The following is a 495,409-nucleotide window of genomic DNA, read 5'->3' as shown; positions in this document are numbered from 1 at the left end:
GTACAGGTCGCCATCATATGTGGCTGCTTGATGCAGTTGAATGGAGTAAACCCACTGCCCTCGTAACACTGCAGACTATTTAGTTACCCTTTCTCTATATGTAGTAGTGCACTTTAAAATAACAATAAAATGTAGCATAGTAAAAGCATAAGCCAGGAACACAGTTGTGTTGGATTTCTGTAACAAAATACCTGAGATAATTGACTTATAAAGAGAAAAGGTTTGGAGGTTCCAGATGTCAATTGTTTGGCTCTGTTGCCTTTAGGCCAGTGGTGAGGCAGTACATCACGGTGGGAAGGCAAGGCCAAGAAAAACTGCTCATCCCATGGCCAGGGAGCAAAAGGGAGAGGAAGAGACTGGGGTCCTCAAGAGCACACCCTCAATGACCTGAAGTCCCTCCCCTAGGCCCCACCTCTCAAAGTTCCACTGCCTTCCAATGGCACCATGGGCTGGGGACCCTAGAGTCACTTACCCGACCCACAGCAACAGTCATTTATAGACATCGTCCAGCATCTTGTGCTGTGCACACCTTTGTCAGCAGAGGCAGGTATGCTCGCACAGCATCCCGGGTCCAGCAAGGGAGGCCTTGTGCTAGGACACTCCTGTGGCCTCAGTGTCACTGGGGCAGGATGCTTCAGCCTCCTCGTGACCCTGCGGTCCGCTGTGCCTCTGCTTGTTTTAGTGCCCTTACGCCTGCGCGTTCCTCACGCGACTTTCCTTCCACCAATCGCGCCGTCCATTCACAGCTGCAGCTGCGGCTGGGATCCGGGAGGGTGGCGGAGGAAGGGCGCTGCGGAACGGCGGCCTCCCCTGGCTCTGCTGTCCCCTGGGTTGGAACCACCTCTGACTTATTCTGAGACATGCTCGACACGTGGATCAGCCGAAAGCATGTACTGCCCGGGGCCTTTCCCCGTGGCTGGCGGGTGTGGCCGAGTTCTCAGGAGGACTGGAGGGACACGAGCGGACCCGCCTGCGGCGTCAGCTCCCCTCGCGACGGAAACACCCAGGTAGTCACCTACAGAGAGGAAGGGCTTCTCCTGGGTCGCGGTTTGGAGCTTCCGGTGCTTGATGAGTGGACCTCTTCCTTCGAGGCCGGTCGGGGGGTGCTCGAGAGCCACGGCCGGGGCGCAAAGCCAGGAGAACCTGCGCAGCTCCTGGTCAGGGAGCTGAAGGGCGAGGAGCAGCCCGGGAAAGCCCTCCCCAAGGCACACCCCTCCCCGGGCCCAGCCCTCCCTGGGCGCCGCCTCCCAGGGGTGGCACCATCTCCCAAGAGCACCCAGCCAAGGACCTAGCACATCCGGAGGAGAGAAGATGGGTTCCCCACTAGCACTCAGTCATTCCTAGCCGGTCACTGTAACAGGACCAACTTTCCTCCCCACCACCAGGACAGCGGCTGTGCTGGCAGCTGGCAGTCCACGTCTGCCCTTGGACACGTTCTTCAGTGGTAGAAAGTGCCACAACATCGCAGATAAGATCATGGAGACCAGGGGACACTCAACACCGTAGCCAGGGTCAGCCAGCCAGTGGCAGAGCCAGGACCTCCACCCTCTCTGCTGGCCCAAAGCTGGCCCAGACTGGAGCTGCAGGAACGCCTCACCAGGGAGGGCTCTGGCTTTAGACCACAGACCCCAAGCCAAGTGACTCTGCACTGCTTGGGGCCACAGCAGTCTCCCGAGCCTGCTCCAGGATGGCCATTGCACTGAGCTTTCTCCAGTGTTCCTCCAGGCGCCTGTGCACAGTATAGTCCCCTTCCTGTCCCCCAAATCCTTTCATGACCCCAAGTCCCCTGTCTCTGCTGCCTGGACAGCCCTAGCCCTCCTGTCTCCCATGCCTCCTGAGATTCCCTGCAGCCCTCCTCCTACTGCTGGATCTCACTCCTAAAAGCCACTTTCCCACAACGGCCTCTGTGCTTTGCCAGCCATCATCTCTGATCTCATCTCCCTCCCTCATCTCTCTTTTGGCCAATCCAGCACCTGTGGCTCCAAGGTGCCAGACGCCCCGCTACCTCAGGGCCTTTGCACTAGTGGCTCTCTGCCTAGGTGATACTTTTTTCTAGCTACCTGGATGCTTTACTTTCCCTTTTCCTTCGACTCTCCTCTCAAAGATCTCTTCTCAGTGAGTCCTTTCCAGACTGCCATTTATAAGTAGAAACAGAGCCAGGTAGTGCCCTGTGTCTCAGTCCCAGCCATTTGGGAGGCTGAGGCAGGAGGATCGCTCAAGCCCCGGAGTTACAGAGCAACCTCAGCAACAGAGCAAGACCCTGTCTAAGAAAGAAAAGGAAAGGAAGGAAGGGAGAGAGCATAAAAAATATCAGTACCCTTTTTTGACAGCCCCTCTCTCTCCTCTCTGCTGATGTTTCTTCTTGGCCCCTGTCACCGCCTAACACTAAAACTTGCCTGCAGGTCACGTAGACTGACCACTCCACAAGAGGCTTACCCTGAGGGCCGAGATGTTTGCAGGTCTTGTCCATTGCTGTGTTCAGCAGGTGCTCAATAAATGTAGACTGAACGGCAGTGGTGTAGCCCAGGAGCTGATGAGGGTGAAGGAAGGAAGAAGGTCCTGTTGTGTGAACTCTGCAGTGAGGGTTCCTAGTGTCCAGTGCTTGTGCTGAGTCTGAGGGGAGGCCACGGCTAGGTAGTGATACCCACAATTGGGGCAAAGTACCAATAAGCCTGTGGAACCTTCAGACCCGTTTCCTCAGAGCTCCACTGTCAGGGACAAGGGGAAGGAGCTTGGACAGGCCAGTTAGCGCTGTGGGGTGTGCGGTCTGCCCAGCGGGCCAGGGCTCAGGCTCCTGCGTCCGGGCACTGCAGTAAACCGTCAGTCCTTGTCCAAACTTCCTTGGGCAGCAAATCTCTGTAGGGATTTCATGCCAGTCAGTGTACAGAGCAGCGAAAGTCCTTGGAGTGGAGCACGCTCCTCGGGACAAAGGCGCCCTGTGTGAGTGGCTTAGAGACGCTCTGCGGCTCCTCTGGCCCCTGGAGAGATGGTCGTGTTATAATAACCTTTGGTACTAGTGGACTCTGAGAAGCAAGCAAGTTCTGTGACCGGCACATGCGCAGAGCTAGCTGCACCACGTGACCTAGGTAACTTGATACGATCCTGGGGTAGATAATAAGCTGGACTGGCATTCCCACGGGAGCCACTTCTCACTCTTCACCCCGCCGTGTGCTGGCCTCTTTATTGCTCTCTCTTAACCCTCATGCTGGAGCCCAGCTCCCCTCCACAAACCCCTCCATCCCTTCCCTTGGCCCCGATCAAGGTAGGACGGGATTCACAGGGAGAGCTACACTCTGGCTGGCCTGCCGTGGTGCTGCACGTGTCCAGGGAAGCCCCGAGGAAACCCCGAAGATGTGCAGCTGGGCCATCTCCAGCTGGGCCCTGGTCCTCATGCACCACCATGACAACCGCCCCGACCCCAGGAAGCTGCCTGAGAGCTGCTGGGGGCAGAGGCCTGTGGGTACTTTTCAACCTGCCTCCACCGGGACCTCCCCCATCAGGAGGGCGGGGCGGGCAGGTCCAGCCCGCTCCACAACAGTGCTCCCACCAGGTCCCCGAGTGTCGTCCTCCCTGCTTTGGCCAAATTCATTCACTCGGAATTTTCTGAGTGCCCTGGGGAGAACGGTGTGCAGGCGAAGAAACTGGGGAGCTAAACCACTCGGAAGGTTCTGGAGATGGCAGCATTGGTTGGACTGGGGACCTGGAGGTTTCGGTGGTTTGAGGAGGGAGGACTGCAGGGTCCTGCCGACCCTGGGTGGGACGCGCCCCACCACTGGTCAGCCGTGCTCTGGGCATATCCCTTAGCCGTGTCGCCTCTAGTCCATCCCTGGAGAGAGGAAATGACCCGGCCCGGCAAGTGTTGCCGGTGAGAACTGGATGAGGTCAGGAGGAGAGAGCAGCCCCACAGCGGATGGTGGACACTCCACACAGCAGCAGCCGGGGATGGGGAAGGAGGCAGGTTCTGCCTGGTGGGTGGTGGGAGTCAGGGGAAGAGCTAAGCTCGAGAACAGCAGGTGCCATCCTTAACCTGCTTGACAAATGATAAGACGCAGGCCAGAGAAGTGGAGTAACTTGCAGTAGGTGGCACAGCTGATAAAACTCCAACTCCTAAGCAGTGTTGTGATTGCTCTTCCTTCAGCTGAGGAAGAGCCTGGCCATGTGGAAGAGCCAGCTGACATCCAAAGGGAAAGCTGGACTTGGCTTTGCTTTCCGCATAGCAGTTTAGGTGCCGAGGAGAAACTCACTGAAGTGCCCTGCATGCTCCGCCACAGGACTTCTTTAGCAAAAGACAGGCCTTCCAGCTCTTTCCTGGACCAGGCCGAAGTCAGGACTCCCTATGCCAAGAACTTTGCGAAAGGGCAAGTCTCCAGTTCACCCATTCCCTGGGCTTTGTGGCTTGGGAGAGGAAGGGCCTGGTTGTGCCGCCTGGGCCTGGCCCTGTCCTGCAGTGTAGGGGATCCGCAAGTCCAGGAGGAAGAGCTCCCGTGTTGGGGCTCAGAAACGCTCACTGGCCCACATTCAGCCTAGTATGGTGTCAGGAAGGCAGAACACCAGGTCCTACAGGTGGGAAGGCAGGAGCGTGTCCTCCCCAGTCACCGGGACCATGGTGGTCATGGTGGCCTTGGTGGCCCTGTCAGTAAGGTGCACTGCTTACTCCAGCCAGATAGGATTTCATGTAGGAACTGGTCACACCGATGACTGACTGATGGGGAGGACAGCCAGAGATGGACCAGGGTCCCAGCCCCTACCAGGCCTGGCTGCCCCGTGTGGGCCCGGGCCCAGGGCACGAGCGGTCCCTTTACAGGTTCTTCAGAACTGAAGACGGCAAGGCACGTAAGCACGCTGGGCCCTTCGACGTTCCTCCCGGCCTACCTCTGATCCACCGCACCTCGGGTTCGTCTGCCTTATTTTGAACAAGGTCAAGCGTGTGGAAGAGCTGCCAGTGCTGTTTAGTGGTCAGCCGGACGCTGAGGTCCCTTCCCAGGAAACCAGTGGTCAGGGGAGAGTCCGTGTGATGCTGCGGGGTGCTAGCTGCACCCGTGGCTGTTGATCTGGCCCACCTCTAAGGACGTCCCCTCCGGCCATGTGGTGAGAGTGGTAGCCTGGCTTCTCCACTCGTTAGCCGTGGTCACTAACAATTCTCCACTCGTTAGCCATGGTCACTAACAAGTGTTTCACAGAGAGCCTCTTGGAGAGTTCTGGACTTGCGATTGATCCCCTTAAGACACCAGGGACTCGGGTCTCCTATTCGGTGAGATGTGGCCGTTGCTGTGGTTATTTTGATCCCCACACTGCCCACCTTGGGCCAGGACTGCCCTCGCCTGGACTCTGCAGGCTCCGCCTCCTCCAGGCATCGACTTCTTTCCGGCGTGCACGGCTCCTCTACCCTCATGGTGCTTCTGCCCACCCGGAACCACCGCGTCTCCAAGAATCCTGGTTCTTCTTCCTGGTTCTTGTTAGGGGTGTCACCCCTCCTCACCTTGCGATGCCCCCTGATGACCATGGCCCTTACCTGGCCCCTGGCAGGGGTACCCACTGTGCTCAGTCCCTCCCCATTGGGTTTGGACTGAGGCTTGGGGGAGGGAAGAAGAAGGATGCAGGCAGGATTCAGGAAGCGTGAGCTGCGCCGTGTGACACAAAGACTTTGGTCAGACAGCCATGCTTTTACCTATTCGGAATTTCATCTAAGTGAGGCAGAGGACGATGGGAAAGGTGTTCATGACCTCCCCACCTGATAACCCACTCTTCAGAGTCGGGACCAGTGATGAGGATCAGGGAGAGACAGAATACATGCACCACTGTCACAGAGTCATGTGCCACCAGCAGGAAAAGTCCTGCCTCCTGCAACAAGTAGATGACTCTCACAGAAATCACGACGAGCCACAGAAAGCAGACACAAGAGGCTGCCCCTGCGATACACGAAGTCCTCGGGTAAGCACAACTACAGTGGAGAAAAACCTCAGAAGAGGGATGGCCTCTGAGCCGCGGGGGCGGAGATGGACGGGAAGGAGCTCGAGGAACTCGCTGGGGTGACGGCAGTGGTCTACGTTCAGGTGAGCGCAAGCATCAAACTTCAGCAAAGCCACTCTCCAGACTTGTGCCTTCGTGAAAAAGGAAGTGAGTCAGCGAATGCTGGGTGCTGCATGCTGGCGTCTTTGGGGAGGGCGTGCTGGTGTCTGTGATTTACCTTGAAATGCGTCGGACAGATGGGCTGACGGTTGGACCCATGGTGGACCTCCGACAAAGGAAGTACAGTGAATGTTCACAGGAGAATCCAGTGGTGCATATGGGTGTTCATGTAAATCATTCCAACTTTCCGTGAATTTGAAATTTTAGAAAAATAAAACGTGGAGGGGGCGCCGTCCTGAGAGCCCACCCTTACTGTGGTGGATGTCGCTGGCCAGCACCCTCCCAGGCCCCGCTTCCTGTCTCCCCATCTGCAGCATGGACAGGGCGCCCTGCAGGGTGGACCTGGCCGCCTCCCCAGCTGCCCCCTCTCCTTCCTGTACAGTCCTCCCCGAGTGCAGCTCCATCTCCCAACACGCTGCTTCCCCACGCTGCACGGCACTGATTCCCCTCTTGCCATCTCTAAGGGGAAACAAGCTTTTTCCTACTCTCTAGCCACACAATCGATACAGGACACTTGGGGACCAGACGTGTCCCAGTGTTTCCCACACAAGCTGGACACCAGCCGGGGTCCTCTAACTCAGTTCACTTCCGACACTACCTCTTCAGAGGCCAGTTACAAGTGGTCAGTTGTCACCCATGCTTCGATTGGCAGGCTGTAATTGAGGCTTCCTCTAGCTGCTCCCTGGGCTGTTAGTCTCCCGCCCTCCTGGCACTTGGGAGTGCTCAGTAGCCCAGAGATCCACCCGGTCTCATGGCGCGGGAGCGTCACAGAGCTCGCCCTCCAGCTCCCAGCCCTTCCCTGAAGGTGGAAGGGGGACCGAAAGTTTCAACCTTCCACTCTAAGCATTCGGGCTTCCTAGTGACTGGTCAGTGGGCTCCTGAGGTGACCAGGGGCTCCACTCTAAGTCAGCTCGTTAGCATCAGCTCAGGTGCTGCATGAAGGAGTGCATCGTGAACAAGAAAAGACACCACCAATTCCACTGGGCTGTGACAAGAACTGGAGACAAAGACCGAGTGCATTTCACATGGTACCACGCCACCCACTAGGGAGACAGCACTCCCACCCTCTCCAGTGGGTTCAGCATCTGTAGGAGAGGGGTGTGACCTGGGGCACAGACATTTGTTAAGCACCAGTACCAGACGGAGCTTTGTGCTCGGCTCTTCTCAGCGAACTCAGAGGTGGAACTTGCCCTGGCTGGGTGAATGCCCTGCCTTGGGAGCAGACTCATGCAGTGACTCTGTGGTCTGTGGCTGCAGAGCTCACTTCTGCCTGCCAGCCCTGGCTCAGAATGCCAGCAGAGGTGACACATTAAGGTGCCGCAGAGCAAGGCCATCTGCAGAGCCAAAGTGGCCTTGGAGGTCCCTGGTCACTAGTTCTTTGTGATTGTGCTGGGAGGATATCACCTGAGTCACTCAGCAGGAAGCCCAAGTGTTTTAGAAGGGACAGGGGAAGGGGGCAAGGGAGAGAGTGGGCCCTCTCAGAGAGAGGGCAGCACACCCCTCCTGCCCTTCGGCTTTACTGGGGTCCCAGGGAAGCTTCCAGAGTCCTCTGCAGGACACCTCTTGACCTTTGATTGACAGCAGGATGACATCAGACTTTCAAGTCCCCACCATGCGTGGCCTTACCCCAGGAAGGTGAGATTTTACTATTAAAATAACATGTTAAACACCCAGGGCAACTCTGAGTCATCTTGGCTCGCACCGTCGGGTTCTAATTGGAACTTGTTCTTACGGATTTCATGGTTGATGGGCTTTGCTTCTAATTACCCCGTCTCCCTGAGTCCTGGAATCTGGTCTGTGGAAAGGTTACCCCCCCCCCACTACTTCAGGGAAACTTGCGTTCTTCTTTTTGGCAGTGTGGAGCGTCTGGGGCCTGTGTTTTTCCTGCAGAAGAGTAGTTTGCTGAGAAATGTGGCATGCCCTATTGTCTTAAGTCAGGCAGGACCAGAGAGGCCTCGGAAATCACCCTTCAGAAGAAGGCACGCGGAGGTCAGCACAGTAGATCAGCCCACAGAACCATCCCCCGGGCTCATATTGCCACAAACCAGACAGACTGCAGCGGATTCCCTCAGTAGAGAACCGAGCCCTGGTGTGGCCTGAGCTACAAGTCAGCATGCCTGGCAGGAGCCGCGGGATTTGATGACTGAATGAGCCGACATCCTCCTGGGACTCTCAGAGGCTGGATCAATAGCAGCCTGAATATTTAAAGTTGGATATTTCCTTGTAAGGTACACATTTTCAGATGTCTGACAGCAATCTACACAATTCATGTAATTATTTTCTCACACATGAAACTGCTACTGTATTGACATTGTGCCTATATAATTGATGGCACCCAATAATGGAGAAATCATGATATACATTATTTATGTTTTTTCCTGATGTTGATATATGTTATCCTAATACATCCCTCATGTTGAACATGCAGAACTCCATGGGATGCAGCAGAAAGTTTTCATTATTTCCCATCCCTTCAAATTCATTTGGCAAGCTTGCTCTTTTCTTACCCTTGGGTGAACACTTGGTTGGTCCCCAAGCCTTCCTGGTTACTGTTTCCCCTCCTCCTCCTCCTCCTCCTCCTCCTCCTCCTCCTCCTCCTCCTCCTCCTCCACCACCATCATCATCTCTCAGTCCCTACTCACCATACATCAGCCTCACTTCAATAACTGAAATGTTTTCCCCCTGAAACAGCCAAGACTCTGGACTGTTTCCACACAAGCGTGTCTCCGCCCAGCCCAACAGGGGACTCCACATTGACACCTATATTGAGAGGGAGCTGTGACCCTCTTCTGTTTCCCTGGTCATTCCTCTTTCTCCCCTCGCTCCTAGCCGAGGTTTCAGATCCCTCCAAGGCTGGAGCAGGGTGGGAGGGTCAAGAGGGCTTTCTGTTTTGGTTCCTATTTGGAAACAGACTCTGAGGCTGGCATGCAGGGATCACGGGAAGTGCATGTGGCAACCAGTCCTGGTAATGAGTGAGAGAGGAGGGAGGCTGTAAGGAGGACTCCGTGGAGCCTACAGGGTGCCTTCAGAGCTTCCTCAAATGGGCCTGGACATTTGTACCCCATGTATTTACCAGTCCCTGGGTGTGGCTGTCCTTGGAGAGGGACCATGACCTTGGGCCAGGCAATTCTCCAGAGTATGACTCTCATGCTGGTCATTGTCAGCAATGCTCCCAGCAGCTGGATCTATGGGTGTTCAGGCCTGGGGTGGGGGAGTCACCAGCATTCACAGCATCCGCTGTGAGACGGGGACCAGGAGGGGTTGACTTGACTGGGGTCACCCCAAGGTGGTGTTGATGCTCTGGAAATCAACATTGAACGAGCAGCGTGCCTTGAGGGTGTGGAAACTCTGCCAATGGGAAGATCCAAGTTCACATTTCTCCACTGGACACGTGGGTGGCCTGTCCCAGCTCCCGTCCCCAAGTGTCACCTTCCTGGGGAAGATGAAATGGTGCCCTCTCTGCTGCTTTACACACAGAGGAAAAACCTCGCGTCCCGTGGCACCCCAGCCCTCTCCTGAGGCAAACACCTTTCCTCTTTCACAGGAGGGTGGGGCGGGGCTCGATCTGGGGTAACTCTGAGGGGCCACTTCAGCTGCAGAGCACCCAGGGGCTCGGCTGGGGCTCACTGGTGCCCTGCTGTCCACCTCTGCCCTGCCTCGTGCCCCGAGTGCCTCAGAGCTACAGCAGTGTCGCCACAAAATGTCCTTTTCACCTGTTGCCCCCAGTTCCTTCATATCCCGAGATGACTTTGAGCCAAGGGTCCCTAAACCGCCTGGGCCACCTCCTTTGCAGACCTAGTGCTTCTGCCAGGAGCGCCCCCTTCACTCTGCTCTCAGCCCTGAAGGATTTCAGCCCGAGTCGAGGCACAAAGTCCCCCTGGGGCCTTCTGATTGGCCAGCGTGCAGGGAGAGCTCAGGCCCCCGTTTCAGACAGAAAAACCGGGCAAGGAGAAGAGGGCAGCAAACCGCGGTGTGCCAGCGGCTGTGCTTCACGCCCACGCCTGTTTCATTTCTGAAACGGTTCTGTAAGGAGCGCTTGCAGTTGCCGTTTAGTCCAGGAGAAAACAGACTCAGGCTGACCACGTTGCCCCCAGTCAGATGCGTAGGTCCGAGCTGGGGTGAGCGGAGGCTGAGAGCCCGGGTGAGCGGAGGCTCGGCCATGCTTTTTGCACTGTACCCACCCTGCTGCTTCTATGGGAAAACCCAGTATTTGCAAGATACTGAGCAAGATGCTTGGAGACCCGAAACAAATAACTATGAGCTTCGCCAATAAGTAGCTTGCTGTCTGGTGAAGGAACAAGGCAGACGTTTTAATAAGTAAGAAATGAGAGGACACCATGTCTCTGAGAGGAAGTTGGGTGCCAGGGAATGAACCCCTCTATTACCGGGAAGAAATCAAGAAAAGCTCCAGGAGCTCTCAGCCTAGGACGCAGCCCTTGCACACACAGCTGGCCGGGTGTCCCTGGGTTCTACGTCCTCGGATTCAGCCAACCATGGATTGAAAATGCTTTTAAAAATCGCATCTGTACTGAACACGTACAGACTTTTTTCCTGTCATTATTCCCCAGATGATAGAGCACAACAACCACTTACATGACATTTACCTAGAGATGATCTGACATGATTTGAAGAACATGGATGGGTGATCTACGGCAGGCAGACCCGTTTCCAACCTAAGCGGGTCCACGGGAGACCAGAGACACATCAACTGCTAAAGAAGAGTCGCCTGCAGCCATGGCCGCCGGAGTCGTGATAGCCATTTGAAACAATGTTTCTGGGGAAAGGAAACAGCGCTGAAGAGGTTGGCTGTGGAACTCAGACCGGCTCTCAGTTCTGGTGAACCAGATCCTGCTGGAGGTGACCAGATGTGCTGAGTGTCTTCTGCGACCTCTGCAGATCCCTCTGCCCTCCTCCCTGTGCTTTGCCTCCGGGGTGCTGAACTTGGTGGGCTACCTCAACAGGCACCTTGATCTCTGCTTATTTGGACCGTGGAAGCCACACCAAGGGACTGGACTAAGGAAGGGAGTGGAGTGGAGAATGCGTCCCCTGCCTTCCCTGTGGTGGCCTCCCAGGCCAGGTCCCTCATCCTGCTCTCAGCTCCTCCAAGCTCTGGTGGCTGCCTCCCCTGCCCCCCACTTCACCTCTTCAGGTTGAGAGAGCCAAGGCACCGCAATGTCACCAACTCCAGAGCCCGCACCACCCTCCAGGTCCCGGTACACCTGCCCACACCCTGATAAACAGCTTGCCATCGATCCTTCCTCAAATGCCTAACTTGCAGGTTCTGTTACCTTCAGGGACCCTGATGAATAAGCATCTGGTCTGTGGCATCGGGGGTCTCCTGGGTTTTGCTAGTTTTCTACAATAGGCCTCTTTTGGGGTGTGTGGCCAACACATGGCTCCTCATTTTCTCTGAGAATTACCCCCAAATCACAGGGCAGGCCCAGCACCCAGATTTGTGCCCAGTGCCCACAGTCGATTGGGCTGGAGGCCCATGGTGAACTGGGCTGAACAGGCCTCCCCTGGAATCCCTGGGGATAGATGTGGATAGGTGTCTGCAAATGAAGAAAGAGAAAAGGTCGATTGGCAGAAAGATGAAGAGAAAATCTGACCGAGAGTTGGCCTGAAAGATCTGGGCCCTGTGGGCAGGCCAGCTCCAGTCTTCCTAAGCATCGCAGTCACTTCCAAGGACCCAACAGAGCTCTGGAGCCTCCTCACCTCTCCCCACTTTTGGTATAAATCAGCTTAAATTAATTTTTGCTGCTTGGAACCAAATGACTCCTGAATAATATGGCCATGAATACTTTCACAATTAGACAGTAACAACAAAAAAGATTTTTATTTTTTGTAACTTTAAATTTTTAAGTTATTATAGACTCATTGTAAGTACCAACATAGTGCAGAGTCCTGGTGCCCTTCACAGCACCCCAGCAGTGTCCCCCGTAGCATGTCCCAGGTGACAGGGCAGCCTCAATCAACCCCAGGGAACCAACACCGCTGCTCTGTGGGCCCGTTCTCAGTCCTCACCATTGTCACACCCGTGTCTGTGCCCGTGTGTGTGTGTGTGTGTGTGTGTGTGTGTGTGTGTGTTTCTATGGGATTTTACCCAAGAATAGATGCATGAGTCTACTCCACCAAAACACACAACTGCCCCAGCATCAGGAAAGAATTCCTTTAAGCTAACTCTTCACCTTCACAAAACCCACTGCAGTGACCCCCTGGAAACCACCAATCTCTTCTTGTCTATACTTGAGTTGAGGGAAAATCAGGGCTGGGGTTGCTGGGTAGTGAGTGTTTGCCTAGGATGCGTGAGGCACTGGGTTTGATCCCTAGCACCACATAAAAAACTAAATAAACCAAATAAATGGATTAAAATAAATAAATAAATATCCATCAACAACTAAAAATATGTTTAAAGAAAACATGAGAAAGTGGTATAATGGGATCATCCATCGCATAATGACATTTTGGTCAACTGTGGATGTGACAGTGGTCCCATAAGATATAATAGAACCAAAAAATCCCAGTAGCCCCGTGTTCTGATTGTACCTTTTCTTTGTTTATATACACAAACGTCTACCGTTGTGTCACCTCTGCCTACAGTATCCACGGCAGTGACCCCTGTGCGGCAGGTCTGCAGCCTAAATCACGAGGCCATGCCATGGAGCCTAGGTGGGTCGTGGACCACAGCATCTGTTGTGTAAGGAGGGTCCCCAGCATTTGGGTGATGAAATCACCTAGCACTCTTCTCACAATGCTCCCCTGTTGTTGAATGACCCATGACAAGACCACATGCAGTGTGACTATCATGTGTAGTGTGACTATTGACTGTAAGTACTTGAGACTGACTTCCTCTTACCCAACCTAATGTCCATCCAAGTCTTTGTTCCAGTAGTTCAATCCTCCTTGTTCCTGATTAATATTCAATTATGTGGACGTACCAGAGTTTAACCTTTTGCCCATAAAGGGACATTTGGGTTGTCTCTACTATTTTGCTATAATGAATCAAACTCTATGAGCATCCAGTGTGGGGCTTTGCATGAACACACATTTTATTCTCACTGGAACAAATGCCCAGGGTGACTTCTGCATCAAGGTTTTGTAAGAAGCTGCTCAACTCTTGTCCACACTGACAATGTGGCCATTGCTCACACCATTTGCATCCCACCAGCACACGTGACAGGCTGTTTTCCGTTCCTCAGTTTCCCCTTTCTGGCCTCTTGTGGCTGTAATGTTCTCTGAGATGGGAAGTCAGCTGAGTGGAGAAGAAGCAGGCAGAGGCCAGCCACCTACAGAACAGGAATCCCGGGCGATCGAACATGCTGGGGCCCTTGCATGGGGTGCATCTGACACCACAGGACAGACTACCTAGGGAGAGTGAAAGCGGCCACGTGCTCACCTTGAGGAGTGGCAGGGTGGGCCTGGGATGGGGACAGAGGAGCCACCAGGAGGGAGCATGGAGGAGAAGCTACCCAGGGTCTCATCAGATGCACTTGCAACTCCCTCATCCACATTAGGGGACCAGCATCTACACTGTTGAAGTGCAATAACCTAGTTACAGTGTAGCATTATGACTTCCTGTATTGAGAGCTTTCTTCCTGTTCATCCAATGTGCTTTACAACCCTGTGTTTCAGTGATTGTACCGTTTTTCACTGTGTGGTCTCCATCAAGATTTCTGTCTTTCAAAAGTTTCTCGTAGAACCTCATTCAGGACCCAAGCCAAGCATCTTGGTGCATGTTTTGTGGCTATCTGCCATTTGGGAACTCAGGGCTGACGCTTCCACCTTCCTGTGGCTCGCATGTCTGGCATTCCCTGAACCGCCTCCTGCACTCATCGATGGTCTCCATAGGCTCTCCCGCCCTCAGGATACAATTTGTTCAAATGAGACCATCACACAACCTCATCCATAAAAATTGATCTTTCTTGAGTCTGACTCCACGCTAGTCCTTGTCACGTCATGTCACAGCACCGTCGAGCATGGCCTTCAAAGCAATGATGTGCAGGTCTTTGGTGCGGGACACCATCTCAGAGAGGGTGAGTGGTTTGCTTGCATAAGAGCAGCTGGTCTGGGTACAGCTGAGCAGCTGGGTGTGCTCGCTCAGGGTCTCAAGCTCAACCCAGGCTTCCTGTGAACCCTGTTGTTTGGCCCTTCCTGGTTTGAAGACAAAGATCCTTGATAGAATCAAAGCCAAACAAGATTTTGGCTGCTCTGTTTTTTCATCTGGTCGGTTTCACCATCTGTCCCAAGCAGGGAGCCTCTTTCTTGTTCCTGTTTCTCTGAGCAAAACAAAAATCTACTGAGAAGCTGACACAGCATGATTTGCGAGCCTCAGTCAGGTGGCTCCTGGCTTTCTCCAGCGGCTTAGCGGCAGGGTGGTGGCCATCGGGCTGATGGCCCGTCTAGCAGCAGTGAGAAGGTGGCATGAAGTCTGGCCGATACTGAGTTTTCATCTTGAATCTTGACAACATACCACCAGCTGTGGAATGCAAGTGAGCCCAGTCTGTGTGCCTCAGTTTCCCCTGGTGAACACCACCACTCTCACGTCCATGCCCCTCGTACCCCTCCTACTCAATCTGGGCTGGCCTAGGACTCAGTTACCAGCACAAAGCATTGGACAAGCTGCTAAGCCATTCCCAGCCCAAGCCACTCCCAGTTCAGTCTCCACCCTCGTGTTCAGGGGAGCTCTGTGTCACCCCGGAAGAAGTGGGCGGGGCTGTCCTGCTAGCAAGCCCAGGTGGAGACATGGAGAAGCACGGAGAAGAGGGAGGGGCCCAGCCAGCCCCAAATCCCAGCTCAGCCTGGCTCCTAGGCCCCAGGGAACCAGACCAGGTGCTCCAGTGCAGGCCAGCCCGTGACCTCAGGGGACAGCATGCTGGACAGAAGAATGTCTGCCTGAATCTAGTCGATCCACAGAATCAAGGAACTGACTGAATAGCCACTGAGTGCTCTTCAGCCCCTGAGACATGGGATGATTTGTTGGCCACCCTAGATACTCGAAAAGTTAAGAGCGCGTGGTAATGCTGACGGTGTTGGGCATGGTGCCTAGCAGGAGACGGTTTCCCCAGTGGAGGCTTCTGTTATTTGACTTTGCAAAAAGCACACCTGTGTTTCAGACTAAGCCCTTGAGACTCATCCTCTGCACACATTCTCTTGATGGAACGATCTAGGTGATCTGAATCATCGCTCTATCTCCCTCTGGAACTGTGACCAGGTTGAGGACACTAAGTTGACAGTCAGGAAAGGGCAGGGCAGGGCAGGGCAGAGGCTGAACCCGCTGTCTTGATGCCATACAGTCTTTGACATCTCGGCTGCTTCTGCTGAGCCAGTGCTGGGGTTCCCGTGGTGGCTCCGAGCCTGGGAAGATGACCTCTTGTAAAACAGCCATCCTTCCCCGCGGGAGCTGGGGAGTAGCAGCCATCCTACCTGGGCAGAGGGGTTGCACAGTTCAACCTGCCCCTTTGCCTCACAGAGCTTTTCCACTCCATGAGTGAGGTCGACTCTTCCATCTCCCGGGGTCTGGGTCTGCGAGAAGGTGGAGCTGGGAAGCCTGACAGGTAGTAGTGATGGGTACAGAGATACATCCCGGGAAGACACTGGGGTACTGCCCTCCATCCGAGGTGGTGGATAAGACTGGAGGATGAGTCTGCACAACAAGCCGGGAACTGTCCCCTGACAGGCAGGGGTCGGGGTAAACCACTGCAGTCATGGTAAGTCGTGTTAACTATAGAGACAAAACTCCTCTTTTAAAGTGACAATGTGTAATTGAAAGCTATTTTCATAAATAAGGCATTGCTTTCTTAAGATATTGATGCATTGGGACTTCGATGCCCTGTGGAAGGGCAGTGGGCCCTCTGATTTTTCCCAAGCTAATGAAAATGAACGACAGCAGTCCTGGTGCCTGTTAGTAGGCAGCAAGTAAGTCCCAAGGACTTTCATGGTGCCAGGAGCACCCAGGTTTCCCGGCAGTTTGGGTAGGTTGATGAGCGGACAGAGTGAAAGCAACAGTAAGAAAGCGAGTTGGGTCAGACGTTCTTGAAGTTGTGCGAACACACCGTTTCCAGCCTCCACTGCGCCAACGCTGGGCCATGCTGCCTCTCTCTACGGTCACTGAGAACCACGTTAGCATTTACTTCCTGTTCCTGAGCCCAGGAGTTTTAAGTGAGATGCCACTTCTGTGTGGGTTTCGACACTGACCCGCTGCTAACTTCCCAGGAGCAACGGTTTTAAGATTGTAAATACATCCCAATGAAACTGGCATTTCTGACTGCTTGCTGGCAGAATTGGGTTACATGTGATATATGACTGCATCTAACCAAGACTTTACCATCAATAATGACATTTTGTACAACATACTGATACAAAAAGACATTCCATTTTTATTAAAGCCAAAAATACTTTGGCAGATTCAACATTACATCAGATCTAAGACCGTGTGGTTTTCTTTGCTATTTAAGCAAACATTTGGAATTTCATTTCAGCCAATGAATTCTGTTCCCCACACTGAGTTAATGTGGCTTTACAGTGTTTGGAGACTTTGTAAATCTGTCTCCCTAGTAGAGTAAGTGAAAGGATCTCAAAGTTTCATATAATTAAAGAACTTGGCATTTGTGTCCTTACAGTGCGGTTAGAAAGAAAGTCATGTAATTCTACAGCAGGAGTGCTTTGAAGCCAGGACTCAAGGTGACCTGCAGGAGGGTGGGCATGGGGTAGAGGGTAGGAAGGGGCGATTTCACTGCTACCACGTCAGTCGGGCCCCTGAGCAGCCCCAGGGAGCAGAGTGCCAACGAGGACATTGTGCCACTGTGTTCATCAGGTGAAGGGAGGCGTGGGGATGCTGGGGTCAAGGGGGCTGAGGCCAAAGGCTACCCTTGCAGTTCCCATCAGGATGGCTCACACTTCCTGGACTGGGACCGGGGAGCCGGGAGGCAGGTGTCAGACAAGGGGATTCTAAGGAGCAAACTCACCAGTCAACCCACCAGTCTACTTCAGAGATTCAGAGCCCAAACCATTTTATTTCTCCTAAAGAACTAGCATGGGAACAGACAGCGGGACGCTTCTGTTTCAGATCTGTCCTGGCCACAGGAGTGTCACAGGAGAGACACAGACTATCTGCTCCAACCGCCTGATCTCATTCACTCAGCAGAGCTTATGAAGAGCAGGCTCTTGCCTCCATGGGTTACCTGGTGGAGAGGACAGAGGTGCCTTCCCCGAGAGCCACACGAGAAACAGACAGGACGTGACTGCAGAAAGCACGCGGCAGGACAGAGGCCAGAAGACTCTCAGAGTCGAGTCTGAAGCAGACTGGTGGGTTGACCTGATGGGAGGGGTTGATGGTTTTTTTTACCTCTCAAAGGAACTATTTTGTATTGCTTTAATGTTATATTTATATTTTGTAAGTATAAGCTTGAAATTTTGAAAACACAAATAATACAAAGAAAATAAGTCACTTATCATTTTACCATTGCTGATAATATTTTGATGCATTTATTTCCAGACTTTTGTTCTACACATCTGTAAATATGTACTTACATAGTTGCAATTATATACACATGTCCTGAATTTTCACTTAATATTATATTATTTCCAGTTATGTATTTACCTTCTCTTCATTGTGAAATGTGGGTAGTTTTAAAGTTTTGTTATTACAGTAATGGTTGTAGTAAACTCTTTTAAAACAATCTACATTTAAATTTCAATATTTCCTTAGGGTATATTTTTAGAAGAATCAAAATACTAAAACATTTAAGTCTCTTGACATAATAAAATTCATTTCAGAAACATTATACCAGTTGACACACCCACTAGCAGAGTATGTATGTATTTAGGTGACTACCAGTTTTAAACTATTATGCTATTTTTTTCTTAAGCTGTTGCGAATCTTTTTGGAAACCAGATTAATAAAATAAAATATAATATAATATAATATAATATAATATTACAAATAGCAACACACAGAGATCTATATATGTATTTGCACATACAAATATGTGTATGCATACATATACATAGAAATATCTCCAAATAATCTTAATGATCTGACACCAATATAAATAAATGCAAAAGACTTTTATAACCCTTTATGCACAACAGTGATAATGAAACTATCTCCTTTCTCTCTTGCTTAGGGAAGGGGAAAAGAAACTAACTGATAAAGCAAATTATTGAGCTGGTATACCAGGAGGTCTTAGAAGTGAATCAATGAATGACACAGCCTATTAGGGCTTATTTTATTCTTAAAGCATAGGAAATATTATCCCAGTTTTACCAAGGAAGGAAACTGAGGCTTAATGATGTTAATTAGTTTGCCCAAGGCCACATCATTAGTAGGCAGAGGAACTGGAATTCACACCCACTGCTGTCTCAGCTGAAGTTCTGCCTGCCTTTCCTGTTAACTGCGTGGCAGGGCTGGGGCAGGTGGGGCACAGAGCATCCCCAACAGCAGAAATTCTTGGGTCTTTGGAAGGACTTACTCCTGGGTCTTTCTTGGGTCTTTTTGAGACTCACTCCTGGTTTCCCGTTGGCTAGGTCTTGGACAAAAGCCTTCAGCAGGAAGCCCCGGCTCCAAGGTACAGGAACCCCACCCTCCATGGGTGGAGGACCTGAGCCGACCTGAGGAGGAGAGCCAGCTCTCAGGTCACGTTTATTGTGATTGTATAACAAACCCCTCCAGTAGAGAATCAGGCAGGTGAAAGCCTGTTTCTGAGAATTCTGCAGAGCTGTGAGGTCTCCCTGTGATAAAATGTCTGTTGAGGAAGTCTGTGTTCTAGAACCAGAATCTAGGGCCTGGTTTGGGGTCAACATCTAAGCCACCAAGTGTGGGCTGCAGAATCCACCTGCCTCTGTTGTTAAAATGGATGGAGCTTCCCTCTGCCTGTGGCTTTTCTTTGTTTCTTTCTCTCCCCTCCTTCCCTCCTTCCTCTCTTCCTTCCTCCCCTCCCCCCTCCTTCCTTCCTCCCTTCTTTCCCTCCTTCCTTCCTCCCCTCTCTTCTTCCTCCCTTCCTTCCCTCCCTCCTTCCTTCCTTCCTCTCCTTTCTCCTTCCTTCTTTCCTTCTCTCCCCCCTTCCTTCCTTCCATTTCCTCTCTCGCGGCCTCTCTCTCACTCCCCAGCCCCTCTCCCTTCCCCCTTCCCTTCTCTCCCTCCTCTTTCTCCCCTCTTTCCCTCCCTCCCTCCTCCCTGCTTGGGCCTTCCTGACTTGTGATCCTTCTGCGGCTTCTGGCTTCCGGGCACTCAGCATCACAGATTATGCTTGAGGGGCCGCAACTGGGGGAGGAAGAACCAAAGTGATTCATCCTGAGCCAGACGGGTTACTACCCGGCGAGAGACCTCGGCCACTCTGCCTCCCCCTGCAGTGTCCGGGAGAGAGTCACTCACCACAGGGCTCCCGGCAGCCCGTGGGGCCAGCAGGGCCCTCTCCACCCTGCGCACAGGGGCCTGACTCTCTCCAGCCCTTCCTCTCTGCAGAGCACTCCGCTCACCATTGTAACCTGTGGCAAGCTGTTTATAACATAAAACCTGAGTCTGCACCATCTTCCCAAGTGCAGCTCCATGGCATGAAGGGCGCTGCTGTTCAGCGTCCCTGAAACGGTCCCTGTCCCCTCCCTAGTCCCTGGCCACACTCCCCTTCTGTCTCTGTGGACTTGACAACCAAGGGCCCCACGGAGGTGGACGCGTACGGAGGTGGATGCGCACGGTGTCTTCTCCCTGTGACGGCTCGGCCCCCTCGGCGCACGCCCTCCAGGCCTGCCGGATGCACACCCGACCCGCCAGGGCGTCCTGTCCAGCCTGGCACCCAGCACACGCCACTTTTCGCTTTCCATTCGTCCGTGGGCAGACTCTTGGTTACAGCATTAATTTAGCACCTGTTTTTCACGCGTCGGCAGTGTGGCAAGCACAGTGTTTGCCTGTGGTGACACGACGGTCACTTACGCAGAGGAGGAAGCTCCCTCAGACATTAAGTGGCATCACGTAATGGCAAAGGTGAGGCAGTTTCCCCTGCGGAACAGACTACTCTCATGGGTGTGTCCCGTACAGTTGTTCACAATGCAGTTGGCCCCTGAATAAGAAAATGAATAAAATGAATTGCAGAAATTTTAGTGGAAAGGCTTGAAGAGCCCCGTGCTCAGGTGGTCTTTGAGGGGCGCCGTCAGCGGTAGAGCTGAATTGCAGGTCTGACGTGGCTGCTCACACTGGCTCTGGCTCCGGCGCCGGCACAGCTGTGCGGGTGGCTCCCTGTGCTTCCGCAGTGCTCCTGCTCTCGACTTCCTTTCCTCTTGAAGCTGTGTATCATTTACTCTGCAAACAACTGGTCAAACTGTACTTCTTAAAACCCTCTTCAGTTGGCTGCTGCACCCGGGGTGGACTCCAAGATGCTGGAGAGGAGGCAGCCTCCCTCTCCAGAGGCCAGGGCCAGCGGCCACCCACACCTGCCAACCAGAGCGCTCAGAAAGCCTCCGGGTTGTTAGTGTCCTTGCTCTACATGCTGAATTATTCTAGATCTCCCTCTTGTGGGCCATCAATGGAATAAAACAAAATTGTTTTTAATAGATAAGATGAGGAGTGTTCCAGGTGAGAAGGAATCTGCTCCTGTGGATTCAGTCACAAACAGGAGTGCAAGAGCATGATATAAAGTATCTGGGCACCACGAGCCAGTCCTGCCGGTCTTAACACTTCCCCCATACTCAGACCTTTCTAAACAAACAGAATAAATGCAGTCTAGGGTCCCCTGACCCCTCTGGGGACACCCCTGAGGTGGCCTTGATTCCAGGGCCCATTCAATACTCCCAGGGGGACTTTCATACTCCTCCACATGGACCTGCGTCAGTGCGGCCCAAAAGGTCACTTCCATGGCTTTAACCCTCACCAGAGGATACTGTGCCGCACACATTCTTTTGTAATCTGCCTTTCTTCTTCCAAATTATGGTTTTGAAGTCCATTCTTGTGGTTCTGTGGTTCATGAGCGCTGCACATTTTCTAATAAGACGTCCTCTCCTTGCTTTGACGTTAAGGGAGGCATTTAGCCACCGACTATCAGCAGAGCGGGTCTCATCATCTCACCTATTTGAATGGCAGGGGGAAGGCGCCAGGCTGCAGGTCGGCCTTGACTTGGAAAGGAAACGGCTTCCAAGACGGAGCCGCTGCAGCAAACAAGAAGTGGAAGTCCACAGCGCCACAGGAGTCGGGGCAGCGAGAAGCGCCAGTGTGGAAGCACATCAAGAGCACCGCCTCCGGAGCGGGAGCTTCCCTCCGTGAATTAAAGGGCCTGGGTCATCTTCTGTGCTTCCCTGTGGTGAACATAGAATTTTCATGCAATTAAAATATAATTGCGCACCATGAACGTAGAGTTGATACGTTGATGAACTGTGACAGGGAAAGGAGCAGGTGGCCTCCCAGTACCTCCCTTCAGCTCCGTGCAAAGTGGGTCCCGCCCTTGACCTTGCCGACCCAGCTCATTTCCCCACGTGGGCACCTGTCTTTTCCCACCTTGAATGCCCTTCGCTGATCGCTCTTCCCATCAGAATTTTAGCCTTCCTACCAGGGATCCTAAAAAAAGACTTTTTAAATTTGCTCTTTTTAATTATATATGACAGTAGACTCCATTGATAGGATTATGCAAGCGTGAAATATATCGTATTCTGATTGGGACCCCATTCTTGTGGACGTATGTGACTGTGGGATTCACTATTCATATGAAGAATGACCCACGGATAGCTAAGTCACACTTGCCGAACAAGGAATTAAGATAACATGAAATCGAGCACGGATAAATGAATGAGGGGGACAGAATAGGAGCTCAGAGACAGACCTGTTGTACATGGGAGTCATCATATAATAAAGACAGCCCAGAAAATGCTGGAGAAGAGATGAATTGTTTGTAGATATTTGGAAGATGTTTCTGTGTATGGAGGAGGAAGAATCCAACATCATAGTCAAAGGATTTGTCAATGAGATTCAATATAGAATATGAGTAGTAAAAAGATCAAGTTAATAGAATTAAATGTAAGCTCAATTCTTTTGATCCAAGGGTGGGAAAGGACCTCTTAAATAAAAGCTCAAAAGCATAAACCATACAGCAAAGAAGAAAATTTTAATGATGGTCTTCATTACATTAAAATTGGATTTCTAGGGGTGGGGGGAAGGAAAAATAACAGAATGAGACAAACATCATTGTGTATGATTACACAAATGGTATGACTGTACTTCATGTACAACCAGAGAAACAAGTTGTTACAATGAATCAAAATAAATATATTATTTTTTAAAAATTGGATTTCTGGTCAATCAAGGGTCCCCTGACGGGGTGGGCAGGTAGAGAACAGAATGAGCAAATGCACCCACAATGTCTAAAACTGAAAGGGGACTAGTACCTCGACTATTCTAGAACTCAGGCAAATAAGTGAGAAAAAGGTAGCAAGTCAGGCTGGGGCATTAGCTCACTGAAGAGCACCTGCCTAGCTGGCTTAAAGCTCTGGGTTCCATCCTCAGCACCATGCGGGAGGTCAGAGAAAGCAGAGGTAGGATGCGAATAGGCAATTCATGGAAGAAGCCCCAAGGATCACCAACCATGAAGAGACTCTGTTCCATTAGAAATCAGAGAAACACAAATTAAACTCATATCCCTTTGCTTGTGTTGGTTGCTGGGTCCCTGCCATAGAAGCCCGGAGTCAGATAGCCAATGGAAACACTGCCAGCAACATGGGAGACATCTCATCTGCCTCAAAGATTCCTTTCTTGGGAATCTCTTGTTGGCAAATTGAAAATTAATTTAGCCAGTTAAAAGGCAGAAAAGAGCATGAGGTGGAGGTAGATTGAGAGATCTAGAGGAGCACTGGGGACGTGAGCAGGCAAAAGCTCCCAAAGGCACTGGGGTGAGTGAAGAGGAGTCTGACGCTGATAGAAGGGCCACACAGCCCAGGGCGGGAGAGCTGACTGCCCAGGTGCCAGTCCTGGGCTGCTGGAGTGCGTCTCAGTCCTGCTCTTGGATTTTATATAAATCTGCCCAACATCCTTCCAGGAGCCCTCGGGTCTCCCCATCTCCACAAAGACACTCCGTGCCTCCCTATTTGGAGGTGAAGTCAGGGTGGGCCTTCTCCGTGTACTCCCATTGAGTCTATAACTGAAGGAAAGGCAAAGAATCCCAGGATGTGGGGCTGGGCCTGAGCAGAGCAGGAGCATGACAGGCTCATGAGGCCTTCAAATGCTAAACAAAAAACGATCCAAAGACTCTTCATACCTAGGTAGTTGAAGATGCTTTCAGACCTGTGATACCAAAAATGATTTTGCCTTCCAGCCCCGTCTCAGAAAGGCATTAGTCTCTCAGGGGGTTGGCTGGGCCTGAGAAGTTAGTGAGGCTTCGTGTGACTGAGGAGTGCTCTTCTTACTGGGAACAAGCTTAGATATTAGAAAATTCAGAGAATGAAGAATGCCCTTGGGAATGCTTCTTTACTTGGGAATGCTTCTTGCACCTGATCGCACTTTCCCCATGTGCAAAATGACCACCAAAGATCAAGCCAATTCCCCGAGTTCTCCAGCTTGCACATTGTATTATTTTAACTGAAAACTAGAGAAGATTCAAGAATGAAGGGCATGTGATCATTTTAGTAAAATGTCAGTGGAGGGTGGAGATTTATCAGCTTTCACTGAGATTTCATCCAATCAGGTAAAAGCAGTACAATGATCCAAGATAGAGAAGGCTCCTGGGGTCGTTAGGATGATAGCTGGCCACATCCCACTAGAGCAGCTCCCACAGGCTGAGAGTCTATGTTTGCTTTTTTTTTTTTTTTTTTTTTTTTTGGGGTGCTGGGGATCGAACCCATGGCCTTGTGCTTACAAGGCAAGCACTCTACCAACTGAGCTATCTCCCCAGCCCCCTATGTTTGCTTTTAACACACTTCATTTGGGGACAATTCCCAAGAACTTATGTATCACTTCCATCCATTTCCCTTCATCTGTCTGATTTAAAAGATTATGATTTGGCATGTGAACTAAGTTACCAACATCAAAAGTCTTCAAACAGACTGTTTTGCATTAAATCAGGACTGTTCTGAGGAACTGAGGCCCAGGGCTCATTGATTTATATCTTTAGAGCATCTTCATTCAGCCGCTGCTCTTGTCTTCCCAGAACAGAAGTTTGCTGGATTTTCATTAATTGAAGACAAAACTGATTGTTCACTCAAGAGGCACCTGATTAACATCTACCCCCCCCCCCAAATTAATGTGAGACAACTGCCTCATTTGACCAAATTCATTCTTGGGAATTGAATCAAAGCATTTGCCTTGAAAGATGTGAGCAGCTCTAGCGTGGGACTTGGACTCTTTCTTTGTGTCTCCGGCGTAGCCTTGCACACAGTTCAGTGCCCAGTGCCGTTAGCTGCTTCAACCAGATGTCACAAAGGTGGCACTTGGACAACCAAAGCACCTGCCTCCTTGGCTTACAAACTCCTTTTTATTGTCCTGAGTGTTCTAACCTTGTGGCAAATAATTTAGAATACAAGGAATCAACACTTGGTATGCCAAATAAGGTAGTCCTCCTTGGATATTGTTGATCAATCCAAACTCAGAAACTGTAAAAATAAAAATGACTTTATTTGGGGGTCTCAGGAATTGCAATTCAGAGACAGGTTTGCAGAGCTCTGAATCAGCTTTCCAAGGAGGGCAGCAAACCAGGAGCCTCTTTAGGCTGTCGATGTTGAGAAGGAGCAGGGACCGTGTGACCCATGGAAGATAAAGGAAAGAATGGGTCAACAGAACAGAAACGTCCATAAGACAAGAGTTCCATGACCTTTTGAAATGCATTGGATCATCCAGACAAAATGTAACTGTCCAGTTGCTCTGGTTGGACAAAGGGTGCATCTTTCATTGGATTCATCCTAAGAATCTTATTCTTTTTTATGTCATTGTGGATGAAATTATTTTCTTAATTTCCTTTCTGGAACCACTGTTAGTATTCAGAAACAGTCCATTTTTGTGTATTGATTTTGCATACTGTAACTTCATTTTTATCTCTATATAATTTTAAAGAGACTTAAGGGATGGCTGTGCTGAATTAGCCCTGAGGTGCCAGAACAGCAGGGAGAGGCAACACAGAGTCTCAACCTGGTCCCTGTGACAATGTCAGAAGGAAACTGGGTCCTGGAATTCGGGTGGTTGGATCTGAGAAGTTTTCATGTCAAATCCTCGTGTTCCTTCCACAGTGGGAGAAGCAGTCCCTCCCCTACCAGAGGTGAGCCACCTCTCCCCTTGCCTGGGGCAGATGCTGGGGCAATGTCGTTTGTTCTCCAGGCTCTGCCCCACGTTGGCTTCAGGCTGATTACTACTCAGGCACCAGAACAACCCAAAGGAGGAAGCGCAATCCTTGCTCCCTGGGATGAAATGGCCTAAGGGCTGAAAGACTGGACCTAGCCAATATTTTCTGGCAAGAATAGAATGTGAGTGAGAACAGATCCCGGGGGTTTGGCCCAGGGGCTTCCAGAATGTAAGGCTGCTTAGGAGAAAGTGAGCTAATGTGGGTACAGTCTTCTGGGATTCAGGGGTCACCGTCCTGGCACGTCACTGGAGAAGTCCTCCCGCTTCAGGGATGATGCCTTGAAGCTCAGAGAGGACCAAGGTCTGCAGGAAATGAAGTGGTGTCATAGCCGCTGGAGAAGATTGAGGAAGGACCAGAAGGTCACAGGAGAAAACTTACTAGAGGAGATTTATTATGTGAGACAAGAGGACCCACCACCTAACCATGCTCCCTGGGTGGTCTGGATGATGCTCCTTCATTAATGCAGTGACAATAAGGAATGTCTGGAAGGCAACCATGGGCATTTGAAAAAATATTCACAATAGCTGTCCTCCATGGACCAGAGCCAACAGTAGGAGAACATCCCTGGAACCGTGCTCCTTCATTTCGGGGGGGATGATGGAATTGAGGCCCAGTGACGGCACTAACTTGGCAAGCACAAGGCCACCTGTCAAGCAGGGATCTGTGGTGATGGCTAATAGGTCATTGCATTCTACATGGCAAGCTGGACTAGGGTCTTACCTTTAATAGTTAAAAACAAAACATGAAAGTTGGCAAGCCGAAGGTGGATGTCTGTCGCTACAAAGGTAAGTCACAGTCCCTAGCCAGCTTTTCATATCTTGGGGTCAGGTTTCAATGAGTTTGTTCACCTCTGCTGCAGGTGAGGCCAGGTCTCCCTGACGAAGACCCTGCTGGGAGAATACCCGGTGTGGTCGCCTCGCCCTTCCCAGGACAATGTTAGCCATCCCTCTGATGACTGCGCCCGGTGTTTTGGTCAGCTCTCTCCCTGCTGTGACTAAAAGACCCGACAAGAACAATTTTGAGGAGGAAAGGTTATTCGGAGGCTCACGGTTTTGGAGGTCTCAGTTCATAGACAGTCAGCTCTGTTCTTCAGGGCTCGAGGTGAGGCAGAGCATCCTGGCAGGAGAGCGTGGCGGAGGAGAGCTGCCGGGAGCACGGTGCCAGAGGCAGAGAGACTGAGTTGAGCTCAGCTCACCAAATCTACACCCCAGGCACACGCCAGGGACACTCCAGCCACACCCTTCCAGCTGCAGTTCCCAGCCAGTTAATCCCTTCAGGGGATTAATTCACTGATTGGGTTAAAACTGTCATAACCCAGTCATTTCACCTCCAATCTTTCTTGCATTGTCTCACACAAGAGTTTTTAGGGGACACCTAATATCCAAACCATAATATCTGGGAAAGAGTGACTATCCCAGGTTTTCAATAACAGTCAGATAGCTTTATCAAGTTCTCTTAGAGATCCTGATTCCAGGGGGTCTGAAACATCATCACACCTATTAGGATGGAGGCTTGCAGCAGCCAGGTGACAAATGGACTTTTACCTAAGTCTGGAGAGAGTGGGCTTGAGGGGGTCACAGATCTCTGTGATTATCTCTCTGGACCCTAAGTGTATAACTGATATAGACAGCCACTATGTGTAAGGCCACTATGGAAGGATCAGCCAAGTAGAAGCCCCAGAAACTTCCCATACCCCAGACCCTTCCAAGATAGCAACTTAGAGACAATACCACATTCCAGAAGAACTGCACAGATTAATAATAACATCATGAAAGACTTGAAGATACAGGGGAACTGATTCTATCAGATCCCAATTCAATGCACCTGTCTGGTTCCTGTAACAACACAGTGGATTGTAGCAGATGACAGTGACTGCCTTAAACTCAGTCAGACGGGAGCCCCAATCACAGACGTGCTCTATTCAATGGGGAAGTCAACAGGGCTGACCCTTGGTAGAGAGCTGTTTATCCTGGAAAATGTATTCTTCTCAATTCCCATTAATAAAACAGGAAGAGCACGCATTCACGGGTTGCCGCGGGCCGTTAACCAGCTGCTCTGTCACAGTGGGATCTGTAGGCACACTGCTCCTCCAGACCTCCACAGCACATCAGCCTGGTCTGCCTTCAGGACATCGCGTTCCTTAGACTCAGCTGCTCTCGGGAAACATGTGCACCAGAGGGTGGGGGATAAACCCCGTGAAGATTCAGGAGCTTCAACTGTGGTGAATGTTTTCAGAGTCCACTGATCTGATCATGGGACACCAAGGGTGTGAGTGACCAGTTGCCCCTCAGAAGCCAGAGATTTCCGAAGACACAGAGTGAGATGGCCAGATTGGCACGGCACCAGTCCATCACACAATGAAATGCCAGAGGCCTGGTCCTGCACTTTGGTGGAGGAGGACCTGGCCTGAGGAACAAGTTTCCTGGACTTTTGGCTGGTGGGGAGCTGCTGGGCTGTTCTCTCTGGGACCCAGAAAGAGCAGAACTGGCAGTCCAGAGACAAAGACGTCTAAAGTCAAAGCAATGGAAAACCCATGCTGGAAGCAGAGTGAGAGGAGGGCCGTGCCCGTGTGGAAGCTCATCAGAGCATGTGCCCCAGGCACCAGCCAGCCGGTCCCCAGCCCCATGCGTGTAGCCTGTCAGACTCATGGACCCAGCAGTATGGTGCCCTCTCACCAAGGCCCTTACAGTTCCAAAGCCGTCCTGTCCATGGCTACACAGGGAGACTGGGAACGCCAAGTGGAGTGTGCTCCTGCATACCAACTTGGTGAAAGGTCTGTTGGCTTCTTTTAAAACTAAACACTCCTAGGTATTTACCCAGAGAAACCAGAGCATGTGTCCACAAAAACATGTGCGTAAGAGCATTCAGAATGCCCTTACTCACGGCAGCTGCAATCTAGAAACAGTCCTGCACTAGGACCAGAATTTGGTCTCCCAAAATTCACATATTGAATAACCAAGCCCCCAGTACCAGCATGTGGCTGTACTTGGAGACACGGTCTTCAAAGAGGAAACCAATTTAAAAGAAGCAGAGGAAAAAACCACATGAAGATACGGTGAAGGCTGGGGAGATAGCTCAGCTGGTAGAGTGCTTGCCTCGCAAGCACAAGGCCCTGAGTTCAATCCCCAGTACCGCAAAAAAAAAAAAAAAAAAAAAAAAAGATACAGTGAGAAGATGGCCATCTACAAGCTGCAGAGACCTCAGAGGAATTCAACCCTGCCAGCGGCTTGATCTTGGACCTCCAGCCTCGAGAACTCTGAGTTAAACCAGGGTATTTTAAAATAGTAAACTTAAATGGACAAGTATTTATCAACAAAACCTGACAAGCAACCAACTGATAAATCTCCTGCATGGTTGCTTTTCTTCCACATTTTTCACTAGTGCATTGTAGTCGTACATAACGGTGGGTTTGTGGTTGCATATTCATGCATGCACACAATGTAACAATATAATTTGGCCAAGGTCCCTCCCCAGTACTTCCCGCCTGGGTCCCTCTCCTCTACTGATCTCCCTTTGATTTACATGATATTTCTGTCCCCCACCCCCACCTTTCTTTTCCTTTCCTCTCTAGCTTCTGCATGAGAGCAAACCTATGACCCTGAACCTTCTGAGTTTGACTTATTTCACTTAACATAATGGTCTGTAGCTTCCTCTATTTTCCTGCAAATGACAATTTCATTTTTCTCTATGACTGAGTAAAATTCCTTTGTGTATATATACCGTCTTTTCTTTATTCATTGATGGACACCTAGGCTGGTTCTATTGAGAATTGTGCCCCTATAAACATGGGTATTTATGTATCACTGGAGGAAGATGACTTTAATTCTTTAGGGTAAATATCAGAGAGTGATAAGCTGGGTCATACAGCATTTCCATACCTAATCTTTTTGGGGCAACTCCATGCTGATTTCCATAGTGGTTTGTACTAATTTACAATCCCACTAAACTGTGAAAGTGTTCTTTTTTCTCCACATCCTTTTCAGCATTTATGACTATTTGTATTCTTGGTAACTGCCACTCGGACTGGTGTGAGATGAAACATCAGTGGAGTTGTGATTTGCATTTCCCCGATTGCTAATGATGTTGAACATTTTTTCATCTATCTGCTGGTCATTTGTATTTCTTCTTTTGTGAAGGTTTTGTTTAATTCATTTGCCCATTTGTTAATCAGGTTGATTTTTTTGGTGTAATTTTTAAAATTCTGTATATATTCTAGATAGTAATCCTCCATCAGAAGAGCAGCTAGCAGAGTTTTTCTCCCATTCTGTGGGTTCTCTCTTCATTCCTGTTTCCTTTGTTGTGCAGGAGTTTTGAATTCAACAACATCCCATTTATTAACCCTTGGCATTATTTCCTGAGTCTTCGAGGCCCCACTGAGAAAGTCATTGCCTGTGCCTATGTGCTGGATGGAATGTTGGCTTCTAGGAGCTGTACGACTTCTGGTCTAATTCCTAGGTCTTCAGTTCATTTTGAGTTGATTTTGCACAGGGTGGGAGATAAGGGTCTAGTCTCATTCTTCTATACAGAGATAGCCAGCTGTCCCAGCATCATTTGTTTAAAATATTGTCTTTTCTCCTGTATGTTTTTGACATCTTTGTCAAGAATCAGATAACTGTAGATGTGAGGGTTTGCCTTGTGTCTTGTATTCCCCCCCCCCCATTGGTCTATATGTCTTTTTTTTTTTTTAATACTGGTACCTTGCAGGTTTTATCACTATAGCTCTGTAGTATAATTCAGAATTAGGTATTATGATGCCTTCAACATTGCTTTTTTGACTTAGAATTGTTTTGGTTATTCTGGGTCTTTTATTCTTCCAAAGGAATTTTAGGACTTTTCTCTAGTTCTGTGAGGGATGTAATTGGTATTTTGATGGTGACTGCATTGACTTTGTATGTTGATTTTGGTAGTAAGGTCAGTTTTACAATATTAATTCTGCCTATCCATGAATATAGGAGGTTTTTCCATCTTCTTGTGTCTTCTTCAATTTCTTTCTTCAGTGTTCTGTAGTTTTCATTGTAGAAGTTTTTCATCTCCTTGGTTAGATTTATTCCTAGGATTTTTTTTCTTTTTTCCTGATTTCTTTTTCAGCAGATTCATTGTTGGTACATAGGGAAGCTATTGATTTTTGTATGTTGATTTTGTAACCTACTACTTTGCCAAATTTGTTTATTAGCTCTTGAAGTCTTTTGGTGGAGGTTTCTTTTCTTTCTTTTTGGGGGGTGTGGGGATCTTCTAGGTACAGGATCACAATCTGCAAACAGTGATAATTTGACTTCTTCATTTTCTATTTTCATCCCTTTTATTTCCTTCTCTTGCCCAAAGGCTCTGGCTAGACTTTCTAGCACTATACTAAATAGGAGTGGTGAGAGTGGACATCCCTGTCTAGTCTCAGATTTTAGAGTAAATGCTTTCAGTTTTTCCCCATTTACTATGATGTTGGCTTTGGGTTTTTCATCCATAGCCTTTATGATGTTGAGGTAGCTTCCTTCTGTCCCTAGTTTCTTCAGTATTTTTATCATGAATGGAGGCTGAATTTTGTTGAAGGCCTCCTCTGCATCTACTGAGATGACCAAGTGATTTTGTCCTTAATTTTGTTAATGTGATGAATTATTGATTTGTTTATATTAAACTGTCCGTGCATCTCTGGAATAAAACCAACTTGTTTGTGGTGCCCAATCTTCTTAATATGTTGTTGAGCACAATTTGCTAAGGTTTTATTGAGTATTTTTGCATCTAAATCCATCAGGGATGTTGGTCTGTAGGTTCCTTTCCTTGATGTATCTTTTTCTGGTTTTGGTAGTAGTGTGAAATGGCTTCATAGGATGAATTTGGAAGTGTTCCAGCCCTTTCTATTTCATGCAATAATTTGAGGAGTATTGGCATTAGTTCTTCTTTAAAAGTTTGACAGAATTCAGCTGAGAATCCATTAGGTTCTCGGTTTTTCTTTGTTGGAAGGCTTTTTATTACTGCTTCTACTCTACTAGTTATTGGTCTGCTTAGGTTTTCTATGTCCTCTTGATCCAATTTTTGCAGATTATAATTATCTAGAAATGCATCCATTTCTTCTAGGTTTTCCAATTTGTTGAAGTATAAATTTTGAAAATGGTCCCTAATGACCCTTTGATATCAGAGGTGATTTCTCCTTTTTCACCTCTAATTTTATTAATTTGGGTTTTCTCTCTTTCTCTTTTAGTTAGTTTGGCTAAGGGTTTATCAATTTTGTTTATCTTTTTCAAAGAACCAGCTCTTCGTTTCCTTAATCCTTTGTATTGTTCTTTTATTCTCAATTTAATTTATTCTTTTTTCTTAATTTCATTGATTTCAGCTCTTTTTTTTTTTTTTTTTTTTTTTGTTTGTTTGTTTGTTTTTTGTTTTGCAGTACTGGGGATCGAACCCAGGGCCTTGTGCTTGCAAGGCAAGCACTCTACTGACTGAGCTATCTCCCCAGCTCAGCTCTGAGCTTTATTCTTTTCTTCTTCCTACTGTTTTGGAATTAGTCTGTTCTTTCTCAAGGGCCTTAAGATGCATCATTAGGGCGTTTACGTGGGATCTTTCTGATTTTCCTATGTAGGCATTCACAGCTATTAACTTTTGTCTTAGAACTAGCTTCCTAGTGTCCCACAAGCTCTGGCATATTGTATCACTACTCTCATTTGAGTCTAAGAAGAGTTTAATTTCTCCCCTGATTTCTTCTATCACCCATTCATCATTCTAAAGTGCATTACTGAGGCTGGGGTTGTGGCTCAGAGGTAGAGCACTTGCCTCGTATGTGTGAAGCACTGGGTTCAATCCTCAGCACATTCGGAAATAAATAAATTAAATAAAGGTATTGTATCCATCTACAACAAAAAAGTATATTTTAAAAAGTGCAATGTTCAATCTCCATGTATTTATATAGTACCTGTAGGGTTTTTTCATGTTGATTTCTAATTTCATTCCACTATGATCTGATAAGATGAAAGGAATTTTATCAGTTTTTTTTCATGTTGATTTCTAATTTCATTCCACCATGATCTGATAAGATGGAAGGAATTTTATCAATTTTTTTGTAGTTGCTAAGAGTTGCTTTATGGCCTATCCTGCATGGTTTTTAACAACTACCCAATAATTAAAACTAAAAAACTATTCAACAATTAAAAAGTAAAACTAGTGATATGAAACGAGAATGAATCTCAAAAATATTATGCTGAATGAAAGATGTTTTACACAAAGTACTACATATTACATACTTCCAATTGTATGAGATTCTACAACAGGAAACACTACAGTGACGAAAATCACAATAGCACTTGCTTCTGGGTGGAGAGTGATGAGGATTGACAAGGGGCATGTGGAGACTTTCTGGGTTTATATTTGTAAAGAGGTGTTTACACAGGTGTATGCGATGGTCCACCTGAGAAACGGAACCACTAAGAGGCATATGTTTAAAATGAATTGTCAGGAGTTGTTCTGACAATGGTAGAGGCCAGCTAGGCAATCCAGACTCCACAGGCAAGCCCAAGGAAGGGCAGTTAATCCACTGTTTCCCTCTCTCTTGGGAAAAATCTTGGAAAAATCCTGTGATACAGCTACTTTGGAAAAGAGTCTGGCAATTATTCAAAAACTTAAGCAAAGCAAAGCGTTACTGTACACAGTTCTACTCCTAGGAGGTACTCAGGAGATTTGAAAGCATGTCCACACAAAAACCTCTACACGAACATTCAGAGCAGCACTATTCATAATAACCAAAAGGTAGAAATGACCTAAAATGTTTACCAATAGACGAATAGATAAATAAAATGTAGCATTTCCATGCAGCGAATTATTACTCAGCCACCAAAAGGAATGGAGCACTGATTCATGGAACGACATGGATGAACCTTGAAAACATGATGCAAAGTTCTGAAAGAAACCAGATGCAAAATATCACACACTCTGCGAATCCATTGATATGAATAATTCAGCACAGAAAATCCACATAGGCAGAAAGCAGATCAGTGGCTGAGAGGGAGTGACTGCTAGTGTGTGTGGGGTTTCATTTTGAGCTGATGAAATGTTCTGGAATTAGTGGTGATGGTTCTGCAACTTTGTGGATATTCTAAAACCCTCTGTGTTGTAAGCTTCAGAGGGGTAAATTTTATGGTGCATGAATCATTTCTCAATAAAGATGAAAAGAACAAAATCTAAATTGTTTTCCTTAAACAAGGACTATGTGTACCTTTCTCAGAAAGATGTTACTTTCTTTCAACCAAACCATACAAAGCTTGCAAAACTCCTGTGAGGAATCTTTTTCCAAAAGTCGTGCTGACTTTTTTTTCCCTCCTTAACTTTGTCGGGGTATGACAGGCACCACTGAAGCAGGCAAACCTTCAGTGAAAAGCTCCCCGAAGCCTATGCTGGATCAGACAAACATAGAACATTCTGGAACTTAAGAGGCTCAGCCCTAGCCCCTCTCTGTACCTAGTGCCACCCCATACCCCAAAAGTCTGGTGTCCCTCCAGACAGATTTTGCCTTTTCTTGACATCACAGAAATAGAATCATGCATGCCTGTGTCTTGCTTCTGACACCCCACCTTCCGTCTGAGATGTGTCCACGCTCCTGTAGTTCAGGATTTTTCACTGCTGTTCCGTTATATTAATATGCCACAATTCATCCATTCTGCTATCGATGGACATTTCAATTGTCTCCTGTTTGAGACTATTGTGGATAAAAACTTACACTTTCCTTCTTTCTTTTTTCAGTTTTTACTTTTTTATTTTTTATTTCTTCAGTGCTGGAGATCCATCCCAGGACTGGGTCTGTGCTCTACCCCTTTGCTACGTCCCCAACCCTAGAGTAACACTGACATCACTATTACAGAACACAGAGGTACCTTTCCATGCAGCCCAGCTGAAGGAGGCTCAAGAGTGGGGCCTGGAAGTCTGTGTCCATCATGACTGCCCCAGGGAAGGAACAGAAGGACCCCAGCCACCTCCTTCCTCTCACAGACCTTAAGCAATTATCTGAATCTAAGCAGACCACTGGATCAGCCTCCTCAGGAGGCAAAAATCAACTTGGACTCATGAGAGACAAAGTTTCACAAGCATTTGACTGAACTCAGGTACTAAAATCTAAATGTAGAGTAATATATTGGAAAGTAAAATATTAAATGGCAGTCAGATAACCCTTTAGCTTGTCTTGAAGTTTCATGACGTATTCTAAAAGCTCATAGTCTTCCTAAGTTTATTTCAGAAGAGCTAAACAGTAGGCCTAGCCTAGAGAAGGGAATTTGACCTTGACTCTCACAAGGCTTTCCCTATTTCTCCAGTGGAGGTGCAAGGTTGCAGATCTTTTCTTTTTGAGACCTCTCAAACTTCTGGATTCCACCTGCTAGTTGGAGCTCATGGGGAGGGGCTTCTGGGAGGTGGTAATGTCCTGTGATGTCACCAGGCTTTGTGAGGAAACCTGATGCTGCATTTTAAGCACAAATGTATAGCCCGGACAACCCAGAATAATCCAGCACCATAAAATCTGCCATCCAGAAAAAGTTACATCTTTCAGCCCATTCCCAGAGACTCCTGCCTAATTTTGCCTATGACTCCACTTGGCAAATCCATCACTGTCAAAGCAGAAGATACAGGGAGAGTTACCTCAATGGTAGGTGGATGGAGTTTGGTGAGCTAGAGAAGGGAAGTTCCCCCTTCCAGTGAATCCTTACATTATCCCAATGCTGAGGAATTAAGATAAGAAAATGTCTTCAATTTTCCAAAAGGGAGCATGGATCCCAGGCTAGTTATGACACCCTAGAGGAGAAGGAATGGGTGTAGTGAGGGCTTTAGTTCTTGAAGAACAGCCCAGCCTTCACTACATACTCCTTTGGGTTCTTAACGTGTATAATGAGTGAATGTGTTATTATTTAAAGCATTCTAAAAGCCTTTAGAAGTATCAGAGAGTTGCAGACCCTACATGGAGATCAGTGTTAAGATTGTCCCAGGAAGGCCAGGGTTTTAAAAATACTAATTATCTACAGAAAAATTAGTCATGACATTATCTAAAGCAAGGTCATATTTTCCCAAGTCTAAAATTTCACGTTTTAAAACAAACTCTATGGCTATAAATCCAGATTTCCCAATGTGTGTATCTGTGTGTGTGTGCGTGTGTGTGTGCATGTTGGTGGCTTATTAATTGCCTTCTTTTCTTTTTTACAGGATTCTTTTAGTTAGTTTCTGGTTCTCTTTAAAGTACTTAAAATTTTATTTGCTGTACATACAAATTATCATTAAAATATGTTTTAAAAATCAATTCTATGTCCTTCTAGCATGTAAATTCAGCATATTTTAGTGAAGAAAATCACTGAACATGATTTTCTTCTGAAGATACAGAGTTGAAAAAGTCAACAACAGACCTCTTAGACCTATCCCTCGGTATGAGAGGTTTTCTGCATTTCGTGGTGGTGGAGGGTGGCTTGGGAGGAGAAGGGAACACTCCAAGAACCAGGGTGAGCTCTGCTTTAAGAAAATGGTCTATGAGAATTGATCTTAGTGAAATAAGAAAACTAGAGAGGGACTGTTCTCATAAGTGTTTGCATCTTAGGAGAAATTCCTCTAAGTTTTCTTAATAAATTAGAATCCTAGAGAACCTGGATGTGTTCTTCTGTAATAATCCTAACCTGTCAATACATGGGTCACTTTGTATATGCCATCTGGTTGCGTCTTCTCACCTATTTTGCCCTTTGGGTTTTGGAGAACATTAACACAGAAGTCTCTCAAAATTTAGACATTTAATAGGAAGATGTAGTAATAATACAAAGTAAGACACCACCATTTCCTTTCCAGTTTTTGTTTGATTTATTGGTAGTGCTGGGGCCAGAGCCTAAGTAGGGGCTCTTCCCATGAGCGCCACCCCAGGCCCTCTGTGCATAAGCCACCATTTCCCCAGGTTAGAAGTTATCTTCTCTGCTATACCTTTGATATTCTTTCTTTGCATAATTAGATATTTCATTTTTAAGTATTATTCATTCAGCCAATGAAGGTTTATTGTGCATCCAGAATCTTTGTCAAGTGTTAGACCCTGTGTCCTGGGAGAACACTCCTGCAGTGAGAAGCACCCTCTATTCCAAACTTAAACACTCCCTGTCTTGAAGCAGCCTCCTCAGGACTCAGCCCCACAAGGGGCCCCTGCTCCTGCTGGTTGGCCATAACTGATTTGCAGTCCCTGAAGGTGAGCTCTCCTCCCTCCCTTAGTAGCCCAGCATTTTCCCAGCTGGGGTATGCTATGACCCCAGCTATTGACCTGGTGGCCAGAAGGGCACTCGAGGGAGGACCCTGCGGTAGGGAATGTACGCCCAGCACAGCAACGTGGTAGGTAGAAGACACTTCATCTGGGACTGTGCTGGGCTCTTTTGGCCAAGGCTCTCTTCATTCTCTCCATGGGGGTTAGCAACACTAAACTCGTATATGTCGTTTGCATGCATTTTTTACACACGAGTGCATCCCTAAAGAGTTGCACTACTTCTTGTGTTTTCCAAATGCATGTCATGTTCTGCTTGCACACTCTGCTTTTAGGTTTCACAGTGTTAGTGCATGTAGCTCCAGTTGATTTATTCCATCTTTGAATGAATAGCCTCACTTTGTCACTTCTGTTGAGAAAAACCTAAATTGTATCTCGATTTAACCAGTAACAACATCACTTCAATACATGCATTGAAGCATTCTTGTACAGGTCTCCTGAGGGACCCCTTCTTTACCTTACATATATATCTTCAACTTAACTAGATGTTGCCAAAACAGGTGTGCCAATGAATAGTCCCTTCAGGAGCAGACCACAGTCCTCCTTACCCATGTGCTCCCTAGCATGTGACATTGCAAGTCTTTACATTTTTAACCTTTTGACTGGTATCAAATCAGATTTTTTAGATTCTATCTTCCCATTATGGCTGGGCATGGATAAGAGATGAGCCAGGCATTACTCACATTATTTCACTCAGGAGTAGGGGCTGAGGACTTCAAATGTATGCTATGTCTGGATGCTAATAATCTTATGAACGTCAGTTTTAAGAGCTTATGCTGATTAGAAAAACAATATGCTTTATGTATATGATAAGAACTGATATCCAAATGGTTATTTTTTTAAAACCTTGAAAAGTGAATTTAACTGAAATAGACGGTCTACAAATCATTGAAATATCTAACACTGCTTCTCTTAAATTTTCTGATTTAGGAAATTGAAGAACAGACATTCAAAAATGCTAGGTATACGATGAGAAATATCCTAATTCGGTGTTTATTCTGTGGGTTCTTGATATTTGGGATCTGGACACCTGTGTTACTCATATACTTCCACCATTACCATGAGAGCTACAAGCAGAATAATACGCAGGAGTCTGAATCACATTTGTCCCTTGAAAAATATGTGCATCAACAAATCCTCCACAACTCAGCACGAGTATCAAAACATGAAGGATTACCTATCTATCTTGACGAAGAGGAATCTAAAATACCCAAACTACTTTGGCTGTTCAGTAAGTATTTTAATTTTCTCTGTTAGCCATTTAAGGGGAAAATACACATCTCTGCAAACCTAACATGTGGGTGCAGAGAAAAGACAGCAGATTAGATGAAGGGCACACTTTCTAGGTGTTCCTCTGCTCAGGACTGAAGTAGCAGCACTGCTTTTGGCAAGGTGGGTGAAATTCAACACTGGACAGCAAAATAATCAGAGACACAAACATTCAGAAGCTTTTGAACTCACAACAAGAAATAACGTGATACTGGCTGATGTCAGTAGCATGGTGCTACCCGTTCACTGCAGAGTGCAGGGAGCACGTGCTGGAGAGGGAAGCCTACTGAATCAGTTTGACTTGGGAGAACCTGTGGAATAGAGAGGGAGGCTGATCCTAACTGACCCAGAGCTGGTGAGGCAGGTCGAAGATTGAAAAGTGGTCAGAATCTCAGCCTGCCAAGCCCGGTCAGGGTGGGAACCATCTGTAGGTGGCCTCAGGGCAGCATGCAGAGGTGAGAGACCAGGGGCTCATACCAGGTGTTGCCAGCCAATCCATACCTGTTTAGTGTGCCTGGACCCGCGTGGCTGAAGCAGGTGCAGAGGGAATTGTGCCTACAGTGATCGAGGCTGGGGAAACTGAGGGGAGAGAGGCTCGAGTTCCCTTTGTTGCTGGTGGTCCACGCCAGCAGCTTGGACAAGGTCAGAAACTGGTCAGACAGGCACTTCTGCACTCCAGGTCTGATCCTGGGAAATGCACATCCATGGTGGTGGAATATGTGAGACCTGCAGAGAATCAGATTTCCCACTCTGAGTGGAATTTTGGGAAGTCCCTGAGACCCAGACTTCCAGCAGAGATCAGCATCCACTCAGCCACAGGGGGTATGTATTTAAACTCAAATTCTTCCAGCAAAGCTTAGCTGGAACTAAACCCCAACTGCTGGAACTTCCCATTTAGATCTCCACCTCACTCTGGGAATACATCAACCTAGACTGTCCAGACAACACTCCTATTTTCAGTGCTCCTCAGTCTATCTTATCTTATACTGTGAGCCAGGAAGCTGACAGCTATTCCAACCAGCTTTGGTTCCAACCCACAATGACTGGCAGCTTGATGAGAACCACAAAGAAGTCAGATTTAACAAGTCCCAGTCCTTGAGCCAAGGAGTACCTAGCACTGTGCAAAGAATGGCACAACTGTATAGGAAATGAATATCCATTCCTGCCAACACTTTTGAACACCAAGATCCCTTTGTTTTTTATTAAAACTTTTTCCTTTTTAAAAACAATTATTTTAAAATTTTTTCCATTCTGTGTGTTCATGTGTGTGTAGGTTCTGGCTGTGCTGATAGATTCAAGAATACATATAGGGCTGGGGAGATAGCTCAGTTGGTAGAGTGCTTGCCTTGCAAGCACAAGGCCCTGGGTTCGATCCCCAGCACCACAAAAAAAAAAAAAAAGAAAGAAAAAAAAAAAGAATACATATATATTTATATAATTTTTCTTTAATTTTAATGCTTTTTTTCTTCACCCACCCATTTGTTATTTAGTCTGTTTCAACTTTGAAGGGGTAGATTTTACATGGGGTTCTTTTGGTTTGGTTGTTTTGTTTGTATCTTTGTTTTTGTTCCTCTTATTACTCCTGCTTCTTTACAGAGAAAACACAGCACAAATCTAACATGTGGGTAGATTTTTGCTCCACTAATGGTCAAGTTTCCTCTTTCTGTCTCTTTTTAAATTTGATTATTTTTATTTATTTTTTTACTCCTCCTTTTTTATGACTATTATCTGCTACGTCTCTCCTACTTCCCCATTCTTCATTCTTTAAATATATAAAACTTTCTCTTGTCCTCCTACTTCATTTCATTTATGGAATTGTAGTTATGCTACCTTTTAGAACAATTTATTTGATATAATTCCTATCCCCCACCATCAATGTTGTTGTAGTTATTAATACAGTGGATTATGTTGTTGACAATTGCTGTTTAATAGTTCACAACTGTTTATTGTTGGTGCTCATATTAAATCTGACTCCACCATTCCTCTCTTTACGGCAATTAGTCTTACAGATGTCATAGTAGACAGTGGACATTTATTTTAATCCATCTCAACAGATATGCTAGTCCAAGATTTCTGATAACATGAAGAAACAGGCAAACAAGTTCTTCCCCCAGATTTATAATCCCCCAACAAAATAACCCACAGATATAGAAGTGGATGAAATTCCAGAGAATTACTATAAAAATTCAATTATTAAAATGTTCAATGAGCCAAAAGTAGATCTAAGGAATGAATTAAGAGAGCAAATACAGGAGGTGAAAGACAATTTCAATAAAGAAAACCAATCAGAATTCCTGGAAATGAAAGACAAAATGAATGAAATTTAAATTCACTTAAAAATATCAACAAAGATTATATTATATAGAAAATAGAACTTCAGACCTTGAAGACAATGTACATGAACTTGATATCACTCAGTATGTGATAAAGAAAAAAATAAAAGATCACAATCAGAATGTACAAGAACTCCGGGACAACATCAAGAGACCAAATATGAGAATCATTGGAATAGAAGGGAACATGGAGATAAAGGCTAAAGGCATTAAGAAACTTTTCAGTGAAACCATAGCAGAAAATTTTCCTAACCTTAGAAATGAGATGGACATCCACACCCAGGATGTATAAGAACCTCAAATAGACAAGGTTAAAAAAAAAAGTCTCTCCAAGATGCATCATAATCAAAAGGCCTAACAGAAAATAAGAGAAGAATATTAAAAGTTGCAAGAGAAAACTATCAGGTCATACTTCTCTAAGTGAGTCAATAAGTCTTACTTCTGACTTCTCAAATTGGACCCTAAAATGAGATATTCCAAGCCATGAAAGGCCACAATTGTCAGACAAGTTTGCTATACCCAGCAAAGATTCAAATCTTTCAGATTTGAATAAGAAATAAAACCTTTCCATGATAAGGATAAACTAAAAGAATTCATGATCACTAACCCAGCACTACAGAAAAATACTTGAAGATATGCTACATTCAGAACTCAAAAACAAATCCCAAAACTCCCAAATTGATGAAGCTTTCCAAAAGAGCAATTAGTTAAATGAAAATTAAGACCAAATTAAATAAAGCAAACAAACCAAAATGGCAGGAAAAAACAAGCCTCTATCCATAATAATACTGAATGTAAATGATCTCAACTCCCCAATTAAAAAACATCGATTGGCAGAATGAATTAAAAAACAAGATCTAACTACATGCAAAAACATCCACCAACTGAAAGTAAAAGGATGGAAACATATATTCTATAAGAATGGAGTTCAAAAACAAGCAGGAGTAGCTATTCTTGTAACTGCCAAAACAGATGTAAAGCAAAAAATAATCAGAAACAAGAAGACTGCTATATACTGGTTAAGTATATAGCAACAAGAATTTAATAATCCAACAAGAATTTAAAATGATAGTAAATATTTATGCCCCAAATGTTGCTGTAAATAATTACACACACACACACACACACACACACATACACACAAATACTTTCTGACATTCAATCCCAGATAGACCTGAATACAATAATATTGGGTGATTTTAAAACACACCACTTTCACCAATAGATCATTCAATAAATGTACTTCCAACCAAAATAATACCATAAATCAAATGGATATCTATAGAATATTTTGCTCAACAGACTTCTACAGAGTATTTCACCCCAAATTGAATTCACTTTCTTCTCAGCAGCTCATGAAACCTTTTCCAAAATAGACCATATTCTAGGTCACAATGTTTTAGCAAATACAAAAATGTGATATAATCCCATGCATCTTATCAGACCATAATGGAATGAAATTAGAAATCAACAGGAGGGAAAACTATAGAAACCATGTAAACACATGGAGATTGAACAAAGAATACTTTTTTGATATACTGGGGATTAAACCCAGGGGCACTCTACCATTGAACTACATCCCCAGTCCTTTTATATTTGAGATAGTGTCTTGCTAAGTTGCTTAGGGCTTCACTAAGTTGCTGAGGCTGGCTTCAAACTTGCAATCCTCCTGCCTCAGCCTCTCAAGTCACTGGAATTACAGGCACCCCATAAATAATACTCTTTTAAATGAGGAATGTATCATAGAAGAAATGAGAAGAGGAATCAAGAAATTCTAAGAAACAAATGAGAACAGATACACCATATCAAAATCTCAGAGACAGTACAAAGACAGTAATAAGAAGAAAGTTTATAGCATTGAATGTGTACATTAAAAAAACAAAAAGATCCCAAATAAACAATCTCATGGTACACCTCAAGCCTTTAGAAAAGGAAGAACAGTGATTTCAAAATCAGTAGAAGACATGAAATAATTAAGAATAGACCCAAAATTGATGAAATTGAGAGTAAAAATACAAAGAATCCATGTAACAAAGAGTTGATTCTTTGAAAAGATAATCAAGATTGATAAATCCTTAGCCAAACTAATCAAAAGAAAGACCCAAATCAACAAAATTAGAGATGAAAAAGGAGATATCACCACAGACACTTCTAAAATCCAGAGGATCATTAGAAATTATTTTGAAAATTTATACTTCAAAAATTTGAAAAATCTAGAAGATATCAACAAATTTCTAGGCACATAGGACCTGACCAAATTGAACCAGGAAGATATAGAAAATCTAAACAGACCAATAGCTAGCAATGATATTGAAGCAGTATTTAAAAAGTCTTCCAAAACAAAAAGACCAAGAATCAGAGAGATTCTCAGCCAAGTTCTACCAGACCTTTAAAGAAGAACCAGCACAAAACTTCCTCAAATTATTCCATGAAATAGAAAGGGAGAAAACACTGCCAAATTCATTCTATGAAGCCAGTACCACCCTGATACCAAAACCAGACAAAAGCTGGGTGCAATGGCGCACACATGTAAGCTCGAGAGGCTGAGGCAAGAGGATCACAAGTTCAAAGCAGCCTCAGCCATCGCAAGGCACTAAGCAACTCAGTGAGACCCTGTCTCTGCAAGGAAAGCTACAGACCAATATTCCTAATGAATATAGATACAAAAATACTCGATAAAATATTAGCAAACCACATTAAAAAACACATCAGGAAGACAGAACACCATGATCAAGTGAGTGTCATCCTAAGGTTGTGAGTTTGGTTCAAAATACACAAACCAGTAAATGTAATTCACATAAAAAGGAATTAAGAACAAGAATCATATATATGATCATATCAATAGATGCAGAAAAGGGCTTTGACAAAATCTACTACCAATTCAGGTTTAAAATGCTGGAGAATCTAGGAACAGAAGGAACTTACTTCAATATTATAAAGGATATATATGTCAAACCCAAAGCCAGCATCATACTGAATGGAGAAAAACTAAAAGCATTTCCTCTAAAATGAAGAACAAGACAAGATTTCCTCTCTCACCACTCTTTCTTAATATAATTCTTAAAACTCTAGCCAGAGCAATCTGACAAGAGAAGGAAATTAAAGGGATAAAAAAAAAGGATAAAAAGAAGTCAAACTGTTTGCTGATGACATGATCTTATATTTAGAAGACCCCAAAATTCCACCAGAATACTTTTAGAGCTGATAAACAAATTCAACAGAGTAGCAGGATACAAGACTCAACATTCATAAGTCAACAACTTTCCTATACTCCAACAATAAACCTACTGAGAGAAAAATCAGGAAAGGTATCCTGTCCACAATACCCTCAAATAAAATAAAATACTTGGAAATAAATCTAACCAAGGAGGTGAAGAACCTCTACCATGAAAACTACAGAACGCCAAAGGGGGGAAAAAATTGAAGAAGGTCTCAGAAGATAGAAAGACCTCCCATGTTCTTGGATAGGCAGAATTAATTTTGTCAGAATGGGTATATCACCAAAAGCATTATCAGATTCAATGCAATCCCCATCAAAATACCAATGATGTTCTTCACAGGCCTAGAAAAAAAAAAAAAAAAAAGTCCTAAAATTCATTTGAAAGAATAAAAGACCCAGAATAGCCAAAGCAATCCTGAGCAAGAAGAGCAATGCAGGACACACCACAGTACCTGATCTCAAATTATAGTGCAGAGCTGCAGTAACAAAAACAGTATGGTATCGGCATCAAAATAGACATGAAGACGAATGGAATAGAATAGAAGGCACAGAAACAAACCCACATACTTAAAGTCATCTGATACTTGACAAAGGTGCCAAAAATAAATGTTATAGAAAAGGTAGCCTTTTAAACAAATGGTACTGGAAAACTGAATATCCATATGCGGAAAAATGAAATTAGATCCCTATCTCTAAACCTGCACAAAAGTCAGATCAAAGTGGATCAAATTAGACCAGAGGATCAGCTGCTAGAAGAAAATACAGGGTCAACACCATCATATTGGTGCTGGCACTGACCTTCTTAATAAAGAAGACCCTTAAAACTCAAGAAGTAAAAGCAAGAATCAATAGTGGGACAGGATCAAATTCAAAAGCTTCTTCACAGCAAAGGAGACAACAATGTGAAGAGCAAGACTACAGAATGGGAGAAAATCTTTGCCATTTACTCCTTTGATCAGGGATTAATATCCAGAACATATAAAGAACTCAAAAAACTTAGCACATATAAATAATGCAATCATTAAATGGGCAAAAAAATGTAAACAGACACTTCTCCAAAGAAGAAATACAAATTACCAACAAATACATGAAAAAATATTTAACATTCCTTGCAATCAGAGAAATACAAATCAAGACTACATTGAGATTTCATCTTGCTCCAGTTAGAACCGCAGCCATCGAGACTATACGTGCTGGAGAGGATGTGAGGAAAGAGGTGACTCTTACATTGTCGGTGGAACTGCAAATTAGGCAACCACTTTAGAAAGCAGTACAGAGGTTCCTCAAAAGACTAAGAATGGAACCCCATATGACCCAGCTATCCTATGCCTTGGTATTTATCCAAAAGTACTAAAATCAGCATGGTATAGTAATGAGACACATCAGTGTTTGTAGCAGCACAATTCACAATAGCCAAGTTATGAAACCCAGGTGCCTATCAACAGATGAGTAAATTAAGAAAATGTATATATACACAAAGGAGTTTTACTCAGTCATAAAGAAGAATGAAATCATGACATTTGCTGGTAAAGAAAGGAAATGGAGAACATCATGCTGAGTGAAATTAGCCAGACTCAGAAAGTCAAGGGTTGAATTTTTCTCTCATATTCAGAAGCTAGAGCAAAATAAGGGGGAGAAAGGAGGGGTGAATCCCATGGAAATAGGTGGGGAAGTAGAGGAAGGGGCTTGAGGAGGAGGGAGGATGGACGAGAAAAGGGAGGAACTTCAAAGTGGATTTGACCAAATCATGCCATGTCCACGTATGGATATTCCAAAGTGAATCCCACCTTTACGTTTATCAATAAAGCACCAACTTTAAAAAACAATAAACAGGAGGAAGACCAGTAGAGTAGAGGAAGGGAAATGGGGAGTGAGGGGGAAGGGAAATGAGGAAGCACTGGGTACCGGGGGAGAATAAATCATGTTCCATGCATGTGTGCTTGTCCTTAATGGGAACCCCACTAGTATGCACAACTATAATGAATAATAATTTTTTTAAATTCAATATTTGAAAGAGTAAGATAACATCCTTTTAAAGGCAAGTTTATTTTTGAATTACAAAATACTTAATATGCATATATATTTATACACAGAAAATAGCAAGGTAAGCACACACACATTTACTTCCTAAATTTAACCTCTTTTATAGTTTGAAATATTCACTTCAGATAGCTTTCTGTTCTTCAAAGAAGTAAATTTCAACAGTACGATCAAAACTTGCCCCCATGCCTTGCCCCGCTCCAGCCTCAGAAGGAGCGCCACTAAATTGAGGACAGATGCCTCTGCATGATTTTCCCTTTGCTATTTCTTAAAGGTGGGTTGCTAATGATGACTTCTTTCTTTTTCTTCATCTGAGAATATCTGTATTCTTCCATAATTACTGAAGGATATTTTTGTTGGACACTTTCAACGCTTAACAATGTTTTGCCATTTCTCTCTGTTTCCCGTGGTTCTCAGAACTCCATGGTCCTTCAGATTGGTGTTTGTCAGCTGGGTGGGGAGGTACACACAGGTAATCTGCAGCACTCCTGAGGGTGAGGTCAGAGGAAGGCATAAGCCCACAAGTTCAAGACCAGCCTGGGCCTCATAACAAGACCCTGTCTCAAAGAACTAACAAAAACAAATTTGTGTCTCCCTTTCAGTACTACATTCTCTCTCCTTGGTTGCTTCCAGGGTTTTCATCATCTTCAGTTTTCACACATTTAATTGTGACGTATATTGATATGGATTTCTTTGGTTTGTCCCATTTGAGGGGATGCTCAGCTTCTCCAATCTGTACATTTCCATATTTCACCCAATTTGGGGACTTTTCAGCCATTATTCCTTTGAGCATTTTTCAATTCTACTTTGTCGCCTTTCCTTCTATAACTCCCATAATACTAAGTTATCTATTATCTGGCAGATCCCTGAGACTCACTTTAATTTTTTTCCAGTTAATTTTCTCTGTTGTTCAGATCAGGCAAATCCTACTGATCTGCCCTCAAGTCCATTAATTCTGCCTTTGTCATTGGCTCTCTATTTAACCTATTCAGAGTTTACTTAGATTATCCTTTTAGTCCTCTCATTTCCATTTGGTTCTTCTATTGTAACTCACATTCCTTTGCTGAGATTTCATTTTCTCCGTTTGTTTCTAGCAGTGCTATGATGACTGCTTTATCATCAGATAATTCAGCCTCTGATTCATCTCAGTGTTGGTATCTCTGGATTGTCTTCTTTTCATTAAATTTGAGATCTCCCTTATTCTTGGCATGACAAGTGATTTTTTTTACTGGATCCTAGAATTACAGATATTGTGAGACTTCATAGATATTGTGAGCTTCTTTTTTAGGCAGCAGTACCCCTGTTGAAATGGAGCACAAGGCCAAATAAGTGTGTGTGTGACTTCTTGCTGGGCTCAGGGACACCACCCAGGCTATTTGGCACATGTACATTGTCTTATTGCAGATGGGTGGGGTGGAACTTCAGCTCTCTCCTGGAGCCCACTGACACTTTTACCAGTGACATGGGGCACTGACCTGGTGGGTAGGCAGTGTGCCTGTTATCCCTTCCTGTCTCCCCTTATTCTTCTGCCCATCTGATATCAGGTGGGAGAGAGACTCGACTTCCCACTGGGCCTTGCTGGCACCAGGGAAGAAGCGGAGTGTCAGTTATTCTGACTCACACCATCTGTTTCTCTCTCATTGCTCCCAGGGTGAGTGGAGGTTCAGCGGGGAACAGGGAATGCTGATGAGCCCCTCCTCTTAACAGCTTCTGGTGAGCCAGCCAGGAAGGCTATGGAAAGAGCATTCTTTTGCACGTTAACACTAAGGCTCATCTCCTAGGTGGAGCTGTTCAATATTTTAGACTTTGTCTCCTTCAGAAATAAGTTTCTGATTTCTTATATGCAAGTTCCTTGATGAGATCGGCACACTGATCCAGCAATGGACTTCCAGTCAGATGACACAGAGCCCCAGTTACCTCAAGATTGAGGGAGAAAGTAAATGGGGAATTTGAAACAGACCCCCTTTGATATTAACACTCCAAATTGTTTTAACTTCTGAACTACCTCCCACTGAGAAAACTTCCTCATGCTGAAGACAAACACCAAGAAAATTCGGACTGACATACTTTCTGATTAGCACAGTCTAGCTAAATCAGTATTATATTTGTATCACTTGGCTTTTGTGTCTATAAATAATAAGTGCTTCTGTGGGACCAGGGGAGAAGGAATCTAGCTGCTTTTCCCGAGTTTGATCAAATTGCATAAGATTCCTTTTTCCTTTTTCTATCATTTGCTCATTTCTTATGTGTATGGACAGATTAATCCAGTCAGTCCAGGATCCAAGAAGGGTCCCTGGGCAAGTTTCAGTAAGTGTCACCTGACGATTCTTGTTGCTGCCAGCTGAGTGAAGGCTTAACATGCCCCTGACACTACCTCGTAGACACTTAGGTCAGCCCCTGTCTCACCAGGCAAGGTTGTAGAAGACCAGCTCTCCAGTCAGCCTGTGGACATCTCCCAGGAGGGGAGTCAGTCCCCTGCCTGCTTCTCAGTGGGCCACTAGGTTCTGCTCAGCCACACTGACACTGCTGGGTGCAGAAGCAGCATGTGGCTGCTTGCTTCTGTGGGGCAGGAGGTAGAAGGTTCCCTGTGCTGAAGGAGACATTGCTGCAGGCTTCCCCAGCTCCTGACTTAGCTCCTGACTGGGAATAATGGGCTTATTCTGAAGCTGTGTTTATCTGTCTTTTGGTGGTTCCATGGAGGCTTCCACAGCGACAGTCTGAGATGCAAAGGGAGGCAACAAAGACATTCACAGAGCTCCCAAGTCCTTCATCAAGCCCTGAGGCAACCCTGCTTCGTCTTTCCAGAGTCCTCCTGTGCTTATCTGTTCTGCTGAGTACAGGATTTTTTTTAGTTGTAAGCAAGAGGATCTGGGAGGAATGGGGCAGCTCCATCTTGACCAGAACCCCCTCTGTATGTAGCCTTTATACCAATTTTGGGAAATACTCCCTGGGCATTGTCGGTGGGGCGGTTACACTATTGAAGACAAAGCACAATGTATTTCCACGAAGGAAACAATTACATTTTTCAAGTTTTTTTTTCCTGATTCCAAGCGTTCTTAAAATATCCTGCTACCATTTATTTGTGACAGTGCATGTTGATATTTCTATTTTTTAAGTGTTCTGCTGCAGCATTATTTGATGTTATTAATACAAGCTCATTACTTGAATCTCTATTGTAATTTAGAGCTTAGTATCAAATGACTTTCTCTATGCTCCTTCCAGTGAACTGTATAATTTTTAAAATGAGATTTGACCCCTATGTTATTTGATCGTGTTTTTTGCTTTTAACCATTTTTGCTCATTTTGTTTATCTTTTATGTCTGCATTTTGTTTTTTATTCCCGAGTTTTCATCTTTTAATAGGAAAATTGGCCCAACTCCATTTAGTGTTATGATTGGCATGTTGGTATTGTCCTCTGTCACCATGTTTTGTTCTCTCTAATGGAATTTTGGGCAAGGGATTCTGGAGTTCATTCTCCCACCTTCCCCCACTCCCTCCATTGCTTTAATCTTACTCTGCAGTTGAGAATCATCATGGCACCTGGGGCTGAGCACTTCCTTCCACAGAAGACTAAATGACTATACTTTGTAAAACGTTCACTTTGATTTGTGTAAATCTCTGTGTGCCCCACTGTAGCCTTGACATCTGGTAAATCAGGTTCCAAGAAAATGACTCTGCTTGTTATAAAAGGAGTTTGGGATAGAGTTGCTTTCACCCAGCTTCACCATGACAGTTGTGAGTCTTTCCCTAAGTGACTCTAATTATCTTTTCTTGCAGGTAAAAACTTTAACTTTACAGACCCAGAATTTTATGATGGATTTTTAAAATATGGACTTAATTCTATCCTCAGTAAAAAGTTGGGCAACCAGAGAGTTGTGCCGGATAGCAGGAATGCCATGTATGTTCCTTCTCCATTTTTTAAAAAATATAGTAACTAACCAGATTTTAATTCCAGCATATTAGAAGTCTAGTAGTGTGGATTCCTCTTTTTAGGACCTGAAGCTAGACAATGTCAAGATCCTATGTCAAGAGTCCAAAGTTTATAATGTAGAGGATGGTCCCCATTGGCACAGAGTGCATTCTAGAGGTTTCTGAGAATTAAGAAGCCCATGGTTCTTCTTATTCAGTCACCAGTAAGGGCTTCTGGTCAAAGTGGGGTGTTCATTCTCAATATAAAATTCACATTAACATTCATATAAAATTTAACTTTTAGCCATTTTTAAATGTACAAGTCAGTAGCATTAACAACTTTTCCATCATTCCAAACTGAAACTCCATATTGTAGCATGTGCACATTAACACCTTTTTCATATCATTTAAGTTAAAGGTTTCCAGGCATAGGGGTCTGATATTCTCCTTTAACTACAAGAAAGAGGACCTGAGTTAAGGAATATGGGATCTACTAGAAACACAGAGATAAGCTCCAAGTCCCAGGAAGCAGGGAAAAGTGAGGCCATACTGTCTTCTTGTGACCTATGTGCAGCACAACTGTTTGAAGCCAGAAATGCCCCTGGTGATATGACATACCCAAGAGATGTAGTGTTTGCATGGATGACACAACCTATCTGGGTCATCATAAAGGAAAAAGAATAAATGTACTTAAACCATAGTATGTAGTCTGAATTTAAAGGACAATATTTTAATCAGCTGAATATTTAACTATCACAAAGGATGGTTATTTTTGAATGCCATTGGGTTATGATTTTCTCTCCATCATTTCTTTCCGCTAAGTCTCATCTAAAATACTGCAACTGCCTTGGCTACCTTCCTATCACTTATTATTTATTAAGAAAAAGCTGAACATTTAGAAAGATTTGTCTAAAAGATGAGTGGACTTGGCAGTTTTAGTATTCAAAATATTAACTTATTTAACCCACTATGTTGGAAAAGAAACACTTAACTGCTAGGAGTAACTACCCTATCCAACTCCAAGCAGTTTTCTAACCATTATTGTAGTAACTGTATTATTATTCCATTAAACAGAACTTTGATTTCAGTTTTGCCTTTATTTTTAAAATTCTAAATTTTTTAAATTGAAAATGAAAATTGTATACATCTATGATGTTTTAGTACACACACACACACATTGTGGAAAGGTTAAAGCATACATATTTGACACATGTAAGATCTCATACACATTTTTATTTTTTTTTGCATGTGGTTAGAGGACACTTCAATTCTACTCTTAGCAGTTTTCAAGTCCACAATATATTGTTATTAACTGTGGTCACCACACTGTACCACAGCTCTCTTGAGCTTCTTCCTAACTGCAGTTGGTGACCTTGATCCAACCGCCCCACTTCACACGCCCGCCAGCCTCCCTTTGACTCTCTGCCTCTCTGAGTTCCACTGTCTGAGGGGCTGAGGTGTCGCAGAAGTGAGATCACGCAGCACTTGTCTTTCTGTTCCTGGCTTATTTCCCCTTAGCCTGAGGTCCTCCAGGCCTCCACTCGTTGCAAATGACCAAGTGCCTTCTTCTCTGGGGCTGAATAGGATCCCGCTGCAGTCATGTGCCACGTTTTCTCATTCATTCATCCATTGACACTTTGGTCGATTCCACTTCATGACGGTTGTACGACGCTTCAGTGAACTTGGAGTGCAGATATCTTCCCAATGTACCAACTTCCTACCCATAGGATATATATCCCAGTGGCACAGCCAGGCCAGGCCATTCTCCGCAATGACCGTGCCCTCTGCCAACACTGTGCACGAGGCCCCTCTCTCCAAATCTGGTCAGCACTTCTTATCTTTCACCTTTCTGTTAACAACCATTTTAACAGATGTGAGGTGATTTCTCATTGTACTTTTCATTTGAATTTCCCTGACAATGAGTGAGGTTGAGCATTTTTTCATTTACCTATCGACACATTTGTTTGCCTTCTTTTGAAAAATGTCTATTCAGATTTTTTTTTGACGGTTATTTAATCAGGTCTTTTGTTTTCTTATCATTGAGTTGTTTGAACTCCTTGCATCATTTTGAATTTTAATTCCTTATCAGATATGTGATTTGAAAATATCTTCTCCTAACCTGTAGGCTGTCTCTCCACCCTGTTGATTATTTTCTTTGCTATGCAGATTTTTAGTCTGACACTATTCCATCGGTTTGCTTTTGCTTTCGCTGCTGTGCTTGCCGTTTTGTATCTAAAGAAAAGCACTGCCCATATCTATGTTCTCTTCCAGTCATTTAGTAGTTTCAGGTCTGATGTTTAAGTGTTTGATCCATTCTGAGTTGATTTTTGTGTATGGTGTGAGATGAGGGTCTAATTCCACCCTTGTGTGTGTGTGTATCAGTTTTCCCAGCATCAGTTATTAGAGAGACTGTTCTTCCTTTGGTGCATTCTTGGCATCTTTCTTGAAAATTCATTGGCCATAAATGCACTGATTGACTTCGGTGATCTCTCTTCTGTTCCATTGGCTTGTGTATCTGTTTTTCATGCTAGTATGGTGCTGTTTGATTATTTTAGCTTTGTAGCAGATTTGGAAATCAGGCAATGTGTTGTCTTGGCTTCATTCTTTAAACTTATGATTGCTTTGGCTATTCAAGATCTTTTGGGGTTGCATATGACATTTGCAATTGTTATTTCTATTCCTGTGAAAAATGTCATTGAAATTCTTATAGAAATTGATCGAGTCTACAGTCACTTTAGTAGTATGGATATGAATTCTTCTAAGCCATTAACATGGGGGTATCCTTGTGTCTTCAATTTCTTTCATCAGTGTCTTTTAGTTTTCAATGCACATATTTTCACCTCCTTGGTTAAATTTTTTCCTAGGTGGTTGTTTTTGTTTTGTTTCCATTGTTATAAATAGAACTGTTTTCTTCATTTCTTTTTTGAACAGTTCATTGTCAGTGTGTAGAGATGCTACTTGAATTCCATATGTTGGTTTTATGTCCTCCAACTTCACTGAATTTATTAGTTCTAACTGTTTTTTGGTGGAGTATTTAGAATTTTCTACATATAAGATCATACTATCTACATATGTCTTCCTTTCTGCTTCTGATACCTTTTGTTAATCTATCTTGCCTGAATGCTCTAAGACTTCCAGTATTATGTTCAATATAAGTGACAGGAATGGCATCCTTATCTTTCTCCTGATCTTAGAGAAAGAGCTTTCGTCAAGTAGGATGTGAGCTCTGGGCTTGCGGTTGATGGCATTTGCTGTGTGGATGTGCGTGCTTTCTACATACCTAACCTGTGAGCCCCTCTTAAGTCAGGAAGGGACGTAGGATTCTGTCCAGTGCTGCTTCTGCACCTCTCGGACGATCACATCGCCTTTGTCCCTCGCTCTGTTGATATGGCCTTTCACATTTGTGGATTTGCATATGTTTGACCATCTTTACATTCTAGAAATAAATTCCACTCAGTGTGGTGAATGGGTCTTTTAATGTGCCATTGAATTTGTTTTACTAGTATTTTATTGATGATTTTTGCAAATTTTTGCAACTGTGTTCATATGGAATATTGGACTATAATTTTCTTTTATTATAGCATCCTTGTCTGGCTTTGATATCAGGGTAGTGCTGACCTTTTAAAATTAGTATGGAAGTGTTCTCTCCTCAATTTTTTTTTTTTTTTTTTTTTTTTTTTAGTGAGAAAGGTCATGTTCTTTAAATGTTTGGTAGAATACAAAACATTTGAGTAATTAAGCCATCTGATCCCGAGACATTTTCTTCAATTAGAGAATTTTATTACTGATTCAATGTCCTCATTATTGGTCTATTCAGATTTTCACTTTCTGTTTGACCTTGGTATGATCTTGGTAGCTTGTTTGTGTCTAGAAATTTACCCATTTCTTTTAGGTTATCTGATTTGTTGACTGTAGTTTTCACAATAGTTTCTTGATTCTTTGTGTTTCTGTGTTGTCAACTTGAAGGTCTCCTTTTTTGTTTCTGGTTTTACTTATTTGAGTCTTCTGTCTCTTTGTATTAGTCTAGCTAAAAGTTTGACAGTTTTGTTCATCCTTTCAAAAAACCAGCTCTTGGGCTGAGAATGTGGCTCTGTGGTGGAGCACCTGCCTAGCACACATGAGGCCCCGGGTTCCATCCCCAGCACCACAAAAACAAAAACACCTTCTGGTTTTGTTCCTCTCTTGTACCACTTTCCTGGTCTCTGTTTGATGTATGCATGCTCTGGTCCTTGTCATTTCCTTCCTTGGACTAACTTTGAACTTCGCTTGCTCTTCTTCGTTCCTTGGGACGTAACATTACACTGTTCATTCAGAATCTTTCTTCCTTTTCATTAGTATGTAATAAATTCCCTGGCACATGTGTGTGTGTGTGTGCTCCTGTTTAACATTCATGGAGGAGAGATGCCTGGAGTGACCTTGCTCATCCCGGGGTCATTCTTCTTCACTGAGTGGTACTCAGTGTGGGCACACTACGATTTGCTTACCTTTTGATAAACCATTGGATTGTTGCCGATTTTTGTCTATTAGAAATAATGCTGGCATGAACATGCTTAGACAAGTTTGACATGGCAGATGATTTTTTCCCTCTTGGATAAATACTTGGGAATGAAAAGGCTAGACCTTACGGTGTGTACGTGACCTTTTAAGAAGCGGCCGCTCTCCCAGAGCAGGCGCACCCCGAGCCTTCTCCTCAGAGTTCTTGGGGTTCCAGCCCCTCCGTCCTTGCCAGCACTTGGTGTCACCAGTTTTCACTTCTAGGACTCCTGGTAGGGGTGTCATGGTGTTTCACTGTGGCTTCATTTGTGTTTTCCTCCGGAGTCGTTGCGTTGAGTATCTTTTCATCTGTCTCTTTACCATCTATATGTCTCCGTTGTTGAAGCTCAAGTATTTTGGCCCATTTTAAAATTGTGTAGTTTGCTTTCTTATTCTTGGGTTTGGGGGTTCTCTGTGTATTCCGGATGGAGGGCCTCTCTCCTCGGCTTGCAGATAGATGGTCATCTTCTGCCTCTGCTCCTCAAGTCATCGCCCCCCTGCCCACAAGTCACTGTGTCCAAATCTCCACTCTGTATAAGGACCCTGGCCACCTTGCACTGGGGTCCACTCAACACCCCCATTGTAATAATTACCTCTGGGATAACCCTGTCTCCAAGGTGGGCCACGTTCTGAAGACTGGGGACTGGGCCTTCATTGTGGCTGGGGGCAGGGACTCACTACAAACATATGGTCCTGCTTTGGCTACACTGTGTGGATCTCAGTGATAGGCTCAGAGCAGATTGGCTCACCGGGATGACCAAACCCAGGCTTTGTCCGAATTACTTTACCCTTAATTGATTCAGATCAAAAAAGTTTCCCGTAAAGAAATATCACAGCTAAGTTTGTTAAGTAATTTTAAAGACACACCAGGCTCTCCAGGCTCCTTCACCATATCCCGTGGAGGGACACAGCTTATCTCTTCTTAGACTGACAAGCCCCAACTGAATGTAATCCTGCAGAGGTGACGTCAGCAGCACGCTTCACCCTGAACTCACTCTGGTTCTTGGTAGGACTCTCCCATGAATTCAGTCGCACCCTCTCTCCCGCCCCCTCCCTCCCCACTTCTTCTCCTAACTCGGCGATCTTATTGGAATTCAGGCCTTTTAATTCTCCTGCCTGCTTCTGCAAAGCCAGATCCCCTGAGGTTTCAGCTGAGCGTGGCGATGGCTTCCTGCTCTTCCCACCGCCGTCTCATCCTGCCAGCACAGCGCTAGCTTCCCTTCAGCAAGCACAACCTGCACATCTTCCTCTGGCCCTGACAAGGTCATCCCCTCCCGCGTTGCCTTCGGTGCTCGAGTGTCCTGGAGGTACCGTCCAGGCTCCTGCAGGGTTGCCTCCCCACCACCTCCTTCCCTGTGGTTTTCCAGGAAATGTTTCCCTTTTCCCAAGGTTGCAGGGGGCAGAGATTTTCTATCTTGACCCCACCGACTGGCCCTAGCTGATTAGCCCAGGGCTGGAGCTGAGCCAGTTGGAGCCAGGGACTCTTTCCCCTTGGGGTTTTGGTCTTGCCAAAGAAAAGACCCTTATTAATGTATAGGTGCTGAACTACATGCTGGCGCCATCCAAAGTTCCTGCTCTGTGGAGCTGAATGAGGGGAACAACCACGCTGCAGAGGGGGGACCGTCCCCACTCAGAAGCCTCCCACAGAGCAGGCAGCTCTGAGAATTCACACCTGTCCCTTCACTGACCCTCCCTTTGAGGTTCCTCCTCCTCCTCATGAGTCTCAGATGTAAAGATAAGAACAGAGAGGGGAGGCCCATCCACACGGCCTCCAAGGCCTCTAGCTGCCTTCCTACGCAGGTCCTTGAGACACAGGCCACCTTACAACGTACCTCCTTCGCTAACTGAAGCTCCACTGGGTTTCTGTAATTTACAAAATATTTTAAAATATAACCAAATAGTAATATAACTGTCCAAACAAAAATAGTTAGTAATGCACATTACTGGAGTTCTGTTTTACCTCAATCGGCACAAAATAAAAAAACTTTTTTTTTGAATACTTAGAAGTTCAGTTACACCATATGCATTTTTTGCTACAGTAGACAACACAAATGTAAAAATAAAGCACAGTTGGGGCTGGGGCTCCGTGTTAGAGCACTTGCCTAGCATGTGTGAGGCCCTGGGTTGGATTCTCAGCACCACATATAAATAAAAAACAAAGGTTCATTGACAACTAAAAAATATTTTTAAATAATGCAGAATGAGTTTTCTTTGAAGATGGTACAATAAACTTAATGTAACCCTTTCAACATGTATATGAGTTCAGTAATTCATTTTTACCATAGATGCTAAAAGGTGAATATAATTTGTGCTTATATCTAGAATAGAACTAGGATTATCAAAACAGCGTCAGCATACAGCAATCATGAAGGGAGAAATGATTTCCAAAATAGTAGAACAATATAAGAAGTCAAGTAAAGTTTTGTATCTTAATTTTTGCACTTTGAGATCACTGTCAGTCATGATCATCAAAAAGGGAATCAAGGGGGGGATGGAAATGATGAAGGGTGTCTGAAGGAGACCCCAAAGCATAAAAGGCTTTTGGATGAATTGTTTTCTTCCTATTATTTTTTCCTGCAGATGTCTTAGGAGATTTTACCCAATGCGCCTGCCCAGTGCCAGTGTCATCATTTGCTTCTATAATGAGGAATTTTATGCCTTGATCCGGACTGTGACCAGCGTCATGTATCTCACGCCATCCCACTTCCTGGAGGAGATTATTCTGGTCGATGACAAGAGCGAGTACGGTAAGATGGACCTGGGTTGTCTGACCTGCCATGAAGGTGGTGCCCTCCCTCAGGCACTTGAGTGATTTACACAAAAGTGCTCTTGGGGGTGGCAGGTGGGCTCTGCCCTGGGTGCCATCAGTGCACATGGTGGATCTGGAGGACGTGGCCCTGTCCTGATGGGCTTCCACAGGATCTGCCTGGGAACACCAGCCTCGTCCTCGGAGATCACTTCAGGATGAAGTGACCTCGGAGCAGATGTCACTCTAAAATATGGGGAGCTCTTGAGTTTCAGTGCCAGGAAAGGACCTGATCCAGGTACTTCCTTTAGGAGAACGCCAATCAGACCAACTGCAGCTAAGTGCTTTTTCTCTTCGTATACTGGTTTTTAAGGACTTGTGATAGGAATGCAAAATCAGCTTAAGGACCCTTAGCATCTGAAATTAGATGTCTCTTTTACAACTGAGTACAAGCCTTGGGCGAGCCAGGCATGCCAAAGCCACAATACCAATATGGAACAGACTTCAGGCTGGGAAGTCCACCCAACCCACTGAGTCTGACCTCCTATGAGCTGGAAAGGAAAAAGCTGAGGAGAAACTGTAGGAAGAATGGGCAGAGCAAGAAGACAACATCCCAGGAAGTCCAGCCTGTGGGGAACGACCGTAGGTGGCTCTAGAATGAGGCTCAAGCTGTTAGCACTACATTTGGAATTTCAGGTTTGGCCAGGCACCTACCACGCATAACATCGTTTCCATGGAGCCGCCAGTATCTGTGGTGCAGGCCTGTTTCTCCAGCCTCACGCGTGTGAGGGGTGTGGACGCTGTCCCGGCCCCCGCTGCAGCTCAGGTCACCCAGGCGCCTGCTCAGTGGCACGGAGGAACATGTTGGGAAGTTGCTGAGCAGGAGTTGCAGTAAGGTCAGGAGCAGGGGGCAGGAGCAGAGCAGCTCTGCCCTCTCCCCAGAAGTACCTGCGTGCCCTGGGGCTGCAGCTCCAGGAGCGACCACAGCGCAGAGCCGCCAGCCTCTCAGAGCAGCGCCCTGTGCTTGGAGGGATCTGTGCCTTCTTGGGACAGCTGTTACCATGCCACAGACCTGGTGGCTTAGGCAACAAACACGGATTCCTCACACTCTGGAGGTTGGGAGTCTGAGGGCAGGTTGTTGGCAAGGGCGCTCTCTCCGTCCACACATGGACCTTTCTCTGTGTCCTCACCTGGCAGGAAGTGATCAAGTGAGTTCTCTGACCTCTTTTCATAAGGGCACTGATCCCACTCAGGAGGGCTCCACCCTCAAGACCGGACGCCTCTCAAAGGCCCCACTTCCAGATACCGTCACACAGGGTTGGCTTTTGACTTATGCATTCGGGGCAGACTTCCCATCTGTAACTAGCAGCCTGCTCACACATTCATTGTGCCCTCTGGTCCCCTCCACAAGAGACCAGAGGGGTCACTGCTGAGGGCTGAGACCTGGCAGTGCTGCCAGAACAGACACCTCCATTCCTCCTTGGTCTTGGCTTTAGACCCAAGCAGAACCTCAAAAACAGGACACAGGGATTGGGTTGTGCTGGAGCTCAGGACTGACACACCCTGCCTTTACTTCACGATGGCCTCATCATGGATGGTTGGGCAGTTTGCTGAGCTAAAGCCTCTTTCCTGTCTGATTCCCACAGACACTGTCAATGGACACCCTCAATCTTTTCCTACCATCCCATCCCTGTCAGTTGCCAACCAACAACTTGACCATCTTCTGAAAACCCCAAGCCCCCCTCTTCAGGTCAGCAATTATGCTGCCAGTATTGTTTTTCTGCTCCAAGTCTGGGCTCACAGAGCCCACTGTGTCCTGGATGCTAGAGAGGTTTGCAGAGAGCTGAGCTGAGATGCCTCTGAGCAGGGCCCAGATAGTCTTTAGAGACAAGGAAGGGACACTCCACCTTCTGCTGTGATCACTGAGCCTGCTCCCACCGATCCCACTCCACATCCACACTCCAGGGCTTAGGGATCTAAACTCTACAGCACCTGTGTCCATCCTACCTGGCTGGGGCTTCCTCCTTCATCACAGTGTTAACCTTAAATATTGAGTGACTTTTAGGTACCTGGTTCTGTGTGGGATGATAGCTCTCTTCCTCTCACTAGAGGAACATGGTGGGCATCCCTTCTTACAGATGAGGAAACTGGGACTGAGTGGGTCGGCAGCTTGCCTAAGAGTCACCCCAGAGTTAGAAGCACAGCTGATCACAGTATGATCTGGTCAGTAGTATCAAAGTGCCATGACTCATACTTTTTCTGTTAAAATTTTAATAGTGATTTTGAAAGTAGAGGTGTTTTTACCAGGTGATTTTGATGATGAATCACTTTTCTTACAGAAGACAAAATTTTAAAGTCAAAACTTTTGTGAAATAGTATTGTTTTTAGGAATCAATCATAATGACACTAACTTGTTTTAATTTATAGCTGCTGTTTGTAACTTGTTAAGTGTTGGATATTTTTCTAGATGATTTGAAAGAAAAACTAGAGCATCACCTGGATATTTTTCGGGGAAAGATCAAATTGATTAGAAACAAGGAGAGAGAGGGGCTGATTCGATCCAGGATGATTGGAGCAGGCCATGCTTCAGGTATGAACTTCTCTCAGGACATGAGCCACAGCCGTGCCACGGAGCGCTGCCTTCCCACGCCCATACGGTCCTCGAGACCATCCCTGTGTCGGCAGGCTTGAGCCTTTAACCTTCTGTTGCCTCTGAAAGTGGTCTGCCTCAAAATGTTATGTCATTTCAAATGGAAGATATTCTTTTGCAAAAGTCATAATGTCAGCCCCTGTTACCAACTGAGTTCCCTTGGGTACAAAGTATGAGTTATTTTAGTGCGGGAGATGCAACGGGAACCACACGGTACAGGATTAAGGAAAGACAGGGGTTGAAAGGTGTGGGTCCCACCCACAGGGGACTTGACAGCAGGGTGGGGTCAGTTCAAGGTCTCTGGAAGGCAGAGGTCTCCATGAAATGAGAGAGAGTTGATTTGGGGAACTGCCTGGGGAGGAGAAACGCACAGGGGAGAAGTACTGGCTGAAGTTCCTGGCCTGGCCCACGTGGAGGGAGGAGTGGGGGAGGGAGGGTTGGACTGAAGAGCTCAGGATTGCAGCATGGCTCCCGGAAAGGCTAGAGGTTGGTGGGGAGCCCCATGCAAAGACTGCCTGGAAGGATCGAAGGATCCGGAATGGCCGGGATGGTCCATCTCTGGCACCCCTTCCTACACACACACACACACACACACACACACACACACACACACACTGTGCTTAGTCATTGGCTGAGAGGGCCCTGGGAAATGTGACCTTGACTAAACTGTAGTAGATCCCAAAGCTTGGACAGTGGGGAGGTGTCCAATCCACATGTCCCAACAGGGTCTCCCGAAGGGTGATCACAGTCCCAGGGCTGATGAGGGAGGTTCCAGATCCAGGTAAGGGAACCAGTCATCAGATATGAACCCCTCATACTGCGACAGGCTATCACAGCACACATGGTCACCATGGTGGCCAAGGGCATCAGACACCAACACAGCTGGGCAGCTGAGCCTTGTAGGATCTGAGCAGCTCATGAAGGTGCCTCTTCCTCTCAAGTTTCCCACCAAAACTGAATGATCACAGGGTGTGTGCAGAACACTAAACTAGAAAAAGATAGGTCATTTTTAAGGACATTTTATCAGTCCACATTGCAATTGAATGTCCCCAGTCCCTAACAGGTAATACCTTTTCATTGAATGGAAGACCAAATAAAAGGAAATTTTGATTTTCTTTTTCTATTCTCTTTTTCTAAGTTGGACTGCTCAGTGGAGATGTTCTCTTAACTACAAAGATAATACATAATCATTATTCAAAACTCAGTACAAACCACCAACACAATGTGGTCTCTGTTGGAATGTCAACACAAACTTTACACAGAGGTCCCCCTTTATCCACGGGGATATGTTCAAGACCTCCAGTGACCTGAAACCACATGTAGTACTGAACCCTATGCATACATACAGTACTGTTTTTTCCTATATGTCTTTCAGTGTTGACAAATAGTACCAGTGTTTCTCTTTCACTCTCTTTGTGCTCCGAGGCTATCATTAAGTAAAATAAGGGTCACTCGAACACAAGTTCTGGGACACCACAACAATCAGTCTGAAACCCAAGAAAGCTACTAGGTGACTAACGTGAAGGTGCCATATACAGCATGGAAACACTGCACAAGGGGATGATTCCTGTGCTGGGTGGGGCAGAACAGGAGAAGCTGAGATTTCATCACACTACTTGGAAGAGCTGCAATTTAAAACTTGCAAATAGTATATTTCTGCAATTTCCAATTAGTATTTTCAGACTGTAGTTGACAACAGTCAAATGAAAACTGAACACACAAAAACAAAACAGGCATCTATTTCTCTCTATCATCCTCACTCCAGTTTCTTTTCCTTTTTCTTTTTTTAATAACTTTTATTTATTTATTCATTTATTTATGTTCTGCTGAGGGAACCCAGTGCCTCACACGTGCTAGGCAAGTGCTCTACCACTGAGCCACAACCCCAGCCCCCAGTTTCTTTTTCTTCATAATATTTGTTGCTATCTGTTCATCTGTCCATTTGTCTGGGTCAGTTTGCTGTCCCACAGACTCCAGGAGCTGAGAACCGTTCTGAAGAACTATGATCTGAAATGCAGGTAGCTAACTCCACCGAGGAGGATGAGGGGGTTTGCAGGGGTTTTGCAAAGTGAAGAAGTGAGAAAAGGAATGTTGCCATCAGATGGATTGTGATACACCTAGAGGAAAGGCTTATGGTTTTGTTTCCCCACCCCGCCCTGCATGACCACCCTTGGGAGCAGAAACTTTGTGGTTTGGAAGAAGCCGTGGGTAACAAGGAAATGCTAGTGACCAAATGCCACGGGTCCGCACTGTGGTGAGTGCAAGTCAGAAAGCATCACTTCCCCAAGCAAATGAGGCGAGGGAATTGTATCCATACTGCAGTGACTAGTGTGCAGCGCAAGCAGGACAACTGCCACACACATGCAGTTCAAGAACGTGCTGCTTCACACATGGCTTGTTTAAAATCGGCAGATGGGAATACCTCTGGGTGGTGAATTTAGCATTTTATTGAGATTATAATGAGCAAGGTCCATTCTAGGTCACCTAGAACAACAGCCAGGCAATTTGGCTGGTTTAAATAGGTTCCTTGTGATTTTCTCTAGAGGCCCTTATCTGAGGGACAACTGGAAGGAATGTTAACAGTAAGCACCTTCTTCCCAAAAGCACAGTGTTTGACCGTAGTGGCTGACTTTGCCTCCGAATGTTGACTTGATGCATATAGGAGAGGGAGGAACTTTATGTCTTCAACAGGTCTGAGGAAGCAGTGGCTTCCACAAAGACGGGCTTTACCCAAAACAAGATTGTAAGAGAATTTGGTGAAAAATTAATGTGGAAAATTTTACATCGATTGAGGGGTCTGTGGAAAGAAAGACGTTCTCAGTTCCTGCAATCTATGGGCAACTGGACAGCAAACTGACACAGACAAATGGACAGATGGACAGATAGCAATAAATATTATGAAGAAAAAGAAACTGGGGGCTGAGGTTGTGGCTCAGTGGAAGAAAAACCTGGGGAAATAAATAGCTGAAATTTGAAGTCCCTCCTGATTGGAACCCATAAAATGTACATTCTTGGCTTTGGCCTGGCTCCTCCCATGTCTTCTAAGCAGAACTTTAAAGCTTAACTTCAGGCTGGGGATGTGGCTCAGCAGCGAAGCTCTGGCCTAGGATATATCAGGCTCTGGGTTCCATCCCTGGCACCACAATAAATAACACTGGATGTGAGGCTCTAAGTTAAAACAACAAAACTTGACCTCAGAGTGAAAGTATTATGCATCTTTGCATCCCAAACCCCAAACTGGAGGCTGAGAAAGTATCCTCTCAGAAAGAATTTGCTAAATGAAATTGGTCAGTGAAGGCCAAGCTAACATGACTTTGAATAATTGAAGCCCAGTTGGTTCCACCTGCTTCCTCAGGATTTTCCCCAGCATGGTCTCTAACCCAGTTTGCCACTTCTTCTGAATATCGATGGCACATGGTGTCCTGCCTGTTTGGACACGATGAAGCATGTGTTTTCTGTGACCAGGACAAACACGTGGGAAGGTTCGGCAGGGCCTCTCTGCATCCTGCCTGGGTTTGGGTTGTCTCGACTCGTGCCCTGTGGACTAGTGCTGGTCTCTTCTTGCCTCCCCAGGGGACGTGCTGGTGTTCTTGGACAGCCACTGCGAGGTGAACAGAGGCTGGCTGAAGCCCCTGCTGCAGGCCATCTCCAAGGACCCCAAGATGGTGGTGTGTCCTTTGATTGATGTCATCGATGAGATGACCTTTGAATATGAGGCCTCTCCTCTTGTAAGGGGCATTTTTGACTGGAACCTGGTATTTAAATGGGGTAAAATTTTCTCTTATGAGATGGAAGGACCAGAAGGACCAAGTAAACCAATCCGGTGAGATTTCTTCTGGTTATGGGGAAATGGTATATGTATATTGAGATCTGAAAAAGAATCTTTCCAACATTTGCTGAATTTCGGAGCCTTGTGAAGTTATAGGTTTTGCTTCATTGCTTGTTTCTTAAATGCTTTAGTGCCAGAATTTGATAGATGTTAAGTTTCTATAATTGAAAATGCGAATCCCTGTTTGAAAAACCACTGTGGTTAGAAAGTATGCCTCTGATTCCTGAGTCCCATCTTTAGAACCTGGACTTAGTCCTCAGGAGCAACTTGTATGCTGATCCAGGAAGAAAAGGCCAAGTTAGCCCAGAGGAAAATACATGTATAAAATATTTATCTAAGTGTTTCCATATTGATTTCATTGGCTGAAACGAGCATGATTTTCCTACCTTGTTTGCCTTGGAAAGTGTTTTTAAAATGTAAGAGCAGCTGAATTTGCTATTAACTCTCATTTCATTGTTTTGAATGCTGGGACTTACGGCTGCATTTACAAGGCCACTCCTGAAGAGCTTCCTCACTGACGTCTTGGTGCTAGACTCATCCCTCTTCACAAATCACATGAAGCTTCCAACACTGTAACCTGGCAGGTTCTTGACCTGCACCTCTCTTCTGACTCAGCTATAGCAAGTCACAAGCCTCTTTTCACCTGATTCCTTCCCTGTAACACCTGGAGACTAGCCCTTCATGGGTTTGTTAGGAGACGTACACATATAGACAAAGTTGGCTATGCGACACTCATTGGCTATGGTCTCTGCCTTGGTGTCTCTCAGGCCTCTCGTCTCTGACTGCTGGACACAGTATCCTCTCCTGGACCACGCAGAGTCTTCCTGGCAGGCTGTCTGCTCTGCTTCTTGGGCACCATTCAGACCGCAGGTCTTTTCCTTTCTCCTTTCACCGCTCAGAACTTTCTTCTTTCTCGTGTGTCCTGGATTTTCTGATCTATGCACTCACTTCTCTTGCCTGCACCTCAGTGACTGAGCCCACTTTACTTCTGCCACAAGCCCTGCACATCTCATGCAGAACCAACCCCACCCTCTCTCCTCTTTGTTCTTCTGTGTGAGCTGATGTATTCTGCCACAAACGTAAGAGATGTGCGCCAACCCTAACCACACACTGACACCCACCCCTCATGCTGCTCTGCAGTGCCTAGTCACTCATTTCCCCCAATGGCTAGGAAACAATCTTGATTTCTTCCCTTAGTCCACCTAGCTGCCCCAACCTGAACACCCTACCTTTGATAAGCAACCTTACCTCTGACTTCAAGGTGAAATCAAGACAAAAGAATTGAAAGGAGCCAAGTGCAGTGGTGCACAGCTGTAACCACAGTGACTTGGGAGGCTGAGGCAGGAGGATGGCAAGTTTGAGGCCAGCCTCACCAATCTAGTCAGGCCCTGTCTCAAGAGTGCTAGTGAGGGTGTGGAGAAAAGAAAAGCTTTATACACACTTGATGGGAATATAGGTCATGTAAAACAGTATGGCAATTCCTCAAAAATAGAGCTACTCATGACCCAGCGATTCCTCTAATGGCTATATACCCAAAGGAAATCAAATGGGTACATTGAAGAGATATCTGCACTCCCAGGTTTATTGCGGCACTACTCACAACAGCCAACAATCAAGCTCTAGGTGGTCATTGACGGATGGATGGATGAAGATGATGTGGTATAGAAACACAATGGAATATTATTCAGTCATAAAAAGGTGAACTACTGTCATTTGCAACCATGTGGATGGACCTAGAGGACAATGTACCAAGGGAAATGAGTTAGATGCAGAAAGACAAGTGCCACAGGACCTCACTCATGGGTGGGATCTAAAACAGCAGATCTCAAGGAAGTAGAGTCCAACAGTGGTCCCCAGAAGCTGGTGAGGGAGGGGGGAAGGTGGGAGGAGGAAGGGTCAGCCAACCAGGTGAAGCTGCAGTCAGGAGGAATAAGTTTGGGAGTTCCATTGCAGGGCAAGGTGGGGACTGCAGTCAAGAATCAAGTAAAGTATGTTCCACAAGAGCCAGAAGAAGGAATCTCAAATGTCTTGTCATGAAGTACGGATGCCCACTGTGGTCATGGACATGCTCACTGCCCTGAACGAACACTGCACAACTCATGTGTGTATCAAAACACTCCGTTGTGCCCAATAAATGTGGATGGTTGCTATAGCTCAACTAAAAACACACATGGGAAGAATATCTTGCTCATGTGATTTGGAGAGAGCTCCGTAAACGTCATTTCCTACTTTTAAGTAGCTGTAGTTTTAGCTTAGTGCTTTTACACACTTAGCTCTATGTTAATTTTAGTATTGCTATGGTTGTTTTCTAGTTTCTAACTGTAAGTAACACTAACATTCAATATAATTTTTAGGAAAACTCATGATTACTGTCCGTGGATTTGGGTTCAGCTTTATTTCTCCTTCCCAGGTCACCTGCCATGGCTGGAGGGATTTTCGCTATAAATAGGCATTTTTTTTACGAAATTGGACAATACGACAAGGGCATGGATTTTATGGGAGGAGAAAATGTGGAGATTTCACTAAGGGTAATCAGACTTTTTTTTTAAAAAAAACAGTTACCTTTTTACATAGAAAGTAAAATTTGACTTTTAGTCATGTAAAATGATGTGGTAATTATGCCCAATTTTCCTCCCTGAGCATCCAGGAGAACCCCAGTGTCACATACAGAGGACGACGTATGGGGCTCCTTACAAAAACGGAAAACATTCGATATTAAATTCTCTCACCATTTTGTTATTTTGAATGTATAGTTTAGCAAGAGAATATACTTTTAATCTGCAGGTTCTCTTTCTATTGTCTTGGTAGCTGTGTTCTTTTTCCAATTTTTTTTCTGTTTTGGTTTATATCTCATCCCCCTTTTCCTTCCTTCTTTTGGCTGGTTATTTCATTTATTTTTTCCCTTCTTTTAAGCACAGACTTCTTTCCTGATGCCTCAGGTTGCTCACTGTGCACCTAGGAATCTGCACGGTGATTCCTTCTGCTCGCTGTTTCCATTGCTTCTCCCCCACCTCCTCCCCTGGCTGGTCCAGGCAGGATTTTATAACACCCAAACCTTTGGCACCTTTTATTCTGTTTGGGTAAATATTATCATAGTACTACATTGCTCTCTGGGAATACTGTAGAAGGAATTTCCCCTTTCAGCAGCTAATAATGTAGAAGCTCATCCCAGGTCTCAGAATAGAATCATTTTTGTGAATGACACACGCATACTTGAAATGTAAGAGTATTCCACTCCCCACAGATAGCAAAGGGCAGCTAAGATGCTGCTCAGAGGTGTTCATTGTCCCTGCCTGCAACCGCTCCGTTCCTATTGCCCCTTCATATCTTTAAGCATGCATGAGGGGTCTCTTGTCATAAACACGTAAATTAGCAAACAGTTACAGCACTCAACGATGCCAGCTGCCCCGCCCCTGTCTGTCCTCAGGATCACCTGTGCACCAGCACGTGCATCTTCACCCCTCAATTGCTCTTCATCCTAGTCAGATGACATCCTGTGATGTTCCAGGAACTGTCACTGGTCCCTGATGGATCGCTTTGGTCTTCCATCTACTGGAGGTCACAGTAGCATGGACCCCAGAGACCAGTCTTCTTCGCCTTACTGGATTTCAGAGTCACAGTCCAGATCCCTCCTCTGTTCAGTTATTCTCAGTTTCCTTCACAGGAACTTCTGCTGCTGCTTGTAAGCAGGTGTCCTGAGGTTTCTGTCCTGGCCAGACTTCTCCCCCAGGTATCCCTTGAGACTTGGCTGGCATTCAGCCACTCTGCACCTGGTGGTCAACACAGTGCACTCTCTCTTCATCTGCTGTGAAAGAACCTCTACTTTGAGCCAACTGAGCACCTCCCGTCCATAGCCCAACCTTGAGGCCAGGTGCTCTGGCCCCTGCCACAGTCCAATAACGAAAGGCCAGCATGTGGCTGGCTGTGCTGGGCTCTGGTTTCTGGGTCTGAGAGGTCTGATCATTGTTCTGGTAATCGCAGGGGTTCATGTATGTTCTTGTTCTACTGAATGGCTGGACTTCAGAAATCAAGCCAAACCACACAGCAGAGCCACCTGGGCCTTCATTTCCCCAGCTGAGGCATGTCAAAAGACAAGCCCAGCATCAGTGTGTCTGGAAGATGGCCTGTCCAGAGGTGAGGGAGGGGAGTGAGCCAGTGTTTACTGAAAGAAATTTCCAAGTTTCTAGAATGAACAGTTAAGTGGACAGAGAAATAAACAAATAAATAAAGCTGGTGCTAGCAGAAAAATGGCTGTATTGTGTATCAGTTGTTTTGTTGTATAACAACTATTGCAAAGCACAGTGGCTTAAAACAGCAACCGATTGTTTTTTCCCTCCTAGCTCATCTGCTAACATGGTTCTGGTGTTAGCCAGATGGTTGGTTTCTGTTGGTGTTGCTTCTACCTTTGTGGTTACCTGGAGGCTCAGCCAGTGCTGGGTCAGCTGCGGTGGCTGCAGTTCTTTGCTGGGATTTGGCTCAGTTGATCTGGTGTGTCCAGTGATTTGCATTTCTACCAAGTTCCCAGCGATGCTGATACTGGTGACCTGAGGACCATGGAGTCACTAAACTCCAGTCAGCAGAATTGCCACGGCAAATATACTGTAGATGTGCAAACAGTGGCACAAAAATTATATCATAAACATGTTGTGGTCTTTTATAACAATAAAAATTGGAAACCACCAAAATGTTCAAAAAATAAAAGCCTTTTCAAATAATTTTGTATAACATCAAATGAAAAAAGCCAGTTATCTTCATGATGGGTGTGTTTGTGTCAGTACATGTCCTGGGTTATGGTTTTGTTTTTGTTTCTGTTTTTGTTGTTGACCGGGTGTGAACCCAGGGATGCTTAACTACTAAGCCACTGCCATCCCCACTCCCGCATTTTTTTCTGTTTTAGTTTTGAGACAGGGCCTCCATAACTTGCTGAGGCTAACTTTGGATCTGTGATCCTCCTGCCTCAGCCTCCCAAGCTCCTGGGATTAAAGGCGTGTACCACCACACCTGGCTCAGTCATGGTGACTAGCTCAGAACGCTAGGATGAGAAGTGAATTTTGTTTTCTTATGTGTACTTTCTATATTCATCAATTTTCAAAGACTTTATCTTACTTTCAAGTAGTGAAGTTATTAAAAATGAGTGTCCTAGGTTTTAAATACAAAAGGGATGGATCATTAACTTCTCATCAGAACTGGCATTTCTCTCGTCTCTTGCTTGCATCTGGCAATATTCAGTATGAGAAAGGAGAGCTGCTTGGTGTTCAGAGTGTTAGCTCTCAGGTCAGACTTCATAAATTTGAACACAGTGCTAGGCCACTTAACTGTTCCACATTGTTGTGCAAACTTCTTAACAATCCATATGTGAGTTTCGTCACCTATAAAGTGGGTATAACTGGAGTATCTTCACTGTAAGACTGTTGAAAGAATTCAGTGACATAAGAAACAATAAACATTGTAACTTATGTTTGTAAAAAAAAAAAGTCCAGCAGTATGGTCTATTCCTAGCAAAAAATACCTTAATATTGTTCTTGTTTTTCTTTTCTCTAGATCTGGATGTGTGGAGGCCAACTGTATATAATTCCCTGCTCTCGAGTTGGACACGTCACTAGGAACCACAATGTAAACAGAAATCCTACAGTAGAGACAGCTATGATTCGTAATTCCCTCCGAGTGGTGCACGTCTGGCTGGATGAACACAAGGTCAGGAGCACCTGCTGAGCAGAGGGCACACCAGGGCCCCAGCAGGGCTTCTTGGGAAGATGCCTTCTGCAGCTCCCAGATCCAAGCGTTCTTTTCTCTATTTTCCATAGCTTAGCAGTGCCCCTTCAACCACTCATCCACCCATCTCCAGTCCTGTTCTCAGTTAATTCTAAGCTGCTAGATTTGCAACTCATGTTTAAAATTTTTAGTTTCCAGGGATACTAGAGTTTCTCAGAAGTAAATCAACCAACATATATATGAAATCTTTTGTTTTTCTCCTAGATCTATTTTTCCACGCAAGGAATTGTCCCCGACTCCAAAGAGAATAGCCTCTCCCTTGCTCCATCCTCAGGTGCAAGTTTTTAGATCTCCTTCCCCCACTACCGATTCCTCAAGTGCTCCATTTTCACTGGTCTGGGGACCTTGTGAGAACCTCTTTTCTTGCCAACAAAGATTTCTGTATCCAAGGGATGCTCCTCCATTTGTGCATTTCCTGAAGGGGTAGGCCCCTTGCCGGGACCTTGACACCATACCAAACAAGTAAGGACAGGAGTTCCAACGAGACCTCATTTCCGTTAGATAAACAGAAATGTGTAAGAGTCTCTCCATGGCAGTGCACGGCCTAGGTCTGCATCTTATGTCTCTGTGATTCCAAGTTTTTAAGTTATGAAAATAAAAACACTAGATTTCTTTTGTAATCAGAGAACTATCAATCAAAATCAATGAGATATTTTAACACTTAGATTGGAAAAACATAAAGCCTGACAGGACCAAGTGTTGTTCATGGAGGATTTCCCAGGGCTGCAGGTGGGAGTGTTAATGCATGACTTAATGCATTTTAAATCCTAATGGATGTGCCCAAACTGTCCTCAATGTCTATGCTGTCTTCTACATTGTTATCAAATGTATATGAAAGTAACTGTCTCTCAATTGGTCATAATTAGGCTGTATAGTATGATAGGTTAAAAATGATGTCCCATTGTGTAAAATTGCATTCACTTAGTTATGAAACATCCGGAGGTTATTTTCACATTTGTTGATTGTTTTTCCCCTTGTGAACTTGGGTCATAGACATGGGCAGCTGGATTGACTTGACTTGGCTTACCAGTTGAATTGACAGCAATTACTAAAATGTCATAAAAGATATACTGCCAAAAGCGAATTTAAAAGCACACACTGTTCGGTATAAAATTAGCAGATTGTATGACACAGCATGTTAGGAAACTTAATGAGTGACAGGTTCCAAGAGAGGGCCCTGATGGGGAGATGCTGCCTAAGGTCATCCAGGCCTTCCCTCCCTCCAAAATGATGACACCTCCCCTACTCTCAGGTCCGTCCCCTGCACCAGTTCACCCTGGGGAACTAGGTTGCAGAATGTGATGGCCAAGGACTTGATCACCATTGGATCACCAGGGGCAGGCACCTTGCACACTGACATGGATGAATGGAACCCTCTCAATACTAGTACCGGGTGTCAGTGTCACATAACGCAGGGGTTCTGCTTTTGAGGCTTGGGTCTACTTAGAATGCCTCTCTCAACGTGGAACTGATGGTTTCCATTAAGCATTCACCCTAAAATACGAAACTCTGACCAAGTGTGGTAATGAGGACCAAACAGACATGACATGTGTTATTATGTGCCAGCCTTCCTCTCCCAGGGGTTCTGCACGTACAGAGCTCTGGGTCCTTGCAACAACCTTATGGAGGTACGAGAAACTCGCCCAAGATCACAGGTAATTAATGGCAGAGTAGGACTGAAACCCAGGCTGTCTCCCCACAGAGTTCATTCCCCCTTAAGTACCACACCATCTCCATTCTGAAAAGATAGAGGTATGCTTTGGGACCAGGAAGTGAGGGGTTTTGTCCTTGAAGGAGAAAGGGACACTGCAGTAGGCAGCTGGGATCTTTGGCTCCTGAGAAGCAGGCTGTCTTCCTGGATCCTGTGCCAGGGCACATCCCAAGCCTCTGAGCTGGTGAGTGAATCTAAGGTCCCATGCTGTATCTCAAGAAGGTTGGTTGGTTGGTTTACTGGTTTATTTCAGATGTTGAAAATATGCTGCTGGATTTGATATGCTGATTACCAAAGATTTGTTTGGCTTAATAAAATGACTCTTTTTGTTTACTTAGGAGCGGTATTTTCACCGGAGACCTGCTTTGAAATTCAGGGCCTATGGAAACGTTAGTGAACGTGTGAAATTGAGAAAACAATTGAAGTGCAAGTCATTCCAGTGGTATTTGGATAACATCTTCCCAGACTTGGAGGTATCTGTGAACTTTTGGTGAAAGAAAAACCAATCATTTTCCTTAACTAAGGGTTAAAAAGACCCCTAGTCTTTCCACATAGTGGCATCGGAGGACACGCCTGGAACCTCGTGGAATCGTGTAACACGGAATAAGACACATAGCCGGAGTTGCCTCCATCAAGTGCTATTACCTGCCCCCGACTTTTTTTGTACCAGGGATTGAACCCAGGGGTGCTTAAAAACTGAGCCACATCCCCAGCCCTTTTTGTGTTTGATTTAGAGACAGGGTCTTGCTAAGTTGCTTAAGGCCTTGCTAGGTTGCTGAGGCTGACTTTGACTTGTGATCCTCTTGCCTCAGCCTCCCACGCCGTTGGGATCACAGGTGTGCACCACCGTGCCTGGTGGTTTTCCCCTTTCAATGACAATTCCTAAGCCTTCCTTGCTCATCTGGAGCTGAGTTTTTTAGGCTGCCAAATCTTGAGCATTAGCAGTGTAAGCTGTCAAAGAGTTAGGACTCCATCCTACCTTGCTGAGGTAAAGCGCACTGTTGGCAACTGTTCGGCACTCACTTGGTCCTGGTGCCTCCGAGGAACTTCTCTGCTTTTGGAGCCTTTGACAACCCAATTTCTACTCCAAACAGATGAGCTGACCTGCCTACCTCAGGAAGATATTGACACAGAGCTGTGCCTGTCCATAGTGACTTTGGCTTAGTTGGGCCAAGCTCCTTCCTTTGCCTCCAGTGTAGGTTCTGGGGCTGACAGCTTGGTTGGGTTCCTGTGCTTCTGATGTCCAGTTCACTTGCCTGGGCATCTCAGTTTAGTTCTCCAAGCTGGCTTCCCTGCTTGTTCCTGTTGGCACTTCTGTCCTTTGAGATACTCCTCTTTGCTTGAGTTTGCTTTTTCATGTCTGTGCCCATCTGTGGCTCTGCCCACAGGTCTCCTGACACTTCTCACACTGGGTGTCCTTTGGTGACCCTTTGTACCACCTGACTTGACCCTGAGCTGGGGTTGGAGAGAAGAAAGAAGCTGGTGGCCTCTCTGTGTGAACCCCCTGCCCCTAATGCCTAAAGTTCCTTGGGGTCCCAGGAATTGCTATGAGGTTCACCATGGTGATAGTGACAGGAAGGGGAAAGAGATTTGACTGACAAAGACAATAAAGAGAGAAAATGAGACTAGGAACACATGGAAAGAGGGAAACAAGGAGTGGGGTAGATTTCTGATAGTACTCCAAACATAGCATATGCCGGGGAAGCTGTAGGAACCACCACAAAGGAAACAACTTGACTCATGTATCATAGCCATGTGGTCAGTGGACCAGGAAGGCTTCTAGGTGTCCGGACACCACAGGGAGCATGGCAGACAAACACCCCTGCCTCCTGGAACTTCTGTTCTTGAGACAATGTGTACATTACATAGCAAAGAACCAGTTTACAATCTCTCTATTACCTACCTATTTAGCAAAATAATATATATAAAAACCTTTTGCTAGAAAAACATGGAGAAAACTAAGGCTTATACATGACAGATGGCTAGGGAACTTGACTGAGCCTTTAAAGGGTTGACCTGGCAGCGCCAAAGTGCCACATTATGATTATATACTTTACCCACAGATTGCCCAATCTGCTTCTAGAAAATCATTAAAAATTGATTGCAATAAATCTATGGGTCTATTGAAATTAGGATAAAATACAAACTATTCTGTACCTGAAGGAAAAAAGAGAATTATATAGTATAAACATGGAGTACTGTCTTTAAGTAACAACTCGTCCCCCTATTTTTTATTTAATATTTGGTACCAGGATTAACCCAGGCGCGCTTCACCACTAAGCCACATCCCTAGCCCTTTTTTGTTTGTTTATATATATTTTTTAGTTGTAGGCAGACACAATACCTTTATTTTATTTTTATGTGGAGCTGAAGATTGAACCCAGTGCCTCACATGTGCCAGGCAAGCACTCCATCGAGTTACAACCCCAGATCCCCCAGCCCTTTTTTATATTTTATTTTGAGACAGGGTCTCACAAGTTGCTTAGGACCTCGCTAAGTTGCTGAGGCTGGCTTTGAACTTGCAATTCTCCTGCCTCAGCCTCCCAAGCCACTGGGATTACATGCGTGTGCCACCCGAACCTGTCCTAGTTTCAAAATTAGAGAAAAATGTTTTGGTAGTAATATCACCTTTGCCAAAAGAAAAAGACAACAATGTACACTTTCTCTTTTTAAAATCATGGACCTAATATTAACTTTTAGTTTTATAATATGATTTAGTTCAGGTACTAGATAACCCAAATAAGTCCTAGAAATAGTTCAGTAAGACTCTTAGATAATCTCTTCTTGAACATTGTTTTCAGTTGGCCCTGGAACAGTAAACAAATCAAAATCAACATCCAAGCATTTGCTGTTACTGAAAGGAAATTCTTACTTGTTTGTAGGTGATAATTTTGGATTTGTATGTATGGGACTTTTTTTTTTGTGTGTGGGGATTCTGGTGGTTGAACCCAGGGGTGCTCTGCCACTGAACTACATTCCCCAGTCCTTTTATTTATTTATTTTTTAAGTCTGGGCCTCACCAAGTTGCTAAGGCTTAGTTGTATGGAAATTTTAAAAATCTGACTTGTATTTTAGAGCTAATTGAGGAATATCTGCTAACCTACTCAAAGGTTTTCACAAAACAGTTTTTGGTATGACCAAATGCTCAAACAAGCCTTAAATTAATAAGCTCAAGAGTTTAGTAACTAAAGCATTCTTTGGGAATTGGTTCTAAAACACACTCATTTGAGGTCATAATTAATAAGAGCTAACCACAGCTTCTCCTGTGTTTCAGATCCTGTGGTAAGTACTCTGCATGGACTGTCTTTTTTTTTTTTTTTTTTTTTTGTGGTGCTGGGGATTGAACCCAGGGCCTTGGGCTTGTGAGGCAAGCACTCTACCAACTGAGCTATCTCTGCAGCCCAAGTTGGTTGGACTGTCTTATTTTACCTATACAACTTTACTACTTTATAAGTCCTATTATTCCTATTTCATAGATGAGAAAACTAAGATTAGATTTTTGCCCAGGGTGAAGATTGCCAGATTTAGCCAGTAAAAATACAAGATGCTTGGTTAAATTTGAATTCCAGATAAATAAAGAACAATATTTTAGCATAAGTATAGCTATAATTTGAATGTGCTTCCTCCAAAACTCATGTTGAAACTTCCTTGCTAGTGTAACAGTATTAAGAGGCGGGGCTTTGGGAAGGTGTAGGTCAGGGCAGAGCCCTGAGTGAGTGGAGTAAGTGCTCTTGCAGAAGGACTTGACCAAGGGTGTTCACCTGCTTGGCTCTTCGGACTCCTCCACCAGTCCCAGTGTTCCTCCCTCTGGAGGAAGCAGCATCCGAGGTACCGAGTGAGCCTGTTGGCCCTTTATTCTTGCACTTTCCAGCCTCTAGAACTGTGAGAAAACTAGTTTCTGTTAACTTTACCAAGCTGCAGGCTTTTTATTTTAGCAGTACAAATTCTAAAGATCTTCCCTGTCCCTGTACCTGCCATGACATTTGCAAGTCCTTGACAGAACATCTAAAGAAGGCAGACTTCTGGGTTCGGGTTTGGGTGTGGCTGGTTCACAGGAACTTAGACCTTCACCTATCTCTGGACAAACACTGCCTCCTTTCAGGATCTGGTCAGTCCTTGGGGGAATGCAGTAAGTGTCCTTGAGGGGAATGCCAGGTCACCCAAGTTGTTAGAATTGTGCTTTCTTTGTTCTAACTTATATTTAAGGATGCTAGCTGGTGATAAGACTTTGGAATCCCACTGGTAGAGAGGACACTCAGTCCCAGACTTCCCAGTTGCGACCCAGAAGAGCTGCCCAGGGACTCCCAGCTACATGACTTCAGGTGTTGGTGTTCCCCCTGATCTGGGTGATGTATTTTCTTCTCTTCCTCATGTGCCTTTCACTTGACTTTTGCTTCCTTATTATTACTACAATAAACACTATCTCATATAAACTGTCTTTTTTGTCTACTCCATCTGACCTGCCAAATTCAGCAGCTGCACACATATGTAACCCTTTAACAACAAAGACAGGTATATCCTAAATACTGCCTAGGACAAAGTATTCTTTACCTGAAATAGAAATTTCAGGTCATCCTATATTTCATTTGGCAACTGTATCCAGGGACAAAACAAAAACAAATAAAAACCACAGCAAATACTTTTCTAATCCTGGCCTCAAAGACTAGCTTAACCACAGTGATAGAAAGCATAGGACTTTATAATGGTGAAAAACCAGAGCTAACCCAAATCTTCAATTACTAGAAAATAATGGTTAATTATTAATTTGGTAGAATAGTATTTAAAGTAGCAGCTACAAGGAAAAATCCATTTCACACTCATCAGATTGGCAAGTATTTAAGTTTCTGAGAGAATCAAGGGTTGTGAGTAGGTGAAGCAACGGTCTTGCCGGATTCAAAATTTAATTTGCATATACACCACCTGAGGATCTGGGTAAACCAGTAGGTTTAGGGTGAAGCCTAAACCTCATCACTTTTAACAAGTGTTCAGGTCAGTTAATGTTGCTTATCATGGGGACTGAGCCCTGGGCTGGTTTGATATACTGTACTTTACGTGGACTGCACCCACTGGGGGAGACTGGGGACAGTGACCCCGTACACTCTGCAAGAGAATCCCTTTTCTGAAATAGCTGTTGCCTCCAGTCAAGGTGAACTGCTGTCCGAAGTCAAAGGTGTTCCACCTGGCATGGAGCAGGAGAAAAACGGCCACAAAAGGACTTGGGAGAGGGTCATCACCTGCTTACACAGCCGGTAATGGGAAAAGGAGTCCTCAGTACTACGGGGAGACCTGGATGGCACAAGTGGTACCCCACTTGCTGACGACCCTAGTGGGTATTTGGCACAGCCTGTTAATCCAGAGGAGTGGTTGGGTGGGGTTAGTGTCATTCTCAAGAAGCTCAGTGCTTTGGTTCAGATGCTGCTCTTTAATTTTTAATTTATAAGGGATGCAGATTTTCCTCCCTTTCCTACATGGTGTTCATGTGGAAGCAATGCGTTTTTAAAAATAATTTTAAGTTCTTGACCAAGTAGCATTTGTTTCAGAGGTGCAAAGTTAAGTATCAGTGTAATCTGGCATGACTGGCCAGAGGCACGATCCGCAACCCTCTGTGGAGGCGGCGGAGTTCCGACAGAGCTGCGCACTTTCGCACTGTCCCCGCCAGCAGGAGTCGTTCTCACAGCCGCTCTCCCTACATTTTGGCCTATGTCTCATCAGAACACCGAACAAAGTGTCCACCCGCCCCCTTGTACGGCGGTACTCTGGACGGAACCCAGGGCCTGCAGGCTGGGCAAGCGCTTTCCACCCTCTGGTTGCGCAGCCGGCCGGGCACCGGGGTCCTCCCGCCCAGCCTCCCCAGGGCCGCCCCGCGGAACACCTGCAACGTCTACCGGCACCTCCTCCGCCCCGTGTCGGCGCCTACGAACTGCGGGACGGGGCTCGCCGGCCACAGGCCCTCTGGGCTCCGCGCCGCCCCGCTGCCGCCTCTCTCCCGGCCCTCCTACGTTCGCGACGTCCTCGTCCTTCTCCCCGCTGGCTTTCACGCGCGAGAGAACACACGCGGTGCCGCCACGGAGACGGGCACCTACGCTCGGTGCGGACAAAAAGCCGCGGGTCGCGGCCCCGTGCGGTGACGTCAGGGCGGCGGGCGGTGACGTCAGGCGCCGCGCGGGGCGGGGCCACCGTAACGTGGCGCCGGCGGTCGCTCGGCCGAGGCTGCGGCGCGGGGACCGCACGATCCCGCGTCCGCCTCCGCGCGCCGCGGCCCTGGGCTGTGGCGGGAGGGAAGATGCCGCAGCCCGAGCGTCGGAAGGCCGCGGCCCTGGGCCGCGCGCGTCGCGGTGAGTAGCTGCGAGCGACGGCGCCCGGGCGGGCTCGGGGCGGCTCGGGCGGGCGCCGCTCCCCGCTCCCGGCGCGCGGCTCCGGGGCGAACGCTCCCCGGCTCGGCCTCGGCGGTGCGGCCCGCGCCCGCCCTCGGGTCGGGAGCAGCGCCGCTCGGGCGGCGGCCTGCTCTCACCACCGGAGAGAGCGCGCCTGGCCGTCCGCTCTCCGCAGCCGCGGCCCCAGAGCCGGCGCGCCGCGTGGCCCGCACCCGGCTCCGGCCGCAGGCTCCGCCCAGCCCCGGGCGGGCCGCCGAGCGCGCGCGGCGCCTGGCGGCTCGTGACCGTCCTCCCTGCCTTGGGCTCGGCCTGCGGCCGCCGGCCTTCCCGCCTCACGTGCTCGCGGAAAGTTCCGCTTGGGCCTGTCGTTGCTGTGGTCGGTGCGCACAGCACCGAGTCTGTGGTTTGGGCCGTTTAAGGGCCTCCTTCCGTGGCCATGTTGTGTCGCCGTCACCGCTTGCAAGACCTTTTCATCCTACAGACGAGCTGGGACCAGCAGCAGCGCCGCCCACTCCCCTTGGCCCTTTCTCCGAATTTGCCTCTCAGCACTCACACTCGGAGTTGTACTTCCCTCCTGCTTATTTCACGTCCTCCGGTTCATCGTGCGGTGACCGGTACCCTCCTGCAGTCCTTTTGTCTTGTACGTGTGAATCACGTTTGTCTGTCTGCTGGTCCCTCCGTGGACACTGGATTGCCCACCTTCTCGGCTCTTGCCTCTCGTGCCCCTGTGGACACGGGTGTGCCTGTGTCCGTCTGTCTGGAGTAGATGTCCAGGGCGGAATTCCTGGTCATGGGTCATTCTGGGCTTGACTTCCTGAGTAACTGACGAACGTCTCACGTTTTAGAGCTGCTGTCTTGAAGACCTTTCGAAGGGATCGCCAGGACTGATGGCCCCGCCGCAGCACTTGCTGGCTGGACCTCCGGATCTTGGCGCCACCTCCTGTTGTTTATTGTGCGCCCTCGGGATGTCCTCACGTGGTCCTCACGGGCTCTGGCCCCTTATGTAGTCCTTCAGTGTGCACGCCAGAGGTTCCAGGCTCGCTCCCTGCGCCCCTTTTGCGATCTTCATTACTTAGACCGCCCTCTCCTATTGTTTCCATGTAACTTAGGCCATAATTTTGACGTTTCTTTTCAACTTCTCTCTCAGGCCTGACTTTGAAGCTGAAGTTTACCGCAGTCTCCCTGGAATGTAACATGTCTAAAACAAAAGCTGTCTTCTGTTATCCTCCATCCCTGTTCTCTCTGTGCTGCCTATGAAGACTTGAAAGCCGGGTGTTTTGTTTCCCCTTAGGGCCTGTTTCCTGTTAGACTGAGCATCACACAGTTCTGCCTGTGATCATCCTTTCCCACTGGCTTACAGAACCTGACAATAATAGCCTTTTATTGGAATTTTTCTCACTGGACTTGCTGATTCCAAATGTTCCTCAACACTGTTCCTAGTGTTTCTTCCTAACATAGATTTGCTTAAAGACACCAGGTCGCTCTTTTATATGCAGAACAAGTTTATTTTGTGTCAGAGCCCCGCCTGTCTTCCCCTGGCCAATCACTCTTCCCAACCTGCTCCTGCCCCTGTGTTTTCATCTGTGTTCTTGTTGTAAGCTATCATTCTACTTGCTATTCTGTTTGGGGAACAGAAGAGAGATACATATTGAAGTTTCCCAAGATTTGAACTTTATGCTTAAAAGTAGTTTTGTATTTGGCCATTGAAATCTTAACCTTTAAAGCCGAATTGAAATCACAACTCCTAAAGAAATCTTCAAGTGTTTGAAACAAAATTAATTTCTCCTTCATTGTGTATACCTCACTTACATTTTTATTGTACATTTTAGAGTTTGCTTTAGGACGTGCCCAGATTTTCCCACCTGATTTATTATTTTTTAAGATTTTCTTTTTCCTTTGAGGAAAGAGACTACTGACCAAAAGGTATAATGGTTTCTAAGGCTCCTCTGGCAGTGTAAGTGTGCTTTTTAAAAGAACCCTGCAATTTATGATCTAATCATTTGTGGATATACCATTTAAGTACCTATACCTCCGTGAGTATGAGTGTAGTCATGATCTGATGAGATTGTTTCCTAGTGACATGATAGTCATCTTGGTTTAAGAATACTATGATGTTTCAAGTCAAAGCATTCAGACTATGTCCCTGTCATTAAGTGACACATGACTATGTTTAGAAAACTTTAGGCTGGGGTTGCAGTTCAGAGGTGGAGCATTTGCCTATTATGCACAAAACATTGGGTTCTGTCTCCAGCACCGCAAAACAAAACGAAAACAAACAGAAAAAAACTTAACATTTCTTGTAGTATAGATCTGTTGGCAGTGAATTCCTCAGTTTTTTGTTTGAGAAACTCTATATTTCTTTTTCATGTTTTCAGGATAATATCAGTGCATATAACATTCTAGGTTGTCTTACAGATAACAGAACAAGCTTTTTACTCGTAAGAATCACCAGATTATCTGACCTCATTCATTGTATTCAGAGAAATAAATGTTGAATTTAAGCATTTCAGCAAGGAATTGGACATTATATACAAGGACACAGAAGATTTGAAAATGAAACAATTAAATGCTAGATCTAAAAATGCGTGGCCAAAATTTAGAATTTGGTAGATTTAACAGCACATTAGTCCCTACAATAAAGAAAAAATCTGATAAACTGAATGATCAGAAGAAACCTCTTTGAATGAAGTGTCACAGGGGAAAGGATGGAAAACTGAAGAGCGTGAGAAATAGAGGATGTAGGGAGAAGGTCTGCCATTGCTTGGAAACCTAGGATAGAGGGAAGAGCGGAACAAATACTTGAAGAGATAAGGGCTAAGAATTTTAAATCTGATGAAAAGTAACAATTACAGAATAATAAATACTAAGAAGGATAAAATGAGTTACTTTTCCACTTCTGAATACAGTTATCCCTTACATAATCACCTTTTGACCAACAAGGGAGCACATGTGCAATAGTGCTCTCCTGAGATTACATTGGACCTGAAAACCCCTATTGCCTAGTGATTGGTGGCTGTCATGATGTCACAGTGTAGCACTGGCTTGTGTTGGTGGTGATGCTGGTGCGACATGCCTGCCTTGCTGCCTGTGGCTTGCATGCATAGCCACACAATTATGTGCAGCATGTAATGTTCCATAGTCAACGACTGTCTCACCAATGTATTTACTGTGCTGTGCTTGCATTACTTTAGAGTGTCTCTTATTGAAAAACAAGTTTACTTTAAAACTGTGCATCTTTAGGCAGGCAGGCAGCAGCCTCATGCCTTGGGTGTGCTGCATCCCTTGATTGAGTCATTTTCTTCTGTGCTTGGTTGACTCCCAGTCAGTCTGTTCATCTGACCCTGGGAGTGGTAGGTGCTCTACACACATGCATGCCGTTTGGCTTGTGTGTGCAGCAGGCATACTCTGATGTTCACATTATGATTATACTGCTCAAGGACATGTTTCTCAGCACCTCCCCATCAGTAAGTGAAGTGTAACTGACTCATTTTCTTTAACTTGAGTGAGTGTAAGTTTTCTCCTCCCTTCTTTTTCTTCCTTTCTAATTTTAGTAGTGAATTTCAGTATTCCAGTGAGAATGAGTGTTTTTCTAACAAACAAAGAATTACATGTTATTTCATTGCATTTATGTAGTTTATATGCAGGGGTTTCAAAGAATTTGAATGGAAAGAAAAGATACAACTGCTGAGTTAAGGACCTCTTAAAGACAAGATGTAGCTCAGGGGTAGGGTGCGTACCTAACTTGTGCAGTGCCCTGCCTTCAATCTCTAGCACTGTGCACAAAAAACAAAAACAAAAACCAGAAAAGAACAAGCCTTCCAGACCTAAAGGAATATTCAGTAGTGCAGGAGTTTCAGGCAGAATGGGCTCTTGGAGAGCAGAGCCCCTTGCTGGTGTCCCTGGGTGTACTGTCCTGTCTTTCCTAGAGGACAGTGAGCCTCTCACAGGTGGTGGTGCACTTGCAGAGGAAAGGTTGCATGTCTAGGGCTGCAGATGAGGAGCCTTTGTAGAGTGCAAGTGGTGAACCCTGAGTAATTTTGTATAATAATTTGCAGACTTGAACATTGATCATTATAGCTAACTCGAGAGGAGAGTTATCTTTAGTTTCATGGGAGACATAAACTTACTTTATTAGAAAAAAAAAGTCCCTGTGTGGCATACTTTTTAGAGAATGACAAATTGTTTGTTCCCTGGCAGGTGGCACAACAAAGTGATCAAGGGCTGATGTCAGATGACCAGGATTCAGTTCCCTGTTTATCTGCTTCCTAATTTGTGTTTAGGGCAGGTCACTCAATTTCTTTAAGAGCAAGAGGAGATAATCCTGTTTTTTCTGTTTTACACTGCAGGTGGTAGTGCTTTCTTGGGGTTGTCCAGGGAAGACGAAAAATGAGAAGGGATGATGTGTGTTTTATGTTGTCATCACCTGGCAATTTCACAGGGGTCAGTGGGAACAGTGCTGATGTAAATTAATATTGGCACCCACATGACTGTGGCTGAGTTAGATGTGCCTGTGTCTGTGGGAAGGCTGACAGATGTTTACTGTTTGATAATCTGGAATACAGACGCACTTAGGAAGAAAGTAGCTGGAAACCACTGAAAGGTAAACACTCAGCATTTAAAAACAGACATTTTAAGCCTCATCGGTCATTGTGAAAAGATTTCGTATTGGTAGAAAATGAACATTGTCCTGGGAAACAGATTTGTCTGGTCAGCCTTGTGGTACAAGATGTATTTTAAAGGGTGTGAGAATTCCCGCTGGATAGTGGTTCCTACAGGAAAAATTATTCTTTGAATCTTGCTTTTATAACATTTGTTCCTTGTTTAGATATCTGACAAATTAATGGAATTAAAATGTACTTTCTTTTTAGGGTGCTTAAAACCAATTCTGTTTCGTTTGTGCATTTTGGTGTGGAAATCCCCTGTGCTTCTGAGATTAAAAGGCTTTTGTACTTCCTTAGAAGCCTTAAGCTATTTAACCCTCTCCATAGTTCTTATTTTTAAGTTACAAAGTTTTTTCCCAAGATTTTTTAAGCCTCATTTTTTAAATAATTACATATTCTTTGCAGATAATGTTTTAAATCAAAGTATAAATAATTAGCTATAATGCCACCAAACCTGAATCTAATAAATTTATTTTTTGGTGATTGCTAAAAGCAGTAACATTTTGTAGATGGTGTAAGAATAAAAAGTATTAGATTATGTAGTGAAACATTAATATTGGTGAAATTTCAGGTGGTCTTAAAGTATTTTCCTTTTTGCTAATCTGTATATGTTGAGTTTTTAGTGCAATAGTGAGAGCTTCAAACGTGAGTCAGAGGTATCCTGAGTGGTAACTGGTATACAGGGCTCCTGCCGTGTTGCCTGCTTTTTCTTTAGGATTTCATGTGATTTTCCAAAGAAAGAGTATTATTCAGTACGTTGACTAGGTGGTGAGACTATACCTAGAAGGTCCGCGGTGTCACTGACACCTCACACCGCCAGCCCCAGTTCAGTAACTGGGGTGTGTCCTTGCCAATAGGATGTCTGTGAGAATCCTTGGAAGTCCTCTTCAGCTCAAGCACAGTGCAGTGCAGATGGTCTCTGACTTTAGTTTGACTTGGGATTCCTTGACTTTGTTGTGGTTCAGAAGCCATGTACTTTGGGTAGAAGCTGCTTCACAGTTTAAATTTTGTTCCTCTGTGTGCCCCCATAATGGAGGTGGCCTTGGTTTCATTACAGATAGTCCTGTAGTGAATAGCTTTCTGTGTGCATTTTCTCCTACTTCTACATGTGGGGTGGATTACTAGGAGTCATGTTGCTGAGTCAGAGGGTGACTGCATCTGACTTCCCTGGATGTTGCCAGATTGCCCTGCACAGACACTGTGCAGTACACATGAGAGCCTGCAGGCCCACCACCAGAAAGTGCGGTCATGCCTCTCGGTTTTGTAAGTTGGGAAATGCTATCTCAGTGTAATTGTAATTTTCATTTCTCTTATGTGAGCAGGGTGGCGTGTTTTTTCACATGGTTAAGAACCATTTGTCTCTTTCTGTAAATAGTCTGTGGGCTTGTTGGTCTTTACCTTTAGGATTTCTTTCTTTCTTTTTTTTTTTTTGGTACCAGGGATTGAACCCAGGGGTACTTAACCACTGAGCCACATCCCCAGCCCTTTTTTATGTTGTATTTTTTTTTTTTTAGAGATAGGGTATTACTGAGTTGCTCAGGGCCTTGCTAAGTTACTGACACTGGCCTTGAACTTATAATCCTCCTGCCTCAGCGTCCCAAGTTGCTCATGTTACAGGAATGCACCATCACACCCAACTAAGGGTTTCTTTATTTGAGAGTGACTGAGTGACCTGGGGTGACCCCAGTGATTTCCAGCCACCTGGTGCCTTTAGTACCTTCCTGGGAGTGGGAGCAGGAACAAAGACTTGCTCATAGTCAGTAGACTAGTAAAGGAAATGCAACATCAGCCCTTGATAGGGTTGTGACTGCTTCACATTGTGTGGTGTCTTAAGCAGACTGCAGTAGGCTGTACCTTATTTTCAGCTTGGATGAGCTTAGGGGCCATGTTGGCAGAGCTGATGTGACAAGGAACTGCAGGCTCCTCAGGGGCTTGAGTGTGGCCTTTTGCATACACCACTAAAAAGCCACAGGGAACTGAGTTCAGAGCAGTTTCTTCTCCAGCCAGGCCTCAGTGAGGCACAGCTTGACTGACAACTCAATGGCAGCTTTGGGGGCCCTATAAGAGGACCCAGTCAAGCTGTGCTCACTCTTGGCCCATGGATATTGTGAGCTAATAAATACATGTTGTTTGAAGTCACTGAGTTTGTGGTATGTGTTAAACAGCAGTGAAAAACTAGTACTGAGATCTTACCCTTTTGCTGTGATACTAGTTGCTAGTATTTTTTCTACTCTATCATTTGTCCTTGGTATCCAAAGGTTTTCTTTATGTGTTTTAATATAATCTACTTTATTTTTCCTCTATTGTTTTTAAAATTTTTAGTCATAACTAGTTAAAATTTTGCCCATTCCCTGATAGTGGGGTTTTCTTGTGTTTCCTTGTAGTACTCAGGGCTTCACCGTTCACATTTACATGCCAGGTGTAGACTGTGCATGATGTGAGGAAGGAACCCTTGCGTGTCCTTTTCCATATGATTAAACAGTTATCTCGACAGCCTTAGTAAAGAGTCACGCACATGCTGGGGTTTGCGGTGCTGCCTCTCTTCACACTAAGCTGCGCTGAGTTTCTCTGTGCTTACGCTTGCTTTCCAAAGGCACCTGAGCAATTGGTCTGCTTTCATTCCCTTTCCCGCTGGTTCATCACCCCGTGGTGGATCATGCCACGCAGCTCAGAAACGCAAGCTCTGTCGTTTCTTATCCAGGAGGGCTCGACTCACTCCTGGTTCTTTTTCCAGGGTTTCCCAGGAGTCCTGTGCTTGTTCACCCTTTTCCAAATGAATTTAATAATCAACTTGTCTAGCTCCAGAAAAAAATCTGATAGCGTTAAGCGTGTACTTAATATTTCATTGTATCTTAAGATTTTTGCGTTCATATTCATAAATGAGATGTTTAGGAGAGAGGTTGAGTCTTTGCTAGATTTTAATAGCAATATTATACTTATTTCAATAAAACAAATTTGGAAGATTTCCTTTTTAAAAATGTTATTTAGCTTAAGTGTTTAGCTTAGGGCTTTAAAGGATTGGAAGAGTCCCCTATTACACTCTGCCTGGTTGTTTTTATGGTTGCTTTTTTTATTCCCCTGTCTTTCTGGTGTTTGGGTTTTTTTAAGGAACTCTTTTGTGACTTCATTTCTTCTCTAGTGATTGGGGTTTAGGGTTTTTTTGAGACTGCTATCAATTTGTGTAAGCTGTATTTTCATTAAAAGTTATTTTTTAGAGTTGCTGGGTATAGCCCAATGTTAGAGAGAACGCTTGCCTTGCAGGCAGGGTCAGAGATGGGGGGTGGTGGACAAATGTTATCTTTCTAAGTTTTCAAATTGGTGTGGGTAGAATTGTATAAAGTCATCTCTTGATCTTTAAAAGTTGTTCCTGTAGTGTTTTCAGGATTAGCTGTAGGAAGCCTTGGATCTAGAGAAGGAGGACTTGAGACTTGCTGGCATGCTGGGTGTTTTCTTAATGGAAACGCCAGAGAGGCAGTGCAGACTAGTGAGCCAGCTGCCTTCCTTGCTTTCCCTCCTCATAGTGAATTGTGTTCCCCTGGTTACACTCAGTCTCAGGAAAGACTTCAGGTTGCTCAGATGCTAAACGGTGTCCTAAAACCGTTTCTGGAAGAGAGAAATGCTTTTAAAGATTATGCAGGCAGAGCCTATTAGCCCTGGGCACTGCGCTAGGTAGTTGCAGATCATCCCTGCCTGTCTTCAAGGGCTTGCTTACAGGTAGAGAATGCTCACACTGTAAGCATACTGGTGTTTTTGTTTTTGTTTTTGTTTTGATACTGGGGATTGAACCCAGGGGTGCTACACCTCAGAATTGCATCCCTAGCCTTTTTAATTTTTAGACAGGGTCTCGTTAAGCTGCCCAGGCTGACCTTGAACTTGCCATCCTACTGCCTTTGCTCCCCAAGTTGCTGGGATTACAGGTGTGTACCTCACTGCCTGGCTTTGCACACTGTTCATTGAGACCTCTACAGTTCACATATCTGGAAAGCATGTTCTCCTGTCATTAGCTATGCCCATCTGCAGTCTCATGGTTGGGCATCTTGTTTTCTGACCACTTCGCAGATCACTATCTGGCAACAGCTGTTACTCAGCCACACCATCACCTCTTATCCATTGGCCTGTCCACATTTTCATCCTGATGAATTCTTCCACACCCTCCTGCCTCCCCTTGCCTAGCTTAAATCTGAACCATCATTATAATCATCGCAGTGTGTACTCTGCCTCATTCCTGTTCTTCAGTACCTCCCTGGAAAGTCCTCTCACCTAAAAAAGCACCTGTCCCTGAGTAACTACCAGACCATGACTAGAGAAAACCAAACTGACTTGTCTCAGTTTAAATTCCACCTGGTTAGCCTTTCATTCATTTAATTTTGAAAATATATTCCATTTATTTCTAACTGCTCCATTTTTGACTATATTAACTATTAGGTTTATGTTTGAAAGCATTTGCTCACTAGTGGTTTTGTATTAACTATGTGCTTTGACCCTCCTTTCAAAAGCTTTTAACTGTGGGTATTGAAACCAGGGGTAGTTGCCTGTAGAAGACGAAAGAAGTAGTATGAAGCAGAGACAGTATTGTGTGGATGCCAGATTTGTTGTTTATCAGTCTAGATTGGATTAAAATTTCAGCTTTTGATTTTTGTTTGGCTCTTTTAATGTCTTTAAGCAGGTAGGGCTTATTAAGTTACAGGCCTCTGATTGCTTTGCACTTTCTTTAAGGGTTGACTTGCTCTGTCTAAAAACTGTTACTTCTGAACACTATTATGGCTAATTACATAAATGATTTTATGCATGTCTCTCATTTTACATGTCCTTAATTTAGTGTAATGATTTGCTACATGAGAAATGTTCTTTAAAGAATTATAACATGGTGTGGGGAAAATAATAGCTTCTTAATAGAGTCCTTGAGAGTTAATACATTTTACTATTATGGAAACTGAGGAATCTTGATTTGTTCCATTTTGGATTTGAGGAGCAAGGGGGTTATTGGGTGAAGAATCAAGAGTTGGACAATTCCTGTGGGAGAAGTCTTTGAACAAAAACCATTTTCATTTTACCCTTAGATTCTCACAGGCCACCAAGAGGGAAAAACCAATGATCAGGCAGTAGATAAAATGGAAAATCATTTCCCATTTCTATCACAGAGACTTTAATTTTGAAATTGGACAATGAGTTCCTTGAGTTGTTTCTCATACCTTTTCTGAATAATCAGTATGGCGGTCTTTCTGACCTGATTCTCATACTGTTGTTGACTAAGGTAGTCATGGTCTCTGTGCATGGCATTAAGGTACTGTGTGGCCACCACAGAAGAATAATACATCTGTTTAGAAGTTCCCAGCATTCTGCAGGCGTGTCGATGACCGCATTGCAGTAGTTTTCCATTCAGCTGTTACAAGCTCAGGGGACTCTGCATGGAATAGGACAGACAAAAGCTCTTGTTCTAGTGGCACTTCCTTTCTAGCACAGAAGAGGTTAGACAGTAACTGCCCAGTCCAACGAGCAAGTAGCCGTGTGTAGGAAAGAGGAGAGTAAGATCCATGGAATAAGGAAGGGAAGATTTGATAGGAAAGGTTTGAGTTGCAGTTTAAATAAGGTAGTCGTCCAGGTGTGGTGCCTTCTCATACCTCATTGAGACAGTGCTACATGAGCACTCTGAAGTTCCCGCCAGGAGGAGGACTCTAGGCAGAGGCAGAGCCGACGCGTAGACCCTAATGGAATATGATCAGTGTGTTTGCTCACCCACAGGCAGCCCTGTGCCTAGGGCACAGTGAATGAGGAGGGATGTAGTAGGAGGTATAGTCAAAGTGGTAAAATGTCAGGTTATGTAGGAACTTGTAGGTCGTTTTAACAGATGGGTACCATTCATATTATATTATAAATGTTAACTTTAGATCTAATGAGGAAAAATCAATAAGAAAAAATTAACACTTGTTGAATTTCTCCTACATTCACCCTGTAACTATTTTTCCAGCATCTTTTGTGGGATAGTCATTGTGCCAAGTAAAGGTAATAGATTGAAGAAGCAGATAACAAAAGCCAGCCCCAGTCCTTATGGAGATGTCCTCTGTCCAGCGAGCGGCAGGGTATAGCTTTCGTGGCAGTACTTTCCTTGGGGCCTGACTCCTTTGCACTATGGTCTAGCTCCCTTGCTGGTGTTACCGCTAGTGGGAATTTATGTTTGGTTGGTTTTTGAATTTGTTTTAAATTGACTTGTAGTTGTTACAGTGCTGGGTCTTCTCTGGAAGCTAAGGCAGCGCAAAGGCCCCCCTTCGAATCCCAGTTCTTAGGATCAAGTCAGAAAGATTTCAGACATGTTACATGTTCAGACATGAGTTTATTGAAGGGATAGGGAAAGGGAAAGGGGACACACTTAAGGGAGAAAGTGGTTCCTCGGAGAAAGGAGAGGCTGGTATCTCTCTCCTGCCTTCTAGTTTTATTGGGGTTCCAGGGAAGTTTCCAGAGTCCTGCCCAAGTCCACCTCTTGACTTTTGACTGACAGTAGGATGACATCAGACTTTCAAGTCCTCACTGACATGCAACACTAGGTCACTTTGGCCATGCTGACTGGTTCTAACTGGATTCTTAACAATAAATTCCTATAGATTTTATCGTTAGGAGGAACTCCCCTTTCTCCCTGAGTTCTGGGGTCTGGTCTGTGAGAAGTATAAAAGTCTCCCCCTTCAGGGTTACTTGGGTTTTTCCTAGCGACATTATTTCAGGCCTGCATTTCTCCTGCAGATAGCAGGTAGCTTGCTGAGGAAAGTGATATACCCTGTCCACATTTGCCAGGCAAGTATCTGCAGATTTTTTCTGTGTATGTTTCTTACATAGGATTTCTCTGCCCTGTGTTTTGTTCCGTGGGCCCTCAGGAAGTCATGTGAGCCTCCATGAAGAGCAGGTGTTTCAGAAGGTGTAGAAAAACTTGCTGTATGATGCTATATTTTGTTCTTCTTGCCCTGTTTTATGGGACATCATAAGGACAGGGAAAACAGAATTACCTCAACTTTTCATTTGAAAATAACTGTTAGGGACTGAGATTGTGGCTCAGTGGTAAATTGCTTGCCTAGCATGTGTGAGGCACTGGGTTCAATTCTCAGCACCACATATAAATAAATAAATAAAGGTCCACTGAAAACTTACAAAAAAAAATTTTTTTTTTTTTTTTTTTTTTTTTTTTAAAGAAAATAACTTAGATCTAGAGTACGCTCAGGGGCAGGTGTAACATTTAATTAGCTATGAGAACCATTTTTTTTAAGTTGCTATATTTAATAACAGATTTTAAGATCCTTGCTTTAGAAAGGAGTCTATGGACTGGGGGATGTCACTTAGTGGTAGAACACTTGCCTGCCGTGCTTGTGGCCCTGGGTTCTACTCCAGCACCGTAAAATATACAGAAAGCATCTTGTACCTCTACAGTTGGGAAACTGTAAATGTCCTGTTGTGGCACACGTATACTTGCATTTTTCTCATAAAATGTCGGAACCTGGAGAACATTGCCAGACTGAAGGCCGGGAGCAAAGGTGAGGAAGTGCCGTTGGCAGGGAGGCGTGAGTTGGCGTGGGCACATAGCACCTTGGCCTGCTCTTCTAATCCTTGGACCCTTTTTAAAAAAGTTCCATGCTGTCAGATGTCTTCCTGGGACTGAATCAGTACGAGCAGGGGTCTTGGTTGATGGTTTGGAAAATGGTGAGTGTATTTGGTGGGCCACTTAAAGTGTAATACAGCGTCTAATACACTATCCTTTTTTTTTCAGGAAACTGAAAATGGCCCTTCAGCTATGCTAGGTCTATAATGGGAAGTGTCACACTTCGATATTTCTGTTATGGGTGCCTCTTTACATCTGCGACCTGGACAGTTTTGCTCTTTGTTTACTTTAACTTCAGTGAAGTGACTCAGCCACTTAAGAATGTGCCCATCAAGGGGTCTGGGCCCCACGGACCATTTCCCAAAAAATTCTACCCCCGTTTCACGCGAGGTCCAAGTCGGGTGTTAGAGCCACAGTTCAAAGCAAACAGAATTGGTGATGTGCTTGGTAATGGCATTGAAGATCCAGAAAAAGGCCACCCAAAATTCTCTTCTGAATTGGGTAAGTATACCAGCAGCCATATCAAAGTATCTAGTAGGTGGGAGTTATTATTTAAATTGCATTGCTCAGAGGACTACAAGTGTGCCATTTTTTCCCCACACTGATTTATTTTGTGTTTGGAAACTAGCTGAGGTTCTGTGATTTTTTTTCTTTTTTCTTTCTTTCTTTTTTTTTGCAGATCAGTGGGGGAATTATATTCTGAATTTTCCAGCTCTAACTTAAGTATTTTATGAGGATTTGGGAGAAACTAATAAGGTCCAAAAGGAAATAAAGAAATAAAAAGGGTTAGAAAGAAAACAGAACCTGCAGGAGAAGATTTTAATTGCTATGATTATTTAGTAAGGGGAAGAAATAGTTGAAAGGTGACTGTTTAACTTATTTTGAAAGGCAGTTTTAACTAAAACAGAACGTAAGTATGCATTATGTTTAGAAAAGCTGGGGTTACTCATATCTAATAAGATTTCCACTTATGAGAATTAAGACCATGGGATATATATATGTTAAACATAGTTTATGAAATCTTAGTATATTATATTCTGTTTAATCTGGAAACAGGAATCTACTGGAATGCATTGCAAATTTTGTTTTAGGTGAGCCATTTTGCTTATCTTTAAAACTTAGAGTTAACTTTGATCTTGTTGTAGAATAAAACAATATAGTGATTTTGAGAGATTGAGAGAGTGGTAGAATATAAAGGAAATATCAAAACAGACATTTCAAAGAAATAAAATCAGTTTTGAGGACTTGATTCTTTAGTAAAGTTGATTAAAACTGAGTGTAAACAAAAACTAATATATAGTTCAGTTTTTGCATACACTCCTGATCATTTTCAAAAACCTTCCTTTACATTTTAAAAGCAAACGTGAAAAATTTTCTGGTTCTTTATGTTTATTTTGGTGAAAGTTTTGTAAAGAAGAAACATTTGGTTTACCATTGTGAATGAACTTTGTATTTGCCTTTGAAAGAAGTAGGGAGAGAATTGTAGATATTCAAAGTCACAAACCCAGATTACCTAAGTGAAAAACTAAATTCCTTGTAGAAAATTCTTAACAATGTACAAATATACTATTACAGCAATAAATGAATTCATAGTTGCAGAGGACTAGATGTGTAAAAATCAATTGGGTTTCTATACATCAGCAATGAGTGGTCCAAAAAATGAAGTTACAAGAACAATTCCATTTATCATGGTATCATGCAGAATAAAATACTTAGACATAAATCTAGCCAGTGAGGTGTAAGGTCTGTGTGCCGAAAACTGCAGAACAATACTAAAGTCAGAGCAGACCTCGATAAGTGGAAAGACAGAACGTGTTTGTGAAATGAGTTACTGAGTATTGTGAAGATGTCAGTATTACCCAAACAACCTGTAAACTCAGTGCAGTTTCTATCAGAATCCCAGTGGTCTTAATCAAAATGATGGGAAAGCTTTTCCTAAAATTAATATAGAATTGCAGGGGACCCTGAATAGCCAGAACACTTGTGGAAAAGAACAAAGTTGGAGGACTCAAGTTTTAAAACTTCCAGCTACAGTCATCAAAACCACTTTTTCTGACATAAGGATAGATCAATGGATAGAACTGAGAGTCCAAAAGTAAACCCAGCAATATGCACGATTAATTGATTCTTCAAAAGGGGTTCTAAGACCTGTACCTCAGATAGAGCATTAATCTCCAGGATATATAAAGAACTCAAAAAACAACACCAAAAAAGCAAATAACCTAGTCAATAAATGGGCGAAGGAACTGAACAGGCACTTCACAGAAAAAAAAACATGATTGGTCAATAAATATATGAAAAAATGTTCAATATCTCTATCAATTAGAGAAATGCAAATTGAAACTAAACTGAGATTCCATCTCATTCCAGTTAGAATTGCACTTGTCAAGAATACAAGTAATAAATGTTGGCAAGGATGTGGGGGAAAAGGTGTACTCATAATGCTGCTGGTGGGAATGCAACTTGGTGCAACCATTATGGAAAGTGGTACGGAGATTCCTCAGAAAACTAGGAATGGAACCACCATTTGACCCAGTTATCCCACTTCTCAGTCTATTACCCAAAGGACTTAAAATCAGCGTACTTCAGTGATGTAGCCACATAAGTGTTTATAGCTGCTTAATTCACAATAGCTAAGCTATGGAACCAACCTAGTGTCCTTCAACATGAATGGATAAAGAAAATGTGGCATATGTACACAATAGACTATTACTCAACCATAAAGAAGAATGAAATTATGGCATTTGCTGGTAAATGGATGGATTTAGAGAATATCATGCTAAGTGAAATAAACCAATCCCAAAAAACCAAAGGCCAAATGTTCTCTCTGATAAGTGGATGCTAACACAGAACAAGGGGATTGGGAAGAATAGAAGTTCAGTGGATTAGACAAAGGGGAATGAAGGGGAGACGGGAATAGGAAAAACAGTAGAATGAATCAGACAAAACGTTCCTATGTTCATATATGAATAAGCCACAGTGAAACTGTACATCATGTACACCCATAAGAATGGGATCCTAATTAGAATAGGTCATACTCCATATATGTATATTATGTCAAAATACACTCTACTGCCTTGTATATCTAAGAACAAATCTAAAAGAATTAAAATTTTTTTAGAAAAAGGCGGGGGCTAAGACCACTAAATGAGGAAAAAATAGCCTTTTCATCACATGGTGTTGGGGCAAGGGGGTGTCCTCATGCAAAGGATGGTTTTGGGTCATTCCTTCAGACTACTTGGAAAAATTAGCTCAAAATGGACCATAGATCTAAATATAAGAGTGAAAACTTTAAAACACCTACAAGGATAAGTCTTCATGATCTTGGACTTGGCAGTGATTTCTAAAATGTAACACTAAAAATACAAGCAGTGAAGAAAAAAATAGGTAAATTGAAGTACATCAAAATAAAAACTTTTTTTTTTTCAAACTTTGAACACAACTTTATTTTTTAAAATTTTATTTATTTTTTTAAATTTATTTTTATTGTAAACAAATGGGATACATGTTGTTTCTGTTTGTACATGGAGTAACAGCATATCATTTGCATAATCATACATTTACATAGGGTAATGATGTTTGATTCATTCCGTTATTTTTTTTCTTCCCCCCACCCCTCCCACCTCTCTTTTCCCTCTACACAGTCCCTCCTTCCTCCATTCTTGCCCCCCTCCCACCCCCCATTATGTGTCATCATCCGCTTATCAGTGAGATCATTCGTCTTTTGGATTTTTGAGATTGGTTTATCTCACTTAACATGATATTCTCCAATTTCATCCATTTACCTGCAAATGCCATAATTTTATTATTCTTTATAGCTGAGTAATATTCCATTGTATATATATATCAGTTTCTTTATCCATTCATCAATTGAAGGGCATCTAGGTTGGTTCCACAGTCTGGCTATTGTGAATTGAGCAGCTATGAACATTGATGTGGCTGTATCTCTGTAGTATGCTGATTTTAAGTCCTTTGGGTATAGGCCGAGGAGTGGGATAGCTGGGTCAAATGGTAGGTCCATTCCAAGTTTTCTAAGGAATCTCCACACTGCTTTCCAGAGTGGCTGCACTAATTTGCAGCCCCACCAGCAATGTATAATTGTACCTTTTTCCCCACATCCTCTCCAACACCTATTGTTGCTTGTATTCTTGATAATCGCCATTCTAATTGGGGTGAGAATGGAATCTTAGTGTAGTTTTGATTTGCATTTCTCTTATTACTAAAGATGGTGAACATTTTTTCGTGTTTGTTGATTGCTTGTAGATTTTCTTCTGTGAGGTGTCTGTTCATATCCTTAGCCCATTTGTTGATTGGGTTATTTGTATTCTTGGTGTAGAGTTTTTTGAGTTCTTTATATATTCTGGAAATTAGTGCTCTATCTGAAGTATGAGTGGCAGAGATTTTCTCCCACTCTGTAGGCTCTCTCTTCGCATTGCTGATAGTTTCCTTTGCTGAGAGAAAGCTATTTAGTTTGAATCTATCCCAGTTATTGATTCTTGCTTTTATTTCTTGTGCTATGGGAGTCCTGTTAAGGAAGTCTGATCCTAAGCCAACAAGGTGAAGATTTGGACCTACTTTTTCTTCTATAAGATGCAGGGTGTCTGGTCTGATTTCAAGGTCCTTGATCCATTGTGAGTTGATTTTTGTGCAGGGTGAGAGATAAGGGTTTAGTTTCATTCTGTTGCATGTGGATTTCCAGTTTTCCCAGCACCATTTGTTGAAGAGGCTCTCTTTTCTCCATTGCATATTTTTGGCACCTTTGTCTAGTATGAGAAAATTGTATTCATTTGGGTTTGTGTCCGAGTCCTCTATTCTGTACCATTGATCTACCTGTTTATTTTGGTGCCAATACCATGCTGTTTTTGTTACTATTGCTTTGTAGTATAGTTGAAATTCTGGTATTGCGAAACCCCCTGTTTCATTCTTCCTGCTAAGGATTGCTTTAGCTATTCTGGGTTTCTTATTCTTCCAGATGAATTTCATGATTGCTTGCTCTATTTCTGTAAGGTACATCATTGGGATTTTAATTGGAATTGCATTGAATCTGTATAGCACTTTTGGTAGTATGGCCATTTTGACAATATTAATTCTTCCTATCCAAGAACATGGGAGATCTTTCCATCTTCTAAGGTCTTCCTTAATTTCTTTCTTCAATGTTTTGTAGTTTTCATTGTAGAGATCTTTTACCTCTTTGGTTAGATTGATTCCCAAGTATTTTATTTTTTTTGAGGCTATTGCAAATGGGGTTGTTTTCCTCATTTCCCTTTCAGTTGTTATGTCGCTTGCATATAAAAATGCTTTAGATTTATGCGTGTTGATTTTATAGCCTGCTATTTTCCTGAATTCATTGATGAGGTCTAGAAGTTTTCTGGAGGAGTTTTTTGGATCCTCTAAATATAGAATCAGGTCATCAGCAAATAGTGACAGCTTAAGTTCCTCTTTTCCTATTTGTATCCCTTTAATTTCTTTAGTCTGCCTAATTTCTCTGGCTAGAGTTTCGAGGACAATGTTGAATAGAAGTGGTGAAAGAGAACATCCCTGTCTTGTTCCCGTTTTTAAAGGGAATGGTTTCAGTTTTTCTCCATTAAGAATGATGTTGGCCATGGGCTTAGCGTAAATAGCCTTTACAATGTTCAAGTATGTTCCTACTATCCCGATTTTTTCTAGTGTTTTGAGCATGAAGAGTGTTATATTTTGTCAAACGCTTTTTCTATGTCAATGGAAATAACCATATGATTCTTATCCTTAAGTCTGTTGGCATGATGGATTACGTTTATTGATTTATGAATGTTGAACCATCCTTGCATTCCAGGGATGAACTCCACTTGATCGTGGTGCACGATTTTCTTAATATGTTTTTGGATTCGGTTTGCCAATATTTTGTTAAGGATCTTTGCATCTGTATTCATCAAGGATATTGGTCTAAAATTTTCTTTCCTTGATGTGTCTTTGTCTGGTTTGGGCAAGAGGGTGATATTAGCTTCATAAAATGAGTTCGGTAGGGTACCCTCCTTTTCTATTTCCTGGAATACTTTGAGAAGTATTGGAATGAATTCTTCTTTGAAGGTCTTGTAGAACTCAGCTGACAATTCGTATGGTCCTGGGCTTTTCTTGGATGGTAGGTTTTTAATGGCTTCTTTTATTTCATTGCTTGAGATTGATCTGTTTAAATTGTGTATGTCCTCCTGGTTCAGTTTGGGAGGAGCATATGTCTCTAGAAATCTGTCAATATCTTTGGTAGTTTCTATTTTGTTGGAATACAGATTTTCAAAGTAGTTTCTCATTATGTTCTGTATCTCAGTGGTATCTGTCATGATATTTCCTTTTGCATCATGTATTTTAGTAATTTGAGTCTTCTCTCTCCTTCTCTTTGTTAGTGTGGCTAAGGGTTTGTCTATTTTGTATACTTTCTCAAAGAACCAACTTTTTGTTTTGTCAATTTTTTGAATAGTTTCTTTTGTTTCAATTTCATTGATTTCAGCTCTGATTTTAATTATTTCCTGTCTTCTACTACTTTGCTGTTATTCTGTTCTTCTTTTTCTAGGGCTTTGAGCTGTAATGTTAGGTCATTTAGTTGTTGACTTTTCATTCTTTTCTGGAATGCGCTCCATGCAATGAATTTTCCTCTTAGTACCACTTTCATAGTGTCCCAGAGATTTTGATATGTTGTATCGTCATTCTCATTGACCTCTAAGAATTTTTTAATCTCCTCCCTGATGTTTTCTGTTATCCATATTTCATTCAATAGCATATTATTTAGTCTCCAGGTGTTGGAGTAATTTCTCTTTTTTATTTTGTCATTGATTTCTACTCTCAGTCCATTATGATCTGATAGAACACAAGGCAGTATCTCTATTTTTTTACATTTCCTAAGGGCTGCTTTGTGGCATAACATATGGTCTATTTTCGAGAAGGTTCCATGTGCTGCTGAGAAGAAAGTGAATCTGCTCGTTGATGGATGGAATATTCTATACATGTCTATTAAGTCTAAGTTATTGATTGTGTTATTGAGTTCTATGGTTTCTTTGGTTGGATTTTGTTTGGAAGATCTATCTAGTGGTGACAGCGGTGCATTAAAGTCACCCAGAATTATTGTGTTGTGGTCTATGTGATTCCTGAAATTGAGAAGGAATTGTTTGATGTACAGGGATGCACCATTGTTTGGGGCATAAATATTTACTATCGTTATTTCTTCCTGATTTATGGTTCCCTTAAGCGGTATGAAATGTCCTTCTTTGTCCCTTCTGACTAACTTTGGCTTGAAGTCCACTTTATCTGATATAAGGATGGAAACCCCCGCTTTTTTACTGAGTCCATGTGCATGGTAGGTTTTTTCCCATCCTTTCACCTTTAGTCTGTGGATGTCTTTTTCTATGAGATGAGTCTCTTGCAGGCAGCATATTGTTGGGTCTTTCTTTTTAATCCATTCTGCCAGTCTGTGTCTTTTGATTGATGAGTTTAGGCTATTAATGTTCAGGGTTATTATTGAGATATGATTTGTGTTCCCAGTCATTTGGCTTATTTTTGGTTTTTAAGTTGGCTTGGTTTCTCCTTTGAGTGGTTTTTCTGTAAGGTAGTTCCTTCCTTTGCTGACCTATATTGTTGTTTTTCATTTCCTCCTCATGGAATATTTTGTTGAGAACATTCTGTAGTGCAGGCTTTCTATTTGTAAATTCTTTTAACTTTTGTTTATCATGGAAGGGTTTTATTTCATCTTCAAATCTGAAGGTTAGTTTTGCTGGGTATAGGATTCTTGGTTGGCAACCATGTTCTTTCAGAGCTTGAAATACATTGTTCCAGGCCCTTCTAGCTTTTAGAGAATGGGTTGGGAAGTCGGCTGCTATCTGTATTGGTCTCCCCCTATATGTAATCTGATGCTTTTCTCTCGCGGCCTTCAAAATCCTATCTATATTTTGAATGTTAGGCATTTTCATTATAATGTGCCTTGCTGTGGATCTGTTGTGATTCTGTGCATTTGGTGTTCTGTAAGCCTCTTGTATTTGATTTTCCATTTCATTCTTCAGGTTTGGGAAATTTTCTGATATTATTTCATTGAATAGGTTGTTCATTCCTTTGGTTTGTATCTCTGTGCCTTCCTCAATCCCAATAATTCTTAAATTTGGTCTTTTCATGATGTCCCATAGTTCTTGGAGATTCTGTTCATGATTTCTTACCATCCTCTCTGTTTGGGCAACTTTATTTTCAAGATTAAATATTTTGTCTTCATTGTCTGAGGTTCTGTCTTCCAAGTGGTCTAGTCTTTTGGTGATGCTTTCCATTGAGTTTTTTATTTGGTTTATTGTCTCCTTCATTTCAAGGATTTCCATTTGGTTTTTTTTTTTTTTTTTTGAGAATCTCTATCTCTTTGTTGAAATGATCTTTTGCTTCCTGCAGTTATACTTTCAGCTTATTGGTATTATCATTCATTGCCTGCATGCTCTCTTATCTCATCCTTTGCTTCGCGAATCATCTGAATCATGTATAATCTGAAGTCCTTTTCCGACATTTCTTCTAACATACTGTCATTGGATTCTATTAATATAGAATCCAGATTTGTTTGGATCATTTTCTTCCCTTGTTTTTTCTTGTTGTTCATGTAGCTTCCCCTCTAGCAGTGCAGATCTGGGGTATTGCAAATTTCCCCCTATAGGCTTATAGTGACCCTATAGGTTTCCAAAACCCTTTCTTTAAGGGGAGATCAATATTAGCAGTGCCCAAATCAGACACTATGCAATCCTAAACCAAATAGCCCCTATGCGGACAATAACAAAATTGTCATAGTAAACAAAATGAGTTCAAATATTATCTTCGGTAAAACAAACAGGTTTGCAATAAGGTCTGCAGTTTCTAATGGAGGACAAAGAGGATGCAGAGGGATGTAGAATGTGGATGTTAATGGGATAAGAAAAGAATATACAGAAGTTCTAGAAAATAGGGTGAGAGTGTAATCAAAAGAAATCGGATGTTAGCATGCAAAAAAGGGAGAAAGAGACTCTGAGGGAACAGGTAAACAAAAGGAAAAGAGAGCAAGAAAAGTAAAGAAATAAAAACTTAAATTTTTCAAAAGGAGATAAAAGAAAATCTACAGTATAACAGTCATATAGTAATGAAACCTCCCAGAGTTCAGTAGCCTGATGCATGAGAGGTACCTGACAATGAGCTTCATGTCTCCAGCAGGCATCTCAGGATGGGATTTGCCCCACCTAAATAATTCTTGCTTCCAGGATTATGCAAGATGGCTGCTCTGGCTTCGAAATGTGTTGGCAAATGGGGAGCTGCAGCTCAGGGGTGGACGTGGTCAGCAGGAGGTCCTGGAGAGGGGATGCCGTTGGTGCGGCAGGGGTCCTGGAGGTCGGGTGTGGTTGTGGGATCCTGGAGGCCGGGTGCAGTTGGTCTGGGGTCCCAGTGATAGGGAGCAGTCAGTTGGACTGGGGGTCCTGGCGGCAGGGAGCAGTCAGTCGATGTGAGGGCCCCAGAGGCAGGGAGTGATGGGTCTGGCTGAGGGATCCTGGAGACAGTGCTCAGTCAGTCCGGCCAGAGGTCCTACGGGGCCTGGCTATTGTCTCAAAATGGTGGCGTCCACGTGTAATCAAACCTGCAGGTACTGTAACAGTGTACTTCCAGGCGACAGCAGGCAGCTGGTGCTGCACTGGTGGTTGGTGATCACTTTGCTGACTGTTGTTGGACGATTGGGAGGTGAACCTCGTGGGTTGCGTGATGGATAGGGGTAAGGCAGGTGATGGACAGGCGAGAGGCAGGCAAATGGCAGATGATAGACGCCTGACAGTGAGCAATCTGCACTCATAAAAGGCGTCGATTTGCTGGCAGACTGCAGGTCATCACAGCAGACAAATGGGGTAAACACCAGGGGATCGATAACAGCAAAAACTGCCTCACCGAGAAACAGATATCCTGGGCTTGAAACCGGAGTTACGGAGCAGCAAGGAACGCAGCCTCCCTCTAGTCTGCCATCTTGGATCCCCCCTGAACACCAAAATAAAAACTTTTGTGCATTGAGAACACTTAAGTTAAAAAAGATAGTGCACAGGATGGGAGAAAATATTTGCAAATTATATCTCTAAGAAGAACCCAGTATCCTGAATATGTAAAGAATTCTTCCAACTCAACAATAAAAAGGCAAACAGTTCAATTTAAAAATGGTGAAAGATTTGTTAGCTATCTCTCCAAAGCTATTCCAATGATCAACAGACCCAAGAAGATCTTAACAGAATTTTTATTATGGAAATACAGATTAAAACCAGAGGGAGAGAACCGTTCACACTTCCCCATGGTGCTAATGAAGATGAAAGCACCAGTGAAGGTTGGTGGGGGGCATTGGGTGGTGCACCACTGGACAGGTTGGTGGTTCCCCAGTAAGTGGAGCAGGATTGCCAGTAGTTTTTACCCCGGAGTTATACCTGGAAGAATTGCTAACACCGGCCCCAGCAGTAGAGAGCTTGCCAAGTACTCTGAGGCCCTGGGGTCCATCCCAGGCACTGCGTACCCACACATGCAAAAGAACTGCAATGGGGTGTAAAAACTTGTACACAGAGGTTCATGGCAGCACTGTTCTCAAAGCTACACAGGTAGAAATAGCTCAGGCTAGCCAGCTGATGAAGGGAATGTGTGGGTCCACCCACACTTGAGCGTACTCTTCGTCATGAACAGGAGTGAAGTTATCATGCATGATGCAGCGTGGATGAACCTTGCAAAACATGCCAAGTGAATGAGGCTAGACACGGGGCACCTGCTGTGGGATCCGTTTGTGTGAAACATACAGAAGAGGCAACTGCATGGACAGAAAGTAGACTAGTGGTGGCCAGGGGCTGGGCAGGGCAGGGCAGGACATTGAGGACTGCTTCAGTGGGTCCAGGGTCCCATTGTGGAGTGGGGAAATGCTTTGCAGCTAGGTAATAGTTAGAGTGTACAGCATTGTGAATGTGCTACATGTCAGTTATGGTACTTTTTAGGATAATCCATTACTACAATTAAAAATGGAAGAGCCTGTCTAAATTCTAAAACGGAAACAATTTAGAAGGAATTAGTTGTCCCGACCCGCGGGACATCAACGCAGGACGGCGAACCTAAGAGAGAAGGAATGAAAGGGACAAGAGACACAGGGAGTGACAGCAAGACAGGAATTCTGATCAAGCTGCAAATTTTTATTGTTCTCACGGGTATTTATGCTGAGGGAATGAGGGGTGTGACGAGACGCAGGCTGGTTGGCTGTGTTTTTCTTTTGGACTCCTGATAAGGTGCAAGTTCACGCTGGCGGGAAGGTGAAATTCCAGAAGAGAAGCGGGGGCGGGCCATAGGCAGAACTATCAGCCGGGAGTGGGGAGGGGCGCGCTCCGGGAATCCGTCAGCCATCAGCTGCAGGGTGCCTGAGTCAGCTGCAGGGTGCCTGAGTCAGCTGCAGGGTGTTTGCACAGAGGAGGCAACCGCAAAATGTTCCCTGGGCTGCTGCTTATCGTAAAGGTCAGAACGTTCTCAGAATGAGAACTTCTTCTTGGTCCCTGACAATTAGTATAAATCAGTATAGTAATATCTAAGATTGCTGATTTATGAAGTTATCAGTAAACAATTATAGAAAAGAAATTGAAAAATTATATTTTAGAAAGATTATCAATAATAAATTTAAAATTACAAACATTTCTTCATTTAATCTGCAGTTAATTATAAAGTAATTGAAATAACTCCTAATTAACGAGGTTTGGCTGTAGTTGTATTTGGACAGGGAAGGAAGAAAAATGTGTAGAAGTGATCTTTTAATTTGAAATAATTTTTCCTCAAGAGATCTTTGTTAGGAAAAGGTTCTTTCTAATCTGGACAAGAGGTCTGTGTGGTGACATCTGAATGGAGGAGCACTGAGAATCTGCCAGGTGCCAACCTGGTGCTGGGTATCCAGCGATGCCGATTTCATTTCTTCCACATTTATGCCAAAGCCTCTTCTCTGGTGGACTTTCCGTCCTAGGTGAGGTGCAGATAGCAGTGTGTTGTCGTGTGCTGGGAAGGCTGTCCTGCTTTGCTCTGGCCACAGGCACATTCAGAGCTCATGCTGCCCCAGACACCAGGCACGCTGTACCCAAGAGCACTGGGAAGCACCCCAGGCCCTGTCACCCATGCCTGAATGACAGGAGCCGGTGCTAAAGAACAGAGTTGCCCCTTCGCTTTCAGAACCCTGCATCTCCCAGTTCCTCTGGTAGTGAAAGTGTTCATTCTTTTCAGCATCTGTTGGTGTCCGTGGGCTTAGCTTTCCGTGGGTAGAACTGGGAAGTGCTTTTCACAGGGAGTTGTTCTGCAAGGAGAGGCTGAGGGTTCCACGTGGGAAAGGGGCACAAAAGGGGCGGCTTTCATTCTAAGCAGGTGAGAGTTCTGGCGGAACACAGAGGAAGCAGGGGAAGCACAGCGGCTGGGGAGGCCTGCGCAGGAGCTCCTGGGCAGTGAAGCCCTGCTCACACGAAGCCTGTCACTAGTCTTTTCGGGCAGGTTCATATAAAAATTGACCAAGATTGGTGGCTGTTGAAGTCATTGGGATTTAATGATTCACTGCTTTGTGGAAAATTATAAGAAGAAAATTTGTCTTGATCACAGGTATGTCTCTTGAATATAAAATGCTTTTAAGATTCTGACCTGTGAGCAGGTGGTGTTTATGGTTAAGGCATACGTCACTTTTCCCCACATGATAAGAATTCGACCTTAATCTCAGTTTACCTATTTGAAACTGGAGTCTTGATTTGAGAAATATGAGTCTTCTCCGGTAAATAATAGGGTCGAGTCGAGACTTTGGGAAGCTGAGACATCACGGCAGGAACTGGAAAGCCCCTCCAGACCGCGCGCTGATGGTAACCTCATTCTTTTTCAGGTATGATTTTCAGTGAGCGTGATCAGGAGCTGAGAGACCTGGGCTATCAGAAGCACGCCTTTAACATGCTCATTTCCAACCGCCTGGGCTACCACAGAGATGTGCCTGACACCAGGGACGCTGCGTATGTCGACTTCCTTTCTGCTCATGCAGTGTGGTGACGGTGCTTAGTGCCTGTCTGAGTCAGGAGGATGGTGTTCACCCGGTGCAGAAAGCTTGAGCTTTCCCTTGGTACCGTCCTCAAGTCCTGTGGTCTAAGGTTCACCAACAAGGCCCTGGAACTTGCTGCGTCTCTTGAAATTTCTCATCACATGGGAAGGAGGAGGGGCCGCAGATTAAATAACCTGAACCTAAATTCATTTTAAATTTTGTATTTTTGGAGTTGTGACCAAAAGAAATTAGTCAGTGGAGAATTATTTCACTCATAACCTTTACAGGTCCATTTTCTTTTTGAAAGACTTTCTCATTCCACCAACATTTATTGAGTGCTTTCTGTTTGCTAAGTACTGGGTTAGGCCCTGGCAATAAGTAGGATAAGACGTAGCCCTAGACTCCCAGGGCTGGGTGTCCAGCGGGGAGGCAGGTAGGTGAGCTGGACACTGCAGTGGCACCTGGGGAAGGCTGAGGCGGGAAGCAGGCACTCTGGGCTCGGTCCAGTCAGGCCTCGTGGAGGTGGGGGCCTTTCCATGTGCGGGAACAGCAGTTGGGGAGCATGCACGTGCAAGACTATACTGCGTGCTGCCAGGACTGACCTGAGGTCTCGCGCTGCGGGAGAAGAGCAGAAGGCTGGCGCCTGCGGCCAATGCTGGAGGGCGGTGGTGCTGTGGAGGGAATCAGGTTGCTGAGAGCCTCCTCACCTCTTAGAAGTAGTGCTCACTGGGAAGCTCCTCTGTTGAGACACTATGGTGTTATCATCAACCCTCTCTGTATTATTGAGCAAAAAATAAAATTTTCAAATGTGGAGTTTTCCTATGATGTTTTTATTTCCTTTTGAAAACTCACCGAAGAGAAGCTATGATTTCAGCAAAAATAACTCAAATTGTTATGTAATTTCTCTACCACAAAAGAAAAACAACCTTGAAGTTTTACAACTGTTGACCTAACAGTAATTAAGATAGTAGGTACCAGAGGGAGAATTATTAACAAAATATAAAACATTTGAAGAAAAAAAACCAGTATTTCCATTTGTGCTTTTAAAAAAAATTGTAATTAAGAAAAAAAAGCAGAACAAGGGACTAGCAAGTGTTCTAATTAAATGTCGGGTTTTTCTCATCTTTATGTTTACAGATGTAAAGAAAAGTCTTACCCTGTTGACCTGCCAGTCGCTAGTGTTGTCATTTGTTTCTACAATGAAGCTTTTTCTGCCTTGCTCCGGACAGTGCACAGTGTGGTGGACCGCACGCCAGCGCACCTTCTGCATGAAATCATCCTTGTGGACGATGACAGCAACTTTGGTAGGTGCCACTGGGCCTGGCCCTGTGCACTGAGGCTGTCGCTCACACAGGGCACTGGACACGTGGGGGTACAGCGCCTACGCTGCAGTCACAGCTGAGCCAAGATGCCTGTCCGTTGCTGTGGGATTATTTTGAAGATATGCCTTATTTTTGTAATCTGTTTATAAAGTGTGCTACCTGAATTTGGCCCTTGAAATTTTCCCTTTGCTAACTTTAAAAAACAAAAACTTTTTAAAAATAGTTGTAGATTTAAGTTTTGCTTATCTCTCATCAAGTTTCTTTGTTGATTACATTTTATATAATCATAGTAAAATGAGGAAAGCAAGGACTCCACCCTGATAAAATGAGTGTGTTTTAGCCACGTGCAGACTGCTAGGACCACTGTTGCCGTGCAGGTTCATGCTGTTCCTCCGCCAGCAGCCTCCCTGGTACTGCCTCCAAGTCACACCTCCTCCTCTCCCCACCCCCCTGATACCTGGCAATCACTCATCTCTGACTTTTGTCATTTTGAAAATGTTATGTAAATGGAATCCTTCAGTATGTGCCCTTTTGAGATTGACATTTTTTCACTGGGCATAGTGCTGATAGCTCTGAGATGTTCTCTGCATGCCAGTACTTTATAATGTGCTGCACATTTTACACACCTGTCTTTAATTCACCATGCACAAGCAGGGTGGAAGACTGTTTACACTACTTACTCAGCTCTCAGCTACTCAGCTAGCCACCACTGAATGGGCATACCATGTTATTTAAATATCTGAACACTGATACCCAGGGACCAGCATTCTGAAACGTTGGAAGAAAATTTGGAAATCAAAACTAGTGGCATCCGCCTATAATCCCAGCAACTCAGGAAGCTAAGGCAGGAGGATTACAAGTTCAAAGCCAACCTTAGCAACCTAAGTAAGGCCCTGATCAACTTAGTGAGATCCTTTCTCAGAATGAAACACAAAAAGGGCTGGGGATGTGGCTCAGTGGTTTAGCACCTGTGGTTTCAATCCCCAATACAAGGAAGGAAGGAAGGAAGGAAGGAAGGAAGGAAGGGAGGAAGGAAGGGAGGAAGGGAGGAAGGGAGGGGGGGAGGGAGGGGAGAAGGGAGGGAGGGAAAATTTACTTTCAAAAATGATTGATTAAAAAAAGTAAATCTAAGTCTGGATCAACTAGATTTGCTAAAGACTAAATACTAGAATTTATTGTTGATGTGTTCTTTTTGGTTTGGTTTATTTGGTTTTGAGTTGGGGTTTTGCTGTGTTACCCAGGCTGACCTGGAACTCCTGGGTCAAGCATTCCTCTTCTTCAGCCTCCCAGGTAGCAGGGCTGGCAGGCATGCACCACCATGCCAACTGCTGCTTTTTATTTATTTTTTTGATAAGCCAACCTGTATTTTTGAATTTTGTTTTGTGGCTGTTTTATCTAAAAGGAAAAGTTTGTGATGATTTACAGTGATTTGTGTGCTAACCAGCTATGGGTAGAATTACTGCTCATTATCTTTTCTGATTTTTGACATCATGAAATTTAGACGTATATACCTTGGAATTCATTAGTGCCGTTGGAAGGAAGACACTAAATTGTATAGCCAAAGGTCATATTTGTATCTGCTGTTACGTGTTGTCGGAGGGGTAACAGAAGTGACTTTTTAATCTTCCTAAGGGGTGAGATCCAGTTGCCCAGAGCACAACCCTTTGTGGCAACCTTAGTGTGACTGTGCGGCCAGCTGGATCCAGTCCTGCTCTGCCTTGGATACACAGGGCCTCCTCTTGGCTGGTAGTCTCACTCCTGCCCTTCATTTTCTTTTTTTCCTACAGGATAAGCTAGACATTCTTTCAAAATAGAGGGTCCCATAGTTTCCCTTGATAATTTGTTATTGTGGATTTTGGCACATACCAGATACAACTTTATAATAGGTATGAAATGCCTTTGTGTGTATTTTGTACAGATCGAATAATTTTGGAACTCTTTGTTTTCTAGATGATTTAAAAGGAGAATTAGATGACTATGTTCAGAAATACCTCCCTGGAAAAATTAAAGTCATAAGAAATACAAAGCGTGAGGGATTGATTCGAGGACGGATGATCGGTGCAGCACAGGCCACAGGTACAGCTGCCCCGGGGCCTTCTCCTTGGTGTCCAGTGCTGATGCTGAGGCGGTTCGCGCAGCCTCCCCGCAGGGCCTCTGCTGCGTGGTGTTTGACACAGCGCTCGTCTGGAGGCAAAGCCTTGCAGGGTTTGGAGAGGCCTTCTCATTGCCCTGGCCCTGCTTTCTCAGAGCACAGAGGGCATGGAGGGGGCTCTGCAGTGCCATCTCCCCTGCCTCCGCCTGTCATGGTATCTGCTGTGCTGGGGTTGAGCCCGGGCTCCCCTGTGCCAGGCAGTGCTTTTCTTCCTACAGTTGTCCAGAGTGTGTGGGGCTGGTGTCCTGATGTTCTTTTGTGGTCCTGATTAAAGAATGAGGGATGTGGTGTTGCAGGGAGTTTGCGGGCGTGGCAGAAGGAATCTAGGAAATGGTGTGAGCTCACCCAGCCGCTGGCACTTGCTCTGCCCGCTCTAGCCACTGCCCTTCCCACTCTTCAGCCCACAGTGAATTGAGGCAGTTAACGAACTGTGACTCCTGCTCCTGTCTCCTGGATTTCTAGTCGAGGACCACTGCAGGGGCTGCCTTGTTCCTGAAGGCAACAAGATAGAGCAGAGCAGTGCGGGCATCCTCAGGAGCCTGCCATCTGGGCTCTTCAGTTACACACATGCATGGTGGTGGTTTTTTTTTTTTTCCAGATAAAAAGTTATTTGGTAGGGTTTTTTTTTTTTTTTTTTCTCTTTCTTTGGTACTGGGATTGAACCCAGGGACACTTAACCACTGAGCCATATCCCCAGCAATTTTTCGTATTTTAATAGAGACAGGGTCTTGCTGAGTTGCTTAAGGCCTCACTGTGTTGTTGAGTCTGGCTTTGAACTTGAGATCCTCCTGCCTCAGCCTCCCAAGTCACTGGGATTATAGGCATGAGCGCCTGGTGGTTCTGTTTCTTTTTTTCCCATTATGATCTGGTCAGGTCCTTGTTCAGGTACAGTGTAGGATCTATTGGAAGCCAGTTTGGAGGAAGTATTATGGCATGTTCAGTGTGATCCGGGGTAATTTTACTTCCTTCAGTTAAATGGTGTTAATTAGAAGAAGTAACACTTCCAGAATTAAGAAAAACTATGAGTATGCTTCACCTCAAAGAAACCTTGATTGAACTGGGCTCATTGCACGTATAATGCGCACGCTGAGCATCTGCGTTTCAGCACTCAGTGGCAGCCGAGAGCCACATACCATCCTGAATCCTCATTAAGGTTGTTTGCAAACATTGAACTACATGACTGATTTACTGTCATCCTTGAAAACTTTGAGGCATTTCTTTTATCATTGGAGTTGGATTCAGCTGGTGCTTTTAAGTAACTCATGTAAAATCTGTATCATAAGTTTCATACATGCACACTTAGAATGATAATGCTCCCTGAGGATGAGAGTTCATTTTCCAGCTTCTTAGAATAACTGTGATGATACCAAAGAAATTTGGAATTATCAAAAACAAAAATCCTCATTCTTGCTCACATTTATCAAAGAGGAATTAAAAATGCAGAATAAAATTTTTATGAATAATATTTTGTGAACTAGAAAGAAGATATACTATGTTGGCTGATGACAACCACTAAAGCCTAGAGGGCTGGGAAAGCTAGAAAGGTGGGAAACGAAGAGAGAAATGTGGCAGGGCTGCTGTGGCATCTGGCCAGGGCCAGCGCTCTTCTCCCTGCAGAGAGGATTGCCGTGTCGAAGCAGTAATTCTTAGCGAGTGATGCTTCTGAGTCCCCCAGCAGGGATGCCAGTTAGTTCCTTGTACTGTTCACAGAGGCAGGAAATCTATTTGTGTGTGTATTAAATTTAAGAAATATTTTGATTTAAGTAGTTGTAATGAAAACACCCACACACAGCATGCCCCTGTGCTTGTACCAAAGCATCTTGACTCCACTTGATCTGACCCTGTAAGGACTGACTTGTCCCTGAGACTTTGTCCTTTTCCCAAGCAGGCTGCTCTGTCTGTGAGCTTCTCGGGGTCGTGCAGATGGCTGCGTGTTCCTCCCCTCTTCCCAGCTTTCCAAGTAGAGAGTGCCAGGTTCTTGTTCGTCCCCTGCTCTAGTGGGTGGTAGCAGCACAGCTGGGTGGGAAGCAGCTCTCCTGAGCCTCTGCCCTTTGCCCCTTCAGGAGAAGTGCTTGTGTTCCTGGACAGCCACTGTGAAGTCAATGTGATGTGGCTGCAGCCCTTGCTGGCTGTCATCCGCGGGGACCCACACACTGTGGTTTGCCCGGTGATTGACATCATCAGCGCAGACACACTCGCTTACAGCTCGTCCCCGGTGGTGCGTGGAGGGTTCAACTGGGGCCTGCATTTCAAGTGGGATCTGGTCCCCCTTGCTGAGCTGGGCGGGGCAGATGGAGCCACTGCGCCAATAAGGTAAGATTTTGCTTTCCTATTGTAAAAAGTCCCACTTCCTTTCCCTAGGGGGAAAGTGTTGACTTTATTTGTCCATTAAACATTCTTGAGTGCTTATTGCATTTTTTGTCCTCTGTTTAAGAATAAACAGCTTCACAGTTAGAGCTTTAAGGTTTTATGAGAGACGGACAGGCATGGTGATATCCTGGGTCCTTGTTGCATGAGGCCTCTTTGTGGCTCTTTGAGGCCTCTGTTTGCTAGGTCAATGCATGTGATTGTGCTGATCATTAACTTGTCTTCGGTTTTTTTGCTGTAGGTTGAGTATCCCATATCTGAAATGCTTGGGACCAGAAACATTTTGGATCTTGCCTTTTTGTTGGATTTGGGATTTGGGAATATTTGCATATACATGATGAGTTATCTTTGGGATGGGACCCAAGTGTAAATAAATATGAAATTTATGTTTCATATACACTTTGTATTGTAGCCTGAAGCGTTTTTAGTGCACCTGCTCTTTGACCGCAACCTGTCGCACGAGGCCAGTTGTGGAATTTTCCACTTGTGGCATCATGTTGGTGCTCAGAATGTTCGATTTTGGAGCATTTCTATTTTTGGATTAGGGATGCTCAACTTGTAATAAGAATAAGAATAATGCTGTGTTAAAGAATATTAGTGTACCAGTCTTTTAAAGATGGATTCTTAACTGGTACAAATATCAGTGTCATCCATATTCTGTATTATAAATTTGCTCTCATGTTATTTTTCCTGTCCTATTTTTATTTAAAAATTTTATGTGGCTTTTAGAGAACTTTAAAATCCTTGGTCTTCCTCTTTTTTAAAAACTTACATACATAAAAAGCATATAGATAAAAACTACAAGCTGCAGTATACACACCTTAACAGTGGTTATGTCATAACACCTGTGTCACTTCTGAGCAGGATCCCGAGGCCCCTCCATGCTGCCCTCGTCCAAGCCTGACACACAGGTGTCCCTGGCTGTGACATTGCCTGCTCTCTTGCATAGATGCACCCACTACAGACAAGCTCTAAACAAAACAGTTTTGCCTACCCTTTTCCTTCATATAAATAGTCACTCAGTTCATTCATTTGTTTTGCTTTACTTTGCTCAACATTGTTTTGAAATTTTTCCATGTTACGGTACACAGCTGCAGGTGATTCATTTTCACCACTGGGTTGTGGTCTGTTTTGTGAATCCAGCATAAGCTCTATGTACTTCACTGTTTGTTCACACTTGGTTGTTTTCTGTTCGTGGGTTCTTCTTGGCTTTATAAGCAGAGCTGTTGACGTTCTTCTTTATGACTTCTAGTGTAGGTGAGTCTGCACACCTCTCCTCAACTTTGGTGGATGATCTGATGAAGACGCGACAGATCCCTTCTCAGCAGATCAGGCGGCTAGATGGCCTTGCAGTACTTGTCAGCCTGCTTCCATCTGAACGCGCTGGGGGGATGTCAGTAGATCCTTGGCTTGTTCCAGGGCTCTGATGTGATCTGCCAGCAGAGTGGGTCCTCTCTCTGGTGGGCTTCCTGGGGAGGACCTGCGGCAGCTCTTTGTAGAGCGAGTGGTGTCCATGAGCAGAGCACACAGGGCACTCTGTCCTCCAGTCCCCATGTGCTTGTCATCCTGCTCACCCACCTCGGGGACTCAGGGTGGCTCCCAGGTGGTGGGTGCCTTTGTGTTTCTCCTCCCCTCTGGGCCCCCTGTTCCTTTTCAGAAACTGAAGTATGTGTACCTGAGTTAAGGTTTTTTTTTTTTTAACTTTCTCATTGCCAAGCAGTACCCCAGACTTTGTTGCATGTATTCTCATTCTTAGTTTTAGTAGCTAGTTTAAATATTTCTGTTTCATCATCTTCACGGATATTTGTTTTTTATTGCCTAGATTTTAATATTTTTAATCAAAATCATGCATTCGTCACAGATCAGGAAGTGAAGAACTTAGGGAGAGTCAGGCTGTCTTCTGCCCTGTTCTTCTCCAGGGGCAGGTCCTGTGCCTTTCTGCTCTTGGCCTTGTTTCTTTCTTCTTGGACGCCAGATGATGAGCACCATACTCTCAGGTTAGCCAACTTTAGACGAGGTGGACATGCATCATGAAGACAGCTCAGGATGTCAGTCCCCTGACCTCTGCCCCTAGGACTGCAGGGCAGTCAAGTCCAGTTACTCTGCTGGTCACTTCTCTGATGTTAGTGCCACTGTGGTCTCATATCCAGATAGGTCCCACACAAGTGGCATACACTTGATTTTGTTTGCTTTGTTTTTAGACAAAATGAAAAGCTTTGTCTTAAGATTACATTTGTACTGTTTGCTTTGTCTGTTTTGTATTGCTTTTCTTGCCTTGTTTGGATTGAGTTCAGCTTTTTTTTATTCTGTTCCCAGCTGCCACCCATTATTAGAGATTATGCATTCTTATATACTGCCTTTTTTTAGTGATTACCCTAGACAGTACAGTGTACATTTTGAGGTTGGTTGCCACTGAACTGCATCTCCTGTCCTCTTAATTTTTTTTAGACAGGGTCTCATTAATTGCTGAGGCTGGCCTGAAACTTTCTGCCTCAACCTCCCAAATAGCTGGGGTTATGAGTGTGCACCACCATACCTGGCAAGTGGACATCTTTGATTTGTCAAAGTTTAATATAAATCAGCACTTCCCTCAGCATTACAAGGGTCTTCGAATGTTTATGCTCTAGCTCCTCCCTCCCAGGTTATATACCGTTAATGAGAAATGTGTCTTTCAAGCTCAGTGGGACATTTTTATATGACCAACATTCATGCCGTTTTGCCCACATATTTCCCCCTTTATGTTACTCTGCTCCTTCAGCATACGTCCATTTGGGGTCACTCTGCTGTGCTTGGAGAACAGTCTTCAGTTATTTCCTTATTGTTTCTCTGTCTTTACTTTTCTGAAAGTATCTCACCATTATTTTATTTTTTTTATTTTTCGGGTTTTGGGGATAACCCAAGGACACTTTTTTCCCCAACCCGTTTTTTATTTCTTATTTCTTATTTTGAGATAGAGTCTTACAAAGTTGCTAAGGCTGACCATGAACTTGACGATCCTCCTGCCTCAGCCTCCCTGGCCACCCAGATTACAGATGTGTACCTTTAAAAAATATTTCTACTCAGTATCCAGATATAGTTTGGCTGATATTTTTTCAGGATGCCAAGAGCCATCATTGAAGGGCCTGGCTTTATTTCAGATGAGAAGTTGGTGTCAGTCTTATTTTGCTTCCTTTGAAATAATCTCTCATTTTCATTGGCTGATTAAATTTGTCTTAATTTTCACAAGTGATTTTCAGATAAGGATAAATATGATTTCCTCTTTCATTTTATCTAATTCTCTGCCAAACTTTCTTTCTTTTATCCTTGAACCTATAGAGCAGTTACTTTCAAGTCTTTGCGTGATAACTTTGTATTTGAAAACCCTGCATGTCTGTTTCTACTGTGGCTTGTTCTCTTGTTTTCTGTCACGTGGTTTTGTCCTCCTCATTGCCCCCTTCTTTGCTCTTTTTATTTTTGCTTAGGGCCACACACTGGATAGTCCTTGCTCATTTTTTTGCTTTTATTTTGCAGGCAGCATGGGCCACTAGAACCCATGATCCCTGGGTGCACTTTGAGGAAGTGAGATGCCTGGGAGCGGGGCCTGAGCCTGGTGAAGGCTGCCTGCCTCTGCTACCCTCCTTCCAGCCCAGGGCTCTGGCCTCTCGCCCTCCGCAGTGCGAACATGCTGGGCCCATGGTTCTTTGCTGCAGGGGCTCTTGCGTACGTGAGGATATTAGCGGAATGCCGGCAGCAACCCCACACACTACCTGTGCCACGTCATGACAGCTAAAAATGCTGCACTTGTTGTGAAATGCCCACTGCGAGGATAGTGTTGTCCCACTTGAGAGCCGCTGGTCACACGTTTGGTCCTCTGCTGGGCCTTGGAGTCCTTTTTATCCCTGTGGCTGTGTGTGGCAAAGGCAGTCACGGTTCATTTCAGGTGGAACTCTGTCAGATGTGGGTATCATGAGAAAAGCACTCCTGACACTTAAAAAGTCACCTTCATGTGCAACACTGAGCATGTCATCATAGGCTGCAAAGTTTTGTCTTGTGGCCCAGCTCATCCCTGATGGTAGATGATGTCCCATAATGGTCACCTGTTGTTTGCTCCAGAGCTGCACTGAATTTTTAAAAACAAAAATGGCAGGTGAGATAATGGTAGGTCTGTGTGTAACTTCTAGAGTTGGTACAGGAATTCTTTTCCTCCTAGGTCGCCTACAATGGCAGGAGGATTGTTTGCCATGAACAGACAGTACTTCAATGAGCTTGGACAGTATGACAGTGGCATGGATATCTGGGGAGGAGAAAATCTGGAAATATCATTTCGGGTAATTTTAATTTTATGTTGTGTTCAATTACTGTGTGTAGCAAGACATTATTGTTGTACGACTATTTTTTGTCAATGCTCCTTGGCTTTCTTCATGGGCAAACTGTCCTGAGTGAGTACTGCTTTACCAGAGCCTGTGATGTGGGCACTGTCTGTTCAGAGAGCGAGAGGCAGCTGAGAAGACCTGTCCTGAGGAGTTTGCCGGTGTGGCTGTAGAAGGGTCGGGGGAACGTGAGGAGGTCTTCACGTGACGGGGGTTTTGTTCTTCCTCAGCTTGTTCATTTTACTGATGCGCTGAGGGTGTCAGGAGGTTCATAGTTCCCATTTCACTGCGTCAGTAACCGGACTGTGCTGTTACCTCTAGTTGGAGTCCTCCAACCTAAGGGGAAATTCCAAGTCCTCCTCTTCTGAAAGGGCACAGTGTGGCCCAAGGGACCTGTGGTAAGACTGTTGTGGGACAGGACGGGGAACGAGGGTAGAACTGAGGCCTCCCATCTCCTAGGCCAGTCAGCAGAGCCCTGGAGGATAAACCACCCTCAGATGAGTGCCTCATTTTATAGTTTTGCAAATATATCAACTGCAGTGTAAGAGTTTTTTTTTTCCCTCATAATCTTTAAAATTTCAAAATTAAAGGCAGAGGCATAACAGGTTATCAGTTGCAGTTTATTGTTTTTAGATATGCTATTTATTTAGCAACTAAATAATTCACATAATCAAGGGCCATTTTAGATCAGAACTAAGGTCTTTTAATCTATAGCATTTTATAAAAACTGTTTTCTTTTTTAAAATGTATGTTTGTAAGAAAGTACCTGAGAAGTTGGAGGATTAGTTAATCAGCATTCCTGGTCCCTAAGTCCCTGAGAAACCTCTTTGACCTGGTTAAGCAGCACAGTATGGTGAGCACATTTCACACATAGCAGAAAATTAATATTTCATTGTTTTAGCATTTTATTCCATTTTTTAGTGCATTTCAGAAAGGTGCAATTTTTAAAATGTCCCTCTGATTTTTTCTTTGAATATTTCTATTAAGATGAAGCATCTTGCAAAGTTATAAACCCTATTTAATGAAGCTTTGTTTTATGAACATTTAAACAATGACTGCAGCACTGAGGCAACAGTTAACGCGCGCTTTGCTTCTGGCCAGATCTGGATGTGTGGCGGCAAGCTCTTCATCATCCCTTGCTCCAGAGTGGGACACATTTTCCGAAAAAGGCGACCCTACGGGTCTCCTGAAGGCCAGGACACCATGACGCACAACTCTCTGCGGCTGGCACACGTCTGGCTGGATGAGTACAAGGTGAGGCCCTAGGGCCGGCGGGAGCCCAGGGCAGGGGCGCTGTGAAGCGGGGGGCTTCTCCCACCCTTCCATCTGCGTCTCCTTCGCCCTAGAACCACCGCTTTCTTGCCTCTTCTCTTCACTGTCTTCCTCAGGTTGGGTTCTGATCTGACTTAATTAACAAGTGCCTGTGTGCAGAGCCTGTGTGTTCGCTTTCTTGATCCCTCTGGTCCCCTCGACTGCTGGCACTGGCCTTGGGTCTCACAGCCTCCCTTGTTAGCTCTGCACACCTAGAGTTCCTTTCCAGATTCTCTTCTGCCTACACTGCTTTTGGTATTTTTGTTGTAACATTTTTCAATTTGTTCATTTTTTATCACCTCATAAACTAGCACCCTGCCCTTCCTCTGTCACTTCCTATGTCACCAAGCGTGACTGGTTGTTTTGGACATTCCACACAGATGAAACGATCCATGATGTGTTATTTTCCATCTGCCTTTCACTGGGGGTTACGTTTTCAGGGTCATCCACGTTGTACCATGCATTAGTATTTCGTCCTTTTCATTGAATAGTATTCTGCTGTGTGAATGTGCCACGTATTACTTTTCCATTCATTAGCTGAAAGACATTTGGCTGTTTCTATTTTTGTCTATTACAAAAAATGCTGCTGTGAATATCTACATTTCTTAAAACATTTATTGAGCACCTACTGTGTGCCCGACTCTCTTAGGCACTTGGATAAGAGGTGAACAGGGAGTGTGAGTGGTGTCCAGCGCAGAGGAGAGGCCAGTTGAGCAGCGGCAGTACTGCGGATAGGAGCGGGGCCCTGAGCGGTCCTCAGCAGTGCTTGCTCCTCGCTTCCCCTAAGCCAGACTGTGGGCTCCTTGAAATTCAGTTTTGAGCTCCTTTGGAGCTAGCTGTACCTGACAGATCCCCCAAGGGGGTCTGCAGACCCTGTGGGTCCCAGCTGCCCTCACAGAAGGTCTGCCAAGCTGTTTGCCTGATCAGATTAGGATTGCCTCTGCCATGCTTGCCATGTTGGCATGGCTCTGATGGCGAGGAACACTGGAGTAAAATGGCAGGGCCTGAGCATCAGTCAGACGTTGGCACCAAATCGCACTCAGAATTGAAAACAAAAACCCAGGGATATGGAAGAAGAGGTGGTGGGACTGCAGATCAGTGCAACCACTTTGGAAAGTAGCACGGTGGGTCCTCAGCAGACTAGGATGAATGCAGTGGTGTTCCACTCCCAAAGAGCTGCAGTTGGCACACAGTAGTGCATCTGCACACCAGTGTCTGCAGCACAGTTGACAGCCAGCAGCCTAGGCACCCGTCCACCATGAGTAGGCTTCAGTCACGTGGTGTGTACACACAGCTTTACTCAGCCGTAGAGAGGGATGAATGATGGCACGTGCCAGTGAAAGGACTGAACTGGGGACTGTTGTGCTAAGTGACATAAGCCAGACACAGAGAGCCAAAGGTCAGACTTGTTCTTTCATACTTGAAAGATAAAGTAAGGGGGAATGGAAGGGATGGATCCCAAGAAATCCAAAGGTAAGTGGAGTGGGGGAGGGAAGAGGGACAGGAAAAGGGAGGGAATGCAGAAGTACTTTGACACAAGTACGCTGTGAACCTATGTGAGTATGCCACAGTGAAGTCTACTTTTTTTTTTTTAATTGGTTCTAGGAACTGAACCCAGGGGCAATCAACCACTGAGTCACATCCCCAGCCCTTTTTAAAAAACGTATTTTATTTAGAGCCGAGCCTTGCTAGGTTGCCGAGCTGGCTTTGAACTCAAGATCCTGCTGCCTCAGCCTCCTGGGCAGCTGGAATTACAGGCATGTGCCACCGTGCTTGGCTCTCCTATAAAACACCATTAAAACAAAACAAAAGCGAAGGAAGACCAGTTGAAGAAAAGGGACAGGGAGAAAGGAAAGCGGAAGCTCTGGGGCCTGAAATGGTGCAAATCATATTCCATGCTTGTGTAGCTGACAGAATGAAGCCCACCGTTCTGTGTAGCTATGAAGCACTGAGCAGAAAAGCCAGTGTCATTTAAGAATGTCATTGATGAAACGGTAAAGAGAGTCTTACTGAGTCTCAGCACGTGCGAGTAAATGCTTGCACCCGTCCTGCTGCGTGCTGGGGCCCAGTGCGGGAGGAAGTGTGTGTGGCCCTGAGCTGCGCCAGTGCCTGCTCTCCAGGACACTGGGAGGCTGATGAGGCCATGGTTGTTCATACCTGGGTTTTTGATAGACACCTTCCCAAAAATAAGTCGGTGGCTGAAAAGGAAAACAACTGATACTGCTTGTTGAACATGGTGAAACTCAAGCACCACCATGAGCTTGATAGCGTCCCAGGATTTCACTGCTCTGATGAGATCAGTGATATTCATGAATTTAAATATGGTACAGTAAAATTTCCCAAGAACTACAAAAGTCAGTGGAACCAGTATTTCCCATTTGACTAATATATCATGTTATAAAATCTTGTATGAGTAAAAGAGCCAGAGAGCAAGATGGATTTTAATGCAAAAGTATGAACTTTATTTTATTCCACATTATAATTAAGCTTTTTTTGTGCTAGGAATTGAACTCAGGAGAGGGCATTTTATTACTGAACTATTTATTTCTCTAGCCTATTATTATTATTATTATTATTATTATTGTTATTATTATTATTATTTTGGTACTAGGATTTGAACCCAGGGCACTTAACCACTGAGCCACATCCCCAGCCATTTTTATATTTATATACGGAGAGCCTTGCCAAAGGCTGCCTTTGAACTTATGATCCTCCCAACTCAGCCTCCTGAGTTGCTGGAATTAAAGGCATGTGCTACTGCACTGCACTTGTCTTAAAAAATAAGCCGGACGCAGTGGCACAGGCCTGTGATCTTGCAAAGTTGCATACCTGCTGACCTCGAACTTGAGATCCTCCTTCCTCAGTCACCCGAGTAGCTGGGAGTGCTTGGTACCACATCCAGCCTTAATTACACTTTAAAAGTTACTGAGTTTTGGCGTAGTATTAAAAAAGGATGACCATAATTATCTGTAACAGCTACTATATGTCCATTTTTTCCTTGTTTTCATGAGATTCTATTTTTAAAAATATATTCAACCAGGCTGGGGAGATAGCTCAGTTGGTAGAGTGCTTGCCTTGCAAGCACAAGGCCCTGGGTTCAATCCCCAGCACTGCCAAAAAAAAAAAAAAAAAAAAAAAATATATATATATATATATATATATATATATATATATATATATATATATGTATACATATATTTTTTTCAACCAAAACATAAACATTTGAACCAGACAGTAAAAAGATTTGCAAAAATACACAGCAAATGCCACTGTTCTCACTAAATCTTGTTTTGAAAATAGGTTATTTTAATGAATAAATATTTTCATATTTGCTTTAATTTCTAATATAGTAAATTTCTAATATATAGTATATTTCTAATATACTAAGTTTTTAATATAGTAAATATCAATAGCCCATACAAACAGCTTCCTTGAGGGTCCTCAGTAGTTTTTAGAAATACCGAGTTCTGAGACCACAGGACTTGAGAATGCTCGCCTCGTGCTTAGCTCTTCCTTGAGGCAGAGATGTACCGTCTTACACATTTTGCCGTTTCTGAAATCGGGACAGCATGTCTTACAGTTTAAGGTCTGTCTTGCTTTCAAATGGTGTGAAAATTTCCATTGGTAACATTTGGCAACATCAAGAAAATACTAGAATGAAAAATACCATTGTTTTAGTCATTCTTTAAACCTCAAATATAGTTGCATAATACTTCCTAACAAACAAATTCTGTTCTCTTTATCCCTTTCTAATGCAGGAGCAGTACTTCTCATTAAGACCTGATCTGAAGACCAGAAGCTATGGAAATATCAGCGAGCGCGTGGAGCTGAGGAAGAAGTTGGGCTGTCAGTCGTTTAGATGGTACTTGGACAATGTCTACCCAGAGATGCAGATGCCTGGGCCCAATGCCAAGGCCCAGCAACCCATTTTCATCAACAGAGGGCCCAAACGCCCCCGAGTCCTTCAGCGAGGCAGGGTGAGGCGCAGCCTTGTGCAGGTGTCCCACTACCAGGGTGACGACCTTCTCCACTTAGCCTAGGCTTAGGGTTCTGTCTCCAGAAATTGCAAGGCCTTGAAGGGAACCTGGTGCTACAGGGCAGGCTGTGGGCAGCTCCCTGGAGTGCTGACAGGGGCGTTGCTCCTGTGAAGGAAGGCAGTGTGGGTACGTAAAATGCTCAAAGGAAAGGGGCAGAGCGGCTCTGGAAGCACCCTGGACAGAGTAGCACCAGTGGTGGCAGGAAGCGGGCTTTCCCATCACATTCCACACCCCCCTTTCTTCTTTTTGGTACCAGGGATTGAACCCAGGGGCACTTAACTCCCTGAGCTACATCCCCAGCCCTTTTTATTTTGAGACAAGGACTCACTAAATTGCTGAGGCTGACTTTGAACTTGGAGTCTCTTGCTTTAGCCTTGGTTGCCAGCTTGGCCCCATTTCTTAATCACAATTAAATTTTAGGGTCTGCCCCTGAAGTTGCACGGTTTTCCTGAATCATTTCTTAGAATTGGCTCTCTGGCCAGCATGGTGGCACACGTGTATAATCCCAGCTTCCTGGGAGACAGAGACAAAAGTGCAATTTAGGGCCAGATTGGGCAGCACAGCAAGGCCCTGTCTCAAAATAAAAGTTGGGGCTGTACCTCAGTGGCCCTGGGTTCAGTCCCCAGTCCTGCAAAACAGAACAAGAGAAAACAAACCTGCTTTTTGGAAGTGATAGGCAGACACTGCCGTTGCCCCTCTGCCGTTCACTGACGACTGGCCAGGCCTGCACCGTGCCCTCGCCTCTGCTTTATCTAGTAACAGGGCCGCCCAGCGCTGGCAGGTGCACTCCTCTCCCAAGTGGGAGGACGGTGTCGCCCTCTGGCCGCAGGCCCTGCCAGGACCTCCGCTTGCCGCTGCCTGGCCCGCCTCTGGGACTTACCCCGCCGGGCACGCGTGGTCCATTTGGTGGTGTCTTTCTGTGCCTCGGTGCTTCCTTCCGTGGTTTCATTGCAGGCCTTGGGGTGCAGACGGATGTGAGCTTGTCTTTGAGCGGGAGTCGCCCTGCTGCTGCCTGCCCGTGCTCGGGTCGCTGATGACCTGCAGTGCACTGGGCGCTCCAGACTTGGGGGTAGAAAGCCCAGGCTCACTAGGAACACTGACCCAGTCCCCAGCCTCTTGACACTGTCCTACCTGCTGAGCCGTCACAGCTCTCCCCTCTCTTGCAGCTCTACCACTTCCAGACCAATAAATGTCTGGTGGCCCAGGGCCGCCCAAGCCAGAAGGGTGGCCTGGTAGTGCTTAAGGCCTGCGACTACCGGGACCCGACTCAGGTGAGTGCTGCCTCTGGGTGACGGCAGTCCTGGGAGCGGCTCAGGCCCCACAGCGAGTGCCTGGCCTTCTGACCCAAGTCGTGGCGACACTGGGAGTGGCCACGGAGACCATCGTAGACTTCACTTCAGTCTCCTTCGTGTGTCCTTCTGCCTCTGCCCACTGTGATGGCATCGCACTTGTCCACACCAGTGTGTGTCCTTCCTGGTGCCACATGGAGTGTGCAAGCCACTGGGGCATTTCAGTTTGGCACTCTGATTTCAGAGGGATTTGTGTGGGAAAAGCACAACCAGTGCTCCGACCTCATAGCTCTCAGGACAAGGCCTAAGGAATTCCCATTTCCATGTTCAGTGGTGCGTTGGTGTCAGACAGGCTGAAAAGTAAACCGCTTGGCCTTTTGGTAAGTAGTGTGCAGGAATCCTCCTAGAAATAAGACACTGTGACTTCAGAAAGCCTGCAGTCTTACCTGCGGTGGTCAGCATTCTTGAACCGTTTCTGGGTAGGAGAGGTGGCAGTGTGTGGACACTGGGTATTAGAAATGTAGCATATCTCAGAGGACAGGTCACAGTGCACTGAGGTAGCTGAAATATATTCTAGATGGTGGAAGAAGTTATACTATCCAAATGTACAAGTGTGACTTTAAATAAAATCAATAGTCCAGTTCCTCAGTCACATTTCAGGAGGCCAGGGGACAAACAGACTGAAACCTTAGCATTCTAGAATGTTCTGTCACTCCACAGGGAGCCGCCCCTTTATATTGAGACTGCACACACAACCCTTTTACAGGTAAATAAGTTGTTGCACACACAACCCTTTTATGGGTAAACAAGTTGTGTGGAGGAGATGTACTCCTTTTGAATTTAGCGGGGTGCCTGCTGGGGGGAGTCTTTCACTGCGCCTCCCATTTCAGCCACTTCAGGCCAGCAGATGAAGACTGTATGAAAACAAGTGTTGGTGTTCCTGCCCACACGAGATGCCAGCAGCTCCGAGGCTCCTCTTAAGCCCTCATAGTCCATGAATTAAGAGAAGTATATAATTGTGAAACCCTGAAAAAGATTCAGTCATGTGATCGAGTTAAAATCAGTCAACAAAATTCAAGCACCACTTAGGTTTCCTCCCAGAATAGCACTGTCAGCTGTGTGTTGCCATAACACAGTGCTCGAGCCCAGTACCAAAAAGCAGGAATGGTCTAGTTTGCTCAGTGTTGGAGGTTTCTACCCATGAGTCTGATCCCACAGCAAGGTGGCACATCACAGCAGGAGCATATAGCAGCAGAAGAGACCTGCATCCTCTAGCCCCCTCGAGGGCACATCCCCAGTGACCTGAGACCTCACATGGGTGCCACCTGGTAGAGTTTCCACCATGTTACATCAGCACCAAGCTAAGGAGCACACGTTCAACACTGGGCCGTTGGGACATGCAGCCGGCTCAGCAGGGCAGGTGCCTCCTTTTCTGCTTCTGCATGGGTCTAGCACACTGGTCTGTTCCTGCTCTGACACCATAGAGAATAAATCCACTTGTTATCTTCTACAAATGTTTTCCAGCTCTGATTTTTAGTGTTTAAAGCAAAACTTGATTTTTTAATGTTTGCTTTTCTAGATCTGGATTTATAATGAAGAGCACGAATTGGTTTTAAATAACCTCCTTTGTCTAGACATGTCAGAAACTCGCTCATCAGACCCACCACGACTCATGAAGTGCCACGGGTCAGGCGGATCCCAGCAGTGGACCTTTGGGGTGAGAGCGTGAGAGTGTGACAGATGGACAGTCCGCCTTCTCCCTTCATTCCTGTTCAGTAATCTTGCACATTCCACAGCTCTTGTGGACTCCTGTGTCTTTACTGTGTTCCGCCAGGAAAACAAGGTAATCCCCCTCCCGCGTTGCCTCTTTCAGAAAAACAGCTGGCTGTACCAGGTGTCGGTTGGACAGTGCCTGAGCGTGGTGGATCCCCTGGGTCAGAAAGGCTCTGTTGCCATGGCGATCTGTGACGGCTCCTCCTCACAGCAGTGGCACCTGGAAGGGTGAGGTGGCACCATGTCAGTCTCTGCCAGGCCAGCCCTGTAGTCCTGCTGGTGGAAGGCGGCCATCTGCAGGTGACCAGGAGTTCCCACTGAGACATCGAGGCCCCTCTGAGCTGCTTTCAAGGCATCTGTTGCACTTGGAGGGCCCACAGGGCAGATCCCGGTGGGTGGACATTCTGTTTCTGTGATCGTGCTTCAACCCCTTGGTGATGGAACTTGTCATGATTTCCCTTCTCACAGGACCTCATTCTGTTATCATTTAATACATTCTAAATCGTTTGATGAAGCTGGTTGAGTCCACAATTGCTTTTAGCTTCAGAAGGCATTTATAATATTTAAGAGGCAGTCAACTATTATAAATTATTTTGATGACTTATGACACTGTCCCCATTTAAAATAAAGGATCTTTTTGATTATTTAACTCAGATTTTTAAAATTTTTTCTTGGTCTTCTTGTGGGGCCTCTGATCTGAGTTGTGCCATGTATGTGATATGAAACCCCCTTGGTTGCTAGGTTAGCGACCCCAACTTCAGGGGAAGCTTCATGGGATTTTGGCTTGAGCTATGTGAGTTGGATACTTTTTATCAGTGAACTCCCAGGTGATTTGGTAAACAGGCAGCTGGGTGTAGAAGTCAGATCTTAGAAGTGTCTTCTCCATTAGGAATTTGGTTAACATCTGCATCTACTGTAAGTGCCAAAATACGAGGTGAAGTTTTCCCCCAAGTTATATCCCAGAGGAGACACAGCCTCCTATTGCAAGAATTCAGTGATGTGTTAGACCACAAAGCAGCCATTTGCCACCCAAGACGAGATGGTACATGTGGAAAGGAAGAGGCAGCAAGATGAGGAGTTGTCACCCAGTAGCTGAGGTCGGTACTCCAGTCAACAGGCGGGGCCGACTGAGGCTGCCTGGGAGAACTCCCTGCAGGGACCACGACACGCGTTACAAGGAGAGGATGGAAAGCACACATCCCAGACAGTGCGCGACATCTACCTGGACGCTCCATTAACGTCAGAGCAGGTCTGGGGGGTGCGGTCAGTGCATAAGAAGAGAGGATCCAAATGTGGCTGCCCTTACTGACAGCTTCAGAATACATGCAAGGACAAAACTTAAGAAGAGACCCGTCTAAAATCACAGCAAGAGATGTCGACACCGATAGAAAGACGGTGGGCTAGAGAAGTCTCCTGCCAGTCACCGCGCAACACCCCGCCCAAGAGCAGAGCACGCCGTCTTCAAGTCCACGTGGGGCGTTGACCAGGGCACTGCATTCCCAGATGTTAAGCAAGATGCAGTTATACACCCAAGCCGTGCAGAACATCCTGGAAATCAGTAACCATGGTAAAAATCAACCAAAACACTTGGAAACCCTCCAAGTACATGGCAGCCAGCACACTTCTGAGCACCTGTGGGTCCAAGAGCCAAAGGCACTTTGAAGTAGCTGAGCATGAAGTCTGAGCGTGTGAGCGTGTACCCTGGAAATTCTCAGGCCCTGACATGTGCGTTAGGGTAACAGGTTCAACACACCCCACCTTGAACAGGAAAAAGAGCAAGTGAGAGGCCCAGAGAAGGAGAACAAAGAAGAAAACATCAGGTACCAGAACAGAAGTGAGTGAACTAGAGTAAGAATGAACACAGCCACGGCCGCTTTGAGAACACTAGAATCGTAGACCCCTAGCCAAGGGAGAAGCTCCTGACCTGGGCAGAGCGGCACCCGGGGGATTCTCCAGCCGGCAGCTCCTCACGAGTTGTCACACGATACTCCTTGGCGTCCACAGAAACCTGCACACAGGCCTGCAGCGTGCTACTGCGGGAGGAGACACTGGACAGAGCCCGACGCCCGCTTATGATTATGAAAAAGAAAACTTGGCAGAAACTGGAGAGTTATCTGCAAAGAAGGAAGAGGCTATTTCAAACTCACAATGGGAAGAAAAGGGCACCGGCAAAGACTGGTCACCAAGTCGTCACCACAGCACCCCGCTCCCGCCCCCCCCCCCCGCCCCAATCGGAACCGCAGGAGGGATCACATTAGCAAATCAGGAGCTCAGGACCCCTCTGGAGGTTTTCTAGAACCTGGGACTCGGATCTCAGGCCTCACATGGGAGGCAGTGAGCAAGGCCTGCAGACCCTCCAGGGTGCACTGGTGCATTCTGGGTTTTGCTGAGCTCGGTGGTTACAGGCAAGGCTGTGCCACTCTCGTGCTGTGCAGCAGTGGGTGGCACTGAGCTGACGGTGTGAATGTATTTCAGCATGTCACCACGGGGGCGGGGGGACAAATAGAAGGGAAATTCCTTAACTGGATAACTGACCTCTGGAAGGTCCAGGCAGCCATGTTTCATGTGAAAAGTGATCAGGGGCTAGGCTCAGTGGGCCCTGCCTATAATCCCAGTGGCTCAGGAGGCAAAGGTAGGAGGATCATGAGTTCAAACCCAGCCTCGACAACTTAGTGAGGCCATCTCTCTAAATAAAGTACAAAAAAGGGCTGGGCTGTGGCTCAGTGGTTAAGGCCCTGGGTTCAGTCTCCCATACCCAAAAAAGGAAAAAAGATCGGGGCAAGTGGAGGCTGCCTGCTCTCACCCGGGCCCCGCCACTCGGCTCCGAAGGCCAGCGCGGCACAGAGGGAGCAAGGAGTAAGCCCGAGCATCCTCTCCGCAAGGCGTGGTTGTCACTGAAAACCAGGTGTGTTCAGAAACACCACGACGGGCAGTGCCCAACCGCAGTGCAAAAGGACAGCCAGCCAGCTGTTGCTTTGCACTCAGCACAGTCGTCGGCAGTGACTGGACACATTCAGTACGCTTCCATGACACACTGGTAGGAGATGGTGCCGAGCTGCAGGCTGACTAAGGGTTGTGGCACACTTAACACAAGCTGGGCTAGGCTGCAGCATGGGCGCGGCAGGTGCAGTAAACGCATTTTCAACTTGGGACTCACTGGGACGTAACTACTGTGTCCTGGGCTAGAGGAGGCCACCGTGTGAGGATGGGCTGTACCCTGTAGGGCATGGCTGTGCACGTGACTTTTAGAGGAAAATGTGTACCACTGATGTGAGGCCAAGCCATTTGGAAAGAATGGTCTTGGAGGGCCTGCACCAACTCAAGACCACGTGCTCCTGACTTAAGGACAAGGAACTAATGAGAAGACCCATGGGCACAGAGCCAGCCAGCCGCCAGCACAGTCAGAGGGAAAAGGAAAACCAGGGCCGTATGTGCTGGAGGGATCCTGCAGCCCTCTGGACAAAAATGAAGCTTACCCTTCACCTTATGCTGTCGCAGAGACGATTTCAAGGTGAATCATAGATCTAAACACAAGCTGAAATCCAGCCGCTTCAGAGGAAAATGTAGGAGAGTATCTTCATTGCTTTGGTCAGCAAAAATTTCCTAAGAACTCGTTAGAAGAACTAGCCATCAAATATTAACAGAATTGAACTTAAGCTGCTGTTTATCAAGACACCATTGAGGAAATGAAAAAGCCAGCCATAAACTTGTATCTGGTACATAAACAATGCTTACAATTCAACAGAACCCCCCTAAATTTAAAAATGGATGAACTAGCTGAATAGAGGTTTCCTTCACCAAAAAGGACAAATGCCAGGTGCAGTGGTTCACTTCTGTAGCCTCAGCAACGCTGGAGGCCGAGGCAAGACAAGCTCAAGTTCAAGGCCACCTTGGGCAAATTAGAAAGAACCTGTCTCAAAATAAACCAAAAGGGGCTGGGGAGGTAGCTCGGGGTACGGTGCTCCATGAAGCCGGTCCGTCCTGTCCCCACCTCCACACAAAACACCAGGAGGTGAGGAGGAGCTGGGCGCGGGGGGCAGCACGCGGAGCCTTCAGGGAAAACCTGGCCAAGAGGGAATGTTTGTAAACAGCATTCTGCTTCTACGAAGAGGAGCAGGAGGACCCGGGCGGCCTCCCATGAGAGGAGAGCAGCCGGAAGGAGCACTGCGTGTGGTATGCACTCGTCACCGGGCCCCAGACAGCCGGGAGGAGGGGCTGTGCGGGTGGCTGGCACCAGTGGACGCACCGGGCAGAACAGAGCCCTCTACCTCGTGGCTGGGAAGTGAAACGATGGGCCCCTCAAGGGACCCCAAGACCTGCCACAGGCCCCACCTCTGCAAGTTTCCACCCTCCCGGCTGCAGACCCGGCACCTGATGTATGGGCCTCTGGGCGGCAGCAGGCACCGCATCACAGTGACCACAGGACAGTGAGACAAGGTGAGTCTAGAGTCATCCTGATTCCCACCTGGGATGGGAGGTGCTGGTGGAGACGAGGAGGCCCAGTGCAGCTGTGGCAGGGCGGCCAGGAGGCTGTGGCTAGCGTCAGAGCTGGGGGGGTCGGGAAGTCACTGCGTCGGGTGCACTTGGGTCTGGTTGAGGTCAGCTTGGCGAGGGCAGAGAATTAGAAGGGCCGAGGAACAGAGTGTGGGACGCTGGGAAACAGAAGAGGTGGGGGAGGCGTGGGCAGGCGGCCTCCTGGGTGGGAGGTGGGGCGAGCCCTTTGTGAGGAGGCTGGGTGCAGGTCCCCAGAGCAGGGCACATCCTGCACCGCGCTGCCTGCTTCCTTGGACCTGGAAGAAGCACACGGCGTGTAGGGATTGCCATCAAGGAAGGAGCAAGACGCCTGCCCTACTTCCATGGCTGGAATAGAGACTGGGTACAAGAACCCCTGGGGCCCCAGAAAGCTGTCCTCAGATGAGGACCCTAATTTTAATTTCCAACTAGAGAGAACTCTGTCGGGGTCTTAAGCCCCCTCGCTCTTCTCCACCAGCAACAAGGGAAGGGGACACTCCCCAACGAGGTCAGACTGGGATAGGTAGGGCCCACTGACCGCCTGCACCCAGCCCTCCAGGCGGAGGACAATCAGAGCGTCAGGGAGACCAGTCACAGCAGGAACTCGTTTATTGAGGAAGTCACACGCTTTTTTGTAGGGTGGAGGCTAGGCAGGAACCAATCAGCTTAAAGGTCAGCAAGGCAGGGGGTTCACATAGGACTATATGGCAAGCACGAGCTGATCACATTCTCAGAACTGTTGTTAACCAATCCCTGACGGTGTTCTGATTCACCGTCATTAACCTTTGAAACCGCCTTTGAGGCCTTGATCTTGCTCACCCGCCAGGGAGTAAGGAGTCAGCCTGAGTTAGTTAACGTGTCATTAGTCCCAACTCCAAAGACCCAGCAGGAGCCCACGCCAGGGCTGAAGGGCCCTGCCCCAGGGGAGGTGGCTCTGGCACCCTCTGCAACCTCAGCGTGTCCATTTCCCAGTGGTGCCGGGTGCTACGTGCTTGTGCCTTTGGGCATTTACCTCATGTGCTCTGCTCTGGCTCAGTGCAGGTGGCCACATAGTAAAGTCTGCCTGGGGAGGCGAGGTCTCACTACTGCTCCCACACATATGCCCGGGACTCACTGCAAGGGACTCGGGCTGGCTGGATCCAGGCCATGTGCAGGCTGCTGGTCCTCTTGCCCCCACGTGGTTTATAACCTCCTGTGTTCTTGTCCCCTCTCCCACCTCCATGAGACTGTACTTAGGGGACCGAAGCTGATGGTGAGAACCCTCTTTCTTGCCTTTCCTGTTCTCCAGAGGGAGAAGACAGGGAACTGGCATTCACTCAAACAACTCAAGGCCCTGAGAGACCCAAGCACCCCTTCTGTGTGTGATCAGCGGTCAAGTCTTGACGGCAGAGGGGCAAGACCGCACCAAGCAAAAGCTCCGAAACACCAGCCAGGGCCAGGGTGCAGCTCGGGGCGGAGCGCTTGCTTAGCACGCCCGAGGCCCTGGTTCCAGACAAGACCCAAACCGCTGGCACTCCCCAGCTCTGAGCTCTGAGCTCGCTGACGCCCTCCCATCGGAAACAATTCAGGTGCTTTGAGAAAGTTCGCAGAACAAGGCAACACAAGAATTTACCATTTCAGTATGGCAGAAAACTGGTTTTAGAAATTGAAGCAGATCGTGGGTGGTTTTGATTCTTAGCAGACCCTTTTAATCAAATGCACTAAATACACTCGGGCTGATAGAAACGAAGGCACCGTCACACAGGCCAAGTCTGGAAAGCAGTTAGGAAAAAAATTCCACCAGGTGCGGCAGTGGCACTGTGGTCCCTGCTTCTTGGGAGGCTGAGGCAGGAGGAGCCCGGGAGTCTGACACCAGTCTGGGCAGCACGGATGCTTTGAAAACAGTAATCAGAAGACTAAATCTACCAGCTAAACAAAACCAGGCTTTGAACAAGGAGATGAGGCACCAAGAATTAATCATTTTATTTTTTTAAGCCAGAGATCGAACCCAGGGGCTCTGAAACACTGAGCCACATCCCCAGTACTTTGTATTTTTTGAGACAGGGTCTAAGTTGCCAAGACTGGCTTTGAATTTGTGAATCTCCTGCCTCAGCCTCCTAAGCCGCTGGGATTAGAGGCGTGCGTCATCATGCCTGGCCACCAAGAATGTTTTAATCTGGCCTTGAAACACCTGAGAGGCACCAGCACCATCCACCTCCACTGGATGAGGAGCACACGGCTACTGGCAGCAGGTCTGAGGTCACTTCCAGTCACTGGTGAAGAAAGAGATCCAAGGTGATCTCACTGAGACTAGAGGCTGACAGATGGGTCAGAGGTCCGCGAATTCAAGCAGCCGTCAACAGAAGAGCCCCGGCCTAGAGCGCGAAGGACGAGCAGAGAACACAGGCCGCTGTTATAGATGTAAAATATTTTATTTGTAAATGGTGATCTTCTAAATCTGTGTCCACAAATTCCAAAACCCATAACACTCTGTATACTTCAAAAATTCAATTTTTGCCAACGTCAGATACTATTATACATAACAGAAAACAACAAAAACCCGGTAGGACAAATACTGGTAGGATGTCAGAATATTGTACAAGAGAAGAAAAATATTCAAGAAACAAATTTCATACAGCTATTTATCAAGAGAAAAATATATACAGTTGATTTATTCTGTAAGATAAAAATACATCATGCCATATACAGGACAGGTGAGGCCTGCGGCCCGGCGCACACAGCTCAGCCGTGCTGCAGACGTCACCCTAACGCTGTGAAGTGTCAGTACCAGAACCCCAGGCACACGGTCGGAAGCCACCCGGGTCAGAATGCTGATTAAGGTTCTACAAGCAAACACAAAACAGTGTGTGTTTTTATTAAAGAAATGTAAACAAACAGTTCATACAAACACATTTTAAAATTACATCTTCGAAAAACCCTATTGCCAGAGTCCTGCAGATGCGAGCATGATCCTCTCTCTTTTTTTTCCTTTTTCAATTCTTGTGTTGAATAGAAGGCTAAAGTTAGGTTAAGTTCTGCTACATGATCCTATTCTGTTTACATGATTCTCTGTGATCTGAAACGAACTTCTAATCAAAACTACTTTTGCTGAAGAAAAAGTTCAGCCTCCATTTGGGTGTATTTGTAAGCAGTTATTCACAGTTATCACAAATCGTAAGCACAAAAAACCTGACTGAAGAAGTAGGGATGCAACAATATAATATGAAAAAAATCAGTTAAAATTACCCAAACAGCTATAAAAGTTGTAGTCATGGCAGACACTCTGTTCCGTCAGAAGTTAGGTGTATAAAACAAGTACTAATAGTCTAGTTTCCAAAAAACCCCAAACACTCCAGGTTGAAATTTTGGTTGTTATATAATTATAATGGCATATTTAATAACACAAAATTATATTGTGACATCCCTATGACGTTTTATAAGCACCGAGCTGCTGCAGAGCCTGGTAGCATTTGGTCAATAACTATTTTTATACTGTATTTTTTTTCTCAAAATATTTACAAGTTTGTACAAAGTGACAGGGTCCGTTAGTCTGCAGGGAACAGCAGCAGCTTGGCTTTCTTCTAACTTTTATTTAAAAATAGCTTCATTCACTTATTCAATAATAAATACAAAAAGTTTCTCTTATTTTACAGAAATCAAAAACTACAATAAACTGACTCATGGAATCAAGTATTAAATGTATTTAGTGCAAGTCGTTATCCCTTAGCTCTACCCCTAAGGAAGTCATCTCAGTACATTCCTGTTCAGTGGTGTCCACTTCACTCGCCCAGAGGCCTGCCGCAGGGGGCGTGGCCAGCACTCTGGACGCCCTGGCTGGTGATTGCAGTCTTACATTCATAGGAGGCCCCTGCCCTGGGGCAGGGTGGCCATCGGCTCTTTGCCCCAGTAAAAGTTTCTCCTTAGTGAGATTAAGGAAACAGAACAAAACAAAACAAAACAAAACCCACCCACAGGGAAACAAAGAAAGGAAAAGAAAGAAAAAAGAAAAACAAGCGAAAGTGCTGGACCATCCTGTGCCTCTGTTGAACCTCCGCTTCCTCCTGCGCCTCCTTAGCCTCAAGGGCTGAGGAAACCAGAACTCCCAGAAGCTATTTTTCAAAAAGTCGTAAAACAGAAAACAAAAACATCTTTCTGTCTGCAAAACTCCAATGGTGTGTAGAGTCGCCTCTTGCTGGGGACAAGCCGCCCGCTGAGATGGCAAGGAATGCATTCAGTTCATCCACTTCCGGCAGTTCACGGCTCCACAGTGACACGGGATCTTGTGCTGGTCGTCCTCGAAGTCGAACTTGTAGTCGTAGCAGAGCTGCCCACGGCAAAGGCACAGCGTCAGGCAGGCCGCAGGGCCAGGCAGCAGGCTTCCCGCTTCCCTCCCGCAACTGCCACCCAGAGCGGACAGGCACCACGGGAGGACCTGGCCAGCTCTGCTCCCCAAGCCCTCGGGGTGCGCAGCCGGCAGGCGGCACGCCGCCCTCAGCTCCAGCTGACCCTGGACCCCCACCCGAGCGCGCCCACAGCAAGCCCCAGCGGCCCACCCTTCCCGGGCTCCTTCCACTGGGAAGTCAGGCCGCTGCGCAGGGAGGAAGGGATCCGCGCTCGGAGTAGCTGCCCTGGCCGGCACACTGCCCCTCACTAGCCTTTACCGGAGCCTCGCAAGGAGATTGTGTCCACCACCTTGCAGAATGCAGGGCTCCAGAGGCGTCTGCCCGAGCTCCGGGCACCTGTGGCCGCCAGCACCAAGCCTCCTCGCTCGGTCTCACTCTAGTCTCACCCTCACTCTCGATTAGAAATGTGGATTCCAAAAGCCCGAGCGCAGCCCCGGGGCCACCTGTGGAAGGAGTGAGGTCTCCGCACCGCCGTAACAGGTGGAGTGCTGGACCAAGTGGCCGCGGGAGATCCAGGGACATGTCAAGTTTAGCACGCAGCATTTTGAAGACACAAAATACCTCCACTGTTTGGAAATCTGCTGCCTGAGCCATCTGCACGCGCACGCCGACTGCGCCCAGCGTGCCCTGGAGCCCCGGCCTCAACACACACAGTCACCGCAGGTCTGTGCCTAGCCCGCCCGCTCAGTGACAGGCGCTGCCCACGCCCACGGGCACAGAGGACAGGAAGGACCCTGAGACAGACACGGGATGCTGCCGTGGGGGCGCACAGGGGCGGCCAATGGCGGAACGCGTCCCCAAGAACCACGTGCCAGGCGCTGCAAAGGAGCGCGCGGCTGCGCCCAGATGGCCGCGCGGAACCGGCCTCACCTCTTCTCCTTTCTGGATTCTCCGATTGGAGCTGATGATGATTTTGTGTCCTCTCTCAAAAGTCACCACTTCAGCCACACAGTTGGGCGCACACGAATGGTTGATGTATCTGCAAGCACCACGGAAACGGCTGGAGGAGCCTTTCGGAACCCCCAGTCCCAGGGCGAACTTTCTTATTGTTTCGTTACCCGATAACGAGACACACAAAGGCAAATTTCTAAATAAAAACGCTTCTCCGAACTCGCCTGCCCCACGCCTCTAATCTGTGCTGGCCGCACGTGAACTCTCCCCACCTTGGCTGCCTCCCCCTGCACCGAGCCCTGCAGACCCTGCTCCCCCGGCCCTTCCCCTGCAGACCCCTGTTGCTCAGGTCCTCTTGGGTGCCTTCTGCCTCACCTTGCAGGCCCTCCCGTGAGTGTTGCATCGATCACGTGGTCGCTGTCCATCCGGAACATGTACACGCCACGGTTCTACAGAGAAAGCAGGCGGCCTCGGTCACGACCCAAACTGCTCCACCCAGACCCACAGCGGCAGGCCCAGCCGCCCCGCACCCGTGCTCCCTGCCACACTGCAGTGGCCATTGGGCCCACTGCAACAGGTGCGTCTCCTGGGACCAAGGGCAAGCATGGAGCCATGGGCTGTGCCACGCAGCCAGGCCTGTAAATGTACAGCCCACCTTCACACCACCCCCCCCCCAAAATAAGACCAAAGGAGTGAGACCAGAGAACAATACAGGATGCCCAGATACGGTGGTGGCCTAGCCTTTCAGGTGTCTGAAATGCACAGGGAAGAGTTGGGCTGTGGTCAGTTTATACAGCGCAGGGGCCCGACCCTACCTGGGACTCATAGAGTTTCTCTTTCCGGTTGGCTACTTCATTCCGGATGATGGTCCCGATGTACTCGATGACCATGGTGTGCTTCTCTAGGTCTCGGGCAGCGTAGAGGCCCAGGCCCTGGGGAGGGACGCACACACGCTGCACTTGGCTGGCCAAACACACAGTGTTACTGCTGACCTTGTGGAAAGCCATACTTGAGGTTCCACTTAACACAAACGACCTGTTCACTGAACATCTTAGTCCCGGAGCTTCAAAAGCGGACAGTCTGCCACCTAGAGCTGTGCCGCTCTGCCTTGTTCCTCCTCTGCATGCTGAATCCTTAGAGCTGTGCTGGTGTGAACGTGTGCCCCAGAGTCCACATGTCGGAAACGTGCTGCCTGGGCGACAGGGCTGAGAGGTGGGTGCTTCAGGGGTGCATGGAGGAGTCAGCCCGATGAGGATGGAAGGGGCCTCCCTCCCTATTTGCCCTCTGCCTTCTACCCAGGAAGAAAAAGCAAGAAGGCCCACTCCAAGTGCGTCTGGCCCCTTCACCTTGGCCTTCCCACACTCCAAAACGGTGAGCCAAGTGAAGTTCTGTGACTTGTGAGCTGCTCTGTGGTGTCTTATCATGGCAGCACAAAACAGACCAACACCATCTATAAAGGAACACGCTGGCTGTGCGCACACCCCACAGGCTCCCCGTCTTCCACAGAGCACCAACTACGTGACGCAGAGCCTTCAGGCTCCTGCTTTGTATGTTATCCCACAACCATTTCAAGAAGGACTTGACCTAACAATCAATCTAATAAAACAAACAGGACTAACTATGAGGAACTATTACTATGAACTGGTTTTAGGTTTGGCTCTGAGGTTCTGAGAAGCCGAGGCAAAGAGGGAAAGCACAGACATTAGTCAGCTGTAATCATCAGGAAAGTAGAAAACAAACGGACTCTTCAGGAAGGACACCTCTGCCCTCATAAAAAGTCCTGAGGCCAGGCGCAAGGATACTGCAACTGCAGCAGGCTGGAGCACAGCAGCCACCTCGCTGCGGCAGCACACACAGGCGAGGGAGCCCTGGAGTCAGGTCCCAGTGTAGTGCCGGGAAGTTCCTGTCACACCGGGTGGAGCCATCCAGGCTGTGATCCCAGTGGCTCAGGGACTGAGGCAGGAGGATCTCGAGTTCAAAGCCAGCCTCAGCAACTGAGCAAGGCACTAAGCAACTCAGCAAGACCCTGTCTCTAAATAAAATATAAAAAGGGCTGGGGGTGTGGCTCAGTGGTTAAGAACCTCTGGATTCGATCCCCAGTACCTAAATAAATAAATAAATAAAATAAAGTTTGTATCACTACAAATTGTAGAAAAACAACATACTGAAAAAATACAGGTAAGTCTCATCAATAGCTGCATTTTCTAGTCCTAAATTGGGTTTCCGCCTGCAATTCTGACCAGAAGGCAGCAGTAGAGAAGATCACATGCTGGCTGGGGCAATCCTGCAGATGGATTCCCCATCCTGCACCACCACAGAGGCCAACGTCGGGGACTTCAGTCACTTCAGTATGTGAAGTGACTTATCTTTTTTTTTTTGGGGGGGGGGGTCTATACAGTTTATTTGATCAACACCAGATAATGTCTGAGAAGTGAACATACCAGAACACAAAAAACAAAGTGTACAGAAAGCAAAAAATATATACATATATATATATATATATATATATATATATATATATATATATATATATAGTGTGTGTGTGTGTGTGTGTGTGTGTGTGGTGCTGGGGATTGAACCCAGGGCCTTGTGCATGCGAAGCAAGCACTCTACCAACTGAGCTGTATCCCCAGCCCAGCAATATAGTTTTGCTTTAAGAACAGACAGGAAGATTAGGGGGAAACAATCCAAACGGGTCTCTGCACAGGACAACTTAATGTGTGCAGTGATAACAGGAGTATTCAGCCGAACGTGAATGGGTGCACACCGAACAGTGCTTCAACAACTGCTTGTCCAAGGGGAAGTGAATAAAGTCGTCTTCCGTTTTGCAAGGAAAAACTACCCAAGAATACATATACAGGATATAGACTTGACCAACCCCAGGAGCTACAGAAAATCATTTGTCTGCCTACGTAACAATTTAAACTTTCATAAGGAGAAAAGACACCATGTTTCCTCCCAGGCAGAGGGCGCTTCACAAAGCGTCATGAACACCTGATTCCCAAGGTGAACCCAAGTGGCAGACAAGAAAGGCGCCCTTTGTCAGAGGGTGGGCACCTCAGTTAAGGTCACAAAGGTCACAATGCCAGTCTGTGCTGACCACAGCTGCCAAAGCACAAGGAAGCGGTAGTGCCAAGGGCGAACGGAGGAGAGCAGAGCCATCTCCTTTGCTCAGGGAAACGCACGGCTCCCCGCCCAGAGCCAGCACCGTCCACTGGAAAGGCAGATACGTCTATGCACAAGCCTGGCCTCGGGACCGCCCTCCGTGGGGCCAGGGCGTTTGTACAGGACCTGGACGCACACAAAACAAAGCAAGTGCTGCCCCAGAGGCGCGCTGCGTGCAGCTGACCACGGCATGGGCAAACCCCGGCCTGGCTGGGTGAGCAGAAGCAGCCCAGGAGTCTGTTCCCAGGCGTGCGCGCGCCTGTGCGGGCGATCCTACGACAGGAGCATGGGACACAGGAGCCTGCTGTCAGTGCCGCCACTACGGGGAGGTGGGAGGAAGAGGTGACAGACGGAAGGAGACAGAAACCACGACAGCTCAGAACGCTCAAGGAGGCTCCCGGCTGACGGCGACCAGTGGAGTGCACAGCGAGGATGCCACTAAAACACCCTCGAGAAGGGGACGGTCCCGAAGCGTCTGCACGTAAAGGTGCTGCAGCAGGACAAGCCACGCTGCAGGGGCTGGGACAGGGTGCTGGCTCTGGCAGAGGCTCAATGGTAGGGAAGGTCCGTCCACAACCTAGAAGTGAGGTGATGGAGACATCAGGGTGCCTCGGGCTCCTGGCTGAAGGAAAGCACCCAAGGAGGAAGGCTCGGTGGAGGGCAGAGTCCAGGAGAGCAGCGGGGAGGAGACAGATCCTTCTGGGGCCTGCAGCACGGGACTCGGCAGGGCTGGGGTCCCCTCCTCTAAGTCCCAGTGCGTTCCCCACAAGCCTGGGGCCACACTCTGCCAGCTGGGATCTCAGGAGTGCGGCACCGCCTACAGGGAGGGAGCTGCCCAAGAGCGGAGGGCACCCAGTGCGGAAAGCAGCCCATTAAAAAGGCCCCAGCCTGGGCACGCCTCTGTGGGAAGTCCAGACATCAAGAATAAAGAGAGGATCGGGAACTTCCAGTGAGGACAAAGCCTGCCCCGAAGGAAAGGAACCTGAGTGTCCACGTGGATCAGGGGCCAGTGTGTGTTCTAAATGAAGCCCATGGGCTTCCCGCCTGGGGACAGCTGCAGCCCAGCCAGAGGCTTGGTGGAGACGCCATGGGGGCTGGGAAGTGAACAGAGGCAGTGGTGCCCCCCCCCACCCCCCCAGCGGCACGAGGGCCTGTAGCATCCTTGGGACCACCAAGTCCTGGGAGCAAGAGGAGCTCTGTAAGCGCACCTGGGACACGGAGGAGGGACACTGCACGCACGCTCCAGCGGGGGTCTCTATGAGGAGCTGGACGAGGACTCTGAACGCTCTGCCTGCCAACAGCCTCACCCGAAGACATCTCACTGCCTAAGCACATGAGACGACTTCACAGAAAGATGGCGTACGAAAAACAGGTGGCTTCCTAAATCGGAGCACCTTTTAAAAACAATTTCATTTTTTACAAATGCTTAAAACAGCCCAACTGAGCTGGGCACAGTGGCACACGCCTGTGGTTCCAATGGCTCAGGAGGCTGAGGCAGAGGATCAAGAGTTCAGCAACTTAGTGAGACCCTGTCTCAAAATAAAAAATATATAAAACCCCTGGTACAAAAGAGAAAAAGAAGAAAAATGAAAAAGACACACCCACTGAGCTCTCCACACACCCAGCGCGTGCAAACTCGCACTGACGGCTTCCCAGGGCTCCCAAGGTCCACACTGAGATCAAAGGTGTGGACCCCCAAGGCTGGCACTCTCTCTTTGAATTCTAGTGTGACAAACCGACATGACTGAGCAGGACTCTGAAATGTGATCCTAGGGACGGAGAGGTGGCTCAGTGGCAGAGCACTTAGTGGCGTGCCTGAGGCCCTCCGTTCAATCCCCAGCACAGCAAAAACAAAAAGCAGACCAGATTCCATCATCCCTGCCACCAGGTGAAACAGCTGCCCACGTACCACAGGTGTCTCCAGATCTCCAGCCGCCACCTGGGAGTCCCAAGCACAAGGACTCACCTGGATCCGAGACCGTGCCAGATAGACATTGGATTTCCACTCGGTCTTCATCCTCCGGTACTGCGACGACTTGGAGTGGACGAACTGCTTACTGTAAGGCGCATTCAGCTCCCCGGTGACCGTGCTCTGAAAGGACTTGGAGGTGCTGGTGCTGTTCAAGGTGTGCGGCCTGCGGACGGCGGCGTGCCAACAGAAACAAAAAGAACGCTGAAGACGGCTCCGATCGCAGCCCGGAGCAGGCCGAGTCAAGCCTCACTGACAGACACACGGAAAGCTGCCTAGCAGGGACACACGGCGTCCCGGAGGGGGGCACACGCACAGCCAGGCAGCAGGGTTTGTAAGCAGCAGACAAATGAAGCACAAACACCGCCGACAGGCCTAGAAACCCTGGGCTGTACTATGTGAAGTCAAAACAGAATACCTTAACACAAACCTCTTGACGTGGGTACTCATTTTAGGTTCGGAACGGGCACAACCTGTGGGGTTAACGGCAAGGGGCAGTTCCATGAGCGGATTCCGGCCGTATCGGAAGGTGTAGTTTTCACATGCCTCAACCCCAGGTAGCTGAAAAGAAGCAAAATATACAAAACGACGACTTGGTGACAAAGACCACAGCCAGCACTGAGCTGGCCTGATAAGAACACAACACACTTTCCGGGTAACAAAAGGGTCTGTTAACTTATTCGACATACTCGCCCACACCAAGAGCCACCTGAGCATGAGCCCGTCAGCTCAGTTTCAAAGCAGAACTCAGCAAAACTGCCAAGTGCTCCCTGAAGAGAGTCTGACCCCAGAACACACACGGACAGGCATACCCGTGCCTGGCTACGGGTTCCGAGCCCCAACACCCCACACGGAATGCAGGACTAACATCTGGACGCTCTTTAACATTAAGGTCAGCTAAGTTCTTTTCCATGGCTTGCTTTCTTGATCATACATTTCTTCTTTCAAATGTGACTATATGACATGGTGTCATCCTCCAAGTCCTAGAAGCAGAGTGGCGACTAACTAAAGGTGTACTTGTAAAGCGTCTTTTCTAGAACATATTTCTTGTGAGATATTTTTCTCTGTAGTCATAAAAGACATTACAGGCAGGGCCATTCCAAAGGAAGCAATCAGACCTACCACCAGAAAACACACCTGTGATTTTTCATTCTTGAAAAATGATGCCTTAGCTGGGCGTGGTGGTACACACCTGTAACCCCAGCAGCCCAGGAGGCTGTAAGTTCAAATCCAGCCTTGGCAACTTGGCAAGGCCCTGTCTTCAACTAAAAAATAAAAAAGGCTGGGATGTGGCTCAGTGGTTAAGCACCCTACCCTGGTGTTGAATCCCTGGTACCAAAAAAAGTAAACAATGCCTTATACAATCATGTGATTTTTCAATATTATATAGCCATGGTTCACTTAGGGTCACTGCCAAACTCTCTTGTTATCGCTTGAGTGAAGAGTCAGAAAAGCCTTCTAAGAAGTGCTTCCATGGCCTGCTGCCCTCTGGAGCTTAACCCCAGGAAGAGGCCAGGAGAGTGGCCGCCAACATGCAGGGCCAGGAAAAGGGCACCCCAACATTCTCAAGTGCAGGAGAACTTCAGGAGGCCAGGGAAGAGGGTCTCTCCATCCATGTGGACAGAGAGGATGTGATGGCTGCCGCCTCCACCCTGGCTAGCCTTCAGGCTTAAAGGGACCCAAGGACTAAACACAGCTTCTCTAAGGGAAGGGGACCTGTGCAGAGGGTGTCCCTCTGTCATCAGTGCCTGCTTTCCTCAAGAGACACAGGTTGGCCCACAGGCAAACCCTGCTCCAAAAAGCACGAACATGACCAGGGTGTGACCGAGTGTCTGGGCCTCGAGTTGGATACTCACTGATTCCGCTATCCGTGCCACTGCGGAGACGGTCAGGCCAAACAGGTCTTCTCCCTTCAAATAGGCAGGGAAAAGCTGGAGCATTTCAGATGTCTTCCTCACGCAGGCCACAGGCTCCAAGATCTTATCCCAGACACCTGCATGCAGAAAGGAAAATGAGTTCTATGATGAACTTGCTCTCATCTAAGCAAGGAGAAAACCAGGACAAGTAAAAGTCATGGGAAAGGAAGTACAGCTCCTCATGTGGGCGGTTTCCAAAGACCCACCACCAGGCAGCAGCCTAACAGACCCGTTTATTAAATGACAGTGATTTATTTTAAGAACTTTATGAAATTTGGGAGAAAAAAATGTTACTTTATGGATAAATAGTAAAAGTAAAAAGGTTAGGAAGATAACTGGAACGCATGCTACTAGTTAGTGTATTTTCTTTCTGGCCAAACAACACACCAGTTTCAACATGATTAATCCAACGAGTAATATTTGTAGATAGGTTCCTTTCCCCTCAGATCTAAATTAAAATGTGAAAATGACAATTTTCTTAGAAAATCTTTACAGCATTTCATACATTTAAAAAAAAAAAAACAAAACAAAACTGGTAAACTTTTAAAAAAAGCAGCTGTCCAGTGCTTTCTGCATCCATAAAAATGACAAATCGGATTTACCCGAGTCAGAATGAAACGTCTAATTCCCAGCTCTGAGCCTGTATGATACCTGGGAGCTGATGGCTCCACAGTGCTGAGAAAACATACAGAGTGCACTTCAGATATGGCCCCTGCCTTCCAGAAACTGGCACCAAGGAGGAGGGTCCCAGTGGGGCTCAGTGGCGCACACTTGCGATCCCAGCAACTTGAGAGGCCAAGGCAGGACAGGAGGATTCCAAGTTTGAGGCCAGTCTTAGCAACTTAGACCCCGTCTCAAAATAAAAAATAAAGAGGGCTGGGGACCTGGTTCAGTGCACACCCCAGAGTTAAAGCCCCAGGACTTAAAAAAAGAAAGAAAAAAGCGGATCCCCCAAGGTAAATAGCAGGCGACCTTTACCTGCAAATCATTCTCAGATTTATTTCACCAACTTTTATGTTCAAACGTATATCGACTAAAAAGTGATCAGAGAATCGTAAAGCAAACAGGCGTAACACAGCGAGGCCCAGGTCTGTGCGTGAATGAAGACTCATCTGCCGTGACGCGGCATGCACACGAGGACAGACACAACGCTAACACAAACACATTCTCAGCCTAACAGCGGAGCCCTGGCTCTGCAGAGCCTGGAGGTGACAGGTCTGACCTTTAGGTGATGTGTCACTCAGGACGAGGTCCTCGTGGCCTTGCTCCACGATCCTGATGACAAACTCTGGGCGCCCGTCCTTCTCCTCGATGGAGCAGAGGTAGCGGCAGCGCCTGTTGGCATAGCGCGTGCTCCAGTACAGGCGGCTGGCTTCGTAGCCCACGGGGAAGAGAGCCTTGGCTGAGTGGAACGCCTGCATCTGCTGCGGGAGCAGCTGGCCGATGGTGTGGAAGATGAGGCTCCCCACACGGAAGGTGTGGTCCCGCTCTCCCCGCTGCACAATGCTGGCGATCTGCCGCACCTCGTCGCGCTGCACGTAGACCCTCCTGAAGACCGCAAAGTAGCTCAGCTCCTGTTCATGGATTCCCTTTGGTTTGTGCATGGGGCAAAGCATAGTTTTGTCCTTAAAAAACATGCATTGTGCTTTGATGGCGCATGTGAAGTGATAAATGTTGGTGCATCGAAATCTGTGACATCCACTGGTGGCACCTGTCTTATGACAGAAGACACATTTCATCTGCAGGCCTCTCCTCAGAGCTAACTCTACGTTTATTAAGGCACCAGCCTGAGTCTCATAGACCTCTGTGGACCACAGAGCACAATTCAAGTGGACCCACAGGTCCAAGTCAAGGTTGAGCAGCCTCGCAGGCCCATCTGTCAACCCGTCCCCCTCTTCATGGCAGAAGCAACACTTCCGACAGTCTCTGGGCACAGGATCAGGTTTAAGAGAAGTGCCTAACTTCTTCAGAAACTCATCTATCTCATCCTCACACGGTGGCTTGAAGGTCCCCTTGGGGATGACAATATGGATGCTCCATTTCTTCCATTTCATTCCTCTCCACTTTTTGTTCAGCGGTCTACAGTCTTCAAACCCACCATGGACGGTCCTGAGCCGAGGTTTCAGCTTCACTGTCACCTTGAGCTCATCGGGTTTGGCTTCTACTCTGGCTGCTTCGAAGGCCGGAGGAAAGCTGATGGGAGGTGAAGGAGGCGGGGAGGCTTTTTCCTGGAGCCGGGGGAGGCAGTGCACATCCAACGTGGAGGTGTTGTTGCTGTACTGGTGGAACACTTTGGACGGTGTCTCTCTCGTGGGTGACTGTGGCAATGAAGGAGTGGACTCCTGGCCATAAGCAGCAGCCATGGGGGAAAAGAAAAGAGTAACTAACATGCCCTAAAAGTAATTTCTGTTTCAGCAAGAAGCCCAGCAATATGGCTTACAGGCTGGACTTGCTGGGAAGGTAGGGTAGGTGAGGTCAGGCTGAGTGGATGCTGGCTAAGTCCTAGCGGAGAAACTGAAAGGAGCAGGGCAGCCAGGGTGGTCCTTTCTGTGCCTTTTCTACGGTTGTGACTTAGAAAATGCTCTCCCTTTAAACCCTCTTGGACAATCTTCTTGCCAACTATGATGAAGCTGGAAAAATCAGTGCTATCAGAAGATCCAGCTAATTAAATCTGTACAAAGAACAGTGTCATGTGGTAATGCCATCTACCATGAGTCTGCCTCCATCCACACCTGTCCGTTGCCCTCAGCTGGAGTCCACTGGGTGTGTGTGAGAGAAGGCAAGGCTCTCTCTGCCAATGAGCAGATCCTGCCAAGGTGTCTGGGCCCTTCACTCTGCCCAGCTGCTCAGAGTTGGGCAAAGGGAAAAGCCCAGCTGCCACAAACTAATGAACACCCCCCACACCCTCCTGCTCATGTGCCACATCCTAAACAGTATCTGAAAAGAGACATGCCTCGTCCAGGATCCCAAAGTGGGCAGCTACTGCATACCAGCCTAAGAAACTACCTGGTGAAAATCTCCTCATCTAGGCTGATGTATTTACATTTAAAGTCCAAATTTATCTGTCGGATGGCTTGGATTTTATCATGGTGAGGATGCAGCCTGTTGGAGGAAGACTGCAGCACGTTTTCCTGAGAAAGACATGACTAGCAGTTTGTTGTACAGGATAAAATTTCTTTCAAAACATATGATACACAATATCATTTGCATCAACCACATACTTGGACCACTTACATCAGGTAAAACAGCTTGGTGTGAGCCACATGCTTTCTCTCATAATGCATGGAGAGACTTACGTTTTATTTTTGAAAGAATCTTCCTATTGAGGTAAGATTAATAAAAGCAATTTTTAAATGTTAATTAAGATCTAAAAACTGGTAATTTGTAGAGATCTGTTTAAAGAGCAAAGACCAAGACTTCAGCACTACGGTTCTATCTGATTCTGAGCTACATCTGCCCACTCTCGTCAAACAGCTGGCTGGCTTTGGAAGAGCAGCGAAGGCAAGGCTGCACCCTTCCGTCAGGTCAAGGGACATCCCTCAGGACCTGGCAGAGCTCATGGGGCAGGGACACAGCTGTTCTGGGCACTACTATGTACTTAAGCACACAAAATCATTCATTATATAATGTTTAGCTGAGATTGCACTAATATTACCTTGTTTTCTGAGTTTTTTGCTTGTGCGGTTGATGAATAAAGAATAAAGCAGTTATTACTACAAAAGACGATGTCCTTCTCCATTCTCTTGGTGCTGTCTCGGGAATCCTGAAAAGTAGAGAGAAATGTGTGTGTATGTGTGTATGTGTGTATGTGTGTGTGTGTGTGTGTGTGTGTGTGTGTGTGTTTCAAGTCTCAACAAGTCAAAACTTGATAACATCCTCTTAATAAAAAGAGGATCTACATGTTGACTGATGATTTTTACATTATGTTAAAAAAATGTTTCTTGACCTTAAAAATAAGGTGACCATGTCCCAATCTTTAGCATAACCATTTTCCTACAAAGAAAAATAAACGTGCAGGTTATACTGTTCTAATTTCACTATTCAGAACTGTGGTCCTCCTGAGTAACTCAGCAATCTGCTAGAGCTGTCTGTCTGGAGCCCTGAGTAAGACACATTCATGCCACCCCAGTAACGGGTCCCATCACACAGTGGGAAGGGACTGCTCCCATGTGGAGGGGCGCACGGTACCTTGCACACGAAGGCCATGTCTTTGAGAGATTTCCGCACACCACTTCCCAGGATGACCACCTTGCAGTGGCAGCACCACTGTGGTCTGAGGGCGGCACTTTCTGCGGCACCGTGACTGGAGTCCTTATATCCAGATAGACCTACAGGTAGCCAGCTCTTGTTAGCGACTGAAACTGACAGCAACATAAGGCATCAGATTGCACTGCAATAATAAGAATTGCACAACTTGGCTCAACTGACTTTATATTCTTTAATAAAAAGTATGTGATGGGATATAAATAAAGAAGCATGTTCATTCTCAAACAACTGGGGAAACAATGCTAGCATGAAACAATTCAACAAAACCAAGTCACCAAAACACATTACTATTCAATCAAAGCGCTTTCTGTTGCTTGAGGGTAAGATACTACTAAAGCATTTTATGAATGATAAAGAGAAATGTGTAGAGGAGATTTACATAAGTATGACTTAAGAGCATCAGAATGAAAGCAAAGACCAAGACCAAGATAAAATGTAAGTTCAGGACTCAGGGTCTACTCAGAGAGCACCAGCAGGACTGGAGGGGCAGGGGAGAGGACAATAGAAGAGCGGACACACACAGGTGGCAAAAGCAGCTCGGAGCTGGAGTCCACACCCCAGCACAGACACTCTCAAAATGACTTCCAAGATGACAACTGAGGAGCTGCTAGAGTTCAGAAGGGGAAGGACAGGAAAAAGATCCCAAGGGAACTGGTGATCAGGGAGGTGTGAGCAAGTGGGCAGGCCCAGGCACAGCCAAGGCAGGAGGGTGGTTCTCCATGATGGGCACAGGCGCTCCTCTGGAAGAGGGTGGCCCTGCGAGGGCAGTGCAGAGGCCAGGGGAGCAAGAGGAGGGAAGAGGAGAAGGAAAGCAACACACACCAGACTGGCAGCCCTGCCGGCACCACCTGGAGACGGCAGACAACGGCAGGGGTGTCAGGGACACGAAGACAAGCTGCTTGAGGGTGAGCAAGTGAGAGGCTTCCTTCATCAGCCTGCAGACGGCTGCACTCAAGTTTTCACTGGGGGACAGCAAGACACCACACAGCACAGCACGACAGGCTGCCTCACGCCACAGGAACAGACCACCCTGTGAGGCGGACTTACCAAGGACCCACACCAGCACCACACCTGCTACTTGTTAAACATTAAACTGAGACTTAAAAAAAGAGTAAGCTTAATTTTGGGTCAAGAATGGATTTGGGATTAACAAAAAGCTTGCTAGCTCACCATTGCTTGTTGGAGGAAATGGTGCATGAGGCTGCTTCAGCCGGTAAGAGCTGGCTAATCTGGGAGGGTGTGCAGATCCTGGTGGAGGCCCACGGAGAAGGAGATGCTGCCGATACTCCAAACCCGGGTTTACTCTGTGGCCACTGACCAAACCCACGGATGGAACATCTGGAGCATCACTAACCTCATAGCTGCTAGGAATGCGGACGTGAAGGAGGTCGGAAAACGCAGCCACAACACTGCTAATGTTCTAGAACAAAATGCAAGCCCTGTGTTAGCCACCCCAAAGGCAACAGTATACCACTCCAAAGAGAAACTTAAGGTGAATGCTGTCTGCCTGCTGTGAACAGGGCAAGAAACTCCAACGATTTTTATTTAGACTTGAGAGTCTCAGGGGAAAAAAAACATATTTTAATGGACTAATATACAAGTGAAGCCTTTGTCAACAGAGACCCTCAGGAGGAGATTCCAATTAACATTCGCAACTTGGGAGCACATTAAGCCATTGAGCCCTCTTAATACCTGACAGGTGTAAAGCACATGAGCTTAAGGGATGGGCTGACCCTTTTCAAAAGTTTTCATAGCAAGCTCACATCACAGGGCTGCTAGTCAGTTCTGGCCAAAAGTCTGAAGCGGTCCACAAGAATGCTATTCTGTTAATGACCAAAATATTATGTCATAGCACTATGAGCTTGGTCTCCAATAAAATGTCTCTGCAGAATTCAGTTTAAAAAGTTTAAAAATCCACAGCAACTCACTAGTATTTGACATAAACAGCTGCTACCTGAAGAACTCCTTCTACTACTCTGTAAAACTTTTATTGTTGATAATACTCTTTCTCGGTGGTGAATTTTCTGCAGCCTTAACAAGTTTTGAAAAGGCTTCTCTCCAAATGTACATATCTTTTTAATAGGAACATGTGAATTCCACCATCCCTTTCTGCCTTGACTTTGTTTGAGCTCAATCTCCTGCTAAATGACAATGCTCAAAAGCAGCCAAGTCTGAAGTGCCCATTCATCCTTCCCTCAACTTTATCTTCTGTTCTCAGTGACTGTGCAATCTATATTTCACTGTAAGCCACCAACATCATCAACAATGGGACATACTCCATGGCAGTAAGAAGTCATTTCATCTTTACCTCAGCAGCTGTAGGATGCAGGGTAATTGCTACAGATATGAGACCCGATCTGGGACCATTTGGGGATGAACCAAAAGGTGATGTAAAAAATAAAGTGCCTGGCTCAGTTTTGATGTCATTCCTTCTTGATTCTGAACCTTAAAAGGGGTAGAGGCAGGGGAGAGAAAATAATGTTAATAACTCTTCAAGGTCAAAATATTTACATGAGTAAAGAAGTGGAGGATGAGATAATGAGGCTAAGCATTCTTACTTTTCACAGTTGTGCTGGGAAGAATGGGAATGATGGGGGATGGCACTGGCTCTGGAGGCTCCTCCTTGACCATTGACAGATCTGGATACCTGCTCACTTCCACCCCAACCACACTCTCGGGAGAGGATGAGGGAACAAAGCTGTCAGGAGTATCCCGATCACCACAGTGATCCTGTATCCTGGAAGAAGAGCACACACACATCATAGCGTGCAAATGCACCCAGGGACTTCTGAACCAACACCATGTGTCCCACAGCAAGGATGCTCTGAGTGATCAATGGCAATAACATATGCAGCAAGTCAATCAGCTCAAGGTCAAACAAGGACTCTCTTGGGAAAAAATGTAAAGCTATGAAATAGTGTAAATGGCTGTGTTTCCTTCTGACCAAAGTTTCAATATCAAAATTTAAAGTTGCCAAAGAGGAAGATGAATACTAACACCTCTGCAAAACCCCAGGTCACTGTGACTAAGGAAGCCTCCTGCTACTTGAACAGGAAGGAGCAGTCAGGAACACATCGGGCATCAGCTGCAAGCCAACAGCCATTCTCCTGTTCCTGTTGCTGCTGACTATGGCTAGATTGGAGAAAACCTCAGTACTGTAGCTTGACAGGTACTTCTTTTTCTTAACTGATAAAATAAGGTGTAAACAGAAGAGAGTGGTCTCTCCTGTCTAGTCTACCCAGCGGTGGAGAAGTCCGGCTAACAGCTGCAGAGCATTCCTGGGACTGCTGGCTCCCACATCTCCCACTCATGGTGAGGGAGACCTGAGAAAGGTTTCAGGACAGCATCCTGTGAAGTCCAGGGTCAGAGCAGACACTGAACTGGGTCACCAAACACCACGCCCAACAAGCTGCCGTTCACAGCCCCGGAAAGAGCAATGATGCCAAATGACTCGCTCTGGACTCTTGGCAAGGAGGTACAAAAGGAAGGACACCTGGACTCTGAACTTATCTGGATAAGTTGCTCTTTGCTTTGGCCCAGTTTCCTCATTAATAAAATAAGAGATTAAGATTCAATGGATGTCTCATCAAATAGAAAGAAGCTGCCAGATTTTCCAAGGAAAAGATAAAAACCTGAAGTATGTCTCAACCCCTTGGAACTAACTAGTTGGGTAGTGATTATCTGCTAAGGGAACCTGATTCTCCCCAGTCACAATCTTGGAGCCAAAGAACAAACACAAACTAGTTACAAGCTCTCTGCACAGCGGCACTCCGGTATCGGCACTGCTTGTCTCTCCTTCAGACGTCCACAGGCATCAGTGCGCCCAGCACAGCACACTAATGGCCTGCAGAGGCTGGCAATCTTGAAATCCTTAGATCTTCCACTGCTTTAATGTCTGCTCAATTATCATCATTTGTCAAACTCTCTAAATTGTGTAAGATTTTAAAAATACACAATCTAATTATATCTGGTAGTAACAATGTCTTATAAAATTAATAGTCTCAAGAATATTACTCACCAAATTTTACCCCTCCAATGTTTTTATATACCATTTCTATATAAAATGTGCTAAATACATAAGAAAAAGAAATAAATATCAACTATTTAAGAAGGAAATTCACTTGTACCTCAATTCTTCCTGATTATTGTGGGGTGGTGTTGGGAGTGATGCTGGAACATCGACTGTCTTTGGGCCTTGAGCAAGAGCTCTGGCCAGCAAGTCATCCTGTGGCCTGAAGGGCAGTGGAAATGGCTTCGGTCCTAGAGCTTTGGTAACTGCAAAAGCCAACACAGAGAAGCATTTAAGTACCTCTAGTCCAAGCTGATAAGCAGGCAGCACTGGGTGGTACTACTGTCACTGCACCAGACAGAGCTGGTAAAGGCACACTCCTCACAGTGTAGAGCATGGAGGCTATAGTCGTACCTTCATGGCTCACCAACACTCCAGCTTTTCCAGCAAGTTCTTCAGTTGTTGCAAAACCATTTGCCATCTTCTGACAAGCCATAGGAGGTGGTGTAGGAGGAAGAGAGGCAGGGGGTGTTGGAGGATTACTTAAATTATTCTGCTGCAGGAGACCAAAAAATTTTAAATTATATGCTACTGAGCAAATATGTAATGAGCTTGCTAAAACCTAGTTCTGTGAATTTTCAGCACATAGAAGCAAGGCTACAGAAATGTAATCAAGTTGCATCTTCATTTCCAAATGTACACCAGGAAGAAAAATATACATAAAGGCTAGGAGGGGTTTTGTAAAACTACTACATATGATTTTGAGGATATGTTATGATCCATTTGCTTATTGGACCTGGAGCTTGAGTACTTAGCTTTGCAATGAAGAAGCAAATTTCCATTAGGCCTGAGACGATTATGTGCTACTCTTTTCAGATTTCATAGTTACAACAGTTAGTGAAAGAGAGCTTTAAAATTCAATCGATAAATTGTAGTCCAAGTTCTCAAAAATTATTATATTCAATTCTCATAAAGCTATGCCCCAGTTCTATGAAAAACTAAAGAATTTGTAGTCCTAAATCTTTAATTGCAACTCAAGATCTGAACTGTCCAAGATCTCTAAAACAAAAAGGTAAAAGGAGCAGCAAAGGGCCATGAGGACCAAACGCGTTAACAATTACAGTTGCTTTTCAAACAGCTCTCCCAGTTTTACATTTGCCACCAGTTTGCCACTTATTGTTTAGTATCTCAAGGAATGTTGGAATCTACCAGAATGCCACATAAACCAAATGTAAAGTAGAATTATAGATCTTGCAAAGATAGGGGATTTCCTGAAGTTCATGAAGTAATGTTGAAAAACATCTTGCACGGGGAGGAGATGTAACTGAAGAGCAGCGCACGTGGACAGAAGAGGGAGCGTGGACAGAATTTTTCAAATACTACAGTCAGAAGAGAAGCCCTCAGGATGGTATTCATAAACACTTTGCAAAATGATCTGTTTAAATAAGTCAGATATGAATTGAAGGGGTCTGTGATCTCATTATAAAACTTTATTTTAGAAAAGTAATACCAAAAGATAAACTGATTTGGTTTTACAGTATAGCCTAGCAATCAGTGTGTAAATTAGCAGATAAAATGTATTTAGAACTTTCTAATTTCATTTTACAAGGTGAAAGGCTTCTTTTTTTTTGGTACTGGGGACTGAAACCACTGAGCTATATCCCCAACCCTTTTCATTTTTGAGACAGGGTCTCACTAAATTGCTTAGAGTCTCACTAAGCTGCTGAGACTGGCCTTGAATTTGTGATTATCCTGCCTTAGCCTCCTGAGTCGCTGGCATTTCAGGTGTGCACTACTGAGCCTGGCCTTAACCATTTTTAAAATTCCAATATTTACTAAGAATTTGGATTTATTTTATAAGATAATAAAGGTTATAAGGAACCTGTATTTCCCCTACCATGGAAACTTTCCACAATTTGTATTCTTACCTACTGAAAATATCTTTTTTTTTTTTTTTTATGGGAAGGAATCTGGCTTATTCAAAGCTGGCCCCAAAGAAGACAGAGGAGTTAGCTCCACAAGCTCTAACTTCAGGGGACTCAGAGGACTTTTATGGGGAGGAAAAGCAGGCCATGAGCCCTGTAAAAACTTTCAAGGACTCATGTGAGAAACACTTTACCAGGTAAATTTCTAACCTGTTGGCTGATCTTAAGTTTCTGTGATACCTGGAAGCTTAGATGTAAATTAGGTGCAAAACCAAGACACACTCCACCAACTGTATAAGGCATCCAAAGATGAAGCAAGGCAGCACCCTGGTGAAGAAACGTACCTTGTAGATCAACTGGGAATAGTAGTCGGAAACCCCTTCAAGGGTAGCACTGCCAAAAGTTCCTAGAAGTCGATTCCCACTATTAAATTGGCCACTGCCATAAGGAAGAAAGTGCGCAAAGTTCACTCCAATGATCGGTTCCATTAGAGGGAGCAGAGAGAGCTGCTATTAAAAAACACATTTAAGAGTAATGTACATGGTAAACAAAACGGAGCGTTCCTCAACTTCCTAAGACCCGAAGCAATTTAGGCAAATAAGTTGAGAAAAATGAGACTTAAAAATTTGAAGTATAAAAATGTAGGAGAGAGAAATGCTCAAATCTCTGAGATAACAATTCAAAATAAGCTTTGTTCCCATCTGTCCCTAAAGGGATGCTGCCAAAGTATCTCAAGAAATACAGGTTCCTCCTCTTTGCTCACAAAGAAATCAGGCATGAGCCGAGGCCAGGCACCACCAGCGGCAGTCAGGAGCCATCTCCCTGCTCTGTAACCACCACAGATGCAGAAGAGTAGAGCTTAGATAAGGAGAGTCCTGTGGCTGCAGTCACAAGAAGTGGGGACAGTTTCTCTTGGTGCCAAGGCTGCTCCTGACCTCTGCTAATTGATCTGTCTACTGAACTGTGAATTGCAGGGGCCAAGACGAGAAGGTGCAATTTTGCTTGGAAAGAAGAAATCTACTGCGTTTCCAGTCCAGGTGTCCTTTATCCCTGTAGCTCTCTAATTTGGAAATCATCACAATAAAGAGAAAGCTGGATTCACAGACTGAAAGGCACTTGCTCTCTCACTTTGAGCTCTAAAGAGGCCACTCTGAAAGACTCACCTGTTTCAGATGGGTGAAGCAGTCGGAATTGGAGAACATGGCCTGCTTCTCCTCTTCCTCTTTTTTCCTTTTCTTTGAGCGAGGTGCTGCCTTCTCCCCAGTCCTCTGAGTCCGTTTGCTTCGCTGTTTCTTGGATTCTCCTCCATCTGTTTTTGGCAACTGGTTGTTGCCACATCCAAAACCACCTTGCATTTGAGCCCCCAAAGTTTGCTAATGTAATTGGAAAGTTAAAAATAAGTGAACTATCAACATGTTTGAGTTTTAGTTCATGCCTGACCTGTTCAGATCTATGCTCATATTCCTAACACAGTACCAAGAGCTAAGGAGGGAAGACAGGTAGTGGTATGAAATGTCATGACTATTTTCTGAAAATATTCCCTCCTTTTCAGGCACTATGCTTAAGTGTGGAAACAATCAGTTGCAAAGCTTGAGGAAAGAGAGAACTCCTGAGATAAGAATGAGGCCTGACCCCTTGTACTGACCACACCAGGGCTGGGGGTCCCCTTACTCCACAGAGGCACAGAGGAGGAGGGGTGCCCTATCAGACAACCAGGAAGCCTCGGTACAGTGGTCTTGGTGAGTTACTTTTGTTGCCCCATGGGAACTTGGAACTGGTGAAATGCAAAGTCTGTAAGATAATTCATAAGCCCCAAGCACACTTCAGAGCCCAAGCATCTGAGGTAAGAGAACAGCTAAGCCCAGGGAGCAGTAAGAAGTCATATGGTCTCTCAAGTTAGCTCAAAATTCTGCATTTGACTTCAAAATAATGGTTATGTATTTAAAGTCAATGGGAGAGGACCTAGATAACAGCAATTAAGTCTTGTCTTTACTCTGGCTTCATGGTCAAGAACAAGAGTAAGTCAGGTTCTGAAAAGGTTTTTGAGGGTAGTGTTATTATACCTAAAAATATAAGACTATTTTTCAGGCTCCATTATTTCTAAATTAATCATTACTTCTTAATATCAATACTTTTTTTATCAACAATTACACTGAACTTACTACAGTCAATTCTGCACTGAATCTTTAAGGTTTTGAAAATCATACTTTCCAGTTATATTCTAATTACAGAGCATAAATAGCTAAATCACATGTAAAGGGCAAGAGGGTGAAGACTTTTTAGCCTTGTGGGCCGCACAGACCAACTGCTCAGCTCTGACTGCACTGCATGAGTAGCTGGAAGGTAAGCAGGTGGGCGAGCTGGGTGCATTCCAACAAGACTTTTTAAATTCATGGACAAATTTGAATTTCAAATAATCTCCACCTGTTACAAAATATTATACTCTTTCTTAGTTTTTTTTTTTTTAACCATTAAAAAATGTAAAAACCATTCTTAGGTTATACAAAAAAGAGCAGAGGTGGCAGGAGGCTCAGACTTCCCATCCCTGGCCTAGATCCCTGCCTTCTCCAAGACAGTGCCCAGGGCGTGGGGCTGTTGCAGCCCTGTTATTAGTCAGAAATGTAAATTCTCTGGTTCTGCCTTAGATCCACCTACAAGAGACTCTGGGAGCTGGGGCCCAGAGATCTGCATTATAACATGCCTACCAGGTGATTCCACACGCAAGTCCCCAGCAGCACTTTCCCAACTTGATATGCTTAAGAATCAGCTGGGGATCTTGTTGAACTACACATTGATTTGGCAGGTGAACAGCAGGGCAGGGCATAAGACTGCAATTCTTAAAACCCTTCGAGGTGGTAAGAGATCCCCAGGGACTTACTTTCTGAGTAGCAAGGGCCTAAGACTTCCTTAATTGGCTTTTGAGAGACTAATGAAGCAATGCATATTAAGTATACACAGGTCAGGCATTTTAACTGCTTTACAGATTTTAGCTCTAATCCTCATAATTATCCTAAAAAGCAAATATGACCACATTTCAAAGAATACTTAATTATGGAAGAGCACAAAAGATTAAAAATCTGCCTGAGATAAAAAGTTAACATTTTAATGTACCTCTTTCCAAAATTTTTCCCCCTGTGCTATGGATTGAACCCAGGGACATTCTACCACTGACCTCATCCCTAGACCTTTTTATTTTTTAAGAGTCTTGTTGAGTTGCCCAAGAATTTGCAATCTTCCTGCCTCAGCCTCCCATCTCTGGGATTACAGGTAAGGACTAAACTCAGGTCATTAAAAAAAAAAAAAAAAAATCTATCCCCCCCACCCCCAAAATACACAAAACCACACATTTTTACGAGGTCAACGCTCAAGTTCTATTGAAAGGGCCACGACCAATCAATGAAAAAAAGTACGTCAACACTGCAAAAAGATGAGCTTCATTCATCATCTTAAAACTGCAAATTTGGACAACTCAACATACCACTCCATGCCTATTCAATTAAAATATGAAAATGATCAAATGAAAAAATCCAGTCTGAGAAGCACTGTCAGGAAAGCTTTATGAATATACCAGTAATACACTAGCAATTGTACCTTTAAAAGGTGAAGCAGGGGCTGGGGAGATAGCTCCTGGTAGAGTGCTTGCCTTGCAAGCATAAGGCCCTGGCTATAATCCCCAGTACCGCAAAAATAAAAATAAAAAGGATGAGGCAGAAGTTATGGCAGCCTAATTCCCGGGACCCAAAAACCTCAGTGTTTGAAACATCTTCATCAAGTTAATTGTAAGGGGCAGGAGAGGAAGATTCTTATAAAGTCATATTTGCAATTAAGTACTTCATTCAAACAAAAAACAAGCAAATCCAATGTTGTTAACTTCAAACAAGTAGAATATACTGAGAAAACTACAATGCAACACTGTCTACACGTAAGATTACATTTGTACAACATTTATAAATGATGACAAAATGGTTCCCAGAGTGGATGATCCCTGAGCACTTGAGGACATTAACAGAGGTGTAGAAGTCATCTTCTACATTTTAAAGAGATTAATGGAAATTACACACTTATTTACAATACAGGCACATTTACCTCCTTTCTTTAGTTAGATCAGCTCAGTGTGGAAACCAGCTAAAAGGCATGTTATACACAAAATTGCAAACCACATGTCTTTTTAAAAAAAAATAGTGAAAATATTACTTATTATAGTTTATGGGTGTAAGTAAAAACATGGATTCCATGGAGACAGAAACAACAAAATAAAGAGTGGTTCTTTAGAGTAAAAAGGTTGCACACTGTATTGAAAATGATAAGCTGTTGGTAATCCAGGACAGGTATAATTTAAAACAAGAGAAAAAAAGTAAGTTGTAGTTTTCATGATTCACACTTACCAATCCTTCCACTGGGTTCTGCTTCTCCACCAGTTTGTTATCTTTTGCACTGTTGTCTTCTGAAGAGAAACTGCCCTCTGATCTTTGACTTAACAGGGAAGAGGATTTCTTATTTTTCAACAAGTGTTTCAAAAGTTCATTTCCTGACTCTCCTTTGGCAACAGGGGTCCCAGCTGACTGGGGAGGACTCTGCACCAAGGAGACGGGACCAGCCGCAGTGTCTGCTTCCTTACTACCAGTCTGCTCCTCCAATTTAGTCTCCTCTTGACCAGGGCATGGCTCTGATTCAGCTTTTTCCAGTTTTACTTCTTCGGTTTTGGCAGGGGTTTCTATGGAGAGTTCATCCACCTCTGAGTGTGGGTGAGTCTGTGGGTTTGGAGCTCCTTGTGAGAAATCACTACTGGGAAGTCTGTTTTCCAACTCTGCACATGGCTGCCCTGCCGCCACACTGGCAGGTGATGGGCCACCCGGCTGCCCTGCCGCCACAGTGGCAGGTGATGGGCCACCTGGCTGCCCTGCCTCCTCTCCCTGCTGAGGACGCTCACCAGGTGTGCTTGCCGAGGGCGTGGAGGCAGTTTCTGAGAGGCCTGGAGTTGGGGGGGCAGTTGTGTCTGAGTGGGGAGTCGACGGTGCTTTGGTGGACTCTGCATCGTCGTCCTTCTTCTTCTTCCTTGTTCTGCGCTTCTTCCCTTTTTCTTCAGGGATTATATCAGAGTACAACTGAATGAGAGATTGAGCTGATCCCGGATAACTCTGTCCATGGGTCATGGCAGGATCTGGGCCACAGGGGAGACTGCTGTTTGCTACTGGAGGTGTTACTGATAAAGCAGGGGTGAACGGAGGCCTCAAGGGGGACTGCTGGAAGGTGGTTCCAGAAAGACTTCCATGTCCCTGCTTAACAGAATGGAAGTTTGGGCTTCCACCAGGAATAGACGGTGAATCAGGAACAAATGAGGGAGGTCCTACCACCTGTCTTCGTTCATTGGTTTGCATGAAATTTTGGGTGGGGGGTGAATTAACAGATCTGTGTTGTACATTCTGCTGCTGTAAAACCTGCCCCATCTGCTGTTGGTGTTGTGGAGACTGCTGAAGGGGTCTTGGATGCTGCATAAACTCACAAGGTCGGTCAGCACTGTAGAATGGAATCTGGGTCACAGATGTCCTGCAGGCCAGCTCAGAGCCCAGGAGGCCATGCTGTTCCATTTCCATCCTCTGCTGCAAAGCTCTCTGTCTGTCTACTTCTTGCATCAGCTGGATTCTTTGCCTTTCTTGCTGTTCTCGTAAACGTTCCTTCCGCTCCCGTTCTTGAAAACTTTCACTGAAGGGGTTGTTATCATCAAATTCTACCCGGGGTGGTGGTCCACTTTGTGGGTTTGCACTGGAAACTGATCCTGGGGCTGATGTGCAAGGTTTCATTGGTATTTGGGCAATTGGGGGTTGAATCCGAGGAGGATTGAGGGGCAGGTGAGCTGAAGCATTGGAAGGTTGCCAGCCAGGTAGACTGGGCATTCGAGCAGGGCTAGTGTGGCCAGGAATGACTGCTGTATGCTGCTGGTGCTGCAGCTGCTGCGGCACCATAGGGAAATTAGGTTGGCTCATGGTGGGTGGGGTGGCACCTGGAACTAGGGGTGGCTGGGGCTGGACACCTGGCATTAGGATGGGGGGGCCCAGGGCACACTGCTGCTGCTGTTGTTGTTTGATGCGATAATCTTCAATCAACTCAGCATGTTCTTTCTGTTGTTTACGAATCTGAAATAAGTATTAAGTAAGTCACACACCATTTAAACTACCCGTTGAAAAGATAAACAATACACACAAGCTACACAGGAAGCAGCTAATTTACAGGACCTTAGAAGTTACACTAATATACAAGGTCAGAATAACTGAGATTTAACCATTTAAACATATTAAAAGTTTCATTTCTTAAATACGCAAAATTGAACATTTTAAACGAAATGAACTACTAGCCACGTATGCCATGCACCTCCCTGAGGTGTAGGAATAGCACAGACATGACCTAGGTCTCTCCTTTCACCTACTGCACGCCTGAATGCAAAATGGGTCATCAGTAGGTCTACTGGAGCCACCTATGAAAATTCAGAGTTCCTGCTCTTGCTATGTCTGCTCACTAGGAAATGCAGCCTCATCCTCTGCGCCAATGTTCCTGTCTACATGCGAAGTGTACAGGCTTCATCAGGTTGGACTAAGTGACCTTCCTTGAGTGAACTGCCCGAGGCAGCCACTCAGTGAAAGAGACCACACTAGCTCTTTGTACATAAAACAAAATTCTAAAAAAACCTCCAAACAATACCCTACCCCAAAAAACCTGATTTATAACACTCTTTGTATTCATGAATATCATATCCAAATTATAATTTTTGAAACCTATACAAACTCTGAAGTAATATTGTGAACAGTTTCTAATCAGGGTCTAAGGAATGACTAATGTCAATTAAATAATTCCAAAAATGTTTGTGCCCCAATGTGCCAGGTACTAGGATAAAATATCAGTCAAATAATAGTCCATCTTTTTGTGGACACTGTCATGAGGAAGCTGAGGAAAGAAGGAATGCAAAATGTTGTACGTGGGCTGGGGAGATAGCTCAGTTGGTAGAGTGCTTGCCTTGCATGCACAAGTCCCTGGGTTCAATCCCCAGCACCACAAAAAAAAAAAAAAAAAAAAAAAAAATGTTGTACGTATCTTTCAAAATCACTTGGTTTTCAATAAATATTATACTGATATGCTGAACCCAGTACTTCTAATAGTTTTTCAACTTACAATTTCTTGCGAATCCCAGCCAGACTAACATCTTCTGTAAGTAAGGGTATCTGGTCTTATCCAGTAGCTGTGCAACTCCCTTCTGTCCCTGTCTTTTCTAACCAGTTTACCAGTGAGAACTGAGAACTGCACCAAACTGATAGTAGTGAGGTGCACACAAGGCACCTGGAACAGTATCTGTGTGTACTGCGATGATTTTTATGTACATAAACACATGCCATCCATCTTTCCCCTGACACTACTGACTATTTTTAAAAATATTACCACCAACAACCTTTGTTACTGAGATCAGGCTGGATCATAGGCAACTAAGTGGTAACAATGTGTCTCATTTTTCAAGTTAAACATAGTATTAGCTTCTACAGAGGATCTGATCAATGGACATGCAGAAACCAGGCCCTGGACAAAAGATCTTACACAAATACACCAAAGTCAATAAAATTACTAAATATACTTAATTATAAAAGTATTTACTTTTAAAAGAAGTTACCCACAATAAATATTTAAATATAAAAAGAATGTAAAAAGAAAAGAAGTTTCTCATTTTATAGTGGTCCTAGTTTTAAACTATAGCAATATTATCATCACCTGCTGCTGGTGTTATTATCTTGGTAGCTATGGCTTGCAGGTAAGACGCCAGAGTCCAAAGCCTAATCAAACAGTTAGCTAAGTGCAACCACATCACCTGAAGCTGGTGTATTATCTTGGTAGCTATGGCTTGCAGGTAAGATGCCAGAGTCCAAAGCCTAATCAAACAGCTAGCTAAGTGCAACCACGTCACCTGAAGCTGGAATGCCACAGTTCTTATCAGTGCAATGTGACAGGACCAGTTCCTCCCGGAGGCAGAGAACAGGCTGAGCACCACGAGCTGCCAGGGTGCTTCCCAGGGTGCTCTCAACACAGCCACACCCCAACGCAGATGACGTCAATTCCGCGGCACCCCCCCCCCCCACCTTCAAGTACTAATGCCTGGCTTTCTTTTAAATGTTAATTTAAACATTACACTTGTCAATTAGAGGCAGGTTTAATTTTTGGTGTATAACCTAAAAACCTGAACACACATGGAATCAGCATCCATCATCACAATCAAGACGGGGAGACATCCCGTCACTCCTGAAAATGCCATCACGCCACCTCTTCCTCATCCCTCTCACCCTTGGCCACCATCCACCTATCACTCTGTAACGTCAAGGAAGTAATGTAAACAGAACTAGTATGTAAACGTTTGGGACTGGCTTCTTTTCCTCAGCATAGCACTCTTGAGATTCAAGTTGTCTGCATCTATCTGCAGTTCATCTTTGTCATCACTGTGGAGTATTCCATAGTATGGGGTACCACACTCGAACCATTCATCCTTGGAGTGGGGGTCTTGTTTTTGAGATGGGGTCTTTCTATGTTGCCCATGCTGGTCTTGAACTCATGGGTTCAAGCGATGCTCCTACCTCATTCAACCTCCTGAGTGGTAGGAGCTGAACAGGTGCCAACGTGCCCAGGCAATCATTCCAGTTTTTGATGACTATAGTATGAATATTCATGTACAGGTTTTTGCACAAACCTGTTTCTTTTTTGACTTGGATAAATACCTAGGTGTGGTTGCTCTAAACTCACTGTGAATACTTTTGTTTTAAACAGAATTTAAAATGTTACTTCTTTTCCAGTATAATTATTTAGTTTGAACATTGTAAGAAATTTCTGGTACATGGTGCAAAATAATGACATTTCTCAAGACTGAGTTCTTTACATAAGATATACCAATGTATTTTTAAAAACCAAAATACTAAGAAAAAATAATTTAAAAAGCATGAGAAAGAACCACCAGAATTACTCAAATACTATATCTGAAATCCCACTGGAAACCAGGGAACTAAAGGTAGTTAAAAAAAAAAAAAAAAAGGTCAATGCCTAGTGAAAGCATACTTCTCAGGCCTGACTCCACTTCCACCTAGAATCTCCCTGTGAGAGTCAGACTCTCCAGCCAGGTAAAGGGCATAGCTTGTGATCCCAGCAACTGAGAGGTCAAGGTAGAAGGATCCCAAGTTCAAGGCCAGCCTCAGAAACCTAGCATGAACCTGTCTCAAAGTAAAAAGAAAGAAGGGCTGCCAGTATAGCTCAGTGGTAGAGCACACTTGAGTTGAATATCCAATAACACTCCCTGCACCTGCAAACACACACACGCAGACCAAAGACTCTTAGATGACATAGGAGCACATTGTGATTTCTTAGTGCAGAGGAAATAATGGAATTTCTCCGAAGATACTAGAGTTGCTAAAAAATATGAAAATAGTTCTTCTAAATCAGAATTATGAAAATTGATCTCTCCATGCAATCAGAACCTATATGCTCTGATGGCCACTCTCAGGAGAGGACTGGGGCTATTACAGCTGTGGTTGATAGGTGTGCCCAGGCAGTGGTGCTGACACACAACACTTGGAGCCACACCCACACAGCCCTCTGGTGCTGAGAGCATGTACCTGACACCTGTCGTTACCTGCTCCAGCTGCTTCTGAACCATGCTTTGCTGCTCAGTGACGTGCTTCAGCTGCTCTGCATCCTCTTCCGGGAATTCCCGCCCTGCCTTCTTGGCAGTGCGCTGTTTAGCTGAAAGGGCCTTCTTAGATTTTCTGTGTGCACCAATTTGCTCTTCAAGATACTTCTGCTGCATCTGAAGAAGTTGCTGGGTCTCCTGAAGCCATTCTTCATACTGTTTGCGTTGTGAGTCGTCTGAAGGAAAGATAAAAAAATTCATCTGTGTGAACTTTCTAAAGGGTCCAAGATTATCATCAAGAGTTACACACGTCTATTTTCTATAAGGAAATACAGCTTCATATTTGAAAACAGAATTCTAAATATTAGACTATTATGTAACTATAAAGTAGAAGATTTTAGAAAATATTTAATGAAGAAAATCAGCATACTTAGGACACTGGTAAACGTAATACTTAATAAATACTACAAACACAGTCTTAGAAGAGTAGAAGACTTTTATCTAATGGAACACTTTCACCTACAGAACCATCAAATGATCTAACCCGAAAGTCAAACAGTAAGTTAAATGTACATTTTATGAATTTGCCTTTACCAATTTTGAAGAGACAAAGTCAGTCTATCTATTAAGGTCCAGAACATGAACCAAGTAATTGTTTCTCATCTAATTTCCCTGAGTTTATCAGGCTTTCCCTCTTCCTTATTAGTGAAAAAATATACAAAACAGAGCAGGGGAACCCCAAATGCTAAAGGGCCAATTTGAAGTCTACTTTTTATAAAGGAAATCCATAAATTGAAAACACTTGTAATTTTTATTGATTTTGTAACTTATATTTCATAAATCAGGGGAGGGAATAGTTAACCAAGTAAAATCTTGTCTACTTCCATGACTGTGGCTACATCTCCCTAAACAGTCACATCTCTTCCTCTTGCACCAATACTCCCCTCCTCACTTTCTAAGGGCACTTCACTCCATTGATGCCAAATTTGAAAGGGAAAAAAAAAAAAAAAAAAAAAAAAAAAAAAGGTCATCTCATGTAGTGAAAAATTGTGAGTATACCTTTTTGACTCACGACAAGACAAAGAAAGAAATACAAGCCTAGAAGGACATTATCTGAAAATAACATCAATGATAACAATATTGTTATACATTAAGAATCCAACCAAAGCCAATGGGCACAATAAAGCCAGAAAAAGCCAGTTGGTTACAGTAGTTGTTTTTAATGCAAATACATATTCAAATTATAATCATAATTAATGCAGGGGAATTCCAAAAGGTCAGACTTTGGGTTTGTTCCTAAACCCAGAAGTTCCAGCACATGTATGAACTTGAAATCTAGTCTATAAAATTTGAAGGGCATTTTTCAAGAACAGGCTTTTTCACAAGGTTTCAGAAGTTCTGCTTCTGGTAGAATGAGACCTACCGCAAGGAAAGCCTTTCTGGTTTCTGGAACCAGGAGAGCAGAGGTGAGCAAAATGAAAGATAATGGTGAAAAAAGTTAGCTAAACAGTCTGAAGATTTCAGAAAGGTTCAGTCTGGGCAGAACTTTAAATACTATCCTGAACCACCTGGGGACCCCTGAGGTTAACCAGAAAGGACTCAGGGGCATCCTGCTTACTTGACCTTCACACCATGCTGCAACCCAGCTTCTCTCTGAGCATACGCCCTTTGTTTTTCCCAGTTAGTATCCCTGTCATTTAGGTAGACTGCCATGAGAGTAAATGGTGGTCTAATTCTACAGATTGTAAAGTGCCCAATCTACAAACAAAAATAGCAACAACAGCATTGAAGAGAATGGGGAAGATGACTTTTCTTATTAAAATATGTATCTCTAATTCTTCATGCACAGTGAGAGGAGAAAAAAAAAAAAAAAAAAAAAAAAAAAAAGCAACAAAAATACATGCCTTGCAGAAGAGAACCTAACAGGGAGGGAGGGATGCCTGGTACAAGAGGAGGGCCCTGCGGTGAAGGCAGCACTCCAAAACTAACCCAACTGCTCAGAACAGCACAGACACAGTCAGACAAGCAGCCCCAGAAAACACGTGACTTAGGAGATTCATACTTACTGACAAAGCCTGGACCAAAATTTGGAGGATTAGGCCTAGAAATCTGATGTGTTATACTGCCATCCTAAAATAAGTAAAATTTACAAATATGTTTAATTCCACACTTCAGTTAAAGGGAAAAGAAAAAAACTTTAAAAAGAAGGGGAAAAAAGGAAAGAAAGAAAAAAGAAAACTAGGAAAAAAAATAAACCCTTTAATTTTCTAAGATATCTTTAAAGTTTTGATTTTTATAAAAATTAAGATAAATTAGTGGGGTAATGATCTAATTACTGAAAATTTATTTTGTCTCTGAACTATTGTAGTTGCAGATTTCAGATGAAAATAACTATGCTTGAGATAAACAATTATACCTCAAATATAATATCAGCACAAATCCAATATTGCTAGTGCGAGGCTACACACTTCTTAATTAAGTGTACTTAATTTCTTGTCATTGGATTGATAAACACAAGTTCCACATTTTTAAACACCAGTCCATAGCACAATTATTTATAATAAGAACTAATGTTCTTACATACAAATAGTAATAGAAAAATATGGTAATTAAAATGTCTTATTTTATAAATAAATGTCGTGTTTCTTTGAAGGTGACTATTAATCTAATAATTCCTGGGCAATCACCTGATAAAATTGATTTTGAAAAACTGTTTACACAATTCTCACAAGGTCTGTTAGACACAAGCTATATAAATAGTCACAATTATAAATGATACCAAGCAGCCACAAGGCATGAGGTGCAATCTTTGTAACACTGCAATGCAGCTGGCATGACATTTGACAGAGAAGAGAGATCAAAAAACTTGCCCCAAGTTGCACAGTAAATTCAGAATTGGGTTTTAAAAAATTTAGCCTATGCTATATTTCCAAAGTACCAAACAGTGTCTCCTTTTAATAAGGAAAAAGATATAATTAACAGCATAATAAGTCTAAAGTGTAAATGGCAGGGTAAAAAGAAAATTCCAAAAGGACACATAGTAGGTAGCTCTTATTTTCTAGGCAGATACATTTTTTAAAAACCACTGTAGAAAATACATGAAAGGAGGAATTCCACTTCTCCAGAAACTACCTGACAGCAAGAATACAGTATATTTACGCTTAAACCTGATTTTAGATGGTGAATATTCTAAAAACCAAGTAATACTAAGGAATAAATAAAACATGACTACCCAATCTAAACAGAATGATTTTAATCATTCATTGCTACTGTTTCTAACAGTGTTCTACATTTTAAATGTAATGGGTTTATTCCAAAGTACAGGACATAAAATGTCTTCCTGAGGTAATAAATAAACATATGCATGTATGTAAAAACCAGATGCCCTAGGCATTTGGTCTCCCTCCAAGTGACTTTCTACCCTTAAGCATAGGTCCTTTTCAGAAATCACATTGGATGTTTTTAACCTCAATTTGTCTTCTGTTTTAAAAGCAGCGTAGCACCTCCATTTCTGCTGCTCTGATGGTCCATACAGGCAGGGCCCTAGGATGCCCTCCTGCACAGAAGGGCCTTACTGGGAGATGGGTTTGGTGGGAAACAGGACAGTGTGCCCTCCAGAGTGACACATGAGCAGGGTTACCTGCGCAACAGCCTGAGGAACCAGGTTCTGTCCTTCACTGCCCTGTGTTCCAGCCGCTGGTGGGCCCATGAAGGGGAACCTGCAAGAACATAATACCATGTGTCAGATGGTGAGCTTCTCAAACTCAACTTGTTTCAGGTGCCCAACAATTTTCTCCTCCAGGTAAAAGAGAGTCGTAGCAATGTCTCCTGTCCAGAGGCCTCATTAGCCCCATCTTCTGTGTATCCAGCAGACCTTCTCCACACCACCATCTGTGAACTGAGACTCTCACAGCATCTGGGGTAACAGTAAGGTTCAGGGAGGCTGTGGGGAGAAGCCAGCTAAACTAATTCCAGAGGTTGGATTCTGTTACATGACTCTAATACGAAATGAATTCAAGCCCTTAGGGACAAAAATAGAGTAAAGATTCAGCTTTATTACCTAAGCTAAGGGCATTTTTTCCTTTCCTAATTTTTATAAAAAATTAATTAGTAGTTTATTTATATCCTAAAATAAAAAACTTATCTCAATTAGGAAGGTTCATATATTTTCAAACATTTCTGTAATGAGTGAAAAAGTCAGTCAACAATTGTTGAGTGACCAATCTATATAGTGAAATGTCCCTTACTCAGAGTATAGTGATAAGCCTTCCACAGAAAACATTTCCCCCAGAGTACTGAGTGCTCTAACATACCAAGATAAACATTTAACACAATTTCAAAATATATTCCAAACGCTACAGCTTTTAGGTAAGTACTTCAGTTTAGAATGTGCATTTTTGATTTCTGACTCAGGCTGTGAATGACTCACCACCCCTCCTGCCACTACAGCTCTGGTCTGGAATGATATCAATCCAGACTTCGAGGTCTGTGTCCTCATATGACTACCATACTACTCTCAAAGGTCCATCATATGGTATCTGCATACCATATGATGATACCATTTCTGTGAAGCATGCAGGAGAACAGTAATTAAACATTTAGCACACAAACACATGCCTAACTGGCAGAAAGATGATGCTGAACGGGCATCAGATGCTGAAAGTTCTGACTCTGAGGCTCACGTTTTAACTAAGGATTAAAAAGAACTGATCATTTCCTTCTATGCTGATTCTAAGTATCAAGCTACCATACTGGTAGCAGCACCATGACTGTCACCACTAAGAGACAGGTTATCTTCCTATCGAATGCTGCAGATACCTAAGAGGTTAATGCCATATATTACTCTGAAAATACAGTGGTGATCAGACTTACTGCTAAAGTGTTCATGCTTTAAGCACATGTTCACAAATTTAATTATATTTTAATGACTATGTTTCAAATATGATTCATTTCCTTTGTAGTCTGAGAGCTTTGGTTTTAAGCATTTAAAATGTTCTGAGAAGAAATCCAAAGGCTTCACTAGAATGCCAAGAAGTCTCAAGACATAAAAAGGTTAAGAACCCTCGTGATGGAAGAACAGAGCTAATAAATGCTGCTCAGCATTGAAAGTCACTAGGAACCACTACCTCTGCTTTGATCTCAAGAATGTGAACCATGTCCAGTTACCCACAAGTGAGAACTATATTCTTAAGTATTCAATTTTCTCTGAATCTATACAATTTTATATTCAATTTCATAATTATTCACATTCCCTTTCATAAAAATGTTTTCAACAAGATTATTAGGCTAAACTGAGATTCTCCGTTTGCTGTACTGACAGGTTCTCAAACAACAGTCTACATAATAACTGGAAATATAAACATGCAGCCCATGGCTAGACGTTCTGATTCGGTGGGTCTGCAGTTGAACGAAGGAACCTGCATTTAAAAAAAAAAAAAAAAAAAAAAAAAATTGCCACATGATTCTGATGGTGTTCCAAGATCAGAATTTAAGAAATATTGCCTTGTGGTCATCTTATTCTACTTTCATGATTATGCTAATAACACTTACAGTCTTCTTTAATGCACAAATTCCCATTTTTTCTGTTGTGCATGAAAACTTACAAACACTCTAAGTCCTAGCATCTTTATCTGTTCTTGACTTTCTTTACTGGTTCAAAACCAGTTTGATGATATTTTAGAGCTGAATTCACAGTTGCCTTAATTACCACTTTCATGTTTCATGTTAACTGAAAAACTTTAGTTAAGTATTATCAATTCTAAAAATGAAACAAGAAAACGGCCCCCGTCCCCGCAACACTTTGTGTTTACCCTACCTAAAGCGAATGCAAATTATTTATGTGTGTACAGCTCTTTATCGCCCACCACGTCCTGAGGCACCACCACACTGATCACCTCTGGAAGGCAGTTTGGTCTCTGCATGCTCTTTCCAGGAGCTGGCGTGGACTCTGTGCAGTTCAGACACCCACGGAACGCACCCCTGCACCCACCTGCTCATCACCATTGGCGGCATGCCCAGGCTGCTCTGTGCCATCACTTTGTTTATGCCTTTGAGAGCCACCATTTTGGCTTTCATTATAGGATCTGTGATTGCATCAAAATCTAAAGAAAAAAATATATTTTAAAAGTTACTCCAGGCTGGGGTTGTAGCTCAGTGGTAAAGTGCTTGCCTAGCATGCGTGAGGCACTGGGTTCAATCCTCAGCACCACACACAAATAAAGTGAAGGTCCACTGACAACCAAAAAAATAAAAAAGTTACTTATCTCATAAGTACTTGGTTCAAGGTATATTATATGGCATGTAAGTATAACAAACATGAAGCAATTTATAGATTTTCATGCCACCTAATTATTTATCAGTGCAGCTTTTTATACTAGATAAGGGAATTATGAGCTGGTTAACGACCTTTATCCTGAATTTGATCTCCCTTCAGTAACCCAGAATTGAAGCACACTTTGACACTCAGTTCTGCAGCAATTAAATCAGGAAGTCTGCTGAGTCTAAGCGAGAGCACAACAACAACGTACAGCAATGCAAGTCCCTCTCACCCAGACTTCGGCAATGCTGGTCAGGATGGTTTGCCACTGAGGCATCAGGAACAAGAATCTGCAGTTATTTCAATACTAAGAAATAAATCATTAACTATCTTTAAAAAAAAAACCTATCAATTCCTTGAGGGTCAGCCCTCAAGGGTACTGGGAGGCTACTAAGAAATATCTTTCTGCATTTATATGAATGGAGAAAAGGAGCATCATGACAAAACTGGTAGCACACACAGGGGCGCACGTCTTCACTGAAAAGCACCCCTTAGGCAAGCGCCTTCTGAGTATTCGCCATACTCTGGGCACCCAGGCATGTGACTGCATGGCTCTTTTCTGTTGTTAATATTAGTAAACCAATAGGGATAAGTTAAAGAGGCCTATGGGAAAAAAAAACTGCCAAGAATTTACTGTATGCAAAAGGACAGCAAAAAGCTTTATTTCTATAATTTCCTTAAATTTATTTTTCCATAATTAAAAATATATAGCAACAATGGATGACAGGTAGAACAAGGATTGCAACTCCAAGTTTTAAATCTCTTGATTTACCTGGAAGGAACTGAAAGTTTTTAACTGTTTTCTACTTAAAGCTCCAAGAGGAACAGAGAAATTCTCAGTGCTCTATTCCAAATGTAATTCCAACAATGAAATCTTGCAAGCACACTGCACATCATCCTAATGCCCACAGTAATATATTTCAAGACACAAGGGAATGCCTACCAATATTAGGGAAGAATGGTTCTGACCGCTGCCGAATCATGGCTTGCATCTGTCTTTGCTGCTGCTGTTCTTGGCGCTCCTGATCCAGAAGATCCTGCAGAAGCAGGGGCTGCTCCTCAAGGAGGAGGGGCCTCTCTCTACTCTGCTGGGTTAATGTTTGAGGAATCATGAGCTGCTGGGGTCCCGACATGCCACTGGGACCAGACTGACTTGTGAGAGGCATGGTCTGATTTGCAGGTTTTCCTGTCCCCAAACTGTGGTTAACTGATGACTGACCAGGAATAAATCCTGGATTTACCTGCACTCCCTGAGGAAAAGCATGGTTCACTCTGGAGACCACAGTCACATTAGAATTCACAGCATCATCCAGACCAGGGCCAGGTGGTGCCACTAAAGTAGGAGGCAAACTTGACACACGACTGGGGGGTGAGGCTGGCAGCGGTGGCGGGGAAGACCCCAAAGACCTCACGTCTGAAGGATCAGATTTCTCATTGGCAAGCAGACTTGAGAGAACTGGAGTTGCCCCAGTTATGTCACAAGAGTTCACTACATCTTGAGCGGGCCGTGAGGCGGATCCCTGAATGACACTTTCACTGGAGCCAGCAGTTTCTTGATTATTTCTTTTCTCAAGCAGGTCTGAATTCGAAGGAGACAAAGGAGTCTTTTCCCCATCATTCAGGTCTGTGTGAGCAGAAGCCTGGGGGCTGGAAGGGATCAAAGCATCTTTAGTCTCATCACTTTTCTCAATTTCACATTTGGCTTCTTCTTTGGAATTTGGAGATAGGACTTCTGTTTTTATCTCACTGGTAACAGTGGATTTTTTCAGTGGCAAATGGCTATCAGAAAGAACCACAGCTTTGTCTTCTTGTTCCTTTTTTTTGGGTTCAGATACACACTGATTATCTAATTTATCATCAATTGGAACATTAAGGTCTAGTTCCTCATTAAACATGCTTTTCTTATCTCCCAGGTCAAGTTCCGGATCGGTGTATGCAATGATATCAAACTCTCCTGACCTTAAGAGGTCATCCAGGTTGGGATCATTAGTTTCCAAATTACCTAAAGTATCCAATTCATCTCCCTTGCCATCCTCTGTGTCTAAATTTAAATTTTCAAGATCTTCATCATCCAAGTCTTTGACTTCAACTCCCTCAAGGTCTTTAACATCCAGTTCTTTCACAGAAGTGTCATCAGAATCAAGTTTTTCCTCCAGACCATCAGAAGACTGGCCAGCCATCTGTACATTACCAGATGCTCTTTCAGCTGATGCAGATGTTGACAAAGGAGCCTCAGAAAACCCACCACCCAAGGAATGACCCAGAGGTCTCATGACTACAGAGGATGGATGGGCAGGGTGGCCCTGCTCCTGCTGAGGTGGTGCCACTGGTTCCACATCTGGATGCACGGGGAGCTGATGAGGTAGACCCTGGGGAAGTCGTCTCATGGAGTCTGTGTGTCTTGGGCCTGGGAAGTCTGGGCGAGGAATGAAATTTCCAGGTCTGGGATGAGACGGTGGCTCTATAACGTTGGCAGAAGCAGGGAAGGGCAGACGTGGCCTTCCGTCTGGGACCCTGTGCCTCAATTCAATAAACGCCTGGCCCAGTATGTTATGCTGCTGAACTGGCAAGTTTTGGGGTGGAAAATGCTGAGGAAGTCCAACCGGATTATTCATCTGTGAGTTATTTAAAGGCCCAGGCATTTCTACAGACATGGATCTTCTCAGGTGCGGAGGAACTCCAGGTCCTGGTATTTGTGAAGGAGGCACAAGGAATCGATCCTGACTGGATACCGTACTATGACTACCTCCTGGAAACCCAAATCTAAAAATAAAAAAAGGAAATGTTTCAGTATTCTGTTGAATTTAGGGTGAGAAAAAGAGTTTTAGATTGAACTATAGGGAAAAAAAGGCCATTGCCAAATGCAATGACTTAGCAAAACGCCACTGCCACCCTTAAAAAGTACTTGTAAGTCCCCATATGCAGTAAGTTCTGCTAAGCGCTCTACAGTGAACACCTCTCTCTATTAGATCATGAAAGCCCAGGAGCAGCCAGCCACCAAGCATATGGAAATTCATCGTTGAGAAATAAGAATGAAAAAGTAAGAGTCCATTCCTGTTTCCAACATCCAGAAAGATTTCAGGGAAGAGTCTGATCTGGGGGTGCTGGATGGCAGTGGACGACACAGAGCCTGGGTATCAGTGTACAAGAGCAACAGAACACAAACATGGCAACTGGTAGGCTGCCTTAACCTACTCGACTGCAAAAAGGAGGCAGGACGGCTGGAGGACGAAGAAGGGAGGGAGGGCACCGCCTGTGAAGGTCAAGTTCACGATACATAATATGGTTCTTTTATTATTTATATTGTACTCTAGAGCTGAAGAAATAGCTCGTTTTGGAGAGTGCCCGCCTAGCATGCACAAGGGCCGTGGTTCGTATCCCCGGCGCCTCAGAGGAAAAGGGGGAAAAAAAAAAAAAGAAATATATATATATATATATATATTGTACTCCAGGAAGAATTGCAGGCAACTTACAAACAAGTCTAAAACACAGCAACAGGCAAAAATGGGAAAGTAAGGGTGAGAATGTTACACAGAGACATAGTACAAGGTTAAATCACATTCCTCCTAAAAAGTACATCTTAAAGAACCCTTTCCTCATTTTAACTGGGGCATTAGTCTGGCTCGACCTACCAGCCACTTCAAAAACGAAACATGGTTTACCTCTGCTAACTTGACAACCCAATCTCATCACAAAAAGTTTCTAAAGAGAAATATCCTTTCAATTTGAAATTTTCCACAAACATTTGTACCTTAAACGAAAAGAGTAGAAATGTGCAGAGGACAAGTCTCCTCACTGGTCACATCAAAAATGCCTTTGCCTGCATGTGGCAGCTATACTTTGGAGGATGCTGATTGGTGGGCTACATCAACATGGCTGCAAGTACTAGAGATAATACTTAGTAACAAAGGAACTGTGCTTGAACAATTTAGAGTACTAAAAGGGGGTAAGTCCCTGACCTCTCATTTGTGGAAAATAACATTCATTTATGTCAGAGAGGAGAAAGAAGTAGAAAGCAGTAACAACTTATTGGTTAATACTAACTTCATTTGTCTAGTTACTTATAACAGCAATTTAAGTCAGAAAATTAAAAGTACTACCTAAATCCATGTGGCCTCATCCCCATACCAGGAACATCAGGAGGATAGGGTGCACGCTGATCTTTGGGGAAAACAGCGTATCTAGGTCCTACAGGAGGGACAATAGGTGATCGAATATTCCCAGGATAAGGGGGTGGAGGCCGAGCGAAAGCCTGGTTGATACTCTCTGGCTGCCAGTGCGGAAGGGGCACCGGGTGAGGCACGCCGGGTGTGTCCTGAGGCCCCTTCTCCTGTCGACTGGCAATCTTCTTTTGTTGCTGCTGCTGGAGAATGATTTCGCGTAGTTTCTGCCGCTAAATGAGAAGAAACAAAAATCACCAAGATTTCCAGTAACTAGTGGCTTTGAATATCAAAATGCTTTCATTATGGGCAATATTTTAAATGTCTAAATGTTTCAAAGTTTATAAAACACATTACATTTAATAACATGACAAACTATAAAAAACAAATTAGTTATTTGGCTCCTTTTCTTTGCCATCACAAAACTTTCAGCTTTCATATCAAAGGATTCTTTAACAAATTCATGAAGACTGAAATTCAATTGGTGTTGATTTTACCAATTTTATTTTTCTTCTTTGTATTTTACAAAGTCTACAGAATAAAATAAAATTGATGCTTGTGTAGAAACTACTATCTGGTTAAATGAATGGCTTCTACAAATGACACATTTAAGACATCTGAAAACGTGCAGTGATTACCTGTCTCAGTTTCTCTGCATCTGCTTGAGACATATTTACAGTGTTCTGTGTGTCAGTTCCCCCAGAAGTTGGTGCAGGTCCAGCAACCTGGGAGACACCAGAGAACTGCTGGCCTTGGGAACTCATGGGAGAGTCTGCAGGTGTGCTGAAGCTCCCCTCTGACCCAGGCCCTGACTGGTCAGAAACATCACGAGCAACTTGACCAGTCCCAAACGAGTCAGACTGAGGCCTTGGAGTCATTGGAGGTTGATCATAGGGATCACGGGCAGTAGATGGGGAAACACGGCTGAACGAGTCTGCAAGGCCAGGTCCAGGTGGCCTTGGTGTTTGGGAACATGTATCAGGTGGCCTTACCAAAGGGCCAGGTAAAGCTGGCACTCGGTGTTGTGGTGCTTGCAGGAAAGGATCCTGATTTGATATGAGGGCTGGTCTTGCACCTGAGGACCTAGTATAACCCTCTGAAGTCCTTGGTCTTGGTGTTGCTGGTGGTTGAGAGTAGGGAACAGAAATTCCAGGCCTTGGTGTTCCAGGAGGATGAGCATATGGATCAGAGTGCCTCTGATTAGCTGCAGGTGTAACAAACACTTCTGTCTGTGCAGATGGCCTGGGGGTTGGTGGTTGCTGACTATATGGGTCCATGGTGGTAGGCCGGGGAGTTCCAGGAGGTTGAGAATAAGGGTCTGTGCTGGACCGAGCTGTTCCTGAGGGTTGGGAATAAGAATCTACAGGTCGTGGAGTTCCTGGGGACTGGGAATACAGGTCCTGAGATGCTGACCTTGATATAGTTCCAGGCTGAGAAAAAGCCCTTGAAGAATGGGGAAAAGATTCATTCACTGCTGGATGTGGAGTTAGGGGAGGCTGGCTATATGGGTCATTTGACTGACTCTGAGAAAAATTATCTACAGGTCTTGGTGTCAAGGTAGGCCTTTCGTAAGTGTCAACAGACAGTCGCCTTGATGACTGGGACACTGACCCATAAGAATCCTGAGAGGATGGAGGAGGGTGCAGTGGAGCCTTAAAAGGTCCAGGACCACTATCAAGTGGCGCAGGTGTGAGCAAAGGTCGTGCATATGGGTCAGGTACCCGTTGTCTTTGAAATGTATCTGCCCTAGGAGAGGGTTTAGAAAAGTGATCACTGGTTCCACCTGCTGGAGGACCTCTTACAGTTTGTTCTGAAACTACAGGAGACCGGGATGGGCCCAAAGGTTTGGGATACTGATCTGTCATTAAAGGCCTAGGTGTGTCAGGAGGTTTTGCATAGGGGTCACTAATTGTTGTTGAGGAAGAACACAGGTCTCTGGCCGGGGGTGGCCTAGTGGCTGTGGTCTCACTCATCTGAATGGGCCTTGGTATGGATGATAAAGGCACACAGTTTTCCACTGGTGTGACAGAATTTCTTCTGGGAAAGCTATGGCCCCCAGGAGGGGGTCTAGGGGTACCAACCATTTTTGCATAAGGATCCGATGGAGATGGTGGCCGGGAACTAGAAGACCCAGGAGAAAACATTTGTGGAGAAGGTGGTTGAGAAGTCTGAGACTGAGAAAGACTCTCCTGAATGGGCACCCGGTTCGGGGCTGGAGGAGGGGGTGGAGCTTGTGGCTTGACAAACACATCATCTGAAGGCGTGGGGGCAGGGACACCAGGCAGCTGTTTTGAGAACAGGTCTTTATGGAATGCCTGTGCAGGAGACATGTTTCCACTGCCAGGCTGAGGTGTCAAGGGACTCTGGACCCCACTGCTTGGAGTATCTGACCCAGATGGCACCAGAAGATGCTGGGAACTAAGCTGTTGCTGCTGCTGCTGCTGCTGCTGCTGCTGCTGCTGTTGGTGGTGGTGGTGGTGGTGCTGTTGCTGCTGCTGCTGCTGCTCATTTTTCACTTGTTCCAGTTTCTGTGTGGCTTCAATCTTAGCTTGCTGCTTACTTTTCTGACGCATTTGCTACAAAAACAAGACAGAAAAAGCAATCACATGGGTAAGAAAGAAAGTAACTATCATGGGGGGGAAAGGTAAGAGGAAATTAATTTGTTTGATGTCAACAGCTACCAGATTGCATCCATATTAGATTGCACAGTCCTGAAGAAGAGATCATTATTCATTAGAGTATGCCCCATTTATGCCTAGGGCAGTATATTGTTTGTAACATTTCAATAAACTTCACTAACCAATTTAAATATATTTTACCAAAAAAAGGAAACAAGTCTATTTTAAATCACATTTTCATGTTCTATTAAGAAGTAAATACTTCCCTTCTCAAAGAGCAAAAATGCAATTTTAAAAGGCAATAATCTCCAAACCCCATACCTGTCTAAATTTCCACTCCTGTTCATGTTCTGATTCTCTTTGCTTTAATGGATCTTTAAAAAGATCTGAATCGATGCGAGAGCTGGGATCGACGCTGTCCTGCTGCTGCTGCCTTTTCATAGAATCGTTAGACATCTGGACTTTATTAATACGTAAAGCAGCTCTGTTATCTCTGGCTTTTTGCTGTGATAAAAAGAGAAAAATATTATTTTCCAGTATATGTCAATGTGTTACTCAGGAATAAAAGTAAAACTACAGTGAACTTTATCATACAAAAACAAGAAAAAGTTGGGTTGAGTAGTTGAAAATAGTTGAATATCATCCTATAGAACTTAGCTTCTCCTAAGAAAGATTCTGGACACTAACCCACCTTCTGTCTTTATAGCACATGTCCTCATTATCAATTGAAGATGTTTCTATCTATGTATCTGAAACGGCCTAGGAGATCCCAGGTGTAATCTAGTATATTTTATTCTAATGCTCTTAATATATCCTTAGAAAATGAAAGAATTAACATGTCCATCAATTTAGAGAAAAGGAAAATATCAAATCAGTCTTCACAATAGAAAATTTGTATATCTGAAATTCACCATTAGACAAAATCAGTAAGAAACATTAAAAATATTTTGTCATTACCTTAATAAATGCAAGGTAAAAATCTAATCTAATATCACAAACATAGACACTTTTATGTGTGTTTGAACATATAAACACATGTGCATACATGTGTATATATGTTCTCTAAATACTCTATCCAAAGTAATTATAATAACTGAAAATATGTTCATTGGTGATCCAAAGGAAAATAATCATGTATTTTTCCAAACAATAATATAGAATATAGATTTCGATTGATTTAAAATGAAAGCAAAGATTTGATTCTAGTTAACTATCTTATTTGGCTCTGTGGGAGAAAATTCACCATCTGAACTGCAAATCTTAAAAAATTCCCCAATTCCTGACTAAAACCATGTTTTATAAGCTCCTTAAAGATGTCTAGATATGTTTCTTTCAAGATGCATAAAGACTGCCTAGTAAACCTAACAAACAACAAAAGAACTTATTGAGGAAGAAACTGAGGCACACTAATCCAATTTCCAGATTTAGTACTCTTTGCTGAAGAGATGGAACAATTTTAAAGTGACATGAACTAAATATGCCCCTAAAATAGTTGATTTCCTCATCCTGCTCTGTTAATAACTATAAAACTGTCATGCTCTGCATTAATATAGATATAATGAATCAGGACATCACTACAAAAATAAATTTGCCTGTTAATTGTGCAAGTACCAATAAGCATTTTATTCATGGAAGATCTTTTCATTAAGCAAAGGCAAATTAAAAAAAAGAGTAAATACTGTGTTTTAAAGACTTAACTCATGAACTGGGGATACAGCTCTGTGGTAGAGCACTTGCCCAGCATGTGTGAGGCCCTAAGTTCAATTCCAGTACTGCCTCCCCACCAAAAGAAGACAACATTTGGATCTTATAAATACCACATATGGAGCTCTTTCCTGAGAGCTTGCTTTTCTCCACAATTTAGCAATTTGCTTCACTCGAGTAGTCCAGTCTGCAAGAACAGAATACACATGTTTTCAGAGGCATACTTAAAATGTATTATAACAAAAAATATTGATGAACTGCTGTCAGGTAATCTTATTCAGACCACATTTTCCAGACACAGTACAGGATGAACATCCCCAGCTAAAAATCAGAAATCTAAAGTGGTCCAAAATTCCAAACTGGGCACTAACATGACACCACAAATGGGTCTGCACCTGACTTCCTGTGATGCAGGTCACAGGCAGAACTCGGGGGTACTTAAGTATATAAATTCCTTTAGGCCATGTATATAAGGTGTAGATGAAACAAATGAATTTTATTTTAGACTTAGGTCCCACCTCAAAGATAGTCCCAAGAAAATTCATTATGTGTACACAAACACGACAAAACCTGGGACACTTCTGGTCCCAGTGTCTGGAGTAAGGGTCTCTGTAGAACTATATTAAAGTTCTTTAAAAAGTAGCAAGTTCCTGGCATACAGTAGGTCAAACAAACATTATCTAAAAGAAGGGGTTGCCATATCAGCAATCTGCCTTATAAAGTTGGCAAGTTTTTTCATTCAAGGGGCCAACTAGTCAAATTTAAACCAAGTATAATAACTTCCCTGAACTATATATATATATATAAGATATGGTCAGAATCCAAAGTAAAAGTTTCCTAAATAATCTGCACTAAACAGAAATCTATCATTTTGCCCTAAATGAAATAATCATAATAAATAACCATCTCACCAGCACATAGAAAAATAATTATTTTAAATCATTTAAATAAAATTTAGTGTCTCAATGATATACAAAATCTAGTACTGGTGAAATCAATATAGAAAAGTTTGACTCCACATTAAGGGGCTAGATATAGCTATGTAGCTCAGTAGCGGAGTGTGAGCCTAGCAAGCACAATGCCCTGGGTTCCATTTCAGCACTGTCAAAAAACCCAGAAAAACCAACAACAATAAAAAAAATCTCCATATTAATAGTTTCCAAAAAGCCAATGAAACTGAAAGTCAATTGACAAACCAACAGCCTTAACACTGTATTTCACAAGTCTCTTCAATCACAAAGTAAAAATTTTCAAGAAAATCACTAAAAAGAAGAACAAATCTTAGCTCTGCTAAAAGGGCAATTTATGCTGACACAAACTGATTTAATAGAACCATAGTTGCTCATCTACGAGCAACAAGTGTAAGCGTGGTTATAAAACGTAGCTAAAGAATGAAGATATTGCATGAAACCACTGATTTATACTGTTAGATAGGGTAGTATATATTTGATTTATTTCTGTATTTCGAATAAAGTACTGAAGGGGACCAACTGAAACACACAGGGCTCCATGTGAGAAACTATATCTAAATGCACTCCAGTAACTTAAAAGAGCTCAAGTGTTGAAAGATGGCCAGGAAATTATTTTAAGATACAATTTTAATAAATTTTAAATCCTGGTTTATCCGGGGACATGAACTCAAAATAATAAAACAGTACTACCTGCAAATATTCAATAACTGATAATTCATTAACTTAAAATTTTTAATTAATCAAAATTTCAAAAACAGCATTATTATGTTTTCTGATTTTTCAAATGGATCCAGGATACCTACAAGTCAAAAAGGTGTGAAGGGAAACAAAGGGAAGAGGATACCGAGTGAGTTTCGATATAAACCACTCAGAAGAGACTGAGGAAGGCTAACTTAATACAGGTAATTAAATGATACTTGCTGTTTCAGGAAAATTTTTGGTTTAGAATTGCACTACATGAACTTGTGCATGCACTGGTAGGCACTAGAAAACTGACCATTTCAGTAACTGAAACAAAATTTTGGGAAATGTGCAAGTGAATGTAGTGCATAGAACTAAAAGGAAAATGTTTCTCAGCACCTAGAGACGGCCACACTGGGCAGTCGGACAGAGGAGTGGCAGTGAAGGTGCAGGGCTTCCCTGCAGTTCTCAAGGTCATGCCCTTGAGAGCCAGAGAATGAACGGACAGCAACACTCCATGACTTACCGGGGAATTCTTCCTTTAAATTAGGGAAATTAATGTTGGTGTAGAGAACTGGAGCTACCGTGGCCATCTCCCCCAGAGCTTCCTCCTTCTCCCACTTGAGTGTACTCCGCTGGGCATTCGACATTGTGTCATTTTCCCCCTCCACGGGGGCAGCTGATGGTGTCCAGGAGCTGTTAGGATCACTTGCTATTGGATTAAATGCTGGATTTTTATCCCTGGTGAAAAAATAAACACCTTCACTTCATAAACAAAATTAACTTTCTAATATATGATTACATGAATGGTGTGAATCTACATCATGTACAACCACAGAAATGCAAAGTTGTACCCCATTTGTGTACGATGAATCAAAATGCAGTCTGTAAAAATAAAAATATATAAATAAATAACATGATGAAAAAAAAAAAAAAACTTCCTGATTTCAAGCTCCAGGACCACTTCTAATTAAGATCTATCACAAAACAGCTAAAAGTAATGTGTTTGATGATTTCTGGAGAAATCCACGCACACCAATATCATACATGATCATTTAAAAGACTAATTGAGGTAGAATAAAAATTAGTATGATTAAGTCTCCATATAGCATGTAAGGCTTTTAAATACCTGGCATCAGTGTAAGGGGATTGTGCTATAGCAGAGAAAGACCCCAATCCACTTCCAGGAGGCAAAGAGCTATGTGGGAGATGAGGGCTGGGTCCAATAAGGCCATTCATGAGTGGCATCCGTGAAAAAACATCTTAAAGAAGGAGAAAAAAAAGTTGGTTTCATATTATTTATAAATAACAAGAAGCTGAAATACTTCAAAAAAAATTTTAATGCTACTTAAAAGTAGGGTTTTTTCTTTTTCAACATTATACTGTATAAAACTCTTTAAAGGGTAACTTGGCTATAACATTTTGAAATATGGTCTCCACAATTGTGTTTACCTCATTAAAGAATACTAAGAATAGTTTTAGAGAACAGTAGTCCTGGGTTTGAAGCTTAATTCTTCTCATGAGCAACCCTCAGCATGGTGTCTGCAAGGCAGTAACTATTCAATGTATGCTAACTTTACAAGAGAAACAAATTGCAGTTTTGCCTTAATTTTTATTACTTGCAGTTCATCCCTGAAAACCATTTTTAAATATTCCAGTTTATTTGTGAGTTTTAAATATCTTATTGTCTGGGGATAAAAACTAACCAACCAAAAACTAACCACCTTACAGACTTGTACAGGGATGGGGGTGTGGGACGCAAGTTAGTATTTTTCTGCCACAACAAAAGTGAGTTTTCTATCACTTTGTACTTGTGGTCACTAAGAAACAGGACAAAATTTGTTTATGTATGCATATACACATATACACACGTGTCCGGGACACAGAACATCCTTGTGCAGACTGTAACATACCCTGATTGTGCACTGGCAACAGCTGTGGTGCAGCAGGAGGCTGTGGCAATGGAGCTGGTTGAGCGGTCACAGGGCTAAGTACTGCAGTGAACAAGTCCTCGACATCCTTTCCTCCCAGCTCTAAGAGAAAATAACAACGGTAATAAGATGAAAAGACCAGTAGATGGAGAATGCAAGTCTTATAAACTGAAAATTCAGAGCACAGATACCTGGAATTTTATATAACTTTCCAAGAATTGCTCCTAGAATAAATAAAAGAAATATTAACAACTTCTAATTCATTACATTGATACAAAATAGCATTTAATTGATACAGAAATTATGAAAACAGAGGTCAAATCATAAGCATGCAGAAATCTTTGAAAGTCATATTTACTGATGTCTTTTAGAAAGCCTAGATGTAGGGCAAATATTTTACCATCTGTGACCATTTTGTCTAGCTCAGGACTGAGGATTCCATCTAGCTGCTCTTCGCTTAATGGTCGTGAACTCTGACCAACACTTGGCTGAGGCAAAGAGGAGGGATCATCAGCAATGGGACCAATATCTAAAAGAGCAAGGTAAATAAATTAAAAGGTAAATTCAGGATCATCACACAAAAGGTACGGTGCTGTCTTTGTACATTCCTATACAACAGTACAACTAAAACAGATAAATGAAGTCTATAGTTCTGAATTAATTGGGATTCGTGTATCAATTTGGATAGTCCATTAGTAAAAATCAGGTACAATGTATCTGTGAACTTAGATACCACCTGATCTTTTATTGTTTTCCTCTAGTACTAGGGATGGAACCCAAGCCTTGTGAATGCGAGGCAAACACTCTATCACTGAGCAACAGCCCCAGTCCTAAAGTTGTCTTTTAATCAAAGTAAGTACAAGTCCTAAGGAACAAAAGAACATAACTGCTTTTAACTTGATAATTTCTGCTAAAACTAAACCCGATATTAAGTCAGGAATCTAGGAGAAGTCATTATACAAATAATTGTCTTAACTTGAAAACATCAAATGTAACATCCAATTATCACATGTAGTTTCATATGTGAAACAGAAGGGAGAAGTTTTACTATAAATTAATGAAAAGCTCTAAATTGCCTATTAACATTTAATAAACATTATCCTTTATAGTTTTAATTATAAATTATTTTAGAATATTCTGTAGTCATATTCTGAAAATATAAATTATGTTTATAACACTGTAACATCCTTTGTCTCACACATGTCAGTATTTTCAGCAACAGTCACAGGTAAATGTGGTCTATCATGTATTTTTTTCATGCTTTCTCAGTATTATTACTCTTAAAAAGTAAAAATTTAGTCTGCTGTCATTTGATCCTGCATTAGGAACTAACTTAAACATATGGGTAATATTACAAATTACATATTAATAAGAATGAAACCATTCATTTAAAAATATTTACTAAGAAAGTAATCCAAAGCACAGTATAGTTACACAATGCTTTAGCTGTACACAAAAAGGAAAAGCCAAGTGTGGATTAGTGATGAATTAGCACGACTAAAGTATGCATGCACCTACAGGCTGTTTCAGCTGAAACCACTACAAAGAGAAGACTACTTCTAGTCAGCGGTCATCCATTGCTCAGGTTCTTACCAAATGGAAAAGGTGAGTTCTCAACCTGGAAAGTGCATAAATCAAGACCTACAAGACCCAAACCAAATAAAATGGATGGTTACCAGAGGAGCGAGAAGTGAGGGAAAACGCAAACACATGAAGAGGCCCAACACAGCAAGGCTGTGGGGCACCGAGCCTTGCACCTGGTGCAACAGAAAGGCAACAGATGGACCTGCTACACTCCTACATCAAGAAAGCCAGGGCAGACCAAGTAAAATGCCAAGTCCCTGGGCAGAGCCCAAACACGAAACAACCAAAATCCACTTAGTTACTGGGAAGCAGGCGTAAGACTGCACTGGCTCCACACACACCTCATGTCAAGACAGCAATCAGGCAAACAGTGTTGGCACATACCTGAATGATCAACCGACTTTGCTAGGTCATCTGAGATCATTCCAAGAATGTCATCATCTGTGTTTAAGACTTCAGAAATATCAGCCAGAGGGTCATCAGCAGAACCTAAACCCAGGAAACAAGTTTTCAAATCTCAGTGTTTTCCTAGACATTAAACTCTAAAATGCCCTCACTTGTCCAGTGTATGCATTTACTAATATCTGGAGTACAGCAGATGCTGAGGCAAGTGCTAGAATGATAAAAAAGTGACCATTATTAGTTCTAAAGTAAGTGATTTTTCATAACAAAGGACATCAAGTTTTGAATAACAAAAACATTAAAAATTTAGTATATTTTTGTTTTGTGATTGATAGGTATTGACAAAATGAAATTTAAAGTAAAGACCTACAGGCAATAAAAGTGAGATAGAATGCTGTAAGAACTAAAGCCAAAAAAATTCACTATGAGAGTGTTGTCTATAAAAATGACATCTAGGAAGAAAACAGGTTAATAAAATGTGAAAAGCAAATCCATTATTTTGAAATTCCTAGCAAAACATAAGCCAGGTACCATCTTACTTCTGGCTTTGCTTTCTGATTGCTCATTCTTCACTCATTGATTCAAACACCATTTAAGTACTGACAGACACAATCTATGGGTTATGTATCTGGTACTGTCCCAAACACTGGAAAAAGCCGGCAGGGATTAAGGCAAAGGACCTGCAGTCGAAGGGCTCACTTTCTCATGGGGGACTAGACAATAAGCAAAGGATGCCATGTAATGAGAAAAAGGATCCAAATAAGCTACAGGGATGCTGCAGTGGATCCCACAGTAAGGGAAGAGCTGTCCAGTGAGAGGACTGAACAGACCCAAAGGAAATGAAGGAGTCCTGGGCGCAAAGATGGAGAAGATGTGCCAAGCACATGGAAAGCAGCTGTACCAGCCCTGGCCAGAGAGGGGCTACTGACCCAGGAGGACACCTGTCCTCAAGTTAATAAAGGCAAAGAGTGGGAGGAAACAAGCAGCAGCTAGTGCAAGATTATGCAGAGTTTTGTGGATCATGTGAAGACTGGGCTTTATCTAAAGTGCAGGGAAGCTGCGGGAGGGCGGGAAGACTGAAGGCCAGGACTGCCATGAGCACAGCACCCTGGAGTGGGGCGAGTGTCTGCAACAGGAGAAGCCTGGGACCTGCTGCAGTTTCAGAGAGTGTCGAGTTGCACTGCAGAGATGGGCGAAGTGAAGGAAGAAATGTTGGCTTTGGGATATATTTTGAAGACAAGCAAACCTGTGGACAGAAAGGATGTGGAATCAAGAAAATAAAAAATCAAGGAGGATTCTAAGGGGTTTTGGCTTAATTAAGGCTTTTTGGCTCATTTAGGCCAACTTTAGAAATCATACTACCTAATCAGTTAAAGAACATCTGAAATTTTTAATCCATCTCAAGTGTGTTTTTACTTAACAATAAAAAGCAGGGAGGCATATATGTAATCCTCCAGATCAGATACCACTATGAAACACACACAGTTCTGTTACCATTAAACATACACTTCTCAAACAGAATTCATACACAAGAACATCATAGTTTTTCAAATTGAAAGCTAAAATAAGTTTTGTATACCCAAATATTCAGAAAGATTTTGAAGAAATAAAATTATTACAATAATGTATCTAGGTAACAGTGCATTTGCAAGAAAGTCTGGACAATCCTTTGAGGGGTCATTTAGTGGTTGCCTGTTGTCTTAAAGTAATGCAATTCTACATGTAACTACAAGATTTTAAAAGGATGCTTAAAAAGTATGTTGTACCTACTCACAGTAAAAGATTTTTATATCTTATCAACACATTAAAATTAATCTAATGGGCTATACTGAACAAGATGTCAGTAAAAAAAAGAAAACTTTCATTTGTTAATTTTTCATTAAAAAGGCATAGATTGGGTCAAATGGAAAGAATATTATACTTAGGTTTTGAAATGGGTGCTGTTCTAGGTATCCAAGTTTTAGTCTTACTAGATAATCATTATTCTTTGACAGTTTTGTGGAATAAACAATCAAAAGGAAAAAAGAATAAAGTAACATATCAATGTCTTTCCTATCACAATATACCCTGTGTCATGGCTTGGATCTGAGGTGTCCACCCAAAGCTCCTGTGTTAACGTAGAAAGTCAAATGAAATGACTGAATTGTGAGAGCTGTGACCTCATTAGTCCATCCTATCTGAATGAGCTGACTGGGTGGTAACTGTAGGCAGGTGGGATATGACTAAAGGAGGTGGGTCACTGGGAGTGAGCTCCGGAAAGGTTGTTCTTCCCTGAAGTCCTCTCTGGCTTCTGTCTGCTTCCTAACCTAGTCATGAGCTAAGCAGTTCCTCCCACCCCATCACTGGGCCCTTCCCACATAATGGACTGCCTTATCTTGAACCCAGAGCAAAGGAGCTGGCCATCCATGGACTGAGTTAACTGAAATAGTGAGCCCTAAATAAACTTTTCCTTCTCTAAGTTGTTCTTGCCAGGTATTTTGGTCAGAGCAACACGAAGCAAACAAAAACATTCTATATCCAATTTTACCTTTTCCTTATAAAACACAGGTGCAAACAACTTCTATGTAAGTCTTTAAATGGCATGTCATGATATGTATAAAACATCCTTTGAAGACCCACAAGTCTTTCTTTTTTTTTTTTTTTTTTTTGTACAGGGTCTCTCTAAGTTGCTGAGACTGGCCTCGAACTTGTGTCCTCCTCAGCCTCTCAGGCTGCTGGGATTACATGTGTACCCTCACATTCGATTCATTATACATCATTTAAACAGCATAGTGATAAAGATAAAACAACAGTATATAAACTTTTAAAGCAAAAGTTTTCTGGTTTTGTTTTTTTAAATACCTATTAAGGGTAAAGAAAGAACATGGACATTAGTCAAGTGTATTCACCACTCACTGCCCAAGATGAGGTAAACGAGATGTGGATATGCACACAAGAAGAGGTAAGATTGCTTATAATTCTTTCAATAAGTCAAACAAAAAATAAAAGTCTGTACAGGTGATCCCTCAGTATTTGCAGGGGACATGGTCTAGGTACCCCTGCAAATACCTAAATCCACAGATGCTCCTTTAAATTGGTCCTTAATATACGCAGGCATGAAAACTGCAGCTACAGAGAACCTGCTGTATTTCCATACAGATCAATGCTAAGTCAACAAAACTATAACTACTTAATAACAAGACCAATTTTTAGTGGAAGGTTGCCTTAAAATTGTTTTCCAGAAAGAATTTATAAAATTAAGAGAAAAACAAATGTAAATCAACAGCAAAAGAAAGTTTGTCAGAAAAAGCATTAATTTATAACTGATAATACTTAAGTGGGGGAGAAAAACACTGTGATCCCAACTCTTACATATCCAAATGAACTCCAAGAGCACGCTGATATTAACCTTACTTCAGAAACATACCAAGTTCTCCCTCTTTCCCTGATTCTTCATAGTTGCCATATTCTCATGAACAGAGGTAGCTTTGACTATGTGAGGCAGTATCTGGAGACATTTTTGACTGTCATGACCTCATGAGACCAGAGATGCTATTAAATATCCTACAAGACATGGGAGAATCTCATTCCCACAACAGATACCTGACCCACACTGTCAGAAGAGGGTAACCCATGACTGTGGGCAATATATTTTCCTGGATTAACACAGTCTACCAGCAAGTTTCTTTCTGTGGCAGTCTTTCTTTCTGGTTTGCCTCTGTTTTGAATCTCTTTGGGCTATGTAATTAAAACAAGTATACCTTACCAAATTGAAGAATGTACTTATAGCTCACCAACTGCAGCCAAATTATACCCCTTTACATTGTCCTCAGCAAAGTGTAAACCAAATATTCTCCTTCACAACTCTAGATTTTGAATGCAGATATACAGGTAAATTAACCTGCCAAATCTTATAGAACTTTCTGATTAAAACAGTTGCATTTACTGAATATAAATTATACATTAATAAAGTTGATCTTCAAAATGCATAGGAAGCCAAACAAAAGCATATCTGAGGTTTAATCACAAAGAATGTAAATGTCACAGGACGTAAATACTTGTTAATTATTCTACATACCCTGTGTTCCAGGTTTTGCTGGAGCTGAGGATGAACTAAGCAGTGGATCTAAGGATGGATCCAGGAAACCTGTATTCATATTTGTTTTATAGGAAAGTTGAGCTGCATCTTCTGCTAGATAATCTAAACTCAGCTTGTTTTGTCTGCTTGTATCTAGAAGATCTTTTCCAAAGAAAGCTTCCTAGATAAAGATAAGCACATGAGAAAATGATTAGTTATAAAATTCTAAAAAGATAACATTATTCTGTGATCATTTTTGACAAGGAAATAGAAATAACAGAAAAACTTTGTATTTAACAATATATAAATAGAGAAATACAGAAAGAACAAAGAAGAATTCTGTGAATTCTTTTAGGTAGATTCCCCTTATATTAAAAATAAGATTTTTTGATAGCTTTACTAGAGACAAATAAAATTATACAACTCTAAACACAAAATTATATCAAATGTGTTTCTAGCAATGGCAGGATAATAATTCAATTCCGGGAGATTAAGGTACAATTAAATTTAAAAGTTGACAGATTTACAATACCATCGGCACCTTAATTCATATTATAAGTAACACTAAAACTTCATGAATATTATTAATATTTACAGATTACTTGCAAAGTATAGCACAAGACTTTGCTCTATAGCTTTAATATGTACACACACAGGTAGATTTAGCAACCTCGTGTTGATTCATGTAGCCACACTGAGGATTTACACTATAAATCTGAAAGAGGGTTCTGGAAGCCATTTTAACCATACCATGTGTGCAACACCTGCAGCTATTCTGGCTTCCTGTTCATCCAGATGAACTCTTCTGCATCTCTACACACTTCCCCTGTTCTAGCGGGTGGTGCTTCCAGCTGGGTTCCTGGTAATTCCAGATTTCCCCAAAACTTCTCAAAGATCAATACAGACGACAAAAAGGAAGCACTCAGAACCTCTTTTCACATGCTTTAACACAATGCTCTGCTTTAGTCTATTTTCTATTATATGGCCTGCCTGGGAAAAGGACCTTTTGTAGAAAATGATTTTGCAGTAGCTATAAACACTTAACACACTACTGCCAAATATACATTAACTTTTAAAAGGGTTCACTGCAGAATTTTCCATAATATCAAAAGGGAAAGCAGACTTGATATTCCAACAGAGGCACATGACTAAGTAAATCAGAGGTACTCATAGTATAAAAATACATGTTTCAAAAGTATACAGAGCCAATGCTATCAAGAAAAGCCCTAGAATACATTATTAAAAGAGAACAGTTGAATGGTACATCCAAAGTATGCAGAGACCATTATAAAAGTAAAAATAAATCATAGAAAAGTTCTGAAAGAAAAAAAAAAGTTCTGAAAGGACATACAGCAGAATGTCAACAATGCTAACTTTTAAAAGGGATTTGAAGGGTTGAAGTCTGCTGGAGTGATGGTACATTTGATTTGAAATTTTCATACTTTTTAAATAAACAAAGTGTTTCACTATGAAAAAGCACTGTGAAGATCCACAACGCTAGAACACTGGATGGAAAATGGCTTGCTTCATTTGCAGCAATGCTTTTATCTACAGAAAAAATGCTAAAGAGCAAAAAGAAAGAAGTGAGGGAGCCCAGTGGGAACAGAGTTTAAAGTAAAGATGAGCCAAATGAGAGCTGGGTCTACTTCCTGACCAATAAAATTCCTGTATTTGAAAAAAGATGCGAAGATAGGATGAAAGGGTACTGGAAAGGGGGAACTAAAACAGTGGTTAAGGATATGTAAAAGTAAGGCAAGAGTCAGGTGCCCAACATACATATTCTTATTGAATCTCCAACCACTTCCACGAGGTTGCTATTGCCATGATTTTACAGGTAAGAAAACTAGGGCAAAAACATGGTAAACGGAACAATTAATTAGTAGCAGAGTGGTATTTAAACTCAGGACTCTGATTTGAATGACTGGACTCTTTAAGGTGAACATGGATGGTCATTAGGATGTTAGTACTCTAGTTACTAAGAAAGAAAACTGAGCAAGTCCTACCATAACTGAAAGAGTATATTTTAAACCAAGTTTTAATAGCTAACTGAAAAATCAAGTTTAAAAAAATGAATACAACTCATACAAGTATCTACATAGGCCATTGTTCTGCAGAGGGAACATATAAGATACAGTCTTATACAATGAACTACATGGACACTCAGTGACAGTCTATTCCAATTTAACTTTTATGCATGAAGAAATAGAAGTTCAGAAGGATGAATAACATGCTCAGGAAATCTAGAATTAGCTGGTGATAGAGCAATATGGTTCATCTCAGTCCTATGTTTAGTAGAGGCTCTTTCTAATACACAACTTTCAATTCTTCTGCGACTTAATGTTTACAAGATGAACTAGAAAGATTACTTTTATTACAGTCTATTTATAAATTATAATTTCTTCTTAACTGAGAGATAGCTTTCTAGTACACATTTTGGAACTCCCTGGCTTAAGTCTTTGCTTACTAGGCCTCTAAGAAAAGCAGCAGACAATTATTAAAGCTGTAACTTCTGCTGATAAAAACTTATCTTTGTTCCATAAACATAATTACCACAGGGTGCATTTGCAAAGGAAAATGTCAATAGGACTTGGGTTTGGCACATTATACAAGTGTGAATGGTTTAAAAGACAGCTTTTCCCATTACAAAGAGAGCTTGTTATGGTTTAGAGAATGCTCAGAAATGAACAGGTAAGATGAAAATAATTTTGAAAAGTATCAAAGCACAAAAAAAAAGTGTGTGGGGCAAATGTTAATTCTTATGGGGCCTGGAAAGGCATCTCTGATGATTAAATTAAAACAAGTAGAACATTAGCAAAAACAATGAGCCTGTTTTTACAAACTCAATACAATACAAAACATTTCCTCAACTAATGCTACATAACATAACGTAAAACAAAATGTTACTTGTAAGTAGGCAGGGAACGTTTCTTCAAGCTTATTTTTCCTTTTTCGGTATCTCTTCTTTATTTTTTCAGTACTTTCAGCAACAGAAACTGATTCGTCAACTAGAGCATCTGGTAACTGCTCACTCCAGCCTGAAATGAGAGTCACACTCATGTGCATTCAAATTTCAGACAACTCCTCCCGAAGAATTTATAGCTGTTCAAGATGCATAGTTCCACATGAACAAATGAGTTTTTGTGGCACAAAAAGATCTCAAAGCAAGTTTATTTATTTGCATCAAAAAATTCCATTTCATGTCTATTTTATACTACTACTACTATGTTTCCTATTCTTGCTTAATTATCACAATTTCCTTGCAAAGCAAACACTTGGTTTTTTAATATAACATTTTGGGTACAGATTAAAAACAACAACAAAAATGGAATGCTCACAAGTATGAGAAAAAAGCTCCTCATATACTCCCCTAAAGGACACTGAGTAGGTATAACCTTTTTTGTAAAGTATAATGAGAAAGGGAACAAAAATCTCTTTAAAAATGTGTACCTTTAATTCACCAATTCTAAGTTGAGAAATTTACTGCAAATGAGATATTTCTAGTATATACTCACTATGAAAATACAACTATAAATATGTTCATAGATAGGAATAAGTTCATAAATATGCAATGAACACTCATTTTTAAAATCTGAAAATGGCAACAGAACAAAACACTGGACTGTGAAATCAGCAGGAAAACAAGCGAAACACATAGGGCAGATGGGTGAGCACCCAAAGGCCAGCATGGCGAAGGGCAGGGCACTCAGGGTATCTCTGCTGAGAGCCAACACAGGCGATTCTGCTGCTGGACTACGTGGGTAGACTGACTCTTCTGAAAATAACAAAACATTTCTTAGACTAAAAGTTAAGGTAAATAATGAGCCACAGAAGCAAGCAGAGACGAAACACTCTGAAACTTGCTGAAATCTAGTGACCTAGAACTCCAGTTTTCAGAGCAGAATGCAGACCAGAAGACAAAGGTTAAGGCTGCTCTCCAAGGTAAAAAAAGTAAATAGAGGTATCTTGAGAGAAGTGGGGTCAGGAGAGATTCCATTCTGGGACCTGTCTGGATCTTGTGTATCTCTCAAATGCCTGTGTACAAAGCCTGGTTGCCAGCCCTGGAACTCTCAGGAGGTGGTGGAAGCTTCGAGAAGTAAGGCCTCTGGATCTTCCCTCTGCCTTGCCTTTGCCATGTGTCCCTGCCACAATGTGCCTCCTCATCCTGAGTCCAAAGCAACAGGATCAGCTAACCATGGGCTGAAATCTCCAAAACTATGAGCCAAAATAAATCCTTCTTCCTTCTGATTTAATTGTTTCAGGCATTTTGTCATAGTAATGGAAAGGTGACTAATGTCAAATAAGAAATACAGTCTGCCCACCCAAACCACCACCCACCTCCCCACTACCAATAACCAAGAAAACTGCTCATCATCATGTCACAGAATTTGGTGCTCAGCCCAAAGGCAAAAAATGGAACTCTTCCCTGAGAGTTCAAAAACTCAGTACAGCCCCCAATGTGTAAATACCTCAATTTATAAAACATGGGTGAACAGAAATACTTCAAACTAAGAATGTAGCTAAAAGTGGGCCATGGGTAATAATGGTACCGCATGCTCCTGGAAGTAACAAAGCCAAATGTCTGGAAGAACCCACCTTCAATACAGTTCTTAATAAAATGCAGAGAATGTCCCCCAAAACATGAGTTTACAGTAACTAATAAATATATGTGTCTCTCATACAATGAAATGAAGCACTAATAGACGGAGACAACAGATATAAAGAGTAGAATCAGACATGTAAATGCTTCAGAAATTTTATATCTTAAATCAGATAATTACACAAAGGAGTAAAAGAAAACAAAGTAGAAGCTTTAAAAAAGAAACTCGAGTATTAAAACATCAAAGAAGAAATTCAGAAAAGGAAAAATTGCCTATGAAATTAAAAACTCAATGGTAAGTTTTGATTAGACACAGATGAAAATACATAATTAAATATGTGGCTCTAAATAAATTATCTGGAGGATAGAAGAGATGAAAAACAACAAGTTTCACTGAACATAGCTTCCGTGATTAGGGCTTATTAAAGCCATGTAAGGTCATATTAGAAACTTACTAAAAACCATCAGAGCTTCCTGGAAATGGGTAGTAATTTCTGATCTTTATGAATTCACCTGAGGTCAAAACCCTAGAGGACTTGCTGAAATATTCTCCAGTCTCTTTGCATCATTTATTAAACATTTCAAAACATGTAGTCACACAGACCATAGCATGCAGATAATGACATCTGCATCAAAACCACTTCATAAAGTGAGGAAACAGAAGTGCATTCTTAACTGACAAAGATAAGCTTAAGCTTAAGCAATGAGACTGTCTTTGACAGAATGTTCACTGGAAGATGTGTTTACGAAATACTACAATTTTGTTAAGAAATGTTGGGGTATCCCATCACTTTCAAGTTCCAAGTTATATGCAAAGTAGCTAAGGTAGGCAAAGGAAGGCCTTGGCTGAGATGACCAGAATGCAGTTTATGTAACCAACTGATTCTCAGTTCCTACAGTTCATATTTAATACAGGAAATATACTTAATATGAGGGGGTGCTTAAAAAATATCTATAAGGGAATGGGAACTATAGCTCTGGGTAAAATGTATACATAGCGGGCACAAAGCCCTGGGTTTATTCCCCAGCACCAAAAGTAAAAGAGGGTTTAAAAAATAAACAAATAAATAAAGCACCTCAAAGGAATATAGTTTATTGAATTTAAACCATTTCCTTATCAAACTTGACTGCTATATACTAAATCTGAAATCTACACGCACTCAAACCTTTTGCCTCGGTAAGAGGCAATAAGGTAGTGACAGTAGCATTATTTAAAATAGTACTTTTCAATATGTGATGGGCTGACGGATCTGGCTCCATGAGAATGTTATAGGCCAGACTATAAGGGAAATGACTAAACAAACTCCATTTTTCTCTGAGACTCCATGTTATGTAGGAAATAAGCTTCTCTCATGGGAACACCCCACCTCTGTACCCATCATCAGTTACTTGGTGTTACATGTTTAATAATATACAATGGCAACTCCTATGTAGTGAAAAATTGTTCTCTTTTGATTCCTGTTGCTCCTAAACAATGTACCATGTAAACAGTGATTGTGTGGATGTTAATAACCATTCTTTACTTTGTACCTAGGTAAGGGTCAGTTTGACCCACTTCCCCCTCTGTCGATGATCTCATGATGTTAGTTTGCAATTTTGAATCATAGCAACAGACACTTATGATTGATGTGATTTTTGGTATAAGAACCCCTACAACCCTGTGGTCAGGGCTGTTCTCCCAATAGCCATTTTTTGGGGCATTGTGTGAGACAGTCAGCTGGCTGGCTTAATAAAGACTCTCAAATTTGGACTTCTCAGTGGTGATCGGTCTGTTCTTAAGTTGCGCCCCATAACAAATAGAGGTACCAAGATCAGGGATTATATCAAACAAAATCAGTACCATACCATCATCTCTGCTAGGTAACTGCTCAGAAATAGAGCCAGAGGAATCTTTTCTGATCACAGATCTCTTGGTTTTTCCTTGCCCTGTTCGACTTCTTTGCCGTACCATGAATCCACCAATGCCTATCCAAAAAAGAAATTGGGTAAGCACATAAATAATTAACTTCTCTCTATAGTTCTAGAATAAGTAGGACAAAATTTCTTTGTCTTTAACAGTGAGGCATTTTCCAAAATTTAACCTGGTCTAATTTAAATCAACAACCTCGTTTTTACATAAAATAGAAAAGGATGGACATAAGTAAAAACTAAATGTTAAAGCCACTGTTATCAATAATCAAACAAGAATTCAACTCTGCTAAAGATGAGAAAGACTTGTATGCAGGTCCTCCTATAAACAAGGCCAAGCAGGGTTGGAATCACAGATTGTACTCATGTGTCTATGCAACAGCTCACACCCCACAGTATCTGTATATGGAGGATAATCATGATTCTCACAATAGCTAGAGAACAGAAGATACAAATGTGACCAGATAACACAAGAATGCTTCAGGGGACCTTGTCTAGCTCCTATGAGGCCCTTCAGACAGGATGCACAAAGTGCTCTGGTTAAAAGCTCCGAATCTGGAGCCAGGCTACGTACTGAACAGCCAGGCTGTTCAATAATTAAATTCGGGCAGTTTAACATTTCAGTGCCCCAGTTCCCTCACTGGTAAAATGGGGATAACGTACAGTATATCCTCATATCCATGTCCTAAGTACAAACAAACTAGTACATGTGAAGCACTAAGTCAGAACAAAGTGCTGTCACAGTCAACATGATTAGCTTTGGCCAAACGACGGTCATCAGGCAATACACTGTGTGAACTCATGGCCCCTCAATTAAAGGGACGACTTCCCATGAGGCACAGAAAGAAAACAAAATGAAACATCCAAATTCCTGAGGCAATCTGCAGTGTCTGCCTGAGTAAGAACACTTGGAGACCTGGTGACTAGGGAGAACCAGGCAGAGCACACCACTATGAAGACCTGAAGGAAACTAACCCCTAGGCCTTACGGTGGGTGTGGTTCACCACCAAGGAAGACATGTTTGAGTCCTTGCAGAACACAAAGTACCCTTTCCTGACGTTTCACAGGGATTCAGATCACTCTCAATAAAATATAAGCCATCAGAGGAATAAAGATTGTACTGATTCAATTTAATACCTCATTTACTGGTAAACAGATATTAATAAATGATCTTTGAAAAGCCTACTACTTTTGTATTGTGATGGTTCCACAATTTTTTCCAGTGAAGTAAATAAAATCTGACAAGCAAGGCAATTTTCCTCTCTGCCTCTAAGAAAGACAGGAAATAAGGAAGTTCTCAATCTGTTGGGTATGAAGGGGGCTATAAATACCAGGAAGAATAAAAACTTTGCTCATTCACCTTCATTCTGTACTTACTGGCATTCCTGCATAAACGCTGAAAAATTTTTTCAAAGTAAAAATATTAGAAAGTGAATGTTGAAAAATAAGACAAATATACATATCAGTAGTAAATAAAAACTAATCCAGTAAAGCATTTTTAAAAAGAATTAATATTTGGAGTAAGGCAATAATAATGACTTATTATTATATAAACAGTCGACCTGAAGAATATGTCATCTAAACAGCGCACTCAAGTAGTTCAATTCTGTAATCTACAAACAAGAGTTTTAGGTATGGTTAATACGCCTCATCCTGATATTCAGCTGTAACTGAAGTTCTCGGTATCTTCTTTCTCTTAAAGTAACAGTTCTGATTACATTAGAATTTCACCTGGTCTGTATGGCTTCCTTTTTCTCTTTTTGACACCATCTGTTCCTTCTACTCCCTTAGCTTCGTCATCCACAGCTTCCCGTTCAGGACTAGATTCTGATTTTCCATCGCAATCCATAAGTTCTCCTTCTGGAAAAAAGTAAATCTATGGATGAAACTGGAAAAATCTACCAAACACATAATCCTTAGCTAATGGGAAATACGCAGCAAAGGGGCCACCATGCTGTTCTCATCAAGTACCCCAGAAGACAGGGAAAGTGGAGAAAGGTTCACAAGGTCCCAGGCAGTGGGGGTTAGACTGCAATGATATCCCAGGTCTCTGGGTTGGAAGAATATTGTTAAAATGTGCGTACTACCCAAAGACATATGCGGATTCCCAATCTCCATCAAAATTCCAATGGCATTATTCACAAAAATGGGGAAAAAATGATTCTAAAATTTGTATGGAATCACGAGAATTCCAGTAGACAAAACAAGTAGAAAGCGTCACACTACCGAATTTCAAATTACATTTCAATGTTTTGGTGTAGTATTGATATAAAAAACACAGACTACGGAAACAGAAATAGAAACCCCAGAAATAAACCCAAGAATATAATCAACTAATTTCTAACAAACTCACCAAAAGACAAAATAAGGAAAAAGATAGTCTCTTCAATAAACTGTCCTAGTAAAACTAAATATTCCTAAGCAAAGAATAAAATGTAATGTGTATTTATACTACACCCCAAAATCAACTAAAAATGGACTAAAGACCTAATTGTACAACCTGGAACCATAAAGTTCCTAGAAGGAAATGGGGACAGTTCCTTGGCAGTGACTTTCTGGATATCCACAGAAATTAGATGCAACAAAAGCAAAAATAAACTAGTAGAACCTTGTTAAACCAAAAAGTTCCTGTATGGCTAAAGGAATAATTAGCATAATGGAAGGTAGTACATGGGTTTGGGGAAAATACATGCAAACCATAAATCTTATCTGATAAAGGGCTAATATCTAAATTTTTTTTTTCAAAATAGGATTTATTTAGCTAGCAACAGAAAACACAAGTGTTCTTCAAATAACATGCATTAATCTCATTCCTAAGGAAAACACCTCTCCTTTCACAAAGGTTTTGAGATCCTGAGATACAAATGAGCATAAAGAACAGTCAGGAAAATACTGTATGATCAATCCCTTCAACCCTAACATTGTCTTTATTAACATCTTCTACATCCAACATATTAAAAAACAATCACGTTCTTTCATATTCAGTAAAACTAAAGAGATTCGGTAAATAGAATTAAACATGGATTATCTTACCATATGAATAGGAAAAAGGCAAGGGTCATTTTTCAATAATTTTCTGTTACCCTGACAAGTCGTTAACAGAATATAAGAATGGAATATACCACCATTTCTCACAGTGTTGTTCTACAGAATGGAAGCCACATGGAAATGTTCTAAGGTTTTTTTGTTCCTTTGTTTTTAAAAGGTTCTATAATCTCATAATTTGGGAAATAATACACATTATCAAGAAACCTTTCATATTACATAAAATGCAGCATTTCCCAAACTTAAGTGACTATGGATATAACCCTTTTTCAGACAGATTTTAATGTCCTTGGAAACTAAAATTCTTCAGTATCCTCGGGGCTGGTGCTGATTTGAATCACATCCTCCCAGACACATGGACTACTTCTTCACAACCCCTTAGCTGCGAAACTTTAAAATCAAATTCTCTGCTTCACAGTACTTGAAAACCACTTATACAGAAGCACCAAAAACCTTTTCTTGCAGGAGACTCAAAAAACACAACCAATGTAATATTAGGATCAGATGGTAAATACTCAGGAACTTAAAAGATAATTCCTTTTCAGTGATGATCACCTCTCACCTGGACCACAGGTACAGCCTCCTATATGATCTACTTCCTGCATCTCTTAAACCTGTCTATTCAAATCACAGCAGACCAATTTTCTTCAAGTGAGATCGTGCCCTTTTACTTCAAAAACTCAACACCCCAGTTCCACTCTGGTGGATGTCGACTCCTTCACCCTGCTGTCCTGCATGATCTCCAGAGGCATTCTTCTCACCGACACCTCTGCTCTCACTGCATCCAGTGCCCACTTAGCTCACACTGCACACATGGTGGTCTTCACAGCATTCCTCAAAAATGTTGGGCCCAATTAAGCACTGTTCAGCATATATTAAATATTTCTTAAACAAAACAACAAAAAAATACTGGGCCCACCTCCTCCCAGGGCCTCTGGCCTGGCTTTATTGTTGTCTGGAATGCTCTGCCCTCAGGTATCAATAGGTTCACACACACACACCTCCTTAAAGTCTGTGCTTAAATGTCGCTTTCAGTTCATCTGACCCCATGACACCATTGTCTACACTTTCAATTTATTTAACCACTTACTTTTTCCTTATTACTTACCAAATGCATTACCATTAACTGATTTAATGTTATGAAGGGTTTTTATTTCATTAGTACTTTCCCCTAACCCTAAAATAAAAGTGTATAAGCAGCGGATTTTATCTACTTTGTTCAATGACATAACTTTCAATATCTGGTATGGCAGTAAGCATTCAATAAATACTACTGAATGATAAAATGTAATGGAACAAAAATAATTATTGCTTTATTTCTGAATCAGCTGAAAAGAAACAATTACCTTTATTATGGTTTAGTTATCAGGTATCTCCCACAAAATATGATATGTGAGACAAGGCAAAAACATTCAGAAGTGAAATGATTAGGTTATGAGAGCCTTTGGGTTAGCGCCATCAGTGATTTAATGCCCTTGGGGATTAACTGAGTGATAACTGAACACAGGTGGGGTGTGGCTGGAGGAGGTGGGCACTGGGGGAATGCCTTTGAGGGCATATATTTTGTATCTGGCAAATGGGTCTCTCTCAGCTTCCTGATCATCATGTGGGCTATGGCCCTCTGCCACCTTCTTCCATGATGTTCTGCCTCACCTGGAGCCCTGATGAATGGAGCCTGCCGTCTATGGAATGAGACCTCTGAAACCATGAGACACAAATAAACATTTCCTCCTCTAAAATTGATCTTGTTGTGTCTTTCGTCATAGCAGTAAAAAAAAAAAAAAACTAAAACAACTCTAAAAATAAACAATCTTACAGTGATCTCTGGAGATGAGCAAAAATATAACTCATACTTAATTTAATATTACTGGTAAAATTTTTGGTTATCTTAAAGAGTTTAGCTAGAGAAAATCTTAAGACATCTACTCTGATAAAGAAAAATGAATCACTGGTTTATGATGAGCACCTATGAATACAAATAGACAACTGAAGAATTATTAGTAACAGTTTTTCCATTTCTAGAATGTACCGATGAAGTTCTACTTTAACCTAAACACAGCTCCCAGTCTCATAGGCTGCTACCTAGTAGACTGAGGTTAAGTGCTCTGACTCTATGACCTGTGCAGACTCAGTGTTCCTAGAAATTTCTATAAATAAGTGTGCTCTACATAGATTTATGAAAGCAAGAGAACCAGAAGAGGCAAGGTCTTAGAAGATGGAACTTAGAAAGGCCAGTGTGATTTACCCTCATAAATCATACATGTTTCCAAAGTAATTTCATGCACGAACTTTGTACATGTATTCCAAGGAAAGTAACTCAATATTACCTCGACCATCATCCATTTCACCATCCCTTGAATGCTCTGACTGGATGTCTGGAGGGGTCTGAAGAACAGCCACACTGTTCTGATTTATAATCTTCAATTTCAATTTTGGTTTGGACCGTTTTCTTCTTGGAACTGTAACTGTGAGGCTCTGTAACTGAGTCATCCCTGATTCAGTCAAACACACACCATCCTGGGTGTAGGTCTTAGGTGGATCTGAAATCACAGAATCCCAAGAACACAAATATAAACTTTCATTTTAAACATGACTGATAAATTATTCCAAAATATGTGGTAAAGGAATGCAATGATAGTTTCATACAGCAAGTATCTCTGAAATGCATAAATAATTAACTTAAGAATGCCCAATTAAAACTGGGAACACTGGCCAAACCTTCCTGTTGACAGGTACACAGACTGCCTCTAAGTGTGTTTTTAACCTGGTATCTCTGTGTGAACGCACCGCGGAGGACTTAGAAGGAAGGCACTGAGGCTGCAGGAGTGCACCAGTGGCTGGACCATGAGCCTCTTCTTAGAAAAGGGCAGGAGGCAGTTTATGTTGGGGATAAAGAACACTCTAGAAGCCCACTGGGAAACCAAAACATTGCTATGCACGCTTTCAGGGTGAGGGAGTCAATGTGTACAAATCCTGCAGGTACACTTTTAAGTGTACAGAACCACTGCTCATTAGAATGACTCCTATACCACCTCAATATCTTTGTATCAAAGTATATAAAATACAAGAATAACTTTAATAACAATACATGAATCACCATTCTAGGCTATTGCGGAAAAACAACAGTACGACATTGAATTGATTCTAATGGAGTCTATTTGCTAACTAGACCTTTTCTGCTAAAAGATAACTAAGCACTGTAATATATCAATGAAGCCAAAGCAAGCAAGGCATGAATAGTTATTCTAAGAGTTGTTATTTTCATTGCCAATTTGCTGAAATTTATTGGAATACTATTCCAGTAAAACTAGATAAGATGAACATTTTATATGTCAATTACAGAAATTATTAACGCCATCAGGAAGTTTACACTGAACACTAGTATGATAAAGGCAGGTTTGATATAGTATGTGGCAAGCCAGTTATATAAAAATAAAGCATATATGTGCTCTTTCTAAAGAACAAATATAAAGCATTTCAAATTTTACCTAGCTCTTTTACTTTTGTGACAATTTGTGCTACCAATGAAGATTCGCAGCAGTCTGAGGAAGGCACTGAAATGAAAAAGAATTCAGGTAATTTTTTCAGAAAAAAAAATGTATTTGAAGACATGTGATTAAAAATTCAGCTTCTGTACTCATTTTATTGAAATAAATGCTTGAATACCACAGAGTACTAAAAGCAGTTTAAAATATCAGGAACTGAACACAGTAAGGAGAAACGGTGAAGGAGACAGTGCATGTCTGGGAAAACAGGCGGAGAAGTAGCAGCGCACTGGACTGCTCCGTGCTGCTGGCTGTGCCAAAAGACTATGCTCCCTGAAGGCAAAGCTGCACCCTAGAGGCAAGGTAATGCTTACTCCTCCCTTCATGTACACTGTTTCAGTAAATCAACTTGGGATAATAAGAATTAATGTATAACACAAAATAACATAGTTTTCATAAAATACTTGACCAAATAATAGGTTTGCAATTTATTATGGACAGCAAGGTGTAAGTGAACTGCAAGACAGCACAGACTCTCACTTTAAATTGTTCTCTTACCATTTGACGCAGGCATATAGGGTCTGCACATGCTACAATCAAAACCAATGTCTGCTACATTTTCCACTTCCTCCTCAGTATTTAAGTTTTGACAAACTGCGTGCATCCATCTAAAAAAACCATATTAGTACATTTAAAAGGAATTGAACATTAAGAGGTGTTTCCTTTTAAAAACTACAACAGAGGTTGATAGGGGTCTTCAAACTTAAAAGCCCTAAGCCTCACATGTTCCTACTATCTATCCCATTTAATATTGACCCATAAGAAATTTCATGGTGCAGAGAAGGTAAGAGATCATGTACTAGGGAGGAAGCAGATGTGCATTACCTAACAAGGGTATGATAATATTTTATGATCATATATGAATTATCAATGACAGCAACGAGGCTAGTCAGGTCAAGTACAAAGGGATTCAAAAGAATACAATGATATGGTACATGTGTGCTCTACATGATACATCTGAATTGAAGCAGATATAACTCACATAAAGTCATGTGCAACAGTAATTGGGAAATAAGGCAAAGGAGTTGTCTTGACTTCTGACACAGTTTGCAGGCAGAGTTCTACTAATAAAATAACACGGTTAATGATATTATGTGTGCAATGCTTAACTGCAAACAAGGCACAATAATGGACCAAAGAAAACATTCTTGATTTTGAAGCTACACACACATACTACTTATGAAAGGAAAAAACATGTATCTAACATCTAGTTATCTATTATCTAGAGCATTAAGTAAAAATAGTTTTAAAAAGCAGAACTGTGAAACCATTTTCAGAATCTACTAAGAGATTCAGAAACCCTCCATAAGAAAATGCATATGTGCAGGTAATAATTCTGCATCTAATTCTACAGGACTCATAAACCTTCAAAAGGTCCCAGTTAAAAATCTTCACAATTGAAAATTTAAACCAGGAAATCACTTCTGTAAGTTTCTACCTGATTAAAATTTTGGAAAGCAAAAAGTTTTGTCCCTTAAATAAACTATCTCAGAAAGTTATTTTCTCCATTCCTTTGACTACACTGGAGAAGAGCACAGTACCTATCACACTGTCTGCACTGCAGAATAAGGTCTTCTTCTCTGTAGTTCCGATAGCAGACCGGGCAGGAAGACAAGCTGGCACAAGGGGCGCACTGTGTGTAATTGTTCTGCCATTCACACCTCAGACCCGCAGATGTAGCTCCACAGTGTCTGCACCAGACACACCTGAAATCCAAATCCCCCAAAAGTTTCCATTTTATTTACATATTTAGTCACTGTCACTCAGGAAGCTACACGTGAATACAATAAGGAGAAATCATCTAATGCACATTTGAACATTTTTCTGATAGTACTGAGGATAGCAAATGTGTGCTACATGAACATACACGGATGACTTTACAACTAAAGTAATGCAAGAAATGTGCCTGAAAGACGGAAAAGGGAACACAAATGCGGGAATACCATTTGCACTTCCAGCCTCCTTTGGGGACTGTCTGCAAAGGTGGGTCCAGGCAGTAGGTATGGTAACTTATGTCGCAGTCATCACACAGGAGGAGTCTTCCTGGGTCAGTCGCCTTCCCACAGGCCTCACACACAGTGCACTCCAGACACCTCCAGCCTTTGCTGAGAACCACTCTAGTGATCTGTAAAAGGAATCACCAGCTATGATTCATACATTAACTCAGACCTCATTTTCATGATCAAGTACACTATGTTAACTAACGTGGCGCCTACGGACCTAGAAGCAGATGAGAGGCAAGCAGCCAGATAATGTTGGGGGCCCAGTACTGGGCAGGGCACACTCATGTGTTTCTAGGAGCCCATCTGTCTAGCAGAATAGTTGAAAGCAGCACACAGTCTGATGACATTGTAAGTCCACACAACTATCTTGTGCTAGATTTAATTCCACTATTTTTATAGACATTGTGACTAGATTTTAAAGAAATCAATAAGCTGCCCTATCACTGTTGACTCAGGATTTGAAACTATATCCACAAAGTCTCCCTCCATGTTATTTTCATTCATCCCAGGCTTCTGCAACTTGTGTACACAGCATGGGGACATATCTACTAAAATCAATAGAAAAGCCATGAAAAAATAAAAAATAAGATAAGGTAAAATACAAGTTTTCAGGGACACTGTAGGGACTTGGAAGAATTTTAAGCCATGAAGCTAGGATTTGTGTGGTTCACATTCACCCCACCTTTATTTTTCTGCCTCAAGGGTCTGAGTTAGCAGACATTTTGAAAATCTCTATATTCCTGATAAACTCCTTAAAGAAGCCATATCATGTATTATTATCAATTTGGTACCAACTCTTAAAGCTCTCAGAAGACTAAAGTGCCTGCATCACAATATAATAGCAAGCAACGAAGGGTAAAAATTTCAGACTGTGAGGAGTAAGAAAACCTGAAGCTCCCAGAAAGGAAAAAAGAGTTATATTCGAAGTAACAACTATTGCAATGGCATTAAGCTTTCCAACACCCCAGATACAAAAGGAGAGCAGTGGTTCCCAAATTCTACAGGAAAACGTTTCAGAACACAATTCTTCACCTACCTAAACAACTTGGTAAGAAGGTGGGATGCCACTTAGACACAAGCGAACTCAAACTTCAGCTCCTGCACACTCCTAAGGAAGTTCCTTGGAGATACGTGGAACCAAATGGGGACATATACCAAGAAAAGGAAGAGTATTCAAAAAGCAAGGAACCCACGAAACACAAGCCCAGTGAAGTTCAAGGATGAGACTGCAGCCACACCCCGGAGCTGCTGGCACAGAGGAGAGCAGAGCAATAGGTCCTGCAAGAGGAAGCACTCTTCCAGGAACAAAGGCAATGACCAAATAATCTGATGTGATGGTGTTTCTAGATCAGGTAAAAGAAATGACAAAATAAGAATAGTGACTAATAACTTCCTCCTTCTTGCAATCAAAAATTCCATGAAAAACAAAAGTTACAGGACACTACTTAGTTCTTCAGCAAACATTTCCTGAGTCATAACCAACTTTATTAATTTAACTATGTAGTTACACCTTTATCAGGAGAATGCTAGGGGGAGGCAGGGAGCGTAGGCTAAGAATTAAATCAGAACTCATTTATTCAGAACAGGAAGTCAACAATCTCTAACACTAATAAGGCAGTGGCACTTGCTTATTATTAAGAGTTAGAGAATTATTTATAGGAACAGAGACTTGAAAGGAAGTGTGGGGTGAAAGTGAGACAGGTGTTGGATGGTCAGCATTAGGCTTTTATTTATTTTATTTATTTTTGGTACTTGGGATTGAATGCAGGGGTGCTTTATCACTAACTGACACGACTGGTCTCCTTTTTTTATTTTTCCCATATTTTTACTGGTGCATTATAGTTGTACATAATGATGGGATCTAATATTAGACAGTCATACATGCACCCAATATAACAATATAATTTGACCAATATCATTCCCCAGTATTTCCTCTTCCCGTCCCCTTCTCTCAGTCTCTTTCCTCTACTCCATTGATCTCCTTTCAATTTTCACAATATTTCCCCCACTTTTCTTTTTTCCTTTTTTAGCTTTCACATATGAGAGAAAACATACAACACCTGACCTCTTTTTATTTTTTGAGACTGGGTCTTGCTGAGTTGCTAAAGCTGGTCTTGAACTTGTGGTCCTCCTGCCTTAGCCTCCCTAATCCTTTGGGATTACAGGTCTGAACTACAGCGTGGGCAAGAATTTTAATTTTTTATTTTTAAACCTGTATGTGTATTACTTTGATTAGTCTATTAATTTTTTTAAATTAGCCTTAGATTACCAAATTATAATCTATCATTTACCCAAATTGAAGAAACAGAGAAGCAGGGTAGGAAAAGCAGGGTAGTAATCACCAGGTATTTTCTGTAAATGGGCAGAGTATGACCACTTCAGGTATTCTGGGCCATGTGTACGCTGCAACTACATGAATCTGCCAGGCTGGGCAAAGCCACAGCAGATGTGTGAACAGAAGGGCGCCACTAAGCCACAATGGAAGTCTATGTGCCCAAGCGGGCAGTGGGCCAGATGCAGCCTGTGGGTCACCATGCACCAACCCCTGCTTAAAACATGAACCAGGAGGCAGATCTAAAATCGTACACAAATTTTCAAACCTGTATCTTCATTCTTACTCAGTTTTCTTATTTCAGGGAAGCCTACTTCGTGGTCCTTTACAGCCAAATTCTCAAATTCCTCAGTTTATGTTCTCTCTCTCTTTCTTTGTGGGCAGTGGGGACAGGAATGGAACCCAGGATTCACTGCATCTAGGCAGGTGCTCCACCCGAGCTGCACCTGGTCCTGTATTCACTCTTCCTGTGCTGCACTCTGGTGTCCAGGCCCTGTCCACTGAAACTGCTGTGGACAGACAAGACCTCCTAGCTTCCCATGCTAACCAACACAGGAGTGGAACCATGCCTCTGTGCCTAACATAGGAGTGGGACCGTGCCACCATGTCCAATACAGGAGGGGGGCTGTGCCACCATGCTAACACAGGAGCGGGACCGTGCCACCATGCTAACACAGGAGTGGGACCATGCCACCATGTCCAATACAGAAGGGGGGCTGTGCCACCATGCTAACACAGGAGGGGGGCTGTGCCACCATGTCCAATACAGGAGGGGGGCTGTGCCACCATGTCCAATACAGGAGGGGGACCGTGCCACCATGCTAACACAGGAGGGGGGCCGTGCCACCATGTCCAATACAGGAGGGGGGCCGTGCCACCATGTCCAATACAGGAGGGGGGCCGTGCCACCATGTCCAATACAGGAGGGGGGCTGTGCCACCATGCTAACACAGGAGGGGGGCTGTGCCACCATGCTAACACAGGAGGGGGGCTGTGCCACCATGTCCAATACAGGAGGGGGGCCGTGCCACCATGTCCAATACAGGAGGGGGGCTGTGCCACCATGCTAACACAGGAGCGGGACCGTGCCACCATGCTAACACAGGAGTGGGACCATGCCACCATGTCCAATACAGGAGGGGGGCTGTGCCACCATGCTAACACAGGAGGGGGGCTGTGCCACCATGTCCAATACAGGAGGGGGGCCGTGCCACCATGTCCAATACAGGAGGGGGGCTGTGCCACCATGCTAACACAGGAGCGGGGCCGTGCCACCATGTCCAATACAGAAGGGGGGCTGTGCCACCATGTCCAATACAGGAGGGGGGCTGTGGCACCATGCCCAACACAGGAGGGGGATTGTGCCACCATGCCTAACACAAGAGCATGACTATGCCAGACTGCCTCTGACCCTAGGTGACAGAGGTCTGTCACTGATTCATTTTTGTTCTACTGAAATGGTGTAATCTTCATTTTTGAAAGCTCCTTGGGTTCCATCTATGGCACCATGTCTGAAGTTCTGACAGGTGTTTCAGAATCTGCAATACATTATCTGCTTCAACTATGATGAACTGGTACCAGTCCTCTCTCCCATTGTAAGAAACGAGATATCTGGTCAAAATGCATGCAACAACAGCTTTCAGATACTGGACACCATGGGGCACAGGACTGTGGTGTGTGAGAGGAAGGAAACGTGAGGTGAATCCTATGGTACTACGTCTACAGACTTCCTCCACAACACTGCCCAGGGAGGGCCACCCTGGTACTAAAGCCTCAGTGAGTTCAGAAGACATGGTAAGTTCAGAAAGGCTGCGGCAGTCAGAAGGCACAGGACAGAGCACTAGAAAAGAAGAAACAATAGAGTGGGAGCTCCAGAATTCTACACAGGACTCTCTTAAAGGTCCTGACTGACCACTGAGCTGCACAGGTACAAGGCAGAGCAAGGACCCACAGTCAGGGGAAGAACAACCACTGCAGGGCTCACAGAGCTCTGGGAGACACACGAAACCCAATCGGCCACAGTGTGAAGGCCCTGGGGAGGAGTGGTGGGACCAGGCAACACCTAGACAAGGCCACGTCCAAGAAGAACAAACTACTGCTAGAATGGCAGTCCCCAAAGCTGTCTGCAGGACAGAAGTTTTCATGACACTAATGAGAGGTGATCTGTCGATCGAAGCTTCACACATGCACTCTACAGCGGTATTCTCAGAGGCTACATGATGAGTAGCAACATCATTAATGTCATGCAATTTATATTCTTATAGTCTTGTGCTATAAAATGTTCCCAGTTTCAATTCCTAAAATGGCAAGTATTCAAGTAACAATCCTCATAAACAAAAACTTACTCAAGTAACATTGAAGACTGTTAAGGGTTCTAAACCAAAAAGTTTTGAGAATATCCACCTCACAATGGAGGCTCTCTAGACCAACCCCAGAAAGATTACAAGTTTATCCACAAATAACTGTCTCCAATAACAAAAACTAAGCTGAAACAATTCACATGTTCTCTACTATGGTTCCAGATATTCCTGCATTTCTCAGTCATAGAGGTTGCAGTATTCTGTACTACTCAGAATGGTGTCAGGGGTACAAAAGGAGTCACGTGCCCTTAGGAAAACAGACTTAAATCTTAGTTATGCCAGTACCTAGTGTTTGACAGTGTACTGGCTGTCAGGTCTTCTTTTACGTAAGCTTTACTTCACCTATAAAAGGGGAATTAATTGTTGGAAGGGTTAAAGAAATTCACAAAAGGTCTAAATATCTTCTTCTAAAACTATCAATCTTAGGCAAGGAAAGTTGTAAGGTACCAGGCCCATGGAACTTACACTTCTACTTTGAAAGGTAACTTACTCAATGACCTTATATCAGAAATATAAGAATTATAAAATCAATATAGAAAATTAGACTATAAAAGATACAAAGAAGAAAATAAAACTTGTTTTCTTCTAGGCACATATAATTCTATTTAAAACTGGCTTTATATAATGTGTATTGTGTTTCTTTTTTGGTTGATATTCTGTTAGTAATTTTTTAAAAGAGTATATAATTTTGACCTCTAAATTCTCAAAAACCTATATTATCCTAGAAAAGAAACACTAGCATATGTATCAGCAAAGAATTTCCAGGAAGCACATGTTGACGCGTTCCTAATACTGACAACTTGAACGAACAATGACATAATGCAGAGGTGTGTGAAAGGCAGAAGAGAAGGGATAAAGACCACCTGTAGGGGCTGGAGTTCTAGCTCAGTATAGAGAGCTTGCCCAGCACATGTGAGTGAGGTACCGGGTTCAATCTTTTACCACCACACTGAAAAAAATAAATGATCAAAATAAAATAAAGGAATCATGTCCATCTGCAACTTAAAAAAAAAAAGCAACCTTTAAATTCAAGATGATTCCACTGAGGTGCCTGCTGAAGTCAGGTAGACATGGCCATGGAGTACACAGCAGGATGCCTGCCCTACAGCTGTACCTCCCTACTTAATTTTGGTGAACATTTCTTACTTTATTCCAATGTATAACTTTTATTATCCCTGAGTTCTCAAAAAAAAAAAAAAAAAAAAAAAAAAAGAATCTCAGTTCAACATTTGAAGTACTGAGGCTTCCATATCTAAATATAATTTTAAAACCAACCATATGATTACTACAAAAAAGGTTCCACAGTAAGTCTATAGTCTGAAATAACTAAAACTGAGTACTACAGGCTTATGGAAGTACATTAAATATGGTATTTATTTTGTTTCTTTCAGTTTTAATAATAAAACATATGTAGTTGAGGGCTGAGGAAACTGAATGTGGGAAAGACCAGAAAGGACAAATGAATTCTGACTAAATATTTTAGTTGTTCTCAACTTTTACAATCAATAGGCAAATCAACTAAACTCAATGCCTTGGCAAGTAAAATTTTTTAAATGAAAAGGATATATTTTTATGTTTTATTTCTTCAAGATAATGGCAGGACAATTCATACAATCTAAGACCACAGATTAATAAAGGAGTTAATAAGTTCATGAAGTAACCACACTTAAAACCAATATTTAATGAACTTAAATACTGTCACACATATATAGCAAATACTTGATTAATTTTAAGGACTGGTAAACATGACTACTCAGATCAATTAAGATTCAACATGCTTCTGCTAGCTCATTTAAATGAGCATACTTACCTTAATACTGACACAGTACGGATGGTAGCACTGACCACATTGAGAACAAGCAAGTAGTCGTCCTTCTGCTCCTTGGCCAAAACTGCCACAGACCACACACATATCCTGAAATCAAGAACACATGTATCTACTTGAGAGCTGTGATTAAGAACATGCAAATTTTATTTGTATTTTAAAAATATTTTAATATCTTATTTTGTGTATGGGCTAACGTAGAAATGGACAAGGAAAAGTTCAAAAGTAGAAGATGAAGTTCAAACCTGATGCAAAGTGAACTTGTCACTACTAGAAAACAACACAACTGTATTGTGCATAGAGTTTTCTTCTTCATCCTTACTTGATGAAATATCTGCAGTAGACACCTACAAGAGCAAAATACAACAAACATGAAGTTATATTTCAAATGGTATTACACTTAACCAGGAAGCTTCAAAAATTTCATAGCCAAGACACAATTTTGCCAAGGTCTATACTAACAATTCCAAATTAAATTACTGATGCCAAGATATTACCACAAAAGTATGACTCAAGTCATGTTTTTATTGCTCTTATGTTCTCTTTAGATGAGGAAGAAAACATAAACCTATCCTTTGTAATAACTTAATTACTCAGAAATTCTAATCAAGAACTATAAAATTGCATTATATGTGTATACATATGTATCAATTTTAGTGACACTTAAGACCTGCAATGTAGTTAGTCCAAATTAAGATGTGCTGTAAGCATAACATATCTGACAGTTTTCCAAGACTTAGTTCCAAAATATAGGGAACATACAAATGTCTCATTATTCAACATACATGTTGAAATAATAATATGGTAATAATCAGTTTTTATGTACCAAAATTAATTCTACTGATCATAACTATTTTAATGTGGCTACTGGGAAGTTTTTAATTGCATGAGGGTCCCATTATATTTCTATTGGATAGAACTGCTTTAATATATTATTTTGAATAACTCATCAAAATTTTAGTGTTAGCCAAAGGATTATCAACCATGAATGTTCATTTCTGGACTTGATAATATTTCATCAAATTGTTAATAACTCGTTAATAACTTTCAGAGGGCTTAACATGAAGAAGCTCTGAATTAGATGCTGTAATAAAAAACAAATAGGCCAAGATCAAAATCATAAAGCATGTGATCCTCATCCCTTATAAAGGTTACAATCTAGCCTAGAAAGAGCAGAAATCCAACAGGTTACAGTCAAGGTCAAAACATAAATAGAATTATTTTCTTGAGGACTGAAAGATTATTAAATAAAAGGAATATATTACTGTAACATTTAAAACATAAACACCCTTAAAAGGAATTTTAATGGACAGTACTAATGTTTTATACCAGAGTCAAAAGTAAGGCAATAAACACTCTAATGACTACAAGGGAAAACCCTGAGCAACCTAAGTATTCACCATTGGAGAATGAGTAAAAGCATGGCAAATCCAACCTGTAACAAATAATCAACATTATAAAACAGGCAGGTAGAAATCTGTACGGTTTTCCACGGAATAAAAAAAATCAGCATGATACACTGCTAAGTGGCAAAACAAGCTATAGAATAGTATATGAGGTCCACTACCATGATATTTAAAACACGAAAGCCATTATACATAGCCTACTGTCCTGTGTAATAGGCTGAATCATGAGAAACAGCTATTTTCCAAGTGCAAAAGGGTCAACTATTGGCTATTTCACAAGAACTAACCCTAGATGTACATGTAGCAAAAAACTAATGGGGAAAAAACTAAGGTTGTGGGAGAATACTTCAATCTACCTATAATGTGTCAATATTTTAATGAAGAAAATAACATCCATATACCTCATATATGACCTCAAGCTCCCCTTTTAAAAACAATAGGAATCATCCAAGATAATTCGCAAAGGTAGAATCATCATTTCATCAGGAGTATCCATTAAGCGCCTCTTAAGACTAAAGTACCAATAACTAACCACAAGACTAATGATACATTAAAATTATTGGAATAATTAAGGAAATGGCTAAAATAATGTAATTGAAATCAAAGTATCCATTACTACCTCCCAACCCCAAACACAAAAAACACAAAAAACTTAGCAGGTTTTACATGCTGAGCAGAACAAAGAAATTATAAAAATGTTATTAAATTTTTAAGGGAAAATTAACCAGTGAATATTTTTGTTGAAAATAATAAATAAGGATGGACTATGCTATTCTCAGTATAAGTCAGAAATGAAGTCTCCAAACACTTCAAGATGGAGGGAAACATATTTAAATAAGTGATGGGTAGGGGGAGGAAATGTGCTAACACAATGCTTAATGATGAAAGACTAAATGCTTTTTTTTTTTTTTCCCAAAGCCCAAAAACAAGACAAGGATAATCACATTACTCCTATTCAACACTGTATTGGAGGTTGCAGGAAATGTAATAAAGAATGAATAAAAAATAAAAAAGCTTCCAGATTATAAAGAAAGATATAAAACTTTATCTGCAGCAAATATGATTGTATGTGTAGGAATTCTAATGAATTCACAAAAAAGCAACTATAGAAAATTTAAATAAAGTTACAGGATATAAGATCAATATAAAAAAATGAGCAGTATTCCTACATTCTAGCAGTTGTCAATCAGAATCTGAAATGAAAGCTACATGACCATTTACAAGAGTGTAAAAATGGAAGATTTTTAGGACAGATCTGACAAACATGAGAGCTATGAATGCTAAAAAACATAATTAAGAGAAATTAAAGAAGACTGAAGAATGGAGAGAAACATACATCATATTCATATTCATGCTTCAAACAGCCAATGTGATCAAAATTTCAAATTTTCCCCAAACTGATCTACAGTTTGAATGTAATTCAATTGAGATGCTAGAAGTCTTTATAGAAAATGGAAAACTAATTCTGAAATTCATATAGAAATAGAAAGGGCCTAGTATTAAAAAAAAATGGAAAAACAATAAATCAGAGGACAACAGTATCTGATTTCAAGAGCTATCCAGAAGTAATCAAAATAGTACAATACTGGCCTATACACAGAAAAATCTATCAATCATACAGCAAGAAGATTCCAAACTAGGGTCACACATTCACAGTAAACTGATTTTCAAGAATAATACAGAGATAATTCAGAGAAATTACATTAAAACAACTGGATATTCAATATGCAAAAGAATGAACTTTGATCTACATTCATACCATATATAAAAAAATAAGTCAAACTGGGTCATAGTTCTAATTCTGACCCCTAAAGCACAGATCTATAGCAAAATAAAATAAACTTCACCAAAATTAAAATATCCATTTTTGGAAAAGCATGGCTAATAAAATGAAAAGACATTAGAGAATGTTGAGAAAATATTTACACATCATGCACATGATGAAGGACTTGTATCCAGAATACTCAAAGAACTCTCAAAACTCAGAAAGTATGGAAAAACTGCTACCCAAATTTTAAATATGGGCTGAAGACATAAAGAGTTAAGTTATCAAATAATGGATAAAGAAACATCTTAAAAACTAATGTTATGGTTCTCAAGGAAATGAGAAAGTGCAAGCTGGGATGGCAGTGTACAGGAGGAGTCTGAAAGGGGTTGGGGACATTGAGCTCCCCATATTCTGTTGAGTTCATTTTACCAGAAGTTGTTGAGTCCCTGCCGTTAGCCACCTTCTGTGGCACTGGCTTCTCCACCTCCTGTGGAGGGTACTAATCCTGCTTTGCCTATGGAAACAGTGAAGACCTTTCATGAATCAGTTGCTCAGCCTAAAAATGTTGATGCTTCTCAGGACCCATCCTCACCACCCATTGTCTCGAGGCCTATAACCAAATCCAAGTCTAAGCAGGCTCCTAGAGGTAAGGTACAGTCCGTGACCCCCAAGGAAGTATTCTATACTCCCAACAAACTTCTTGAGTTTTCAAATTCACACAAGCAAAGGTCTGGAAAAAATGTTGTGGGACCGGATTTTAAGGGTGTGGGAAAATGGGGAAAGGAACAAAAATTACATCAGGCTGAATTTATTGATATGAGCCCATTAAGCACTCTAGATTTAACATAAAGGCTCCCAGTGTTAAAAAGGGTACAAAGCGTTTGGATGGTTGGCTGAAGTACGAATCTAAAGACAGACTACCGTGAATGAGCTGGAAGAGCCCGGTATCCCTTGGTTTACTTATGAAGGATTTCAGAGGCTCAGATTGGAATCCTGGGATGGATAGGTCCTGTATGACCTTCTCCTTCACACTGGGAGGGTCTAGAAGATATGTCCTTTACTACAACTACAAGAAACAAACTTGTGAGGGGAGCACCAGCATCCTGGAAAAGCTCTGCCATTGCTCTCCTTTGAATGCCGGACCTTACTGTAGGAGCTGAGGTCCATCGATTGGGAGACATAAATGTGACAGAAATAACTGGATCCTGGGGAGGAAGGGGTCAAGTGGCAGCCCTCAATCTCCAAAGACAGGGTGGTCATAGTTACCATAATGGACAGCAAAGGGGAAGAAATGAACACAATGTTCTGACTCATGTAGATCTCTGGCACTGGCTAATTAATCATGGTGTTTCTAGAAGCCAAATAGATGGGAAACCCACCAAATTCCTACTTGACTTATATAAGCACAAAAATTCCAGGGCAAATGTACAAAAGTCTGCCCTAGGTCATAACAGCAGAGAATCATGGCCCCTCAACCACTTGAGTCAATTTACAGACCCGGAACCTGTTCAATGAAGGAGAGGCCAGGTTCCCTTGAGAAAGGACCCTGGTGTAGTACCAAAAATCTTTACTGGTAATCTTTCTCCCATCCTTCCCCAAAGGGACCTAAGGCCTTTTACCAGGGTAACTGTGCATTGAGGAATAAGGAATGATCAGACTTTTCAGGAACTAGTAGGCACAGGCTCTGAATTGACATTGATTTCAGGAGATCCAAAATGTCATTGTGGATCTCCAGTAAAAGTAGAGGAATGAATAATCTTTTCAATGATAAAATATCAGAAAATTTCCCAGACCTAAAGAATGAAATGTAAATCAATTACAAGAGGCTTATAGGACCCAAAAATGTACAAAATTACGGCAGACCCACACCAAGGCAATTATAATGAGAATGACTAGCGTACACAGTAAGGATAGAATCTTAAAGGCCATGAGAGAAAAATATTAAATTCAGATCTAAGCTATTTTCTCAACCCAGACCCTCAAAGCTAGGAAGTCCTGGAATAATATATTTAAAGTTCTAAAGGAAAATGGATGCCAACCAAGAATTTTATATACAGCAAAATTAAGTTTCAGATTTGTAGATGAAATTAAAACCTTCCATGATAAACAAAAGTTAAAAGAATACACAACTAGAAGCTTGCACTACAGAACATTCTAACCAAAATATTCCATGAAAATGGAAAGGAAAAAAAAAAAGTGAAAACCAGCAAAAGGAGGAACTACACTAAAGGAATAGTCAATCAAAGGAGAAACTAAGTCAAATTAAAAACTAGAAATAAGCCAAAATGACTGGGAATACAAGTCATATCTCAATAACAACCTTGAACATTAATGGCCTAAAATCATCAATCAAAAGACACAGACTGACAAGTTGGATTTAAAAGCAAGACCAAACAATACACCGTCTCCAAGAGACTCACCACCTCATAGGAAAAAACATCTAGGGACTGAAGGTGAAAAGATGAGGAAAAAATATCACTCACATGGACTACGTAAACAAGTAGGGGTTTCCGTCCTCATATTCGATAAAGTTGACTTCAAGCCACAGTTAGAGAGGACAAAGAAAGACGCGTCATACTGCTTAAGGGAATTATACATCACGGAGACATAACCATTGTAACTACTTATGCCCCAAACAATGGAGCATCCATGTACATCAAACGAATCATTTTCAATTTCAAGAATCAACGGACCAGAACACAATAATACTGGGTGACTTTAACACACTTCTCTCACTACTGGACAGATCCTCCAAAAGAAACTAAATAAAGAAAATACAAAACTAAATAATACAATTGATAATTTAGATTTAACGGACATATTTAGAATATTCCATCCATCAACAACCAAATACACTTTCACCTCAGCAACACATGGATACCATATCTTATGCCACAAAGCAACCCAGCAAATAAAAGAAAAAAAGAGATAATAACTTTGTCTTCTGGGTCTTCTCTCTGGGCGGGGCCCAGCTGCCCCAGAGGCCACTGTCGAGGATGCCCAAAGATCTTTTCTCCGGGGACAGCTGCCATCTACGCTGCTGCTCCCGAGATGTCACCTGGAGGTCTCCTCTCTGGGTGTGGCCACAGTCAACGCCATCACCATGGCTGCCACTGACCCCCCACCTTCTGTGAACAACTGCAGCTGCTGCTGACCCCCTACTTGCGGCCACTGACCCCCACCCACTAGCACTTCCAACACCTCCCAGAGGTCTGCTGCCAGGGACACTCCAGGTTTTGTTGCAGTGGTCACATCCATTTTGAGATACCAGCCAGAGCCTGGGGTTTGGGGTGCCAGCAGGTTTGCTGCCAACGTCATCTTGGGGTACAGGTGCTTCTGTCTGGCACCACTAGCCAGGACCTAGAGGTTCAGTGTCAGGGTGCTTGCAGATTTGGCTGTGCCTAGGGTCTACCTCCTGGGAATGCTGATTGCCATCATCTGGTTACTGTCTCTCAGGGTTGCGCATCCCTGGTGGTCTTTCTCCAAATTCCAGTGGGACTGAGATCTTGGGAATGAAATGTGACCGAACCCAGGACATCAGGGGTTCAGACTGGTGGGATAATGACTGGGTCTGCCAGGGTCAGTCTTGAGCTGGGCAGTCTTGCAGGAAGTCAGAGACAGGGGTGAGAAGCTTTTGGATGCCAGCAGAGACAGTTCTTCAATTTTCCACCAACATTTATTTTATTTTTATTTTTTTCTTCTCTGGCATCTCTCCACCACATTTGCAGTAGGGTATTTTTCGTGCATCGGTTTGTTGAGGACAGTGATAGATGCATGGTATTTTGCAGTTCTACTGTATATTCTTATATTTTTAATTCTTTTCTCTTTATATGTATTCTTCCTCTCATTTGTCTGTTTTCCTGGATTCCCTTTCTATCTTTTCTCCACCTAACAGACAACTTCTTTTGGTTCTTCTTCCACTCTTCCTGCGGATTTTTGCTTCTGGCTTCTCTCTTTCTCCCTCATGAACATCATGTCCTGCACTATTTCTGTTCTTGTTCACTATTTCAGATTGTAAATTCTTTTGGCATATTTTCTGTTTATATTATGGATATGCTAAATCCAAGGCCAACATAATTCTAAACAGAGAAAAACTGAAAACATTCCCCCTAAAAACTGGAACAAGACAAGGATGCCCTCTTTCACCACTTTTTTTTTCTTGTACACCAGACTGCAATTTTTATTTAGAATTAGCTATCAAAGACATTGCACCTTTCAAGTCTGTGAATGAGCTTAACAATGTTTAACAGTAGCTTTATGAAGTCAATGCTTGCTTAGGTACTCAACATTAAATTCAATTTCCTTCACATTCATGTTTGCAAGTACATTATTAACAACTCTTCGATATTTCAAATCAACCAACTTAGAAGTACAGGAGGCTTCCCCTCAACTCTTTTGGAGTGACATGAAAAACGGAAGTAGCCTAGGACTTGAGTTCGAGTCTCTAACCAACACTCACTATATCATGACTGGTGAACATATACATGGGAACTTCCAGGTTGAGAGGCGCAGGTCCCTTCCTGACCCTGCCTGATGCATCACAGAGTGACCCACATCAAGGGTGGTAATACCCACCAAGATCTCCTGCATCTGCAATGGGTACACAACCAAGATGAGCACAAACCCTGTCAGGAAACCCATTCAGGTTTCTTACTCCATCCAAATTATGCTGTGGGTCCCTCAACTGGGACACTTCAACTGCAGGTTCCTGGTCAATATCCTTCTTGGTTCTGTGGCACACAAACAGGTTTACCTCTCCACTTGAAAGCCATGTTCTTACCTTCTGGAATGACGGGTAACTTCGTTTCAATTTTCGACATGGCCAATACATCAGCAGAAGCACTCATGCTGGACTCAAACGTGGCAGCATATGCAACACCCACAGTAGCTGTTGCAGTTACCAAATAGGAGAAACCTCTTCTAGCCTTGCTGCATTCTTTTGAAGACTTTGTGCTACCTAACACTCAGATGCAACGATGGTCGGAGATAATAGGCACTTTGACATCTGTGTGGTAATACGAACAGCAGCAGGACACTGAGGCCACCAAAGACAGGCCCGCAGCCTGGCCACTCAGCAATCCCCGGCACAGGAAGGGTCGCTTCATATCCAGCACAGGCAGCTCTGGAGTGGTGGGCACTGCAGCCCACCAGTCACTCCACGGGACGTGGCCAACAAGACCAGTGCAAAGGGGCCTGAGCAGGTGGCAACCACAACATGCCCACAACTGACAGAACCTCAGAGCCAGTCACAGGGCCCACCTTCTGCCAGCCTCTTTCACCACTTTTATCCAAACTGCCCGTAAAACTCTAGCCAGAGCAATTAGAAGAAAAAAATTAAAGGTAAGAATTCGAATTATCACTATTTGCCCATGATATCATTCTATATTTGGAAGATCAAAAAAATCCCACCTCGGGTTTCAAGATGCGGACTAGAGGGCGGCTGCATTTCATGTTGCTCCAGGACACAGGATTCAAAGGAGGAGATAGCGAGAGACTTGGGACCAAATCAAAGCGGCCAGGTGAGTCTCTCCCGTTGGGGAGACGTCCCGGATGGGGCGGTAGCCCCAGAACGCAGGGAACTTTGTGAAGTAGAGTTGCCCGGCAAGACACCCCTCCTCCCCGCTGGAGCGGTAAACACGGACAACTGGGACAACTGGGATCATCGTAGAGGTGGCGGCTCAGCACAGCGCTTGGACTCGGAGCAACCACTGGGGCTCCAGGCAGCTGCCTGAGGAGGAGCTGCGTGGCACGAGCTGTTTGAACTCAGAGCGATTGCTTCTGAACACCAGGGGGCTGCCCAGAGGAAAAGGAGGAGGAGCGCGGCGGGTCGCTTGGTCTAGGAGTGACTGCATCAGAGCCACAGGCGGTTGCCAGAGGAGGAGGCAAGTGGTGAGTTGTTTGGACTCAAAGCCACCGCTCCTGAACACCAGTGGCCTGCCTGGAGGAGGAACGCGGTGGGTCGCTTGGTCTCCGAGGGACCGCTCCTGAACACCCGGAGGGCTACCCCGAGGAGGAGGAGGAACAGGGCGGGTCACTTGGACTCGGAGTGACTGCCTAGGGTTACGGGCGGGTGGCGGGAGGAGGAGACGCGAAGTGAGTTGCTTGGACTCCTATTGACTGCATCGGAGCACCGGGCAGCTGTCCAGAGGAAGAGGTGTGTGGCGGGTCTCTGGGTCTTGGAGCTATTGTACGGGGCTCCAGGTGGCGGCTCAGAGGAGAGGTCACATAGGCAGGCAATTAGGTGCAGAGCAGGGTCCCAGGACCTAGGCGGCTTCTTGGTGGAAGAGCCGCACAGAGACACCCCTAGGGGTGGAACGAAGGTTCCAGGACTGCGGGCAGATTCTCTGAGGAGAGGCAGCCTAAGGAGACTTGGCTGAGAAGGGTGAGGCTCCCAGGCCCAGGAGGTAGGTCCAGGCCCCTGGGAATGTTGCACAGGAAGGCAGCCCAGCCCAGGCGGTAGTTGTAGATTGAGGGGAACCTCTAGGGGGGGAACTGACCAGCGAGACCTCCCAACCGGGTGAGTCTTCCCTGCCGGGTGAGGTTTTCCCACAAGAACGGTAAAACCAGAGACATAGGCACAAACAGGCCTTGCCTCAGCCCGCAGGCTAGTTCCCCTTTGGATGACCATTGGTCAACAAGTGGAGGCACCTCTGCCCATTATCAGGGAATGTACCCCACCTGAAGGCCACCACCCCTAGAGAGGCAGCTTCCTTGTAGAGCACCGCATTATCAACTTCCTCCAAGACTGAAGGCTACTGAAGGATAAGAGGGGATATACTAGCAATCTGCAGGGACATTATAAGTCGATAGAGGAAATCTGCAATATCTTAAGGACCCACTGATTCCTGAAAAATATGAGAAAACAAGGGAAGAAAATGCCCCAAACAAATCTAGATATTACATCAATAAAATCCAACGACAGCATGGCAGAAGAAATGACAAAAAGGGAGTTCAGAATGTACATAATTAAAATGATCAGGGAAGCAAAAGATGAGATGAAAGAGCAAATGCAGGCATTGAATGATGAGATGAAAGAGCAAATGCAGGCATTGAATGATAGCACCAATCAACAGTTAAAAGAGCAAATACAGGAAGCAAAAGATCATTTCAATAAAGAGTTAGAGATATTGAAAAAAAAACAAGCAGAAATCCTTGAAATGAAGGAAACAATAAACCAAATTAAGAACTCCACAGAAAGCATAACCAATAGGATAGAACACCTGGAAGACAGAACCTCAGATATTGAAGACAAAATATTTAACCTTGAAAACAAAGTTGAACAGAGAAGATGGTAAGAAATCATGAACAGAATTTCCAAGAACTATGGGATATCATGAAAAGGCCAAATTTGAGAATTATTGGGATTGAGGAAGGCTTAGAGAAACAAACCAAAGGAATGAACAATCTATTCAATGAAATAATATCAGAAAATTTCCCAAATCTGAAGAATGAAATGGAAAATCAAGTTCAAGAGGCTTATAGGACTCCAAATGCACAAAATTACAACAGACCCACACCAAGGCACATTATAATGAAAATACCTAACATACAAAATAAAGACAGAATTTTAAAGGCTGTGAGAGAAAAGAACCAAATTACATTCAGGGGAAAACCAATACGGATATCAGCAGATTTTTCAATCCAGACCCTAAAAGCTAGAAGGGCCTGGAACAACATTTTTCAAGCTCTGAAAGAAAATGGATGCCAACCAAGAATTTTATACCCAGCAAAACTTACCTTCAAATTTGACGATGAAATAAAATCATTCCATGATAAACAAAAGCTAAAAGAATTTACAAAAAGAAAGCCAGCATTACAGAACATTCTCAGCAAAATATTCCACGAGGAAGAGATAAAAAACAAAGAAGCAAATCAGCAAAGGGAGGAATTATCCTAAAGGAACTGTCAAATAAAGGAGGAATCAATTTTGTCAAATAAATAAATAAATAAATAAAATTTTAAAAATGAACCAAATGACTGGGAATACAAATCATATCTCAATAATAACCCTGAATGTTAATGGCCTGAATTCATCAATCAAAAGACATAGACTGGCAGACTGGATTAAAAAGAAAGACCCAACAATATGTTGCCTACAAGAGACTCACCTCATAGAAAGAGATACCCATAGACTAAAGGTGAAAGGATGGGGAAAAACATACCATGCACATGGACTCAGCAAAAAAGCTGGAGTATCCATCCTCATTTCAGATAATGTGGACTTCAAGCCAAAGTTAGTCAGAAGGGATAAAGAAGGACATTTCATACTGCTTAAGGGAAGCATAAATCAGCAAGATACAACAATCATAAACATCTACGCCCCAAACAGTGGCTCATCCATGTATGTCAAACAAATCCTTCTCAATTTTAGAAACCAAATAGACCATAACACAATACTAGGTGATTTTAACACGCCTCTCTCACCACTGGACAGATCTTCCAAACAAAAATTGAACAAAGAAACCATAGATCTCAATAACACAATCAATAATTTAGACTTAACAAATATTTATAGAATATACCATCCAACCAAGAGCGAATACACTTTCTTCTCAGCAGCACATGGATCCTTTTCTAAGACAGACCATATATTATGCCACAAAGCTAATGTTAGCAAATACGAGAAGATAGAGACACTACCTTGTATTCTATCAGATCATAATGGATTGAAGTTAGAAATAAATGAAAGAGTAAAAAACAGAAACTACTCCAACACCTGGAGATTAAACAATATGCTATTATATGATGAATGGATAACAGAAGATATTACGAAGGAAATTAAAAAATTCTTAGAGGTAAATGAGAACAAAGAAACATCATATCAAAAACTCTGGGACACTATGAAAGCAGTAATTAGAGGAAAATTTATTTCATGGAGCGCATTTAATAAAAGAAGTAAAACTCAAAGCCCTAGAAAAAGAAGAACAGACCAACACCAAAAGTAACAGAAGAAAGGAAATAGTTAAACTCAGAGCTGAAATCAACGAAATTGAAACAAAAGAAACAATACAAAAAATTGACAAAATAAATAGTTGGTTCTTCGAAAAAATAAACAAAATTGATAAACCTTTAGCCACACTAACAAAGAGAAGACGAGAGAAAACCCAAATCACTAAAATTCGGAATGAACAAGGAAATATCACAACAGACACGACTGAAATACAAAACATAATTAGAAGCTATTTTGAAAATCTATACTCCAACAAAATAGAAAATTTCGAAGACATCAACAGGTTTCTAGAGACATATGAATTGCCTAAACTGAACGAGGAAGATATACACAATTTAAATAAACCAATTTCAAGTAATGAAATAGAAGAAGTCATCAAAAGCCTACCAACAAAGAAAAGTCCAGGACCAGATGGGTTCTCAGGCGAGTTCTATAAAACCTTTAAAGAAGAGCTCATTCCAATACTTCTCAAAGTATTCCATAAAATAGAAGAGGAGGGAACCCTCCCAAATTCATTCTATGAAGCCAATATTACCCTGATACCTAAACCAGACAGAGACACATCGAGGAAAGAAAATTTCAGACCAATATCCTTAATGAACATCGACGCAAAAATTCTCAACAAAATTTTAGCAAATCGCATACAAAAACATATTAAAAAGATAGTGCACCATGATCAAGTAGGTTTCATCCCAGGGATGCAAGGTTGGTTCAACATCAGGAAATCAATAAATGTAATTCACCATATCAGTAGACTTAGAGTCAAGAATCACGTGATTATTTCAATAGATGCAGAAAAAGCATTTGATGAAATACAGCACCCCTTCATGCTCAAAACACTAGAGAAAATAGGGATAGTGGGAACATTCCTTAACATTGTAAAGGCCATCTATGCTAAGTCCATGGCTAATATCATTCTAAATGGTGAAAAACTGAAAGCATTCCCCCTAAAAACTGGAACAAGGCAGGGATGCCCTCTTTCACCACTTCTTTTCAATATCGTCCTTGAAACTCTAGTCAGAGCAATTAGACAGACCAAAGAAATTAAAGGGATACGAATAGGAAAAGAAGAACTCAAACTATCCCTATTTGCTGATGATATGATTATATACTTAGAGGAACCAGGAAATTCCACCAGAAAACTTTTAGATCTCATAAGTGAATTCAGTAAAGTAGCGGGGTATAAGATCGATGCACATAAATCTAAGGCATTTTTATACATAAATGATGAATCTTCAGAAAGAGAAATTAGGAAAACTACCCCATTCACAATAGCATCGAAAAAAATAAAATACTTGGGAATCAACCTCACAAAAGAGGTGAAAGACCTCTACAATGAGAACTACAGAACACTAAAGAAAGAAATTCAAGAAAACCTCAGAAGATGGAAAGATCTCCCATGTTCTTGGATAGGAAGAATTAATATTGTCAAAATGGCCATACTACCAAAAGTGCTATACAGATTCAATGCAATTCCAATTAAAATCCCAATGATGTACCTTACAGAAATAGAGCAAGCAATTATGAAATTCATCTGGAAGAATAAAAAACCCAGAATAGCTAAAGCAATCCTTGGCAGAAAGAGTGAAGCAGGGGGTATTGCAATACCAGATCTTCAACTCTACTACAAAGCAATAGTAACAAAAACGGCATGGTATTGGTACCAAAATAGAAAGGTGGATCAATGGTACAGAATAGAGGACACGGACACAAACCCAAATAAATACAATTTTCTCATACTAGACAAAGGGGCCAAAAATATGCAATGGAGAAAAGATAGCCTCTTCAACAAATGGTGCTGGGAGAATTGGAAATCCATATGCAACAGAATGAAATTAAACCCATATCTCTCACCGTGCATGAAACTAAACTCAAAATGGATTAAGGACCTCGGAATCAGACCAGAGACCTTGCATCTTATAGAAGAAAAAGTAGGTCCAGAGCTTGAACATGTCGGCTTAGGACCAGAGTTCCTCAACAGGACTCCCATAGCACAAGAAATAAAAGCAAGAATCAATAACTGGGATAGATTCAAACTAAAAAGCTTTCTCTCAGCAAAGGAAACTATCAGCAATGTGAAGAAAGAGCCTACGGAGTGGGAGAATATCTTTGCCAATCATACTTCAGATAGAGCACTAATCTCCAGAATCTATAAAGAACTCAAAAAACTCTACACCAAGAATGCAAATAATCCAATCGACAAATGGGCTAAGGAAATGAATAGACACTTCACAGAAGAAGATCTACAAGCAATCAACAAACATATGGAAAAATGTTCAACATCTCTAGTAATAAGAGAAATGCAAATCAAAACCACCCTAAGATTCCATCTCACCCCAATTAGAATGGTGATTATCAAGAATACAAGCAACAACAGGTGTTGGCGAGGATGTGGGGAGAAAGGTACACTCATACATTGCTGGTGGGGCTGCAAATTAGTGCAGCCACTCTGGAGAGCAGTGTGGAGACTCCTTAGAAATCTTGGAATGGAACCACCATTTGACCCAGCTATCCCACTCCTTGGCCAATACCCAAAGGACTTAAAATCAGCATATTACAGAGATACAGCCATATCAATGTTCATAGCTGCTCAGTTCACAATAGCCAGATTGTGGAACCAACCTAGATGTCCTCCAATTGATGAATGGATAAAGAAACTGTGGTATATATATACAATGGAATATTATTCAGCCATAAAGAATGATAAAATTATGGCATTTGCAGGCAAATGGATGAAATTGGAGAATATCATGCTAAGTGAGATAAGCCAATCTCAAAAAACCAAAGGACGAATGATATCGCTAATAAGTGGATGATGACACATAATGGGGGGTGGGAGGGGTTAGTGTTAGGGTTAGGGAGGGGGGCAAGAATGGAGGAAGAAAGGACTGTATAGAGGGAAAAGAGGGGTGGGAGGGGTGGGGGGAAGGGAAAAAATAACAGAATGAATCAAACAACATTACCCTATGTAAATTTATGATTACACAAATGGTATGCCTTTACGCCATGTACAGAGAAACAACATGTATCCCATTTGTTTACAATAAAAAAAAAAAATCCCACCTAAAAACTTCTAGAACTAGTAAATGAATTCAGCAAAGCAACAGGATATAAAATCAACACGCATAAGTTGAAACCATTCCTATACATCAGTTAAAAAAAGTCCACTGAAAGAGAAATAAAGAAAAACTAGCCCATTCACAGTAGCCTCAAAAAAATATAATACTTAGGAATCAATCTAGAAAAAGAGATAAAAAAATCTCTACAATGAAAAATACAGAACACTAAAGAAAGAAAATGAAGAAGACCTTAGAAGATGCAAAGACCTCCCATGCTCCTAGATAGGCAGAATTAACATTGTCAAAATGGCCATACTACCAAAGTTTTAAACAGATTTAATGCAATTCCTATTACAATACCAATGACATTCTTCACAGAACTAGAAAAAGCAATCATGAAATTAGTTTGGAAAAATAAAAGACCCACACTAGCCAAAGCAATCCTCAGCAAGAAGAGTAAAGCAGAAGGTAGGACAGTACCAGACCTTAAACGATACTACAGAGCAGGAGTAACAAAAATGGCATGGCATTAGCACCAAAGCAGAAATGCAGAACAATGGTACCAAATAGAATACACAGAAACAAACCCAAAAAAACACAGTTGTCTCATACTAGACAAAGGCACCAAAACCAAACACTGGAGAAAAGATAGCCTTTTTAACAAATGGTGCTGGGAAAACTGGAAATCCATATGTAGCAAATGAAATTAAATCCCTACCTCTCACCCAGCACAAAAATCAACTCAAAGTGAATCAAAGACTTAAGCACTAAAACAGAGACCTTAGGCCTTACAGAAGAAAAAGTAGGCCCAATCTTCATCATGTCAGTTAGGATCTAACTTCCTTAACAAGAAGACTTCTAAAGTACAAGTAGTAAAATCAAGAATCAAAAAATGGGATGGATTCAAACTAAACAGCTTCTTCTTAACAAAGGAAACTATCAATAACATTCCTACAGAAAGGGAGAAAATCTTTACCACATGTACCTCAGACCAAGCATTTATCTCCAGGATATGTAAAGAACTCAAAAAACACCAAAAAACCAAATAACCCAATCAAGAAATGGGCTAAGGAACTGAACACACTTCACAGAAAAAGACATACAATCAGTGAACAAATATATGGAAAAAATATTCAAAATCTCTAGCAATTAGAGAAGTGCAAATCAAAACTACTCTTAAGATTTCATCTTATTCCAGTCAGAATGACAATTATCAAGAACACCCAACAACAAATGTTTGCAAGGATGTAGGGGAAAAGGTACTCTCATACACTGATGGTGGGAATGAAAAATGTTGCAACCACTTGGAATGGAACTACGATTTGACTCAGCTATCCCACTCTTCAGTTTATACTCAAAGGATTTAAAATCAACATACTACAGTGACACAACCACATCAATGTTTATAGCAGCACTACTCACAATAGCTAAACTATACAACCAATCTAGGTGTCCTTCAACAGATGAATAGATAAAGAAAATATGGGGTATATATACACAATGGACTATTATTCAGCCTTAAAGAAGAATGAAATGATGGCATTTGCTAGTAAATGGACAGAGCTGGAGATGATCATGCTAAGTGAAATAAGTCAATCCCCAAAACCAAAGACTGAATGTTTTCTCTGATATGTAGATGCTAATTCACAATAAGATAGGGGGGGCCTAAGGATAACAGAGTTCCTTTGGATTAGGCAGAGTGGAATGAAAGGGAGGGGGTATGGGGGTAGGAAGGACAGTAGAATGAATCAGACATTATTACCCTATGTGCATATATGACTACATGACCAATACCATTCTACATCATGTATGACCAGAAGGATGAGATGTTATGCTCCACTTATGTATGATGTGTCAAACTGCATTCTACTGGCATGTATAGCTAATTAGAACAAATAAAAAAAAAAGTAAGAATAACCAACCATACTCAGTACTGCTGAGCATGTGGAAGAACTAGATAGAATCTTACATACTCTTGTTGTGAATATAAAATGGCAAAGTCTACATACTAAACAGTTTTCCTAAAAAGCTAAACATGCTCCCACCACATCCTGCCATTCCACTCCTAGATATTTACCCAAGAAAACAAAAAGCATACACCACATAAAAGCTTGCAGACAGAAGTTCATAGCAACTTTCTTCCTAACAGTCAAAGATCAGAAGCAACCATATGTCCAATAACAGTTGTGCAGATACACAAACCACAAACCTATTTAAAAACAGGAACTTCTCACAAATGCAACCTCATGAATGAATCTCAAAATAGTTACGTTAAATAAAATAAACCAGATCAGAAGGAATACATTCTATATGATTTCACTTATCTACAAATCTAGAAAATAAAAACATTCATAAAGAGGGAAATTAGATGAACCACTGTTTGGAGACAAGGTCTGGTGGAAAGCGTAGGGGAGGCAGAGAGATTACAGAGGGTTCTAAAGAAATTTTGGAGAATAAACACATTCACTATTTTGATTGTGGTGTGGTTTTACAGGGCATATACACAGCAAAAATTGCAAAATTACGTATCATATTTGTAGCCTTATATCAACTATGACTCAATAAGTCTTTTTTATTAAATTTGCATCTTTTAAAGGAAGACCAAAATCCAAGTTTTCTTTCTTCTACTACGACTGCAACATTGAATAATTCCACCTCTCTTGAACTTAAAATGACAATTAGAATTTAAAAAACAGTATTTCAGTGGAATAGTCAATTTACTACATTAAATGTTAGCCAGTATTTATCAAATACATTTTTCAATACACATTTATAGAAAGCCGCAAGGAGTGCCAATGAGCAAATATTTATCAGTCCTAAAATATGTCAGACAACCATAAAACTGTTTAGAATCCACACTGATCTGCAAAAATTCTAGTTTCTTCTATAAGCCTTGTTACAACATGAGAGCAACACCAACCAAAAACTTAAAATGCCAACCTAATAAAACTTTTCAGAGATCTAAGAATATAATGAGAGTTATTTGATTTTTTTTTTAAATAAAAGAGCAAAAATATTCTATACTGGCTCTTAGGGGAAAATTAGCATAGAAACAGTCAACAAGAAAAGAAAGAATGAGAAAATAGAAAACAAAAGTTGACAAGAGATTAGAAACAAAACAAAACAAACAAACAAACAAAAACCGAAGTAGACATATAGTAAAATTTAAATAAATCAGCCTTTTTATGTGACTCTTAGGAGAGAAATAACTTGGTACAAATGAGATTATCATTAAATTGGCATTTAAAGACCATAGCAAATATAAATAAAGCAAGTCTCACCCCAGGTAGTACAACAGCTCCAATTCCACCTTTCAATTTGGACCTGCCTCTGCCACCTCGTCCTGACAGTCCTGCACCGCGAGGCCTCCGCTTGCCTGGGAATCCAGAGCCCCGGCCCTATGTAACAGATGAGGTAAGTCAACCTTCTGGAAGGAGCCCGAAGAATGTGCAGATACAAATGTAAGTGAGATACGACATTTTATTAAATGTTACACAGATATTTGCTTCTCTTTTATTCTGATTAGATGACACATAGTAACAGATCAGTCTTCTGTATCTTTATGTATTCCACAACTTAAAACTTACATATAAAATGTTTATAATCTTAGAATCAAAGGTCATGCCTTTTCTGTGCACCATGTTCCCCCTCAGCAGGCCTTGGCATTATTTTTCCATTTCCTGATCCTCCATTCTGCACAGCTAGCACATCCACACCCAATCCAGGTATTCTGATGTACAACATTCATATTCAATGAAAAGTAGGTAGAAAGAAGAACTATGGATAACTGTTCTCTCAGGGATGGTAGTAACAGCTGGTCTTTACCGAGTAGTTACTATATCCTGATCCAAGCACTTTTTACTCTCAAGGAATGCACAAAGAAGGTACTTGCTTTAATATCTCCACTTTAATGATAAATGTAATGAGATCTAAAACCTTAAAGTTAAGTTGTCCAAGGTTAATGAGCTAGCAAATCTGATTCTAGTCCCTGGTTTTTAACCATTATTCTCACTGCTACTTTGCATGAAAGTTCATTATTCCTAGTGTAAAACTGTCTTCTTCCTGTCAAAATTGTCCCTTTCCTATATTATTCAATACCTATCCTATAAACTACACATGTTGACCTCATTCTACCATAGTATTTAGAGGAAAAATTATTTAAAAATTATAGGGAAACTGAAAAAAAAGACAAAAGCTTTGCTTTAAATAACCTGAACAATAAGTACCTAAAATGAGAATAATTTATCAGACAGTTTACTCAACACATAAAAAAGTTCCTATGGGAAAACATGTAAAATTCCCTAGCATTTTAAAATGTAAGTACCAGAGTTTGGTTTGTCGTTTTTTTCCCTTGCCCTTGTTTATCCTCAGACTTAGGTATTATTCTGGGGGGGGCGGGGGGGGGCAACTACACAAATACATATATTATATCATATACACTTAAAACTGTTAAAATAATCTTTCTGATCTTTGTTTCCCCTAACAAATTAAAAAATACATCTTCAAATGATGTCAATTCTCAGAGTTTCATGTGCTGAACTCACTTCTCATTTAGCAAAATAGCTTCCAGGTCAAAAACTATGGTGATGTTCCAAGAATCAAACACACACAGATACACACACTGACACACACATGCACACATGCCCAAAGGCAAAGGGGGTTGTTTTCCCCTCCAATTTTAATAAACAGAGCAGCCTTCCAGTTTTCAAATCGTCTCTCCTTGTCTTCTCTTACTGTCTCCCCTAGGTCCTTTGAGACAAAGGTCCATCAGTTTCTTTGAAGAAGGGATGGACATGAAAGAGTTCATCTGCACAGTTTTTTATAAAAATATGTATGGAAGATTTCATTGAAGTTAAAAAGCAGCAATTAAAAATCAAGGCATCAGTCATCTCTCAATTTATTTTCCCTAAAGTCAAATAATGCAGATAAGAGAGTATATAAAAACTGGCAGCATTTGCAATAAAACTGTCGAAATAATCATTCTTTACACACTCAAAACAAATATTTATACTTAAATACAATATATGGGTAAATTTAAAAAAAAACAGTCATTCTGATCATAATAGAAAATAAAGTATAATCTACAATCTCTGAAATCTTTCATGAGTCTAAAAACTATAAATTTACTCCAGAATTATATAAGATGTAGAACATGAAGAAAAACTGTACTCTCTATCCAATTATATTTAAACTTTTGAGATGATTAATACTGTTTCAAATTAATATTTTTTCCCTTCAACATGTATCACTAATTAACTTACTTCAAGGACTAGGAGAATCATCCACCAACGGCATGGAAAAAAGCTCTATGATCCTGAGGTTAAGACAATGAAATCTGGTGCAGTTCTGGTACTTCTCCTCCCTTAATACATAACAGATTAATGGAGTTTTTCCCTTTGTTCTTTTCTGAACAACAGAAATTTTATGAAGTCATGAAGAAACAAGTCCTTGATCATTTAGTGGCCTGTGTGACAAGGACTTACCCCTTACAGAAACACTGCATAATAACTAAAGGAATCAACCATAACAGAGGCACTGAAAATCACACTTGCAGAACTGCAATTACCCCTCTATTCTAGATCTTACAATGCCAGCATGTTATTTCTTTACATTAAAAATTTTTAAGATTTCAAAAGTGGTTCTGGAAGCTGAATCTAGAAAAGACAGGTTTGATTCTTAACATCCAATAGGACAAAACAAACTAGAAAGAAATGATACATGAATGTAAATGCAATTTTATTTACCACTTTGATGCTCCAAATGGCACTGCCAGGAAGCTGCCTGGGTTTAAAAATTTCCCGACCTTCTGAAATGTCTGGGGACCAGGAAGGTGGGCTCACTGTATTATGGGTACTCCAAGCCCCCTAGGATATGGCAGGTGAGAAAATAGATGTATAAAACTCAGCAACATAAAAGATCAAAGCCAGCAACTAAGGAATCTTAGAACAGCAAAAACAAATGCAAACGTATGGAAATTTAGGACATATTCCTTCAAGATAGGGAAAATAAACTTATCACAGAGACTTCATACTTGAAATGTTTGCAGCTACAGTTTACATTAAATGTTTTTTTCTGGTTATCACTACAATCAGACATTAAAAATTGAGGTTAATATGACACCAACAGTGACTCATAAACTGCAATAGCACCAAAAAAAAAAAAAAAAAAAAAAAGTCAATCACACAAAGAATTAATAGAAGAAATGGGGATAGGTTCTTCTAGCAAATATAACTATGCTGAAAAGGTGAAATAGGTAATATCAAATAAAGTGATATTCTATTATAACCAAACCAGCAGGCCAAAAAATGTAATCAGAAAGACAAGTGATCGATAAATGCGTAACTTCAAACTATGAAACTTTAAAATGTAAATGACATAATCTTAGTGTTGAATAACACTTCTTTCAAAGGTCATTAGTTGTAGACTGGATTTTTATTTTTATTTTTTACTTAGGGGAATGAATATCTTACAAATATCCTAGGAACTAATTTGAAAAGTAAAGAAATATTAGAACAAATTGTCCTAAATTTGCAAATTAAAATGCCAAAAGTACCTAATAAACTATATGGGAAATAGGGTGTCATTAAAATATTTAAAACAAAACTAAAGCATTTTACTTCCAAGTAAACACCATTCAGCAATAATCTGGACTTAATCTGATGAAGATGATAAAGAGCATAAACAAAAATGTTTAAATTTACTCCAGAAGGTAACATTCAGAGATTAAAAAAAAAAAAAAAAAAAAGTCAAACAACTAAGAACCTATTTTGAATTTGGCATTTCAATGATATATGTTACTAATTTTAGTAAGTAAATAACCGAAACTAAAGATATTGTTCACAGTACTTACCAGGTTTCTAGATTATCAAACTAGTAAATAAGAATACCATTAATTACATAAAAATAGCACATGAATTAAAACAAGAAGTACAAGTTTGACTACTCTGATTAGGAAGAAATATGGTTAATGAAAGAACAGTGTTTTGAAGGGAAAAAACCCAGAAGGGAAAGAATGGTTTCATTTTGAATTCATAAACAATAGCCACAAACATTTTAAGCCCAACAATTCAACACATTATCGCTAGCACAAACTACTCAGTCTTCAATAATATCCTGGGTTTTCTCCCTAACCACTCAATCTCTAACACAGCTTTTTCCACACTCACCAAAGCAGCAACCACAGCATGAGAACCACCGCAGACAAGTCTGCGCCTGTGTCGCTGTTGCCTTCCCTACTGTGCTGGTCAAGGGACTTTGGTAATCACTATGCAGCAAGTCCTTTCTACTCTTATTTTACTAAAGTCCCTAACACCTGTACACAACTCTGCTGCATTTGGAGGTAGCAGCACATACACAGGTACTGCCCACCCTACTGATCTTTCTCCATCTCACATGCATATTCTTCCTCGACCTGACTCCTGACGTTCTGGAGCTTCCTAGGGCTGAGGCACAAATTCTAAACAAATTCTATCTATAAGGTCTTTAAACTTGATCTTGGAAGTTGTCATCTCCCACATTCATACTTCTAGTTTTAACCTATTCTGATATCTCCAAGTCAGTGTGACTTTCAGCTTCCTTCACTGTATCTACATCTTGTCACACACATCTCTTAAATTTATCATATCTAAAACTGCTCGCTTAATTTTCCCCATCTAGTCTTCTGGTTAGAAAACCAGGAGTTCCCTTCTCTTCTTATTCCACTCCTCTGCCTTTGATCCTCTTCTACCACTCCTTCAATCCTAATCATCACCAAGACCAGAGCTTCTAAGCTTCGTCTCACGTCTGTCTATTCCCCTGTATTTCCACTGCCAGCAGCCTCTTACCTCAACCAATGCAACCACCCACTGGGCTTCATGTTTCCTGCCCACACAAGTCTCCCCAGTCCTTCTCCCCCCAGCAGCCAGGGGAAGTTTCCAGAAATGTAAGTCTCATCCAGCATGTCACTATCATATCTTGAGCCCTCTGACTGTTCCTCAGTGCACCTGAATACAAACCACCCTTACGGCACTATCTCCCTGCTGGTAGCTACACTGGCTTCCTTGCTGTCCTTCGAACATGCCTAACTCTTTCAATCACGGTCCAACAGACTCAGAACCCTTTGCTACTCCAGGTTCTTCAACCCTTGAGAAGTGGTTGGCAGCTTCTTCTCCTGCTCCTGCATGTCAGGCTCTAAGCACTGCCAGGCCAGGAGGACTTCCTTAGCACTGCAAATAAGCCAGCACCTACCTCCCTCACCACACCTGCGGCACCACCAACTGGAGGGTCTCACTGCTCCTAACTTTACTTAGTTATACAGAAAGCAGGGGCAAGAGGAAATGAACTTCTCGCAATATTTCTACTGGCTTTCCTCAGAGGATACCAGTGCTCATCTCAAATTTCTTTTGGTATATCTTTTAGTGTGATGTCTGCAGACTGTTCTCAAGATTTATAATAAAAAATCATACTCTAAGATAAAAATAATATTGAATTTTTTCATAGTAAGAATTTTCTGGTGATTATGTATTATTCATCACAATTTAAAAGTTAGCTTTGATGCCAAAACTATATTTCATTTCCAAAAGCATTTACATTTCACATAACATGGATAAACCAAATGAAGGGCTTTATAGATCAAGAATGTTTGGATGCCATTTCAGGGATAATTAGGAAACTACTCAACTGCTATGAAGAATTTATATAATAAAAGTTTGGGTAATTACACTATGAATTTTAATAAGTACATTATCATAAGACACTGGAAGACAGATTATGTGCAATTTTATAGGAACTAAAGAAAATTATAATTAAATATAGATATTTTGACAAAGAAGAAATTACCTAATATATTCTTTAAATCTTAAACTAAAATACAGTTGTAATTATCAAACTTTAGTTATAAATTATACTTCATATCTCAGCTTTGATCAAAAAGAACTTACATAGTCATTCAGAAAATGTCAGCCTTCTGCACAGTGTGCTTTGCACCTGCGGTACCTGTCCTGGCCTGCTCCACAGCACTCACCACCAACTGCACCTGCGGTCCCTGTCCTGGCCTGCTCCACAGCACTCACCACCAACTGCACCTGCGGTCCCTGTCCTGGCCTGCTCCACAGCACTCACCACCAACTGCACCTGCGGTCCCTGGCCTGGCCTGCTCCACAGCACTCACCACCAAATGCACCTGCTGTCCCTGTCCTGCTCCACAGCACTCACCACCAACTGCACCTGCTGTCCCTGTCCTGGCCTGCTCCACAGCACTCACTACCAACTGCACCTGCTGTCTCTGTCCTGTTGTGCTCCACAGCACTCACCACCAACCACAGGCTCCAAAAGGGGCCATGTTCCTTTTGTTCTCTGCTGAGTTCTCTGTTCAGCAGCTATTCAACACTACTTTTTTCTTCCGAGCATCTATAGTTCTTTTTTTGCATCAACATATCCATGAATGAATTCATCCGTAAACAATGTACTATGCTATAAAATACACTAATCCTACCAATTGTATCCTAGAATTTCCTCACCTATTAAAAAAGGGGTGGTGGGGCAATGTATGCAAGGCACTATACACTAGTAAACTACCAACAAACATAATTAACCAATTATGTCCCAAGTTCAATTCTGCAAATATGTCAATGCAATTGACACAGGTACATTAAAATAGGTCAGAAATCATTAGGCAGGGCTTATACATATTATTGTAATTGTTATAATAAAATGATTATAGCATACATTATAGACTATGAGTTTTCATAGGTGTTCCACATCTGGGAAGATGGGACAAAATGTGCTAAAAGCAAAAGACTTCAAAATGTAACCATCGGCAAACTATATATTATAGAGCGCTAAACAGAACCAATTTATCAAATCCTAGAAATTTTAAAAAATACTATCTTGCAGAGTCTGAATTAGATCTGAAGAATAATTATTTAATCTCAAAAATTATTTAAAGTTAACATTAATCTTCTTTCTCCTTGAAGCCAATAGCTCAGGTAAATATACCAACCAGGGAAGTATACAGGAATCACAAGTCTATGGGGTGGGGAACCAGGAATGGCAGGTATGAGTAACTCTCTATTAAAAGTCAAATTCTACTGCTGGTTATTAAATGTAACCAATGTCACTACTAGAGTCCAAGATCATCAGTTTTAAGAACAGACAGAGGACATTTGGTACCTCATGGGCAACTTCACTCCTCCAAGTCCTAAGTCAAGCCTGCAACCCCTGCCCCATCCCAACATTTGTTGCAAAGCCAACACTATTACTAAAAGCCAGCACTATTACTTACCCAGCACAGCTGAGGGAGAGTAAAACCACTTAAGACGTACACCAAAAAGGGAGATAACTAGTAAGGGAATCATAAGACTGTGTCGTTCACCTTTTTGGTAAATACATTCACTCAGTCCACACTGGAGCTATGAGACTTACAGTGTCATTTATCTTTCTGGTAAAGGCATTCACTCACATCCAGACATTCTTATGTCTTACAGTTTTTTTTTACATAAAGAAGTCTCAAATACTAAACTGAGTTCAGTATTGAACAGAATGAGAACTCACACCTGATCTTAATTTGATAAGACACTAATAAAAGTATGGAAACGGCCGTCATTAGCCTTGGTCTTCAATTATTTCAGAATATAAGTGTGGTCAGTACTCAAAATTGTTTCAGCAATGGCTTTAGATATAACTCTCAGAGCTCAAGGAAAGTCTCCTGTTTCTGTTTGTGTCTTTGGTTTTGCACTTCAAAAGGTTGGACATTTTTTAATGTTTAAAACTGGCTTCCTGATGTTTTGGACAAGTGCTTGTTGGACTTTAGTCAGCATGGGATCTTTTTAGAATTTAAGTGTTTTGACTTGAGGTAGAGCCAGAGAGTATACTTAACAAACCCCAGGTCACCAGGCCTCCGTGGAAAGGCTCAATCTTCACATCCTCCAGAAGCCAGGTCTAAGACTACAAACCTGCAGCGTTTCCCCTAGCTCCCTCGGTTTTCTGAGTTATCCTGTGGTACCCTGTGTTATCCTGAGTTATCCTGTGTGGCATGTTATCACACATCCTGCATGAGATGGGCTATTCAGTAACTATAAACCTGCACCACCACTGTGGGCCATTTGGGAACCCTACATGTCATATTTACTGTTATGAGTGTGTGACGTGGTCAAGGGCGGCACCTGTTTTCACTGGTGCATTTCAGCACAGTCGTTCGTCAATCTGTCTGACTGAAGGACTATCACTCCAGAGCTACATATAATACACAATCACACCCTTCTCAAGTCTCCATTCTCACAATTATTATCTGCATTATTCTGTAATTCAAGAATAAGGGGCATTTAAAACAGGCCAGGTGCTTTATATGTATTATCATTAAATTCCAACAAAAAAACCATATGCTGTCCTTCTACAGATGAAGACATTAAGGCACAGTTTCACAAAGTAACTTGCTCCGTATCACACTGACAACACTGTGAGGATAAGGGTCTGAATCTAATAACTGAGCTATGAAAATTTTCATGCTGAGTTTATTTATCTTTCCAAGTACCAATTGTTAGTAAGATTTTTGGAAAATTGTGGTATAAACAAAAATATTTCTAAACAGTTTCTTTTTAAAAAATACAGCATTGTATTTCAACCAGAAGGCATGGGGCAATCAACACTGTCAGCCACGATGCAGCTGACCTGCCCCCCAGGGAGGTATCTGTTCACTAGGAAATCCTTCATGGGTCCTACAACAATGCATCAAACATGTGGGTTTTACCTCTTAAGTATCCAAGAATGGACAATTAAAACAATCCAGGAAAATTTTGCTTTACAGAAATACTTAATGTCATGTTATAAAAGCCGTGTTTCAAAATTCAATGTTTTAATTAAAAGCTAGATTGAAATACACTTATTTCAATTAAAATCTGAAAATGAAACAACTTACCGAGAACTGAGTCTCTCCTCACTCAGACAGTATGATTTACAATCTAGTTTTAATTTTAAAAACAAAAATAAACCTCAAAAACTTCAGTGCTAGTGGGGCACAGTGGTACATGCCTATAATCTCAGCAACTCAGGAGGTTGAGGCAGGAGGATCTCAAGTCCCAGGCCAGCCTCGGAAACTTAGCAAGATCCTGTCTCAAAATAAAAAATAAAAAGGGTTGGGAAGGTAGCTCAGTAGTAGAGCACCCCTGGGTTCAATCCCCAGTTCTTCAAAACAAAAATACAAAACAAAACAAAAACCCACTACATGATTCTTTGCTAAGGGGCCTGTATTTACAAACCAGAAACAATGTCTACAATTATTAAATAAATTGCTCACTTGTAATTCTTAACAAAACTATAATCCCCTATAGCTCATCCTTCTGGGGCATGCTTTCTTCTCACAGAAATAGATGATGAAACTGATACATTAATTTGAAACAGTTCACTTAAAATGCTACTGCAGTACCCAGATATGTTATTAACACTGTAAGGTACATAATAAAATTATATAAATTCATGAAAATTTTTTTAAAACTCAGTTCACAAATGGGAAAGTAGTTATGATCTACTGAAGTACTACCTTTACAAACTTATTATAGTGAAGAAATTTCACCTTCTTGAGAACACCCTAGAGATTATGATATCAGAATTTATGCAAATTCCTAAGCTCTCCATATACAATAGACATGAACAAGAAAAAATGGCAGAAAGCAAAATTCAAAAATGAAGAATTCTTAGAATTTGACTAAGCTATAAAAATATATTATCTTTGTGTTTTTTAATAAAATTTTTTTGAAATGTTTACTGAAAATCATTTAAAAAAATCCATAAAATGTTTACAATAGATTTTTCAGGAATACCATGAAAGCAGTCAGTACATGAAAGTATCTGACATAGATCACAGCCATGTGGCTTACTATTGTCTCAGAATTTCCAAATTAGAATGGATAAATACAATTGTGAAATGAGACAAGTGGAATAGAAGCTGAAATATAAACCAAGATGATTTGATATTATCATTTTTAAAAATGTCCTTCCTGGTCTGTACAGCAGAGGAAGGAGAACTGGGGTGGGGAAGGCGAGGGGCACTGAAAGAGAATTCCCCAAGTTTTTTATAGTATTATGTTTCATACACTGGAGCAGGGGAGGAGTCCAGTAAGGTAACAAAAAGCATCACACTTCTCTAATTCAGGATTCCACTTTCATCCAGGGCTATGGTCAAAGACATGCTCAGAGTCTGTGTTTGAACTGGTCTAGGGTGAGGCCTTTACAATGATGATTTGATGAGGGGGGTGTTTGGTGATACTGGAGATTGAACCCAGGGGTACTCTACCTCTGAGCTACATCTCCAGCCCTTCTGCTTTGTTTGTTTGTTTGTTTGTTTGTTTGTTTTTGAGACAGGGTCTCACTAAATTTCTGAGACAGGCCTTGAACTTGCAATCCTCCTGCCTTGGCCACCCAAATTGCTGGGACTACAGGCAAGTGACACTGCTCCCAGCAATAAAATGATGCTGTAAAAGCTTGACCTACCCAAAGTCCACTTGTGTAGGAACCACCATGGCTGCCCCTGAGAAATGAGGCTGGTTTCCCTGCAACTTCCCAACATACTATGAATAAATAAACCATCAAGAGCATTCCATGGGGCTGGGGAGATAGCTCAGTTGGTAGAGTGCTCGCCTCACAAGCACTAAGGCCCTGAGTTCAATCCCCAGCACTGCAAAAAAAGAAAAAGAGTGTTCCATGGAGCTTTGCCACCAGACCCTGGTATCTTCAGCTCCAGCAATGTGCCCAATATCTTTGATGTTATGCTGAGGTAAAGCAGGTGCATTCCAGTTGTGACAAAGTCTCTGTTCTGCCTCTCTGTAAGCCTCCTGTTTCTAATTCAAATGACTAGATCTACCTGGTCTTACAGTCACCCAAGACCATGTTTTTCTACGAACCTAATAAACTATACTCTGTAGTTCTGGACCTGTCATCCTCCTTCTTCAGCCTCACAGTATCTTGAGACTATATTCATACACTGGAATGGGACTGTTCCAGAACAACCCCTCCGCTCAGGGTATTACTGCATGTAGCAGGGCCAATAACCACTTTTCTAAAGTCCTAACGTATATTTACCTATAAAACTACTGAAAAATGATATACTAAAATTTTCAAAAATGTGTAACTTAAAGGACAAATTTGCATGTTATTGCTCCCACTACTTTCCTTGCCCTACTTCCTGTTAATTTTTCCTCCTTCTCTTTGTGAAATCCTGTGTCTAAAATTGGGGCAGGGGTGGGAGGTAGGTCAGAAAATAAAATAATCTTATTCTATGAACAGACATAAGCCTAATTTGTTATTATTCCTGTAGTCAGTCAGATTCTAAAGTATATATTTGAGATACATCTGACATATCTCAGAAGAAAATAAGCATCAGGTTTCTTACTAAATAGCAATGGAAATTTTACATATAAAAGGGAGGACATAAAACTCTCAACTTCAATACTAAACTACTTATAAAGGAAAAAACAATCCTCTGTGGTTTGCCCTTTGATAACAAACTCCCAATGCTTGAGACAAAGGTTCTATTTCCTGTGTGCTGACCTCTCAGATTCAGAAAAGCCCCTATGTGGCTTGTGTGTATGGGCTATGAATCAAAAACTCAGACACTGAAAATACTCAGTGACTTGTGCAACAAAAGGTCCAGAAGTGGCATGGTTTAAAATGTTTCCCATTAGCCAGTGGACAAAGTAGACACAGTGAGATTTTAACATTCTTAGCTTATCTTGAATTTTTCCAGTATTCTAATTCACCAAGAATTTGGCAACTGATGTTTTCATATATCTCAACATGCTTTTCCTAAGTAGCCACTAGTCATGTACGGCTACTAAGCACTACTAACAGGGCAAGTCAGAACTGAGAAGTATTTTAAGTGTGAATAAAACACAAGGCAGATTTCAAAGATTTATCATAAAAAATATATGAATTATCTTACTCATTTTTATATTAATTAAATGCTGAATATTTTGAATAAGCTATTAAAAATACATTAAAATTTAGTTGTCAGAATATTTAAAATTATACATATGTGACTTGCATTATATTTACATTGAACAGCACTGGTTTATCCTTATACTGACTAATTTATAGCCCCAGATAACATTCAATAATGTGATCGCTAGCTATCATATTAAACTTTAAATCTTTCAGATTTTGTTTCTAATTAAAGTATGTATGCACTCAACTTTTTCTCAAGGAAAATTCATGTACTATACTATGAAATCATTAACATAAACAAAGATACAACCATTATGAAACAGGATTTAATACACTAGATATACCATTCTTTGGGTGATGTTTGTCATGTGGTGAAGACTAAAGAACTGAAGACGTTCAACAAAACATGGAAATGCAGTGATGTTGACAATCAAAAATCGCAGGAAACCAAAGCTTGTATCACAATCATTGTGGTCAAAATCCATCTTATATTTTTAGCCAATCCCCACTGCCAAGAATTTGTAAGGTAAACAATAAATTAAAGCAGAAATGTCAAAAAAAATTGTGTAACAAAATAATGGACTTCAGTATTTCCAATATACAAACATCACTCCTGTTATGTACAGAATATTATGACCCAGGCTGGGGGTGTAGCTCAGTGGTAGAGCACTCGTCCAGAACACTATGGCCCCCGTGCCTCAGCAATGGAAGTGCCATTGGTCCTATTCAATTCATACTACCGTGGTAACAGCAGTACATTAGCAAGTCATGAAGCACCAAGTAAACATTATTTTGCTATATAACTAAAACCAAGATTAGAAAACTAGAAAGCCCATGGGAGAGAGAACATAGCTCCAAAATGCTTATGAGGGTAGCAGCAAATGAGGGCAGTAGTAATGAAACAGTGTCAGTTGAAGAAGGATAGCATCAGATTGGGAACTGAAAGAACAATAGAACTAGCATGCAATAACCCGGACATGGCTTACAAAAGGTGGGATGACCTGGGAAGGAAATATGCACACACAAATACAATTATCTTGCAACAAAAGTCAACAGAAAGAATAGTCCTAATGTATTGAATCTGGTTTCCCAGATGGAACAAAAAGTCTCACTAAGCAAAGATTTAGTAAAATTTAACAACAAAGTTTATGATCTTTAAAGAATGTAAATATCTGAACCAACGTAAAATTGAGATTCAAATTTCTATTGCTAAAGTGTTTTCAAAGTCAGAACTACATGATTATTTTCAACAACTTTTTGAAAATAAATATTTGAAAAAGGAATTCATTTGAGAAGAAAAATCTCTTGGTAGAATAGAAATAAATATCAAGGAAAATACTTAGAAAAAAAGCACATATATAAAAGAGTTTTAGTTACTGCATATGTCTTCACCACACAGAGAAAGTTAAATTCCATGTGACACTTTGCCTCTTGTGTAATTTATCTTTAGAAAATAAAATGTATCTGGGATTCATTTAGAAGAGACTAATTCTCACATTAAAATGAGATCATAGTTTTAAAAATTAGTTCTGTAACTCAAAAATTAGCTGATCAAGATTAATGTATTATCAACATAAAAGTCAAACTGTAATCATTGAAAGCAATTTTAAAAATTAGACTTAAACCTACAAATTACTAGTATGACAGAACATATCTGTTTGATACCTTGTCATTTTGAAAAATACTTTAGAAAGTAACAACTGTGTAAATCAATAAATAATTCTTAGCTACAATATCTACATTTTGCCATGTCTCACTTAAATCCCACTTAAAAAGAACTGCAACTCATCCCTAAAAAGTATCCTTACTACTTAAAACAAGGATGAGAAGGGTTCCCTTCACTTCTTGAAGAGCAACAATACAATTCAAAGATTTCTTCGTGGAACTAATGAAGTAAGTCCTAACTTGAAGAAAGGGGGGGAAAAATCCCACAAGAGCATTAGCAATAAAAACATCAAAATGAGGGCTGGGGAGATAGCTCAGTCGGTAAAGTGCTTGTGTTGCAAGCACAAGTCCCCGAGTTCGATCCCAAGCACTGCAAAAACAAAAAACAAAAAAAAACAAAAAACAAACAAACAAAAAAAACATCAAAATGAGCAACTTCCTGGCATAAAAAAAATTCCTTCATCAATCCCATGCTGGTGGAGTTCAAAATGCACACACTAAATAATATCAATAAACAAATATATTGGGATGGGATGATAAGTGTTAGTTACTATATACTCAATTTTCACTGTTATTTAAAGCTCTATCATTACTGTGGGTACAGAACTAAAAAAAGTTTTAAAGTGCTTTGTATGAGAAACTATAATCAAAGAAATCACATTTTTATATCCCAACTAAATTGAAATTACAAATGAGATTAATTACATTTTTCATTAACATCATTTTCTAAATAATGGTGCAAACATGTAAAGCAACATTAACCTGAGTTCTACTTGGGGATAGAAAAGTAGCCCTCCAGATCAAAGCTATACAGGGACTCTGTTATTTTATCTAATTGTTCCAACATCTTTTCTGTCAACATCATTAAAATCGTCCTACCTGTTTGGATCTGGGTCTACCAGGAGAAAATTTTCTTTTGGTAATAGCTGGTTTACCCATGCCAATTTTTGGAGTGACTGAGATGTAAGTTGTTGGCATGATATTTCCAGCAGAGGAACCAAGAGTCGAAGGGTAACCGTGCAGCATGGCATGTGAAGGCAAGTCTGAAGCAAGTGTTGGAGAGGAAGACGATCTTGCCTTGCTTGCGTCTGCTGCTGATGAAAATGCTGCCACAGCCTCAGGTGGCAACTTCACAGATTTGTCTCCGTGACATGAACCCTCTTTGATACAACTCTCCACTGCAGGAGTCATTTCAAAGTCCATGAACTCAGTGGAGAATTCAGAATTTTCTTTCTGTTCCATTTTTTCTTGCAACCTTTCTGTAACCAACTGTTCCTTAGAACACAATGAAGTACTTTCCTCACTTGAGGGCACTAAGGCTTCTCGTGGAATGGTGACAGATTCAATGACTGAGTTTGGAAGCCTTGGTTCTTCTTTGAATTCCACCATCTTGGATTCCTCTAACAACTGCAGCTCCTCTTGCTGCAGGATGGTCTGCTGTGGGAGAACGTCAGTGCTCTCTGTCACTTCCATTTTTTCTTCATTTTGATCTTCATCTTGAATAAGCATCACTTTGGATGGCATTTCCATTTTTTCACCACCAATTTCATGAGAAATTTCATTTTCCAATTCAGGATTCATTTTATTGTGAGATGATTCTACAAAATCAGAACATGTTATATTAATACACAAATTTACAAATATCTAGGAATATATAAATGTCAATAAATAGATATGAATACTTGGTTAAATCACAACTTATATCAGAAGGCATTCATCAAGAAAGGCAATTATTAAGTTAATAAAAGTAAAAATATTCAAGGGCTTGTGGATTAGAATCAATCACAGATCGTGTGAAAACACGGTTGAAATATGACCCCAAGAGCTTAATGTAATTTCTGGTAAGAACACCAAAAGAGATTAATAATATAATTTTATCATACACGCCCAACGTTTTGCAATGTAAGCACTTACAAAAGGACCAAAATTATGTAGGTAAAGTTATCATACACATTTTGCAGCTAGAAAAAAGAAGACCAGTGATACTGTGTAAGGTGTCCAAGGTAAAGATGAAGACTGATCTACAATATCTAGTAAAGATATTTTGCAGACACCCTGTTGTAGTGGACTCAAATAAGAAATGAACACAGATAGGAAAGACTAAACCACAAAGACTTATTCTGCTTAGCAGCTGTACCCGTCAACCTACCCAATACATTTTGGATATAATTCTTGTTCTTCCTCATAATCATGCCCTAAGACACTAATCTTAGCAAGCCTATAAACACATTAAATATTAGAAATACACACAATCACTGACTGATAGATTTGACCCAGTCTTTCTTAAGAGTAGAGGTCTCAACTGGCATGAAAATAAAAGGCATTTATTCCAAATGCCCTCAAGGTAATTTTTAAATTACATTAATAAAGTGAATTAAAAATTAAAAATTCACTGGACAATTCTTTGAATCTGCACTATAAAGGGATTATCTTGTAATTTGATCAAATGAAATAGTTTGAATATATGGCTTACCAGAAATGAGAAGATCGTCTGTATCAAGACTTTCTGAAGGATTATTTTTCTGCTGCTCTTCAGTATGGACTTGAACTGCTACAAATGATATATTATGGAATTTCTAGCAAGGAGTCAAAATTTCTCTAACATTGCTCTCTCAACTAATTTGAGTAAGATTTATCTTAGTTTCCAATATAAGCACAAAACATACATTACCAACTAGCACAGGAAAATAAAATTAGATATCTGTGTATATATGTGAGCTTTACTATAACTATTTCATATTATTCTTCACTTTACACATTTATGAAGTATAATTTTTCATGAGAGTTGTTAAAATGTACTAAACAGATTTCAAACAAAAATCTAAGGTGTTTTATGTATATACAACCTACATAATTTAACATGACATAACAAATATCAGAGAATTTCTTATGTCCATGATTTAATTTAATAAGTAATTTTCTAACAGCAGTCTCTCATTAACCACAGATCCTCACTTACAGTAACAGCTATTATCTATACTGCAAAAACATGCAATACCATTGAAATACCCCACAGTAGGATTGCTGAGATATTTTAATGTTTTTCATTATCTCAGCATGAAATACCTTACAATCAGCCACAGCTCAAGTTAGAAATTACAACAAATCAAAAAAAAAAAATGCTTTTGAATACAAATCACTTGATTCCTAGAAAAGTATGTACTTATTAAATCTAGATTAATCTCAACGAGTAATATTACACGCCCCTTCTCCTATTGATTTATAGCAAAGATTATTTTTTCCAAAAAGTTCCTCTCTAAACAATTTCCTAACTGTCCATATCTTGGCTAAGTTTTATGCAGGGTGCTCAGATTTATTAGACATTCACAATTTAATATATCTCCTTCAAAAACAGAATATATTCCATCATCACAAACATGCTTACCATCTGGAACAATTCCAGGTGTGGACTGCTGATCAGTGACATCTTTATCAACTGCTTGCTCCAGAAATATCATTTGGTGATCTTCGGATCCTTCAACTTCCATTTCGTTGTTATAATCTTAACAGAAAATTATTAATTCTTTAGTTTAGAATGCGTTTTTCTGTTTTTGCTTAGGGAGTTAACAATTAATGTCTTATTCTGACAAAAGTAAACCATCACAAGAAATGCCACCAGTTTTTCTTCTTGAATTACTTTTTTGAACCAAATACGTATTTATAGTTTTTAAAGCATCAAAATTATAATGTATTAAAAGTAACCAGTTATATAACAATTAAAAGTATATTTTATGGGCTTGTGATTGATATAGTTAGTTCACTGAATCTGATCCCCAGCACTACCAAAGAAAAATCTGTATGTATGTAGTACACATTGAGATAGATACACACACACACACACACACACACACACACACACACACACGTGTGCGTGCGCGATTACTGGCATTTTCTTATTTTTAAAGGATAGCCCACTACTGCATACTGATGGCATGCTAGAAATAAAAGGTTAGTAATTAAGATGGCTGCATTAAAGCACCTTCAGGATGATAAAATAGAACTTTTATAAAGGTTGCCAATCAGATTGGTGAAAATGAAAAACAACCTAGTAAGGAGGTATACTTCTTTACCTTCTGCTGAAAAATCTTATTATGCTTACAACAATAGGATACTATTAAAAACATGCTCTATCTTAACAGAATTTTGGGCCCAGGAGATAATTAACACTTATGAAGGGTTATAAAACACTTATTTTTATAATCTAAGACAACTCAGATTATGAAGGAAAAAACTAAGCTTCATGCCCACAGCTAAGGAAACGGCTTAAAGAACAAAACTGAAGGAAAGCATATAGACCTGGGATCCAACCATGAAGCTATGAAGGAAGCCAGATTTTTCTTCAGTCATTCAATTCAGAGATGGCCCAGATAACAAGCACACTAAAGGTTAAGATACTGATAACAACATGGGATCTGAAGCACAGGATCCCGTCAATATGATTAGAGTAGCACATTGGTGACCAGCTGGCACAACACTGTAAAGAAAACCCAGAACTCCTGTGTTCACCTGTAGTGAGTTCCTCCATCTCTACTCCATCGCCTGGCTGTAAGGGATCCATCTCAGCTCCTAAGTGTTTACAATACATGCAGATATACTCTTCTTTGAGCTGAGAGTCCAGTTCAAGATCTGTTGGCTTGTCACATTCTAAGTGAACCCATCTGCAGTGATAAGTATATTTCAATTAAAATGTCTAATTCAAACTCAAGTTAGTATCTAGGGAAAGGGGAGGCAAAGTTTGAACAAAACAAATGGAACAGTTGCACCTTCTTACCTCTTGCATATATTACAATGGAGCATGTCTTTCTGCAGTTCTGGGTGGTAGCACTTTCCACAGAAAGGACATAAATTATCCTGCTGTTGGTAACAAGCGTCACATATCAGGCAATTGTGATGCCACTGAGAACTAGACCGTGTGCCACACTCTACACACATTCTGCAATTCTAAACACCAGGAAAAATAAAAACAAAAAAAGTTTGTTATACATTTGTAATTCCAGTTCTAATGTAAACCTTTATGAAATCAATGAAAATGCTGTGGATTACACATTAAGCTTTAATTTTCATGTCATAATATTCAGGGTTGAATGCTTTGGAAAAAGGTTTTGTTTTGAATGACACCTGGCTTCACAAAATTTACACTAAAACCTCTAGGTAAATTTAAGTAGAGGATGTGGGTATCCAGGAAAATATAAACGTGGAAGAAGGAAACTGAAAACACAGTAACAACAAACTTTAAAAATGAAACATTATATAATCAGGAAGTAACTTCTGTCAAATAAACCTACTCAATTCAATATTGGCCACAAAACCATGCTACTTAAGTATTCCATTTGCTTCCCAGTAGCTTATAAACTAAAAACAAAAACTCTAGCAAAATAGCTACTCCATGTGACGCACTGCTTAAAATTGTGAAAATAGTCACTGCACATCAAAATTTAATGACAGTTCCAAATATTTTCAGAATAAAGAGTAGCCCTATTCTAACCAAAGCAGAACTTCCTGTGAAGTACAAAGCCAGCCAAAGGTAAGCCAGAACCTTTACTGTGCCTAGGAGCTAGCCAGGGCTCTACAAATTCTGGGCACAAGGCTGGTAAACTATAGGAACCTCACCCACCCTGACTTTCCAATCTAAAACACCAATAAAAAGGAACTTCATCTTTTCAAGCTGCTAATACAATCACTCAGAGACAGATTGCTAGCACAGTGGCACAAGCCCAGTCACTTGAGGAGGTAAGACAGGGGGGTCATGAGGACAGTCAGCCTAAGCAACTGGAGGGACCCTGTCTCAAAACATAAAAAGGGTTGGAGACGTGGCTCAGTGGCTTTGTTCTCCTGGGTTCAATCCCGGGTACAAAACGAAACATCACAGATCTATTAGCCTTACAAATTTAAAATAGACAAACTTACTGATGCAAAAATCCTAGATAAACTATCAAGCAGATTCTAATACCACATTAAGAAAACAATAAACTACAAGTGGGATATATAAAAGAAACACAAGGATGTTTAACTATTAGAAATATGTACTAATAAAGTTTAGCACAATAGTTCTGGAAAAGAAAAAAATTACTGATAGATATTAAATAAAATTCTTTGAGGAAAAAAAATCAAAACCACTTCCCAATATAATTTCTTAAGAAAGTAAAAAATGAATTGGGGGTGAGGTGCTAAAGATGGAGCTCAGTGGCAGAGTTCTTATCTAGCATGGCCTAGGACCTGGTTAGATCCTCAGCATTTGGCGCAGAGGGATGAGTGCAAGGAAAAACACACTTCAGTTCTAAAGGCAACATATTATTCAATGGGGAACACAGGAAGAACTCCCACTAAGGCCAGGAGCAATGTACAGATGCCTACCATTTCTACTACTCCTTAATATGGTGCTGGGGCCAAGGCAAACTTTGAAACAAGTGACAACAGAGGCATAAGACAAGGAAAAGAAACGTTTTTAATTCTACTTGTAAATGACAAATAATATACTTGAAAAATCCTAGAGAATTTATAAATTCAATACAATAATTTAACAAAGCAGCAAGACATAAAATTAGTATGCAAGTTAACAATTTGCATATACGAACAATAACCAGCTAAGAGATGAGAAAATCCTACTTATAACTGCAACAAAATAGATATTTAAGAATAAACTTAAGATGTTAAATATCTACATGAAAAAAAATTACGACACTCCTAAAAGACACAAAACTAGACCTGAGAAAATGCAAAGACACCCATGGTTCTTTTTTTGTTTTTTATTATTTTTTTTTGGGGGGGGGGCATTTATTTACTTAGATGTTCATAGACCTTTATTCATTTATTTATATGTGGTGCTGAGAATCGAACCCAGTGCCTCACACATGCTAAGCAAGCACTCAACCAATGAGTCACAACCCCAGTCCCCATTGTTCTTGATTAGGAAATCTTACCTAGATGCCATTACTTTCTAAATCAATTAACAAACCTAACCTACAATCCAGAACTTTGACTTGGAAAGGAGGACAATACATGGAACATTAGATCAAGAGACAATATTAAAATATGGAAGTTACATTAGATGAAAATACAGTACTGGTGAAAATTTTAAGTTGAAGAGACTTCTGTATTTATGTAAGAATATCCCTATTATTAGGAAATACTAATATTTAAAGATAAAGGGGACACACGTATGTAACTTATTTTTAAATGTTGGACAAGAATCAACTGATATGACACACAGGATAGTGGTCATGCACAATGATAACTGTAAGAAATGCTATCAAGAGATGAATCTAAATAAATGGCATATGGATATTATTTTTATTTTTTCACTTTTTTTTTTTAACCAGGGATTGAACTCAGGGACACTCAACCACTGAACCATATCCCCAGTCCTATTTTGTATTTTATTTAGAGACAGGGTCTGAGTTGCTTAGTGCCTCACTTTTGCTGAGGCTGGCTTTGAATTCTCGTACCTCCTGCCTCAGCCTCCTAAGCCTCTGGGAATACAGGCATACGCCACCATACCTGGCTATTTTTTCACCTTTGAAAGTTTAAAATAACTTTCAACTAAAAAAACCAAAGTTTTAAAACATACTAAAGGCAAGCATTCTTGAGAGAGAAAAAGGGAAAAGAAACTGACCTTGCAATGAAGATACGTAACAAGGACCCAGAGAAACACCTTTGTTCTAGCCCAGCAGAAAGCAGTCCCTTCTTGACTGGCACCCCTAAGGGCACACCTACTTGCCCCAGCATCTCCAGCTTCCACCACAGTGAAGCCAAGGCGACACGCCCTCAAATGTTAAGCACTGAAGACTATAGACAACCATGAAAGCATTTTAATATCAGAGGAAGAGGATCAATCTTCAACAGCTCAGAGGATAAACCTTTCAAGAAAAGCCTCCAAGACAGTTATTTGGGTGCAAACTTGGTGTCTAGGATCATGCTGGGCACTTTGCAAGCCTCACCTCATTAAATCCAACATCCCTGAGAGGTCAGTACTCCTAGCACTCCACACACTGACTTAGGAAAGTCAACCAACTTGCCCAAGACCATATACTGAGTAACGGAAAAACTCGTAAAATGATTCTACAGAGTGCCTCCATAGAACAGAATTTAAAAATTAAGTATCCAATAGTATTCTCAACAATATAGTATATAATTCTGTCCCTCTCACAGAGAACAGCAAACTGTGACAGAGTGCAAATTAGCAAGAGTACACCAAAGCAAAGTCAGAAGACAGCTGAGAAACTGTCAGCTCTCCACAGAAATTTTCCAAGATAATGAAAAACATAATGAAGATGACAGTGAATAAAGAGTAGGAAACAAAGCTGCCCAATTTTACTAGATATTATTAATAAGGCTGTAAAAAAAATATTTTTTAAGTAAAAAACGCTCCTCTTTTAAATAGGCCTGGCCAAACACCAACAGTGACCAACAAGTTCCAGGTGAAACTAGTTAGTGTAGAACAATCAACAGACAGCTCCTGGAGGCAGACCCAAAGAATAACAAACAAAATCCCAAAGTTTTCAGGTGCCTCCCCCACAACAGCAACAAAAAGAGAAGAGAAGAAAGAAAACCCCACAGTCTTTTTTTTTTTTCTTCTGTGATACAAAAAACTGGAAAAACTCTGGGAAAAAAGATGTTTCTAGAATATAAAGTAGTCTGAAGGGAATAAATCTCTTTGAGCTGTGAGGGATTTCAGAAAATTGGCAATTCTTTGCTTTTTACATATTTTTTATTGGTGCATTATAATTATACATAGTGAGCCATTCTCTGGAACATAACCAAAACTCAAAAAAAAAAAAGAAAAAAAGGTGAGGTCTGGGTAATCAGGAAAAACCTTGTTTGCAAAATAAATACATGATTTATGACATGTTAGTCAAGTCAGAAAGAGGAGCAAGAAGGAAAAATGAGATCACCATCACTAATGCCCCCTGCCAAAAAAAATCCCCTTATTCAGTCCTTAAGTGGACCTGCTCAGAGACTGACAGTGATGACAACATGTTCCAGGCAAAATTAGTATTATCTAGTGTGGATAGCTGCTGAAAGCAAATCTGAAGAATTAGAACAAAGACCCCAAAGCTTTCAGGTCAAAAAAAGGATTACAATGAAGTGAATTTTTTTAAAGAGTAATGTTTTTTATTTGCAATGGAGGTGAAAGAAAATTTATACTTAAACTTATATAATCATTAACATTCATAAAATATGACCCTAAATTGATAATCAATGTAGGAAGTGAATAGAACAGAAAACAAATAGGAAACTGAAAGAACAATTTTGCCTTAAAATTGTCAATCATTTTGATTACAACTATCGATCTAAATAATTAGCTCTATTAATCCTTTCAAAACACACATTTAAAAAGACACAAAGGATCCTAAGTAAAAAGATGTTAAAAGATAACATTCAACTGGTACCTATGCACCCATACAAAACAAGTCTATGCATCCATATAAAGCAAAGTAAAAGCAAAAAAGTAAAGCACCCACAAGAAAAAGGAAAAACAAGTGTTATACAGATAAAAACGTAATTTTATACTAATAAAAAGCACAGAGCATTGGTCTGGCCTGTTTGCTAAGTAACAGCCACAAAATAAATGTCTTATTCAAATAGGGAAGGATACAAAAAGATTGATAGGAACAATTATAGTGGTTAATTTTACCATTTTTTTAATCAACCATTGAAAACACGAAGTGAAAAGATTTCATCTAACAATGAAATAATTAACGTAAATGTTTCACTTTTAAAAAGTCACTATTGGAAGTATTAAACATTTGTTTCAAAAAAAAAAAAAAAACCTACATCAGATAAATTGATTAAACACCATTAAAGAAGAAATTAACACACTTCAGCACAACCATAAAAAAAAAAAACATAAAGCTATTATGTGAGGTATACATACATATAAGGTTACAAATACAATTTGGGTGCAACCAAAGTTATAATCAAAGGTGAATTTACAGTCTGACATATTCTTTCTCATTAGGAAAGAAAATGAATTACAAAATTGACTTCATATTTCAAAATGGCAAAAGGCAACAGAGGCACTGCATTAAGATAAAAATATAAATGTACCAATCCATTAAACAGTAGGATTTTTTTCCTTAGCCTGATTATCAAGAGGACACATCACACCTCTCATTCAACCAGGGGAGGAAATGGAACTACCCGAGAAAGCAGGCCATCTTCAGTGAGCAGGCTCCACCTCCCTAGTGGCCACAACTGAGCGCAGGTGCCCAGTGGCTCTTTGAATCCCAGGTGAAATGGCCTCTCCACTCAGACTCCCAGCATTCTGACCGCTGCCTAAGAGAACTGGCTCAGGACCACCCTAGAAGCCCAAAACCCTGCTTCCAAGTTCCAGGTGCCAACTGTCTGTCCCCGGAGGGAGTGAAGCAGAGGTGCAGGCTCCCTCTGTGTCTCCTCCCACCCTGCCCCTGAACCTGCAGCTGGAGCACCCTCCTTACCAGGTCTCTAGCCTATCTTCCTTGAAGGCATTTGAAAAAGGCATTCTAAAAAGGCCCAAGAGGACCAGCCCAGATGGGCATAGCACCTCCATTCCTGCAGGCCACCACTCTCTCCAGCCCTGAAGGGGAGGAACACAGTGGACCCTCCAAGCCAGTGGCAGAGCCTGAGAACCCCAGCAGCCAGAGAAGCCTAACCTGGGAAGTGTCCCCAGGCTTCCAATCCCAGGTGCCATCTCCAGCACCCCACTCCACCCCCAACCCCTTGAATACTGCACCCTGGAGGATAGAAGAACATGACGGGTGGGCCTTTGAATAGAAGGGGAAAGGGAGGCCTAGGGAAAATACACCAAGAGCACACTTCTGTGTCAATGGGACAAGAATGGGAGGCTGCAGGGACATCACTGACTTTGGAGAGCTACATGATTTCAGAGACTTTGAAGTATAAAAATACTAATTAAAAATTAATATAAAATTTAACTGACCTTCAAGATGACTGCGATCCAAGTTGTAATGCCTGCATTTAGCATTTGTATTTATGACAAGTGCACATTTCTCCTTGAAAGCAGAAATAAGCACGTTTTCTACACACTACTATCAAGGGAAAAAGCATGGGTGTCAGGATGGAACAGGGACAAGTACCCCAATACTGAGTATCGTAACTCTCAGAGAAAGCAGAGGATTCTTGTCTTGCCTGTATCTACTTACAATAAGCTGCAAACAGCATACCAGTAAATTATAATGAGGAACTTCTGTATCTGAGAAATAACTAGATTGATAAATTTATTACAGATTTCAGTTGTACAACCATGGTGAGCCTGTGAACAAAAGCTTTACAGAGTTTAGTGACATTTCATTAAATTGAATGTTCAAGGACTGCTTTCCAAAGTCTTATTAGCCTGAACTAGCAAAAAAGGGCACATCATCAATACTATTTTTTTTAAAAAAACACATAAATAGAAATGCGTTCTGGGCTGGGGATGTGTGGCTCAGTGCCACAGCACTTGCCTAGCAGGCATGAGGCCCTTGGTCCAATCCTCAGCACCATGAAAAAAGAAATAAGAAAAATTATCTGTGTCAACATTAAAGTCAAAGAAAAAGCTTAAGCAATGAACTGGAACTGAGGAAACATCTATCACACCCAATCCTGGCAATTTAGTTTCAGAGCAAAGTTATCCGTTAGATAAGATTAGTATTTCTTACTTCCTTGTGTTTTCCTTATAAATTCTATTTGACTTTTTAAAGTTAAGATTATAAATAACTGAGGTCAACATGGGTGGGGGCAGATAGCATATGGATCTGGAATCCTTAGTTTCTTTGGACCTACATTCTAATACAAATAAAAAATAATCTTCATTAGTGTAGGGAGCAAAGCCCTTATTACACAACTAGGCATATGTAACATGGTGACACAGGGAGACAACGGGCTGTTAGAATATGACATCTATAGTTTAAGAAAGGAATCTGAATTTTAGTCGCTATTCTATATCTACAAATAAGTAAACCTGGACAACTTACTTAACCATTAAGTTTTCATCAGCCCTCAATTTGGAATTTACTCATTGGCCTAAACAGATTTTAAAGGAAACACCTGGGCTACTTTTTATGATTGATTTGAACTTCTAGAGAACATTCAAAGAAAGACCACAGTAAATACTGTTTGTAAATATCATCCCAGAATTTTTCTTAAAATTAGTTTTACTAAATAAGCTGAGAGATCTGAAGGTAAACTTGAATTATTCTTATCTTCTATTTTCACTTTAAGAATCTAAATACTTTATGTTTCTGGGTAAACACCTAAAATTTTTTGTTGCTTACCTGGTCCTACACAAACTCTACCCAAGTAGGCAGAATTGTCAGTCAACCCACAGGAACTACAGACAATAATGAGAACTAATTCCTGGGGAAGCTTAAAGTGACCAACATGGTATATCTCAGGGTCAAACAAATGCAGATACAAAACAGATGAAAGAAGAAAAAGTAATTTACTGACCAAAAGAATAAGGAAAAATTAAAAGTAACTGCAAACAGATCTTAAAAAGTACCCACAAAATAGAAGTTCTGGTATCTTAAGCAATAAAAATGTAGAAAAATATCTGAAGATCTTGTCCACATATCAAAACCAAGAGAAACTTTAGACAGTAGCTAAAAAAATAAATATCTGAGTCACTAATCATTTATTTAAAACTACCACGGAAGAGACAGAACCTAAAAGTCGCACAGTATGATTCCAAATTCTTAATACAAGTGTGTGTGTGTATATATATATATATATATATATATATATATATGCATACTAACATAGGTACATGTACACACAAATTAATTATAAGGGGGTCTAAGAGTTAATCAATCAGAATGCAATATCCTTTACCTGGGGATTATGAATTATAAAATACATCTGGTTTTTCAGGTTCCTCATGGAAATACCACCTATTTCATAGGTGTCTGGGAAGACTGATTAATAATGCAAAACAAGTTTCTTTCATTAAGAACCACACGAATATTGATAAATCAGTTCAGAATATTTTTGGTAGCAGCCCCAAACTGTAAATAGCCCAAAGGTTCACCAACAGAGATTTAAGAAACAACTTGGGTATCTCTACCACTCAATAATACAAAGGACTCACAAGTGATATGTGCAACAATATGAAAAAAACTCAAAATAAACCTCTGAGCCAAAAAAGCCAGATAAAATTAGAGTATATACTATATGATGGCATTTGTACAAAATTCTAGACCATGAACACTAATCTACAGTGAGCAAAAGCACACTGGCTGGGAAAACCCGAGGAGTGTGTGGACATAAAAGAAGGCAGGTACCCAAGGGCACCAGGCAACTTTTGGGAATGATGACGAGGTTCATTATGTTGAAGACGATGACAGTCTCATGGTGTATACATGTGTCAAATTATATACTTTAAATATGTGCAGTTTGTTGTATATCCGTTATATGTCAATGAAGTTTAAAGGATTTTTTAAAGTTTATGATGTATAGATTTGAATAGATATCTGATTTGTCTGCTCTCTATATAAAACATACAGAGGATATTTTTCTTAAAAAAATAAACAACTTACTTTGCATTTCCAGCCATTGGTTGGTACTGATTTCATAACTGGTTGAAGACAAAAAGTATGATACCCTTTGTCACACGTATCACACACTAGCATCTTGCTATCTTCTCCCGATTGTCTAAAAAATAAGATAGCATTAATGATGCCTTATCTTTAAACTTATGTTTTATAACATAAGTAATCATGAAAAGGATCAGTCCTAGAAACTGCACAGTTCATAAACACCTCAGTATCTGTTTCTCTCTCTGCATAGATAATGATGAGGTAACCCCCAACCATGGGTCCCTAAAAGGTTATCCTTACTGGAAGTTCACCTACAGTAACTTGCTTTTGTCACTTTAGGACTCCTGCAGAAGACGAGGGGAAAGCAAGATGAACCTCTCATGTTTTTTGATGAAATAGCTCATGCCCATCCATTTGTGGGGAAGGAACGGTAGCTGCTAGGTGATACTGTGTGGAAAGGACCAAATTTTGGTAGCGTGAAAGGCAAAGGTATTGTCATATAATGACAGAGGGTCAAATCTGACATCAGATATGTATTTGTTTTCAAACTGTTGTTCCCCAGCTGTGCAAACTGAGACTTCCTTGAATTTCAGATATAAAATGGGAATAATAATCAAAGATTTCTGTGTGAATTAAAATGTGAGCTTAAAATGTCCACTAAGCAATAAGTATTAAATAATATGTACTAAGAAAAATAATCTTGTCATAATTATTAAGAATTTACTGAAAATCTAAAAGCTTTCTTTAAATACTCTTTTGCCCTAAATATTGGGACCCAGCCCTACCACATAAATCTGTCTCAATTCTTAGCATTTAATCACTCTCGGATACTAAATTTAATTCAAGAGGAGGGGTAAAGCAAAAACAGGGAATGCAAGAAGAGTTGAAAGAGGATCTCTGAATCAAACATGGGCATAAGCAGAAGCAAACAGGAAAATGGGCAAAAGCTGGCCTCCAGTTACTATTCAGTTCAACAAATTCTACATATAATGTTGTTGCATACTTTATCTCTTCTGCTACATGGAAGAAATCTTGGAGGCTAAACACTCTCTCCAGGTTCTCTCATTCCTTCCCAAGAAACTGAATACAGATACAAGGTACTGAAAAATGTTTACTTTTTATTTTACCTAATTTTTATGAAAATATGAAGGCAAATGGTCTAATTTATTCCATATAAGTCTAAGATATTGATGCTATCATCAAACTGAATAAAAAAATAAGCTGAACATGGTGATGCTGGATATTAATTCCTTCTAGTCAGGGTTGTAAACAGCAATCTTTAAATTGCTGATGTTGCTGGTAACATGCCCGATTATCTTGCTGATAGGGGGCAGTGAGGGGCAGAGAAAAGACTATAGAAATGACCAAGGACAGAATACAACAAATAAAAGAAGGTAACTCCATAACAAATGCTTAAATGCCACACACAATACTTCATTTTAGAATTATGGTGACCAGAATCTACTGAAGGTAAGTCTTTCAGATAAATATAAAGGTTTTATTAAAATAGCAGTCTTAGAAAAAAGTGTCCTTTCTGGAAAAGAAATTCAAATGCATCACTGATTATCCTGGCTCAACTCTAGGAACCAATTTCTGAAGTTAGAGCTTCTCTTTCCTATTAAATCAACTCCCCAGATCCTCTCAAGAAAAACTGATTTATTTTTCTAATGCTTAAATTATTAAGATCATTCATTTACAAATTGTTGGCATATTTAAATTAGATTTTTAGGCAACCAGGAGAATTTAAATTAAAATTTGTTCTGCTTAGGGTTCAAACTAATAGAAACATTAATATCTAGTCACGTAAGGCATAATGAAGTCTGTTTGAATGAATATAGCTGCAATATGAACAACTTTTATCATATTACATAAAACTTTAGCACCTAATGATAGGGTCTCTCTTAAACTCAATACACACCTTTGAGTTGAAATTAAAACTTACTTGCAGTTCTGGCACACTTTGCACTCAGGACATTGCCAACCTGCACGTTTTAATGGAGTAACCGCTATATCCAGGCACATTCCATGATAGTGCTGACCACAAGTGGTACAAAAGAACTGATCTAAGAGGTCTCCCGGGCTGTCGCACACTGCACAGTTTGCATCTTCCTTTGCTATAATTAACAGTAAAACAATGAAATTGTTGTATAAGAATTTAATACTTTTCTGACTTGACAGTTTAAAATCACTAGAAGGGAATTTGCATGGTAAACTTTCAGACACTTGAAGTCATTCACATTGTACTGGCATCCAGTCAGAATGAGGTCTCAATAAAAACACTGTAGTGTATTTAATCTAAATTTAACCACATTAAATTCAATCATGTAGTTTTGCGATGATTTGTGCCTATATCTTCTTGAGACCATAAGCATTTCTGGATTTTATGTCTATGATACCAATGATAATTCTGGGCCTTTAGTTAATGCTCAGTATATACCTGCTGCATTGAACTGGGCAGGAGAATGAACTGAGAGACGCTTGCAGTGTAAGAATAAAGATTTTATTTGAATTAAATATATTTGAAATTTACAAAAGCAGATAAAAGACAAAATTAGGTAATGATAATATGAATTTGATTAAATGCTTCTTAAGCATAAACAAACCTATTTAAATCAAATAAGGTTTTTTTAAATATTGGAAAATGTCTTGTGGGAGAACAGTAAAAATGGAAGCTACATATTCATACATGAATGTATTTTTTCATTCAATTCTCATCTACAATGATTTCCACTTGTAAAAGCATTTAAGTCCATATACTTATAGATGTCATCTAGCCCTAAGTGTAAACCAAAAGGTGCACTTTCTAACAGTTCTTTTACCACCTAAAACAAACAAACAAACAAAAAAGTCAAGAATAAACTGCACTGCCCAATACACAGTTTACAATATAAGAAGAAAACACTGTATTCTAAAATAACTCTATTTTAGGTCATATGAATATGCCTACTTCCAACAACTGTCACAGAGCATGAGAGTCATTTTTGTTGTTGTTTTCCCTTTTGTTGAGTTTGATCATTCCTATCTATTCCTCTATTGCTAAAAGCACTGTGACCTTTCTTTCCTAGTTAAGCACCTTGAAACAAAGTGGAAATCCACCCTCTTACATATTCCAGGAGTCAGCAGACTTTTCCTGCAAAGTACTATTTGAGAAATATTTAGCTTTTAAGCCAGAGCAGACTCTGAACACAGACATTTTGTTTTTATTTACAATCCTTTAAAAATGTATATACCATTCCTAGCTTGAGGTCCTGGGATTTGTACTATAGGCTGAACCCTGACTTACAGATCTACCATTCACCCGAAGCTGCTTTAATGCACCTACCAATGACCACATGAAATTTCGTGGTCACTTTTTTAAGCCAGGACGTTTCTACACTTAGCAGCATTTGTATTATTAACCACTCTCACATTCAAACCTCCCTTTCCTTGACAACTCCTTCCCGACCTCTCCTTAAGCTTTCAGTACTATCATCTCATCCTCCTTTTTTGGCTTCTGTACCCCTATAATCCCCCTAAATGCTGGCGAGGGCTTAGATTCCATCTGTTTCTTCCTTTCCAACTCCCCATGGTTTTCCTTTGTGGTCACATAAACTCCCATGTCTTTTTATTTTTTTTAATTCCCAAATATGTTATTACCAGCCTCAGGCTTCTGTCATAAGTCCCAAACCTTTATTTTCAAGTCTTAGTGGAGTTCAACAGCCAAACATTCTACAAATACTGAAATTAAACTTATACAACAGGGTAAAAGCAGAAACCTTAGTACTGTTGACTATTAGCTCCCCTGACCCAACACACCTGACAGACACACCAATGCTTATTTATTAAACTTTGTGTACCCTACTTTCTGTTATGATTCAGTTCATCTTTTGTCTCAATAGTAACAGTTCTTCAAAATGGAGTCATCCCTATTTGTGATTCTGACCTCTCTTAAAAATCACCTATACATCTAGACTACATTTTCAAAACGTAAAATCTAATTGTCAGGCTCTGCTTATACTAAAAATCACCATTACCTTCTTTTACATCTACAAGAAAAAAATTACGATTTTATAGGATGAAGCAAAAAAAAGCCCTCCCTTTCCAGCCAAATCTTGGACACACTTTCCTGGTGGTAGTGAGTACTCTGTGTGTGCCTAACACAACATGCTATTGAATGTCTATGTCCTTTTACAAACTCTGTTCCGTCTACTCAAATCTCTGTGCCATGCCAGGTACAGTGGCACAAGCCTGTAACCCCAGCAATTCAGAAGGCTAAGGCAAAAGAGTTCCAAGTGCAAAATCAGGCTCAGTGAGGTGCCACAGCAACTTAGCAAGACTCTGTCTCAAAATTTTAAAAAAATAAAGAATTAGAAAGGCCTAGGGGTGTTGTTGCTCAGTGGTTATACACTCCTGGGTTCAATCAAATATCAAAAAGCTTTGTGCTGTCATGGTGTCCTCAGCCCATTCCAGAGAGCCCTGCACAACTGCGCTGCAAATACCTGTTACCACACCCAAAGGGTTGTGAGGGAAATGATTAGTGTTCCCCCATATGCCTATAAGAAAGTTCTGCTGTATAAGCAATTAATGACAACACAAGGCTAGGAACTCTCGAAGAAAAGGGATTTTTCTTTTTCTACTCTGTATCTCCAACTGCCTAGCATAAATTAAGTCTTATTCAATGTATTTTATTTAAATAAAGGACTCCCTTCTACAATCACTTTTAAGTAGCTCTTTAACTGGCAGGCATTTAAAATAAATCATGAGTCCAAAAAGGGAAGTATCACACATGATAGAATGGACATAAGAGGGTAGATGATTTTTCTTAATACTATGATAGAGTTATGGCCATTTAAAAATTGATCCTTGATTTTTGCCTACCCTAAACTTTTAGTAATTGTGGAAAACACTTTACTAATTATCAGATAGTTGGTTTCCATTGCTGTTAGCTGTGCAGGAACACTATCCAAAATATTTCCATAAAACTTCCTAGAGTCTGCTACTCCATCACTTCAACTTGCTGTGACATCAACTAGCCATATAGCTCCTGAGCAACTAAGATGTGACTAGCCCACACTGAGATGTGTAGTAAATGGAGAATGCATACTGGATTGCAGGCTTAGTTGGGGGGGGAGGGGGTCATCTCAAAATTTTTATACTGTTACATGTTAAAATACTAATTCTTGACATATTTGGTTAGATAAAACACACTACAAAATTTCAAATATTTTTTCACTTAATTTAACATTACTAGGAAAATTATAATAAGCTTGCTTGCAATATATTTCTATTTCACAGTGCCATTCTACACAACAAAACCCCCTCTGTACAAGACAGTGTTCCCATTTTTTTATTATATGATGGTTCCCAGCAATTCCTTAATGAAAATCCTGTCGTGTTGTTTGATTTCCACAGATTACTGGTAATAAATCAAAGAAAAACATCAATGTGATGCATCTAATACAAAAACATTTACTGTTTGTTATGTACATAACAGGAAAAAGTACTAAGCAAAAGTATGGAGGTTGGTTCCAACCTTCTCCCCAACAAGGGAACAGGTATGTGCAGAAATACAAAATCAGCTTTTTGGAGGTCATGTATAAGATGATGTAACTGCATAGCTGTCAAGTCATGTCAGAAGTATGTGTACATGTACATGCATATACATCTGCAAGCCACAGAGACATTAAAATTGAAGCAGTCATCAAACAACTAAATGATATTTTTCTATAAGTGCTTGCAAAAGCAGAAGAGATTGGTTCAAAGACTAAAAGACCATTTAAGAGAGGGCAACAATAAAACTCAGGTCTTCTTGGCTTCAATGATCATAATCTTTACTACTTACTAATCAATACTGACTACTAAATTGAACTACTCTACTGATCAGTGAAGGTGAAGAATATCTGAACAGACACCAAAGTAGAAAGGAAAGTGCCAACAGAGGCACAGAATGAAGAAGTTGAAGGAAGGCAGGGCACAAGGTTCTTGTGACAACAAACAGAAGGATAACCTGTGAAGAAGGTCATTCCCTAAGAGATAGCCATGAAAGAGATAAAAGGAAAAAGACAAAAACACTAATCTTAATTGAGAAGGAAGCTTATCACAGACTCTTAAACCTGCTCAGACTGGAAGGTGCTTGAGAAAGTCGAACAGCATGTAAGAATAAAACACTGGTGAAGGGCAAGAGTCCAGCAGCCATGGTGAAGAATCACTGTCAGGACAAGACAGGCACAGCCTATCAGCTGCCAGTTGTGTTCACTGGCCAGACACTGCACTGTGTGGTATGCCTATGAATGGTATTCTCTAGATAGAAAGGTAGATCATGGATGTCATCCAAAGAGGGGGGCCCATGCAGGTGGCAGGCAGCTAGGGAAAAGAGCTGAAAGAACTTAGCAGGACTTGTTGTCAAGAAACACTGGCAAGCAGAGAAAGAGACTGGAAACCCAGTGGTGAAGCAACTTCACTGGGGAGGAGAGAGTGCATTAGGACAAAAAGCATTTCCACCTTTAAACCCTAAAAAGATTTCTCACTGCAGACAGGAACATGCAAATTCCTCTAGCATGTGCTCACCCTGAGATCATCTCTTCTAACCAGTTTGCCGGCTACTATAATAACCATTAAGTGTCTGTCCACAAATCATGTCAAGCTCATTCCTCAAAGCCTATATAGCAGTTGTTGCCCCTGCCTGGAATTTTCTTTCCCTGATCTTTCATGGCTGGCTCTTTGCCATCCAGTTTGCCTCTGGAAGTGTATCTGGCTTAAATCTCCTAGATGGATATTCAGCATAAAATTTCTAGACATAGCATATCCTTTGCATCATGATGAAAATAATGTTGCAGCCATGACCAGCCATTTTTCCAGGAGAGAGTTCCCTAAAAGGAAAACGTAGGCTTGTTCACAGATATTCTATTGGGTGGGATTTCTTTCAAATGAGAAACCTCATAAACTTTCCACCATCTGCATGAAAATGTTTTTGTTAGATTTTTCTATTTTCATAAAAAGATATGTCAATCTTATTCCAAACTCGGCCAACTATCACAGGACATTGTTCTCCACTTAACCAGCAACATGAAATGTGTGCACTCAACATAAATTATTCTTCTTGCATCTTGAGTCTTAAGTAAGAATTCAAATAATTACCTTTTAGTAAAGCAATTAATATATATACAAGGTACAATGCTATGTGATTTCCAATAATTACTGTCATTTACCACTCATAACACTGTGATTCAAGACATCTTCATTTTAAAAACATAAAAGTTAACTATCTTATGCCATGACCCACAAATAAAGTAGCTAGCAATATTTATGAAGAATTTTATGAAGGCAGCAGTATACTCTATTGGCAATATTATCTAAATTATATTCTTGGATTAAGACAGGTGATCAGAAAGCTGTGTGTTTAGACTGCGTTCTTTAAGATCCCTAAGGAGGGCTGGGGTTGTGGCTCAGTGGCAGAGTGCCTGCCTAGCACGTGTGAGGCACTGGGTTCCATCCTCAGCACCACATAGTAATAAATAAACAAAATAAAGGTATTGTGTCCATCTACAACAACAAAAAAAATCTTTTTTCTTAAAAAAAAAAAAATCTCTAAGGAATAGAACTGACTCAATTGGGCATTGGTTTTACACCACTGGCTCAGTTTGAGGGCTGTTGTAAGAAATAGCACTCCAGGACTTGTTCATGCTGCTGGACAGCTACTTCAAGAAAATTTTTCACTGTAGTATGTAGTATCAACTTACCCTCCAGTGTCATTATCATGTGAATTCTTATAATAGACACTGAGAGTCAGTTAAGTGCTCATGTTTCCTCTTTTGTTGACTTCTAGAAAGGTCTGAGGCCAAATTTGTGTTTTACATTCAGAAAGAATACATTTCTTTTGGTTATCAGGCTCAGCTTTACCATCATATTTATCTAATCTGTTTTTCCTATGGCCAAATATGCTTACTTCACATTAGTTTTACTTTATTGTATCATACATGTATTTTTTATCTCCATGAGTCTATTTTGGAACTAGGCATAATAACACTAATTTCAGTATATCTTTTAGCTATAAATTGCCAGCATAAACCTTTCACCATCTGCATGATAAATGACGGCAAATCAGATCACCTCAGTTATTACAGTTCATTATTTAACAAACTGACTTATGATCACTAACATGTAACTGAGGGCATACACTACAGAACACAGTTGTCAGCAAAGTAGCACTGTCATTAATTAATGACATTTCTAACATTAGTCCATATTCATATACAGGTTTGCGCACTGTTTAACAAGGTCTAAAGCATAACAATCTAAAATGCTGAATAAAATTCAGATTATTACACACATAAAAGCAGTTTTATCTGGTTGACAAAGTGTATTATAACACCCAAACTATCTTAATGTATGCCCTTACTGAAATAATTCAATACATAAATACCCGTAACAGTTGTTGTGCATGAATGTTTTTTTTATTTCTCAGATGTAGCAGTGAGAAACCCAAAATATTTCTTAGACTTTAAGTCCTTTATTTATCAGCTTAAATATGATTTGGAATTTCAGTATGCTTTATCCATAACATTCACCTGTACAGTTGGTAAAAGCACATGATTACACATGTGCACACAAAAGTTGAACTGAAGATGAAACTATGGTTCAAAATGAAGATAAAAAGTAAATATCATGTAGTCTAACTGCACTTGAAGTTACTTTGTCGTTAGCCTGAAATAGCTATATTTATGTTTCATAAACCTGTAAAAGATAGGAAGAAAAGTTTTTATCAACACTGCTAAGAAATGAATAAAAGATAACAGGTAAGTAAGAGGTGACGTAATAAGAGTGAATAAAACATGGAGATTTTGCAGTGAGAATGGAGTTTCAGTGTACTCAGGGAAAAGCTCCCACATGCTGACTGGAAATCCACATAGTGAAAAAAACAAAAGCTAAAGTAAAGATTATAAGTTTCTGTACAACATAAAAGTCAAACATTAAACATTTTCACTGAATTCTAAAACACTGTTGGAAAAAGAAATAAAAAAAGACCACTGCAGATTACAGGTACCCAAGACTGACAAATCATGAAGAAGCACAACGAGCTTCCTACCCAACTCCCAAGGCTACACAGCTCCCACGAGTTACTAAGCGCTTGACGCTCCCACGCCAGACATCGTCAGGTAACACCGGAGAGAAGAGGCTTCCAACTGCCCCCACTGCACAGTGTGTGTTGGGTAAAGACACTGATTGCCATTTAACCTTTTAATGAATTGTTTTACAATACATATTAGAAATAATATACTCAATATGTCTTTGTATAGTGGCTTAATTTAAAAAAAAACTAAGACTATAAAATAGGCAAAACTCTCTTTGAATTTTTGAAGAAATAGTTTTTTGGAATTAATTTCTATGAAACTGTTAACAACAAGCTTCCCCCAAGGACCTTTGCAAAGATCCCTCAGACTACCAGGATTATGTACTATTACCTTTTAATACAAACCAAATAACATGCAGAGAATCTACAATGTTCTTAAGTAAACACACTAATACAAGTTTTACAATACGTTTGTTATAAACTTACATCTTTCAGGAGCTTGGTCAATGTGTTCTGGACAAAGAAGGAAGAAGTGGCTGAAGTCCTGAAAGGTGCCAGCTCCTGCAGCACAGGGATAATGGTACATCTGGGTACATTTCTCTTCACAGCATTTGATACTGGCTCCAAGGTGCTTACAAAATGCACATCGCTGGAGGGGAGAAATGAGAGAAGTCTCTTTATGAAAACTTGAAAAGCAACATTCAAATGTAGGGGTAAGGAAGGTATAAAAAAAAGTTATTTGTATCATACTAGTAAGATAGTTTGCACCTGTGAAAAAAGGATCAGTTAAAAATAATAAAAGCTGGGCTGGGGAGATAGCTCAGTTGGTAAAGTGCTTGCCTTGCAAGCACAGGGCCCCGTGTTGGATCCCCAGCACCGCAAAAAATAAAAATTAAAATAATAATAATAACAATAACAACAAAAGCTAAGGTGCTCAGTTGAGTGCTTCTCATATCACCAAGTCATCCTTTCATTCAAATTAGAAAGCTGGCCTTTCATTTTTTCCTATTTTGTCAAAAATGTACAACTAAAGATTTAAAAGACAATAGACTAATAGTATAATTTAACAGGCAGAGGGGTACAGTGGTGCATCCCTGTAATCCCAGCAGCTCAGGAGGCTGAGGCACAAAGAATGCGAGTTCAAAGCCAGTCTTAGCAAAAGCGAGGTGCTAAGTAACTCAGTGAGACCCTGTCTCTAAATAAAATACAAAATAGAATTGGTGATGCGGGGCAGTGGTGGAATGTCCCCGAGACCAATCCCCAGTACCCCCCCAACCAAAAAAAAGGGCAGGTTTCTATTTGAGGGTTATTTTAACAATTCATAAACCCCACCAAAACAGATAATAGAAAATTATCATTTTTAAGATCCATTATTATTTTCATTCTAAAATTCAATGTGAAATAAACCAATCAATAAATAAATCAGTGGGACACAATTATATGATTAAAGGTACATATAAAAGGCTGGGGACGCAGCTCAACGCAAGAGTGCTTGCCTAGTATGCTCACAGCTCTGGATTCCACCAACAAACACCCCAAGGACAATAAAAGCGAGCATAAAAAACCCAGATACTTCACTGTAGTAGTTAGTTTTCAATCTCTTGACAAAAGCTGGGAGTGTGATGGGAAATTAAGTCATCTGGGTCTACCTTTCCCCCTTTTCACTTCAGCCTGCCTCCACTTTTTTGCAAGTGGTGGAAAGCAACGAAACAAGTCTCCAAATACATCAGGGGGCAACGAGAGCCAAAGAGCTTACACCAAGTCAGGAGGAATTACCCACAATGCTGCATTTCCTTATTCAGTTTTCTCTCTGAATGATTAATGAACTCTTCCTTATCCTCCTAAGCCTACTTGGGAATCTTTTATCAATTGTCTTTTATTTTATGGCATGTTGCTGAGTGGCTCTGTACCATGCACTCTAAAACCTCTTTCTACAGGAGACGTCTAAACGTCTGTCTTGTGCATGCTACTTTTTCAGATTCACACCACCACGTGGTAATTCTATCTTTCTTCACCCTAGTCCAAGATCCTTTGAGTAATGCACTATATAACGATCTGTGCATCCCCTATACCACGGATGCTCCTTGACACAGGAAGGCCGAGGAACAGGTGTTCACATCCACACATACTGAATAGATACCACCACTGCAATCCTGTTCCTGCATGTGACTCACCAATAGCCTCCTTCAAACAAATGAAGCCTCACTTAACAAAAATACGTGGACTCTATAGACATTATGATGAGCATCCCCCACATGCTAATGTACTGATTCTACAATGTTAATCAGGAAATATGTCAGCTTTTTAGTTGTAATTATTTTCAACATTCTGTGTAAATTTACATAAAATATCACGTACTATCGAAGTCTTCCTCATTATTACCAATTCACTATACTAAACTATAAAGAAAGTTTAGGGACTCTTGGTTTGTCTTTTTGATTTCAACTCAATAGACCAATGAAACCTGTAAACAACTCAAACATTAGTTATATTCATTAGATTTTAATTTTACATAATGTTCACATGTCCAGACTAGTACATATTTCAGTTCTATTTTTGTACTTATGAACATTACTGTATTAAAAAGAAAAAATAAAGCTTTATTTCTCTGATTAAAGCAAAACAACCAGTTTTTTCAAAATGGACTATTTTTATAACACAAGCATCCAAGGAATCTAAATATGTCTGGAATATTAATGGGACCTAGAGTTAACAAGAAGACTAACACCAAGGTTGTCTAGAGTTCCTGACTGAAGAGGTCAAGAAAATGCTGAAAGAACAAAGTGCAGTCAAATCTGCTGAGAAAATTTTCTGTTAACTCATTAACATAAAAATAAATTCACCTAAATAGTGAAAATCTAGGAGTTCTTATGTTGATACCATATGACAAGATGTACAGAAGTCTTTTCCGCTAAAAATAATTTTGGCAAATAAGATATAATGAGTTTTACTTAAGTACATCTAAGGAAAAAAAATTTTAAATTGATCGTTAGCCCAACTTCCATGTTATTTTAGAAACATCCAATATGTTCTCTTAGTCAGACCTGCAAAGAAAAATACTACATGACATTAGTTATGAAAAGTGTTGGAATTTATCCAACATACTCATTTACAACATCACAGAAAGATATCAGAAAATAAAGCATTAAAGGCATGTAAGTGAACCCTTAAAGTCCATCTGTTACAACTGCACAGCTGAGGGACATTGGCATTCAAAGAGAATGGTCACTACACACATGGGTTGGGGAGGACCTTCCTATACCACAAAAATTATCTGTAATAATTACAGAAAATACCAAAGAATGAATTTCCATAGGAATCTTCTGTAATGTTGGTACTCATACAACATGACATAAATCAAATAATTCATAAACAGTAACAGTTATAAAACTAATTAACATTTGGAGATCAGAATAAAGCAAATTTAGTCCTTAAATAATGTATCAGCTAAATGATGAATTTAAATCAATGTTTTAAAGTCTAGATAGTATTCTATTATTTTCTGACTTTGTCCAATCATTAAAAAAAAATAAAGGGAAGGGAAGAAGTAAAACTAGTGTTATGTTTTTCATTAATTCAAGAACACACTTAAAAATCTCAGTGAGAGGTCCTATTACCAATTGTAAGAATGAGTCTGAGGATCTTCTAAAACTTTTATGTAGAATGAAATGAAGATTTCCTCCAAACAAACCTTTAATATAATACAAACCAATAAAATTTCAGAGATTAAATGTGCATCATGAAACTACAACAAAAAGTTTAGGGACATTCAATAAGTGTTGAATAAATTATCAAGTCATACTCCATATCAACAAGAGCAATGATTGTAGCTAGGTGTACTAAGAAATGTAAAGTTCCTAAGCTTTCCACGTTCCAAAACTGTTTTTAAAGTTCACCAACCATTTCTTATTATTAGTCACTGGGATTCTCCCAAAGTTGTAACAAAGAACCAAACGGTAAGTGAGAGCAGAAGGTATGATGCATGGAATACTGATCCAGAAAGTCAAAATCTATTTACCAGGAGTGCCAGAAAAGGGGGAGGGCATAATCACAGAAATTATTCTAGAAGCAAATTGATGAAGTATCTAATAGTAAGAACATTTATTAAGCATAATCCCTATTTAACAGATGAGAGACCTAAAATACAAAATGTCTTCACAAAATCAGTTCCCCCAATCTCTACACTCCTACCAAAGTCTCCAGGCTTAGTCTCTATCGCAATTCCTCCAAAACTCCCTAAAAACCAGCTTCAGATTACAAATATCTCGTATCAAGAAACATGGGCAAATTTTAACATAAGGATAAAGGGAAAATTTGGGAAGCCTCACTAAAGGAAAATATATCATTTCCAAAGCAAGGGGAATTAGGCATTAGTAATATTAAATGAAAAGGGGAAGGGACTTAGTATCCTTGAAGGCATACCAAAAAAATTATTTGAAACTAAAATTTTATGCCTGTAAGCTAACATTCAAGTTCACAAAACAATAAATGTACACAGGTTAAACTCTATTAAAAGAACTTTCAAAACATGCAAAATATACTTAATATTTATACTTAAGTACATACACATTTTTATGTGTGTATGTATATAGATACACACGAGGCACATGACACACTGTTCAAACAACTGGGGGTAAAGACAGACAAATGCTACCAAAAATGCGGGTATAACACTATTCAGTGCAAAGGAAACAGAATTCTCAAACTAAAAATCAGCAAACAGGTCAAATATAATGCTTGCTTCATATTGACATAAATATTACAGTGTCAATTCAGAAGAAAAAATTCAATTTACAAACCTCATAAATATTCATGGCATATAAAAAGTAAAGGTAAGAGAAATACATGCATAAATTAGACTGTAACATAACCCTCAAATCACGATATTAAGTAGGTATAAAAAGAGAATTTAATAGCAATGATCAAGTTTGATTTAACCTCACACAAAGATACATACGACTCTCTGTTCCAAAATGAGAGTAGCTCAGTGGTACAGCACTTGCCTAGAATGCATGAGGGCCTGCGTTTGATCCTCAGGAGACACACTGTAGGTGTGTGTGTGTGTGTGTGTGTGTCTCTCTCTCTCTTTCATTCTATTCAAATATACATAAAATTTTCAAAAAATGCACATAGGATCTATAAAACCATAAATAAAATGTCCACATACACAAAAGGTAGGTGTTTCCTATGCTTTATGCAATAAAAGCAAATGTATCATTCAATCAATAATAATAATAAATCCACAATAAAGGATAAACTCTCAAATTACCAAATCTATTTGAAAAATTTTAAACTCCTGTCTACATACAGACTTTTTTTTTGATCAAAACAAAGAGCATGTGTTGTTTTTAAATGATTAAGAAATGACAAAATCTTTGAGATGTGGCAAATATGGCATTCAGAGAAATAATATAACTCCAAAAAAGGTAAGCTCTAATCAGGAAAAGATACAGGTATTAAATAGATACAGATATTACATATAGAAATAGGTATTAACGACAAATTCCATTAATTAGCTATAACTATATGAGTAGCTATAACTATAGGTAGCTCAGTGCACATCTTGTACCATTGAGCTACATTCTCAACCCTTTTTATTTTTTGAGACAGGGTCTCACCAAGTTGCCCAGGCAGGCCTGGAATTTACAATCCAATCCGCCTGCCTCAGTCTCCTCAGCAGCTAAAATCAGAGCTGTTACCAGTTTGTACACTACTAAACAGGCATTTCTAATTGAAACATTTGCTTTAAAAAGTAACATTAAATAATATGAAATAGCCAGGCAAGGTAGTGCATGCCTGTGATTCCAGTGGAGTAGGGCTGGGGGCTGAGGCAGAAGGATAGAAAAGTTCAAAGCCAGTTTCAGCAACTAAGCAAGACCTTGTCTCTAAATAAAATAAAAACAAAAAAAAAAAGGGGGGGGCGTATAGCTCAAGTGGTTGAGTGCCCCTGGATTCAATCCCTGGAACCAAAATAAATAAATAGGTAGATAGGTAGGAAGGAAGGAAGGAAGGAAGGAAGGAAATAAAAATGGGGGAAAACTAAGAATGAGCCGTTTCTCTTGCCAGTATCTTTCCTTTCTCACTATCCTCCTGACTGCTATCACAGTAGTCTTTCTAAAGAAATCCCTCATACATTTTGGATTGGATCCAAATTCCTCAATTTGTAATTTCTGGTAAGCAGTATTCTAAAACACCTGCACACCACCAAACCCCACCCCTGCGAAAATTTCTCACCCTAATCCAGACACTATGATAACATTATACCACATGATAAAGGGATCTGGCAGTTGTGATTAAAGTTACTAATCAACTAACTGAATTAATTGAAAGAGTACTTGTCTTTCACACAATTAAAAGCAGCATTTGCTCCAACTGGTTGCAGAAGGAGAAGTCAAGGAAATTTAGAATGAGTGAACAATTCAATACATTGAGGCTATCTTTGAAGATGGAAGGAACGAAGAATGACCCAGCAAAGGACGGAGGCTTTGGTCCCACAACTGCACAGAGCTGAATCTCTCCACATGAGAATGGTTCTAGAAGAGGGTGTGGCCAGAGCCCCCACCTGGCCAAATCTTGATTTGAACCTTGGAAGCCCAGACTGAGAACGCAGGCCTGTGCAGACATATGACCTGAGACAACAGGTGCTAGAGAAAGCCTTTATGTTTGGGGTATTCTGTTATGCAACAGGAGTTAACAAATAGCACATCAAGGTCCTCCACAGCCAGATCACTGTTACAGACTCAAAGACCCACATTACACAATGTCTTACTCAACACCATGAAGTTAAAAGGGTATTTTAAACTTCTGCTTGGAAATGAAGCAGAATCTCAGATTTCCACAAGATAACATAGAAGAGATAAGCATTCCAAGCCCACGAATGTGCCCTCTACCTACTGAGTCCAAGAAATAGTAATTTCTCTACTTGCAGCAATATATTTAAGTAAACCCAAATAAATAGGCCCCAACAGCAATAATCTAAATAAAAATATGAGGGCTGGGGTTGTGGCTCAGTGGAACAGTGCTTGCCTAGCAAGTGTGAAGCTCTGGGTTCAAATCTCAGCACCACATAAAAATAAAAATAAAATAAAAATATGTCCACCAACAACTAAAAAAAATTTAGAAAATAAAAATATGAATAAATCTGACTATACAAAAATTTTAAATTTTCTTATGATAAAGCCATGCACATCTCAGAGAAAATGAAATGTCAAAATATAAAAATAACAACTTTCCATTTTTTTCAATTACAAATATCTACTATCATGGATATAGAACAACAAAGTCTTAAGTCATAAAAGTAAGCACAATTTACAAATAGACAATGACACCTTCTAGAAGTTCATAATTTAAGGGAGGCATAAAGTCTGTCAATGAAACATGCTTAACATAAGGATTTAGTTAGCACTGTTACTGCAAGCTACTTGGCCAATCACTTTATAAGAACTACCTTATTCAAGTCTAACAACCATCATGTTGTGTAGATAATATTATCTCTCATTTTACAAATGGGGCACAAAGAGGTTAATCTCTTGTCCAAACTCAGAGACTCAGGAGGGAACAAAAATAGATATAAATATAGATATTAAAGGTAAATTCCATTAATTAAACGACTATAATATACTTAATATTTTGTCATGTTTACATGATCACATGATCACTTTCATCTAGGTGTTAAGATACCTAGTTTAAGATTAAAAATCCATATAGTATTAATTTCCAATGCCTAGGAGAAGACATGTACTAGGAAGTTTATAAAACATGACTCACAATAGGCCCCCCAAAAATAATACAAAAAAAGTCAGTTTATAAAATGGTTATAGTACTTTCAAACAGACTATAAATCAACAAGAATAAGAGAACAACTGTAAGCATCATTTGAATTTCATAAATATACTTTTATATGAAAGACGATGGAAAGAAACAGTACTTGCTGTGGTCCGATCACACAAAGCACAGAAACCAGCAGACCAAGCAAAGCGCTGCAGTGAGGGCGCCCGTCCCTAGGCATCAAGACAAACGGCCCAAGGGCAAAAGGAATGGAATTTCCGGAGTGCTCCTGCGGTTTCCTGGTGGAGTTCAGCTTGTGGGCAATAACTTCAGGATGTTCTTAGAAATGTACAATTATTTATTAGTGCACTTTGCTCCTTATGTAGTGTTCTTCAGTACGAGGTTTTCCAGAAAACTAAGAATTTTAGAGGAAGATTCACCTTATAATAGAAAATATTGGCCATTTTATTTCTCACATTAAATTCTGTATTAATACCAGTAACTCACTCTACCTGATGTTTCCCTACTAATGAGTTAGGATTTCTTATTCTTCTCAAGTAACTTGTGACATATTAAGAGGGTTTTACCTGGAAAAACCATTCAGATGAAATCAATAGAAATCAAATTCCAAGATTTCTGTCCTTAGCCAAAAAAAAATAAGTAATTACCATAAGAACCAACATTTATTATTCCTAAAAGTACCAAATCAAGAATATTATTGTGAAAATTATCATTTGCAAGTTGGCTTTTTTTAAGTTAACTCATTAATTTAAGCCAGGCGTAGTGGTGTACAACTGTAATCCCAGGTACTCATAGGCTGAAGGAAGAGGAACACAAGATTGAAACCAGTCTGAGTTATTTAGTGAGACTCTGTCTTTTAAAAAAAAAAAAAGAAAGAAAAAGAAAAAAGGAAGCAGGATGATGCTCAGAGGTAGGAGGCTTGACTAGCTTGTGCAAGGAACTGATTCAATTCCCAGACTCCAAAATATCTGTTTTTTAAAGGTAAGTTTAATATGATTTTAAAGTTAGCAAGAAAATTACCACATATTATAAAAAGCTAGGAACTTCAAAAAGGGGAACAGAACTTAAAAAGCTCTCATAGAAGGACAAAAAATAAAGCTATCATAAGATTAACGTTAATTGTATACATTAAAAACGTCCTACAAAAACAGATATAGTTGCATTATTTTAAGTTCAAAACAATGGTAATTTAGTCCAAATGTAAAACAGAAGTGTGCTCATCTTCTTAAAGATTTCAATAATAGTACAAGAACTTCTGTTGTTACACTGGTAGAATGTGCTTACCCAAACATATGTCACATGTGAAAATTTAGTTTGTAGACTGCCACGTGGAACTGATTCTGGTCAAACTAAACCCTTGTAAACAACTTCAGAGACCAAATCATTCATGTCTTCCACCTACATCATCAGAAGAAACAGAGCAGACCCCACAATACTATGCACCAAATGAGAGCTAGGGAAGACCATCATCGTGAGGTGACACCAGGGAAAACGTCAATGCTGCAGCTCCACATGACTGCAATAGCCACATGATCTGCCGAGAGCTCACAAAAACCACAGCAGCAACAAGTGACTCACGTCGCCAGACTCATGGTGAACACAAAAAGCAACAATCTCAAATGTTCTTACAGCTTTAACTAAATATTTAATATCAGAATAATTATTTTGGTTTACTTTTAAATGATGCAAAAATATTTTTTCTTTTAATGACTTTTTCAGTTATAGTAAAGATTAATCAAATTAACCAAAACTCAAAGAAAAGACATTATAGCTGGGTGTGGGAATAAAACTTTTTAAAGAAATGTGATAAAGGGCTACTGAATTCAAATGAAAAACATCAAATATGAACTCATGATTTTGAAAATTATATTTTTGTTATATTTGGTTTTGATATAAGGACAGACAAATATGCATAGAAAAGAACAGACGATATAAAAACAGACTCACTGTTCTATCTTCAAATAATTTCTGACAAAGAAACCGAGATAAATCAAAAGAACAATATATAATCTTTTAGGATAATGCTGGAAAAAGATAATATCCACATGGAAAACAAAAAAGTCCTTTCACCTTAGAGCTCATATTCAAATACCCATGTAATTTAACTGTAAAAGGAATAAAGACATAAAGGTAACCTGGAGCTTGGTAAAGATTTTTTTTTAATAAGGAATGAAGAGCATGTTGCCAAACAGAAAAAAAGTACCAAAAAATTCACAAGCAGCAACCTGCATCAGCATTAATGCACTTCCATAAACACAGCTGAGAAAATAAGAAGTCAGACTAAGAAAAAGTATTTGCAAAATATATCTCTAATAAATGATTTCTATGAGAAAAATATAAAGAACTCTCACAATTCAATAATAAAATAACTAAAATCAATTGCAGGGAAGGGTATCAGAGAAAAAAATATTTGAGCAGACACCTCACGAAAAATATACAAATGGAAAATAAATACTTAATAAGACGCTCAATTTCATAGTCATCAGGCACTGTAAAATCAAATCCACAATGAGTGTCTCTAAACACCAAGCAGATGGCTAAAATTTAGAAACACTGACAATATCCAGTGCTGGCAATAATATACAGCAATTGGAAGTCTCAGATCTTGCTGATGGAGAGGGAAAAGTATACAGACACTCTTAAGAAACTGTGAAACTATTTTCCAAAGTCAAGCACATATTTCCAACAAATCAGCAATTCCAGTCCTAGGTATTTACCCAAGAAACATGAAAAGATATATCTAGATGAAGAATGTTTCATAAGTGTTCATAACAGTTTTATAAATTCTAGTCAAAAGCTGGAAAAAACTTAACTGTCGACTGGTGAATGGACAAATCTCAAAATCATTATGCTAAGTAAATAAGCCAGATAGAAAAAAAATTACATACTGGAAAATTCCATTCATATATCAAGTCTAGAAAAGGCAACTCTGTACAGAGTGCCACCGGTGGGTGATTTCCAAGAACTGGAATGGTGAGACTGACATCCCAGGGTCATGAGAGAATTTATGGAGTGCTATGGTTTGGACAAGTTGAGTGTGTCCACAGGTGTTGGGAGCTTGGTACCTAGTACCCAATATGGAGGTGCTGGGAGAAAGTAAAATCTTTAAGAGGTGGGGCTTGGCAAGAAATCCCAAGACTGATCCTTCCCCTTGCTCTGGCTTCCTGTCTGTCCACATAATGTCTCCCTCTTGCATGTGTGCCTGTCAATATGAGATGATGCAGCCAAAGGGGTCCCTCATAAGAGCCAGTGTTATGCTCTTTGGACTTTCAACCTTCAAACTGCCAGCAAAATAAACCTCTTTTGTTTAGAACTCTGCGGTCTCGGGTATTTTGTCATATTAACAACCACCAAAAAAAAAAAAAAAAAAAGACAAATAATACATAATACATGGGGTGATGAAAACCCTCTACATCTTCACTGTGAGGACAGCTGCATGACTATATATTTGTCAGAACACATTTAACAATGTTAAATACTTCAAAAAAAGAATGAATGTACAGAAATACATTTATTTATTAACTAGGTAATGACAGAGGAGACAATAACAGAGAATCTTTCCTGAAGATAAATTTATCAAATAGAAAAACAAAACAAAACAAAATCTAACTACTTAAGTCACTTGGGAATAATCAAGAGAGCAGTCTGCAGTGGGAGGATGGATATCTGACCCATGGCTAAAATTATACTTAGACAGATGTGCAGCTGCAGACATTCCCTAAATGTGCACTGGAGGAATGAGTGGTACTACTGGTATGAGAAGACAGATAAGGTTAAGCATGACAGAAAGGATGGAAGGTGAGGGAATCCTTACAAACAGGGAGCCAGGAGGACTGAAGAAATTCTCAAATCACTGCTACAGCCCTAAAATGTATTTTCACACAGGGGCTCTAGTAGCTCTAGAAAGCAACAACTGAACTGATGACAGAATGAGTGGAGATGTCACATGCTGCCAGTTATGTGACCATATATGTGGAATGTGAATCCAGCCTTGGTAACCCTCTCAGACAAAGCCTGACACTATGAGAGCAAAGAGCAGAATCCAGTATCTCCACCCTACCATCAACACCACTCAAGACAGGGCTTAAAGTTTCCAGACACGTGAGGAGGACAGGACCCACTACTGAGGGAAAAAGCACTCAACAGAAAATGGTAAGATGAGCAACAACTTCAAAGCAGCAACTGGAAACATGGACAACATACAGGAGGACCCAGTCACAACCAGGAGCAGAGCAGCAGAAGAGGTGCAAAATAAAACCTAAGGGGAATTCTACAACTAACTAGTATGGCAATTGAAATGAAAATTTCTGTGGATAGGCTTTATAATTAAGGATATGGCAAAAGAAAGAGATGGTCACTCACCTTAAAATTAAATCAATAGCATATCTATCCTGAGAACTACAAGTAACAATACCATAAAGGAAATCTATGAGACAATATCAAATGCACCAACATGCATGAAATTAGGGAAGAGAAGAGAAGAGAAAAGGAAGGAAGGAAGGAAGGCTAGTCAGTCGACATTTTTCAACTTACCGCTTCAAGAAGTTCAGCAAGCCCCACACAGAATGACTACAAAGAAGATCACACTAGGCACATCACAGACTGCTGAAAGCCCTGAAAGCAGTCATAACACATAACAACATGTACATGGGAACAACACTGTTGACAGGACAGGAAACAATGCAACAGCTCCCAAGTGTAGAGATAAAGAGCACACGTCGACCATCAACTCTATATTCAGGAGTGAAGGAGTGAAAAATGAATGCAGACTTCTACTCTCCCCAACAACAAAAAAAGCCTTTTCCCTGTTCCTCCCATTAATGATATACAGCTTAAAAAAAAAAAAAAAAAAATCTTGGAGATGACACATAAGACAAACACAGGAAGACAACTACAGGGAGTGAGAAGGGAGGGCTCAGGGACCCAGGGGAAAAACAGCATGCAATTCCTAGTTTCCCCTCTGACTCACAAACACAGAAGAGGTGCTGGAGAAGCTAACAACTCAAACACCAAAAGGCATGCACAAATACAATAGACCAAAAAAGGTCTGCTGTTTCCAATCAAAGCAGCAAGACAGTAGCAGACCAGAAAGACAAAAACCTGGTAAACAACAATAAACCAATGCAATGCAAGCCAAACACCACAGAAAAAGCCCAAGCCCTGATTCACAGCTATTGTAGAGAACCTAGACATCTGTTCAAGAACCCCTGCCCCAGACTGAGGACATGCACACCCACTGGATGGTGGTGAGGCAGGTACGGAGAGCCTGGAGTCAACACGTGACACAGAGGTGCCCCTGCTCCCCACAAGGAGGAAAGGGCAGCAGGGGAAGTCTCCAGAAAACCAGGACTTAAGCCCCTGCCCATGTGAAATGTGCCCAAGCCTCCACCTTGGTACTAGTAAAGGTCAAGTGAAAAGGAAGGCTGTAGATGCAGGGGCACAGAGGAGAACCTAGATTGTCACTTCTACCTAGGGTTCCCTAGGTTTCCTTCCCACCACAAGCCAATAGAGCCCTATTCTGGAAAAAGAAGCACTACTATTCATTCCTGGGAGTAACAAACCAGGACTTCTTACCCCATCATGATTTCAGATAAACCTTGCTCTTAGGGGAAACGTAAACAATATACAGAGTTTTGTAACACAATACTCAAAATACAAAGGATTCAATTTAAAAAAGAAAGTTTGTCATACCATACCAAGAACCAGAAAACTCTCAAAAAAATGAGAAAAGACAATCAACATAGATATCCCTAAGAATTCAAAAATGTCAGAATTACTTGCTAACGATTTCGAACCAAACATTATAAAACAGCTTCAGCTAGAAATTATAAACATGCTTTTGAAATAAGTGAAAAATGCAACATCTCAGCAAAGAAATAAGTAAAAAAGGAACAAATGTAAAGTTTACAACTGAAAAATACACTTACAAATATAAAATGTTCACTGAATATTTTGAACAACAGAATAGAGAAATTACAAAATAGGAAAGTGAAAAGATTAAAACAGATAAAAAGATGAAAGGAACTATGGAACCATAACAAATATGATGTGACATCCCGGTTACTGTAGTATCAAAAAAAAAAAAAAAAGTGAGGCTGAGTGTTTTAAGAAACAGTGGGTGAAAATTTCACAAATTTAGAAGGAAAAAAAAAAAAAACTTCACCCACAGACTCAAGAAGTTAAATACATCTGAAGATACATGCAAACATATCCATGCTGAAATACATCATACTCTTCTTTTAAAAACCAAGACGAAACAAAAAACACCTTGAGAGAAGAGAAATGAAACCAAATCCACAGGTGAAAAGCAACACAGCAGGTTTCTGATCCTAAGACCAAGAGGCCAAAACAAAGCAGCATAGCAGTTTTCAAGTCCTGAAAAGAATAAACAACATTTAATTCTATACCCAGTAAAAATGTCCTTTAGGAATAAAAGGGAAACTTCAAAAATGTCCAATGAGAGAAACCAAAAAACAGTCATGAAGCCAAATTAACTAAAACAAGGGTTAGAAAGCTAGTGAGCCGGGGCTGGGGAGATAGCTCAGTTGGTAGATTGCTTGCCTTGTAAGCATAAGGTCCTGAGTTCAATCCCCAGCACCCAACAACAACAACAAAAAAAAAGCTAGTGAGCCATAAAGGAAAATCACAGAGACAGAGTCTTGGCATATCAGGAAAAAAGAAAAAACATGGAAAAGTAGAAACATGAGTAATAAAAAGGGCCTTTGCTTTTTCCTCTTGAATTTTCTAAATTATATTTAACAATTGAACAAAAATAATTATACTGTCTGATTGAGTGTCAATGTAAATATAGGAAAAAGTAAGACAACTATGAATGGATTAAGCCACAAAGGAACACATCAAACTAAGGATTCTATACTGTACAAGAATAGGTAGAATGTACATACTAACAGATTACCCTAAGTTGCATGTATATAAGGAAATAGCTAACACAATTTTTAATTTTAATTTTGTATTTCATAAAAAAAAATTACACATAACAAATACTATATAAATGGTAGGACTTTCCCAGTGACATGGCAAAGGGCTTAGCAAACTCTTCAGCAAAACAATTTCAACAGTTTAAAAAAAAAATAGGTTTCAGATCTCTTATCTGAAATATCTGGGACCTGAATGTTTTAGATTAATAATTTATTTCAGATTTTTTTAATATCTGCTTATGCATATTCAGATATTTTAAATGATGAAACACAAGTCTAAACACAAACTTCATTTGTTTCATATATACCTAATACAAATGTCCTAAAGATAAATGATATGGTGTTTTTACTGCACCTTTGTTTAGACTGCAATCCATAACATAAGGCCAGATGTGAGATTTTCCACTTGTGGCACCACACTGATACTGAAAAGGTCAACATGGAGGATTTCAGATTTTAGATTTTTGGATTAGGGGTGCCCAAAGTGTGCATGTGTTTATCATTCAAAGCCTCATGAAATTATTCTAAGAGCATGTTGAAAATGTTCAGGAAAACACACTATCATAAGAACAGGAAGAGTTTGTGCCAGTTTAGCCATGACCAATTCCATTAACTCCCTGCCAGCAGTGCACTATCAAAGTTCAAAACACTTGACAAAACAAAGCTAGAAAGTCCCCTGAATTTAGTTATTCTGAGTTCCTTGTATTTTGATATGAGGGGATGAGGTTAGGTTTCTTTCTTTTAAGATAAATGTGAGTTTCTACCAAAAAAGTCAGAAAGAATTTGTATAGCAATTGTCCGAATCTGTACATCAATTTGGGGACTACTGTCATCCTAACATTACTAAGTATTCTGATCCATGAGTGGGAATTCATTCCATCTATTTAGATCTTTTATCCTAGATTTATCACAGGAATGCATGTCTGATTTATATCCAAAACTCAATCAATGTGACAGTCTACATTAACATGATCCAAGGAAAAGTTCATCATCTCAATCAATACAGATTAAAACTTGGAACAAAATAAAACAAACTGTTACGATAAAAATGTTCAACAAAGTAGAATGAGAAGTAAACTTCCTCACCCTGAGAAAAGGCATTTACAAAAATTCCATAACAAATATTATACTTAGTGGTTAAAAACTGAAAGTTTTCTCACAGGGTTTCAGGTAAAAGACAGTATCTGTTCTATCAACCTCTATTAAACATTGTACTAGAGGTTCTAGGCAGAGAAATTTGGAAAGAAAAAGGCATAACAGAAAAATACTGGAAAAGATAAAACAAGCTACATTTGTAGATAACATGAGCTCATATACAGAAATCAACTAAAATGCTAAGTGTAAGGATACAAAGTCTATACAGAAAAACTAATTCTATACCATCAATGAATGCTTAAAATGAGATTCAGAAGAGAATGTAAAATAGAATCAAAAATAAAAAGGAAGTTGTAATGTACACAGCTGCTCTCCCTGCCCTTTCCTTTGCAGCCATTTTCCCTGCCTCCCAACTACTGTCAATCTGTGAACATCCTAGCCAGCTATTGGTTCATCAGTCAGTTTCCAAGTATCTTTCTCCGTTATTGGTCCCCTGTTAGCCGGCGGAATTCAACTGCTTTAGGGTAGCTACCGTGCCATCTTTTCTCTCTTGCTTTCTCTCCCCTTGACTCACTTTCTTTCTCCTCCTCACTTTCACTATTTCTTGGGCACGCCCTTTCTCTTTCCTTTCTCTTTTCCTCTCATTTTCTCTCTTACCCTGCAGGTAGACACTCTGTTTGCTTAATAAACTCCCTTATGTGATTTCCCGTGTCCGGCGTGGTTGTCGTGGGATTCCTTACAGAAGGAAGATCCAAGATGGCTGAAAGGAAGTAAGATCCAAGACAGTATCCACCTCTACTATAAGGAAAACCCGGGCAACAAAGGAGAGGCTACATTCTAAGGAGAGAAGACTGTGGAAGGACTCTGGATATGAGCAGGAAAGTGACAAGAACCCCTCAACCACCTAAGAAGCTTCACAGGTAGAAGAGAAAGGAAGGAACCACTAAGAGCCTCTACCACAGCTCCCTGGCTGGGAGGAAAAGCAGAAAACACCAGCAACCCCATCACAGCAGCACAAGGGCAGGCCCAACTGCCAGACAATGTCCCACTGGAATCAGAGCCAGTCACACTTGACCCTACTCCAAACCCCATCACTCAGGCTGCAGGAGTAGCCACCGCTGACTGCAATCCTGCCTTAGGGGCAGCTCCCTGAGGTCACCAGATACCTTGGACCAATGTGTACCTCACAGGCAGAAAACAGATTGCTCAGAGTCAGCAGCTACCAGGGCCACAAGATAACAGTGCCATCTGCTTCCCTCATCACCCAAGACCGTCCCTTGAAACCTGGGGAAAGACCTGTCTGGATCCCACAGCTCCAGGAAGGTGGCGGCCAATGCCATGAGGTCTGCTGTTACCCACACTTGCCTGTGGACCTACAGAAGAGCTCGTGTGTGACACTGCAGCTCCAGCACCACACATAGCAGTGCCCCACGCTTTCCCACAGAACCTGGGAACAGCCCTGCCAACAAGCTGCGGCTCTACAAGTGTGGGGTCTACACTCGTAGGGACATGGGAAAAGTCTCCGCCACATCCCAAGGCCTGAGGACCACATGAAGGGTGGTGACCAAAGCCCTGGCATCTTGCAGTTCCAGAACCATGGCTGCGGCACACACAAGCCCAAGCATCTCCCGCATGCAACCCAAGGGACCTGGCGAAGGTACCCTTCATGGGCCATGGCCCTGGAACCACAGTTGTGGTGCCATAACCAATGACACCACCATGCTTGCCCTACAGGCTCTGGGTGTGTTCTCCTCTACAGCCCAGCACCAGGACCACAGCAGCTGCCACAGTGCCAGTGGTGATCAACTCAGCAAGGCCTAACAACACAGACCTTTGAGAGCCCACATCCACTACAAGATCTACCTTCATGAACTCCTGTGGTCCAGACGACGGAGGCCCTCACAGACGAGCACATCAAAGGACTACATTTCTGAGACCATCCATCACCCCAGTCAAAGCACTTACCCAGCTGACACACTATACCCCACCTAAATGAAAAGGTCTTCTTCCAAAGAAGCCAATTGGAAGGGGACTATTGCTCTAGATGTGCAGATATCAACATGGGCTCATGAGAAACGTGAAAAATCAAGGTAGCATGATATGCACAATGAAAATAACTTTACAGAAACGGATGCCAATTTGAACAAAATCTATGTAATGCCTGAAAAAGAACAGTGTTGAGTGAAGAGAACTAAAAGGTATTTGTAGAAAATACCATCCGATAACAGGAGAATGCATATTGTCATCTGCACATGGAACATCCCCCAAGAAAGGTCATATATTAGGCCAAATACTGAGTCTCAATGAATTCTGAAAAACTGAAATCATGATTCTTTCTCTGACCACAATGAAATAAAACCAGAACACAGGAAAGCACAACAAGACCAGGAAATTGAATAACATGCTCCTAAAAGGCCAGTAATTAAAAAATTTAAAAGCAAACTAATATTTTTTTCAATAAGTGACAATGAAAATACAGCATATCAAAATCTATAAAACACATAAAAAGTTATACTAATAGTGGTTTATAGCAATAAATGCATATCAAAAAGTATATTTTAAATAAACAATGTAACAATGCACCTCAAAGACATGAAAAAAGACAATTTGTTAGAAGGAAAGAATATGATTAAAATGTAAATCAAATAACATTATAATGTAAAAAATGCAAAAGATCAGCTGGGTGCAATGGCACACATCTGTAATTCCAGCAACTCAGGAGGCGAAGGCTGGAGGATCCCAAGTTTGAAGTCAGACTCTGTAATTTAATAAGATCCTATTGCAAAATAAAAAAGGGTTGGGCATGTGACTCAGCAGTAAATCACCCTGAGTTCAACCCACAGCACAAAAACCGACCAAGACACACACAAACAATGAAACAAAGACTTGGTTTTAAATAGACAAACCTTTACACAGACTGAGATAAGACCCAAATAAGAAGTATCAGAAGTAAAAAAAGAGATCTTACAACTGATACCACAGAAATACAAAAGATCATGAGAAATTACTATAAATAACTATCTGATTAAAAAACTGGAAAACCTAGAAAACATGGATGTATCTGAACACATATAATCTGCCAACACTGAATATTAAAAATAAAATACATTCTATAAATGTAAAATGTAGAAACATAAAATTTAAACAGAATGAGAATTAAACAGTAGTTAAAAGTCTCCCATCAACAACCACCAAAGCCCAGAACCTTATAGCACTACCAATGAATTTCACAAAACCTTTAAATAACTAACTCCACTTCTACTTAAACTATTTCCAAATTTGAAATGGAAGGAACTCTGACAAACTATTTTTTATGAGACCAGCATTATCCTGATAACAAACCATGCAAAGACCACAAAAATAAATAAGTAAATAAGGAAAAAACTACTGACCAATTTCCCTGATGAACACAGATACAAAACTTCTCAACAAAATACCAGCAAATCATATCCAACAGTACATCAGAATGCTCATACTCCAAGTAAAATTCATCCCAGCAACACAAGGATGGTTTAACAATCACAAAGTAGTAACCGTAATACAACAAATCAAGAGAATAAAGAAACTTCTGCATGATCACCTCAATGGATGCAGAAAAAGCATAAGATCCAAATCCTTCACGACAAAAACTTTCAAGAAATTAGGTATGAGATGAACATACCTCAGAATACTAAGGAGTATATATGGAAAACCTAGAGCCAATGCCATACTTAACAGAGAAAAAGTATCTTCTCTAAGGTCTGGAACAAGACAAGGTTGTCTACTTTCACCACTATTTAATAAATTACTGGAAGTAACTGCAGTAAAAGAAAGAAATAGAGGGCATCTAAATTGGAAAGAGGTCAAATTATCCATATTTACAAATGATGTGTTTTTACAAATAGAAAAAAAATAAATACTCCATTAAAAAGCTTCCAGAACTCATAAATGAATTCAGAAAAGTTTCATGATATGAAATCAACATACAAAAAAAATACCACTTTATTATACTGGACAGAAAAAAAAAAGTCAAGAAAACAAATGTATTTGCAATAGTTATAAAAAATATATTTAGCAATAAATTTAAAAAGAATTAAAAGATCTCTACAATGGAAGATTTGAAAACAATAATAAAAGAAATTACAAAGCAGAGAAAAAAAATTTTAAAGGAAAGATATCCCATATGTTCATGGATCAGAAAAATAGTTCAAATGACTATCACGCATAAGATGCTCTATTAATCCACAGCTATCTCCATCAAAACACCAAAAACATTCTTCTTCACAGAAGTAGAAAAAAACATAACTAAATTTTAAATGGAACCACAAAAGACCCAGAAAAACCTAAACAATCTTGAACAAAGAAAACAGAGTAGAAGGCATTCCAGTACCTGATTTCACAACATTAAAAAGCTATGCAAACCAGGCATGGTGGAACACAGAAGGCTAAGGTAGGAGAACTGAGAGTTCAAAGCAGCCTCAGCTACTTATGGACCCTAAGCAACTCAGTGAAACCCTGTCTCTAAATAAAATACAAAACAGGGCTGGGGATGTGGCTCAGTGGTAAAGTGACCCTGTATTCAATTCCCAGTATTTATTTAAAAAAAAAAAACAACAAAAAAAACCTATACTAGCCAAAGATCAACAACACAGAAAAAGAACTCCAAAATTAACCCACATATGCAGAGCAAGCTGATTTGGAGGTGGGGGAGACAGGAATTAAACCCAGGACCTCATGCAAACTACACAAGTGCTCTATCACTGAGCTGTATCTCCAGCCCTTTTTCTTTTTGTAGTAGTTTTTATTTTTTATTATTTGGTACCAGGGATTAAACCCAGGGGCTCTTATTTATTTTATTTTTTACTTTGAGACAGGGTCTCTCTAAGTTGCTGAGGCTGGTTTTCAACTTACAATTCTCCTGCTTCAGCCTCTAGTGTTGCTGGATCACAGGCATGTGTCACCATGACCAGCTGTTTTTATTTATTTGTTTGTTTGAGACAGTGTCTCACTAAGATGTCCAGGCTGACCTCAAACATGCCATCCTCCTGCCTGAGTAGATGGGATTACAGGGGTGTCCACAGTGCCTGGCTAAGGTAGCTGAATTTTTTGCAAAGGCTTTAAGAACATATGTTGACTAAACTAACAGTTTCTCATCAGTAAAATTATACTGGCAAAACTGAACACACAAAAACAAGAATGAAACTAGATCCCTTCCTGTAAGTATATATAAAAATCAACTCAAATGGAATGAACACTTAAATTAGTATCGAAACCTATAATGTGATTAAAAGAAAACAAAGGGGAAATACTTCAAGACACTGTTATAGACAAAGATTTGGGGGTGGGTACATAGGACCCCAAAAGTACAAGCAACAAATATAGAATTGGTCAAATGGGATTATATCAAACTAAAAAGTTTCTGCAAAGTGAAGGAAACCATCAGTTACAGAATAAGAAAAACTATGTGAAAATATTCATTCAATAAGGGATTAATATTCATAACATAAGAGGAACTTAAACTCAACAATGAAAGAGCAAAAGATTCAATTAAAAAAACAGGCAAATGACCTGAATAGAAATTTCCAAAAGAGAATATACAAGTAGTTGACAAGTATATGAAAAAATGCCCAATATCCCCAATCACCAGGAAGATGCAAATCAAAACTACAATGAGGTTATCATCCCCCCCCCCAGTTAGAATGGTTATTACCAAAAAATCAAAAACTGTCAAATTCTGGTAAGGAAAAAGATAAAGAGGAACTTTTACACACCGTAGGCAATGTAAACTATGAAGAGAGTATGGAGATTCTTTTAGAAGCCAACAATTAGTTCAATATAGAAAACTTGCCTAGCACATGCAAGGTCCTGGGTTTGAACCCCAGTGATACATTAAAGAAAAAAATTAATCCACCTTTCTATTTTGTTACCAATACCATGCCGTTTTTGTTACTATTGCTTTGTAGTAGAGTTGAAGATCTGGTATTGCGATACCCCCTGCTTCACTCTTTCTGTCAAGGATTGCTTTAGCTATTCTGGGTTTTTTATTCTTCCAGATGAATTTCATAATTGCTTGCTCTATATCTGTAAGGTACATCATTGGGATTTTAACTGGAATTGCACTGAATTGAATCTGTATAGCACTTTTGGTAGTATGGCCATTTTGACAATATTAATTCTTCCTATCCAAGAACATGGGAGATCTTTCCATCTTCTAAGGTATTCTTTAATTTCTTTCAAGTGTTCTGTAGTTCTCATTGTAGAGGTCTTTCACCTCTTTTGTGAGGTTGATTCCCAAGTATTTTATTTTTTTCGATGCTATTGTGAATGGGGTAGTTTTCCTAATTTCTCTTTCTGAAGATTCATCACTTATGTATAAAAATGCCTTAGATTTATGTGCATCAATCTTATATCTCGCTACTTTACTGAATTCACTTATGAGATCTAAAAGTTTTCTGGTGGAATTTCCTGGTTCCTCTAAGTATATAATCATATCATCAGCAAATAGGGATAGTTTGAGTTCTTCTTTTCCTATTCGTATCCCTTTAATTTCTTTGGTCTGTCTAATTGCTCTGGCTAGAGTTTCAAGGACGATATTGAAAAGAAGTGGTGAAAGAGGGCATCCCTGCCTTGTTCCAGTTTTTAGGGGGAATGCTTTCAGTTTTTCACCATTTAGAATGATATTAGCCATGGGCTTAGCATTCCTTTACAATGTTAAGGAATGTTCCCACTATCCCTATTTTCTCTAGTGTTTTGAGCATGAAAGGGTGCTGTATTTTATCAAATGCTTTTTCTGCATCTATTGAAATAATCATGTGATTCTTGACTCTAAGTCTACTGATATGGTGAATTACATTTATTGATTTCCTGATGTTGAACCAACCTTGCATCCCTGGGATGAAACCCACTTGATCATGGTGCACTATCTTTTTAATATGTTTTTGTATGCGATTTGCTAAAATTTTGTTGAGAATTTTTGCGTCGATGTTCATTAAGGATATTGGTCTGAAATTTTCTTTCCTCGATGTGTCTCTGTCTGGTTTAGGTATCAGGGTAATATTGGCTTCATAGAATGAGTTTGGGAGGGTTCCCTCCTCTTCTATTTTATGGAATACTTTGAGAAGTATTGGAATGAGCTCTTCTTTAAAGGTTTTGTAGAGCTCGGCTGAGAACCCATCTGGTCCTGGACTTTTCTTTGTTGGTAGGCTTTTGATGACTTCTTCTATTTCATTACTTGAAATTGGTCTATTTAAATTGTGTATGTCCTCCTCATTCAGTTTAGGCAATTCATATGTCTCTAGAAACCTGTTGATGTCTTCGAAATTTTCTATTTTGTTGAACCAACCTAGATGTCCTTCAATTGATGAATGAATAAAGAAACTGTGGTATATATATATACAATGGAATATTACTCAGTCATAAAGAATGATAAAATTATGGCATTTGCAGGCAAATGGATGAAATTGGAGAATATCATGCTAAGTGAGATAAGCCAATCTCAAAAAACCAAAGGACGAATGATATCGCTAATAAGTGGATGATGACACATAATGGGGGGTGGGAGGGGTTAGTTTTAGGGTTAGAGTTAGGGTTAGGGAGGGGGGCAAGAATGGAGGAAGGAAGGACTGTACAGAGGGAAAAGAGGGATAGGAGGGGTGGGGGGGAAGGGAAAAAATAACAGAATGAATCAAACAACATTACCCTATGTAAATTTATGATTACACAAATGGTATGCCTTTAAGTCATGTACAAACAGAGAAACAACATGTATCCCATTTGTTTACAATAAAAAAAAAATTAAAATAGAATCATTATATATCCAGCAATCCATTACTAGATATATATCCAAACATGACAAAGATCATTAGATCAAAGAGATACCTGCACTCTCATATTTATTACAGCATGAGTCACCACAGCAAAGGTACAGATGTCCATCAGTACACAAATGCATAAAGAAAATGTGGACTATATGGACTATACATAATGGAATACTACTCAGTCATAAAAAAAGAATGAGACACTGTTGTTTGCAGCAATGTGAACACATAGTCATTATGCTAAGTGAAATAAGCCAACTGCAGCAGGTTACTGCTCACTTGTGAAAAGTAAAAAGTTGAGCTCACAGAAGAATGAGATAGAGCTGACTCCCAACCGACTTTATGTGACCCATCATTGCCAAAAGGCAAACACTTTAAAAATGCCATATAAAATTACCTTCAGGCCATGGGCATAAGATGAATATGTAACACAAGCAAATTCTGTGTTCACATTTGGATCTGATCCCCAAGGTATCTCATATGTATATGCAATATTTCCAAAATCTGAAATCCAAAGCACTTCTAGTTCCAAGCTTTTCTAGTAAGGAATACTCAACCTGTACTTAGGAATGAATTTTACAGAAGAAGTACAGAAGAGCCGCACAAATAAAACTATACAACACTGTTGAAAGTGAAATATACCTAAATAAATGGAATGAAATCGCATGTTCATGGTTCAGAACCCAATAATCCTCAAATTGATACTCAGATTCAAAATAATGCCAATCAAAACTCTACACAGCTTTTTTCTAAAAAATGATACTGACCTTAAAACTCAGATTAAAATTCAAGGGACTCAAAACAGTCAAAATATTTTTGAGAAAGGAAAATAAAGTTGTCTAGCATGGTGGCACACACCTGTAATACCATCAGCGTAGGTGGCTGAGGCAGGAGAATCTCAAGCTCAAAAGCCAGCCTCAGCAACTTAGGCTGTAAGCAACCTTGTCTCAAGTGAAAAATAACAAGGGTTGGAGATGTGGCTCAATGGTTAAACACTCCTGGGTTCTATGTCTGCTAACAAAAACTACACAAACAAAAAAGAAAGCAAAGTTGAAAAATGAACATATCCTATTTTATAAGGCTAACTACATAAGCACAGTAATCAGTGTGGTAAGATATATGTAATATATACACACACACACACACACATACATATATCTATCTATCGTATTGATATATATGTATATAGTTGATGCAACAGAATTGAAAATCCAGAAATACTCCCTTACACTTGTGGTCAATAATTTTTGAAAGAGTCTAAATAAAACTAAATGGGTAAAGAACAGCTTTTCCAACAAATGTTGCTTAGAAAACTGGATAACCACATGCAAAAGAATAGAGCTGGAGCATCGCATCATTTTAAAAAATGAACTCAGGGGCTGAGGGTTGTGACTCAGTGATGGAGTGCTTACCTGGCATGTGTGAGGCACTGGGTTTGATTCTCGGCATCACATATAAATAAATGAATAAAATAAAGGTCTATCAACATCTAAAAAATTTTTTTTTAAAAAATGAACTCACAATAGATCACACAATCAGGAGTGAACTGAGAGACTGGGGCGGGCAGGCTGCAAAAGGGAGGTCAGTGGCAGAAATTTAGCAAGACCCTGTCTCAAAATAAAAGGACAAGTATGTATTTGAGTGGTAAAGGCTTCAATGCCCAGTGTCCACCCCCTAACCCAGAAAAGGTCACGGATAGAAAGGTAAGAGCTGAGACTACTGAACTCTCCGGAGGAAGGAGAGATCTTCACATCCTTGGGCCAGTAGTTTCTCAGATACAACACCAAAAGAACAATTCCTAGAGAGAAAGAGAGAAACTGATATCTATCAAGATTTTTAATGTAGTGCTTTGGGCAGTATCATCAAGGAAAAGATAATCCACATGGGGTGGGGGTGGGGGGTAAACACCATTTTACACTGCAATCCAGCAATCAAGGGCCCCTTATTTACAAATTGAGTTTGAAGATGCCCAGAGAAAATCCTGCACAGAAATGTACATATCAGGTTTTCCTTTTCATAATTGCCAAAACTTAGAAGCAACTAAGATTGTCCTTCAATAGGCAAATGGGTGAAAAAACTGTGACTCAGCTGTACAAAGGAATACTACTCAGTGATTACTTATCAAATCATGAAAACATGTGGCTGAAAGGTCACAGAGTTCTGGGCAGCATTTAGAATGGCTTCTCCATAAAAAGACTAATGTGGAAAATCATCCTTATGGCATCTTCCAACACTGCTGATTTGTTGAGTCACACTGTAACACTGGGTTCTCTCCCCAGATGGCCAGCCAACTCCTCCAACCACACAATCTTGTACGTGAGAGCTGACACACATCCACAAAACACCTTTCTAGAGAGTTGTTTTCAAACAATGGACCACACAGGTGCTCAGTGGTGGAGCACCTGCTTAGAATGTGCAAGGCCATGGGTTCAATCCCCAGCACCACCAAAACTTAAAAATTAAAAAAATGAAAACAAATGTGGATCCCAAAATTTCCTTATAAGTTTCTGAGAGACCCCTAGAAGGAGGCGATCCCCAAGGTAAGCCTCATCAGAGTCTGTGAGGCCAAAGCTATTTTCAAAATATGATATTTACCACTTTTTCATGTTCATATTTGCACATGGCTCAAAAGCTATCATAGGTTTAACAGTTGCTGTCATTCTACAAATCAGAGAAAGTGGTACCAAGCTGTACTTAAGTTATTACATTCCCAAATGCTCCTACAACCCACAGTAAAATTAATGTGAGTCTCATTAAGATCATCATTGCTGGAACAACCATTTGACCCAGTTATCCCACTCTTCGGCATATACCCAGAGGAATAGTACTCAGCCACAAAGAAGAATGAAATGGCATTTGCTGGTAAACTGATGGAACTAGAGGCTATCATGCTAAGTGAAATAAGCCAATCCCAAAAAGGAAAGGCCAAATGTTCTCTCTGATATGCGGATGCTGAGTCACAATAGGCTGGGGGTGGGGGGGGGCAGTTGGTTTTGACCAAATTGGACAGTGGGAAATAGGGGGGAGGGGAGAGGGAATGGGAATGGGAAAGACAGTAGAATGAGTTGGACATCACTTTCCTGGGTTTATATATGAATACATGACCAGTGTAACTTCACATCATGTACAAACCACAAGAATGGGAAGTTATACTACATCTATGTATATGTCAAAATGCACTCTACTGTCATGCATAACTAAAAAGAGTGTTTTTTTTAAAAAAGGATCTTCAATGCTACAGCAATAAAAATTTGTCTTGAACCATGAACACATGTATTTTTATTATTTGTGTGACAAAAAGGGAAAGCATAAAGCAATTCTGTTGCACCAAAGCACAATGGTTTTCTAAGTACTTTTGTGATCAAATTACAAACTGAGATAACAGCTTGCTTCATAAATACCATTTGAACATGAAAAAACAAACGATCATACTTAGTCAGACTTGATTATTTGACAGATACTTCTTCAAAACTGACTAATCAACCTCTCACTTCAAGCAAATCAATTAAGAGTATGAGTGACCAATAACAAAATGTGAAAAAGGTATCTCCCAACATAAGCTTGACTGCTTCTCAAAACTTAAAGACTTTTCTGTGGAAACTGAAGGATTAAACGATTATATAAAAAAATACAAAATTTCTACTTATTAAAATGTGTCAGAAGTTGGACTATCTGGATTATTACTCAATGAACCAATATTTTCCAAACATACCCTTTTTTATTTTTTTGTGATGGAGATTGGAACCCAGGGCCTTATGCACGCTAGGCAATCCCTGAGCCACATCCCCAGCCCTCAAAAGATATCTTAATCATCTATAAAAATCATAGGAGGATAAAAGATCTATTTAAATTGCAAGAAATTATTATGGATTATAATGATGAAAAGGAAAAGTTTAGTGATTGGGCTGCAGGTTCCACCTCGGATCAGATCTTCTAAAAACTCACACTTTTTTGAGTTTTGGTGTAGAATCAAACAAAAACATTCATAATCCCAACAAGGCTAAAACTAAGATACTTTTCCTTTTTCCTAGTATGTATCTTTGTGAAGTTGGATTTTGTTCACATACTCCAACCAAAAGACCATATTTCAAATCACTAAATGTAGAAGAAGATATGAGAATTTAGCTTTTTTGAATTAAGCCAGACAGTAGTGTTTCAAAGTAAGAATATTATATAAAGGAATCCTGGGACCACAATTTTTTTAAAAAACTGGGTTACTAAGGTATATAAACAGGAATGGAATTGCTGGGTCTTTAAAATAGGTGTTTCATCAATTTCACTAGATAAGTACAATCTATTTTAATATGTGACTATTCTAATTTTCCATCTTTCATACAAGTTGCATAAAAGCTCCCACTGAACCAGACCCAGGCCAACATTACTACATTCACACTTTATTTTCTCTGATCTGACAGCTACAAATAAAATCCCAATACCGTTTCAAAACTGTATTTCATAAATACCAATGAGATGTGCAACTTTTCATGTTTAATAGGCATTTGAACTGTCTCATTAGTAAATCAACTGTTTAGATCTCATGCCCTTTTCAATATTGGGCTGTCTTTGTTTTACTTATTGATCTGCAAGTTGTTTTACATATTCTAGAATCTAAACTTTCTGGCCCAGTTTATTGCCATTATCTTCTTCCTCTCCATGGCTCAAGTTTTCACTTTTATGTTGTGTTTGTTTGTTGTGGTGCTGATAATCAAATCCAGGGCCTCCATCACACATGCCAGGCAAGCACTCTCCCCTGAGTTACACTCCCAGGCATATGATATCTTTTAAAAAGTTATTCTACTAATGTACTTGAATTCTTCAATATTCTCCTTTAAAGTCGCTGTTTTCTGTGCTTTCAGAATTCCATTGCAGTCTCCCACATTATCTTTTTGAAAATGTATACTTTTATGTGAAAATATAAAATGTCAAAAGAAACCTGAAGACATTTTCTTACTGTTTGCTGTCTTCATTGTCAGTACTTTGATCATATCTTTCAGTACGCACAGTAACTTTGATTTATTTATTTATTTATTTATTTATTGTTAAAATTGTAGAGAAATTTTGAGGTACTAGATGATATTATTTATATTTTAATTTTTTCTTCAGATAGCCACGTACGCTATAGAAGATCATTTTAATTCAATGTATACAAGAGCTGATCTGAAGCTGGGTTTCAAGTCTTTATAAAAAGATTTTTTTTCCCCCTAGTACTCCCTTATTTCAAGGGTGTAGCCCAAAGATCAGCAAACTTTTTCTGAAATAGGCCAGATAATAACTATTTTAGGTTTTGGAGGACAAGAGGTAAAATAAAAGTACTTATCTAAGATGAAAGAAAAACAAATTTTCACAAATTTGATTATTATTCAAACTGTGATAACTGCATAAAATATTCTACTACGTAACAAAAGGAGTGGAATCTGGAGAGGAGATAACATTTCACATAACTGAAGTTTAAAGTCATTTTTTTCCTATCATCAAAATTGATTGTATGTCTATCTATTCATTCTTAACTATAATGAGATTTCAGGCATCCATCTTTAAACAAAAATGCTGCCAAATACTAACATCAATTGACAGTATATGACCATTTTCTTTTCTTTTCTTTTTTTTTTTTTTTTTTTTTTTTTGTGGGAGGTGGTACTGGGGATTGAACTCAGGGGCACTTTACAACTAAGCCACATCCCCAGTCCCATTTTGTACTTTATTTAGAGACAGGGTCTCAATGAGTTGCTTAGTACCTCACCATTGCTGAGGCTAGCTTTGAACTCGAAATCCTCCTGTCTCAGACTCCTGAGCCGCTGGGATTACAGATGTGTGTTACCTCACCCAGCTGCGTATTCATCTTTGAAAGGTATTTATAAAATTTTATTACAGTCTTCTCTTGACCTTTTACCATGCCACTATATTGTAAAATAATTACTTTCAATTAAAGGATAGGTTGAAACTCCTCAATTACACAGTTAAATGCATTTTGAAATAGAGAAATTTCCTTTGTATTTGCCTTAAGGTCTTAAACTGCAACAGGATCTGTCATTTGAGAATAGAAAAGATTTCTCCAGCCAATTTATTTAGGCATGAACATCTTGAATTTTATTTTAAACTGTGACAGTGTTTAAAGTGGATTGCTATTTTTTTGTGATTCAAATAACACTAGATATTGTACGAATGACATTACCATGATGTAAGTTTCACATATAAGCACTTCTTTACCTTTGTAATATTAGGTTAAATTTGTTACTAAATACTATAAAGCCTGCGATAAGGGATTAACTTGCAAAGTCATGTATTTGATTTAATGTTTAAGGGCAATTTTCTCATTCAGAAAAAATTCCACCTTGGTCCTCTGCTAAAAAAAAAAAAAAGCTGCACTAAAACTTTATTAATTCATCACAGTGTGTAGAAGACTAATTCACTCATATCTAAAAAAATTAATGTAATTTAACAGTAGGTCCACAAGAGTAAATCAAATTCATTGTTGACACTATTAATTCATTAATACATGACAGATTTAAATATTTTCTGCAAAGGATCTGGTAACAAATACAACGTATAATCACAGGCTTTAAACACCTGGTATTTTAACAGCTTTATAAATGTATTGTACTGATGGATCAAGAAACTGTGACAGATATATACAATGGAGTTCTACTCAGCCATTAAAAATGAAATTGTCACATTCAGTGGGAAATGGATAGAGATGGAGACTATCATGCTAAATGAAATAAGCTAATGGACTAAAATAGAGAAGCTAGAGTAAAATAAAGGAAAGGGGGGAGAAGGATAAGATGACATAAGCAATCAACTGAATACAAATTAATAGATAAGTGCAAGGATGTTTAACAGGATAGAGGAAGGAGAAAGGGTAGGGGAGAAGACAGAAGGGAAAAGTGGGAATCATGAACTGGAATCAATTTCCAGGCATATATGAGTTTGTCAAGATGAAACCAACTATTACTATTTATGACCATTAAGCTCTAATTTTAAAAAAGAAACACAAATAAGTAAATTAATAAATTTGTCCTGCTGAGGTCTTTTCCTGCTTCAGACTCATTATTACCAGTATCAGTTACAACACATCTTAGCAGGTTCCACTTCAGGTTGAACAGAACTAGCATTTTCTTAATATCTCTGAAAATATTTTCCCTTATAGTTATTTCTCATAGACAATTCATAAAAATTATCTTCAATTGCTTCAAACTCATTATTGACTGCTGGAATAAATAACAACTGAGCAGAACTGATAGTATCTATTGACTCGTCAAAAGTCTACAACATTACTGCATATCATTTGCTTTTGTTTTTAAAATAACTCATTTTGCTCCCAATGACCTTAACTTATAAAGTAACTACTCTGACATAAAAGAGTGTTCAGCAAGCTTATTTTCTGTGGACACATATCTTTAGTTGCCAAAATCAAACACAATTTCATGACCTCACCATTGTTAAAATGTTTTTCCTGCTTGGCTAACAAATGAGCCACTTAGAAACTTACTTTAATTGCAGTCTAATTTTCATTTTTTGTTTTTGTGAAGAAATCCTGCTCATATTTGGCTTTAATTTACTATTCCTTCTCACCACTACATTCCTGTGAGCTGAAGACATTGTAAGGAGTACTCAGTATAGTACTGTTAACATGACATATGTAGTATTCTTTTAACACACCTATGGTGTCCTAGTATAATAAAATCCACTTTGCTATCCTCAAAAACTATACAACATGAAGTTCACTTTTCTCCTTTTAACATGGAAGGCACACACTGCTAATCAAAGAAGTAACATGCAAGGGCAATATATGTGGCATTCAAAATTTGAAATATTAAAAAATTAAAACTCCATCACTGTGATTTGCAGTACGTCAATCTTTGACTAGGTCACATATTCAAAATATATGTGATCTATGCACCAACGACTCAACTCTATAAATGTAGTGGCAACATGAGATCCAGACAATATGCTAATTAGCTGTGGCTTCATTAAAATAAAACTTTATTTTTGGACATTAGCACTTGAATTTCATAAGATTTTCATATATCATGAAATATTATTTGAAAAATGTAAAAAACACTATCAGCTCGTGAACCACATAAACACTCCCACCTAGAGGACTATATTTGACCAATAGGCCATAATTTGCTGACCTTTGGTACAGTCTTCAGGGGTCCCAAATGTAAGTAATAGACCAAAACTTTTTGTCCTCCCAGCTCTGCAGACTGCCAAAAACTCCTTTCAGCTTTCTAACATCTCAGTTGTTTTTCATGAACTGAAAAAATGCCTCCAGGGGAAAAACACTAACGTCAGGCTGACCCACGTACAATCCTCTGAGATCTCATTCTTTCAAATCCTTACTACTCTGCTAGCTTGCTGTTGTTTAAAATATTTCTTTGGAAAACTATTTTATACAACTATTTTAATTATTCTCAGTGGAAGGTCTGTTGTAACTTCTCTGCTGTAGATGGAGGTACAAGTAACATTTTCATTACACAAAACAAAAAACAATTTTAAGTAGTAAAACATGTATATATTAGTGCATAAACTATATAAATAAAATTTTTAAATACATTATCAGAACACATTAGGAGTTGCTGAAACTTAATTTGGAAATAAATGTTACTGTTACCAAAGGTCCATCTCTGGGGGCCCCAACAAAGTAGGTCTGGTCACTTACCCAAAAGGCAAAAGGTAATGGCAAAAAAAAAAAAAGAAGTTTTAATGAGTATGGCCACACCAGAAAACATGGGGAATACATTTCCAGCTCCACACATGGGGATACCGACATGAACTCCCGGGCTGCAAGTACAAGGGGGAAGCAGAAGTATGCAAAGTCAAGCAGGCTGGGTCAGACTGGGTTGATTATTATCTCAAGATTGGTCAGGTAGGACCTTGTCAGCAGAAATAAGAAAACTGCTGGAGACTGAGGGGGTAGTTTGGAATCATCTAAAGATGTCATCAATCAGAACTATTGGTCCTGAAATCAAAACTGACTGACTCACAACAAATGGAACAGATGCAAAATGGAGGCAGAGATGCCAGATAAACAAATATCTGCAGGCCCAAGTGAAGAATCAGTATTTTTAGCAAATTCATCTCTAAGTCCTTGTTAACTTACTATGGTCCAAACGTCAAAAGTTAATAAAGGGTATGCAATGAAAAAATCACCTCAAACAGAGTCACAGACATAGAAAATATTCCTTAGAAGCAAAAAAATTTGCCTATTTCCTATGCAATCTTCAAAAGATATTTTACAGATATGCCATTTTGTATTACTCTCCGCCCCTTCCCCACAGTTTACATCCAAGAGCTTCCACTGGTGTCAAAGAACATTCTCTTCATTACAAACTTAAGTTCTTTTTTTTTAAGCCAAACTTATTTAAAACTAAAGAGTAAAAATAAGTTATGACTTTTTTGGAGAAAAGTCTTAAGGTCAATGTCACTGTCAATGAACAAGACCACCTAATTTAGTAAGGTTTTTAATAAAGTATATAAAACTTGCAATTTTCTAAAATAGAAATATCCAATTTTCTCTTTGTTTCCACCCAACTGTGTTTCCTACATAAAAATTTCAGGGTTAAAGTTGGCACAGTAACAGGAAACAAACATATTTAACTTTTAGGCATATATACACATACATGCGTATAATATATGTGTATATATACCTAATAGTGTTCTGAAGTCAAACAACTACCTTGAATTATCTTGCAAAAACCAGACCTTGCACTCAGCACTGTGATGAAATAATCCATGAAAGATTTGATAGTATCTTCTTCACAGCCCTGTATTTTAGAATAAAAAGAAAATAATTTCTAACTGCACAGATGAAGAATCCTGAGTATCAACAGATAATATGATTGGGGAAGATGTCACTTGACATTAGCTAAGAGTATCAGAGACAGACCAAGAAACTGAAATTTCTAATTTCCCTCCATTGCAAATAATGATTATGAGCCAGGCGCAGAGGCACAGGCCTATAATTCCAGCAACTCAGGAAGCTGAAGGAAGAGGATTTCAAGTTCGAGGCCAGCTTTAGCATCTTAGGAATGCACCCGTGCCTCAAATTAAAAAAAGGATTGAGAATGTAGATCAGTAGTAGAGCATCACTGGGTCTAAGCCCCAGTTAAATAAATAAATACACACACACACACACACACACACACACACTTTATATTAAACATATTAGTTTTTTAAAAGCAGTTAACACTGTCAGTTAAACAAGGATTTCTCAACCTAAGCACTACTGACATTTTGAGCTAGATAATTCATTGTTGTGGAAGGCTGTTCTATTCATTACACACACACACACACACACACACACACACACACACACACACAAATATATACACACTAATTTGTTTTAGAAAATATCTTATAGAAAACCTCATACAAAAAAATTGAAAGCACTGGGAATACCTCCTTAAATCAATTAACTCAAGCTCAGTAATTCCTACTATACTGTGTACAACTTTAATTCTGTATCACATCCATTTCTTCACTGGCCTTCTTTCTCTGCATTGACAGAGGAAGTTTTCTATCATCTTTTCTTAGTTAACGTTCTTCATTGACAGCTTTGATTTGCCATCATTGCTAGGGAGGAAAACTGTCTATCATTTCAACCTTGAATACTTCAATCTTCAATCTTGAAGATATTACACAGGATTGCCTAACCCAAAAGAAAACTGATTTTTCCCTCATTCTCAGGCTGAAAATGACAGAAACATTTTCAATTCCTCCATCTAGTTCCCAAAGAATCACTCGTTCAATTCATCTTTACATTTTACACATAATAATTAAATCCTGAAGTTTACATTCATCTGCCTTTAAATATAACAGTAATGCTAATCATGGCTGTGTTCATGTGAACCTCTATCAATTCAAATACAAAAGGCCTGGAGAATTCAGATTTGTTAATGTTGCTCTTTATAGGAAATTTCATTACTGAAATTTCCCTGCTCGGCATGCAAAACTAAACAACATTTCCATTCCTTTTTCCGAGTACTCCCCATCCTAATTCTCCTGTCATTTCCATACATGTGTCCTTTCAGAATCCATATGCCCTCATATTATCAAACACTGCTCAAGTTGACCCTCTGACTAGAGTCTGTAGTATTAACCTACTGAAACTTAACCAACCTCCAACCACCATCTTAAATCTTTACTACTTACAAACATTTTCAGGTTCCCTCAGTTAAAATGTTCCCAATAACCAACACTGTCAGTTATCTACAAAACACCCATTCACCCTTCATTTTTAAAGAGCTCATTTTTCAGATATCCATCCTCCTCTAAGCAGTAAGAGGCCTCAGAAGCTGTGGGTGCCACCCTCAACCTCACAGGAGAGTTACCATCTAAGCCAAAATCATTGCTCCAATTCCTTTACCAGTAACTGTGTTAAGGTATGAACAATGGAGGTAATCCTCGCTAATGAGACATTAGAAGGAATCTGCTAGGACAGGACAACACACCTGGAAAGAACTTCCCTTAATCAAAGTAACACTTTTTTAAAGGTTTGTTTTCCTGGCTCTGAATACTATAAGAATGTGAAACTTTAAAGTTCCTTCCTGTCCACACTTCTTTGACCATGAGCGATTTTTGTTTGCTTTTACAATCTACAAAAAGAACCATAATGGTAAGAAGAAAAAATGGACAGCTCCTCCCACTAATCCATGCTGGTTTTACAAAGACACCTGACACAAATTGAGTGACATGGTGGAATTTCAAATATGCTTTTAGCAGGGATTAGGGCAGAGAATACACAAGAGATTATCAATTCTAAGTGTAAAGTAATTTTTAACAACTTATTTTTAGAATAAGACACTGAACATTTGATTCGGAACTGGTTAAGAGAATAGAAATAAGTGTTGGGGATTTGTGGATTCTTTCATCTGTAGAGCAATAAGGGGAGTATAGAAAAAAGAGGCTTTGGATAAATAAAATGATTAAACAGCCACAGCTCAAAGAATTAAATTAATCCCTTAGTAATGCTGAAATTATCCAAATTTCCAAGCTCTTGTTGCACCCCCAAGGCTCCACAGGGGAAATTTAAAATGCAGCAACATTCCCTTTCCCGCAACATGGACTGACAATTTGGCTTATTAGTCTACCTAAAAACAAATAAAGTTCCCCCTGGAAATAGTTAAAATAATCTGAGGGAAATTTCAGGGAAAAAAATGTCAATTAATAGTTGAAGAAATTATATTAAGCATTTTAATTTTTAAAATCAATAATATTGTCAGTTGAACAAAGGTTTCTCAACCTCAGCACTACTGACATTTTAAGCTAGATAATCTTTGTTTTGGGGGTTGTCCTGTTCATCACAGAATGCTCAACAGTGGCCCCGGCCTCTGTCCACTAGACACCAGAACAACACACCTCCCCATTTGAGCTCCCGCACTTGAACTGCCTCCAGTGGAAAATTCCTCTCATACATGTGCTTATCTATTACAAGACAGAAGTGACCATCTCATGTTTCAAGTCTTCATTAGGTATCAGACAAAAAACAAAAAACAAACCAGAACAGATGTTGTCCAAGCCCTCGTGGTGCTCATACCTTCAACAGGGAGATCAACAGCACACAACTCACATGAACACGTTCCACTGAAAGTGCATAAGAATGCATGCATACTCAAACATTTCTTGAGAAAAGATGTGTACAATCCATACGTTTAGGGAGTAATACAACTCCTCTTTCTGAGCTTTCTATCTTGTTCTCTCACCTGAGATTGAAAAGCCATATTCTACCTTCAGATCAATTTCATCTCTCATCTGAATAAATGTCATAGATTTTTAAAAATTATCCCTAAAATAGGGAGATCTAAATAGAAGTAGTATGTGAGTTTCACAACCAGTTCTCAAACCCAAACAAAATTATTGAAATTGAAGATAGTAAAATTTCACTCTCCCTAATTTAAAAGTATCAGTTTTTTTTAAATGGGTTTAAAACACAGCAAAATTCTTTAGACTGTTCTAAACAAATAAGGAAATTCCATGTCCAATTTTTTATGACAAGCTTTTGAATTTCAGTTTTATCAAAAATTTGCCCTGCTTCTGGCAATAAAGTATCAATATAAATGGTCCCAAACAGCTATTTCCAAAAGGCTCAACCCCCAATACAAGTTTCTTTGAAAATATATTATATTCTCATTGTTGAAATGTCACCTTTATCTCAAAGAGGAAAAATAAATGTTTATTTAATTCATTTAAAACTGGAGTTAGGTATCAGAATCCACTCAGCCACGTGTCATTATGCTAATGGATGACAAATTCAGAACATCTGTCTGTCTGCTGGTAAAAAGATGGGTGCAAGGTCCAACAGTAGTTTTACATATACTTTGCCTCTCAAGAACTTTTTGACATATGAAAGATTTCTAATGCCCCTTACTCCAATCAATCATTTATGTAGAATGTGTAAATATTGGCTCTATTTTTAGAGTGTTTTCTGACAATTTTATGTCTATATAAACTTGCATAAAATTAATATCTAGAAACACTTTTAGGCAATTCAGTTCTTTTGCGCCTGCTCCATGGTCTTCAGCACTATTCATCGAGTCTCTAAGTATTTACTGAGGAATGACTACACAGAAAAAGATATTCTTCTACTCATTCTAGTAGGAAGACAAATGATAAACAAGGTTATGCAAATATACACCATGTAAGATGTCAGAAAAGACAGAACATAGCAGGGCCATTATGGAAGGAGGAGGTACTTGGGATCTTTACTAGTGACCTTGAACTGCAAAGGACTGAGCTGGCTGATGTCTGAGTCCCTGAGAAGCCCATGGGGAGGTCAGTGTGCTGGAGGAAGTGAAGGCAGGGAAGCTATATGGTAAGTATACCAATGATGTCCTCGCCTCGTGGGACGTGGTATCGCCTCATGGTCAGTAAGAGCTCTGACAATTTTCTCTGAATGAGCAGATCACTGAGAGAGATGCAGATGTAGATGTAGATACAGATGTCTCAGTACAGACTCATGTGTGCTTCCTTTATTTTATGAATAAGAACCTAATATGACAATTATTTCTATTGTTGTTCAAATTGATCTAGTTCTTAGGAGCTCCTTCAGGTTGGCTCCTGTACTTTCCAACAGTTCCCATCTTTCTGAGTACTTCCTTACTTTTCAGCTCAAGAAAATCATGGCCCATCTTCTATTTCCCTGCACCAGTCCTATACTGAATCCTTGTTCCTTCTAAGAACAGTGGTTAGAAACCAAGATTTGAGCACCAGGTACTCTCACTGATTCTGGGGTGTCACTGCTTCTCGACCTTCTCAGAGCACAGGAAAGAAATACATACCAGCAAACTGCACAAATCTTGGTTTCTATATCTGTATAAATATTAAAAACCATTTTATATTTATACTTCCAATTCAATTTCAATATCACAAATTCTGTTGTAGTTTCTTCAACACTGAGAAACCTAATTCTCACTGTCTACACATAATTTACTTGTCCACTTCCAGTCTATACATGAGGTCGTTTTCTGAACTAACCCATACTGCTGCAAGAAATGGATTCACTAACTAGATCAAGCACATTTGGGCAGTTCTTTTGTCTTTACCTTCATGTTATCTAACCAAAGTATTATTTTCCACTGTTACTTAGGTTAGTTACCTCTTTTCATCCCTATTCCTTTCAGTTTGAATTCTACTATTTCTTTTTTGGATTCCCCAATATCCTGATTGGTGGTAATTCTTATTGTTCTAAGAATCAGAGTGCAATAAATTAAAAAAATAAAAAACCTCTGAAAAGTATCACTCACTTTCATCCCTGCTACATGAATTTGATTCCCTTCTTTCTACCTCTTTCTCACTTCTCATTAATAACCAGTATGTTTAGTTTCAAGTTTATCCTTCTGTTCCATGATTAAGTATATATTCTTAGATCTCATTTTTCTTACATAAATGGTAGATACCATAAATGTTCTTTTTCTTCATTTATTAATACATAATGGAAACCTCTCTACACCAGGTAAGAGACATTCCTCAGTATTTTTTTTGTTAAGCGCTACCTAGTATTCAACTGTATGGCTCTACCAGAGTTTATCCAACCATTTAAGTAACCTAAATATGTGGGCATTTAGGTTGTTTCTAATACACTGCAATTTAAACAGTGCTAATGGTCCACATTTTTGTATTGTTGGAGGCATGTTCAGGATTGACTTCTAGAAGGATCAAAGAACAAATGCATATGCAGTTTATTATGATCACCAAATTTGCCTCCAGAATACTACTGTTACCAATTGCATTCCAACCAGCAAAGCATGAGGGTACCAGTTTCCCCACAGCCTTTTCAACAAATGTATTTTTGTATGTTTGGAATTCTGTCCGTGAGAAAAAGTTTTCTTATTTGGTACAAAGTTTTAGCTAAATGGTTCATCTGGTGCCTATTTGATAATGGAGAAAACAACAAAACATAAAAAAGCAACAGAAATGGCAATAAAACATAACACTACTATAAATTTTAAGTGACTAAATCTAGTGATGAGATAAAGGTTTGACCATGCTGCCACCAATAGGGCCCTTATAATCTACAAACCGCCTACGTGCTACAAGTATTCTCTCAGCATTTAACTTGCTTGGGTCCACACAGTACTAATAACTAGACAGGTCAGAAGAAATGCAGACCTCCCAAAGACTCTAGCTGTCCTTTGTCAAGGACAGGGCAAAGCCTTAATCCCTAAATACTATTTAAATATTTATTAGTAAACATTTAAAAAGCAAAATACTACCTTCTTCCAGAAAGGATAGGTGAGGTAAGCTTCCTTTTAACTATCATCTCAGCACAGTAAAGACAAAGACCTACTTATACATACACACACATCTACTTTTCTGTATTTGTCATGAATATCACCATGTGTACTGGTTTCCTCTGATGGTAGTGTAACACCATAAAGTTCACATTGGCCTTAGTTCATGGCATTCCCTATAACAATTTCACTGCAACTCAGGAAAAATCAACCAAACCAACCTACTTTTAAAGTAATTCACAAAAGAGATGGTTCTCACTAGTCCATCAAGTCAATCTGGTTAAGTATGTTCAGACTAGGCAATGTACTATTAAGCATTATACTGTTCAAAACCTGATAACATACATTCAAATATAATGCCAAATTTTCCAAACAAGCATTCTGGCTTGACTATTCTCAAGGTAATAGTTACCTATCCCTGTGAGTAGAATAAAGTTACTGTTATAAAAATTAAGTAATTACTTGAATCAAGGTCTTCGATTCAACTATACTTTTGAGAGCTTTGCCTTTTTTTACCTAGTAAGCCCATAGAGTGTAGTCTAAAATTTCTAGTTTTAATGTTCCTTTAGGAATGTCTCACTTCTTCCAAATACACATGTAAAAAACCAAAGCAATAACATTTCACAGTTTCCTGTTCTTACAGATGGGTGGTAACTGTTGCATTTATTTTTGTGTTTGCTTCAAAAAAAAAAATCATATGGAAATGACAGCAGTGAAAGCTCTGAAAAATGGAAGACTACATGCACATTATGTAAGGATCACATCAAAAAGATTAAGTGAACCACCAAACTGGACAAAAAAGATTTTTAGTCAATGTTTAAAATATCAGAATTATGCTACCCTGCAGAATAAAACACATGTCAAGTATCTTGTGACTCTTATTTTGAAGCTTCCTCAGTTTTATCTTAAAGAATAAACATATGGATGTTAAAGTAGATAGTAGCAATTCCCATTTTCAAAAACATTAGTTTTTTCTTTGGATGTAAAACACTAAAGATTTAAGTTTACCAAATAACTGAACATACTATATTCTAGTGGTCTATACAAATTACTCCATATGAATTACTAATGGACTATTTTGAGGTTTTTTTATACTACGGTAATGATTTAACAAATAGTTCTTACAAATGAACCTTTATGTTGGCTAAATTAAATTTCATAAAACCATGGTTTAAATTTTGGCTTCTTTTACTTACTTCTGTGCTCCCTGAGACAACAGCTTTATCCACGTTCACTAACAATGGTTCTTCCACCTGGCACACTCCCAGAGACCACTCCACACAACGACGATGAGCCCAACAAGTGCCTCCAATGTGAAAAGTGAGAAGCAGAAAATGAATAACATCAAAACTATTAATGCAAACAAAGACCTAAAATGTCTAAGTCATCTTTAATGTGTAAACACAATGGCATCTCATATCTCCCCTCAACAGCTCTTCTCAGACCGTGGCCCAGTCTCAGCCAGCAGCACCAGCGCCAACCTGGGAACTTGTTAGAAATGCAAAATCTCAGGCTACCTACATTGAGAACAACTGAATCAAAAATTCTTGCAGGGCAGCCCAGTGATTTAAGCTGAAACAAAGTTAGTTTTTATTCACTTTATTTAAATATTACCATGTTCTATTTGGTATCAATAGAAAAACAAAAGGGACGTTATTTAATACCTTGTTGATGACAAAGGGGATGTTTGAAAAATTAATAACACATGCACTCTATTCTACTCCATCCCAAGCAAGAGCACCCATCACTCATCAATCACAGCTTAGTCTTTAAATTCTCTATCATACAGCACTTGAACCACTATCAATAAGTCTGTGGTTCAAACAGCACCATGTCATGAATGTGAGCTCATTATACTGTTTATAATAAAAAGAATCCATATGGCTAAAATCTACTGTCCTCCAACCCCACAGGAGGTAGACCTAGAGTGCTGTGTTCCCCCAAGTCTTCACACACTCCTTTAAAATTTTCTCTTTCCTCAATTTTCAGTACCCATGGGGTTGCTATCCACATAGTAAATATAAATATTTATAAAAGCATTCAGTCCAGTGTTAACTGTGCAGATTTTAAATAACTTACATAACCATAATTAGACAATTTCTTTTACCTAATCAACATATTTAATGACGTTTTTATAATATGACCCTAATTATTTCTAGATGAAAAGTATTTACTATTGGGTAAGTGCTTCCAGAATCAAGAAGCAGCTGTTACCAAAGAGAAGCCCCTACCTGTAGGATCAAATAAGGCTTGGACATCAATGGCATCCGGAAGGCCAACCAGACTGAGTTCATCCCACAGTTTACCAGCCTGATCATCGGAAGCTGTCTGCGTGCTTACACTTACACAAGACACTGAACTCTGTGGAGAAGATCGCTCTCTGAAAATAAAGTGAAATAAGATAAATAGCTGTGAAAGTGATAAGAAGTAGAAAACTGCTTCATTTTATAACAATTTGAGTACAATGTACTGCCAAATAAATTTTATTAGACATAAACTGTCATAAAAACTTTTAGATTTCTCCTATTATTCAGAGAATAATATTAAAATGGGTGCCATATTATTTCATGTAATCAACTAAGAGAGAGTCTCCAAATCCGTAAGAATTAAAATTAGTTATAAATTCATTTTTCCATTCTCTTTAAAAAAAAAAAAAAAAAGAAAAACAGACTCTAGTCAGGAACCATGTTTTAACACATACAATGACTATTCCCTTTGTCCTTACTTAAATGCTTACAAAACGTAACTTGAGAAATTCTTAATGCGCTTTATCTTAGAGAACTGCTACAGCAGAGGTGGCAGTTCACTTTATGTAAAGAAAGGTTATTTCCCAGGGAAAACACAGTGTGAAAGGGAAGGCGGGGAGTGGAGGTGGGGTGGAACACGTCAGCTGTAGCTTCTTACGGTCCCCTCAACAAATCTCAACTGCTGGCCTGTGGCGTGAGGTTGCAAGTAGTCTCAATCAAGACTGCACTCACAGATCAGAAGTCAGAACAAAAGCAAAATAGCTACTAACAGCATAAGAAAGACAGTCTAGCAGCTAACACTACGGTATTTAAAAAAAAAAAATGAATGTCAAATGCTGAATAAATGATAACAAAAGAGATTTCAGGTTTTCAAGCCCTAACAATTTATTATTTAAGAGCATTCAGTAAACAAAGATGGCTACTGTGTTCAACATTAAATACAGGAAGTCAGAGGACTGCCACTAAAACTTAAATCTTCTCCTAATATCATAGTATTTTAACCTGATGATAATTCTGGATTAAATCACTATTGAATATAGATCATAACTCACTGCACTTCTGTATGCTGGATATTTATCATGATTCCTATTAAGAGAAAATCAGCACAATGACCAGGGTACTAAACTTTTTTATACCTGGAATCATTGAAAGAAAAAAAGTATTAACATATTTCAATAAGTACATTTAAGTATCAAACCATATAAAATAACCAGTAACTTTATGTTTAGCATTAGAAATGCATAAAAAGGTTCAGCATGCTATACTAACTTTAAATTCTCATTTTTATAAATGCCCACAGAAAAATGAGAACAAATACTTTTGTACACATACAATCTCCATTCCTACAAATATATTCATTACTAATCATTGTTATTTTATTGGGAGAAATAAAGACTAACAGGTCATCTATAAATAGTATTATTTCAGCATTTTTTGCACTAATATTTGATGGGAAACGGGGTGTAAAAACCAATGGAACGACTAACCAATCTATGACTGATCAGTTCCTAACCAGAAGCTTAGTCAAATTCAACCATCAGGCTTTGAGACTAATTTATATGTATATACCATATCAGATGCCAATGTCAATCCTACAGATGGCAGCAGCTCAGCTTAGGAAAGAGTATAAAGAGAAGTCAGCTGAAATACATACCCATAAAATTTCAAGTTATAAAGCAGAAAAAAAAAAAGGAAGAACATTTGGTTATATATTCTTATATTCAGTGCAAACACAAGGAAAAAATTCCATCATAAAAAGTTCCTATTTTTTTTTAATTAACTAGGTGTTCATGCTTCATTAGTAACACATTTTGCAAATATTTAAAATCATTACTAAATTAAATTCACTGTCTCTACCCCTACCTGTCTGCTGAATTTTCTAAGTGACTTCATTATAGGCTTTTAATCATTAATCAACAAACTGGGTAAGCACTAAATGTATATAACATGTTTCAGTAAGCCAAGCCAAGGCTATTTTGTAAATACAAACTATCTGAGCTCATGGAATTTTTCAATTAAAATTAGGTTCATTTGTAAAATAAGTAAATAAAGGAAATACAATTCTATTTCCCAGGAGAGGATTTTGTTAATTGACACCAATAGATGGAACATGAGGATATAAGATATACCCTGGTCTAATTCATCAAATTTGTTAATTACAGATGGACACTGTAAGTTTGCTGGACTTTTGATAGATTTTATTAACATGTAAGCACTCAACTGATGACAAAAGATAAGGTTCCTTTACATGATTTAACTACAGCCTTAGAAACATGAGGACTCTCCAAATACAGTACTTCTAGAGCTCCCTTAAACTGTTCTACCTTAAATTATTTTAAAAAATTCTGTTATTGTTTCAATTCCTGCTTCAAGTCTTCAAGGCATTGGCAGTAGTTCAAAAACAATGAGCCAATCAAGTAAGAACAGCACAACAGTGTTTCAGTACTTAAATCTGGAGACTAGCCAGACAGCACTTCAGTGATTACATCATTGACCTCAAGGAATAGGGCTGGTTAGTCTTCCAAGCTAAGTGAACTTTTATTAATTGACTACAGAAACTTCTCTCCTAACCAGCAGAGCCAAGACCCTATATTAAGATGGCCTTTAAAAACCACTACACAAAATATTTAAAAAGCATATTAGACAAAGAGTTTTAGGTAACTGCAAGGTACCCATGAACAGACATATCTATGTAATTATACAAATACTTATTTTATTTTTTTAAATTATCTTCTGTATCTGTAGAAAAGAGCATTTTAAACATAATTACAGAAAGAAAAAAAGGGGAAGAGGAAAAAAAGGGAGAGAATTATATCATGCTAAGAATTTATAGGACAGACAGCTCAACATTCTCTGACAAACACATATAAATTAGATAAATTAAATGAGAGAATGAATAAATGAATGACACAGAAGACATTAAGAGTGACAATTCTAACTTTGCTGTCATGTTAAACGCTTACCAAAAAAGGCTTATTTAGAGAAGGAAAGCAGGACCACATTGATGTTTTGTCTTCTTGCCATTTACAAATTCCATGAACTCCCCTCCGCCTATGTTATATTCTCTAAATGTTTCTTCCAAAATTAACTTTTGTCATCACACTGACATTGTTGACATACAATCAAGAAAACAGACTTTTTTAAAATAAGAAAGAAATTTCAAGGAAAGGGCTGTTTGCTGGGTTAATGGTGAGTCATAAGTTTCTTCAAGAATGTGGGAAACAGGAGGAACTCTTTAACAGTACAACTCCATCTGTAAACTTAGAAACATTACAATGAAAACAGTTTTATTCCATCCAAACAATTTAAATTCAAAACTGCTCACTTTCTCTGTCCTCTCTGTCGACGTGGAGCTGAGTTTTGCATTTTCTCGTAGGTCCCGCTGCTGTTGTCATCAATGTCCTTGTTGGAAGGCTGGTTTTTCCACGGCAAGATAAATCCAGGTGTTACTCTGAATTGCTTTAAGTCTCCTTGTCCTAAGGAACTTTTTTCCCCACAATAACAAAAAGCACAGAGTTGTTCACTGGTAAAATTGAAGAAGACAGAAAGGAGAAGAGCAGCTTTAGTCAACAACTCCTAAGTAGCACACAACCAGATACTGGTGCTTTAAAATTATATCTTCAGTGCAAACTAGGCTTCTTCAATATGTTTTCTACAGTCTATTCTATGATTATACTATGAGGACAATTAAGTTCAATAACAATCATACATAAGCAATTCTACCTTTCTGTAGCATGAATGTCTCCCCCTTTACTTTGGTGCTAGGGATACAGTCCAGGGCTACACCCCTAAACCACCATGATTTTTCTAAAATCAGTAAGCATACCACAATCAAAAAATTCTAGTTTGTACTTAGGAAAATGATCTTTTTAAAAAAATCTGACTAAAGAAAGTCAAAATATTAATAAGAATAAAGAATGTAAATCTAAGGATGGGGAAGAGGGCAAAGTTTAACAGCCTCCAGGTTGCATGCCAGCTCTGCACAACATGTAGTAACAAAGTTATATTTAATCACTGGATAGAACTTTCTTTATGCACAATACACACACACATCACTTAAGTGCATACACAAAGAAAAATATAAAAATAAAATTTTAAATGGTTACTGGATTAAATAGAGTGGATGTGGGGGAGGGGTCCAGAGAGGGTGAACAGGAAAAGGGAAAGGCCTGATTTAGGCAGAGCACAGGGGATTGATTTTTAGGGTTGTATATGATACCATTATGGCAGACAGATGATGAGCATTTGTCAAAATCCACAAAACTGTATGAAGTCAAGCGTGAACACTACTGTAACTAACGGATTCAGGTTAAAAATACTGCATCAATATTAGTTTGTCGATTTTAACAAATGCACCACACTAATACACAATGTTAGCCAAACTGTTGGAGTTGAAGGTGTGGTGATGGGAATACTGTACAATCTGTTCAATTTTTCTGTAAATTTAAAACTGTTCTAAAAATTAAAGTCTACTAATTTTCAAAAGAAGTCATTAAAAAGTTAAAAGATGAGCAAGGGATGTATCTCATGTGATAGTGTGATTGCCTAGCATGAACAAGGTTCAGGCTTTTATATCCCAGCATCAAAAACAAAAAAAAAGACCAAAAAACAATACACACCATGGAATATAGACATAATAAGAGACCTTAGAAAAAACAAAACTGAAGGATTGCTCCTCTCAGACATATTTTCTCTTTATACCATATTTACTGCTTCTACAACCAAATCTTTCTTCTCAGGCATTAAAAGTCTCCAACCATCACCCCTGCAGTAGTTACCCCACTAACTTTCATAACATTTTTCCTTAACAGGAAACAAAAATAATCTAATCTTTTGAAATATTATATTCAGGGGCTGGAGTTGTGACTCAGTGGTAGAGTGCTTGCCTAGCATGTGTGAGACACTGGGTTCAATCCTCAGCACCATGAATAAAATAAAGGTTCATCAAAATCTAAAAAAATATTTTTAAAAAATAAAATATTATATTCAGTTCTGTTTGCAACCAAAAGTCTTTTTTCAAACATATTAAAACAATCCAAAAGTAGACTACATATTAGCCATAAAGATGTGATACATTCAAGATGACCAATTTCACATAGAAAATATTCTCTGACAATAATGCAATAAAACTAGAAATGTACAAAAATTAACTTAAAATTTTGCAAATACTGATAAACTAGAAACTATATGGCTAAGAACCCTTCAGTTACTGAATGTGAAAATTTGTGAAATGCAGATAAAGTTGAAACTAAAGGGAAACTTATAACTTTATATAAATCATGAGTAAATTCAAGTTTAGATGTTAATGAGCTTAAGCTTTTAACTACTGACTGGTAAAAAAATAAATGAGGACACTGATAGAACATTAATCGAAAGAAGACAAGAAACAAAAAGGAAACTAACAGAATTAGTTTAACAGACAACTAAAAACAAAAGAGAAGATTAACAAAACCAAAAGCTAATTCTTCGAAAATATCTCTGGGGGAAAAAAAAGCAGGCAAAATGCAAACAAAATACAGAAGGAAGAGGAGAAATAATTACATATGCAACAAACAATAAAATAATAAAAGTTCACTCTCACCATTTTTTTAACCACCTCTTTTCAACATAGTTCTAGAAGTCCTAGCTAGAGTAATGAGGCAAGAGAAAAAAATAAAACTCTGTCTATTAGCTGACATGATCTTATGCATGTATAGAAAATCCTGAAGATGCCACCAAAAACTACTAGAACAGAAAAATTAATTCAGTAAAGTTTCAGGATATGAAATCAACATTTAAAAAATAGCATTTCTACATACTAAAAATGACCTATCCAAAAATCTAGAGAATAATCTCATTTACACTAGCAATAAAATTTTTTAATACGTCAATATAAATTTAGCCAAAATAATAATTGATCTGTGTACCAGAAATTATAAACAGTAATATAAGAAACTGAAAAAACACAAATTAAATGGAAAGTTGTCCATGTTCAAGAACTATAAGAATACTGTGAAAACGTCTGTAATACCCAAAATTATCCACAAATTCAATGAAGCTCCTATCAAAACTCCAATGTCAAAAAAAAAAAAAAAGTCTAATGTCATTTTTCATAGAAGTAGAAAAAACAATACTTAAGTTTGTATGGAACCAAAAAAGACCTTAAGTAGTCAAAAAGATCTAGAGTAACAAGAAAAAGCCATAAGCATCACACTGACTTCAAAACACATTATAAAATGATTTTACATCAAACCAGCATAGTACTGGTATAAAAACAGACACACAAACTGATGGAACAGGAAAGACATTGCAGAAATAAACCCACACATTTACTGTCAACTGACTTCTGTCAAAAAAGCTGAGAACACACAATGGGGAAATAATCGCCTCTTCAATAAATGGTGTTAGGAAAACTGGATACCACATGCAGAAGAATGAAATTGGACCCTTACCTCACACCAAACACAAAAATCAACTCCAAATGGGTTAATGACTGAACTATAAGACCTGAAAGTGTTTATGTATACAACATTCAAATGTTCCAAAAAGCACTGCGAGAGGAGGAACTACAGCATAACTAACACTTTTACACCCTTTACCTGGAACCACATAATAATATAATAAGCAGGGGGTAGGGCGGTCTCTCTGGCAGGCAAATCATGTGATAGAGAGCAGAGCAAGCTCAAAGGCCCTCCTACAGAATCCTGATCGGTATGTTCAGAGGCAGCAGGGAGATAAACATGGTGAAAGCACAGTAAGTGACAAAGGAAATATGAGAGATGGCCAAAGCCAGATCATGTCTTGAACAAATATCAAGGGTATGAAATGTTAAATATAACATATTTAATTTCAATACAACAGTATAAGACAGTAAGGGGAGAAATGACTTCATTTTAGAATATTTTTTGCAACTTTGCTAAGAAAAAAATTGGAGTATAGAAAGGCAAAGAGAATCAAAGATTATTCAATCCTTTAAAAGAAGAAAGGGAAGCAGGGGTGGTTTAAAAGGCTACAGCTTCCCAAGGGCATCAATGGTTTCAACCAAGATGGCAGACAAGTTAAGACAGTAGGAATTTGTGTGGGTTATCTTCCGAAGCTGAGCCACAAGATACAATGATGCGGATTATCAGGTATGAGAAAAAATAGAAACTGAAGATTAACTCAAAAGATTTTGGCCTAAGTTAACTGAGTAAACACTGGTATTGTTTACCGAAATGGGGAAAGATGATGATTTGAGGCAGAGGCAGAGACAGAATGAATAGTTTGGGACATGTAAAGGGTGAGATATCTAGCACACCCCCGGAAGGAGATGTTAAGCAGACAGGTAGATATAGAAGTCAGGAGTGGCATTGGAAACAAAGAAGCGGGGAAGGGCCCTCTCAAGGACACACAAGATTCATGGCTATCAAACTAGAGGTGCTTTCCAGGAGCTGAAGAAAACCAGAAAGCAGGGAAGGTGTTGCTTACTTCAAAGCTGAACTACATATCAATAGGTGATAAGTCCAATATTTCTTTTTTTAAAGGATGGGGAGAGGGTAAGGACAAAGAATATACTTAAGTTTACAGATAAGTATCAAAAATCAGTTCTAATGCTGAATATTACAGCTATTTCTTCAGCCAGGAATAGCATACTGCTAACGTTCTGTGTTCACCTGGGGTGACCAGACACCACTCTAAAGTACTGCCTGCTCTGCAACTCCCAAACTCCATAGCCATCCTCCACCCAACTACAAGTTTAAAGCTACAAAATGATAAAACTCCATCAAGATTAACATCTCAAATCCTTCCTCCCTGAATTTTTCCAATTCAGTTCTTTTCATTCTCTAACCTGATTTTGGCTTCTACACCAACAGAGACCTGGGAGTTTGCAGATTCCTCAGACACAGATCGCTGAAGAGCTGAGACTGGCTGCTTGCTGCTATCCACTTCTGTTTCGGCATCCTCTTCTGCAGACTGCTCTTTGATTTCTGCTTCACAGTAAACAAGAGGATATAAAGAGTCATTCTTATGTTTATATCAATCACTGGTGAATTTATCTACAACACATAATGTGTTAACGGAAAAAAAAAAAATCAAACAACAAATGACAATACTTCACTGATAGGAAAAGTTCACGTACATAAGTAATGATATTGTTTATATGTGTTACCTTCAGCAAAAGGATAATCAAAAAATTTATATTTTAACAGTCTTAAATTTCACAAAATATGTTTCATCCTTGGACTTACAGACTTCTTTAAAACAAGGTATACTTTTCCTTGTGCCCAAAGCAAAACAGACTCAGAAGTTTCATCTTGGTAATACTATTATTATATTCAGAATTTATTATATTCAGGAGTATAGCAGTCGATCTTTAGAATATAAATGTTTCAATATGACCCATTTTAAATTTCTTCATGTTTTACAAATTGAAATTATCATTAATTTAAAACAATCATGCATTCTAATTATTAGCCATTCTAAAAGCTAAATATTTTAAAAGAACACACCTTGATTACACTGTTTTTCAATTCTCAGGACTTCAATCCCAAATACCTTTTACCTCTCCTTTCTCCGGAGGCAGCCTAACTGCTGAGGACTTTAAAACACCCCCACCCCCAACATCATTCCTCTTTAAATAAAAATCATACATCCACTCTGGCTTTCCTGTGTGTTACCAGAATAAAGAGACACTGCATCTTCACCGATGCTCCCAAGGCACTTCCACAGTCTTGGTTACAGCCTTCTCTTCTAACACAAAATCTGTTCACACCTTTGCACACCAACTCCACACCCTTGCAGTCAGGTAGGCCCTCAAGCCCTTTGGGCTGCTCCTGTGGTGCCAAACCTCATGAAATGCACTGCAGAGTGTCTGAGCTCCTCACCTTCCCCTGGGCTGCCCTCTTCTAAGCTGAACCCGTCCTCCTCCTCAGCAGCTATTCTCACCAACACCACCAGGGGTCGCGCGCACTCCTTCAAACTCCTAAGAACGCATTTCACAGGAGGACTGGGTCTGCATCTGTGGCACTCCCACGCTCCGGCATCCCAACCACACGGGAACTGCACAACAGACACACTGAGCAGTTTGGATGCTAACTTTCACATCGAACTTTACCTTTCACCTCTCATTTCAGAATTTCAATCTGACATCCCTATATTGAGACTATCTTCTAAATTCAAAATGTATTTCAGCAAACTATTTTGGGGAAAAAAACAAACAATTTTGATAACTGTTAATTGTATAGTTAAAAAAAACTACAAATAATTGTAAATTCTGAGGAGTAAAATTAATGATTACATGAGGCATCAAACAGATGGCTTTGGTTTCACCACTAAAATAACATTTTTCTCTTTTTTTATTTTATTTTTTATTTATTTATTTTTTTTTTTTTTGCAGTGCTGGGGATTGAACTCAGGACCTTGTACTTGCAAATCAAGCACTCTACCAACTGAGCTATCTCCCCAGCCCCACATTTTTCTCTTTTTTAAATTAAAACTGGAAAGTTGACTACACAATGTTTGTAAGGCATATCAACCAAGATGTCCTATCTACCCCTAGAAACAAAATTGATATGGAGTACCCAGAATCAAATCTACAGATACATGTTTGTACTTAAGGGGGGGAATCAAACATTAATTTTGCAAATTTTACTAAATTAAAATTTAAAATTTATATATAACAAAAGATGCCATGAGCAAAATGAATACATTACAGATGAAAGGAAATACATGTAATTTGTATCCCCAAAAAGGTATTGGAATTCAGAATATGTCAAGAACTTTACAGGTAAACAAGATAAAGCACATAAACCTGACAAAGGACAAAGTTCATAGTCTCCTTCCTCTGCAGTGCTCAATTTTAGGAGAGCACTCATCTAGCTCAGTCAACATTCTTTGCAGCAAAACTTGGCAAGTTACACCAACAGAATATGACCAGAAGTGACTGCTGCTGCTTCTCCATCACCTAAAACTAAGTGACCTGCTCTGAGCAAAATTATGTTCCCCTTTCCTATGGAATAGACAGTCACCCAGCTGCAGTGATGCCAAAAAGTCAGTGCTCCATTGGATGCCAAAAGAAAAGAAGAAACAAAAAAACTCAGGTCTATCCCCAGCCACATGAAACAAAGATGCCACAAGAGCCCCGACTCCTGCTACAGAATACGACATGAGAGCAAAAATCAGCTTTATAAGTCACTGTTGTTTTCTAAAGTCTCTGGCATACTTGTTTAATTTATGTCCAAGTTAACACAGAAAGTGCTATCAGGATAGGGAAGCTGTCATAACCAAAACAAATACTAGGTGGCGTGATCGCCAGGCCATGAAATAGGATACTGCAGTCTGAAAATTCACAGGCCCTTTCCATGAGGCATCAACGTCTGACTTAACTGCGACCCACAAGAATTTGGAAAGCAGACTGTGCTTATAAGGCCTGTCACTCTAGGGAAATCATTCAGAAAGACCCACAGGTCATTCTGCATTGCCTGTTCTCTAGGGCTTTTACAGCCAGACAGTAGGGAATCCAATTCTGCTACAGACTCACTCTGCCTATTACATTTGAAGGACTACAAAATGGGATGTGTTAAAACACCTTTGGAAGCATATCATTTGTACTCACAGAGGTCCAACACACATGTGGGTATACCTTTTTTTGCACTGTTCTTAATACTAACAAGAAAGGTACGAGAAAGAAACAAGAAATGTAGAGTACAGTGGTGCTTTAGAGGCTCACAAACAGTGAGCCAGGTGGAGCAGAGACCCATGGCATTACATTTCCTATGAACATTTTTTTTCTCTAATGACAGTTCCATTAATCCCCTACCCCAAATTGTTCCTTCCAACTGGGTCTGGCCTGTCTGCTACTTGTTAATATGCTGCTATTTACCCCTTATAATATCTAACAGAAAATTTTCTTTCCTGAAAAACTGTATAACAGGTCTTTTATCTTATGTTTAACCCCTCATCCAAAAGTAAACACACAGCATACAGCACTGCTAATGCACAGCACTTCCAGAGAGGTTCCACTGCTTACAACAGGGAAAACAAGCAGAACGGTGTTTCTGTTACCCTTTCCCTTTCTCTAGAAACAGAAGGAAATGGCAAGGCTAAACACAAACGCTAATGGTAGATTGATAGGTTTTCAGGTAAATACCTTTTGAAAATAGGTTTCCTCTGTTCAGAAGGGGAAAAAAACAATTCAGACTCTAGGGAAATTATTTGTTTGATTGTTTATGTTTAAGAAATGAGATCAGGACCAGTTTTGAACCACAAAGACTGGCTTTGACAGTTCAACCTATTCTCTTCTTTATTATTGCTATCAGTTCTGCTAATGAGCATAACCTGGATATGCTAAAGAACAGTCAGGATTGATGAGTTGGTTTTATTTTTGATTTGAATTTTGCTGTTTTGCCTTTTTTGTTCTTTAATAAATAAAAAGGAATCTTGTAACTGCTTCCTTGGGAGTAGCAATTCCAAAACAGAAACAATAAAAAGTCTCCCTAAATACATGAAACTACAGGTTAATAACAAACTGTTTTTTAACTGTCACTCTGCATTTAGCAGAATATATTACATCCTACTGTCTGTCAAAGTCAAGGCAGAATAATTAGAGCTTATGACTCTCCCTTTTCCCACCTCTAGTCATCAAAAGATTGTCAGAGTCTGGCAGAACAATGTGCAACAGACTAGATCTAGCTAAAAATGACATCAGATGGAGATCCTAACCAGGGATGTCATCCAGACATGCTCAGGATGAATGTGACCCAGTAAAAACCAATGTTGTATTCCTAATGCCAGCACTTGGCTATCTCTAGTTTATCACTTGAAATACACACTCAAAGCTGATGCTTTGTCTAAAGGATGAAGTTAGCCATTCGATCAATAAAATAGTCTAGGCTGGGCTCCTCGGTCACTTTTACAGAGTTTTTGCCTTTCCTGGAGTTGTGTTTGTTCAAATGCCTGCAGCCCAAACTTGCAGAAATTGGAAAAGAGACTTTTCACATTACAACTTTTTCAGCATATTTTTCTTTGGCATAAAATCCCCAGTGAATCTCTCCCCTTATACTTTTAACCTGACCTAAATACAAACAAATACTCTCTGGTCAACGAAATGCTCTTAAATCAGAAAGCAACCCTGAGGGCGTGGAGGTGAAGGGGATGTCTATCCCCAGCAGCTACCAGTGGTTAATCTCTAACCTGCGCATGTGCAGGGGTGACTACACTGCTGAAGAACCTAACCATGTGTAGGCAAGTTGACGTTCTTAAGAGAACTTGACAGTTATCTATGCACTTCATTAAATGACATCACCTATGTGCCAACCATCTTTGGGGATACTAAGGTAAGTGAGTTCTAATCTCTGCCCTTACATAATTCCATTACATATCCTCTTTAGACCCTTTAATTTTCCATTTCCATGACTCTTACTCTATCCTAGTTAGTTCTATGACAGGAGAAAGTTTAAATTAATAACAAAAGTTGTACGATGTGGTAAAATCAGAGCATCTTAGCTCAGCCATGGACTAGTCATGTGACCTTTGTATGTTACTTAACCTCATGTCAACTTTACTTTGCTCCCCATTTAAAAGACAGATAATAGTATCTAATATAAAACTAGCTTTGGGATTAAAAAAAAAAAAAAGACAATGCATGAAGAGCATTAAGTCCAAGGCCTTTAATAAGTGCAGGTTCATGGGTGTTTTTCTGCATATATATCCACCTCCTCATCTGCAAGATTTTTTTCAAGGGGAACACAGATATTAGAGATTGACCCAGGGCGTTAACCACACTGAGCACTCCATCATTGAGCTACACACCCAGCCTAAGATCTAACTGGTTTTTTTTTGTTTTTGTTTTTTTGTTTTTTGGCAGTACTGGGGATCGAACTCAGGACTTTGTGCTTGCGAGGCAAGCACTCTACCAGCTGAGCTATCTCCCCAGCCCCTAAGATCTAACTGTTGATGTCAGACCACAAATGATTAAATTGTATTTTGAGAAGTAATAAGAATGAAGAGAACATATATTGGTGGCTATGAGCTAGAAGGTAGGAGAGCATTACTTTAGAATGATTATCAAACAAAATTTTGGGTAACTACTACACTGCCTTCAAATGCAGTCAGTACAAAAATACAGTCAGGAAACCTGTCCTTAATGGATTTCTGTGGAAGAAAGAAAACAGTACAGTACCTGACATGACACAGGACAACACAGGTCTGAGGGGCTGAGGGAAGAGGTGGCAGTGCAGCTCCTAAAGGGTTTGAAGAGATGTCAGGAGCCCAGTTAAAACAAGGAGGAGAGGCTGACTCAGCTTCTTCCTTACAAGGAACCTCTGGGGCTCCAGAGCTCAGTAGCTCACTTGCCTAACACACACAATGGCCTGGGTTCAATTCACAGCACCCAACAACAGCAGCAATCTGACCTATTATTCTCATTTGAAAGATAAGGAAATGAAGTCTCAAAGTTAGCAAAGGGAAAGTCACAAAGCTGAGGGCAAAGCCAAAACGCACAATCAGGTTTGTACAGGCACTCTGGTGCAGTGTCTGACAAAGCACAGAAGTTTTAAGAAGAGATCCATGAGAAAGAGAAATACTAACAGTTTTACAAGGACATTTTACTGAGGAATCACTTGCTGAATATCAAGACTATGAAATGAAAACTGAAATTAAAGTTTTCCACTTCATTTTTTTAAGCACAACTAAGATTATAAAGTGGCAAGAACACTTACCTCACAGACAAGTTCACAGAAATAAAAAATACTGATTTGGAGCAATTATGAAATTATTTCCCTCAAAAGTTATATAATTCTTCCAAAGGACTATATGTATCCTACAACAAACTCACAAGTATAACTGCATAATAGACTATAAGATGTTAAAAATATTCCAGTGTTCAAGTACAGCCTTTGTTACCAACACAGTACATTCTTTCAAAGCACCCTGGCTTTCAATGATGTTTATATTTTACTTATTAAGGGATTCTAAGTTTTTTTTTTTTTTTTTGGATTCTAAGATCTTGAGGGAAGAAATTACATCTTTACTTTTACTTACCCCTATTTTTATTAATATGCAAAATTTAGAAATTAAAAGAAATTATCGAGAATATGAGCAACAAGCATTGTTACTGGCAACACCCATTTCTCTGTCATTAACAGAACTGCAGATATTTTCTTACTGTATTCTATTTTTTCAGCTATCCCAAAATATCATTTACCTTTTCACCATGTCAAAATTATAGTAGTTATTAAATTCACTGCTGCATTTTACAGTTTAAGGGTAGATCTTTACAATTATTTTTATTCACTTAAACATTATTTACTGAGGGTACATGGACTTCACCAGACTGCCAGAGGGACAAAGGGCACAGAGGAGATGAAGAGTCCCCTCGGTTCACTCTGTGGAAATAGACACTGTTTTATAAACCAGAGACTGTCATAAAATCTGATTCATGGTCAATAATTGTTTAATTAGTTAATTAATTAATTATATACAAAATATAGATCTCATATATATAAACAAAGAATTATAAAATTTTTAAAAACTAATATTTGCTAATTACATTAGTCAACATTACCATTCACTGTCTGCTAGTTATCCAAGAAATACGCATGCATGCCTTCCCATATGTTCTGGTATACTACTAAATACAATAAAAATTATTTTCCTCTCTCCTGACTTCCTCACCTTACCTCTACAACGTAGTAATAACACTGTTCATGCACACTTCATAACTGCAGAGGAAAATGCTAACTGATAAACTATTTAATCATGTTCTCTCCTTTTTAACAGAAATGTCCAAAAGAAGAGTGTCTTAAAAGAGTTTTGATGACCAGATGTGTTTGTGTCTTATCCAGTGTACCCTCTACATCTACAAGGTGCCATAAAGCTAAAGCATTAGCGCTGGTTAGAAACAGCAAACTTTTTATTCATCCTATCTTTATTAAAATGCTGACACTGATTAATATGAACATGGTCACTGCTTTAACAGAACAAGGTATAATCATCTAAAAGTAAAGACACAAAAAATATGAGAATGATTTTCTTTGACAGTTAACACTATAGGTGACTTACTCTCCTTAATTGCTCCATAAACTGTTATAAATATGTATTACTGATATAATTGCTGATATGATTTCCTTAAGGCAAACACAAAAGGCTTAAAAATAAGTGCCCAAAATGTATCAAAACCCAAAACTACACTAATATTAATTAAAACTGTGATTTTAGATAAACTGTTCTCTAGATGGTTTATTTAGTTGCTACCAGTATTTCATTTAGTTTCCCTGTAAGGTTTTCAAAAAAAAAATGTTTTCAGTTGATTTTTTTATAATAAACAAAAATAAAAAAATATATTTCACCATACATCTTTACCTTATAACAATGGCTATTTATATCAATATTGATCTTCTTTTGACACTTTAGGTCTAAAAATATATATGTACATCAACCAATAAAACTGTCCTGAATACTCTAGAAAAGCCCAGGTATCAAGTGACTAACAACAAGTGACCCTAGATGATGTTAGAGAACAGCTCAGTTGCACAGGAATGCCCACCTGAATTCCTGACCCACAAAATCATAGGACATTTCTGTTGTTTTGAACCATTATATTTTGGGGTGATGTGCTATGCAGCAATAACTAACTGAAAATTTCTTTGTAAACTCGTCTGCAAATGACATACTATAACTAATCAACAAGTACGTGTGACTGGGGAGATAGCTCAGTTGGTAAAGTGCTTGCCTTGCAAGCACAAGGCCATGGGTTTGATTCCCAGCACAAAAAAAAAAAAAAAAGAAGAAGAAGAAGAAGAAGTACTTGTGTGTTTCTGCTCCATTATCTCCTAGTCTAAGGACCAAATTAAAAAAAAAAAAAAAAAAAAGCAAATAAGTAGCCACTAACACAAACGCTGATGCTAACTATGAAAGAAAAACAGGCTTCTGAAGGTTTTGCTGAGTCCATAAGTGACCTACATGATTCCCAATCACAACTCACTGGACACCAGTAATCATATAGCCCCACAAGAGGACCAGAAAATGTAACTCCAACATGTATACAGAAGGTAGAGAGCGAACTATGCAAAAGAGAGTACCACAACTTATCTACCATGATCATGTATTTAAAAAAAAAAAAACACACTGGACACGCCGCAGCTAAAAATGAACACAAAACTGGGCCTGAAGACAATTCAAGATTTTTAGATGTAATTCAAGGCAGATGATGCCACAGTTTGCCTCTTGAATGTCTCCCTGCAGGCCTAGGTATTGAAGGCTTGGTCTCTAGTCCATGCACTTTTGGGAGGTGGCAGAACCTTTAGGAAGTAAGGCCTTAGTGGAAAGAAGGTAAGTCATCAGGGACAGGCCACTGAAGGAGAGAGCACTGGGATGTTGGTCCCTTAGTCCTTCTTGCTCCTATCCATCCTGAGGTGAATGGAGCTCCTCTGTCATGCTGTTATGGTTTAAATATGAGGCGTCTCCCAAAAGCTCCTGTGGGGACAATGCGAGAAAGCTGAGGTGAAGTAACTGGGTTATGGTAGCTTTGACTTAAGCAGTGCACTGATCCACTGGAATGGATTAACTGCCTGGGGCTGTAGGCGGGTAGGGTGTGCCTGAAGGAGGAGGATCGCTGGGGGCGTGCCCTTGGGGTTTTTATTTTGTCCCTGATGAGTCATCTCAGTCAGGCTCTGCTTCCTGGTAGCCATGTCCAGAGTTGCTTTCCTCCACACTCTTCCACCATGATGCTCTCTGCCTCACCTCAGACACTGGGTAATGGAGCCCACCTTCTGTGGACTTCTGAAATCTTGAGCCCATATAAACTTCTCCTCTAAAATTCTTCTTGTGAGGTTTTGTGGAGAGTTTTTTGTTTGTTTGTTGTTTGGTCAAAGTGACCAAATTAAAACACACCCATTCCCAATACAGGCTCAAAAGCAATGGAACTGAGCAACCACTGATTGAAACCAAGCACTAAAATAAACTTTTCTTCCTTTTAAGTCAATTATCTCAGGTATTTGTCACAGTGATAGTGACTAACACTAAGCAGATGTCATTAGTAGAAATCCCTCTAAAGTTCACGAATGGTAGTCTTGATATTGCTTCTATTCAATCCTAACAAGTAAAAAGTGAACTGAAATATTGATTCTTCCTAGGCCTGTAAGAGATCATAGGGCAAACTGCTGCTCTCAGAACTGGAAAGACAGGCCCATAAGAATAACAACTGAGCAAAAACCTTCACCATCAGGAAGACTTGCACTGTAACTGACAAAATGCTATAGGCCCAGTGTAGACAAGTATAAGATTAAAAACTTGGGGGAGAGGGGACAACACTGGGGAATTTTACCTCCAGGACCAGGTTCTCAGTGAATATACAGAAAAATCCTTTTGTGCCTGGGGCAGGTTAAGGGTGGGGGAAGAACCATTTTTAAATATGCCAAAGCATTCTGTTTTTAACTAGGCCCGTCCACCTCAGGGGAAAAAAAAAAAAAGTGAACTACTGAACATGGTGACAAAGAATATCAACATAGAATTCTGTATCCTGCAATGTTATCCTTCAAAGCTAAATGGGAAATTAAGTTCTTCTCAGAAAAGCAAATATTGAGGAATTTGTCCAGTTGATCTACCTTGCAAGAAATGTTAAAAGTTGTTTAAGGAGAACAAAAACAATATAGGTCAGAAACCCAGATCTATATCAAGAAAGGAAGAGCATCTCAAAAGGAATAAGTAAAGGTAAAATTTTTAATTTTATTCTTAATTGATCTGAAAGATATCTATTAGTTCAAACTAATATTTGCAACACTATGCAACTAAGTAGGCTTATATATACTCATGTTTATGAATAAGTGGTGAACAGCTGGCAACCATGCACGGGCTGGGAACGCAAGACTATTTATTCTGTTACTACAAGGTATTCACACTACCAGTTAGGTAGTACGGTGTTAATTGAAAGTAGACTTGAATTAGCTGTGATTATATATTGCAAACTCTAGAATAACCACTAAAAAAGGGGTAAACTGATATATACTAAGAAAGGAGAGAAAACAGAATCACAGAAAGTGCTCAATTAAAATCACAAAGGTGGAAAATAGCAGAAGACAAAAATAGGAACAAACAATAATGATGAGACAATAATAGATACGGGAGCTATTAATTTTACTTGATCAAGATTTGTTGTAATCCCACCTACTCAGAAAACTGAGGCAGGAGAATCAAAAGTTTGAGAACAGGGCTGGGGTTGTGGCTCAGTGGTAGAGTGCTTGCCTCAAATGTGTAAGGCACTGGATTCAATCCTTGGCACCACATAAAAATAAATAAATACAATAAAGGTACTGTGTCCATTTACAACTAAAAATATATATATAAAAAAAGAAAGTTCAAGGAAAACCCGGACAGCTTAAGAACATCAGGTCTCAAAATAAAAAGGACACCAGATGTAGCTCAGTGGTAGAGCACTTGCTTAGTATGCATGAGGCCCTGGGTTCACTCTCCAGTACTAAAGGAAGGAATGCCAACAGTATAAATATATCAATTAAAAGACAGAGACTGTCTGAGTGATCCAAAAACAAGACCCACCTATTGTCCACAAGAAACCTACTTTAAAGATGCAGTTAGATTAACAGTAAATAGATGGAGAAAGATATTTCTATCCTAACATTGTACAGCTGAGAATGCAAACAGATATAGCCACTTTGACAGTTCCTCACAAAATTATTCTTCGCCTGGGATGCAGCTCTAGCTCAATGGAAGAGCACTTGCCTAGCATGCTGAAGGTTCAGGCTTGAAGAGTGGGGTGGGGTTGCTATAAACATACCCTTAGCAATCTAGCAATCATGTTGCTTGGTATTTACTCAAATGGGCTGGAAGCATGTCCATACAAACATATGCACACAGTAATCATAGCAGCTTTATTCACAATTGCCAGACCCTGAAAACAATCAAGGTGTCCTCCAATAGGTGAATGAATGATAACTAAACTATGGTACAACCAAACTCTGGGAAAACTCAGTTCAAAAGAAACAACCTATCGAGATATGAGGACATGGAAGAAACATGAACGTCTATCACTAACTTTAAAAAGGTGATCTGAAAAGGCTACAAGTATTCAACATTCTGGAAAAGGCAAAACTATGCAAACAATAAAAAGAATGGATGATGCCAGAGGGTATGGAGAGGTAAGGATGATGAGGTGACGCACAGACGACTTTCAGGGTCAAACTACTCTCTATGATACACAAGGACACATGTCAATATGTGTGTCCAAAACCCACACTATGTACAACACAAAAGATGGGCCTTTAGGTAAACTATGAACTTCAGAGGACAATAATACCATCCTCGTATAGGAGGTTGACAAGGGAAAAGATCATACCTGTGTGGGGTCACAAGGTATATGGGAAATATCTATACCTTCTCCCACAACTCTGGTATGAATTTAAAACTACTGTTACAGAATTCCCAGCAGAAATCTCACAGGCCAGGAGAGAATGGAAAGAAATACTCAATATCCTACAAGAAAAAAAACTGCCAGTTAAAAGTACCAAACCCGAAGCCTTATTTCAGAAATGAAAGAAAAATAGACTTTGCATGACAAGCAAAACTTAAAGTAATTCATTACCCTCAGACCAGTCCTACATAAACGCTCAGGTAAAGGAGTCCTACATGAGACGTGGATGATAACTGCTGTCACAAAAACTCACAATTGTACAAAACTCAAGAGTACAGCATATACACAAGAGAACTAGAAAAGCTACCCCTATTAATCCAGAAAACCACCAAACCACAAAGGTGAGCAGAAGGGAAGAAAGAAACAAAGCACATACAGAACCACTAAAGAAAAAAATTAACAGATGACAAGCATACTTTCACATCAATAATAACATTGAACTAAAACATAATTTTCCCCAATTTTATAAAAGATAAAGACTAGCCAAATGGGTTTAAAATGCAATACCCAGTAAGGTACTGTCTAAAAGAAATTCCACCACCCCTCCCCCCAGAGATGCATACAGACTCAAAGTAAAGGGATGGAAAAAGATCTACTTTGCAAATGGAAACCAAGAGTAAGCAGGAGTGACTATACTTGTATCAAATAAAAGACTGATTCAAAAACCATTAAAAAAAAAAAAAGACAAAGGAGGTCACTAAAATAATGATACAGGGATCAAATCAATAAGAATAAATAATAATTGATAATATATCAATTATCAACGCTGAAGTACCCAATTATATAAAGCAAACACTGTTAGATTTTAAAGGAGAGCAGACTGTAAACAATAATAGTTGGATATTTATAGCAGCTCAATTCACAACAACTAGATTGTGGAACCAACCTAGATGCCCTTCAGTGGGTGAATGGATAAAGAAACTGTGGTATATATACACAATGGAATATTATTCAGCCGTAAAGAATAATAATATTATGGCATTTGCAAATAAATGGACAGAATTGGAGAATATCATGCTAAGTGAAATAAGTTAATCCCCAAAAAACCAAAGTTCAAATGTTTTCCCTGATAAGTAGATGATGATATATAATGGGAATGGAGGGGTGGAGGGTAAGAGAAGAAAGGAGGAACTTGATTATGTAGAGGGAAATGAGAGGGGGAAGGAGGCAGGGGTAAAACTTGAAATCAACAACAAAAGGAACCTCAAAATTGTATGAATACACAGAAATTAAACAACATGCTCTTGAAAGACCAATGGGTCAATGAATAAATCAGGAGGGAAATTTTAAAATTTCTTCAAACAAATGGAAATGAAAACGCAACATCCTAAAACCTGTGGCACACAGTAAAAGGAATACTAAGCTATAATACACTTACAGCAGCAGTAAGTGCTCAGATCAAAAAAAGGAAAGATTTCAAAAAAAACTAGATGCAACAATCCAAAATTAGGAGAAGGAAGGTTATTTCTATAACAAAGATGAGAGCAACAGCAACGGCCACTACTTATGAATTAATCTACCCACCAACCACAACAAGACACTCATTTTACTTAATACTCTTATATTACACAATTATTACACTGCAAATTATTAAGTGAGTGTGTCAAGGCATGGAATTTACGTTGGCAAGAGAACCTTCTGATAAGCTCTTGAAGCCTCCTGAGACATGCAGGGAGAAGTCAGGACCTTGCACAAGACTCACATTTATGTTTAAATTAACTAGAAATTTAGAGAACTCTATTCTTTGCTTGGGTTCACTTATAGACTGTTGGTTTAATGACTGTTCCCCCCACTCTCCTTCCTTATTCTTCTTGACCTATATGTTCACTAAAGAACTGGATGAAGGTCTTTCTACTGAAAGACACAAAACAAGGACTAATACACAGGTCCTTGCTTCAGCGTAAAAGGCCAGGATAAAAAAGTATCCTCCTGTTCCTGTTAAGACATTTCTCTATACTTTAGTCTTGATCTCCCATGGAGACAGAATAAGAAAACAATCCATTTGTGTGGCCTGCTAGCCTACTTTTTGGAAAAAAATTACATGTCAGAAATTTGCTTTTGTGACAAAGAACAGTAAGAAGCTTAGAAAACGCAAACTGGTAGCCTAAGATGACAACATTGCTCCAGTTAGTGAAAGGGAGGTCTACTCATGTGTTACAGCACTTACAGTCTAGTGAGGAAGGCACAGAACAAATAAAAATATATCTTAGTTCTTAAATACCAGGAACAGAAGTACAGCAGAAGAGATCACAGAGCAATAAGTACTGGGGTTTTCTGTTTGTTTGTTTGTTTTAATGGGGGGAGTGCTGGAGATGGAACCCAGGGGTGCTCTACCACTGAGTCCTTTATTATTTTTTAAAAGAAAAGCCTCACTAAGTTGCAGAGACTGGCCTCAAGCTTGAGATCCCAAGTCAATGGAATTACAGGTCTGCACCACTGCACCCCGTCTAGTGCTGCCTTTAGACAAGCTGGAAGGAACGACCTTCCTGGGAAGACAGCACTAGAGAAGAGACTTGACTTAAGTGAAGGAGCAAGATGGTGGGGGGGGGTGTATTCCAAGGAAAGAAAACAAAACGTACAACTGCCTTGGAAAGAAGCGTGGCTGAACTCCAGGAAGGGAAAGGAGGTCACAAGGCTGGACCACAGGGAAAGGGAAGATGGTGTGGGACAGGGAGTCCCAGTAAGGGCAGAAGAGTTTGAAGGTCATGGTGCAGACTTTTGACTACATTCTAAATATGCCTAGAGGCTTTGGATGGTTGGCAGATGGAAGTAAAATGTTCTTAACAGCTGGTTTGGAAGGATCACAGCAGGTATTACATGAAAACAAGACTAGAATGGAGTGAAAAGAAAAGCAGCAAGGCCAATGAAGAGGCTATGTAGAGGCGCAGTCCAGAGGAGGAAGGGTGGTGGTAACCAGCTGTGCAATAGGCAGTGGAGGAGAACGAAGTGACTGAGCTCAGGAGACACCAACAAGGTGAAGCCCAAAGGAGTCCCAGGAAGATAAATCAAGAAAGACTTCAGCTGAAGTCTTGGTGACATCCTTTCTCAAATTAATTCATTAAAAAATAAAAATAGCGTGGAACACACCTGTAAACCCTATGACTTGGGAGACTGAGGTAGGAGGATCACAAGTTCAAAACCAGCCTCAGCAAATTAGTGGAGCCCTAGCTAACTTGGCGAGGCTCTGTACCAAAATTTTTAAAAAGAGTTGGGGATGTGGCCCAGTGGTTAAGTGCCTCTTGTACCCTGTATCGAAAAAGAGACACCAGGTCTGGGGTTGTAGGTCAGTGATAAAGTGCTCACCTAGCACTTAAGAGGCACTGGGTTCGATCTTCAGCACCACATAAAAATAAAGGTACTGTGTCCATCCACGACTAAAAAATATATATTTTATTTAAAATTTTTTTAAAAGGCTCCATGTTTCACCTAAACCACATGTGGTAGCATGGCTGAAGTGGGAACACGGGAAGAGGTTTCAGAATAACAATAAGAAGTTCCACAAAGAGCACATTCATTTTAGATCCTCTCCAAATACCTAAGAGGTGTTAATAAACAAGCTGAAGATAACAGTTCATGTTAAGGCAAGGAAAAAAAACCGCTACTCGTCTCCACTAATATGTACAACCTTTATGTTTTTATATATCAGTTAAAAAAATTTTTTAAAAAGTCATTATTGTGAGCTGAGAATGTAGCTCTTGTAGTGCTTGCCTCTACCAACAACCCAGTACAGCAAAAAAGAAGTCACTATCGTGATTTTTAGAGTCATCAGCACACGGGTAATATTGAAAGCCACTAAACTGAATAAGACCACTTGATATACAAGATGAGTAGAAAAGAATGAGGAGAAATCAGTGAGTAGAAAACACAACAGATTTGCAGTCCTATAAGTCAAGAAAAATAAAAAGTTCCACTCCTGAGAGTGGTTAGCTATGTGAAAAGATAATGGGTGGTTAAGAAGGACGAAGACTAAAAGTTGGTTTTAGTAATATGAGATTACTGATGATCTGACAAGAATATTTTTGTAGAAAGAAAAGAAGAAAGCCAGATTAGAGTGGGTTCGTGAGAAAACAGTCAAAAGTAGCAACCAGCTGGTTGCAGTGGTACAAACCTATAATTATAGCAACTCAGGAGGCTGAGGCAGGAGGATCACACATTCAAAGCCAGCCTAGGCAACTTACTGAGACCCTGTCTCAGAACAAAAATAAAAAGGGCTGGGGATGTAGCTCAGTGGTAAAGTGTCGATCCATTTTCCCACTATCAATCCCAATATCAACAAAAAAAAGTAGAAACCATAAGACAACTCTTTCAAGGGTTTCAAAAAGACTACTGTCCAGGACTTCTGCTATAAAGGTGAGCAAAGAACCTCACATTCAGAGCTAAGAGGAGATGAGTGATCAGCAGACTGTATGAGAGGGATGATTCTGCAGCTAATGAATGATTTAACGAGCTGGAAAAACTCCTGACATAGGAAAGCAAAAAAGCATGCACCCTCAAAATCCACAAAAGGTGAAAGTAGATAGAATCCAGGACAGAAGTAAAGGACTTAGCCTCAGAGATCCACAGAGACTTTTCATTCCATTTTACCAGGTGGACAAAAAATCCAAGTAGGAAAGCAGAATCAGTGGCTGAGTGTAAAAAAATTTTTTCACTGAAATAAATAAGATCATCAGCTAAATGAAAACTGGGAAGAAGTATTAGAAGTCTGAAAAAAAGAAGGTAGTGAAATAATCATTTTCAACAAATGGGAGAGGAAATTTTTTAAGTATGTAGAATGAAAGGAAGGCAGTAATCATTACCAATATGATTTGAGGTCACAAGTTTAAAATGAAACTAGTCAGCAAGATTTTGCATTTCTCTACAGCTATGTTCAGCTACTAGAATGCACAATCTGGGCTGCTGGAAGAGAATAATGATCACAATGATGAGTCGTAGAATCCAGCTTGAAAGGACAGCAACAAGCCCACTGGTAAGAGCAATGAGCTAGAGCTCCTGATAAGGTGAAAGTGTTACTGTGGTGTAGACATTAGGAGAAAGTGAGCTGGAAAAAGAAGTAGCCAGAGGGTAGGACAGCTAAGTTGAGATTTTGGAAACGAAACAATTGTCTCTGTGACTGGTACAATAAGAAAGCTAACACAGGACTATAAGAATGAGCAACTGAGGGGGACTGAAGAACAGATTTCTGAGGAAATCAGGAAGCTGAAAGGTTGGGGTATTGAATGAGTTATCAAAAATGACAACTGGAGAAGCACAGCAGAGTAAGACAGAAAGGCAGGAGCTAACCTACTGCTGCTGAGTGAGAATACCAAGAAGAATGTGGATACGTGTAACAAACTCTGGTACCACTACTGTAATTCATCAGGAATCATCCTGATGATAATATTATTTGAAACTTCAAAAAGACTCTTCATTAATAAGAGTGAACTACAGAAAAAAATGATATGAAAAAGAACTAATGCAATTTATGTAGATTCAAGTTTGGAGTAGTGTGATAATGTGCACAAAAGGGTGAATTTAAAATTCAGAACTTTCAAGCTTTATTTTGTCATTCTATCTACCTAGGCCCTAGTCAAGAGAGAGGTGGAAATTGTGCAGACTATTTGAAGGCTTTCCAAAAATTATAACTATATAATAACACATTTGACAACCATAAGGCACTTTCTGGAAAATTATAGTTTAAAAGATAAAGCAATTTTACACTCTTCTATAAAAACCTTATGACATTCTGTAAGCATCAGGATGATTTCAACTTCAGAGAGAAAGTCTAACACCCCATCCAACAATTGTAGAAAATAATGCCAATGAAGGACTACTTCCTGCAGATATCCCCTATATACAATATGAAACCCAGTCCCTTTGACCACTTATTAAATCACCAATCTCCTGTAAATTCTGGAAACCACTCTGGGCAACCTGCTCTACCATACATTTTGCAGGTGCACAATACACAGCTAACTGAGGGCACCCAAAGGTTCTGTAGACCAGAAACCTTTTTTAACCCAATATTTCATACTATCATTCACTAATGAAACACTTTCTCTCTACATACATATTAACGAAGAAAGCTTTGAACAAACACTTGATGGTTCACAAGCCAGAAATACCCTGTGATACTCATGGCCTGAGTCATTCAGTTTTGATTTTACTTTGATAAAACAGATATCCATAAATATAATTTCTACTAACTCGGGACTCAAGGAAAGGGGTGGGCGATGGGGACGAGGAAGGAGGAGCTGGGTTTTTCACAATGTGACTAGCTAGCCAACTAACTGGGACAGATGGAATTGCTGGACTGCAGTGTGTCGACCCTGGCTCTCAGCACATCTCCACACACATGCCAGGCACAAACGTGCATACCATCAAGGGCATTTGTAAACATTCTTGTTAAACTGTGATACCTGTTTCCACGATATTTTCTGCTTCTATTGTCTCCAGCCCATCCATGCTATCTTCATCATCCACCGTAGTTTTTCCTCTATTTCGAGGCCTACGAAGAAATAAACACACATATTTTAAAATAATGAATCTTAAGGCTTATATGTTATACTCCATATAAAGCACAATTTAAAGGCCTACAAAACAATTGGGCATTTCTCCAGCATTTTCACCATGTTAAACAGTAAATATCAGACTTTTTCTCCCCTACACTCAGTCCTTCCTTACACCCTGGAAGTGAGGACAGACCCAGGTAAGTGAGCTGCGTCTTTGAGCTGGCTAAGGGATCCCTATTCTGGCCTCCCCTCTTTTGAGTTGACCTTCCCAAGACTCCCTCGACCTACAGCAGTAGCTTCAACCACCTGGCAGGTTCTGGACTGAGTGCATACACCAGGCTGCAGTTGCACATTTAGTGAAGTGAATGAGGGCTGCCCAGACATATGTACTTGATTAAGACTGACATAAAGGACCAAATGCAAATGAGTGAAAAAAATAAAATTCCAAAAATTGAGGTATGATCTAATTGGGTTGCCTTATAAGTGTAATGAAATTTAATTTATAACAACTTTAGGAAAGTAAAATAAAGATAACACTAGTAGTAATGTGGATTCTTTAACCCAATGTAATGTAAAAAATCTTTAAAACAACTAATATCTTTTAATTATTTTGAAGTATACTAAGGAATAGAAATTAGAAAAAAAATTTTTAAATAAGATACAAATAAAAAACTGAGAATATAATATTCAAATAATTTTAAAGCTTCTAAATTGTTTTAATACTTAAAGAGGGAAAAAAAATACAAATGAACTCAGAACTTGAAAATAATGGAAAATAAGGGATAAAAGATAAGTGATATAAAAAATAAAGCAAAACCTATGTTTTAAATAGGAAATCCACTTATATCTTATTTTAAAAAGAATGTAACTGATCTAATCGTAAAGTAGATATAATATCTTAGACGTTAACATGATCGAAGTCCAAATAGTTTTAGGTGAATTATTGCAAGCTGCCAAAACATCATATTCAAAACAAAAACAACAACAAAAAAGGGGGAAAAAATATTTATCTGAACCAAATTCCTAACAAAAACTGTCCAAAACTATAGATTTTTAAAAGCCTTCAGGAAATAATGCCAGGAGTTAATAAATGGGATTGTATCAAATTAAAAAGCTTCTGCATAGCAAAGGAAACAAAAGTTTGAAGAGAGCCAAGTACAGTGGCACACACCTGTAATCCCAGCAACTCTAGAGGCTGAGACAGAAGGATTTGAAGTTCAAAGCCAGTCTCAGCAACTTAACCAGACCCTAAGCAATTTGGCAAGACCCTGTCTCAAAATAAACATACAAAAGGGCTGGGGATGTGGCACAGTGGTAAAGCACCCTTGGGTTAAATTGAGAGAGAGAGAGAGAGAGAGAGAGAGATTAATCTTTTGACAGAAGATTAATATTCACAGTATATAAAGAAATTTAAAACAAACTGAACACACACAAACACAAAATAAACAAAAAAACAAAAAAAATAAACACCTAACCCAAGGTGGGCATGGTGGTGCACGTCTATAATCCCAGCAACTCAGGAGTCTGAAGCAGGATGATTCCAAGTTAGAGACCAGACTCAGCAACTTAGTGAGGCCCTACGGGCTTATGAGACATAAAAACTGGGCGCAGTGTGCACACATGTAATCCCAGCAGTTCCAGAGGCTGAGGGAGAAGGATCTCAAGGCCAACCTCAGCAACTTGGCAATTTAGAAAGAACCTGCCTCTAAATAAAATGTTTACTTTGAACCCCTAGGTTCAATCACTAGTACCAAAAATAAATGAACGAATGAATGAATAATACATCTTAAAAAGGGCTAGGTATGTGGCTCAGGAGTCGAGTGCCTCAGGTTCAATTCCTGGTATTGCTAATAACAACAACCACCCAATAAATAAATAGACAAATGAACCAGGTACTTTTCAAAAGCAGCAAAAAAAAATACTTGAAAGACTATCCGACCTCCTTAGCAACTAGAGAAATGCAAATCAAGACAATACTGAGATTTCATCTCACTCAAGTCCGAATGGCAGTCATTAAGAATACAAACAAGGGGCTGGGGCTCAGTGGTAGAGCGCTTGCCTGGCATGTGTGAGGCACAGGGTTCGAGTCTCAGCACCATATCTAAATAAAAAAAGGTCCACTGATGACTAAAAATGTATTTTTTAAAAGAATACAAACAATAATAAATGCTGGAGAGGATATAGAGACAAAGGAGCACTGTTACACTGCTGAGGGGGACTGTAAGCACAACCACTAGAGAAATCAGTACGGAGGTTCCCCAGAAGACCCGGTGTGGAACCAAATATGACCCGGCTACATCACTCTTTGGTATTTATCCCAAAGAATTAAAGGCATGTTACTACAGTGATATATGAACACCCATCTGCAGGAATGTGGACAGAACTTGAAACCATTATATTAAGTGAAATAAACCCAAATCAGAAGGTCAAAGGTTCTATGTTTCGTCTCCTATGCAGAAGCTAGAGAGGAAAAAGGACAAGAAAGGTGGGGGGTGATTATACAAAAAGCAAAGGGAGATCAGTAAGGTAGAGGAAGAAAGCTAAGGGAGGAAAAGTAGAAATACTGGGGAATGATACTGACCAAATTATACTGTTATGTCATGTGCATGTAGGAATATGTAACAATGAATTTTGTCATTATGTACAACTATAATGCACCAGGAAAAATATGGAAAAAAACTGATTACAATACTAGTAAACACAATTAAAATACATGGCTGATTTAACATTAAGGAATTTGTTGGGCTGGGGCTGGGGCTGGGGCTCAGTGGTAGAGCACTTGCCTAGCATGTGTGAGGCACTGGGTTCGATTCTCAGCACCACATATAAACAAATTAATTAATTAAATAAAGATACATGACAACTAAAACTAAAGAAAAGAAATTTCTTAATATAACCTAACAAGTCAAACCACCAAAATAGTATCATTTCAAACCTCCTGTGGGATGAGGGGGAAGGAGGCAGAACTAAATTAACAGACTACAAAACTTGGAAGACAGAAAAGTATGATCAGGACCAATGCATTTTAAGAATGATTTTATTATTCACTGCAACAAGGAGAAAATAATCATCTTTAGAATTTATTGAGTAGTTCTGTTTAGATTTTAAACAAAAAGTTTAAAATGAAAAGGAGAAATGAACAACAAAAATTTTTAATCAATTCCTATTGCAGGCAGAAAAGAAGTATAAATATACATAGTCAATAGAAAAGATAAATACAAATAAGAATTCTCACAGTAAACATCAATGGTTTATAAGCTCTCCAGCCATTATTCAATGATAAAAACATGAATTCACCCAGATAACATAACCCAAAGAACTTCACATTATCATATAAAGCAAATATTTACACAAGAGATACTGACAACTGAAAAATCAGGGAAATCTAACATTCCACAAACTGAGAGATAAAATCACCAACACATGGACAACACATGGGGCAGGCCTGGAGCCCCGGCACCCCTGCGGGCTTGCGCCAGCCCTGAAGGGTCTGGCGTGCAGAGGTCGATGGGGTACCACTGCCCACCAGGCCCTCTGGTGACAAGAAGCCGAGAAGTGAGCCGGCGACCGGGCACTGTTCTGAACAAGGCGGAAGGCCTTGGGACACCTGCGTGGAGCTCACGGCCACGAGGGCAGCACGGGCAGGGCTGAAGGCGTCAGTCAGCCTGGAGGCTGGCGGGCGGAGGAACCAGGCTGTCAGTGGCCAAGGACCGCAGACCCTCCAACACGCGGCACAGTGGACACGCAAGCAGCCGCAAACCCTGCAACACGCGGCTCAGTGGACACGCAAGCAGCCACAGACCCTGCAACACGCGGCACAGTGGACACGCAAGCAGCCACGGCAACTCCGCAGACCCTCCCACACGCAGCACAGTGGACACGCAAGCTGCCGCAGCAACTCCGCAGACCCTCCTACACGCAGCACAGTGGACACGCAAGCAGCCGTAGACCCTGCAACACCCAGCACAGTGGACATGCAAGCAGCCGCGGCAGCTCCGCAGACCCTCCAACACGCAGCACAGTGGACACGCAAGCTGCCGCGGCAACTCCACAGACCCTCCAACACGCAGCACAGTGGACACGCAAGCAGCCGCAGTCCCTGCAACACCCGGCACAGTGGACACACAAGCAGCCGCGGCAGCTCCACAGACCCTCCAACACGCGGCACAGTGGACACGCAAGCAGCCGCGGCAGCTCCGCAGACCCTCCAACACGCGGCTCAGTGGACACGCAAGCAGCCGCGGCAGCTCCGCAGACCCTCCAACACGCGCGGCTCAGTGGACACGCAAGCAGCCGCGGCAACTCCGCGGGGGCAACTTGGCTTCTCACAATGACGTGCCCACGTCCAAGGAGCTGAGGCAAGCGGAGCGGGCTCTCCCAGGGCCTCGTGGCACCCCATTATCCCATCGCCAGCCACGAGGTTATTTTCTGACACATGGTGTACTTTAGACGTGTTTCGTCTCGTTTAAAACCCCAGCCGCACAACAGGAGTCTGCACTCTGCCGTTTTCTCCTTAGGAAGCATTTTGGTGCGTGCGCGCTCTGTTCCTCCAGCGCTTCCTCCTGCGTCTGCTGCTGTCATCAACGGACATGTTCCTTATATTCATCAGCCCATCCGAATTCTTTTCGTTCTGGCCAATGGACCGACTTATCAACATGTCCTCTGCAGATCTCTCCTATTGCGCCCCTGGCTTCTGATATGTGACTATTCTGACTGATCCAACACTGACTTCTGGATTCAAAAGATAATGGTCACACTTGTCAAGTTCATACCAACTGCTAATTTCCAGGTTTAAATAGAAACATACATACATATATTTTTTACTTCTACATTGATTCGGATATTTCCCGTTTTCACTTTTTAAAAAATAGTCTTGTTGTAGGTGGACACAATACCTTTAATTTTACTTATTTATTTCCATGTGGTGCTGAGGATTGAACCCAGTGCCTCACACATGCTAGGCAAGGGCTCTACCACTGAGCTACAATCCCATTCTAGTTTTCATTTTTAATGGAAGTTTGAAGTCCAATTATAAATCACAAATTGTTTATTTTTATCCTTTGGACTATCTCTTAATCCTTTCATTTAGTTTTCTTTGCTTACTTTATTACAAGAAAATCTGAACTAATAGAATAGCACCAATTCTAGTTGAAAAATTTTTCTACCAAAATGTAACATTCATAGTAATCTCAGAAGTTGACACTCTACAACTAATTTGAGTTCCTAAAATAACACCCAACATGGGAGTTCAAAGAGGGTTTAAAATCACCCTCACAAAGAACTAGAAAACCAGACAAAACATGAGAAATGACTGTTACAGACACTGACCAACAGGAGATAGATCTGAATCCCCAAACATGGGAAACACACAGGGGAACCCTATCTTTGCACGCACCTTCTGCACTTACAACTAGGGTGCAAGTAGAACCCAGAGACCAGAAATCATATTGAGATGAGAATACAGAAATCACCAGTAGTGATGCTTATGGAGGCCAGAATTAGTGGGACACAGTACTCAAGAGGACAGAGAGAAATGTACATGAGGGCACCCATGAGTTTTTTAATCTGAATAGCAATCTGTACAAGTATGGTATGAAATCTCCTAAAGCTAATTAAGAACAATTTTCAGGGGGAAAATAACTCCAAGACAGCTATAGCTACAAGAGAGTCCCAGCTCACAGAGAGCTGCGAGTCAATCATGTCCCTCCAGCCAGTGGCAAGACCTCACTGACTACATGCAACACCTTCAGTAGAGTGCAGCCAGACTCCTTAGGACTGGGGCAAGGAGACTCAGAACAAACGCTAGTCTAGATCATCCTGAAAAGAGGAGACAACTCTCAACAGATCGAAATAGTTCACAACTAACTAAACTGCTAGTAGAAAAAATCAACTTGTAAAAAGACTACAACAAAAATAAATCACAATGTGTGGCATCCAATTAAAATGTACAAAACATAGGAAAGGAACCAGAAATGTAAGCCATGATCAGGAGAAATGAGGGAACAGAAACAAACAGGAATAAATAAGAGATGACAGAAAAGACAAGCACTGATATTAAACTATTATTATGGATTTCATATGCTCATCAATGTAAAGGAAAACATGAACATGAGAGGAATGGAAGTTATTAAAAATAGAGCTCATTAAAGTAACATCGAAAATAATATCAGGGCTGGGGAAATAGCTCAGCTGGTAGAGTGCTTGCCTCACATGCACAAGGCCCTGAGTTCGATCCCCAGTACCGCAAAAAAATAATAATGATAATATCAATCTCTAACAATCAGAAATGCACATTAAAACTACACCAAGATTCCATCTCCAGTCAGAATGGCAACAATCAAGAAAAAGTGTTGGTGAGGATATGGGGAAAAAGGTACACTCATACATTGCTGGTGAGACTGCAAATTGGTGTGACCACTCTGAAAAGCAGTATGGGGATTCCTCAGAAAACTAGGAATGGTATCATCATTTGATCCAGTTATATCACTCCCTGGTATATATCCAAAAGAATTAAAATCAGCATACTAATAGTGATGTGGCCACATCAATGTTTATAGCAGCTCAATTCACAATAGCTAAACTATGGTCCCAACCCAGGTGTCCTTAACAGATGAATGGACACAATGGAATATTGCTCAGTCATAAAGAAGAGTGACTTTATGACAAGAGCCAGTAAAGGGATGAATCTGGAGACTATTGTGCTAAGTGAAATAAGCCAATCCCAAAAACACAAAGGTCAAATGTTCTGATATACGGATGCCAACACACAAGAGGTGGGGGGGGGGTTGCAGACAGAAGTTCAGTGGAGCAAAGGGGGATGAAGGGAAGAGTGGGGGATAGAAAAAGGAAGGACAGTGGAGTGAATCTGACTTAATTTCCCACATGTGCATATGAATATACCACAGTGTAACTCAACATCATGTACGCCCACAAGACTGATATCCTGTTTAGAATAAGATATATATATCCCATGTTTGTATAAATAGATCAAAACAGAATCTACTGTCATGTACAGCTAAAAAAAATTTTTTAAAGATGTCAAATTAAAATTTCACACTGAAAGATAACATCTAATTAGAAAAGAAAAAGGGAAAAAAAAAGATCACTAACCTTAAAGACACTGGGGGAAAAAAAACTATCCAAATAAAGGACAGAGTGAAAAATGACAACGTCCTGTGGAAAAACAGAAACATGTCTAACAGGTATGAGGTTGGAGTAAGGAAAGGGAGAAAATAAAGCATTTAGCAAAATAATCACTATAAATTTTGCGCACTGTATCTCACATAGACAATGATAAAATGGTTTATGATCAAATTGCTGAAAAAGAATAATAAGCAAAAAAATCTTAAAAGTCACAAAGAAAAGAGACATTATCCACAGAGTGACAAAAATAAGACAGACAACAGGCTTCTCTTCTGAAACTGTGAGTCAGACCATGGAAAACATACTTATTAGTGCTCAAGGGAAAAGTAAAGCAGCCGGGTGCAGTGGCACACACCTGTAATCCCAGCAGCTTGGGAGGTAAAGGCAGGAAGATCAAAAGTTCAAAGACAGCCTCAGCAACTTAACAAGAACCTGAGCAACTTAATGAGAGACCCTGTCTCAAAATTTAAAAAAATAAAATAATTTTTAAAGGCTGGGATATGCCAATTAATTAAAGGAAATCCCTGTAAACAATCAAGAAAATGTATAGCAAACTGAACCTATCAAGTCTGTGATCTAAGACTCTTGGGAGGCTGAGACTGGGGCATCACAAGTTCAAGGCCAGCTTGGCAACTCAACATGATGCTGTCTCAAACCTCTTTAAAGAGCTGGGAATGTGCTTCAGTAGGGGAGAACATGCCTAGCAAGCCAGAGGCCCTCGATTCAATACCCATTAACACACACACACAAAAAGGCATACATCAATGGCTGAGGCTGGGTTGTGTGGTGGAGACCTTGCCTAACCCGCAGAAGGACACAGAGTCAACCCCCAGCACTAAAAACAAAATACATAAAAGTATCCTTCAAAAAAAAAAGTAACCTTCAATAATAGTGAACTAAAACTACTTCAAACAAATACTGAATGAATTCTTTACCAAGAAACCTTCACTGCAAGTGCAAGATATGCTAAGAAAATTATCCAACAGGAAAGTAGTAACCAATAAAAACCTGAATGTATGCAACAGAATAAAGTGATTTGGGTTGTAAATCTGAAAGACTCTTTCTCATTTTTACATTTCCTTAAAAGTTAACTATTTAAAGCAAAATCTTATTATTGTGGGGTCTGTAATATATATAAAATTAACATGCACAGCCCGGCATAGTGGCCTATAATCCCAGTGGCTTAGAAAGCTGAGGCAGGAAACACAATATTTCAAAACTTGTACATGAATAGAGGGAGATGTGCAGTTTAAACAGTTATATCAGAAACCAAGGAAGAACCCAATTCAATAATTTAAGTTGCCACTTAAGAAATTCAAACATGGAGTCAAGCATGACGGCACAAACCTATAATCGCAGTGATTCAGTATGAGGCAGGAGGACTGCAAGTTCAAGGTCAGCCCGGGTAATTAAGGAAGACCCTGTCTCCAAATAAAAAACAAAAAGGGCTGGTGAGGTGGCTCAGTGACAGTGCTTAACTAGCATATTCAAGTCCTGGGTTTAATCCCCAGTATCACCCAAAAGGAGGGAGGAGGGACTGTCAGAAAATGGGCAAAGCAAACCCATAATAAGTAGGAGGGAAGAAATGAAGGCAGAAAGCAGTGATATTAAAACATAATAGGGGGACTGGGTTTGTAATTGAATGGTACAGCACTTGACTAGCATGTTAGGCACTGGGTATGATCCTCAGCACCACAGAAAAATAAATGAATAAAATAAAAGCATTGTGTCCATCTACGATTAAAAATTTTAAAATAAAATAAAAAATAAGAATTTTTTTTTAAATCAGTTAAACCAAAAGATGGTTCTTTTAAAAAAAAAAAATCAATAAAATTGATGGATCCCAAGCTAAAAATGGTTGAGAGGGAAAAAATACAACTTAACAATATCAGAACGGAAAGGGGACATCACCAGAGGAGCAATAAACACTAACCCATTAAGTCCCATAATTTCAATTCTGTGTAATAAATACTTACAGATTATTTCAAAGTTACCATAAGTGGTATATTTGTTGCTTAACTGAAGCCTATATAAGTGTTCCACATCTGGAACAATGAAACAAAATGGACTAAGAGGACAATGGGAAAACATTGTAAATAATTTTATATCAATAAATAAACAATTTAAATGAAATAGCAAAATTCCTTGGATGGCGCCAATTACCAAAACTGACAAAAGACTGGAAATAGATACTGGGATATTCAAAATTCAGTTAGAAAATTTTAATTGGTAGTTATAAATCTTTCCACAAAGAAAACTCCAAGCCCAGATGGCTTTATTGATGAATTCTATCAAGCATTAAATAATACTAGCCCTAAACTACCCTTCAGGAAATAATGGGAAAAGAAACACTTCCCAACTCATTCTATAAAGTCAGCTTTGCTCAGAAACCAAAACCAAGACAGACATTGACTAATACCAATATCCATCACAAAATAAAGATAGACCTGTTGTTCCAAAGAATTAAAAGGAACAGAACATGAGTACCTATGTTTTGTAGATATGATTCTAACGCCAAAACAATACAAAAATAATGAAAGATGGGCTGGGGATATGGTTCAGTTGGTAGAGTGCTTACCTTGCAAGCACAAGGCCCTGGGTTCAATCCCCAGTACAAAAAAAAAAAAAAAAAAAAAAAAAGAAAGAAAGAAAGAAAGAAAATTATAGCCTGCTTTTCATTTTCAAATACACATAAAATTCTAAATGAAAAATTAACAGGGGCTCCAGTTCTAGATAAGATGAAGGAACACAAGCCAACCATTCTTTCCCACTGAATGCAAATATAAAACCCAGGAAGATTGTTCGACTGGTGCTAACTTAAATAGGAGAAATGAATTTTGATGTTCTATTTTATAGCAGAGTTACTAAAGATACTGATAATACTCTGTGTATTCAAAAACTAGAAAAAGGGATCTGGAATGTAATCCACACGGAGAAATGATACATGTTTGAGGAGACAAGTTTATCTTGATTTAAACATTACATAATTTTATGTGTACTGAAACAATACATGTACTCCATATATAGAGATGATTTTTATGTGTTAATTTTTTAAAACTAAAAAATTTTGAAGAAAACCTGGAAAAAATTATAATCATATGTATATATACATATACACACACACACATATATATGATTGGTAGTTTTATATATATATTTATATTTATTTATTTATTTATATATAAATATATATATATATATATTTATGTACACACACACCTGATCAGGAATAGACATCAAATTCAAAGTATGGTCAAAATAGCAATGGGTTCACTATGTCATTCCTACCTTATCCCCTGGCCTGAATTCAATGCAGTCCCAAGTCCAGGAGTGAGTACTGATATGCAGAAAGAGCACACGACTATGTTCTTGGCTCACCTACCACCTGCCCATGGGTGAACCTGATCCTAGTTAGAATAATTAGTTAAACAAAGACCTTCACAACTGAGCTGACAAAATTCTGGCCAGGTGCCAAACTTCTCCTTATGCACATACCCTACATACAGAAACAGTACTGCAAAGGTTTTGAAAACTAAGTTGACGTGACTATGGCCCACTGAAGGCTGGTTGGAAAATGTAGCCAGTACCTACTCAGACCAAGTGCCTGCGTAGCCAAAAATATCGATGCTTTCCATAAAATGTTTATAAAACCTGAAGTTTCATCGTATTCTCAAAGTTCTATACCCAAAGCACTACAAACACATATCACCTGAAAAATACATTCAACTAAGGCCAATGACAAAGTGACACAGAGTTTGGAACTGTCTGATGAACACTTTAAAATAACTAATATAAAGGTTTGAATGAACAATTACAAACACTCTTAAAATTTAATTTAACACAGAACACATCAAACAGAAAATGTACCAAGTAGAAATTTTAGAAATGAAAATTACAAAACAGAAATTTAAAACTCACTGAAAGTAAAAAACAAAAAGATGGACTTAAATGCAAACATTGAACTGGGACTGTAACTCAAGGGCAGAGCGCTTGCCTGGCATGTGTGAGTCACTGGGTTCGATCCTCAACACAACATAAAAATAAACAAATGAAAGAATTCTGTTCATCTATAATTACAAAAAAAAAATTTTAAATACAAACATATCAATAGTTATATTAAACATAAATGGTCTAAACACACCAATGAAAATATAGAGATTTTCAGAATCTGTTTTAAAAAGATCTAATTGTATGGTGTCTACATGAAAGTCAATTCAAAAATGATCTGTTTAAAGAAAACAAACATTATCCAAAATTAAGCTCGAAGGTATGTCAATACCATATCAAATTTCAAAACAAAAAAGGTTAACAGATTTAAGAGGGTTATTATACATTGATCCAAGAGTAAATTCACCAACAGGTAATTCTAAATGTGCATCCACTTAACAACTAAACTCCAATACATAAAGCAAAAATATCATACAACTGAAAAGATAAAAACTCCACAATTGTACTGAGAAACATCACCACACCTTTCTCAGTAACAGAACTTTTGGAGAGAAAAATCAGTAAGAATTTAGAAGAACTGAACAATATCATCAAAGAAATTAATGTGATTAACAAAATACAAAAACACTCAACAACAGCCAGAATGCACATTTCTTGTCAGGTACACACAGACTATTAACAAGTACAGGTCATATTCACTGGTCATAAACCAAACCTTATTAAACATGTTTTCAAATCATTAAAAAGTATGTTCTCAGATGATAATGGAACTGAAGCAGATCTTCAAATAATTAGAACGACATACTTCTAAATACTCCACAAATCAACAGAAAGTCTCATAGGAAAAAAAATACTTTACATAAACAAAAATGAAAGCACAACATCAAAACTTGTTGGATGCACCTAAAATAGTTACTGGAAAAATATTATAGCATCAATGCTTATGTCAGAAAAGAAGGCAAAAATAAACCCACATCAGGTTGAAGGAAGGAAATAAGAGCACAAATCAAAGAAATGGAAAACAAAACCAAAAAAAATTAAAAAATTAAAAAAAGGCAAAAATCCAACTAAACCATCATATGTTTCTACATTCAGAATATATAAAGAATTTCTAGAACTCGGCAACAATAAAACTCAATTCAAAAAGGAACAAAAGACTTGCACAGACATTTCTTCAAAGAAGATACACAAATAACCAAAAGAATATGAAAAGATGCTCAACATAACTGATCACTAGGCCGAACTAGGAGATACCACCATAGCCATGTTCAAAAAAAAGACAATGACAAATGTTGGTAAGAATGTCCAGAAGTTGGAACTTGTGTGCACTGTTGACAGAAACTTAAAAAGTTATGGTCATTGTGGAAAACAGTGTAACATTTCCTCCCACACTTAACAATAGAACTACCACATGATCCAGAAATTCTACTTCTGGGTATGCCCAAAATATTCAAAAGTAGGGTCTCAAAGAGATATTGATACACCCATGTTCACATCAGTATGGTTTTCACAATAGCTAAAACATGGAAGCAACCAGTGTGCCCATCAAAGGACAAATAAGCAAAATGTGGTATACACTATAAAGGAAGGAATTTCTAGGATAGATGATACTGCAACATGGATGAATCTTGAGGATATTCTGCCATTTGAAATATCTCAATTATGAAAAAGAAATTCTGAATGATTTCATTACAGAACATGCTTAGAGTAATCAAAATCAAACACAGAAGGGAGGAGGAAAAGATCTGACCAATAAAGAGAAGATACAAAGATACAAATTACCCAGACCCCAAAGACATGAAAAGGACAATGAAAGAATTTCACGTGTAAGTTTCAGAATTTCAGATGAAATTAAACAAATGATTGAAAATGACAGAACCAAAACTCACCCAAGATGAAACAGGTAACCCAAACAGCACACATAACTATTTTAAGCAGTGGGATTTGTAATATAAAGTCTTCTGAAATAGCAATCTCCAGGCCCAAATGCTTTCACTGGCTAACTCTACTCAGCATTTGAAGAAAAGATAACACCTATTCTGTAGAATGTCCTCTAGAAAATATAAAAGGGAGCACTTGTCTACTCAAACAGGCCAGCATTATCGTGACACCCAAAGCAGACAGACAAAACAGTGGCCCCTCAACAGTCAAAGGGAACTAGCCACAGGATGTTCAAGCTCCTCACACAGAATGGCATGCTATTTGCATATTGCCTATGCACATCCTCCCACATACTTTAAAACATCTCTAGACTGCTTATGACACCTAAAAGAATGTGAATTTTACAAATACATGTCATATTGCATTGTCTAGAGAATAATGGCAAGGAAAAATATGTGTTCCGTGAAATATTTTTCAAATATTTTTGATCTGCAGTTGTATGAATACACAGATATGGAACTCACAGGTATAGAAGGCAGACTGTATGAAGAAGCAAAACCACAGACCAATATTCCAAGCATCAAAAACACACAAATCCTCAAGAAGATACCAGCAAGTCACAGAGGAACTCCAATAATGGTACAAACCTCTTTCTTATCTGCTGACCCCATTTTTGGTTTATAGATGAACTCCTGAGGTGAAACCTATCTGCAAGTTTTAAAACTTCCCTGTAAAATAAGTCAAAAATATTATCATCCATATTAGGAAATTAACCCCATCTCTCCTATTAACCACTGCACAAAACTACTATTATTACTATTATTCTGTGGGATAATCTCCTTACTTCTGCCCATAAATCTGTAAATTCATAATCCACGGTATTCACAAAAGAAAGAGAGTAATGTAATATCAAAAGGTCTGCAAATTAAAACAACTGCTTTTTCAAATGCAAAATGTCCTGGATAACCATGAAGTATGTGTTAGGAAATATCTGAATACATAGTATTAGTTTAGTCATGTTCAAAATTAGTATGAAAACTCAATATGAGAAATAAACTACTAAAATTAGCACTCTGAACCACACAGAAAAAGAAAAAATGAGAAAAGTCAGGCCAATTATAGTAGTAAATCAAATTTAAGAATATAAAAAAATTATAGGGACTGGGGAGATAGCTCAGTCGGTAGAGTGCTTGCCTTGCAAGCACAAGGCCCTGGGTTCGATCCGTAGCACCACCAAAAAAATTTTTTTAAATTAAAAAAAATATATATATAAAAAATATATAGATATATATATTATACATATATATATAAATCATAAGAGAAACATGAACAACACGTGAAGTTTATCCAAGGAAAACACTTGTTTCACATATTCAAACAATAAAAGTAATTAACCATGTTAACAGCCTAGATTATAGGTCAGCAAACCATGGCTCAGAGGCCAAATCCATACCTGATTTGTAATAATTTTACTGAACCAACCTGAGTACACTTATTTACATATTTTGCATCTGTTTTCATACTGCAATAGGAGATGTGAGTAGTTACAACATAGACCATGTAGCATACAAAAACTGAAATATTTACTATCTGACCACTTTACCAAAAAAAAAAAAAAAAAAAAACACCAAAGTGGGAGTTACATGCAATGCTAAAGAGCTCATCAAAGTCAAAGGAATGGTGCCAATTAATCATGAAAGGATACATGAAAGGATTAAAAACTCACTGTAATGATACTTTAACTGTCAAATTCAGAATACTCTAATACTGTAATAAGATGCTGAAATCACATCAAATTCTACTATGAAAGTTAAAAGACAAAAGTATCAAAAACAATTAAGCTATAACAATTTGGAAATGGATACATGATACATAAAACATGCAAACACAGGTTATTATTTAAAATAGAGTTCTAGTATATGTTTTTAATTATGAGCTTAAAATAGACTTATAATGTCAAATGTTTTATTTAACTTTCATGGTAATCCCCCAAAAAAGCTTGTACTAGATAGACAAGAGAGAAATAAAAAGGAATCAAAGCATATCACTACATAAAAATGAAATCATCACATCACAAAAGGAAAGCAGCAAGATTGGGAAGGACAACACAAACTGTAAGAGTTATAAAACAACAAAATGGCAACACTGACTCAGTATCAGTAACAGTGATTATTTTCAATGTAACTGGCTTAGATTATTCAATGAGAAAACACAAAGTGGCTGAATGGATTAAAAATAATAATAAGATTCAACTATATGCACTCTATATGATACTCTAGCTTTAACGATTCTTCTATATCTGAAAGTAGAGATATGGAGAAGGATATTCCATTCAAATGTTAAACGAGCAGAGATAGCTACACGACTTAAAGACAAAACAGATTTAAGTCAAAAAGAGTCATTAGAGATAACCGTCATTATGTAGTCATTATGTATCTGTCAATATAATTGAAAAATACATTTGTACATCATAGCACCTAAACATATAACGTAAGTACTGACAGAATAGAAAAAAGATAGTGACACAGTAGTAGGGGACTTCACTTTAACAATGGCTAGATCATTCACACAAATCACTAAGGAAAAAGATAACACACCATAAACCAAATGGATGCAACAAACAGAAAATTCTATCCAACAGCAGCAGAATACACATTCTTCCCAAGCATGCACAGAACATTTTCCAAGATAGATCATGTTAGCACATAAGTCTTGACAAATTCAAGAGGAATGAAATCATATCGAGTATCTTTTCTAGCAAACCTATGAAACTAGAAATTACCAATAGAAGGAAACAGGAAACTCACACTTAACACACTCCTGAACAACCAATGGGTCACAGAGAGAAAATGTTAAGAAACCATGAACAGAACTTCCAAGAACTATGGGATAACAAGAAAAAACAAAATTTAAAATTTATTGGGATAGATGAAGGTGCAGAGATACAAACCAAAGGAATGCACAATCTTTTCAATGACATAATATCAGAAAATATCCCACACCTAAAGAATGGAAAATCAAACAAGAGGCTTACAGAACCCCAAATGTACAAAACTACAACAGCTACACACCAAGGAACATTATAATGAAAATGCCTAACACAGAATAAGGGTAGAATTTTAAAGGTTGCAAGAGAAAAACATCAGACCACGTATAGGGGAAACCAGTATAGATCTCAGCTGATTTCTCAACCCAGACCCTCAACACCAGGAGGTCCTGGAATAACATACACCAAGCACTGAAAGAAAATGGATGTCAACAAAGAATCCTATATCTAGCAAAATTAAGCTTTTGACTTGAAGATGAAATAAAAATCTTCCATGATAATCAAAAGTTAAAAGAATTTGCAACTAGAAAGCCTGCATTACAGAACATTCTCAACAAAATATTCCATGAAGATGAGTGGAAAAAGAAAAAGTGAAAAACAACCAAGGGAGGAACTATAGTAAAGGAATAGTCAATCAAAGGAGAAACTAATTCAAATTAAAAAGTAGAAATAAATCAAAATGACCAGGAATACAAATCATATCTCAATAACAACCTTGAACATCAATGGCCTAAACTCATCAATCAAAAATAAATAAATAAACAAACAGACCTGCAGACTGGATTAAAAAACAAAACCCAACAATTTGATGTCTCCAAGAGACTCACCTCATAAGCAAAGACATCCACAGACTGAAGGTGAAAGGATGGGCGAAAACAGCATTCACATGAATCATGTAAACAATCTGATCCTTGTATCAGATAAAGTAGACTTTAAGTCAAAATTAATCAGAAGGGGCAAGGAATGACATTTCATACTGATTAAGGGAATTATACATCAACAAGACGTAACAATGGTAAATATTTATGCCCCAAACAATGGCGCATCTATGTACACCAAATGAACCCTTCTCAACTTCAAGAATCAAGTAGACCACAACACAATGACACTGGATGACTTTAACACACCTCTCTCACCACTGGATAGATCCTCCAAACAAAAACTAAATAAAGAAGTTATAGAAGTAAAAAGTACTAAACTGATAACTGATAACATCTAAACTGATAATTCAGACTTAACAGACGTATATAGAATATTTCATCCATCAATGACTGAATACACTTTCTTCTCAGCAACACATGGATACTTCTCTAATACAGACCATGATATGTAAGCTATCACATTTGTTGGCATACAACTGTAATATTACCTTAATGAATTTTTACCATCTGTAGGATTATTTTGATAGCTTCCTTTCCATTGATATTAATTTTTGTGTTCTTGCTTTTTTCTTAAACTTGTTTGCTTTCTATCAAATTTTAGCTGTATTATTTCTTCTCTCATATATTTCTGTTCCAACTCTTATTTTTTCCTTCCTACTACATACATAAGCTTCTTTCTGATGTAAGTACTTCAGTTATAAATGTTCATCTGACTACTGTTTCATCTCAAACATCCTGATATTTTAAGCTTTTATTATCACTTAGTTCAAAGTCCTTTTTATTTACTGTTCTTGTGCTTTCTTCCTTGACCTCTGAGATACTTATAAGTGTGCCATTTAATTTTGAAATAGCTGACATGTGCGGTGGGATTCTATATATCTTAAAGTGACTGATTTTTAATGTAATAAATCATGCAGGAAACAGAGTCTGCATGATTTTAAAATTTTTAAAAAATACAAATAGAGAAACAACATGTATCCCATTTGTTTACAATAAAAAAAAAATTAAAAAGAAAAAAAATTTTTTTAAATAAAATAAAAAGTCAGATAAGGTTACTACAATGAAAGAAAACTACAGGTCAATATCCCTGATAAACACACTTGCAAAATATTCAGCAAAATACTAACACCTGAACTCAGCACCACATCACCACGGGATTCAACCAGGGAAGCGGTATGATTCAAGGAACACAAGGCAACAAATATGATGTACCACAAAGCTGCCCACAATGGCCACAGCTAAGACCATACCCAATAGTGGAAAACACATCTCTTCCTCTAAGATCGGTAACAAGAAAATAACACTCTCCCCACATCTATTCACTACGGTACTGGAATTCCTAGCCAGAAAACCTAGGCAAGCAAAGAAAAGGTACCCAAATTGAAGAACTAAAACTTTCTGTCTCCAGATGACATGAGATTGTACATAGAACATTCTAGCTGAGCAGAGTGGTGCACACTTGTAATCCCAGCAACTTGGGATGCTGAGGCAGGAGCATTCCAAGTGTGAGGCCAGCTTGGAGATTTAGTGAGACCCTACCTCAAAGCAAAAAATAAAAAGGGCTGGGAATATAGTTCATTGGCAATGGGCCTGAATTCAATCCCCAGTACAAAAAAGAATGTGCATGTGTGTTTGTGTGTGTGTGTGTGTGTACACGTGAAAGGAACTGAAAACATGAATGGAAAGATGTCCTCTGTTCATGAATCGGAAGCATGAACACTGTGAAAATGCCCACACTACTCAGCGTGATCTACAGACTGAATGCAATCCTTATCAAGATTCACAGAAAAATAATCCTAAAATTGATATAAAACCATATAGGACCCTGAGTGGTTAGGCAAAGCTTAGCAAGAATAAAACTAGAAGAATCACACTATCTGATTTCAAAATACACTATAAAGCTACAGTAATCAAAGGAGTTTAAAACTAACATAAAAAGAGGACAATGAAATAAAATAAGGAGTCCAGAAACACATCCACACATTAACGACCAACCAACTGATCTTTGACAAGGTGCCAAGAACACAGAATGAAAAAACAGCAGTTTCTTCTTCAATAAATGGAGCTTTTGGTAAAACATGATGTCCACATGCAGAAGAATGAAACTGGACCCACTGCTGGATATACTACCGTTTATGACAAGATGGATGAACCTGGAAGACACTATGCTCAGTGACAAAAGTCAGATACAGAAAGACAAATACAAATACTGCATGATTCTCTCCCCCAAACCCCAGATACAGAGATTTACTTAGGAAAGCAGATTCAAGAGGGTATGTGGGCTATCTCAAGAACAGGAGACAGGGCTGGGGTTGTAGCTCAGCAGTAGAGCACCTACCTAGCACATGTGAGGCACTGGGTTCGACAGTCAGCACCACAAATAAATAAGTAAAATAAAGGTCCACTGACAACTGAAAAAAAAAAATAGTTTTAATTTTTTTTTAAATGGGAGACAGCCTGCATGATTTTTTTTTTTTTTTAAATTTGGTACTAGGAATTGAACTCATGGGCACTTTATCACTGAGCCACATCCCAGTCCTTTTTATTTATTTATTTTGAGACAGGTACTCAAAAATGGCTTAAGGATCTGCTAAATTTCTAAGGCTGGATTTGAACTTGGGATCCGCCTGCCTCAGTCTCCCAGTAGCTGGGATTATAGGCATACCACAGCACCTGGCTACACGGCTCTTTCCTACATGAAGAATTTATTAAAGTATAATTTACAAAAGTAGAATAGAACAGTGGTTATCAAAGGGTAGGGAAAGTTGTCAACCAGAGAGTCGGTTTTTGAGATCTACTGCAGAGCAGGGAGACCACAGTCAATAATAATGTACATTTCAAAGTTGCTCAGATTATTGTTTTCATTACAAAAAAACTACAAATATGTGAGACAGTGAATATGTTTACTAACTTGATATAATCATTCAACAATGTGTACACGTACTAAAACATCACCTCGTACCCCATAAATACAATTATGACAATGAACATCAAAAGTTTTTTTAAAAAAGTAAGTAGCAAAGCAGGGAGAAACTTGACAAAGAAGGATAGGCAGAATTTCATACTAAAATGGAAGAGGGATGAAGCAGGAAAAGGGAGAAGAGGAAGGAGGCAGTGAGAATGGCTTGGACAAGTGGCAAAAAAGAAGGTAAAATTCAACCACACCAAAAAGAGAGCAAAAGTGTTGAAAAGTGGGCTGGGGGTGTAACTCAGCGGCAAAGTGCTTGCCTTGCACATGTGAGGCACTGGGTTCAATCCTCAACACCACATATTTTAAAAATATTTTTTTAAAAAGTGTTAATAGCCATTCTAGTTGGAGTAAGATGAAACCTTAGGGTGGTTTTAATCTGCATTTCTCTATTTACTAGAGTTGTTGAGCACTTTTTCATATATTTGTTAATTGCCTGTATGTCTTCTTCTGTAAAGTGTCTGTCCAGTTCATTGGCCCATTTACTGACTGAGTTCTTTGTATTTCTGGTATAAAGTTTTGTAAGTTCTTTATAAATTTTGGAGATTAGTGCTCTGTCTGAAGTGTGTGTGGAAAACATTTTCTCCCACTCTGTAGGCTCTTTTTTCACATTATTGATTGTATCCTCTGCTGAGAAAAAGCTTTTTTGTTTGAATCCATACCATTTATTGATCCTTGCTTTGATTTCTTGTGCTTTAGGAGTCATGTTAAGGAAGTCTGAATCTAAGCCAACATAAGGAGGTTAGGGCCTACTCTGTCTTCCATTTGGTGCAGTGTCTCTGGTCTAATTCCTAAGTCCTTGATCCATTTTGAGTTGAGTTTTGCACAGGGTGAGAGATAAAGGTTTAATTCCAGTTCTCCCAGCACCATTTGTTGAACAAGCTACCTTTTCTCCATTGTTTGATTTTGGCTCCTTTGTCTAGTATGAGGTAACTGTATTTTAGTGGGTTTGTCTCTGTGTCTTCTATTCTGTACCATTGGTCTGACTGTCTATTTTGGTGCCAATACCATGACATTTTTGTTAAACAATAATAGATGTTGATGTGGATGTGGAGAAAAGGCACACTTGCACCTTGCTGATGGAGTTGCAAGTTGGTGCAACCACTATGGAAAGCAGTATGAAGATTCCTCAGAAAACTTGGAATGGACCCACCTTTTGACCCAGTTATCACACTCCTCAGTTTATACCCAAAGGGCTTAAAATTAGCATACTACAGTAACGCAGCCACATCAATGTTTATAGCAGCTCAATTCACAACAACTACATTGTGGAACCAACCTAGATGCCCTTCAATAGATGAATGGAGGGATGGGGAGATAGCTCAGTCGATAGGGTGCTTGCCTTACAAGCACAAGGCCCTGTGTTTGATCCCCAGCACTGCAAAAAAAAAAAAAAAAAAAAAAAAAAAAAGATGAATGGATAAAGAAACTGTGATATATATACACAATGAAATATTATTCAGCCATAAAGAAAAATAAAATCATGGCATTTGCAGGTAAATGGATGGAACAGGAGAATATGCTAAGTGAAATAAACCGATCCCAAAAATATAAAGGTCAAATGTTTTCTCTGATAAGTGGATGAGGATACATAATGGGAGTGAAGAGGTAGAGGGTAAGAGAAGAATGGAGGAACTTTGGATTATGTAGAGGGAAATAAAAGGGGGGGAGGAGGCAGGGGTATGAAAGATGGTGGAATGAGACGACATTCCCTATATACATGTATGATTACATGAATGGTATGAATCTACGTCGTGTACACCATAGAAATGAAAAGTTGTAACCCATTTGTGTACAGTGAATCAAAACACAGTCAGTAAAAATAAAAAAAAATAATAATAATAAAGTGTTGATGCACCCAAAATATGCAAAAGACCTGAATTCCACCCTAAGAAATTTTAACACAGTTCAGAGAGAGGTTCTGAAAGTCTTACAGTGCTGGCGATATAGCCCATCACGTAGGGTGCTTGTCTCTCAAGTTCCAGACCCAGGTTCGAGTCCCCAGCACTGTTGGATTGCAGAAATTCCAAAAAACGAAAAGAAACCAATTCAGAATCCTGAAAGTCTTACAGCAGCAACAACAACAACAACAAAAAATAGGATCAGTTACACATTAGAAAAATTTGCCTCCTCAGTATAACAATCCAGATTAGAAAATGAAATCTAAAAGAGTTGTTCAATGGGACATCTCACTTTATTGTAAAGCAACTTAAACAATCACCAAAGTTTTGCTGTTTCAAATTCACAGCCAAAAGACGAATGATCTCACTGATAAGCGGATGATGACACATAATGGGGGGTGGGAGGGGGGCAAGAATGGAGGAAGGAGGAACTGTATAGAGGGAAAAGAGGGGTGGGAGGGGTGGGGGGGAAGGAAAAAACTAACAGAATGAATCAGACATCATTACTCTACGTAAATGTATGATTACGCAAATGGTATGCTGTTACTCCATGTACAAACAGAAACAACATGTATCCTATTTGTTTACAATAAAAATAAATTAAAAAAAAATTCACAGTCAAAATCTGACAACAATGTTCATTTATTCAACAAATATCTGAGTGTCATGTTAAGCACTGTTCTAGGCATACAATAACTGCTCTTTAGTGGTCCTGATGCTGTACTCTAGAACAGTGGTTCTCAATGGGCAGGGGTTGTCCCCAAGAGACCTTGGCAATGTCTAAAGACAACCATTCTTGGTTGTCACAACAAAGGGGTGAAGGGTGTTACTATATAAGTAGTAGGCAGAGTCCAGGGGTGCTGCTAGGGGTCCTGTAATGCAGAGGACACCAGTCCCAAAAGGAGTCAGCTAACCCAAAATGTTCACACTGTCAAAGTTGAGAAATGCTGCTCTATAGCATCACATTCCTATACTCTCTTCCACAGTAAGTGTTAATAAATGTTGGTTCCATTTTTTTCCTAGAACCAAGGCCTTAGGATATCTTAAGAAATGCATAACACCATTTAAATAATTTAGCAAGTGGGACTGAAAATACCATCAATCTTGAGATTTGGTTAAAAACAATACTTTAAGATAGATTTCCTAACAAGTTTTAGAATCTAAACTACCTTCCCCTCCTGACATCTATTGTTCTCATGACTTTTTGGTCTAAAGCTTCAAGTAATGTGTGACATTCCTTTTGTGGTCTTCCTGGCAGATGATTCTTGCAGTTCTCTCCCTTCAAGTGGTCCCTCCCTCATGATTCTTTCTGTTCCCAGTGCCATCGCCCAAAACATGTGGCTAACTGATCTCTGTCTCTGACTGATCCCTGAAGCTACCTTATCAACAGAGAATTTTCCACATGATCAAAGATCCATGGGTTAAAAAGAAAAAATCCATAAGGTTGCCTACAGAACACCAAATAAGAACCCAATGCTGGAAGGCTGACATCCCAGGTCTTTTTTTTTAACAAATGACCACATTCTACCCTTCCAAATTTTTTTCCCATTCCTCCCGTAAGACTGATCCTTTCGCTCAAAATACCTTATTCTGAAACATAATCTTTCCAGATGAGAGAAATCAAAAACCATTCCAATTTTATTCAGCAAACATGACATGTTGTCAATTCATAATAGCAATATGGGGTCAACTCAGAAACCTGGCCCACCCACATTTCTTCACACACAAGACTGCCCTGTCCTCACTTATTAACACCTGCCTTTCCACCTCTGCTCATCTTACCCTTCAAATCTACCATATTTTCAAACACTTTCCACGACACTGTGGAGTCATCTCTAACACCACCACCTGCCCTGTCCCCCATCTCAACCCAATATCTGTGATGACTCCCAGGCTATTTACTTTATTTGGAAATGAACTTGTCATTTCAATTTTGCTAGTGCTTTTACACACAGCTAAAATTATAATCAATTTATTTTGTAAGCAGAATTGGGGGAAGAGAACAGAGACTGTCTGCATTTACAGGCCAACTTTCGATCCTTTTTTAAGTATTTCATTAAAATTACAATTCCCAGCCTCAGCAAAGAAGAGGTAAACAGATAGAGTCATATATTATTGGTAAAAGTAAACTTGTCCAATTATTCTATAGGGATAGTTGTCAATATTAAAAGTCATTAAAATCTGTACACCTTTGACCCAGGAATTTAATCTCAGCATTTATTATGAGTAAATAATAAAGTACACAAAGGTTAAGTTATAAAGATATTCATCTGTGCATTGTTTTTAACTCTCTGAGCCTGGGGAACAAGGGGGCACTTCCATGTCCAACAAAAGACTATTCATGAGCTGAGGTTGTAGCTCAGTGGTATAGAGTGCCTACCTAGTATATGTGAGGCACTGGGTTCTACCCTCAGCACCACATAAAAATAAACTCATCAAACAAAGGCACTGTGTCCACCTATAACTAAAAAGAAAATTTTTAAAGACTATTCAAATGAATAATTTCTTTCAGCAATGATACTCTGCAGGTACTAAAATTATAAGAGTACTATAGTTTACACAAATGGTATGCCTTTACTCCATGTACAGAGAATCAAAATGTATCCCATTTGTTTACAATAAAAAAATTTTTTTTTTAAAAAAATGAGTACTATAGTAACTGAAAAGCACATGTTTTCAGGACTATCCTCCCTAAGGGGGGGGGCATGATTTCATGTTTCACATATTCCTTTTTTTCTGTGTTTTATGTGTATGTATGTATGTGTATATATATATATATATGTGTGTGTGTGTGTGTGTGTGTGTATGTGTGTATATATATATTTATTTATTTATGTGTGTATTTATATATACACACATACACACACACACACACATATATGTAATTTGTGTGTATGTAAATAAAACATACTGCTAAGTATTTGTAGCCTTAATATATAGGACAAAATATTTTCTTTTGTTGATGAATATTTAAAATTTAGCTAAACTTTTTGTGATATAAGAAACATTTTTAAGGGCTATTTACAGTTGAATGGCAGCCTTCTAAAACCTAAGCAACCTTGGTTTGATGCATCTAGGGAAAACATTTTCAGTAGGCATGCAAGAATACTACCTCACTGTCCAGCAATCAAGTAGTACCAGCTAACTAAGGAGTTTCATCTTGACACTGGCTAGGACCAGAAACCCTAGGAATGACTGATGATGAAAGGCTATGGAGAAGAACAGGAGTCCTAGAAACCCTAGCAGCGCATGTATCACCACATGACACAGGCTATGTGGCTGGTTTGTGGTGGACACAGCAGAGACAGATGTGAAGGGCATCAGAAACCAGAAAGGCGGGGAGTGGAGTTCTACTGCAGACGTTGACTGCTCAGGTTCATGTCTCCTCTGCTTCATTCTAGAGTCATGGTGACAGAAAATCAGAATAAGAAAAGGCACTAATCGCAGTTGGAAAATGCTAGTGAACCAACTGATTATACTAAAAAATAAGTGAGAGCCAGGTGTGGTGGTACACACCTGTAAGCCCAGCAACAGCATGAGGATCAGAAATTTGAGGCCAGTGTCATCAACTTACCACGGCCCTAAAGCAACCTAGTGAGATCCTGTCCTGTATCAAAAAATAAAATAAAATAAAATAAAAAGGGCTGGGGATGTGACTTGGTGGTTAAGGCTCCCTGGGTTCAATTCCCCAATACCAAAAAATGTTTTTAGAAAGTAAAGGAGCAAGGATCAAACACACCAGAAAGTTGATTGGACAATGAAATAAGAGATGATGTTGATTTTTCTCTTTGTAAAATAGTATCCTAATGAATAAAATGCAGGAATAACAATGTTAGGGCATCATCACTTTAGAATCCTATGAACCAATGCACATAGGCCTCTGGTTCTAAATTACTCATTTGGAAACATGGACAACAGAGAAAGACAACACCAGGGATAGGTCTGATGTTAAACCTCAAGTACAGAGTCAGAAAGATCCAGACTATGGGAAACTCCATGGGACAAATGAACCTTTCTTTAACAAGTTATAAGAATAAAAAGGAAGGTAGTAACTAACCTACTTAAGAAAGTATTAATCAAAATATGTAGGCCTTATTCAAATCCTAATTGAAACAAAATATTAAAGAAATTAAGACAATTATTTATATGAACACTGATATTTTATATTATGGATTTAATTTTTTTTTTTTTTCCAGTGCTGGGGATTAAACCCAGGGCCTTATGCTGTGAGACAAGCACTCTATCAACTGAGTTATATCCCCAGTCCCACTATCAATTATTTTTAAACATGATGTTGGTGTTAAAGAGTCTTTAAATTCTCAAGTATTTTAAATGAAAACACAATATTATGCCTGGAATTTGTTTCAAACTAACACAGGAGGGTAAAATCACAAATGGAACAAGGCAGGGCATGCTCTCACTACTGTACTCAGGGGTCCATTATTTGCATATGGCAACTCTTCTTAAAAAATACAAAGTTTTCTAAAATGGGAGGAGAAAGGGAAAAAGAGGAACCACAATCTTCTGAACACCAAGGTATATGGAAGGAAAAAGAACACAGATGGAAATCAAAGCAATGTGAAAGAATTTACTTTGTTATTTTAGCACAAAGAAGACCTCTGCTGAATAAAGGGCCCCAGAAGAGGAAAAATTCTGGATGAGCGCACAAACAGAGCTAAGTGAAGGCAGGCTTGCACAGCACCTTCAGCAGCATCCAAGTGTCGCATGCATGAAGACGAAGACTGCTGCTCCACACTCAGGCTCCAGGACTCATGAACCTTAGTTTCCTCACATTGTGAGAAAAAAACAATTGTAGCCTTTATAGGAAATTTTCTAAGAATTAAAATCAGTTATGATGGTTATAATATACAGTTCTCCTACAACAGCATCATGTAAATTCCCATGATCCCGACTTTAAGACAGAAACACAGCCCCTGAGAGGTGAACTGACTCGCTTAAGGATTTCAGAACCATCTGCCAGGCTCTGTGCCAAGCACTTGTGGCAGACTGGTTGGCTCTTCCTTTCCTTCTGGGCATGCAGCTAGACTGCATTTCCCAACTTCCCTTCCATGTGACTGAGTACTAGACAATGAAATGTGCAAAAAACAGAAACCTCTTTACCTCTCCCAGGCCTTGTCCCCCAAAGCACTGGACTGAGCTGCTAACATGGTAGGCAGGAGACCTCAGCCAGCAGAGCTTCGACTAACAGCAGCACCATTCGTCACTTTCAGCACACAACTATCATTCCCATTTCACAGAAGAGAAAACTGAAGCACAGGGAGGTCAAAGAAAATGTTTCGGAGGTGGATTCAGGATCTGAACCAGCACTGGGTTACTATAGAACCCAAGTTCCCAAGTATCTTCCCAGATAAAAACAGCAAGTGGACCCAGGATTTCTAACTTATGGTGGACACTCTGAATGCAGAACTTTGTTAAGTATCCTGAAAAATGTCATGCTAGTATGCCACAAGAATAACCACAGAACACTGTTAAAGTAGAACAAGATAAATAGCCCCCAAAAGTTCAAGTGAGGCTCTACCACAGATAAGAGATGCGTCAGAATAAGATATTTTTTAAAGACCATAAGACATTTTTAAAGAGGCCACATTTCCTCACCCTTACAAACAGTCAGGTAATGATACAAGGGTTTGGTTTGGTTTTGCTGTTTGCGGTACTACGGACTGAACCCAGGAATGCTCTACTACTGAGCTGTATCCCCAGTCCTCCGCGACTGGCTGGTTGGTTGGTTGGTTTTGAGGCAGGGTCTCACTAAATTGCTAAGGCTAGGCTCAAACTTAACCACCTCAGTCAGCTGTGTAGCTGGGATTACTGGCATGCGCCATGAACCCACAAGTTTTAATTAATTTAATCCAACTTCTGTTTGATTTTATTTGAGCCATTCCTACTTATTGACAAACAGATAACAAAATTTTATAGTATGAGTAATTTTCAAACAGGATACAATAAATGAAAAAATTACTTTATTTCACTCATTGAACTGCACCTACGTTATTAAGATGTACCTATTAAAAGAGGTATAGCATACTATTAAAACACAGAATTTACAATACTGCAATTCCACTTGTTTTCAAAAAACATATAAACACATCTATGTCTACATATTTTTTTCCATGCATATAAACACATCCTAGCAACAAACCAACAACTGAAAAGAAATATAAGCAAGTTCTCAGTGATCACCGCTGGGAGCAGAACTGAGCTTCAGACTTCTATCTTCTGCTGCAGTGGCATTTATGATGGATGTGTATTCTTTCAGAATACAAAATACTTTAAAATAAAGACACATCTGTGATTTAAAGTCATGTAACGTGATTAAATCCTAAATTCTCATGTTATAAAGTGAACTATCCAGGTTGGGGTTAAAAATTGTAAAGCTTTAAAATGAATATATGACTTGACTGATTCTATCTGTAGATGTAGCAAATAAATATATTTAAATACATGCATAATCGTGAAAAAGCTAAGTATGTCCTAATCAGGGAATTTTGGTAACTTGTAAAACCAAGCACATCCTTTTTTGTGAAACTGAATTCTAACCTAACGAATAACTGATTTTATTAGAAAAACCAATGTATTCGAATTTTAAAGTAGTTCTCATTTTGAGTTCAAATTTTATCATGTTTATGGGACTATTGTTAGTCTCCACTCTCAAATGTTTCAAGGCCCTCAGGAGAAAAGGGCAGTTCAAAACCAAAGGACATTTGTCAAAGGTCTTACCATGTCCTAATCACTAATCTAGATTCATTAATTTATTATAGCACTTTCATCAAAATGGCATCTATTGAGAGCCCAGAGTTAGTTATTGTAATTAAATTTATGAAGATAAATGTTCCTTAAACTAGAATTTCACACAACTGCATGGTAGTGAAACAAAGAACACTATTTTATTGCCCATGTTAACAGAACTGGGGCAAAGTTATGGTAAAGATAATCCAAAATTCCTAGAATTCAAAATGAAGTACAATTAGCCTTGTGTATCCTCAGGTCAAACACCATGGATTCAACCAGCCAGACTGAAATCATTAAGGTAGGGACACCAAAACCTGTATCTGTAGTGAACAAGTAGACATTTTTTATCATTATTCCCTAAAACAATACATTATGTCAACTATTTTCATAGTATTTACATTGCATTATGTGTTGTAAGTACTGCAGAGATGATTTAAAGGGCACAGATGCTCAGGATGTGTGGTACACACCTGTAATCCCAGTTATTCAGAAGGCCAAGGGAGGAGGATGGCTTGAGTCCAGGAGTTTGAGACCACCCTGGGTAACACAGTAAGACCCTTTCTCAAAAAACAAAGCATATAGGTGTAAGTTATATGCAAATAGAAGATCATTTTTATAAGGAATTTGAACATCTGGGGGGGTTACTAGTATCCACAAGGTGGAAGGCTCCTGGACTGCTGGGGATTGAACTCAAAGAGCATGCTAAGTACATACTGGCAAGCCACTGAGTTATATTCCCAGGCCTAAAATGTTTTTTAAACCCATTTGTTTGTGTATGATAAACTTTCTGATGGATTGAAAATTCAAGTTATAATGTCATAAAACAATGACGTACTATGAAAAATACATGACTCAGGAAAAATTATTAACTATAAAATGTAGTCCTTAACCTCCTCCAGGAATGGAACCCTAAACTAATGTACAACCTTCAACTGTACCTCCCTACAGGAGATCAGTTTACTCAGTTTACTTACTGCTTCCCCACCAGTTTCTTGAATTAAGGCTTCCTGTGTGAGCTGAAAAACTTCAATAGCCAACATTTGACTGTTTTTACCCTTAAAAGGGGGCAATTTCATATGGTTCAATCTAATCTCAGCCCCCTTATTATTTGAAACAAAGAAAGTACATTTTACACATTCCTTTCCACATCCATCCACTCCCCTCCCTATAAAAAACATGATTAATCCAAGAATGGTTACAAAGCAGCAGAAGAAAAGCTACCTGCCTGATTGTTAGAATTTAGTACTATCACTCAAAACCAAGTTTCATTGGAAAAAAGCAAACTCTGATGAGTTTCTTTTAATGAAAGAAAGATAAACTCACAGGAAATGACAAGGATGAGGGAAGCAAGACTAAGCCAAGATTTAAGAAAGTAAACGAGCCCCCGCCCGCTTCGACTGCGCCAGGCGTGGGCAGAGGCGGCCGCGAGGCTCCACGGCAGGGAAGGTGGCAGCTGCCTTTCGCTGCCTTTCGCCGCCAGCCAGCCGGAGACCAGGCCCCACGGCGCTCCAGCCCCGCTGCCCGCGATCGCTGAGTGCCCGCGGCCTGCGGGCCAGCTGCCACCGGCTCCTGGATAAGGTGGAGCGGATGCTGCCGGAGAAGCTGCGGCCGCTGTACAATCAGCTGGCAGGCCCCAGAACAGTTTTTTTCTGGGCTCCAATTATGAAATGGGGGTTGGTATGTGCTGGGTTGGCTGATATGGCCAGACCTGCAGAAAAACTCAGCACAGCTCAATCTGCTGTTTTGATGGCCACAGGGTTTATTTGGTCAAGATACTCACTTGTAATTATACCAAAAAATTGGAGTCTGTTAGCTGTTCATTTCTTCGTGGGGGCAGCAGGAGCCTCTCAGCTCTTGCGCATTTGGAGAACTAAAAACTAAAGCAATCAAATAAGAGTTCCTGATCACCTAAATCTAGATGTGGACATAACCACTGGGCCTAGCTTATTATTTGATTATTTTAAGGCATTGCTAGCTGTGCTAACATTTGGAAGGCACACACACAAAAAGAAAATCTTGCTGAAACTGGTAGCTAGTGCTTGATTCCAGAGAAAATAAAGTGAATTTTAATAAAAAAAAGGTAAACTAATACCAATTATTTAATTAAGTATAATAAGAGGTTCACATCTTAAAATGAGTAATGTCCACTTTTATTTACTAGATTTTAATTGGAAATTAATGATCTTCCATATTTGATAACTGAATTAATACATACCTTACACTAAAACAGAATAAAAACTATTTAATAATAAAGAAAAATGCAGACAGAGAAAACCATCCAGGTTACAGTACTAAGCAGTCATTAAAAGGGATGAAGGAGTTCTACAGGGAGATGTTCAGAATACATCAAAATGAAAAATGCAAGCTGTAGATTAAAGTACAGAGTGTGGTCACGTTTTTTTTTAACACTATTTCTTATAAATAGGAAAAAATAGTAGGATATACACCAAACTAATAACAGTGACTATTCAGGGGGAAGCAAGATTGAAGAGAGAGAAAAGGGAAGAAGTACAGAACAGCCACTAGCTACACATGGCTATTTAAATTTCAGTTAAGTTCAACAGCCATAGAAACTCAATCCCATAGCACTTCTAGCCATATACTTCTGTTGGTCCACTGGAGAGCACAAACATAGACTATCTCCAAAACAGTAGAAAGTTTTAGACAGCGTTGGTCTATACTACAGCAGAAAAACCTGAATGAGGCCTGGCATACATACATTTAAAAAGAAAGACATGACAAAAATCTACCCCTCCACCTCTGAAAACACATTCAATACACACCCCCCACACACACACCACAGAAACTCTAACAATGGTATCCATATGCAGAGAAATAATAAAATTGAGAACATTAATTCATAACTCAGATTTATTAATCTAGACAGGACTTCATCTGAGACTGATTTCAACTTCATCTAAATGCCAATTTTACCTGAATTTAAAATTCACAATTTTAAAAATTACTAAGTGTTTTAGTCAGGTTTTTCACTGCTGTGACTAAAAGGATCTGAGCAGCACAACTGTAGAAGAGAAGATGTTTATTTGAGGGCTCACGGTTTCAGAGGTCTTAGTCCACAGAAGGCTGGTTCCATTCCTCAGGGCTTGAGGTGAGGATGAACATCATGACAGGAGAGAGTGGCAGAGGGAAGCAGCTCACACCACAGTGATCAGGAAAACTGTAGAGACTCCACTCTCCAGATACGAAATATACACCCAAAGCCATGCCCCATGCCCAACTCCTACCTACCACTTCAGTCACCATTCATCTAATCCCTATTGGGGGGGGGGGGGTAATTCACTGATAGCATTAAGACTCTCACAACCCAATCATTTCTCCTCTGAACCTTCTTGCGCTCGTGAGCTTTAGGGGAACACCTCACATCCAAACCATAACACTAAGAAATTTTAATCACAGAGACGTAAGCCCTGAATAGGTTTTTTAAAAAAAAATGCTAAAGAGTCTACTTTAACAAGTCCATGAGTAAAACTTTCTACACAACTTTAGATGATGCATGATATTTATTCACATTCTAAAACTACTGTTTAACAGTGTACCTGCAAAATTCATGTCCATCCAGAATCTAAGAAATGTGACCTTTTTGGAAACAGGGTCACTGATGATTTATAAAGTTAAGATGTGGTCATCATGGAATAGGATGACCCCTAAATCCATCATAAGAGGGAAATCTGAATACAAGCACACAGGGAAGATGGACATCTGACAAAGGTGGCAGAGACTGGATCATGCACCTGGAAGCAAAGGTACACCAAGGAAGGCTGGCAACTACCAGAAGCAACAGGACAGGCACTGAACAGAGCCTCAGAATTTTCAGATGGAACCAATCTTGCCAACAATTTCACTCTAGACACTTTTTAACCTCCAGACTGTAAAAGAATAAACTTGTATTGTCTTAAGTCATGCAGTTTGTGGCACTTTGTTACAGTAGCCCTACTTCTGTGTAACAGGAAGGCTCAGAATGCCTCTTCCTCTCCACATTTCACACTGACCTTATTCAACCACCTGTCACCCCTTTGAAACTCTTTTCCCTTACATGTGCTGCTCCCTTTGTCATCATGGCGGAGGGTGTGGCAAAGCAAACCTGTTCATTTGTGGCAGCAGAGAAGCAGAGAGAGAGGGAGAGAGCAGAGCCAGGGACAAGATATGCCCCTGCCTGCCCCTCTGCCTCCACCTTGGCCCTCTTCCTACACTCCCACCACCTCCCGCCATCCCTTCAACTATGAACCCTCAACAATGCTTCAAATGAAGAGATCAGAGCCCTCATGATCCCACCACATGCCCGAAGCCCACCTGAGCACTGCCTCTGGGGACGTTCGCGATCTGAGCCATAACACAGAGGCTGTGATACACTGGTGTTTATGTACACACACACACACACACGCCATGTGTGCATCCACACAGGCTGATTTCCTCAACTTGGTACAATTCTATAGTAAATTTCTTGCTGCTATCCGTACTATTTACAGTGAATCCAAATAAACTAATTTAATCATCCCTAATCATACAAATTCACAGTCCACTGCTCTACTGACAGGAATTTTTCTGGAAACAAATAAATAAAACTGTATGTGGTTGTGAGAATAAGGCATTGTATCCCAAGAGTCACCCAACCCTTCAGCATGTGACTTTACTTGGAGGTGGTCTATATGGAGGAAACTAAGCATTGTTGGGGCACACCCGAATCCAGTGTGGCTGGTGTTTATAAAAGAGGAGATTTGAACTCAGCAACTCAGAGGGAAGGCCTATGAGCACACAGTGAGGGTACTGCCACCTGAAAGTCAAGCAAAGAGGGCCAGAAAGAAGCCAATCATGCTGGCACCTCAGTCTTGGGTTTCTAGCCACCAAGATAAGAAAGTAAGTTTCTGCTATTTAAGTCACCCAGTCTGTGGTATTTTGTTATAGCGGCCCTAGCAAGTGAACAAAAGATGCTTTCTCCTGTGTGGTATTTAAATTTCCTGGTCAAACGTGTGGACCTTTTTGACACTAGCAGGCATTATGTAACAGTGGGATTGTGGGCCTTTTCATTTATCTTTATGCTGATCTATATTTTAAAACCTAAAAGTTATAAAAATACATAATATCCTACCTATCACTATGCCTGACTCTGACCACTAAAGAAAAACAAAAAAAGCATTATTTTATTATTATCATTTGAAATAAAATACTATGTTAAAATAGCTATTTTAAAATTTCACCCATTCTACAAGGAAACTAGAGAACAGTACTTTATTAAACATGCCCCTGGGGCTGGGATTGTAGCTCTGTGGTAGAGCGCTTGCCTAGCATATGTGAGGCACTGGATTTGATCCTCAGCACCACATAAAAATGAATAAAGTAAAGGTATGTGTCCATCTACAAAAAAAAAAAAAAAAAAAAAGCCCCTGGAGATCCAGAAGTAAGTCACAAAGCACACACGAGGATGTGAGGGGCGAGCCTTGGGCTGCAGTAAGGAGGGTCATTACAGCAACTACAAACCACCAGCCACATGGTGTGCTTCAGGTGTTTTTAATACATCACCACTGCATCTTGACAATTTGATGGGACAGGAATTAATATTATTCCCATTTTCAGATAAAGAAACTGAAACATGGAGAGATGAAGTAAGTGGTCAAGTTTACGTGCTTGGAAGTCAAAAGAGTGGAAGCTCAAACCCAAGTCCATTTGTCTTAAAATACGACACTGATACTGAAGGCCCCCAAGTAACAAGCATTTATTAAAAACATGCTGTACAACATGCTGCCTGGATCCCCCAGACAGTCATGACTCAAGAACTATAGTCACTACTCCCAAGCAACCTAGAACCTCCTCCTTAACACACTGTCTTGTGTATATTTTTCTAGCCCCCATAACTAGATGTTAAGGCTTCTCAAAAAGAGAGGGACATAAAAGGAAAAACAAAGACCGTGAGACAGAGACCTGGAAAGCCCTGGTTTTATCACTTATGCAAGTTAATGTGCTAGCCTCCTTTATCATGAAGGCTTGGATTAAGTGGTGGACATGAAAGTGACTGAAGAGAACAGGCACACCTGAGCCTAGTGAGACACTCCACAACCCAGCAGACCAGAAGCTGTGCTGCTCACTGAATGCCACTTCATTGACCTCTGAGGACTCGAAGATTACTTACTCATTCTATTCCATTCTTCTACACTTCACATAACCTAATAGTCAGAAAAGGAAAAGGAACAGTTACAAGCTCCTTTATAACAACAGAGCTTGCTCCTTTCAGAGCAACAGTCTAAAGACACTTAAATTTCCACACAACAAATATATGATAAAGTGCTCATCATCTCTAGGAATGAGAGAAATACAAATTAAAATCACCCTAAGATTTCATCTAACTCCAATTAGAATGGCTATTATCAAGAACACAAGCAATAATAAGTGTTGGCATAGATGTGGGGAAAAGGCACACTCATACATTGCTGGTGGAGTTGCAAATTGGGACAGCCACTCTGGAAAGCAGTATGGAGATTCCTCAGAAAATCTGGAATGGACCTCCCATTTGACCCAGCTATCCCACTCCTCAGTTTATATCCAAAGGACGTAAAAATCAGCATACTACAGTAATGCAGCCACATCAATGTTCATGGCTGCTCAATTCACAATAGCCAGATTGTGGAACCAATCGAGATGCCCTTCAATTGATGAGTGGATAAAGAAACTGTGGTATATATACACAATGAAATATTACTCAGCCAAAAAGAATAAAATTATGGCATTTGCTGGTAAATGTATAAAGTTGGAAAATATCACGCTAAGTGAAACAGGCCAAGCCCAAAAAAACCGAAGGCTGAATGTTTTCTCTGAAAAGTGGATGACGATACATAAGGAGGGCGAGAGTTGAGGGGGATGAAGGAACTTTGGATGGTGTAAAGGAAAATGGGGCAGGGTGGGGGAAGGAAAGATAGTAGACTGAGACAGACAGTATTACCCTATGTATATGTAGGATTACAAGAATGGCGTGAATCTTCATTGTGTACAACCACAGAAATGAAAAAGTTGCACCCCATTTGTGTACGATGAATCAAAATGCAGACTGTAAAAATAAAAAACAAATTTAAAAAAGCATAAAAGTAAATTTTCCTAATATAATATAGGGACTGAGTGTGATAAACAGATGCAACTTATTGTTTTGTTTGGTTTCGTTTTGTATCAGGGATTGAACCCAGGGATGCTTAACCGATGAGCCACATCTCCAGCCCTTTTTTATATTTTATTTAGAGACAGGTTCTTACTAAGTTGCATAGGACCTCACCAAGTTGCTGAGGCTGGCTTTGAACTTTTGATTCTCCTGCCTCAGCCTCCCAAGCTGCTGGGATTTGAGGCATATGCCACCAGGCCCTGCAAACAGATACAATTTATTTTCAAAGAAAAATGAAAAGGATATATATGTTAGGATATGGTTTCAGATTCTTACTGATGTGTCACATGACTCAAAGTTTAGGGACAACTACTTGAGAACCACAATTATCTCTAGGCAAGGTAACATTCCATGTGAGAATTATGGCATACAGCAGATTGCATTTTTGTTAACACTGAACACTTTACAAATAAGTCCAGCAATGCCCCACTTCCAGAACACCTTTCTCACCCCATTTCTTCTGTCACTTAATTCCTAGTTTTATCAGCAAACACTCATTTACATTATTATGTAGTTTTTTATCTTTTTTGTTTGTTTTATGGTATTAGGGGATTTTAACCCAGGGGTGCTTTACCACTGAGCCACATCCTCAGTCCTTTTTATTTTGAGACAGGGTCTCACTAAGACGCTTAAGGCCTTGCTAAGTTGCTGAGACTGGCTTTGAACTTGAAATCCTCCTGTCTCAGCCTCCCTAGTCACTGGGATTATAGGGGTGCACCACTGCACCCAGTGTCCACTATGTGGTCTTTTCAAATCTGCAATGTGAGGTATGATAACTACCCTATAAATCTAACTGAGTCATAAAGGCAAATCGTATTGCAGGGCTAATATAAGGAAATATTTAAGCATCTTAATTTTGGTCTGTGACAAACTTCAATAAGAATAAAAACAATGTTCCTGGGTTCAAGTACCAGGACCCCCGCCCCAAATTAAAATTTACTCTATTCATCATTGTACAACACCACTTCTCCTGGAAAAACATTCCTCTAGGCAAATTTGATCAAAAAGAATACGCTGTATATAATGCATACTAAAGTGATTTTCCTTGTGAATCTACATTCAACTCTTCCCAAAAAAGGATTCCACACAGAAAGGACATAAGGACACATGGATTCATTCTGAGCCTTGTAACAACAGATTCTCAACAAATACTGCCTGACAATGTGGTAGCCCTACTCAGATTTGTGGTACAAACCTCAACTGAGTACTTTCCACACAGAACTTGGAACTCAGAATTACTAGTCTACCAAGTACATTAAAATCAGCACTCTAAAAAAAGAGAACTATATTTATTTTTACTTGCTTCCAATTAATTTTCCCTTTTGGCTACACTTAATGAATTAAAACAGAAAGTGTGTGTCTCACCTACCTGTACTCTACCTGTCTGGGCCCACAGCCCTGTGCATCTACAGCAGGAAAGAACCGGAAAGGCCTCAGAGCACCCACACAACTGTCGGCATGGCCCCAGGTCTTACACTCAAAATTTCTTAACAATGAAATGTCTAGTCTGAGGAGGAAAAAAATAACCTTTACAGTAATTTACAGCTACTTCCCAAAACTCATCAGCTAGTGAGGAACCAACCCTTGGCCACAGGTGGGAACTATGCATCATCTTCCCTAAGTGTCAAAGCACTGTGCTTAGCAGCCTACTGCATCAACTCAGAAAAGGCTGGGGGTAAGGAAATCTGCCGGCTGTGGTATCAGAACTGCCAATCTGCTCACCTCCAAGAAGCAACATCTCCTGATATTTACGTGAATACCCTCCCCAATAGGACAGGAATGGGATCATGCACTTAAGTGTGTGAGGTCCCAACAGCTGGACAGCAGTGGAGTTGAGGCACAAAGGCACTGCAGGAGTCTCATGAGAAAGCCCACCCAAAGCCTGAAAAACACACTTCTGGGGCGGGGCGGGGTGGGGCTCAGCTAGGGCACTTGCCTAGCACATGTGAGGCATTGGGTTCCGTCCTGAGCACCACATAAAAAGTAAATTAAATAAAGGTACTATATCCATCTACAACTAAAAAAGAAAAGAACACACTGCCTCCCTCCCACCACCAAAGGATGTAGGACAGATAAAATACAGATGCAATGAAACAAAAGTCCTTTGCTATACCCAGTTATCAGTCTTTTTGGAGAAGGAAAAGGGGGGGAAGAAGAAAAGTCAATGGTGAATAACTACTGAAGAGATAAGCCAGAAGAAACTAAAAAGAAACCCTCCCTTTAGAATTTGCCTCAGGTGAAACTGTACATCCCTACTGCTGGAAGATAGTAACAACAGAGAGGTTGAAGGTGCAGAGGCAGAAAACACTGCTGCCCCTACCAGACGCACAGTGGTGGTTTTACAGAGTGACTTTCGGGGCTGGGGTTGTAGCTCAGTCACAAAGGGCTTGTCTAGCATGTATGAGGCACTGGATTTGATCCTCAGCACCACATCAAATAATAAATAAATACAAACACACACACATGTATTTTTTAAAACATGACTAGTTACTACCATCTAAAATATTACCTAAGACGTGCAAGCTCTCACATAATTAAGATGAAAATGGAAATTGAGGAGAAGGAAAGATAATGGAATGAGACAAACATCATCACCCTATGTATATGTATGATTACACAAATGGTGCGACTCTACTTCATGTACAACCAGAGAAATGAAAGTTGTATCCTATTTGTGTATAATGAATAAAAAAATTTAAATTTAAAAAATAAAAATAAAAAATAAAAAGGCATGCTGAACTGAGATCATGTACACCTTTCTATTTGAAGACAAGTTATTTTCATGCTTTAAAAATTAACACAAATAAATAGTTCATTATATAGACATGTTAGTTTGGTTTTTGACTTTTAAAATTTGACTTTCTGAAGGCTTTCTTTTCATATGTTCTAGGAACTGACAGACAGAATTTCAATACTGGTAGTCTTCATTTTACCTAGTAAAACATTACTACTGTTCTTATAGCTGATCCTTAACAGTCCCAACTTGTTTGATACTTGGTAAGCAGAGTAAAAAAATCTTTCTTGGTTATGTCAAATGAAAATATTTGTGAGTACAGTGAATTTTAAAGAATATACTTTAGAACAAACTAATAGTTTAATACATCCATAAAATCTTGTTCTTTGTAATACTTTATTAAACGATATTTTTTAATTGGGAAAAAAAGAATGACTAGTCATTACTCAGGTTAAAATGACACTTGCACACAGAGTAGGAAAAACTAATTATAAACTATGCAAGGGATTCTGCAGTTGCCTGGCCCTACAAATAAACTTTGAAAGACTTGTTTATTTCAGAATTTACAAACTGGTCTCAGAGGGAAAAATTTATGGCTTAGAAATATTTGAATCCATTACAACAACTACTACTTATTTTCTAGAAGGATGACAACCAACCCAACAGAAAAAGGGACAGAAGTCACTATTAGTCACCTAACCAATAGTCCTCCTCCCGCAATGACTTGTTCCTGTGGTCGGAGTCCCTTCCCAGTGTGAAGCTGAAAGGACAGACCCTTGCTTTCCCAGGGTCACTTACACCAGGACATGGCTGTATGACCAATAACTACAGTGAGGAAAACTGCTGAGGGCTTCCAGGAGAGCTCTTTATTCCAAACGAAATCTGGCGTGAACCATGAACCCCTTTTTATCATGCCCCCATCCAATCCTTCAGTGGATCCTTTTGGCTCTACCCGAGAACACGCAGAATCACTGGCACTTCTCTGGTTCCTCTCTTCTTCTAAATCATCCCTCACCTGGCTGCTCCGTCTGCCATTATCTCCTCTAGTCTCAACGGAACCGTCAGTAAAAGCCTTTCCGAGCCTTTAGTATGGTCACTCTTCTGCTCAAAGTCCTACACCAGAGTGAGACTGAAGACCTCCTGACAGTCCGCCAGGCCCTGCGCCATCGACTCCTGTTATGTCCCTGACTCACCCTTCAAGTCTCCTACAACAAGGGCTCTCCGTTCAGTTCCGTGAATAAGCCAAGCAGAAGGGCCTTTGCACGCACTGCTGTGTGTCTCAAATGCCTTCGGCCTTGCCTCTGCACTCTTTCCTGAAGACTCTACTCCACTGTCACCTCCTTGGGGTCCCTCCATTGCCCCATTTTAATGACCCAACATACCCTTCCCACCCCCTCGCTGCTCCCTTTTTCTCCACGATACTTAACAATTCCTGACATACTATAAATTTTATCTACTTGTCGAGCGGTCTTGCCCTCGTCCCGCCAAGCACTGTTTTGCTTGCTGCTGCACTTCCATGCCATAGAACGCTGCCTGGCAAACTGTAGGTGCTGAGTAATTAAACCATTTATCCAGCAACCATCAACAACAAGCTGGGGATGAAAAAAGCAGAAAAGGGAAAAGCATCTAGATCCCTGACAATTTAACTGGGTCACAGAATTATACCTGGTCTTCTGAACACATGAGGTAAAATATTACTTAATATTTAGGCCATTATAATTAAAGATCCATCACTGGAAGCCAAGATACCCAACACAGGACAATGCAGGCAGTCTGCAGGGAAAAATAAACAAATAAAACCAGTGGAAATATACTATAAACCAGAGCCAATATACTCAATTTGACTCAATTATAATGCATGTAAATTAAAATAACCATGAAATAACATCACTCAGCAAAACCTTAAAAGTTGGTACATGAACATCCCATTTAACATGACTCACTAAACACAAGAGGCACTGTTTTTCTTTAATACACAAACACAGACAATTCAGTAAAAGTGCGACAGTCTGTGTTCCCCATTATTCCTCACGTGCTCCGAGTGCTGGACAGGACCGCTCCCTGACCAGCAGCACTGTCACTGCTCCTGACGAGGTGGTACCTGGTTGGGCCCTCTGGTGGTCACTTTCACATGCACTACTCACTGCCCACAACAGCCTCACAGAATAGGCGCTAGTGCCAGCCCCTTTTAAAGTTGAGAAACTGTCACAAAGCCCAATGACCAGCCCCAAATCCAGTGGTTACTAAGGGGCAGGCTAGAGTTTGAAGTTGAGCACTTCTAATGAGCAACCCCCACATGCTACAAACATACCAGCCAAAACCAAGCGCATCCTGCCTCACCAAGCACGTTCTGCAACATGTTCTTTATCCCATTTATGCCTATTTCTGCCACTTATTTAGTGTTTGGGTCAAGACCCACAAAGACAGACAAAAGGTATTCAAACAACAGTGCTTACAAGAAAGAAATGCTCTGAGACAAAAAGAAAAAAAATAGATAAAAATGAAAAGACAATCAAAAAATTGGCAGAAGCTTGGCTGGAGGTGTAGCTCAGTGACAGAGCACTTGCCTAGCAAGTGCAAGGCCTTGGAGTCAATCCCCAGCACCACTGAGAAAGAAAGAAAAAAAAGTTTAAGTCTTTGTCTCGGTTTTCTCACATGAAAAATGAAGATAATAATTGTAGCTATTTTCTAGATTGTTGTTTGTAGAATGAATACAGTACGTATGAAACAGAGTAGTTTCCGGCATATACTAAATAATCTATCATTCTTATTTTCAACGTAATTATCATAATTATTACGAAGGGCTTCATTATTATGACGAAAGCCTACAAGAAGTGACCAACAGCTATGTGACTGGTAACTGGAAGAAACTACAGCTACAGACATGCATGACTTTGGGGATACTAAAAGATAACTGCTTAATTTTGTTCTGGGAACAGGATACTAAATGACTTAGTAAACAAAAAATTCTATTAGAACTCTGACTGACTGCACCCCATTCCCTTCCTCTCCCATCAGTACATGCTGTTGGTGAGGACATCAGGAAAAAGACATGCCCTGCTGTGAGAGTTCGAACAAACACCTCACTTCTGGAGGGCAACTGTCAGCACCTTCAAATCCTGAAACCCACTTTTTGTTTTTTTGTTTTTGTTTGTTTTCTGGTGCTGGGGGATAGAACCCAGGGCCTCATGCACACTTGGCAAGAGTCTACCACTGAGCTACATAATCAGCCCATATATACATAATCTCTGGGGAGAGAATTTTATACATAGGAATTTATCTTCTAGACTATTTCCACAAGTACAAATATTCAAAGATGTTCACTACAAAGCAATAAAATTGAAAGCAACTAAATGAGCATAAATAGGGAAATGATTAATTACGGAGCCTCCAATCTAGGTTAAAACCTGTTTCTCTACTAGACTCTCAAACTGTAAATTAAATGACACTATTATCCACCCAGCTGCTGAAGCCAAAAATCTAGAAGGCAACTTTATTTCTCCTTCCCTTCAGATTCCTCTCATCAAATCCTGAGCAGATCTGGCCAGTGTAGTTTTCCAAACACTCACGGTCACCTTTCTCCTCTGCCACTATCCTGCTCTAAGTCTTATCAGCCAAGATTACGTGGACAATCTCATTGGTCCCCAGGTTGACAACCCTCCAGAATCTTCACTGCACTGATAAAATCCAAGCTCCTTACCACAGCACGCAGGGCACTATACGATCAGGCCCCTGAGCACCTCCCAACATGATCTAAGCTCTCCTCATTGCCAAAAACACCAGCCTTTTATTTCAGAGGATGGGAAGGTCTCTTGAGGTATACTCAAGGGCACCACATGCTCATTCTTTCACATCCTTCACAATGAACTGTGTACTTCCTAAAATTTCTCAAAACTGCCTCTTCATTCAAGTCTATTTTAATGTGACTGAATCATACAGATCTTTACGACAACCCTAGCCAAATATACATTACCCCATCTCTCAGAAAATTAACACATACTATCAATATATTACCACATTTTATTTTATTGAGAGCATTTCTCACTATCTGCAATTAGCTACTTGTAATAATATTCATTTTGTCACTCTCAAGAATGAAATGCTATTCCATGATAGCAGGGGCTAGTCTCTTATAAACCACTGAATCTCCACCATCTAAAACGGTCCTTGGAGGGCTGGGCATGTAGCTCGGTGCTGCACAAGGTCATGAGTTCAATCCTCAGTACTGAGGAGGGAGGAATAAAGGCTATAAAACAGTCCTTGGTATTAAGTAGGTACTTGATTCATATCACTGGATGAAGTTTGGGGGGAAAATGAGATAGCTATATAAATGCTAAAAGGGAAAGATGCCCAAAATAACTGTGAAGTGACAAAAGTTATATATACTAAATTATTTTATCACTGTAAAAATTACTAGTACCATATATGTACCTACAAATAGAAAGTCAAGAAGGGTACAAAATAGCTACCTATAATTACCTCTGAGATGTAGACTGAGGAAAGCACCCTACAACTGAGCTACACCCCAGCCCTTGATTTCCTAAAAAGCCAGTTACTGGGGCTGGAGTTGTGGCTCAGTGTATAGCACTTGTCTAGAACATGTGGGGCCCTGGGTTTAACTGTCAGCACCATATAAAAAAGTAAATAAATAAATAATATAAAGGTGGTGCGTCCATCTACAACAACAACAAAAAATACATTAAAAAAAAGAAAAAAGTCCAGTTACCTCATTCACAACCTAAAACTCCTTCTACACTTCCACTCAACACATTCCAAAACACTGGTTAAACAAACATCTAGATATTCATAGTTTTTTAAAATGTAATAAAGTTTAAAAGCTGAAAGGACCACATTTGAACTGCTCCAACAGCAAATCAAACACACATTTATCTTCCTTTAATAATAGACCCTTTAAACTTTTTTAAAAATAAGAAAAAAATATTATTTAAAAAACAAAATAGTAGGGCACAGTGGCACATGCCTGTAATCCCAGCAGCTGAGGAGGCTGAGGCAGGAGGATCAAGAGTTCAAAGTCAGTCTCAGCAAAAGCAAGGTCCTAAGCAACTCAATGAGACCCTGTCTCTAAATAAAATACAGGGCTGGGGAGATAGCTTAGGTGGTAGAGTGCTTGCCTTGCATGCACAAGGCCCTGGGTTCAATCCCCAGCACCGCAAAAAATAAATAAATAAATAAATAAATAAAATACAAAATAGGGCTGGGGATGTGGCTCAGTGGTCAAGTGCCCTGAGTTCAATCCCCGGAACCAAAAAATAAAATAAGATAAAATGAAACAATCTCTTCTGAAGAAATATCCAGGGAATCTGGTGTGGAAGCTGGTCCTCTGGGATAAAACAACTGATGGCTAAACGTCAGAACACAGAATAATTAACAGCTTCCACCTAAGTAAAGCCAGATAGTCATTAATTCCCACCAAGAGCTTCTTGTGAACCCTTCTACTAATTCTCATTCTGAGAGATAACCAAGGATCAGTAGATATCTGATTAAAAGACTATAATATCATTGAGACCAAGATAAACAACAAAAATTGGGTTCAGGGTTTGCCAGAACAACAGAGGGAGATGCCTGTCTTTAAAAAATAAAAAAATTTTTAAAAAAGGAGGAAGAGGGGAAAAAAATTATTTCTAAGAACTGAAGAGAATGAGGCTTCAGTTCACTGTAATAGAAAGAACCACATCTAGCTATCTTGTGAAACTCCATTTCAAGAGCTTCCATGATGAACAGACATCACCCACAAAGGAACAAGAATCATGCTGTGTCAGATCTTTCCTCATCCACAACAATGGATACCAAAAGATACTGGAGCAAAGCTTCTAAGCTCCGAGGGAAAATGACTTTCAACTTAGCTGAGTTTGGATAAAATAATACAAACCAACTATAAAAGCCAATGAGGACTTTTCCAATAAGCAAGGATTCAAAAGTCTATCCATATTGCTCCTAGATATTTACATTAAGAATATACTTCATTAGAACACGGAAGTAACTCAAGAAGGTAGAAAGATCTAGGAACAGAAGCAGCATTGTGCAAATACCACAAAAGAAGTCCAGCACAAGAGCAGGCAACAGCTCCAGATGACATCTAGTCAATCTGAAGAAAGGGCTAAAAGAAGCCTTTAAAGGGTGGGAAGATACTTGAGATGCACAAAATCATAGTAGTAAAGACTACTGGCATGGAAAAGTTGATAAAATTACAAGAAAGAATAGTGAAAAATGAGAAGAAGAAGGCAATTAGGGACTCAAACCAAAAAGCAATACAAAGAAATGGGATACGCTGCTTGCTTATGTACCATAAAATCACAATAACTTAAAAACTACTCATTGGTTTTTGATTATTAAAATCAAGTCATAACATATAAAGGAATACAGTTCTGAGTAGGAATACTAAAATCTTTGACAATGTCAAAGTAGAAATCACAGAAGGGGCCAAACAAGGTGACACACACCTGTAATCCCAGTACCTTGGGAAGCTGAATGAAGCAGGAGGATCCCAAGTTCAAAGCCAGACTCAGCAACTTAATGAGGCTCTGAGCAACTTAGTGAGGCTCTGAGTAACTTAGTGAGACCCTGTCTCAAAATAAAAAACAAAAAGGGCTGGGGATGTGGCTCAAAGATAAAGAGTCTATGGATTCAATCTCTAGTATCAAAAAAAAAAAAGGAAGGAAGACAATGACAGAAGGACATAGAGAAGGAAGGAGGCCTGGGGCTGGGGCTCAGTGTGGAGCACTTTGCCTGGCACGTGTGAGGCACTGGGTTTGGTTCTTATCACCACATATAAATAAAATAAAGGTCCATGACAACTAAAAAAATTTTTTAAAAAGAAAGGAAAGCAGAAAAATTACTACTTGGGAAATCAAGAGAGGCAATCTATACAAACATGAAAGAAAGATCTAATGTATAAATTGCAGAGAAACTAAAAATGATCTATCTATGGGGAAAGTAGATGTAAGGAAGCCAAATCCCCACTTATCAGAGCAGAAATCCATCATAAAGTGAATTATAAAACAAGCACATTACTTAGTCACAGTAATGCCAAAGTTTCCTTTGGAGTGATGCTAAGGAATGAGGAAGAGTTACTGATTTTTATTTTAAACATTCTGGGCTCTATATCACCTTTTTCAATCATGTATACTAATGGTTAGTAAGAACTTTTAATGACTTAAAATCTCAAAGAATACTGATTTTCCCATGAAAAACGCAAGCATGAAATAAAATTCTCCCCATAAAGTAACTTAAGTTTAATCTTATCGTCTCCCAAGGTACCAGGATAATCAATCATCTTGGGCTTTATGACCATTTAAGGGGTACTTGTAGACAACTAAATAAGTCAAGTTACAGAACTGGATCATCACTCCATGTCAAAGTAAATTGCAACCATATACTAATCCAGAGCACTTCCACCAGCCAAAATTTCCATATTGATATGGGGTTTCTTGATTTTAATAGTTGATCATAAATATGAAAATAAATCAGACCTTTTTTCTACATTGTTTTAGGTCTTAATAATGTTAATGGTATAAACATTTTGAATCCTACATTTTGATTTACTTGTCTTTTTCTTTGTACTTTTTATAATATAAAATTAATATAGTTTGTTTTTAATCTGCCAGAACTTGAAAGAAGAAAGAACTTAAAGTTTACTTATAATACAAGAAACAAAAAGGAACAAATTATCACTTACTATATGAAACAAGGTAGTGAAAACAAAAAATGTTTACGCAAAACTACAGAGCACTAGTATTGTAGCAGAACAAAAATATGTAGATAAAAATGAACTCTAGTCAGATACCAGCAAGTGGAGGTTAAAGCAAGAGGATTGCAAGTTCAAAGTCAGCCTCAGCAATTTTGTGAGACCCTATCTTAAAATAAAAAATAAAAAGGGCTAGTGATACAGCCCCTGGATTACATCCCCAGTACCAAAACAAAAAATAAAATAAAACTAGAAGAAACATGCCTGATTTTAACCTATGCTGGAAGATCCTAGTGAGACATCAAATATAATAATAGGAAAATCTTAAAGCCATTTTTATACTTATTTTATTTATTTATTTTTATGTGGTGCTGAGGATGGAACCCAGTGTCTCACACATGCCAGGCAAGTGCTCCACCACTGAGCCACAGCCCCATCCCTATTTTTTTTTTTTTTTTTTTTTCTGTACTGGAGATTGAACTTGGACACTCAACCACTGAGGCATGTCCCCAGCCCCATTTTGTATTTTATTTGGAGACAGGGTCTCACTGGGTTGCTTAGCACTTACTGAGGCTGGTTTTGAACTCAGGATCCCCCTTCCTCAGCCTCTCAAGCCACTGGGATTACAGGTGTGTGCCCCATGCCCAGCAAAGCCATTCTTTCAATCAGACAAAAAGGGTTTTTTGTTTAGGCTGTTGGAGGTTGTGGAGATGGTTTCTCCTTTTCTGCAGACAGGTGACTGCAGTGCCATGGCCTGTGGCATATACTATTCTGGGTAATAACATCCCACTCCAGAAACAGAAGCTGACAGGTTTTGCTGTTTTGGTTTGGTTTGTGAGGCAAGAACTCTACCAGTGAACCACATCCCCAGCTCCCAGTTTTTTTTTTGTTTTTTTTTTTTTTTTAATAAAACATCTAAGAACAGACTGATTTACTTCCCAAAAATATCAATTATGTCATGAGGAAGTTTCTATATAGCAACATTTTTATAATTATGGCATGTCATCAACAGTAGTTCCACAAATTAGTGTGACTGTTCACAGATAGAATATTCAGATCTACTCCACAAAGAGAACCAAGTGCTGTGCTAGCCACACAGACAAAAGCATCACACGCCAGGCTTCTGTTCAGTCACAGACCCACCTTTCCATCATCCATGAAATGCAACAATAACAAAACATTAAAAAATAAGGTACAAAACTCCCCTCAAACCAAAAGATAGGTAACCAATAACTTGACACCTGAATTACACACTGTGATTAAAATGAGTAAAGAAAAAATGGTTTATTAACAGGCATTTGGGAGGTTTAGAAAGAATGCATCCACATCATGTCCTTCACTATTTTACATTCTGTATAGGTTAAGTGTTAAATATGTGGAAAAAGCAACCATACAACTATAACAAAGATTTCATAACAAGTATGACATATTATATTAGAGACAGTAACTATTTATTCAGAAAAATACACTATTGATTATTCCATTTCCAATCTGCTTTGTTGGAATACACTGTTTCCAAATCAACAGCCCTAAGGAACATATAACATGCACTGTTTGCTCCCCAGTACTGGGTATTGAAGCTGGGACACTGTACCACTGAGCTATGTCCCCAACCCATCTTGTTTCTAATTTTGAGACAGGTTCCCTCTAAATTACCCAAGCTGGCCTGGAACTTGCAATCCTCCTGCCTCAGCTTCTCCAGCAGCTGGGGTTACAGTGTGTACAACTTTGGCCAACTCAATTATTACTTAACAAAATCAAACTGCTACTTATAAACTAAGGCATCACTTCTTTCTTTAATCTATAATGAAAGTTAATCTAGAAGAAATGGTTTATCATAATTAAAATATACTGCAATACTTTGTAAGAGAAAAACATATAACTATTGCCACCTGAGGTAAATGAGTTAACTGTGTGTTAATGACGTTAACCCTCCGCTATCTAATATAGTTTAACTTAAAAAGAGAACAAGTATTTAACTCAACATAATGATTTTCTTTCAGCTTAAAACAAGTTCTCTAAAAACACTATAGAACTGTAATAAACTTTGGGTCTTTAAATTTTTTTTCTCTCCTGATCTAATTAAATTCTGGCAATCAGGTTACCAGAAGAGATATGGTAAAATGTTACTTAAAGAATAAGAGATTTTATTTCTTGGGTTGCTTTGTTGTTGTCTTAAATTAAAATAGAACTAAACATGAAGAAGTGTGCTAAAAATCCTCAAATCTGTAAGGTATACCTCAAAGTGTTTGAGTTTTCAAACCACACAAATATCTCAGACTCCTAAGATCTATCACCACCAGGGCTGGGTGCGGCTCAGTGGCAGAGCACTCGCCCAGGGCGCAGGCTCTGGGTTCTAAGATCTATCACCACCAGGGCTGGGTGCAGCTCGGTGGCAGAGCACTCGCCCAGCGAGCAGGCTCTGGGTTCTAAGATCTATCACCACCAAGGCTGGGTGCAGCTCGGTGGCAGAGCACTCGCCCAGCGAGCAGGCTCTGGGTTCTAAGATCTATCACCACCAGGGCTGGGTGCGGCTCGGTGACACAGCACTCGCCCAGAGCACCCAGGCTCTGGGTTCTAAGATCTATCACCACCAGGGCTGGGTGCGGCTCGGTGGCAGAGCACTCGCCCAGCGCACCCAGGCTCTGGGTTCTAAGATCTATCACCACCAGGACTGGGTGCGGCTCGGTGGCAGAGCACTCGCCCAGCGAGCAGGCTCTGCGTTCTAAGATCTATCACCACCAGGGCTGGGTGCAGCTCGGTGGCAGAGCACTCGCCCAGTGAGCAGGCTCTGGGTTCTAAGATCTATCACCACCAGGGCTGGGTGCGGCTCGGTGGCAGAGCACTCGCCCAGCGAGCAGGCTCTGGGTTCTAAGATCTATCACCACCAAGGCTGGGTGCAGCTCGGTGGCAGAGCACTCGCCCAGCGAGCAGGCTCTGGGTTCTAAGATCTATCACCACCAAGGCTGGGTGCAGCTCGGTGGCAGAGCACTCGCCCAGCGAGCAGGCTCTGGGTTCTAAGATCTATCACCACCAGGGCTGGGTGCGGCTCGGTGACACAGCACTCGCCCAGAGCACCCAGGCTCTGGGTTCTAAGATCTATCACCACCAGGGCTGGGTGCGGCTCGGTGGCAGAGCACTCGCCCAGCGAGCAGGCTCTGCGTTCTAAGATCTATCACCACCAGGGCTGGGTGCAGCTCGGTGGCAGAGCACTCGCCCAGCGAGCAGGCTCTGGGTTCTAAGATCTATCACCACCAGGGCTGGGTGCGGCTCGGTGGCAGAGCACTCGCCCAGCGCACCCAGGCTCTGGGTTCTAAGATCTATCACCACCAGGGCTGGGTGCGGCTCGGTGGCAGAGCACTCGCCCAGCGAGCAGGCTCTGCGTTCTAAGATCTATCACCACCAGGGCTGGGTGCAGCTTGGTGGCAGAGCACTCGCCCAGCGAGCAGGCTCTGGGTTCTAAGAGCTATCACCACCAGGGCTGGGTGCGGCTCGGTGGCAGAGCACTCGCCCAGCGAGCAGGCTCTGGGTTCCATTCCCAGCACTGCAAAAACAAAAAAGGAAAAGATGCTATTACCATTTAAATACTCTACAGAAGTACAGCTCATATATACACATGATTCATACAGAATCGGACTCAAAATGCTTTTATTCTACCATAGCAAATAAAACTCCTTATGACACTAAGTGAAAAACCCTGAGAAGCAAAGGACTGAGGGAGATGCTATTTTATTCCCATTCCTTTTATCAATCAACTTCCAAATACAGAATACAAAACTATTGATTATTTGTTCCTTCCTCATTTACCAACCTAAATCTGATTCCACAATAAAAAACATACATCTGTATAAGTGGTGCGATCAGATTAAATGATCTAATACCATTAAAGACACACTAGGGCTGGGGAGATAGCTCAGTCGGTAGAGTGCTTGCCTTGCAAGCACAAAGCCCTGGGTTCGAACCCCAGCACAGCAAAAAAAAAAAAAAAAAAAAAAAAAAAAGACATTCTAAAGGCAACAGTTCTTTTCGTTTTGACTTTATTTTCAACAATACACTCCAAGACAAGTATACTTCAGAACCAGATGCAAAAATATGATCCTCCAAAAAGAAACCAAAACTTCTCATCCTTCGGGCATTAGAGTTCAGGCACTTTTCATCATCAGTTTACATCTCACACGGAAGTCATTTTATGAAACCTGCTCCCACCACTAGGATGAGCAAGGCGACTCGGCAGGACCACTGGGTAACTCAGGCAGCATCGGCCGCTCCCACCCACATCCTGTCAACCTGGTGCCCATGAAAGAAGAATCCAAGGAGCATTAAGACTCTGCAGGTTCCAGGGTTACAACTCTCCAACCACACACATCTTTCTCCTTCCCCACCACCATCACAAGCCTCCAGAGCCTACAAAAAAAAAAGGAGGGGAAGGAGGAGGAGATAGAAGCACCACTAGAGAAAGTAGATCCGACATACAGCAGGCATCTTAAAAAAGTGGGATGGATTTCTCAAAAGCCCAGACCCGGAATCCTGCCACAGGCTGGGAGTCCGCCTTCAAGGTTAACTCTTTGCTAACCGTTTAAAGGATCTTTTCCCTTTGGTGCTTCATTTTGAAGAACCCAACAAGTGCATTTTTATAATTTTATATTACTTAAACCAATTTGGTATGAAGCAACAGAATACACAACAAAGGGGGAAAAACACACCAATCTGCATCACAACATTAAATTTTTAGGTTAATTATACCAGTAAATTCTTTCCAATCTCCAATCTCTGGAGTAAGGAAGTAAAAACAAATTATTAAACACCTGAAATGGTCTTCAACATGGACCAAAAATGTCCTACCTGGGTCTCAGTCTGCCAACCAGAGACTCTTTTCTTCCATTTAACAAAGGAAAGTTTTCGTTTAAATAAGTGTAATTAAGATGATGCAACTGATTTTTCTTCCTTTTCTTTTTATAAGAGGGGCATTTTTTAATTTTTTTTTTTTCTGGGGATTGAACCCAGGCGTGCTAAACCACTAAGCTACATTCCCGGCCAACACCCCCCACCTTTTTTTTTTTTTTTTTTTTTTTGAGACAGGGTCTCACTAATAAATTGCTGGGGCTGGTCTTGAATTTGCAATCCTCCTGCCTCAGCCTCCTGAGTCACTCGGATTACAGGCATGCACTTCCATGCCCAGCTGTCAGTTTTTTTTTTTAAACCACCTTCTCCAAGCCTCAAAACAGCATCTACAATTATGGACAGTCATCCTCCTGTTCATTACACAGCTCTCCTTCTCCAACTTTCTAACCTCCATGAACCTGGCCAAGTGTCTCCCATTCCTGGCACTAAACAAACAAAAACATTAGGTAACTGAAGCCTATTTCTGTCCTTCTAATGAACTAATAAGTGAGTTTAAATGATTTAACAGTGGTCTTGGGTTACCAAAGAATACCCATTTTTTAAAATACTTTTTTAGTTGTGGATAGACACAATACTTTTATTTTTATGTGGTGCTGAGGGTTGAACCCAGTGCCTCACATGTGCTACACAGACGCTCTAACACTGAGCCACAACCCAGTACCCAAAGAACACCTATGAGACAGACTTTGCTTCCTTAGAAGCTAAATCAATAAATTACTTTTTCTATTCTGGTATTCTATAAAATCTTACCAATTCAGGACCTGATTACAGAGTATCACTTTCCACAAAACATCCTCCAAATCTAAAGTGTAATGGTAATTCCATTAAAATCCAGAATCATAAAATTAAAAGTTAAGGTTTAAGATAAAATCAAGACAGCAGCCCTCTACTAAAATACTGACTGCAGCCAGGTGTGGTGGTGCACACCTGTAATTCCAGGGGCTTAGGAGAATCATGAATTCAAAGCTAGCCTCAGCAACCGTTGAGTTGTACTAAGCAATTCAGTGAGACCCTGTCTCTAAAAAGAGTACAAAATAGGGCTGGGGATGTGGTTCAGTGGTCAAGTATCCCTGAGTTCAATTCCCAGTACAAAAAAAAAAAAAAAAAAAAAAAAAAATTTGCATCACTCATACTTGTAGGCAGAAGGACAAGTCCATTAGAAACTCAGGCTTTGGATTACAAGGAAAACAGAAGTCTACTGTTCTATTATAACCAAATTAAATAGTGTCCCCTCGAAGAACCATCTATAATGAACTGCGAAATTATGTTAAACAAATGTGTTCAGAAGACACAAAGCAAAAGTTTGTCGTTTTTTTTAATTTCAATTTTTATTTTTACAGACTGCATTTTGATTCACTGTACACAAATGGGGAAGTTTGTCTTTTATTTTCACTTTATCATAATTATTTCCAAATATAAATAAAATTCTATACAAATTTCAATCCCAGAATTTTTGTTCTAATTGAATTAAAGTAATTTAGAAATGCCTATATGGAGCGCAAAGTCAATGGTGAGAATAACTCAAATCAGGTTTAACAAAAATACTGTATGTGGAGCCAGGCGCCATGGCACCTGCCTGTAATCCCAGAGACTGGGGAGGCTGAGGCAGGAGGATATGAGTTCAACGCCAGCCTCAACAAGGGAGTTAAGCAACTCAGTGAGACCCTGTCTCTAAATAAAATACAAAATAGGGCTGTCAATGTGGCTCAGTGGTCAAGTGCCCCTGGGTTCAATCCCTGGTACCAAAAAAAAAAAAAAAAAAAAAAATTATTATATGTGGAAAAATCATTCCTATCATCAATAGACTCCCTACATGCTCTCACATTTTTGGTTTTGTGCCCTTCCACCCAACACAAAGTAAGATTCTGCACGATGACACACCCTGGGCATCAGAATCTTGTCAGTAGTAAAATTAATCAAATACTGCTGCTTGTATTAACTCACCACTCCCCTTACCCACTCCATGGTCCCCTCACTCCCACATGACATCCCCAAAAGTTCTAAGCGTCACCTGAAGACAGAGGGGGCAAATGAAGTCCAGTACCTGTGGAAGCATGGGGTTGCTCCTTGAGCAGCTGCCAATACAATTAAATATTCAAAGAGAAAAGGCAATGAGCTAAAGAAAATTAGGATATGAGTGATAGTAAATGAAGAAATCGATCTACTTAAATAGCATGTTCATCTGAGCCTCAAATGCTTAATCTTTTCATTAAACTTATGAAATAATTTGACTTCTCAATATTTTTTGATGAAATAGATATTACTAACCCTAAATTAACACCAAAATAAAGAAACAATGGCACGATTAAAACTATGTCTCCTCCCAGTACTATGCTCTAGTAATGAGAAAGAGAATGAAAATGAACATGTATCAAATGCTTTGACTTTTGAAAACATGAGAAATTGTTTTGTTAAAAAAAAAAAAAAGCTAAGGGAACTTTACTACACAAAAGATAATTTTCTACATAACCAAATGAGGCAAAATACTTTGAGCAAAAGTCTTCATGTTATATAAAGAGTTTAAATTAATAACATGAAAAAACATTAAAAACACTATTCCCTCAATAAACTATAAATAAAACATGATTGGGCAATTCACAAGAGATACAAGTAGTAGTCAGGCACAGTGGCACCCACCCATAATCACACTGATTTAGGAGGCTGAGGCAGGATGATCATAGATTTGAGGCCAGCCTAGGCAACTTAGCAAGACCCTATCTCAAAATAAAAAGTAAATATATATATATATATAAAGGAGGGGCTGGGCTCAGTGGTAGAGTGCTTACCTAGCACATATGAGGCACTGGGTTCCATCCTCAGCACCACACAAAAATAAATAAATGAATAAATAAAGGTATAAAAAATTGTTACTTTAAAATATAATGAAAAATAATAAAATAATAAAAAGGACTGGGGATGTGGCAATGTAGCTCAGTGGTAAAGTGCTCCTGGGTTCAATACCCAATACCAACAACAACAACAAAGAATAAATACAAACAGGTTAAAAAAAAAATTTTTTTTTTTTTTTTTAATTTGGAACCAGGGATTAAACCCAGAAGCACTTAATCACTGAGCCACATCCCCAACCCCTTTAATTTTTTTGTTTTGAGACAGGGTCTCGCTAAGTTGCTTAGGGCTTCACAAAGTTGCTGAAGCTGGCTCTGAATTTACAGTCCTCCTGCCTCAGCCTCCCAAGCCCCTGGGATTACAGGCTTGTGCCACCACACACCCAGCTCGAACAGCAAAATTTTTAAATGTTCAAAAGTACTACTAAATCAAGTGAAAGATTAAACCTGAAGAACTGTTTTTTTTTCAATTATTAAGCAAAGGAGAACAATAAAGATTTTAATACAACACAACATACGTGACAAAGGTTCAAAGAAACTGGCCCTTTGACATTGTGAACTGATATAGTCCTTTCTGAAGGACAGACATTTCAATTTTTTTTTTTTTTTTTTTTTTTAACAGTACTCTACCAGATCCCCAGCTCTACTTATTTTTGCAATTGGGGAATGAATCCAGTGGAACTCCACCCCTGAGCTACAACCCCATTCCGTAATTTTGAGACAGGTCCTCACTAACTTGCCCAGGCTGGCCTTGAACTTGCAATCACCCTGGCTCAGTCTCCTGGGTGGTTAGGGATTATGGGTATGCACCACTACACATGGTCTCAAAGTTTTAATGAAAGCAAGAGTTTATAGTTAATAGAACCAGTATTTATTAATAGATGATATTCTAAGGCTTTCTTAACTTGGATACACTCCTTAATTCTCTCAATAACAACAGCATGTAAGGATTCTGTTATCGTCTCTATTTTATAGGTGAGGTGAGTAAACAGACACAGAGAGATTAAATAGTTGATATAAGTCCAACAACCAGAAAGTTATAGACCCAGAATCTGACACCAAACAAATGGACAATAGAGCCCATACTCTGGTCAAGACATACGGACAATCCTAAAATATTTCTTTTAATCTAATGATCAGCCTGTGGAAATCTGCCCTATAAAATTAACTCAAAATATAAAAAAGGGTTTTATACAAAACTGCTAGCCAGAGTACTGTATACAGCAGAAGGTAGGGGGTGAGTGCTAGGGTAACAAGAGAAAAAGGATGGTGACACAAAAGATGGTGTGGCTAGTTTACTCAGTGGAAAATTAGGCACCCTTCAAAAATGTTGTGAAGGTTAATAACACAATCATTTTCAATCCCCAACACCAAAAAAGAGAAAAATTTCTTTTACATGTTAACAAAGTAGGCAACAAAATCTTATATCTACCATGACTACTTCCATAAAAGCAAAACATGTACATGAAAAAAGCTGGAAACAGATTAGAATAACAGTGTGTACATTAGAGTGGCAAAAAAGAGTGTTTTTTTAACGTATGTTCCAAATATTTTGTAATATATCATTTTTTTAAGTAAAATCAAAGTGAACAAAGTAACAGATTTCCACAATTAAATATACGTGGGGGGGCTGGGGAGATAGCTCAGTCGGTAGAGTGCTTGCTTTGTAAGCACAAGGCCCTGGGTTCGATCCCCAGCACCCAAAAAAATAAAAAATAAAAAATAAAATAAATAAATAAATAAATATCCGTGGGTTACATGATGATAGTAGAAGAAATTCAGACTCAACCTGAAAAGGAGAGAAATTTTTGATTCCAAAAGTTTTAGGAAACTATTAAAATAATAACATAATCCTAAATCATGCTCATCTTAAATTAAAATTCTTATTTTAACCGAAGTTCAAATAAGTTCCAACCTATTCCCAGAACTATTCCAAAGACCTTGAAAGAAGTATCCTACGTAACTTGGGTAGGAAAAGTTACCATGAACTTGAACAGGATTAGTAAATCTACAACTGAGAAATATAAAGAGATCTTGTAAATAAACATTTGATACGTAACTCTGGCATATAAACCCAAAACTAATTTTCTTAAACTCAAAATGGCAAGTTCTTACCCAGCATTGTTCTCTAATAGCAGCACTGAGCTAGTAAGGAGGATCCCAGGACACCTGTCACCACAGGCCACCCCTGCAGTACTTCCAGGTCCAGCTCTTCTAGCAATAGTTCACCAGCCAGGGAGAAGGAAGAGGAAGACAAAGGGCTCAACAGAAAGAAGTGTTGTCTGAAGGAACACAGGGTCACCAGGGAGGCTGACAAGGAGCTATATTTTAAACACAAAGGAAAAATGAGAGGAGGGATGAGATCAGAAAAAGGGAGGATAATTCATGACACAAATTTGCTTATTGTGAAGAAGGAAAAAAAGTCTACACTTGGGTTCACTCCTGTTCTCATCATCCTTTAAAAAAATAAATAAACCAGAGAATATCAGCAGCTTTGTGCTCTAGTCACTGGGGCCCAATGTTGAAAACCTGTGGTCAAGCTGGTATACGCCTGCAGCACCTCCCAGCTGAGCAGAGTGCCAGCTCTCACTCTGCAGCCTTGGGCTTTTCACTCCTATTTTCCTATTAACTGTACTTGGAATACTGAATCCCGGCAGCCCAAGGCTGGCTGTGCAACACCTCACTGCTGCTCGCTTATGCTTCAACATGCATTCCTGGGTACAACCCTAACAGACACTTCTGACACACACCATCCACAGTCTGCTAAAACACGACAAGTCCACAAGAGAGGTCCTTCCCTTGAACTTCAACTGTGAAGAGGTTTCACACAAGAAGAAAAAGCAATGATACTGTCTACTTCCTAAACTGCTCCCTTCAAGGACCCAGCAAGGAGAAAGAAACTTCATCCTCCCTGCGCCCCAGACGGTTTCCAGCTTACAGAAATGCTCTTGTTCCAGGGGCTACGAAGGATGAATCCCTCAAAGCTTTTGGATACACATCAGGTGGTCCCTGAATCCTCTCAAGTTACACAAAACTTACACATCCACATTCACATCACGTTCCCCTGTGGAAAGAGGGAATACACCGAACGGATCTACTCCTTCAAAGAGATTAAGGACCACACTCATCAGAACTCACGCTACGACGACCTGACTCAGGTTGGTCATGCAGCTTTCCTCTAACTGCTCCTGCTCTAGCCCTGCCTATGTAATACCAATACAGGACCCCATTCCACCTGCTTTCCAGTCACTTGTCGACTCCAACAACCCTGAGAAACTGGTGCTGTTATTATTCTACTTAGCAGATGGAACAACTGAAGCACAAAGAAATCAAGTCATTTGCCCAAGATCACACAGCTGTTTGAAAACTATAAAACTTCACCAAGTGAAAGGTGGCTGGCTATTCACTTGTACACAGATTTTCTATTTCTATTGGCTAACATGTCATTCTGTTTAATCATTCTGTTTAACACTCACCTAAGTTAGGGAGAAAATTAAGTGATTTTTACATCAAAGATTCATCTTTGCCGGACTGCCAACTGCTAATACACAGACCGGGCAATTCAAGAAAGAATCACAAGAACTGAAGGAGGAACTTGAAAGATGTTTGTCCTGGGATAAAACCTCATTTGGAATTTTTAAGCTAAGAATCTGAGAAATTTAAAGGTATCTGTTGATGACATGATCCTGTCTGTAGAAAATCCTGAAGAATCTATAAAAACTACTAACACCAATAAGTGAGTTTAGCAAGATAACAGAATACATAACCAATAATCAGTTATATTTCTATATACTAGCAACTATTTATAAGTGAAATTAAGAAAATTCCACTTAGCACAGCATCAAAAAGAACTACCTAAGGAATAAATGTAGTGATTTTAATGCACAAGACTTTTACACTAAAATTAAAATTGTTCATTACACTGAATACTACTGCTGACAAATTAAAATCAGAAGTCACTTATTTGATACTTAATAATCACATGTGACAGAACATCAGTTCCAGTTCTATGACTGCTGCCAAGGTTGCTTTTCCAATTCACACATATTTTTCCTCTCTTTAACACCCTCAGTGGCTCCCCTCCCTATTGTCTGCAGTAAAAATTCAAAAAGCCCAATTTATACTTTCCCCTTCTGATTTCCTACACAGAACTAGTTTCTTTCTTTCTTTTTTTTTCTTTCTTTCTTTCTTTCTTTGTACTGGGGATTGAACCCAGGGGTGTTTAACCACTGAACCACATCCCCAGCCCTTTTTATTTTGGGGCAGGTTCTCACTAAATTGCTAGGCTAGCCTTCAACTTGCAATCCTCCTGCCTCAGTCCCCTGAGTCACTGGGATTACAGATGTGTATCACCATACCTGGCAAGACTTTTTCTTAAAAAGCCAAGACTAGAGTCAGACAGACTCAAATTCTGACTCGATCTCTCACTGTGACTTTCCTGAAACAGCCCCTTTACCTAAAAACTGGAACTAACAATTCTACCACGTGATAATTTTTCAAATATGGTTAACTCCTGGTAAGTACTAGAAGTATCTAAAACATACCAGCCAAGTTCTAGTTTCTTACCTGCCCAGTTCTCTTCAGAGAGTTTTTCTTCATCCAAAGGTTTGCCTTCTCTAAGCTTCCTCAACACTTTGTGCAATCTTCTACTATAACATGTCATTCTGCATTATTTGCACTGACATGTGAGGAACTGAAGTTAAGGATCTTATCTTATTTTGGTCTCTCCAGTGTACAGTACACAGTAGATGCTCAATAAGTTGATTCTGCCTAACATGTTCCTGGGACAATGAATAGAAAACAAAGTGAACCTGACTGAGGATAAAACACATGCTTACAGAACATATCCTAAAAAAGAAGAAAAAAAAATTTCTTCACTACATCATACAGCAATATTAATATCTGATTCCTTCCCTCCTCCCTTGTACATGAATGGGAGAAAGAACAAAAGCATGGAGCACAGTAGAGAAAGAAGCAAGAGTCAAAACCCCTAGGCTTCCTCTATTATTTCCAGCTCTGGAAATGTCTTTTATATTTAATTGCATATTAAAAACAACCTTAATTAAAATGCTATAATAAAATAGTCTCTACCAGTCACATCTAATCATAGGTAACAAAAAATACTCCAAAGCGAAATAAGAATTTTGGAGCTAAAATGATGTTACCCTCTATAGCAATCATTAGCATTCTTCAGTGCTCTTCACAAGTATTTCCAGTTGTCTCTCCAGACTCATGATTGGGTTTCACTTCCTTGTGCCCCTGAAATTGGGTACTGCAACGTGACTTTTTCTAGTCAATGAAACGAATAGAACTGATGTGCTACTTCTGGATAGTATTTTTAACAGAGCACTATCTACCATGTTCCTTTTCCAATCCTGGCAATGGTGGAAGGACAGAAACGGTGCCCCCTTCAGAGTCTAAGAGCAGGGCTGCTAATCCAGCCCATGACAGACACACAGCACAAGCAGGAAATAAACCCTTGGTGACCAAGTCATTAAGAACTGCAATTCTTTCTTAGCAAAGGATAACCTAGATATTCGGACATACACATAAAAGGAATTTAGTATTTCTCCACATCACCCCCAACTTCAGTGTGAAGAATATTCTGCACAAAACTGCAAATTTTTAAAATAAGAAATGTAGGTACAATGTTTTTAAAGAAAAAAAATAGTCAAAGGCTAGCAGAAATAGTTTTTCATGTAAAGACTACAAACTTTAACTGCACATAAAAAAGGTACAGAGGAGCTGAGCATGATGGTGCATGCCAGTAATGCTAGTGACTGGGAGGCTGAAGCAGGAGGATCACAATTTCAAGACTAGCCTCAACAACTCAGCAAGGCCTTTAGACACTTGGCGAGACCCTGTCTCAAAATAAATTAGGGCTGGGGTTGTAGCTCCCCGGTAAAGAAAGTGCCCTTGAGTTCAATCCTCAGAACCACCCCCTCCCCCAAAAAAAGAAAAATGCACAAAGGAGTACCTAAGTGGGAACATGCCACTACTCCACTCTCCCCAAAATAAAAACCTCTACTACGTCGTCACCATGCTGAGTTCACAAAACTGTGGTTGGAGGTACAGATCATGTGCCCAGCATGTGTAAGGCCCTGGGTTCAATCCTCAACTTAGAAAAAAAAAAAAAATAGACTAGGGACTCAGGATTCAACAGAGCACGGCAAACACTACACATCAACTGGAGCTGGCCTTCAGTATACAATCATTTGCCATCCAAAGTGGTTCAACATGGTTATTTACACATTGTAAACTGCTCGACCTGGGGAAGATTGCTGGCTGCTTCTTCATTAACCACTCACAAGGTTACTAACCAGACCCTGAATATTAGGCACCAACATGCTCAGCAAAGGGACAGCACTCCCAGCCTCCTCTGCAGCTACCTGGGTTACTATGCCTAGGTTCCAACCACTACACAAAAAATTAAAACATGCCACTTCAGAGAAGTGTTTTCCAAAGGGAGAGATTGTACCCATGGTCTCCTCTTCCTTCAGTCTGCTTCATGAGACCCAAGACAGAATAACTGAGGCTCTAGGAGCCATTATATAATCTTAGGACAAAGGCTATACTCCAGACACTTCTAAGAGGTGACATGAAAGGAGTCAAGTCCCTGGAGACATCACACCAGCCTACTGCCTACACTCCAAAATGTGAAGTGAAAGAGAAATAACAACCAATTCAAGTCACCTTATTCTGGGTTATCTATCACATAAGGACATACCAAATGCTTACACCTGGCTGTTGGCAACAGGCTCAGAAATAGAACCCAGTTCTTCCAACAGAGTCCATGATGCAGAAAAATAAATACATGAGATCTTTGTTGGAAAGTCAAAAAGGTAAAATAATACCCTTTAGTGTTGATGTTCTTAATTCTGGTATCTTTCTATTATTATCTAATTATAGTCCAACCTATAATGATAACTGCATTTTTAAGTATCACTTAAACTTAATAACAGTATCCTATCTCTAAATACAATAGGGAAATAGGGGCCAAAGGCAGAGGACATCCTTATTTAACTATCTCAGTAAAAGTAGTCTGAAAAGAGTACACTTGTTACCATTTGTATCACACATGCTAAGTTCTTAGAGGCTATAACTCATAAAGTCATCTGCTTCTATTACATAACTACTATTCAACAAACCACTACAAAATAGATTAAAACAACCATTTTATTTATTCATGACTTTGCAAGCTGGGCTAAGCTCAGCTGCATGGTCCCTCTGCTACTCTTACTGGTGGTAGCTTTTGTGACTGGGTTCACCAGGCAAGTCACCTGGGCCTGAACTCTGCAAGGACACTGGGACGCTCAGGTCTCCTCTCTCCACATAGTTTGGGAACCCCTCCCTCTCTATATGATCTCTTCAGCAAGGTAAAACCTAGCTTCTTGCATGGCAGTAACTCAGGGCTCCCAAGATTGAAAAAGTAAAGGCTGCGAAGCCTTCTTAAGGCTTGCCCCCAAACCTCACTGCATGTCATTACTGCTGCTTTCAACTAGTTACAGGGAGTCACGGGAATAGCCATGCTATGTGATAGCATGCCCATCAGTATACATGGTTCACTAGGGTCACCAACATGATAGATTACCTGACCTTACAGGTAATTCTTGATGCAGGATGTCTGGCAAGATCTAAGTTCTTTGGGGCACAGCTATCTGTAAGAAAAATGAGGGGCCAAACTAAAAATTCTTGGAATTCTCATCTATATTTAATTTCTTATGACTCTATAAGTACACAAAGCTGAAAACAGAAAAACTTGGACACACTAACCAAATGCTTTAACTCTAGTAGAACCACTCAAAGATGAGAGCTTAAGGTAAAGAATTTGGTTAGGTCCATTTTGTCATTTTGTATGCAACTGGGTGCTTACTTCAAACATGTGATGCATGTCATCAGAATCCCAAAGATCAGAAAATGGAGGAAATTAGGTTGCTTTTTGGTTTTGTTTGGTGTTTTTGTTTGTTTGTTTATTTGTTTTGCTAGACACCAATAAAAATGAAATTAAGAACAGATTTACTGTGACCAGCAACTATGCTGCTTCTAATGTAAATGGGTTACAATGTGGTATAAAGATTAACAGTGACCAAGTATAAGAGATGTAAGAAATCATCCAGGTGCAAGGGAACATGACTATAATCCCAACTACTTGTGAGTCTGAGACAGGAGGACTCCAAGTTTGAGATTAGCCTCGGCCACTTATCAAGACTACCTCAAAATAAAAATAAAAAGGGTATGTAGCCCTGGGTTCAACCTCAGTGCTGGGAGGGAGTAAGAAATCATTTTAAAATCAACTCTTAATAAGTCCCATTTAGAAAGACGTATTAATAACACCCTGGTCAGCAAGTCATAACATTAAAAACTCACTATAACAATACTCACAGGTTTTGGTAATAAAAAAATTTCTAAATAATTTTGTAATAACAATACCCATAGATTTTCAAGGGAATTACTGTATTTTTCATAACAAACAACATTCAATGGAGATTATGTGCTAACCCAGCTTCATCTTTCTTCTTTATGCCTTCTCTAGGGGCAACTACAAAGAAAGGAAGTCTTTGTCCCCTGCCCCACTAACTATTCATTATTTTATGTCAAGGCATTTTTAGAGCAAGTTATCTGTCCTCTCATCACTTATCACCAAACAGTTGTATAACAAAAAGCAACTACTTGATGTACGATTAATAACTCACAGTGATGTCGATAACAGTAAACCCTTACGACGGCTCCTCTTAATAGCACTTAGTTTGTGCCAGATACTGATGACATCCTACAGACCCAAAAACTCACAACGATCTTACATAGGTATACTATTATGCCCTCTCTAAAGATGAGACAATCGAAGTAATAAGTTACTTGCCCAAAAGTCAAACGGCTAATAAAGAGTGGACTCTGGATTTGAATCCAGAGTCTTGGCTCCAAAATCCATGATGTCCTCAGAACTTGGTTTTCTCATTCACAGAACAGTAGTTTGAATTATTAGTTTTAAATGTAGAAACACATTAGAAAGTATATACTGCCTATAAGTACATTTACGATGTACCCTTCCAAATCTTTTTCCATGCACAAAACAGTTTGGATTTGAATGCCTTTATACAGATTAAGGTTAGTACTAAACTTACCGCTTTATAACTCCTGAATATTTTTTCCTCAGGTCAACAATATATTAGACATTCTCCCACCTTATACACACAGATCTGCCTATCTTGATCAGAACTGCTGAGTACAGGGTTGGGGTACAGGTCAGTTGTAGAGCACTTGCCTAGCACGTGTAAGGCCTTAGGTTCGATCCTCAGCATGGGAAGGGGAAACACAACATGGCAGTGTAGTCCCTTCTGTTGTCAATTTTACCAATTACCAAAGTAATACTGTTCCATGAACATTTCTGGATGTGTATACTTGCCCATTTTTACCTAAGAGCATTCTCTGATTTCCTTTCTTGTTTTTCTGGGCATTCTTGGTCCCCCATCTCCTAAGGGTAACTAAGCACCCTACTTCCTTACTGTTTTCCACACTCCATATTCTCAGTGATTTCAGGTTAGCTTCATCTTCGATCAACTCACCTAATCTACTCTAAAACCCCATTTCTACGTCCCCCAACAGTTCTCTAAACATGTCTTTGTTCTAGACATCTACGCTAGCAATTTCAAAATTCCTCTGTTCAACCACTGGGATCACTCTTCCTTTCCCTCCACATGACCGACAATCTACCCTTGTCCTTGATTACCTCACACAACTATTTCAACAGTGTATTATCTCTTCCTCCAGGTAACTCCTCTCTTCGTGTACATTACCACAGTAGTTTTTATTTAGCATTATCAAATCACCAACTATTTGAGTACCTACATTCAACTGAATAAAATACTATGCAGGACACAAAGTAATTCAATAAAGTTACTATCCTTGGAAGACTATAAATATCTGTTTTAAAACTGTTAATTATAAAAATAAAATAATCTGGGCATATTAACTGCAAACAGTTAAAAATCAAGAGACTTCACATAAAAATCCAAATATCTAGCCTCTACTGAAAAATCAGAGTACCCAGAAACAACTTCTCACAGAGACTATTAGCCAGCAATATGTATCAACTACACCCTAACAACCCTCCAAAGCTGTTTTTACTCACATTTTCTCCCCAATTCACAGACTTATGTATCAGCTATCATTCAGGATCTTATAAGCAGCCTGAAACTAATTTAAATTTGCTTACCTGGTCCCTATAAACAGCTGATAACCCCTGACTAGAGAATAAAGCCCATACTCTAATTAGTCTGTCTTCAGGAACCATCATGGCCCCATCCCCTGTAGTAGGTGTCTTTTCTAGTTACACTCCACCAGGAAAACACCTTGTAACGTCCCTCCTCAATAATTTCATACCCACTGTATATTCTCTCTTTTCACTCTACTTTCAGCAATCTCTCAAGGCTTAATTCAAGTACTACTTGCCCTGTATCTTTGCGGACTCACTCGGCCACAGTAAATCTTCTTGAAGAACTGACAGTCCATCCCTGCACATAGCACCTACACTCTCTGCAACATGGGAAAAAGCTAAGAACAAGTGAACAGAAAGCATAAGACTTTTCAAATCATTTCACAACTGTACACGGTACATAATTCCTGCTGTCATAAAACATCAGAAGCCCCAGGTGTGGTGATGCACACCTGTAATCCAAGGACTTGAGAGGCGGAGGCAGGAGGATTACAAGCTTGAGGCCAGCCTGGGCAACTTAGTGAGGCCCTAAGCAACTCAACAAGACCTCGTCTCAAAATAAAAAATGAAAAGGGATGGGGATATGGCTCAGTGGTAATGTGCCCCTGGGTCAATCCACAATAGCAAAAAAAAAAAAAAAAAAAAAAAAGAAAGAAAGAAAAAGAAAAAGAAGGAGGGGGGACACACACAGAACAATTCTATCTTTTTTATAGGCCTTTTCTAAAATATTAAAGTACAAAAAGAGCTGTGTCATTCCTGCTTATCTTAACTTACTCTTAAGTCCCTCAAATTCTCCAAGTAAAGAGGCTAACAATTCTAAATTCAAAACTGGTCTTTCTACTACATTTTTCACAATAACCACCAGCATACATCTATACACCAGGGTCATCATAAAAAAATGATCCCCATGTTACTCCATAAGTTTTGCAACTTATCTTGTCAAGTTGTTCTGAAAATAGCCACTGTTAACAGAAACATGGTAAATAAAATTTTGAGGGCTGGGGTTGTGGTTCTGGGGTAGAGCGCTCACCTAGCATGTGTGAGGCCCTGGGTTCAATCTTCAGCACCAGATAAAAATAAAATAAAGGTATTGTGTCCGCCTACCACTAAAACAAAAAAAATTTTTTTTAACAAATAAATAAAATTTTGAGAAAGGAGGAAGGGATTAATCAACTTTCTGAAACTAAAAAGATAAAGAGAGACCAAAACTATATAGAGAAAAAGAAAGGGAAACACATACCCACACACTGACCAGACAGTTTATTCCAGGGTTTGGAAAGTATCTCAGTACTAAAGCACTTGTCTGGTATGCATGAGGCCCTGGGTTCTATCCCTAGCACTGACAAAAAGAAAGGAAGAAAAAGAAATTTATTCCATAGCAGCTAAAAATGAATTCAGCCCAAGGTGTCCCAGATTAAAGACTAAATCACATCATATCAAGGATAACTTACACTTCCCCACCAGGTAAGTGTGCAAAGAGAGTTTCTAATGTTCCTTACATTAAAAAGCTAAGCGTTTTTATTTTGGAAGGTCAATGAGGTTCCATAAAAGCCCCTCAGTCATAAACTAACTGAATTGAAAGGTATAGGGTAGGACAGCTACTACCTACCCATGGAAAACTGTGCAGCCAGGAAAATTAACATGTAGTTTTGTAAAACTGATTAAGTGGGTAAAGCGGCATGGCTTGTCACCCTGCAAAATGACTAAAAATTTGGCATCATAATAGGAAAATATAGCAAATTGCAATTTTCAGAATGGTGAAATAAACTGTGGTAATACTTCTAAATTTACAGGGAAATCCATCTTTATCAAGTTTATACATTAATAACCAACATAAAAATGTGAGAGGAATGATCTCAGAGGTAGAGCACTTGCCTAGCATGCACAAGGCCCTGGGTTCCATCTCTAATACTGCAAATAAAATAAAATACTAAAATCACATTCTCAATTAGAAGTTTTATTTAATAAAACAACAGGACAAGAGCTGGGGATATAGCTCAGTCGGTAGAGTGCTTGCCTTGCAAGCACAAGGCCCTGGGTTCAATCCCCAGCACTGCAAAATAAATAAAACAACAGGACAACAAGACATCATAGTTTGCTTAGGTTAAGAACAACCTTAACAGAAAAGAAAGGCTCACATGTCCTGGGCCAGTTTTTCAACTAAATTAGAACATTTCAGTGAAGCTTATTAAGTGCTAGAGACCAATAATTATCAAAAATTCCCATTTATCTAATCTATTGAAAAATAATAAAATTTCAGAATTGCTATCATAAAAATTCCAAATTTGTATTATTTCAAAAAGCACAAATAATGGCAGTATCTTGGCTATAAACTGCTGTTATATTAAATTGCATATATTGTAATGCAGAACAGTTTTCCATAACTTAGGTCGTTTGCAGTTGGAAACAAGAAATTTTGTTAGAGGAAAGGCCTCACAAATATGTGATGCCAACAGTCACTGGCTGCATAGCCATCTTTTGCTGATCCCTTGTAGGACATCATCAGTTGTGCCTAACTTTTCTACAATAATGCTCAAGGTAGCTGGGCATGGTGGCACACTCCTGTAATCCAGCAACCCAGGAGGCTGAGTTCAAAGCCAGCCTTAGCATCATCAGCAAGGTGCTAAATGAGATCCTGTCTCTAAATAAAAATATAAAATAGGGCTGGGAATGTGGTTCAGTGGTTGAGTGCCCCAAGTTCAATCCCTAGTGCCAAAAAAAATAAAAAAGCTAAGCAAAAGGATCACAAGTTCCAGGACAGCCTTAGCAACTTAGTAGTGAGACCCTGTCTCAAAAAAGGGCTGGGAATGTAGCTCTGTGGTAGAAATGGGTGAGGTGGGAGGGGAATGACCCATGTAATTATGCTCAAGGTAGCTCTCTAATACAGTAACTGTCCTCTAAAAAGAAAGTGGTTCGGGGTATAAAGAGTTGACTCAAAAAGGGCCAAGGACAGTGCCTGAGAAATCCTATCCCCACCACCTGCTGCTTCAGCACCACCTCCACTCCACCCCTTACATCAACTTTGATGACTTGGTAAGAAATATGGTAGACTGTTTCTTTGGCTTCCCAACTTAGTAATGTGAACTTATGATCTAAGGAAGGAGAAAATAAAATCAAAGCTTCAGGAAAAGTTCCCTAACAGAAAAATCATTAGACTTCTAACATGTGCTCACCTGGGCAAGAGTCACTTTTTCAGTGGTAAGACCTGATAAAAGATTATGAGCTACTCCAGACAACCAAATAATTAGATAGTCCTTACAGTTGAGAAGACCTTTAAGACAAATGTAAATTTCAGTGTTCTACTTGACATTTGTGCAACAGGAAATCACTATTTATAATATTATAAAATAACTTCATTTCAAAATTCTTAATTTTGGGTACTAAACAGAATTCTAAAGTAGTTATAGTTAATGTAAAGCCAGTAACTACACAGACTATGCTTTTTAAATGTGATAAACACACATACACAAAAAGCTAGCAATACAACACGATATTTAACTAATTACTAAAAATTCACCCTCTAGGAAAGCATAACTGGCAGTGCATTTGTTTTTTTTAATCCAAAGACAAATACACAAATACACTTTTTGGAAAATGTCCTAAGTTATCTTCTGTAACTTATCCCACTAAGTAGTGACCACCTAAGTATCACTGCCCATTTTAAAACCTTTGCCTTTTACATTCCATAAAGAATACCTGCATTTCTTCAGCGAATTGCTTGCATTTTCACATTATTTTAAGCGAAATTATAAGCCTAAATTACATATGTGATACACAACAGTTTCACTTTCAGGGTATCCACTAACCAAGTAGAGGGTCCTTTCTGCATGGATTCTAATATGGTGTGGAGACAGTGAAAAACCTCTTTGCCTTCTATTTCACATGTTAGTTTTCATTCATATGTTGCTAAAACAACTGGAGACTCCAATCCCTTGCAAACTCACCTAATTTTAAAGAATTCACTAAAAGTTTGGAGTCAAAGTTACCACTAGCCTTTAAGACTACTGTATAGCTTTCAAATCTAAGATTCTTCCAAGACAGAATTATTCAAGACATTTCCCAAAGTTTTGATATTTTATATTGCTAGATTACATTATCATTCTCTAGAAGTTTTTTAACTCCTTGAAAGGCCACCTTTTTCTTCATTCATGAGAAAAAAAAATAAAATAAGAAAGTCGTTAATACCCTAAATCAACATTTCTTTCAGTGCATGGTGGACCTGCACTAATACAACTGAGCTCATTTCAATAGTCAGAGCCTGTGCATGTGTGTACACACACGCTTGCTTGCCTGGGAGGCTAGGAGTAGTGACAGCAAAGACAGGTCAACCCTTTCTTTCTAAAGGAGAAATTGAAATGCAAATCTAACACGTAATCTTAAATTCATGTTCAATAAGAGACCAAGAAACACTTTTCACACAGTAAAATCAGGAAACAATCGAAGTAAAATGTTTCTTTAAAGAATACAGAAAAGGGTGGAAGAAGTCTAAAGTTACTTATAACTCCACCCTCCTTCTCAAATTTTAGTTAACGCAGGCATAGCGATAGTATTTCATATTACAAGTGTACTTTATATTACAAGTGGTATAATAAACTAACTTTGTATCACAAAGAAGCCAATACAAAGATGTATACATCCTGTTTCCCTCAAAGTCTGTCACAGCTAGGTAAGAGCTGGCAATAAAGTGCGGAGACAACTGAAGGCCCCGAATCCTTTTCGTACTTTAAAAAAATAAAGTAATTCGGTTAGGAACTTAAGGGATTCCCACAACCCCAGTCCTGCTATGGCTCAACTAACACTACTATTTTTACTCCAAATCACCAAACATAACAAGACCACTACTAAAGGACTGCATCTGAACCAGAGTCAAGCCATAAACCGGTTGGCTTGCTCAGGTCCCAGCGCACCCTTCGACGACCAGCAGTTCAATGAGAGTATCATACAATGGAATGAGTAAGCAGCACACGCCATTCTACAACTTCGAAAGACAAGCAGGGCTCTTCCACAGCACCCCGAAGAGCCACAATAGCTGAGCGACTGACTGGCAATAAAACGGGTTCCTTAATTTACAGGCCAAGGTGCCGCAAATTGCCATTTTGCAGGAACACACTCCTAGGCAGCTCGGCGGCGGGGGTGCACGGTCCTCAGGTACACTCAACCGCGATCGAAACCTCCTCCCCGCCCCGCGGGCGCTGCGGCTGCAAGTCGCCAACATCCACCTCGGCGTCCTCCGAGTCGAGGCGCTCCTCGCCGCGGGCCCCGGGAAGACACCGGGCCTGGCTTCCGCAGCCCGTGCTGCTCGCACCTGGGGCCGTGCGCTCCCGGGTGGCTCCGGGCGCCGGGGGAGGCGGGTCGGAGCCCCTCGGCTCCCTCACGCACCGCCAAGGCAGAGGAGGCAGGTTCGGCCAGGAAAAGTTGCAAGAGCCGCCAGCTGACAAAGGAGGCCCGCCCGGCTCCGCCGGTCGCACGGGACCACCTGGCCGCTGCGTTTGACAGCTCGGGCCGCTGGCGCCGAGCGCTCCGAGGCTGCGGCCGCCGCCGGGGCGCCTGCGGGGTGCGCGTCGCCGTGTCCGCGACGCCCGGCCAGGCCACGGGGTCTACGAGAACCGTCCCCACGCAGCGGGGCACCGAGCGGCAGCGCGCGAGGCCGAACTAAAAGTAAAGTGCGCGGCGCGGGCGGCGGGACCCGGCGTCCGCCAGCGCCGGGCCGCCCCCGCCGGGCCGGGGGCGCGGGCCGCGCCGGGGGCGGGCGCCTGACAGCCCGCGCCCCGCGCCGCCGCGGCCGGCCGGGCCCCGCGCGCTCAACTTACTTCTTTCTGGCTCTCTGGAAAGGGGAAGCGCCATCTTTGCGAGGCCGGCCCCGAGGTCTTTTGTCTGCGGCTGCGGGGCTCGGGGCCGGGGCTCCGGGCTCCTCGGGGGGTGGTGGCGGCGGCTGCGGCTGCTCCGCGCTCCGGTCCTCCTCCGACGACATCCTAGTCACCAGGAAAGACACATGGGTCCCGGTCCTCCTCCTGGGGGGCTCCTCCCGCCGCCGCGGCCGCCGCCGCCGCCGCTGCTGCTCGGGTTCCTCCTCCCCGGCTCAGCCTCTCGCATTTCCCGCAGCCCCGGGAGCAGCAGCAGGTACCGGGAGAGGCGGCCGCGGGGAGCGAGCAGGACACGCACTCACACACATCGGCGCGGGAGCGCGCTCGCGGCGCGCGGGGGCCGGCGGGGGCGGCGGTGCGGGGCGGGGCGGGCGGGGCGGCGGTGCGGGGCGGGGGCCGCGGCGGGCGGGGCGGGGTGGGGCGCGGGCGGCGGCGGGCGGGGCGCCGCGCGGGGCGGCGGGGTCTCGCCGCGCCCCTCCCCCAGCCCCCGCGGCGCGCGGAGAAAGGGCGGCGGCGGGCGGCCGCCGGGGCGGGCGGGGCGGGGGTCGCGCCGGGCGGCGCCCCTCCCCCGCCGGCGGCCGTGCGCCCGTCAGCCGCGGCGGCGAAGTTTTGACAGCTGCTCCAGTTGTTGTGGTGGGTTCCGGGCTGCGCGAGCGCCGGCCCCCCGCTCGCTCGCGCCCGCGCGCACACGCTCGCTCGCGCCCGCGCGCCCTCGGGGCAGGGGAGGAGGAAGTTTTGCGGGTGTGCGTGCACCACACACACACACCCCACCGTGGCCGTCGCGCGAGGCCCGCGCCCGGCTCCCCCGGGGCGACCCGCACCACAGACCTCTCAAACTCGCCGCCGTCTCGCCCACACACGGCCGCTCGCGCCCCCGCCCCCGCTCCCGGCCCCCGCCCGCCCCCCGCGCCCGCTGCCACTCACGGGGCTGGCTCCGCGCATGCGCCGCGCCGCCGCCCGCGGACGCGCCGCCGTGACCTCACGCCCCTCCCCCGCGCCCCGCCCGCTCTGACGCGGCGCCGGCCCGCGCGGCTGCGGCCCGGCTGCGCCCCGGCTCGGGCGGCGCCAAACTGCGGACGTGAATCCGGGATCCGGAGCCCAGCGGGGTCGGCTCTTCGCACCGGCACGCGGCGCCCGCGCCCCCGCAGGCGCCCGGGACCTCCGTGTCACGCGGAGTCCCCGGTCCTAGTGGTGGCTGTGCAGAATAATTGCGGTGCAACTTGGTTGCAGTTCAGCTGCACTGATAGTTGCGAGATTATAACGTCATTTTTTCCTGTCCAGAGAGGGGTTATAAAGCTGTCAGACAAAAAGGACGAGAAGGTTGTGCGGAATAAAACGCCGAAGGACATGACGAGCCCGCAGAAACCCATGAGCTGGTTCCCGCCGCGCTGCAGAGGCTCGCCCAGGGTTTCCCAGCCTCTCGGAGGCGAGCGGTGGCCGAGCGCCTGGAACGCGCACTTGCTCGCGGAGCACAGCCGCGCACGGGGCACTCCGACTGCCCGCGCCGACTGGCCGTGCGGACCCAGCTCTCTCCTGCTTTCCCTTCCCTGCTGACCGCCACAGGGGAGCGAAAGCTGCGCCCTGGGGCTGGGGGAGTATTAAGACCAGTCAGCCATTTGTGGAAGGACTGGGGTAAACTGGCACCCGGTAAGCACCTGCTCTGGGCCCCGCGCGCTTTCTGTTCATGATTTCCTTCCCCCTTCCCAACACTATAAGGTAAAAATACGCTCGTTTCCAGCAGTATTGTTCGCCGCCTTTGCTCTCCCAGTAGGCAGTATATTAACTTTGAACCGTGTTTCCTATTTGGGAAAAAATACACACTTTGATTACCAGAGCCTGTTCTAATGGGTTTGGGGTGTTTTTCCCCTAATGGTCAAAATGAGGAATATAGTAAGATAGACATTTTAATCCTGCAGGGTTTAACTCTTGCAGCTTTTTCAGGTTTATTAAATTTACAGTCAGATGAACTTTGGAACTGGGGAGAAGGCTGGTATGGTAAATGCAAATTATAAATTTAAAGTATCTGACTGTCACTTATAGAAATACAACATAGGGCTGGGGATATAGCTCAGTTGGTAGAGTGCTTGCTTTGCATGCACAAGGCCCTGGGTTCAATCCCCAGCACCGCAAAAAAAAAAAAAAAAAAAAAAAAAAGAAATACAACATATATATAATTAGTGACTAACTTATGTAGTATAATTAGTGACTAACTTTAGAGAAAATTATTAAGTACAAATATGAAAACGCACCCTATTTCATTCTTTCTGTACATTGCACGAGTACACCTTCAAAATTGGATTCTTGATCCAAATGTTCATCTGTCCTCAGTACTGAAATTAGAATAGTCATTTCTACTGTGAGTTTCAGATGCACAAAATTACCCATCAAAATAATTGACTTTGATACATTTTCAATACTTGGGAGAATTTAAATGTAGATACATACGTGCAAATTTCAAGTCATTCCTACTGGAGAGTTAAAAGGAAATAGAGACTGAGAGAGAAATGGGGTAGAGTGCTTGGAAGTGTAGAAATAGAGGTTTGCGCATAGTGACACTTCAGGGAAGATAAAGGTTGATGCCATGAACAAGCCTGGCTTGTTCTCCACTCCTCTGGCCTCTGAGCATACAAGGGAGCCAGGATCTGTTTTCAGAAGGTCGACAGCAGACTCCTTGACATGAAGTTACCGTGGGCAGAGCAAATAAAATGTAAGCCATGATGCTGATGGAGGATTCTAGAAATACTTGTTCAACACAAATGAAGGTTTTCCAGAGGTTTTTCCATCTCAGTATCCAAACTACGCAGCTATGAGACCTCCATGGCAAAAATCCAGGAGTCATGTAGCTGAGGTTCCTCAAATTATACAGTCAGAAAGACATGAGCATCTGGAAGAGGGACCAAATGCAATTTTTAAAAAAGTCAGAATGTCTACATTCTAATAAGTACACCCTAAATGTGAATTTTTTAAATATGGTAGATATTCACTAAACTGCTCATAACAATTACCTCTGAAGAACTAACTGTATTACAAGGGACTTTTAATTTCTATATAACAGTTTTCTAAAATAGTTGAAATAATTATAATACAAATATATTTTTGTATAATACAAAAGTTTTTTTTTAAGTAAAATAATTGGACTCTTTCAGACGTATGCATATATTTTAAACGTGGGGGGCTGTGTGAGACTTTTATTTGCAATGGAGAAGAATGAGGAAGCTTTTCTGAGAGTCTAGCATACAAGAGACAGTGACTAAAAATTCATAGGAATATCCATTCTCACCAATTGAAGATGTAAAATGTCATCGAGTGACTTTTCTGTAGAGGGCAATTTTTATTGTTTTGCTTTCAGTGAATGTGAAAGTATTCCTGCGGCTCTTCTGTAGGTTTCTACTGATGTCCATCTCTTCTTGGTCTCCCACGAAGTCTAAGTCTTCAGTTTATCAAGATTTATTGCTATGCTGGTGGTAGCTTTTTTTTTTTTCTTTTTTTGTTTTGTTTTGTTTTGTTTTGTTTCACAGCCATGGAAGGATGAAAACTTAAATTCTAGATATTCTCATTTTTGCACTCATATTTTTACCATTAAAATTGCACTTTGCTGGGGATGTAATTCAGTGTTAAAGGCTTACCTAGCTTTCATAAGGCCCTGGCTTTAATCCCCAGCATCACAAAAAAAAAAAAAAAATTTACTGATTTCAGTAATGTACGTACTATACCCACGTGATGAAAAACTTAAGGAAGAAACTGAGAAGAAAACAAAGCAATCATCTTCAAAACTCATCTGAGTATGGGAGTATGAAGCATAAGTGTAACTGTGCACTGCATCTTTTATAGACATGAGTCTTGACCTCTGGGGGTCTCTACTTTAAACCTGGCAGGAGTACAACAGGATAAACAAAAAGAACAATCAGGCAACGAGAAAATATCATGGGAAAACACACAAATAGAAAGATTAAATATTTACATCCATTGTGTACAAGACCATAATTTAGAAGGCATGCATCTGTGGGATTTGGGGGAAGGGCAGGGGTGGGGGAAACCACAGCTGACGTCTGTGTCTATTCACAATAGGGTGGCACAGAAAACATTCTACTGGCAAGTGTCATAGACCAGATGAGGGATGATCATTAGGGAAAAGTCCCCCGCTCTCCTCTCCCACACCTTTCCTGAGGCTCATCTGGATAGGCACTCAAGCCACTGTATTAAATTCCTAAGGGTTGCCACCCCCAAGTGCCTCAAACTGGGGTGGCTAAAGACAATAGAAATGTATTCTCTTACACTTCTGGAGGCCAGAAATCCAGATTAGGTATCTACAGAGCTGGTGCCCTCCAGCAGGCTCTGTGGAAGACTCCCTTCCATGCCTTCCTCTTAGCTGCTGGTGTGTGCCACAACCTTTGGTGATCCTTAGCTGCACAGCACTCCAGTCTCTGCCTCCTTCATCTCAAGGTCTTCCTCCTTGTGCGCCCCATTTCTTCATGTGGCATTCTCTGCATCTGCCTCTTCTCATTAAGGACACCAGTTGTACTGGATGAAGGGTCCTCCACAGCTAGTATGACCTCATCTTAATTACATCTACAAAAACTCTATTCCTAAATAAGTTCACATTCAGAGGTTCCAGGAAGGACATGAATTTTGGAGGAAAATCATTCAGCCCAGTAAACTACTGAGCAGCCTATAATGATGCTTTCACATCTTAGCAGATAAAAATATATATTGTTAGGAGGGCTAGGGATGTAGCTTACTGATAGAGCACTTGCCTAGCATGCAGGAGGCCCTGGGTTCCATCCCCAGAAGTACCCCAGTGCCTAGACTATGAAAGATGATTGATAGATAGAAAAATGTATATAATGGCCTAACCATATGCAAACTCTTCTTGGCATGAAAAATTATTTACATTTGTTTACATCTAATCTATATACCTAAAGGATGAATAAAACCTTCCAAAGTGAATTTAATAATGACAATCTCCACAAAGTAAAAAGTAAAATTGAGATTTGGTAGTTCTGTGGTTGGTGTGATCTATGTAGAGAGAGATCAAAAAATTCAGTCCAACAAACACAGTTTGGGGTCTACTTATGAGATCAACTATCTTTAGGAGTCACTGACAATGCTAAGATGGTCCCTCTCTCTTCTGTACCATGTGGTCCCACAGAAAAGGATCACACATAAAGTTGTACACTCCTCCATTAGAAACAGCATAGAGCCTCAACCACTGCCCTGCAGGTGGAATCTCATTCCTTGGCCTGGCTCACTGGGGTGGAGAGCCCCTCCACCCTCCAAAAGTGCTTGCCTCCCCCACCCCACCTCCTCCTTACCTAGCTGTGGTCTTCAGGACTACATTTGATGGACTACAAACCACCATGCCGTCCTGGACACTCCTCTTTTCATCTGACCAATTCCTCCTTCTTTTTCCCATCTTCTTCAGTTCTCATTTAAGACTTCACTTCCATCCATGACCTCTGCTGGTAATGAAAATGACCAGTTAACTGCCTGTACCCACCCTCTAAGCTCAGTGGAGACAGTGACAGTGATCTGCCTTAGCTACCCGATTAGTCAGCAGCAGCTCAATAAATGGTTGTACAATAAGTGAAACAGATATGAAAATGTTAGAAAGCTAAATGATCCTTTATAGAAGTGTCTGTCACAAAGAAAGAAACTATCTTTATAGACAATGTATACATGCATACTTTGCTACATTTTGTGTTGGTTGTTCCATTTTACTTTTTTTTTATGTGTGTGTGTGTATAGGTGTGGGGGGTACCAGAGACTGAACTCAGGGGCACTCAACCATGGAGCCACATCCCCAGCCATATTTTGTATTTTATTTAGAGACCAGGTCTCACTGAGTTGCTTAGTGCTTCACCATTGCTGAGGCTGGTTTTGAACTTGAGATCCTCCTGCCTCAGCCTCCTGAGTCGCTGGAATTAGTCGTGTGCCACCACATCTGGCTACATTTTACATTTCTCTAACACATGAGCAAGTCATCTTTGCCCCATTACCAACCTTTGTTCTGTGGTGCTATCACGGGCTTTCAGAAGCCTGGATGTAGAGGATCCAAAATCAAAAGAAGTCAATCCAGGTATGAGGCAGCCACACCTATAATTCCAGTCACTCAGGAGGTTGAGGCAGAGCCACAAGCTCTGGGTCAGGCTGGGCAACATAGTGAGACCTTGTCTCAAAATAAAATAAAAAGGACTGGGGATGGAGCTCAATAGAAAGTGCCCCTAGGTTCAATCCCAAGTACTGGAGAAGAAAGGGGATGGGGGAGATCTAAGTAGTTGTCCACAGTCTTCAGACAAAATATTTTTATAGAAACATTCTCTGAGCCAGGATAATGTTGCAAGGAAAAGGATTATAGAATAGCATGTATGTGTTCTATGCATGCTTATAATAGGTATAAAGTGAAAACATTCATGAAAAAAAACAAAAAATTGTTATCTCTAGGTTGGGATCCTAAGTGACCTTTACTTTCTATGTACTTCTTTAAAAACTTTTATAATTAATGGTATCTTTACAAAAGCAATCAAATTGTTTTTCAAAGAAAAATGTTTTGCCCTCCAAAATGGTGTCCTTTTGAACCTTAACTGTATTTAACTTTGACTATGACATTTTTCCTTTTCTTTCTTGCTGTCATCTCCTCTGTGGAAATGTTAAAACAGTGCCCATCGGGTCTCCTGGAGAGTGTCATCAGTTTCAGAGTTCTGTTTTTCTTAGGGACATCTGCCACTGAACAGAGTAAACAGGATTTTCTCCAAATGAAAACTGGATGGCATTGCTCAGACTTCCCCTGAATCTCTATGGACAGTGTCCATCAGTCCCACGCGCTTCTCTTCTGAACCCCCTTAAGAGGCTGGGTCCATTCGGTTCAAGCCCGTCTCACAGCTAATTTCTAATTTCCTATCTTTGTGTTCCTCATTGCACTGAACACAGTGGGTGCTCCAGAAATATTTGATAAATTACAGAGAAGCACCATTATTCTGTTGAGGAAAGGAAGGAGGAGGAAAGAGAGGGAATGAAAAGAAGGGACCTAAATTGTTCTGCCCGTTTTTGTTGTTTGGTTCTCTGTGTGTGTGTGTGTGTGTGTGTGTGTGTGGTTGTTTGGTTTTTGGTTTTGTTTTTGCAGTGGTAGGATGAAACCCAGGGACTCCTTGCCATTTGTTTGTTTGTTTGTTTGAGGCACTGGGGATGGAACCCAGGGCCTGGTACATGCTAGGCGAGCACTCCACCACCGAGCTACAGCCCCAGCCCAGAAGGGACTTAAGTTCCAAGGACCTAGGGTAAGAAGGGCAGTTAGCATTTCCATCTCAGGGCCACCACTCTGTTCATGTTGGTTTTCCACCACCCTGACCTTCTGGGGCCATTTCTATTTGCACAACTTGTCAGCATCTTCCCCTCCTTTGTGACCTGCCTTTTGCCAGCTCAGAGACATCACTGGCATTGGGAGCTGCTGCACAGGTACACACGCTGAGCAGCCTCCCACATGCAACCTGAAAGGCCAACAGACCCACAGACACCTGAAGGAACCTGATAAACAGACACACGCTGATAAGATAGCCAAAGAGGCAAAGCAGGCAGACAGCAAAACACGACTAGTATTACACAGCGCTCCAAGAGAAAGTAAAACAACAAAACAGACATCACCTCTCAATTCCCCTTCAAAAACAAATAAAAGACAGCCTCCAGAGCCTCACTGGGAATCCAAAGTGGGTAGGTATTTTTGTCTCATTTCCTCTTCATCGTTACCCAGCTTAAAAGAAACTCTGAGTCTGGGACAGAGGTATGTGGAGCTCCACAGCTGGACGACAAGGCATGGCCTTTGCCTGCCAGTGGGCCTCCCAGTTCCAACCGTCCTTCTGTGACCTCACTCCCTACCACTAGTTCCATTTGCCACTTTGTGATTTCATCAGTTAAAGATCCCATTTCAGCTACTGCGCGTCAGAGGCCCCAAGAGCCCAGCTCCTTTACAGAAGCAGCTTTGGGTGGTTTTAGGACTGAGCTTTCTGCAGATCATGCTTGGGCCGGAGCCAGAGCGCCTCTCCAGGTTGACTTCCTCAGATATCAGGTGAGGGGCACTTGGCTCCTGCTTCCACTGACCCCCTGAGAGGCTCTGAAGACCACTGCTACCTCCAGAGCATCTGCATACCCCAGGGGCCCCTCTCCCAGGCCATGGGCAGCAGAGTCCTTCCGGCTCTGGAACTGCCTCAGCGGCTGAGGCCCAGCCTGGAGGACAGCCGCAGAGCTCCAGGGCGGGGACGAGAGAACCTGCTGAGCAGCGTGGCTGCAGTCCGGACCCTGGCCAGTGTGGTGCGGCCCTGCTACGGCCCCCTTGGCCGGCAGAAGTTCCTGGTGACTGACAGCGGGGCAACGGTGTGCACAGGCCACGCTGCCGCCATCCTCAGGGCCCTGCGGCTGGAGCACCCGGCAGCCAGGCTGGTCCGGGACGCAGCCCAAACACAGGCAGAGGTCAGTGGGGACGGCACGGCCTTCGTGGTCCTCCTGATCGAAGCCCTGCTGGAGCAGGCCGAGCGCCTCCTGCGGGCCGGGCTGCCTCGCACCCAGCTGCGGGAGGCCTATGCAGCTGCCAGGAATGAAGTCCTGGCCACACTGCCCTCCCTGGCTGTCCGGTCTCTGGGGCCTTTGGAGGATCCCTCCTGGGCCCTCCACTCTGTGATGAATACTCACTCCCTGTCCCACACGAACTACCTGAGCAAGCTGGTGGCGCAGGCCTGCTGGGCTAGCAAGGAGCCAGATGGCAGTTTCAAGCCTGAGCGTGTAGGAGTGTGCACACTGCGTGGAGGGACCCTGAGGGATTCCCACCTCCTCCCAGGGCTAGCAATATCTGGAGAACCCCGGGGTCAAACAACTGTAGTGCTGACGGGGGCCAGGGTGGCTCTGTTTGTTTGCCCCTTTGGTCCTGCCAACCTAAATGCACCAGCCACTGCCCATCTCTCTAACCCCAATGACCTAACTAAATTTATGACAGAAAGTGATCAATTACTAGAAAAGCAAGTAGCCCAGCTGGCAGTTGGGGATATTAATGTGGCAGTGGTATGGGGGGACATCGATAAGAAAGCCCTCACCCTGGCTGACAAGCATGGCATCATGGTGATTCAAGCCAAGTCCCGGAAGGAGGTGGCTTATCTGAGTGAGGTGTTGGGCACCCCCCTGCTAACACATCTGCTTCCTCCCCTGGAGCCCGGGAGATGCCGTCGTGTCTACAGGCAGGAGCTGGGAGACACTGCAGCTGTGCTCTTTGAGTGGGAATCCGTGGGCACCCCCGCCCTCACTCTGGTCCTCAGGGGTGCCACAGCTGAGGGGCTGCGGGGTGCGGAGCAGGCTGTCCACCATGGCATCGATGCCTATTTCCAGCTGTGTCAAGACCCCAGACTGCTTCCAGGAGCTGGTGCCGTGGAGATGGCCCTGGCGAGAATGCTCTCTGATAAAGGAAGCAAACTGGAAGGGCCAAATGGCCCAGCCTTCCTAGCGTTTGCCCAAGCCCTGAGGTCACTTCCGAACACCTTGGCAGAAAATGCAGGCTTAGGTGTTTCGCAGGTGATGGCAGAAATGAGTGCACTTCACCAGGCTGGGAACTTCCTCATTGGAGTGGGAACTGAAGGGATAATAAATGTGGCCCAGGAAGGGGTATGGGACACCCTAATGGCCAAAACCCAAGGACTTCAAGCAGCAGCTGAGGCAGTGCTGCAGTTTGTGACTGTAGATGAGATTGTGGTGGCCAAGAGAAGCCCCCTGCATCAGCAGGTCTCCCATCCTGACTCTAAGAAGGCCAAGGACTACCTGTCTCACCCAAAGAAAAAAATCCTTCAAATGTACAAGTAGCAACATCTTCAATAAAATGGGAATTGCCAAGGAAGGCCCGATCACCCCTCAAAAATCAGTGCTTGCCTTATTTCCTCCATGCTTGGTATGTTTGGAGTCAGTTTCTTTAGATAAAAATATGAAAGAACATAAAAGTTTTCCACTGACTTCCTATCCAAGTCTTGACTTTTTCATTTCCTGTTTCTCTCCATCAGATTCTGTTCCTTTCTATAATAAGAGCAGGATTCAATTCTAATAAGATTCTGAAATTGAGTACCTGAGCTTTGGGGATGCAAAAAAAAGGCGGGGGGTTAGTAATCCCTTCTCAACCATGTGGGTAGTCTCTGAATGATATTCTAATATATGTGAATTTGTCTAGATGTCACTTTGGTACTCTGAAGATATCCAGCTTACAGGAGTGGTCAGTCATTCCTATTGTGGTTATTGGAAAAAAGAAGGGAATGACATTTTTAGACTATATGCATATTTAATATACATATGATATTATAAATATATATTTATGTATTATATTTACATGTAATATATATTTTATACATATTTTCAAGCAAGGCAGGAAATTGATGGCAGGCAGAAATTTAAGTTGTTTTTAAAAATAACTGAGGCTAGGGTGTAGCTCAGTGGTAGAGCATCTGTCTAGCATGTGCAAGGCCATGGGTTCCATTCATAGCACCACATAAAAATAGATAAAATAAAGGTCTAATGACAACTAAAGAAAAATTTTTTAAACGTTCCTCCTAGCATAGATAACAGAAGATATTAAAAACAACAAAGCATACACATGCCCAGTGTTGTCTCAGGTTGTGCAAGGACAGTGACCTCCAGGCTTGGGTTGGATGCTCCTGGGCACTAACAGGGTCCAGGGGAGCTGTGTGGGGTCAGCACTGTTACCCAAAGCCTTTTCCACTTCAGCCCTCCAAGTCATCTACCTCTCAGTAAAAAAAAAAAAAAAAAAAAATAGAATCCAGGAGCAGAATCTAGGAGAGGAGAAACAGCAGTCTCTTGAAATCAAACAACAAAGCTTTGGACACTTGGAGGGAGTCAGACTCAGGAAACAAATGTCTTATAGCATGCAGATTAGCTGACACAAAGCCAGACAAAATTCGAAGCATTCTTTTGAAACATGGAAGAAGTAAAAATCCTGAAAAGTTTTTAGTGTGCAAAAGATGATAAATGGAGATGTTAGAACTGTACTCATTATCACTAATTTGAGAAATACAAGACATCGTTGATATATTTTTACTGGTTTTTGTCTTCATCATTATATTTTAGTGACTATAAGTGCTTTCAAATTTATTTCCTGCCCTCAAATTCTCTATTATCCTCAGAAAGTCTCAAGTTCCATAAGAATAGTAATAACACAGTTAACTTTTCAAAACAATTCGAAAGCACTTTATGTAAATTTTATTTAATCATCAAATTTATGAGAAAGAAACTTGACTATTGCTGTTGCCAAAGACACGATTGAGCTTTAGAAAAATTAATTAACCAACATTTAAGTAAGTAAAAGAAGGAAATCCAGTCTCTTACTTATCATTTGATTGCCCGAATCCTAAATTTCTCTATTGTGGATATATTCAGAGACATATCCCTATGATTATGGAGAAAGTCTATCTAAATACAGTCCTTTGAAATTCTGCAATTAGTGTTTTTTAAATCAAATAAAAGCCAAGCTTATTTTGTGAAGATATAAAGATCGCTCTTTCTTGCAGAGAACATTTTAGTTGTAAATCCAAAACACATGTAGGCTAAAACATATAATGTAGTGTATTTTAAATGTCCTAAGTGTGATATAACAGAAACTTTTTAATAATCTATTTTGGGGGAGTTACATTTTGACATTTCACTACCACCTCTTTTCCTCCTAGGCACAGACAGACACTCTCACACACAGAAATACACAGTTATATATGTGTAAAAGCCAATTAAAATTAACATCAAGAGCCAACCCCACTGGTGCACACCTGTAATACCAGCAATTCACGACGTTGAAGCAGGAGGACTGCAAGTTGGAGGCCAGACTGGGCAACTTAGGGAGACCCTGACTCAAAAAATAAAAAGGGGTGAGGATATAGCTTAGTGGTAAAGCACCCGGGTTCAATCCCCAGACCCCCTCTCCCAAAAAAATTAACATCAAGGGATACCTTACAAAGGGTAAAGAAGGCTATGGTAGACACAAATTCAATCGGCTTATGTTAGCGCTTGAAGATAAAACACCTGACCCAAACTCGAAACTTGTAGAGACAGAGAATTCTGGTGTCTTGTGGAACATCCTAGGGAGGGCCCAAAGCTTGTGCTACTGAGGCCTCCTGATTTGTCCTGCCTCCCATGCATCCCTAGACTGGCTGGTCAGCTCTTAAATGCCACGAACTCCCAAGAGTTGGTTTACCCTTCTTGTATTATAAGAACATGAATTGTTCCCGAAGGGAAGGAAATGCCACATGACAGCAGAGGTGTTTCTGTGGGCAGCTAGCAGAAAGGACTCAGGGAATGGACCCAGGTGCAGCGTTAGAAGCTGAACATGTTTTCTTTTCTTTTTTTTTGAACCCAGGGCTTTGTACATGCAAGGCAAGCACTCTACCAACTGAGCTATATCCCTAGCCCCACGTTTGCACTTTTTGATGGGTCCTTTCCTTCTCTTCTTTCCCTTCCCTCTGTGCTGGGGATCGAACCCCTGGGCTTGTGCCTGCTAGGCAAGAGTTGAGCTAAGGTCCCAATTCATTTCAGGTTTCTTTTAGCACCAGTTGAAGGCCATCTCCCATCTCACATGCAGCCTGCCTTCTAAGATCTTGCTACTTAATGTGTAATCAGTGACTCAACAACTCAGCATTACTTAGGAGCAAGTTAGAAATGCAGACATGTGCTGGGCGTGGTGATATAGGCCTGTAATCCCAGCTACTCAGGAGGCTGAGGCAGGAGGGTCATAAATTGGAGACCAGCCTCAGCAATTTATTGAGGCCCTAAGCAACTTAGCAAGACCCTGTCTCAGAATAAAAAATAATAAGGGCTGGGGATGTGGTTCAGTGGTTAAGTACCCCTGAGTTCAAATCCTAATACCAAAAAAAAAAAAAAAAAAAAAAAAAAATGTGGACACTCAGGTGTCCTACTGGGGTTGGTGTGCATCTTAAATCTTGGAAAGCAACAAAGCCTATCAACTATATCTTTACTACGCCTAGAATTTAATGTCATCTTTAGTGTCCAAACATGACTCAGATATCAAGTTGCTTTTTTCTTCTGCTGACTGTGGAGAAGCTGACCAGAACTTGACCTCAATTTGACTGGATCCAGATCTGCTTCTGAGGTTATAGGATCAAGGTCTCCTAGCATGCGAGATTTCAATTCTCCAAAGACCTTGGCTTTGAGTTTGGCTGCATATTCCTTTTCCAAGACGTGTTGCAGCAGCTGAGTTTCTGAAATGGTGGTTTCTAGAGCACATTTCCTACAGAACTTGCTGCTGCTGGGGACCTGCTCTTCTCCCAGATCGCTCTTAGCCTCACAAGGCGCCGGGAGTGATCTGCTGAGCAGAGAGGAAAGGATGAGACTGGGGGAGGGTAAGCAGGGAGCAAAAATGAACCCTTCAAAGTCTGGTGAAAAGGAGAAGCTGGGAGCCTGTGGTGGTGGTGGAGTCTGGTGAGCCGCGAGAAGCGGGCCCACTGAGCTGGTAGGAAGCCCGGTTGCAACTTCAGCCACACACACGCTGGAGTCCAGGAGAAAAGGAAAAGCATCCAATCCAAACCCTGGAGAGAAGTACGATTCAAAACCAAACAAAACACGAGGGAGAGTTGCTGCGGCAGCCATCCTGTCTCTATGTAGGTCTGCACCCACCTAAATGAGCCCTTCCAGAGTCCTTATGAGGGTGCTGCACTTTTCAGACTTGCCGTCCAAGGACCTCCTGGTGCACAAGAGGAGGAAACCCCGAGTGCTCCAAAGCTGAGGCATCTGAGTGGCAGGAAAGGCGAGCCCCAAGGTGTGAGAACGCCACCATGTCCTGCCTGTGTCGTCAGCCTGGGCTGGACTGACACTATGGGCACCTTAGTGTCCCCAGACCACTCCTTTTCTGCTTCAGTCTTTATGGACACCACAGTGTGAGGGAAGGGACACTATGAAGTAATACTTGATGAGCTCTTTCCCACTGGGACTTATTGAAAATCCCCCCTTATTCTTGGTTACCTAGTTAAGAGCCTGCCACTACCTAAGGGAAAGTTGTCCTCGTTAAAGTGCCAAAATCAGCAGTTGACAGGTTCAGCACAGAAATTCCAGAAGTAGCTGAGCCATCTCTTCCCCAAAACATCAAATGCTGCCCCCCAACCCCATCACCACAAGCACACAGGCTAAACCCCTCTTTTCTGACTGGGAAGTGGGAGGAAGAAGGTCAGGCAGGGAATGAGAGTTGGTAGGAGATCTGAGAGGGAGCTTGCTCACCTTCCAGTGGTTCGAAGGAACGACATAGGGAAGAGCCACAGGCTCTCCAGGAAGGCCAGCGGGTCTGAGAACAGAGGCAAGTCTGCTTCCAATCCAGAGCCCTGGGGAGCTCCCGGTGCCAACAGGATGGCAGAATAGTAGAGAAGATCTATGAAGACTGGGGAATGGAGAAAAAGGTAGCTGGCGGAATGTTCTGTGGCACCTTAGCAGCCTCAGAGAACACCCGTATTTCCTTGGCCCCAAGAAATATGTGCCAGGTACTTGAGGGTATAGCCCCTGAACATTGAGGGCATTTCAAGGTCATGGGAGGAGACAGGATTATAAACCGAAGCAGAGGCAAAAGAAAGACAAAATAGGCCCAGACCATAGGACACCAATGTTCAGCCCATGGATAAACAAGATGGGTGAACAAGAAGAGAAAGTGAAGACTGAGCATTGATGTAGTTTGGGGCTGGGGTTGGGGCTCAGTGGCAGAGAGTTTGCCTAGCACATGTGAGGCACTGGGTTATATCCTCAGCACCACATATAAATTTTTTTAAAGTATAAAAATGTTTTTTTTTTAAAAAGAATTGATGTAGTTTGATCCCCAGCACCATAAAAAATTAATTTGATTAAGGTTAGTATTGATCAAGAAAAACTATGAAACCGTGCAAGGATTAGGTTTGCCTGGAATTTAGTAGACTAAGAATTCTGCCATCAGGTGAACAGGACTGGAAAGAGAAATACTGAGATTAGTTATAAAAAAATAGCGCAGACACTTATACACATTTGAGCTTGTGCCTTGAAAAATAAATTATTAATATATTAAATGTGAATACTAAACAAAGAAGTCAGAAACTGTCCTCCATGGAGGACCAACAGAGCTCGACACCAATTACAAGAGTGCTCCACAGAGACTAGATGCTGGTTAGCAGAACAATGGTGATCTTTTTGTTACACAGCACATATTTGAGATGCGATTTTAAACATAACACAAGTGTCAAAGATGGCACTTGGGATGGAGATGTAGCTCAGTGGTAGAGCATTTGTCTAGCATGTGAGAAGCTCTGGGTTCAATTTCCAGCACTGAAATCAATCAATCAATCAAGGTTCCAAAGAAGTTTCTTCCAACTCACCAAATGTATCAGAAAGGAAGGTGCATCCCAAAGAGTTCAGGGAAGATTTGCCTCTCTAGAATTAAAATACAACAACAACAACAACAAATAAACAAATAAACAAAAGAACCCCTTTACATATCCAGATTAACATCCATTTTTAAAAACATCTTGACAGTTACGTATACGGTCTCCTGTGCCCACTGACTCCAGAGCCCTGCAATGCAGAGGTCCCTACTGTGACTACTTTCTCTGAGTTTGCCCTCTTGGCAGGCACCCCGAGTTCTGAAAGCATTTTCCTTCCAGAAAAGGACGAGTTCTATCAGCCAACCTCAGACTCACCTGTTAAAGATGCAAAAAACAATTCACACATCATCCCTACATGCATTTTAATTGAAAACCCTTTCCTATTTCAATTTTAGTAATTTTTAAAGAAAAGGTATAACAATCCATGAACCCAGACTGCAATGCTGTTTCACGTGAAAGGAGTTCCCCAAACTGCTTTTGATGCTTTTTACATTAGATTTTCATGTCAGAAAAGTGTATTCTTGCCTTAATTCCAAAACTTAGAAGACATTTCAAAATATACCCAGATGCCACTGAAATTTGAAGTCTTTATTTTTATTTTTTGGTGCCAGGAATTGAACCCAATTAACCCAATTAACAATTAACCACTCTGCCACATCCCAGCCCTTTTTTTGGTGGGGGGGGTGCTGGGGATCAAACCCAGGGCCTTGTGCTTGCAAGGCAAGCGCTCTACCGACTGAGCTATCTCCCCAGCCCCTTCCCAGCCCTTTTTATATTTTCTTTGGAGACAGGGTCTCACTAGGTTGCTTGCAGCTTCACCAAGTTACTGAGGCTGGTTTCTAACTTGTGATCCTCCAGCCTCAGCCTCCCAAGCCACTGGGGTTACAGGCATGTGCCACCAGGTCTGGCTGAAATTTAAAGTCTTTATTCAGCTGTTCAACATCACACCATGAACATACCATGAAGATAAAATCCACAAAGTCTGAAGTGATAAAACCACAGTCAGAAGCTTTTCTATTTTTGTGTGGATTTTTATTTGTTAGGATGTCATTAATGTTTTAAAACACAGAAATAGGGGCTGGAGCTGGGGCTCAGTGATAGAGTGCTTACCTGGCATGTGTGAGGCACTGGGTTTGATGCTCGGCACCACATCTAAATAAAATAAATGTCCATCAACAACTAAAAAATATATTTAAAAAAACATAGAATATTAATGCAATAAATATTTCCCCAGAGGCAATGTTCCTATTGACCTTTTGTTGCATTTCACCTCATTTTCTACCACCTTACGCGTCTCTTTTGTCACGGTTGCTTTTCTCCCTCCCCCGACGTTTATTTTTTGTGCACTCTTCTTCACACTGGTCTGTTCAAACCCGAATTGCACATTCCTCACCCTTTCCTTGTTTCTTTTTCCATGGTCTCTACCTTTCTATCGATTTCTATGGTTCTCATTATCATGAGTAATTAATTTGTTTATCTTTTATTGGCTTCTCTCTGGTTTCTGAAATGATTGATCAGCCTTATTCTTCATCTTGCATAAGTTTAGTTTCCCTGGCAGTTCTGGGAAGATGTTTCTGATTTTCTTCCCAAGAGCTGAATTTCCTTTTCATAAGTTAAATTTTCTCCCTCTTTTTACTTTTAAAAAGTTTTTCCTGCCCAGGCATGGTGGCCCACGCCTATAATCCCAGTGGTTTGGGAAGCTGAGGCAGGAGGATTGAGAGTTCAAAGCCAGCCTCAGTAAAAGTGAGGCGTTAAGCAACTCCGTGAGCCCCTGTCTCTAAATAAAATACAAAATAGGGTTGGAAATGTGGCTCAGTGGTTGAGTGTCCCTGAGTTCAATTCCGAGTAGCACCCCCCCCAAAAAAAAAAGTTTTTCCTCTTCTATTATCTATTGAACACTCATGAACTTTCTTATTTGGGACTTAACCAACCTAATGGGTGTGTAGTAGCACTGATAGTTTAAAATCTCATTCTGCAAAGAAATAATGGAAGGGTGGAAAATAAATTGTAGTTATTTATGTTTTGAATCACAGTAGGGTAAAATTGGGTTTATTATTGCAATTTTAACACTAAAGTTTAACCCAGTGTTAAGAAACACCCAGAAGCTGGGTGCAGAGGTGCGCATCTGTAATCGCAGCAGCCTCAGCAACTTAGTAAGACCCTAAGTGATTTAGCGAGAACCTGTCTCTAAATAAATAAATAAATAAATAAATAAATAAATAAATAAATGGCTAGGGACATGGCTCAGTGGTTAATACCCCTGGGTTCAATTGTTGGTACAAAAAAGAGAGAAAGAAAAGAAAAGGAAAGGAAAGGAAAGAAAAGTAATGAAAGGAAAGAAAAAGAAAAGACCCAGAAACCAGAATTCAACTTGGTCAGCAGGCAAGGAAACTTGCCACTGAAAAATGATAAATTAAAAAAAAAAAAAAAGAGAGAGAGAAATTAGGGGCTGGGTGTGCGGCTTTGCCCAGCATGCACGAGGCCCTGGGTTAGATGCCCAACACAGGAAACTAAAATCCACTAAAACAGAAATATGAAAATTTGGAAGATGACTGGGAAAGACAGGGCCCTGTTGAAGCCAGGATTAAAGACAGGCAGTTAGTGTGGAATAGACAATTGGGTCGAATCAAGAAAATGGAGGCCCATTTGAGTCTGGGAAGTTGGAACCTCCCCTGGGGGAATGGAAAGTTCAGGGTCCAGAGTCCCTTGATACCACCCCTCCCAAAAAGCAGCTTGTGAGCAGACAGAGCTACTAATCAATGCCCCCTGGGCTGCCGCTCCCTTTCTGCCTAGCTCTCCACCTGGGCCCTTCCAGCCCTCCTGCTCACCCCCAGCCCCGCCATTCCACAGACACCTCCCAGTCACTATGCTGGATGGCGGAAATAAACAAGATAAGAGAGAAGAATGCAGGAGAACAAAGGAAACTTGAGTCTATAAAAGGGGCAGGGCGCTCTCACTTCTTGGGATACCAGCAGACGAGCCATGGCCCTCTTCTCCCTCCCTGAAGAAGTCTGTGTTATTACCTTTAAATAAAACCTGCGTTATATGCTTGCCTTGATGTGCTTCAACATTTGAGGAAGTAGAACTCATCACCAACAACCATCGGTATCCCTGTGCTTCTTTTTGCCACAGCAACTGACAAACAGCACAGAGCCTGATGAATGAATGAGTGAAGCCATTTTGAAACTCATGAGGTGGTTTGGCAACAGTGAAAACACCCCTCCTGGTTCTGCAGCAGGAAGCGTAACTGATGAGAGTTTTGGTTTTTGTCCTCGTCTTCCACCACTAACACATTCCTTCCACAGGACTGTTCCCAGCTGGGGGCCAGAGTCAACTTCTCTGCCTCTTCCAGCTCTCTCGAGTTCCCCCTCATGATGTTTCCCCCCATAAATCTGCATGACCATCTTCTTGGCACTTCTTTTTCAGAGACCCGAACTAACAGGGTGGCAAAAGGTAATTGTAAGAAACTCTGCAACCGGCTGCCTCTTCCTGGCGCTGACCTGTTCTCCCAAGTCAGTGACTCAAGGACAACCTCGTTGCGCAGCCACCTACCACAGCAGCCTCTCGTCCTCAGGGCCTTCCCTGGGCACGCCCTCCTGGGAGGCCAGAACCACACCTCAGTCACAGACATTCCTCTTCTCCACCTCAGCTGAGCAAGTGCCAGGCCTGGGGACACACAGGCACTTTGCAAGCCCACCCTTGGAATGCAGTCTCCCTTTCTTCTCTTAATGAGGCATCACTACTACATCGATAATACAAAAAAGTGCTTTGCATAACAATAGTTTTTTTTGCTACTTTCCTAAGTCCTTCAGATAAACATTACCTCATTTGATCCTCATAACCCTGAAAGTAGTCACGACCAGTATAAGCCTCACTTCACAAGGGAAGAAGTTCTGAGGGGATCCGTTTAGAAGTCTGTCCAACAGAAGGAACCTCTAAGAACTCCTCTGCTTCTAAAATCGTTTAAATTCCATGATTTGAAACCACAGGATCAGTAGTTAGTGGCAGACTATGGATCTAAGATGAATGACTAACTAACTCCCCATACCGTGTCACCTTTGCCGATACAGTCACACCTCACATTTATTGGCTGTTCCTAGCGCCTGCACTGTGCTGCATGCTTTCAGGGGCGCTCCTGAACGCCTCCTCAGCATCCACTGCTCCCCTCCGCTTTGCCTAAAAGCACTGAGACTTCAGTTCCATCGCCACCCGTCCACCCCACTCCCACTCCCACTCCCACCCCTCTGCCTCAGGATGTGCTCTGGTTGCTTCAACCTGCCCAACACTTTCCCTTCTCCAGAACTGGCCAGAATAGCCCGATCTGCAGGAATAGAAGGGCACTCTCTCCTATTGGACTGGCTTCTACTCCTGCTGGCTACTTCTCTGTAGCCCTGAAAAGAAGCCAAGGTGTTCTTTTGGGGAATGATAGTTTTAGCAATTAAAACTTACGAGCTGTTTATCTTTAAAACTAAGGACAAATAACATAGGCAAAGACAGATGAGGTTACTGGGACCCCTGGAGGTTACTACATCAAGCTCACACTGTTTGGGGCAGGTAGAACTAAATTTCAACCCTCTAGCAACTGACCCAGGGTTCTCCCGGCCTTAGTACGTGACAGTTTCTGAGCACACTGAGAAAGATCAGACAGATTTAGCTACTGAACAGAACTGCAGTAGTGTGCTGGAGAAGGAGGGGGAGGAGTAGGAGGGAGAAGGAGGGAAGAGCCCTTTCCTTCGGTTCTGCCTTCCTGCCCTGCAGGGATGACACTTAACCACCTCCAGGGCTGCAGCTGAGCTCCAGAAGTGGCCACACTGAACCAAGACTCCTTCCCTTCCCCCACTCTAACCCTTGCCAAGCAAAGAGCCTCGGAGACTGCCCTGGAGGAAGGAGCTGCCTGCCAAGTCTCTGCCCACCTGGGGCCAAGGCCGGGGCAAGGCCAGCGACTCCATTCTGTGAACAGCTGGAGAAGAAGTGGGCAAAAGGGCAGCCTCGGGGCAACAGGACTTGTTTCTCACTCTCCTCCTAGTCGAGGAATCGCAGGAAATAAAGTAAGAAAATCAAAGAAACACAGAATATTAACAAAGAGAATAGTTATTTTCCAAATGCTTTTCCTTATAGATGTGACTATACAATCCTGGCAGAATCCGAAAGGAAGGACAATTTGGTAGTCCATCTGATAACAGCAAATGTGGCTATTCGCTTATTCATTAAGGACTGTTAAGCGCCTGCCTTGTGTCCTAGAGATACAGTTCTGAAAACACACACACAAACACACACACACAGAAAGGGTCCCTGCGTTCAGGAGTTGACATCTTAATGGTGGGAGGGAGAACGGGAATGGCCATCACAGTGAATAAACAAGATGATTTCAGACTGTGCTAAGTGCTCTGAAGGAAATAACAGGGTAATACAACAGAAAGCACCTGGCTGGGGGCAGGGATGATACCTACTTTAGAGACAGTATGAGAAATGCCTCCAGAGTCTGGCTGTACAGTGCAAGTCTATAGCCCTAGAGCCTCAGGAGGCTGAAGTAGGGGATGGTAAGTTTGAGGCCAGTCCAGGTAACTAAATGAGCCCCTGCCTCAAAATAAATTAAAAGAGGGCCAGGGATGTAATTCAGTGGTAGAGTGCCCTTGGGCTCAATACCCAGTACCTAAGAGAAAAAGAAAAAAGAAATGCCTCCCTGAGTTGACACATGAGCTGAGTCACACGGGTGGTCTGGACAAAGTTGCCCCAGAAGGGCAAGGAAATAACAAGTACAAAGACCCTGTGGCAAAAAGGGTTGGGCAGAGAGGTCCTCAGTGGGCTTGGAATGTAAGGGTAAAGCTGGAGAGGCCGCTAGGGTCCCATAAGGCTGGGCCTTGTAGGCCAGTGGGAACCCCTGTAGTCGATGGAAGGGTAGGTGGACATGTCCTTTGGGCTCTTCTTATGGATTTTTAATGAGCTGTGTTCTGGAGTCTTATATGAGCACTATAGGGATCTTGAGAAAGTTACTTGTTTCGTTTTCGTCGTATTACACACACACACACACACACACACACACACACACACAATTTTTTTGCAGTACCGAGAATTGATCTCAGGGTCTTGCCTTTGCCAAGCAAGCACTCTACCACTGAGCTATACCCTCAGCCAAGTTTCCTCATTTTAAGTAAAGGTTTCTACTGTTTATTCCAAATGATTTGTATGGAGTCCATACAAGGAGGAGCCCCAAACCTCAGCCTTGTGAGTCGACTTCATTTTCAATATTGCAAACAATGAAAATAAGAGTAACCCCCTCCCCCCCAGGAAAAAGCTGCTTATTTTGCTGGCATAATTAACTTTGTCACTGCAGTTTCACTTGGCATTTTAAGAACTCAATCTTGGTCCTAGGTCTGAGTTGGTTTGGGCATTCCAGTTCACTTTCCGTTTCAGGAACCAAGAGCAATAACAAGGTTGATACTGACATTTGTCATTTTTATCTTCGCCCTCTCACTGTTCCACTGAGCTGAGTTCAGGGAGATGGTGGGAGGGCGGGGACCGAGGGTGGAACCGAGGAGTGGGGTGGCGAAAGGGGGAAACAGTAAAGACTGTGCAGACTGAAAACAAGGAGAACGGAGAAGGGACTGGCTGTCTCCTGTTTCAGGGAAGGAAGAAATGAGAAGTGAAGAAAGGAACAGGTCGGATGATGGAGGGAGTTGGAGGCAGGTGGAGCGCGATTCCGCAGGGACCCGGGGGCCTCGCTCCGCGGCACGGCGCAGCCAGGCGACGGGGCTCGGCTCCCGGAACAGACAGAAAGCAGGAGAGGGAGAGGCGTGAAGAAACGAACGGGGAGAGGAGAGACGTGGAGAAGAGGGAGAGGAGCAAGACCCGAGGCGAGAAGGAGGGAGGCCACCGCTAGGAAAGCCCGCGGGAACCGAGAGCCGAGAGACCAGCCAGGCTCAGCTTGGAGGGGGCCCCGGAGGGGGCGGGGCGCCAAGCGGAGCGAGGCCAATGGGAGGGTGCTCTGGCGGGGAGGCGGGGCACCGGGGGGGAGCGAGGCCAATAGGAAGGCGAGCCGGGCGATAGGTGGCACGAGGCCAGCGAAAGAACGAGTCGGGGCGGGGCGGGGCGCCAGGAGACCAATGGGAGAGCGAGGAGGGAGGGCGGGGCGCCAGGCGGCGCGAGGCCAATGGGAGGGCGAGCCGGGAACCGCGGGCGCGCCGGGGAGACGGACCCGGAAGGCGGTGGGGGCGGGGAGCCGAACTGACAACCTGTCAAATCCACTTTAGGACGAACTAGGTCACGCGCCTCCCCGAGCCAGGGCGCCCCCGCCCCGCGCGGCCCGGCGGGTGGCCCGCGGGCCAGGCCGCGGCTCCTTCCTCTTCCTGCCGGCGGCGGTGGGGGCGGGGCGCGACACCTGCCCCCGCCGCCGGCCCCGCGGCTCGGGCTCGCGCGCGGGAGGCTGCTGCCCGTGGGACCGCCCGGCAGCCGCGGGCCTCGCGGCGACGGCCTGGCGCGGCGCTGAGCCCTCCGCCGCGGCCGCCTCGCCGCCCGCCCCCGCGCGGCCGCGCACTACTTGGCGCGGAGGGATCCGCGCGGCGCTGGGAGGGCCGCGAACGAGGCGGCGCGCGGCTGGGCCGACGAGCGCTGCCAGTCTCTGTGCCTCCGGGGCGGCCGGCCGCGGGGCTCCGCGGGCGCGGGTCGGGGCCCGCGTCGGGGCCCGCGCCTTGTGCCGGCTGGCGCCGCGGGCAGGGCGGCGGCCTCTCCCGGCCCGGCCAGCGCCGCGCTGCTCGCCCGTGGTCTCGCGGCGGCCAGCCCCGGGCCGCGGCCCGCACGTCCCCCGGAGGCGCGCCCCCGCCGCCCTGGGGGGATGCCGCGCGCCGCGGATGGGCGTGGACGCAGGCGCCCCGCGGACGCTGCCCCGCGAGGACGCGTGTGGCCCCGCACGGCCGCTGCGTGCGGGTCGGCGCGGGGTGGGCAGCGGTGCACGGCAAGCGGCGCTTTGTCCGGCTTTCGCCGCTTGGCGGTAGGGAGCGTGTTAGTGGCCCGGAGCTGGCGCGGCGGCGGCCCGTGTTGGGCTGCGGCCGCCGAGCTGGGCCCGACCGGCCGCGCTCTGCAGAAGGGCTGGGATGCGCCGCAGGTGGACGTTGGACGCCGTCATTATTCGGGGTTTCCTTGCCTTAGGATGGCGAAATGGAACAAATAAAAACATTTTCGTTCAAACACATTTCTTTAGCCAGCAGATATTTCTAGAACCTCTACGTGTGGTGTGCTTTGAAATATTTTTTACCAAACTCAAACATTACCAGATCAGTAAAAGAACTTTATTTCCTTTTAAATTCCATCCTTTGTTTAAATTAAACATTTTATCCAAAACTTGGGGAAGAAAGAAAATACATATTATTTGTGTACATAATGTGTAGATGTAAATTTTGTACATTTACGCTTAAAACATTAAATTCATGAAACAATTAGCATTATTGTACTGGAAAAGCTGCCATATTATTTTGTAGCCTGGTATAATCGATAAAGGGTAGTCCAACCTTTTTAATAAAAATTAAAATTTAACGAAACAAAACAGGCCTCTCCTATATGATTATTATCTTTTCATTGTAAGCGAATTCCTTAAAGTCAGTCAATTTTCCAAAGGGAATAGTTGTCCTCTCTTTTGACCAATTTGCAACCCAAAGATATTATAGAAACTCTCAGCTTTCATTGGGTATATTTAAAAAATGTATATTTTCTTGTTTCCAAGATTTTGTTATCTATTCCCACTGAAGTTTGTTTTCTTCCTCCTCTTTGTCACTCTTAATTTTTTTAATGTGTTTTTAGCTTTTTTTTTTAAGCTCTAGGTGGACACAATACCTTCTTTTTTTTGAATGTGGTGCTGAGGGTGGAACGCAGTGCCTTATGTGTGCTAGGCAAGCTCTCTACCACTGAGCCACAAAGCCAGCCCTTCTTTTAATGTTAATTGTACTAAGGAGACAATAAAACCACAAGTGTTTTTCTTCAACAAATAAACCATGATACTGTCAACAACAAAGTCAATATTGTCAAAACATGAGAATGAATTGTATATTATTGTATCATTGGGATTTTGCCACTAGATATGTTACAATAATAAGTAAAATTGAAGAGTTATAAAACTTTAAATGCAATAATAAAACAATCATTTGGGTATATTTCAATCCTTTAACAGAAGATAGAAAACATTTCTTAAGGTAAGTGTATTGAGGGACTGGGGTTGTGGCTCAGTGGTAGAACACTTGCTTTACATGTGGGGCACTGGGTTCCATCCTTGGCATCACGTAAAAAAATTAAAGATATGTCCATCTACAACTAAAAAAAAAATTTTAAAAAGAAAAAGTTTTTTGCAAGGCAAACTCTACCGACTGAGCTATCTCCCCAGCCCCAAGAAAAAGTTTTGATATGATGTGTCACATTTTTTAAATTTCCAATTTCATAAAAAACTTAACATTTCTTTCTACAAATACGAAAATTAGAAGCATTCTGCCTTAATTCTTTCTTCTGTTGTATCCCTTGTTAGCAAATTCTTTTGAAACAGATTTGGGGAATTAATTGCCTTTATAAATGGAGTTACTGTTTTGCCTAAACATTTCATGTATAATTCCCTTCTGTAAGGAGGATTTTTATAATTGCCTACTAAAATGTCCTGGCACAGTTTTATTTCTCAATTGGTAGTGAATTTCCTGGACTATAAGGAAACCTCCTTCCTTCTTATGGGGAGAAGGGTGGGTGTGCCAGTCCGGTAAAGACGTCCTCTTGGCAGCTTTGGTGGTTGAATTCAGCTTGTACCCAAAGGGCTAAGATATTCTGTGAAGGGGAAACAAATACACATTGAGTTTTACAAGCCAGTGGTCTGCAGATGTGTTTTGTTTGTCTCAGAATGTTTAGAAATTTTGAAATTAATTTCTAAGATGAAAAAAAAATGGGAGACTCCAGATAAAAAACAGAGAATTGTCTTTGGGCATGGTGGCACACACCTGTAAATCCCTGCGACTTGGAAGGCTGAGGCAGGAGGGTGGCAAGTTCCAGGCTAGCCTGGGCAGTGTAGTGATACTGTGTCTCAAAATGAAAAATAAAAAGGGTAGGAAATGCAGGTCCCCTGGGTTCAATCCCCAGTACTGCAAAACAAAACAGAACCCCGGAATTGGGCTTCTTTTTATGATCCGGATCCTGATTGGTCCCCAGAGGGCCCTGTGTTGAAGCCTTTATCTCCAGCCTGCTGTGCTGTGGGAGGTGGTGGAGAGAAGTTGGGTCCTTGAAGGGGCTGTTGGGCTCCAGACCCCTTCTTGTCTCTATCTCTTTGCTTCTTGGTTCCTTGTGGCAAGCAGCTGTGTCCCACCACACAGTCCCTGCCAAAATGATAGAGTCAACTGACCACAGATGGAAACCTCTGAGACTTTGAGCCAAAACAAATCTTTCTTCCTCATGAGTTGATATTGTCAGGTGTCTCGTAGTGACAGAAAGCTAGGACAGATCTGGCTCCCCCTGCCCTGCACTGACCTGCTTGCTTCTTGCCTGTTTATATGCTGCTACAACTGACAACCTGCTGTATTCTCTATCTTGGGCTCAGTGCAGCCCTTTTTTAACGTCCTGGAATATGTATTTGTAATATCACTTTAAATTATACAAACTTGGGAAAGACTTTGCCACAGAAGAGGTAGACGTAAGAAGAGGTGATGTTAGGTTTTTGATCTAGGCAAATATGCGTTGGGAAGTAGAAAATTATTGGTATTATATATAACTAGATATATCCCATCCTTTTCTTTCCTAGGCATAGGAAAAGGTCAGGTTGTGTTAAATTTTTAATTAAAAAAATGGAACTAATGTTTTTGTGTTTTACTTTCCACTTACAATGTCCTTGCCTTGAGTCAGGTCGCCGTAGTACACATCTGTGATGTCAGTAACCAGGAGGCTGAGTTAGGTAAATCAAAAGTTTGAGGCCAGCCTCAACAACTCTGTCTCAAACAATAAAAAGGGCTGGAGATGCAGCTCAGTGGTAAAGCATCCCTGGGTTCAATTCCAGTACCACCTCCCCCAAAAATTCTTTTGTTGATTCAAATAAACACCACTGGGAGTCTTGATTAATAGAACCTAAGAATAGCAATCAATTGTGAAAGATGATACAAGAAAAAAGTATTCCTGGCTGGGCGTGGTTGCACATGCATGTAATCCCAGCAGCTCAGGAGGCCGAGGCAGGAGGATCGAAAGTTCAAAGTCAGCCTTAGCAATTTAGCAAGGTCGTAAGCCACTTAGCAAGACCCTGTCTCAAAAATAAAAAGTAAAAAAAGACTGGGGATGTGGCTCAGTGGAAGTACCCGAGTCCGATCCCTTGTTATAAACACACATACACACACACACACACACACACAAACAAAACCCAATTCCCCAAAGGCTACAAAAGTAGCAGTAATGATGGTGAGAACCATGTCCTGACAGTACTGAGCCCTGTGCTGAACACTGGTGCAAGTACCTTACATGTACTTTCATTGTCATGTCTTCATGATTTAGTTTTATTTTACTTTGGTGATACTGGTGATGCAGCCAGGGCCTTGTGCGTACCAGACAAGCACTCTGCCTCTGAGCTACATCTCCAGCTTGCCTTTTGACTTTCCATTTGCGACCTCATCTTCCTTTTCTTCAGCTGCCTTGAGTCCTGAAGCTCAGGAATGAGGTGAGTGTTCTGATTTGCTCTATGTCAGGGATGGCACTAACCGCTGGTTCTTACTAGTCCTACAAAGGACCTACGGGTCCTTTCTGTCTTGCTTTCCCCTGTCTTTTCCCTAAGCTTGTCCTCTCTTGGGCCTCTCTGGTCATGGTCAGGGTTTTTCCCTCTTGCTATCCCATTTCCTACCACAGCAAGAAATACAGCATTCCCTTTCTAGGGCAGAGGAACAGCTCTTCATCAGCCAAGATGAAGCAACACAGGTGTGGTGAGAGGAAAATGACAGATGAAACAAGGGGGCGATGGCACTAAGGGCAGATAAGTGGGGAGAGACAGACGGCCATCCCCCTCCAGATCAGCAGAAAACAACACAAGCCTGTGAAACAGCAGCACACTTGAAAGGATTCCAAGTCTGTCCAGGTGGATTGTCCATTTGGATGATTGTGAGGAATGTGAAGTAAAGTAACTCTGCAAAGTTCCATTCAGGCTTCAGAGACAGCAATAGAAAATATTTAGATACAATATGTACTTTAATATAATAGAATGTGAAAATGTTTTAATAAAAAGGCCACATGCCATATGTCAGATGAAGAAAAAAGGAAGAAAATTATATATAAAAATATATTTAGGAATTAAATGGTTGTTTTAATTTTTAATTGAAATATATTTAAAAAGTTAGAAGGAAATGTGATGAAATCATAATGGTTACAGATTTCCAAAAATTTGGTAGTGACCATGTGGTACATGTACAATCAGAAGCTGACATCAAGGCCAGTGGAGCTCAGAGGCAGAGTGCATGAGGCTCTGGGCTCCATCCCAGCATACAAACAAGAAATTAACGATTAAATCAAGAATGTGCTTATTGAGTTAGCTCCATGAAAGAAACTAAGAAAGTATACTGTAGCTACAGATGTTACTGTCTCCTGATTTCAAGAATGTTTTCCAAATGTCTCAAGGGAGCTGGGCATGAGAGGACAGATGGCTGAGCATAACCTACTCCCGATGCTAGAAGTGAACCAAAGTACATGGCGCATGGATGCTGCATCTGTAACCACGCTTTTTGTAGATAAGGATGACACATAATGTTTCCCCACTGCGGCTCCTGAAGAACATCCTTAGCGGAAGGACGTGTATAAGCATCAAAGAAGGGATCGGTGAGCTGGGGCTCTTGTAATACAGTGCACAGACTGGGCAGCTTAAGCAACAGAAATTTATTTTCTCTTGATTTTGGAGGCCGGAGTCAAAGGTCAAGGTGTTACAGGGTTGGTTCCTCTCAGTCCCTTCTCCTTGGCAAATGTTACATTCTCACTGTATTTTCACATGGTCTTTCTTCTGTACGTGTCTATGTCCTGATCTCTTCCTAGCAGGACACCAGTTCTACTGGATGGGGCCTAACCCTAGTGACCTCATTTACTTCTTTTTTTTTGGGGGGGGGGTACCACCCAAGGGCACTTAACCACTGAGCCACATCCCCAGCCCTTTTTACATATTTTATCTAGAAATAGGATCTCACTGAGTTGCTCAGTACCTCATACAGTTGCTAAGGCTGTCTTTGAACCAGTGATCCTCCTGCCTCAGTCTCCTGAGCTGCTGTGATTACAGGCATGTGCCACCTTGCCTGACTGCATTTACCTCTTTAAATACTCCACCTTCAAGGGACAACAAGAAGGGGCTGATTGGAGGAGGTAGCTCCTTATTGAGAGCTACCCAGTCTATGGATTTTGGCAACCGGAGCAGAGGGCTGGAATTTAGGTTGCTGCAATGCCAGAAAGAGGCAGCAGGGAGATCTGGTTAGAGGAGAACTGCTTTAAGTAGCTGGTCAACTGGACCTTTTATTCATTTATTTATATGCAATGCTGAGATCCGACCCAGTTCCTCACACATGCGAGTCAAGTGCTCTACCAAGCCTTTTAAGACCCACTTCTAGGTAGAACTTTCCAACAGCATCATGACAATTTACCTAGAAGATTATTACAAATAATAAGGTAAAATAATAAGGAAGGTAAAATAATGCAGATCTGTTGAATATTCTACATGAGCATTTTGATATTTTATTTAAGATTTGTGAATTTGACAGAAAGATAGTAGAATGAAACAGACGGTATTATCCTATGTATATTTATGATTACATGAATGGTATGAATCTACCTTGTGTACAACCATAGAAATGAAAAGTTGTGCCCCATTTGTGTACAATGAATCAAAATAGTAAAAATAAAAAAGATTTTAATAAAAAAAAAAAGAAAAAGAAAAAGAGAAAAAAAAGATTTGTGAATTTTCATGCCTATCTGGGGATCTATTAGAAGGAAAATGTACTGGACACGGTGGCACATGTCTGTGATCCCAGTAGCTCAGGAGGCTATTTTGATTCATTGTACACAAATGGGCTTACTGAAAAAGCCAGTGCTCTTTAAATCTTGAGCTCCCTCCTATTTGCTTGACTGCAAAGAAAAACTATGTGTTTTAGGAAGTTTCCTGCATTACCTATGTTGAAAGATGAAATACAGTCTTGGGAAAGAAAAATAAAAAATGAGGACAAGTATAGCAACAACAAACAACAACAAACATTCTAACTGGCACTGGCTTTTTCAGTAAGAGAATTTTGAATCTGAATCAAAGAATTCTCCATTTCATTTGCAGTAGCTCAGTCCCTCTTGGAAAAGGGGAGGGTACATATAATGAATAAATAATATCACCATATTTCTCCTTAGTATGAAAAAAACCTGCCTGTGCAAGCCACAATCATTTCCTTGTTTCAATATCACATTGCTTACTTGGATTAAAGCAAAGCTTTAAAACTAAAAAACTGCTTGGCACCTGTACCAGTTAGCATAAACTCAAAGGAAACCTATCAACTCAGCAAATGACACTGAGTGAACTTTGACCATCTCTTCTCTGGGACTTCTGTTTAGGCTCATGGGAATTTTATTTGGGAAAGTCTTCAGGCACAGAAGGCTTAAAAGATGCTGCGGGCTGAATTTTATTCCTCCATTCATATGTTGGTGCTCTAACCACAAGGTCAGGGCACCTGGAGACAGGGTACTTAGGTTAGGTGAGGTCACAGAGCCCTGATCCTGGCTTTCTCTTTCTGCCATGTGAGGACACTGACAGAAGGCAGTGATTACAAGCCAGGAAGACAGCCCTCACCGGAAAATGACATCTTGATCTCAAAGTTCCAGCTCCAGAACTGTGACAGATTTCTGTTGCTTAAGTCACCCCGTCTGTGTATTTTGTTATGGCAGCTCGAGCAGACTAATACAAATGACCCGTCTGAACAGGAACCTCGCTCGTCTCATCCAGGTCTTCTTCATGCCTTCCTTGTCTGCAGAAGTCACACCTGGTCCACCCTGGCTGACGTAGCCCCGTTCTCGTTCCGCGTAGGAGCACTCTTTACAATACACCTACCCTGGTCCGAATTTGTTTGTTTCCTTGTTGATTTTATTTGCACTGGCACGGAGGGCTGATGAAAGTGACCCTCCTTCCCGCTGTCTGTGCCAGAAAGCCCGGACCACAGCAGGACAGGTGAGGCTTCTGTTTTACCACGGCTGTGCCCTTTTGGTGAATGAAAGGACTGGGGACTTTTTGGTTTTCTCACCACTTTGAAGGGCATTGAGTGGAGCCAGTAGAAAATATTTCTAACCTAGGCTCGGAAATTGACTCAAAGTGGAGTCAATAGGTTAATTAATTTGATACTATCTTGGGTTGATTCTCTATTTCACTCAAAATAGGCTCAGACTGGACAGAAAAGAGACTGACCGAAGTGTGGTCACAGGCTCCACTGGCAATAGATGCTGAGGGCGAACAGCAGTGTGTATGAGAATCTTCTCAGTTTGCACTGTGAACAGAACGCAGAGCTTGGAGCCAGGAAGCTTGCGCTCCCGTCCGTGTTGCCCTGTAGCTAGTTGTACAGCCCTGGGCTGGTCACTTTCTGCTTTCTGTACTTTGGTTTCCTCTGTAGTGGGAGAAGACTTCAGGGGCCAGGGCCTTGGATTCCATCCCCAGGACCAAAATAAATAAATAAAAATAAGTAAGATAAGACTTCAGCAGTTCCTGTCCTGAAAATTTCTTGGGCCTGGGTGGGGGGTTGGATGCAAAAACAAGATTAACAGAATTTTCAGTTTCTTTTTTCTCATATTAGGGATCGAACCCAGGGCTTAGGTGCACGCTAGGCCAATGCTCTGCCACAGAGCTACAATCCCAGCTCAGGATTTTCAAATCTTACATCAAACTTAATCTAGATGGATTAAAACTCTCGTTGTGAGCCACCTCTGAGTCCAGCCTTTACTGACGAGGTCCCTGTGGATGACAGGCCTGGCCCAGCTCTGACGTCCTTCATGGAGCCTTCCTGGCTGCACCAGGTTCAGCCTTTGGCAGAACTGCTTATTTGTCTTTTTTCTGCCAAGACTGGCTCAGTCCCACAAGGCACAGTTGCTCCAACTATCCCGATTGCCAAAAATGGCAGTCCGTGGCCCCTCAGGAAAAGGAGGCGGTGGTAAGGAGACCTCCTTCTCCCTTCAGAAACGCCCCTCCAGAGAATGAACAAGCATTTGCCCAGGAAGAGATCACACTGCAACAGGAAGTGAAATTGGGCTGTGTGGCGGGAGGGATCTCAGTTGACTTTGGAGAACTGACTGTACCTACCAGACAGATTAGTAACCAGTGTTTTCTCAAGTAGAAGTGAATTCTCATCTCCACGATCAAGCACAGGAACTCGTTGGATTTCTTTTTGCTGTGCTTCTGGAGGTTAATTAGCTCAGCAGAGGCCGAGCCTTTCCTGGCGAGCTTGCAGTCAATCCCATACCTACAAATAGAATTTTTTCTCAGGGATGGTGCAATGTTTGGGGATGCCAACCCAGGATAGAGGCCAAAGTGGTCTGAGTTGGGAATTTAATTATATAAGTGGATAACTCATCTCTTTTTTTTTTCTTTTTACTTTTCCAATGTATAAACATAAATCCTCCAAATGAGAGAGAAGTAAATTAAGGAAAGAAGGAAGGAGTGGAATTCAGATGTTAAGCATCAAACATCAATGGTTTGCTCTCCTGAGCCTCCACCTGCGGATAGTCCTCGCCTTCTAGCAGGCCCTCCTGGCTTCCAGGTGACACAATCATGCAGCCAGTGGCTGGGAACTCGCTGCCCAGGCCTTGGACCATCTCCAACCCTGCCCTGTAACAAGCAGCTCCAAGTGCAGTCTATACGTTTCACCCTTAAAATACCTCAGGAATCTGTCTCCTCTTATCCCAGGACTGTCCCTTTGGTTTAAACATCACTAAGCCACTGTTGATCTTTTTATTTTTCTGTACCAGGGATTGGACTCAGGGGTACCTGATCACTGAGTCACAACCCCAGCCCTATTTTGTATTTTTTTTTTTAGAGTGAGGGTCTCACTGAGTTGCTCAGGGCCTCGTTTTTGCTGAGGCTGGCTTTGAACCCAAGATCCTCCTGCCTCGGCCTCCCGAGCTGCTAGGATTATGGGCATTCGCTACCAAACCAGTCACTGTAGGTCTCTTGTTTCCTCCACTTCTATGCATGCTGGACCAAACCTTTCAAAACAAGGTTCTGATCACATCGGCCCTTATTTAAAAGCCTTTCAGGTCGTAGCCTGTGGTGGAGCACTTACCTACCCTGCATGAGGCCCTGAGTGGAATTCCAGCACAGCCTTTCAGCTGCTGTGTGCCTTGGGCCCTTGCTGGTTGTGACCAGGTCCAAGACACTCTGTCACCCTTGCTTGACACACACATTCTCCCTCCCTTTTTTTTTTTTTTTCAGTTCTGGGGATTGGACTCAGGGATTCCTTACCACTGAACTGTGTCTCCAGATCTTCTCATTTTTGTTTCGAGGCGTGGTCTCGCTAAGTTGCCCAGACTGCTTTAGACTTGCCACCCTCCTGCCCTGGCCTCCAGAGCATGAGGGCACCGCCGCGCCCCGCCCCCTCTGCCCTCTAGTGGGTTCTTTACGACAGCCAGAGTAAGTGCTTGCTCCGTCCCATACCTGTCCCCATGCTCCCTGCCCCTGTGCCTCCGCCCACGCAGCTTCTGCCCCTGAACACCCTTCTCCACCTGTCTGTGCTCACCAAGGGCCACCTCAGATGCCGTCATCTCCCAAGGCAGCCTTTCCTGATGCTTCCAGCCAGAGTAAATTCTTTCTCTGCATCCTCTCAGAATTGTTTTCTTCTTCTGTTGAAGTAAAACTTCAATAGTCAAAGCTAATTATTTGCTTTACTAGGACGTTGGTTCTTGTAATGAGTATTCATGAAGATCACCAGGAGAACTTATTTAATTTAAAATTTACTTATTTATTTTTTTAATTTTTTTGCTGGTGATGGAACCCGGGACCTTGTGTACGCTAAACTTAAGTTCTACCACTGAGCTACACCCCCTCACCCCTAGAGAACGTGCTTAAAATGCACAGTGCTGTGCCTATTTCCAGAGACCCCCAAAGTCTGGGGAGTGATGCTCTAGCAGGAACATGCCCCAGCTGGAGCTGTTTTCTCAGTGGTGTCCTGTGCAGAAACAGCGCGCTGGGAAAGTCCTTAGTCTCAGGTCAATCGGATTTGTGATATGCTGCCTGGCGGAATTTCACAATTTAAATCCAACATATCGATAGCAGTCCTGAAAACAGCATGACACTTGTATAAAACAACAGGGACTGAACACCCAAATGACGGGAAGTGTTGGGGGCCACCACGAGCAGTAGGGACCAGGATGAGCTGAGGAGGGCTCTGCTGTTCTCCTCTGAGCAAATATTTCCAGCAGGTGTTGCCTCTAGAAATCCAGACTTACACGTGACATTGCCAGATTGTTAAATGGTGACAGCATTTTAAAAACACTGAGGTTTCACACAGCCCCGGGTGCACCTCTAACTCACACCAACAATTAAGTTTTCATAATCGAAGTGTCAATAGAAATAAATATTTGTACTTTGTGCTACAGAAATGACATGCAACTTTATCTCATTTATCAATTTACAAATGGAATTGAGAAAAGTGGAACGACAAACTCATTTTAGGATTTTATAGAATTATTAAAATTTTAGAGCTGGATTTACCCCCTCTCAATTTAAAGATGTGAAAACTGAGTTCCAGAAAAATCAAGGGAGCTACACAATTTTCAAGATATCAAACCAGTATACAGGGGCTGGGGACACAGCTCAGTAGGTGGAGTGTTTGCCCTGCATGCACAGGCCCTGGGTTCGACCCTCAGCACCGCAAACCAAACAAAACCCAGTGCTGGCGCCGGCTGGGGCTCAGTGGGAGGTACCGCTACCGCTTGCCCCCTACCCCACCAAAAAATAATTGTGTCATTTGGTCTTTAAAGTTATTTTTGTTCTACTGTTTTACTACTTCTATGATTCAGTTACTATATCTGAAAAGTAAATGGTTAAATGTGAATTACAGCTTTTTTTTTTTTTTAATTCTGAATATGTCTCAACACTTTACAGAGTAAAAAACATACATTTATTTGTTTTTTGGGGGTCTACTCATACTTCTAATACTCAGAGATGGATGATTAGATAGTTTCTGTAGTGAATAGCAGCCCCTGTATTGTTGCTGTTATCATTATTTCTGTTGTTATTTGCTGGGCTGGGGATTGGAACCAGGGCCCCTGTGTCCTAGGCACGTGCTCTACTACTGAGTGACACCCTCAGCCCTCAAAACCAGATTTTGAATTATAAATGTAGTCCTTTGTTTCACTTCAGTATTTAGGAGATGTAAATTCTTTGTAGTTCTGGAAATGGGGAAGAACAGGCAAGTACAGAATCCGCACTCCCAACTGCAGCGTTCGAGACTGAATGGAGAAGAGTGCTGTCGCAGTGACACGGAGTGCTCAGGCCGGCTGCTGGTCTCAGCACACGGTCCAAGGATGCCTGGGGTCTGTGACGCTGGCAGGGGGTCTGAGAGGTCCTCCCTTCCCCAGACTCAATGTCTGTGTGAGGCCAATTCTCTTGTATCATTCACCAGAGCATCGTACTTAGGAGACTGAATGCAGACAGGAAAATCCAGCCGTCCTCGGTTAAGTCAGACAGCAAGAGCTTTACAACACTGTAAACCAACACCATTCTTCTCAATATTTTTTTTCTTTACAAAATATATTTCTTGGGCTGGGGTTGTGGCTCAGTGGTAGCGCACTCGCCTAGCATGAGTGAGCCCTGCGTTCGATCCTCAGCACCACATAAAAATAAAATAAAGATATTGTGTCTACCTACAACTAAAAAATACATATAAAATATATATTTCTTATAAAAATGTGTTTAATTAATATGATGTTATTATTGCTCTTTTAAAATTAGTAAATAAATGTTTTTTAGAAATTTTCTCAATTATAGTTTCTAATATGGTGAATAAATATCAATAAATATCATCCATATGAGCAAATCTCCTTGGGAGCTCTTTGTCATTCTTAAGGAAGTGTCCTCAAACCAAAAATCAGAAGATGTTATGCTAAGAACTTTCTGCTGCTGCAGAAACACGTACCACATGGCAAATATTTTCCACATTGCACGGAGACGTCAACATGCAGCAGATGAAGAACTCTCCTCTGCGCAAGCCTTGTCCTGGGTGGTGTGGCGTACAGCTGATCTGGGCCGGCATCACCGCCATCTGGAGGGCGGGTCCCACCACAGATTGCCAGCCCCCTTCTCACTCAACGCATTTGGGTGGGATGTGGGAATCTGCAGTTCTCACAAGTCCCCAGATGATCCTGATGTGCTGGTTCAGCACTTGCTTGCTGAGGACTATCAATCACTGCTTCTAGGATTTTTTCAAACCCATTTTTGTCAACTCCATTAAATAAATTAATTTTTGTCTGAAACACTAGTTGGAAATAAAAATTTGCCATATGTTAAATGTTTATAGCAGCTTAATTCACAATATCTAATCTATGGAACCAACCTAGGTACCCTTCAATAGATGAATGGATAAAGAAAATGTGGTACATATACACCATGGAATATTACTCAGTCATAAAGAAAAATGAAATCATGGCATTTGCCAGCAAATGGATGGAACTGGAGACTATCATGCTAAGTGAAATAAACCAGTCCCAAAAAAGTAAAGACCGAATGTTCTCTCTGATATGCAGATGTTAACAAACAAAAAGGGCGGGGTGGGGTGTGGGGAGGGAAGAACAGAAGTTCATTGGAGTAGACAAGGGAATAAAGGGAAGGAAGCAGGGATGGTAATGGGAAAGACAGTAGAATGGATCCGCCATCACTTCTCATGTGCATATACGAACACACGACCAGTGAAACTCCACACCATGTACAACCACAAGAATGGGAAGTTATGCTCCATGTAGGTATATGTCAAAATACATGCCACTGCCATATATCTAAGAAGAATAAATTTAAAAATCTGGCAGATGTTGTAGTAAGAGACCAGACCATTCACAGATCTCCACAGTGGGGATCACTCATAATGGTAGAAGGGGCTCTTCTGTCCTCTCAAATGGGTCAAGGGTGTCCACGTACTCAGTGGAACAACAGCTGAGAGAACCAACCCCACCCCGCATCCAACAAGAATCTCCTTTTGGAAGATTTGTGTTCCATTAACATTCTTTTAGTTTCAATTTTAAAGCAAGATTGATTAGTTCTTTAATATATTGAAGCAGCCAGGTGTGGTGGTGTAATCCCACTGTAATCCCAGTGACTCTGGAGGCTGAGGCAGGAGGATGACAAGTTCAAAGCCAGCTTCAGCAACTTAGCAAAGCCGCAAGCAAGTTAGCAAGCCCTGTCTCTAAGTAAAACACACAGAAAAGAAAAGGGCTGGGGATGTGGCTCAGTTCAACACCTCTGGGTTCAATCCCCCATACCAAAAGTTAACTAATTAATTAAAAATAAAAATATAAAAGCACATTATAATGGGTTGAATGCTGTTCCCCCAAATTCATGTCCTTCCTAGAGGCTCAGGATGTGACTTTATTTGTAAACAAGGTAATTGCAAATGTAATTAGCCAATTAAGATGAGATCATTCTGGAAAAAGGCCCCTAATGCTGAACGACCGGTGTCCTTATAGGAAAAGAAAGAGGAGAGATGCAACACACGTGGAGAGAAGGTCATGTGAAGAGACACAGGAAGATGGCCCCGTTACGACAGGGGCAGAGACTGGAATGGTGCAGATGCCAGCGGGGGACGGCAAGGGTAGCTGGAGCCACAGGAAGCCAGAACAGATTCTCCAAGCTCCCCACGGGCACTGACCCTACCCACACCGTGGTCTTCAGCCTCCTGAGTTAATCCCAGCTGTCTAAGTCACCCAGCTGTGATTTGTCACGGTCGGCCTTGCCGATGAACACGGCAAGAGGACAATTCAAGAAGACACCTGGACTTCCGGTCGCCTTTGGTTCGCTGTGGACGGTGTCAGCATCCTCTGCAGCAGAGTCCCCTCACTCCAGCTATTTGTTCTTGAAGGAAAGCTCACCTCCTCATATGCCTCAAGCATGTAAAATGGGGTGGACAGGGACATTCAGGGACCACACTTGCAGAGGATGATCTGTGATAGAGCTCAGTGTCTCAAGACCTGTACAGGGTGCTGCCCCTGCAGGAAATCATTAAGCCTGGAGCTCAAACTGCAACCACATACTGAATTCATGACGGCGGGAGCTCAGGAGAGCCGCGACGGTGTCTGAGGTCCACCCTGATAATGATGCCGGTGCCAACGACTTTGACATTGAAGAGGAAGTTGTTCAAGTAGAAAATAGGGAAGAAAACCCACTTAGAATTTCTCGTAGAGTAACAGAATACAAAGTGAACATGCTGACTCCTCCCAGGGAAGGAAAAAGCTTTTGGTGCTGGGTGTGGAGCATGCGTTGTTTGACCACAGGTCTTGCGCAGAGGCTGGTGCAGAATCAATGAGGCCACATCCTCAGGAATTTCTAACGTCTGCATGTGAAGGTTATGACATTGTTATTTGGTCTGCAACAACTATGAAGTGAATTGGAGCGAAAATGAAAGAGCCGAGTGTGAGCACAAACACAGACGACAAGGTCGCCTTCCTGTTGGGCAGGGCGGCCATGACAACAGCGCGCGCCAAGGACAGGGTTGGTAGATGTACAGCCTCTTGTGTTATAAGGGGACAGTTTCCCCAGTTTTACAGCAAAACGAACACCATTATGTTGGATGATGTAGGAAGAAATTTTCTAATGAACCCACAAGGTGGACGAAAGACAAGGCATTTTATGAAAGCACACCGAAATCAAGATAAGGACAAAGAACTTTTAAAATTAACTCAGCACCTCGAGGAAATAGCAAATTTAGATGACTTGTTGGAGCTAAATCACAAATATTGGGAAAGGCATCTCTCAAAGAAGCGAGGGCAGTAGTTATAAGCTCTGCTGGCAGTTGTTGAAGACACCCGAGATCCGTGCACTTTTGCTTTTATGCTAGAAATCATTCTGACAGTGCTGGACACTGAAGCAGGTATCAGACCGTGTATCCTTTGGTCTTCCAGGTTTTTTCCAGGTTTTGTAAACTTAATTTTATATTTTTTGAAGATCATAGCAATAGGCTAAAAAAAATTCTTTTTCCCCTCATGTGAATATACTGTTACTCTTGAAAAATATCTTCACCAGCCTTGATTACTGAGATTTTTCCACTAAAAAAAGGAAAAAAGAAAGAAAACGACAAGTGGAGAAAAACTTACTTAATAGTGTCATTTTGTGACTTTGAAAACAGGTTATGTATGGTGTTTTTGTCTCATTGTGTTATTGATTACCTAAATCTAAGGCCAGACCCACCTTGAAATTAGGGCTTTTCCCTTAATGACCAAAAAATAAAAAAGAACCTAGTTCGTCATGATTAAAATAACCGGGAATTTTTTATTCCTTTGTCACAGACAAAATTTTCCTTCTATACTCTACTAGTTACAGCTCTAAATTCCAACTATCTCAGTCTGGTCTACGTGTGTCAGGGTTCTTCAAGTAAAACTGGAGAACTCCAGTCGTGATACAGATATGTCCTCGTATGAGCACCAGGAAACAGACTGAATACAGAATTAAGGAACAGGAGTGCATCTTCTTGTGGCTAAGTAGGAGCACTTCTGTCTGAAACCGTTGTCATAAAAGCAGTTTAAGGCAATACACTTCAAAATGAATATATTACCAGTTAGCTCTGAAAAGCATGAACCAACTGCTTTTGTTCCCTCCCGGCTCTATCTTGTCTAAGTGCTGCTGCTGTTTCAGCGAAGGCGTCTGACCTCGATTGAAGGACACACCACGTGTTTCAGGAAGGCTCTGGCCGTGATTGAAGGATGCACCATGTGTTTCAGCGAAAGTTCTGGCCGTGATTGAAGGACGCACCACGTGTTTCAGGAAGGCATCTGGCCTTGATTGAAGGATGTACCACGTGTTTCAGGAAGGCTCTGGCCGTGATTGAAGGACACACCACGTGTTTCAGGAAGGCTCTGGTCGCGATTGAAGGAAGCACCACGTGTTTCAGTGAAGGCTCTGGCTGCTATTGAAGGATGCACCATGTGTGGCCTGCGACAATGTAACCTGACACTGTCCTGTTGACAGTATTGCTCTACAGGGTTCTTGTATTTGGAAGGAACTGATTCTTTTAAATAAAGAAGGTGTATACTGTTCTTACGGGACTATTTCAGTGGCATAAATAATAAATGTCTTTTCTTAAAAAAAGGAAGAGCCGTTTCTGACCTACCACCTCGCGCTCCTGACACACCTGCTCTGGTTCCAGGGCGGCTACTGCCGCGGGCCACTGGGCCTCACGCCGGGCTTACGCCGGGCTCATGCCCTCCGCGACGGCCCATCCCAGGGGCTCCTGTGCGTGCTGCCAGGGACCCCACCTAGCGCCTGTGCCCACTCAGCCTCAAGGGCGCGGCGGCCAGAGCCAGCCAGAGAGCCCTCCCCCGGTCTTCCACGGAAAGGCTCTCCTGGCATGGCCGATGGAGGCGCGTGCCTCCGGGTGGCCGTGGTGGCAGTACTGCGCTTTCCTCCTTCCCTGCCCCCTTGCCCACTTTCTTGTATTTCACTCCCTACTAATGTCTTCACTTCAGGCTCCACTTTTGGGGAGCTCAGGGTAAGACAGGTCTTAAATATATTGCCCTGTTACATTAAAAAAAAATAAACGACAAACTAACAACAACAACAACAAAACTGACAGCCTGGGGCAGTGGCATGCGCTTTCCATCCCAGTCTAACTGAGGCAGGGCGATGTCTTGAACCAGGAGTTTCAGACCAGCATGTCGCGAAAAAAGACATGGTATGGTACGGAAACTTAAGTATTTCAGAACATCAAAGAAAGGTAGCCTTTTCAAAAAAAAGGAAACAACCATGTAATACTCTAATTCCTTATACAAATCGCATCATGCTGATAAAATTAAAACCTATCTTGGAGATCCTTCCGCCTCAGCACTCCTACAACGGCCCCTGTGTCTCCTGCAGAGTGTTCTAGGGCATGCAACGCCATACTTCATTTAACTCGTTCCCCTGTTGATGGACATGTGGTTGCTTCCAGCACTTTGCCGACTCAGCGTTTCAGCGATCATCCTTGGAAACTATTTTGGTGTGCTTTTGCAGTACAGTGAAAACTCACAGCCCTAGAATTCAGGGTGAAAGTATGTACTGTATTCCTGTCGGCTCGGCCCAACCAGAAGTCAGAGGGCAGGTGAGCCTGGCAACGTGGTCCAGACCAGGCTTCCTTTTGGGGATTCTGAGCAGTAGGTGGGAGGGGGGGATCGTGGACATGGAGAGGCAAATAGAAGCACCTATGCAACAGAAGACAGAGCAGTGTGTTTTCAGCAGGTGGACATCTGTTTTTCTCAGAAAAGACCATGGAGTTGATCAACACAGGACTGGCGTGGACTGCCCAGAAGGTCACTGTGCCAAATTGTCAGGGGCGGGCTCTGAGGGCCCCAGAGCCGCACCCTGGTCTGATCTCTAAGATGGCGCCTGGCAGCTTGCCAGCATAGCTGCACTCATATTCAAGTTTTAGGAAGTAACTCTGGTTGGCTGTTGTACATGAGGCAATCCTGGTATCTCCCTGGAGACTGTTCCTTGATAGGCTGACTTTCCTAGTAGTCTACTCTCTGATAGGCTGATGTTCTCAATATAAGTCGGAGACTTGTGGAATAAAGCCTTTTTGGTTCCTGTGATCAAGAGAGCGTACGTGTTGTGATCACCCACCGCCTGCGGGAGGTGGGCGATCATAAGTGGTGCCGAAACCCGGGATCTCGAGTTACAAAGAAGGAACTGATCAGGTAAATACGGGGAAAGTAAAGTACAGTCTCGCCAGGTTAAAGTTCACTGGATAAGTGACGAGTTAAAGTTCGCAGGATAAGCGACGGAGTTAAAGTTCGTGGGATAAGCGAAGGAGTTATAAGTGACGAGTTAAAGTTCGCGGGTTAAGCTACGGAGATTGTAAGTGCTTTCGCTTTTGTTTTGCTAGTTAAAGTGCTTTGCATTCTGTTAGTTTAATAGAGAAATATGGGCACTAAAATGTCACGAATGCGCATGGAAGGTCCCTTAAAGGATTTGCTCCGGGCCAATGGAATTCCTCTTGAAACTAAAACAGCCCGAACCAAATGCAGAGAGGCCATAAAACAAGGGGAAGAGGTTTTGGAGGAAATAAAAGAGGAAAGGTCTAAAGCATCAGAAAGGGCTCTATAAGATCAGAGACAGACAAGGATAGTTCAGATGAAGAGGAGGATTTACTATGTAAAACAAAAAATCTTGCTATTACAGGATCTACTAAAGAAAAGATGGGGCAAACACACACCACACATGGTGACCCTGCGCTCTCAGCTCTTAGACTCATGCTGAAGAGTAGCAGCCTTGAGTGGTCTGATACACAGGCGGAAAAAGCCTGGGACACCTTTAAGAGGGAAATCAGTTTAGGGGAGGGTCCCCCATTAGGAGTCTGCCCTATGTTATCCGCCCTTAAGGCCTGCTTCTCTCCAGGACCTCCCAAAGGGGGCTCCAAGTTTCTCCCCAAAGAGCAGCGGCCTAAAGAACCGCCGGCTCCTCCCATTGCATCTCCTTCCAGAAACTTGCCACATAGTAAACAACATTGGGAGACCTTTAATGAGGAGCCCAATCCATCTCAATCCACTCCTCCCAAGGTTGAGAAACCACGAGGGCAGCTAGCCTGTACACATAGGGAGGGCCCACTACCGCCCCGGGGAGGCTCATTGCTGCCATCTTGTATTCTGGGGCCACATCAGACTTCAATGAAAACCCTCGCCCTCCTCCTTCCGGATGGCGGGAAATCTTCCCGGTGGCCATTTTATGATACTGGACAAGAACTCACAGACTGTAACCTCCCCACTCCTTGTAGGGCCTTCCCGGTAAATGTTAAAATGTTAGTTTGGGAAGGAATGACTACTGATAACAAATTGGCCTGTGCAGGGATGAAAGATGGCTCCATGGGAAGGTGGATTGTGGCTACCAAAGATATTGGCACACGGCTTCCGCAAGCGAGTGGGCAGATGGAAAGGGATTCCTTATCTTCCAGTCTCTTCTTTCTTGCGCTTCTATGCTAATTCCTTCTCCTCCTCCAACTTCGCCCCACCCAGCCCACCTAGTCCTCTTGCCATGAGGTCCCACATATGCCGGTGTGGAGGGAGTAACCAGCCCAACCATCAGTGGCATGTCCTAGTAAGGAGTATGATATAGTAGCCCCAGTCCCCACAAATATTGGGAGATAATTGTTTCATAATTTTCTGCGTCCAAACCTGAATTGATTACTAACCAGGATTAAGGGTTAAAATGCCCTAGGCATCAAGTTTCTGCTGGAAAATTTTAGCTCCTTTCAGATCCAAATCTCAGTCAAGGCTTACATTGAAATGTAAATAGAGAAAGCCTGAAGGCTCAGTAGGAGACAGGTCTCAAACCCAAAAAAAAAAAAAAAAAAAGGAGCAAAAAAAAAGTCTTACCTGAACTCCAGCAAAAGTAAATTTTATGGTGATTTACTAAAGTAATTAACGGCCGTATCACTTTTCCCGTATCATTTTTCCAGGACTCTTGTTTTTTTTTGAATTCTACATATTTTTTGAGCTCATGACTTTTTTGATCAGTTCTATTTTTTTTTAATTCAACTAGAGTTTTTGAACATCTGTTACATTGCAATGGAGATTCACCTATAAAGTTTCAAGGCCTTTGATTTTGTGTTATGTGTATGTCGTGCTGTCTAATATCATGTTTTGTCTGTATCAAAATTGAGCGCTCCTAAAATTAAAATTTAAAAATGGATCCAAATATTTTTAATTCACGTGATTTAAAGAGGTTCAATTTAAATTGGGTAAACTAATAGAAGTAAAATATCTTAAAAATAACTCGCGAGTCTCTAGGTGGTCAAACTAATAAAATGTTGATGTAGAGTACTATAAATAACAAAGTATTTAATCTTATTAAAATAGAGTAATTTTTTTTTTTAATTTAGAAATTTCATAAGAGTTGTTTCAGAATGTGAACAAAGAGGGGTCAACAGGAAAGAGAAAATAAAGGTTCTGGGTATGGAAATATATTTAGTAAAAGGGAAAAGGAAATATTTCTGGGTAAGAAAGTGCTTGTGTGATGAAATAAATGAGGGTCTAAGTAAGTGCTAAGAAAGTCTACGTAAGTAAAGGGCAAGTTTCAACAAGTTTGCATGTAACTAAGTTGGTTGTATGTATGTGAAACATTTAAAGCTATTTAAGGTTTTTCCTAAGGTGAAATACTAATGTTCTAATATAAACCAAAGTTTAATCTATATGGTAAAATGACATTGTAAAATAACAAGGATTTCTTAGAAACACTAATTTACTCTTAACTTTGTGTCTATTAAGTTTTATTCTTTAGAACAATTAGTCTTAAAAATAGGAGTTTATACAATTATGGTTAAGCAACTGTTAGAGTATTGTACTACGTTATAGAGTCTAAATTTTTCTTTAAAAACTAAATTTGGTAAGAACCAATTTCTCACTAAATTTGAAATAACTCTAACCACAGGTATACCTTATAACCCACAAGGACTCTTTATAAACAAAAAGGGGGAATAGGGGAGACCTTCAGTTCCCCTAAAGATAAACTTTCTCTTTGCCTCTTTATTTTAAAAAAAATTTTAACTCTGGATAATGAGGGTCGCTCTGCTGCTGAGAGACATGGCAATCATAAACAACATGATAGAGTGACGGTAAAATGGAAGGATGTTCTTACAGGACAATGGAACGGCCCAGACCCGGTGCTTTACTGGTGCCGTGGCTCGGTTTGTGTGTTTCCACAGGACAAAACATCACCTATCTGGGTTCCTGAGCGACTAACTCGACCAGTGCCAACGCTACCAACAAGTAACTCAGACCAACATACTCCTGATGACCATGATGCTCGTAGCCCCCCTTGAACTAACTTACAACCTCTTTTTAGTCTCTTAGGGTGCTCTCTCTCTCAATGTTGGAATGCTTCTAGGTTCCCGCTGGCAGTCTTAATGTGTGTTCCTACCTTCCTACCAGTCCCAGTCTCTGTTACAGATGTGGAATTGCCAGTGTTACTGTCAAGAAACAGGAGAGATTTGGGCATCACAGTGGCCGTGGTCGCCACGGTAGCAGTCTCTGCAGCAGCAGCCGCAACCCCAGCAGCTGAAATCACAGCAGCAGCATTGACACAACCATACAGACAGCAACAACAACCACTTGGCCGAAAATACAGCTGCAGCCTTAGAGACTAAAGAGACCCTAAACCAACATCTAACAGCAGGCATACTCCTTGTAAATCAAAGAGTGGACTTACAAGTGGATATCTTGCAAAAACTTTTGGGACTGGGATGTGTTTATCCTTTAAGAGCAGTGTGTGTCACCCCTATTGCTTATAATAACCTTAGCTCTGTGGTTATGTTATCTAAAAATCTCTCTGTCTACCTTACTGGCAATTGGTCATCTATGTTTGATAATTTAACCAGTCAGCTACGAGCTGAAATACTCAGTCAATGCCACCAGGGTTCAAGTTGCATCAGTATCTAAAGCCCTGGGATTGACAAAACAGTGGGCTGGAACAGTAGCTGTTCTGATTATTATCTGCTTAGGGATAGTCTATGTTATATGCAGCCAAATCAGAGCTCACCAAGATGCCCGACGTCATCGACGGGCTATAGTACAGACTTTGACAGCCATTGAGACAGGCACATCCCCCCAAGTATGGCTAAGCATGCTGGACTAGTAGTCAAAGACGGGTAAGATCCGTGGAAATGCATACCAACCTAAGACAGGGTTCTGACGCCTGGAAGTCAGAATTCCAATGACGGGTAAGGATGTAATTTGCCATGGACAACCTAAGACAGGCATGGTCCCAAGTCATCTTTTCTTTATTTAAAGAATAAGGGGGAGATGTCAGGGACAGGCTCTGAGGGCCCCAGAGCTGCACCCTGGTCTGATCTCTAAGATGGCGCCTGGCAGCTTGCCAGACATAGCTGCACTCATATTCAAGTTTTAGGAAGTAACTCTGGTTGGCTGTTGTACATGAGGCAATCCTGGTATCTCCCTGGAGACTGTTCCTTGATAGGCTGACTTTCCTAGTAGTCTACTCTGATAGGCTGATGTTCTCAATATAAGTCTGAGACTTGTGGAATAAAGCCTTTTTGGTTCCTGTGATCAAGAGAGCGTACGCGTTGTGATCACCCACCACCTGCGGGAGGTGGGCGATCATACCAAATGACTTGCCCCTGCCCCCCCCCCCCTTGCTGTCTCATCAGAGACCTGGGCCTTAAGGTTGGCTGTCCTTGTTCCAAGGCAGAGAAAGGGTAGAGGGTAGAGAGCTAAGGTCCAAGGCTACAGGTCAGACAAGACTCTCTCACTCCCTACCATTGAGCCACATCACAGCCTTTTATATATTTTACTTAAAGACAGGGTCTCACTAAGTTACGTAGGGCCTTGCTAAGTTGCTGAGGCTGGCTTTGAACTTGTGATCCTCCTGCCTCAGCCTCCCAAGCTGCTGGGATTATAGGTATGCACCACCGTACCACCTCTCACTCCCTTTTTGATTCAGTGAGACACTTACTGTGCTCTTCTTTGTGTCACATACTCCAGGAATATCCCTCCCGCCCAAGACTGCAAAGATAAATTCACCCTCCCCTTGCTAGAAAGCGCATCTCCCCTGGGAACCCTGTCCTGCAATATGTCACCAATTTTCTAGAGACAAGCAACTGTATCTGTAGCTGTCGGGCTGCTCCGAGCCTCAGCAGATGGAAAGTGGTGGAGAGAAGGCTGGGGGTCCCCTGCAGAAGTGCTTGCTTCTCCTCCAGGCTGCTCAGCAATGACTCTGCTCCCTTCCTCAGGCACCCTGGTCATCGGCACTTCCAAGTCAACTGTGGGAACTTCACCCCAGGCTCTTCTCCCCATGTCCTCTGCTTGAGGACAACTGGGTCCATCTGCACCCACCTCGTCGAGGTGAAATGGAGGACTCCACAGACACAGAGGGTCCAGCTGTTGCTGTGCCCTCACCCAGAGGCTGGGATGTGGTTGTAATCTACTACTATCCGGGGTGAAAAAGTCACGCAGGAGCAAAGAAGGCCAAGGCCTCCTTCAAGTCCTGCTCATCAGAGAAGGCAGGGAGGCTCTTCAGGGTGCTCAATGAGTTCCTTCTAAATGGCTTTCCTAGAGACCTTGGCTTACTGTCCTTGGCTAGAACATTTGCACAGTATAGGGATTCAGCTTGACCTGAACAGAGCCAACCTGACTGTCCTGAGGAACCCTGGTCTATTTCTCCTGAATAGTTTCCCAGCATACCACCAATAATGAAGCCATTGGAGTGGCAAATGGAGCTTCGGGACAGGACCTCAGTGCTGGTGCTGGTCTGACAGTTCCAGGAACGTGCCTGATGTCTTTGACGTAGCTTGAGATAAACCAGATACGTTCCAGTGTGGGGGAAATTGCTTTTTCCCTGACCATTGTATGGGTCACTTCTCTCTGACCCAAGTGGCAGATCCTCCCTGTCTTGCTGCTGCCTGAGACGTGCTTCTGTGTGTACTTCCCCTGATAAAGTACACTGCGCAGCCTCAGATCTGTCTGCCAGCACTCTGCAGCTGATTCCCTACATGGGGACTACTTTTTCTCTTCAGGAGGTATAGTGACAAATCCAATGTAGCTGGGAATCTACATTGATGAGTATTTCTGCTTTCCCACTAGTGCCCTGGGAAGACAAGGCGAGAGTCCTGAATCATGCTGGAGAACTAATCCAGAGCATGTGCCGAAACACAAAAGCCAAGTACGGTGGGTATGGTGGTGCACTTGTAACCCCAGCTACTAGGGAGGCTGAGGCAGGAGTATTGCAAGTTTCAGGCCAGCCTGGGCAATTTAGTGAGACTCTGTCTCAAAATAAAATTAAGCCCGGCGCGGTGGCGCACGCCTGTAATCCCAGAGCTCAGGAGGCTGAGGCAGGGGTATCAAGAGATCCAAGGTCTTAAGCAACTCAGTGAGACCCTGTCTGTATATAAAATACAAAATAGGGCTAGGATATGGCTCAGGGGTCGAGTTCAATCACCGGTACCCCCTGCCCCAAAATTAAAAGGGCTGGGGATTTGGCTCAGGGGTAGAGGACTTGCCTAGCATATGCAAGGCTCTGGGTTCGAGTCCCCGTATTCCCACTCCGCAAAAAACAAAGTAAAGTCGGGTGTAGTAGAGCATGAATAGTCCCAGCTACTCAGGAGGTTGAGGTGGGAGGATCACAAGGAGTTTGAGGCCAGCCTGGGCAAATGGCAAAACCAACAACAACAATTAAAAAAAAATGAGTACCGTCATTTATGGGTGGCAGCTTCTCCAGTATGCGTTCTCCTAGAGGGTAAACATGAACGGCGCTTCCTTGTGATTCCCCTAGAAACGCGTGCACGCACCCACACACAGGCATATATTATCATAAATACATTTCTGCGACGCTTAAAAATTGTTTTACATACAGAAGGGATTGTGCTAGCCATACTGTTTTGTATTTTATGCTAACCATTTAATAATATATCCTTATACATTTTCCAAATTAACATACAGACCTACTTTATTACATGGATGTATCAAACATAAGTTATATAACATGTCATATTGATAGATGCTTTGCAAGTTGGAAGATCAAGTTATTATTGGTATGGGTTGAGCTGTGTCCCCTCAATTTATATGTTGAAGTCCTAACTCTATGTCCCAGAGCATGACTTTTGAAAATGAGGTCTTTACAGAGGTAACCAAGTTAAACTTAGGTCATTAGGATGGGACCTAGCCCTATATGACTTCTGTCCTATTAAAAAGGGAAAATTTGGACACACAGAGAGATGCTGCTGTAGTTTGGATCTGGAATGTCCTCCTCCCAAGTCTCCTGTGTTGAAGGCCTGTCTCCAATGTGGCAAAGTTCAAAGGTGGGGCTTTGGGAAATGACCGGATCATCAGGGTCTCTGATCTCATCAGTGGGCTCATCCACGGATGAATTCATAGCTGAATGGACTGTTGGGAGGTGGCAGGAACCGTGGCATGTGGGACCTAGTTGAAGGGAAGGGGTCTTTGGGCCTATGTCTTGTCCTGGTGCGCACCCTCCCTCCCTCCCTCCCTCTCTCTCCCCCCACCCCTTCCCAGCTGCCATGAGCTGCCCTTCTTACCTGAGGTACTGCCTCATCACAGGCTCAGCACGGGCTCAGAGATAGTCAAGCCAGCTGACCTTGGATTGAAACATCTGAAACTGTGAGCCAAACAATCTTTCCTCCTTTAAGTTGTTTTTCTCAGGGATTTTGTCACAATGACAAACAGCTGACTAACACAGGTGCACGGAGGAAAGAGGATGTGAACGGGCACGTGGAGAAGATGGCCACCTACATGCCAAAGAGAGAGGCCTGGGACAAAGGCTTTCTCGCAGCCCTCAGAAGGAGCCAGCCCTGCCAACGTCTTGGCCTCCAGGACGTGAGACAGTAAGCTTTTGTGGTCCCGGCAGCCCAGTTTGGGTTGGTTTCTGATGACAGCCCTCGGGGACGAATGCGGTCAGCGCCTCTCATGGCTGCGGGCTGACTGCTCCGCTGAGTGGCCTTCCTCGGCGCGCTCACAGTCTGGGTCTCGGCAGCCCGGTTGGTCCGGCGCAGTCCGAGATGGCACACGCGCACGGCTGGCATTTGATGGTGACTGGGCTGGCCACTCCGCTGGGGCTGTCGCGAGGGTCCCTACGCACTCTACTCCTGAGTCTGCATTCTCACCGTGTGGCAGCGAGTGCCAAGCACAAGTATTCCCAAAGGCCGGGAGTGGGACTTCCTAGGTGGGCCGAAGCTCTGTCCTTAACTGGCACAGTGTTCCTCCCGCTGTTTTCTATTACAGCAACCCCAGGGCTCAGCCTGGTTCAAGGGCAGAGAAAGAAACAGGCATCAGCGGTGCAGCAGAACGTGCAGTACTGAGCTCAGCTCCCTCCCAGGTCCCCCTGCTGTCCCTTTCTTTGGCCCTCTGGAGTCCCCTTTTTATTCTTGCCTCCCTCCAAGATTTTCCAGTCAGGGTTTTTTCCTCTCTATTTATTTATTTATATTTTTTTATATATTTTGAGGGGTTATTGGGGATTGAACTCAAGGACCCTCAACCACTGAGCCGAATCCCCAGCCCTATTTTGTATTCTATTTAGAGACAGGGTCTCACTGAGTTGCTTAGTGCCTCACTGTTTCTAAGGCTGGCTTTGAACTTGGCGATTCTCCTGCCTCAGCCTCCTGAGTCACTGGGATTACAGGTGTGCACCACCATGCCTGGCTATTTATACATATTTTTTGCAGTTGCTAGAGATGGAACTCAGGGTCTCGAGCACGCCAGGTGAGCACTGTCACTGAGCTACAGCCCCAGCCCTGGAGGATTTTTTTTTAATTAAATAGACAAGTTATTTAGCCATCAGATGATTGCAAATACTTCCCATAGTTTTTCATTTATCTTTGACTTTTCAAATATTATTTGTCATATATTTATTTATATAATCTCATTATTTGGTTCTTTTCCTTCTGATTACTGTATAAAGTGTCTTACTTAGAAAAGAACTTTGCCAATATTATAAATTCACATGCTTGAGCTGGGAGCTGTGTCGTATGCCTATAATCCCAGTGGCTCAGGAGGCTGAGGCAGGAGGATCACAAGTTCAAAGCCAGCCTCAGCAACTTAGCGAGGCACTTAGCAATTCAGTGAGCCCCTGTCTCTAATAAAATATAAGAAAAAGGCTGGGGATGTGGCTCAGTGGTTAAGCACCCCTGGGTTCAACCCCCAGTACCAAAAAAAAAAAAGTAAATTCACATGCCCCTATTATATACTCACTAATTTTTTCATTTTCTTTGCATTTAAATCTTTTCACAGTACTTTTTAAAAATTTTTAAAAATTTCTGTAGTTGAAGTTGGATATAATACCTTGATTTTACTTATTTATTTTTATGTGGTGCTGAGGATTGAACCCAGTGCCTCACACATACCCCTAAACCCCAGCCCCAGTCCTAAGTCTTTTCATTGTACTTGATATGTAAGCCACAGCAGTACTCTATTGCTTTAGTATATTACTAGTATAGTAATAATATTAAGAGTCCACATTTATTTAGTTCTTTCTATTGCCAATCACTATTTTAGACGCTTATTTACTTTTAACTTATTATAATTTACCTTACTTAATTTTCACAACTGATGAGGCATATATAATTATTACATCCCTTAGACTAGGAAGCTAAGGCTCAAAAAAGTCATGTGATTTGCTGAGTGTCACCCAGCTATTTAGAGGTGGGACCTATAGGATTCTCCCCCATACTCTAATGCCTCTGCTCTGCCACAGCTTATGGCTAAGGTTGGAAGGTCCCAAGATCAAAGGCTCCCAAATCACCCATTCAGAAGTCTGGACTTGAAGACTTCACTGTCCTCAACAAAAGCTGAACTGAATTCATGAGAAATGTTTTAATCTATTAACACCATCGGTGTGTTCAGGACTGCACTGTAAATCCTATAATACACAAGTGGGGTCCCCTTGCTACTTGCAGAGATGGATGCTCAGGTCTGCCAAGCAGGCTAATCAGGGGTAAAATCCTTGAACAGGTGAGGCACACGTTTCTTTTCTCTCCGACCTTATCTGCCCCGCCCCCTTCCTTCCTAAGCTGTGACCGGGCTACTATTTTACACTATTTTTTGGCATTTGTATATCTGAATCAAGGCTAAACTATCTGCCTGCCAGGTTCCTAGTGAAAAGGAATCCTGGGAACATTGCTCTTCAATTCTGCAGCACTTCACATATCACAAAGCATTTTCATATTCAAACATTACCTCTTGAGTCTCAAAACCACTCTGTGGTCTAGTCAGAAAGTTGAAGTTGAAGAAACTGAGGTTCAGAGGTTACTGTCTAACTTGCCAACACCACCTGGTTAGGGCAGTAGACATCTATCTGTTCTCTCAGAACCATTTCTGCACCAACCGTGGTCACCTTTGTGGAGCTCAGCACCAAAGCCAAGATACCCATTTTGGGTCTGAACTCCTTAAAGTCTACCCCGGGCAAAGTCAAAGAAGTCGTTAAGGCGGACATTGATGCAGGATATCACTACACAGACTGGGTACGCCTATCAGAATGAGAACAAGGAGGGAGAAGCCATGCAAGATGCCTGCGAGGCTGGAGGAGCTGGTGGATGAGGGGTTGGTGAAAGTCCTTGGTGTCTCCAACTTCAACCACTTCAAGACTGAAAGGATCTTGAACAGCCTGGACTCAAATAGAAGTCAATCAGGTTGAGTATCACCCATGCCTCATCCAGAAGAAACCGATCTGGTACTGCTACTCCCAGGGCATCACTATCATAGCCTACAGCCCCCTGGGCTTTCCAGATAGACTTTGGGCCAAGCCAGAGGACCTTTCTCTATGGGAGGACTCCATGATTGAGGAAACTGCTGCAAAGCACAGAAATCCCTGGCCCAGGTTCCCTGATCTGGTTCCAGATCTAGAAGAATGGTGATTCCCAAGTCTCTGACACCAGCATGTAATGTCAAGAACTTTCAGATCTTTGATTTCATATTGAGTGTTGAAGAGACGGTGGACAAACCTAGCTTTCCCAGAAATCTGAGGCCAGTGTCCTGCTGCCCAGGTTCGTTTGGGAGACTGTCCCCTCAATGCCACACTGAAGCTGAATCTTCTGAGATGGCTTGGTGGAGTCTCTCTCTTCACCCAAGTGGAACTCACTGCCACGAGACCTGTTTTAGTCAAGCTCACGTGATATCACACTGTGCCTGACGGTGTTGCAGGTCAGAATCTAGGCAAGGTTTAAAAACTTTTTATTGGTGCACTATAATTATACATAATGGCGTTCATTATGCCCTAATCGAATGTGCATGTAACGTAATTTGCTCCAGCTCCACACCCTGCCCTAGGCAAGGTTTTATTTAAATCCATATGTTAAACCAAGAGAAGACTCTCTCAGAGAAGTGTGGCTCAGAGTAGGGAATGACTTTAAAAGATAGAACAAAATATAATAAAAGTAAAAAAAAAAAAAAAAAGGAATAAAACTAATCTTGTGAATCTTCCATACAATTTTTAAGTCTTAAAATTGCTCTTCTTGGTTTTTCTTCCAGGTGTATTTTTCTGTCCTCTTTTGGAACATGACAGGAAGGGAACAGGATCATGGACACTAATAGCAAACTCTAGCATGCTTTCCAAACCCTTTGCCTGTTCCCCTTGCTGAAAGCTGCTGTCATTTCATTGTTAACGAAGGGCTATGGAGAGAAGGTTTCTGGGTTGTCATTTACTGCTGCTGGTGTTGTTTAACGTGTATTTGAGTGTTTGTAACAGGGTGACACTATTCAGAACATCCACTGACAATTCTTGGCTTCTATCTTATGGCAGTGTTTATAGCAGCATAGGTGAACCAAAGTCTCATTAATCCTACAATTATTGACCATGGGCTTGTAGCGTTCTTTGTGATCACACAAGCACTTGGGTCTATCTGAAATTAAGAGACATCTTGATACTTCAACTAAAACAATGAACTGACATGAGGGGAGACTCTCACAGGAAGACCGAGTGCTGCCCAATTTCCCAGAATTTTTGTCTCCACTCAGTCCTTGCTGCTACCCTGTCCACGAAGGGAGAGACACCACTTCTCATCCTCACGCAGAGCCCGTCCAGATGATGTTCCTCCATGGTGGGAGGCTGAGCCAGCCAGTCAATACTTTTTCAAGAGGAAGAAACCTGAAACTTCTCTCTATCTGCTGTGGCTACTGCTGTAACATAAAAAATAGGAATTCAATGGAGATGACAAGACCTTGAAAACCTGTAAAGGATCATGATTTAGAGCCTCCCTTACTTTTTTCAAATGCATGTCCATTACTGTGATATCTATTCAGCTTCCAGAAAATTGATGGGTACTATTGTCAAAAAGTGTTCCCAAGTTCTATGTTATAAACCACCCCCTCTGTAATAGGACTTGGGAAGGAAAAAGGAGGTTAGAGACATTTCGTTTTTCCTTTATGCCTTGACAATGCTTTGCTGTGCATGCACTGCTTGTTTGTTTGCTTTGTGGTGCTGGGGATCGAACCCAGGGCCTCAGGCATGCTAGGCCAGCAGTCTTCCACTGAGCTGCATCCCAGTCCATAATTAAGGTTTTTTAATTAAAAATGAAAAACTTCAGTGGTAAGGCAGCCCCTGAGTTCAATTCCCAGTACAAGAAAAAAAACAAAACCCCAACCACTTCCTTATTGTTCAATATCTGGAACAAATAATCTTAACTTTAAGGTGTTAGCTATTATGCTATGTTGCTATTGTAGAGACTTTTTGGAAATAAGAACTACTTCCAGCTGTTATTTTATAATAAAAAATTATCAAGAATTAAATCTTTCTTTTGTGTGTAGTTCTGGGGCAGAGCCCGGGGCCGCATGCACACTAGGCAAACGCTCCGCCACCCAGCTGCAGCCCCTCCCCCAGAACTAGGCCTTAAATCAAGTACACATCCTGAATGAAGTGTGAGCCTCTTGGAAAAGGCTAGCACTTTCTGATTCTACAGCTACAAATTACAGAAGAAGGTTTCTTTTGGTACTGGGGATTGAACCGGAGTGCTTCACACGCTGAGCCACCCTCCCCTGCCCCCATCTTTTCTTTTCCTTTTTTGTGTCAGCTTCTCTTTTTAATTTCATTTTTATTAGAGCTATAGTCATACTCGGTAGCTAGCTTGCCCTGACAGAATCACATGCTGGAATCTGACATGCTTCACTTCTGTCCCACCCCCCCACCCCAGGGCCCTCCACGCCTCTGTTGCTCCCCTTGCTCACTGGTGCGTCACACACACACACACCTATGGGTGACATTCCCTGTGGTATACTTACATATTCATGTGACATGATTGTGTTGAATTCATTCCCTATTTTCTCCCCTTTCCACTCTTTCTCCCTCCCTCCCCTCAATCTGCTTCTTTACTCCACTGATCTTCCCTATATATGTATTATACCTGACCCCTCCCTCTTTCCTTTATTTTGCTCTAGATTCCACATATGAGTGAAAACATTCAACCTTTGACTTTGAGTCTAGCTTATTTCACTTAGCATGATGTCCTCCATTTCCATTCATTTACTGGGAAAATGTCATAATTTCATTCTTCTTTATGGCTGAGTAAAACCCCATTGTGTATATATACTACATCTTCTAAATCCATCCATCTATTGACAGGCATCTGGGCTGGTTCCATAATGGGGCTATTGTATTGCTATAAATATTAAAATGCCTCCAGCCCTTTTTTAAAAAAAGTTTTTGAGGGCTGGGGAGATAGCTCAGCTGGTAGAGTGCTTGCCTCGCAAGCACAAGGCCCTGAGTTCGATCCCCAGTACCACACACACACACAAAAAGAAAAAAAAATTTTTTTTTTTGAAACAAGGTCTTGATAAGCTGTTGAGGCTGGAATTTGCAATCCTCTGGCCTCAGCCTCCCAGTCACTGGATACGCTGCCTGCCGCACCTGGATACAGAATATTATTTAAAAAGTTAACTGGAATCTCCTTCACAGTTTACTGTACTTCTTTGCCTTCTCCCACTAAGGGAATATCTGTAAACTTACGAATAAATTTGCAGTGGTCTAAAGAAGAAAAACCTCGGGATTATTTCAAAAGCTTCAGAAAAACACTTGTGATAAAATTAAACATCCAGGGCTGTGGCTCAGTGGCAGCGCTTGCCTGGTATGTGTGGGACACTGGCTTCCATCCTGAGCACCACATAAAAATAAATAAATAAAATAAAGGTACTGTGTTCATCTACAACTAAAGCAAATATTTCAAAAACTAAACATCTGTCCATGATAAAAAGTTACCAGGGCACTGGGAGCAGAAAGGAGCGGCCTGCCTGGGACGGCTGAGGTGGCGGCGCAGTTTCTGATGCACTCCTTCAAGACAGGGAGCCTGACGGGCCTTTGCTGCTGGTCATCTCCTCCATGTGGCTTATGACGGCCAGGGCCAACACACCAAGAGACAGGAGAGAAGGACGAGAAGTGTGGGAACGGTCAGCGGTCAAGATGGAACACTCGCCCTGCCCAGAGTCACCAAAACCAGCAGGCTCCGAGCACGAGCGAGAGACCCAGGTGTGACGCCAGACTCCAGACTGGCTCGTGAAGACCACGGCATCCTTACCAACGTGGCCCACACAGCACAGGGCCAAGGCACGAGTTCAAGCAGAGGTGTGACCAGGAGGGCCACTACGAAGGCGGGCGAGCTGCAGAGGCCCCACGGGGCCCCTGGGAGGGGCTGCAGGGCCACGGAGAGGTTCCTGCTGGGTGGCGGAGGGTCCTGGGTTCCCTGGCTGCAGCTGGTCACCCTCTCCGGGGCACGGCCGGGGCAGTGCTGGAGGGAGGGTGCGGGCGGGCGGCGGCTGCGGAAGCCTGGGGTGCAGTGGGGAGGCCCCGGAAGCCTCCCTCACGGTGTTCAGGCTGGGTTTTTACTGCTCGGCAGTTTTTTTGGTTTTGTTTTTTCTGGTTTTGGTTTTTGAAAGGTGGTCTCTTTCCGTTCCCTAAGCTGGCCTGTAATTTGGGGGCCCGAGCGGTCTTTCTCTCTCAGCCTCTTGAATAGCTGCGTGTGGCTGTGCCTGGCTTTGGTGACTCCTTATTAGACGCTGAACGCCGTCGGCTTTCCTTCTGAGTCCTAGATATCCCTGTACCTTAGAAGATATTCTTGAGCTCTGTTCTGGGACGCAGATGAGTCACTTGGGAACAGCCTGCGCCTTTGGAGGCTTATCAGATGGGACAGAGTGACCCTGCGTCTCAGGCTGGTTTCCCTCCATTCCCAGGCTGTCGTCTTCTGGGCTGGGAGTAGCTGGTCTTTCCACCAGGCAGCGAGACAAGCATCCTAAGACAGCAGCGTCCGGCAATGTATCCAGAAAAGGGAGACTGAGGTCGGAGGGTCACTCGAGTCCAGGAGATCAGAGTCAGCCAGGGCAACAGAGTGAGACTGTCTCAAACAACAAAAAGAATGACCACGTGTGCAAAGATCAGGGGGAAAGGCCAAAAGTGAGGAAAAAGTATGAATTTTAATGACATAAGCTTAGTAGATAAGCATATTAAAATTGTGCTCATATAATCGTCAATATTCAGGAAGGGGAAAGAAAACAAAAGCACATTAGGGAGAGACACGAGGAATAGACAGAAAGACATGAAGAGGGCTGGAGGCTGGGCGCCCTTCAGCTTCTCAGGAGGCTGAGGCAGGAGGACTGCAAGTTGGAGGCCAGTCTTGGCAATTTGACAGATCAGCAAGACCCTGTCTCAAAAAAAAAAAAAAAAAAAAAAAAGGGGTGGGGATGTGGGTCAATAGTAAAGCACCACAGGGCTTAATCCCCAGTTTCAAAAGAAAAAGGTTAAAAAGGGAGAGAGCTGGAGATATTGATCAGTGGGAGAACACTTGCCCAGCACGTGCAAGACTCTGGGTTCCGAGAGTCACACACACACACACGCAAAGACATAAAGAAATTCTTAAAAATACTGAAATGGAACATCAGCAAAAAGTATTGTGTTTGAATTGAAAAATACACTGGGTGGAATAGATACATTAGGCAGTAAAGAAGAAAAGATCAGACTGTGTGTGGCCCAGTGGCACGTGCTTAGTGTGCGTGAGGCCCTAGGTCTGATCCTCAGCACCAAACCCTCCCCCAAAACATACATCAGTTAACAAAAAAGATTAGTGAACCTGAAGATAAATCAATAAAAGCTATCCAAAATGAAACGTAAAGAGAAAAAAATTCTTTAACAAAATGGACAGAACACCAGTGTACAAGTGCCTAATTGAAATGAAACTGGAGTCTGTGAAAGAAGGGGAGGGAGGAAAGCGGGAGACAAAGATGTTGAAGGAAGAATGGGCGGACATTTTCTGAATTTGATGGAGACTAGGAGCCCCCAAATCCAAGAAGCTCCATGGCTCCAAGCAAAAGAAACAAAAATCACACTGAGGTACATAGTAATAACAATGTGTCAAGCTAGTGTCAAAGAGAAACCCCCGAAGGCTGCGAGAGGTCCCTAGGAAGGACGCTGACCGTCAGACTTTTCCGTACAAGGTGAGCTGCACGGAGGTGTGCCTGTGTTGACCAGCAGGACGCTTCCTGCCTGATGGAACAGGTGCGTACGCATCTCCGGTGCTGGAGGACGCATGTGCTATTTGACCCTCTTAGTTCTTACTGCAGAAGGAAGACCATGATGTGCTTTCTGCTAGCAGAGGTTTTAGCTTGTGGAAAGGACACACGAAGACCGTGCAGGTCCATGGTGGTGGAGAGCAGCGCTCTGTGGCAGTGTGCAGTGCTGCGGCAGGGGTTCCTGTCTGGGGAGGAGTCCAGGATCTCAGTGGTTGTGAAGACAGCAGGGCTCAGCCCCCCTGCAGCTGGTGGGCACAGCTTCTGGGACTGTCCCTACAGGGCAGGCATGCCCTTTTTCTCTGGTCCTCGCCAGAGTGTAGAGAAGGCAGGAGCTGACGAAGCAGGCTTGTTACCAACCTGGTAACAGCCAGGCCCTGATAGGAGTCAAGTCCTGACCACCAGGAGCACCCGCCCCGGCCCGGCCTGGCCCGCCCACACTATCAGCCTTGAGCTGCCTGCCTGGGGTTTTCCCTAAGGGACAAGTGAGCTGCTGCTTTTTCTTTCTTTTTTAAATTGACCGGCTAGTTTTTCCAAGAAATTTCTCTTTAATTATCATTTAGACAGAAGCATGCAAATAGCCTTAGGATCTACTTAAGAGCCTTCCCCAGTCCACTGAAGACTACACTTCTCCTTTCGGGAACTAAGCTGGTATTCCAGTAGTTATCTTAAACCAATGCTTGAGGGCACTTTTATCACTTGCATCTTTATTTATTTTTGGTACTGGGGATTGAACCCAGGAGCACTCTACCACTGAACTACCACTCCAGCCCTTTTATTTTATTATTATTTTTATTTATTTATTTTTTTTTTTGAGATGGAGTCTTGCTAAATTACCCAAACTGACCTTAAATTTACCATCCTTGGGCTGGGGTTGTGGCTCAGTGGCAGAGTGCTTGCCTAGCATGTGTGAGGCACTGGGTTCAATTCTCAGCACCACATAGAAATAAAATAAAGGCCCACTGACAACTAAACAATACTAAAAAAAAAAAAAAAAAAAAATTCACCATCCTCCTGTCCCAGCCTCCAGGGTCTCTGGGATTATAGACGTGTGCTACCACGCAGCTGAACTCATCTTTATTTTTAGACAAGTGAATGTCATTTCTATTTTCTAGATTCATGGAGCGATGAGGCTTGGATTTCAACAAGATCTCTTTTCCTCTAAAACACTTGTTATTTTCAGTAAATTACTCTCCCATTAATGTTTAGAAAAAAACAGCAGTTGTACACTATTAAAGAATTTGCAAAGGATAGGAAAGCAAACTATCGATAGTCACTGAGAGCTTTAACTAAAGCTGTCAGATAAATAAATATTGAAGAACATCTAGAGACTCAGGACTTTAAAGGAAGATTTACATTGGAATAGTGACATAAGCTGAATTAAAAACAACGAACATAAAGCACTCCAAGGGCTGATATTGTAATTTCGGGAGTGTTCTTATCCGTTGTGACCTGACATTTTACACACACAGTTTTAGTGACTGGGGTTACGAAATGTTGACATTCCTCTCCAAGGTCGAGAACTCCAGGTTTACAGTGGAAGCCAAAAACAATCCCACCCTAGGACGAGGGGCGTGGATCAGTGGAACAGCGTCTGCCTACTAAAAAACATCCCGCTACCCAAAACCTCAGACCCTAATAACTGATGCACCTTTGCGGAGGTGGCTCGGCAGCCGCGGTCACAGGGCCGGAGTGCAGGTGAGCGTCCTCTAGCGCACCCGCCGGCCGGCACACGAGGGGGCTGCGGGCGCTGGGCTGGGGGTCCTGCAGTGGCGCCAGTGGAGACGCGCTGAGCGTGGGCGGGAGAAGGGCTGCGTGCACCCTCTGGGCCAGAGCTGCGCTCTGCATGTTAGTTGAGGCTTTAAAAATGTAAACTTCACCTTTCCTTCTCCACCCACGGGATTATTATGATGACTGGCTGCTACTAGGGTTGAACCCAGGGCTGCTTGACCACTGAGCCACATCCCCTGCCCTTTTTCTTTTTTTCTCATGAGACAGGGCCTCCCTAAATCCCTCAGGACCTTGCTGAAATGCTGAGGTTGGCCCTGAACTTGCAGTCCTCCTGCCTGGGCCTCCCTAGGCGCCAGGATTACGGGGATGTGCCACTATGCCCCTCCTATTCACAGGATCATGATCCACTTGAAGTTTCTCCTTTTCCATTTACCAGCCTTGCATATTAATGGGACATTTACCTATGTAGGAATTCAGTCACTTTTTTGTGTTTAATGTATAACCATAAGAATGCAATACGACTTTCCCCAGGGTGGTAAGGAGTGTGGGCCCCAGTCATGGAGAACGCTGTGCCGTTGTTCCTGGAAGAGAAAAGCACTGATAGTCTGGGAGTGCAGGCGGCGGTAGGAGCCCTGGTGGAGCTCACCCGACCCCCCGGAGGCCTGGCTTTGGTGAACCTCTACCGCACCCACCGGGTTGAGGACCCCTTAGACCTCCTGGCGCTCGCAGAGCAGGTGCAGAAGGCTGATGAATTAATTCGAGCAAATGCCACCAACAAATTGACAGTCATAGCCAAGCAGATCCAACATTTGCAAGAACAAGCCAGGAAGGTACTGGAAGATGCCCACAGAGATGCTGACTTGCTCCGTGTAGCTTGTAATATGGTGAAAAAACCTGGCAACATTTACTATCTTTATAAACGGGAGAATGGTCAGCAATACTTTTCCATTATTTCTCCAAAGGAATGGGGGATTGGTTGTCCACATGACTTTCTTGGTGCCTACAAGCTACAGCATGACTTGTCCTGGACTCCCTATGAGGACATTGAGAAGCAAGATGCAAAAATCAGCCTAATGGACAAGCTGCTGAACCAACCAGTGGCCCTGCCCTCCTGCACTGAACCCACCTTCCAGGGACTGACCCACTGAGCTTGGACTCTGGCCAGAGCTCTCACAACAAGAGCCTGACTATTACCTCCTTGTTGCCCCTATTCTCTGCATTGATGGGACAGGGTCATAGGAACTGAGGACTTGTAGGTGAATCAAGAACTTCTTGGAAGGAGACCCTTGTGAATGTAAATGCTTTTGTTTTTATTGCTATTAGTTGGGATGGTAAGTAATCACAGAATTTGGGATCCTCTTGGGGCAACAGATGCCCAGCCAGTCAGTTTCAGAGGATTGTCCAGTGCACTTTCCTTTTTCATCTCCAACTGTTCTTCCCTTAAGCCAAGGAATAGAGAAAGAATCTTCTTCCCACAGAAAAGTTAGTGGATCCTTTTCCAAAAAGGTTTGAGGTTTTTGTTTTTGTTTTTCCAGATTAGGATTGCACTGTTTCACAGTTGTACAGCTCCAGCTTCAAATTCAAATTCAACGTGAATCCAAGTTGCCCAGGCTCTTTTCTGGGATGAATATTCTTTGTGCTGATCTGCTCAGTAATACTCTAACCCTTTCCTGGTGTTCATGGCTTTTTCTTATAAGCTACTTTGCTGGTAAGCTGTAAATGGTCTACACCTTGCACAGGAGGGAGCTATAAGCTATCAGGTGATACTTGTCACTCAGTTTACTTAGGGACATTTTGTGGAATCAGCTTCAAAAGCCTTTTGCTGGGATGCTACAGAGTCGAATGGAAGACAGTTATTGGTTCTTGCTATAGAAAGTTTCCCAGGTTTCTGAAGGTTCTGACCTGTATGGTAAAGAATGACACATTTTGAGCAGGAAAAAAAAAAAAAAAAAAAGAATGAAATACGAGGCCAGCTGGAGGTTTGTTTCTAGGATGTGATCCTCAGCTGTCCAGGGCACTGACCTCTGAGACACGAAGCAAGGGGTGATGTAGATCCAGGGGTGGCCAGGACAGTGCCCTGCCAAGCAAAGTTTACACATCAGAAGAGAAGGCCTCAGCCGGAGCAAGCCGCCCCTCGCCTGCACCCTTCTGCACGCAGGCTCTCGCTTTGTCCCCAGCCTTCTTCATGTCACAGGCTCCATTTGCAATTGCTTTCCTCCCCAGTCATCTCACTGTGCTGATCCCAGAGGCTCAACCTTCCCCTCCAGGAAGTCTTCCCAGATTGCACTAGTCTACACTGGTCATTGTCAGCGTGGCCCAGTAGCAGTGGCATCGTCTGGGGCTAGGAGCTGTCAGCCCCTCTGAGTGGGGGACACTGGTGGACCCAGCAATGTGTTCTTAAGACTCCAGGTGGTTCAGATGGTGCTCAAGTAGGCTGATCACTGCTCTAAGGCTTTACTGACCTCTCTCTTCTCTGGGCTCCCATGTGACTTGTGGCTCCCGGGACACCACCTGGGCTGAATTCCCTTTTAAAGGATTCATATGGTGATGTTCTCTAGATCCACACAGATCATGTGCTCCTCCAGGTGCTTGGCTGTTTGGGAGGTGATTCATCCTTTCAGAATCCAGGGCTAGACGTCGTCTTCACAGTCGATGCCCTTTTGTTGCTATGGCGTCGTCTTCACAGTCGATGCCCTTTTGTTGCTATGGCTGTCCGCATCAGACCCCACATGACCCCGAGCAGACATGGCCCTGACCTTACACACCCAGATGTGGCCAGGCCTGTCAGGCACATGACTCCACATGGAAAAACGCCTTTCAACAATAATGAGAACGGCTGACTTTTATGAGCACCTATTATGTGCCAGGCGCCATGCTCAGCAGACCTGGCTGCATAATTTGCAAGGCCCAGTGCAAAATGAAAATGAGTCCCTTTGTTAAAAAAGTAGAGGAGCCTGGGGCTGTGGCTCAGTGGTAGAGCACTTGCCTAGCACGTGCCAGGCACTGGGTTCCATCCTCAGCACCATATAAAAAAATAAATAAAAAAGGTATTGTGTCCACCAACAACTAAAATTATTTATTTAAAAAAGCAGAGGAAAGTGCTGTTAAAATTACTAATGCAGCCGGGCATGGTGGCATGTGCCTCTGATCCCAGCAGTTTGGAAGGCTGAGGCAGGAGGATGGCAAGTTTAAGACCAGCCTCAGCAATTTAGCAAGAAAGAGACTAAGTGACTTAGTGAGATCCTGTCTTAACAAAAAATAAAAAGGGCTGGGGATGTAGCTCAGTGGTCAAGTGCCTCTGGGTCCTGGTACTCCCATTCCCACATGAATATAAAGTAGTTGTCCCTGGGTGTCTGTGGGGGATTGGTTCCAGCAAGATATCAAAACCTGGGACACTCAAGTCCCTTATGTAAGATGGCTGAGCACATCTCCCTATACTGTAAACCATCTCTAGGTCACTTACCACACCTAATGCAATGCAAATGCTGGGCAAAGGGCTGTCCTACTGCATCATTCAGGGAACAATGACCAGAAAGTCTGCACATGTTTGGTGCAGACAACCCTCTGACCCCTAATACTTCTAACCTGTGGTTAGTTGAACCCCCTCACGTGGAACCTGTGGACAAGAGGCTCACTGTGCTGTCCTCTCTTCTGTGGACCCTTTCTGATGTAACTGCCAGGGATGCTCCTGGGGAGCACAGTGCCTGGGGTCCTTGCCCTGCCATCCAACATTCAGTCATACCCAGGCCCCCTTCCTGACAGCTGCCAGACCAAGGTACCACACCCTGCAGCAGGGCAGGAAGCCTACCACCCAACACCTGGCAAGCAGGTGACCGGCCAAGGCATCTCAGCGCCCATACACAGGCCCCGCAGGGAGTGAGGAGTGGCCAAAGTCACTTGACTGGGGTGGGGAGGGGCAGCCCAGGGAGGCCTGGGGCGGGGGCAGGAGGCAGGAGCCAGGAAGTGCTCTTCACCATCAGTGGGGCTTCCCTGACGAATCAGAAATTCAAAGAACGTCCCCAAGCCTGGTACCCTGTATCACTGGATGGACTGCAGTTCCCCCCAAACCAGCCTGGTCGGAGGCCTGAGACTTTTGTAGGATTTACTTATTCGATCTTCACAATTAGCCTATAAAGGTGGGTATACTACAGCTTCCCTCATGTTCCAGGGGAGGCTGAGGCACTGAGGGAACTAGTGGCCTAGCTGAGGTGGCTGGGGTCAGCCAGGCTGTCTGACCCAGAGCCAGAATTTTTTTGGTGGGGGGTGGTGCTGGGGATTGAAGCTGGGGCCTTGCGCATGCAAGACAAGCACTCTACCAACTGAGCTGTCTCCCCAGCCCAAGAGCCAGAACTCTTAACTCTGCTCATTACCTCTCTTAAAATAAGTGCACAGAGACGTTCAGAATAAAGAGCCGAATCTCTATGGCTCCTGTGAGCCCATCTGGCATTATAACTCACTCCTCCCCCTTTTCCCTGCACCATCTGGCTGGTCCTTTCCCAATGCAGAAGTAGGTAGTGCTAGGAGGCCCCAAGATTAGCCCATGGGGTTAGCGGAAACTGGTAGAGCTGGTTTGCAGCTCCCCTCTCCCCAGCCGCCTCCATAATTAGCTCAGGGAACACACTGAGTCCCTCCTGGGGTTTTATGGCCTGGCATCAAATGAAGGACCCGATGATTTGAGTTAAGGGAGGACGTCATGAGCAGGAGCAGGTACCAGCCAGGACACCAGGGAACCTTCTAGAACTTTCCTATAGTCCTTTGCAGTGCTCACGTGTCTAGCTCTCTTCCCGTTTATTTCACTGCAGCGGGGCAGGAATTTTTTTTTTTTTTGTACTGAGAATCTAACCAGGGGCACTTTACCACTGAACTACACCCCCAGCCCTTTTTATTATTATTTTTTTTTTATTTTGAGACAGGGTCTCATTAATTTGCTTTAGGGCCTCGATAAATAGCTGAGGCTGGCTTTGAAATTGTGATCCTCCTGTCTCAGCTTCCTAAGTCTCTGGGATTTCAGGCATGTGCCACTGCGTCCGGCAGCGGGCAGGATCTTTGAAAATACAGTCTCCAAAGAATTGCTTACTCCCCTTACCATCCCTGAATTTCCATGGTCGCCACAGTTGTCACTGAGAAGTAATTAGAAAATAGCCCACGAGTGTGGCCAGGAGCACGGTGGGCTGGTAGATGCCTGGTGGGAGGCGAGGCCTGGGTGGGCACTCCACCACAGCAGTCGGACTGCGGGCCCCCAGAAGCCCCGCTTGCAAAGCTCCGGAAATCGTGACAATCTGCTCTTGCAGGCTGGTAAGAGCCCCTCTGGCCATCGCTCTTCTATCTGGTATCCTAAAGTGCTTGGGACGATCCTAATTGTCATAATAATTCAGGACAAAAGGAAAGAGCTATCATATAGTGATAGCTATTTTGCAACTGAATAAACTAAAATATTTTGCTGCAGGTCCCCAGCAAAGACCCAGGCTTTAGATAAGAACGACACTAACAGTACCCAGCCCACACATGTCAGTGGTTTAGACTTGGATGACATTTGCTACCAGAGAAGCCAGACACTGAGAACGACAGGCTGTCACGACTGGATACCTAAAGGGTGTGATTTGAAAGGTGCCAAGTTCCCCTGAGCAAGGATCCAGCCCCCAGGACCCTCTGAGCACACTCAGGGGCGTAGCTGAGGGATATGGAAAGTAGGCCCCATGGAACTGCCCCACAGTTCCTCTGCCTGCCCCGCCCGCCCCGCCCTGAATGAGCCTGCCACCAAAACTGCTCCCACGACCTGGTTCTGCCACGGCCCTAGGAAACCCAGACCTCGTGGTGGCCTGCAGCCACTATCCCCCCAAAGATGCACCCCTCGGTGCTGAAGAAAGCACGGCCAGCCCGTGAGGTCTGCCTGCATCTCCCTTTCCTTGTGCCTTCAGTGGCTATGCGGAGGACGGAGTGAAGAACGTCGCAGAAACCGTACTGACCCCTCCTTTGCATTAGAATCCCATATGCCTGTTCACTGGGTCTCCCTTGAATTTTCTTGTTATGCCCCCTCCCCCAACACCATTATCCCCATCTTTACCATCATTTATTCTGGGATCCTCAGAGGAGGGCTTCACGAACTCCTGGGAGGAGTTCCCCCTAGGGCGACATCTCTACCACGTCTCTCTCCCTAGTTTGCAAGTGGGTGACGGGGCCTACTTCATGCCGATAGACTTCTCTGTGGCAGAGTTCGTGTGTTTCTCTGCGTCGGCCAGGCTGCTGTAGGAGGTCGGGCCACTCCACCGTCAAACTTCTTGGATGGAAGCGTGTTGAAACTAGAAGTGAGATGGAGAAAGTTTGAAAAAGTAAAACAAGGTAAATGCACACAAATAATAACCTCATTAAATAACATTTATTTTAGAAGGGTACAACATTCTCCTTGGTCCTTAAAAATAGAACGATGAAGGACGATTTGGTGGGAGTTATTGTTTAGGAAAAAAAAATCAATTTAACATCACTTTGCTTTCAATTTCTGCTGCCAAAAAAGCTCATGCTGTATCTTCTAATTCAAACATAAGTGTCTCCAGAAACCTTTGGATCACATATTACAAAGCTCCATCTGTCTTACCCTCTCAAAATTAGCATTTTAGCTTGATTCACTTATAAATTTTCTTACATTAGCTTGATTCCCCCCTCCCCATTTGTTATCTCAAATCATAACTGGCATCTTTTAGATTTGGATCCAATTCAGAAAATAATTTTTAGCTGTTTTAAATCCTTTTAGTAGCAAGTAGGGTATAAATAAATAAAATTTAAAGCATAATGATGCAAATATATATGCACAAGAATGTTTATCACAATATTGCAAAAGCAAAAATTAGAAACAAATGTTTATGAATTGAGGGTGGTTAACACAAGAATTGCTAAATCATTAATAATTGCTAAGAAAAGGGAAATATATATATATATCTTGATATAGAAGGCTGTATATGATACATTAAGTAGGAAAAAAAGCAAATTGAAAAAGCAGTGAAGAGTTTTATCTTTAGAAGAAAAGCAAAGCATTTTAAGAATTTTATCTTTTTGTGCAAGAGCAGGGAAAATAGATTGCAAGGCACACCCCAGGGACGAATGTGACCTGGAGTAAGTCAGGGTGGAGTAGGGGTGGTGCCAGGTGCTGTGGTCACAACTGCGCCCATGATCTCAGTCACTTTGGGAGTCTGAGGCAGGAGGACCAAGATGTGGAGGCCAGACTGGGCAAACTAGCAAGACTCTGCCTCACAACACAACAAAATACGCTAAAGGGCTGGGGACGTGGCTGCGTGGTACAGCTCCCTTGGGTGCCATCCAGGCACCACAAACAACAGAAGCCAAGGGTGGAGGTGGCAAGGGAGGCTGTCATTTTTAACTCTAAGCCTGCGGTGTGTTTGATTCCACAACAATGTGGTGGATTTTTGTGGTATTTTGCAATTAAATATTCAAACCCAAAGCAAAAATTCTTGAATTACCAAGTATATTTATAAAACAGCAAATGACATAAGTAGGGTCACTGGGAACTGTTGAAGGCTCCCTTCTGCTTCTGTGTTGAATCACTTCATGTCTATGCTCAAAAAGGGGAAGAAACTTAAAACATACACGCGAGAGGAAATTCATTAGCCTTGAAGGTAGTGAGAATATGATCCTCCATGTAGTGAGCATAAAGGGACCGTAGTTCTCGTCAGAACACTGGACGGAGACAAGCTATATCTGTGTGTGTAAGATTTTGTCTGGTTTTGGGGAAGACATTTTCTTCCTCCTCTTCCTCTCCCTCCTCCATCATCAGTTGCCATGACAGTGTGACAGTGTCTTAAGTATATTTTTATTAACTCAGTTAATTTTTTTAAACTAGGAATTGTACCCAAGGGTACTCTACCATTGAGCCACACCCCCAGTCCATTTTATTTTTAATTTTGAAAAAGGGTCTCCCTAAGTTGATCAGGCTGGCCTAGAATTTGATTCTCCTGCCTCAGCCTCCCAAGTTGCTGGGATTAGAAGCATGCGCCTGTGCACCTGGCTAGCTTCTTGAAATGCACAGTACATTATTGTTAATCTCCAGCCACCCTACTGTACAATAAATAGTAGGCCAATTTCTTCCTCCTATCTGACTATAAGGTAGTAGCTACTGATGGGCCTCTCCCCAGCCTCTGGTAACCACCATTCTACTCTGAACTTCTGTGAGGTCAACTCTTAGATTCCAACTGTGAGTGAGACCACGTGATGCTTGTCTTTCTCCTGTGCCTGGCTTATTCCACTTAGCGCAGTGAGGTCCAGTCCCGCCCACGCTGTTGCCGAGGACAGGACTGCATGCCTCTTGCTGTGCACTGTGTTGTTTTGTATGCGTGTTTTGTATGTGTTGTTTTGTATTCTTGTCGCCTAGGATGTTTCCATTTTCTGCCTGTTGTGAACAGTGCTGCAGTGAACACGGAGGTGAAGATATCTCTTTGACACACCGTTTTCACACACTCTTTCAATATGTACCTAGAAATGGAACTGATGGGTCATATGGAATTTCTATTATTTTTTGGGGGTACTGGGGATTGAATCCAGGGACACTTAACCACTGAGCCACATCATTGATTTGCTTAGGGCTTTGTTCAGTTTCTGAGGTTGGTCTGAACCTAGCACTGTGCCTAGCTGTTGTCCTTTTAAAAATTGGGTTATTAATATTATTATCTGCTGTTATTTGAAGTGAGCGGTAAATTAGTGTCCCTGTACAAGAATGAAACTAGACCCCATCTCTCACTGGTTACAAAAATCAGCTCAAAATGGGTTAAAGAATAAATGTAAGAACTGAAGCCATGGAACTACTAGAAGAAGACGTAGGGGAAGCTTCAGGATGTTGGAATGGGCCAATGTGCACAATAAGTCAGGCACACAAAGACCAGTGCCACATGCCTTCACTCCAGGTGAATCTGCAAAGGCTGGCACCAGGAAGGTGAGAGCAGACAGGTGGCCACCAGAGGCTGGGGAGGGCGGGGCAGGGGGCAAGGGGTGCCGTGTGCTAGTGAACAGCCGGGACAGGCGAGGACAACCAGCTGCTTGCATTTCGAAACTCAGTGTTAACTCTTGACCCCTTGTCAGACAGTTTCCAAACTTTGTCTCCTGTGCCATAGGTTGTCTCTCGAGTCAACAGTTCTGTTGATTGCTTCCTTTGCTGGGCAGCTTTTTAGTTTGCTGTAACCCCAATTGTCTAGTTTTGCTTCTGTCGCCTGTGCTTTTGGGGTCATGTCCAAAAATTCTTTGCCCATTCTAACATCCTGAAGAATTTCCCTTGTTTTCTTCTAGTAGTGTCATGTCTTGTGTCTGCCCTTTAACCCATTTGGAGCTGATTTTTTATAACTGGTGAGAGATGGGCCCAGTTCTGTGTGTGGACGCCAATCCCTAGAGCCTCCTAGTATCAGGCTGTCCTACCTCCAGGGTGTGCTTTTAGCCCTTTCTCAAAAATCTGCACATTTCTTTAATATATGGTTTATTAGTAGAAAGTGGAATCTTCTGCTTTTACATTGAATCCGTGTCACAAGCCATTAGCTTCTAGAAAGTTCTTTGTATACTCATGAGAAAATAGAATAAAAGTACAAGACAAATAACATTTTAGCATTAGTATGAAAACAGTTTTGACCTTTTGGACTCTCTGAGTGGGTCTCAAGACCCCTGATTCCTTCAAGGGATCAGGCCACATCTTGAGAACTGCTGGATTAAGAAGGTATTTAAGAAGCAAAGGTGATTTGCCTTATAATTATCTTTATTGCTGATCTTTATAAATATTTACCATATGCCAGGCATGTTTTCAATCTTCACAACAACACTATGCAGTAGGCACATTAGTATTCCATTTTACATATGAGATACGGTGATGAATCCTTTCTGTACACTCGTGCCTGTGTCCCTGCACATAACGTTCTTCACAATGAAATTGCACATTTCTATATTTGAGAAAGTAACTAAAGGCTGGCAGGTGTATGGGGTTGTTGGTGAGGCCAAGCCCCAAACCAAACAAGCATCCTGTAATGCAGAAGCGCTCTATTGCCTCCCACACCTCAGTTACTTCTGAGATCTAACTTGGTCTTCACTGTATTTTTGAGCCATTTCATTTTTAAGAGCTCATTTGGAGGTCTTAAAAAATTAATTAAATCTTTTGTCTCTGAAGTTCAATTCTTCCACTCCTGGCATCTTATCCGATGGCTTGTGAGAAAAATTGCCTATCACTGGGGTAATTTGCACCTAAAATAAAGGTGCAGGCAAGTTGAAATTAGAAGCAGCCAGAATATTAGTTCCTTGGTTTCTCCTGCTAAAGCTTTGCACCAAAGTTCCCAGAACCTTCCTCACTGCCGCAGCTTCCTGTTTAGGCAGACCTGGTGTACTTGCACCTCAAGCCACCTGATAACCACTGTCTCTCTTGGGACCATGGGTGTTTCAGGAGCTTTTTGGGTTCTAAAAGGCTATGGGACAAGTCTATAAAGAGGCTCAAATTGAATTTTGAGCTCCATGGCCACCACTTATGTCCACTGTTGTCCTGATGGTGCTCAGTGGTCTTGAAGATCAGGTATGACTGTGACACGGGATGTCTGGCTTTGTCTTCTGTGGTGGTCACAGAGTGTGGTTGGAAAAGTAGGAGACGTGGACTCAGGGGATCTGGTCTTACATCTTTACAGTGTGTGGCTGGTTATCTAGTGCTGTAAAACAAACCATTCCAGGTTTAGTGGCTTAGAATGTAGAAGGCAGGGCTGGAGTTGTAGCTCAGTGGTAGAGCACTTGCCTAGCATGTATGAAGCACTGGGTTCGATTCTCAACACCATATATAAATAAATGAAGAAAAAGGTCTATCAACATCTAAAAAATAAAAAAAATAAATAAAAAAAGAATGTAGAGGACAAAGACCTCCTCTTACCCAATCTTTAGTCTGACTCCAGAGCCCTCTTCTCACTGAGGCCTCAACCTTAGTGGACAAGAATCAAAATTCAGGGCACAATTTCATTCACTCTGCTCACTGAGAGACTTGAAGAAAACAGCAGCCTGGTTCCTGGAAGTGACTAGCCTGGTTCCTGCCAGGCCAGGGTGGTTGGCATAGTACTAGTCATGTCCTGATCCCACTTGTGTTCCTGCTATGGGAAGCTCTAGAATTTTCTGTTTGAGATTTACTCTGCCCCAACACCTATCTTTCCAGCAGCTCTCCAGAAACACCCCAGGCCCCTTTTTGTGATTTTCTGCAAGAGGCCCCACTTGTCTTCCTCTGCATAGCTTAGAGCACAGCCCTATTGACCCTGAAGCCTCTCTCCCCTGCTGCAGTAGTCTGAACAAAATCTGTCTTGCTGCCTCTAGCAAGTAGAGCTTCTCTTTAACACTACGGCAGACATTCATTAACTCACACAGCTCCAATATGCTGGGCTCAAGACAGCCTTGACTGGGCAGTTCTGGCCCAAGATCTCTCGACATGTAGGCAGGGGCCTGGGGCAGTGGCAGAGCACGTGTTCAGCCTGTGAGAGGCCCTGGGTTCAGTCACTGGCACCAAAAGCAGAACAAGATGGAGAATGTGCTGCTGTCACGAAGCCTTGACTAGGGCTGGGGGTTCTGCTTTCCAGGTGGCCACTTGCATGCGGTGAGGTGGTGCTGGCAGTTGGCAGGAAGCCTTGGGTTTGCCATGTGGACCTCATCATAGGACTATCCTTGTAACGTGGCAGCTGGCCTCCCTCCAGAGGGAAGAGAGAGCAAGGTGGGAGCCAAATGTCTTTTATGACCTAGTCCTGGAAGTCTCACTGTCACTTCTGTAGCATCCTACTGATTTCATAGGCCATCCCTATTCTCTGTGGGAGTGCAGAGCATTGCTGGGGGTCATCTTGGAGACTGGCTGGCAGTAATCTGTGTCATGACGTTAAGCAGGTCACCTGAACTCTCTGGGCTGGAAAACAAGGATAAGGCTTGGCCCGCTGGATGAGGCCCTACTACCCCTGACTTTATCTTCTGCTAAGGGAGGAGTTATTCAGTGAATGAAAGAGTTAATGTGCTTACAGAAGCACTTCTCACAGAGAGTAACTCATCTGCCAGCCTTTGGCCCCATTCCTAGAATCGGGCTGCTTGTTTGTGGGGGAGGGGGTCACAGCAGCTGTCTGGGTTTCCCATCATTTCTCCTCTCACTTCCGAGGTCAGGGAGATGGGAGGGGATGTGAACAGGTGGCTCCTGACTAGGCTGGCTTGGACCGGCCCTGATACAAAGGCACCAAGGATTTGGAAGGAAAATGCAAGTGGGGGAGATTGGCAGGCCGCCCTTGGGAGGAGCGGCCTAGCTTTGCTCCTTTGAGGGGTTCTGCACCTGATTAATGATTCTGTTCAAGATGGATTAAGCTGCTGGAACCTTTCTCCATTCAGCGGTGCCAGCCCTCGCCTCTTAGCACTTTTTTTTGCTAGTCCCAGTCTCTCCCATCCCTAGCTTGTTCTTGGGGCAACACATGGGGGGTCTATGAAGAATTGGACAGAGGAGCCTGAACTGCAGTCCGGTGGACTCTTCTGAGGTCAGGGATTGTTAGAGATGAGAGCCGTGATTACAAGACAGGGAAGCTCAAGTTCAAAAGCCTCCCTGGACCCTTGGCTTTCAGAGTTTTCCTTGTCTTCCTCCACAAATTTCATTCTGAACAAATATTCCACTTTCAGGGGACGGTCCCTGCCTCCATTATACCCTCCCAAAACTAACGGGAAGAAGGTAGTCAGGCAACATGGCCCACAAGCTGACAAGGATTTGCTGTTTTTCCAAGGCAAGAAAACGCAGCTGACACCCTGCAGGGTTACCTAGCCCCTGTGCTCTCCCCGTTCCTTACAGGGTCTTGTGCAATGAATGGCAAAGCCTTAAAGTCATGACCTCATATTTGGGACCAATACTGCAATGGAGTCAAAGATTCTTTTTTATCTTTCCTCTTCCAGTAAGAACACGCTTTGAATACTCATTGATTGGTTATTTGAAAACACTCTTCCTGCTTGACAGCTGTCAAATGAGCTTTGGATTGGACTTGTTACTCTGGAGGTAAAAGAGCACCACAAGATTAGGGGGCTTTGCGTTCACCTCATCCTCCAGCCCGTCCTGGCCTCTCTTTTATCCACTTTCCTCTGGGCCCTGCCTGTCCCCCATTCTCCTCTGCCTCTTCCAAGTTGCTCTGAATTCATCTGGGATCCAAGGGTCTCCCTCAGAGAAGGCAGCTCACTGCACTCTTCTGACTGGGGCTGCCAAGCCTGCAGGGCCCGGGCCACACAGTGGGCCTTTGTGCCTGGCTGTGCGTCCCTCCCTGGCCCCAGCTGCCCCTGCGCTCTGCTTTTCCTTAGTCTTTTCTTCACTTCTTTTTCCAGTTGAGTTAGTTACTACAGAATGTGGAGGGGAGAGGAAGGCTCTGGAAGCTGGGGCTCGCACATGGGGGTCTGAGAGCGAGGAGTTCCTGGCCCTGTGGGACATCACCAGGAGGTGGTGGGCCACATTCCTATTGACAGTGCTGGGACCGCCTTCCTGGGCTGAACTTGCTTTCCTGGTGGGGCAGAGTCGGAGCCTGCCTCCTGATAACCCGCTTCCCTGTCAGGGTCTGGCTCCGCCAGCCTGGGATGTTTCTAAAAACCTACTGAGTGTTCAGTGGAGTGTGGGACAGGCCATCATTTCCAACTCCACACTAGGCATGAACTATACTAAGTAAGATCAACACACTTAAGATGAAAGTTCATAGCAAGAGCTTGGTGTTGGAGTAGGTGACAGGAGGGAGAGCTGCCACCCCAGGGGCTCGGGGGCTTCGTCTGTGGAGCCTGCTGTGCAGCTAGGCTTCCACCCTGCCCAGGCCAGCCTTGTCCCCGCCCCATGGCCTGGCCTGGCAGTCGCCTTTTAATGCATAGATTTGACTTCCTCTCTCACTCTTGTTTACAAGAGGTTACGAGAACTTCCAAGAGCTACAAAATTTGGTGTTGACATGAAACATCTGCTTTACATTTTTAAAAATTTTAAATTAAACTCTTTAAATTTGTAATCAGATAACTGGAGTTTCATTTTTGAGGTTCAACATTCACAGGGAAAATGGAAAAACAAAGGCCAGAACAAAGAAGACAGGCTTGCTACCTTGGTCTTTCTCTCATTTACTATGCCTCACGTGAGTGTCTGGAGGGAGTGCTGTGTGGGGACCAGCAGGGGTACCCAAGCTGCTGCAGCTGGCCATCTGCAAAGAAGGCAGAGGCTATAATCGGGAGCACATTTTCAAGGGTGATGCTGTTGGTGGAATGCATCCAGAGTGTGGATGTGACTAAAGACCCACCACCATCTACACTTACTTTATGATCAGAAAGACGGAGGCAGGAAGATGGCAAGTTCAAGGCCAGCCTCAGCAATTTAGTGACACCCTAAGCAATTTAGTGAGACTCTATCTCAAAACGAAACAAACAAAAAAAGAACTGGGGATGTACTTTAGTGGGCAAGCACCTCTGGGTTCAATCTCCTGCACCCTCCCAATAACAATAATTATAAAATATAAAATTTTTAAAAACTGAAAAAAAGGGCTGAGGGTAGAGCACTTGCCTAGCCTGTGTAAGGCCCTGGGTTCAGTCACCAATCGTTGGGGAGGGGGAAAAGACTACAAAAAGGGTTCCAATCCTGGTTTGGGAGTGGCCTTACTTGGAAGCTGGGCTGCTGCAGGTGGGTTGTTGTTGCCATGCGGCTTATTAAACTACTTAAATACACCTCCACCCTTTTAGATAGGTATTGCTTTACCTCCCCCAACTCAGTTCTGCCAATCCAGCCCCTCCCCAGGAACCTCCTGGGGCTTCTTCAGATCCAGCTGCTGGCGGGCAAGCCTGGTGTAGCTGGGGTGCAGGACCCCATTTCAGTGGTCTAGCTAGTGTCTGAGGTTATGTGTTTTGAGTAGCCATCCCCTGCTTCTACCAATGACCACACAGTGTGTGGGCAGGGATATCTAGAAGGAGCTTTGCTGTGGCAATGCTTGAAGGTCTGATTCACTGAATCTGAGTGAGTTCTGGTACATGGCGGGGGGGGGGGGGGGCATGGCATTAAACCCGTTCCTAGACATCAAAATTTGATTTATTAACATTGGCAACATTTACAGGCTATCTTGCCAACAAAGTTTCTGAAATTGAAATCGCATGAAACTTTCCTAGTTCCTGCTAGCGCCACATAAGCCTTTTCCTTTCTAAAGCAGCAAATTCACTTAAAAATAATTAAGAAAAGATTGATGGGATTTTGGAATCATAATGAAAAATATGATCTCATTAGTAAGTCATGAGTCAGGGCCAGGCACTCTGTCAGATGTATGCACGTGTACATAATTAGAAGAAGCTGATGCAAGGAGAGCTAATAATGGCATGAATTAAAAAATTAAAAGTTTCCTTTTATACTTTTTTGGCTGTGCTGAATTCTGTTTTGCAAAGATTCAGAAAGAGATCTCTTTCAAAAGAACCCCGTCAAATGTAACTGAGCCCCTGAAAATGAAAATGGCGTTAGAAAGGCTGGAGCGCTGGGGCTGGGGAGATGGCTCAGTTGGTAGAGAGCTTGCCTTGTAAGCACAAGGCCCTGGGTTCGATCCCCAGCACCTCGCCCCCCCAAAAAAAGAAAGGGTGGAGCGCCTCTGCACGAGTCCACGGCACCTCCGCCGGCGGGTCACGTGTCCCAGGAGGACACACAAACGGGGGGCACAGGTTTTGAAAAGAGCCACTACAGTCATTATGCAGGCAGAGTCCACATAATCTGCAGTTTGCACCGTGGAATAAATCACTTGGTCCCCGCTAGAAGAGACCCAGGTTTCAAAGGCCTCAGGGACTCCACAGTGAGATGAGTTGGACAGCAGCCTCGGCCCTGCCACTTCCAGTCGGTGACCCTGGATTGAACCCAGGGATGCCCTGCCACTGAGTTATATCCCCAACATTTTTCATTTTTTATTTTGAGGCAGGTTCTCACTAAGTTTCCAAGGCTGGCCTTGAACTTGAGGTCCTCCTGCCTCAGCTTCCGGAGCAGCTGGGATGATAGCTGTGCACCACCAAGCCCAGCTCTTTGTTGACATTTGAAAGTAGAACAGTGTTCCCTCCTTCAATTCAAAGGAGCAAAGGCTTCTTGAGGGTCGGCGTAGAGCGGTGTGCTGGGTAGGACGAAGGCGGGCTGACAGTGTGCGAGGGGTCGATACTCCTGGTACAGAGGGTGTGGAGACGGACCCGGGAACACCATGTCCACGGGCTGCAGGATGGCTAGCTGCTACAGGAGTCCCAAGGCTTGCAGACAGAGATGGCTGCATAAGTGTGCACCAGGACACAATACTGTGCCCATTGTCACAAAGCTGAAACTTCTGCCCTCAGCCTCTGACAGTCCCCTGCTGCCTTGGCCCCCTCCCTTGAAATTCACAGGATCAGTACCTATCATGCAGGGACTCTAACGGCCTCCACAGTGCACCCCCGAGTTGTTCTGAGTAGATGCTTTGTGTGGTGTGGCTGTGGACAAATACCTTCGGTACCACCCCTGGGTGTGTAAGGGACAGGGCTTCTGAAGCTTTCTGGTATTTGCAAAGAACCTAACAAGAAGATTGAGACTTTGGTAAGTAGCAATCAGAGAGGGCAATCCAGGGAGGAGGAACAACGGGAACAACAGGAACAACAGGAACATGAATGAGAAGTTGATTCGGGGAATAGTGTAATGTTATCTTCATATTGTGGAAGTTCCTCACCATTCAGTGAGGAGATTTAACTTAATTTGGCAGGAGTCACTGAAGATTCTGGAGCAGAGCCAGGTGTGGTGACACATGCCTGTAATCCAAGCGATTTAGGAGACTGAGGTAGAAGGATTTCAAGTTGAAAAAAAATTGGAGCAGGTAGTTGATGGGATATTAATTGTGAAGGACACTAGGAAATGACATGGAAAAAGAATGTGTGGTCCAGGAAACTATAGAGGTCTAAATCAGTCTAATGTTAATGGAAACGGAAAGAAAAACAAGGATATAAGAAGCATACCTGAAGTAGACACGAAAGAACCCAGTAACCGCGTGAACGTTCAGGCCTCGCATGCTCCCTGGGAGCCGGAACCTCACCCCCACGCTGCCCTTGCAGGCACTGTTCCCATGGAACCTGCTGACATCAGGCCAGGAAACTCTACTATGCTGCCACTGGTCACTTCCACCCCAGCTCGTGCCACTAGCTGAATGCTCGCCCTCTCACCTCTGTCCTATTTTCGTAGAATCCTCCTCTCTTGCCCCAGGGCCTTTCAGGACCTTTTTCTAAAAAAAATTTTTTTAGTTGTGGGTGGACCTTTATTTGTTTATTTATACTTGGTGCTGAGAATCAAATCCAGTGCAAGCGCTCTACCACTGAGCCACAACCCCAGCCCCAGCCCAGGCCCAGGCCCAACCCCAGGGCCTTTTAGCTGATGCCTGAACACCTCCTGTGTTCCAGGCATGGGGCAGGTAATGGTACCCAGGATGCAATGTACAACTTTGAACCTGGAAGACCCCCTCCAGAGCTCTGCTGGACGAGGTGGCCTATCTGTACAAACTCCAGATCACAAGGACGAGAGACCACCAAATCACCAAGCCACACCCTGGTAACAAAACCCCTTGCTCTCTCCCAGGGTTTGTCTTTCCAGTTTCATTGCTTCCCACCTCTCCTCCTCCATGCCATCTACTCAAATCCTGGTTACTTTCCCTTGTTTCCTGAAAGAATTGGTGTGGATTTAATCTTCCATGTAACCCATGTTCCCTATCATCCTGAGTAACCTCAGTGCCTGTTTGAAAAATACATATAAAACTGGGCCTTTCAGAACAATGGTGAATGGAAGCACTTACGGTGAGCATCCTTCCTAATTTCAAAGGGGAAATTTGAACATATCTCTATTAAGTATATTTGCAAAGGTTAATTTTATCAAACATATTAATGTGTCCATTGAAATGGTAATATAATTTTGCTCCTTTTTTTTTTTCGGTAGTAGGGATTGAACCCAAGGGCACTTAAATACTGAGCCACATCCCCAGTCCTTTATAATTTAATTTTGGGGGGGGGGTGTACCAGGGATTGAACTCAGGGGCACTCAACCACTGAGCCACATCCCAAGCCCTATTTTGTATTTTATTTAGAGACAGGGTCTCATTGAGTTGCTTAGCAACTCCCTTTTGCTGAGACTGGTTTCCAACTCTTCATCCTCCTGAGGCACTGGGATTAATGACAGGCATGTGTCACCTCACTGGGCCCAGTCCTTTTTATTTTTTATTTTTAGACAGTGAGTTGCTGAGGCTGGCCTTGAATTTGCTATCCTCCTGCCTCAGCCCTCGAGCTCCTAGGATTATAGGCATACACCCCCATGCCTGGCCTTTGTAAACCAATTTAACATTAATTGTATACATTTAAATTGATCATAATGCATTACCTTTTTAATGCATTTTTAGAATTAGTTTGGCAATATTTTATTTGGTGTTTCTGCATCTATGTTTATAAATTATATTGGTTTGTAATTTTAAATTTTTCTCCTTTTAATATTTTCCAGTTATGTAATGAGTTGGGACTATACTCTTTGCACTTCTCTGGGAGAGTCTGTGTGAGTTAGGTTTTATTTCTTCCTTACATGTTGATAGAATCCATAGGAAAGGCTGTCTGAGCATAACTTTTCCTTTGGTGGAAAGATTTATTTATTTATTTATTTATTTATTTATTTATTTATTTATAGTTGTAGGTGGACACAATACCTTTATTTTTATTTACTTATTTTTATGTGGTGCTGAGGATCAAACCCAGTGCCTCACACTTGCCAGGCAAGCACTCTGCCACTGAGCCATAACCCCAGCCCAGATGGAAATTTTAAAATCACAGATTCAAAAATTTTTTTAATAGCTATAGGACTATGCAGGATTTCCATTTCTTTTTGTGTCAGTTTTTTATTCATCAAAAATCCTAAGTATATATTTTATATAGTTATTTAAAGTACACTCTTGCCAGGCACAGTGGAACATGCCTGTAATCCCGGCAATTCAGGAAGGTGAGGTAGGAGGACTGCAAGTTCAAGGTCAGCCTGGAAACTCAGCAAGACCTGTCTCAAAATAAAAAATAAAAAGGGCTGGGGATGTGGCTCAGTGGTAGAACACCTCTGGGTTCAATCCCCAGTACTGCAAAAAATAAAAGTATATTCATGTTATCATTTTTATCCTTTGAATGTCTGCAAGATCTGTGGTGGTCTATTTTTTTTTCCCATTCCAATTATATATTTTTGGTTCCTCTTTTTATCTTCTGCAATCTCATCAGATACTTATCAATTTAATAAATATTTTATAGAACCAATTTTTGCCTTCACAGATTTTGTTTGATTTCTACTTCATTAATGTATGACCTTTTCTATATTCTTTTCTTTCTTCCCTCCCTCCTTATTTCTTTCCCTCTTTCCTTCATTCCTTTCCATTTTCTGAACTGGAATTAAACCCAGGGGTGCTCTGTCAATGAGCTACATCTCCAGTCCTTTGTTTTGCTTTTGGTACCAGGGATTGAATTCAGGGGCATTCTACCACTAAGCCACATCCCCTGCCCTATTTTGCATTTTATTTAGACAGGGTCTCACTGAATTGCTTAGTGCCTTGCTTTTGCTGAGGTTGGTTTTGAACTCTCCATCCTCCTGCCTCAGCCTCCGGAGTCACATGCACCACCACGCCTGGCTTTTTTTTTTTTTAATGCTATTTTCAGACAGTCTCAAAAGTTGTTTAGAGCCTCACTAAGTGGCTGAGGCTGGTCTTGAACTTGCAATCTTCCTGTCTCCATTTCCTGAGTCTCAGGATCACAGACACGCACTACTATGCTCAGTGCAGTCTTTCTTCTTTAACAGGATATAAAGGTACAGATTTTCCCCCAAATAATACTTTAGCTGTCTCTCATTAGCTTTACTTATAATATTTTTGTTATCATTCGGTTCAAAATATCTTATAGTTTCCATTTTTTGTTAATCTGTGAATCATTTAAGATTGTTTCTTACTTTAACCAGTATGAAGATTTTGAATTTATCTTTTATTAATGATTCCTCTTAGTTGAATGCGGTCAGAGAAAATATCCTGAAGTATCTTAATCATGTGCTGGTTGCAGGTATTTCCTTCATGAGGCGTTCTATGACCACGGGTTATAAATGCTCCCTGAGTGCTGGAGAAATGTGTGTATTCTTCTGTTTTTGGAGGGTGTTCCATTCATGTTCTTTAGGTCAGTTTCTTAATTTTATTTTCAAAGCATATATACTGTGAAAAAAGAATTTTTTTTTTTTTGCTTATTCTATCAATTACTCAAGAGGGTAATCTCCCAGGATAATAAGAGATTTGATGACTTCTCTTTGTGTCTGTTAACTATTTACTTAGTTTAGGACATAGGCTTATTTTATAACTTTAGTATTTCTGATTTTTATTTATTTTATATTTTTTATTATTGGCACAAAGATTTTATTTTTGCAAATACATATGATAAGCCCTAATACCAAAGATAAAAAAAATTAATACAATTTGGTATTATTTTCAAACCCAATACTCAATGCCTAACACAAACAAAATAATGACCTTTCAAAACAAAGAACTATGGTTCAATTTCTGATTTTTAGATGTGTGCCTCCTGACTTTGACATTGCAGGTGTCTGGCACATCCTATGGCCCTTTTTCAACCTTCCTTATGCCCACCCACAACTCCTCCACCAGAATTTTTTCTCTGATCAACTCTTCTTCATCTTTAGACTTTAGCTTGCTGTTGCTTTTTCCAGGAAGACTTGTCTAATTTTCTAGGTTTAGGTTAAGTTGTCCCCTGCATTCCCATAACCTCATTTGTGAACTTGAATCAAAACACCAAATATGTACAATTACTATATGTCAATTAAAAATAGAAATGTAGGGGCTGGGCCAAGCAGGGTGGCACAAGACTGTAACGCCAGCAATTCAGGAGGCTGAGGCAGGGAGTTTGAGATCAGCCTCAGCAACTTGGTGAGTCTTTGTCTTATAACTAAAAATAAAAGGGGCTGGGAATGTAGCTCAGTGGCTAGGCACCCCTAGGTTCAATCCCTAATACCAAATAAATAAATATATACATAAATAAATATAGAGGCTGGGTGTGTATCTCAGTGGTAGAGCGCTGTCCCAGCTTGGGTGAGGCCTCAGGTGCTGGTGTTCCCAGGACCACACATGCATACACACAAATGTATTTTCAAAAAACACCATTGCCTTATAATTTCCTATTTTTGGTCTGATTCCTCCAATATTAAAGGGAATCCTCTGATTTTTCTAGTCTGTGAGAACATATTTTGCTATCGTGGATTAATTATAGCTTGTACATAAAGGGTGCTTGGTAGGGCTGGGGATACAGCTCAGTTGGTAGAATGCTTGCCTTGCAAGCACAAGGTCCTGGGTTCAATCCCCAGCACCGCAAAAGAAAAGGAAGGGTGCTCAGTAAACCTTTATTCCATGAGGAAACACATAAAAGTTCCCAATCTTGGCTTTTCCCTTTTATCTATTGGCTTCTAACCCATTTCTGGCTCTTGACTCTTTTTCATCTTGCTTTCCTGGGATGCTGTTTACCTGTGTACCTAAGTCCATGATGTCACCAGACACTTCACTCTGTGCAACTCTGAAGGTCAGTCCCTGTTCTCCATCCACATACTTTCTATATCTAGATGCTGTTGTACTGTTGCCTTTGATTGTGGTCATGAAACTGGCTGAATCTTTAGACTGCTTCTGACATGGCAGGAAGACTGTAAGAGGCATCTAGTGGCCAGGTAGGTGGGCACACACACATAATCCCAGCTGCTAAGGAGGCTGAGGCAGGAGGATCCCAGGTTTGAGGCCAGCTTGGGCAATTTAGTGAGACCCTGTCTCAAAATAGAAAGGGCTGGGGACATAGATCAGTGATAGCATGGCTGGGTTCAATACCCAGCAGGCGGGTAGGGATCTAGCCGGGCCTGCCATATGCCTCCCAATTGGCTTCTTTGGAATTAGTGCTTCTCTTTTCCCTGCTTCAGCCTTATTGAGTGGTGCTTGACAATGGCCTATTTGTTTTGCTCATACAGAGCGACTCATCCTTTCATATATGCCATCTGGTCCCATGGCTTTATGGATCTTTAGTCACCGCTACTATCTTCAACCTGGCTCTCCCAGGCCGCGCGCAGGCTCCCAGGCCTTGCCTGGGTCTGGCTTCCTCCTACCATCTCCTTCCACCTTTCTGTAGCTCATCTTATCCCTGCCCAGGTCTGTGATCACGGCAGCTCTGGGGACAGCACTGAAGGACCAGCACTTCCTCCCACTTGTTAAAACTCGGTGTGACTTCAACACCACATTCAGTTGTTAAAGACAGAGCAATCTGTGTCTTAGAAGTCTTAAACCCCTTTCCTTTCCTTCTTTCCTTTCCTTTTTTTCTTCTTGGAATTTGTGTTGACTTCTCTACTCCATAGGGTTTACCTATGGAGTTACCTATGGCTGGTAGTAACAACACAGAAAGTTAGAGATGGAAAAGGATGCAAGATGAAAGTACATAAAAAATTAAGAAGAAAAAAACCAAAAAAGTAATTAATAATAATAATAATAATAAATGATAAAATAGTATGGCCAGGAATGGTGGCCACACCTGTATTCCCAGCAACCCGAGAGGAGGAGGCAAGAGGATCACAAGTTTGAGGCCAGCCTCAGCAACTTGGTGAGACCTTGTATCAAAATAAAAAATAAAAAGGCTGGAGAAGTAGCTCAGTGGTAGAGCACCCCTGGGCTCAATCCCCCTGGGTGTTACCTGGGTCTGGTGATGAAGAAACAGAGACCTTAGTGAAGTCAAATGAACTTGCCTGTGGCCATTTACTTGACTCCTGCAGATGAATGGGCTTTTGGTACAGTCTAGACTGGTTTTGAGACAAGTACCCACCTGAATGTCACTGGGTGCTGGCAGGGACAGGCAAGACAGATGGACCACTTAGATAAGAAAATAAGTTATCTTATTTGCTTGTTTTGCTTGTTACTTTCATTAACTCAAACTCAACTGTGTTGGAATCAGAGTATAGTGCCTGTATTTGCTGATAATAATAATGGTTCACTTTACTGGTGTTTTCCTGGTGGGGCACTGTGAAGTAGATGCCCTACTGTTCCCATTTCGCAGATGAAGATGCAGACGCATGATTACATTAGGATGATTCCTCAGGAATCTGCCTAAGGTCAGACAGCTGGCTAGTGCCACAGACAGACAGTCTGCCTCCAGAGCCTGGTTGTAACCATGGCTGCACCACTCATCAGACAGTTTTGCTACCCTCTTCCCTGGAAGAGGCCTCTGACTCAAGGAGATGCACCATGAGCCCTTGGTCTCCTGGAAGAGCCACCTGCCCGGCTGTGCTGTCCTAGTCCACCGCTAGACTTGCCTGCATCTCTGTCTGCTCCCTCCGTGAGCTCCTGGAGGGCAGTGGTGTGCCACATTCACCTGGGTCGGGGAACACACCACATGTGCCCGTGCAGAGTGGGCTACCACATGGTGGGCTCTTGTTTTATAAACAGGAGTTGAACAAACCTGAAAAATAATCTCTTGGATATAAATTCAATGCTATTTATCTATAGATTGATTACTGTAGTCATGGTTGATTGGCTCAAATGATTAGCAAATGGTCATAGAGGTAGTCTGAGCTGACCCTCAGCAAAACTGCAGAGCTGGTGACATGGATCTTATTTCTGAAATGTGCCTGTCCACTTCTTACTGTGGTTTCTTACTGTTCCTGTGGCTCCTCTTGATCGTTTTAGTCAGTTCTCCAAAGGTTTTATGCCCAGCTTGCCTACACAGTGGAAAACAGGACAAGTGGACTGAACTCCAAGACTCGAACCAGAGCTGTGTTCCAGATGGAATCTGGGTCCCAAATGCTTCTTCCCCTAAGGTGGCCAAATAAGGGACAGAGGGAGCTATTCACCAGAATTGGAGGGTCACTATGAACTGAGACCATCTGTGTTGGTCTTTTCATGCTCACCGTCATATTTGCAACCTTCACAATGTTCCTATGAGATAGATGTTATACTGTTCCCATTCTTCAGGTTAGGAGATAAAGGCTGATGTGGTATGTCTAACAAATGGCAAAGCTGGAATTCCAATTATTATCTTTAACTGGGCACAGGGGCACACGCCTATAATCCCTGTGGCTCAGGAGTCGGAAGCAGGAGGATTATTAGTTTAAAGCCAGCCTCAGCATCTTAGTGAGGTCCTAAGTGACTCTGCAAGACCCTGTCTCTAAATAAAATATTAAAAAAGGGCTGTGGATGTGGCTCAGTGGTTCAGTGACCCTGAGTTAAAAAAAAAAAAAATTCTCATCTTTGGCTGTAAGCTTGTACTCTCACCAAACCCCAATTTTTATAGACCACAGTATTTTCCAAACTAGAAGACGTGGTCAAACTTTATTCTGAATTATTAAAATCTTATCACAGAATTTAGTAACTAAATTGGAGAAAGTCAATGGGGCTGGGGTTGTGGCTCAGTGGTAGAGCTCATGCCTAGAATGTATGAGGCACTGGGTTCGATCCTCAGCACCACATAAAAATAAATAAACAAAATAAATGTATTGTGTCTACCTACAACTAAAACAATTAAAAAAAAGAATTTAGTAACTAAGGAAAATAAGTGGGGAGAATATTGCTGGACATAGAGCCAATATGTTGCTCCTAAAATTACATCACATGATATCTTATTTATCTGGATTTGGTAAATGTGAAGGTAAGAAAATTGGAATGGATAGGTTAGGGAGAGTCCCTCAGGACTTCCCTAGACCAATTCAATACTCCAGTGATCAGACCAATTACCCTTCTTCAGTTTTTACCAGTAAAAGGTCAAAAGTTGGTCCAGGATCATTCATTCCTCTGCTAGCACAACAAACCTCCCACTACTCCGGGGACAATAAGTCAGCTGCAAAGGGTAAGACATGAGCTCTGTGTATTTGAAGAATTTAATGGGAACAACAATAAGAAAAAGTTTCCATAAAACGAGGGGGAAAAAAAAATCACTGTTAACATGATTACTCTGAAGGTAAAAATCCCTCAGACACCTGACCACTTCTCTTCTTGGAGCTGATGATATTCACCATGTATTTGTAATGTAATGGCTGGTGTTTTGATCACAGGACAATCTACGGCACTCACAGGGGGTTTTGCTTGCTGTATCACTGGTGCAGACTACTACGTAGTTCACAACAGCCCAACTGGACTGGCTTAGTATCCTGTGTCAGGCAGGGTCTTGGGAAGAATAGGGGTAAGGTGCTCTTCAGGATTCAGTGTGGTGTTAGGCCAAAACCCAATTCTTTGAGTCTCAGTTCCTTTAGCTGGATTAGATGACTTCTAAGAATTTCTTCTAGCCTGGAGAGTCTTTAATACTTAGAATAATATTTACTTGTTAAAATAGTCAGAAAGTTTACATTCCAATGGGATTGAGTCTCTACTAAAGTATTAGTGACTTTCTGGGCACATTGACCGTTATATGTGATTTGAAGGGATAGTAAGAGGCCATTCAAAAATCTACCTTCTGCTGGGCACGGTGATGCACTCCTGTAATCCCAGTGGCTTGGGAAGCTGAGTGGGAGTATGGAAAGTAAAGCCAACCTCAGCAATTTAGTGAGGCCCTGAGCAAGCGACTCAGTGAGACCCTGTCTCTAAATAAAATACCAAAAAGGGCTGGGGATGTGGCTCAGGGTTAAATGTCCCTAAATTCAATCCCTAGTACAAAAAAAAAAAAAAAAAAATCTACCTCCAGGTCTCTATTTAATATCACCATGCCACTTAACGTCCTGTGCAAAGCATCACCCCCAGCACATTGTCTTTGGAAGGCGCACTCACACACCTGACAGCTATCTGCTGTGTGTCAGCCTCACAAAATGCTCCCCAGTCAGTTAAGGTTAAGAAATGTGGGAATACACAGGGTGAGATCTGTTACACTCCTGAAGTCCTATGACGGGTGCCCTGCTGGATGTCTGGCCAAGGCGACCGGTTCTGGGAGGAGCTCCTAGCTGCAGTCTTGCAGTGAACGCCTACACTGTTCAGCCTCTTAACTGGAATGAGAGTATTACAGATCTAGCAAAGTACTCCTCCTAGAAGTTGGATTGAAGGAGTCTCTTTCTTGAGATGACACCCATTTCAGGACAGAACTAGAATATTCGATTAACTGGACTTAATTTTTAAGGCCTTGGAAACATGGAGCTGGACCTTACCCTAACAGTGGTGTCATCTGACTTGTTAGCAACAGGCCATCATCTCCATTTGGGTGATGTCGCTTGCTGTTGGAGGAGAATGGGCCAAAGTATTTTCTTTGTAGTAGTGGGGGTTGAACCCAGGGGTGCTTCTAAGTCACATCTCCAGCAGTCACCACCCCTCTTTTCCGAATTTGAGACAGGGTCTCAGTTGCACAGGTTGGCCTCAAACTCGTGATCCTCCTGCTTCACCCTCCTGCAGAATATACTATCTGGGTGAAATGGAACTTGCAGGACCTGGAAAGGGAACAGATGAAAACGCAATTGCTGTAAAACAAAGGTTCCATCTTCCCATCTGTCCAGGTGATCCCTGTCCCCTGGGGTATGAATGACACAGGACTGATCAGCAGAGGGGAGCAGAATACAGCCATGCCTGGAGGCCACTGCAGGCAAGGCGAACTTTACCAGCAGCTTGCTCTTGAGACTGTTTCTGATTAGTGCAGAAATGCCTCTGGGTTTGCATCCCATGTTTACCAGGTGAAGGCTTGCCCTGGGGGCCTAGGGCTCTGGGCCACAGTGATGCTTGTGGTTTGGAGAATGAGGATTTGCATTTCATGATACTCTCTAGAGGACTGGAGCTGGGGAGGAGTGCTGTTTGCTTCCGCCTTCCCCAACAACAGTTTAATGTTAGATGCTCAATTAAAATGAGGGAACGAGAAACTCACAGAATGTTAGGTGACCACTTGCTGCTGGTGGGTGGTATTAGACTGTTTCTCCCCATTTCCTCCTTTACATGAGCCTTTGCAGGTCTGCACTTCACTGCCCCACCAACTGACTAATTTGTAGGTTCCAAACCAATTGCTTGTATTTCTTATACCCCAGGGACAGCTCTATTAAAAGTGCTTCCCAGGACTAGATTTAAGGCAATCCATTCCTTGAGATGGTATCCATTTTCAGGAGTATAATAATGGGTTATTCTTGTTGGAGACAGGCTCTGAATACTATCTAGAACCTGGGATATACCATCCATATCTACACAGGATGTTAACCATCTACATTTACAGAGAATAGAATCACTGCAACTAATCTTTTTTTGAATATTTTGGCAAATAAATCACTTAGCTTGTTGATTTGTGGCCATTCTTTAAGGCAAAGACTGACACCACTGCATTTTAACAACGTGATGGGAAAGCAGCTTATTGGCATAATAGGAGAAGAGAGCCCAGGGACAAGTGGCCAGATGCAAATGACTAAAAGAAACACCAGTGCTCTCTTCTGTCCTGGATACCCCACTGCTACGGGAGCTTCTGGGAATCCGTGAGTCCCGTGAAAGAATGAGAGACATTTTTGGCCGACAGAGCTTCTTCATGGCAATTGAAGAGCCAGGAATATTTGCATGGATAGAATTTTGGGGAAAATAAGTCTTACATCAGGAAGGTGTTCTGTTCCTCCAATCCAGGGGTCTAGGGACGCAGCAATCACTGCTCCATGTGCAGCTGTGTCTGGGACAGTTGCTACTTCTCCACAGCTCCTATTGGTGGATAAAAGGTTCTTCTCCGATCGATCCTATATGTACTTCCTGGTAACCTTTAGCTTTTTTTTTTTTTTTTTTTTTTTTTCCGCAGTGCTGGGGATTGAACCCTTGTGCTTGCGAGGCAGGCACTCTACCAACCGAGCTATCTCCCTAGCCCTAGCTTTTGAAATAGTAAAAGCAACTCTATTTCCTTCTTCTTTTACATAGTACCTTTCTCATAGTTGAAGACAATCAGTAGTCCCTATAAATATTCTCCTCCCAGATGAAGAAAAGTCCTGAGGAAGAAAATAAGAAGTCATGTATTAAGTTTGTATGCTCAGGGTTAGGCACCCCGGGCCCCCAACAAGGAAAAACATTTTAGCCTCTGTCTTGAGGTAAGCTCCTGACCAATCCTTTAGGAGACATGAACAATGAACTAACAGTGAGAACACTGGGACAAAATAGTGTCCTCGTAAAGACTTTCTTTCCTTTCTTGTCAAACCTCTCATGCAAAGATTTTGTAAGGTATATGGTAAATGTATACTATCCTTAATGAATGCTCTTTAAATCATCTCAAAAAGACGTTCTGAGCAGTTTTAGGTTGGCAGCAGACTGAGTGGAAGATACAGGTTTCCAGCAGCCCCTGCCTCAGGCATGCATGACAGCGTCCTCCAGAGGGAGGGATATGTTTGCCACAGTTGGTGCCCTGAACCAGCACATCTCTATCACCCAGAGACCAAAGTTGATTTATGTTAGGGTTCACACTCCTGGTGATGGACTAAATCTTTTTCTATTTTTATGGGAAAGTAACAGCTCATAGCTCACATTTATGAAGCGCTCGCCATGATCCTGGCACTGATCTAAAAGCTCTGTGTGAATGAACTCATTTAATGCCTGCAATGACTCTGACTTAAATGGGCACTGAGGTGCCGTTGCCTGTTCCCGATCAAACGCCTGATGGGTGAGACTGCAGCGGAGCCCAGGAGGTCGGCCTCCAGCCTGGCCAGCTCCCAGTCACTCACAGCGCTGTCCCTGGCAGACAGTGCACAGCCCGAGAATCCACAAGGAACGTAATCCCAGCAGCAGCCAGGGGCATGCACCGCGCGGTACTCAGACCCTCTCTTTTGAACCTTTACCCTGAAATATCTACCCTTCTGCAAGACCAGTTAGTTAGCACCAAGTACCAAAAGTAACTAGGTCTTTTGAATCTAAAGTGCTGTCTATAAGACTTTTACTGCAAGAATAAATAAGAACTCATGCGTAGGGTCCAGCAAAGGCCCATGCCTGTAATCCTGGCTACTCTTCCTGCTGAGGCAGGAAGATCACAAGTTCTGTCTCAAAATAAAATAAAAAGGGCTGGAGGTGTAGCTTAGTAGTAGAGCACTGCTGGGTTCAATCCCCAGGACTGAAAAAAAAAAGAATGAAAAGTACATGAAGGTTTAGATGTAAAGATTTCAAAAGTTGTGATGCTACAGCTGCTGTGATACGGAAAAGTTAAAGTTAAAAAGTAATACAAAGGGCTGGGCTGGGGCTCAGTGGAAGAGCACTTGCCTTGCATGGGTTCCATCCTCAACACCACATATAAATAAAATAAGGGTCCACTGACAACTAAAAAAATTTTTAAAAATCAATACAGGATTTCAACACTGGGAGATTGGTTAAATGAAGGACACATTCATAGAGTAATTGAATGTAGTAGAAAAGGCAAGTAGAAAAATGTACAAAATGATTTTTACTAAACGGCAATAGATTTCTGATGTAAGTGGGATAAAAAAACCAAACTAGATTTCTTTATGAGAATGAACCACTAATTTTTTTTTTTTTTTTTTTTTTTTTTTTTTTTTTTGGTACTGGGGATTGAACCCAGGAATGCTTGACCACTGAGCTCCATCCCCAGTCCTTTTTCTTTCTTTCTTTCTTTCGAGACAGGGCCTCCCTCGTGGCCGGGATCACGGGCCACATACACTGAGACATCCAGCCATGTTTCCGACATCTGTCAGACAGTAACCCCTTGTCAGACATGGAGTTTGCAAGTATTTTCCCTCATCCTTGGCTGCTGTTTCGCCTTCTGGCCTGCTCTCTTCGCTCTGTGGAGGCTTCTAGTTGGAGGTGGTCCCATTTGTTCATTTTTGCTGGCCTTGCGGGTGCTTTTGGTGTCATCCAGAAAATCATCGTCAAGACCAATGTCAAAGAGCTTGCCCCGTTTTATTCTAGGGGTTTTATGGTTCAGGTTTTATACTTAAGTCTTTCATCTATTTCAAGTTGAACTTTGTAAGTAGTGTAACAAAGGGGTCAAAAATACCTTGGTGTTAAGCCACTAGGTTTTGGGTGTCATGCAGTGATAGAAAACGGGGTGAAGCCAAGGAAGAGTGTGGCCCTGCCCCGCTCCGTACACATTCATGCTCAGCTGGAATCACAGTCCCTGTGTTCGGCATGAAGACACCCTACTAAGACATTTGGGATTTGGGGCACTACAAAGAAAGGATTTGGGGAGGCAAGTAGCAGTCTAAGCTTTCTCATGTCTAAAATTCTCCAGTATTTTTTCACGTCTTTCTGTTCCTATCACACCACAGAGCCGGCTGACCTGAGGCTCTCCTGTGCAGGTGCCCTGAGTTCTCCTATGGCAAACTTCTTCCGGCACCATGCTGTGCTTGCTCTTGACCCTGGTTCCCCACTTGCTCTGGAGCTTGGCTCCCTCCATCAGCCCTGGTTGCCTGTGTACTCCAGACCTGGAGACGCAGAGGGAGCAGTGAGAGGCAGGCAGCCAGGGCCCCCTCGGCCGCACGGCTCCTTCAGAAAGACGCAAGGCGTGTGCAGGCCAGGACGACAGGACTGCAGAGGGCTCCGTCCTGTGGGGAGCTGGGCCAGTGGAGGCCGCAGCCACAGGGAGGAGTGTCCCAGGAAAAGCAGAAAGGGGAGAAGACGTGTGGGCGTGGGGTAGGGGCGAACGAGGGGAGCCTCCAGGGAGGAAGGGAGGAAAGTGGGGGCCTCCCCGTCCCTCGCCGTGGAGCGTACACTCAGGAGACTCCTAGAACATTACACGTTAGCAGAACTCACAGGAGGACTGAGCTCCTGGGGCAGCATGAATGCGTCCTTGGGCATTTGAAAGAGGCATTTGAATGAGACGTTTATAATTTTATACTTTTGTTTTCAATTTTAAATTTACTTAATAAATAAAATGTACGTATATGTACTTTAAACATTCTAAAATCGCGTACTTTCTGGTGTGTAACTTTCTGAATCGTGCACCTCGTGGAGTGGCGGGATCAAGGTGACTGGCACACGCTTGACCTCACACGTTGTTTTTTTGCAGTGGGGAACATGTGGCATTTTCTAAATCACCTGACGGTCGCCTTGCGAGGAGTGCTCATACATGTATCACGCTTCGGATAGTGACCGCCCTCCCGCTCCTCGCCCTCCACGGCCCTGCTCCCGTGGAGATGGAGTCAGCACGCTCCTGCCTTTGGCCATCTGGCTTGGTTCACTTCACGAGGTCAGGCTGTCCCTGGCTGTCTGTGCCCCCAAAGGTCATATCCCTCAAGGTGGCTTCTCTCCTGCTGTTCTGGTCCCGGGGCCCTGAGCCTGGCAGTTGCGCCCAGCCCCTAGTACTGCACCATATCTGCCTATGTGGTTTAATGGCCTCTGTAAGTCAGTCCTGCCGAATAAGGGAGAGAGGTGTGTAGCCGGGAGAGCATTTGCATAGCACGTGCCATGCGCGAGGCCCTGGGTTCTATCTGTGCACTGCGAAACATAAAGAAAGAAAAAAGAGAGAGATGGACTGAATGTGGGCATTAGGCAAAGACTCAGTGACATCAACAGAGTTGTGCCTTGTGCTGTTCAAATAAAACAGCAACAAGGTTTTGTTTGTTTTTGTACTGATTGAATCCAAGGGTGCTTCACCAACTGAGCCACATAATCAGTTCTTTTGTGTTTTTTATTCTGAGATGGGGTCTTGCTCAGCTGCTGAGGTTCTTTCTGCTTTGTTGAGGCTAGCCTTAAACTTGCCATCCTCCTGCCTTGGCCTCCCAAATTTCTGGGATTACAGGCATGTGCCACCACTCCTACCTGTGTTTATTACTTTAAAATAACACTATGATAAATATGTTTTTTGATGATTTGTGAACTTTTTCCTTTAAAATGGATCCACATGGCCCTCAGTTTGAGGTATACTGATCCAGCCACAGGTCCCTCAGTTTGAGATATACTCATCTAGTCCAGGTTTCATGCACTGCAGAAATATCTTCAGTACTTGAGAACTTCAAATCTATTTGTCAATAAGGTTTAACATGAAGCTGAAACTAAAAAATTTCAACCACTGTTCCTGATTGTGCCCACTACTCAAGCAAGTGTAAGTCCAAGCGCTGGGCCACAGAAGGCTTCCATCCCTGACACCCCGCACAAGCCTTTAGAAGGCTGGCCCTCTTCAAGGCTCCAAGGGCAGCCTTGGTCTCCAGGTACACAGCAACCTGCCGGGAGTTCTGCTCGTGGTCTGTGTCTTTCCTTTCTGTTCCTTTCTGTGACTGGAAAACAGGTCCTGACTTTCACTCCTTGTGTTCTCTTTAGCCCTTTCCAGTGTCTTATACGGTATAGCTGTTTGATAAATGCTGAATTAAAAGAATCAATGAAAAATATGACCATATATCACAGAGAGAGAGAGAACAGTGAAAAACAGAAAAGCATGCATAACTCGCACTATGAGCCCCTGGCACCTTGACCATTCGCTCCCGCAGTCAGGAGCAGGGTGCAGGCTGCTGTCCAGAAGCCCCATTAGCCACCAGCTCTTAATCTGCAACCGGAGGCTTCTCTCCTGCCAAGGCTCCTGGCTGGAGAAGGCCTTCCACTGGCGCAGCACAGACCCCCTGGGCCTGGCCCCCATACCACTTAAACTAATGGAGTCTGACACAATCGACCTCATTTTACTGAGTATCAGTTGTCAGAGTGGTGTTGTTCTGCAGCAATGGCGAAGTTTGATAAAAACAATTCAAACAGAATATGCCCTCAGGAATTTACATTGTATAAGGAAAATACAGTGTATTCCCGCTAAATCAAATGAAAACATGTAGATGTAAGTAAGGTGCACTGCTTGGAAAGCATGTGAAAGCATTTTAAAAGTATCCCACAAGTATAAGGGGATATTCTATCAAAGTGTAAAATCTGGACTGTCAAGAGAACAGGTAGGGAGTCACTGATTATTTACCTAAGAGGAGATTTTTAAAATACCTCCTTTCCTGAGTGTATCTGAGTTATCGTCTTTAATACTGGAGAGTACTTAAAGGTCATCTACTTTACACTTGGGTTTTAGAAGCAAAGAGAAAGAAAGACCACCTGCTTTTTTCCCTTACTCCAGGATTTCTGAGCACTGTGGGAGGAGAATCACAGAGCACAGCAGATGGACATCATTCTCAAGTTGAGGACCAGTGTCACCCCTGGGTGGCTCATGGGGCTTTTGATTCCTCTTTGTTCACCGTCCGGACATTCCTCCCTTCCAAACGTTATCCATGCCATCTCATGTGCCTGTCCTTTTTCACCCCTTCTCAAACTGGCTCTTCACAGCTGATTTTGTCTTCATTCAACAAATAGTTGGCACCTACTGTGTGCCAGACATGGTTCCAGATCAGTGGCAACAGCAGCACATTAGCCCAGGGTTCCTGATCCTGAGACCTTTCTATCCTGTTTGGGCCAAGGGACAGTCAGACAACACATAGGCAGGCAAACACTCGCACAGGTGATCCAGAGAGGAGCTGGAGAGCGAGGGTCATTTGCAGTCTCACAGGCCATCGCAGGCGGGTGTTTTATCTGGTTCTAATAAACCAAGGTCCAGTTTGTCAATGTTCTGGTGAGAGGAGTGGGGCAGCCAGAATAAAGCCGGAAGAGTGGGCAGGTGGCAGGACACGATGAGCTCTGCAATCCAGGGCATGAAGTTCAGATTCTGTTCCAATTGGGTGGGGCTGGAAGTCACAGCAATAGTTTTAAGTGGGTTTGTGACAAGTTTTGATTTATACTGTGAAAAGGAAAATTACAATGAAAGCAACACTGAAAGACCTCTTCAAAATGGAGCCAAGAGGCCTGCGAGGAGGAAGGACTTACTTGGGTGCAGTTTCAGCTGCTGCCTGGAATGTGAACTTTGGTTGCCTCTGCCCTTTGACCTCAGGCATCTGGAAAATCCGACCTTTGCATATGCCCAGAGGCTCCAGATGTACATCAAGAGGTTCCTGGACTCTTGTCATATGGACATCTCTGTCTCTTTATATTGTTTCCTTTATCTCCCATCAGTCACGTAGCCCTGCTCCTCCTCGGTACTCTATGCCCCTAGAGCTTGCCTTCCCAGCCTTCCTTGGAGCACCAACTCGGAGCAAACCTGTCTCCTTAACTGCAACTCCCAGGAAAGTCCTTTTTACACTCACAGTTTCTGAGATCAGAGGTAACTGGCTGCTGTGTGGGCAGTGGACAGTAACAGTTAGGTCCTACAGCAACAGTCCAGGCAAGGGATGGGCACCTGCCCTAGGAAGATGGAGCGAAGTAGACTGGCTTGGCGCCCACGGGACTCGCAGATGGATGGAATGTGGGCAGGAGGAGGTGAGGAGTCTAGGGTGACTTAGGTAATCACGAGTTGCTAGGAAGGTGGGAACCAAGGCTTACATCCTGCCTGGGTTCTGTTGAACTCCTTATTTGACCTCACAGGGAGATGTCAAGAAGCAGTGAGAAGGAAGTCTGGAGAAGCAGGTGGGGGTGTGACGGTGATGGAGCAGTGGCCAGCAGCAGGATGCGTCCGTGCCATGATAACAGCGGCACGGAATGCCTGGAGAAGTGGCGGGGCTGACTTTTGCTAGGAGCAGGGATGGTTCTTCACTCAACAGGAGCAAAGGAGGAATCTCAGAAAAGCTGGGGCTTTGAAGAAGGGCAAAGAAATGGTTGGTGGAGGGCTGGAGATGCAGCTCAGTGGCAGAGGACATCGAGTCCATCTCAGCACTGCAAAAGGAAAAAAAATATATATATATTTTCATATACATACATACATATATATATATATATATATATATATATATATATGCACAGAGGTGATAGGAAGAAAGGAGGTGATCCCTCCTTCACGAGGAAGAGTAGGGTGGTTGTGAATCTCTTCAGTCCTTCACTATGAACTCATCTGCATTCCTCCTTCTTTCCCGTCTCAGAAAGAAGATGTCCCTCCATCTTCCCCAGCCTTGGTCTTCTGCCTCTGCCTGGTTTCATTCCCTGCAACCACCTCAGGGACCAGCTCCGCTATCCTTACAAAGCGTATAAGTATCCAAATTTCTCTTTACTTAAGAAAGTTTCCTTTGACCTCTCTTCTGCCTCTGGCCTCCAATCCTGTCTTTCTCTTCATTTCATTGCCAAGATTCTGGGAAGAATGTTCCTCATGTTTTCTCCATTTTCACCTTCCATTTCCTCCTTGAGCCACTAAAATGTGGTTTTACTCCCCAAAATGTCCAAGGTGACTCTTGTTAAGGATGTCACTGTGCCAACACGGTGTGCACCTTCAGTCTCATCTGACTTGCTTTCTCCACCTGGCGGACCTCTTGGTCACATCCTCCTTCCCTGAAACCTTCAGTGTCTCTTTCCTGGTCCTGTAGGTCCACCCACCTGCCTTCCCCTCCTTATGTCATCCAAGTCCCTCTCTTGTGTCCTCTTCTGTCACTCTGTTCGGTCTCCTTGGTCAGTGGATCCACGCTGAGGACTTCCATTACTGTTTGTGTACCAATAAGTCCCAAACTGCAAGTTTTGGTTTAGACTTCCCAAGACCCTATTCCAACTGCCACTTAGACATGTACAGACAAAAATCCTACAGACACCTCAAGCTCCAACTTAATATGTCCAAAAGTGAACGTATCTGTCACCATGGCTTTTTCTTCTGTTCTCCTCCAAAGATCACACACTTGGCTGTTCCCTTTTTGACCAAGACTGAAACCTGGCATATGTCACACACTCCTTCCTCGCCCTTGCCTTCCCAATCAGGCTCCATCTTGTCTTTGCTACAGGTTTTGACTCTGTTCTTCTCTCTCCATCCCACTGGCCTGACCTTCAGTCAAATTTTGTCTTTTTTTATTTGTTTGTTTTGTACTAGGGATTGAGCCCTAAGGGGCATTAACCACTAAGTCACACCCCAGCCCTTTTTATTTTCTATTTTGAGACTGGGCCTTACTCAAATGCTGAGGCTGGCTTTGCACTTGTGATCCTCTGGTCTCAGCCCAAATTGCTGGGATTACAGGTGTGCGCCACTGCACTTGGCTCATTCCCAGCCTCTAAAAATTCTGAGATGGGGTCTTGCATAGTTGCCAAAGCTATGAAGCTGCAATTCTCCTACCTATGCCTCCTAAATTGCAGAGATTATAGTGTAAGTCACCACACCATTGCTCTATCCAGTTCTTCATCATTATCAACCAAGCTATGACCAGGGCTTCCAGTTTAGGACTTCATCCCATCTCCATCACCAACACACCCAACTGATCATTCCCTCTTCAGCTTAAAAAAACTGTTTAGAACTCTATGATGAAAAACCCAAACTCTAGGATAGACGTTCTGTTTCAAGCATATGGAGAGAATGAATGCACAATGAAATCTTTCCTCTTTCAGACACATGGTGCTAAATATAAATTACAGGAGGGCACTGTATTGGACAAACAACCTGCAAACTGCCCCAAAAGATCAGACTAAACCTCAAAATGGAGTTCCCTATGCTGATGTCTCACCTCACCAGACAGAAACTAGTTTTCTGACTTTTCAAGAAACCAGGAGAGAGGGGTACCAGTCAAATTTCCCAGACAGGCCAGTTTCAATTATCATGATAACAAAGTTCCCTCTGCCTTAATCCTTACACAAACCGAGTAACCTGATGTTGACCAATTAGTTATTCTTCCATTGTTTTGTCACCTCTGCCCACCTCACATGGGAAGTAAATTTTTTTCTTTTTTGGTTCCGGGGATTAAACTGAGGGGCACTTGAGCACTGAGCTACATCTCCAGTCCTTTTGTATTTTATTTAGAGACAGGGTCTCACTGAGTTGCTTAGCGCCCCAATTTTGCTGACTCTGGCTTTGAACTTGTGATCCTCCTACCTCAGCCTCCCCAGTCCCTGAGATTACACGTGTGCACCACCGCGCCTGGCTCCAATTTGAGTTTTGATCTTCTGTTTCTGCTTTCTTCAGCATTTCCCTGTCTACAAAACTAAGTGCTTCTCACTGGGGATGTAGCTCAGTTGGTAGAGTGCCTTGCATGTACAAGGCCTGGGTTCAAGCTCCAGCACCAAAAAAAAAAAAAAACTTACTTAAAAACAAAACAAAGCAACCAAGTCAGTTTCTTAGGGCTGTGGCTCAGTGGTAGAACACTCGCCTCACACTTGTGAGGCCTGGGTTTGATCCTCAGCATCACAGAAAAATAAAATAAAGGTATGTGTTCACTGACAACTTAAAAAAAAAAAAAAAAAAAAAAAAACCAAAAACACCAACTGCCTCTCCTTAGCCCATTAGAACGCCTGCTTTACTTAATGAAATTAAGATTCTAGAATTGAAAGCAAAGGCAGTTAAGACCTTTAAACTTGTAAATTTGTAATTTTACATTACTGATGATGTAACCATGGTCCACTTCATGCTTTGAATGTGGCCCTTACTGCTCGGCCACGGCAGCTGATTTTTAAAATGGACATGCTTCTTCCTCTTCCTCTGCCCCTGCTCCCCTAATCTCACTCCTCCCTAATCACAGGGGTTAGGGTTCTTCCCCCTCCTAGGCAAAGTTATCTGTCCCACACCCACCATAGGAACACCCACCATAGGAACAAAGTAATCCAGACTTTGGGGAAGGTACCAGAAGATCTCAGAAATGATGGTCTCCCAAATTAACAAGTGAATTATGGCTCCAACAGAGAGCACCCAGCATGCAGCCTTTGAGTCTCTTTACAAGCCCCCTGTTCCTGCTGAAGGGCAGAATCATGGCCTCCGGGGCAGGATTCAGCTGTGCTTCTCCTTTACTAGCAAAGCAATAAACTTTTTTCCTTTTTCTCAAAACCATGTCCTTGTTATTGGATTGACATTGGGGACAAGGACCGAGCCTTCGGCAATAATGACGCAAGAGACATTAAAAAAAACATTAAGCATGTTGTCACTCCTGAAAAGAGAATGTTTTATGCAAAACCCTGTGATGATTCCTGAAAGAAGGAAGAGAGGAGGAGGCAGGTAACAGCTGGAGTGGTGGCAGGGACCCTGGCAGGCAGGGACCCCAGGACCCTCGGGAATAGAGGAGCTCCTGCTAGGAAGGTGAGTCAGGATGCAGGGGACCACCAACCTCCTGAGGAACACCTGCTGTGAAGGAGAAAGAGCAAGACGAAGGTGAAGGTGAGAACCGGAGGGAAGCCCCAGCACGTTTGTAGGAACTCCAGGAGAGGCCGGGAGGGTGGGAACCAAGGCAATAAAGACCACAGGGCTCTCCAGAACAAGCACACCTGAAGAGCCCAGAGCCCTGAAACAACAAAACTAAAGAAAAAGAAACCTCCACACCTAGACAGGGGGTGGCTAAGAAAAGAGAAAACCCTGCAGGCGATTCAGAAAAGCTGGTGGATTTCCACCAAAGGAGCAGAAGGGGCATCTTATCAGCCTTGGGTCTGTGAGATAAAGGGAGTGACACCCGAGAGGGCTTCGCAGCATTTATTCTCGACCTCCCTTTCACTACTATGAGTAAAATAAACACATTTTTGGGCTTTCCAAGGTAAAGATGCTCTACAACTTAGAAATGAACAAAAGGACAGTGTCCCAGGAGAGAAACAGATCTTGGAAGAGATAATGGTTTCTAAGAAACTAATGTGCTTAAAGAAATCAGCCAGAGTTGTTTTGTTTAAGTATGGACTGCGAATTGATTTGAGGTTTTAAAATTATAATCTGCCACTAGGAGGAAGCCAGAGGTTACAGAGGCAAAGTAGCTCCCCGAGAGCCGAAGAAGCTGCTAACTGCTTGCTTTGCAGCCCCTGGCTGCCCAGCCTGGCCCCAAACAAGTGCTCAGTAACTGCCTGCTGCAAGCAAGGGCTGAAGGCGGGGACCAGAGCAGCCTCTGCCAGCAGCGGCCCTCTGCAAGGCGAGCCCACTGAGATTGGGGTGGCTACGGGCTGGCGTTAGGGCCTCCACGAGGGACCTGCTGCTGACTGAGAGACAAGTTTGGACTGTGCTCCTTCCAGGGCTTATGGGAAAAGCGCCTCTGTCTGGCAGCTCTGCCCTTGGGCTGAGGCCGAGGACACCGACAACCTGCCTGCCAGGTGGCAGAGCCAGAGAGCACAGCCACGTCCTGAGAACACAGGCTGCCTGTCCATGGAGGGCTCGTTCCAGCTCAGGTCTAGGTCCTGGACAGCACACGTTGACCACCCTCACGCGCGAGGGCGGCAGGGAAGAAGGAAGGGAAGTCCAGGGTTGCTGGGCTCATGTTAGATTGGGAAGAGGCCAGAAGCACCTGATTTGAGACACACAGTACAAAAAGACCACTGAGCGCTTCTACAGAAAATCCTGGAATCATTTTTAATCTCCACCAGATTTCCAGTTAGTGGCAGCAGGTCTTCTCTCGTCCCTGCTTGGGTGACTGTCAGTACCTTCCTCCCTGCAGGAGTCACCCTGCAGCACTGCAGAGGATGCAGATGCCAGCTGCAGGGTCCTGCATTCCTGGCCCTGCAGGTATCCACTGCCTCAACTCCCTGTGATCAGGTTCAGAAGGGGTGCCCGGGAGGGTCGTCCCTTCTCTCACCCCAGGTCCGTCCTCAGGGCTGCTGGCTCTCCAACTTGACGCTCCCTGTCCTTCCCTCATTGCAGGAACTTGCTCAGGGCTCTCCGTGTGCAGACCCGGGCCTTCATTGCCCTCTCTTCTGCTCTCCTGCCTCTGTCCTCACAGCCTTCACTGCCCTCACCCTGAGGTCACTCCCCAGGTGACCTTCTCCAGCCTCGGCTGCTGATCCTTCCAGCAGCGGCAGGCTCCTCGCTCTCCTCCTTCGGCCAGGTCACTGAGCTTCTCGCACGGTGGGACCGCGTGCTGCTCTGCCACTGGAGGGCTACCTGCAGCCCACCACACTGCATGTTCTCTGCCAAGCTCCACTCCTCGTGCACTGGGGGTCCCGGGTCCTGGGCTTACCCCTCTAGGGTCTCCACCATCAGGGCTCCAGCTGCCACACTGGATGGCCCAACTCCTCAGCACCATCTCAGATCCCGCCTTCCTCTGGTCTCTCCTCCCCTCCCCACCAAAGGGTCAAGCCTTCTTACTTCCTGATCTGGACCCCTGTGGTGGCCACGTGACAGCTTTTGTTGTGTACAAACATTGATCCCGCAACTCATCCTCTATAAGCCCAGAAAATTTGGGGGGCGGGGTACTGCCATGCCATTTCTTTCTTTTCTTTTGGTACTGGGAATTGAACCCAGGGGTGCTTCATCACTGAGCACATACCTAGCACCCCCTCTACTCTTTTTGAGACAAAAAAAGAAGTTGCTTGCTAAGTTGCCCAGGCTGGCCTCAAACTTGAGATCCTCCTGCCTCAGCCTTCCAAGCAACTGGGATTACAGATGTGTGAGTCACTGCAACTGGCTATACATTTCGCTTTTAAATCCTTTGATATGTCCACCTCTATAGAACAATTTTTATACTTCTAAGCTAGAATACTATGTCTTTATCAGGCCCGTCTACTTATTTAACTCATCTCGTGCCACTCTCCTCCTGACCCTGGGCCTGCCACCAACTGGGAATTTGCTGAAAGCACCATGCTTCTTCCCAGTGTTACTAAGAGCTCAGTTCTTGTCCCTGATGCCAATCCAATAACAAGGACATGGTTTTTGAGAAAAGGGAAAAAGAAGGTTTATTACTTTGCTAGCAAAGGAGAAGCACAGGGATTCCTGTCCCAGAGGCTGTGATTCTGCCCATCGGTAGGAACCAGGGCCTGTAAAGAGGTGATTCCAAGGCCACATTCCAGGTGTTGGAGCCGTAATTCACTTGTTAATTTGGGAGAGTCATTTCTGAGATCTTCTGGTGCCATCCCCAAAGCCTGGATTACTTTGTTCCTACGGTGGGTGTGCTCAGGGACAGATAACTGCCTAAGAGGGGTTAGAAAGGTAACCCTGTTTCCCCTGAGATTCGGGAGGGGGAGAGATTAGGGAGAAGCAGGGAGAGGGGAAGAGAAGAAACATGTCCTTTTAAAAATCAGCTGCACTGGCAGGGCAGCAAGGGCTGTGCTCAAAGCATAAAGTTGGCGGACGAGCTTCCCAAAGGGGAAAAGCCAGCCTCACACTAAACAATGGCCACCTGTGGCTCAGTCCTCCCTGGCCTCAGACTGTCCTGAAAA

At 41.9% G+C, this 495,409-nt stretch overlaps 5 protein-coding genes and 2 pseudogenes across 27 annotated transcripts; 5 read left to right on the top strand and 2 right to left on the bottom strand.

The window, feature by feature from the left end:
• The first annotated feature begins 37,650 nt into the window (after window positions 1-37,650).
• Galntl5 (polypeptide N-acetylgalactosaminyltransferase like 5) lies at window positions 37,651-71,187 on the top strand. The gene is made up of 8 exons (XM_047560684.1): window positions 37,651-37,887; window positions 49,311-49,441; window positions 56,566-56,732; window positions 59,199-59,321; window positions 62,955-63,204; window positions 65,621-65,738; window positions 68,752-68,904; window positions 71,032-71,187. Exons 1-8 carry the CDS (start codon window positions 37,651-37,653, stop codon window positions 71,185-71,187), a joined length of 1,335 nt encoding a protein of 444 aa, XP_047416640.1.
• A 5,686-nt stretch (window positions 71,188-76,873) lies between these two features.
• Window positions 76,874-121,574, top strand: Galnt11 (polypeptide N-acetylgalactosaminyltransferase 11). Of its 5 annotated transcripts, XM_047559984.1 has the most exons (12): window positions 76,875-77,028; window positions 89,479-89,811; window positions 102,176-102,299; window positions 103,463-103,629; window positions 105,598-105,723; window positions 107,863-108,112; window positions 112,356-112,473; window positions 113,617-113,769; window positions 117,585-117,803; window positions 119,030-119,134; window positions 120,732-120,869; window positions 121,026-121,574. In XM_047559984.1, exons 2-12 carry the CDS (start codon window positions 89,517-89,519, stop codon window positions 121,155-121,157), a joined length of 1,827 nt encoding a protein of 608 aa, XP_047415940.1. In that variant the 5' UTR covers window positions 76,875-77,028; window positions 89,479-89,516; the 3' UTR covers window positions 121,158-121,574. The 5 variants fall into 5 exon arrangements, with proteins under 5 accessions (XP_047415943.1, XP_047415944.1, XP_047415942.1 ...); XM_047559987.1 differs by lacking the exon at window positions 121,026-121,574 and having other exon boundaries at window positions 76,874-77,028; window positions 117,585-117,688; XM_047559988.1 differs by lacking the exons at window positions 120,732-120,869; window positions 121,026-121,574 and adding an exon at window positions 120,043-120,710 and having other exon boundaries at window positions 76,874-77,028; window positions 117,585-117,688.
• A 6,251-nt stretch (window positions 121,575-127,825) lies between these two features.
• Kmt2c (lysine methyltransferase 2C) lies at window positions 127,826-396,031 on the bottom strand. 19 transcript variants are annotated; one of them, XM_047559963.1, is made up of 62 exons: window positions 395,986-396,031; window positions 395,104-395,265; window positions 325,340-325,428; window positions 307,371-307,512; window positions 302,889-303,086; window positions 299,549-299,697; window positions 298,514-298,623; window positions 258,456-258,618; window positions 250,863-251,034; window positions 248,921-249,035; window positions 240,181-240,350; window positions 239,916-240,067; window positions 238,795-238,911; window positions 237,883-237,960; window positions 236,289-237,007; window positions 224,576-224,695; window positions 222,113-222,229; window positions 203,894-203,995; window positions 203,634-203,738; window positions 197,072-197,253; window positions 196,670-196,834; window positions 195,627-195,736; window positions 195,072-195,137; window positions 193,911-194,123; window positions 190,270-190,398; window positions 188,476-188,595; window positions 184,938-185,068; window positions 182,034-182,214; window positions 177,959-178,063; window positions 177,584-177,631; window positions 176,391-176,519; window positions 176,182-176,214; window positions 175,973-176,092; window positions 175,189-175,321; window positions 174,586-174,800; window positions 172,521-172,594; window positions 171,025-171,207; window positions 168,724-170,661; window positions 168,026-168,318; window positions 164,869-166,688; window positions 163,599-163,710; window positions 161,250-161,328; window positions 159,676-159,739; window positions 157,613-157,845; window positions 152,346-154,094; window positions 149,124-149,333; window positions 148,305-148,469; window positions 146,450-146,591; window positions 146,154-146,301; window positions 144,585-144,763; window positions 144,335-144,471; window positions 143,197-143,446; window positions 141,949-142,088; window positions 141,416-141,523; window positions 138,983-140,102; window positions 137,701-137,837; window positions 136,263-136,405; window positions 135,842-136,010; window positions 131,526-131,642; window positions 131,086-131,159; window positions 130,690-130,798; window positions 127,826-129,740 (listed from the first exon to the last, which is right to left on the bottom strand). In XM_047559963.1, exons 2-62 carry the CDS (start codon window positions 395,262-395,264, stop codon window positions 129,648-129,650), a joined length of 15,045 nt encoding a protein of 5,014 aa, XP_047415919.1. In that variant the 5' UTR covers window position 395,265; window positions 395,986-396,031; the 3' UTR covers window positions 127,826-129,647. The 19 variants fall into 19 exon arrangements, with proteins under 19 accessions (XP_047415919.1, XP_047415937.1, XP_047415926.1 ...); XM_047559981.1 differs by lacking the exon at window positions 395,986-396,031 and having other exon boundaries at window positions 168,724-168,810; window positions 170,167-170,661; window positions 395,104-395,496; XM_047559970.1 differs by lacking the exon at window positions 395,986-396,031 and having other exon boundaries at window positions 136,275-136,405; window positions 395,104-395,497.
• LOC124990445 (cytochrome b-c1 complex subunit Rieske, mitochondrial-like) lies at window positions 211,267-212,945 on the bottom strand (annotated as a pseudogene).
• Window positions 396,032-402,411: 6,380 nt separating the features above from the next.
• On the top strand, window positions 402,412-405,060 carry Cct8l2 (chaperonin containing TCP1 subunit 8 like 2). Its single transcript, XM_047562030.1, has one exon. The coding sequence runs from the start codon at window positions 403,321-403,323 to the stop codon at window positions 404,989-404,991; it is 1,671 nt and encodes a 556-aa protein (XP_047417986.1). The 5' UTR covers window positions 402,412-403,320; the 3' UTR covers window positions 404,992-405,060.
• A 25,597-nt stretch (window positions 405,061-430,657) lies between these two features.
• Window positions 430,658-433,497, top strand: LOC124990557 (ubiquitin-like domain-containing CTD phosphatase 1; annotated as a pseudogene).
• A 21,484-nt stretch (window positions 433,498-454,981) lies between these two features.
• On the top strand, window positions 454,982-455,572 carry LOC124990555 (uncharacterized protein C1orf50 homolog). Its single transcript, XM_047560672.1, has one exon. It carries the CDS (start codon window positions 454,982-454,984, stop codon window positions 455,570-455,572), a length of 591 nt encoding a protein of 196 aa, XP_047416628.1.
• Window positions 455,573-495,409: the final 39,837 nt, after the last annotated feature.

Source organism: Sciurus carolinensis, chromosome 8, assembly GCF_902686445.1.
Source record: "Sciurus carolinensis chromosome 8, mSciCar1.2, whole genome shotgun sequence".
In the NCBI taxonomy this organism is placed as follows: domain Eukaryota; kingdom Metazoa; phylum Chordata; class Mammalia; order Rodentia; family Sciuridae; genus Sciurus; species Sciurus carolinensis.
This window is presented reverse-complemented; position numbering and strand designations above follow the sequence as displayed.

What these genes read in the sequence shown, in the direction of transcription:
- Galntl5 (XM_047560684.1), top strand. Translation starts at nt 37,651, where the DNA reads ATGAGAAATATCCTAATTCGGTGTTTATTCTGTGGGTTCTTGATATTT. An exon ending in TGGAGCAGGCCATGCTTCAG is followed by an intron (nt 59,322 to 62,954) that starts GTATGAACTTCT and finishes TTGCCTCCCCAG; the next exon opens with GGGACGTGCTGGTGTTCTTG. An exon ending in ATGTGGAGATTTCACTAAGG is followed by an intron (nt 65,739 to 68,751) that starts GTAATCAGACTT and finishes TCTTTTCTCTAG; the next exon opens with ATCTGGATGTGTGGAGGCCA.
- Galnt11 (XM_047559984.1), top strand. Translation starts at nt 89,517, where the DNA reads ATGGGAAGTGTCACACTTCGATATTTCTGTTATGGGTGCCTCTTTACA. An exon ending in TCTGGCTGGATGAGTACAAG is followed by an intron (nt 113,770 to 117,584) that starts GTGAGGCCCTAG and finishes TTTCTAATGCAG; the next exon opens with GAGCAGTACTTCTCATTAAG. An exon ending in GAGTCCTTCAGCGAGGCAGG is followed by an intron (nt 117,804 to 119,029) that starts GTGAGGCGCAGC and finishes CCTCTCTTGCAG; the next exon opens with CTCTACCACTTCCAGACCAA.
- Kmt2c (XM_047559963.1), bottom strand. Translation starts at nt 395,264, where the DNA reads ATGTCGTCGGAGGAGGACCGGAGCGCGGAGCAGCCGCAGCCGCCGCCA. An exon ending in CCAATGGCTGGAAATGCAAA is followed by an intron (nt 240,351 to 248,920) that starts GTAAGTTGTTTA and finishes CCTGGTGTTTAG; the next exon opens with AATTGCAGAATGTGTGTAGA. An exon ending in CTCACGGGAGGGCCTGCAAG is followed by an intron (nt 130,799 to 131,085) that starts GTGAGGCAGAAG and finishes TGGTGCTTGCAG; the next exon opens with ATACATCAACCATTCGTGTG.
- Cct8l2 (XM_047562030.1), top strand. Translation starts at nt 403,321, where the DNA reads ATGGGCAGCAGAGTCCTTCCGGCTCTGGAACTGCCTCAGCGGCTGAGG.
- LOC124990555 (XM_047560672.1), top strand. Translation starts at nt 454,982, where the DNA reads ATGGAGAACGCTGTGCCGTTGTTCCTGGAAGAGAAAAGCACTGATAGT.